At 43.2% G+C, this 576716-nt stretch overlaps 5 protein-coding genes, 2 long non-coding RNA genes, 2 other non-coding genes and 1 pseudogene across 32 annotated transcripts; 4 read left to right on the forward strand and 6 right to left on the reverse strand.

Moving 5' to 3' along the window:
• Positions 1 to 13396: 13396 nt before the first annotated feature.
• Bid (BH3 interacting domain death agonist) lies at positions 13397 to 52033 on the forward strand. Of its 2 annotated transcripts, none has more exons than XM_003461768.5 (6): positions 13397 to 13518; positions 40741 to 40845; positions 45052 to 45259; positions 48829 to 48968; positions 49692 to 49904; positions 51264 to 52033. In XM_003461768.5, exons 2-6 carry the CDS (start codon positions 40834 to 40836, stop codon positions 51273 to 51275), a joined length of 585 nt encoding a protein of 194 aa, XP_003461816.2. In that variant the 5' UTR covers positions 13397 to 13518; positions 40741 to 40833; the 3' UTR covers positions 51276 to 52033. The 2 variants fall into 2 exon arrangements, with proteins under 2 accessions (XP_003461816.2, XP_063114722.1); XM_063258652.1 differs by lacking the exon at positions 13397 to 13518 and adding an exon at positions 18868 to 18937.
• Positions 37287 to 44571, reverse strand: LOC134478172 (uncharacterized). Its single transcript, XR_010050664.1, has 2 exons — positions 43860 to 44571; positions 37287 to 41539 (listed from the first exon to the last, which is right to left on the reverse strand). It is a non-coding gene; the product is annotated as an uncharacterized LOC134478172 (long non-coding RNA).
• A 6598-nt stretch (positions 52034 to 58631) lies between the features above and the next one.
• Positions 58632 to 131390, reverse strand: Bcl2l13 (BCL2 like 13). Of its 15 annotated transcripts, none has more exons than XM_013156323.3 (8): positions 131196 to 131377; positions 114884 to 115003; positions 111284 to 111454; positions 100201 to 100308; positions 94057 to 94213; positions 91046 to 91115; positions 82058 to 82201; positions 58632 to 60892 (listed from the first exon to the last, which is right to left on the reverse strand). In XM_013156323.3, the coding sequence occupies exons 3-8, from the start codon at positions 111402 to 111404 to the stop codon at positions 60107 to 60109; spliced, it is 1386 nt and encodes a 461-aa protein (XP_013011777.2). In that variant the 5' UTR covers positions 111405 to 111454; positions 114884 to 115003; positions 131196 to 131377; the 3' UTR covers positions 58632 to 60106. The 15 variants fall into 15 exon arrangements, 12 of the variants coding, with proteins under 12 accessions (XP_013011777.2, XP_013011778.2, XP_003461809.3 ...); XM_013156324.3 differs by having other exon boundaries at positions 114884 to 114998; positions 131196 to 131370; XM_003461761.5 differs by lacking the exon at positions 114884 to 115003 and having other exon boundaries at positions 131196 to 131389.
• Positions 131391 to 139779: 8389 nt separating this feature from the next.
• On the forward strand, positions 139780 to 159603 carry Atp6v1e1 (ATPase H+ transporting V1 subunit E1). The gene is made up of 9 exons (XM_003461760.5): positions 139780 to 139965; positions 144749 to 144814; positions 147373 to 147482; positions 148205 to 148271; positions 150162 to 150251; positions 151969 to 152037; positions 154391 to 154485; positions 157274 to 157361; positions 159188 to 159603. Exons 1-9 carry the CDS (start codon positions 139933 to 139935, stop codon positions 159248 to 159250), a joined length of 681 nt encoding a protein of 226 aa, XP_003461808.1. The 5' UTR covers positions 139780 to 139932; the 3' UTR covers positions 159251 to 159603.
• Positions 159604 to 160437: 834 nt separating this feature from the next.
• Slc25a18 (solute carrier family 25 member 18) lies at positions 160438 to 178921 on the reverse strand. 6 transcript variants are annotated; one of them, XM_063258660.1, is made up of 12 exons: positions 171649 to 176224; positions 171384 to 171510; positions 168467 to 168610; positions 167088 to 167275; positions 165840 to 165962; positions 165604 to 165659; positions 164434 to 164602; positions 163778 to 163896; positions 162953 to 163118; positions 162179 to 162333; positions 161495 to 161570; positions 160438 to 161062 (listed from the first exon to the last, which is right to left on the reverse strand). In XM_063258660.1, the coding sequence occupies exons 4-12, from the start codon at positions 167105 to 167107 to the stop codon at positions 160921 to 160923; spliced, it is 1026 nt and encodes a 341-aa protein (XP_063114730.1). In that variant the 5' UTR covers positions 167108 to 167275; positions 168467 to 168610; positions 171384 to 171510; positions 171649 to 176224; the 3' UTR covers positions 160438 to 160920. The 6 variants fall into 6 exon arrangements, with proteins under 6 accessions (XP_063114730.1, XP_063114729.1, XP_063114727.1 ...); XM_063258659.1 differs by lacking the exon at positions 168467 to 168610; XM_063258657.1 differs by lacking the exons at positions 168467 to 168610; positions 171384 to 171510; positions 171649 to 176224 and adding an exon at positions 178614 to 178921.
• A 2175-nt stretch (positions 178922 to 181096) lies between these two features.
• LOC100727621 (chromatin remodeling regulator CECR2) lies at positions 181097 to 340938 on the reverse strand. 4 transcript variants are annotated; one of them, XM_063258656.1, is made up of 19 exons: positions 340532 to 340938; positions 247147 to 247241; positions 227234 to 227417; positions 225296 to 225435; positions 224344 to 224448; positions 222030 to 222079; positions 220706 to 220875; positions 211998 to 212081; positions 202137 to 202290; positions 199334 to 199463; positions 198320 to 198357; positions 198142 to 198233; positions 197802 to 197928; positions 196698 to 197086; positions 195725 to 195850; positions 194895 to 195576; positions 190908 to 192327; positions 188203 to 188314; positions 181097 to 186725 (listed from the first exon to the last, which is right to left on the reverse strand). In XM_063258656.1, exons 1-19 carry the CDS (start codon positions 340655 to 340657, stop codon positions 186720 to 186722), a joined length of 4230 nt encoding a protein of 1409 aa, XP_063114726.1. In that variant the 5' UTR covers positions 340658 to 340938; the 3' UTR covers positions 181097 to 186719. The 4 variants fall into 4 exon arrangements, with proteins under 4 accessions (XP_063114726.1, XP_063114724.1, XP_063114723.1 ...); XM_063258654.1 differs by having other exon boundaries at positions 194730 to 195576; positions 340532 to 340937; XM_063258653.1 differs by having other exon boundaries at positions 190908 to 192330; positions 194730 to 195576; positions 340532 to 340937.
• On the forward strand, positions 196445 to 196547 carry LOC111757875 (small nucleolar RNA U13). Its single transcript, XR_002792128.2, has one exon. It is a non-coding gene; the product is annotated as a small nucleolar RNA U13 (small nucleolar RNA).
• Positions 340939 to 368571: 27633 nt separating the features above from the next.
• Positions 368572 to 368670, reverse strand: LOC111757874 (U6 spliceosomal RNA; annotated as a pseudogene).
• Positions 368671 to 437472: 68802 nt separating this feature from the next.
• On the forward strand, positions 437473 to 437579 carry LOC111757873 (U6 spliceosomal RNA). The gene has a single exon (XR_002792127.1). It is a non-coding gene; the product is annotated as a U6 spliceosomal RNA (small nuclear RNA).
• A 52847-nt stretch (positions 437580 to 490426) lies between these two features.
• On the reverse strand, positions 490427 to 493639 carry LOC106028432 (uncharacterized). Its single transcript, XR_010050667.1, has 2 exons — positions 493401 to 493639; positions 490427 to 492778 (listed from the first exon to the last, which is right to left on the reverse strand). It is a non-coding gene; the product is annotated as an uncharacterized LOC106028432 (long non-coding RNA).
• Between the last annotated feature and the right edge of the window lie 83077 nt (positions 493640 to 576716).

A 576716-nucleotide genomic window follows, 5' to 3' on the forward strand; every position in this document is an offset into this window, starting at 1 on the left:
ATGGCTCCAAAACTTTGAACCAGAATCCTTCCAGAGCCCTTTCTTAAGTATCACAGTCAACTTTTTTTTAAAGCCAGAATGGAACTTGACCTGCTTGCCAGGCAGTCTCCTCTCCTTGAGCTATATCCCTGGCCCCATCACATTCAAAAGCAGAGAAGGAAGCCAGGAATGATGGTGCACGCCTGTTAACCCAGTAAGCTGGGAGTCTGAGGCAAGTTCAAGTCTAGCAGTCTGGACACTTAGTGAGATCCTGTCTCAAAGCAAAAGAGCTGGGAATGTAGCACAGTACAAAGACCTTGAGTCCCTAATACTACAGAAAAAAAGAGAAAGTGCTCCCACTTCCTGAGCCAGCCAGATGAGCCCCCTTAAGAACACCCTCATTTGTGTTGTCTGCCCTGATGACCCCCCACTCCGTATGAGGGTAGGGAGAAGCCGTCATCTTAGGTGAGCATGACTCCCCAAACACCAACCCTGCTGGAGCCTCACCATGGTCGTGAGCCAGGAGCCCCTCCGGGAATCCTTCCCCACAGCCTGGTGCTGTGAGCTTCCCCTGCTGGCATTTCTTGGCCACCCCAGCCCTTGTGTCCTCTACCTTAAGGTCTTTTTGTAGCAGGTATATAGGCAAGTGGGAGCCCCAGGATCTGGTAGGCATATGTGCCACTGCCTCTGTGGCACACCTGTGAAGCACAGCATGTGAGAGCACTTTTTCCAGGACATACTTGCCCACCTTTCACCCTTCTGTGTGGGCCCACATCCTTTCCTAACCAGTGACAGCTACCTCTCAAGTGCTGAGTCCAGTCCTTGGACCACAGTGGGCCAGCTGAAGGGGTGGTGGCCCAGGACTAGTCAGGATCAGAACGGAACTTCTCCCTGTACAATAAACAGCATGGACACAGACTACCAGACATGGCAGCTGCAGGCAGCGGAAGGTCTCTGACAGGTCTTCAGGATGTGAAAATGAGGGCAAACTCACGGGCATCTTTGCCTGCTGGGAGAGAGATGGGTGTGAGTCAGCAGGTGTGAAGTAACAGAGGGTGACTTCTGGAGGCACAGAAGTGTTCGCCTCGGAGAAGAGGCTATAAACCCCAAAGACCAAGAGGCAGGGGCTCCTGCAGCCCAAGGTCACTTCCTGTCCATCTGGTTTCTCAACAAACTTGTACATTCATTTTTAATTATTTAAATGCTAGGCCAGATGTGTTTGTGCTCACAAACTTAATAGATACAGGCCACTATAGTGGACAGCATTTCCAGAACAGACTGGCCACCTCTGACTCCACTGCCACCAAGCCAGCTCTATCAGAACTGCCCCACAGTGGTCCCAGGGATTTGTCACAGGTCCCCATCCCCCATGGAGCCATTGTCCCAGACAAGGAGTCACCAGGCTCTGAACCAGAGCCAAGAAATGCCCAGGCCACCAGGCAAGGAGGGAACACAATTGCTTGGGAAAGAAAAAAACGACCTAGCAGCAGCTGACAGCTCTTGTCCTAGCAGCACATCACCTTTTATTTTATTTATTTGTGCATGCATGTGTGTTGTACTAGAAATTGAACCCAGGGCCTTTAGAGTTTTGAAACAGAGTCTCCCTGAGTCACTAAAGTTGCCTAGTAGGACTCGAAACTTTGGACCTTCCTCACCCCCCAGAGTGCCGGGGTTACAGGCTGGCACCATCATTAACTTAACTTCACTTAACTCTTTTAGAAGGGTTTCTGAAGAATTAAATGCCTTTTGGCTGGTCTGATGGTGGGTTATCAGAACTTATTAACATTAGTGTCACTAAAGTTGGTATACCACCACCCCCCCACTGCTAAATTTAACTGGCTTAAAAAAAAATAAAATAAAATTTTAAAAAATTAAATGCCTTTTTTAAAACGTCAGCAGTGCCAGGTGCAGTGGTGGATGCGTGTCATCTCAGCATTCTGCTAGGCTGGGGTGGGATAATCACAAATTTGAGCCCAAAACTGTCTCCAAACTGAAAAGAGCTGGGAATGGAGCTCCATGTAAAGGCCCGGGGTTCAGTCCCCAGTTTTCCCCCATCCCTGAGGTCACCAAGGCCAGACCCTCACCTCACAGTCTAGTGCTAGGAACCGAGAATGCTTCCGGCCCACTGTGCAGATTTTCAGCCTTGATCAGGGTGTGGGCCTGAGGTCACAGTGCTGAATTAACCACGCAGAGTCCTCACTCAGTGCCTTCCTAAGGTCCAAGCAGCAGAGGCGGCCATGGTGCCCTCTCTCCCTCCCCAATCACTCAGGAAGCTGGGACTGGCTCAGGAGTCCGCAGAGCCTCAACTGCTGACAGACCAACACCAGAGACTGTCTCTTCCCAGGTGGCCCAAAGAGCCTGGCCCCAGCCCTGGAAGAGGTGGGTGGCAGCCCCAAGCCTGTGGAATTCTGCTGTGTAGAAGCATTAAGAGCAGCCTCCTCAGGGCCCATGACTGAGAAGAATGGGTAGGAGGGGAGAGTCCATATTGTGATGACTGCCGGGGTTTAAAGTAAGTCCTCCTCTGCATACCGGAATCCTACTTCCTAGAGCCCGCTGCAGGCTGCCCCGTCCCTGCCCTTGGGAGCTGCTCTGTGGGACCCAGAGGAAGGCAGTCAGAAGTCATCCCTGCTGCTGCTGCTGGGGTGAAGTCTCAGACTTCATCCTCTTAACTGTATGCTCACTTCCTGTGGCCAGCCACCACAATAAAGCCAGTGATTTTTATCCTTCTATGAAAAGAGGCTCATTTCTCCCTTCGACAATGATTCACACCCGAGCGAGGACAGGGTGTGGCCCTATGACCAAGGCTCCAGGGACACTTCCTTCTTCAGGTCCGTGCTGGGGCCACCTGCTGCCAAGGTCAGTGGCTGAAGCCCTTCCCCTGAAGGAGGAGAACTGTCCCCCTCTGGCTCTCCTTCCCTCCCTGTTTATTTTGGTGCCAGGAGTATCACCGCTAGCTTGTAAGAATTCCCTTTTCTTCCCCTGCTTGGCATTTACAATATTATAACAGAAATAGACACAGAACAGTTGCTATCCCAAAATTTCCCTGAACACCCCATAATGCTTTTGCATCTCTGGTCAAGGAGCTAGCCGTGGCCAAGGGTGGGAGGGCACTCCTGATTCCGGGAAGGATGGGATGAGGGTCTGGGGACAATGAACACACGTATGATAGAGCTGGGCATGACTCAGTGTAGGCTACTGGCTCAACTTTCATAAGGCCCTGGGCCATCTTCCCAGAGCTGCAAACACAAAGACCCATGCACTCAGAACTGAGCGGTATGGCCAGGAATGAAAAGCAGGAAGCCACAAACTCAAGTCAGGGTAGAGGTAAGGAAAATGGTGGGTGACATGGACAGAAATCACCGAGTGGCCCTGACCAAACGCAGTCTGCCAGCACCCTTCCAACTCTGAGAGGTGGCAGAGGGCTCGAGTCTTCTCTGCACATGCCCTGCCCTGTGCTCCAGTCCCAGGAAGGGAGGCTATGCTTTCCTGCTCCCACCAGGTCAAGCCTGGGATATAGTGAAGAAAGAACCCGGTGTATGACCGACCACAGGCAAAGCAGCAGAATGTTGTCCATCCACCCCCAGGCGCCTCATCTACCCGGTGGCTTCCCAATCCTGGGGGTGGGGAGGGTGGAGAATGAGGTCCAGAGGCTGTGGATGGCAGCAAACCGTCCCACCCAAGGGGCAGTGGCACAGAGAGGCTTGTGGCTCTGCCCTGGCCTCAGAGGAGCCCTCCAGCCTGACACCTGCATCTTCAGCCCCCAGGGAGCTGCATCTATGGCACCCTCCCTGGTGGTCCCTGGGACATTGGAGTAGCGCTGTGGTTTAAAATTCTCCCATTTTTAAAATTCTCCCATTCCACTTTTTCTTCCAAGTCAGTGAAGACATCACCCCAGCCCCTTCTCCATTAGGGAGACCCCTCTAAAGGTGGTCCCAGGAATCTTTTTGCCCCTCCAGGAAGGAAGGAAATTCTTTGCCATGTGAAATGAAATGGGCACTGGACCAGGAGTCTGGTTTTGGCTGATCAGGGATATGGCTCTTCAAGCCTACATTTGATCCTCAAAACAGGAAAAATAACCATCACTTCTCTGCTCCAGGAAGTAGCTGTGGGGCTGTGAAGAGACCGTTGATGCTGTGTGTGCCGAGTTTGGTGGGGTGCTGTGCCTGCCCCTTTAAGGCTGCTGAGTCACACTGAAAAATGCCAGTCGCAGTCAAACACAGGGTCCCCCCCTAGTGGGGGGGAGGCGGTGAGGCCAGGCCCTGCACACACCAACAGCTACCTCCCACTCTTCCCCAGGGATGGCAGCAGAAAATTCCACATCCTCTCAAGTTTTAGGGACTTCCCAAAACACCTGGGTCAGTGCAGTCTGTAGGAAAGGAAGGAAATCATGGGGTTGAATTGAATGTGTGGGAAATCCAGCGCAGGAATGCCAACTACCAAAGCTTCACGCACGCACGCAGAAGTGTGTGTCTCTTGGCCTCGATGTCTAGTCCAGCTGTCACAGGTCCAGCTCTGCCTGCAGCTGGCAATGGGAACCACACCCAGGGGGAAGTTCCACACCTGTACTGTCACACAGCATGTACTTGAGCACAATACTACACTGTTACTCCAGGCCAGGGCTGTTCCTTTCCCTGAGCTGATACAGCAAGGGATGGAAGGTGGCCCACAGGGAGGGAGGTGGAGTCTAGAGGGCCCAGCTCTTTGACAGAGTCAAACCCTGGGAAATCACACTTGTCTGCGTCCCATGGAGCCCTCTGAGTCACAGCTGCTGGACTTTGGAAGGGGCATGTCTGAAGATTGCTTGCTCCTTCAAGTTGGCTGTCTGAAGATCACTGCTCTACTCCCTTACTAAGAGGTCTTGGTGTCCAGCACAGATAGAGCCGCCCAACACCTAAGCCACCAGCAGGACTACCCGTGGCAGCTTCCCCAGGGCCATAGCCATTTTCTCAGCCTGGGCCTGGGAGAACTCTTAGCTGGCTTCCTCTGCCCTGCTCAGTGCTTTGCTGTGCAGTCGGACATTGCAGAGGCCTCTGTTCTGGCTCTCATCTTCTTTTCCATGTCCTCTCTGTGGATTCCTGCCTTGTAAACCCACTTTGAGGCCCAGAGATACGCTGCATGGTGGGAAAAGCCCCTCAGAGGTGAGGGAACTGGCCCAGCTAGGTGAAGACCTCCCCTCTGGGCTGCACCTGGGCTCCGTGAACCTTCCCAGGAGCAGAAGACTCACCCCTCCATGTCAGCCACCTCTTCCCTGCCTCCAGCACCTTTGTCACCTCTTCTTGGCCTCTGAGACCAGCCATCTCCAACGGTGGGCACTGCTCCCTCTGTTGCCTGTCAGTTCAGTGGCTGCCGGAAGTGGTAGGGTAGTGACCTGATCCTTCTTTGGATTCTGGAGTCTGGTGTTTGGGACACAGAGCAGGAGTCTCTGGGTTGCTCACCCTGCTTGGGTTTTGGTGGGTGCTGAGTCTTGAAAAATGAGCCACTGCCCTTTGCCCTCTGTTGCTTTGGAGCTGGAAGAGAGCCGCAGGACTGTCCCTCTAAACCCTAAGTCCTGTGAGAGTCCAAAGTGTGGGGAGCGCTCTGTGCAAGCTGGGCCTCTTCCCTTTGCCACAAGACAGTCCACAGGCACCTCGTCTTTGCCGTCTTGGAGCTTGGTCAGGAATTTGAGTCAGTTTTATTATAATCCCAAATATTATCTTCAATCATCTGAATATTGTAATTCCTTTTTCTAGTTTTCCCCACAATCCAAAAAGTTATATTTGTAATCTCATTGAGATGTTATTGGAATCCCAACAAGTTAATTCTATTCTACCTGCCATGCAACCCACAGCGAGAGTAGACACCAAGACATATTCCCAGTTAAGGGCAGCCAATGGACATATTCCCAGTTAAATCCAATCCCCATGAGGGTGTGTGGACAAAGGCCCTGATTCTAGGCCTCTCCCAGAATTTATTATCTTGTGACTCAGGGATGAGTGACAGTGAGGATGGCGGGAATTGTGTGAGTAACTTGATCCTGGTAGGGAGAAAAGCATCTCTATAAAATGCAGAGATAAGGATATGCAGAAGGGTCAATTTGCATAATTCAATTAAGGTAGCAACTAAATTGTTTTAGGAGGCTGTTGCTTTGGTTTCTGACATGTAAACTTTTGTGCCCTGGGAGTCATAGCCTCTTTACCTTGAGGCTCATACCCAATTGACATTCCTGGAGCTAATGGCTCTAACATCTTGCACAGGCGACTGTCTGATGGCTTTAGAGATTACGTGCCAGTACTTTGGGCTTATTTGCCATGCTGAGAGCCAATTGAAGAGAGAAGGAAATACTACAGCCAGCTCTGTACATATCAGTATAAGGAAATCAGTCTCCATATAATCAAAGTTGCAACAATGGTTTTGTAATCAAGAGGAGTCATTGGAGTTATCTCCCACATCTTTCTGTTTCAGAGTGAAGGGGTTGGGGTGGCCAGGATAGAAAGGAAGCCTCAGGCCACAGGTGAAGGAGGGCTCAGCAAGCCCTTCCCAGATGTCAGTGCTCCTGAGCCCATACCAGAGCAGGGGGATGGGGTTGGGGGGCTGTGCCAGAGTGACCAGCACCCTGAAGAGCTAGGGGCACCTGGCTGTGTTTGTGTCTGGGGAAGTCAGAGGCCCTACAGCATGCCTGGCCACCTGTAGCTTGAGAGGACAAAATGCCTATAAAGACTGTGAAAAATGATCGATTCAGCCACATCTAGCTAGTAATGTGTCTGGCACTGAGGCCACATCTGAGATGCTGGCCCCTGCCCCCTGCTTCCTTCCTCCCGATTCCCCAGAGCCCCTGATCTCCTGTCACAGCCCAGCAGTAATATTGGTGTGGCACTTGCAGGCACAAGGAAGGAGGTAATTGAGTAGGACAGGGCAGGGCAGAAGCCACAGTGGGTGGGGGTGGGGAAGAGGATGTCAGCGCAGAGAAGGCCCAGTGGACAGGTGGGGTGTAGGGGGTGAGCACAAACCCCACTGGGGCTGGAGGTAAGGAGGGGACAGGAGCTGGGGTGTGCTCACTGGTGGTGTGCGTGAGCCCCTGCGTACCACCCCAGCACCGTACAACAGGGAGCACTAAGTGGGCAGCACCACTCTTCTGGCCTCCTCTTCCAGCCCCCCAAAATCCCCACTGTGAGGCTGTCTGAATCTTTCTCTGAACCCCAAACCCCAACTCCCACTAACCTTCCTCATCCTACATAAACTACCAGCAGCCTCAGAACAGGCTGCAGGTATCATCACTAAGCACTCACCGTGCCTGAGACCTCTGTGTACTTCATTTATTCCTTCCAAAGATGTCTCTGAGGCACCTTACCACCTCCTTTTATGGGGAAGAAAATGCCTGCAGAAATACACCCCGGGGCCTCCCAAAGAGGTGAGCAGCCATGCCTTCCTTGGCCACAGGCCCAGAGCCACGGCCCTCACCCAGGTACCTGTCAGTCAGATTCCTCTCTGCACTTGTTGCCGTTGAGACAAACAGGGTCTCACTGTGTAGTTCAGGCTGGCAGCAGAGATCCTCCTGCCTTAGCCTCCCGAGTGCTGGGATGACAGGCCTGCACCAAAGACTCCTGGCCCAGCTGCTCCTGAGAACTTCCCTTGTCATTTGGACTTTTTGCCATAACACGCATTGTCCGATCAAAAGCCAGTCTGGAGGCTTTATCACCCACCATTATCATCTTCATCTTTTTGTGAAAAAACTGAGACTCTGATGAAGTCCTGAGCCCAGGATCATAAAGCTCGTAAGCGACAGGCCCTAGATAGAAAGCCCCAAAGCTCTGCTCTTCACCCTGAGCTGCAGGCTTCCCGTCCTCTCCTGGCCTTCCTGGGAGGCCTTCAGCCTCTCTGCCCTCACATACCACAACGGTTTGAACCGCAGACTGGCTCCTCACTGCCCCTTTCTCTTGTGGAGTCACTGCTGTCCCCACCCAGCAAGCAGAGTCGGGTCCCTCTACCTGCTGCTCACCTCCCCAGCCCCATCTCCTTCCGGCTTCCAATCAGGGCCTGTCATCTGGGAGGGGCTGGAAAGTCATTTGCTTTATGTAAAACAGCACAAGCCACGAGGTACCCTGAGACCTGCTCCTCAGTAAGTGGGACACACGCGCAAACACCCCGTCGTTTCTCTGGCGTGAGAAACTGAAAATGTGAAGAAGTCTCAGAATGATACTAGGTATTATGAAAGAGGAAGAAAACATGCAGAGGGGGAGGAGAACTAGAGAGCAGGAAGGAGAAAAGAAGGCACCAGAAAAAAACAAAAAAGGAAAAAAAATGGAAACAAAAGTTATGTAAATGAGGGGAAGAAGGTTGGGGGGGGGGTGGAAATGGGTAAAAAGAACCAAGATATATCCATGTACAGGTACAAATTTCCTTTGATGAGTATGACCATTATGTATACCTAAACTGTAGCTCTAAAACAAAATAACCACACACACACCAAAGTAACACAAGCCCTGAATTGTTAGGAAGATCCCGAGAAGGAAGAGTGGAGGATTGACTAATTATATTAAAACTCTATATGCATTCAGCATGGCATGACTACCATCTTGCCCCATGGTCCCGGAGAAGTCCAGCATAGTTTTCCATCAAACTGTGATGGATAAAACCATTTAAGTTATGCGTGGGTCTTTATAGCCAGATTCTGGTTATGAGAAAGGTCTGGTATTAGCTTACAAAAAACCAGGTACATTCCAGTCAGAATGAAGTCCTTTTCATCCTAACCCCCATGCATACCCCTCTTTTGACCCAACTGGTCTTGTTGCTGCCCAGGACCACACTTCTGTCAGTGAGCCCCCAAAATTGCACCCCACCAAGGATCTGCCTGCTTATCTGTCCCATGGCACCTTGTGCCTGGTTCTCACACACTGGGATGGGGTTGTCCTAGACAGATCGAGTCAAAGCCACAAAATGGGCTGCCATGGACACAAGACCATGGGGTTCCCATAGAGCCCTCTCAGAGGGTCAGCGTACATGTGAGGGAACAGCCTGTGATTAAGAACTGGAGGAAGGATGAATCCTCTTGTAAATCGCACTGGGAGAATGAGTACATCAAATAGAGAAGTTGATCATCAGTTTCCTAAGTGATACATAAAGATAAACTTCCCATGAATTATTACATGTGCTGCCCAAGTGAGCACACTTCCCATGAATTAAACAATTGTAATCCCAGCACTTGGGAGGCTGAGGAGAGGATCATAGCAAGTTCGAGACTGGGCTACAAAGTGAACTCAAGGCCAGTTTGAATTGCATAGTGAAACTCTGTCTCAAAAAGCCAAAAAAAAAAAAAAAAAAAAAAAGGTTGAGTCCAAAAATAAAACCACAAATGTATAAAGCAGAAAAAAATGGAGCAGAATATTGTTGTGACCTATGGAGTCATATTTTAAAGACAGACAAGAACAAAGAAATGAGTGAAATGTGTTCATTGCAGGTGACCATGGCCAAGGGTAGCCTAGAAGAAGGTATTTGCCATGTAAAGGTCTCGGCTCTCTGAGGAACTCCTGCGAACTAAAGAAAAAGGCCAAGAATCCACATGGATAAACAGTCCAGTTGCTGGACGGGCCATTTATGGATGAATGTGACAGAGATAATTACAGAACATTGTCATTGTCTCCTGTCTCTGGATGCAAGAAAGACTTCCCCACCCAGCTTCCTCTGCGGCTGTGTGAGCCTGAATCACAAGCTTTCCAGCAGGGATACCAGTGCCAAGGGCAAGTGGCCTCCATCCCTGCCTAGTTACAAGTGTGGCTGGCATTGTCCCAAACTCACCTCTGGTCATGCCAGCCACATTTGTGGAAAATGTTATGATCTCAGCCTCGCCTTAGGTGATGGTGAGCCTTTTAGATACTGTGTGTCCAAACTTCAACCCAAAACCCACTTACTGAAAAATGCCAACACTCCAACTAAACCTGAATCATGAGGTTTTAGTTTAGAAAAAAACAACTTCTGGAGGGGGAAAAAAAAAAAAAAACTTTTGTCCAACGCTCAGCTGCTGGGATGACTTGGCTCCTGTGCCAACAGAAAGGTCTCTGCATGTTGGCAGTGGCATGCGTGCCATAGATTTGCCACCACTGCCCTAACAGGAGCCACTTGCCCTGGGACAGAGCAGGAAATACACCTTTGGTCCCAGCGACTCCAAAGTTCATGGGTGCAGCCTGCCCATCTGATTTGAGGATGCTTATTGTTAGAGTCACTGTCACTAGCAAATTGGAGGTAATCTGGGCTTTCGTGTTTGGGGAGCAGGTATGCAAAATGTGGGGTGTACTCACATCGGAGTAGACTGTGGTACTTTGAAGTAACATACATGGCAATGTGGAGGAAGTTTTGTTTTATTTTATTGGAACTGAAATCATTGTATATTGTTTTGTGTAATATACCAAACTACCGTGCCTTGAGACCCCTGGCATTTGGGTCCACTAAATTGCCCCTTAAAGTTTTCCTAGGAATTATTTACTACTTTCCTGTGGCTGCTGTGCTCACTGACCTTAAGAATAAGTCTTCTTTGTTCTACACTCTAACATGGAGGGGTTTTGCTGTGTTGAGTAATGACATTCAACATACTAAAGTAATGACGTTCAACATACTAAAACATATGAATACATGCATAAAGCTGACAGCATGCTGATTCACCAGGCTATGTCCATACAAGTGACAGATGATGCACAGGTTGACTGGTCTCCTTTCTGATTCCATATGATGTCAAGCTGGTTGCAATCTCATCTATCTCCCTGAGACTAGTTTGAGCCCAGAGTGCCCTCATACAAGGACTTCTCAAGCATCTGGGGGGCAGATGTTCATTGTTCTCCATTCTCCACACCCAGCCATGACAGAGTGTGAACAGAAACCCCAAGCAGAGCTGTCACCGAGCCCCTGCCCTTCCCCCCCCCCTCGGGAGCCCTGTGCAGGTCCCTGTGCAGGAGTCTGTGGCTGGGAGAGGTCAGTCTGGCTTCTCTTTCCCTGGGAACCTTGGTCTGTGGTGAGTTGGCTGGAAACCCCGGGTTCCTGCTGAAAAGACCAAGTCATTGTGTGTTCAGGAAGCCCCAGCACCACTCCCCGGAAGCTGATTGTGACCTGGGCTTCTCAGAGAAGCCTTTCAGCAGGGCGTAAGGGACCAGACCTGGGAAGAAGAAAAACGTTTTAATTTTGTTGTCATAGGATGACTTTTACTCTTGACCACAGACAGGACAAGGTATGTGTGAAGGGCTCTCCCACAGGCCCAGGAGAGGAGTGTTCCCTGGTGTGCAACTCAGCTGCAGAAGGGAAACAAAGCCAGCACCCTTGGGCTACCTACAGGTGCTGAGGGCAGAAAGTGGGTCCAACCCTGCACCATAGGCTGAGAGTGTCCAGAGGAGGGCTGTCTGTACCAGCCCCAGCAGGGGATGCTCAGGCTGGGGAGCAGGTTCCTCTGTGGAGATTGAGGAGTGAAACAGTGCTGCTGACTACTTCACAGCACAGGAAGTCATGCTGATAATAATGGCCTGGAGTCATCAAGAAAAGACAGATAGGGCAGAGGATGTAGCTCAATGGTACAGTGCTTGCCTAGCGATTTGGTAGGGGTTGAACCCAGGGCCTCTGGCTTCACATGTGATATGCCTGTCTCAGGCTCCCTGAGTAGCTAGAATTACACATACTCTGCTCAGAATGCTGTTTAAGAGGGCAGAGAAGGGGCTGGGGATTTAGCTCAGCGGCATAAGTACCTGCCTTGCAAGCAGGCGGTCGTGAGTTTGATCCCCGGTACCGATTAAAAAAGAGGGCAGAGAGAGCCTATTCTCCCAGAACTCTGAGAGACTAAGGCAGAAAGATTGGAAGTTTGAGGTCATCCTAAAAAATTTATCAAGAATTATGCTAGGCTTGGTGGCTCACACTTGTAATCACAGTACTCGGGAGGCTGAGGCAGGAGGATTGTTGTGAGTTCGAGACTAGCCTGGGTTACAAAGTGAGCTCAAGGCCAGCCTGAACTGCATAGCGAGACCCTATCTCAAAAAAAATTTTTTTTATCAAGAATCTGTCTCAAAAGAACAGAGCCAGTGACATAGCTCAGTGGCACAAGTGCCTTCCTGGCAAACACAAGGTCCCGAGTTTGATTTCTAGTACCAAAAAACAAAAACAAAAACAAAACAACAACCCCAGAAACAAAGCTTACTGTTCAGACGTGACTCACATAAGAAGTTAAATGGGTAGTGTTGAGGTTTGAAGGATTATTAGTATGATTGGACTGTATATGGCCCACATATGGTTCTAAAAATGTACTTTTTGGCCATTCGTGGACTGGGGGCAGAGAGAACAATGGCCACACCAGCAAACAAGCCCAGTCTTGAAACCAGTGCCATGCATGGGCCGACATTGCACTGGGAGCGGCCAGGCCCTGGCACCTTCTGATGGCAGGCTGGAGAGTAAGGTGTGCCTGCGCCCTACCTACAGGGGGTGACCAGCTTATGGGGAAGCAGAGGCTGTGATGGTAGCTGTGGAGGTGAAATGCAATTGGATGCCTGTGGTGCTTCCGTGTTTCACTGACATTGCAGGTCTACGGCCAGTGGTCTGTTCACAGGTTCAGAGGATATATGCAGGAGGGCCAAAGTTCAAGGCCACCCTGGGCCACTTAGCCAGGTCCTGACTCAAAATAAAATAAAAATTAAAAAGCTTGAGGGTGTTTTCTTGTAGCAGAGCACTTATCTGGCATACTTCATGCACTGATTTCAATTCTTGGTATTACAAAAAATAAGTTAACAAAAAATCAAGATAGCCCTTGTTATTTAGCCTTAGTTGCGTGGTCATACAACTCTGATAAAGCAACTTGAAGTACGGATTATATTGCTTAATTTTTTTCGTTTTATAATGCTGACTAAATTTAAACTATTTCATCATGTAATTCTTACGGTTTTTATACATTGTCCACAGTGCCACACCCCTTTTAAACAAAGATGGAAAACACACACACAAAAAAATCGTTGTGATTTCCCGTGACATTAGGCAAACACGTGATTTCTGGTTATAGTTCTTCCAGTCTTTTAGATTCTGTTTTCATTCTGTGTGGCAGAGCAACTTTCTCGTTTCCGTTTGCTTCCTCTTCCTTTTTGGACACTGGCTTTCCTGTTTCTTTCTCTGCTGGCTGTGGTCTTCTGCTTTCCTTTGGGGTGTACAGCTCCCCACATCGTCGCCCGGCAGGGGGCCGGACTGGGTGTGGGCACTGGCCAATGGCACGGATCTCATTTTTCGTGACCCATGGGGTTTGACTCGTATTTTTTCCACTCGGTCTGGTGAGGACCGAGAACTGCCACCCCGGGCCTATCGCAAAACAGTTTGCAGTTTCCTACAGGAAATGTTAGAAAATGTACCAATATCACTGGGCACCCCAGACCCGGACGGGGCGGGGGCGGGGGCGGGCCGGAGCTTGGGGCGGGGCATGGGCGGGGCATGGCGGGGCCGGGGCGGGGCCGGGGCGGGAGGATCGGGACTTCGGGTCTTAAAGGCTGCGTTGCGGCGCTCGAGCGCACAGCGTCTCGGCCCGCCTCCGCCCGTCTCTGCCGCGAGTCTTCTGTGAGTAGCGCTGGGCCGTCGCGCGCTGGGTGCAGCCAGTTGCTGGGTGGGGAGCGCGCTCGGCCTTCTCTGCCCTTCCGCGCCGTCCCCGTGCGGCGGGGGCGGCTCCGTGGCTTCTCTCCACGTGGGCCTCCGGGCGGCACGTGGGCCGGCTCCCCGGCAGGTGCGCGGGGCCCGGGAAATGGGGGAGGCCGAGGTCCCGGCACTGTCGCGGTGTCCGGGGCCGCTCCGCTAGGCCATCCAGAAACAACGCGACCCACGGGAAGGGGCGGGGGCGGGGCGGGACCCCACCCAATCTCAGGCGGCCTTCAGCGGCCCGGCCGCCTCCCACCTGCCGCGCTCTAGGAGTCCGCGGTACGTGGCGGCCACAGCGCCTCTGAGGACTGGGAATTACGGGTACAGGTAATAAGCGGATTGAAATCTTGAGTGGCTCAGTAGGGATAGGACCCAGGAAGAGCCCTGAAACTCTTGGCCACCAAGTGGCGAGGTAGACACGGGTCCATTCATTCACTCATGCATTCCATTCAACAAACATGAATGCAATCTGGTGGGGAGCAGGATGGGCCCGCGGCAGCGTTAGTGAGGGAACAGTAGGAGAACAGTGTAGGTTTCCGTTGGGCACCTATGGGCCTCATCTGCCGGGCGAAGGGGGGCAGTGTGGAGAGGACACTGCCTTCCCGTGACTGCCCTAGTCCCACCCGTGCTGGCTTTCTTCCACTTCCTGGAGGCCTGCAGGAACGGCAGCGTGGTTCTTTCACGTCATGGTTCTTTCAAAGTGCTCAGTCCTCCTCTTTTCTGGCCCGGGGGGGGGGGGGAGGCTCTGAGATTCGAGGGCTATCCTGGGCTTGGGCTGCATCATCATGAGGCTTTCCCTGAGTCGGTGACTGGGATGATGGTGCTACCCGAAAGAAAGAGAATAGGGTCAGCAAACTGGTTGGAAGTAGGGGAGTCCTGGCTTCACTAGAGTGGGCAGAACTCTAGTGAGGCTTTGTTGGGAAAAGGAGGGTTCCCGATGTTCACCTGCAGCCCTCAGTATGTGTCCTCGCCCTGCAGCCCGGGTTGGGCCCTTTACAGCTGGGGTAGAAAAGGGGCACTTCACCAGCTGTTCGCGGGTTCTGGAGCATAGGTTATGCATGTGAGAATGGAGATGCGGACTGGCCACTGTGGTTCTGGGTTTGCAAGCCTTGCTGTTGGTGCAGAGAGCTTCGGGGACACGTGCATTGCATTGAAGAGGATGGAGAGGGCTAGTGGAAAAGGCCAGGATATTGGGGATCTGAAGGGTGAATAGATGTGTGCCAGATAGAAAAGATGGGGAGTCAGGGTGGTGCAGGAAATGCTGGGAGTAGGGGAAGCTTGGAGCCTTGGCTGGGATGGTCCCAGTTTCTGGGGGCAGTGTGGACCTGCAGCACTCCCAAGGCTATTGTGTCTGGTCCTGCCCCTCCCTTCTGTCCTCCTGAGGTCATGACCTGAACAAGTCAGTGAGAGGCCACGTGTATCCTTGTCCAAAGCCTTGCACAGGGAGGCTGAAGAGGAGAAGGAGGATGATCATCTGTAACATACTAAGCTTCCTACATGCCTGGAAAAATAGTTGTTTGTTTTATTTTATTATTTTGTTGAAGGAGAACCTTGCTGTTTCCCAGGCTGGTCTCAAATTCCTGTGCCCAGGGGCTGGGGATTTAGCTCAGCGGCATAAGTGCCTGCCTTGCAAGCAGGCAGTCGTGAGTTCGATCCCCGGTACCGATAAAAAAGGAGAAAGACCAAAAAAAAAAAAAAAAAAAAAAATTCCTGTGCCCCAAGGGATCCTGCTGCCCCCAGTCCTGAGTGCTGGGACTCCAGGTCTGCACCATTGTACCTAACTCTGTGTGAATTAACTAACTCATTTGAGCATTACAGTGATCAGAAACTAGATTAGTATCCCCGTTGTTTAAATAGGGAAGCCAAGGCAAAGAGAGTTAAACAGTTGCCCAGAATCACAATCCAGGCATTCAGACTTCATATACTTCACACATATGTAGACCACAGTGGTGAGAAATGCCTGTGGCTTTTACCCTGTTTCCTTTGGTGTTAGGGATGGAACCCAGGACCCTGCTTGCACTAGGCAAGCACTCTGCCACTGAGCCTCATGCCAGCCACTATTTCCCTTCTGTGGACTCCTCCTTCCTTATTAGCCCTGGAAGGGGACAGGCCACCCAGTTGAAATGCAGCTACTCACTACACAGAAGAGGCTGACACTTTTGGATTGGTGCCAAGAACTCTCTTGATGGGACTTTCCCCAAGAACCACCCGGAGTCTCCCAGGCTCCCTCCACCCAACTCAGTCTTTTAACCCCCTCTTTTTCCTCTTGGCCCAAATGAGGATGTTTACAAAGAACAACAAAGTTATTTAATAAGCTACAAAACAACCATTTCTGAAGACACTAAGCCTTAGTAATGGAATTTGGGACTGGCTTTACATTTGTACCTGCGATCTTTTCAGTAAATGAAGCCCCAGCTAAAAAGTGGAGGAAGGGCTGGGGACTTAGCTCAGTGGTACCACAGTAGCCTCAGATGTGCAAGGCCCAGGGTTCTATCCTTCACACTGGAAGGGGAGACAGACAGAGAGAAAGAGAGAGAGGAGAGGAGTGGTTTGTTTTAAAGCTACCCTCCCATTCGGTGTTGCAAATGAACAGTCATGAATAATGTGAACTTCAGAGGGAAATTCTTTTTTTAATTTAAAAAAGAGAAAAGTCAGAAAAGAAAAACAAAAAGCAAAAAGCATAAACAATAACAGCAAACTCAAAATAATAATATAGGTTTTCAAAACAATGAAAGAAATTTAACAATGGTTATTATATTGCATATTGTTCTCTTTTTTTCCAAAGAAAGAAAATTAAAGAAAGTAGAAAAACAGAAAAGAAGGGTAGAACAATACAGAATTCAAAAAAAATTATCATCATAGAATGGCTAGTTGATACATTACTCATTGTCATCAGAGGGAAAGTTTTGAAGGAGGAAAGACCATGTCTGTACTCACAGATGAGGCTTCAGGAGAGTTGGTGTTTTTAGGGGCTCAGAGTAACTAGAAAGGTGTTCAACCCTTGTGAGGCCCCGGTTCTGACCTTGGTACTACACCGACTGTGTTCTCAGGGCATGGATTGCCTGGGTGGCAGTCGTGACCTCAAGTTGAGCGGCACAGAAATGAGGCAGCCACTGCTAGGAAGATGACTGACTGCTGGGTCTGGGGCTTAGTCTGGCCTGCGGCCAAGATCACAATGTAGCTTTCTGCAAAGCTAAGCGTGGTGGTGCATGGCTGTAATCCCAGTACTTGGGAGGCCGAGGCAAGAGGACTGTTGTGAGTTCGAGGCCAGCCTGGGCTACAAAGTGAGACCCTGTGTCAAAAAAAAAACAAAAAAATGAAACCAAACAAGCAAAGGAAACCCTGTGGCCTTCTGCAAAGCTGCTGTGTGGGCAGGAGGGGCTGTGTGCAATGCTGACCCGCACAGGACTGTGTCTGCCTGAGGCTGGGTTCCCTCATTTGCTTGCGAAACCTCTTTCTACAGAGGAAGGAAAGTGAGCAGTGCTACACCCTAGTGGGCTGGCTGGCAGGTGGGTGCTGCAGGCTGTTTTTGGTGTTGCAGGTGCAGCGTGGGTGGAGAAGTGGAGAGACTCCGGCTTGCAGTGAGGTTTTATCTGAGGCCAGCAAGAAAATTCCTGTATTTCTGTTACCAAGCATCTGTGTATTCCTGTTTGATACAGAGATGGCATAATTATTTGGTATAGGCTGGGTTTGGTGGCATACTCATATAATCCCAGCACATGGGAGGTTGAGGCGGGAGGATCACTGAGCCCAAGGTGCACCTGAACTACATAGTAAGATCCTATCTCAGAAAACAAAAACAAAAATTATTTGGCTTAAACTGGATGTATTGGCATACTCCTGTAATCCCAGCACTCTCTGGGAGGCTGAGACAGGAGGATTGTTGCAAGTTAGAGACCATCCTGGGCTACAAAGTGAGGTCAAGGCCAGCCTGAAGTGTATAGCAAGACCTTGTCTTAAAAAGACAAGAAAATTACTTGTTTTAGTTTGCATATACAATAGAAAGATGTTCTGTTGGGTTTTTTGGTTTGTTTTTTTGGTACAGGAGATTGAACTCATGACCTCACACTTGCACATCAGGCGCTTATACTACTGAGCTAAATCCCCGACCCTAGAAAGATGTTCTGATAAAGCCATCACAAGTTGAAAAATACTGAAAAGGCATTTAATGCACGTGACCTTGATTAGTCTAATCCCTCTCTATGTGCAACACATAGTGGCCTACCACTGGGCAAAATCACCTATTACAGAGCCTATTTTAGGGTAAAATATCAGCTAGCTCATGTACTAATATAATTTATTGAATGCTGGTACCAAGAGTGAAAAACAGGATAGGTGCTTTTGCATCATTTGGAAAGTCACACACACACACAAACACACACACACACACACACACACACACACAAACCCTACACTGCAATCACCTGTATTTTTCACTCTAATTCTTGGGCTGACGCTGTGACACTTTACAGCTGCAAAACATTGATAATGGTGACATTTCTTACATGAATGCGTGTGTCTGAACTAGCGTTCAGGTTACCAAATCCTGGTCCCAGGCCATGTGCCAGCAGCTCGTGGTTGGGCTGCTATTTCCCAAAACAAGGACAAAGGAAAAAGCTTCTGCAGGTGGCACCACCTGTCAGCCACTTTTCTGTTTTCCTGTTTTGTCCCCACAGGTGGAAAATGTCCCTTTTTACAGGTGGGGAAGTGAGTCTGTGTTGTGGGTCAAGGCCCTGGAGGGCCCATGTGCCTGGTGAGGCTGTGCTCTGGCTGGGCTCTGTGGGCCTCTTGAGGTGCGTGTGCCAGGCAGGGAGGCTCCTCTGGGTTCAGTCTGTTTCTGCAGTCAGTGTTGGCTGAGATCAGGCCTGGGCACTGGGCGTCTGACTGGGGCTGAGGCTGCAGGGACTTAGGGCCAGGAGGCAGAGCAGGAGCACCTGTGGCAGGTGAGGGCAGTAGACCCAGGTCCCTGCTGCTGAGGATCTCTGGCCCTGTGATCATTAGGTGCCACAGGCATCTGTGGCTTGCTCAGTTTGGGCTGGTGCAGCTCCCCAGATAAAGCTAATCTGCAGCCTCAGCCTTAGATACTACTGACATGGGTGACTAAGTCAGGTCTCATGTCAGCAGGGGCTGGGGAGGCTTCTGCCCCCTGGCATTTCCTTGGAGAGGAGGAGGAGGGGGAAGGAGGAGGGAGGCCGCTCCTGGGCTTCTACAGAAGGACCCTGAGCTTTACAGGGACCCCTGCACTTAAGATGCCTCCTTCTCGCAGGCCAGCTGCCTCTGTGCAGTGGACATTGAAGGACCACAGCCAGGCTCAGCACCATCTGGGACCCTGGAATCCATCCAGGTAGGCCCTGCTGTGGCTAAGGAGATAAAACAGCCTTACTTGGACTTCAGGAACTTTCCAGCAAGTGTTCCCTTACTCTGTCATGGGAAGGGGATTACGGGAGTTCTTTGAACACTCTAGTGCTTGCCCTGTTCTCCCTGAGGTAGGTTGTGGTAGACAACTCTAGTGACTCCCCTTGAATGCAGAACAATTGCTGCAACTTTGGAGACTGATTTCCTTATACTGATATGTATAGAGCTGACTATGGTATTTCCTTCTCTCTTCAGTTGGCTCTAAGCATTGCAAATAAGGCCAGCCAAGGTACTGGTATGTAGTCTCTAAAGCCATCAGACAATCTCCTGTGTCCTCGGGTAGTGTTCTCTCTAAAATACATAAGCACAGTGGTACGGTAGAGCCAGTCAGCTCCAGGAATATCAACAGGGCATAAGCCTCAAGGTAAAGAGACTATGACTCCCCAAGACACAAAAGTTGACATATCAGAAACTGGAGCAACAGCCTCCTAAAACAATTCAGTTGCTACCTTAATTGAATTACGCAAATTGACCCTTCTGCATATCCTTATCTCTGCATTTTGCAGAGATACTTTTCTCCCTGCCTGGCTGGCCGGTTAGTCCCATAGTTCCTCCATCCTCACTGTCACTCCTCCCTGAGCCACCCCCTTCTTCACAAGGTAATAAATTCTGGGAGAGGCCTAGCATCAGGGCCTTTGTCCTCACACCCTCCCGGGGATTGGACTTAGGACCCCTTGGCTGCCCTTAACTGGGAATATGTCTTGGTGTCTTTACTCTCGCCGTGGGTTGCATTGCAGGTAGTAGACTAGAATTACCTTGCTGGGGTTCCAATAACGTCTTAATGGAATTGTAAATAGAACCTTTTGGATTGTGAGAAAGACTAGAAAAAGGATTACAATGCTTGGATGACTGTACACAATATTTGGGGTTACAATAGTAAGTCACTGTCCCAGTAGAGGAGAGGATGTTTCCCACCAGAGCTGGGGAGGCAGGAGACCGCGGTTCCCTGGGGCAGGCTCTTCTGTCCTGCTGGCCACACCCTCACCCCACAGACTGTGGCCAGCCCTTGTGGGAGCAGCTCTGGCTCCACCTGGGCCTTGACAGCAGCTTTTTTTCTTCAGGACTAAGTGCTACAAAGAGGATAAGGCCAGAGTTCTGGGCAGGGCAGGGCAGGGCAGGACAGGACAGGATGGCAGAGGCTCCCGCAGATACTTCGGAGTGGGCCTCTGAATATAAAGATACACAAAGTCAATGAGCATATAAAAAAAAAAAACTCTTTAAGATGAGGCTGGGGTTGTAGCTCAGCAGAGAGCACTTGTCTAACCTACACAAGGCCCTAAATTCTATCTCCAGCACAAGGGGGAAAATGTTTAACACTACAAATCGAAGTAACAGTGACATCACCTCTCATCTACGAGGATGGCTGGAATAAAAAGCCAGGTACAGCTGACGATGGAGGTCAGGCTGGCTGCTTAGCACATGCCTACACACCCAGCACTCTGGGAGTGCTGAGGCAGTAGTTCAAGCCCAGATCAGGCGAGTTAGCTATTTATAGAGAGACTGTCTCAAAACATAAAAAAAAAAAATGTGGGGTCGGGGGCTGCACATGGTGGTGCAAGCCGGTAATCCCAACACTCAGAAGACAGGCAGGAGGATCACTAAGTTCAAGGCCAGCCTGGGCTACACAGCAAGATCTTGTCTCAAAAGACCAAAAAACGAGGTGGTGGGGATATGGCCCGCTGTCAAGGTACTGGTCCAACCTCCAGTACTGTAAAAAAAAGAAAGAGTGAAACACTGACCCTGCTACGACCAAGGCAGACCGTGAAGACATGGTTGTAGGTCACAGAGACCGCACGGCCTAGGGTCTGCTCCAAGGAGCTGTCCCAACTGGGCCAACTGGAGACTCCATGCAGGTGCAGGCAGGCCTGGGCTGAAGGCAACCCTGGTGACTTCCAGTAGCTCCACTGCAGGGTGTTGAAAGTTTTTCACATTGGACTGCGGCCGTGGTTGCTCAGCTCACCTCTGTGAATATACTAAAAACCGCTGAACTCTACATGCACTTTAGATCGATAAATGTCTGGTATGTGAAACATATCTCAAGACAGTGGTTTTTAAAATATCAACTGAGCTGGAAATGTAGCTTGCACAAGGTCCTGGGTTCCAAACCCAGCAATGCAATAAATAAATAAATAAACCAATGAGCTTCAAAATAGCAACTGAGGAGGGTGGAGGAGGGCGGGAGAGGTCGCCCCTCACACAGGCCAGCGTCTCCACCAGGTCCTTAAAAATTGGCCCCCACCCTGCCTTGCAAGCAGGCAGTCTCGGGTTTGATCCCCAGTACCCAGTACCGATAAAAAGGAAAAAGACAAAAAAAAAAATTGGCCCCCCTTATCAGGCGTGGTAGTGCACGCCTCTAATCCCAGCACTTGAGAGACTGAGGTAGAAGGACTGCTGTGAGTTCAAGGCCAGCCTGGCTACATTGTGAGTTTAAGACCAGTCTGAACTATGCAGTGAGACTGTCTCAAAAGAGAAGTTGCCATCCCAGATGCTCAGAGCCTCCAAGATCCAGCGTCCTGCCTCCCCTGGTCCCTGGCCTGGACTCTGAGAGCCTGTGGACACTGATTGGGCCAGATGAGCCAGAGGAGAGAGACTGAGTGCTGGGATTACAGGCACGTACCACCACGCCAAGCTTTTTCCTTATGTGTTCTTTGTACATGTCCTTTTTCAGTTAAATAATTTGAAAATATTTTCCACCATTTTGTGTGTGCTTTCTTTTTTTGGAGACATGGTCAGCCTGAACTTGAACTCACTGTGTATCCCCAGGTGGTCTCCAACTTGCAGTCTTCCTGCCTCAGTCTCCCCATTGTGGGGATAACAGGTATACACCACCATGCCCAGCTCACTTTCTGTATCTTTTGGGATTACAGATGTGTGTGCCACCACCCCTTTGTTTTTTGAAACACAAATTTATAATTTTCAAAAGCTTGATTTAATCTATTTTTTTCGTTCATCGTATATGTTTAGTGTTGTGTCTAAGAAATTATTGCCAGGAAATAATTCCTGGCAATTATTGCCAGGAAATAAGTCCTAGGAAATTATTCACAAACCCAGGGTAATAAAGATTTATTCCCATGTTCTCTTTGAAGAGTTTTATAGTTTTGGCCCACTATCTTAGTTACCTTTCTCTTATTGCTGAGACAAAATACCCAGTGCCCAAAGTTAAAGGGGGAAGGGTTTATCTAACTCACAGTTTGTGGAGATTTCAGTCCATAATTGGCAGCTCCAAGGCAGGGTGGCACATGGCAGAGAGGTAACAGAATCAGGGTTGTATAAGACAGCAAAAGCAGTAAGAGAGGGTAGGAGAGAGGCCAGCCCTCTTTGTCCCTTATATGGTGTGTAGAACACCTGCCTTAGGGCAGGTGCAGCGCTCATACCTCTGATCCCAGCATTGAACTAAGAATCAGTCACAAACTCTAAATTCAGCCGCCTATGAAAAGCCTGTCCCAGTGACTTCTTGAGGCTCTGGGGGGGACATACAGACAAACCATAACACCTTCCCACCTGGTCTTAGCATCTGTTTGGGTAAATCTTTGCATGTTGTCGGGTAGGGACCCATTTCATGCTTTGATTTGTGGATTCTCAGTTGTCCCATCATGATTTATTGAAAGGATTGTTCTTTCCCGTAGTCTGGCCCCTTTGTCAAAGGTTACTTAATTAATCGTGGGGTTTACCTTTTTGCCTGTCATTTGTATCCTGTGACTTTGTATGGGTATCCATTGGCAGTAGTAGCACACTGTCTTGATGACTGCAGCTTTGTGATAAGTTTTTAAATCAGGAAGCACAAGCCCACTAACCTTTTTCAAAGACTGGCTATTTTTGAAAGTGTCACTTGCCTTACCGTATGAACTTGGGAACCACTGTCATTTTCTGTAGAAAATGCAGCTGGGGTTTTGATGAAATTGCAATCTGCAGATCAACTGGGGATTGGCTTAACACAAAGTCCTCCAGGCCTTGAACGTGGGATAGCTTTTGTTTGTTCATAGTTTTCATTCCCTGCACCAGTGTGACATTTCTTGTATTAAATGTATATCTAGGTATTTTAGTTTCTTCTACTTTAGTTTCTTTAGCCATTACAAGTGTAGTTGTTTAATCTCTTAATCTCTTTTCCGGGTTGTTTATTGTTAATGTAGAAAAATGCTGTGGATCCTGCAGGAGCTTCTGCCCTGCATCCTGGCTTGCTTGTTGGGTTTTTGTTGTTTTTGTTTTTGGTACGGGGAATTGAGGCTACGGAGGAGGAGAGAGGTATAGATGGTGTAGTCAGTGCAGGTGCCCGAGTTTTTCAGGAACCACCAGCATCTGCAAAGACCCCATGAGGTGGGAGCTGGGCCTTGGGTAGCAGAGCTGGAGTGGTACCCAAGGCACAGGTACCCGCCCTGACTCCCTTTCCTCCCTTCCTGTTGAGTTCCAAGTGGCACCATGAGGGTTCTTGGGGTGAGTGCAGAGACCCCACTGACAAGAGTGGTGAGAGGCAAAAGCAAAACTCAGCCAAGTGGGGAGACTGGCGGGGCAGCCAGCGACCTTCTGGTAACTGGTCCTTAGACGAAATCTCTGGTGTGTTCATTTTGTCATCTTATGTTTGTATGAAAGTTATGGTTTCTTAAAATGTGTAATAGAAATTGTGAAAGATGAAGAAATTGTTCAAAAGAAAAGGGAACTAGGGAGGAAGAGAGGAAGGGAAAAGAAAGAAATGAGAAAAGAAGGATAAAATAGAAACAAAGCTTTGTAAATAAGGAGGGGAAGATAAATTAAAATAAGGGGAAGAGAATGGTAAAAAAAAAAGAATCAAGATATATCTTATACAGGTACAGATTTCCTATGAGGAATGTGATCATTTTGTATATCTAAATTGTACCCGTCAGGCCGGAGGTAATGGTTCACACCTGTAATCCCTGCACTTGGGAGGCTGAGGTGGAAGGATTGCTGTTCGTTCAAGGCCAGTTTGGGCCACATAGCGAGTTGAAGGCAGCCTGAACTGCACACGGAGACCTTGTCTCAAAAACAAAACAAATAAAAAAACTGTACCATTAAACTGAAGTCAGAAAAAGAAAGAAAGAAAGTAAATTACAGTTTCTTTTCTTTAAATGACCCATTAGCAGTTTTGGGGATCAGACACAGAAACTGCCCCACGGGGTCACAAGACCTTTTCTTGACTGCTAGAAGTAAATTTCAGGCGGCTACTTTTAAGTTTACTATACTGTTTCTCTTAGTGTCCCCACGCCCCCACCTGTGTGTCTTGTTTTGGTTTCTGATTTACACACAGCGGATAAATTACTTGTCTTGGCATGATTAAGGATTTAAGATTTATGGTCTTAGTGCCTGCCTGGCAAGCTTGAGGTTGTGAGTTTGATTTACGGTACTGGAAAAAAAAAAGATTTATGGTTGTATATTTTTTCATCTTTCTAGGCAGGTGACACAGATCTGCTCTCTGTTGAGATAGATAACAGAATAACAGAGAATCTGATTGCTGGGCTTTGTGTCCTTAGGGTCTTTTGAACTCAGTTCAATTACAGATTTTGTGTTCAGCAGAGGAACAATTCTTTAACCTCTGTGTCTGTGAGTTTCTGGTTTCCTGTTTGCTCTTGACGTGAGCAGAAGTTGTACAACCGCTGCCGGAAGCTCTTTGTCTCTCCGCTTCTTATGTCATGATGATAAACATCTTTAGTCTCTGAGCTTTGGGCTGTGAAGTGACTTAGCTTGGAAGACCACTGTCTGAAGGGCTTGGGTGGTTTATGTAAATCAACTATTTCTGGGATTTCTAGAAAATAAACTTCTAACAACTTCAATGCACTAGTTTTGTTTTTTTGTTTTTTTCCTTTTTATCGGTACCAGGGACCGAACTCACGACTGCCTGGCCCCAGTGCACTAGTTTTTTTAAAAAAATAATCTTTTTCTTTTTTTGAGCTACATACCAACCCCAGGCCCTAATTTTTTTTTTTTTTATAGAAACAAAGATTTTAAGAATCAGAATTCATATGATTAGGTCTTTGGTAAATGAGACTAAATTAATAACTTGGGTTTGGAAAAAGGCTGTTTTCATTATCCTTATTAATGTAATAAGAGCTATATATTTTATTCTATTTACTTTCCCTCCTTGAACTTCTCCAGGTTTCCTTATCAAGTCAGCTAATACTCTTACATAATGTTTACCATTATGAAAATTGTAAATTTGTGTTCAGCTTGACTGAATAATTGTTCATACATTGCTTTTGTTTGTGTCTGGTGCTGGGACCTGGACCCAGGGCCCTATGTATGCTGAGCACACTCTGTACCACTGAGCTGCATCTCAGCCCAGAAAATATTTTTGTCTGTTTTGTAATGCTGAGAATTGAATCCAGGGAGCACTGAGCTGCATCACCAGTACTTTTTAAACTAAAAGTGACACTAGGACTGAGCCAAGGCCTCTGCAGTGGTGACATCCCAGTTCTTCTTCTTCTTTTTTTTTTTTTTTTTGGTACCGAGGATCAAATTTATGACCTTGCACTTACCAAGCAGGCACTTAGGCCGCTGAGCTAAACGCCTCAGCCCCATCCCAGCTATTGTTATTTATTTATTATTTGAGAGAGGTCTTGCTAAGTCAGCCAGACTGGGATCAAGCTTGTGATCTTCCTGCTCAGCCCCCCAAAGTGCGATGATTATGGCACCTTGCCTGGCTTTTGTTTTATTTTTGAGACAGAGTCTTACTACTGCTAAGCTGCCACCATACCTGGCCTGGCAGTGTTTTGTTTTCACATTATTCCAAGTACAGCTTTAACTGACTAACATTGAGTTAATTAATGACTAATTATTGTATGGCTATATGTATTTGTTTTGTTTTTTGAGACAGAGTCGAGCTATGTAGTTCAGGCTGGCCTTGAACTCCCTGCGATCATTCTGCCTCAGCCTCCAAGTGCTGAGATTATAGGGGTGTAGCACCGTGTTATAGGTATGCAAGAAGGATCTAGCTGGTCCCTCCCATACTTTTCTATTGTAAATTTGTACAACTGTGCCCTATAAGAATATACAGGAGACCAGAACATACGTGCTGTCAGTGAAAGCCACACTTGTGTGTCATGTGTGAAGATCGCTTGGGTGTGACAGTTGAAGCAAAGCTGATTTCTTTCAGTTGTGTTTACATTGTAGTTCATGCTAGTTTTTATTTCTGATGTTATCTTTAAGGTTTGGTAAGTAAATACACAGCTGATATAAAAAGGTGAATGTTTATTCTAAATGCACATACATATTAAGAATTTAATACTTTATTGTATATTTTATGTTCTTGTTAACTACACACTGTGTAATATAATGAGAACCTCCTGACAAAACAGCAAGACCACTGAGATGTCAGGTATATCTTACAGAAATGCCAGGAAAGCAAAACGCAAGTGCTGTCAGTGTAAACAGTATATGTCTAGGGCATACTGTTGTTGTGCAGTATGCCTGAAATGTGATAATTGAAGTAAAGATTTTTTTGTTTGTTTGTTACTGGGAATCAAACTTAGGACCTTGTGCTTGCCAGGCAGGTACATGTGTCGCTGAGCTGTATCCTGTGATCCCAAGATTTTTTTTTTTGGTTTTGAAAATGGTATTGGTATTTTTACTGTAGCTCGTACAAGAATTTATTTGTTGCTCAGCATGATCATGCACACCTGTAGTTCCAGCACTGGGGAGGCTGAGGCAGGAGGATCACTTCAAGTTCAAGACCAGCTTGGGCTACATATTGAACTCAAAGACAGCCTGAACTATAGAGAGAGACCCTGTCTCAAAAAAAAAAAAAAAAAAAAAAAAAAAAGAATTTGTTTTTCCTTTTTTCGACTTAGTATACTAAAAAAGTCAGTGTTGAAAATTATGATGCGTTTTTAAAATAAACAATAAATATTTTAAAATTCAATACTTTATTGTGATTTTTTCCTGTTAAACACTGACTGTTTAATATATAAAACTTACAAAATTAAAGTTAATAATTCTTTTTTTTTTTTTTTGTCTTTTTCCTTTTTATCGGTACCAGGGATTGAACTCACGACTGCCTGCTTTCAAGGCAGGCACTTATGCCGCTGAGCTAAACCCCCAGCCCCTAAAGTTAATAATTCTTCGGTGAGGACTTGGCACACCTTGATGACACAGTTAGTCTCAAGTTCTGGAGGTTAAGATAGAAACTGAAATGTTAGTTGTTAGGGAGAATTTAATTTTTTAAAGTTCTAAGAAGATGTAATGTCTTGGACTAGTGTTGATGAATAAGCTTTCTGCTTCAGGGAAGTGTGAAAGGTGTGTGTGGCATGGAAAAGTTGTGGTCGCTGAGTACAGTGGGAACTACCTGTTTCTGCAGCTGCTGGGGAAGCTGAAGCAGACGGATGGTGTCTTACTTTTTACTCATTGCTGAGACAAAATACCTGAAGCCCAAAGTTGGGAAAGGAAAGGTTTATTTCTTAGTGTTTGGAGGTTTCAGTCCACACTCAGCTCTAAGGCAGGCAGGCATGGCGGGGCTGCAGTTCATGGCAGCTGCAAACAGCAAAACAGGAACCAGCAAAGAGCAATACATACCTTCTTCCTGCCATTACATCACATCCTGGCTCTACCCCCTTTGTGGGTGGAGCACTGACACCATTAATCCAAGCACTAGACAATGAACGAATCATAAATACACATTGCAAACTCATGAGGCCTGAGGGACACAGACATACAACATGACATTCCACCCCTGGCTCCCAGGACTCATGTACATCCTTTATACAAAAGACATGTAGTCCACCTCCAAGAGTTGCCAAAGTCCTAACAGTTTTAGCATTGCTGAATAGTCCAAGTCCCAAGTCTCCTCCAAGATTTATGGCAAACTCTTAACTATAACCCCCTGTACAAATGAAACAAGGTTAAACATTTCTGAAATGCAAAGGCACAAGATAAACATTACCATTCCAAAAGTTACAAACAGGGGAATATAAAGTATTGGAAACAAAGCAAGTCCAGCATCCAGCAGGAGAAACATTAAGTCTCAGAGTTCCATGCTCAGCATCTGAAGCAATCTGGTTACAAGCTCCAAAAGGCTTGGTGATTCCACTCCCACGGCACTTCCAGGTATATCAGGTCCCGCCGCTTCTCTCTTAAATCCTCTCTGCTCGCTTTTTGCAGCTCTCCTTGGATCACCCACGTTCCTGGCTTTTCCAAACTTCTGGGGTCTCCACTGCACCTTCGGCTTCACCTTTACATCCTCACAAATTGCCCTCTCAGGGGCACACTGCTTGGCCTGCCAGGCCCTTTGCAATTGAGGTGGAAGCCGTCTTACCCTCAAATGTGTGCATTTTCCTTGCACCTAAAATCAGCACCTTGTGGATGCCGCCAAGGTCTGCTGCCAGCTGGAGCAGTAGCCAGGCTTTTCTCTCTCTTGGCTATAGGGGTCAGTTGTCTGGATCGCAGGGCTCTGTTTGCCTGATTGTGATGAAAAGCTTCTCTGTGTTGCTGCCATTCTGGAAACTCATGTGGCCTCTGTCGCCATTCTGGAACCTCACGTGGCCCCTGTCGCCATTCTGGAGCATGGCACTCTGCAGTTTTTCCCTCTGAGCAAATTCTTTCACCTTTGCAGTGATGCTGCAAAGGGTGGGGACCCACTTCCTGGGATGCCCCAGGGCCATCTTTCTTATCTCTCTGTTTCTCCACAGGAATCAAAATCTCAACTCTGTCTTTACAATCCACAGCCTTCCTGGAATTTTCCTTCTGGCCAAACTCACAGCATTGTAAATTATCCTGCTGGGTTCTTTGCTCTCCATTTGAAACATAAAGCTGGCTGAAAGCCCCCAATAATAGCCATGCCACAGCCTCAATGTTCGATTGCTTTTTAATTTCTTTTTCAAGATTAATCAGTCCATTGCCCTTTGTCTCAGTCTCAGGCAAAGTCTCTGGGCAGGAGCAAAATGTAGATAAACTTTCTGCCAAGCCATACCACACATCATGTGGAATCCAACAACCAATCCAGTCCTTCTTCTCAGCAGAAACCTCCCAAGCCTGGTTTTTACCATGAGGCTATCTATCATCCTTCCGTTCTCCAGAGCTCTGACCAGAATCTCCTCTACAGGATAGCCTAAGCTGCTCCAGCTCTATGCATACAGGCGACATGTCCGAACCTTTCCAAATTCTGCCCACAAGATATTTCCAAAGCCTCTTGAGAAGCACAGTCACAGCAAACGACCCCACTCTCGGTACCAAATTCTGCTGAGACAAAATACCTGAAGCCCAAAGTTGGGAAAGGAAAGGTTTATTTCTTACAGGTTTTGGAGGTTTCAGTCCACACTCAGTTGGTTCCAAGGCAGGTGGGCATGGCTGGGCCGCAGTTCATGGCAGCTGCAAACAGCAAACAGGAACCAGCAAAGAGCAAGACACACCTTCTTCTGCCATCACATCACATCCTGGCTCCACCCCTTTGTGGGTGGAGCACTGACACCATTAATCCAAGCACTAGACAATGAACGAATCACAAATACACAATGCAAACTCATGAGGCCTGGGGGACACAGACATAAACCATGACAGATGGCAAGTTTGTGCCCAGCCTGGGCAACTTCATGACTTAGCAAAACCCTGAGTCACAGTTTAAGGAAAGGAGGCACCTGAATGCTAGGGGTAGAGCACTCCTGGGTTTAATCTCTACTAAATAAACAGACTCTTGAGAGCTGGTGGAAAAATATGGTGAATATTTTAAAAACTTTAAAAATGCATTACAGTAAAAAAGAAAAAAAAGACACAGCTATTAACTCCATCAGAATACTCCCCATTTCGAACACTGAACTCACACCTAGCTCGTACGGCTGAGCTAAATCGCAGCCCTATCCCTTCATTCCTGCCCCTTTCTAAAGCAGTTCTGGATGTCTTCTTTCGTGAGTGTCTTTAGTTGTGCTTTTGTGGCTGAATCCATTCGAAACATTTCTCACTCTTGATCGTTTTGCCCTGGGGAAGAGCCAGAAGTCTCAGTGCCAGGTCCTGTGAGGAGGGCAGGCGCCACACTGTCTCTGAAAGCCTGCCTTTCTCTGTATGGCTCTTGGTGGTGGCATCCACCTTAGTTTTGTGCACACCTCAAAAAGACACCAAAAAGGACTTCCAAAGGGAAGAGCGCTGGGAAGAGTGTTAGAAGCCAGGGGAAGCATTTTGAGGGAAACTCATGGTAACGGGCCTCTTACTGGGGCAGCTGTTTTTAAAAGTGTAGAGTTCACACTGTGCACACTGACCGCACCTCACTGTGGGCATGAGTGTCTGCTGACCGCAAGAAGCAGCAGGCACCTCAGTCGTCCCTTCTGAGGCTCTGAAATAGAATTAAGCACTTGATTAAAGGGGATAATTACTGTAGGTGACAGAAAAATGTGCATATATGCTTTTATTCTTCAAAAAAGGGATGCATTTTTTCCTCATAGATTTTGAATTTCTAGACCTTCTTACACATAAAAGTTGAGGAACCAAAAAGCTTTAGATTAAGATTAGATTAAGTGGTTTTGTGGGTTTTCTGTTTTTTGGGTTTTTTTTGTGCATGGGGAGGAGGTGAGGCAAGGCCTCTCATTATGTAGTTCTGTCTGGACGTGAACTCATTATGTAGCCCAGGGTGGCCTCGAACTCATGGCAGTTTTCCTGCCTCAGCATGCACCACTACACCTGGATAAATGCCTTTTATCTATCAATATGTCCTGTGTTATAATTAAAATATTCATTTGTTCGTTCATGCATTTGAGATGGAGCTTTTGCTGCCTGGCCCAGGCTGGCCTTGAACTTGAGATCCTTCTGCCTCTGTCTCCCAAGAAGCTGGTATTGCAGGTGTACACACTTTACGTTTATGAAACATTGTTGACCTCACAGTACCTCTAAAAATGTAGTTTTAATCTATCTTTCCTCTTTCTGTGTCTCTGTCTTTGTCTGTCTCTCTGTTTTTCTGTCTCTGTCTCTCTGTCTCTGTCTTTCTCTGTCTCTGTCTCTCTCAGTGGTGTAGAATCTCAGACGTGCCACTGAGCCACAGTCCCAGATCAGCCCTCTTGACTGTTTTAAACCAGAGACTCACAGAACAAAGGTCCATCACTTATGAAAAGGGCCAAGGGTCATGAGTTTTGTTAATGGGTAATCAAGTCTCATAGCTTGGCTACCATCTTAGTTGAGTGTCCAACTGCCTTTGACAACTTTTAATATCGCTTTCCAAAGATTAGACTGTAGGTTTAGAAAATAAAATTGAAGACTTTTTTTTTGGTGAAGAGTGGAACCCAGGCCCTCAGGCGTGCTGGGTGATTTACTACTGGACACCAAGCTACATCTCCAGCCCTGTCGGAGTGTTTTACCTGTGAAGCTATGGTTGAGTTTCCTGGAAGATCTGGGAAGATTCTATCATCGCTTTGTAACAGCTCTGGGCTGGGGTGTGGAGCAGTCCTGAGCTCCATTCCCAGCGTGCAGAGAAGGAAACAGTGGGACCATAGACTTTGGCCGTTTGGCAGGCTGTTTCATTTAGCTATTGCCTTCCGGGTGTCATGTTGTTGCGTGCCTCGGGGTGTAGACCGCCCACCTGCTGATGGACATTTGGCTGGCCCCACCTTCCACGTGTTGTGACTAATGCTGCCGAGAACTAGAACAGGCGTGTACAGATGTGTATTCGAGACCCTACTTTCTCTTCTTTTGTACACATACCCAGATGCGGGATTTAGATGAATGGCAATTCTGTTGGATTTTTTTTTTTTTAAGATACTACCGTCTGTATACCTTTTTAAAAACTAGCACTGGGTGTGATCACGCATTCCTGTAATCCCAGGATTTGGGAGCCGAGGCAGTGAGTTCAAGGCCAGACTATACTATAGTGTGAGACCCTGTCTCAAAAAAATAAATGAGTAAATAAAGACAAAATAATTAGACAAGTTGGTAGCATAATTGGGTAAATTGCAGTGAATGATGCTCAGGTAACCAGCACCAACCCGACCAGCTGTGTCCCTCTCTCCCTCTTTCTTTCTTTCCCTTTCTTTTCTTTGTTTTTATGCTCCTTATTTCTCTTTCTCCCTTCCTCCGTCTGTCCCTCTCTCCCTCCCTCCCTCCTACCTTCTTTCCTTCCTTCCACTGGGGATCCAACCCAGGGTCTCACACAAGCCAGGCAAGTGCTGTGCCATTAAGCTACATCCGAGACCTCTCTGAGATGCGGTCACTGAGTTGCTCTGGCTGGCCTGGAATTTCCAGCCCTCGCCTCATGTGCTACACACCTGGCTTTAAGGAATTAAGGCTGACTTCATGGCGAGGTGCTTTCACAGCCCTGCCAGGAAAACTGGCCTGGGTCCTGGCTATAGGCTGGTAAAGAGGGTAACTCCCTGCTGGACCAGGATATTTTTTAAAATTTTGTTCGTATTGTTGTTTTCAAATCGATTTTATTTCAGAGAGGAAAAAAAAAAAAGAAAAAATTCAAAACATGCTAATCAGGGGCAGCAATGGTACCTACATTGCGCATTGTCATCCCCAAATCATTCAACTGGAGCACAGGACGTCTGCATTCAGTGAGGACCAGGAATTCTGTGGGTGTTTGGAGGACCCGAGTAACAGTGCTGAGTGGCCAAATACACACATGGGAAATGGCTGGGCCGGTGGAATGGAGCTCCTGCTCTCGCTCCAGGAAGCCCAGAATCTGCCCTGAGCTAGGCAGGCAGCCAGGAAACCTCGTGGCTGCCTTTAGTAAGCACCCTGGCTGCCCGAGCCCTCTTCCAGGCAGCAGCTCTCCCTCCTCCAGGTACCTGCCTCCAGTCTCTGTCCGGTGTGACACCTGTGGGGCTGATGGCCCTCACCACCAGTTTAGGACTAGTCACCCTGCCCTTCTCCCTTGGTTGGTTGCCTTCGTTTATCCCACTGAAGAATCCCACAGACTTTTATAGGGACTCTGGGTGAAACCAACCAGCTTTCTTCTCTCAGGGTGACAAGTAGTAGAGACTTCTATTAGTCCAGTAATTTTCAGCTGGGCTACACACATGTGTAATCCTAGCACTTGAAAGCCTGAGGCAGGAGGATTGCAGCACTTTCAGCTACTTAATGAGTTCAGGACCAGCGTAAATTCTACAAGGCAAGCCCCAAAAAGGTAGTAGTTTTTATTTTGTGACCTTAATAATTGTTCAGTACTTTCTGCTTCTGTGTTTGCAAAACAAACAAAAGGAGGCTGAGCTGATTAATTAATATTCTTGATGCATGCATAGAAATTATCAGGGTGAGCCCCAGATACACAAGACGGGGTTCACAAAACCATCCCTTACTTTGCAACTGTGAATTTGTACTGTAGCATAACAGTAGTGTGTTTCAGTACCGTTCCCTGAGAGATACAGGAAACAATCTATGTGTTTACCCCCATGATGTGACAAACTGGCAAGGTGTGTACATGTATGCAAAAGCAAAAATGGGGTCTTCACCACTTTATGCCCCGTATAACTTTGTTTTACATATGTTTACCTGAGCATTGCACAGAGTCCAGCAGGGTTCTCCTCCACTCCACTCCAGTCCACTCCACTCCACTCCACTCTGGGATTTGTTAAATAAAAGTTTTCTCTTGCTTTTTCTGGTAGAAGTAGCCCATTTCAGTACAATGGCACATGAGAAACCAGATTTGCAGTATAGAAGAGGTCAAAAGTAAATCATCAGACCACTCAGCCATGGATGATGAAGGAGCTCCATTAGGGTTTCATAACAGAAGAGAGGTGTGGCGTGGATGGGTGGATGATGATGGTAATGATTGTGGTGATGGTGACTTTGATATTGGCCATGTGAGCCACAGTTCCTGTGATGGTGAAATGGAGCAAGAATCAACTGATACAGACACAGGAAATGCAGGCCTCTTTGATACAGGTGACAAAGAAAACAGCAATATGAGTACATATCTGACTAGGTGAAAGGTTGAGAAATGGCTGGGCAACCGAATGGAAACATCCAATGTTAGAACCAGATCTGAAAATATAACGATGGTCTTGGCTGGGGTGAAATGTATTAGACAGAATGCCAACACTGACATTCAGTGCTGGAAATTATAACAGACGAAATGCTACAAGATGCTATGAAATAGACAAAAGCTCAAATGCAAGTAAAATGTACTGTATGAACCAACAGCCATATTAAAAATGTTTTTATTTATTTAAAAAAAATTTTTAAAATGTATTTATTATGACACCCCACTAGCTGACCTGAAGACATCTATAGGTCTGCTGTACTTAGCAGGGATTTCTCATGGTAATCACAGAAATGTAAAAGACTTATTGAAAAGTGATGGGTCAAAATATGGCATAAAAATGTACGCTCTTGTATATGTGAAGATTTATGCTTTCATTTTAGACATTTACCCTGGAACTCAGCCATCAGGTCCTTATTCGTATGGTCTTAAATCAAATGATGTTGTGAACAGACTTGGTGCTCCCATCTCCCAAACAAATCAGACTGTGACATTCCACAGTCGGTTTCCAGTTGATGTTACATTTGCTAACAGGGCACAAGTTGACCATTGTAGAAACTACACAGAAACAAAGCAGAAATTCCAAATGAAATGTTGCAATTTCAAATCAGAATTACATAGTACAATCTTTGGGTTTCAGAATGCTATAACATTGACCTTGTATATGACAAAGAAAGACAAATTGGAACTGCTGATGTCAACATTACATGCTGATGGAAATATTGATCGGGAAATCTAGGCAGATGGGAAACCTGAGACAGAAACTTTCAACAACAAAACCAGATGTGCAGTAGATGTGATCAGTTATGCAGAACTGTGATGTCACTTGAAACACACAGCATTGGCCAGTAGCTGTGCTTTACTGCATCGTAAATGTGTGGCACAAATAGTTTGATAATTTACAAAGAAAATAGCAAGTGCAAAATATTTTGGAGAAATCTTAGAAGAGTGGGACCAGAGATCATTTACAGCAGATGAAAAACAAAATGTTTCTGCCCTGGGAACTACACAAAAATACTGTGGAGCACACTGGTGAGCTGACAGGTGAGCAGGCAGGCACAGCATCACAGAGGCCTAGTACAACAACAGGAAAACAAAAGAGATGCCAGCTGTGCCCCACAAGAAAGTACAGGAGAATAAAATATATGTGCCCTCAGTGTGAGCCGTGCTTGTGTGTGGAGCATGCAGTTTTCATGTGTGGAGACTGCCTTGGGTGAGACAGTTGAGCGGTACTTTTGTTTGCATTTGTATTGTAGCTCACATGGGTCTTTACTTTTGGTGTTATCTTTCAGATCCTGTAAGCAGGTAAACAGCTGATGTGAAAATGCTGATGTCATTCTAAGCATCATTACATGTTGGATACTGTCTTTTACTGGTACCTTATTTCCCTGCCAAGCAGGTTGTGCAGTGTAGCAGGAAGTACCTAACAAAACAGGAAGAGAAGAAAGGGGTGAGGCTGCCACATAGAAGAGGGAAGCTAAGCGTGTGTGTTGTCGGGGTAAACAAGATGTGTGCGTGGAACGTGCAGTTGTCATGTGTGAAGAGTTCCTTGGGTGACACAGTTGAAGCAAAGCTTATTTCTGTGGTAGAGGTCCATTGGTATTTTCATTGTAGTTTGCATAGGAATTGATTTCTGATGTTATCTTTTAGGTTTTGTAAGCAAATACATAGCTGATGTGAAAATGTCGATATTCCAAGTGTACTGTGTATTAGGAATTTAATGCTCTCTTTTATAGATATTTTATGTTTTTGTTAACTGCACACTGTAGAGTATCATAAGAGCCTCCAGACAGAATAGCAGGTTTGTTCTCCAGGCCAGCCTGTGGCGGCTCACACCTGTAGTCTCAGCACTTGGGAGCGTGGGGCAGGAGGTCAGTGTGAGTTCAAGGCCAGCCTAAACTGCACAGTGGGACCCCATCCTACAAAAATGCCAGGAATTGGCAAGCATGAGGACCTGAGTTTGATTTCCATTTCCAAACATAAACACACAAAAAACCATGAAAGCAGAATGCATATGCTATCAGTGTAAGCAGTGTGTGTGTGTGTGTGTGTGTGTGTGTGTGTGTGTGTGTGTGTGTGTGTGAATGTGCTGCTCTCAAGTGTGCAGACTGTCATAGGTGGGATCATTGAAGTAAAGAGGGTTTTTTGGTAAAGTGTTATTGGTATTTTCATTGTAGTTTATATAAGAATTTATTTCTGTTCTTTTTTAGACAGTACAGCAAAAAAATGTTGAAAATTTTTGATGCTTTTGTATAAATACTATTAAAAATTCAGTACTTTTTTGTGATATTTTTTTCTTGTTAAATACTCATTGTTTAACATAATAAAACTCATAAAATTAATACTTCATCAATAGACACATTCTAAAAAATAAATGCGGATCTGACAACCCTTTTTCTGAGCTTGATGACAGAATTAGTCTGATGCCCCAAGCCTGCTTACTTTGACTCCAGCCTGCTTACTTTGCTTGCCTGCCTTTGTTTCTTTCTTTCTGTGTGTCTGTCTGTCTGTCTCTGTCTCCGTCTCTGTATTTGGAGAACTGAACTCAGGGCCTGTACATGCTCTACTCCTGAGCTACCCCTTTTTAAAAATTGCATTTTATTTTTGTTTTATTGGTACTGGGGTTGAACCCAGGACTTTGTACGTACTGAGCCTTCATGCGACCTCTGAACTGTGTTTGCAGCTCTGCAGTTTGGTGTTCTGACCCCTGAGCCCTTTCTTGCCTTTTGCTGCCTTTGACTCCAGCGCCGGAGTGGAAGCCAGGGCCTCACACATGTGGGCAGGTACTCTACTACCAAGCTACACTTCCATGCCACATGGACTTTTTGACATGCATAGGATAGGACACACAGTGCTTGTCTCTCTGCGTCTCAGTTGTTTCATTTTGTGAACTAACCCCTCATTTCACCCACTTTACTGCAGAAAGACTGAGTATCATTCTTTTTATGTCAGCATCCATCCATCCATCCATGGGTACCTTGGTTATGCCACGCCCGAGCTCTGCGGACCATGCCAAGGAGACGTGGGTGTCAGACATTTATTTTGTGTGCTGATTTCATCTCCTTTGGATAAACACCAAGGAGTGGGGAAACTGGATCTTCGGTAGTTCTGTTTTTAGGTTTCTGAGGCTCTTCCAATCTGCCCTGCATAGTGATTGTATTACTTTACATGTCCAGCAGTGTGTTAGAGTTATATGGAAAAAGTTTTTAAGTTAGTCTCCAGTTGATTTTTGTCCAGTCAGTTGTTTATAATGGATTAAGTTGGCTTATGTATCATGGAAATTTCATCTTTTTTTTTTTATTGGTACCAGGGATCAAACTCACGACTGTGCACTTGCAAAGCAGGCACTTATGCCGCTGAGCTAAATCCCCAGCCCTGAAAATTTCATCTTTTTTTTTTTTTTTTTTTTTTTTTTGAGGCAGGGTCTCTCCATGCAATTCAGGCTGGCCTTGAGCTTGCTTTGTAACCCTGGCTGGTCTCAAAGTCACAATGATCCTCCTGCCTCAGCCTCTTGAGGCTGGGATTATAGGCATGAGCCACCATGCCTGGCACAAATTTCATCTTTTGTATAATTGTCCAATACATTTGGTGTGTGTCTGTGGTTGTAGGGATTGAGCCCAGGTCCACTGAGCTATATCTCTACCTCACTCCCTTTATAATTTTTTCTTTTTAATTTTGAGACAGAATCTTGCTAACTTGCCCAGTCTGGGCTTGAACTCAGTCCTCTTGCCTCAGTGTCCCAGAGTTCTGGGATCACAGGATGTGCCACCATGGCCAGCTAAATACATTCTTTATAATCATTTTGTAGAAGGTCTTTTCTTTGTACATTAGCCATTTTTCTTACCTGCTTTTTGAAGCCTCATGGCCTGCTAGAGGGAACTGACCCACTTCCTCCTGCATATCACTGAGTAGTTCTGTGGCCTCAAAAAATTACCCAAGTTTGCCTGCTCAGCATTGTTAAAAAGAAGGAAAGAGATCATAAAGCTTGCTAAGGAAATGGGTTGTATTTTTGTGGTTGAAAGAACAGAGTGGCTGTGGTAGTGGTCACAGTAATAATGCCACAAATTCCCATAGCCCCCCCACTTTGCCATAGCCCAGGACAGCTCCCCCACCTGCACCTCTTGGCCTCACCTGCTAGGCCCTTCCTGTCACATACCGTGGGTGAGGTGAGGACAGGCTGGTCGCCCCAAGGAGCCACAGCCTCTGCCATGCCAGCTGACCCTAGAAACCACTCCATGGGCTGGATACCCTGTGGAATGTGGTGAGACTCAGCCACAGGGCTATGGCATGAGGCTTGTTGGATCTGCATTTGACAGTGGCCTCAGGATGACTGCAGGACAAAGGGACTTGGAAGTAAAAGATCTTAGTCTAACTCAGTTCTCTGGCTTTGGCATGGAGACATTTTCTCTAACTGAGTTTCCTGTCTAAAATGAAGGTATAGCTAGCTCACGCACCTGGGTGTGTTAGAGTGAGCTGCTTTTATTTGGCTGTAAAACCAATAGTAATGATATCTCTTATCCTACTTGAAAGCAAATATTAACATTTGACATATCTACAAGTGATTATGAGACAGGTATGAAAATTTTACTTTGAACAGCAAGTAGTATTTAGACAAACTTTTGATAAGTTGGGCGTTTTTTTGTTGTTTGTTTGGTACTGGGGATCAAACTCATGACCTTGTGCTTGCCAGGCAGGTGGTTGTGCTGTTGAGCTAAATCCTCATCTCTTTAAGTTGGGGTTTTTTGTTCTTTCCATAAATAGTATTTTTGCAGCAGCAAAAAATCATTTCTTTGAAACCTTTCTCCACAACTCTGACCTATACATTCTGTGATGTTATAATGGGTTTAAGTTATGAAACCTTGGAATACCATAACTAGGTTAGTGTGATTCTCCAACTTGGAGAAACTGTCTGATTAATCCAATGCGGTAGTAGAATTCTTTAGATTTGAATTCATCTGTAAAGCTAAAGGCATGAACGTGAAATAGTTAATACAACCCCAAAAAGGTAAATAGTGAATCTTCATTTCTAATATTAATCTAACTTTCTATATTGAGTCACTATGTTTTATGTAGGTGATACTGAAAATGGTAACCTACTTAATTTAAATATTAAATTTTAAATTATGGGATTTACATCAAAGCTGACATTTCACATGTGCACTTTTTAAAGGCCTAATAAAGGTTAGATTCTAGATGATATAATGGTTTATTGACACCCATAATGCAAGCAATAGATAATTCAGAGGTGAGAATTTTATTTCTATATGGGAATTACATTTAAATTTAAAGATGTTTGTTTAACTCACAGTTTGTGGAGGTTTCAGCCTGTAATCAGCTGACTCTAAGGCAGAGTGGCACGTGGCAGATGGCAGCAATTCATGGCAGGGGAAGGCAGCAAAAACAACAAGAGCAAAGGGGAGGAGCATGGACAGAAGGCTCTTTCTGTTCCTTAGAGTGTATGTGGGCCACACCCATAGTCCCAGCACCGGACCATGAGTCTCTCACAAACTCTAGAATCCCGCCTGCGTGACTGCATGAGGCTTTGGGGGGACGGGGGACATCCAGACTCAAGCCGTAACAGACTGTTTCTATAAAACTGACATTGCTGGGGCTGGGGATTTAGCTCAGTGGCATAAGCACCTGCCTTGCAAGCAGGCGGTCATGAGTTCGATCCCTGGTATCGATAAAAACGAAAAAGACAAAAAAAAACACAACTGACATTGCTGCTGGTTTTGTTTCTTAAAGGAATAGAATATACTTCCACAAATTTCCATACTATGTGTTAAGAAAATTAAGTAGGCCCCTCCACATTGTCATGAAATTGCTGAGGCAGTGTTTGGCACCTCCGTGAAGCCAGTGAACATGAGGAGGCAGGCATATGTTACTGGCGTTGTAAACAGTAACTCAGTGCAGCCTGAAGCCTGAATGTATCCAGAAAGGACATCATATTATAGACAAATAAACATGGAAAACTAAACCAAACAACCAGTTATTCTACCTTTAACTTTTTGTAAACCACATTTTGTTGATAACTTCAGTTTTATCAAAAGGCTGATACATTTCAATATTTTGAAAACATCAGTATTAATTTTGAGCTGGCAGACATAAGCTAAACAACTCCCATTATGTTTGGTACTAAGAGATATATCTTTCAATGAAATTATTGAACCAAAAAAAGAAAAGAAAGACAAATTCTCTGAAAACTTGCAGGTATGTTTCTGGGGGATTTTTGGTTTTGTTTTGTTTTTTATTTTTTTACTTTATTTTATTTTTTTTTTAGGCTAGTCAAGTGAAGCAGTGGGAGTGGAGAAGGAACAAAGAAATCTGTAACTGGTTGTGATCAATTAGTTGTAAACACCACTGCACTCGGACCAGCCTGTTTTTTGTCTTTTTGAGACAGGGTCTCATTATGCAGTTCAGGCTGGCCTTGGGTTCATTTTGTAGCCCAGGGTAGGCTCAAAACTTGCAAGATCCTCCTGCCTCAGCCTCCTAAGTGCTGGGATTATAGGAGTGCCCCACTGTACTCAACCTCAGATATGTTTTCATTAGCTGAGTTTATTCTGATAGGAAAGTTACCAACTAATGTAGGTATTTATTTAAAATAAAGGGTCAGTCAGAGCACACAGGAGGACCGGCCATTGCCAAGGGCCCTGGCAGGGCTCTGGCCTGAGGCAGACACCAGAGCTTGCTCATGGGTACCAGGCACTGCTGTGGTTCTGCATTAAATGGGAAAACAAGCACCCAGGCTGAGCACCCGAGGTCGGCTGGACAGGGTGACAGGGACCTCAGCTGCTCAGGCCCACCTGTTCCTTCCTTCCCTCACGGGTGTCCTGCAGGCTAAGCCACCTGCCGAGTGTGTGTCCTGTTCCAGGCCGCCAAGTGCCACAGCTGAGTGAAAGGGAGCAGGAGGCTCCAGCGCTGCCGGTGCCATGGATGCCAAGGTCAGTGCCGGGTTCTGTGGGGGGTGGGGGCCTCGTTCCTCGAATATTTTTATGCCCCTGCAATGCCATATGTGACAGCTCTGCAGTGAGGAGTCCCAGGGGCACACAGAATCCCAACGTTTGAGTCCCTGAGATTGTTGCACCCCCCACCAGGAAGCATCTCTGAGTAGGGTGTGGGGTCACCTTCCAGACGGTGGGGCTGTGGCTTTTAGCCTGGAAGCTGGATGGGGGACTGTGGGTTTGGGGGAAACGCTGGTCACGTGAGCAGCCAGGACTTCAGGGGCTCCCACTCATTCCTGTCACCGACAGCAGCATCTGTCTGAGGACCTCTGTCCCTCTCCGCCTGCTCTCCTCTCCGTGCCCTCGTTCTTGGCCCAGTGAGGCAGAAGCACCACTGTCACATTCTCCCCGCAGAGCAGCCAGGGACTGAGCACCCAGAGACGCCTTCCTCTCACGTAGCCTGGCCCTTGGGTGGGAGGGAGGGCATGATGGCTCCCCTCACCTGCCAAGCGAGAAAGCAGACAGCCCAAAGTTAGGCAGCCGACCCCGGTTCCGCAGAGCTGGCTCCTCCCTGCGCGTGAGCGGTTTTCTCGGGCGTTTCTCAGAACTGTCATCCTAGATGCACAGCATTCAGGAGGCAAGGCTGAAGCATCACAAGTTCAGGGGCAGCCTGGGCTACATAGCAAGATCCTGTCTGAAAACAAAGCAAAACAAAAAAGAAATTTTCATCCTATTGTAGATATGTATGACTTTCTTGTATTTTTTTCTACAATTAAAAAAATTTTTTTTGTACAATGCATATAACAAGAGTCACTGCTTTGAGCTGAGGGTGCAGCTCAGGGTAGCTTACTTGCCTAGCAGGCACGAGACCCTGGGTTCCACACCCAACACCCCCGAAAAAAGAAAAGGCTAGGGAAGATTATCACTCAAGTGTTTTTAAATGCACAGCTCAAGGACTGTAAATGCATGTGTGGTGGCAAAGGCATAGCCCGTCACCCTGTCCCTCAGTGCTTTTTCATCTGCCTTGACCGAAACCGTCCCATTAAATCCCGAGCGCTCACCCACTCCTGCAGGGTGACACCACTGTATTGCCTGAATCTGTGGATTTGCCATGCTAGGACCGCCCAAGTCGGTATTTATTAATTTATTACTGGCTTATTTCTCTCAGCATAATGACCTCAAGGTTCATCCATGCTATAGCCTTCTTTGTCTGTCTGTCTGACTGTCTGTCTGTCTCTGTTGAAAAATAGAGTGAGTAACCAGGCATGGTGGCACATGGCTGTAATCCCAGCACTCGGGAAGCTGAGGCAGGATTGCTGTGAGTCGAAGCCAATCTGGGCTCATGCTGAGCTCAAGGCCAACCTGAACTGCTTAGTGAGACCCTGTCTCCCAAAGACCAAAAAAAGGAAGAAAAGAAAAGGGAAAATAGTAGGCGAGATTGGTTTCATTTTTGCTGTTGTTGGATGCTGTCCTTGGCAGGTTGGAGCGCCAAGATTATTTACTCCAGTTTATCAAACATTCTGGGTGTTTTCCGTCTTTCTCTCTACATTGAAATTGATTTTATATTGAGAATTATTGTTGCCTCTTATATATCAGTTTTGTAATATGTCCAGCAGGATTTCCTGTCTTGTTTCAACATATTTTCCCCTATCATCTAACACGACAGGTAACTATCGGATCTTTCTTCTTCTGAGGCATTCACTAATGAGGACGTAGGTCCATATCCGGCCGCTCACAAGCTCAGTTTGCTCTCGGATTGCAATGCTCACACAGCCCATGCTGCCCACACAGGTTTCTGGCCTCTGCTTTCCCGTTGACTTCTGCTGATCCCTACTGGATCCTCGTCCTCCTCTCTCATTGGCACCCTTCCCTCTTAAGCCACTTCTCTTTTTATTTTATGTGGAAAAGACCAAGATCACTGAACTTGTGTTGAATACCTGCACCCAGCCCGGGGTGGCACCCTGACTCTGGAAAGCCGGCTGCCAGCCCTGCACTGGAGGGAAGTCCCTGGACAGATGGAGGGCTGCTGAGCAAAGTGCCGCCCACTGGGTGACGAAACAGCAGAGGTTTATGGGCCGGGGATGCGGCTCCGTGGCACTGTGCCTGGCTGGCAAGCACAAGGTCCTGACTTCGATGCCCTCACAGTTGGAGTCTGCAGTGTGAGGTGAGGGCCTCAGTGCGAGGCCCTGCAGGTCTCTTCCCTGCTTCTCTCGTTCGGCCCCGGTGCTTCCTGGCCTGGGAATGCGGCACCCTTGTGCCAGCCTCTGTCTTCACATGGCATCGCCCAGGTGTCCTGTGTGAATCTCCCTCTCCTTTTACAAAGATGCCAGTTGTAGGATTTAGGGCTCATTCTAAATGAAGTTAAGGATTTTAACTTGCCTATATCTGCAAAGGTCCTGTTTGCAACGCAGATTCCATTTATGGGTATCTGGGGTTAGGACTTGGGTGGTTCTTTTTTGGGGTACACAACTCAACCCATAGCACTGGCGCAGTCCTGCTTTCTTCCCGTCTAAGCAGGCTGTCTCCGTGGGAAGAAACGAAGTATGTTTGAGTTGCTTGGCTGAACCACATGCAGGAATCCTAATGATTGGATACAGTAGAACTTTCACATAGCTTTTCCTGTTTGGGTGACTTGAGGAAGTAAAGGCTGAAGAGTAGCACACGTACCAGTTTATTCTTTTTACTTGTTCATATGTGTTTCTGTTCACAGATGCTAGGCAGAGCTCCTGCCACCAAGCTATAGCCCAGCATTTTGTTTAATTGAAACCGTGTGCCCTTTAAACATCCCATGAAAGGTTTTTAGTCTTCCTAGTGTAAATTGGTAGAGACTTAGATGACAAAAGACTTTTCTCCTGCACGTTCACCTTCTGGCTCTATCTTCCGGCCCATGTGGCTGCTTGGCATTTGTCTGAGTGGATCTTGGAAGCCGGGCTCTTCCAGGCCCTCCATTTCCTCTCATTCTAGAGCTAGGATTGGTCTGGGTGCTTGGAGCTGCTGGTGCTCCCAGTACTCACCTTCCTTTGCTGATCAGCCATCTCCAGATATGGTCAGGGCACAGAAATGCTCCGGTGGCTCCCAGAGCTTCTGCCCTGAACTGAGCTGTGGCTGCAGGTCCTGTGCATGGAGATGAAGATGGAGAAGGGGAGGAAGATGGAGAGCAGGGTCAGAGCAGGAGCCACCCGAAGGGCTCCCTGTGAGATTTTGCTTATAGGCAAACCCACCGGAAGTAGACCAAGCTAGCCCCAGGCAGGTGTTGACCTGTCCTCAATGTTCCCAGGACTTGGTGAGACCTATCTGCTGCCCAGTGCTATCCTAGGCCTGTGTGTCAGTTATTTTTCTCTCATTGCTTGGACAAAATACACAATACCCAAAATTAAGGAAGAAAAAGTTTGTGTAGCTCATACTCTGTGGAGGTCAGTCTGTAATCAGCTGGCTCCAAGGCAGGGTGGCTCATGGCAGAAGGCAACAGTTCATGGCAGGGAAGACAGCAAAAGCAGTAAGAGTAGACAGGAGAGGGACTGGGGATTTAGCTCAGCGGCATAAGCGCCTGCCTTGCAAGCAGGCAGTCGTGAGTTCATCCCTGGTACCGATAAAAAGGAAAAAGACAAAAAAAAAAAAAAAAACCCATCATGAAAGAGTAGACAGAAGTGTGGAGAGAAGACTCTTTCTGTCCCTTACATTGTATACAGGTTACCCCTAGGGTGGGTGTAGCACTCACACACATAACCCCAGCATTGGAATATGAATCAATCACAGATTCTAGCAGCCTGCCCCCATGATGAGTGAGGCTTTGGGGGAACCTCTGGACACAAACCATAACAGCCTGTCACAAAGGAGATGATGGAAAAGAAAGCCATAGCCAGTAAGGGTGGCTTGAGCTGACAGGGGGTCTCAGCAAACAGCATGGACATTCAAGGGTGCGTGTGAGGGGTGATATTTGCCTGACTTTCCCTTCTCAATCTGTGGATTCTCACCCCAGCCACGTTTTTGAGAGGTCAAGCAAATTGTTTCCTGCACAGCTGGAGCTTTAGGTGGCTCTCTACTTTAAACTAGTGCTGCAATCCATCTCTGCCCAAGGAGCCCTCCTGGTATCACAGGATTGTCCTGTTCATTCAGACCAGGGAGGATCTTCAGCCAGCTCAGCTACAGGGAGGGCCACATGCTGGCCCAATCCCAGCAGCCTCCCTGACTCGCCTTTCATCCTAGGTCGGCAATGGAGCAGGCACCCGGGGTGAGCTCGTGACAGACCTGCTGGTGTTTGGCTTCCTCTGCAGCCGCGACAACAGTAATTTCCACTCTGAGCTGAAGGCACTGGGCCAGGAGCTGCCTGGTAGGCCGGAGGTAGACCATGACGATGAGCTGCAGACGGACGGCAACCGGCTCAGCCACTTTCACGGGGGAAGAAGAGAGGCAGGTAGACACCATGCGTGCCTCCTTCTCCCCAGATCTGGTGACCCTTGCTGTCCAGTAATGTATAGGGCCCACAGCCTGGTTGGGACCTCGGGGCTCCACTGCACCCTGAGGTTTCAGTCACCTGTATGCCGTCGTGTCCTGGGGTTGTTCGGTCCATACTTGAGTGCTTCCTGTGGTACTGCCCTCATTATCTCCCTGTTTGGGGGTAGCTTAGAAAGTTCTTCCCTCCCAAGCCACACTCGCTTCAAGGGGAAGCCCTGATTGTCTGTGCTAATGCAGAATAGCATTTTTACCAAATTTCTCAACAGTCTGTACAATCAAAGGTTAGAAGCCATTGATTTGGCTTATGGAACTCAAAGGAGTCTCCTGGGGTTAAATAATTCAGAGACCTAGGAAGCTTTAAAAGGTAGTGGGTGCCGGGTCCCTGTCAGGCATTCTGATTTGGTAAATTGGGATGTTGCTGGTGAGACCGCACCAGTAACATCTAATGCAGTGCAGGCCGAGGTGAACTGGTGTGTGAGCTCCAGGTTTTTCATGGTGATGTTTGTATCCTGTATAGAATCTGAGTTTTTAATTTTTATACATGCTCTGATTTGTGAGTACCTGAAAGACAACTAGACACGAAGTATGCTGCACCTCATTTCTAGTTGGGGACACCAGATGACTGGCTCCAAATCCAGCTGGGGTTTGGATTCCTCCAAAGCTATACCGAGTGTAATTCCCGCCCAGTGGTGGAGGTCTAGGCTGAGGCTGGACCTCTGCTGGGGTTGGCTTCTTGCTGTGGGCCTGAGGTGAGGCAGGGCATGGTGGGAGGAGGTGCCAGGGGAGAGCTGCTCGCTGTGAGGCAGCCCGGGAGCAGAGAGATGGAGGAAGGGGTCAGGGACAAGGTCTAATCTCCAAGGCCTCTGGGTCACGACCTGGCTCTTCAGTGAGGCTCCACTTCCTCAGTTTTTACTGCCACCCAATAACGCTGGCAAATTAGGAGTCCATGCCGAAGTTAGGGCCCTCCCGGTCCTGTCACCTTCCAGCGCCTGCCAGCGCTTGGAGGAGGCCGGCACTGGGAGAGGGCAGTGCACAGCTGGGTGTGGAGAGGCTGTGCCAAGGCAGTTGGAGTTAAGTCAGAGGGAGCTGGCGCTCGGGGCAGAGCGCAAGCCATGGCGTGAGGAACATTTGTGTAATGCACAGGCCTGGGCCCTCTTCTGGGCACCTGAGTTAGCATATTGTCCCAGAAGACTCCATAGGAGATTCTGACCCTGGGTAGAGTCACTGCCCTGAAAAGCCACAGTGACTCTGGGGACATGGTCCCAGGCTTTCGGTCCACTGGCCAGCCCTGCCTCCTGCCCTGAAGGCTGCTGCCCACATCTGGTGCTCAGAGGCAACACTGCCCTCTGGTGGCCATGGCGGAGACCAAAGGCTGGTCTGGCCTTTGCCCTCTGAATGGGGATGTATGTGCTTGGCTCTCCCCGCTAACCACAGTGCACCAAAGCCTCTGTGCCTTCGAATTCAGCCAGCTGGTCCTAGACTGAGAAAAGCACCCGGTCTCCTTTGGGGAAGGACTCAGCGCAGGCCTGGGCAGCAGAAGCTTTGTCATCAGGAGTAGTAACTGTTTCTCCTGGTGTTCTCGACACTGGTCTTGGTCAAAAGCGTGGCCTGACCCAAGTAGCATTGGTACTGTGGGGCTGTACCTCAACCTCCCCAGCCTTCTGGTGGGGATTTGAATGTAGACTAGGTACCTGCTGAGGCTTGGCAGCTCAGCCTGCCTGGGCACAGATGAATCAGATGCCATGCTGTTGTCCCTGAGCTGGTGGCCAAAGGGAAGAGGGGGTGTGGACATGAGTCACTGGAATAGGTGGGAAGGTTTTGGCAGATGGGGGATACAGGGTGGCTCCAGAGGAGCTGGGAGGAGACGGGGGTGCTGGCTGCTCTGTCGGGAATCAGGAAAAACTTCCTGGCCCCAGTGCAGTTGAGCTGGGCCTTGCAGGATGATACAGTATTGTTCTCTGGAGGAGAGAAAGCTGTCAAGCCAGTAAACCTGGAGAGAGGAAGGCCCAGGTCCTGGGAAAGGGGCCGGGGACAGTTGGCTGTGGCAGGAATGTGTGAAGGCAGTTGGGGAAGTTAAGTCAGAGGGAACTGGAGCTTAGGGCATGGCTTGTCATTTAGGCAGAAGTGAGCCTTGGGAAGGTTCAAGGTAGAGAAGTGTTGGAGTATCCAGTGTCCCAGTGCCCAGCCACCTGCCTGGCCTATGAAAGAGCTGGGTTTCATCTCCAGCACTGCACACACGCACACACGAACACGCACACACGAACACACACACACACACACACACACACACACACACACACACACAAATCTCCAGTGAGCTGCCAGGCACAGCGGTGTATGCCTGCGATCCCAGTGTGTGGGAAGCTGAGGTAGGAGGATCACCATGAGTTTGAAGCCAACCCAAACTACACAGAGACTCTGTCTTGAAAAACTAAACAAAAAAGCTGCAGGGGAACCAAATGAGACACTCTGAGCACAGGATTTAAGGAGACCCTCAGGCTGGAGATTTAGCTCAGCAGCATAAGCACCTGCCTTGCAAGTATGTGGTTGTGAGTTCAATCCCCAGCACCCCCCCCCAAAAAAAAAGTTTTATACTAAGGAGACCCTCAATCCCTAGCCTAAACAATCACTTAACTCTTCTTCTGCCTCCTAAAGTTACCCAGGCTGGCCTCGAACTTGTGATCCTCAGCCTCCCAAGTACCTGGGATTACAAGTGTGCACAACTGTATCTTGGCTCCATGCATTAAGTGCTGGGTATTTGACAGTTGGCCAAAGAGATTAAAGCTTTTAGAAGGTTATATTTAGGAGGGGTGTCAGACAGCAGAAATAGGTAAAATATGGAGCAAGTGTCAAGGTAAAAAAAAAAAAAGACAGAAAAGAAGGAAAGGACCAGGACAGAGTAAAGGAGGTGAGGCAGGACAGTGTTGGCCCTCAGGCAGAGGGGCAGCTGTGAGGAGGACAGACAGAGTCTGTGGGCACCACAGTGAGGCGGAAGCTCAGGGCTCATGGGTGCTGGAGGAGATGGGGGTCTTACTGAGGAGAGGGGCTGGGGAGCAAGGTGCTCTCCACCACTGTTCCATAGCGGGGGACACACACACACACACACACACACACACACACACACACACACACACTGTGAAGCCTCACAGCCAGGGAGTTGGGGAGATGGGACTCAGGCGGGTGACTGCAGCAGCTCTTTCCTAAAGGCCACTGCCACACTTGTCCCGGGCTCCCAGGCAGCAGCGACACAGGCTGTCTTCATGCCCCAGCTGCTGAGTCTGTGATCCGGGAGATGCAGGCCTCTCCTGAGCCATGGAGAGCACAGCTGGGCCAGGCCAGGCCGGACCAGGACAGGCTGGGGCTGGGCCGGGGCAGACCGTAGCCAGAGCAGGCTGTGGTGGCAGGAGCTGGTCTGCTCCTGGTGGAAGTCACGCCTGATCCTGCAGCGGGCTGGGTGGGATAAGGGGGTCAAGCAGTGCCATTTCCTGAATCTTCTTGGTCTTTGCTGCCCTCTGTCTGAACATTCAGATTCTGAAAGTCAAGAAGAGCTAATTCAGCACATCGCCTCACAGCTGGCCTTAATCGGGGATGAGATGGAGCACAAGATCCAGGCCTCCGTGGTGCACCAGCTGAGCACGCAGCTCAGGGACTCCAGTCTGACACCTGAGGTCAGTGACTCTGACAGGCGGTTTGTGCTGGGTGCCTCTGGGTGCCTGGGGAGGGCAGGGACTTTCTGATCCATCAGCACAGCCAGCAAAGCCTGTCCCCCGTCTGTCATCAGCACACCAGCAGCCTGTGAGGTGACCCCTTCCAGACTGTCCCTCTGGAGCTTTAATGAGAGGACTGGGAATGTGGGGTGGAGCTGGTTGAGATTTAACAACCTTGCATCAAAAGCAAGGGTCCAGAGCTTAAGGATAAAACTCCCAGAAAGTCTAGCAAGTAAGTCAGTCTTCTGTTCCTCCAGTCAGAGATGGTGCAGAGAACTTTTAAGTCACCCATGTGTGACTGAAAGAGTGACAAGCTAGCCTGCCACCCTTCCTGGCTTCATGGGTCACAGATAGCAGCCACACTGCCGCCTGCCCAGTGTGGTGGACAGAGACCAGGGTGTGGCACAGAACCCTCAGAGCAGCACAGTGAGACTCTTCCTGCAGGGCTGATTCTGCGAGAGTCCCTGAGCTTGAAGGTCCTTTCGGTTCCAGTGCTCTGAGAGCGCCTGTCCTGTTCAGGGAATCAGGGGAGCCTTTTAACTGGGTGGGCCTGAGACACCTGGAAGGTTACCAATTCTTTAGGCGCCTGAGGGCAGGGAGTGGCGGAGGGTCCTGGTGGGCTTGGTGAGTGGGTGTCCTTCTCCAAGGACGAGGTTGGTAACTGCCTGTGCTCACCCCATGCAGGGCAGGAGGCACTGCCTGGCCGCCACCCTGGGGGAGGTGATGCAGACCTGCCCCGCAGACGTGGAGCAGGAGAAGGCCGTGCTGATCATGACCATGCTGCTGGCCAGAAAGGTGGCTGATCACACACCACGCTTGTTCCGTGTGGTCTATGACACAGTTGTGGACTTTATTAACCAGAACCTGCTCACCTACGTGAGGGATTTAGTCAGAAATGTAAGTACCAGGGACGCCACCCCTTTGCCATGTCATGAGGTCCCCTCCGGCCCACACGGTTCCCTGTGCGGTGCAGAGACCCACCAGTGCTCTCTGCTGCAGCCTGTCTTAGCCCTCTGCCTGTCAGACCACAAGGAAGGCTGTTGGGAAGACACAGCCTCCTGTACATTCATGAGGACACAACAGAAAGTGGCTGAAGGCCCTGGGCTGAGCTTCCCATGCATCACAAATGTAACTGCAATTCAAATTCTTAAAACACATCTTTACTAGCTGGGCATGGCAATGCCAGCATCGGGGAGGCTGAAGCAGGAGGATCACTATGAGTTTGAAGCTCGCCTGGGCTACAAAGTGAGCTGAAGGCCAGTATGACCTGCATAGTGAACCCTGTCTCAAAAAGAAAAAAAGAAGCTGCCTCAGGTATCTCACACACAAGTGTAATTTAAAAACCTCTTCGCTGCCAGTTGTGGTAATGTGTACCTGAAGCCTAACCCAGGAGGCGGGCAGATCAGGAGTTTGAGCCCCCCGGGGGGGCAGGTTAAGTGACTCAGTGTGACCCTGTCTCAAAACATAAAGAAGGCTGAGGCTGTAGCTGCAGGGTTCAGTCCCTTGAACTGGGGAAGAAAAGTTCTTAACAAGATCCTGAGGAGAGACTGAAGGAATAATCAGAAAAGCAGGGGCCTTAACAGCTCTCTCAGGTGATCAGGGGGCACATCTGTCCCTGGATACGGAGTCTCAGTCTTTGTGACGCCCCCCAGGATGAGCCCCGGTGGCCACAGTGTCACGGCCCCATGGGAAGGCAGGTGGATGTACCTAATCTGCCAGTTCTGAGTATTGGTGGATGAGATTTTTATAAGTCAGAGCATTGTTCAGGCATCCAGCATCTGCCCCTTTAATAGGTATTTATAGCCTTTAAAGCGCTCTGTCTGTGCAGTCCTTCAGTGGTACAGACAGCTACAATAGGAAGGGTAAACGTAATCTTAAGGCAGGGGTGAAGCCAAGCTGAACTATTGGAAGGTCATCTGCAAGGAATTCCTGGACAGCTTTCCTCAAGCAGCATTTCCAGAGGCGTGAGAGACAGGAGGGTCAGCGGACACTGCCCGGCTAGCGGGGCTGACCTCCTGAGAGGCCCCGGACACCGTCGGTGACTGAGTGCTTCCCGAGGCTGGAAGCCTGTTAGCTCGGGCACCTCCTGGCAGCGAAAGCGGGGATGTGGGGTATGTGGCCCACAGGACCCTGAACAATGTGTTTTGCACTGACCCCAGCCTCACACCTGCTGCCTGGGGAACCGTGTTTGTAAGCATGGAATCCTGTTTGTGAATTCACAGGCTCATTCTTTCTGGTTTTTCCTTTCTTGCTTAGGAGAGGGACTGAGTGGATGGCTTGCAGGAGCACTACTGGCTAAAACTTGACATGGTGACACCAGCATAGAGAACCTCCAAAGGAGGAGATACCGTGGCCACGAAAATCAATGCCTCAGAGAGGACAGGTGCTGGACATCAACTTTTCTCTCTCATCTTCAGGATGGTATTTAAGCCGGCTACTTGCTGAGCAGCGTCTGCACTGACATACTTGAATAACAGAATGCAAGCCTGGTGATGTTTAACAGGTTTGCTGTCAGCTACATCTGCACCTGTGCCTTATTTCAGCTGTCCAGGTTTCCACTTAAATTGAATCGAAAAGCAGACTGTGAGGCAGAAGAAAAGAATCATACTTAAATTTTTTGCTAAAAAAGTTACTGTTTATTAAAGTACAATCTTGAGCATGGTCTTAACATCAGCTTGTCCTGTTTGAGGAAAGCAAGGCTCAGAGGAAAATTGCATATAGCCTTACAAAAGGGAGGAATTCCACCCAGACGAGAGGTCTCTAAACAGCACAGAAGCCAGTCTGCTGTGTAGACCAGGTGGCGCAGAGTTTTGGCCTCAGGTGCTGCTGGCAAATATGGGAAACTCCGACCTGCATATTAGGTGTGCAGCATTTCCAGCTCTGTTCTCCTGAGCCAAGGAGGACCTCAGGCATTGACAGTTGTGATTGGTGATGTAAAGGCCCATGTCAGTGACTGTTTTTCAAAGTCAGGTACTTATATGTACTGTTTTTCTTTCTAATAAATGAAAGCATTGATAAAAATTTCATCAGCTGATGGTTAAAGCCTTTTTTATATCTTCAGTGTCTCACTCAGCTTCCAGGCTGAGAATGATGTTAGGTTTCAAAGGCGGCACTAACGAGGCACCCTTTCCTAGAGACGCAAAGGATGGAATGGGTCAGGACACAAGGACAGTCCTATCGCACTCAGGAAAGGCCAGAACAACCCAAGGCAAAGCGCCCGTTTAGGAAGGGCATGCAGGAGGCCACGCCTTAGGACTGGTTTGCAAGTGTGGCGATGGGTGGTGACCATGCTGGGTCCATGTCGCAGAGTCCCCTTTCACTTTCACTGTAAAGCCCATCTTATTGTGAATAGGATGCTTTAGGGAAAGTTCACGAACAAGAATAATGAAGTACCAATGAGTAATTTCTTGTTACCCATCACATTTTTGTTCCTTCAGTTTCATCAGAAAAGAAAACTACGCTTCTTGGTCAGCATTAAATACATGCCACACAGCCAGGTGTGGTGGTGCACGCTTGTAAGCCCGGCACTTGGGAGGCTGAAGCAGGAGGGTCATTGTGACTTCAAAACCAGCCTGGGCTACATACTGAGTTCAAGGTCAACCTGGTCCATATAATGAAACCCTACCTCAAAAAAGACCAATAAATAAATAAATAAAGCAAACAGGCCACACTAAGGCTGGTGCAGGCAAACAGTTAGAGATGCTAAAAGCAAACATTTTGCCTGCAGTATGGAGGCTACCAATTTGGAAGTAAACCCTCCAGTAATGTTACTATTTTGACTATTTCAGAGTGGAATATCACAGTGGGAACAAGTCAAATCATACATATGTCCACATTCATACATGTACCAGTCATTACAGTCAGTAGGGTACTTCCTTCCTACCCTACTTCTCAGTAGGGTACTTCCTTCCAAAGGGGACAATTAAAAACAACAGGCAAATATAAGTTGATGGAAAAGAGATTTCTAACAGCAAATAATCCCAGACTCTTATAATACTGATCATTTATAGCAGTTTTACCTTCTGCTGTTTGACTTAAATGAATACAGTAAGCTATTTACCTTTTGTTTTTTTTGTCTTCTTTTTTATCAGTACTGGGGATCGAACTCATGACCACACATTTGCAAGGCAGGAGCTTATGCTGCTGAGCTAAATCCCCAGCCCCCAATTTTTATTTTCCATTTCTTTTTTTTTTTTAATTGGTACTGGGGATTGGACTCATGACTGCGCACTTGTGCAAGGCAGGCGCTTATAACCGCTGAGCTAAATCCCAGCCCTGGTAAGCTGCTATTTAAATACTGTTCTGAGAGGCCATTGTGTAAATTTTTCCAGACCAGGTTTAATACACCTTCTGGGTTGTAAAGTAACGTTATCCCCCCTCCTCCTATGCTATATAAAAAAATTTCACTGTGTCAAAAACAAATGTTCAAATCTTGGGTGTGTTCCAGTCATGATGTGGTGCATCCTGGAAGCTGCAGGACTCTGCTCTGGTAGCATAGGCTTTTATATGAACGTAATTAGGAGTAACTTCGATTTACAGAATGTTTTTCACTGTTTTTAAAATATTTGAATTGTGACAGAAATTCCTAAAAATGATAGGAACTCTGTTAAAAACGTTCTCCTCTGAAAGCCACTTGGTGTTTTCTAAGTCTTCTCTGGGGTGTTTGGGGAATTCAGGTCAAATCCTTCCTGGCCTCCCCTCTCAGGACCCAGCATAAACTGCTGAGATGTTCAAGGATCCCTTGAAGGATCTCCGCTCCTGAGGCCCATTTATTTTCCTAGGACTTCATTCCCAGATGTGCTGACTAGGAACTGGATTCAAGTATCCAGGAGTATCACACAAATGTTACCATCATGTTTTAGAACCTGGAGTGAAAGTATATTCAAGGTGTGACTAAAGTATTTAACTTGCTGCATAGTTTTTTTTTAAGTTGTGCTAAAACACACTGCCATTAACCCCCCTCCAAATACTCCCCCTCACTTTATTTGATGTTTTTGTCTTTTTGAGTCAGGGCCTCACTATGCAGTTCCTCCACTCACAGCAGTCCTCCTGCCTCAGTCTCCTGAGTGCTGGGATTACAGGTGTATGCCACCACCTGCCTCTCCCTCACTTAAAGCACACCTTTCCCATTATTTCTGTCACTTTGTAAAGCAGTTCTGGAAATCTTTTTTCATGATTTGTTTTAAAATGTGATTTAAGAATACAGTAAAAAATCCTTAAGATGTGTCACGCACATGTGTGATCTCTCCAGGGCCATGATATAATCACTGTGTACTGCAAATGTACTAACAAGAATGGAAAATGATTAAAAATATGGTGAGGGGCCCAGGGACACAGCTTAGCAGCACAGTGCCTGCCTAGCAACTATGAGGTTGTGAGTTCGAGTCCTGGTTACAAGAACAAAGTGCGTCCACGGATGGTAGGACAGGTGCTGTTGCCAGGTGCCGCTCCGTGGTGAGGCTGGCCTGTGAAACAGTGCTGTGTCCTTGTCTATCTCAGGCACACGCCTCACCCTGTGGGCCTTCTGGCTTTTTCAAAGTGACTGTGAAGACTTGAATGAGTCCCAGATGCTGCGGTGCATGGTGTGGTGGTGCTCACCGTAATCCCAGCCTTGGGAGGCTGATGCAGGTGGACTGCCGCGAGTCTAAGGCCAGCCTGGGCTGCGGGAGTAGGGAGGTCCTGCTTCAGGTAGGGGAACGGAACAGAGCTAGTGGGCCAGCCATGACATCATAGCCAGACAGGCAGGAGGCTTCCAGAACCACTTTGGAGCATAAGAGCAGAGCAGTGGGGACGCATGTGAAGCCGGTGGGGATGCTGGAAGTCAGCAGTGGCAATGCATCTTCTACTGTAGATTTAAACACTCACTGTGTTTCTCCGTCACACCTTGTGTTCACAAACACTGCAGCATCACTAGTTGAAGGCACCTAAGCTGACCGTGAGGCTGCCACATAGATACAGGTATCCTCTCTGGAGGACTCGCAGACTGCCACTGGGTTGTGCGCTTCCCACCGGATCCCTCTGTACAGAGGCAGTGCGGTCCTCCGGGCTGGGAGCACCTGGCAGAGGTGGGCAGGAAGGGCGGCAAGGGCACCAGGGCCCGAGACCGCGTAGGCACACAGCTGCTGCCTAGCCAAGCGCTTCTGTCACCCCCAAAATTAACCTTTAACCCAGGCCTGGGGGGGATGAGAACATCAGAACCAGTTAAAGAAATGAGGGACGGCAGGGAATGGGGAAACCAGCGGCAGCTTCTTTCTCAAGGTAAATCCTTATTGTGAGCCTTTTGCATATTTCAAATGTACCAATAACATTTTTAATGCAGAAAACATGTAATAAAAAACATTTTTAAAAAGCTAGATAGAGACACTTGGCTCTGAGGAGAGAAACAGAAGCCTGCAAACAGGAAAAAGCAGCCCCTCTTTCCTTTCATGCTGGCTCGCAACCCACGCGCTGTGGCTCCCACACTGGACCTGCAGAGGCCGTGTCCCTCCTGCCCTGCTCCGCCCCGAGGCTCTTCACGGGGAAGGTGGCCTTCAGCTCCTTTCCTGGCGAAGCAGGTGCCAGACTGGCAGCTGCTGGTGCACAGAGTGGTGCCCAGTTTCTCCTAGGGGTGCAGTGCAGCCCCAAGACTGTCTGCCTGCTGCTGCTTTTAACCCTGACAACGAAGGTGCCTGGCGAGATGGAAGCAGGCAGTGGGGACCCTGATGGCCTGGATGTGGGTGGGCCGCCGGCCGAGGCGCGGCAGGCCACGGGAAGAAGGGGAAGGCGGGCCGAGCTAGAGCTCAGCAGCGGAGTCTCTGGTCCCCTGAGCGGTCCTTACACGCAGGACCTGCGGACACTGGAGTGTGACTGAGCTAGGGCTGTGGGAGGGGGCCGGGCTTCCCTGAGCAAGATGACCTGGCCAGTCCTACCCTCGAGGCAGGAGGTCGAGCGGTATCCACAGTACTCCGTGCCCCACCTCAACCCCCACCACCACCGTTGATGGCTTCAGCAGGGGACAAGAGACAGGCCAGGGGCCAGAAGAGGGTGTTGTCACATAATGTCACATAACCGGGAGACAGCCGGTGAAGTCGCCTGCTGTGACAAGCGTCTGAGCACTGATGGGGACAGCCATTCGGAGCCCTTGCCGTCCCTGGCCACAAGCTTCTTACTTTTCCACCGAAGAGCATGCTCCATACTTAAGAGGGCGCCACAGTGCCTCTCAGGGCACCGAGCTTGCCTGTCTGCAGATGCGCTCTGGCCTCTGCTCTGGCCTCTGCCCTGGCCCAGCCCAGCCCAGCCGCCCAGGTCGCTCCACAATCACAGCTAAGACCTGAAAGCAGCATGGTGGCTGGGCGAGGCAGCGCACACCTGCAGTCCCAGCACCTGGGCAGGACTGCCAGAGTTTGAGACCAGCCTGGGCGACACAGTGAGATGCTCAAAAAAACCAAACAAAAGTAACTAGACTTGCAGTCAGAAGTCAAAAGTATTGCCCGCCGATTTTGTGCGCAGACGTCAGGGAAGTTAGGAATTCTGACTAGGTTTCCTCCGTCATTTCGGGAGGCAAAGAAACAGGCACAGCCATGGAACCACAGAGATGCAGGTAGACTAACCCCATGAGAGCCCGGCAGTGACCACAGGCATGCTGTAAGTGCTCAACTAATGTGTGCAAACACTAGTTTCCCAGTGTTTTCCAGGAAGAGGACATAGCATGGAAAACACCACTGACCTCACAGTAGAGAGGTGATCTCTATTTTACAGCAGGTCTGGGTTCTGGCACTGTGCGTATCATTGAGGCTTTAAAGAGGCTGAACAGTTGAGGCTATCAGGGGTCAACTGAGGACCCTCCGGCTAGTACGATGGTCACTACATCTATAGCTGTGAAAGCGAATCCATGAAAAGAAATTAATAAAAAGGAAAAATTCCTACTTACTAAATCTTTTATTTTTATGAAATGGCTCTTAAGCCAAAAGTCCAGTGTCCACATCACATCTTTAGAGAAAGGCAGTGAGCAAGCCTGTCACCAGGCCAAGCCCAGCCATGATAGCTGTGCTTCAAGACACACCTGAGTCCACCACTTACACCCCCCACCCAGACAGCGGCTGCATCTGCTGTGCGTCTGTGTGACAGAACAGGCACATTGAGAAGTAGAATAGGGTCCCTTGGGATGGGGTACACGTGAGCCAGGTCAGAGTGTTCCCTGACCTAGAATATTCTCTAGAGGGCAGCAGAGACCATGGGAGTCCTCCTAAGGCACACCTGTGGGCTCAGAATCACTTCAGTAGGAGGCTAAGCTGACGTCTTTAACCCCACACTTTCCTCAGGAAACTGTCACTAGTTTTATGCCAAGTAATAACAAATCATGACATTCAATAGAGCAGCTAAGAGAGTTCCACAGAAGACTCAAGTATAGCCCAGTGTACAGCATGTACTAAAATAAACAAGGCCCTAAGGGTCCCAGCTGGAAAAACAGAAGTTCTACAGAACGGAACTTCTCCTGTACAGGTCACAAAGAACAAGGGTGATACATGGGTGGTTTTGTCTGATACCTGTGCATTCTCTAACTTGGGCGTACTGTGAATCTCACCAAGACTTGGATATTATGTAAGGCAGGATACGAGAAGAACGGACCTTCTACCATTGGCTCTTAAAAGAGAGGAGAGGGACTTGAGGAATACTTTTTTAATGCCTACAAAACCCTGCACTGAGCAGCAGCCCTTGTGGCCCCCGTCCCTCAGCCAGGACAGAAAAGCAGAGGAGGAAGAGGGGTACGGGACACCGGTCACCGGAGGACAGTGTCTAACGTCACCTGGAAAACACACTTGGCCAAGTCAGGTTAACGTTCAGCAGGTGGGAGCAGCTCAGCGGCACAGCGCCTGCTGGACAAGTGGGAGGCCACGAGTTTGATTCCTGGTACCCACCCCCAAAAGCACACCAACAAAATTTTAAAAAGCACCAAGTGCCAGCTCAACACACGCCTTCCTCATTCTTGGTAAACACAGACCCAAAGCACTCTAAGCCACGTTTTTATTGTCCCTTAGCTCAAAAAACAAGAAGCTTAAATGTGCTCAGCCAATAGTTGTGAGGACCCAAAACACCACCAGAAGGAAAGTGTTTTACTAAGAAATGATTTTCCAGAACAAACCAGGAGGCTCACCAGTCTCTCGGCTCTTACCCTACGCTAATACAAACTAACAATGAGCATACAGACTCCTCAGGCAGCTACCAGAAGCCACAGAGGAAAAACACACTTCACCTCGTTCTCCTCCAGCCACATCAGATCCAAATACACCCAAGCCCTTCCAGATACAGTGGCGCCCTGGCTGGCGAACTTCATTTGTTCTGTGATTCTGGAGAAGACACCCACCTCTGTGTGTGTGTGGGAAAGAGAAGTGCGGCTGTTTGCAGCCTGATGCAGTTTGCAAACAAAAGCACTGGAAAATGGAGTAGCACTGTATCTCCCACTAACTGGGACACTGAACAGAAGGACCGGGTGGATGACAGAGCTTAAAACACAAATACACACCTGGATCTCCTCTTCTTTTTTTTTTTTCCCAGATATCTCCTGAAACAGCTTCTAAAAGTATTGCTTTAGGCAGTATTTTTAAAAATAAATTTCAAAAAGAAAGCACATTCAAACGTCAGGTCTTAGTGATCAGGGTAGGTAAAGTATTTTTATTATAAACTTCAGGATCTAAAAAGTAATTTGTTAACAACTACTAAGATAAATCTGAGATGACTTCTTATCCAGCTGTGGGCCCTGCAAAATAACTGTAGCCCTCAGGCCTGAAAGGACACAGCTCCACCCCTCGAGGAGGGATGGGGCAGCCTGGTGAGGCAACTCAAGCCGCTGCCTTTTGGCCAGCGCAGTGGCTTGGGCACCCAGCTTCTTGCCCTGGCACCTGAGCTGTGAAGAGCACAGGGAAGAGGCCTCCGCTCCTGTACAGTGAAGTTCAAACTGGAACCTCACCATAGCTTCACACTTGGGAGTTCAAGCTTTTTATTCTCACTTTAAATTTCAGTGATATTTGGGATTAACTGATAAAATATTTATCATTTTATCTCAATGATAACACAGTTAATAAGTTACGACCCAATTCACTCTGTAAGTCTGAGGACAAAATCCTCACCACACTGTAAGAGACCCACGAACTAGATGACCAGTCTTAGGACAGGCCAGATGCTGGGAAAAGTATACTAACCCAGGGTTATACAGCAGTGCATGACCCTGGAGCAGCTGGCAAGTCTCTGGAGGCCAGTGGGGTGACCAGGACAAAAAGGGCTCGAGGAGGCCCAGCAGGTCAGTTGGGTCCCCCGCTTGCCTCTGTCTCACAGCCAGTAACTTGCAGGTTAGGTCTCATTTTTGTTCTTATCTACGTATTTCATTTTTTCAAGCTTCCTAAAGGCAGCATCTCTGCAAAGTGGAGCTGCAGGAGGCCTTGGGCTCATCGGGTACGGTAGGGGTGTGGGACAGGCCTGGAGGGGGCTGTGGGCAGAACAGCAGTGTAGAACCTGAGAGACAGTGCGACACAGGGGCAGGACAGCACCCTCACCTTCACCCTCACCTCAGGGATGGTGAAGGGAAGAGGAGGTGGAAGAGGAGCAACTGAGGGACGCGGGCTGTTCGTCAGGGCAGATGAAACTCCCCAGCTCAGCCTGGAGATCTCTACTGGGTCTTCCTAAGGTAACTCTCTCCATCTGAAGCAGTGGACCTCCACAGGGGATGATTTTGCCCACAGGGGACATTTGGCAATGTCTGAGACATTTTTGGTTTCCTCACATGGAGTGGGGTGCTACCTGCATCTAGCAGACAGAGGCCAGGGCTGTTGCTAACCTCCTCCAGTGCACAGAGGCTTAACAGGATCATGGAAATGTCGTGAAATCCTGTCCTAGAGAGAGTACTTTAGTCATGATTCTGCGTCCAGCACGAGCCACGCCACTGGAATTGACAATCAGGTAGATGGGGCTGCGCTCCATCTACCTCCGGCCCTGCTGCTGAGCAGACCTCCCCAGTTCGCTCAGAGTGTCCATAAATGTCCAATCAGCTGCTGGCAGTTCTACTCCCAGCTAATACAACTAAAACCTTAGACCCTTTTCATCTTCCTTCTCTTCTGAAAAAGCCACTACTTTCTTCTCAGAGCCAGTGCGACCCCAACTGCCACTGCCAGAAGGGCCACAGCGGCGGCCCCTCCAAACAGCAATATGGACTTGCCCTCAGGTGCAGGGAAGGCCTGCACCTCCTGGGCAGAGGGAGGCTCCTCACTGAGCCTCTCCTTCCTCACGGGGGCCTCCTTTTCTCTCAGCAGTGCAGGGGGCACCCCCTCATCTGCTTCATGAGGCTCCACGGTTGCTGCTCTCACCTCTTCTTCACTAAGTTCTACGAACAGAGAAGAAGCAGGACTGGGTTCCTCACCCGAGATCACTTCCGTGCCAGGTTCCTTTGTCTGCAGCGAAGTGGCAGTGATGTGTGGAAGCAGGGGAGCAGGGGCTCCAGGCAGTGCCTCTTGTGGCTCCCTGGCTGGCAAGGCGGTGGCAGCCCCAGCCACCTCCTCTGCACCCTCAGGAATCTCTTCCTTCTCCACATGCACAATATCAGAGTTGGAGGAGTTGTTCTCACTCTTCTCTCCAGCTCCATTGCTATCCAAGCTTTTGACTTCTTCAGGATCCATTGCAATCTGCTGCCAGGACTCAGGGCCAAGAGACACCGGGAGGCTTTCTGTATGCCAGCTCTGGCTTGCTGACAGTGACACAGGCAGGCTCTCTGACTGCCAAGAGGTCGTCACAGTTGGAGACTCTGGGGGGCTGACTTGTCCAGAGTTGTCACTTGGCAGGATGTAAATGTCATTGCTGTCTTCTGCAGTGATGCCAGGGTACTCCTCCTCCTCGGACTCGAGACTGAATACAGTGCCCTAGAAGAGGGAGAGCGGGTCACACAAAGATTGGTCAGTGGTGCAACAACAGTGTCATCAGGGGGTACGTGTGTGGGGCAAGGCAGGTTCAGGGGGTGAAAATGACTGAAGTATGTCATGTGAAGGTACAAATCTGCTCAATGGAGCCCATTAATCTGCATAATCAATATGCACTGAAAAAAAGGTGTGAAAAAAATAATGTCATCCTGGAAAAAAGAAATCCTCCTAAACTCAATACCAGGAATAATTACATTGCCTAGGTCCATATAGTTTCTGAAATGAATGCATTTGTCCATGCAGAGGAAGAATTTTGAAAGCTGTTTTGACCAGTTTCCTTGAAACTAAAATACCCCAAGTTAACTTACGTATTTATATTTATCCAATGTAACTATAAATAAATATAAATGTAATTTATACTTATCCAATGCCATGATTAGTTGGTAACAGCAAAGGAAACTAAGGTACACCTTTGCTCAGGGGACTCATCTTTTGAAGAGTAAGACAGCAATGCCTACCAAAGCGCTGAGGAAGAGCTCGGAGGGAAATGACTTCTGAGAAGAGGGAGCTGCAGAGAGCTTTACGGAAGAATCAGCATTTACCCTGGATTTCTGAAGTGGGGAGATTTTGACAGGTGCAGGTCCCGTAGAAGACACAGTGCTGACAAAAGCACAGAGCTACAAAAAAGCGGGCAGAGCAATGGCCTCGTTTAATTAGTGCCAGTGCAGACAAACATAAAGGATTATGGAGGAATGTGAGTGACAAAGCTCAGAAACAGGAGCTGCCTTCATTCAGTGGTAACGGTCCATTGCAGTCTGAGGTACAGAATCAACATCAGAGCTCAGCTTTCAAAACTACTCTGGGCAGGGGCTGTGGCTCCTGGTACCACAATTGCTCAGCATGTGTGAGGCCCTGGAGGGATCCCTAGCCCGTCCAGAACAAAAGCAAGGCTGGGGATGTAGCATTATGGTGGCATACTTGTCGAGCAGGAGGGAGGCTCTGGGTTGGATCCTCAGTACTGCAAACAAGCAAGCAAACCCTGAAACCGTTGCAGTGGCGGCTGCTGAGGTGGAATTCAGTTTAACACTTCTAGGGTTTAGTGTTTCACTGGCTCTGCAGGTCTAAAGCCCACCGGTGGTCTGGTCATCTATTCAGAGGGTGCCAATAGGTAGTGTGGCATCTGAGCCATTGTTAGATTCTCCACTATCTTATTTTGAAATTCTGTATCATTTTCATCGTTTTGTTGGGTTGGGCTTTATTCTGTTTTGTTTTGTTCGGTTTTATTGTGTCTGATGGCATGGGCAGCTATTTCAAAGACAACAAGCTATAGTATGGTAGCCATTTTGGGTTTGTTACTATCTCATTTTGAAGTCCTGTGTTGCATTCATTGTTTTGTTTTTGTTGCTTCTATTCTGCTCTGTTTTGTTTGATTTTTACTGTGTCTGAAGCTATCTGCAGCTGTTTTGAAGACAGCAAGAGGCATTAAGGTAACCATTGTTGATTTCCTATTGTTTTGAAGTCCTGTGTCACTTACACTGGTTTGTTTTGATTGACTTGTTTCTGTTTGGTTTTGCTTGATATTATTCTCTTTAAAATTAAAAAAAAAAAATAGAGAGCTAGCCCATGCTCTTGAGTAGGAAGAACCAATGTAGTGAAAATAGCCATAGTTCAAAAACACTTATACAAATTCAATGCAATCCCAATCAAAATTCCAATAGTATATCTCACAAAATTAAAGAAAACAATCCTAAAATTCATCTAAAACCAAAAGAAACCTAGAACAGCAAAGGCAATCCTGAGCAACAAAGACAAGCCAGGAGGCATCACAATCCCTGACTTGAAATTATACTATAAAGCTGCTGTGATTTAAAAAAAAAAAAAGAACATAGTACTGGCAAAAAAAACAGACTCGAAGATCAATGCAACAGATCAGAAGATGCAGAAACAACTGCAGACACACTAAGCCACCTTAACTTTGACAAAGGTGCCAAATACATTCACTAGAAGAAAGATGGCCTCTTTAATAAACGGTGCTGGAAAAACTAGCTCTATAAGTGATAAGGATTAAAACTGGACCATATCTTTCATCATGTACTAAGCTAACATCAGAATGGATCAAAATCTTAATATTAAAACAGAAACACTACATCTGCTGGAAGACAGAGCAGGTAAAACTCTGGGAGACACTGGTATGAAGCCTATATGCATGAAACCCTGACTGATCACAGAGGAACTATCACAGAGAATCAACTGGGATCTCATCTTATTGAAAAGTGTTACACAGCAAAAGAAACTACCAACAGAGTAAAGAGATAATGCACAACGTGGGAGAAAATGTTTGTCAGCTGTACCTCAGACAAAGGGTTACTATTGAGAACATATAAAGAACTCAAATATGTACCCCTGTTGCCCCTTGGTTGACATGCTTTGAAATTTTGTTGTAGTTTTTTTTCTTTTTAAATCCTTGAATAAAATGGATTTGAAGAAAATACAGAAAAAAAAACAACAAAAAAGAATCAAAAAAAAAAAAAAATCGGTCCTCCCAGATTTGAAGACCCAATCCAAAAATTGGCATCTGAGAAGAATGAATACACACTTCTCAGATGAAGTACAAATGGCAAATAAATATATGAAAAAATGTTCAACATCACTGGTCATTTGAGAGATGCAAATTAAAACAAACTGAGATTCTATCTCACCCCAGAAAGAATGGCTACTGTTAAGAAATCAACCCATAACAAACGCTGGAGGAGCTGTGGGGAAAAAGGAATCCTTCTCCACAATTGGTGGGAATACAGACTGGTACAACCACTATAAAAATCAGTGTGCAGATCCCTCAAAAACGAGGATTAGTGGTCCCATTCAACCCAGCTATTCCCCTTCTGGGTATCTTCCCAAATATTTTTATTACTGTTTTGCTCTATTCTGATTAATGGTACTACTCTATTCAATATTCTGTTTTGGTAAGTTCTATAATCTTCTGTATTTCATTTTATTTTGATACACGTGATTGAAAGGACAACTATTGTAAAGATAACAAAATATACTATGATACCTATTACTGTTATCCCGGTAACCTGCTGTGAAGTTCTGTACCAATTTCACTACACGGTCTCAGCTGGCTTTATTCTGTCTTGTTCTGTTGTATTTTACCACTTTCAAAATAAAATTTAAAAAATTTTTTAAAAATTCCATCATCTTGTTTTGAAATCCTATGATGCCATTGCTCTTTTGCTGTTGTGATTTTGCTTTTGTGGTCGTTTTTCTCAATGTTTGTTTGCGTCTTGATTTTTCTGTGTTTTTTTTTTTTTTTCTTTTTAAAATAAAAAAGCACAATGCTAGAAAACAGCACATAGCATGCAGGCTTCTAGCTCTTCAGCATTCTATAGCATAAGATGGAGAAGAAAGATGAAGCTGAGAAATAGGAAGGATCAGGTGTCTCTGGGTATGAAACACTGCCCCAGTCAGGCATGGTGGTACACATCTGTAATCCCAGCACTAGGGAGGCTGAGGCAGGAGGATTGCCAGGAGTTTGAAGCCAGCCTGGGCTCTGTAGTGAGTTCAAGGCCAGCCTGGATTTAACAGTAAGACTCTGCCTCGAAAAACAAACAAAAAACAAAAACAAAACAACAAAAAAACTACTGCCTCATTTCATAAAATGTCTTTTTCCCTTCGCTGAACCTGACAAAGATCTTTTTTTTTTTTTTTTGTCTTTTTCCTTTTTATCGGTACCGGGGATTGAACTCAGGACTGCCTGCCTGCAAGGAAGGCGCTTATGCCACTGAGCTAAATCCCCAGCCCCCTGACAAAGATCTTAATTCTACTGAGAAATAAATTCAAATCCCTGCCCCTAAATTTAGCTTTTGTTACACAAAATCAGTATCTCAGAGCAGAAAAGGTTAAGTCTAAGGTACCACGTGGCCATTAGATAAAGGCTCAGTTGACTTATATCTATTCCTAATTATTTGACTCTTCCAGTTAAAAAGCAAGAGGGCAAAGTCATACAACATTGTGAATAACACTATCTCTTTTTGAGCATATTAATGTTCCCCTAGAAAGCCAAATATAAATTTTGGAAAGACTGTAACACGGCACAATTAGAGAAGCATTACAGGAAGCAAAACGAATCTTTTTCTATTCCCAGAGCCAGCATTTAGCCCAATCTGTCTCACCCCTGCTCTAGGTGTTCGTCCTCTGGAGAGCAGTTATGTCCCCATCCACTGCTATGTTAAACACTCAAGTCTTGTCCCTCTCTTCACGCAGACACTGATCTTAACATTTGGAGAGAGCATAAAATGTTACACAAGTATGGAAAAGGAGTGAGAGCTATCTCTTGTATCTTAGTTACTTCTCTCTCCTTGCTGAGAAAAAAATACACATTGCCCACAGTTAAAAGAGGAAAGGTTTGTTCAGCTCACAGTTTGGAGAGGTTTCAGTTCGAAATTGGCTGGCTCCAAGGCAGGGTGGCAGACAGCAGAGGGGCAACTATTTATGGTAGTGGACAGCAAGAGCAACAAGAACAATGAGAGAAACCAGCCTCTTTCTGCCCCTTTTTATCTTACCCAGACTGCTGGAATTAGGGCGGTGCCAACCCAACCAGTGTATGGATCCAGCAATCACCAAGCCTTTATCTCAGCACTGCACTATGAATCAGTCACAAACTCTAGATTCTTCCACCTCCAAAAGAGCCTGCCCCTCATGACTGTATGAGGCTGGGGGGCGGGGCGAGGATCAAGACATAAACCATAACAAACTGTGTGTGTACAGAGCAGCATACCCCTACAGTCCATCCCCAGGCCCCATCTGAACAGCTCTCTTCTGGCTCCCTCAGAGTTTGGCATAAATTCATCCCCTCTGGAGCACTGTGTCCAGCTCTGTTTCTTCATAGGTCTGAGTCTGAGCCACATACAGTATCATAATGAGTATTCATTATACTTCTAATTTTTTTGAGGCAGTTTCTTCCTATATAGCCCAGGCTGGCCTTGAATTAGTAGCAATTTTCCTGCCTCAGCCTCCTGAGTGCTGGGATTACAGGCAAGCACCAGCATGACTGATGTTCTCACTAATTTTTCACGTATTTTAGTCACGTTCCCAACTACAGGTACTCTTCAACTTGTGACAGGCTTACATTCTGATAGACCTATAAGTTGAAAATACCTTAAGTCTAAAGGCATTTAAACATGCATAACTCACTGAACAGCTTAGCTTAGTGTAGCCCACCTTACATGTGCTCAGAACAGTTACATTAGCCTGTAGTTGGGTGAAATTAGCCAACACAAAACCTGTTTTCTACTCAAGTACTGGGAAGCTCACATAATTTATTGACTATCATTTGAAGAAAAAAGTTGTATGGCTATGTTTTGTACCTACACACACATTGTTGATTAAAAAAACTGCAAATTAAGTCATCACAAGCTGGGGACAATCTATTGATTACACAGACTTGCAGGAGTGTTCACTTTGGCAGCACAGTACTAAAAAGACTTGAAGGACAGCAAACACATTTTAGACTTCTTTAGACTATCCTGCAAGCAGTGCCTACCACATACAAGCAAACAGGGATGCTCAATAAATGCTTGGATGATAGAAAAGTTGGTCCTATCTTTGGATATAAAAGCAGCTCTGGGAGCTGCACATGGTGGCACATGGGATCCCAGCCATGTGAGAAATTGAGGGAGGAAGATCACAAATTTGAGCCCAGCCTAGGCAATTTAGTAAGAACCTGTCTCAAAATAAAAAACAAAAAGCTGAATGTGGTGGTGCACACCTCAGGCAGGAGGACTACTGTGGGTTTGAGGCCAGCCTTGGCTACACAGTGAGTTCAGGATCAGCCCAAACTGCAAAGTGAGACCCTGTCTCAAAAAAGAAAAGAAAAAAGGGCGAGGGAATCAGGCATGGTGGCAGCATGCCTATAGTTCCAGCACTCAGGAGGCTGAAAGAGGAGGACCACCGTAAGTTTGAAGCCAGCCTGAGCTGCACAGTGAGTTCAAGAACAGGTGAGACCCTGTCTAAAAACCAAAGCAGAGGGAGGAAAAAAAAAAAAGAGCTAGAAATACAGCTCTTTGCTCCAATGCTGAAGGTACTGTCAGATGCATCTTTATTCACTGTTACATTTCTTCATGCATGAACTGCACCTATGTTTTGCCGGTAAAGGTCACAAAGTGCTGTGTTGAAGACAGAATCACAAATAAAGATAGAATCAGACTCAACTCACACTGACATCCACCTAGAATGTGCTCTCACTGGATTCTGCCCACCTGAACCCACCTCAGCACTTGTGAACTCCTAGTATTTCTCTTTACTGTAAGAGAAGAGTATTTCTCTTCACTGTTACAGTATGTGTCTGCCCCACTCCTCCCATGTTCCTATGTGCCTTACAGGATCCCAAATGTATTTATTATATCAACTACAATACCTATTATGCAAAGCCAGTATAATCACACTGATGTAATAGTTAACTTTCAAGTGTTAGGGAACCTGGAACAGCTGGTTCAGGTCCTGACTCTGGGGTCTTCTCACTGAAACAGCAGTTGTCTTCCTATGTGACTGTTCTCTGCATCACTGGCTCATGGACAGAACACTCTCATTCGGGACAGAATGTGGGCCGGGACCAGCTGCTCTAGCCTGGGGATCTCTCTGAATGAACACAGGTTTTCCAATCCCTACTATAAAGAGATGAAAAAATGCAGAGGAGGACTGAGAAAGACTGGACAGCATCAAGACTGCTCATTCACAACCAGAAGTTAGTTTGGTGTGTCTCATAACTGGCTCAAACAAAAGACACGGGACAAAGGAAGAGCGTTTTTGTCCTTCTTATAAACAGCTTATTAGGAACAAATATAGTGAGCACACAGGGCTGAGCTCTTAAGGGAGTCAGTGCTGAAGATGGGACTGCCTCAGGACTGTGGCTCAAAGCACATCTGAAAATTAAATGTACAATGGCCAGTTCTCCATACAATGGCCAGTTCCCACTATCTCACTGAGATGGGCCATCCTTCCCATCTACTGAGTCTACTAACATTAAAGCCAAGGCCAAGACTAGATTACGGACCAAGGTTAATGATGTCACTTTTGTATCCTTGCTACCACTGGATCAGTATTACCTAAGCGACTATACTTGCAATCTTAATGGTTGACCGCAACTTTGACTCTCTTGTATTGTCTCATGATTTTATGCTGTAAAACTTCCTTTGAGAGGCAGGCTCACTGGCAACCCACTAGGGAATCCCTCCTATCTCTCAGGAGCTGTTCCCATTCCCCATCCCTCCATTCTGATTCCCCATTCATTTTCTCCAATAAATTTTCCTACTCTTAACTTCCACTGTTTCTTAGAATTCACTGTGACTTTGGGGAACACAACTCAGCATATCTGATGTCAGCATTCCCCGTGTCATCCTAGCAGAAGTATCTGAAGGCTGCGTCACTGCTCTCCAAGTACCAAAGCTGAAGTCCCAAACGCATCCTTGCTGCTTCCCACACAGATCCTTCCCTTCTTTCTGTGAAGTGAGCCCTCCTGATAAAACTCTATTGCCGCTGCACAGCCACTTCTTCATTTCTTCCCTTTTCGTCCCTCCTACTCTACAATACCTACTAAAAATCTGTATCTTAACCTGGCTTTCTTGGTATCTGCTTAGTTTGTACATCCAAATAACTAGCTTCTGTGTTTAGGGAATGTTTAACTACTAAGTATATACTGAACAATCAAATTCCAAGTCAGCCTTTGTGTTAACAAAGGGAAGTTTAAGGTTACTATAAAATCTCTTTCAAAGGGTCTGTTGCCTTACTCTGGAGATTGTGACAGGGACAGTGGCAAACCTTCCTACCCAATTAGAATCATCTATGGAACTTCCTGTGCTGAAATTTCAACTAGGGTATTTAAATTAGGCATTAAAAAATTTAAAAAGGTAGGCCCCACACATTATACCTTGTTAAATGGAAAAGGGCACAGGCCTGTTGCAATCAATCCAGCTTCTTCTGTACCTCACCCGAAGTCTACACACAGTAACAGAGGCAGAAAGATGACTGAGGCTTTCCCATGACTGCGGAGATGATCCCGCCATTCACTTATAGTCACATCAGCAGCATCCTCAGTTTTGCTGATTCTTAGTAAGTCACCAACAGTAAGGAATAACACAGATAAGACGAATAAAAATAGCTACTGTCCACTCAAGTAACGATTTTCATAACTGTTTTGAAAGACTGGAGTTCAAAAATAAGGACAACTCAGTTACCAGATGCAGATCAACAGTATAGCTGGCTGGGTGTGGTGGCACACACCTCTAATTCCAACACTCAGAAGGCTGAGGCAGAAGGATTGCTGTGGGTTCAGGACCAGCCTGGACTACAAAGTGAGATCCTGCCTCAAAAAACAAAAACAAAAAACAAACAGTAAAGCTAAATTTTCCCGTAAAGTTACGTTTGTTGCTTTTTTGCCAGAACACAATCCTTAGTCAAGGAGAGCAGCAACACCTATCACAAGGGAGGTCTCCGTGCCCCGTGGCTGAGACACTCAGAGGTCTTCCTATTTGCCTAATGATGTCTTCCAGGAGTACCATTCTGTGAAGGTCAGAAAAGCACATACATACAAAGAATGATTTTATACAGAGGAAGAGGGAAATAAAGAAGAGCAATGGTAGTACAAACTGGCAGAGTTTGTATTTGTTCCTTATGAACTTCACTTTAGTGTGTGTGTGTGTGTGTGTGTGTGTGTGTGTGTGTGTATTTAGTATACTGCCTCTCTCAAAATCTCCACATGGGAAAGTAGTAATATTGTGCAGCAATCCCTTTACCCTTAAACCTCCACACTTTTAGCTAAAAGGAAAAGTAATAAGACATTGCTGAAGACTGAGTCTGTCCATCTTAAAATGCTGGACATTTAAAAACTGGTCTAACACTTTCTGTTAAAAGGAAAAAGTTGAGGGAAACTAATAAAAATATAACATTCAATAACCCAGTGCTGGACATGGTAGCAACATTCCTATAATCCTAACACTGGAAAGGCTGAGGCAGAACAGTGAGTTCAAGGTCAAACCAGACTACAAAAGCAAATTCAAGAATGGCCAGGTCTACAAACCAAAACAACAAACACCAAAACAAAAACAACCATCAAGTGTTGGTGGTGTGTATCTGCAATCCCAGCACTCAAGGAGGCTGAAAGATCACCATGAGTTTGAGCCCAGCCTGGGCTACACAATGAGTTGGTGTCAACCTGAATTACACAGCAAGACCTTGTCTCAAAACAAACAAAACAGTCAGCACTCATAGGATTAGATCAATTTTGCATTTCTATATCTAGTAATCTGAATCACTCTTGAAGATAACTATGCAAAATAACAACCTTTGTTAAATTCCTACACCTTGCTTTGAAAGCCTGTTATACTGTTATTGTTTTGGGTTTTTGCTATTGTTGTTTGTCTCTTTTTTTTATTTGTTTGTTTTTTCTCTTTTAAAAATCAAACAAAGAGAAAAACAAAAATAAAAATAGAAATACACACCAAAAACCAAAGCCCTGCATAACCTTAGTCCAACACCCAAGAACACGTGACATCATCCTATATTCTCTAGTAATATGAATTAGTAGTTATAGTCAAATAGTCACCGAACATCAGTTACCTCTCCACAACTGAGGTAACAACAAAACAGTGTATTCTTACTAGTCTTTAATGAGCATTAAAAAATTCTCACCTACAACCCTAAAAAAAGTTAGTAATCACCTTCCCTCCTGACTGAGTTTCTGGAGACAGGAATATAACTTAGTTAACTCTCAGTGTTGGAATCACGGCTGCCCTCACTCTCTGCATTTATTTCTATGTATAGAATGTACAATATATAATGATGATTTACCAGGAATTTTATGCTCTTATGTAGGAAATCTTAAATGGCAGTACCTGTACTCCCAGTACTTGGGAGGCTGAAACAGGAAGACTGCCTCAAATTTGACCAGCCTGGGCTACACAGTGAGTTCAAAGCCAGCCTGAACTACATGGCTAAATTCTGTCTCAGAAAAGCAAAAGGAATAAATAAAGTAATTAAAGCATAAAAAAGATACTTTAAGAAAAGATGACCCTTGAAACATTTATTCCTGGGGATCAATTCATATCAAACAAAAATATAAAAACAGCCCCCCTTGCTGGGCATGGTGCTGCATACCTATTATCTCAGCACTCAGGGAGCTAAGGCAGGAGGACTGCTGCAAATGTGAGGCCAGCCTGGGCTACAAGAAGAGCTGAAGGCCAGCCTGAGCTGCATAATGAAACTGCGTCTCAAAAAACAAAAAACAGCCTTTTAAACAATTTTGTTGTTAACAGTCAGCTTTCACTAAGAAATAAAGACCTGTTCTGGGTAATAAGTTGTCTAAAATTTATGTATTTGATGCATAACATCTATAAGTACTCTTAGAGGCACTCTGACAATCTAAATTTTGTCTTTCTTATTTTCTTCTTTCATTTTTTTTCTTATAGCATTGGGGGCTGAGCCCAGAACCTCACACACACTAAGTAACATGCTCTACCACTGAGCTATATCCCTAGGCCTTTTAAAAAGTTTTTGAGACAGGGTCTTGCTAGGTTGTCAAGGTTGGCCTCAAACTTGGCAATCCTCCGGCTCAGCTTCCTTAATAGCTGGGATTACAGATATGCAGTCATCATATCTATCTCAATATTGTTTTTAGCACAAAATACTTGTAGTGTTTGTTGGGAATATCTATTTCTTTGGCCCCACCTGTATAAAAAAATGAATAACTTTGAAAGTTCAAAAATGTAAAACTCAGCCAACTGTGGTGTACCGTGCCTATAATCCTAGCCCCGAGGAGGCCGAGGCAAGAGGACTGTCAAGAGTTGAAGCCAGCCTGGGCTATACAATGAGTAGCCCAGGCTGAACTACACAGTGAGCTCCTGTCTCGAAAACATTAAATAAATAAATAAACAAACAAACAAAATGTATAATATGACCTGCTATCATTCGAGGTTAAATGTACACAATTATGAGAATCACCTTTTTAAACAATAAATAAATGAAGCTCAGAGAGATTAAGTGACTCACCCCCCTGCTACTGGGCTTGCTTTCAGAACTGGATGTTAGTAAGAACAGGTACCCTTATGTAACTTCTACTATGTGCCCTTTTCAGAGCCTTTACTTAAATTAATCTATTTAAATCTCACAACAATGCTACGTAAGGCAAATCTTATTATTTTCGCATTACAAACAAAGAGACTGAAGCAAGTATAGAAGGTAAGTAACTTTCCCAGTGTCAGAAAGCCAGGATTCAGGGCCACACAGTTGGCCTCAGGACCCATGATCTCAGCCACTGTGCTCTCCCAACAAGGGCCAATGCCGCGGTCCCCGTCCCAGTGTTTTCTACTGTATCATGTTCCCTCTGCCAGTTTGCAGTCAGAAGCAGACAAAACAGGTGGATTTTTGGATTTTTGCTGTACTGAGGACACATCTAGAGTTTTGTACTGAGTTGTATCCATAGCCTTTTGTATTATTATTCTTTTTAATTTTGAGATATGGCATTGCTAACTTGCTCAATTGCCCAGCATGGACTTGAACTTGGAATCCTCCTGCCTTAAACCTCCCAAATGGCTGGGATTACAGGCATGCACCACCACACCTAATTCATATTTTATTTTGAAACAGGGTCCACTAAATTGCTAGATTGCCCATCCTGGACTGGCACTTTCAATCCTCCTGCCTCAACTTCTCAAAATAGCTGGGATTACAGACGTGTACCACCATGCCCAGCTCAAGGCTGGCTGTTCTTAAAACAGAAATGAGAAGCATCAATCAGTAGGGAGATAACGATTAATTTTGTTCAAAATACTTAACTATTTCAACAGATATTGGCTGACATTTCCCCAATAATATTTTATGTACTCTTAACACTAAATCTCTCTTACTAGCATTTATAGTATAAGACAATGGAGAAAATGAAAAGCCTTACCACAGTGGACTTGAACTGCCCTTTCCAGAAGACAGATGCATTTCTGCTGTAGCAAGACAATCTCAGGAAAAAAAGAGTGAAAAAGAGGAGGGAGGAGCCAAAATGAGTCAGAGTAACAGCATGCCAAGTAGTCTGTGCCCTAGCAGGGCTGGAGGGCAAGTAAAAGTCAAAATCAAGGGAGACTTCAATCATCCTTAAAAGGAGGGGAGAAAACACGCACTCAGAGACACTGCCAAAAACTTACCCTCTGTTTACAAAAGAAAGAAAGTAAGTTAGTTTTCAGACCACATCATTGTCTCTACAAGATAAAGGACTACTCCATTTTTATAGTTGACAGAACTGAAGGACCCAAAAGATAAACGAATTTGAATTTCCTCCAAAACACAGGGTCAATATTTGCAGAGCTGAGACCACAAATAAATCTTGTGATTTCCAATCATGTTCTCTATACATCATTCTCTAACTAAAAGGCAGAGTGAATGAAAATAAAACAAGGTAGAAAAAATAAAAAATCCCTATCTTGCCATTCTAATGCTGATTCAAGTAGTAACACAAAGTTAGGTTCCAGCTTCAGCTTGGCAAAGCTAATTGTATTTAAGATGAGTGCCTCCAACTGAATCAGTATTTTAAATGCACTTGAACTAGTTACTTCCTTCTCTTGCCTTCTCATCTCACTTTGAACATCTCTGTATCTTACACATCTAACATGTCACACCGTTATGTTTATTCTCTTCAATCAGGTCTGACTCAAAAAGACCTACATTTTATTCAACTTCTACATATCAGGAATTAGCATGGTGGTCAGCACAGCACATTCAATCAATTAAGCCTTATTGTATCTAAATTCATCTTGGAAAAGTTTGAAAACATCATTATAAATACTACCTATCAACCTTCAGAAAATGCTTGTAAAACGGGCAGATACTATTAGCAATTTTATTACAGTTTATAGATAATCTGAAGAACATAAAGGACCCAGATAGACAAAAATAAACACTAGTAAGCCATTCTGCTTATGAAGAAGAATGGAGAAAGCACCTGAGCAGGGCCGGGCACGGTCACATACCCCTACACAGTGTGAGGGCCTCATTCCAAAAAAAAGAAATTCAAACAAAGTAAGTTGTAACTATATGATCAAGTCTAAGGTTGATGAATCATCAAGTCATTTGTTTATTTTTAATTCCTTAGTGGCTTGAGGTGAGTTTAACTTCAAACCAGTCATATCACAACTAAATCTAAGTTAGTTTTATTCTCAGTACAGTATAAAGGAAAAAACATCCCTAATGTATAAAGTGGAAAACTATCATAAAATATAGGTCACAGAAAAAGCAAAATTATACGTGGAGTTCCACAAGGAATTTATCTTAGCCATTTCTGCTACAAATTCAAGGGAAAAAAATAATACTTTGCTTTCTGTAACCTATATGCCTAAAGTTTGCCTATTCCTAACCAATTACAGGCAACTACCCTCCTCATCCAGCAGACTGTGGGGGCCAGCACCTCCCCTTCTCCACAGGTTTCTAAAACTAGTTCAACTCTGAGCAATTTGTTTCACCCTGATGTCTGTTCAAGTGGCTAGAGACAAACACATTCTCTGTGGAAATTACACAACATCATTATGTAACAGACAAGCCACATCATGTAATCAAATGAGTCCCTTCTGAAATGGTTTTAAGAGCTGTTCATGCAGTGTCTAACACCAAGTGATCTTAGAAGTCACCCACGCTGACACCTTGTATTAGAGGATATATCTGCACCAATCAACAACAACAACAACAAAAAAAACCCAATTATCTTGGTTTTAAAGGAAGCAAGTGGACAGTTTTAGTTCTAAAAATGTGAAAGATATATTGGGCATTCAAAATACACCTTAAATATTAAATAAAAAGAGGGCTGGGGGTATAGCTCGGTGCAAAAGCCCTAAGTCAATGGGGGTATGGGGGGAGAAGTTCAACTCAGGTACCATGTTTTCCTACTTTATTTTTTTACAATACATATCACCATATACTATATGATTTATATACTATAAATCTTAACTGCTTGCCTGCTTCCAATAGAATATAAACTTTTATGTGTCAAGATCTTTCTCTGTTCACAGTAGTCTATTCTAGAATAAAGCGTACATAACTGAATGATGAATGATTACTTGGTACAAGACAAGCTGAAATAACATAAAATAAGGTACAAAGATAAATGCTAGGATGGAAATTCAACATTGAGCTGCACTCCACACTTTGTGAGAACAGACTTTAAGGCATCCCAAAAAATTTAGGAACATAGATCCTAACTAAGGACAAAAGGTTCATTTCCCCATGAAAAATTGATAATCATGACTTACAGTCACCTAACAAAATAATATGAGAACATAGATATTTCAAGCTGACACAAGGGGAGACCTAAAAATCTCTATCTTACTAGCAAATGTAAACATACATTTCTCATCAAGTGATAAGACAGTAAGAAAAAAAATTAGGAAATGATAGAATATTTAATGCAAATAACTATCTAGATCTTATGTATATAAATGGAACTTTGCATCCATGGAGAGAACACACATTCTACTGAATTATGTGTGGAATATTTATGCATATACATTTTAAAGGACTGTGGACTAGGCCATGAAGCAAGCTGCAATGCCATGATAAGTATGTTTTCTAATGAAACTTTAATTAAGTTGTAAGTTTATAACCAAACAATCTAAACATAAACATTTAGAAATTTAAAAATACATTTCTAGCCAAGCATGGAGGTGCACACCTGTAATCCCAGTATTTGGGAAGCTAAAGCAGGAGAATGACTGCAAGTTTGAGGCCAGCCTAGGCTGCAAAGTGAGTTCAAGGCCAGCCTGAACTGCATGAGACGCTCTCTCAAAAAGACAAAAAAATTTTTGTAAATAATTCTAAGTTAAAAGAACACAGATAATGAAATTACATATTAAAGATTCATAGCCAGGGATGGTACATGCTTGTAATCCTAGCATTCTGGGAGGTGAGGGTAGAAAGATCACAAATTCAAATTCAGCCTGGGCAATTTAGATCTTGTCTCAAAATTTAAGAATCAAAAAGGGTAGAGTGAGACTGGGGATTTAGCTCAGCAGCTTAAGTGCCTGCCTGGCAAGCACAAGGTCATGAGCTCAATCCCCAGTATCAAAAACAAAAACAAAAACAAAGAAAGAACAAACAAACTCACCAAAGTGTGGAGTGCAGCTCAGTAGTACAGCATCCCTGGATTTAATCCCCAGCATTGCCCAAATAAAACAAAAATAATTAAAAGTATCAGTGACTAGGTTGTTAATAAAGCACTACAATAATGAGTTAACCGTTGTTGGGGACAGGTGACAGAAGTTCATTCTAATATCCTGTCTGCTTCATTTTACATTCAAAGTTCTCAAAAAATCATTTTAAAAAATGTAGTACAAGAATATTAAGAACTAGCCAGGCGTGGTGGCTCATGACTATAATCCCAGCACTCAGAAGCGTAAGGCAGGAGGATCCCCCAAGAATTCAAGGACAATTTGAGCTACAAAATAAGTTCAAGGCCAGCCTGAATTGCATAGTAAACCTTTCCTCAAAAAGAGAAAGAAAAGGTAAGAAGGAAGGAAGGAAAGAAGGCAGGAAGGGAAGAAGGAAGAAAAGGAGGGAGGGAGAGAGAAAAGGAAAAGAAAAGGAAAGAAAAGAAATGAAATAAGTAAGTTAGTTCAAGGCTAGCCTGGAATTCAGTGAGACTCTGACTTAGAATAAAAAATAAAAAGGTTGAGGACGTTAGCTCAGTACTCCCTGGGTTCAATCACCAGTACAACAAAAATAGTAAGAGTATTGTGAACAACTATATGCCAATAAACCTAAAAACTTAGGGGTAATATTCTAGAAGAATCATATGAGTTAAACAAGCAAAAACAGAAAACACTGCTCAAAGAAAATATCAGATGGCTTTATAGACAAGTTACAGAAAAGAAGCACAAATAATCTGAATCTTATACAAACTATTCTAAAGTACAGAAAAAGGAAACACTCTCCAACTCTGAATTTTCTAATTTTTAAAGTTGGAACCAGAATAACAATACTGAAACCAGAAAAGAAAAATTACAGGCTAATAGCATTCACTAAGATGGATAAAATTAAATGGTATAATAATTAAAGGATTTATTGTGCTGGATATAATAGCCCACACCTATAATCCCAGCACTGGGGCTGAGATGGGGGGACTTTTAATTTGAGGCCAGCATGGGGTACACAATGAGTTCAAGGTCTGTTTGGACTACACAGTGAGGCCCTCTCAAAAAAAAAAAAAGAATAAATTAAAAAATAAAGACCAGACTTAACAATATAGTAAACATTTGTTTTACTTTTTGTCTTTTTTTTGAGTCAGCGTCTTGCCTCACGTTGAGCTTACTTTGTAGCCCAGGCTGGTCTCAAACTCGCAATGATCCTCCTGTCTCAGCCTCTCAAGTGTTGGGATTATAGGGCCACCATACTTGGCTCAAAAATTTGTTTTAAAATCAGGAAAAAGAAAACTTGTTAACATGGATTCCACTAATACTATATCATAATATTCAATTTATTGTTTAATGAAATAAATTTTAAAAGGATAGACTCCAAAAGAAAAAAAAAAATCTAACTTTATTTGCATTCATCATTAACAATGTGGAAAACCCAAAGAAATTGAGACCTAATCAGAATGTTAAGAATTTAACTAGGTTGCTGGATATAAAATCAACATGGAACAGGTATGAGGCGTGAAGGAGTCTGAGGAAGGAGGACCACCAGTTCCAGCCCGTCCTAGGCAATTTAGTGACTTACGGCGACTCTCAAAAAGCTTTTAAAATGGCTGGGGACTTGGCTCAGTGTGAGGACTCTGGGTTCAATCCCTAATGTGAAAGGAAAAAAAGTTATATAAGAAAGCATTTCTGGGGATTTAGCTCAGTGGCATTAAGTGCTTGCCTGGCAGGTGCAAGGTCATGAGTTCAGACCCCAGAATCAAAAAAAAAACATTTCCAGGGCCAGGGAGATATAGCTGAGTGACCCAGTGCCTGCCTAGCAATCACAGGGACCTGAGTTCAATTCCCAATAACAACAACAACAAAAAACAGCAACCATTTCGATACCATATACTATCAAGGAAAAAATTTTCAAGAGACTGAAGCAAGAGGATTACAAGTTTGAGCCCAGCCTAATAAAATAAGGACCAGATGTGATGATGCATGCTTATAACCCTAGCACTTGAAGGCTGAGATAGAAAGGCTGCCATGAATTCGAGGTCAGATTGAGCTACACAGTGGCCAACCCAGAATACATAGTGTCCTGTCTCAAAAAACAAAACCAAACCAAAAATAAAACAAAGTAAAAAAATAAAGTAAAGTAATAAAATAAAAGACGGGGCATGTGAAGCCCATGTGCAATCCTCAGTACTGGGGAAATAGTCCCAGGAATGAATTACATGTGTCCTGTAAGTGCCGAGTGTGGTGACTCATGCCTCTTATCTCAGCATGCAGTAGACTCAGGCACAAGGATCACAAATATAAGTCCAAACCGGGCAATTTAAGAGACTTAGCAAGACGCTGTCTCTGGTTTTTTTGGTACTGGAGATCAAGCTCATGACCCCACATTTGCCAGGCAGTGTGCACTGAGCACTGAGCTACCCCAGCCTGTCTCAATTTTTTTTTTTTTTTTTTGTCTTTTTCCTTTTTATCGGTACTGGGGATCCAACTCACGACTGCCTGCTTGCAAGGCAGGCGCTTATGCCGCTGAGCTAAATCCCTAGCCCCTCTGTCTCAAATTTTTTAAAAAATTTAAAGGTTAGGACTATAGCTCAATGCAAATGCCCTGGGTTCAAATTGTAGTACAGCAAAACAAGAAAAGAACAAAGTATGTACCGTGTACATCCTATATAAAAAAAAATTTCAGAGCATTTGGGGTATCTCTAAAAAAATTTATCATATAATAAATGAAGATGTAAGCCAGGGATTTAGCTGAGTAGCTTGCCTGCCTGCCAAGTATGAGGTTGTGAGTTCGATCCCTGGTACAAAAAATAAAAATAAAAAAAATAAAAAAATAAAAATAAAAATAAACAAATGAAGGTACATACTGTGTTGGTAAACTAGAAGACTCAATATTGTAAGATGTGAATTATCCTGAAAATTACAGGTTCAGTACAGTTCTCAACAAAATTTCTAGAGTTTGACAACAAAATTCTAAACTTCATAATGAAAAAGAAAAAGCCATTTCAGTTTCAGTATTTCTGAATGATAGGAAAATGGAAAAAAAGATTCATATTTTAAAGCAAAAGTAATTATGCTTTAAAGTAATTATGATAGTGTCATTGTGCCTCATGGAGCCCAGCCTACCAGACCAAAGGACTAATAGCCCAAAGGAACAGAATAGACATCTCAGATAAACATGAACAGATGGAAACCTGAATTATGAGACAACCTGCCCTATTAGTCAGGTAAGGAGAGACTAATAAATAATGGTGCTGGGACACCAAATAATCTATAAGCTCAAACCATACCAATAATTCTACATACGTTAAACTGAAAAAAAAAATTATAAAGTTATAAAAATAATGTAAGCATGTGTGAGATCCAGGATTTAATTACAGCTATTCCAAAAATTAAAAAATACAGTATAAATATAAAAGTATTTTGTAACACTCTATAAAAACATTAGGTACAAATATAAAAGTACAAGGTATAAATATAAAAGACTAAATATAAGACATAAACATAAAAGACTATATTTATGACTGAATTAATAAAAGCATTCTTAAGAAGAGAAAAGGGAGCTAAGCATGGTGACACATGCTTATAAGTCCAAGTGATTCTAAAGGCTGTGCAGAAGTATCACAAGTTTGAGGTCTGTCTAACTTAAGAGTAAAGATCTGTCTTAAAATAAAATTTATAAAAAGGGCCGGGGGTAGCCTGTGAAGGAGTACTTGCCTAGCATTCATGAAGCCCTGGGGTCTGTCCCCAGTGACACACAGGAAAACAAGAAGGGGATGAAGGGGAGGAAGGCGGGGAAGAAGAGAGCACAAAGAGGAGAGACGTTCGGATGTGAGCTGAGCTCAGGCTAAGTACTGAACATTGCGTGTTCAAGCCCTTAATTCAATCCCCTGAACCAGAATAAAAGGATTCATAAATTATATGGAAATCTGCAAGTTCTAAATTTATAATATAAAACTGACAAAAGATTAAGATATATAAAGTACTACTACAAACAAAACTATTCAATAGAAGTGGGCAAATAACTTGAAGCCAAGGTAGGTCAAAGATGAAGAAATACAAAGAAAGGGTTTATAAACATGAAGAAAGGGGCCAGTGACTTAGCTCAGCGACCCAAGTGCTTGCCTGGCAAGTGCTAGGTTCCGAGTTCTATCCCCGGTAGCTCCCCCCGCCCCCCAAAAAACACAAACATGAAAAAAGGCTAATGGTTCTTAGTGCTCCCAGAAATGTATATCCACAATGAGCTATTATTTATACCTATGATGAATGAAAATGTAAATCTTTAAATACAATGTGGTAAATCAGGTATGGTGGCACAGGCACCTAACACTCACGAAGCTGAGGCAGGAGGATTGCCACAAATTTGAGGCCAGCCTGGCCTAGATAGTGAGTTCAACACCAGCTTGAATTATGTTGTGAGACCCTGTCTCAAAAAAACAAAAACTGAAACAAAACAACAAAAAACTTGGATTAGATCCTAAACAGAAAAAAAGATATTACTGGAAAATGGGTGAAATCTATATAAAGCCTGGACTTCCATTAATTTAACACACAAATATTATCTATTAGTTTTAGCAAATGGACCACAGTGACACAGACGCTATCCCGCAGCAGTGCAGCTATACAGAGCAGTACAGCTCTGATAAATCCTTCAGAGCTTTCAGTGATACAAATAGCCTGCCTGGCCTACTGGTCGAAGTGCATCACCAAATGGGCCACCACAGAGCGGAACTCTAATTTTTGCAACTCTTGTAGATCCAAAAAGTATCCCAAAGTAGCTTTGGTGGTATAGTGGTGAGCACAGCTGTCTTCCAGAACTACCCCTAAGTTAGTCAGTTAGCTGGTATGGAACTGAACCAGGGTCTAGGGCTCCAGGGCCATGCCATTCCCCCAGTCGTTTTTGTTTCTCATTTTAAATCAGGGTCTTTCTGAGGTGCCTAGGGCACCGGCCAGCTCCAAGTAAGCCTGAGTCAAACAGTGACAGTCTGTCTACAAAAACAAAGAGTTGGGCTGGAGGTTTAGCTCAGCGGCATAAGCGCCTGCCTTGCAAGCAGGCAGTCATGAGTTCGATCCCATTACGAATAAAAAGGAAAAAGACCAAAAAAAAAAAAAAACAAAAACAAAAACAAAGAGTCAGCGTATGATGATGCACATCTGCAATCCAGCTGCTCAGGAGACCCTAGAATTCCAAGTTCTAGCCCAGCCTAGGCAACTTAGCAACGTCTGGCCTCAAAATATAAAATGAGGGCTGGGTATACAGCTCAGTGATAAGAGTGCTTGCCTAGGCTTGCTTTGGGTCCTGGGTTCCATCCCCAGTACCACCAAAAAAACCCCAGTGTCAGTCATGTGGGCGGGACGAGCGACTCAGTGACTGACTGCTTGACCATATGTGGAAGGGTCTGAGTGCAGTCGCCAACACTGCCCTCTCACCCCGCAAAATACGCTGTGCTTTAGACTGGGATTGAGACACGCTGATTTTATTCTTCCTCACCACTCATTTATGTATTTTTGTTAGTATTAAATGTTTCATAAATTAAGAACCATTTCCAGGTGTGGTGGTGCAGATCTGTAATCCTAGCACTCAGTAGACTGAAGCAAGAGGATTATTGTGAGTTCGAGACCAGCCTGGGCTACAAAACAAGCTCAAGGCCAGCCTGAACTGCATAGTAAGACCCTGTCTCAAAAAGATATAAAAGAAAAACTATTTAAAAGTACCACATATCACTGGCTATGGTGGCACATGCCTTTAATCCCAGCACTAGGGAGGCAGAGGCAGGAAGATCACCATTGAAATCCTGTCTCAAAGAACAAAGATAGAGAGACAGAGAGACAGAAAGACAAAGAGAGAGAGAAAACCACAATGAATTTACTATAAGTAAAATCTTTGTAGCTTAAACTGTATGAACATATGATGTTGATCATCATCCAACATCAATATAAGTTCACGCTGTTAAAAACAAAGGGCTTAATCTTCTTAAGGAAAGATCTTTTAAAAATACATAGCTCATACCCAGCCACCTTGCTGAATGATGTACTCTGCTGCATGGTCCTCCAGGTATGTCACGCCAAACTGCAGCAGTACAATCAAAGGCTCTTCACCGCGTCTTGTCAGTTCTAAAAGCATTCGTTGTAGCAAAATCAAAGCCACCAATATCTTCCATGTAAAGACAAAAGGGGAAAAAAACTCTGAAATTCTCATCATGCAGTTTGTATGCTCAACTACTGAAATATTATAGTTAGAAGCATCTTCAGGTATTTCATTCTCATTATAAAAGAAAACACTAACTCCTATTAGGATTATTCTGAATCTTAAACTTAGATTTCACCCAAGGATAGTAGAGTTTTATAAAAGTAATTGGGGATGTATGTGTGCCAAATAACATACATCCATGAAGAAATTTAAAGAAGCATTATTTACAGTATCAAAAGTATTTACAACTCAACAGGGACTAGTTTAGTAAATTCAGTCCATCCAGTAAAATTTGTTGTTAAAAAGATTTAGATTGTTCACTAGCCAGCACCAAAACTTGTTTCATTGAAAAAAGTAAGATACAGGAGAGTGCACAATTCCATTTGAGGGAAAACAAAACAAATCATGTACACACATACATAACTCTGAAAGAAAACACACAAGAACCTGGTGATGGCAGTTGCCTAAGAGGATGGCATTAGGTGCCTGACAACACAAGGGAAGAAAACTTTTTTCTTTTAAGAACAAGGTCTTGCTATGTAGCTCGGGCTGCCCTTAAACTTAGTGCATAGCCAGGCTGGCCTTGAAGTCACAACAGTCCTCCTGTCTCAGTGTGCCAAGTGCTGGCACGACAGGTATGCACGACCAGGTCTGGCAAAAAACTTCTTTTCTTCATTCATGTCTTTCTATACTTTTTGTATGTTACCATATCCTTATACTATCTGAAAAGACTTTTTAAAATTATGATATTGGCAAAACTCATCAAAAAATCAAATATAGGGGCTGGGGATTTAGCTTAGCAGCTAAGCATGCAGTCGTGAGTTCAATCTCTGGTACCGATTTAAAAAAAAAATCAAATATCAATGAAGCATCATAATTTATACCTAACAATCCTACATTCAATATTTAAAAGTCATCAAAACTTACCCCAGAAAGTAGAGCCTGTTGCTTTCTTTTAAAATGCATATTAAAAAACTAAAGGGCTGGGGGTGTACCTAGGTGGGACTGTGCTTGCCTACCATGTGTAAAGTTCTGAATTTGATCTCTGACAGCTCAGAAAGAAAATATGTAATTATTTCCACTAGCCATCTGCATGTAATCTCTTGTCTAAAACTCCAAGAGGCCTCCACCTGACTGGAGAAGGAAATGAAACCAATTTTAGCTTCTTTTATTGGATTAGTACGGAAATAACTGAAGGACAACAAAGTATTTTTGCAGAAAAGAACAAACAAAAACCTGAGTTTATACTTCATATTAATATTCAATGGCTTTGAAGTAAAAGCAGCCCTCAGGAGAACTATATTCAAGTCTAGAAGAAAGAATGTAACAAACACATTTCCTTGCTTTTGACATTCTAAAAGAACTGCAGTCCCAAACATATTAAAGCCCATTCTTGGGCTAGGATACAGCTCAATGACACAGTGCCTGCCTGGCAAAACACAGGTCCTCAATTCAATTCTCAGTATCCCCCAAAAAAGCCCATTCTCTTAGGCCACACACGGTGGTGCACACCTATGATCGCTGCACTCAGGAGACTGTGGCAGGAGGGCTGCTATCAATTCAAGGTGAGCTGGGCTACACAGTGCATTCAATGTCAGCCTGAACTATATGGCAAGACCCTGCCTCAAAACAACAAAACAAACAACAACAAAAATTTTTAACACTCCTAGCTGTTATAAAGAATATATTAGTCTCTTTCTATAATAAGAAAACCTTCTCTTTCTATAATAAGAAAACCTATCATGCTATTAAAAGAAAAAGAAAAACAAAAACATCATTGTCCATCTAGCCCCAGTATTTTGTCTTGGATAGGAACAGGTAAGACTTGTGAGCCAGCCTTGCTAATTCCTACCCCAAATTCAAAGGCTTTGAATGTTCCGTACCTCAAAACATTATGATTTTCTGTAACAATCCATAAATACATAACACTTTGAGGTAATGGCCGTTAAACACTATTACTTCTTAGGGAAACAAGTTATATTTTATAAGCAGATATATAAAATAATATTTCATTTTATTTGGTGTAAGTTACCTCTTTTGTTGTAACAAAAAGTAGATACTCTGACTTTACATACACTAATGTAGAGATAAACCTGTAATCTTTTTTCCCTACTGTCAGTTTCACTCCTTGATTGTATTCCTAGTCATTCACTAAACTTTCAGGCTGAAAATTAATCTTTTAATTTGTCTATATGGCAATTATTGCGTTACTTTTATTAGTTATTCTTTCCTGGATCTTCTCCATTCCAAAAATGTCTTTCTTGAAATCCAAAACCAGGTAGAGAAATTTCATTTTACAGAACTGGCATTTTTATTTGGTTGATTGGTAATACATGTTATGTAAGATGATGAACTTATGAAATGACTACTGGAAATCAGGTTTACTTATTTGTCACACTTTCTTCATGGACTCGCCTGATGACCGCAAACCTAGTTTTTCAGTACAGTCTGGATTATTTAATTATTCATTTTTGGCACTGAGGATTAATCCCAGGGCCTTCTCACTGACCTGTATCCTCGGCCCTTTTCTTAATTTCTTATTTTTCAACAGGCCCTGGCTAAATTGATAAACTGTCCGGGCTGGGCTTGAACTTGTGATCCTCCTGCTTCAGCCTCCCAGAGTACTGAAATTATAAATATATACCACCATGCCTGGCCAGATACTTTACTTTACCTTACCTTACCTTACCTCACCTTACCTTATTTTATTTTGAGACAGGGTTTCACTATGTAGTGCAGATTGGCCCTGAACTCGCTTATGTAGCCCAGGCTAGCCTCAAACTCATAAAATCCTCCTCCCTCGGCCTCCCAAGTACCGGAATTACAGTAGCACACCACCATGCCCAGTAAGACTAACTTTAAATAGTTAAATTCATTTGCTTTCTACACAAAGTTTCACAAGTTATTTCCATACCTGATCTTTATCAACTTGCATTCTACTACCCACAAGTACTCTAGATAATCTGTAATCTGATTTTTATGCTCCTCTTTATTACTGTTTTTGAAATGTTAAAACTAGATCAATATCCATTTAGATACAGTTTCAATATTTACACATATAGGTCCAAAAATCAAGCAAATATTGATTCTTTCTCTAAGCCATTTTCTTACTGGACAACAATAACCTTCATGCTGCATACAAATTATTTTTTCTTTGATAGTTTTTGCAATGGAATTTTATAGTATTTCTGACCATCAAAAAGGATTATCTTGCCAGGTGTGGTAGTGCACCTGTAATCCCAGCACTCTGAGAGGCTGAGGCAGGAGGACTGCTGAATTCAAACCCAACCCTGTCTCAAAAAATAAAAAATAAAAATAAAACAGATTGGGGGTGCAGCTCAGTGAGAATACCAACAGCAACTGCAGCAATAGCAACAATAGTAACAAAAACATTTACTCCCATTAGTTTACCTTTACCCCTATTCAATCCCCTGGCATCTCCTCATAAGTACTTTGAGATCTCTTCCTGCAGCAGATTAGACTCAATTTTTTTTTTTGTTTTTTGTACTGGGGATCATACTCATTACCTTGTGCTTGCCAAGCAGGTGCTGTGCTGCTGAATTATATCCCTGGCCTGATTAGAGTCACCATTATGTTTTATTAAAGAATATCTGAGCCTGCTGTGCACAGTTGCACACACCTGTGATCCCAACATTTGGAAGGGTAAGGCAAGAGGACTGCCTTGAGTTAAAGGTGAGTCTAGCACACACAGTGAGTTCAAGGCTAGTCTTTTTGCGATAGGGTGATCTAGCTCAAAAACAAAACAACAAAGAATATACAAGCTTGCCTTGCGTAGAAATGAAACACACTAATACATAGCTCTGGGCATCCTTTCTGATATAATGGATATCTGGATGATAAGCTATATATACTTGTCCATCAATCTAGCTAACCCTTCTGTACCCTTAAAATTCTATTAAATAGCATATCCCACAAACTTCATCTGTAGCTAATTCACTGATTTCAGTTTCACCATCTTTAACTTGTTTGTTTAAAAATGTAATTTAGGGCTGGGGATTTAGCTCAGTGGCATAAGTGCCTGCCTTGCAAGTGTGAGGATCATGAGTTTGATACCTGGTACCAAAAGAAAAAAAAAATGTAATTTAAGATATAATCAGACATGATATGTCATCCAGTGGGGTGCAACAGAAATTAGATAAAAACACCAGTTAAGTATTCTTGCCAAAAAGATTAAACTGAATTTGATCAACCTTTGGATCTACCTGCAATGGAAAAGAAAGACAGGTACATGACTGGGGAATATAGCTCAGCAGCACAGCCCCTGCCTGGCAAATGTGAGGTCCTAAGTTTGATTCCCAGCACCAAAAGAGAGAGAGAGAGACAGAGAGAGAAAAAGAGAGGGAGAGGGAAAGGGAGAGGGAGAGGGAGAGGGAAAAAAACATGTATGTGACATCTCAATAAAATCTAGAAGGAAGGAAATTTTATGGAACAAATAACTTATCTGTAAGTTAAAGAGGAAAAAGGAGGGTTCCTAAAAATAGATTTAAGTCATATATTATACATAGAAGAAATGTTCAGGAAACATGATTTCTTTTTTTTTGTCTGTCTTTTTCCTTTTTATCGGTACCAGGAATCGAACTCACGACTGCCTGTTTGCAAGGCAGGCGCTTATGCCGCTGAGCTAAACCTTCCAGCCCATAGGAAACATGATTTCAAAGATGGGTGTGATGGTACACACTTGTAATCCTAGCACTCAGAAGGCTGAGGCAAGAGGATCACTGAGTTTGAGGCCAGCCTGGGCTACATAGTGAGTTCAAGGCCAATCTGAATTACATAGCAGACCCTGTTTCAAGCAAAACAAACAAGCAAAATATGCAGTTTCACAGACAGAAATTGTTGCCACATGCTGGAAGGAACAGGAAATGAGTGACCACTACTAGATATTCTTCTGGCATGATGAGAATGTGCTGGAATTACAGGCAGTGATTGCACAACTTTTTAAATACACTGGAAACTTCTGAAATGCAGAGTAAGTCAGAAGGGAAAATTTTATGACAGGTGAATTGTATTCAAATTTAAAAAAAAAAAGAGAGAGACTGCCAGGCAGGGTGGTGAACACCCCTAATCCTAGTTGCTTGAAAGGCTGAGGCAAGAGAATTTCAGTGTCAAGGCAAGAATAAGTAAGCTATGCAAATCTGTCTCAAACGAACAAAAAGTCTTAAATATATCACACAAATGCCATGCATGGGCTGTATTCAGAGCCTGATTGAAACAAACCACCTTTTAGAATATAGTGATAACCTGCTGTGGTGCACACACCCGTAGTCCTAGCACTCGGGAAGCCACAGAAGGAGGGTTATCACTGAGTTCAAGGCCAGCCTGGGCTACAAAATGAGTTAAGGCCAGCCTGACCTAGCAAGATCTTGCCTCAAAACAGTAAGTGATGACAAAATTTTAAAATATATTTATGAGATAGGGAAATATGAATACTAATTAATTATAAAATGGTATTAAAGAACTACTGTCACTATTTTAGGTGTAATAATGACATTATCAGTAAGTTTAAGAAAAGGGGAGTTCAGTGATGCCAGGTGTGGTCCCAGCACTCCAGAGATTAGGCAAGAAGGGTCACTGAGAGTTTGAGGCCAGATATTCTGGCTCAAAAAAAGCTTCACAAATTAAGGCAGATACTATTTAGCGGTAGAGACTAAACCATGTGTAAGACACTGGGTTGAATCCTCAGCACTGTAAAAAAAGAAACTTAAGGGGGGTGGGAATGATATGGAGGAAAAGGAGAATGGGAGGGACAAATGAAACTAGACCACCCATATACTGATAATTAAAGTTAATTGATAGATACATGGGATTTGTTATACTGTGCTGTTTCTCTGTGTGTTTGAAATTTCAGTGAGACTTAAAAATATTAGGGGTTTAATATGCCCACTAAAAATAAGTGGAAGAATCTACCTTTGCTAGCTCCTTATTTATGTATCCATCTATTTATTTGTTTTTTGGTTTTGGGAATCAAACTCAGGACCTTGCACTTGCCAGGCATGTGCTTGTGCCGCTGAGCAATATCCCCAGCCTGCTATTTATTTTGTAAAGCCCATCTGTTATTCAATGAACATCATGCAGCCCCACTGACATTCTAGCCAGTTTCTCCTCTTTAATGGTCATATTTTCCTTTTTCTTCTAAATACATAGTAAAAAATAATTTCCATAAAAGGGAACACAAATCACCTGTAACTCTGAAATGGCTTCAACATAAAACATTTTGGCACCATTAGATAGGGTAATATATGCCTGTAATTCCAGCTACTTGGAGATTCAGCTAAGAGGAAGGCAAATTTGAAGTCAGCTTGGGTAACTCAGAGACCCTGTCTCAAAAAATAAAAAGGTCTGGAGATGTAGCTTGGGGGAGGAATGCTCCTGGGCTCAGTGCCCAGTACACGTCTTTATAAGGGCATGTCATTCCAATTCTTTTTCTTGGTATACATCTTTGACATCTATACATGCAGGCTTAACCCAAGGCCTCAGGCATACTAAGCACAAGTTCTACTGCTGAGCTGCACCCCTCCTCAATACAAGTATATTTTTTAAACAAACAGATCATATTATTAATACTGCCTTGTGACTAGTTTTCTTCCTTCACTTTTTTTACTTTCTTAGAGGAGCATTCTACAAAGATGCCTTTAAAAGTCCTTTAGGAGTGGGAAGGGGGAAAGGAAGGAAGGAAAAAGGGAAAAAAAAGAGAATGAAAGAAAAAAATGAAAACAAAGCTTCTGGAAATCAAGATGGGAAAAAGTGTTGAAAGGAGGTGAGAGGAATGTTACGTAGGGCCAGGGATTTAGCTCAGAGGTGTAAGCGCCTGTCTGGCAAGCACAAGGTCATGAGTTCCATTCTCTGTACCAAAACAAAACAAAAGCTGTGTTATGTAAAAGTACAAATTCCCTGTGATCAATGTGATCCTTGTGCACAGCAAATATGTACTAATTTTTAAAAACATAAATAAAGGGGCTGGGGATTTAGCTCAGAGGCATAAGCGCCTGCCTTACAAGCAGGCAGTCGTGAGTTCGATCCCTGGTACCGATAAAAAGGAAAAAGATAAAAATAAATAAATAAAATGAGGGTGAGGGAAGCCTTTTAGAAATGAACTCAGGGGGGCTGGGGATTTAGCTCAGCGGCATAAGCGCCTGCCTTGTAAGCAGGCAGTTTTGAGTTCGATCCCTGGTACCATAAAAAGGAAAGGAAAAAAGACAAAAAAAAAAAAAAGAAATGAACTCAGTTTTCTCCAACCTGCCATGCATGGTACACATTTTTTTTCTGAGTATTTTAGTTGCATTTCACTTACTTTCCAGGTAGCTTTATCTTTGTAAACCTGATGTTATAAATTTGATGTTGCTCCTCTCTTAAAACCCCCAGTGGGCTTTTTGCTAATGAACCACTGAGCCATCAAGAAAGGACAGAGCGGCTGAGTATGACGACACATGCCTGTAAATAATCCTCTATATCTTCAAGTTCTATATCCAACCTTGGCTTGAAAATATTTGGGGAAAAATTGTGTCTGCACTCAACATGTACTCTTTTCCTTCTCATTATTCTCCAAAGTACACAACATCTAACACTACACAGCATTTACATTGTATTTGATATTGTAAGTAATTTGGAGCTAATTTATATAAATAGAAAGATACATAGACAATTACATGCAGACACCACCATTTTATACAAGGCATTGAGCATCTAAGAATTCTGGTATCTGAGACAGGTGCAGGTACCAATCCACCACGGAGAGAGATGACTTCACAGGGTGCCTATATAAACAGCTCTGCACAGAGGTAGCACAATTACCTATAAAAGTAATTGTCCTCAACATTCTCATCCCCAGCAATGGATCACTCAGAGCTGTTTCTTCTCACATTTCACTACCTTAATCTACACCTTTTCAAGTAATTGAAAATGGATAATAGAGCCTAAGATAGTGGATTGGTAGTATGATACACTAGGAAAAATACTGTTGGCAAATCAGAAGACCATAGCACTAGTGCTACTTCCCTCAGTTACTAGTCAAGAGATCCTAAAAACGTTAATTCTTTCTTTTCATTAGTTTCTTGTCCAAAGTATATAAATAACAACACAAGGGCTGGGGACATAGCTCAGTGGCACAGTGCCTGCCCCTGCCCAGCAAGCACAAGGTCATGAGTTCTATCCCCAGTACCAAAGGAAAAAAAAAAAAAAGCTGCATGGTGGTGCACACATATTATTCCAGCTCTCAGGTGGCTGAGGCAGGAAGATCACTCCAAGTTTGAGACCAGCCTGGGCTACAAAGTCAGATCAACATCAGCCTGACTTGCATAGTGAAACCCTATCTCAAAAAAGGCTAAAAACAAAACAAAGGCAATAAAATCTATTCTGCCTTCTTCAAAGGATTGTGATGATCAAACAAGATGCAACCTATAAACTATAAAACACAAATGCTATTATTACGTAAGAGAATCAGAGGAGTCTATCCTCCAAATAGAGACTTTATCCTTCTCTGAAATATATTCACACATTGATAAATAACCATCTGGAAACAAACATCATGTTTAACACAGAGAAATGAACAAATCATGAGAAATTCAGGGTACACAGCAAGGAAGGGTGGCACACTATGGGGCACATATGTTGAGGCCCAAAAGAACTTTGCAGCATTAACCCCAAAACCACAAGTGTTCACTTAACACAGTTGGATTTATATATTAAGGAGTTCTAATAGTTTTTGTTGCATGATTTTAAAAAGTTCTTCCTATATGTTATCATTAACGCACTGCAATCTCCTAAGAGTAAAGGTAATTTGGTTACTACCTTATTCCAGCCGCTGGCATGAACTGCAGTCTCCAGGACACATTCTCGATATGCCTGATATGTCACTGGCCTGTAGGGATTTTTTAAAAGTTTGTGTCACAAAAAAGGAAAGTTCTAAATTCCCACGTGAATTAATATACAGATACCAGTAATGTTCTGTTGCTGAAGTTTTGCGACAGTGACTAGAGCTATTTAACATACTGCTTTAGGTAAGATCTAGCTTTCAATATTGGGTATACATTTTTTCCAAGCATCCCATAGGCTGAGATGCACATCAGAGAAAGCAGTTAACATATAGCAGTGTACTTCTTTTTCCCCCTACTGTAATGAGGATTGAACCCTGGGCCTTTGCATTGAGCTACATCCCTAGTCTGTCTGGTTTTTTTTAAACAGTTTCGCTAAGTTGCCCAAGCTGGGCTCAAACTTGTGATCCTCCTACCTCAGCCTCTCTAGACACTAGGATTATAGGTGTACCCCCCGAAATGTCCATCTGTAATAAATTTTTTTATAATTACTTAGAACTTATTTAGCAGAACTTCTATGCTGTAGATGAATACACGGATTACTGCGAATCAAGTAACAGCAAATAACATTACCTAAATAATATAATGCTATATAGAGAGAGTTCAAAAATTTTTGGAAGTCACATTAAAAAAAATAAACTGATTTTTAAAAGTATAATAATATATTTTAGCAAAGTATATTCAAAATATTTCAAAAAGTTCAATATAAAAACAATTAGTGAGATATTTTTACACACACACACACACACACACACACACACACACACCTACACCTGCTAAGAACTGAACCAAGGACCTCCCACACTAGGCAAGTAATCTCTCACTAATCTACATCCCCGGGAGTCTTTTTTTTTCTTACTAACTCTTTAAAACCTGGTACATATATTATATTTTTTGCACAACCCAGACATGTCAGACACTCAGCCACATGTGGCATTTAGACACTGCTGTGCATATGTCAGAATCCTAACTTGAACTGAGAACAGACAGATCTATTTGGATGTAAGTTCCTACCTTGCTGCTTGCCAGTCATGTGGTTTTGGAATAGTCTCTTAGCTTTTCTGAGCTTTGATTCCTTAAATGTACATTACATAATGCAAACTATAAATATATAAAAAACTAAGCTACAAGTAAGTTATAGCTATATCAATCTTAAACATTCACAGGCTGAAGAAATCAAGAGACCAGAATGGTCCGAGATAAAGATGTCTTTGAAATGAAATTTTACGATTCTACAAGCAAGGCTCCTTCTGCTTTTTTACATGTCTATTAATACTTTTCACAAAATGTGTGGATAAGTTTCACTGACTCCATCAGCCAAGCTACTGATTTCTTCAGTTACATGGTATCACATTTTTGTTTTATTTACATATGAAACCATACTAAAATATAGTACCTGAAGTTCTTCACCAAATTAGTGACACCTGAGTGTTGTCATCACCCAATGATTTGGGGTTTGGTGTGACTAGTACTCATATGCAAATTACCGGAGAGGCTAGTCTCTCTGCCCTCTAGGACTTCATACTGTAAGATTTCCAGCCAAAAACAGGCACAATTTATTGTCCTTACTTACTCCAGCTCCTCTCGTTCATCTTCAACTTGAAAAATATTCTAGTGTCATAAATCTTTAGTTTTAAAATATTTTAGATTTTTTTGTCGTAAAGAAAATTAAAATTGTACTCTAATCTTACTGTACATAATTGGGATTTTTTTTTTTTTTTTTTTTTTTTTTTTTGGTACCAGGGATTGAACTAATGACCTTGCACTTGCCAAGCAAGCGCTTATGCCACTGAGCTAAATCCCCAGCCCTATAATTGGGCTTTTACATTTGCTCATTTCACCAGAACATGCAGAAACAAACTGAACTCTCCTAAAACCCAAATGACTTCCTTTTAACAAAGGAGAAACTACAGATTTTGCCTATATAAAAGTAAGGAATTACAGCCAAGGATTTGGCTCAGTGGCATAAGCGCCTGCCCGGCAAGCACAAGATCATGAGTTCGATCCCTGGTACAAAAAAAAAATAAAAAGTAAGGAATTACCTTATTGAAACAGTGACATGGCATCAGAATTTCAGCACTTTTAGTAAGGAAGAGTTCATCCTAATGGTATAAAGTTGTTAATCTTCATTAGGACACTTCTCTAATTCACACCAAAAATTTCAGTAAAAAAAAAAAAAAACGCTAAGAAAAATTGATTTTTAAGATTGGTAACAAGCAGAGTTAGTGGTATATGCCAATAATTCCAGCACTTTTTGGGTAGCTAAGGCAGGATGATGGCAAGTTTGAGTGCATCATGGACAATTTAGTGACTTAGCAAGGATCTGTCTCAAAATAAAAAAAGAGCTGGGAATGTAGTTAATTGCAAAGGCCCTGTACCATCATCCCCAGTACCACCAAAACAAACAAACAAAAAACAGATTTAGAACAAATGAATTAATTATGTATTAATCTACTTTCATTTTTCTAGCTTGTTTACCCTAATATAGTTATGGTCAGAACCATAACTATGAGGGAAGCCCGCTGTAAGACTATAGAAACATTTCAACAGGCATATGTGCAACCCAAAGTTTAGCAAATCTGGGATATAAATATGTTAAACACAGATACTCAAGAAACTGAGATAATGTTTATCTCACACTTTATAATGCATGAAACCTGAGCCATTTTACTTATGCTGGCCACTAGAAAGAATGGTAGCAAAAAGTGGTCAGGACAAGTACAACAGCTTGTGTTTACCATGTTATAAACACATCTGTTGAAATCTGATAGCAGAACAAGTAATTACAAAGCACAAAATCTATGTGGAACACTTCTTTGAAGCAAGGCTATCATTTAAAACACAAGCAGCTGCTTTGGGAAAGCAAAAGAAGAAAAACTGAAGAAAAGTGACACTGTTCACCTAAAGTAAAGCCTTAACCAATCCAGCGTGGCATGAGATCCAGAGACTACTAGAGAAGCACATTCCCCCTCAGCAACAGTAACTCACTGGCTGAGGAGCATTTGTAATGCTTTATGCAGAGGCTCTTTCAGGTCTTGGGACACTCTTTCTCCAAGATGGGCCAAGCAATCTTCTATTGTGCTTTCTGGGTTAGCAGGGCTGAACACAGGAGAAGTGTGACGATCAAAGCCTGTGCTGGTAAAGGCTGAAGACAGGGCAAAAGAGAAACCTAATTTAATTGATAGTAGTATCAAAACTTGCTCTAAGCCAGACCTTGGGAAAAGTTACTAGTTACCAGTTACAAGCCACTTACAAGTCACAGAAGGGCTGATGTGGCTCATTAACAGAACACTTGCCTAGCATGCATGTGTTCAATCCCCAGTACTACAACAACAATGGAAAAGTCAGATAATCATTACAGAGATTAACTTTGTCTAAAATACAAAAATTGATAGGTCCTAAATAGAGTTTTCCTTAATGACTTTTAGTGGAAAAGTTTAGGGTTTTTTTTGTTTTTTCTTGGTACCAGGCCTCAAACTTACTACCTCATGCTTGCCAGGCAGGCGGCTTGTGCCACTGAGCTAACCTGGCCCAAAATTTTAAAGAAACAAATTAAATTTACGTATCAAAATATACTCATATTACTAGAGGTATATAGCTCACTGGTAGCCTAGTATAGCAGGCCTGTGTTCCAGTGCCAGAAAAAAATAAAAAACAAAACACACACACATACACACACACACACACACACACACACACTCTCTCCAACCTTTCATCTTAGTTTATGACACTGATCAATTTAGTATAAGAAAATAAATGAGAAGCAACTCCTGGTTCTACCACCCCTAATCCCTCTCTTCTCTTTGTTTGTTTATTTTTGGTACCAGGAATCAAACTTAGGACCTTGCACTTGCCAGGCAGGCGCCTATCCCTCTGAGCTGTATCTCTGGCCTAGTATTTATTTTTAAGATTCTGTCTTTATCTTTATAGATGTGGCACTTAAACCAGACTCTAATCAATTTATTCTACCTCAGGTGATGAGTCCACTGCTTTCATTCCCCTTTTTGGGTTTTTTGATTTGTTTGGTTGGTTGGTTTGGTTTGTCTTTGAGAAAGGGTCTCGCTCTGTACTTCAGGCTTGCCCTGAACTCACTATGTAGCCAAGGCTGGCCTTGAACTCGAAGCAATCCTTTTGCTTCAGCCTCCTGAGTGCTGGGATTATAGGCGTGTGCCACCATGCCCAGTTTTCATTCTCTTATTAAACTTTCTAATTCAAAATTATAGCACATGAACAAAATTTAAAATTATGGCAGTTATACAAATAAAAAAGCCAAGCTTGGAAGAAGGAGCTCTAACCTATTCCTCCTCAGTTCAAATGACCAGTTTCTCAGTCAAGCACATGCAGGTAACCCCAGCACTCTGGTAGGCTGAGAAAGGAAGATCACATATCTGAGATCAGACTTGAGTAACTTAGCAATTTAATGAAACTATTTCAAAATTAACAATTAAAAAAAAAGAGTACAGCTCAGTGCAAAGGGCCTTGTGCTTAATCCCCAGTACCACAAACAGCAACCCATCAGCTTCTCTAATTTGTAATTTCATGTAATAGAGATCTGTCCATTTCCCGACTACAGGAAGAGCAGGTAGGATGCAGGGCACAGAATTCCAGTACAGACACTGTTTCTCAAAGTTATCAACTATCTTGATAAAATATTTATTACATTGATCTAAGGCTTTCTGCTTATAAGACCATAAAATTTACTATATCCTTCTTATCTCTAAGAAAGATACAAACAACTATAAAGTTCACAAACAATTTTTGTTTTCTACGTAAGCTTCAGAGTACCCATTTTAATGATCAGGGCTGGCTAAATCAGGATTCAGCAACTAAATATATTTAAGCCTTTGTTCTTCTCTTCATTCCTTTGTGGCTTTTGCTTACTTTATTATGAAAAATATTTATCAGAATGTGCATAAAGGCTTAAGAGGGAACTGGAAACAGTTAAAAATGTTGATAAAAAGAATATAAAAAAGAGGGGCTAGGGATTTAGCTCAGCGGCATAAGTACCTGCCTTGCAAGCAGGCGGTCGTGGGTTCGATCCCTGGTACTGATAAAAAGAAAAAAAAAAAAAAGACAAAAAAGAATATAAAAAAGGAGACTAAAGTTTTTGGGTTATTTGAAAGTTTTATACTCTCTCTCTACCAACTAGGAATTTATTTATCAACATGATTTATAAATGTTTTCCTTAAAAATTACTGGACAGGGCTGGGGATTTAGCTCAGCAGCATAAGCGCCTGCTTGACAAGGGCAAGGTTGTGAGTTTGATCCCCGGTACCAGAAAAAAAATTACTGGACAAGGCTGGGCATGTAGCTCAGTGGTACAGAGTACTTGCCTAGCATGCATGCAACGCTAGGCTTGAGTCACAGCACTGTAGGAGAAAGAAAGAGAGAGAGAAAGAGAGAAGAGAGAAAGAAGAAGAGGAAGAGGAGGAGGAGGAGAAAGAGGAAGGAAGCAAGCAAGGAAGGAAGGAAGGAAGGAAGGAAGGAAGGAAGGAAAAAAAAGAAAAAGAAGCAGGAGGTTTGTGTGTTCAAGGCCAGACCAGATTACACTGCAGGACCCTGTCTTAACAAAATAAAACAAATTATTGAATAATATATGTCCACTTAAAAACCTGTACAAGAATATTCATAGCAGCATTATATATAATAGCTAAAAAGTAGGAACAACTTAAATATTCATTAATAGATGAAAGGATAAAATGTGGTAAATCCACAATTCAAAATTACTCAACTACCAAAGGTGAGAAGTACTGATACGCACTACACAACACGAATGATCCTTGAAAACATTATGCTAAGTAGAAGCAAGTCACAAAGGACCACATAGTGTATGATTCTCTTTACTTGTATGTCCATAATAGGCAAAGCCACAGAAATAAACAGCAGATCAGTGGCTGCCTTGGGTGGGGGGTTGGGGTTAGGGACTATTGTAATAGAGAAGGCAAATGATTAGTAATATGTATAGGGTTTCTTTTTGGAGCATTTAAAAGTGTTCTAAATTTAGATTGTAGTGATGTTTGTATAATTCTGTGACTATATTAAAAACAACTGAATCGCACTATTTAAATGGGTGAATTTTAGGGTATATGAAATATACATACCTCAATAAAGCTATAGAAAAATGACTGAGCAAGATATTTAATGGTGCATTATTTAAATTGTGTGTGTGTTGTTTTTTTAAACAAAAGTGAAGAGTGAGGGAGAAACTGGCTCTGCAGAATGAGGCCAGGCCTAATAAAAGAGGGAAAAAAAACAAGATAAAGCTACACGCTAAAGATACAGGAGAGGTATTGTGACAAAAGCCAAGATATTTAATACAATACTACTTATGGAAAGAAAAACAAGAAGCAATTCAAACGTTCCTTCAATAATAAAGGAAACGCTGGGCGTGGTGGTGCACACCTATAGTTCCAGCACTTGGGAGACTTGAGGCAGGAGGATTGTGAATTCTAAGTCAGCCTCGGCTACATAGTGAGTACAAAGCCAGTCCAAGCTGCTATACAGTGAGACCTTGTCTACAAAAGAGTAGGATGCTAGGCTGGGGATGTGGCTCACTGGGAGAGCTCTTGCCTTGCATACACAAGGCCCTGGATTTGATCCCCAGTGACAACCCCCCAATATACACACAGTAGGTTGTTGTTAGGTGCAAAATATGTGGCTACAAATAATATATTATACCCAGGTGGGGTGATCGTTGCAAGTTCGAGACCAGCCTAGGCTACAAAGCAAGCCCAAGGCGTAGCAAGACCTTGTCTCAAAAACACACACAAGAGAGGAGGGGCTGGGCGGATCTGGGGCGCCTGCGTCGGCCTCTCCGTGTGTCTGGGGAGCTGTGGGTGTCTCGGTGGGCGGGGAGGGATCGCAGGTTCCTGGGGCGCCAGCGGCCTGTGGTGAGTGCCCAGCGCACTCTGCCCAGGCCTCGGACTGTTCCGGACCCTCCAGGCTTCTGGGTGCGGTGGAGTGGAGAAGTGAGTTTGAGGCCTCTATATCCACCTCCCCATCCCGGCTGCGCTTGGAGAACTGCTGAGCCCCGGAGCCCAGCCTGTTTCGGACTGCCGCACCTAGCCATCGGTGTGCAGAGGAGGGGCTGGGCGGATCTGGGGCGCCTGCATCGGCCTCCCCGTGTGTTTGGAGGACTGTGGATGTCTCAGCAAGCAGGGAGGGATCGCAGGTTCCTGAGGCACCGCGGCCTGTGGCCTGGAGGGTCTGGAGCGGTCTGGGATTTGGGCGGAGTGTGCTGGGCGCTCGCCACGGGCCGCGGTGCCTCGGGGACCTGTGGTCCCTCCCTGCTGGCTGGGGTATCCGCAGTCCTCCGGACGCGCAGGGAGGCCGATGCGGGCGGCCCGGATCCGCCCAGCCCCTCCTCTGCCCACTTCTGTGTTTTTAAAGTGGCTCAACTTTTACTCAGTTGGACTAGGATTGGTTTTTCTTTTCTTTTCTTTTTCTTTTTCTTTTTTTTTTTTTTTTTTTTTTTTTTTTTTTTTTTTTTTTTTTTTTGCTTTGCTTTGTTCTGTTTTGGGTTTTGGTTTTTTTTTTTTTTTTTTTTTTTTTTGGGCTTTTTGGATTAGGTTATTTTTATTACTGAATAGTTAAACCTCTTCACCTTCCCCTTCCCCTCTCTTTCTTGAGCCATTCAGTCCCAAAGCCACAAGATGAACAGAATAAGGGAGATGTCTCCTCAGATGCAGATAGCACTGTGATGATCCAGAGCAGTTTGCTACAGCATTCTCATGCAAGGGAAGCCCACTGGTGTCTCAGAGTGACAGTGCCATGCAGGAGTCCCTGCAGAGAAAGCACCTACTGGGAGTTGGGGGAACAGTGGGAGGATATCTTTGTGATATCCCATGCAGAGGGATGTGTTCACCCCAAGAACAAGGCAGGCATCTGTGTAGGGAAAGGGATGGTAAGATGGTTACATACAAGGTGGGATTTAAAAAAAGGACAGACAATAGGAGCCATGTTTCTCATGCAGAAGACAGGTACAGGTATAGAAAGGAGTGGACAGGCCCAACAGTGTTGGGTTGGAATTGGACGAAATAGAGTGAAGTCCATTTTCAATCAGTAAATATGGAAATACACATGGATGCAAATGTATATTATGTATACATTCAGACAAACACATATGAGAGGGGAAGTCACATTTTATCTCCTAAAGAGACCAGGGAGTAACAATACTTGGTAGCAATGAGCACATCTAACACCCAAACCTTGAATTCTAGATATCATTCTCCATTAAAAGGAAACAGGGTTCAGTGGAGAGATGAGGGAGGGCAAGAGAAGTGAGCTATAAAAGGACAGCAGGGAGCCCTTCCAGGGGGAGAACCAGCAGTGTCTCCTGAGATCCGTGCCATGTTGGAACTGAGGACGCTGTGAAAACAAATGACCATCCTGCCTCCCTGCTAAGCAATAGTGAACCTACTGCGACATGGCCTAGAGTCAAATATCCCACTTCCCCTGTCCTCCTTCTCCCCTCCCCACCCACCTATTAGCAAATGGGAACCAGAAATCTGAGCATCTCCTGGAAGGTTGGCCATAGCAAATAAGGGGGACTTTTTCTACCATTTCTTTGAAGGCAAATATTTTTATTACTGTTTTGCTCTTTTCTGATTAATGGTACTGCTCTAGTCAATATTCTGTTTTGATAAGTTCTATAGTATTCTATATTTCATCTCATTTTGATATATGTGATTGAAAGAACAACTATTATAAAGAAAACAAAATATACTGTGATACCTATTACTGGTATCCCAGTAACCTGCTGTGAAGTTCTGTACCAATTTCACTGTATAATCCTAGTTGGCTTTATTCTGACTTGTTCTGTTGTATACTTTCAAAATAAAATTTAAAAAAAAAAGGAAAAAAAAACACACAAAAAACAAAAACAAAATTGTAAGTGTAACTATAGCACACATGCATGCAAAAATAAGTATGTTTTTCACTTTTTTCCCTTCAACATTAAATTTTATAAATATATCTTCTAGGAAAGGAGTCTATTTTCTAGTTTTACCCTTACAATCCCATACCAGTGAAGTTATATAATGCTGAGACTATCCTATTATAAACATCAAACTAAATCAACAGTAAGCCACACCAAACAAAACTTGATAATTTAGAAAGTAAGAATAAACAGACCTTCGGAAATTTCCTTGTCCAGGGATTTTAGCTCTTCTTCAATTTCAGATTTAACTTTTAATACAACTTCTGGGTCCAGAGATTGTGAAGCTGTACCTAGTTGAACCCCTGAAACCAACCAAGAAAGGTTACTCACTCAAAAAAGGAAGAGAGAAGCCATTTTAGCTATTAAGTCAGACAATGTAAAATCAAAACTCAGGATAGAGGTTAGGGGACGCTTTCTGCAATCATTAAGAAAACCACAAACAGACTGGTGGCAAAGGGATATAAACTCGGAGCTCTCTTAGAATGAAGCAGGACGATGCCAACTTCAAATTCAGCCTGGGTACCTTAGCAACTCAGTGAGACTCTGTCATGAAATAAAAAATAAAAAGGGGCAGGAGTTTAGCTCAGTGACACAAGCACCTGCCTGGAAAGTCTAAGATCATGAGTTTGATCCCTGGTACCAAAAAAACAAAATAAACAATAAATAAATAAATAAATAAATAAAAAGAGGGCCAGGGATTTAGCTCAGTGGCTGAAGCACTTGCCTAGTAAGTGTGAGGTCATCAGTTTGAACCCCAGTACCTAAAAATAAAGGGATGGGAATATAGTTGGGACACTAAGACAGTAGGGTCACAAGTTCAAGTCTAGCCTGAGCAACTTAATGCCTTAGTAAGACACTATCTCAAAATGAAAATAAAAAAGGAGTGAAGATGTAGCTTAGCGCAAAGGCCTTGAGTTTTCTCAGTTTAAAACAAAAACCAAAGACCCTGTGGTGGCTCACGCCTGTAATCTCGGATTACAGCACTCGGGAGGCTGAGGTGGGAGGATTGTTGTGAGTTTGAGACCAGCCTGGGTTACAAAGTGAGCTTAAGGCCAGCCTGAACTGCATAGCGAGACCCTGTCTCAAAAAAGACAAAAAAAAAAAAAACAAAAAAAAACACAAGACCCTGTCAAAGCCTGAAAACAGAACAATTATTTTTGATAGTTCAAATTGAGGTAAGTCCACTTTAGTAACATCAACACACCCAACTGTCGGGCACTATACTAACTACTTTCAATGCACATGCATGTACATGTTTGTATTTACAGATATATTAAATCCTTACAGCAACTCTGAGATGTGGCATTATCATCATTATTTTGGTACCAGGAACTGAACTCAGGACCTTGCACTTGCCAGGCAGGTACTATGCCAGAGCTACACTGCCAGCCCTGAGGTAGGTACTATTATTACCCGTATTTTGTGGATGGAAAAATGAGGCAGAGCAGATGTGACCACGGCTGCACAGCAGCAGAGCTCAGATACAAAACTGACAGCACAGGTTCCACTCTGAACTGCTTGTGATGCTTCCTCCTATGATGCTTCCAAGTGTACACTGTACAGAATCAAAAATCCAAAAGCCCAGCACTTCATCCTTTTCAAAAACTTCACAGTGGTGGATGCAAAGGTCCACACTTATAATCCCAGCTGCTCTGCAGGTCTAGGCAGGAAGACTGCAAGCTTGAGGCCAGCCTGAGCAACCCTGTCTCAACAAATAAAAGGCTGGGGACTGCAGGTCAGTGTGAGGCCTTGGGTTCAATCCCCGACATCACACAGTACCAAAAGAGGGAGAGTGGGAGAAAAAGAGAAAAGCTTTCTTGCTGGGTGTGGTGGCACATGCCTGTAATCCCAGCACTTGGGAGGCTGAGGCAGAAGGATCGTTGTGAGTCAGAGACCAGCCTAGGCTACAAAGAGAGCTCAAGGCCAACCTGAACTGCATAGAGAGACCCTGCTTCAAAAAGACCAAAAAGAAAAAAAAGAAAAAGAAAATTCTAGTTCTCAGTAATATGTAATAACATTTTTTCAGGAACAGAGTAATCTTTCTTCAGGTTTGATTTTTCAGTACTGTTGAGCAAAAATTTTTATTTGAACAAAAAACTTTTGATAAAAAGATTCAAACCAATTGAATATTCAGCAGAATTCACAATCCTGGGACCTGGCCAGGCTCACAGTTACACTGATAACACAACTGGTTTATGTTGAAGGTGTTCAAGAATGGGATTTGGCTGTTTGGTCACATATAAGTTTATATGAACAATAATCAGAGGGTGTTGATTCAGACATTTACTAACCAAGCTTCAGTGAAGGAAGAGTAATTCTTTATTTCCCAAGAGTTCTGAAATAAATTGTCAAGAGTGACAATGAAGTCCCTCCCTCAATAAAGCAAGGAACTTACAATCAACTATATTCCTCTTCCTCTTTGCAAGAATCCCTGCAAAATGTTGAGGTTTGGTGCCACACTCTATAATTTCAACTATGTGGGAGGCTGAGGTAGGAGGACTGCAAGTACACAGCTACCTTGAGTAATTGAATAAAACTGCATCAAAATAAAACCAGACAGGTAGGGTAGCACACACCTGCAATCCTAGCACTTGGGAGGCTGAGGCAGGACGACTGCCACAAATCTGAGGTCAGCCTAAACTACATAGTAAGTTTAAGGCCAGCATGAGTTATAAAGCAAGACTGTCTTTTAAAAATGTAAGTAAATAAATAAATAAATAAATAGTGCTAGGAATATAGCTTTTTAATAGAGCACTTGCCTGGCTTGTACAAGGCCCTTGGTTCAATCTCCAGTATCATTTTTTATATGTTCTTTTTTTTTAGTACCAGGATCAAACTCAAAACCTATCACTTATCAAGCAGGCGCTTCTCCCACTGAGCTAAATCCCTAGCCCCCAGTATCATTTTTTTAAAAAGGAATTCCAAGGCCGGGGATTTAGCTCAGTGGCATAAGCACCCTGCCTGGCAAGCGCAAGGTTGTGAGTTTGATTCCTGGTACCAGAAAAAAAAAAAAAGAAAGAAAGAAAAAAGGAATTCCAGCAAAAAAAAAAAAACCAAAGGATTGGCGCCAGCGAGCTGCAGATCTGCTTAGTCTTCACTCCTTCACTGACCTAACACAGAGTACACACTACATCAGGTATCATCATGAGCATCTAGGCAGCACAGACTAGACTGTGGTTTGTCCAGGTCCTGAAAACTTCACATGGGATATGTCAGTTCAGGAGAGGCAGGAAAACAGTGAGGATTCACAAAGTACCTGCCAACTAACAAGCACTGTGGTGCATATTTCATGTGTGTTGTTTTATTTCCAGATCAACCTTATAAGGGAAGATATAATAGTCCCATTTAAAGATGAAGAAACTTGCTGAGATGTAGCTTAGTATTATAGCATGTGCTTAGCATACTGTAGACTCTGGGTTCAATCTCCAGAAACCTTAATAACAAACAAAGGTTGAAGAAACCCAAACTTGAATAAGTTTTACCACTATTATAGAGGAGCTGTAATTGGAAACCAGGTCAGCCTACTCCTGAGTACTTACCACAAAACTTCAATCCAGACTATGCCCTCCTCCTCATCTGGTCAGAAGGAAGCATCTCAGAAACCTTTCTGACATAACGAACAGTAACAGAGACCAGAGGTTTGGCTAATCAACATAGCACCTTCCAACACTGACAATCACGGCCCCTTATGTAATCTTCATTCATGCAGTCTGCAGTCCAAGAGGAGGATTATTATCATGAACAAATTTATATTCCCCAATATAACAAAACTACAATCAAATGTACTGGATGCACGCTGTTTTTAATGTAGCAAAAGGAAAAGAAAGTTCTTGGTCTTGACCCAGGCAAGGCGGCACACACCGGAAATCCCAGCATTGAGAGATTGAGGCAGGAGGATCACTTCAAATTCAAGGCTGGCCTGGGTTACATAGTGAGTTCAAAGCCAACCTGAACTACATAGTGAAACCATGTTCAAAAAAATAAAACAAGCCAGGCATGATGGCGTGCAGAAGGGTCACTGCATGTGCAGGATCAACCTGGGCTACAAAGTGAGCTCAAGGCCAGCCTGAACTGTATAGTGAGACCCTGTCTCAAAAAGACAAAAATAAATTAAGTAAGTAAGTAAGTTTTTAGTCTCTTGCACATAATGGAGAAAGGGGAAAGTATATGGGAGAAAATCCAATTGGTACTTAACAATTTAAGGTCAATTATCTCTTTTAGCATTTTGTTTTGTTTTGTTGACAGGATCTCACTATGTAGTTCAGGCTAAACTTGAACTCACTATGTAGCCCAGGCTAGTGTCAAATTTGTGATCCTCCTGCCTTGGACTCCTGAGTGCTGGGTTCACAGGAATATGCCATTATGTTTGTCCAGCTCCTTTCCAGCTTCTTAGAAGGCAGCTCAGTAAGGTGGGAGATACATTGTGGAGCCTTGCATTCCAATTCATCACTACATATGACTTATGTAAGGATAATCATCCCTTCATCCTCTCCTTTTACATAAAATGCGAAAATAATACCTACCATAAAGGGTGTTGTCAAAGTTAATGAGATTAATAAATCAAGTACTATCACATCAAAATGTCCAACGGAGGTGCTATGGTAAACCACATGTCTGGTATGTGCAACGCTCTGGGTCTGATCCCCACAGAAGCCCCACAGATAGTAGTTCCCATTCACTAATCCCTTTCACTTTTCAAAATGTTTCCAGGCCAGGCATGGTAGGACCCATTTGCAATCCAAGCATCAAGATACTGAGGCAAGAGGGTTACCATATGAATGAGGCCAGCTTGCACATCACAGTGAGCTCAAGGTCAGCCTGCACCCACAGCAAACCCATCTCAAAAAAGAGAGAGAGGAATTTGTCTTTTGCCTACCGATTCTAAACATGTTTCCATGACAGTAGGTTAAAAATCAGGTTGAAAAAATTTTTGGTTTGCCTTCTAAACTCCACAAAAACACTTTGAAATACACATCTGGTACTACTTCACTCTTAGCCTGCCTTTTAGAATGAAAGCAAGGCCTCTGCACTGAGCTACCCACCAACCCCCAGGCTTTTTTTTTTTCCCCTTTGTCATTATGTGACAGGGTCTCACTAAGTAATGCAGGCTGGCCTCAAACTCAAAGATCCTCCTGCCTCAGCCTACTGAATGCCAGGATTATAGGCATGTACCTCGCACTCAGGTTTTTTGGTATCAGGAATTGAACTCAGGATCTTGTGCTTGCCAGGTAGGCTGTATGTCCCTGAGCTATAACCCTGGCTCCACAGACCTTTTTTATTTTGAGACAGCATCTAGCTAAATTGCCCAGGCTGGGCTCAGAGTTGCAATTCTCCTGCTTAGTCTCCCAGAGTGCTGGGACTATAGGTGTGTACCATGAATGCCAAACTTTGACCTTTACATAGTCAGACACATAAAACATTTCAAACTCTTGCCATAGCATCTAGTGGACCAGATTTTTAATAAGGTTTCTGACATGACCCAAAACATCAGATTGCCTGAATGCCTTCTCCAATCCTCTCCATTCTAGTTATTTTCACATTAATCTGGACCATCATCAGAAAACTGAAGACAGACAATCAAGGTCCCTTAGATAGTGTTACCTGTAATCAAGTTGCACTTTGGTGCAATTTTCTTACCTTTATCCAAAATCATGTTGAAAGGCAATGCTTTGAAGCATAACACTACATTTGATAATGACACTTTCTACTCATTTCTCTGTGCCCTGTATTATAATGCTGTGGGTGCAGAACCACGTTCCATCCAAATGAAGAGTTTAGCTTCCAGTTATGGGAAAATGATTCCTGGACAAAGTATCTATGTTTTTTTTTTCACTTTCTTCTGGCTTTGACTGAGAACTGCTCAACAGTAGTACAACTGTACAGGACCTTATAGATTATATATATGACCTGTTATTTCTACTATGGAAATTATATTATTTAGATCTTTTATTACATATTCTCACAAGATATATTAAATTATATATGATGAGGAATTTTTATCAAAAATAATTCAGTATAGGGGCTGGGGATTTAGCTCAGCAGCATAAGCGCCTGCCTTGCAAGCAGGCAATCGTGAGTTCGATCCCTGGTACCGATAAAAAGGAAAAAGACAAAAATAATAATAATTCAGTATAAATTCACTGCTGATTTCTTTGTTATCCAACAAGTGAAACACAGTGAGTTACATCTCTACCTTCCATGGATCATCTTTCCTTTTCCTAATTCTTCAAGTTCTGTCTACCCTTCAAGGGCCAATTCAATTGTCTCTACTTCTCCACGATGTCTTCAGTGACTTTTTTTTTTGTCTTTTTCGTTTTTACCGGTACCAGGGATTGAACTCACGACTGCCTGCTTGCAAGGCAGGTACTTATGCCGCTGAGCTAAATCCCCAGCCCCTTCAGTGACTATTTTTAAAGGTCAGTGAAACATTTAGTCTGTGCCACATAATTTAACACTTAAATATATATATACTGTACTACATTGCTTGATATCTTTATCACATTTCTGACCAGATAAGGACTCTGATATATTTCCTTTGTCTAAGACTTATGTCCAGCATAGAGTACCTTCTGCGATGCCGACTCCCAGTCTTACAACATGCAGACAAATACACACAGATTAAAGCCTTACTGCATTAAAGAGAAGTAAGAAGCCTTTCTGAATTTATATGTCACTTTCATAGGCAAAACAAAAAAGTGACATATAAATTCAGAGGAATTAAATAATCAGTTATCAAAAAAAGTCTGTTTCCATACATGGTAAGGCTACTTAAATGACTGAAGGACAAAAAGAAATGCTATTATTGAATGCTAGAAAGCGATAATTTTAGACATACAGTGACAAATAAGGAATGTATGATGCTTTGCCATCTGTCATCTGCCTCTTTTTACAAAATCTGCATACCTAAAACACACCTACACATCCCATCAACAGTACCACTTTCACCAACATCCTATAAAGTAAATCACAATCATGTCTTAGTCACCTTATGCCTCACCCCCCAGATTAAAGGAAAGCAGCTGATCAGAGGAGCACCTATTCTCATGAGACTAATGTGATGATGACTAAACAGGACAAGTTGTCATAGCTGATAATAAGTCATGTGGAAAGCCTAAACCAGGCAAAGTCTATGGCTGTTAGGGTACAAAAGGCTACTTAGCTAACCAATGACACAGACAGAGTCAGTGATTTTTCATTTAATTAATCCTCTCCAACAAACTTTCTAAAGGATGGCGCTACATAGTAGGGCCAATACGGCGTAAATCCTGCACTATAAACCCAAGAGAAAATATTTCAAAGATAAACAGACTTTAGCACCTCAGGTCATTTAGAACTTCAGTTCTAAATGAAGAGTCAGATGAGTCAGCAACGATCATATTCCAGCTCTAAAATTCATTCATGGTGGCGCATGCAGGTAATCCTAGCACTCAGGAGGCTGAAGCAGAGGATTGCTATGAGTTCAGGACCAGCCTACGCTACACTGTAATTCAAGGCCTTCCTGGGCTATATAGCAAGACCCTGTATTCAAAACAAAACAAAACAAAACACTGCCTGAGATTACAGGAGGAAGGAAAATCATGTAAATACAGGTACATAAATCCCTAAAGTCCTCCCAAATTTTGTAAATCACAAAGGTTGAAAAGAGCTAGTTTTGTGGATTATGGAATCTGTTTAGGAAATAATACAAATAAGCACAATTCAGAAAGTATGTCTTTTTTACGGTGACCACTTAACTGTTTGCCCAGGGTTTCCCCAATTTTACTTAATCTTGGGCAAACCAGACAACTGCTGACCATATTATGTGTATGTGGTGCTACAGTCCACATGTGTGTGTCCTCTCTGACATTGACGTTGAAACTTAAACCTCCCTGAATAGTTAGGGGTACGGTCTTTGGAAGGTGACAAGCCCAACAGAGCACTGCACTTAGGAATGAAGTGGCACTTGGGAGGGGACCAGCTAGGTCACTCTACCTTTCTGTTCTTTCCACCATGTGAGCGCACAGCCTGTGTTCCCTTGGGAGAATACAGCATGCAAGGAACCACTTAGAAGCAGAGACAGGCCCTCACTGGACAGTGAACCTGTTAGCAACCCCATCTTGGGACTTCCCAGACTACAGAACCGTGCAATGAAATTTCTATCATTTAGAAATTATACAGTCTAAGGTACTGTACTTTATTATAGCAGCACAAAGACAATAGTAAGTACATTAATTATGTTAGGTTAGTCTATGCTGCAGTAACAAAACAGAGCAGGAATTTTAGTTGCTTATGTGGAAGACCCATCTCTCCCTTACGTTATGCGTTTAACCTGGAGAACTGGATGGCAAGGAGCTTGCTCTACACAGTCACTCAGCTATCCAGCCTAACAGTGGTTCTGTCATGAAAATGAATGTTCCTTGTCTACAACAGACACACACAACAAAGCAGGGGAAAAACAACAGGCAAAAGGCATCTTGGCTCATAAAGGCCATAGTCTATGAACCACTTCTGTTCATATTTCATTGTTAGGACTAGTAGCATGGCTCCAGCTAAAAGCAACTTTCTACAGGCCCAGAAAAGAAACAGACATGGATGTTAGTCATTACTATCACAAGTGTCTACCATTCTAGAGCACCAAAGCTTGAGTGGAAAAAAAAGTCAGGAGTAAGCCTGGAGCCTGGTTTTAAAGAACAAGTCGGTAGGGGCTAGGGATTTAGCTCAGCAGCATAAACACTTGCCTTGCAAGTGCATGGTCGTGAGTTCGATCCCCGGTACCAATTAAAAAAAAAAGAACAGGGGCTGGGGATTTAGCTCAGCGGCATAAGCACCTGCCTTGCAAGTAGGCGGTCATGAGTTCAATCCCCGGTACCGATAAAAATGAAAAAGACAAAAAAAAGAACAAGTCAATAATGAGCAAAACACATAAGTATTAAGAGCAGGTCTGGCTGAGACAGGCAATGTTAAGAAATACAGTCAGGGGGCTGGGGATTTAGCTCAGCGGCATAAGCACCTGCCTTGCAAGCAGGCAGTCGTGAGTTTGATCCCTGATACCGATAAAAACGAAAAAGAAAAAAAAAAAGAAATACAGTCAGGGGCAGGGCACGTTGTTCAGTGGCAGAGCACTTGTCTAACGTGCAAGACACTGGGTTTGAGCCCCAGGACTGAAAAACAAAATCCTTTCTAGTCAGATGTAGTAACAGGTATCTGAAATCCCAGCCCTCTGAGAGACTGAGGCAAGGAAAATTCCAAATTCAAATCCAGCCAAAGTAATTTACTAAAACCCCATCTCAAAATAAAAAGTAACACTGGCCAAGTGTGGTGGTACACACCTGTAATCCCAGCACTCAGGAGGCTGAGGCAGGAGAACTGCTGTGAGGACAGCCTGGGCTACAAAGTGAGTTCATGGCCAGCCTAAATTGAATGTGAAATCCTTGAAAAGACCCCCCCAAAAAATTTTTTTTAATTAAACAGGACTGGTGCCCAGTATGGTGGCACAGGCCTGTAAGACCCAGCACTTGGGAAGCTGAGACAGGACAACCGTTGAGCATTTGAGACCAGCGTGGGGTAGGATACAAAGTGAGCTCAAAGTCAGCCAGCCTAAACTACACATTAGACCTTGTCAGAAAAAGACCCCCACAAAGGGGCTGGGGATTTAGCTCAGTGGCATAAGCGCTTGCCTTGCAAGCAGGCAGTCGTGAGTTCGATCCCCAGTACTGATAAAAAGGAAAAGGACAAAAAAAAAAAAGACCCCCCCACAAAAATGCTAGGGATGTAACTTATTACAGAAGCTCTCTGGGTTCAAGTTCTAGTATTACCAAAAATAAAAACAAAGAAAAAAACACAACCAAACTGACAAAATCCAGTCTAGTTAGATATGGTGGCATACACTTGTAATCCCACCTTTTGGGAGACTGAGGCAGGAGGATTGCTGTGAGCTTAAGACCAGCTTGAGCTACATAGTAAGTTCAAGGGCAGCCTGTACTGCAGAGCAAGACTCTGCCTCAAAAAAAAATTTTTAAGTCATTTTTGATATAATTTTATTTAAGTAGTTTATTAAGTACCCACCTTAGGGTATTTAAGTTGATTCAGAAACTGGACATGTGGTCCAGTGGTACAGTACTTACCTACCATACACAAGGCTCTAGGTTTCCTTCCTACTACTACACATACAAAAAAAAAAGGATTTGACTTCCAAAAGTACAACACGCTCAAGAGTTGTACTTTTAAATAAATAATTGTACTATTTATAAAATAGTACAACTTTACTTATAAAATAAACATTGTACAATTATACAATAATTATACAATTGTACTGCTAAATAAATATTTAAGATGACATAACTTGTAATGAAGAAAACCAATTCTGCACTAATTCTGTCCTGTAAGCCTGGCGTGGAGTGACTGGGGGACGCCTCAGAGAAAAGCACCTGGCTGGCATGCACAAGGCCCTGGGTTCCATTCCCATTACCCAAAGAAAACAAGATGGATACACACAACTGCCTAATACAAAGAACTGTGCTAACATCTCTGTTCTGTTTTGTTTGATTTGATTTGCTTGGTCAGTTTGTTTTTTCAGTGCTGAGGACTGAACCCAGGGCCTTATATATGCCAAGCCTAGCAAGCACTCTACCAGTGAGCATTGTCCCAAGCCTCTAAAATTTCTGAGTCTAACAGACATACGAAATGACTGTATAAACTAATTACCACTGAAATAAAGTCAATTAAAGAACCTTAATTTTAGGGTGTTAGATTTAGCTCAGCAGCACAAGTACCTACCTGGCAAGCATGAGGTTGTGAATTCAACCTGTTACCCGCCCCCCAAAAAAAGACCCATACTTTTTAAAGTTTAACAATAATTATGTATTGTATAGAATGCCACTACATTTATCATCTCAGCTACCTGAGAGACTAAGCCAGCCTGGGCAACTTAGGGAAATCCTGTATCAAAATAAAGAGGGCTGGGGATGTAGCTCAGTTGCAGAGAACTTACTAAATGTGCACAAGGCCCCGAATTCAATCCTTAGCTCCCCTTAAACTTATGATCCTCCCTGCCTCAGCCTCTCAAGCACTGGGATTATAGACTTGCAAAATTATACAATTCTAACTTTAAGAGTAAAATCTCTTACTCTTAAGAGTAAAAGACAGATCAGCTTCTATTTATTTGCATGCTCAAAAACTAAATAAACTTATCAATATTAGCTGTCTTATAACTGTAGATATAAATCACAAAGAAACCAACACTTCTACATTTGAAGCCTCATTAGAACTGATGTAACCACCGGAATCCAAAGACAATACCTTGAGATAAGGGAAACTGTTGCTCTTGCAGCTTCTCCTGAGAAAGGAGTCCCAAGTAGCTGAGAACCACATACTTGGTTTCATAGTGAAATCCTAGAGGCACTGTAGTAGAAGACGCCATTGACTTGACTGGCAGAGTTTCCCAGAGGTCTACTTATAGATGTGTCAGACCTAAAAACAGAAGAGTTTCTTCAGTTCATCACATGACAGTACATTTTCCCACTGATTCCAATTATTCAACTGAGTAACAACATAACTGTGTCTCAGAATTTTCTTTCTGATGATCTTTCAAAATGTGAACTATTTAACTTGCATGTAAGTGGCAATTTATTTATTTACTTTTTAGTTTTTGAGACAAGGTACCATTGGGTAGCCCAGGCTGACCTCAAACTCCATGTGTAGCTCAGGCAGGCCCGACACTTGTGATTCTCCTGTCACATCCTCCCAAGAGCTAGGATTACAGGCATGTGCCACCATGCCCAGGGAAAATGGCAATTTATATACCCAGATTTCACATCAAAAGCAAACTCTTTTTTTCTTCCTGGTTTGTTTTCACCTATGTGGCAAACACACACAGTGACATCCTTCACGTCCACCCTAGTGTATGTTCTGTTCTTTTAGTAATAAAGAAAAATTTAGCGAGACCCAAAGCCATGTAGGTAGAGACTACAGGTCACAGTCTTCCTCACAGCTCAGTGTCCTCTAAGATCAGCCTGACCCAGAGAGCTGTGAGACGTTACAAGTGAAATTTGTGAGCCCTACACCATAGATGTTCCTCCTTCCTCCTCTTGAATGTGCATGTGGCCCTGACCCTGGTTTGACATTCAAGGGGCACCACAACAGAGGAGGCCAAAGCAACCAGACACAACCTGGGTCCTTGAGTGGACCATACACTCTGGGACTTTACTTACACTGCTTTAATCTGCATCTCTTCACTAGGCATCCTAATTACATCTAATGAACCCCATAACTCTCACTGTTTCTGATGGACCTGGGGAGCTGTTTTATCTACCATATACTTTAATAACTTTCACATAAATTTTTTATGTGCCATTAAGCTTTTCAAATAACTGTGGTTTCTATTTTATTTACTATATTTTATAATTATTTTAAAACAGGGGATGGATATATAGTGCAGGCTGGTACTTAACTCACTATGTAGACCACGCTGGTCTCAAATTCATGATTCTCTTGCCTCAGCCTCCTGCATGCATCACTGCAACTGGCTAACTTTAGTTTCTTAAAAAAGAAACTCCTTTAAGACTTCAGCAGAGGGGCTGGGGATTTAGCTCAGCGGCATAAGCACCTGCCTTGCAAGCAGGCGGTCGTGAGTTCGATCCCCGGTACCGATAAAAAGGAAAAAGACCAAAAAAAGAAAAACAAAGCAAAACAAAAGACTTCAGCAGGGCCAGGGTTTTAACTCAGTGGCACAAGTGCCTGCCTTGTAAGTGGGTAGTCGAGTTTGATCCTCGGTACCAAAAAAAAAAAAAAAAAAAAGACTTCAACAAATACATCATTTGAACCTTCTATATCCATGAATGATACACTCCGTGATCCTCAGGTGATGCCTAAAATCACTAAGAGTACCAAATTCTATGTACATTACATTTTACTTAATTGTATGTCTGTGTGGTACTTGATCCAAAGCCTTTACACTGAGCTACAGTCTCAGCCTTTAATTTTTTTATTTTGGGAGCTGGGGATTTAGCTCAGCGGCATAAGCTCCTGCCTTGCGAGCAGGCAGTTGTGAGTTCAATCCCTGGTACCGATAAAAAGGAAAAAGACAAAAAAAAAGTTAAAAAAAAATTTTTTTTATTTTGAAAAAGGGTCTTAGTAAGTTACTGAGTTACTGGTCCTCCTGTCTCAGCCTCCCAGATACTGGAGTGCCACCATGCCCCTCTTCCTTGTTTCACACGTACCAGTACCAAGCCCTAAAAACACTGTTTCTCTCTTGCCACAAATCTTAGCAACTTCAGTATATGTTATTTTCAGTCTTTCCTTAACCTGGAAACATTTACTTTTCCCTTATTAAAGGAGCTCTCTATGCTAACATCTTTGCTAACATCTCCTGCTCTTTGGAGCTATACTGAAGTAATGTAAGGTACCTTTAAATGAAAGCTATGCCATACCAAGACAGCGCATCTGAGAGAAAAGACAGCTGCCAAGTGGGCAGCAAATACTCCGCGGATACACTAGCCAAAAGGGTAACCATTCCTTGGGCTGCACATGCAAGACTTCAGCATGCTACTCAGAATGGTGTGCAATTTAAAACCTACTGTTTCAGTAGGTTTTAAATTTGCCTTCTGGACATGGTGGTACGCGCCTGTAATTTCCAGCCTTTGGGAGGCCGAGGCAGAATGATTTCAAATTCAAGCCCAGCCTGGGCAACTTGGTGAAACCCTTTTTCAAAGTAAAAAATAAAAGCACTAGCAATGGGAACAAGTTAGGCTCAATCCCCAGTACCATTTATTTATTTATTTGTCTTTTTTGAGTCAAGGTTTCACTATGCAGTTCAGCTGTCTTTGAGCTCATTTTGCATCCCAGGCTGGACTCGAATTCACAGCAATCCTCCTGCTCCCAAGTGCTGGGATTACACATTTAGTATTTTCAAACTGCAGCTGACAACTAAGAGAAATGTACTATGTTGGTGAATGGGAGAAAATGAAGAATTTGAAACTCATACCAGGAATGGTAGACACACTTGTATTCCCAGCACTCTAGCAGGCTGAAGCAGGAGGATTTTAAGCCTATCTGGGCAAGTGAGTGATTTATGAGACACTGTCTCAAACTAAAAAAGGAAAAAAATGGGCCAGAGTATAGCTCAGTATAAAGGTCCCAGGTTCAATCCCCAGGACTCCCCACCAAAACTGAAACACAAAGAATCTCTATATAAAGATCTGCTGAGAATGGCTACTATCTTTTTGGAAAAAAGTCCATAGCTGGGTGAGGTGGTACACACTTGTAGTTTCAACACTCAGAAAGCTGAGGCAGGAGAATCCCCATGAGTTAAAGGTCACATTGGGCTGCATAATGAGTTCAAAGCTGGCTTGAACTACACAGAAAGACCCCATTTCAAAAAAATGTATGTGTGTGTGTAAATTTTAAAAGTCCATCAGGCTGAGAGAGTCTAGTAGGTCACTTGCCTACAATGCACACCGTCTTGGGTTCAATTTCCATCACCAAGAAACAGTACATTCACAGTTGCTACTAGTATCACTATTTTCTTATACTACCAAAGGAATCTTGGTTCAATATTTAAATGTCCCTCTTGCTTCTATTTCAAGAGCAATTACTACTAGATTTTTAAAAAGACTCAATATGTAAAACAGCAGGACCTAGACCAACCCAGAAGTTGAACAGTTCTCATAAACATCAGAAAGGTATTTTAATGCACACTTGCTGTGGGACAGGCTTCCCAATTTGATCCCCATTTAATCCACACTCCCCAAGCGACTATACCTGTTGTAAGCTTATTGGTTTACCACAGTCTTGTCCCACGTCACACCCACTTTGTGATTTCCCACAGGATCAGTATTACCCAGGTGACTACCCTGGTAACCTTACAAAGGTAAGTTTTGTCCCACCTTGCACTTGCCTCACCTCATGGCTTTACTCAGTAAACACCCTTGAGAAGCAGAGTTGGTGGGAAACCCACTTTCCAGGCCCTCTTCTGTCCCTCTTAAACAGACGCTTCCTTTATCTCAATAAATTCTTCCTACTCTTAAAAGGAAAGAAAGAAAAAAAGATATTTGAAGATCACTGATACATACTCCAAAAAAGGGAAAATGTGTTATAGCTTGCATCAGAGGAACGAAAGTTGTATCAACCACATTCTTTAAATATTTTATCTTACTTTTTTGCTACTACTATTCAACATTGGGAGGATACTATTAAAATTTTATGTATAAGAAAAGTTTGGAAACTCAGCCAGGCATGGTGGCAAATGCCTCTAATCCAGCACTCTAGGAGGCTGAGGCAGAGGGATTGCAAGTTTCAGCCCAGTCTGAGCAAATTAGTGATTTAGGTGTTGTGTTGTGTTTTGTTTTGTTTAAAAAAAAAGGCTATTGTGGCTTTTCCTAAGATAGCCTATACTACTTCCTCCAGGGTGCTCATCTTTTGCTCTTTGTTTTTTGCTCTTTTACTTGGGCCAAACTCACTGTGCAGAACCAGTTTCTCCCTCATCCTTCACTTTTACTTTTTTCTTTGCAATTAAACTTTGCAATTGCAAAAGGTGGTGGGAGGAGGATGTTTTAAAGAAACAACAAAAAGGAAGCTCAGAAAGAGAAGTTTTCTAAAGTCGATCAGGTACCAGGCAGTGGCAGCACTGTAACAGACATCTGCCCTTGTGTTTTCTTTATTTTTTGCCTGTCTGCCATCTGAACCCAATTTCTTACTCTGGAGCAGTCCGGGCTCTATAATCCTTGGTTGGAAACAGAAATCCCTTGGCCTATGCTACAAAAACTGGGCCATCTTTTCTCCCATTTTTCTGTACAAACAAATATGTGACACCCGTACCTGCAATATAGGATCTGGAATCTGGAATGACTTAAAGATAATTCAGAATGGACAGTACACTTCAGCAAGGTCAGGACAATGGTCCAGCAGCAGTGTCCTAACTATCCTATTCCCATGGACTGACCCTTGCCAAGTCTACAGCTGTTTCTCCCAAGTATCCTGCCTGTTGCTCCAGGCTAATTTCCCAGCTTTCCCATTCATTTCCTGAGCTACCAAACATCCTTCCCATAAGTTACTTTTCTGCTTAGGAAAGACGAAATCCGGGAATGTGGCTCAGTAGTAGAGCACTTGTGTAGAATGTTAGAGGCCCTAGGTTTGAAGCACAGAAGCACCACTTTGGTAGGGAGCCATTAAAGCTGGAGACTAATCACATATGTGGGACTAAAGCAAACCAGTCCAGAAAAAACAGAACAAAACAAGCTATGTACACAAGTTGTTCTAGCACCAAGAAGACAAGGGGCCCAGGCCAGCCAGGCAAACCAGTTGCCAGGCAGTGGGGTTGAAACTGACAGTCTTCTCTGGAGGGTATAAATAAACATGCCTTGGGGCTGGGGATTTAGCTCAGTGGCATAAGCACCTGCCTTGCAAGCAGGTGGTCGTGAGTTCAATTCCCAGAAAAAAGAAAAAATAAATAAATAAATAATAAAATAAACATGCCGCACTGGTTGGGCAGTACCTTTCCTCCCATCAACTTTGTCTTGACCCCAGCTTTGTCTTGTATTTTTCTCATCCTTTCCCAGTCCTTGGCCCAAGAACCTCAGGAGCCACACTGGGTCACAGCATCACCTGAAAAGCAGGCAAGCTGAAACCAGTCTGTATTGTCTACAACCAGGAGGTAACTGACAAGAGCCAAGACTGGAACCCAATTTTCTTCAGTTTCTAAGGTCACTTCCCATCACCTACAACATAAAACTTTCATGTGAAGATTACTACTCTATAGTTTAGAAAACTAATTTTACAAAGTCACACATAGATTTTAGTGTATAGTTATATCTAGAAATTTAGAATAATACTTATTTTTCCCAGACAACGTCTTCTCATATAGACTAGGCTAGCTTTTTTTTTTCTTTTTCTTTTTCTTTTTTTTTTTCTCATGCTCTTGGGACTGTAAGTCTAGGCTAGCTTTGAACTCAGTAAATAGAATAAGCAGGTCTTTTAAACTCTTGATTGTCCTGTCTCAGCCTTCCGAGTGATGGGATTACAGGTGTGTACCACTATACCCTGCTTCTGAACATTGTGTTCATTCAACATGTATTCTATTTCCTGAATTATAGTACAAGGTACTTTGTAGGCATTAAACAAAAAGAGAACCACAAATTTAATAAGTAACGTACCTTAAACAATTTTCAAACAAGTTAGAAAAAAAAAAAAAACCCAAAAATACAGAGACAAATAGGAACACAGGTCAAGCAACACCTACAGTCCTAGACACTCAAGAGGCTGAGGCAGAAGGTTTGCTGGAGTTCAGTAGTTAGATAAAAGCCAGCTGGGCAACATAGTAGACCTTACTTCAAAAAAAAGAGAAAAACAGCAATAAGTGATATGATACAACCCAGTACTCATGAGAGGAGGAAAACCTAAGAGAGAAAGCCAACAAATCCATCTGGGAAAGAAAAAAAGAAAGTAGAAATCACAAAAGACTTTATAAAGTCTGAGCCAACCATGGAACATGAGGTAGTCATTAAATAAACCAACTAGGGGACAGAAACAGATGCATTTCAGATATAAAAATCAAGACATTAGAACAAAGGCTTTTTGAAACAATTACACAAAAATTAAAAAATTTGCCATGGGTAGATCATAAAATATAAATAGGTCTACTAACTCAGCAAAAGTAAGCACCAGTTAACATTCAGTGTGCCTTGTTATCTGACAAGATTTTAGTCTGATTTGTGTGTCATTTTAAAACAGGGCTTTGCCATCTAGTTTAGGCTGGCCTTGAGTTCACATCAATCCTCCTGCCTCTGCCTCCCAGGTGCTGAGATTACAGACATGTGCTAGTCTGAATTTTATCCAATAGAGCAGAAATTATTTTAACCATGTATATAAATAGCATTTGTGGACATCTTTTTAAAACTGTTCCCAAATTCTGAGTGCATACACATTTTTTCCAAAGAGAAAAACTGTTTCTTTCACAAGATACTCTACCTAGATCATAAGCTAAAACTGATTAAAAACTACTACAGATGGGAGGCTGAGGCAGGAGGATCTCAAATTTCAGCTCAGCCTGAGTAACTGAACAACTTTTTGTCTCAAAAGAAGTTAAAAAACGGGCTGAGGTTATAACTCAGTATGAAGTCTTGGCTTCAATTCCCTGTATTAAAAAGAAAAAGACAAATAGAACTCCTACTGTAGAACACAATAAAGAACACTGAAGGTTTTAACAGGAATATTGATACAGTATATTTTACAAAACCATCATCCTAAAAGGGGCTAGAAGAGAGAACAGAGTCTGGAGAAATGTTAGAGGAGCCATTTTAAAAATCTAAACAAAAGATGTATATAAAAATCTAAACAAAAGATGTATATAAAGTCACAAACTCTTGCTAGTACACTAGCAAGAATGGTGGGTGGACAGGAAAAGGGTTAAGAGTTTAGAGATTAACACAATGAGAGCAATTCAGCAGCTGAAGAAAAGGTGGTACCTTTCCTCTATCTCAAAGCAGTTAAGGTTGGAAGAGCTGGTTGCACAGAAGACATCAAATTCACTTCATGGTGTACTTAATTTAAAGCACTCTTGTGGCACCCAGGTAGAAATATACAAGCAGTGACAGACACAGGTCTTAGACTCAGAAGAGGTCTGATTGGAATTATAAAACAAGCCAAAATTACTTATGAGTAAATGGTCAGCAGTGATTTCCAATAGGAAGGAAGAGTCAAAACAGCAGTGAGAGTTTCAAAAGTACGTTCATAAGTAAATAAACAAATTAGGTATGGTGACTCCGCCTCTAACCTGAGCATTTTGGAGGCTGAGGCAAGATTACTATATATTACTATAAAAAAAAAACAGAGGCCAGCCTAGACCACATAGTCAGTTCAAGGCCAGGCTGAACTACAAAGCGAGACTCTAGTTTAAAAAATAAATAAATAAAAGCTGGTTTTGAAGATAACAATACACAATGTATCAACCATTATTATTCTCCTATTGTTTTATTTTGAAATTCTATAGTCGTTCTTATTCTTTTTCTATTTTATTTTTTTGTTTGTCGTTTTGCTTTTTATCGGTACCGGGGATCGAACTCACGACTGCCTGCTTGCAAGGCAGGCGCTTATGCCGCTGAGCTAAATCCCCAGCTTCTATTTTATTTTTGGTACCAGGGATTGAACTCACAATCTCATGCTTTCCATTTTAAAATTTAAAAATAAATAAATATATAGCAACTGGGCGTGATGGGGCACACCTGTAATCCCAGCATTTGGAAAGCTGAGACAGAAAGATCACCCCAAGTTCAAGGCCAATCCAGGCTACATTAGTGAGTTCAAGCCTAGACCTACATAGCAAGACTATTTCAAAAACAAAACAAAATTAACTAATTAAATAAAAAGTATATTTAGTATTATGCTAGAAGAAAGTTTCTTGGTTTTCCTTTAAAAAAAAAAAAAGATAGTATATCTCAGGCTAGCCTGAAAAGCACTGAGTAGTCAGTCCTCTGGCCTTGAATTTACAGCAATCCTCAAACCTCAGTTTCTGAAGTGCTGGGATTACAGGTGTACACTGACACACCCAGCAAAATTCCTCTGCCCTTGTAATTCAAGCAACACAGAAGCCTTCTGATAAGATATATGGAGATAATATAAGATATATATACATTAAGCATTCAAATCTACAGCAGCAAATGCCAGCTGGGTATCCTCTAATCCAATTCAGTTCCCACATTATCTACCTAGAGACAGCATCAGACCCCACAAGACCCAAGGTAAGGCCCAAGACCGTCACCTCACCACAACTTGACCTTAAGACTTAAGTCACAGGCCCCACAAGTTATTTTACCTGTGCTTCAGGGTTCCCGCAATCCTTCTATGCACTTGATTTAATTTGTCTGAGTGGTTCACAGGTCTCAGGGAAACAATTACTTACTTTTACCAGTTTATTTTAAATGACCTTACAAACGGTACCAGATAAAGGAAATAAAGAGGTGAGGTATGTGGGAAGGGACACAGCACTTCCATGAGCTCTACAACTTCAGGTAGGTATCCAGCTCTCCAAATCCCGTCCTTCCGGTGTGCTGTGGAGACTTCTCAGCAGAGCATGACTAAAACAGGACGGCTATGCAGAAACGGACTGGATAAGAGCCGGCCTAATGCTAAGTAATGGCCACTCCCTCAGCGTCACCTTGGCTTCTCTGTGTAGCATCCCTTCTTCCTGTAGAACTAGGTAAGAATGGATCAGAGAATATCTTTATGGCTAGCTCCAAGACTGAAATGGAAAATTCAAATCTCTATAACCCTTCTGGGTGTGGGAGTTATAAACCAGGAGCAATGAATGAAAACCAAAATTCACTTATCATAATATCAAGTACCCAGTTTCATATTTGAAAAAAGAAAATCACCTATTTTAAAATTACGAACACTGGGGGCTATGGGGCTGGGGATTTAGCTCAGTGGCTTAAGTGCCTGCCTGGTAAGCTTAAGGTCATGAGTTCAATCCCCCCCAGCACCAAAAAAAAAAAAATTACAAACACTGAAACAAAGCTCAGTGAATTCTCCAATCTTCTTTGTAGCAATTAACAGTTCCAGGACAAGAAAGTATATTGATTTATCACTCCCACCCCCAATAAGTGAGAGCCAGGGCAATTTTATCTATTTTTGGTAAGAGAAAAGGGTTAAAAAATACACTGAGAAATGTGTCTTTTTTTTTTCTGTTTATTTTGTTTTTGGTCTTTTTGAGACAGGGTCTCACTACGCAATTCGGGCTGGCCTTGAGCTCACTTCATAGCCCAAGCTGGTCTTAAACTTGCAATGATCCTCCTGCCTCAGCCTCCTGAGTGCTGGGATTACAGGCATGCACTGCCACGCCCAGCTGAGAAATATGGGTACACTAGAACTGAGAACAAGGCTAAAATGTAAGGGATGACTAACAGATAAGAAGCTGGTAGAGAAAACTGCTACATAGACTGGAACATTCAGAAAGACAGAAAGCAAGCCAGGAAGAATTACTCAAGGAAGACAGTAGGAACTTCAATAAGAAAAGTAAACAAATGTATCAAATATAATATATCCAGAAGAATGAAAGTAAGAATTCACTGGATGTGAGCACTGGGATTCATCCATTATTTCTGACAGTTTTGTATGGCAGAAGCAATGGTAGAAGGCACGAATTTGAAGAGTGAATTGGAAGTGAAAAAATAGATAATGTGAGTTTTCATCCATTCTTTTAAAGAAAAAACTTGGACTGAAGGGAAGGATAGACTGGAGACTGAAGAGAGAATTTTGTTTCATGGCACTAGAGATTGAATTGAAAGTCTTCACACCATTACAGCCCCAATCCTCTTCACTATTTAAAATAGGCTCTAGGGGGCAGGAGATTTAGCTCAGCGGCATAAGCACCTTCCTTGCAAGTGTGCAGTTGTGAGTTCGATCCCTGGTACCGAAAAAGACAAAAAAAAAAAAATAAAATAGGCTCTAAGTAGTGAGGCAGGATTTATAACTGCCTCAACTCTTGTGCTGGGATCACAGATGTGCACATCTGGCTTCATGTGTTTTGGTTTTTTTATACAAGGAAAGACCCTCAAGCATATTTACACTCAGCAGAAGAGTCAGTAAATCATCCAACACCAAGGAATAAATTATAATGAATTCCAAGAGGATTTTGGTAAGACGAATAAAGAAGTATTTATACTTTGAATAATGCTTGCTTTAGGAAATATTTAAACTGGGTGTGGTGGCACACACCTGTAATCCCAGCACCTGGGAGAGCTGAGGTAGAAGGATTTTGAGTTCAAAGCCAGCCTGGCCTACATAGTGAGTTCAGGGCCAACCTGAACAGGTATCAACAGATAGATAGATAGACAGACAGATATATATAGATAAATCAATCTTGTGACAGGAAGTATAACTCAGTGACAGTATGTGCCCAGCATGCATGATACTCTGGGTTCAATCTCTAGCACCCCTCCAAAAAATCTCAAACTCAGCACGGTAGTACACATCTCTCATCCCAGCTAGTCAAGGCTATGAGGCAGGAAGATCACAAATTCAAGGTTAGCCTAGACAATTTAGCAAGACTCTGTGTCAAAATTAAAGGCTGCAAATATAGCTCAGCACTCCCTCAGTTCAGTCCCCAGCCCTCCTCCTCAAAGATCTTGTCCATTCTTCCCTACAGAACTACCTTGTTTTTGTAGGTTTTGGTTTTTCTCTCAGTATTGAGGATTGAACGCAGAGCTTTACACTGAGCTGCAAGCCGTTTTTCATTTTTTGAGACACAGATTTACATTATCCAGGCTGTCCCTGAGTTTGTGATTCTTCTGCCTCAGCTTCCCAGTGTGCTAGAACTTCCTTGCTCTTTGGGCCAGACCTAGAGTGTTCCTTGTATTGCTCTACCAAGGTTTTATATTGATCATCCAGGAGTTGACTTATACCCAGAGTTGACTGTATCAGCCAGGGGTTGTCAGCCCACCTCTTCGTTCCTTAAACTATGAGAGTGGCTCAGAGGTGAGACTGTCAGTGCAACAACTGGGAGCTCATTAGGGAATTCTCTTACAAACAGTTCTGCAAGATGCCAACTCCACGATTGAGGGGTCACAACTTGGGTGAGCCATCTTGCTGGTAAGGATGGTCTGCAGTCTTGAGGCTGCAGCAGTGCTGGACCAGCAAAAGTTTTTTTGTCATAGTTGTGTATGACTAATGACAAGAATACTTTGCTTAGCCAAACTGGTCAGGCTTTGGACCTGACCCAGTCTATCCGTGCATTTCCTTGTACAATCTAGTTTTAGCAAAATAACTCTTAAGTCCATCTGGCCAGAAGCCCCCGTTCTAAATATCTGATTAAGGTACCTCATCCTCCAGGTGATATCTGGTCACCAGGCCTGTCTTCAGCAAGCATCCTAGTAGGTCAGTTTAGACAGAATTTCCCTTATCCTGGAAACTTCCTCTTAGCAATTTCCCATCCACTGCCTCCTGCACTGTTTCTTGGTTAGAAATTCCCACTTGTCTATGCTACATTCAGCAATTAGCCCTCCCTAATACAAGAACGTGCTGGACTGGTCCCTATACTTATGTGTTTCAATGGCATTGTCTGATATATGGTGAATGATTATATTTATTCTTTTCAGTTCAGTGTACCATTTTTAAATGTTGCTATGGTTTTAAGTGTCCCTCCAAAAGTACATGTGCTAGAAACTTAACTGCCAAATTCCTGTGTCAATGGTATGTGGAGATGGGATCTTTGGGAGGTAACTGGGATTAGATAAAGTTGTAAGAGCAGAGCCCCCAGAATGGCATTAGTGGCTTTACAAAATGAGGAGATGAGCCAGCACACTCTGTTTCACCGGGGGACACCCTCTGCCATATACAACACAGTGAGAAGGTGCTCCTCAGATGCCAACGTCACACCACTGGCCTTCCCAGTCTTCACAACTGTCAGCTATTCTGATGTGTCCTCAAAAAAAACAAAACAACAAACAAAAAAACCCTGTGAGCTAAATAAATCTACTCACAAATTATTCAGACTGTGGTATTTGTCTGGTTAGAATAACAGAAAATTAAAACAAATTTGTCTTTGATACTCTCATAAACAACTCAGACCTAAACACCACATCTATAGTACCTAGCATATGTCCGATTTCCAACTGAGCTTGAGGTTCTACTTGTATAAGCAGCAATGCAGCTCACTTAGGCTTGTAATTAGGAGGGGGATAGACAGACCCTAGGAACAATGTTATTTATTTCATATATTTACATTACGTTCTAGGCCAAAGGCTTCCTGACTATGCCAAAAGCAAACTCCACCACATTACTCAGGGTCTTGTCACCAAAGGCACTCACTTTTTTTGTCATGTTCCATTCAAGTGCCTAATCAGCATACTGTACACAGGACTCCTATATTTCTGTTTGTTTGGTTTTTGAGACAGGGACTCAACATGTAGTCCAGCTGGCTTTCAACTCACTATGAAGCCAGATTGGCCTTGAATTCAGAGCAACCCTCCTGCCTCAGCCTCCTGAATGCTAAGGCCCAGTGGCTCTTGTATTTCTAACAATCATATATAAAAACAATCTGCATGGGGACTGGGGACATAGTTCAGTGGCACAAGTGTCTTCCTGGCAGGTGAGGCTGTGAGCCTGATCCCTGATACCAAATAAATAAATAAATAAATAAGCAAACATCATCTGCATGAAAGCCAAGCATGGTGGCACATGCCTGTGGATCTGGTGGCTAACCATTGCATTAATTCTACATAGATTTATTCCAAACTAGGCAATGTACTATGTGACAGGAAATGTAGTGGCAAACACACAAATACATAGCAATAGGGAAAGAAATGGTAGAAAAACAACATGCTTTTTCTAATATCAAGACAATTGGAGTATGAAAAGAAGTAAATTGGTCAACTTTAAGAATGAGGAAGGAGGGCTGGAGATTTAGGTCAGCAGCATAAGCACCTGCCTTGCAAGTATGCAGTCCTGAGTTCAATCCCTGGTACCAAAAAAAAAAAAAAAAAAAAAAAGGGAAAGGAAGAAAAAAGGAAAAAAGATAAACTAGATGAAAGGTTAGTAAAGATCTAGGACTACAACTCAAAGCTTTCCCAGACCCAAAGAAGAGGTTCCTATCCACCCTACTACTGCCTCACTAACCCAAAATATATTTCATATCTATAAGGTATTTTCATACCTAAAAGGTATTCACATCTAAAAAATATTTTAGCCTCTTTTTAAGTAACAAATTACTTCTTTTTTTTACATCCTATCTAGTAGTACCTTTGAGAACTCAAACTAGCCGTAAGCTCCTGGTGCTAGGTGACTCCTTGGATGATCTTTGTTTTGGGGAGTGGAGGTAATCTCAGAACCTAGGGCAGTCATGGTCAACCTTTTAGAGCTTTCATGACACAAACACCTCACTGTGGCACATACCCATAGGTTCTCTACCACTGGCCTATGCATGCTAGGGAGGTGCTCTCCCACAGCCATCTATACCCTGCAGTGCTCTTCAACATAACTCAAACTGTCAACTGTGTATTACCTACCTCTTCCTTTCTCTGCCTCAGATTTTTTAGTTTGTTTCTCTATGGAGCTGCGCATAATCATCAGTCAGACACCCTGAAGAAGGTTAAGGTAACTTAATCCTGTATTTACATGGTCATTTGGTAGAATCTCTAAAATCTGTCACAAACGATCTTTCCAGTAATAAATATTGCAGTTCTGGAGATCAAATACAGGGTCTTGCACATACTAGGCAATTTTTTTGGCAGACAGGGTCTCACTGTGTAGTCGTCTAGGCTGGCCGTGAACTTGCAGCAATCCTCCTGCTTTGGCCTCTGGCATGCTGAGACTACAAGTGTGTCATCACAACTGGCTTTTTCCTTTTTCATAACCAAATTTCTATTATGAGTACTAGTACAAATTTCAGAATGATAGCACTGATTACAGGTAGAGATAAGGTATATCTTTATGCTCTATAACCTGAAAACATTCATCAACTATCAAATCCTATTATAAATTCTCATGAAAAGTAAACCTGAAGCAATACGTCTTTTGTGTATTTCCCAAACTTGTCTTATCATAATCTCTTTGGGTGCCTGCTAAAATTAGTTTTGTTTTTTTTTTCTTTTGGAGACAGAGTCTCAATATTCACTTCAGGCTGGCCTTGGGCTCACTTTATAGCCCAGGTTGGTCTTGAACTTGCAACAATCTGCCTGCCTCAGCCTCCCAAGTTCTGGGATTACAGAAGTGTGCCACCACACCTGACTTAAAATTTTTGAGGCAGGATAATCACCGCAAGTTTGAGACCAGCCTGGGGTACCTAGTGAATTCAAGATCAGCCTAAACTGCATAGTAAGACCCTGTCTCAAAAACTAAAAAAAAATTGAGAATTCAGACACATTAATTTGAAATACTATTTAGCTCAGTGTCACAAGAGCCTGCCTGACGAGTGTGAGGTCATGAGTACAATACCCACTACCAAAAATAAATAAAAATGTAATACACACACACACACACACATATGTAGTATCTAAATTATGTTTTTTAACCTAATAGAACTGTAAGAACTTCTTAGAATTTTACATAGTTTAATTTGTTGTTAAATAATTTCAGGACTCTTTGTTATTTATTTATTTGCGGTATACAGGATTGAACCCAGCCTTTTCACACTGAGCTATATTCCCAGTCCTCCTTTTTCTTATAGACAGGATCTTACTAAATTATCCAGTTTAGGTTCGAACTTATGATCCTTTTGTCTCAGCCTCCCAGAATTTTGTATTACAGGCATGTGTCACAAATTTGGTTCTTTGGTTTTTAGACCATTTCCTTCTGCTAAAATAAAATCACAACATAATAATTCAAATACTGTAAAAATAGTTGAACATACCTACAATTCTAGTTTATGAAAAGTAACTCAGTCGCAAAACAAAATTTTTAATTTTAAAAACATTAACAAAATTCCTTGGCTATGAGCTCTTTAGTTTTAACCACTGATAGTTGAACCCAGGGCCTTATGAATCTTAGGCAAGTCCTTTATAAATGAACAATCCACTCAGCTCTAAATAATAGTAATTTCTAAGCCATGCCTTATTAATTCATGTTGAATTCTATGTGTTTCTCCAAAAGGAGCAAAATAATCCTAATAAAATTTATGAAACTGCCAGATGTGGTGACACACACCTGTAAGCCTAACTACATGGGAGGCTGAGATAGGAGGACCACAAATTTAACCACAGCGGGGGGAATTTAACAACACAGTGAGACCTTGTCCCAAAATAGGAAAATTTTTTTGGGTCTTTTTTTTTTTGTACCAGGGATCGAACTCACAACCGCATGCTTGCAAGGCAGGTGCTTATGCCGCTGGGCTAAATCCCCAGCCCCAGAATAGGAAATTTTAAAAAGGCTGTGGATATAGTTCAGTGCAAAGGCCCTGGATTCAATACTTAGTAACACAGAAAGAAAAGAGAAGGGGCTGGGGATTTAGCTCAGCAGCATAAGATCCTGCCATGCAAGCAGACAGTCATGGGTTTGATACCTGGTACCGATAAGAAAAGAAAGAGACAAAAAAAATTTTTTTTAAATAAGAAAGAAAAGAGAAAAGAGAAGAAAAAGCAAGCAAAAAAGATAAAAGCAGGGCCTGTAAGGCTGAGGAACCTGGAAGACTGAGGCAGGAAAATTAAAATTTTGAGGCCAGCCTGCACTACATAGTAAGATCCTATATCATTTAAAGAAACACACCCATACACAATCCATATGATTTAGATATATAATATATATCTCAGGATGTAGCTCAGGTAATAGTCCTCCTGGGTTCAATTTCCAGTACAAAAAAAAAAAAAGAAAGGAAAAAAAAAAGGTGAAACTGCAAAAATTCACTCCACTCAGCTAAAATGTAACTGAGTGACAAGTTATTTTTAAAATTCAGCAGACACTATTCTAGAGTTAAGTATTTAAAGTCTTTTTCCAAATAAAACATGTCAAACTGAACACTCCAGTTCAATCCTGTGTTAAGAACTTGCCCCAAAACATTTTCATTCAGCAGCTGACATTCAGATAACATATTCATAGGGATTCCTTACCCTGATTTCTCACATATACTCTTTTACAATAAATTATTTAAGCTTCCTAAATCTGTGTACATAGCTTTATAAAGGAAGGCATAAAATTCATTACACTCATTATTCCACTTTTAGATATATATCAAAGAAATAAAAATATATGTCTACACAAAAACATGCACATCATGTTCAAGGCAACATTATATACAACAGTCAGAAAGTAGAGCCAGGAGTCAGGCGTGGTAACACATGCCTGTAAGTCTGTAACCCCAGTACTTGGGAAGCTGAGACAGGAGTGCCATGAATTCAAGGCCAGTTTGAACTACATAAGAAAGTTCAAGGCCAGCCTGAGTTGCAAAGTGAGACTCTGTCATGGCGGACACAGCACACAGCAGACTGGGTGGAGCAGGGCAATCACTGTGAGTTTGAGTATAGTGTACATAGTGAATTTAAGCACAGCCCGAACTACATAGCAAGACCCTAAGTCTCCAAACCCTTGCACCAATACAGTATCTGGAACCTGAGGCAGGAGGATTACCATGAGTTCAAACTCAGCCTGAACTACACAGAGACCCTGTCTCTAAAAACAAAACAAATTAAAATTTAAATAAATATAAAAATTTTGAAATTTTATTTTTTATTTTTTTTAAATTTTTAAATTTTAAAAGCTGAAGTCAAATAGTATGACTATAAAATGTTTGCTAGAAACACTTGATAATGTAGGAAGCAGAAGCAGACTATGACACTGTTCAATACATTTTTGTTGTTACATACCAGTTTTTATAAATATTCTCAAAAAGGCTTGAAAATAAAATGCATTTCTGTATCACCACAAAAAGCAAGCAAGCAAGCAAGCAAGCTGGGCATGGTGGCACATGTCTGTAATCCCTGAACTTGGGAGGCTGTGGCAGGATTGCAGTGAATTTGAGGCCAGCCTGGGCTACACAGTGAGTTCAAGACCAGCTTGAACTATACAGAGAGACCTTGTCTCAGAAAAGAGAAAAGGCTGGAGATGGAGCTATCAATTCCCGGCACCACAGGTAGGGTGGACTGCAGAGGAGTTTCTTTTCAGGGTGATGAAAACAGTGCAGATGGCTGCCTAATAATTCTGTAGACATATTGAAAATCATTAAATTATACAACCATAAACCATATGATATATTAATTATCTCAATAAAGGTGTTTTTAAAAATCAACAACACTTGTGCTGAGGATATAGCTTGCTGGTAGAGCTTGGAAAGTGAGACCCTGGGTTTTATCCCTAGCACAGCAAACAGGACAAAACAACACAAGGGGCTAGGAAAGTCCTTCAGTGGGGGCTCTGCAGGACTCCCCAAAACCCAGTCACTCTAAAAACAGCTCTCCTCCCCCGACTCACATATATTAAGAATTCTTGGTTCACTTATTTAGGATATGAGTCAAAATAATGTCTGAAACATTACAAAAGCAGGATAAAAACACACTGTTACTAAATCTAGGGTTGAGAATGTAGCTTAATGGTAAAGCACATTCCTAATATAAACCAGGCTCTGGATTTGATCTCTAGAACCACTAACAAAAACTTGTTTAAAATATTTCATCAGAAAAGCATACACACACACACACACACACACACACACATATACATCCAAGCTGGCTTTAAATTCACTGTGATTCTCCTGCCTCAACTTCCTGAGCGCCAGGATTACAGGCTTGCACCATCATGCCTTGCTAAAACAAAAAAAAAAATATTTTTAACACACATTTTAACAAATAAAGTATTTTAAAAGTGATTGTTGTCTTAATCCTAAAAGCTAGTACGTTATATTGATTTACTCATAAGTGAAATGAATTGGACTCACATGTGTAAACCTCGAATCGTTCCCCTAGTGTGAGAAACTGAAAGAAATGTGTGTGTGTGTGTGTGTGTGTGTGTGTGTGTGTGTAAAAGAGATAATTAAGATAGTTATACTAATGTTCTTAGTTCATTGAAAAGAAAGGTTTGGACAATTAAATGCAGGTTATCTTGTACTCTGAGTAACTAATTTAAAGATAATATTAAAGATAATTTAAAGATAATGGATTAAGTATTGTTACTCGCTAATTATCGTTTTGAAATTTTATTTTTCTTTAAAATTTTTTAAAAATATAACTTCAAATAAACCCAGGAAAAAACTGATTTAATAATGTGTTAGTGAGTATATTTCCCTTTAAAAACTGCACTCAAAACTTACACATTCTGGAGCTGGGTATGGTGTGCATGCCTACAATCCCAGCACCAGGAGGCTGAGGCAGAATGATTGGCATTTCAGATCAGCATGCACTACATAGTGAGTTCAACTTAATACATCTTCAACTGAACTCAACAATTATTGGGATACACTCCTCCACATATGCATATGAACCACTTGGAAAAATCCTTAGAACCTGATCATTCGGAGTGAAAGGAGGTTGAAAATCTTTGTCTACTTCCAAATGAAGAATATTTCCAAATGATTTGAATATTTTCTACTTACAGGTAAAAATGTGCCAGGTTTATTACCCATCTATGCATACAAAGTAATAAGCAGTTCATTACCTATACAAACAATTTTCCAAAGTGCTTAAAGGGAGGGGGTTTCAATACTATAAGCACCACACAATTTTTTTTTCCATGATTAGTGCATTAAAAAGGGGGAGGGAGTATCTAAAGGGTGTGGCAACTCATCCAAGGTCACACAAGTCTGGGCAAAGAGCAACGTTCTGGTTACAACAAACCTCCAAGGGAACTCTTACCACAGTTTCGCAAAAAACGATTTCGCTTTGTTTTACATGTAAAACAAAAAAGGGGGAGAGGGGACTGTCAGCTTAGGTCAAACTTCTAAACAAAAACAGTGCGAAAGCTATTTCGGATGCACACTTGTGCAGGAAGCGATTAAGAGCTGAATAAAGCTACCAACAGCACCAACTTAAAAAGATAGGATACGAAGGCAAGAAATCAGGGGCCTCCTCAGAATGCTGGGAGGATAAATATAAAAAGAAATAAGGACAGCGTTGGACTGCGTATGCCACCAAGAGTAAGGCAGGCTTTTCTGAAAAACTGCGTTATCAGAAAACTTAAGACTTCTTTTTTTTTTTTTTTTTTTTTTTTTAGCTTTTTTTTTTTTGTCTTTTTCATTTTTATCGGTACGAGGGATCGAACTCACGACCGCCTGCTTCCAAGGCAGGTGCTTATGCCGCTGAGCTAAATCCCCAGCCCCAAACTTAAGACTTCTAACAATCTGTGAAAGAGAGTGACTAGCTCTGGGAACACTAGTGTACAGTCACTCTAAGTGAATGCCAGGCAAACCAGTGCCGCAACCAAAAACGAGTCCATTTTCCTTCGCCCAACCCTTAAAAGGATCCTAGGTTTCCTACGTGAAGCTATTTGTGGTAAAAGAACAATGTAGAGCAAAGGCCGAGTTCCTCCGCCAAGGCAGCCCACACCGGGAGAAGCGTCCGCAACCGGACCGCGCTGGACAGGTGCGGCGACAAAGGAACGGAGCCCGAAGCTTCACGAACCCTAGGGCTCTGGGACGCCGGGGGACACTGACACACACACGTTCACACACTCGCTGTCTCTCACGCATCGTCGGCACCACTGGGGAGTCGGTGGCCGATAGTCTCTGGACACCTTCGGAGGAAAATCGGAGGTGAAAACCGCCTTATCACTCAGCTCGGTCGGCCCGGAACCCCACTCCCCTCACCTGGCCCTGGCCCCTGCCCCAGAAGAGATGAAAGAGGCGGCGGCGGCGGCGGCAGTTGCTTCTGACAGGGTCCCCCAGCGGCGGTGGCTGCTTCGACCCGCGGCCCTAATCTACCGCCGCCGCCATGTTGGAGGGTGAGGTCACCCGCGGCGTGCTTCCGTCATCATCGGCGTCGGGGCGGATCCGGATTGCCGGAAGAGGCGGGCTCCTTTATCCGGAAGTACGGACCACAGAGTTCTCGGAGGTCTCGCGCTGATGTGACCCTGAGAGTTGACGCACTCCCTCTTGTAGCCTCTCTTTCCAGGAGCCCCTCAAATCTATGACTCTGGGGGTTGTGGAGGTTCGTTTCCTCTAAGCTTTATAAATGGGTCAACCTTGAGATTATACCCTTACGTGAAATAAATCGGACACACACGTTTAAATACCGCATTGTTTCTCTGGTGTGAGAAACCGAATGTACAAATAAGGACCAAAATGTATGATACTGGAAAATGGGAAAAAGTGTTCAAACAAGAAGGGAAATGAGGGATGGGGGGGCAGAGGGGAGAAGGGACAAGAAAAAAAGAAGGAAAAGTAGAAACAAAGCTTTTGTAAATAGAAGAGTTGAAGGGAGAGAAGGGAAAGGGGGAAAACGCTGCAAATTCTCTTGTGATGAATATTAGTGTGTATACCTAAAATGTAGCAATAAAATAAAAGAAAGAGTGGTCAGGAAACGTTATCCCTGTATCAAAAGAATAAATACATAAATTAAAACTTTAGTGTTTTCGAGGAACTGAAAGGAAACGAAAGCTTTGAGGTGGGAGCAAAGGGAGATGATCCAGACAGGCAGGTGCAAGGTCAGATGAGGCAACCAATCAGAAAGAAAACAAGCATCTGGAAGGCGACGGAGGCCTAAAAACCAGGAATAACTTCATAGCCCCTAGGTTTTAAACTACTCATTTTTCTTTGTGGAAATATGTTTAAAAAGGAAAAAAAGAATCGATTTTGGTGGCACAGGCCTATGGTCCCAGCACTCAAAAGGCAGAGAGACAGGAGGATCACTCCAAGCTAAAGACCAGCCTGAACTGCAGGCCAAGACCCTGTCTCAGAGAGAGAGGCAGAGAGAGACAGAGACAGAGACAGACATAGAGACAGAGAAAGAGAGAGAGGGACAGAGACAGAAACAAAAAGCACAAGCACAAACATCTTCCTAAATTAAAATTGCTATTTTCAACTACAATTTTTTTCTTTTCAGATTAATTTTCAATTCTGGGGTATTATACAGTACTTGGGATTGAACACTGGGCCTTCACACTGAACTACATTCTCATCCCTTTTTTATGTTTTGAGACAAGGTCTTGATAAATTGCTAACTTGTCTCACTTGGCCCCAGTGCAGGGGGTCACGGGCATGCTGCCACTGTGCTGGGCAACTTTAATACTCTGTGTGTGGTGCTAGGGGTGGAACCCAGGACTCATGCATAGTAATCACACACTGTACCACTGCATCCCACCCCCTGCCCTCCCCAACATTTAAAGGTCAAGATAATTTACACTTACCTGACTCTCTCCCTGTATATCCTCAGCAAACCAACGCAAGAGTCAGTTTATCTACTCTGCCTCTCTCCTTTTAGTTAACCCAAGTGGGAGTGGTAGATGACAAGCGCACAGGTCCTCTGACTAAGCTAGCAGGAATCTAGGTTGGTACTTTTGGTGAAGTCATAGGAAGATTGGTTTATTAACAGTAGAATTTTTTGTGTGTGTGTGCCGGAGATTGAACTCACGACTGCATGCTTGCAAGGCAGGCTCTTATGCCGCTGAGCTAAATCCCCAGCCCCTTAACAGTAGAATTTTAAAAGAACGTATCTGAAAACCTGCTTTAAGATCCACAAACTAGTCTGGGGATACTACCCTGTAAACTCAACACTCAGGAAGCTGAAGCTACAGGATCGCCAACTTGGACGATATAGCAAGACAGTCTCCAAAAACACCAAAAGGAAAAAAGAAAAAGATTCTCCATAACACTAAACTAATATAGGATATTGGATTTTAAAAAGTATTGGTTGATTAATGTTCACATGTAGAATGGGCCTTCTGTATCTGTGGGCTAATAGAAGCATAGATTGACAATGTTTGAAAAACTTTTTACCAGTATTGAACATATACACTTTTTTCTTGTCTTCCTCCAAACAATAACATATAACAACTATTTACTTAGCATTTTCATTGTAACTGGTATCTAAGCATCTTGAAGCCCAGTGCAGTGGCAGGGGCTTATTTTGTTTTGTTTTGTTTTGTTTTGTTTGTATTTGCTTGTTGTGTGTGTGTGTTTTGTCTGAGACAAGGTCTCCCTGTGTGGCTCACTTTATAGCCCAGGCTGGTGTCAAACTTGTCGCTGGGATTGTAGACATGTGTCACCATGCCTGACTGTGGCACAGGTTTGTAATCAAGCACTCTGGGAGGCTGAGGCAAGAGAAATGCAAGTTTGAGTCCAATTTGGGCAACTTAATGTTTTAGAACCTGTCTCAAGATAAAATTTTTAAAAATAATTTGGGATGTAGCTTAGTGCAAAGGCCCTGGATCCTATCTGTAGTTTTATTGGGGGAGGAGCAAGAATCTTGAAATAATTTACGGTGTACAGGAAAGTGTTCTGGGTCATAGGTAAATACTGCACCATTTTATATAAAGGATTTATGCATCCACGTAGTTTGGTTGTTGAGAGCAATCCTGGAGAAGGTAATAAGAGACAATTGTACTCATAAAATTTTTTCACTCCAGCAATTGTGTCTGTAGAATTTACCACATTGTTATCAGACAGGACCTGGCCTGCTCCTTGGGGAGTCAGCAAGGCAGTGTAGAAAGCAGTTGTTTAAGGGTTTTAACATGGAAGAACTGCCGCACAAAGGGCGATGCTAATCATTCCGCTGACATAGTAACACGACCTGGGTAAGTGTGGGGGTTGCACTAGAGGCCTCATGAATGTTAGGCAAATTCACTGCCATGGAGCAACATCTCCAGCCCAGACACAGTTTTTAAAGTCAAGTATCACTGGATATGGATCACCACGTGCCTACAGTCTCAGCTACCTGGAAGGCTGGGGCAGGAGCTTCACTTGAGCCCAAGAATTCAGGACCAACCTGGGCCACATAGCAAGACCCTCCCTAATAAACAAACAAACAAACAAATTGAAACTTCATGGTGATAGACATTGTCACATTGGGGTAATAGTTCATAGTAAATGAATATTTGAATTGTTCTTTGTAGTTTTGAATGTTTTCTAAAGTCTCACAATAATAAGGCACTGCACTGTTTTGTTGTTGTTTTGTGTTTTTTGAGACTGGAATCTCACTATGTAGCCCAGGCTGGCCTTCAACACATGGCAATCAACCTGCCCGAGCCTCCCTGGGTGCTGGGACTACAGGAGTGCACCCCCACATATGTGTCCATCATGCTATCCTTTAAAAAACAAAGGCACAGACCTAGAATATAGCTCTGTGGCACAGAGCCTGCTTGCAAGCACAAGGCCCCGAGTGCGATTTCTGGTACAAAACAAAACAAAACAAAACAAAAACAAAGGCATAATTGACTTGGACAATACTATATTTAAATCATCAATTTCGGGCCAGGGATTTAGCTCAGCAGCATAAGCATTTGCCTGGCAAAGTGTGAGGTTGTGAGTTCAGTTTTGGTACCAAAAAAAAAAAAAAATTAAAATAAAATAAATAATGAGATATGGCATGTCCTATCCCACTTCCTAAATCTAGTCATTTGCAGAATATCATACAAATAAATATGAGGAGGGATTGTAATTCATTCTTTTTTTTCATTTTTGATATCAAGAATTGAACTCATGACCTCATGTCTGCCAGGCAGGCAGTTGTGTCACTGAGCTAAATCCCCAACCTGGGATTATAGTTCAGATGAGTTCATGCCACCTTATCCTTGCCTAGGGATGTGAAGAGGAAGGCATAATTCTGCAAATCTGTCTTTGGGGATGCTGAGGAATAAAGCTGCTAATGCAGAAACTGACACAATGAAACAACCCTATCATGTGGCTTTAGTTCAGCAGATAAACTACAGGTAAAGTTAAATTTAACTACAAGGATTGTTGTGCTGCTCGTTTTTACTGTACTGTGGTAAAACCTTTTTCTTATCAAAACATTAACAGTCTGAATTCAAGGCCAGCCAGCAATACAAAGTGAGACCCTGTTTTAAAACAAAAAACAAAAACTCCATAAAACATTACCAGTCTTCTCAAAGATGTGTACTTGTTTTCTTTTCTTTTTTCTTTTTCTTTCTTTTTTTTTTTTTTTGTTTCTTTGAAACAGGGTTTTAGGGGCTGGAGATTTAGCTCAGCGGCATAAACGCCTGCCTTGCAAGCAGACAGTCATGAGTTCGATCGATCCCTGGTACCGATAAAAAAGAAGAAAAAAAAAAGAAACAGGATTTTACTATGCAGGTTAGGCTGGCCTTAAACTCATTTTGTAACCTAGGCTGGAGACTAAAAAAACTTTAATAGCCGGATGTGGTCATGCAAGCCTGTAATCCTTGAACTCAAGAGGCTGCGGCAGAAGGGTCACTATGAGTTCAAGGCCAGCCTGAAGGACATAGCAAGACTCTGTTTTTAAAAATCTCTATCCATCTGCCATTAACTACAATGACATTGTACACTATATAGCTGGAAAACTATTTGGTAGCATGTATTAAAAGTCTTAAACATGTATGCATAATTTTCATTCCAGGGACAGGGAGCACTAGGTATGGTGGCACGTACCTGTAACCTAGCACTGAGGAAGGCAGAGGCAGGAGGATCACAAGATCAAGCCCAGAACGGGCAATTTACTGACTTAGCAACCCACAGTGTCAAAATAAAAAGTAATAAAGAGCTGAGGATAGAGGTCTTGAGTTCAATCCCTAGTACCACACACACACACACACACACACACACACACACACACACACTGTTAGATGTATAATGTATTCACAACCCATAATTTAAATCTACTTATGATGATACTATCAAGTAAAATCAAGTTGGAGGGCTTTCTACGATGTCCATATTCTTCAAAAAGGTCAGCATTCCTGTAGTCCCTGCAATTAAGTAGCTAAAGGGGGAGGAGCAGTCATTCTGGATCAGACAGGGGAACTCACACCTGTCTAAAAAGTGTTTCTAGGGGCTGGGGATTTAGCTCAGTGGCATAAGTGCCTGCCTTGCTAGCACGCAGTCGTGAGTCCGAGCCTTTCCATGTTTTATTACTCAAAGAGCTTTATCTTTTATTTAGCCTCCTGGCTCTGCTTGTGCCTTCAACACTTTCAGCACGATTTTCTGCTCTTCAGTACGGGATCAAGCTCTTTTGATCCCAACACAGACACGTGGTGCACGTGAAGCCCTGTAGTCTCTGCAGATGAGCTGCTGTTTTAGACAATCTCATTTAAGAACTTCAGGTCCCACTGTGAGAACCCCTCCAAGTCTGCCTGGGCTAACACCACACACAGACTTGAGGGCCTTCCCAAACTTCTTGGTACAGAGGTAAACAATTCCATTCCCTGGGGCTCCGGACACCCTAGCTTTTGTTTATTTGTTGCCTTTTGAGAGGGAGTCTCAGGTTGGCCTTGAATTGTTTAGTAACCCAGGCTGGCCTTGAATACCCAGCAGTCCTCCTGCCTTAGTCTCAGGAGTGCTGGGAGTGCTGGGATTACAGGTTTGTGTCACCACGCTTAGTTTTGTATTGTGGGAAGGCTACAGTGGTATGTCAAGGGCTGCACCATTGTGAAAGTCTTCTCTCACTGTCCACAGAAGAGCTCAAACAAAATTTTAAATGTATAGCTCAGCTGGGTGTTGTGGCACATGCCTGTAATTCCAGCATCTGGAAGGCTGAAGCAGGAGGACTGCTGTGAGTTCAATGCCAGCATGGGCTACGAAGTGAGTTCAAGGCCAGAGTGAATTGTGTAGCAAAACTGTCAAAAAAAAAAAAAAAAAGAAAGAAAGAAAAAGAAAAAAACAAAAATATAGCTCAAAGCCAGGTGTGGTGGGTCACTTCTGTGATCTCAGCACTCAGGAACCTGAGGCAAGAGAATTGCCACAAATTGAAGGCCACCCTAGGCTACATAGTGGGTTCAAGACCAACCTGAGGACCCTGGGATTTTGCTCAGAGGCTCAAGTGCCTGCCTGGCAAGCATAAGGTGGTAAGTTTGATCCCCAGTACAAAAAAAAAAAAAAACAACTAGACAGAACTACATAATAAGACCTTATCTCAAAAACAAAACAAAGCATATATATATATATATATATATATATATATATATCAGCGGAAAGTCATTTTCCTAGAATGCTCAAATCCCTTGGTTTACCCTCTACTACAGCCAAGAAAAAAAATCATAGCATATGCCCTTGATTTGATATGATACTCTGTGATCTGCCCAAAACTCAACCCCTGTCTAATCATGATGAAAATTCCAATATATCCTGTATTATACCTAACCAATACTCCTCACAACTATCAGGTTACTCCAACACAAACAGAAACAGTAAGAGCCAAAAAGAGCCTAAAAAGACACAGGACCCAAACATAATGTGGTAGCCTCGACAGGATCTGGAACAGAGAGAAATGAATTGGATTCCAAACCCAAAAACACTGGACTCCTGGGGCAGCGAAAGCCAGGCTTTACTCCATGTTCTTCAAAGAGTGATGCCCACACACACAGACAGGCACAGCTGACTTCAGGAGCTGTTTGCTTCTGTTCTTAACTCACAGGACTCCTGTGGCCCATTCGCCCCTGCCTGGGATCCGGAGTTCAGTCTGACTCCAGCAATTTCCCACTTCCTTTTTCCCTCCCCACCTTCTCCCTCTGCATTCCTTTTTTTTTTTTTTTCCCTTTTCATCAGTACTGGGGATCGAACTCAAGACTGCCTGCTTGCAAGGCAGGTACTTATGCTGCTGAGCTAAATCCCCAGGCCCATGCATTCCTTTTTGTAGTAATTTTATGGCCCTTTGAGTTCTTTGGAAAGAAATTCAGGAAAACTTGTTTAGCAATTCTCTCTTACCCCAGTACCTCATCTCTGGTATGAGTCTTTTCACAGCCCACTTGTTCCTGACTGTTACTCACGCAGCTAATTCTGTGAAAAAAGGGCTTATTAGAGTGGTTAAAGAAATATGGACCAATTAAAGTATTTTTATCTCTTACAGGAACTTACGAAAAGCAGTATGTTAAAACTAAAGAAATCTGAATAAACTATGGACTGTAGTTAATATAGCTATACTAGTTAATTGTAACAAATGTACCACATTAATATGGGATGCTAATCATAGGGGAAGTTGTGTAAGGGGGAGAAAGGGCTATGGGAACTCTGCTCTACCTTGCTCACAGTTTCTGTAAATCTAAAGCGCACTTAAAACTCCATTAACATTGCGAAAAGGAAACTTTCGGGGCTGGGGATGTGGCTTAGTGGTAGAGTGCTTGCCTAGAGCACTAGCAAGCCTCTGGGTTCCACTTCCAGCCTGGGGTGCAGCAGGGACCTTTCTTGCATATGAGGAAAATGAAAACCATTTGAAAATCAGGCAGTTCCCAGGGCAGATTCTGCAAACTCCAACCAACAATATCATCAGATAGCATACATAAAAACAGAGACTTGAGGGCCCGGGACAAGCGCCTATCTGGTGCTGCCCGCGAGCACGCAGTCATGAGTTCAATCCCCCATACCAAAAAAAGAAAAGAGAAGTGAGGCATAGAAAACAACTGGCCACAGCTTTGTCAATAGGTCAACAATTAGTTAATCCGATTCAGTTCTACATTGGTTGGCCTGTTGCGCCCAGGGCAGGTTTCCAGTTCAACTCCACTGCTTTTCACAAATTCTATTAACAAAAAGGGAAATATTAATGTTTTTTTCCATTAAAGCTAAGAAAGTAAAGTTATAATAAGTGCTAGTTTGGTATAAATATTAACTATTTAAACTTTTAAAATATGCAAGGGTTGGAAGACTGAAGAAATACAGAATGTGCTGATTAATTTAGACGAAGGACCAACAGATGGGAGGGAGACAGAAGGGAGGGGAAGAAGTGAAAAGAATTAGAATGCATTTTACACAGGTCACCAACTCCCCACGATGAACACAATCATTACGTACTCCGTACTCCAACCATGTGCTAATAAAAATTAAAAATTTGAAAACAAGTAACAAAAAAACCCAGAACCAAAACAAAACCAAACCCAAAAAAGCCAGCCCTCCCCAGGAACCAATCAGCTGGCACCTTGACTTTGGCTCCCGCCCCCCAGAACGGTGAAAAAATATGAGTTAAGGAAAAAAAAAAAAAAAAGGTTCAGGAATTCTTCATTAGAACAAGTCACCAACTAAGCGAGGTGGCGCACGCCTGTAATCCCAGCACTTGGGAGGCTGTGAGGATCGCCCGTAAATTTGAGGCCACCTTGGGTCACTTAGTGTGCTCAAGGACAGCTAACTATATAGCTAGGCCCTGTCGCAAAAAAAAAAAAAAAAAAAAAAAAAAAAAAAAAAAAAAGGTCACGAGAATGGATGAGTCGGGGGAGACACCTGGGCATGCGCCCAGCTCGGGGAAGGGCGGGACTTTTCGGTCTTCTTCTCCTATTGGCTGATCATGGTCACGTGTCAGGAACCGGAAGCCTTGGTTATAAAGTAAAGGAAGCCAAAAGCTGCGCCGAATTTTCTTCTCCTACTTGTACTTACCGCTTCGTATAAAACTAAGCTAAAACCAGTTGCCTACCGGCTTTGTGTCACCTTCGCCATGTCCCTTAGCGATGCTGATGTACAAAAGCAGGTGAGGGGCTTGGTTTGACATCGCGAAGCCGTGGGCAGTCTGGGGGTGGTGGACTGGGTCTGGCTCTGGGAGGGCGCGAGCGTTGGGCGGCCCGATTACTGCAGAGTCGGTCACCCCGGCCGCCTGGGCCTAGTGCTTCCTCCACAGGACGGAGATTTGCCCCGCAGCTCGTGAGACTTCTGCTCCGGTCCTAGGCGCAGACTCTCGGGCTTTGCTCCCGCTTCAGCGGTCCGTTTTCCTGGGGTACTCATTGTGCTTAACCTGGCAGGGATCTGCACAAGAATCTAAAACAGCCGTCACTTAATATATTAGGGAAAGGCTCACTGTATGTAATGGGGAAGAAACCGTACTAAGGTTAGAGCGCAGCTTCCGATATTCTAATGTCAATTGTTAATCTTCATCTTGAGGAGTCTCCTCTATCGTTATGAAGCTAGTGAATCTACTTTGTACGTTAATATTTGTCTAATGCAAAAATCTCTTTTTCTCACATTTGTAAGCCCAAGCACCTACCAGTGTTTGGCACGAAGTAGGTGAGCCAAAAGATAATGGAAAAAATTGTTATGCAAGTCGTGAAATTACATCGATTTTGAAAGTGTATAATCAGTCCTGGGTTAACTTGTTCAGTGTTTGAAAATGTGTCATGCCTGCAAGTTTGCGGGCGTTAAGGAACCTGACTTCGCACCTGTAGTCCCAACTAGGCGTTTAAAGCCAGCCTGGTCCACGTGGCTAGACGACCCCTTCTCTCAAAAAAAGGAATAGTGTAAGACAGAAGCCTTTGGGGAGGATATAGTTGTCTTGATTGAGCTAGAACAAGAGAAAAAGTGGTTTCCACTTGTCTTGCTAATTGACATCCTGAAACATCAGTCGTTGCATTTAGTAATCAGTAGTTTTCCCAGAGAAGAAAATTTAAGGCTGCAATTTTACATTTGCAAGGATTAGAGAACTAAGCCTGCTTTTTCCAAGGAATAGGAAAATTCTCTGACTAAAGCACACTGGCTTCTGAATCTTAAATGAGCAATAAAATGTTCCTTCAATGTTTCTATTCCTTTGAAAAAATGTCACTTCATTTTATTTTTTAATGTAATATGTACAAGAAAATCGAAGAGGTTAATTTTTCTTGGATTTGTGTAAATAACGGGAAGTAGGGATGACAAAAATAGCATCTATGGAGAAGTTTAAGAAATCTGCCTTACCTTTGTAGAATGTGATGCCTTTAAGCATTTATTACTGTTTCTGATTTTGAGCATAGGAAAAACTTTAATTTGGCACAGCAGCAAAGTACAGTCCCTTCCACATGCTGCTTTATTTTGTGTTTTTGAGATAGGTTTACCCTGTAATTCAGGCTAGCTCCAGGTCATTATGTAGTCCAGACTGGCCTGAAACCCACGGTGTTCCTTCTGTCTCAGCCTCTCAAGTGCTGGGATCACAGGCATGTGTCTCCACAGCTGGCCTCTCCACATGGTTTTAGCAGTCGTCATACTAATTCCCTTCTTCCTTTTGTTCCTTTGTGTCTTTTTGTACTAAGAGTAAGGCTTTTACAGGACTAGTGTTGTGCAGGTGTAAAGCAATGTATGACCTTGTACTCAATATCAGAGTCGTTTTTACTTTATGTAAAACGGAAAGGATGAAGAAATCTTGATTATTGTCCATACCCCAGCATCCTACATGTAAACTCCATGAGACAGAATTTGGTTTTCTGGTTTTGTGGTGCGGGGGAATCAAACGGTTTTGTGTATGCTGAATTAGCACTCTTCCACTGAACGACACACCCAGTCCATGATTTTATAAAAGCTTTGAAGGAACATGACTCAAAAAAATTTGGGAGGCTGGGGATTTAGCTCAGTGGCATAAGCACCTGCCTTGCAAGCAGGGGGTCATGAGTTCGATCCCTGGTACTGGTAAAAATACAAAAAAAAAAGTTTTGTTTTGTTTTTTTTAATTTACTGGATTAGCAGAAAGAAAAATTTAAAAGGAGAGGGTTTTCTGCCTTGGGGGTAGAGTTAAATGTCCCTAGGAGGTTGGGCTGATTCTTTGCCTGGAATTCCTATTGACTGTCAAAATAGGCTTCTCTGACTTGAGTGACCGCATCTGCTGGGCAGATCTAGTCAAATCTGGTAGCCGGGAGTCCAACAAGAGTGAGGGAAGCAGCTAGTGCAGGTTGGAATGGGTTCACCTTTAGAGATTGTACAAGTGTTTTGTAGCATTTATGAATACCAGTTTGGGTACGTCTGGTTACACTACTCATCTGCCACCCCCTCTCATCTGGTGTCTCCCACTTACCAGTCAAGTGCTCTGAGCCCAGCCCTAATTAAACTTCCCTAAAATTCCAGACAGGGGTTATCTGGCTTCAAACAGAACAAGTGGAGACTCCACTCCTCTGTCTGACCGTTCACTGCCCCTGGGAGTGAGAGTTCATCGGTGATTTTTCCCTAGATGCACCTCTGAGTCCATTACTCCAACTGTGACCTCAAGTTTTCCAAGACACGAGATTTTGTAAATGTTGTATAATCTGTGAAATAGATTTTGAGTATGTTAGCTACCCAAGTCTACTGTAGCTGCTAAGAATTTTGTTAAAAGAATGAGTATCTTTATTTTTACTTCTCAGTGGTGGCGCTAGGATTGAACCAGGGCTGGCGTGTGCTAGGCACACCCTGTACCACTGAGCCCTTGCCCCAGGTCAGGTTGTTGTTTCTACTGATTTTTTTTCCCCAGTGCCTGGAATTCAGTTCAAAACCACTTGCTCGCCAGGCAGGCACTGTGCTGCTGAGCTATATCCTTTGGTCAGATTTTTTTTTTTTTGAAACAGGGTCTCGCTATGTAGTTTAGGTTAACCCTGAATTCACCATGTTGTGCAGGCTAGCCTCGAGCTCACAGAGATCCTCCAGCCTCCGTCTCCCAAGTACCAGGATTACAGGGGTGTTTACCCTGCCCAGCCTAAACTCCTTTTAGAAGCCTACAGTAGACTATGCTTCCGTTGTGCTCCAAACCTATTGAACAGGTTCTCAGCCTGGTAATTTAGTTGTGGAAAGGTGTTTAGTCACTGTGGCAATGGAAGTAGCAACTTGCCCAGGTGGTTATGGTGGGAAGTTTAGGAAAGATTTCACAAAGGAGGTAGTAGTTAAGCTGGGTCTGAGATGTTAGGAAAATGAAGAGGTGAAAGAGGAGTGTCTTTGTCATGTCAGGTAAGAAAAAAAGATAAGCTCTAGGGACTAAAGGAACGAAAAGCCTGAAGAGCTGTGAGTAGTACAGGGTTTGTTTCACATGGTGCTGGAAAAGTAAGACAGCATCAGATGACGTACCTTCTAAAATCTGCACTTTGGGGCTGGAGATTTAGCTCAGTGTCATAAGCGCCTGCCTTGTAAGCAGGCTGTCGTGAGTTCGATCCCCGGTACCGATAAAAAGGAAAAAGACAAAAAAAAATTTTTTTTTAATTCAAAAAAATAAAATAAAATCTGCACTTTATTTTAAGGGTGGAGGGACACAGGAGAACCTGGCACTTAAAAAAATTTTTTTTTTTTGGTTTTCTGCACTGGGTTTTGCCGCGTAATTCAGGCCAGCTGTGAACTCACTATGGCTGGCTTCAAACTCATGACAACCCTCCTGCCTCAGCCTCCAAGAGCTGGGATTATAGGCATGTTCCACTCCCCACCTCCACCCAGCATTTTTAAAGCATCTCTGCTTGCAGCGTAGAGTAGATGAAACAAGGAGCAGGGCTGGAAGCAGGGAGCTATTTGGGCATTGTGATGATAATTTAACAGAGGAGATGGCAGCAGTTAGTTAGTGCCTCTGAAGAGCTGCGGGCAGATTTTTTTTTTCTTTTGGTACCAGGGATCAAACTCAGGACCTGGTGATTCCTGGAGAGGCACATATGCCACGCTAAATCCCCAGACCTATAGATTTTAAAAATATTGAAAGAGAGACTCAGTCAGACTTGGTGATTGGCTGTAAGGACCCAGCTTGGACTAAGCCCAGCATGGAGGTGACAGGGGAGGTGGAGAGGGAGAGACTGTGGTTAGGTGAGACTTGTTGTGGGTTATTGTGAAAAGGGCACTCTCCCGAAAAAGCTGTCTAGGGGCCGGAGGAAGGAGGGTATAGCCATACAGCAGACTAGAAGGGGAGAAGAGAGGAAGTCACAGAAGCCTAGGCAAGATCTCCAGGAAGGCATGCTGGTGGCCATATCTAGTGAGGCAGTAGTGGCGCTCAGGGACAAAGGGATTAAGGTCACTTTGGGGGGTATTGGATCGAGGTGTGTTGACAGGGTAAATAGGAGTGCCCCTCCCCCATGCCAGTTGAACCCGATTTTCTGCACTGAGCTGCATCCGTGGCCCCTGTAAAAGTTTTATGTTGAGACAGGGCCTCACTCAGTTACGGGGGGGGGGGGGGGGGCTCAAACTTGCAGTCCTCCTGCATCAGCCTCCCGAGTGCTGAGCTCACAGGCCTGTGCTGCCCCTGGAGGTGGCTTTTGAACAGGCTTTGTTAGAGTGGGGAAGAGAGGAGCACTGGCTGCAGGAGTGAAGTGGAGAAGGTGTGGGAGTGTCCTCTCAAACAGTTCAGGTCCTGGAGCGCTGGACAGGGCTGTTTGTCTGTGTGGTTAAATGTGTGCCCATGTGCTGGAAAAAATTGCAAATTGTAGATTTTCCTGCAGGCAGAAACTGTCTCATTTATCCTGTATTCAGTGATTGCCATGTGGCCTGCACTTAACTGGTAATTATTGAATAAATCAGAAAAGATTGAAACTATGTTTTCTTCCCATTTTGATTCAAAACTAGTGTTTTTCTTACAGATTAAGCATATGATGGCTTTTATTGAACAAGAAGCCAATGAGAAAGCTGAAGAAATAGATGCAAAGGTGAGTTCTACTTTCTAGTTTTAAGAAGTTATCAAAGTTTTCTACTGCTTTGTTTTGCTAAGCAATGTCATGGTTATAATTGTTTAACAGTACGTCATGTATTGGGTGTGATGGCAAAGCCAGTAATCTCAGCACTCCAGAGGCTGAGGCAGGAGGATCCTTGCAAGTTTGAGACCAGCCTAGGCTACAAAGTGAGCTCAAAGCCAGCCTGAATTGCATTGCGAGACCCCGTCTCATAAAGACTAAAACAGTACATCATGTAGGACTCATAAGGCCATGTCTGTATCTTTAATGTTGAATTTAATGGGCTGAGATTGACTCAGTGGTATTGTGCTTGCCTGGCACACAGGAGGCCTTGGGTTCAACCCTCATTGCAAGTTAAAAAGAAAAAGAATGAGTAATTTTTCTATCTTTCCTGATTGCTAATAAGTGTCCTGAATTTTGTTATGGGTAGAAAAGTAATAGATGGGTTCATTTTCTCATGGAATTCAGAATTCAGACATTTAGCACCTGTGATTATTGTCATAGTTGGCTAGGGCTATAATACTTTGTTTTTGTCTTGCTTTTCTAATAAGAGTGTGTTGTAGGGTCTGGGGATTTAGCTCAGTGACACAAGAGTCTGCCTGGCAAGTGCAAGATCATGTCGATCCCCATTACCAAAAAAAGAAAAAAGACAGAGTTGAAAAAAGTGAACTTTGCCGGTATATTCAGTATAAAATGAGAGCCCTAACCAGGCCTGATGGTACATGCCTGTAATACCAGCACTCAGAAGGTTGAGGCAGGAGGATTGTTGCAAGATTGAGACCATCCTGGGCTACAGAGTGAGCAGATCACAGAAGTGACACCACTTACAGGTTTTTTTTTTCTTCTTTTTCCCCCAGTACAGGGGATTGAACTCATGGACTTGTACTTAGCTAGATTCTCAGCCCTTTTTAAATTTAATTTAATTTTATTTCTTTGGTACTGGGAATCAAACTCAGGACCTTGCGCTTGCCAGGCAGGCACCTGTGCCACTGAGCTACATCCCTGGCCCCTCATTTTTTATTTGGAGAGAGGATCCTGCTAAGTTATGTGGGCTGGTTCAAAATTATATCCTCCTTCCCATGGAATAGAATGGGGGAAAAAAAAATTACATCCTCCTGCCTCAGCCTGCCAGAGTGCTGGCATTAAAGGTGAACCACAGCTAAGTCTGTCAGCATTGAAAATTCTTTTTTTTTTTTCCGTTCTGAGGATGGGGGATTTTTTTTCAATCCCCAGTTTTACAAAAATAAAAAAAATTTTAAATTACAGATATTTCTGGTTGTACATTATTTGTACCAATTATCATTTCTTTTCTTTTTTTTCTTTTTGGTTTTCTGAGACAGGGTTTCCCTATGTAGTTCAAGGTCGCCTTGAACTCACTATGTAGCTCAGGCTAGCCTCAAATTTGTAGCAGTCCTCAGCCTTCAGAGTGCTAGGATTAGGCATTTATCCCCTTTTTTGGCTGGTTTGTTTTTGGTACTGGGAATTGGTGCTGCTGAGCTATAATCCCAGCCCAAGGCATTTATCTTAAATTTTTGTAAGTGCCTGTGTCAGGCGTAAACCTCTGAATTAGTAATTTTAGCTAAATTTCCCATAATCCTAATTCCTTACTGCTTGAAAATCATAGTTACTTAATACATTACCAAAACATTTTTGTGTCCACTCAGTAATTTGCACTAAATGAAACCAGTAGTGTGTGTTTGTATAATTTATAATTTAGAAGGGATTCTTAAACTTGGCATATTTTTCCAGCTAACAGAAGAATACTGTGTTTAATCATTGCATTTACAAGACAGGTCATTAAGACTGAAGTTACTGAGCAAACTTTGTAGGCAGTAAACCCAATTCTGGGTTCTTTTCATTATTAGCCTGTGACTAAGAAAGGTGAGCTATAGAACATACCGTTTATGTGACACCCCCCCCCCCCCCGTCATGAACAAGATCTGATTACACCTTTCATACCTCTGGGCCCGGGTAGCGCTTTTTGAGAAGGCTCAATACTGGAGTGGGAATCCCAGGTTTTCACACTCAGCTATATTATCTCCCCTTCATTTCGTTTTCTCTTTTAGCTTTGTCCCTGGCAGGGCTTGGATTTGTAATCCTCCTGCCTCAGCCCCCCAGAGTCCTGGGATTACAGCCATGGTCCAGCACTCCTAATTTGGGTACTGTAATCCTTGATTAAAATTTTTACTTTCCTGGTTCATTATTTATGGTAAAAAGCACTGGTTGTTCTTTGCAAATAAATTGGCAATTTGAAGATGAGCATCACAATAACTTCGGTTTTAGATGTGAAATAAGTGATCATAAATAAGGGACCATATCCTTTACCAACACTGCAGGGTGTGGTGGTGCACGTCTGTCATCCCAGCAGTCTGGAGGCGGAGGCAGGGGAATTGCCTAAGTCCAGGGCCAGCCAGGGCCACATAGTGAGTTCTAGGCCAACCTATCTCAAAAAAAAAAAAAGCGTTTGCCAAGATCTAAATGCATGAATTAATGTGGTTTTTAAAATGAATCCGTGTTAATCTGTTCCCTCACAGGCAGAAGAAGAATTCAACATTGAGAAGGGTAGGCTCGTGCAAACCCAGAGACTGAAGATAATGGAGTACTATGAGAAGAAGGAGAAGCAGATCGAGCAGCAGAAGAAAATGTAGGTGGAGCATGGTCAAGGGCGGGGAGGCAGAGCTGAGGAGCCCCCGGAGTGAGCAGAGCTGCAGATGGGTCCCGGGGACTGGCTCCACCTGGGTGATGGCCGGGCCCAGCCCTGCACCACCTCTCAGCCACCCCCAGATGGTCAGTGAGAAGAGAGCAGCAGGCACTTTGGAGTCCAGGTCTTAGCCACCCTGTCTCTATTTGCTGACCTGGGAAAGCAATTCAACTGCTTTCTCATTCCTTTTGAAGACCGAGGCGGCTTTCCTTTTGTGGTGCTGGGGCTGTGCTCCTGCTAGGCAAGGGACGTGACCACTGAGCTCCATCCTCCTCCCTCATGCGGGTGTTGAAAGATTAAATTGAAAACACTAATGTGCAAGTCCTAGCCACATGGTAAGCACGCCTGAAATATGTCCTTGGTTTTCATTTTTGAGACAGGGTCTCTTCTGTAGTCCAGGATGGCCTTGAATTTGAGGTAATCTCCCTGACTCAGCCTTCCGAGTGCCAGGATTACATTATGGGCATGAACCACCATGCCCGCTGTCCTTTTGAAAATAAGTTGAGAGAAACCTTTAAATCTATCTCAGTGCAGATCCCTTGGGTTGTTAGGAAGAGAGCACTTTGTTGCTTATTAAATTCGTACACAGGAGGGCGCTGTATTTTTTCCCTCTGGTTTTTGTTTGCTGTGGGGTGCCCTGATACTATTGTCCCTTGACTTTGCAGTAAGATGTCCAACTTGATGAATCAAGCAAGGCTGAAAGTCCTCAGAGCAAGAGATGATCTTATCACTGTGAGTAATTAGATCTGTCAGTTATAAAATTATAAAATATTTATTCATTTGCCCATTACACCAAGTCCCTGGCTACCATCAAGGGTCAGAGAATCATTTTCAGTGGCATTTGTTCATGCCGATCCCACTGGGTATTATGTGTGATAGGTGCACACGTAAGTCAGAGATAGGCCCTGACCTCAAGGGCTTTTCTGACCAAGCAGAGCGTGAGGCTCTCCTGAGTCCTACACGTGTGGGAGGTGGAGATGGGCAGGGTGAGTGGCTACTGGCTCTTGCAGAGAAACACTGGGGCTTTATTCTGTGGCTGGACATCGGCACGGCCCATGGTATGAGAGTGTGGGCTAAGTGTAACATGGGAAACATGAGAACCAGGAAGAGGAGGGGAAGTGTGTTAGTCACACAAGGAAGAGGACAGAAACCTACAGAGCACAGCGCTTTGCCCAGGAAGTTCTTGTATTCAGGAACCACACAGGTACCTGTGTTTCTCGATTACTCCTTGCTGTGGAGGCCTTCGATTCCTGAAATGGAGAATGAAGGTAAGTACTGGCAAGGAAGAATCAATTACCATTTTTTGCAGGTACAGTTATCCATGCAGAACTAGTAATTCATCCAGGAAAGTTACTGGGCTCTAGAGAGAATGCAGAGAAATGCATGCTTTTCCTGTGTGCCAACAATAACCAGGTTGCAAGGAAAGTGACAAGTCATTCCCTACGAACTGGGCATGGTAGCATGCACCTGTAATCCCAGCACTCAGGCTGAGGCTGGATGATTGCAAGTTCAGGCTTAGTGGGACCCCTGCCTCAAAATTTGAAAAGGACTGGGGATGTAGGTGAGTTGCAAAGACTCGGGATTCAGTCCCTAGTATTGGGGGAGGGAGTCTTAAATGGGCAGTCATTCCTCTTTGTAAACAGGTAATTTTTTTTCCCCAAGTTTATCTCAAGGATAAAAAGAAGAAAAAAACCGAGTTCCTATAAGATGATAACGATTGTCTTTCCCATTGGTAGTATCATCTTGCTGGCCATGTGTGGCTCTACAGTTTCCATTTTTTTGAGCAAGGTCTTTTTCTTTTTTTTGTCTTTTTTTCTTTTTTCTTTTTTTTGTGTTTTTGAGACAGGGTTTCACTATGCAGTTCAGGCTGGTCTGGAACTCACCACAATTCCTCCTGCCTCAGCCTCCCAAGTGTTGGGATTATAGGTGTGAGCCACCACGCCTGGCTGCAAGGTCTTGTTTGTGTAGTCAGATCGGCTTGAACTCTTACTATGTAGCCTAGGCTAGCCTCAGACTTGTGATTCCAGAACGCAGGGACCACAGGTGTGCACTGCCACGCCTATCCTTATCCTTTTTTTTTTATCGCCTATCCTTATCCTTTTTTTTTTATCGGTACTGGGGATCAAACTCACGACCATGCGCTTGCAAGGCAAGCACTTATGCTGCTGAGCTAAATCCCCAGCTCCTCTTTATCCTTATTTCGTTATAGACAAAGAAGAAAGAACAAACTGCATAAAGTCATTCAAAATCTGGCCTCCCAAAGACTAGTTGTTGCTGTTTTGATCTATTCTCAGATATTTTGCAGCATGCAGTATTGTAATAAAAAGTTGGGGCTGAGGCCAAGTAGAGTGGGGCTGGAGCTGGGTAGAGTAAGGTACAGCATGCACAAGGCTCTGGGTTCTGTCCCCGGGACCACAGAAAGAAAGGCACAGTTTCATCAGACCATCCCAACAGATTGCTCTCGAAGCTGCGTTACATGGGTGCTCTGCCATGCTGAGCCATCTGGGCGCGCCAGGGTGTTCTAGCCCCTGCCTGAGCATGGACCTTGAAGTGAGGCCTTGCATGGCTTCCTGACCTAACTACTCTGATGTGCACAGAACTTCTGTTTTCTACTCTTTGCAGGACCTGCTAACTGAAGCAAAGCAGAGACTCAGCAAGGTGGTAAAAGATACAACCAGGTACCAAGTACTACTGGATGGACTGGTGCTCCAGGTATTCTCTCTTTTTGTTTTCCTTTTGAGACAGGGTCTTGCCATGTGATTTGGGCTGGCCTCAAACTCTTGGTGATTCTCCTGTACTCAGCCTCCCTAGTGCTGAGATTATAGGCATGTGCCACCAAACCTGGTGTGTGCCAGGTATTACAAGCCACATCTACCATGTGTGGTCATACTAAGAAAGTCATAGGATCTGCAGGCAAGGTGGCACACACCTGTAATCCTGACACTTGGGAGGCTGAAGCAGGAGGGTCGCCCAGTTCAAGGCCAGCCTGTATTACATAGTGGGACCCTGTCTCAAGAAACCAAAAAAGAAAATTTCAGTTCTGTTAGACACCAGCTCTTTTTCTGTTTCCTCATCCTGACTGTTTTCCTTGCCTCCACTTTGTTTGAGGCACAGGTGTGACAGCCCACACTGGTGGGCTTAGGAAGCTGAGGCAGGAGAATTACAACTTTGAGCCAAGTCCAACCCAGGTGACCAAGCAGTACCCTGAGTCTTGGTTATTTTTCTCTCATTGCTGAGACAAAATACCCAGCACCCAAAATTAAGGAAGGAAGGTTAATTTAGCTCACAGTCAGTGAAGGTTTCAGTCCATAATCAGCAGGCTCCAGAGCAAGGTGGCGTGGCTGAGGGGCAGCAGTTCGTGGCGGCTCCAGCAGATGCCAATGCCAACAAGAGCAAAATGGGAAAGCACGCCTCTTTCCCTCACTCACATTGTGTGCAAGCTCCCTGCCCCAGGGCAGATGCAGCACTCACACTGCCAATCCCAGCACTAGACAGCGGACCAATCACAAACACTAGAATCAGCTGCCTTTGAAAGCCTCCCATGACTGCAATGAGGCTTGAGGGGAACATCCAGACACAAACTATAACACCCTGTTTCCAAAAAGAAAAAAGAAAAAATTAAAAGTTGGGCACGGTGGCACACGCCTGTAATCCCAGCACTCAGGAGGCCAGATTTTGAATGACTTTATGCGGTTTGTTCTTTCTTCTTTGTCTATAACGAAATAAGGATAAAGAGGAGCTGGGGATTTAGCTCAGCAGCATAAGCGCTTGCCTTGCAAGCGCATGGTCGTGAGTTTGATCCCCAGTACCGATAAAGCATGAGGGTCACTGTGAATTCAGGACCAGCCTGGGCTACATAGTGAGTTCAAGGTGAGCCTGAACCATATTGCAAGAGGCCGGGGATCCAGCTCAGTGGATAAGCACCCATCTACAAGTACAGGGTCCTGAATTCACTTCCCAGTACCAAAAACCCCCCTGCTACACTGGAGCATAGTAAAGGAAAACGGGGCGGAGGCCAAATGGATGAGATTGAGGCTTCCCGGTGTATCACTCTGACAGTCTCACTGTCCTCTAGAAGGTGAGGCTCAGATCTTGCAGCCTTCAGTTTTCAACTACCTCAGTTTGATTTTTTTACCATTTGCTTCAGCTGTCATTGCTTAGCGTGAGGCTGTGAACCCTTGTTTGACTCATGCTGAGGACGAAGCGTGTGGTCGAAGCGTGTGGTTGATAGAGTGGGCTGAACCCTCAGCACTGGTCTGTTCATCAGGCTGTGCCCTGTCATACCCTGGCGCTGGCCTCTGCGCCTCTGTGCTTACGGGGTCCCAGTTCTCCCTGTGCCACAGTGAAGGTGTGTTAGAGGTAGTCTGCATTTTCCCCTGGTGATGCCTGATCCTTTTTTTTTTTCTTTTCTCCTGATTGTTTCTTACAGGGTTTGTACCAGCTGTTAGAGCCCCGAATGATTGTGCGGTGCAGGAAGCAAGATTTCCCTTTGGTAAAGGTAAAGTACTTGGGAGGGGGAATTTATTTATGTATTTACTTGCTTATTTATTTATTTTGTAGTACTGCGGTTGTACCCTGGGCATTTACACAGATCTGTCTTCAGCCTTTTTTTAAAAACTTACCATTTTGAGGGGCTGGAGATTTAGCTCAGCAGCATAAGTGCCTGCCTTGCAAGCAGGCAGTCGTGAGTTCGATCCCTGGTACCGATAAAAACGAAAAAGACAAAAAAAAAAAAAAAAAAGAAGAAAGAAAAAAAAGAAAAGAAAAAAACCTTACTGAGCTAAATCTCCAGCCCCAAAAAACCTTAATATTTTGAAGGACCGGGGATTTAGCTCTGTGGCCTAAGTGCTTACCTGGCAAGCACGAGGTTGTGAGTTTGATCTCTGGCACCAAAAAAAACAAAACAAAAAAACTTACTGTTTTGAGATAAGTTGAGATTAAGTTGCTAAACTGCTTGGACTGGGCTGGAACTTTCGATCCTCCTGTCTCAGCCTATGGGAATGCTGGGATTATGCATAAACCATTATACCGGCCTCATTCCCTTTTAAGACTAATAATACCTCATCATACATAGCTACATTTTGCTTATCCATTCCTCCAATGATGATGCTTGGGTCATTTTCACCTTCTGGTTATTGGGATATCGTTTCTCTGTTGATAGAAGTGCAAGTACAGAGGGATGGATAAAACTGTGGTATTTTTATACAGTGGAGTACTATTTAGCCATAAACAGGAATAAACTCCAGTTTATTTTATATGGATGCAACTTGAGACAATACTCATTAATGAAGTAAATAAAACACACCTGTAAACATTGTATTGTCTCATTAGTGTAAGAGGCTGAAACAACATAGGTACATATGTATGTATACATACATAAAAAATAGTGAAGAAGCTGGGCGTGGTGGCTCAAGCCTGTAATTCCAGCACTCAGGAGGCTGAGGCAGGAGGATCGTTGTGAGTTCGAGACCAGCCTGGGCTACAAAGTGAGCTCAAGGCCAGCCTGAACTGCATAGCAGGACCCTGTCTCAAAAAGACAAATAAAAATAGTGAAGATGGTTATACTACTGATTTAAGTTCACTGAAGAGAAAAATTTGTGCTGGTATTGTTTGGACACCTGAATACTCCTGTCCTGTGCTCTGGGTGAATGATTTGGGGTGACAGTACACAGTGTGTGTACCATTGTTGCCCCTGATTGACGCCTTTTGAAATTTTAGCTTTTTTTCTTTTTTTCTCCTTGAAATAAAATGGACTTGGAAAAAAGAAATAAAAAAGAAATGCAGGTACCTTCCTGAGTCCTTCCTCTTGCTCATTAGTTGTTCACCAGAGCCAGAGGAGTTGGACTGTGGGTAATTGGGTTTGGTCCCTGGAGAAAGTATCTCAATTCTTCCATCAGCCGTGTTGGTCAGTGTCTCCCCAGCCAAACCCGTCGTCGTCAGTGCTTGTGTGTTGGTGCCCGTGGGTTTTCTTCTGTCTTGTTTTCTTGGTGCCAGGTCTTGCTGCATTATCCGCACTGTCCATGAGCTCTGGGTACAGGCGGCCCTCTGGCCTTGCCCTGGCCAGTAGCCGGGACTACAAGTGTGCCCTCTCCTGGCTGTTATCTATTCTGATGACATAAAGTAGCACCACTTTCTTAAGTTTGCTGTCACCCTCTCCTTTGTGACTGTCAGTACTAGACTTAGGGGTCAGCACTGGCTTGGGGGTGTGGCCAGGTGGTGAACCATCTGCTTACCATGTGTGAAGCCCATGGTTTATTCCCAGTGTGACAGAAATTGCATATGTCTTAAAAAGAACATACGTACTCTCTTCTCAGTCCCAGCTCCCTTGAAAGCCCTAGTGCTCTTGCTCAGCTGATAATGTCTTCCTGCTCTTCAAAGCTGCAGTCTCTCCCTGCCCTGCTTAGCTAGCTGCCGGGCCCTTTGGGTGTCACAGGAACACCCTGCCTTTCATCCCTCCCACGTGCAGGCTGTCTTTTTACCCCCTCCCCCGTGTAGCACCAGTTTTCATTCCTATTAGCAGAGCACTTTTTTTTTTTTTTGTCTTTTTCATTTTTATCGGTACCAGGGATTGAACTCACGACTGCCTGCTTGCAAGGCAGGCGCTTATGCCGCCGAGCTAAATCCCCAGCCCCAAGCTAAATCCCCAGCCCCTAGCAGAGCATCTTTAAATTTTTTAACTTATTTAACTTTTTTTGAGAGTCTTGCTGCTGTGTGTTTAAGATTAGAAGGCTAACCCTTGCTTGTATATTGTTTTTTTTTTTTTTTAACTTGTTTGCAGTATCTGCTCTATAGTTCGTTCAATCTTTCATCCTTCTTCTGTTTTTAATATTTCATTCTTTTCTGTTTTTCAGGCTGCAGTGCAAAAAGCAATCCCTATGTACAAAATTGCCACCAAGAAAGATGTTGATGTTCAAATTGATCAGGAGGCCTACCTGCCTGAGGACATGTAAGAAGTGTTTGTTCATTGGTCCTTCCTTCCTGCTTTTCTTTCTCTCTCTCTTTTTTTTCTTTGTCCTTCTTGTTGTTTCTTTTCTTTTCCTTTTATTTTTGAGACAGGGTCTCCCTATGTAGCCCCTGCTGGCCTTAGCCTGTCAGTGGTTCTCCTGCGTCAGCCTTCTAAGTGCTGGCTGGGCCTTTTTAAAGTTTTGCGTTTTGAGTTAAGGGATGCAGCTCTCTTGTAGCACAGCTGTCCGTGTTGGGTGCTGAGGAAGGTAATCCCCACATCTTTGTTTTCTTTGTGGTACTGGGGGTTGAACCCAAGGCTTCTCACTGAGCTACGTCCCCAGGGCCACCCCACTCCTGAGATCATCTCACTCTGTTGCCAATGCTGGGGTCAGACTTCCTGCTTCAGCCTTCAGAGTGGGGACTTACAGATGTGTGTTACCACACTTTTGTTTTTTTTTTTTTTTGAGCGGATCTTGCCTGATTTTGAACCCAAGATCCTCCTTTCTGAGCCTCCAAATGCTGGGTGGTGGCTGCTCCTAAGGAGTCATCAGAAACAACACTGGGGTGCGATGCGCCTTGCCTAGTGTTGGTAAGCACCTGGATTTGAACCAAAGAAACCAGAAAAATAATGATCACTACGCATACCCATAATTATCCCATAATGAGCTTCACGTAGCCATGGCGTTTTACTGACTGAGAAGGTGGCAGCCCTGGTCTAGTAACTTTGGTTACTAACCCCAGTAACTTTGGTGCTTTTGGGCAGGGTTAGGATCTCCTGACCGGAGTGGGTCTAAGGTCTCCAAGTCATGTGTGTGTCACGTGTCTGGTGCCATCTGCCCGCTCTGCTGAGCCCCGCGGGACAGAGTCCTCGGACAGACATGCTCAATGTGTAGTAGAGCGTGTGAGACTAGACCTGAGAACATCATCGGAGTTGGGGACTTTTGTTGGTGCACTAGCGATTAAACCCAGGGCCTCACATGTGCTCAGATTTGTTTCTTCTTTTCTCTCTCTTTTTCTCTGATTCTCCATTCTGCCACGTACTAGCTATAATCTTGTTTTTTTGGAACTGGAAATCACCTCAGGACCTTGCACTTGCTGTGCCATGGAGCTGTGTACCCAGCCCCTGGCTGTAACCTTGGACTTGTGATTAAACTTCAGTGAGGCGTCAGGCCTCAGTCCAGGGGCTGATGACTAATGAGTCCCATTAAAGACCCTCGTACAGCAAAGCAAATGAGAGGGACCCTGTTCCTCCCCTGAGGTCTTGGGGCCAGGTGTGTTTTGAGTGTCTGTAATGCAGGGACTGAGGCCTAACCCAGCATTAGCTGTGCTAAGGTTGCTTAGTGGGACAGATGCAGTCAGCACAAGGGATGAGCAGAAGGAGGTTTGCCAGGCAGCACTGCCCACTAACTGGAGACCACTTTCAGTTTCAGAGCCACATTCAGTGCTTTCGGTGTTTTTAATCAAAGCCTTTCAAATTGGTAAGGGTTTATAGGTTTATTCGAGGCAAAGTGACATGTAAAGCTTGTCAGAGCCAGGCATGGTGGTACACGCCTGAGATTCTAGCACTTGGGAGGCTGAGGCAGGAGTTCATGTCTGGCCTGGACTATATAGCAAGACCATGTCTTTTTTTTTTTTTTTTTTCTTTTTTTTTTTTTTGGTACCAGGGATCGAACTCATGACTGCCTGCTTGCAAGGCAGGCGCTTATGCCGCTGAGCTAAATCCCCAGCCCCAAGACCATGTCTTTAAAAAGTCCCTGCAGGGTGGTCGTCCCTTCATTTTGCTTATTTTATCCTTCAAGCCCATTTCCTTATTTGTAAAGTGGTGTGTATACTGCAACTCACAGAGCACTGGAAAGGCTAAACAAGAGGACCGGAATCCTGTGGGCAGACTGACGGGCGGTGGCAGCCCATTCTTGGGGCTCCTTCCTTCTGCTCCCGACGCAAACAGCATAACGCTTCATATAGGCAAGATTTCAGCAAGGAGCCGCTGGACCTTTAGGAGGAATACAGGCCGTTTAGGAAAACCACAAGCAAATGAAACAAAGGGGAAGACTGGGGAGATGCAAGAAGAGAAAACACAATGATCTTTATCAACATTTTCCAAAGAACCAGGCACAGTGGTGCACAATCATAATCCCAGCACTCTGGGAGGCTGGGGCAGGCGGATCGCAGGGCTGAGCCCCACCTGATCAACTCAGTGACTGCTGTCTCAACGTTAGATAAAAAGGGCAGAGCACGTAGTTCAACCCCCAGTGCCAAAAAAAAAAAATTTTTTTTTCCCAAAGAAAACTTGCAAAACCTTTTCTAGCATTTGTTTGATGGGCTGCTCATTCCTAGAAACACTTGATAACATTATGTAGTAAGTGGATTTCATCCTTTTTAAGTTTCCTTATGAAACGGTTTGACATGTTTGTTTTATGCCTTCAGTGCTTGGAGACTATGCAGGAAGCGGTGACCAGGGTGATGGGAGGGCTGACTGGGGGCACTCCAAGAGTGACAGTGTGAGGCTGCAGGCAGGAAGTGGCTCTAAAGACGCCTTGGGCTTTACAGCTTCAGTATAGACGAAGAGAGGAGAAATCTCCCCTTTCATTGGGTTGGGGGGTGCTGTTAGGGTTAAGGTAGGTGCTGTCACTTAAAGTGACGTGTTAGTGCCACTGGTACCTTCAGTGCTTAGAAGTGTTTTGAATTCATTTCAAGTCAGCCGCTCGTGCTGCCTACTTTCTTGGGGGCGGGGGTCATTATGACATATGTTTGCCTTCCTCCAAAGTTATTTTCTCTGTTCTTTGTAGAGCTGGGGGAGTTGAAATCTATAATGGGGATCGCAAAATAAAAGTCTCCAACACCCTGGAGAGCCGGCTGGATCTCATAGCCCAGCAGGTGAGTGGGGCTGCTTGTCACCCAGGCTGCTGATAGCTCTGAAGTGGCACAAGAAGGCATATTCATGAGTGGGTATTGAGGGTTTTGCCCTCCACGTCTTCTGTTCTCTGAAAAGGAAGGGGGTCAGGCAAGCGATGGTATTTACCAAGCTGCTGGCACTTGTGTGGAGTTTGGAGTCTAAGCCCAGCCTTGTTACTCCGGGGTTGTGTGCAGGGATGCTTAGCTCTAACAGGGAAGTCCTGCCACCGGCCTCCAGCAAGGCCGGAGACGCACTCACTCTGGAGCAGAAAGATGTCAAACTCGGTTACATGTATAACTCTGATGTTTTTCTGATTTCACAGAAATCGTCTTAAAATTTGGAGACCCACTTAAGTGATCTGTGTTGCTTACAGCTGGGTGTGTCTCCATGTATGTGCTTTCCCTCTACATGTGAACAAATCCCAGGCCGGATTACAACTGCATAATGAAGGCATAAGTGTTTTTTGTTGTGTTTTTAGACACTGCGAATCCAACTCAGGACTTCTTACTTGTCAGGTGGCATCGTGCTGCTGAGCTACTGCCCCAAACCAAGACTATATTAAACACATCTTTATATATTACATAGTGATAAAGTTACCAAGTTAAAATATCACCAAATATAGCTCATTTTAAAAAAGAGAAGGGCTGGGGATACAGCTCAGCAGCATAAGTGCCTGCCTGGTAAGCACAAGGTCATGAGTTTGATCCCTGGTACCAAAAACAAAACAAAAAAACATGAACAGAACAAGGAATGACAAGAACTGGAGTATTTGAAGGCAGTGTTAGAAGGAAGGCTTCTCGCTCTTTAGCCCTGTCCACCTCTAGGAAAGGAGCCAGCAGAGTGCCCATGCTGGCGTCCTCCTGCAGCGGTGGCCTACTGCTGTGGCTGTCACTGAGCTGCTTCCTAACTCACGGGCTCTAACCTGCTGAGGTGCACGCTGATCTCATGACCAAAGCGAGTGAGTGTCATCACTTGATAATGTGAGTCCAGCGCACTGGCCCCTGGTGTTTAACCCACTCCGTGGGGAGTGGGGCTTCATGCTGGAGCCCGCTCTGCACGCGCCAGGCCCTGGTGGATTCTGTACTCAGTACCACACTAAGATTTTCCATCTCACCAGTCATGGGGCAAATGGGCAGTAGTCACGTGCTGCTGGTGGCTGCCTTGTGACCCAGCACAGCCTTAGGGTTTGGGGGGTAGCTAAGCAGTCAGTGTGGTACTCACCTTCTGTGCTTAAGCCAGCCTGTGACTTGGTGAGAAAGTTATTTTTAAGTGCAGCTATGGGTGTGTAAAGGCCCTGGGGTTAATTCCTCAGCACTGGGGAGAAGTTTGAAATCCCATCCTCCTACGGGGCCAGGATAGAGCTTAGCAGCACAGTCCCAGCCTAGCAAGCAGGAGGCCTTGAGTTTGATTTCAGGTACCCCTCAAAATCCTTAGGATTTACTAGTCATTACCATGAGTGTGTGAGCACGATCTGGTATTCATCTCCGTAGTCACCCACAGCCAGCACCAGTGGGCGCCCAGTAGTGTAAGGGTGGAGGCCGTGTGGGGTCCTGAGGAGGTGATACTGCTCGTGGGTTCCTCTCTTCTCCCTCCATGGCAGCAAGACAGGGCGGAGACAGCACTTCAAGTTTTGTTTTCACTTCTGTAAGCAGCATGGGTTGGTCACGTCTCCCCGCACTATGTCTGATGAGCAAGGGGCCAGTTGTGTGCGCTGAGCCTCCTGAGCCTCCAGCTGTCTGCCCAGGGTCGGAGGTGCAGCTCTTGACAAGTTCCCCAGTCAGTGGTGCTTATTATTCTTTCTTTCCAGATGATGCCAGAGGTTCGGGGAGCCTTGTTTGGTGCAAATGCAAACAGGAAGTTTCTGGACTAGCTTGGAGAGGTGGAGTTTGTCCTGTGCGCCATCTGAAGAAGCAAGGTTCTCTGTGTGGCTTCCTCTCCGCTGCCCCTCCACGGTTCCACCTTTACCCTTGACGCCGCCTTTTGGTAGCAGTGGGAGGGGCTCACTCAGTGTGCACCCCTCAGCCTGTCGTGCCCCCACCCCACCCCGCACTCCTCCCCTGTCTAGAGCAACACGCATGCTGGCCCTGTACTTTAAGTGGAAGCTGTACCCCTCCCCACAGTACGTTACCTCTTTAGGCCTAGAAGTTTTCCTCGTCTGTAAATGTGATTTAAAAACTAAACCATGAAAATTCTTTATTTATTAAAACAAAAGGTTTATGTGGATTTAATTGTAATTCCTTATGTAAGTCACTGCAGACTTGTGGTTTGAGAATATGTTCTGCCAGGTGTGGTGGCCAGTGCCTACAGTCTCAGCTGCTCGGGAGACTGAGGCAGGGGGATCCCTTGAGCCCAGAGCTCAGGGCCTGTCTGGGTGATACAGCAAGGCTCCATGGCAAAAAGGTTTTTTTGTTTTAATATTAGAGGTTGCCAACAAGACCTCATGCATGGTGAGGTAAGCTACACCCCAGCTCTGTAACTTGTACAACTTTACTGAGGAAATCGTTTTATTCGTTTGGGCAGTGTAAAAAAGAAACTGAATTTTGGCAAGGTTACCTTGTGCTTGGCAAAATGGACGTGCAGAGAACTTTTCTTCCTCCCTCTCCCCAGTCTGGGTCCTCAGGTAAGCAGCTGAGAGCTGCCCAAGGACTCAGAGCGTGTTGAGGGCAGAGCTGGGCCTTGTCTGAGTCCATCTTGAAAGCCGGGGTTAGCTCCTGTGGCACCGCCTGCCCCCTCGGTGACCAATTTTAGGTTTGGGGGGACTAAAGCAGGTACCAGCTCTTCGCACGGGTATTTCCCCTGGAACTCAGCTTCCTTTGTGTGACTTTATTTTCTCTGTAGCAGCTACCGGAGGAGGAACTCTGTCACAGCAGAGCCAGTTCCCTAAGATCAGGCTTCTGGAAAGAGGAAGCAAGACCTCAAAACCCAGAGTAAAATTAGCACCCCTGTGGGTCTCCCCAGCCTCCTGAGTGACTGCTGGCAGCACGGCAGTGGCTGCTGCAGGGCCTACAAACTAGCTTGGCTCCGAAGCAGACATACAAAGGAAGGCAGCACACAGGGTTCCTCTGCATTGAGCTTTATTTCAGCCGGTGTCCCGTGGTGTCATCGGGAGGACCCAGCAAGGCAGCTGCTGGCTCCAGCCATGTCTGTGATGCCGGCCCTGGTCCCCTTGGGGCCCTGACCCCTCTCTTTAACATCAGTGCTACTACTTGACCATAGGTTAGTTAACTTGAGACTAACAACACTAAATCCTCTCTTGACTCATCTGCACCGAGCTCGAATGAGGAAAGGCAGTGCGAAATGCGGGAAGGGCCCTGTGCGTTCCCTGCTGGCAGGACTGTGCAGCCAGCCCAGGCCAGCGCTGTTGAGGGGCCTCTGAGTGGCCTTGTAGCTGCACTGCCACAGGACACAGATGCAGCTTTGGGGGGCTGGCTTGCCTATTGGAGTAGGGCTGTGTCTGAGGCACAGGTAGCGCTAGAGGCGGATGCTTTCCTCTCCTGTCACCTCTCCAGACTAGGACATGGGCCTTGCACCCAGCAAGAGCTACTGTAACCCCCGTAAGACGAGCTCCCCAATACCAAGGAAATAGACGCCTTGGGCGATGCCGAAGAGGGGCGCAATGACGAGGGCGCGGCAGCCTGCTCCCTTCATGAAGGCTGCTGGGCCCTCCCGGGTCCAGAGCTTCCTGCGGAGAAAGAAGAGCCAGTGAGCTGCTGGGCAGGTGGGTGCTCAACCACGGTCTCTAGCGTCTGTGCCCCTGTCACTCTCCAGAGCCCTGGCAGGAGGCAGCCTGCTCTCACCCAGTGCAAGGGTACAGCTGGTAACTGGCAGTGTGGTCCTGCAAAATAGGTTTGACTGGACCCCAGTCTGGGAGAGCAAATACTCCCCAGATACTCGTTTTCCTCTGAGAGATAAGGGAAAGGGATAGATTTCAAAAAAACTTGGGGCTCCAGCTGGGCATGATGGAGCACACCTGTACTCCCAGCATTCAGGAGGCTAAGGCAGAAAGGTCACCATAACTTGAGGCCAGTCTGGATTACATAATCCCTGTGTCAAAAAAAAAACCCAAACAGCTCAACAATCAGACAGGTGCGCCAAGGCAGGGGTCTGGGCTGACCTGGCGCAGTCGGCGATCCCGTTGTAGCTGTCTTCACCCAGGCCTTTCTTCAGGGTTTGGATTCGAGTTTTCAGAACTAAATGGAGCAGAAGTTAAAATGCACAGTGAATACCTTGCTTTTGGGGTCCACCCCACACACAGAGCCAGCACAGACCGGATGGACCTGCATGGCCAGTTCTGTCACTGACAGGACTGGAATCACCAGACCCTGCAGGCCACACCTGTTGCAGAAGCCACCTGGGCGAGCACCTGCATCCTTGGCCCCAGGACAAGGGGAGGCTCTCGCCTTTGTCTCAAAGCTAAAGAAATCAGCACTTCCAGAGCTGAGGGATTGTCTTGTTTTTCTTTCTGTTTTCGTTTTCTTTTTGTGCTATGAGGGTTTAAACAATCTTCACACTGAGCTATATGCCCACACCCCACCTTTTTTGTTTTTTTTTGAGACAAAGTCTCACTAAGTCGCTGAGTTTCCCAGATTGGGCTCACACTTGTGATCCTCCTGCCTCAGCCTCCCCGCATGCTAACATCACAGGCCCCGCTGCAGGGATTTGTCAGTGATGGTGATGTTCTCAGCCCCCTTGTCTGTGGGCCCAGGGTGCTCTACAGAGGAGTTGTGCCTGCGCTGCCAGGGTTCTGTCTGTCCCGTGTGCAGCTGTGCACGTGCAGCTCAGCCCCCTACCCACGTACCGTCCAGGGGTGTGACCGCGACCGCAGCCACAGAGCCTGCAGCGCAGCCTGACACGAAAGAATGCGCGAAGGAGGCCCTCCCGGAGTGCTCGCCGACTCGCAGGTGGTTGAGGTTGGCGAAGAGCGGGAAGTAGATGATGGAGAAAGGAATGTCTCTGCAGGGGGAGGGGGAATTGAGCCAGGGCTCCCTTCCTGGGCTTCCACGAAGGGGGCACAGGCCCGCCACAGCCAGCGCTTCCTTGCTGGGTACCCCAATGGCACAGGGGGACAATCTGCATTACAGGAAAAGGTTTCCTGTGCCCCCCGCCAGCATGTGCAGCCTGCAGATGGGGGCTAGTAGGACACGTGCCCTGAGGGGGTGCAGGCTGAGCCACATGGGTGGGGGTGTCCACTCACATGCAGATGAGTCTCAGTCCTCTTGGGTGCCTTTGGGCTACTGCCCACCCATTACTTGTGGTCCTGGTCATTGGAGAAGGGGCCTAAAACCTTAAGTCTCCCAGGTGCCCACTGTGTGTGCTCTTGGCCACTGTGGTGTGGCAGGAAGTATGGGAATGGCCTTCCTCCCTGGCCTGTAATAGTGTCCGGTAGGGCTGGGGATTTAGCTCAGCGGCACAAGTGCCTGTCTTGCAAGCAGGCAGTTGTGAGTTCGATCCCCGGTACTCATAAAAACGAAAAAGACAAAAAAAAAAAAAAAATAGTGTCCAGTAATAGTGGCAGTGCTCCTCAGCCCCAAGATACAGGTCCAGGGTGTCCACTGCAGGGAGCAGGGCTCACCTGAGGATGGTGGCTCCCAGACCCCTGTAGAGACCAGCCAGGCCCTGTGTGCGCAGCAGCTCCCGGGCAGTGAGGGTGGCAGAGGAGCGCTCGTGGGTAGAAGCTGAGCCTGTGCTGTAGGACCTGGAGGATGGGGACGCTGCAGCTGAGCCCTGGGGGTGCCCCACTGAAAGGGAAGGAGAGGCTCATCAGAACCCAAACCTCAGCAGGCACCCCAAAACCCTCCCTGAAGTAGCCCCAGGTTGGTCAGTCCTAGCCCTGGGACAACTCAGGCAGGAGCCCAGCGTGGCCAGCTTAGTGAGACTGTCTCAGAATACAAGATAGCCAGGAAGGTAGCCTGCTCCAGAGGCCCTGGGTTCCCTCACCGGGACTGGAAAAAGTCCCTAAGGTGCGTTAGGAGCTTTCTGCTCAGATTGTCAAACTGCCGTAAACAGGGCTTTTGCCCTTTGCAGATAGAAACAGGACACTTTGGGCCGGGGGATGTAGCTCCGGCACAGTGCTTGCCTGACAAGCACTGCTCCTTGCCGGGGCACAGAACCCAGGAGTTACTTGATGGAGATGGTGGAGCCTGAGGCAAGGCCCCGCTATGCAGTGGTACCTTCCCCACTCTTTCTGAGAGGACCAGGGCTGATAAAAGGGCAAACCTCTTCTAGGGAAAACCAAAGGATAGGAGTGTTCTCTTCTCCCTTGTATGCCTTCCCCTAAAGGCACAGTTTCTACAGCATTCAACATTACTGCCTGAAGGGGGTAGTGTGCAGGCACTGACTCCTTACAGTCCCTAGATCAGCTTGCACTTGGAATGAGTGAAGGTGGGGCAGGCCTCACCCAAGCGTCCCGCGTCCTGCATCTGAATCTTGAGCATTTCCATGGGACAGGTAACTACCACCTGGCACATTCCAGCCCCGCATCCGGCTAGCATCTCCATCTTCAGGTTCTGCCGCGCGCTGTAGGGCCGCAAGGCTCCATCAGGGTCGGGCCAGCCTTGCCCACCCCTGCTCATCGGCCCTCTTTAGTGGCTGGGGGGAGCCTTGTCCTCATCACCAGCTGCCACCTACCCAACTGAGTGAATGATCGTCTGGCCTTTCGCCTCAGTCTCTTTAAAGATCTGAGACTAAATGTGGACCAGTGATGGCAGCATGGCGGACTGCCCTTGGCGCAGCTCCAGAGAGGATTTTCTGGTCCCTCGCATCCTCTCCCTGGGCAGTGGGGGGACAGAACTAGAAAGTGTTCCAGAGGAAACTAGGAATTCACCGGCTCTTTGGTGAATCTGTCTACTGTGTGTTCTGTGTTCTCACTTGCAGTTGCTGCCTTTCTGTCTCCCAAATTACTCCCGCTCATTTCCTCTACATCTCCCGAAACACACTATCCCTCAGCCACGTGTGCGCCTAAACATGTACAGAAGATAAATGGAGGCATGTTTGCACTCCCCTCCCCAAGCAGTCACACCGTGAAGGGTCTGGGCTACCACAGCTTGGCCATACCCATCTTCCATGAGCAGCTGCCGAAAGAAGTCGTTGGCTGCCAGCTTGATGGCCTTCTCCGGAGTGACCAAGGCAAGGTTCACTGCGGCCCCTGATGGCAGGGAGCAGAGGTGAGCTGCCGGGTCCCCCCAAGGGGCAGCTTCCCAAGGCGGCAGCAGGGCTTCTTTTACTGAAACAGGATTTACCCCCATTCCTTCCTCTGTTATGCATTGATTTCCTTTACGGACGCCTGCATCCAGTCATCCAGAAGCTGCCTACTGCCCCCGGTGCTGTCTACCTCCCAGCAGTGAGCTCCGGGGACAGCGGCAGGATGACCATCGCACTGGCCAGCCCCACAGGCAGCTGAATAATTCATATAGGTTTTTACGGTACTGGGGATGCAAGGCAGGGCCTCTCACTGAGCTACATCCACAGCCCTTTGAGGTTTTCATTTCAAGACAGGGTCTTGCTAGGTGACCCAGGTGGGCCTTGAGGTTGGGATCCTCTGGCCTCAGCCTCCCGATAGCTGGATTACAGCCACCTTAGAGTGAGTGACCCAGTAGCGCCTCTCAGCACCAGCCAGGAGCCCATTCTCCAAGGCCTACTCACGAGTGGGCACAGCAGCAGGCCAAGCTCAGGTCAGGGAGAGCTTGGAGCCCTGCACCCTGAGCCTTCCAGCCTGTCCTAGTCGCTGCCTGTGCTGCCAGCTCCAGAGAGCTGCAGGGGCAAGGAAGGTGGGAAGGAGGCAGGCTGGGGCTCACTAGCTTTAACCTCACACAGTGAGCTGGGCATGCTGGCACGTGCCTGTCATTTTAGTGCTCAAGAGGCTGAGGCAGAAGGATCACAAGTTCAAGGCCAGTCTGAGACACTTAGGAAGATGCTGATTAAAACACACACCCGCTGAGGCAGTCAGGCAGTCGTAGGGCCTGTAGGAAACCTGGACTCCTGAGCCCCACTGTGGCTCACTGGTAGCTGGGGAGGCCTTCCCAGGAACTTACCTCTCCCTCCACCAGAGCAGCCATGGTTAGCAGCGCCCAGGGACACTTGGCACCCAGGCCTCCTCCCTGCCGTCCTCTGGGCAGAAGCAATGCCCATACTCAGTGTGTTGCACGCACAAGGCCTGAGCAACTCCACCACCCTCTGACCTCAGCAGACCCAAGCCAGCCTCCCTGGGGTGGCCCAGAAGCCCACCTCGGTACATGCCAAAGAAGCCCTCCGCACGCACTGTCTTCCTCAGGCAGTCGACCCTAGGAGCAGAGGCCAGGAGAGGAGCTCAGTGGCGACCAAGAGGCTGCCCCGCCCCGCCCCCCCCCCCCCCGCCACCTCCCCATCCTGCACTCTGCCAGCTGCACCTCTGCTGACCGACCCTCAAGTTCTCACTCTCCTCACCCTCCCGGGAGACACCCACGCCATCCTCCCGCACCTACATTCCTTTGTACATGTCTCTCCCTTGCTGGTTCTGCAGCCGGGTCTTGGCCAAGTCGATGGGGAACACACAGGTCACCCCCATGAATCCTGCTACTCCTCCATTGATGAGCTTGGCAGCGATGCTAGGCCAAAGGAAGAGAGCAGAGTGAGGGAGGAGCGGGGCTGGGTAAGGCCGAACGAGGCGGGATGGCAGCCCTCTCAGGCCACACTGTGCATCTGCCAGGGGCCACCCCACCAGGACCTGAAGGGTTTCGGGGAAGAGCCCCCACAGTCCACTCCCACGGCACTGACAGCCTCGATGACTTCAGAGCCTGGTCTCCGCTTTTCACCCTTCAGCCGTGTGCACAAACGCAGCTGTGTTTGGGGCTTCAGCTCTGGCAGAAGTGGGTGAGAAGCCCACGGTACCGCACTTCTCTACTTCTCCGGGCTTCCCTTTCCCCAGGCTATCACAGTGACCAGAGGAGGCCTGCACAACCTGGGTTCCAGTCCTGAGATTATCTAGCCCTAACCCAAGTAAAACTTCAGATAAACTGGCCTGGTTGGCGATGGGAGTTTAGGAAAACAATGTAGACAAAAGCTTTCTCAGTCTCCTGGGAACCTAGGGTACTTTGCTTATTAGGCCAGAGGCAGACATGGGAAAAATATGTGGAGATAACTTATCTGAAGTGGTAAAGTAGGGAATAGCAGGTTTCCTCCCTAGGAACCTTGATAAGCAAACAAGAAACTTCGGGACAACAAATAGTATTGTGACTGAAATTCTGCAACCTGAGAAAAAGCATCCAATTATAAGATACATTTAACAGTTTTGTGTTTTCACACTGTAAGGTTCAGGGGAGCTCTTAACTCATTATGTAGCCCAGTCTGGTCTCAACTCAGTGTGATGCTCCTGCCTCAGCCTCCTGAGTGCTGGGATTATAGGAGTGAACCATCATCCCTGGCCTCATGTATACATTTATATGCATGTTTGTGTGTGTTATACATAAACTTCATAAAATGGGTCTCACTTGCTTTTCCCTCCAATTCAGTTTAGTTTTCAGGATCTGTTTTTTGTTTGAGTTTTTTTCTTTTTTCCTTTTGAGACAGGATCTCCCTGTATAGCTTAGGTAGACCTTGGACTCACTATGTAGCCCAGGCTGGCCTTGAACTCATAGCAGTCCTCCTGCCTCAGCCTCCCTTGGCTGGGTATTCACATATTCAGGATCTGGAGATGTTGAGCAGCTTCTCTATACCACCTTCCCAGAGCTTACCTTAAGTCCTGGCTGGACATTCTGCAGAGGACAGCGGCCACTGGTGGGTAGCAGGACACAGGGCTAATGGCTCTTAGGGGCAGCCGCTGCCCTGGCTGGTGGGCAGGAAGAGGTGGTGCTTAACAGGACAGTGGGTCGCCACGAGTTAAGGCGTCAGCTGCTCTTGTTTTCAGCCTTGAGCTTTTGGACTTTTGGGATCAGAGAAGAGAGGAGGAGGAGAGAGAAGGCTGAGAACACCACCCTGCATGGGATCTGGGTTGCTCCCCAGTACCTCAAACCTTACTGAATGCCAGGTATTAGTGAACAAGAGACTATGGTGCCAGCTCTCGGGACCCTATCGAGACAAAGTCGAACATAAACATGATGAAGAAGCCAGAAGACACCAGAGAGTGGCAAATACTATGCAGAAAGCAGTTCCAAAGGGACTCGGAAGCAGGAAACGTCCCTGGAGACTTAACCAAAGTTCCCAGTGCAGATGGCCTTGGGGAGAGAGCATGTCATGAGATGAGCTGCAGGGGCGTCTGGGGAAGGCACTGAGACAGGGCCAGCAGAGTGCGGGGGCGGGCAGGGCACGCGCTCAGCGTGCCTGAGACGCCGGGGTCCATCAGCACCGCCAAACGCACGGAGGCAGAGCCAACGCAGCTGAGCGCCGGGCAACCGCGGCTGTGGCTGGGTGGCTGGGGAGGGCGGCCACGACTTTGAGGTGACGTACTGCTGCAACCATGCTGGGCGTCTCTCTTTTTCTTCTTTTGTGATAGTGAGGGACTCATGCCTACTAGGCAAGCGCTGCACCACTGAGCTACAGCCCAGGCTTTTCTAAATTTTATTCTGAGCTGGGTGTGGTGGCATGCACCTCTAATCCCAGCACTCAGGAGGCTGAGGCAGGATAGCCATGAGTTTCAGGCCAGCCTGAACTATATAGAGAGACCCTGTCTCAAAAAAAGCCAAAAAAAAAAATAAAAAAAAAATAAAATAAAAAAAAATAAAAAAAATAAAAACAACTAAAAATGCAAAAACAAAACAGTTTTATTCTGAAACAGGGTCTCTCACCAAGGTTTTCAGGCTGGACTTGGAGTTTCAGTCCTGCTACCTGAGCTTCCCACGTAGCTGGGATTACAGATGTGCACTCACCTGGCTGGTCTCTGACTTTTATTCCAAATAAAGAGAGAAGCAACATGGGCTGGGGGTTTAGCTCAGCAGCATAAGCGCCTGCCTTGCAAGCAGGCAGTCCTGAGTTCGATCCCTGGTACCAATAAAAAAGGAAAAAGACAAAAAAAAAAAAAAAAAAAAAAAAGAGAGAGAGAGAGAGAGAGAGAGAGAGAGAGAGAAGCAACTGAGAGTTTCCAGCAGAGGTGTGGCACGTTGTCTGGCAGGCTCACCTTGGCGGCAGTGTGAGCACACTGCAGACTTGAAAAGAGTTATGGTCACTTCAGGGATGGAGGGGGAGGTGCAGAGCTGCCCGGGGAGCGGGGCACAGGGCATCTGAACTGAGGATGTGTGTGAGAGGCACAGACTTAGCCTTCCTGATGGGCCAATGAGAGAGGAAAGAAGGTTCATCAGAAGAATGAATCTGTAACATGGAACATGGGTCCATTGGCAAAACAGACAGACATTTGCAGAGAAAGAGTCAGGGAAACAAGTACATCTGGAGGAGAGATAGGAAGGGCTGGGGCGTCAAGCTCAGGAGTACAGTGCTTCCTACCATGTGCAAGCCTCTAGGTTCAATCAAACCCCCCCCCCACACACACACACAAAATCCCAAAACAACGAAGAGGACACATTAACCCTTGCTTCTAGTTCACTCCTGTGTTTGCTTCCATAGCCCCTGAAGCTGGAAGCCAGGCCTGCCCATGCCAGGTAAGCATTCCATGCTGGGCCACACCAGTTCCTAGCTAGCTGTTCCCCTGCCCTGGAGTCTGGGGCGCTCAAGGGTCCTGGCATGAATTTTTTTTTTTTTTTTTTGCACCAGAGATAAAACTTATGACCTCATGCTGGCCAGACAGAAGCTTATGACATTAAATTCCCAGCCCTTTTTCTTTTTTGGTACCAGGAATGGAACCCAGGCAGGTGCTGTGCAACTGAGCTACATTCCCGGCCCCCTGGCACAAAACTGACCTTACTGTATATCTTACAAGAATGACTTTCTGATACTTTTTTTTTTTTTTTGTCTTTTTCCTTTTTATCGGTACCAGGGTTCAAACTCACAACTGCCTGCTTGCAAGGCAGACGCTTATGCCGCTGAGCTAAATCCCCCAGCCCCAACTTTCTGATACTTTTAATCAGGAGTCTGATCCCCAAAATTTGCATTAGGAGTAAGAATTTGCATTACAGCACCCAAGTCTGGGGTGAGCTGAGAGGGAGGAGGGTGCAGGCTGGGGAGCCACTGCTGTCTCTTGAAGCTTGAACTGTGTGCCTCCAGAATGGAGCTTTGGCACAGATGGTGGGAAAATGTGAAGGAATTAGTATGTCCCTGTTATTGGAGACATTCGGGAAGTTGTTAGGGCAGGAAGACACACTCCAATTCCAGGTGGCTGCTTTAAAATTGGTAGGACCAGGGGTGGAGCTCAAGGATAAAACCCTTGCCTAAACCGGGCGTGGTGGCTCATGCCTGCAATCCCAGCACCCGGGAGGCTGAGGCAGGAGGATCCTTGTGAGTTCAAGACCAGCCTGGGCTACAAAGTGAGCTCAAGGCCAGCCTGAACTACATAGCGAGATCCCATCTCAAAAAAGACAAAAACAAAAATAACAACAACAACAAAAAAACCCTTGCCTAGCATGGGTGAGACTGGGTTCCAACCCCAGCACTGCAGGAAACAAATAACAAAGGAATAAACCCTTTGTGTCTGAAGTGAGAGTCAAGTAGATGAGAACACTGCAGCTGCTCTTGCAGGTTTCCGGTATCTCTGTATTCCTGAGACGGTTTCGCTCTGGAGTTCAGTCAGGCCCTGAACTCACTGTGGCCCCCGCTAGCCTTGAACTCTTGGCAATTGGGGGCTGGGGATTTAGCTCAGCGGCATAAGCACCTGCCTTGCAAGCAGGCAGTCGTGAGTTCGATCCCTGGTACCAGTAAAAACGAAAAAGACAAAAAAAAAAAAAAAAAAAAAGAAAAAAAAAAAGAACTCTTGGCAATCCTCCTGCCTCAGTTTACTGAGTGCTGAGGTTACAAGTGTACAACACCATAGGGGGCTGGGGATTTAGCTCAGCGGCATAAGCACCTGCCTTGCAAACAGGCAGTCGTGAGTTCGGTCCCCGGTACCGATAAAAACGAAAAAGACAAAAAAAAAAAAAAAAAAAAAAACAAGTGTACAACACCACACCCAACTCACTGTGTTTATTTTCAGGGAAATTTCTTAGGTTAGCATTCATGGTTTCCTGACTCCTGGAATAAGGATCTCTAAGAGAAGCCTCTGCACCCAGTTCCAGGTCCACGCCACAGCACCTCCAATTACCAGGAGTGTTTGTGTGGTTTGGTGTGTGCCCCCGAGAGTCCCCAGCCTCCACTGCCTGAGTCCATCGCAAGCCACTGGAAATCTCAGTCCTAGAAGTTCCTGTTAGCAGATTTAGATGTGCAGCTACTACGAGTTAGTACAGTTTCTGGCACCGGTTGCTGTATTAGTGAACAGTCAGCAGGGGGAGAACTGAGAGCCCCAGGTTTGATTCGATTTGCCTTTTTGAGATGGAACCTAAGTCGCCCAAACTGGCCTTGACATATATTTTTTTTTTTTGTCTTTTTCGTTTTTTTTTATCGGTACCAGGGATCGAACTCACGACCACCTGCTTGCAAGGCAGGCACTTATGTCGCTGAGCTAAATCCCCAGCCCCCAAACTGGCCTTGAACTGATGACCCTTTTGCCTCAGTCTCCTGTGTGACTGGCATGTGCCACTTGCCTCGGCTAAGTCCCAGTTTTCATGGTGTGGTTTGGTTTTGTGGTACAGCCTTTGCACTGAGCTACATCCCCATCTTGTAGGTGCTGTGATTCCAGACGCGAGTGACCGTGCCAGGCTTCAACTGCACCTTTAAAGGCGCCATGTTGTGTTTCTGGGAAAATCCCAAACTTGAGGTCTGGCAGCCTGGAGGCCTGAATGTTAATGTTAGTCACTCTGTTAACTATCTGTTAGTGCCTACAAAGTGCCAAGTGCAGCACAGCAGATTGCTCTCTTCAACGAGCTGAAACTCTCCGGTTCCGGCAGGAATGGCTTCTATCGGGCTTGGGGGCCACTTGGTGTAGAGCATGTGCTTAGTATGGTTCCCTCCCTCCCCAGCACTGCAAATAAGAAATAAAATCAAAGCATCACAGGTAAGTTTTGCAGGGGGAGCACGGAGTCTGGGTAGCTGCCGATGCCGTTTTCTGGGCCCCCCTAAGAGCTGTCCACTTCCTCTGGGCCACAGCTGCTGGCTGCCACCTCCTTGTTCACCTAGAGTCTGTAGCAGAGGGGGAGGAGGAGCAGAGGTAAGGAGCTCTTGCGGGGGCCAGTGCAAGGCCTGCCCACTGAGCCTTGAGGCCCCAGTCCTGCCTGTCCTGACCTGTGTCTCTGCAGGGAGTCTTCTTTCCTGACTCACCTTCTGTCCTCTGTGTCTCCTGGTCAGGTCCCAGCTTGTTCCACCGCTCTTCCCTCTCCCTTCCCTGCTGGACGGACAGTCAGCAGGTCCTGGCTTCCTCCCTGCTGACCCTTGTTCTGCCTCCTCCACCTCCTAGCCCCTCCCTCCCAGTCTACCCTGGTGGCCTCCCAGCCGGCTTTCTTCCCTTGGCCCATTTATTCTTCCAGAATCATGGTGCTTATACTGCATTCAGCCTCTTGTGCCTTTCTCAAAGCATCCAGTGTTTTCTCACTTCTGCCTGCAGGCTTGGAGCCTTGCTTTTGAAGGGAGCCTGCGCTGTGCCTGTGGTCACAATGACTCCTAACACACAGGTGCTCAGAATCATGTCAAGTGAGGCCATCCAGGGGTGCACTATCTGGAGGAAGGTCCCCAGTTGGTGTGTGCAGAGGCCCATGTAGGCTGCAGAGTCATCCCTCATTTTAAGAGGCCCCACGCCCTTGACTTCTGTGACCCCTCAGACTCTCCCCACTGATGTCCTGTATCACTGGGGTCCCCATGGGCAAGCCCTGTTTGGAGTTCTACCCTGCCAGCTTGCGTCATCTGATTGACCCCTTCTCTGTCTTCTGTTTACCTCCCTGGTGAGTGGCTGCTCTTCCCACTTTCTCTTCTCCAAATGCAGCACACCTGTCCCCTCAGTGACCCAGACAAGTCTGCACTTCCACCAGGGCCCTCCCCACTCGTCAGTCACCATGCTGTCACAGGGCATGGGATGCGGTCTGATCTATGATAAGTCTGGAAGATGAGTCAATCTGAAAACCACAGGACAACCATGCTAGCAAGAGCTCTGCTACTGAGCTACACCACCCTTCACTTTATGTTTAGGGATCTATTGGTTAACGTGGTGGGCTTGTGCTTGGTCCCTTTTAGAGCCCTCTTTTCTCTAGCTTTGTTTTTGTGCTGGGGGGATTGAACTCAGGATGTTGTGCATACAAGGCAAGGGCTCTACCACTGAGCCACATCCCCAGCCCATTTTGCTTTGTTTTTTGAGACAGGGTCTCACTGTGTAGTTCAGGCTGGCCTTGAACTATGTAGCCGCACATAGAAAAGCTCTGTCCTCAGGGTCTTCCCGAGCAGTGCTGCTAGGCCACTCCAGCGCCATCTGGTGGCCAACCTCCAGCCTGGGGCGATCCCTGCTCAGCCTGCCTGGCTCAGGTCTCCCTCCAGGACCACCGCTGAGTGGCACCTTCCAAGTGCTTCCTTGCAAATGGCTTGCTGCCTCACCAGGGCCCTCAAGACAGGTTCTACTCCTTCCCTGGCCCACCACCGAGGGCCACATCACGGTGTTGTGTCTAAGTCTTGTACATCCTGTCCCTTTCGCCCAGGACACTCTTTCCCCATTGACCTCTGACGAATTACAGATTGTTCTTTGGACTTCAGCTTGGATGTCACTTCCTCCTAGAGGCCTATCTGAGGCCCTTGGGTCTTGGCCTGGTGCCTTCCGACCACGCAGACCATGGTGTGTTACAGTAACCTCTGTCCCACCTACATGAGAAATTATTGGAGGCGGTCCTTGGGCTTTATCTCGAGGCCCCAGTGCAGACAGGTAATTGACAAATATTGTTGCATCACTGAACCACTGACCACCTTTGACCTGGCAGTCCCAGCACAGGACAGAGTACTCTTTAGCTGTCCCTATTTTTTACATTGTGAGGAGCGGGGGCCAGGGATCTAAGGGATGAGGCCTATGCCCCGGGCCATCTCATCTGGGGCCAGCAGAGCGAGAGAACTCTTAGGGATGAGTCCTCGTGCTCGCAACCAGCACCATTTCTGGGTTGATTGGCAGGAAGGTCACTGGTCTTGGCCTAGAGGCTGCCTGCGGTAGCCCAGTCATGGCGCAGCCCTGCCTCCTGCGCCTTCTGGCTCTGGGCAGCAGATGAGAGTGGGAGCCCTTTCCCACTGCCTGCTCTTTCCTCCAATTATTTATTTGCTAGCAGTAGTGTACCAGCTCTGAGCTGGACACACAGACAAGACCGACACTTACCTGCCTTGGGGAAGAAATCTCTGCCTTTTCTGGAGGCCAGGTTACTGTACCACAGGGAAGAGCAGGTACAGGACTCGGGCCAGGAGGAGCCGCTTCACCTTGGGTCATCACTGAGCCCTTCTCCCTCTCTGTACCTTCAGACAGGCTGTGTGGAATCAAATCCCAAAGAGCCTCCACACCTCTTCAGCCCAAGCTGAACACAGGTGGCTGTTTTCCTGGTTGTTAGTTTGACTTTCCAAGTTCAGGCTGGAAGTAATTTGGCTAAGGGAGCATAGGCTGAAGGGAGCTCTCCTCCCTCTCAGAGACGCATGGACGCAGGGAAGTCAGGGACGCAGACAAAGGGAAACAGGCACAGCGGAAATCCTTGTGTGAAACGCTTGGTGCCTAAGCTCCTTTCGGCTCCTGGGTTTCATGCATTTCTTCCCCCCACTTTTTAAACTGCAGCTAGGGGACATTGCAGTGATCTGCAAGGCGCTCCCTGCAGGGAGACAAGGTGTTGTTTACTCAGCGGGGCTCAGCTGTGGGAGGGCTGCATCTCTCCAGAAGGGTACTGGTGAGCTGTGCAGTCAGTGTTGCAGGAGCTTAAGACTGGCTCAGGATTTCTTCCAATATGCAGAAATACAGGTTTCAGGGAGAAAGTAGCAACTGATTTGGGGCAGGGAAGGCTGGCTAAAACATCAGAACTGTAAGAGCAAGGGGGACCGTCTGCCCTGGGGCAAGGGATGAGGTAGTAGGGGGAGAGTAAGGCTGGCAAACACTTTGCAAACAGCGGTACAGGACCTTGTCAGGCCAAGGACTTGGAGAGATGGGGATTGGCCGTAGACAGACATCAGAGGCAGAAAGCCAGGTCCAGCTCCCAGCTCCCTAGCCACTGCCATCTCCCCTTATGCATGTCCCTCATTGGTGCTTCTCTTGGCTAACGCACGTGAACTATTAAGGTTTGTGCCGAGGATGGAAGAGCTGCTCTTGAACTGGTATGAACCCCGGTTTACTGCTTACTAGCTGTGACCTCAGCGTTGTCTTCGGAACCTGCCTGTTCATCTATCAAACGGCACTCAGCCTGGGGTGCAGGCCACCTGGTACACCGCTAGGCCTATGAGAGGTGGCCGCTGCTGGACATTGCCCTCTTCCTCTGGTGGGCGATGGAAAGCTGACTCAGATGCCAGGGAACAAGGCCTCCGGGTGGTTAGGACAGAACAGGGAGAGGACAATAATCTGGGCAAGAGACAAAATGTCAGCCTGTACATATGGGGAAGAGAGGAAGGGATGGGCCTACAGCCAGTGGGACAGCAGGAGGAAGACACAGATGGCCCCAGCTATGACATCAGGAGAGCGCTAGGAGAGGTGGGACGAGTTTGGCTGTTGACCTGAGTTTAACGAGGCAGTTGCAAAAAAGGGGGTGACAGAGTACACAAGAAAGGGCGGTGCCTTTTCATGCCCATCAAGATGGTGACTATGAGAAACACAGAAAGCAAACACTGGTGTGGATGTGGGAAAACTGGAACCCCTTGGGCACTGCTGGCGGGAATGTAAAATGGTGCAGCTGCTGTGGAAAGCTGTGTGGTAGTTCCTCAAAAACTACACTGAGAATTACCAGGGGGTCCAGCAATCCCACTTCTGGGTACAGACCCGAAAGAACTGAACACCGAGAACTGTGTGTCTGGAATAGATATTCGAACGGTCATGTTCATAGCAGCCCTATTCCATCACTGAAAACTGGAAGCCACCCAAGTGCCCATCAGGAATGGATAAGCAAGATGTGGCCCTTACATGCAATGGACTAGTACTCAGCCTTAAAAAGGATGTGCCACATGCTGTGACACAGGCGAACCTGAAAGACACTGTGCCAGACACAGAGGGCAAACACTATGATTCCACTTACATGGAAGCACACAGAACAGTCGAATTCAGAGACAAAAAGTGGAAAAAAGGTTACCAGTTTCTGTTAAAGGGGAGCAAGAGGAGTCAGTCTGAAACGGGTATAGAGGGCCATGGGTGTAGCTCAGTAGCACAGCACCTCCCTGTCAAGCACAATGTTCTAAGTTCGATTCCCAGTTTAAAAAAGGAAAAGAAAAAGAAAGGAATAGACTTTCAGCTGGGGAGCAGGGAAGCATTTTGGAGATAGATGTGTTGATGGTTGCCCAAATAAGTGCACTAAATGTTCCTGAAATATAAATTTAAAATAGGAAATTTTCTATTATGCATGTTCTACTGTCATAATAAAAGTGGGCCAGAGGTATAGCTCACTGGTTATCACGTGCCTATCACATGTGCTAGCCACCCAAAAAATAAAATAAGTAAAAGGAAGCAAGTTGAGCCATGAAATTAAGCAGCCACACTGAAATTTAAACAGGGGGCATGGGGAGGAGCCAGGAGAGATACCACAATTAATAAAATTTTAATAGCACAGTTAAGAACAGACTCTTGGGGGCTGGGGATTTAGCTCAGCGGCATAAGTGCCTTCCTTGCAAGTGTGCGGTCGTGAGTTCAATCCCTGGTACCAATAAAAACGGAAAAAAAAAAAGAAAAAAGAATGAACTCTCTCTTTTGATGGTACTGGGGATCAAACTCAGAGGTGCTGTACCTCTGAACTAGGTATATCCCTACCCCCCTTTTTTTTGGTACCAGGGATCTAACTCAAGACCTTGCGCTTGCTAGGCAGGCACTTATGCCACTGAGCTAACCCCCAGCTCCTTACCCTTTTGGAGACAGGGTCTTGCTAAATTGCCCAGGCTGGGCTTGAACTTGTGATCCCAGAACCTAAAGGAAATAAAATAGTAGCAGACAAAACTAAATCACAAAACAAATCATGGCAGAACATTTAGGTGGCAAGCCTGGTAGTAACCTGGAAAAAGTGACCCACGAATGGCAAAGAAGGAAAAGGAGCCATAGTGGCACACGCCAATCATCCTGGAGCTCTGGAGCCTGAGGCAGGAGGCTGCAACTTTTAAGTCCAGCCTGTACAACTTGGTGACGTATGAGGGTCCTGCCACAATGTAAAAAGGACTGGAGACTTGGCTTGGTGTAAAGACCCTGGGATCCAAGCAGAGGAGCGCTCCATTTTTTTTTTTTTTTTTTGTCTTTTTCTTTTTGATCGGTACCAGGGATCGAACTCACGACCACACACTTGCAAAGGCAGGTGCTTATGCCGCTGAGCTAAATCGCCAGCCCTCAAGTGCTTCAGTTTTGGTGACAGGATGTTACTGTTACTGGCAGGATTTTTTTTTTTTTTCTTTTTTGGTTCTTTTGAGACAGTCTCAGTATGCAGTTCAGGCTGGCCTTGAACTCATGGCAACCTTCCTGCCTCAGCCTCCCAAGTGCTGGGACGACAGGTGCGTGTCCCTACACCTGGCTAAGAAATCTTACAGGGCAGAACATGTTAAATGACAAAACCCTCTGGCAGTGCAGTGCCCGGCCACAGAAAGCAGCCCCACGGTGAGATCTGACAGACAAAAGTGGGAGGGCCCAGGCAGGGTGGCCTCTGAGCGTCAGGTCAGAGACATGGAGGCGGAAAGAGGAAACTTCTCAACTTTGCTTGTGCTGTGCTCCTCCCCAGGTGTGGAGTAGAGGGACCTCCATTACCTTTATTCCATGTTAACCAGCAGCATGGGGGTGAAGGGGCTAGTTCAGCCATCCACCAGCTTTCAGTGAGACATTTAGCTCAGGTCAGGTCTCATGGCTGAGCACAGGTGATTGCCCAGGTCTGTGTTCTCAAACTGGAGGGCTCAAGGAACCACGAAAGGGCTTCTTATAACAGAGTCCTGGGCCCTATGTGTCTGTTAGAGCAGGTGTAAGAGGGGGTATCATAAGGTGCATAGCTGTGAAGGTAAGACAAGATATTCTATGCAAGTCAGGCTGGCCTTGAACTAACTACATAGCTGAGGCTGGCTTCGAATTTCCAGTCTTCTGGCCTCTGTCTCCAGAATGCTGGGATTACAGGTGTGCCACCTTGCCTAGCTCAAGAACGTGCATTTCTAAGAAATTCTCAAGTGATGTTAATGCTGCAGGTTCAGGACTACATTTTTTTTTTTTTTTTTTTTTTTTTTGGTCTTTTTCCTTTTTATCGGTACCAGGGATCGAACTCAAGACCACCTGCTTGCAAGGCAGGTGCTTATGCCGCTGAGCTAAACCCCCAGCCCCCAGGACTACATTTTGACAACCACAATAGATCATATAATCACAAAACGTTAAGGGAACGGGGTCAGCTATGTAATGTATGCCACCATCCATTCTCTGGTTCTGCAGCTCTATATCCAATCTCCAGGAGATGCTCCTTTAGTACTGCGCTGGGGTCATAATTATTAGCTGGAACTTTTGAATTATCACTACTTTAGGTTAGCTTACTTAAAAACAAGACTAAGTGTAAGGGTGCTGTTGGAACAAGCTATGAAATGACAGTCCCCAACTGAACACTTTCTCTGGCTTGTGCAGTAAGCTCTGTCCAATGAAATTAGAGGGAATGAAGATCATTCCTTAATGTAGTGCTTTATACATTGTACTCTTTCTAGCACCTTACTGTATTCCAGCTTTTCTGCAGCTTGCATTTTTTCTCTCTTCATTATGAACTCTGAACAGAGGGAGCTATTTTTCTGCTTTTGTATTCTTGTTAACCAGGTGAACTGCCAGGCATGCTGTGGGCATTTACTGAGTACAGTCCATCCTTTGTACCCATGGTTTCTGCACCTAGAGATTCAGCTATGAACCGGAAATATTTGAAAAACAAAAAGTTCCATCATACTGAACATATATGGACATTTTCTCTATTAGTTCCTAAACAACAGCTTAAACACATAGCATTTAGACTGTATTAAGTATTGTAAGTAATCTTGAGATTAAAGTATTCACAAGCATGAGAAGAGGTTATATGCAAATACTATGTCATTATATATAAGGGACTTGCACATCTGGGACCAATCCCTAAGATACTGAGGATAGCTGTACTCACTGAAAGCTTGATTGTAAGTTAGTCAATCTTCATCTTGGTTCTTGGTGAACATCTCCAGGCCAGGCTTTACTTGCATCGTCTTTGCCTTTCCTCTAAAAACTGAAATTCCTTCTCAAAGCAAATCCCTGGATACAATCCAAGGAACTGGCTGCATTTCTTTTAAAAATTCTATCCCACTTTAACAGGCTGGAATAAGGCAACCAATCCCTGTCATTTGCTGTCCAGAATAAGGTTCGAGTTCAGGATTCCAGGAGCAAGTTGTGGCTGTCCAACCCTGAAGTGGCCTCCAGGGCACCTGCATTGCTATGCTTGTCACGGATGCAGAAGGGGGTGGCGTCCAGTACTCAACAGCCAAGTCTGGGCACTTTCCAGCTGCTTTCTTGGCTAGTGTCCCATCTACTTTGCATTAAAGGTTGTGCAAAAACTGCCTAAGAAAACTAAAGGAACTAGCCTTGATAGCAGAAAGGGGACTAAAACACACACAGTCATATGTGCCCTTCTAGAAACCCAAAGGAGGCCCAAGGGATGGGGAAAAGAAACCTGCAGAGCAGGCAACAGACCACAATGGGGAGCTGGTTACGAGGACTTTGAAGGATGGGCAGTTTGGACACTTGGAGCTGTCTCTACAGCCCAGCTGGCAGGGGATCTGGCTGCTCAGAAGCAAACAGAGCTGGTGGCCTTCCTGCCAGGGGCACCTCTTGCATAACAATTTCATGCCATAGGCCAGAGATCCAGAAGGCTCCAGGGTGAAAGATGACCTCCCAACCGCCTGGGTTATTTTCTCAGTTCAGCAGGACTCGCCAGTGTAGGGATTATCCAGGGGACTGATTGTTTATAAAGTTACAGTGTCTAGGACTTTGGGACAGTCACAGTAGTGTCAGTCTGTTCTTCCCTAAATCTCAGCATGACTGCTTCTCCTGTTTCAGCTTTATGAAGGAAGTTCTTGGTCTATAATAATTTTGTGTGAAATGTCACCCACAAGAGTTAACAAAATCTTAATGTGAGAAAATACAACTGAGGTTTCCTCATATTTTTTGTTGTTTTGAGACAGGGTCTCACTATGTAGTTCAGGGTGGCCTTGTGTTCACTTTGCAGCCCAGGCTGGTCTCGAACTACAATACTACTGCCTCAGCCTCCTGAGTGCTGGGATTATAGGCTTGTGCCACTACCCTGATTTTTAATGTTGATTTTTTGTTTTAGAATACTATATGCATTTGTAGCTAACCTAGAAAATGTGACTGTCACAGTGAGTAAAATGGCTTCTTTGGGAGGGTAACTGAGCTGGCAACAATTTTAAAATAGCAGTTGGATAAATCTCAAATGAGTTCATCAGTAGGGAGAATTTGACCAAACAATTAGACACCCAAAAATGTCACGGTTTTAGAAAGTGACAAAACCAAACGGATTGCTTTCATGTTTTGGTTTTCTGAGTCAGGGTCTGAGAAAGTACTCCAGGCTAACCTCACTCAAGGAATCCTCCTGCTTCAGTCTCCCAAGTGCTGAAAAAAATGGTGCTAATTGTGTTGTAATTTTACGGCACAAAGGTTAGTAGTTTACAAGGCTAATTCTTTTTTTTTTTTTTGTCTTTTTTCTTTTTATTGGTACCGGGGATCAAACTCACGACTGCCTGCTTTACAAGGCAGGCGCTTATGCTGCTGAGCTAAATCCCCAGCCCCAAGGCCAATTCTTTGAAGATAAAACAGGACAGGTAGTTTGGTGTCAAGACTACCCTAAGTAAAGAATGTGTCTATTTTCCCCCTTGTATTCCTTATCAAACCTGTAACAAAAAAACCTCCCAGGTTTTAAAAATAAAAAATCTGGTCAGATTTGAAAGTACCTACTTTCTTAATTTGTACCTCCTATCTCAAGCCACTTACAATTTAGATTGCTCCACCCATTGTCACTGCATTCTGCCTGCCCTGCCAGCTCATTCTGGAGGATCAAAATCACTGTAGCACACATGTGACACACTCATAAAAGGGACACTTTCACCAGCAAGTCCCTTGTGGCTCAGGTGGTGGTTAGGGATGCATGAGGTATGTGTTGATGGGAAGAGCTGGGAATTGTGTTGTTCTTGCCATGGTTTAGCATTTTCTGCTGATGACTATTTTAATCTCTTGTCTTGTACTGTTGTATCTTCTACAGTGGGCTGTCACCCAGATTTTTTTTTCAGTTTTTTGGTGATACTAGGGATTGAATCTAGAGTCTTCGCACTGAACTCTTATTTCTGGCCTTTTATGGAGTCATGCAGACTGGATTTGAATTTGTGATGTTCCTGTCTCACCCTCTCGGAGTGCTGGGATCACAGGCGTGTGCCACCATGCCCTTTCTTCCCTAGACTCTGGTCCCCGATGTGTCAGGACTGAGAGGGAGAGGGCTTAAGATGCTGCATTATGGCCTATCACGAATCCTTATCCTGATGGGAGGCTGAGCTTGCCTTGCCCTGCAGATAAAAGGGACACATGGACACACACCAGTCTTGCTACTTTAAGAATGTACTTTATACAAAATAACCAGTTCATATGGAAATAAATCTACAGACCTCCAAGGTTCCAAAAGCTTTTTAAAAAGTTCTTTTAACAAATTATCCAATACACAATATTGTACTAACTATTGAGGTAAGTGTCGCTTTCAGTGAAACAGGAAATCAGCAGACCACCACAAAATATACATAATATAAAAATAAATAGCATTGCCCTTTCCAGTACTGGCCAGGAAGGTTCACAGGGCTCTGGCTCGCAGCAGGAGCTAACTGCCCAATGCTGAGTGCTGCAGGCTGCTGGGGTCTAGAGGATTCCCAGGAGCTGCAGCAATACAGGCGAGTGAGGTACCTGGGCCCCTGCTGGGGGACAGGAGGGGCCACACTGTTTATCCATGGGCATCAGCACTTCAATAACTTAATATCCACACCTCTGTCCCCATCCACCCTTTCAAAAACACACATAGGACAATCATCTGGTTATTAGGCAGAATGAGAAGAAGAGACTGTCGAAGTTCAATTCCAGCAGGAGACAGTCTCTCCACATATGCAGGCATCTAGCACAGAGAAGGACCAACATCCAGCCTGGAGAAGAAAAGCTAGTCACAGATTATCTGAGCTGAAATGCAGTAAAGCTCAGTCAACTCTGCTTTTTCAGAGGGCGAAGAGTGAGGCTCTGGGTCTTAAGGCTGCACAGCACAGTTGGGAGCCCAGCGTCTTCTCATCCAGTTAAGACTCAACCACACTCGTAGTTCTCAGACAGCAAACCACTGCCTCCACGCTCAACTCACACTGCAACTGTTCCAAAGAGCTATGTTCCAGGGTAAGACACCCCAAACACCCCAGGATTGAGCACTACATGCCTCACTGAAACAGAACTGATTTCCCTGATGTGGGCCCATGAAGAATCTGGTCAGGGGGTGAAAGGACCCACAGACAAATACAAAAGAGAAAATAATGCTAGAAAACTCCTAGTTTTTATTTCCTGGAAAATCGAGATTCTCACAAACCTTATCACGAGTCTGACACTACCAACTATTTTTGCCTTCAGACTCTTCTTGATTAAACTTTCCTATGTAATTTCAAATTAGCTTTTAAGAACAGTATTAAACTTATAAATTTGAACTTTCATTAAAAAAGGGAGGGGAGGGGGCTGGAGGTTTAGCTCAGCGGCATAAGTGCCTGCCTTGCAAGCAGGCAGTCGTGAGTTCGATCCCCAGTACCGGTAAAAAGGAAAAAAGACCAAAAAAAAAGGGAGGGGAAAACATTTTTAATCACATGCCATAAACTGAAAGAATGAATAAACTATAAGGCTATTTGTGGCAAAATTGATTTTTTTGTTTTGTTTGAGACAGGGTCTCGCTACGTGGCCTAGCCTGGCCTCAAACTCAAGAACTATCTTCTGGCATCAGACTCTCAAGTGCTGGGATCACTATATTCAGACATGACACCAGACTGGGATTTTGTGTTCAGGACAACATTCAGCATATGCTGTGATACACCACAGGATTTAGCTAAACAATAATCTCTGACATATACACGCCATGGAATAATGCTGCCAAGTGGTTAGTCTGGAGAAGTACTTTGAAGGGAAAGGCTAGAGTAAATTAACATTTAATGCTAAACTATGACATGGGTGGTAGCGTGACCATGATCCTAGGACTCAGGAGGCTGAGGCCCAAGGTTGCTGAATTCAAGGCCAATCTGAACCACATAGCAAGCTCCTGTCTCAAAAAAACCAAAAAGAACAAAACAAAATGAAAAAATTGCTTTTGACAGAACAGACTATAGGAGTTAATGTCTCCTAAACACTCAGGAAGATGAGCATGAGGATTCTCAGTCTGAGAGCTGTTTGAGACAAACAGGAATTCAAGTCCTGCTGATGAGTACTACCAGAACAGCTAGCTCAACCTGACTCAGGACACCAAAACAAAACAAAACAAAACAAAACAAAAAACAAAACAAAACAAAAAAAAAAAACAACTTTAATTTTTATTCTTTTTTCCCCCCGAGTCAGGGTGTTGCTCTATAATTTAGGCAGGCTTTAAACTTACTGTGTAGCCCAGGCTGGCCTTAAACTCACAGCAATCTACCTGCCTCAGCCTTCCAAATGCTGGGATTATAGACATGTACCACCATACCTGGTTCAATTTTATTTCTAAAGGTGAAAATGTAAATTTTATGAATTTCCCCAACCCAGTAGTGGGGATTGAACCCAGGAGCTACAGCTGTTTTTTTTTTTTTTTTGTCTTTTTCCTTTTTATCGGTACCGGGGATTGAACTCACGACCGCCTGCTTGCAAGGCAGGTGCTTATGCCACTGAGCTAAACTCCCAGCCCTGTTTTTTTTTTTTTTTTTTGAGATAAAGAGTTGCTAAGTCACCACGTTGGGCTCATATGGTCTTCTCCCTCAACCTCCCAAAATACTGGGGTTACAGGCATGTCACCTCACTTGGTTGAATCCTGCATATTTTGTCCTTATATAACCTTCACATCTGTCTATTAACAAATTTTAGCCAACAGCATTTGCTAATTTATTATACGCCTCTGGTGGCGAACCCCTAGCCTTACACGTACCAGGCTAGGGCTCTACTACTGAGCGGGCTTTCCTATTTTTCAATGGACAGATTTCAGAAGAGAAGTAAAACTAGGAATTTTCTAAAAGACTTTCCTTTTCTTCCTGGATCCTTTATTTCCTCTTAGTCCTTGAAGAAACACTTTCTAACTTATTAACAAATCTAATCAAGTTAAGTTATGAATGTTAAATCAAGCAGGAGTGGGAATATTTTCAGTTATCCACAGATCTCAGCCATGACCTACTGGGGACCACTGATAGGCAGCACACTTGACAAGGTGACAGACCTACAAGATCTAAAGGACTGTCTAGCCTGAGAGCAAAGCTTGCGAGGATACCTTATACACTATTTTCTAATTATTACATATCACTTCCCTACAGAGAAGATGGCAAATGCATTTGCATCTGCTTTAAGACACTGCATGTGCTTAAGACACTTAGAGAAGTGCTAGAGGAAGAAAAGTGAGAACAAAAGATCCCATTGGGGTGACTGATGAGGGGTTCACAGCAGCACAGGTCCTGTGTTTCTGAGGTCTGGCAGCTCCAGGCTGCTCTTTGCAGATCTGCACTTTGAAGATCAATGAAAGCTGGGTCTCTACCAGACACAGATGAAGCATCAGGCCTGTAATGGCTGATCAAAATTCTACCCAAAATGCAAACAGCTGATAATCTTGCTATTGCTTTTGTTCACAGTGTTGCAACATAGTAGTTCAGTTTTCTATTGCTCTTCCTTAATGTTTTCTCATCAATCTAAACCAAGAAAGGAAGTTAAGGATTAAGGGATTTACTGATTCCCCTCCTCTACATTGTTCACAGCATTTCTGTAGCAACAGGTAATCAGGAAATGGGGCTCCAGAAGAGTAAGGAGGAAGCAATCTCAGCAGAGAGCATTGGGCAGCTGCTCCAGCCTTAGTAACGTGGAAGAGGTCCTGCAATTTTGATGTCCTTAATGGGAAGAAGTCAAGGCCTCTTGTTTGTGGCAGAATGCTTTTTGCTCTGAACTCAAACAGCATGTAAGAAGTCTAACCAGCTCACACCAACTGTTTGTTCTTTCTCCTTGTTTTTACCTCCACACAGAAACTGAAGTGGTCATGTTCTGACCAAGTTAACTCATGAGCCTACGGGCGGAGCAGATCCACCCACAAATCTTCTGGCTTCTGTTTACTCCTCTCAACCAGACTGCCAGTTCAAGTCTGACAAGACTTACAACCAAGTGAAAATTCAACCCGACAATTCAATCAGCTTGGAAATGCACTAAATTTAAACTGAAAGTCAGCTAGAGAAAAATTCATAATCTTGTGTACCATACTTCAAAGGCATCTATTTTTCATGTGTGCTCCACTTGATACTGCTTGATCTCTAAGCCACACGTTCAGGATGACAAGCATTCAACACCTGGTATGAATTCCCTTCTACTGGAGCCAGGGTCTTGGGTGGCATCTCTGTAACATGGCTGTTGTGATCTATTTCCCTTCCCTCTGACTACAGAGGTTCAGAAGGCTGCCAACTACATGTAATAGAAATGGAGCCAAAGGGTGCTGCCAAACCTTCTTGCAGTTAAATTTAAAAAAAACTAAAACAGATTATTATTTTATGGAGACATCTAATATCACAAAAGTATGTTTTAAAATACATACTATTCTTTACAAAGACTTGCAACTTTAGGATGATTTTAGTTTTTTCTTTGTGGTATATTTAAAAGTTTAAATGTGGGTCCTAACTTTGGTGACATATCAAACAAAGTAGAAAATGGTAAACAGAGGGTCCAGTGTAATTCACTTCTACTATAGTAATAAAGTAATTTAATACTGGAAAACTTTCCTATAACTGATAGGACAAATGATTTCCAAGAACCTGTCTTTGATAGCTATTTTAAATCACCATGACTGATTTTACTATGATTCACTTAAACTGAGTAACAACTATAGATACTGAAATATACCTAAATTCAAACTGTGAATCTAAAGAATACATTTTCCCTATTCAAACCTGTGCAATTCCTTTATTAAGACTAACATATACACACCTGAGTAGTCACTTTCACAAAATGTGATTTGTGCCAGAAAGCTTTGTGTGATGCCTTCTAGATCACAGTCCCAAGAGGCCTGTGAAGAGGGTGATTCTATCTTTTAACGAGTGAAACACTCTATTGATCCCAATTCCTGATACTGGTTTGTAGGTATCTATCTGGGTGAGGCTGGTGGCAGAATCAGGAAGGGACATCACTTTCCAGTCTGGGACTTAGATCACCAGACAGAGCCGCCTGTCTTCTGGGGTGAAGCTCCAGTGGGCCACATGAGAGTACTCTGCTTCAAGCTGATAGATGGATCCGGAGGGTGATAAGCCAGCTGTACTCTGAGGCTGACTGGAAGGAAGTCCTTTCGCTGCTAAAGGCTGGCCAGTCACTAAGCAAACAGAGACTGTGGCACATAACATAACAAGATGAGACTTTGCCTACCCTCTTGTCCAGCTCCTAAAGCGTTCAGTGTGCCATGATTGTAAACAGACAGAGACCACTCAAGTGCTGTGTGCCCACCACAGTTGGGACTCCCATTTCTTCCACATCCCCACCCCCCACCTTATATACAATACATTCACGACCAACAAAAATCATTTTAAAAGGCAACATGAAAATTCTGTAAACTGGACCCAGCTCCAAAAACATTAATACTACAAGTAGTCCCTTCCTTGAAGATATACCTGAGATTAGCTGCTCATGAAAGGTTAAAAGCACCACTCCATTCCTGCTAGACCCCCTCCCAAGTACGAAGTGATTTCCCTGAACAAGTCCCAAGATCTGGAGAAGTTGGTGTGAATTCCAGGTCCATTTGTTCTTCCCAATTGTGTCAGCCAGTACGAGCAGCCTGCCATTTGTGGAGTGTACTTTGAAGGCCAGGGAGTGGCTCCAGCTCCTAGTAGTATGGTGTGCTTCATGTGAAGATGTGGAGCAGGGTGACAGGAATGGAGTTGGGCATGGTCATCCCAAATCCTCCGTGTGCTGTTCTCTTCATAGGCAGCTTTTCCATTCCCTTGTGGGTTATTTCCTCCTTGCACTAGCTCTGAGGCAAACAAAGAATACTTTTTGTTTTTACAAAAAATTAAAATTTGCATCAAAGGGGGTTGGAGACACAGCTCCATGATAGCGTGCTTGCCCTAGCATGCATGAAGCCGTGGGTGTCTTCCCCAGTACAAAAATTAGGTCAAAGAGCTAACCGTGCTCACTTGCACAGCCACAGTTTATCCCCAAAGGGTATACCTGTGGGGCCTGGAATCCAAAGCTAGAGTCCAGGCCAGTGATGGCAAACCTTTTGGAGACAAAGGCCCAAAGCGCAACCCTAAACCCGTGTATTGCAAAGTGTCAACAGAGCAATTAAACCTGAATACTAAGGTTTTAGCTTAAAAATGAAAACAAATTCATATATTGACATCTTTTGTCTTAGAAGAAAAAACAGGCTTGCCACCACTACACTCAGCCCCTTAGCAGGTGCAGAACTGTTTGCTTATTAGGAAATGTTGTCATGGCTCATGGTGTTTCTGGGGGTCCGGGAAAGGCCCATACAAGTCACTATGTGCTGCAGCCTCAGCACAGGACCTGTCAGAACAGCAGCTCTCACAGGGAGCTACTGTGCCTCCAGAACTGACTGAACCTGTTCTCGTAGGAACAGACCAGGACTGTGGGCAAAGAAAGATGGGCAGATAGAATGGGAAAAAATGAGGCTTAAGAGCTGGGCATGGTGGCGTACACCTATAATCCCAGCATTCGGGAAGCTGAGGCATGGGGATTCTTGCATGTTTGAGACCAGCCTAGGCTACAAAGTGAGCCTGAACTGCATAGTGAGCCCCTGTCTCAAAAAGAAAAAAACAAACAAAAAACCCCAGAAAAAACCACAAACAAACAAAAAACCAACAAGAGGCTTAAATAAATACTGGCACAGGTAACTGTGTCAAAAAATAGGAAAAAGGGCCAGGTGGAAAACAGAGAAGCTCCCTCTGAAGCCTCTGCAGTGGTCACTCCCACTTTGGAGGATGACTACAGGGCCTCGGGGATTGCTTTCATCTGGGTGTTCATGATACCTGAAGCCCCTTTCAGGAAAAGTTCCTGTATTAACAGAATACTTTAAAATGTCCTCTCAAGGGTTGGAGGTAAAGCACCTGCCCACCATGCACAATCCTGAATTCAATCCCCAGGACTGCAACAGTCAACAAGCAAGCAAGCAGGCAGGCATGCAAATGTCAAGCAAGCAAGCAAGTTATTCTCAGCACAGCAAGGTGGTCATGGCCAGGTTGAGAGTTCTAATCTGAACTGCTTTAAGACTCAGAACTTTTTTTGTGTTATTATGTTGAGACAATACTCAAAAAGGTTCACATTTTGGAGTGTTTCAGATTTCCAGATTAGGCAAAGTCTATGCAAAGTATTTCAAAATCTGAAAATTCCTGAAATCTGAAACACTTCAGAACTTCAGAGAATTGATAACCTATGTTTAAAATCCTATACCTGGAGGAGTAAGAAAAGCTTTAAGTTTTGATAATTCTTACCTGATCTAGAGGAAGTGTTGGGGGTTTATGGGGTGGTAGCTGTTCTGGTGATGCCACTGGTGCTGGAGTCTTTGGGAATGAGGGCAGAGACTGGACGGCATGCATGTGCATCCTGTAGCCATAAGAAGGACACAGTTAACAATCAGTGAAGACGTATTCATTACAGAGGAAAACATACTTTAATCGTGAAGAGGCTGCCTTAATTATCCAGGTGACGTAACCTGGAATCATCAGTATGGGGACAACATGATATTGCATGCTTCATGGTATGATGGAATAGGAGGCACCTAAGCATGGGCAAACAATGAAACAAATCTATAACCTGGGCACTCTGCATGGGAACTGAAAAACAAAAGGAAGGTAGGACAATTGCTATAAATTAAGGAGGTTAAAACAGAAATAAAATCAAAAACAAATTCATGAGCTGTGGGGTCTAGATCATAAACAAATCAAGGGAGAAAACTGTAACTCTATTTTTTTTTGTGTTGGCGTTTTTTTTTTTTGTACTGGAGATCAAACTCACAATCTTGTGCTTAGTAAATTATAACTCTTAAGAAGATGTTTTAGGGACAACTAGGGAAATTCAAAGGACTATATGTATGAGAGACTGCTGTGTTAACTTGGTTATGCTAACAGGTTTGTTTTTTCTTTTTCCTTTTTGGAGAAAGGGTCTCACTATGCAGTTCAGGCTGGCCTTGGACTTATTTTGTACCCGGGCTGGTTTTGAACTTGCAGCCATTGTCCTGCCTCAGCCTGTTGAGTGCTGAGATTACAGGCTTGTGCCACCACACCTAGTTTATGCTAACAGTTTGGAGACCATGTACAGAACTGTCTTTGTTCTTACAAAGGTTCTTTTGTTCTTGCATGCTGTGGTATTTAGGGGTTAAGACTATGATGACTACAATTTAACTGCTTTAGGAAAAAAAATACACATATTCAAAAACAAAAAGCAAATATGGCACTGGGTATGGTGATGCACACCTATAATCACAGCACTTGGGAGGCTGAGGCAGGAGAACTGCTAGGAGTTCAAGGCCATCCTGGGCTATGTAGTGAGTTCAAGACCAGCCTGTCTGAACTGCAGAGTGAAACCCTGTTCCCAAAACAAAACAAAAACAAAACAAAACATAACATAACATAAGCAAATATGGTAAAACTTTAGTTGGGGAAGATAGCCTGATGGTAAGGTAGAATGGCAGAGGGGAGAGGTACACAGAATTTTAAATTGACGGCATTGATTTAATGACTGACTTTGTTGGCCATTTATGTGTGCGTGTGGTGTTGGGAATGGGAACTCAGGCCTTAGACATGTCAGGCAAGTGCTCTACCAATGTACTCCCACAATCCTTTTATATTCTTTTATTTTGAAATACTATCTCAAAAGCCCAGATTGGCCTTCAACTTGTGACCCTCCTGGCTCAGCTTCTTGAGTACCTATGATTACACGCATGATTGCAGCTGGTTGAAAAAAAATTTTTTTTTAAGAAAGGGTCTTGCTACATAGGCTGACCCTGAACTCACTACGTAGTCCAGGCTGGACTTGAACTTTTGACAATCCTCTTACCTACCTCTTGAGTTTAAATATCTTTTATACATTTATTTGAAATTTTCCTGGATGGCAAATCATTTTACTGTGCCCCTTTTTGGGGAGTGTGTTTGTTAGGATAATAAAAACCTTCTGCATGTTAGAAAGCACTGTAGGACCCAGCCCTGATTCTTTTTTTTTTGTGCTGAGAATCAAACGGAAGACCTTCTGTTTGTCAGGCAGGTGCTATGCTACTGAGCTGTATGCCCCACCCCTCCCTGATTCCTAAAAATATGACTACAAACCTGAACATGGGGAAGTATTTTACTTACTTCATTTCTGGACAGATCAAATTTTTTCACTCAATTATCAGGGACAAAAAGAGATGAAGAGTAAACTTTAGTATTACACTACTTCCAAGGTTAGACCCATTTTACCTTGGCCAGTGTCGATGTAACTCAGCAGAAACTTTTAACGGCCTCTGCCTATAGCAGCCAATTGTGGCTGTCAAGTTCCCAATGTCAAAATCCAAGCAGTCATTTAAATAAACACCAAATCAGGGGTAGTGGTTTAGGGTATAGCTTAGTGTGAGATCTCATTTGAAATCAAACACCACATTAGGAAATAATTAAAGCACTAAATAGAAATTTGTTTTCACCAGGGGAAATAATATCAAAGATAAAACTGGGTTCTAGAAGATATGCCTAAATTTCTACCAAGTTTTCATCATCAATTCACATGTTTTTTTGTGGTCCTGGAGTATTAAAGTTTATTTTTATTCCTAAGGCTATTTTGATTTTTAAAACCAACATGTTAGCCGAGGGTGGTGGCGGCGGCAGCACATACTTGTAATCTCAAAACTCAGAAAGCTGAGGCAAAAGACTGCCACAAATTAGGGCCAGACTGAGCTATATCTTGAGTTCAAAGCCAGCCTGAAGCTGGGCACAGTGGCACAAGTCTGTAATACTAGTACTTGGGAGGCTGAGGTAGGAGGACTGCTGTTCGAGGCCAGCGTAGGCCACACAAAGTGAGTTCAAGGCTAGCCTGAACCATACAGTGAAACCCTGCCTCAAAAAAACTCAGCCTGAACTACATAAAATAACTTTGTCTTAAAAAATTTTTTTTCAACGTCTTATTTTTTTCAAATAACAGAAACAAAAACAATTGAACATAATCTTACCCTGTTGGTCTGTACATTTCCTGGAACGGTCCCCTTATTCCACTTCCAGTGCCAATCTGCTCCATCATTACAGCTTGAAAGTGCCCCAAGCCCTCTTCCTGGCAGCGATAGAGGGGGCCCTCCTGGGAGAGGCCGTTGGCTTGAGTGGCCACCGGATGGTGAGGTGGGTGGGCAGCTACTGGGGAGGAGTATGCTCGGGGTGGGAAATGACTAGCTGGCCGCTGAGGTGTGTAAGGTGGCCCCGTTTGTAGCATCACGCCATGGGGAGGGAAAGCAGGTGAACCAAAACCCATCCCTGAACTCAGAGGAGGTGGAGGAGTTCCATAAAGATATTCACTGGCTGACAATGAACTCTGTCGCTTTGTAGCTGCATTATGGTTGTCTAGGTCTAAAAATTCTTTGGGACTCTCTGGCCTCTCCACAGATTCATCCAGCTTTTCTTCCTCTGGACCTGGATTCTGCCCGTCTGTTGGGACGACTTTAGCAGCCACTGTATGTGTTCGATTTGGGGAGGTTAGGGAGGCACTCAGAGCCTCACAGCCTTGCAGATCAGCCACAGAATTCCTATCTGAGAAGAGGGATCGCTGCGGGGGAGGGTGACCTGCTGGGGACCCACCTGCACTTCCCTGGGGATGGACAGGTCGCTGCCAGTCAGAAAAGCCCTGTGGACATGTGTAGTAAGGAGTGCGCTGGTAGTGAGAATAGGAAGGCTGAGGGGGTGGCTGGTAGGAGTACCTCATTCCTTGCGGGGGTCGGTACCGGGGAAAGACTCCGGGATGCGGACTGGTAGACTGAAAGCTCCTGGGGGGAAAATGCTGAGGATTTGATATTGCTGACTTTCCTCCCATCATAGGGCCCAACCCTTGCAGGCTTGGATTGATGTGGTAATGTGCAGCTGAGTTAGAGTATTCCAGGCCAGGCATGTACAAAGGAGAAAATTGGCTTACAGTGCCTGCCACCAAACTGGGGTCTGCGCACGGGGGTGTAGCTGCATTCTGTCCTGTACATGGAATGGTCTCCTGCAGTATGTTGCCTCTGGGGCAGAGTGGTTTTTCTGAACCATTGCCACCAAGGCTCTTGCCCTCCGATCCACAGGGGGATGCTTCACCAATGACTCCATTTTCAGGCAAAGGGCCTCTACCTGCAGCTGCAGAGAGGTTCCTCAAACAGCCTTGGGGAGCTGGGCTGGGGCAGCTGTTGCCTGAGGGCCAGGTAGTCTTGCCCTGTGCTGTTTGACAGTGGTCGGAAGATTCTGAGACATCGTTTTTGAGCTCTGGGCCCACTGTTTCCCTTTCTTGTGGGGAGCTCTGCCTGGGGCAGTCAGACTGCAGGGGAGGTGTGGGGTGAGGTAGTTTTTTGAGGTACAACCCCTCTGAAGCACTGATGCTGGGTGGTTTCTCTTCAAGCCCAGGCAAGGGCTCTGCTAGAGAGAAAAACAAAACAAAACAATGTAAAATTCAGTAGTTGAAATGACAGTATTAATGGAGGTGATTAATAAAAAAAAAATGTAGTAAGTATGCAGATGAAGAGGGCCATGGTTAAGGTAACACAAATGTCAGCTGGGTATTATAAGAGCCTGTGAAAGGAGGCATGATGCTGGGGGCCTCCAAGCTTCCCTTTTGCAAACCTAAAAGTACAACCTAGCACTTCTATGGCTGCTCATTAAGGCCTGGCAAAGAGTGGAAGCACTCTTGCCTCCCACCTTCTGTACAATGCGGTCAGATTAGTAAAAGGCCACGATGTAATTCACGGCTCATGGATTCCAGGTACACACATGTGAAATGTGGTAAGAGCACTGGCATAATTGGGCACTCAGGGCAGCCACATGCCTGACTTCTGCCCTGAAAAACAGGAACTCCACAGGAACAGTGAGTAAAGTCTTCTTACAGTGCTCTCAGTACTTACCTAAAATATGGGATTAGCCAAGATTTGGTGAATGAATAAACTTTGAAAGTCTTTTTTTAAAAAGAGTGCTGGAGATGGAACCCAGGGCCTTGCTCATGTTAAGCACATGTTCTACTACTTGGCTTATCACTTGTTTGGATAGTTTTAGATAAGATGCCTACAGGAAAAAGCCACTCAACCAAACTAACAACTTTCAAAGCCATTTTAGTGAACTTAAATAAAATCAATCAAATTAATTTACTAGTCTCAAATCTTTGAATACCTTAGATAATTTATCTTACTATGGTACTGACACATTAATAAGGTTTTAAATAAGACCACAATAATATGACACACACACATACAAATATGACACATATATATGATCTAATGACAAAGTTCTTCACGTATGATCAAAATTTTATTCTGGTAATAGTCCTTGAGGAAAAAATCAAGGATTCACAATGACTTTGAAAGACTATTTCAGGCTATCTGTGAATTAAAGCTGGCCTTAATGATCAAAGTACAAATGGTATAATAAAAAGGAAAAAGATAGTTTTCATTATTCAGTTAACATAAAACTTGGTAACCAGCAAACAGACTTAAGAAGGTGCCATGACTGGGAGTATTCTAAACTGCTGAACTGTATACGCTATGTAAAAAACCATTATTGGAAACTCTGATGGAGCCAGTGTGTACCAAGGTCTTTTCAAAAAAGAAACACTGGCTGGATGTGGTGGCTCAGGCCTGTAATCCTACTAAAAAGGCTGAGGCAGGAGATCGTTGCGAGTTCGAGACCAGCCTAGGCTACAAAGTGAGTTCAAAGCCAGCCTAAACTGCACAAAGAGACCCTGTCTCAAAAAAGACCAACACACACACACACACACACACACAACAAAAAGGAAACACAAAGTTAAGTCAATGTCCTGAGGTAATTTTATCATCTTTTGTGAGAGTCCAAATGTCTCTACTTTCTAGCTGCATACTGACAAAAATTACATATAGTATATTTTAAGTATCTACCCCTAGGAATAACCATCACACAAAAATCTTTTCATATTTCTCTCCATTTAATCTGTACTCTCCTTAGAAGGCATTTCTAAGGAATAGGTTCAAGCCTGCTAGATTTCATTATCATTATTCTTGGCAGACATAGTCATATATCCAAGGTACCAGAGGAGGAAACAGAGACAGAACTAATTCCCTTGTAACAACTTTCAACTTAGTTAATTTGAAAGGCAGTATAAGAATGCAGTAGTTAAATGTGTATGGTGATCAAGTCTGGGCTCAAATCTCAGCTCCACCATGTACTTGTTGGATGACAGCAAACCATCTAGTATCTCTGTGCCTCTGATTCTCTATCTGGAAAACATTACATTAATATTAGGATATTTGGGGCTGGGGATTTAGCTCAGCGGCATAAGCGCCTGCCTTGCAAGCAGGCAGTCGTGAGTTCGATCCTCGGTACTGATAAAAAGGAAAAAGACAAAAAAAAAAAAAAAAAAAAAAAAGGATATTTATAGTGGCTGTCACAAACACTTGTTCTGAGAAATAAGCAAGTTTTATGAAAGTCTCAGAGTTCCTCCCACAGTAAGTACCAATCATTGTAACAAACATTACGATGATGCTGAGATTTTTACTTTTTATTTTTCTTGAGACAGTTCAAGCTAACCATGAACTCAGAATGCACCCCCAGGTTGACCTTGAATGCAAAGCAATCTTTCTATCTCAGCCTCCCAAGTGCTAGGATTATAGACATGCACCATCACAGTGGATGACACGGAGATTTTAGACTAAAGGAGTATGATGCCAGCCCCAACCTGAATTGTTTAGGAGAGAAAGGCTGGAAATCAATTTGTATTTGTTTTCACATTCTGTGTGAAAGGATTACTAATAAATTAACAGCTGATATGGCCAAAAGTCATAAAAAAAAGTTACCTTGGTCATTCTCAGGTTCTTGCATCTCACTGGTACTCTGTGTCCTCCCAGGGTTGCCTGAGGCAGGCTTGGGGGCTGACACAGTTACTGATGCTGAGTGAGCCACCTGTGGAAAAGGGCCAGGGATCTGGGAGGCAGAGGGCTGGCGGGGGTGGTAAGGCACACCTGGTGGGCAGACGCGGGAGGACAGCTGCTGCATGGCGATCATCTCAGGGCTGTCCATCATGGAGTCGCCCCCATGAACCCCTCGAAGGGTTGGAGATGGCCCTCCAAATAGAGAACTTGCTGCTGGGGCTGGAGATGGCTGCAATCGATGTCCAGCCGACTTACAGGGTGGTCGCATATACCCTGAGGAAGGAACTCCATGAGGTAGAAAGCTTGACTGTTTAGGCCACTGGTTTGAAGGGATAGGTGGTCTCATCACTCGAGAATCTATCATGTGACCAAGGGGTCGAGACTGGTGAGAGGGTCCTGGCCCCAATGGAGGCTTCTCATCTGGCCCCAAGGATCCTGGGTTGGTACCACCATGGTTCCCATTCCAGACAACACAGGGTCCTCGATTCAGGTACTTGTATGACTGATACACATGGCTAGGAGGAGCTTCTGGGCTCTCAACAAAATCTGGTGGTCGAGGTGGAGCCCCACCATACCTAGGAGAAATAAATGCTGGCTGGAATGCAGCTGGAGGATACAGGTTTCCATCCTGACTGGGACCACTCATCTGCCCAAGCTGCAAGGGGGCAGGGTGGGATCTCATGTTAGAAAGGTGTGCCAGCCCTCCACACACTGGCTTTTCTTCAGAAGCCCCTAGCTGGGGTCCTCGGTGGCTGCCAATTCCAACTGCAGGCTGGCAACAGAAAAGACAAGAGGTCAGAGTTAGTCAGACTCATATATCAAGGCAGATCTTTGCAATGAACTTTACCAATATGGAAAACCCTCTCTTTAAACTGTGTCTGAGGGTCCCTGGCTACTTCATCTCTGCACTGGGTGCTTACCTGCACAGAGAGGGACTGGTGCTGCATGGGTTCTCCCGGGTGTGCTTCTGGGACCTGAGAGGAGCCATATAGGTGGGCGGGCTCTGCTCCTTGAAGAGGGCCAAATGTTCCAGGCACTGCTGGCCTCTGGAGCAAGAAGGTGGGAAAGAGAAGATAGCTTGACACTGGGTAGATAAGGGTTTCTCTAAGGACTGCTAGTATATGCACCACCGTGGGCAGGGTCATTCCTGACTGTGTAGTATGTTCACAGGCCAGGAGAGAAGATTAAAACCATTTCTTTTTTTTAAACTACCTACCCCTGGCATACCCAGAGTCCTTTTAGCCACTGTGGTGTGAATGGCAACCTACTACTGAAATTTAATGCCTCACGTATGTATACAGTTAACGTATTATATGTATTTCTGTGCTTTACACATGAAAAGAGCAATTTGTTTTGTTTTCCCTTGAGGTCTTTTTTGGTTTTGTTTTGTCTTTTTCCTTTTTATCAGTACCAGGGACCGAACTCACGACTACCTGCTTGCAAGGCAGGCGCTTATGCCGCTGAGCTAAATCCCCAGCCCCTTCCCTTAAGGTCTTGCTATGTTGCCCAAGGAGACCTTGAACTCCTGGACTCAGATCAAACATCCTTCTGCCTTAGCTGGGACCCTCATCTGTGTACTTCCCTACTCCCTGTCTTTATTTAGTCCCAACTTTAGCCCAAATTAAGAATACATGATTCAGATCCTCAGGTTCATAAGTGTGATGATTGGGTGTTCATGCTGCATGAATGACATCTGCCTCCTTTTGAACCTTGTTACAACATTGGCATATTACCCATCTGACGTGAAAAAAAAAATACACGATTCATATTATTAAGAGAAAGGAAGATTTGAAATAAGAAGAAAAAGAAATCACCCATGTATTAATTTTAGAGAATGTGCCAACTGGTCAGCCCTTCCTTCGTCGTAATATTGCCAGCCTGGAGAAGCCTTACCATCTGGTTTAAAAGTGGGGCCTGGTTGGGCATCCCACCACAGTGCAGGGAGTGAGAAAAGCCTGGGCCATTGGAAGTGCCTGCATCTCGAGGCGACTGTGCAGAACTCCTGCTCTGATCATCCTGAGAGGAGGAAGCTTGGCGTGTGGGGGGCAATGATTTTCCTCCATTTTCCACTGGCTGCTGTTTCCTGCTGGGCCCTTCAGAGTCTCTAGAGCGAGTCCATACATGGCTCCCACTACTTCGCCCAGCCCTACTCCGTCTTTTCTCCCGCTTTTCATCCTCTCGAATCCAAAATTCTTCATCCGTATCCCCATCTTCACCAGGAAAGTGTTTCATCATTGCTCTATGGAAACACCTCTCTAAATTATCCGACATCTTGGTGTACTCTATAAGAACAAAAGGATTGACCTGAAAGTAGAGTTTAGATCCAGCTGGGGTATACTCTACATTAATTCCTCATTGAGGTATATTATTTGTGGAGCTATGCTCAGAAAATGAAGACATGGTTTCTGTCCATAGAAGCACAAGAAGCATGACTGAAACAGTCATACTAGGACCACTGCCTCAAATCAGAAGAAATGTAGTTATTTAAGACTAAAATATTAAAATTATTAAATACTATCACTGAGTCTACTTAGTTTTAAAAACTAAAGCATTTGAGTTTGTCTATATATAACCCCAAGTTTTAGGACTTGGAACCACTTATGGTTTGATATTAGAGCTATGATGCAGTCTTCTCAAAATGATTTTACAATGACAGGCTGGGCTGTGGCTCGGTGACAGAGCACTTGTTAGCATACCAAGGTTCAATTCCAGAGGACAGAGAGGGAGGTAGAGAGTGAGCTTCTCTAGTTTTAGTCCTATCTGTGGAGACGAGGCCTGGGACAACTTAAAGCCTGGTCTGTGGGGTGAGAAATGGCCTGTGGCCAGACAGCTTTCTGTTATACTCTTTTGTCCTATAGCACAGAAAACAGTTCCTGGCTAAGAGCCAGGCCAATGTAATAGCTTTTAGATCACAGTTTGATAATGTACATTTGCAATGAAAGGCATTTTATTCTAATGGATAATGGATAGACATACACTTAGCACAAAATCTCTTACCACTACTTTCTCCATTGTATTTTCGACAATTCCTGAACATAGTCTTCATGTCGTTTACAAATTCCTCCTTGGTACAGTATAAACCTCCATTCAGTTTCTTCTCCATGCTTGAAATATCCATGGGGATCTAAAGTAGGACACATAACTAATTTAATTACTATACTAGAATAATCCTCCAACCAAACATCTCATAGTCCTCAAGAGGCAATGTCACTTTGATATCGTAAGATGTTCTGGAGCCAAATGTATACACAGAGACTTGCTTCTGCAGAAAAACAAGCCAACATAAAACTCCAAACCCAAGTATACATCACATGCTTACATATACGTTCGAAGATACCTTAATAATCTGATAGTAATTAGGGGCATAGGATTCATCCACAGGTTCCAAAAAGGGCCAGGAATCCTTGTGAGCCTTTACCACATCCAGAACTAAGAACCAAAGAAGAGAATTTAATTAATACAGTTGCATGCTAATGTTTCTGTTAGAAACATATTAACTGAGAATGAGAACTAACCTTTATACATGGCAGTGAAATCATCATCCAACTCAAAGCTATGAATCAGAAAATAAGACATTAGTAATAACTCCAACTACTTTCTCAACTTAGCTTTTGGTTCAGACATAGTTGACTACACTAAGATTTGGAATAGTCTTAATAATTCTTTTTAGGTAAGTCTGTCAACAATGCTAATGTTCTCTGAAAAGGATACCAAGATTAGGGATAGTAAACCTTAACATGAAAGGGAGTATCACTGTTCTCAAACTTTAGACAATGGAAATGTTTTGCTCTAGGTTTATTTTTGGGACCTAGAGAGTAAAGCCTAGAGTAGTGATGCACACTTGTAACGCCACTATCACTTGCAGCAGAGGAGCTCAAGTTTGAGGTCAGTTTGAGCCTTAGAGTGAGATCCTGTATTAAAAATCAAACCAAACAAAAGCATATGACAGAATGAACTCATTAGCAATGAACATTTACTCATTTGTTTCGAAATTTCTAGCATGCAATAAAGATACAAATGGTACCCAGTAATTTCAAGAGAAATCACAATTTAGAGTAAGTTGTGCACATTTTAAGAAATAATTTTAAGGAGCTGGGGATTTAGCTCAGCGGCATAAGCGCCTGCCTTGCAAGCAGGCAATCGTGAGTTTGATCTCCGATACCGATAAAAAGGAAAAAGACAAAAAAAAAAAAAAAAAATTATATAACCACTGAATCTGATTTCATTAAATTTAAAAAGTTAGGACAGTAAGAATTTTGTGTAGAAATATCACTGTGCTTCTAGAGTGTGGCAGCAGGAGGAAAGGAAGAAGGGACGAAGAGGAGACAGGTGGGTCTGTGTGGGTGGCCAGGTCACTGGGGTCAGGTGGAGGCTGGAGGTTGAGGCTCATTCTGTCCTTTATTAGGTTTTCTCAGCCTTGAAATGGCAATGCCACTGCTGAGCGCACAGGGATCTATATGGATTAAATGGGGAAATGTTCATCAGCAGAGGGCCAGGTGCTCTTGCTGCTGCTGGGATTAAATACTCACAGATCCTTTGTCTTCTTTCCTTCCCGTGCGGGAGAGCCGGGGTCCAGGTGGGAGAGCTCTGGGGGCAGCTCCTTGCCCTGGGCCAGCAGCCATGCCCGTTCTTCCCTGAGCTTTCTCCTCTTGGCACGATCTGTAAGGGGCAAGTACGACTGAGTCTGTGCATTTGCTTGTTCTTCCACTGCCCACAGTGGTCTTTGCCACACACAGGAACAGGGCAACTTGCTCACTTCATTCAAATGTCACCTCTTCAGACAACTCTCATGATAATCTTGTTTAAATGCTACTTCTATCATGTCAGTCTACCCATGCATCTGGGTTGTTCCTTTTAGATTCCACTAGTACCTTGAATTCCACAGTACTGTATCTCTATTCCCCATCTTCTCACCATTAAAATGGAAATTCCACAAAACAACTAAGTTATCTTGTTGACTACTACTATGTAGAACAGTGCTGGTGCAAAACAGGTGCTCAAATAATTGCTTAAGAAAGTAATCCTGGTGCCTGGGGATTTATTTCAGAACCTGTCAGGCAAGCGGGAGGTTGTGAGTTCAATCTTTGGTACCAAAACAACAACAACAAAAACACAAAGAAAGTAAAGCAGTCCTATAACAGGCATTACTAATTTTATGGGTATTAGAAACTAAGCCTGCAAATAACGTTTTGGACCTGTCTATATAAAGTAAAATGATGATGGAATACCTAATAATCCACTGTAAAATATGAAGAAATGAAAGCCAGTTATTATCTCAGAGTTTAAATCTAATACCAGAAACAAAACACATCCAACACTTAACAAATAAAATAAATTTGTAACTCCCACGAACTAACAGCTTTAGAATGAAGAAATCAGCTAGACAGGGAGAGGGTCAACCCAATGAGGAATAGAAAGAAACACTTCAAAATGGGAAGGGAAAAACCACATGAGGTCATAATCTTTTAATTTTCATAGCCAACATTTACCTAAATTTTGCACTGAAACATCATACTGAGAAAGTCAAAACCACACACTACTCTGTTTCATTAAAAAATTAAGAGTTCTAGGAATTTCTTTCATTCATTCAGAGACACTATCTTGCTCTGTAGCCAGGGTAGCCACAAATTTGCAGTCTTGCTGCCTTAGTCTCTTGAGTGTTGAGATTAAAGGTGTATACCATCATGTCAGGCTTCTATATATTTATATAAAAGAAACCACTCAACATTCAGGAGGCCAAGGCAGGAGGAGTCTAAGTTTGAGGTTGGCTTGGACTACACAGCACACAACCACAACCACAACCACAAAGGGGGCAGGGGGAAGAAAGGAAGCTTTGGTCTATAGCCAACCATGACAAATGATCTGTTATACATAATTTATCATGGTCAGCTTATAAATACAATTGCTATCCAAGAAAACACTTTTTATCTTTGGCACTGTAGAATCATAAACAGACAAACAGCAAGACCAAGAATCAGACCTATTTTATGTTTCTCCTTGAAATAAAATAGACCTACTAACTGAAAAAAAATTACTTTGCCCTAATAGTACTTTAGAACTAATACCTACATAAAAATCTGAGACATCTCTCATGTATACCTTATTTATGATAAAATCATCTGTATCTAGATACAGTAGTACATGTCTATAGCACTGCAGCACTTGGGAGGCTGAGCACTTGGGAGGATTGAGAGGTGGAGACCAACCAGGCTACATAGCAAGTTCAAGCCCAACCTGGATTACAGGTTACAACCCTATCTCAAGAAACAAAATAAAAAACCCAAACCCAAACCAACCAACCACGAAACAAAAGATAGACCCAGAAAGCTGAGGCTGCAGAAGGGTACAGTGCTTCCAGGTAGGCGTGAAGTGACCCTAGCTGCTGCATACATCTTCAGTGGAGCAGCCATGGGGGGCCCACCTGGCCCCATACTGCCTTGGCGAGGCCTCAGTGGAGCCTGATCTGTTGCACATGCTCACCCTCCTGCCTGACTACAGCCTCCCCAACCAGAAGAAGCTTGGGATGGTGACCATGCAGCAAGAGATGAATAACGCGCAGCTGACGCTCAAGCAGCCGGACTACTCTGCATACCAACTCATCTGGCTGCTCAAGCCGAAGTACTTTCCCAACTTCTTGGTCTGCAAGCAAGAGCAGCATGCCTGGGACCACTGTGAGCACCTCAACTATGTGCAGTGCAGCACATGAAGGAGTACAAAGTCGAGTGGCGGCCGCTGCAATGAAAGAAATGATGGCTCCAAGCAAAGCAAGGCCCAGGTGTCCCAGGGAAAGAACTTGGGTGAAGTAGTCCCTGAGGTGGTCCTGTAACAGTGTCAACCACCACTGCAAGCATCAGTAAAGAAATAAAAGCATGTGGCGCTTGGGGCAGGGGGCAGGGGAAATGGACACCAAAAAACACACACATATGAAAAGAACAAACCCTGTGAAATCAGTTGTTATCACTCATTTTTTTCTATTTTGCATGAGACACAGCAGAGATCTAATAAGCAAGATACTGCAAGATATACGGAACGACAAACAAGTGCTTTACAGGAATAAAAGGAGGGACAGGGGCTGGGGTTTAGCTCAGCAGCGTAAGTGCCTGCTTGGCAAACACGAGGTCATGAGTTTGATCCCTTGTACCACAAAAAAAAAAAAAAAAAAAAAAGGAAGGGAGATTGGGTTCAAGCAAGTAAGTATGACAGAATACAGCTGATGGCAAACTAAAAGAAACAGATGAAACAAAGAGTGATTCTCAGCTTGTTCCAGTCATGGCTGTGACACTATTGTTCCCAACTATGGACACCTGTGGCCTGGGCAGAAGGCCCACATACCTTCTACCGCCTTGACCTTTTCCTCCAACTCCCGCTTCCTCTCCTCCTTGAGCATCTGCTCCTGTTCTTTCTTCTGCACAGCCAGGAGAATCTGCCGCTCTTCCTCCTCCTCTTTGCGCTTCTGCTTTTCCATCCTGCTGAGCACAGGAGTTTCCTGTGAGGAGCCAAGGAACAGATCAAGTCAAAGGATAATATGAGAGTTCTTCTTTTTGAACTAAGATCTAATCCACTAAATTCAACAAATACTACTAGGTAACTTAGATGGTGAATTTAAAGCACAAAAACAAGATAACTTCATCATCTATAACATATATGCATATATAAACATATAACATTATAAAACAACAGTTTGCTTTGCTTTGGTAGTAGCAGGGATGGAGGCCAGGGCCTCTGCACTGAGTTATCAAAAGTCTTTTTTTTTAATTTTTTGAGACAGATTGTAGTAAATCACTAAATTGCCCAGATTAGGGTGGATTCGCCAGCTTCCTGTTTCGGCTTCTCAAAGTGTTGGCATTGTAAGGTGTGTGCCATCATTCTCAGCTCACAATGAGTTTTTAAAACTGGGCAAAAATTTGAGACCATGGATTTATATAATTTACTATCTGTAGGAGACAATCATATGGATAATGAACAACAGAGAAACTGAGGCAAACTGAGAGATCATTCCTTTAGATCTGATCAAAGTGAAAACTTTAAAAGCACCTTCATCTAAGCATACTAAGGATGAAAAGATAGACACCAGACAGAACACAGATTCATAAATTCAATAATGCACTATTTTGAAACTTTTATTTTGTATTTTTCTTAATATGCAGAAAAAGAGCCAGGCATAGTAGTACATACCTATAATCCTAGCACTCTGGGAGTTAAGGCAGACAGATCCCAAGTTTGAGCCCAGCCTAAGCACTTTAGTGACTCTATGAGACACTGTCTCAAAATAAAAATAAAAAAGGCCTTGGGATATAGCTCAGTATGAAGGACCTGGGTTCAACCTTTAGTATGGGAAAATAAAACAAAAATAAAAACAAAAACCCGCAGAGAGAGTTTTAAAAGACAATAGAGAAAGCCCTGAAAATTATTCAAAGATCAGTCAACACTCCCCCTTATTTTTCAACCCAAACAACATTAAGTTCTCAGGTAATCAAGGGAATGTGACTAAGAAATGAAGTGAAACAGATCAAAACAATCAGGGTGTGGTACACACATCTGCCAACTGCCCATGATAAATGTAATATTGTACTGCAAAAACATATTGATAAAATGAAAATTAAAAAGGAAACAAAATAAAAGTTATGGAAAAAGGATCATTACCCTCCTAATTTTTTTTTTTTTTTTTTTGGTACTGGGAACTGAACTCACGACCTTGCACTTGCCAGGCAGAACTGTGCTGCTGAGCCATATCTCCAGCCCCAACCTCCACAACGTTTTGAACAATTTTACAAACCATATACTCCAATAAAACTAGCTCTGAGCCATTCTGCAGCCCAGAACATAGAAGTTATTCCTTTTCAGTTTCTTCCCTCAACTTTTTTTTCTTTTTTCTTTTGGTATGGGGGATCCAATTCATGACCTTATGCTTGCCAGGCAGGTGCTTGAGCCACTGAGCTAAATCCCCAGTTCTTCCCTCAACTATTATACAGATGTGAGAACTATAATTACTTTTTTGAACACTGCTATTGAAGAGGTCAACATGTAACAATGAATATAGGCTGCAAAAATCAATCAAGGGTCAACAGAGGCAAAACTGACATTAACTTCGGAGATAATCCCATTTCATTTGGAGCCTAATTGGGGATGTGACATTTTTTTCAGCAAGGAAAGAATCTATGAAAAGAATATATAACTTTCTGCAGTGAATATGAATGTATGATCTAAATATGTAAAAATGTCTTACAAACCACTGTTGGCCTCCCACAAAACAAACCAAATATGAATATGCAACTCACATGTAAGACAAAATACGTAAGTTAAAAAGCTGTCTAATATGATCTCAGTTTTGTGGTATGTGCATGCAGAAAGGCTTGAAGCAAATGCATGAATATCTAAATAGTAATATTACCTAATCTGAAATTACCAGGCCTTTAACAGTCTTCTGTATGTCGTCTCTACATTCTATGAAAATTTGGGGCTCAGAACAAACCTTTCCAAATAAACTGGGAGTTAAACTTGCAATACATGTTTTAAAATAATCTATCTTTTTATCCTCCGAGCAATCCTTGATTAAAGCCTAAAATTAAAATATGTTCAAAGACTTAAGGATTAGAATGTGTGAATATTTAAGGCAAGGTACGAAAATTGATTACGAACAGTTAACTTGATAACAATGAAGTGGGAATTTTCAAATGTAAAACTACGAACATAAATTATTGTAGCTATTTAAAATTTGTATAATGTAATTTATAGTCCAAATGAAAAACCTATGGATGTGCCCTTGACACTGCTTATATTCTGATAAAAAACATCAAGCATGATATGCTGGTACATGACGAATCCTAGCACTCTGGGATGCTGAGGAAGGTGGACTGCAAATTTAATCCAGTCTTGGCAACTTAGCAATACATAAAAACATACATACATAGTTACATATGGCTGGGGATACAGTTCAGTGTGAAGGCTCTGGGCTTAACCTCCAGTATCATAAAATCAACCAACCAAACCAATCAGACATAATTTATCTTGTTTGTTTTCAAGACGGGGTTTTGCTATCTAGTCCAGGCTGGTCTTTTTTTTTTTTTTTTTTTTTTTTGTCTTTTTCCTTTTTATCGGTACCGGGGTTCGAACTCACGACTGCCTGCTTTTAAGGCAGGCGCTTATGCCGCTGAGCTAAATCCCCAGCCCCCAGGCTGGTCTTAAACTTGCAGCAATCCTTCTGCCCTAGCATACTACAGAACAAATGATGCTGGGATCACAGGAATGTGTTCAACATCCATTTTTGGGGGGAGGGCACATAAGTTATTCTTTTTTATTGGAGGCTGAATCATTTTGGGAAAATCCTGGTTTCACACGTTTATCTAGAAGCAATTATTAACTGTGCACATAAACCTGTCTGTAACAAGTAGAGGGTATCTGCCAGATTTCAGCATCATTCATGTGAGAATTTTTGTGTGTGAGTGTGTGTGTGTGTGTGTGACAGTCTTGCTATGTAATTCTGATTAGCTTTGAACTCACTGTATAGGCAGGCTGGCCTCAAACTTGTGGGGATCCTCCTGCTTTGTCTTCCAAGTACTAGGATTACAGATGAGTGCCACCATATCTGGTTTGAGAAATACTTCTGTATGAAAAGATATTCCATGTTTGTTTTTTTGTTTCATTTCTCAGTATTACTGGAAAATGAGCATAGGGACTTCCCACTAATTTATATCCCCAGTCTTTATGTTTTAAACATTGTCTACTCATTAAATGTCTAGGTTGGGTATTAGCCTCCCAAAGCACAGCCTACCTTGGCTATTACCAATTTTTCTTAATAAAAACTGCCTGCGACTATTGGTTAGGTCAGTCAGACAATCAATATTGATCTAAATCATACCAAAATGACAACATTATAGACAAAAATAAATTTTATTTTGGGGGGGTACCAGAGATAGAACTCATGGCCTCATACTCACCAGTCAGGCACTGTGCCACTGAGCTATATCCTTGCTCTGTAAATTTTAATTTATAAAGAGAAATTTGAGGAATTAGGAAAATAAGGTCACAACTCCTGAGGAACACTTTTCTACCCCTTTTCATTAAACTACAAGGCTTCCTCTGAATGAAATCCTATAATTACTAATGCTAATAAAAAGCACAAAATTGTACATACTAATAGAGTACCACACTCTTTTTTTTTTTGAGATAGGGTATTGGTATGCAGTTCAGGTTGGCCTTGGACTCACTTTGTAGCCCAGATTGGTCTTGAACTTGCAACAACTTTCCTGCCTCAGCCTCCCGTTTGTATTATGTATTCTTTTCAAAAAAAAAAAAATCAAATTGTATACAGTAAATCAGGTTAAATGTATCTATCTTAAGCATTTTTCAAAAATATCTTATATTTATTTCAGCTAGATAGTGTCTATTCCTTATCTCTGCTCTTCCTACGTAGAATAAATAACAGCTCACCTGATCAATTTCCCTATTTTCTCTCCACTACTATCTCAGTGCTTGTCTTTCCCTCTTTTCTCTTTTTCCTGTTTTTCCTTTTTTCTAATCCCACTATCTACTCCTTTCTGGACAAAACCCTGGGATGCTCTACCATTCAGCTATACCCTCAACCCTATGCAATGGCTGACAAACTGTGTCCACTTTAGAGGTCCAGATGCTTTACTAATTCATCAGTTCTGCATCCCATTGTAGCCCTCTAGGACATTGTTCACTGTGTCAACTTAAGTTTAAAAGTTTAACTAAATGACTCTGGGGGCCAGGGTACTCATTCTGTAAGCATCCTGAGCCTGTGCAAGAGGAAGGCACTGAGACGTTGTGAGTCTACCTATATCCACCTGAGGGCAGGCAGCCTGCTTACAATATAAGAGACAAAGAGAGGCTCCCTTGATTCTTTTGTTCTCACTGCTGTGAACTGTTGCCCCTCTGCCATGCCACCCTGCCTTGGAACTCCACAAACTGTTTTTCCCTCCTTAATTTTGAGTATCACGTATTTTGTCTCAGCAACCAGAGGAAAGTAACCAACACCCTGTTATTTGAAAAAAAAATTGAGACAAGGCCTTACTAAATTGCCCAGGTGGGATTTGAATTTGCAATCTTCCTACCTTGGTCTCCCAAAGTGCTGGAATTATAAGCATGTGCCATCATGGCTGGGATGATTCCTACTTTTAAATCGGTGGTTCAGAAATGAATCATCTGGGAGGCTGAGGCAGGATTGCTCTCAGCTTGAGGCCAACTTGGGCTACACAGAAATTGTCTCAAAAAAAAAAAAAAAAAAAGTATCATTAAGCAAAAATATGCAAAGCCAAGCATGGTGGTGCACATCTACAATCCTAGCATTTGGAAGCCTGAGGCAGGAGGATCACTGAGAGTTTGAGGCCAGTCCGGGATACACACTGAGTTCAAGGCCAGCCTGAGTTACATAGTAGGCATCATAGGAACAGAAACAAATTTCTGTATTAGAATGGGTTTGTTTTGTGAGACATTAACTAAGTAGCCATTTTCAGTCTCACTCCTCCAGTGTCTGGCAATCACCTATCTGCTTAATGTTTCTGTGTTTGTATTCATGTTGGTTACATACAGAACTATATAATGTGTGTCTGGTTATTGGTTTTTTCCCCCTGTATGTTACCATGTAAATGCTAAGCATACAAGTTACACTAATGGAATAAGCTGAATTATAGCATCTCTGAGCAGTAAACTTACAGCTCTCTGAATGTCTTTTCAAGTTTAGATCAGAAACCTGCATCAGCGTTGGCAGCAGACCCTGCCAGCTGTGGCTCAGTCCCCTGCAGGTCCACTCCACCTGTTTCTAGGAGACTTTCTTCAGAATCCTTCCCAGCATGGTTGGGTCAGATGAAATTCCCTGTGGCCTGGCTGATTTACATTAACTCAATTCTGCCTTACATTTCTTAATTCCTTTTTTTTTTTTTTAAAAAGACAGTCTCGCTATGCAGTTTGGACTTGTGTTGTGCTCACTTTTGTAGCCCAGGCTGGTCTTAAATTTGTGACAATCATTCTGTTTCAGTCTCCTGAGTGTTCAGATCTCCTTTACGTTTTTGAGCATGTAATTTTGTTTTCCATACTATGTGAGTTATGACAATTATTTTACACCATTCCCATCTTAAAAAAAAAAATCTGTGTTGTGTACTGTACAGAGAGTCTATGTCTTAGGATTTCTGTGCTAATTGAGCACCATGCCATTTTGAGGTGAAGCAGGTGCTAATAAACACTCTGTAACAGGGCAGCACTCACTTCCTGAAGGTACTTAGGGAGTGTGGTAACTACAGAAGGCCTGGTATAACCAAATGAGTGAAAACCAAACCAAAAACTAGTGTATTGTGGGGAAGCCTCACACGCTGCCTCACTCTGCAATGTTTTCTTTAAAAGGGACCAGCTGCAAATGGGCCAAGGGCTGGTGTTTAAATACTTTGATAAGAAAGAGGCTTATTAGGATCAAGAAGACATCTTAATGAGAAGCTAACTAAAAAACCCCTGACATTCTTTAAAGTCTTATTAGCCAAGATCTTTGGTTTTAGCAATGCCAGGGCTGCCTCTCAAAGGCAGGTGGTGAGACTCACTGGCCTCCTCACTACTAAGGAGTATGCCTGGGATTATGGCCCTGCAAGCATATGGCACTCTAGCAACAGCAAGCTCCACGGTGTGCTGACGAAAACATTCACAGCAACCCCAATGCGGGTTTCAGTGAGACAAGGTCTTTTCACTGCTGTCTTCCCCAGGAGTCAATTAGGATACTTCTGAGGCCCTGATACTCCAAGCTACAAATGCAAGATTTCAGGTTTAGAAATAAAACCACAAAACTCACACTATTATTAAGGTTTCCTCCAGGATATCTGGTTCCACAACAGATATTCCAAATCTCTGTAGTATTGTGGTTCTTGTATCTCAAATTAAAGAGCAGAATTAAAAGGAAAACAAACAAACCAACAAACCCTGCCAAGAGTAAGAGAAAGATGTTAAGTGTTTCATATTTTAACTTCTGCTTGCAGTTGCAGAGGGCCTCCAGTGTTATTCTGATAACTGTGTGATCTGAATTTAGAGTTAAGACACTGAGGATGGCCCACGTCAGTGAACAGAACTATCAAGGTAATAGAATGGAAAGAACTCAAGTAGGGAAGATGAGTTGGAAAACCATCTGAAAACTATGGCCGGATTCCAGTCACCAAGGAGCATTTCCAAATCAGCGACTACAGCAAGAGGAGGAGACAGGGCATAGGAGAAGCCAGCCACTACAGAACTGTCATCCCAAAGAGAATTCAATGCTGAGTCACTGATGTGGTGATAACATATCTATGAGAGAGATGAAGAAAGGTAACTGCCAAAGTAAAATATACCAAATTAAATAAGATGTGGTGGTGGCACATGCCTGTAATCCCAGCATTCTGGGAGGTTGAGGCAGGAGGATTGCATGTTTGAGCCCAGACTGGGCAACAGAGAGAGTCTCTGTTTCAAAAACCAAAGAGTAGGAAATGCAGTTCAGTGTAAGGGTTTAGGTTCAATCTGATGTACAACAGCAATCCCTCAAACCTCTGAAGCTATAAATTATTAGCGTTTCCATTTTCAGGGTTTAAGGCAGTATGTACACTTAGTCAATAACACGATCTCTTTTAATATACCACCATGCTGACATGAATATTCAGAGTCATAAAAATATTATAAGGCAAACCAACAAAAACAACAATAACAAACAGGTTCTGCCTCCTCATGGGCAGTCTGAGACATGGTCTACAAAATGACTGTGTCTCAAGATAAAACTTTCTATGAGTGCTAACTCAATCCAGTTCACAGTGGAACACAGTGGACAAATACAGAGAGGCCTTCTGAGGTCGGAGGCAGCACAGGGGATTTCCCTGTTCTGATCCTGCAGCCTCCTAGGATAGAGACAGAACCTGAGTAGAATTGTTTTCTAGACCCTTGTGCCTTGCCTCTCCTTTCTTATTCTTGGTTTCTTCCTTATTTTACTCTATTTGCCACCAAGGCCACATGCAGTCCTAGCTGCCAGCTGGGTTTATGACTTATTTTTACTCCTACCTTTCCAATTTTAAATCTCAGTGAATAAGAGTATGTACCAAATATGTCCCCTTTTCACAGTGTGATTGTAAAGTCACTGAACTACTACAAGCCACATTACAAAATAAAGACCCATGACTGGCTTCTAGGTGCTGCTTGGAAAAGCCTCTACTACATCTCAGTTGTTGCCTCCACCAACATTGTCCCTTGAACTCCCACCTGAAGTTCCCTCTCCTCTCCTGTGACAGAAAGGGAATTCTTAAACACTTTCTTGCTCTCAGTATAACTTCACTTACACTCTTCTTTTTTTACCAAAAAAAAAAGAGTAAGTTTACTGATTCATTTTAGGTATTATAATGATCACATTCATCATAAGGAATTTGTACCTGTATGATGTATCTTGATTCTTTTTCCCCCATTGCCCTCCCTCTTTATTTACGAAAGCTTTGTTTCCATTTTTCCTTTACCCTTCCTTCTTTCCTCCTCCCTGCTTTCCACTTTGAACATTTCTTCCTGTTCACAAGTTTAGGCTCCTCGCTTGTCCGTCAGTCTCAGGAGAAACTACTGCATGCACGCCTTTGCCTCTAGGCAGTCATTTCACTAGTGTCAGCCATGTATCCCTTTCCATCCTCACTCACCACTGTTCATGTCCCGCTGTGTCTCCAGTTAAAAACAAAACAGGGGTCTGCTACAAGTTTTCATTTTTTAACTTTTTTAATACTTGTTTTCTTTCATTGTCATCCTTCCCAAAAGACAAGTAACATGGTGATTAATAAAACTTTTGTGTGTGTGTGTGTGTTTTTGAGATAGGGCCTCCCTATGCAGTTCAGGTTGGCCTTGAGCTCAGTTAGTAGCCCAGGCTGGTCTTGAACTTGCAGAGATTCTTTGGCCTCAGGCTCCCGAGTCCTGGCATCATAGGCATGTGCCACTATGTTCAGCTTCAAAACTTATTTTTTGTGAGCCAAATTAAAGCCCTCCTCTCACCTGTGGGTGTTGGGTATTGTGTCAAGATGGGAAAGCTAACCACTACATCTTTGAAAAACTGTCTACTTTAAAGCTCTAGAGGCCAGGCCTGGTGGTACACACCTGTAATTCCAGGACTCGGAGGTTGAGGTAGGAGGATCACTATAGGTTTGAGGCTGGCCTAGGTTACATAGTGCACTCAAGGCCAACCTGCACTACATAGTGAGAGCCTGTTTAAACAAACAAGCAAGCAAACAAAACCACAAAAACTCTAGAAGCCAACTGACAACAAAAAACAAAAACAAAATTTCTAATGTGTGCCCAGTCTATTGCAGCTCTGACTTCCATATATGCAGGTATCATTCTCTGCACACTTTACCCAGAAATGCCTGTGTCATCTCTCTCACTCTAGCCCTATGTTTCTAATCCAGGGAATTTCACTGCTACATCCTGCTGGAGGAACTGCTGTCACACTTGCCAGTTTTTCCTTACTAAATCATATACCAAAGTGTGACCAGAAAGATATCTTCCTAAAGTAAGGATCTGATGACACAATCTTCCTTCCATTTACCCACTGAAGAAATAGCTCCAAAATCTGATTTTCTCAGCATTTTCTTCCACTATATATGACAAATCATCTTATATGACAGCCACCTGCAAATGTACTTTTTTTTTTTACCATGTTATACACTTTGCTTTTGTTTATACTACTCCTTTAATGAGGAATACCCCCTGCTTCAATGCCACCATCAAAATCCCAGTCCCTGTACTACCTCAGGTCAGACACAGCTCTGCTTGTCCAAGTTTCCTTCTCTTTGCATAGCTCCAACTTCTTTTATGCTTGTATACACGAATTTTCTATAACTACTGTAGGATTTAATAATCTCACCTGTCTTAAATGGCCATCATCTCAAGAGATTTTAAGATTCAAAAGAATATATATACATATATATATAGCTAGCTGGAGATTGAACTCATGATCTCACACTTGCCAGACAGGTGCTTACACTGTTGAGCTAAATCCCTGACCTCAAAAGAATGGTACTTCCTGAATTATTTTGATAAGTCATTCTTTTTATAGAAATGCATTTTCCCTATAAAAATCCTCAGTAAAGGCTGAGGTAAAGGAAAACATAGGTGTAGTAACGAATTAAAGTACATGAAATGTAATGGGACTACACTTTCCAAATAATGAAAATGCTTTCGCTCTTCTCTCACACACACACTCACCTCTCGTTTGATGGATTTGACGGACAAGTGGTCAGACATCCACCTAGGCTGCAACTCTGCCTTTGTACGTTGTGGACGTTTTCCCTATAGTTAAAAGTGAGGAAAAGAAAGGAAAAGATAGATTAGGGTGTTCTCAGCTACTGCTACTGCTTTTGCTGTTGCTGCTGCCTCTCCCAATAGAAAAATGACCATTAAGGCACTCAGGTAATTGTTTTACCTTGATGGAGGGTTCAAAGTAGCCTTCCAAGGATGATTAGGGAAAATAACTATTCAGCTATGAAAGGCACTAAGCAGGTATATTCTCTTATAACAACAAAACAACACAGACAACCAAGTGTCTGCTTTGACTGTATCTTGCCAAGAAACTCCCACGTTTAAACTTTAAAAAAATTTTTTCCCCCTTAAATGATGAAGGGAGGCAATGTTTTATTAGCTTCAGCTGAAGGGAGTGGCTCTGAACAAGGGTATCAGAAGCAGCTGTGGGCAGACAGGCCCTTAAAAGGCAGTTCAGTGGCAGTAGTGAGAAGTGAGGGCAGCTGCCAGGGTGGGCCCAAAATGAATGAGAGAAGTGGAGAAAAGAACCAGTGACTCAGAATAAGAGAGCTCACCTGAAAAGATTACAGCCTGAAGAAACAGCAGAATTGAAAGAGCCTGAAGGCGTTTCTGACAACAGCCCAATTCTAGTCAATCATTTCAAAGGCCAAGGTTTATCAGCACGTGTTTGGAATTTCTGTGCTATGTATGAACCCTATAGTTCACCTCATAATCTACTGTTAAAAGGTGTGGGCAAAGGAGTTTGGATCAGAGAATGTAGCTTCTGTGGCCCACGCTTTAAAATTCAACATTTTCCACGTTCAGTTCTGATAATACTTTATTCAAAGTCTTGAGACTTCTTGACTTCTGTCAAGAATTCTTGACAGGAAATCAAAGGATGTAAGATACTTTATTCAAAGTCTTGAGACTTCTTGACTTCTGTCAAGAATTCTTGACAGGAAATCAAGGGATGTAAGAAAGACAATGACAATAAGGTCTACACAGCTTAAACTTACTACAAAGCAATGTTGGTGGCTATAATGGCTCAGTATCTCTAGAGAGCTTTTTGGTTTCCAAAGCAGAGACTAATAAGCAAGCCAGTGCAAAGGCAATTACAAGTATCAAACAGGGACTTCTGGGAGAACATGGCGGACAGATAGCAGCAGCTATGGAGGCTCTCTGAAAGACTCAGCTTAGAATTCAGGAATGGTGCTGAGTAAGGAATCATAAGCAGGAGGAGATATGCCCCGGTGACCCAAGAACGAACTGGGCTGAGAGAAACCAACTTGGAATGCAATCCTGGTGCTATAACAGGAACAGAAAAGCCTCAGTGTGGAAGCTGGAGCCCGAGCCATTGGAAGCCGCGATTTGGGTTTCCCGCCACGCAGCAGCTGCGTCTACATCGGCTTGGCAGGGAGAGAGACGCGCAGAAGCTCTGAGAACGGGAATCGGCGAACAGAGTTGAAAACAGTACGGGCGGGGAGCTGTGCATTGACTTGCAGTGAAGTGAGTGAAAGAAACTGACACTCTTCCACAGTTTAGGAGACTCCAGCGGAGGACATTCTGGGACTGGGCAGACTTGCGGGAGCGGGGCGCTGCAGCGACTTCAGCCACGTATCCCCCTCTCAAGCAGGATTGGTGAGAAGTGCCTAGCCTACGTGACGCTGCTGGCTGAGACCCAGTAGGCTAGCACAACCCAGATCCCAGAGCCTGAGGGTGGCCTGCAGGGGCGGGCCCCGCGTAGGCTGCCTGGTCTGCAACTTCCTGGTTGCTGCGGTGGGCGGGAACACCTAGCCGGTGCAATTCGATCAGGCTGTGGCTGACAGGGAGGGAAACTGGGCCTCCTATATACGCTTGCATATATAAGGAACAAAGAATATGGGAAGAGGGAGCAACAAGAAAGGCCCTTCGGCCCCCAATCCTGAGAAACAGGCAATAGCGGTCACCGCACCAATAGACATAAAGTGCCATCTAGAGAGCCTCATAGATCAGTTCAGGAATGAAGTTATTAATGACCTGAAGCTAGAAATAAGCAGAATAGTTAGAGAAATGCTAAGCACCACCCAAGAAAAAACAGATGGTAGAATGGAAGAACAGAAAAAAAGGGGAGAATTGTTTGATGGAGAAAATAGAGAAAGCATAGAATACGTGAAGCAGGTTCAAAGAGACTACCAGGAAACTAAAAACTCTATCGAAAACTGGCATAACAGCTTGAAAGAAACTAAGGACAGACTATCTGAACTGGAGGGCAGATTTGTAATATGGGAGAATGAAATGAAAAACTTCTTAAAAGTAACAAAGAAACAAACAACAACAATACAAAGACTAGAAAATGATAAGAGGATCCATAACTTAAGAACATAAAAGAAGAAGTAGGGATACAAACAAATGAACTACAAAAGCTACTCACAGAAATAATCCAGGAGAATTTTCCTAATTTAGCAAAAGGTGAAGATACTCAGTTGTATGAAGCATACAGGACCCCAGCCACCTACAACCCAAACAGAGCAACACCCAGGCATATAATAAAAATTCCAGAAATTCAATACAAGAACAGAATATTAAAAGCTGTCAGAGACAAGAAACAGACCACTTACAAGGGAACACCCATCAGAATTAGAGCAGATTTCTCTGCACAAACCTTCAAATCATGAAGAGCGTGGGGGGAAATAATTCAAGCTTTGAAAGATAATAATCTCCAGCCAAGATTGATATATCCTGCACAACTATCCCTGGAAATTGATGGAAAAACAAGGTGCTTCCAGGATAAAGAGGAACTAGGGGAATATGCAACCACCAATTCAACTCTACAGAGAATACTGCAGGATATTCTAAAAAAGAAAAATACAAAGAATCCAGAAATAGTGGCAGAGAAGCCACAATGAATGGAGCAGAAAACAAAATGAAGAAGACAAACTGACAACTAATGACAGAAAAAGAGCTCAACAGAAATGAGGCAGAGAAGATTGGATGATAGGAACAGCTATTTTGGAGAAAATGACGTCTTCATAGGTAATACTGTTAGTATCATCTTGTTTTGAAGTCTTATCAAGCTTTTGTTCTTCTGTCTCCATTGATCTAAACAGGTTGTATCTTATTGGATTTTATTATGTATGATAGTATAAGCAAAAACTTTTAAAGACAAGGAGATTATACAGAAACCATTGTTCATTTTCTGTTAGTTGATTCTAAATACCCTGTAATGCTGTCATTCTCATAAATGGTTTTACATTGTTTTGATATATTTGATGCTACAGTATATGAAGTTATACTCAAAGATTTCAAGGAAAGAGACAATATGGTAACTACTTTTATGTCAGGATTATCTTGTGGTGAAACACTATTCTGCTTAAATGGTTATGTTTTGATCTGCGCTGTTTTGCTGTTATGCCCTCTTTCATCTCAATCTCCATTATTTACTTTTTTATTTTTATCCTTTTAATTAAGGGAAAAATAAATAGAAAATAGCAGGATATATTATATTATATATTATAGTATATTATATATTATAATTATATATATATTATATATTATATATTATAGTAACCCACTTTGACTTTCCATTATCTTGATTTAAAGCCCTGTATTACTCTCACCATCTTGTTTTTGACTGATGTCCCCCTATTCTGTTTTGCTTGACAGTGCCAGGTTCGAAAGTTTAGGCAACAGCTGTGAAGATAGTGAGATTCATTATGACACCCATTCTCGTTGACTATTATCTACTTTTGAAGACCTATAATGTCTCCAATGTTTTGGTTCTGTCGGTTTTATTCTTTACTGTTTTGTTCAATTTTATTATAACTGATGATATAGGCAATTCTATTAGAGATAGCGGGAGGCATTATGGTAACCATTGTTGATCACCTTGTATTATGCTTTTACATTATCTATTATGTCCACCCTTTTGATTTGATTGACTCTGTTCTGTTATGTCACATTTGGTTCTACTCCCTTCCAAAAAAGTAATAAGAACTGTGGGAGCAACAAAACCCAAAATGTGTAATTGTCATTGTACAAAAGAGAGGAAAAGAAAGTGCTCTAAACGATATAACTGCATGTATATTTAAGTGTATAAGATAGATAATGGTATCACTGAGTTTTGTTGGATCATTGAATAGAACTGTCTGCAGTCTCACTGTTGGAATGTCCACTTTACAAGCTTTAATTTTGTGACTTGAATAATTATTTTTAAGATGACAATATGTAATCCATTAACTAGTGATTTCCTACTGTTTATTTTTTTCTGTAAACCTGTATAACTTGTACCCTTTCTCTGCTTTTTTTTTCCTCCTTAAATAAAATTAAAAAAAAAAAAAAAAAAAACAAGTATCAAACAGGGTCATGATCTTTAAGTACTTTTCCCCAAAGCTACCCTAGCAGTTTCAACATACTCGTGAGATACACTTTATAAGTTTCAAATTCTAACAGGAGGACCTCTTCAACTTTAGATATATAACTTACATGGAACTGTCTTTCAATGGACTCCTATCAGTTTAATAGCAATGGAACTCAATACCAATTTCACTCCAACTTTGTCACACGTAAAAGTTACTAAGGAAAAAGATGCCATTCTTGATACAGAGCGTAATGGAGTATCTATATTTAAATCTCAGGGTCTAATGTTTATTAGCAGTCTGAATATTACTTATTGTCTACATTATCACTTTATCACAAACAAACATTTTTGGTAGTTTATATGTCTTTTTAAAAAATTTTATTTAAAGAGAAAAAAAGCAAAATAGAAAAAAAGGGCAGAATACAGAATTAAAAAAAAATAAACACTAAGAAATCACGTTGATAAATTACATATTGTCATGTTTATATGCCTTTTGATTTAAAAAGTTGTAATTTTTATGGGAAAAGCAAAGCTTACTTTTTTTGAGTGGCAGGGGAAGGCCCTTAATATGAAGCCCAATCTGGCCCCAGAAGTGATTCTCCTGCTTTAGTCTCTCAAGTACTGGGATCATAGGCGTGCACCACCCCCAGCAGACCTTACCTTTTGATCCTCTTAAAGAGTTAAATGTTATATCTGCAAAGATTTATCAAATCTATCCACTTGTATTTACTTTGTTAAGAAATGTGGATTTACTTTTCTACTGAGTTGGCATCAATTATTTACCATCATAAACAGTGGAAGGGAATGGAGTGTCTACTGACTGCTGCATGTATGTGCTGAGTTTTTTAAAAGCTTCTGAGAAGAGACAGAATTTCATTTTCCTACTATGAAAACTGAAATTGAAATTCAGAGACATGAATAACCTATCCAAGGAATAGCCAGAACAGGGCAATACCACAGTTCAAAGTTATTCTGAGGATGGTTTCCTAACTCCTCCATGAGACACATTAAACCTGTGCTACATTGCCCAGGCGTGCGCTGCCTTTCCACAATGTATCATGATGCAGTGGTGTCTATTTCTGGGCATCATGCTTCTTTCTACTGGACTATCTTTTGATATTCGCATGTGAACCACAGGCTGTTTTCTCTGCCAAAATAAAACCATTCTGGCTTGATTCAGCTAGAATGGATGGGGCAAGTTAACACAGATGAAGCAGGGGATTAATTAAAAAACTACACACTTCAAGCACTTTACCTCAGTATATAAATTACTATCATTCACCAATCACACAATCCAGGACCCCATCGACAAGGGTTTCCTGTGATTTGTTCACACATGCTCTTAAACCTGCATTTGGTCTTTGTTTTACTTTTTAAAGTGAAAGACAGACCTTCAGCACACTTAGACCAAAAGCATAATCCTTAAGATTTTAATGATTCCTCCCCAAACTGTTACTGTTTTATTCTGATACCTTTCAGAAGAAAATCATTTTTTAATAATTGCTTCTTTTGTTTTCCTTTGTGGTGCTGGGGACAATCTAGGGTTTTGCACATGCTAAGTAAGCTACACTCCAAGTACAATAAAACTTTTATTGCCACATTTTATCAGTTTCATAATAAAGTTATGAACAAGCACAATTAGAGATGTAGAATATCATAATTGTTGAACATTCAACTTAGCTGCTGAATGCTAAACACAGCAATGACAGCGTCAAGAATTTGACAGCTTTGAGCAAATCATTTGTGCTGGCTGGTGTTATTAAAGGCCTTCTGAGAATACTTCCACCATGTTGACTTATGTGATAATACACGGTAGGGGCCAGTCATTCACTATTCCTATATCTTATAACTTTTATAGTTTTTCACTATTTTTGGAAACAAAAATTTTATTATGCAGAGATCTGATTTAAGAGTGATTCTCAAAGTACCAGGTGAGTGAGCACTGAGGTTTATACTTAAGTTTTTCTTTTCAGGAACAAACAGGCTTTAACACTTTTTTAAAAAAACACTTTTAAAAAAGCATACTGAAGGGCTGGGGATTTAGCTCAGCAGCATAAAGTGCCTGCCTTGCAAGTACGCAGTTGTTGAGTTCGATCCCTGGTATCAAAAAAAAGCATACCAAAGAATCATCTGGAAAGGTTCCACAAATGCAGTATACAAGGCACTACCTCAAAAAATTCTGATGAGGGCACAGAATGGTGTAGTGATGGGAATCTGAGTTTTCAGTGAGCCACCATTATGATTCTGATGAAGCAGTCTAGTTATGGAGCACTATTATGAAACTTTAGTAACAGACTTTTTAATTATATTTATATCCCTAGAATTCTGCATCTTAAAATGCTGTTTTTTTTGTTTTGTTTGAGACAGGGCCTTGAACTCACAGCAATCCTTCCGCCTCAGCCTTCCAAATGCTGGGATTATAGGCATGCATCACCATACACCCCAGCTAAAATGCTTTTTTGTTACACTAAAATAGACAAGACTTCTAAGATTATGTTATCATATCTCAGGGTTTACCTTGAATGGGTCATTTCTCTCTCTCTCTCTCTCACATAAGGTCTTGCTACATACTTCAGGCTGGCCTTGAACTCACAGCGATCCTGTTGCCTCACCCTCCCAAGTGCTGGGAATACAGATGTGCCACTAAACCTCGCTATGATAGATTATTCTTTTGGTAAAAGCAGCTTTCACTTGTTAATATAACTTGACATATATATTACTGAATAGCAACAATGTATTCAATCTTATCAGGAATGAGATGAAAGATACTTATGTCTAAATGAACAGGGTACCATCAAACTTTCTCCCCCTTCATTTTTGTCTATTTTGTTTTTGATTTTGCTGGGATAAAACCAGGCTTTCCTATATTCTATGTCAGTGTTCTACCACTGGGCTACATCACGAACACTTCATTTTTGAAATATTTAAAAATTATCTACTCTTTTACGGGAAGGGTAGTAATTAGGGATTGAACCTGAAGCCACCACATTGAGTCACAGATCAGGGGGAATTTAAAATTGTTTTATGTTGAGACATTTTTTAAGTCACTATATTGCCCAAATCCCCCAGCCTCAGCTTTTAGAGTGCTGGAGTAACAGGGATGTGCCACTGTGCTCCACTGGCAAGTTATCTATTCTTTGAAGGTTGAGAAAATTTCACCTTGTGAGTACATCCAATGACTCTTGCTTTGCGGGGCGATAGATGGAATATAGGCCTTGACAGACAAGTACTCTACTCCAACCTCATTCAAAGCCAATTCTGGGGGTTTTAATGGTATCCTCTTGTTAAAAAGCACTTGTCTCATTATTGACTTGCTGAGATGTTTACATTACAATTCAGATTCTCTCTTTTTTCCTGGTCAACATTCATTTTACTAAAGTTTTCATAGTGAGAGCACTGTGTATCTTTCAAAATACCAAATATTCCTTTTCCTGGTTTCTAATTTCATGGTTATTAAAATTACATTTAAGGTCTAATTTCTTTTTCTCTCACAAGGAATCTATTCTCGAACATTTTTATGAAAACCTAAAGTTTTACGTCTTGGTGTGGTTAAGTATATCTGTTGTTATGGCTCACACCAAGATGTCCTTCCAAAGTTTCATGCACTCAGAGGCAAGGCTTTTGGAAGGTGATTAGAGTATGGGACACATTATACTCATTGGTAGAACAGATTAAGTGCTATGGGGTTATAGAGAAGAGTAACACATAGTACCCCAACTGAAGGAGCTTAAACTTACAATGACATAAAGCCTGAGGAGACATGTTAGGAAGAAAACCTTGAGGCTATTGGATATCACAAACTTGGAAAAAAAAAAATCTTGAGGCTAGGTGAAATGGACAGTTCATGGAAATAGTAAACCTGAAGCATGGCTTTTAAAGAGTAGTAGTGGAAAGGTAAGAAGAAAGCAAGGGCAGACTTGAACATGTCATAGAAAAGCAGGGCATCATTAAATGAAAACTTGCTACTTAGCAGGAGACATAGATCCGTAAGAATGGTTTTTGTTTAAAAGCAAAGCAAAACAAAACAAAAAACTGGGCAAGTGTTATATACAGGACCTTAAAGGGTGACAGGTGAACACCTGGTAAGCTCAGCATGTGCCTCCTGGGAAACATTATAGGCAAGTTGGTTCCAGGCTGTGAAAAGCCATTAGAAGCACTGTCTGGTAGACACAGAGGACTTCATGGGGGTAGAGAGAACACTGTAAAACCCACAGTGAGATCCATGTAAACACTCCAGTTTAGAAAGGACAACGGCCTGTACCACTTCCAAGACAATGGAATATATTCGTAAGTCCTAATCACTACTGTCCTGGGGACCTAACTACCCACGTCTGCATACCTTCTGGGCGATCATGTTGCAGATCTCAGGGAGAAAATCTTCACTGAGGAGCTTATAGAGCTGCCTTTCTCGAAGTGATGTCCTCTCTCGAAAACTCTCAGTGACCTGTCGCCACTCTTCTTCAGTTTGGCAAAGCAGCCACCAAGTGCCTTGGCCTGGCCCTTGGGACCCTACAAAAGAGACACATTCACTACAACAAATCCTACTACAATATTCTCTCAAAATTTTCTCTGCCCTGGATCATGACTAAAACAAGCGAATCAGAAAAACATGTATTACTTTGTTTTTGAAACAGGATCCTGCTACGTAGTCCCAGGTATCCTCAAACTCATGGAGATCCCTGAGACTCCCAAGTACAGGGATTATAGGCATGCACTATTATGCCTGTTGAGATACATTAATTACTTTTTAAAGTTTGATACTGTACACTTTCAATTTTCCTATTATCACTGTTTACAACTGAAAAATGCCTCATGCAATATAATAATTACTGTGACTGTAAGATTTTAATATCCTAGAAATGCTTAAATGTATTTATATCTTTTTCTAGAGAAATACTTGAGTTTGAGTCTTTGCAGAAATTTATGTCTTATTTATACCATGATTCTGTACATTGATTCCCTTCCCCAAACTAAATCTATTTACACAAGTAAAATCTAGGTAAGAAACAATATATCATTAAAACAACAACAACAACAACAACAACAACTACTCTTTGAGAAGTTGCTCATTCATGTTTGGGTATTTCACTGTGCCAACAACGGGACACTTGAGAGCAGACCTAGGTAAGGCTCTCTCTACTCATAACTAGAGACTGAACTCAGGAGGTTCATACTGAGCTACACTCTAACCTTTTTAAATTTTATTATTTTCTTTTGAGAAAGGGTCTTGCTATGTAGTTCAGGCTGGCCTTGAACTTGCATTGATCCTCCTATCTCAGTCTCCCAAGTGCTGGGATTACAAGCATGTGCCACCATGCCTTGCTGTCTTTATTTTGAGACAGAATCTTGGTAAGTTGCTAAACTGCCTAGGCTAGGCTTGAACTTTTGATTCTTCTGCCTCAACCTCCCAGAGTGCTAGGAAAATAAAGGCATGTGCCAGCATACCTGGAAAACTCAATCTTAAACTCCATCTGAGGGAGAGACTACACTAGATAAGGTATATAGAAAAGAATGGCAAAGTGGAGAAGGGTAGAAAGGCTAGTTAGATGGCTATTATGATGATTCTAAGAACCTCGTATGATTCTGGAAAAAGACAGTCATTGTCTTAATATAAATGAATTAGGTTGACTTAATCCTTTCTAAATGCCAAAAAATATCATTACCATTTCTTTTCTGTGGCTCAGATGCCAGGGAGCTTTCTTCCTGCTTCTCACTGAAACATAGGGAAAGGAGGCACCAATTAAAACAAAGACATATCCAAAACTGCTTTGTGCTTTCCCCCAAATGTGAATCCAATAAATGTAACAGAGACAAGGGTGACTGTTAAAAAGGGCGAACTAGGAAAAGATTTTATGAAATATATTAGTACTTGGATGTATGTAGTTTTGTTACCGTAGAGTAATAATGACATTTGGATGCCCGTGTTATGGCAACATTAATGCATAGGAAAACAGTAACTCTTAAAACTTTTAGGAAAGTGAACAGATGAGCTACATGTTGATAACTCAATACCAACAAAAAAGAGCCAAGGAGTTCAAAGCCCCCTTCTTATACAGGCACATATGTGGAGATCATGCTTTATTTAAAGGAGAGGGCACAAATATGGGCCCTGAAATTGGAACGCCTCTGTTCTATGGCTGCCACTGACAATGTGATTTCATAAATTTAGTTAACTTTGCTATAATTGGGACTATTGAAAAATTCATAGGGCTGTGAGTGGTGGTGCATGCCTGTGATCCCAGCGCTTGGGAGGCTAAGGCAGGAGAATTGCTATGAGTTCAAGGTCAGTCTGAACTACATAGCAAGACCCTGTCACACAAAATCAAAAATAAATAAATTATAAAATGGACAACACTGTTAAGTAATAATGTCTTTGTTAATTGTAGCCCTAAAATAACAAGGGAACACTCTGTGGACTTATTTCCAAACATTTAATGTAGTACAGTATTTGATGCAACTCTGAAATGACATGTTCTTTATCAGCAGCTATTTGATCAGTAAGGCCTAAGTTATGGATGGCCACTGAGCCCTTGCAATGTCTATAGTGTACTTAATATTTTATAATTAAAACTTAATTTGAAATAGATTTCATTTAATTTACTAATATTTCAATATTACTGTTCCACGGACCCAGCTCTAAGGTATTAAGACCCAGCTCTAAACCACCAGCAGAGGGTAGCACAAGTCTGTTTGTGCTTGGTAAAGTGATTCAATATTCTACACCAAGATACGCCATTGTTGATACAGAGAAATGGAGTAGGTATGAAACCGTTTTCTAAATAGAAAAGGAGGCTGTGGATATAGCTCAGTGGCATAAGTTTCTGCTGGGCAAGTGCACATCCTGAGTTCAATTCCAGGTACCAAAAGGGAAAAGAAAAAAATAAACAAAATAAAAATTTAAGAACATGGCTTTACTATCATAGGTTTGTAATGAAAGATTTGATCCTTAAATAAAAAAGGATTTGTACAGTATAGGTCAGATTGTAATAATCAAGATTCAATGATGGACTCTCCTAAAAGTTTATGATATGTTAAAGAAAATTTCCCCCAATGCAAAACAATGCTTTGCCAAAACTAAATATAAAACTAAAATGTTACCTTTCCCTTAGGTAATTTCATTCAACACAAAAAGCATGCTTGGTCATGACTAGTGACAAAATTTTCCTTTGGGAAAGAATAAACACCTAAACTCATATACGGTATGACATAGTTCTACTAAAAGCTGTTTAGTCAACTCTTAACCATGAAATTAACCCTTTTTGGAATGCCCATAACAACAGAATGAAATGAAATGGTTTCCTTCAAATTCTTTTTTTTTTTGATCTTTTCGAGACAGGGTCTCTCTGTGCAGTTTGGGCAGGTCTTGAGCTCACTTTGTAGCCCAGGCTGGTCTCGAACTCACAGTGATCCTCCTGCCTCAGCCTCCCGCGTGCTGGGATGGCGTAAGCCACCATGCTCACTTCTTCAAATTCTTGTTCTTTAAATTTTTCTAGGTATCATATATGAACTTCATGCAAAAACTAAAAAAAAATTCAATCTTCAACATAAACGGATTACTTGTTCCATTTTCTTGTAAAAATATGTGAGGTCTAACAAATTTTAAAATATGAAGTATAATAAATGTTTATTAAACATTTACTATGGGTCAAGCATGGTTTTCATTTTGTTAAAATGCTGCCCACTGTCTTAGTCACTTTAATTGTCATTAAGCATATAACTGTCACCAATAAGAGAACAGTTTAGGAAAGGTAGACAATTTGTCAGACATTCTGCAATTAATCCATTTTAGCTCCTTAACGAACACAAGATAATTTTGCAATGACTCTAACTCATGAACCCACAACTTAAGAAACATACAAATGTCCTTCCCATGCCACAAGGAAAAACCACAAAAGAAGGAACAGTGAAACTGTAACAGTAAATTATCAGCACAAGGACCTGAGGACCATAGATTAACAAGGTTTTTTTTTTTTTTACCTTGCTATCATCTCCTCCTGTAGTTTCTTCCGTTTTGGGGGTCTTCCTCTTCTTTTTCCTGTTTTTCCAGGAACATTTGAGACATTCTTTTGCCCTTCACTTTCCCTACGAAATAGTATTATTTAACTTAACTATTCTTACAGAGGATCAATGTGTTAGAGATGACTTTTATATTAGTAATCACATTGCTTTTGGCCATGAAGTTACCCAAGAGGCTTAAATGTAGGAGGCACACAAAAAGAGCAGAGTAAATAAGGAAATGTAATAAATAAGGAATGTAACATAAATAAGGAATGTAATGTACAACAAGGAAAATTGACATTTTATAGTATTAAAGTATGAGTAAAAAAATAAAAATAAAAAGTAAGACCTAACACTAATAGTGAGGCTGCTCCTGGCACTAAAGAAGTCTAAAAATACTGCAAAGTAAGCATCACTTTAGGATGCTAGGACAAAAAGCCTGTTCCTCACTTAGGGAATACTTAGCAAGGCTTACATTTCTGGCATCATTTAAGGTTTTCTGGCTTTAAACTAGTGGATCCTAAGGTTCATAAAGCAGATTATCAATTCTAGCAGGAAAAAGAACAAAGGATCTCCTATGAAATAAAAATTGCTACCTAGTCAAATGATTGTGCTGCTGGAAAGTTGCATAAAAGTCAGGAGTAAGGTAGCAGTATGCTTCAGGAATCTCTTCACATTTCATTAAAAAAAAAAAAAGAAAGAAAGAAAGACTCTTTTATTTTTCGCCATGACCTTATAGCAGAGACTAGGCAGAGTAATTCCTTTATATTTTTATACAAAATGCTGTCAATTACTTACTGTTTCTTTGCAGGCATGTCAGCACAGTTAATTCCCTCACTAAGAAAAATATGTATTGTGCTACAATACTTTAATTCATTTAATTTTAATGATATTTTATATAATAGCAATTAATCTTGATATCACAGACTACCTGCTCAAAGAAAGTTCTCCATTGGACCTTCCTTGTACAGGGTCCTCTTTGTACATTCGTGTGCCATAGAAATACCAGTAGAGGGCCCCAGAATTGTCTTCACCCAGAGGTTCCACGCGGAGACTGTCTGCATCCAGACCCTAGGTATAGCATGGAAAAGGGAATTAGGAAATAAGAAATAAAATCAAACATGAAAAAAGTAAAAGGTTGATTTAAAATTTATCTTCAGACACATCTAGTATTTTAACCACTTAACAAGTTTACCTCGAGAATCACTGGATAGTGCCGTATGTACTGACTATCCTGAGTGCTATTCATGCAGGTGTCATTTCAACTGGTTGATTTTTTTAAAATTTAATTTAATTTTTTTTCAACCGGTTGATTCTTGTATTGAATAAATGTGATTAAGTTGTTGTTTTTATATTTCCTGTTATAAAGTGGCATCGGTTCATGAACTTAATTCTTCCCACAATTCTGATTGCCAGCGGAGCTGGACAAGAACCAAATCTACATTATCTTATAAAAATTAACAAGCAGCAGCAACTTTTGGTCATCCTGTATTTAAATAATTGAACTGGTAGATGGTCAAAATGCCCCAAAAGTGTGAAATTTTCAATCATATGTTAAACAGACAGGATGGGAAGGGCTATCTTCTTTGAAGAACAAGATAGGTATTTCAAATGTTCCCTCCTCCACTGCTGTTTCCATTTCACCATAAAAAAGAAACCAAAAGGAATTCTGATGTACATTTTACATATTTGGAATTTTTTTTTTTTTGGTATTGGGGATCGAACTCATGACCGCATGCTTGCAAGGCAGGCACTTATGCCGCTGAGCTAAATCCCCAGTCCTATTTTACATATTTGGTATAGAGTTATTTTATGTGTATTCACATGACAGAGGACAATTACAACCAAGTAGAATAAGATGTTGGGAAGGCTTTGTCATGTGTGGCCCTCTATTTTACTCTATTGTAACTCACAGCAACTTCTCATTCCTGCAGAAATCCAGCAATACAGCTTGCAATTTACTCCATGGCCTGCCCTGTATTGGCTGGCCCACTTTTAATAGTCTTTAGCAAGGACTGTATTATACAATGATGTTTTACAATGCATTTATGTGTGAAGCTGGACTGAAAAGTCATAACACATTGAACCACTTATGACTGAACTTGATTAGAATCTGACCTGCCTATTCATGAAAGCACAAATCCATACCCCCTTTCTGCAATATGCTTCTAAAACAAATATTAGAATGAGAGGGACAGAAAGGGATTTTCATATCTTTGATTAACATGTTTTATGAAATGTGTACAGAAGATTAACTTTATTATATATGATTTCACACTTGATCTTAGCAAAAGGCCAAGATATGATTATATATGGTTTCAAATCTGGGGAGTTTTCAACAAATATTTCAACTATGCTCAATCAAACTTACACCTTGGGAAATACAATTTAGTGAGTAGTTTAGTTGTAGTTTTATGTGATGAAAGGAGAACAAATATGCATTTCTTGTTACTCCTGTCTGTTGGGACAGAGTGTGTGTAAAGATACACAAAACTAACCAGAAGTTAACCTGAAATAACACACTGCTATGGATGTATATTTTTTTGAGACAGAGTGTCACTGTCAAGTTCAGACTTGCTTTGAAGTCGCTATGTAGCCCAGGCTGGACTTGAACTGTCAGCAATCCTCTTGCCTCAGCCTTCTGAGTGCTGGGATTACAGGCATGCGCCACCATGCCTGGCATTGTATGTCTTGTATTCCTTTGGCTCCCTGGTCATGGTTATATTAAGTGTCACTGTCAATTACGAACCCAAAGACTGGTCACCCAGTATCTTTTTGGCCTGTCTCAATATCTCCGAATTTGCCATTCTGACCATATTCCTGGCTGCTGGCTTTCTACTGCTCTAGATAAAGGGTCACTGTGAAACACCTTGAGAAGATCGAAGACATCATCTGCATCCAGCCGGTAGTCACACAGGCGATGTAGGATCTCCACCCGGGTACGCAGGGGCAGGTCCTGGAAACTGGCATCCCTCAGAGGATTGGGCTTCCCTTCTTCCAACTCCCAGCGGTAGTTGATGATGTCTTCCAGATAGCTGTGGAACGTCTGGGGCCTAGTCCAAGGCCCAAACACAAAAGCTTGTGAATATGAAACAAGGATGGTCTGAACGCTGATGAGCTTCCAGAAAGCCCTTCACTGAAGCTTTAGGTGTTAGATTATCTATATGGACATTCTATTTTGTCAAATTCCAAAGAAGATAAATATATTAAAGTTCATATAGGACAAGTTGTTTTATTCTAAACACAGTACATCCTGGCTAGTTAGGTGAAAGCTTCAGTAATCAGTGGGATAAACTGAAGTGGACAAGTCTCACCTTTTGCTCATACCATTAAGATTATGCGGTTCATACAGATACACAGTTCAAAACTGAGTTCATGAGTTAGAAGCCACACACACAAAATCAGTCTACCTAATAAAGGTAGGACAGAAGCAGCTAGTGTAATGTGCAACAGTATTGTATTCAAAAAAGTTTTAAGGAGATGAGGTCTCACAATGTTGCCCAGGTTGCTCTTAACACTCCTGGACTCAAGCAATATTGCCACCCCAGCTCATGAGCAGCTCTAACCATGAGTGTGTGCCACCATAACTAAATACATACATTTTTTTTTTTTGGTCTTTATTGTTTTTATCAGTACCAGAGATCGAACTCACGACTGCCTGCTTGCAAAGCAGGTGCTTATGCCGCTGAGCTAAATCCCCAGCCCCTAAATACGTAAAATTTAAAAACAGGTTCTCTACAGAAAATATTTAAGACAGCATGATGGCAACTTACATTTTTTTTCTTGACTAGAATGGGAATCTTATAACTAGATTTTCATTAGTGCCTAAACGTGCTTTGCATACAAGAAACTGCTATTTGTTAGATGGTCATTCTTAAGCTCCACTGTTGATCTAGATAAAATCTATTTATGCTTGACAAGCAATTTTCTTACTAATAAACAAAGATTAAAGGAATTTTCAGAATCATTTTAAAAAGAGGTATGTACCAAACTGACTTAAAATATAGGGTAGTTAGCCTGGCACAGCACTGCATGCCTGTGATCCCAGCACTTGGAAGATTGAGGTGGTAGGATGGCCACGAGTTTGAAGACAGCCTAGGCTACAGAGAGATCCTGTCAAAAGGGAGGGGTAGGGAGAAGAAGTGAGCGGTGAGCGGAGAAGAAGGGAAGGGAAGGGAAGGGAGGGAAAGGAGAAAAAAGAAAAACAGGGAGAGAAAGAAAGTTATATACATAAAAGTCAGAAAATGTTCATAGAAAAAATTAAGGATATTTTGGCAAATATTTTGCTTTTTACAAAGAGAGAAGCCACTTCTATCTGCTTTGAGTACTATCATCTCACACTGGGAAAATGTGAGTATACTATCTAATAAGATGTAGCATAGGGTTGGGGATTTAGTTCAGTAGCATAGTGCTTGCCTGGCAAGTGTGAGGTCCTGAGTTTGATTCCCAGTACCAAAAAAGAAAAGGGGGGAAAAAAAAGATGTAGGTAATATAATAATTTAAAATATCAAGGTGCTTTCAATTTGACTAGAGCGCTGTTATATTGGCATCTACTTGAACCTTCAAGCAATGAACTGGTTGTATCTCTTCCTCTGTCTGCGAAGCTGCTATGATCCCTTCACGAGTAAGGAGCCAGGCAAAGAGTTCCAATTGGCTATGGTAAAAGCCAGGCAGTGACTGTGCTCAATTTAGAAACTAAAAAGGTTGTTTTTAAGCTGCTAAGAGTGTGAAGACAAGACCCCTTTGGCAATGAATTGTTTTATATTTCTCATGCTCTTAAGAATTTCTATGGCTGAGGGTACATACAGTTCAGTGGAATATGAGAAGCTCGGATTGCAAAAAACAGATAAAATATAAACATATACCAGGTTCCCCAAACAATAAACTAGGTTTTCCTGCAGGAAAGTACAACACGGAATCTGCGACATGGAGATGACCAGGATGGCAGCTTCCCTGAAGGTTCCTGTGGAGACTGGCTAGCCAGGATGTGACCTCTCTGACTCCAGTGAGCAGGGCAGTGAGCCAAAGTGTGCAGGCTGGGTAAATTGTGTGCAGATAGTGCTGTTTTCTGTGCTACAAACTGTCTGGAAGCCCCTGCTAAACTCAAAGAATTCTGTATTTGACATTCTTTTCCAGCAGCACTAGTACCCTACTTCATTTCAACCATATCATTTTTGCTCTGTTTTGATAAGGCACCTCCATACCACCTTAACCAAAAGGTACCTTAGAGTTTAACCATACAACACAAACTCAATTCTTTGTATATATATACTTCTCATATAAACTTATTTTGTGTGTGTGTGTTTTCTGAATCATCCAGGTCTTGTGCTCCTCCTGCCTCAGTCTCCCACTGTTGGTCTTATAGGTATATGCCACCACCTCTGGCTATACCTCTTTCTTTTAAAGATCAGAAAATGGAGAAACCATGCTTTTGTGGGTAGAGGGAGACAGGGTCTTCAGGTTGACCTCGAACTCACTATGTAGCCCAGGCTGGCCTTGAGCTCACAAGAATCTTCCTGCCTCAGCCTCCCGAGTGCTAAGATTACAGGGGTGCACCGCCACACGTGGCAGGACAGGAAAACTTTCAAAGGGAATTTACTGGCTAACTTCAAATAACAAAGTTTCAGGAACCTAAGTATCAGGTCAGTCCTTTCTATTCAGTGGCTCCTAACTGTACAGTTTTCAGCTTTCTCAATGCTGGGAGGAAAAAACAAAAGCACAAACAAAACCTGATACCTGTAACTTAAAAAGTTTCAGAGATTTCAGTCCACAGTTAGCTGGTTCTAAGACAGAAACATCACGGTAGAAAGGAGTGACAGACCAAAGCTATTCATTTACCCCAGTGTCCAGGAAGCAGAAAGCAAGGAAATGGCATCACTGAAAGATACGGTGGTGTCCACCAAAGGCTTGCCCACAGACCCAGCTCCAACAGCACATTCAGTTATGTGCATCAGTGGGTTCATTCACTGAAGAGTCCTATGCCCCCCAGGATCCAATCATCATTCTAGGAGTCTCTTAATCCAGTCAAGTTAAAATTTAATTGGCCCATTAAACTTCTATGGGAGATAAAAACCCTTTGAGAACCTATGACTATATATATACACTCTTCCCTAGAAACATGAGCACAAACAAATTTTGCATGTAGTTTTTCAGATTTTGCTATTTGCATAGTGGTAGCACTATGCCCCTATTACCTGATACACACATCAGTTTTTAAAAATGCTTTTTAAATGTCCAGAATTCAGTTATAGGTTTATATTTTTTGGAACATTCATTGATTTAACTCATCCACTCAGCTCACTGTAATTCTACTTTAATAACTTCAATTCACACTGATAAGAAATTATACAGGTGCATGCCTGTAACCCCAGCACACAAGTTTTTGGCCAGGCTGGGACACATAATGAGTTCAAGGTCAGCCTAAACTTCAAAGTGAGATTCTGTCTAAAGACATAAAATAATTATAATGAAATATTTCATTTGAATATAGTAAAAAGATTAAATCATCTGAAGTTTGGAGTAGAGAAAAATCTACTTTCCCTGTTGTATGATAAAAGTTCCAAGTGTGCTTAAGTTACCCATTTTTCTCATGTAGTTTATGTCCTTAAAAATAGCAGGAAAGGCCAGTGGCTGTTAGTAGTATGTGAGGCAAGAGACCAGCTACGAATTACCTCTCTGTTCCTTAAAACAGAGAGGCCAAGATCAAGCAGTAATAAAAGTAAACATGATCCAACCATCTTTCCAATCCCCACTCAGAGCGATCTCTCGGAATCCCAGCAGAGTACACGCATCTCAGTTAGAACCGGCATCTAATGGCAGGCCCAACCTGGAATGGTCTGAGTGCTACATTCTAACTTGAGTTTCTATGGGCTGGAACTGGCAGAATGTATAACATGGAAGGGCAACAGCTTTTCATATCTGCAAACTGTTTTGGAAGCTTACAGTAGAAAAAGATTTATGAATTCTTTGAGGTATGTGTTAAGACACAAGAAAGGGCACCCACAGCAGTCCCCTTACAAAGGGGAATTAGGGTACAGCATTATGCTTATTGTAGAATGGAGGCTGTCTTGGTTACTTTTCTCTCACTGTTGAGACAAAATATCTGACATCCAACATGAAGTAAGGAAAGGTTTATTTTTTATAGTTTTTGGAGGTTTCAGTCCATACTCAGCTGCCATTGCTGCAGGCAATAAGAGCAAACAAGGTAAAAAAGGGGTAAAAGCATGCCTTCTTCCCTCCCTTATATGTATGCTGGCTCCACACCACTAATTCCAGTGCTAGACAACAAACCAATCACAAATACTAGATTCAACCACTTCCACGACTGCATGAGGAGCCACCCAGACACAAACTGTAACAGAGGCTATGAGAAAAATGCAATTATGTATTTTTTTTTTGCTAAAATCATTTGTAAAGCAACTAAAATACACATACATACAGTTAAATCACATTAGACTAGACAGGTAAAGATTGGGTTCTAATAAAATAGCAAGTAGAAAGACTGCAAGGAACTTGATGTGGCCAGGCATGATGGTGCACACCTGTAATCTCAGCATTCTGGAGGCTGAGACAGGAGGATCACTGTGAGTTACAGGCCAGAGTGGGCTGAAAAATGAGTTCTAAGTCAGCCTAAACTGCACAGTGAAATTCTGCCAAGAAAAAAAAGAAAGAATGTGCAAAGCAAAGCAAAGCAAAATGAAATGAAATGAAACAAAACGAAACTTGATGGGCTGGAAGTATAATTCTGTTGTAAACTGCATGCTTAGCATGCATGAGGCTCTAGGTTCTAACATCACACATAAACAAATAACACAGCATTTACTTTTGAAAACCAAGGACAAAAGTAACAGCTCTTCACTAGAGCTTTGCAGTAGCTAGCTACTATATCCACATACTCAAAATCAACAGGAAAATCAAGATACAGTCAAATTCATGGTTAATTCAAACTACAGGAATACATCACTAAGGCAAAGTCAATGGAAATACCTACCTTTTAGAAGAGATTTCAGATATATTTAAGTTGGGGAAAGAAAGAAAGAAAGAAAGAAAGAAAGAAAGAAAGAAAGAAAGAAAGAAAGATGAACATGTTTAGTCTTTTTTTTTTTTTAATTGGTACCAGGGATCGAACTCACGACTGCCTGCTTGCAAGGCAGGCGCTTATGCCGCTGAGCTAAATCCCCAGCCCCAACATGTCCAATCTTTGAAATGATAGAGGCCATTTTTAATGAAATTCAGATGGTACCCTAAATACCATTTTTGGAAAGCAAAATGTCTCAAGTACTCTCAAAAGTCCTAAGAGGAACAACAAGAATTTACAATAGCTTTTGATACTGTAAGGGTATATTACCAGCTTTCTAACTATCTAACATACACAAAAAAACTTACAAAAGAAATAAAATGATATACCTAAAAAGAATCATTTAGCTTCAAAGAAAGCACTAAAGCATAAACACTGGGACACAAACCATAAGGAAGCACATGGAAAGATACTCAACAACAATTTGGGAAATGTGTATGAAAACCATAGCTTGCTGCTACTTCATACCCTTATGATAATGAATACAGAGGGACAAATGCTAACCAGGATATGGAGAAAATGGAACCCTCACATATTGCTGGTGAGAATGAAAAATGGTATGACTACCTAAGAAATTTTGGCAAACTGCTCAAAAGTTAAATGTATCTTCTGATTCAGCCATTCCACTAACAGGTTTATACCCAAGAGAAATGTAAACACACATACATCCACACAAAAACAACTTGCACACAAATGTTTAAAGCAGCATAATTTATGACAGTCTCCCAAATGGAAATAGCAGGACCAGGGATATAGCTCAGCATCACAAGTGCCTGTGCCTGGCAAGAGCGAGGTCATGAGTTTGATCCCTGGTATGAATAAATGAATGAAATAGTGAATAATATAATGAAATATATAATGAATAATATAATGAATATATAAATGGAAATGGCAAGTGTCCCTGAACTGATGAGTAAATTAAATGCATAACCACACAACAGAGTCTTATTTGACTTTAAAAAGGAATGAATTAATGATGCAAGCTACAGCACCGAAGAAACTTGAAAACAAAAAGTATGATTCCATCTGTAAGAAGTACCCAGAGTAGTTGAATAGAGAGCAGGTAGAACAGCAATTCGGAGAACTGGAGGTTAACATAAACAAGGAATGACTACTAACATTCCCCAGCCCCAACATGATAAAAATGTTGTGGTATTAGTAGTCAGTGGTACAATTTGATGAATATACTCAAAACCAATGAACTTTATACTCAAATTCAAAACAAGTAGAAAAATGACTATAGCAAAAACCACACTAACAGAAAACGGACTGATACCAATTAAATGGCAGAAGCCAACTACAGGCTATCTACATAAAATAAAGTGATTAAAAGGACAGAAAATTATATAGCAAACAGGGTGAGTGTAAGAAAGATGAACAATGGCTAGGGCTGTAGCTTGCGCACTGGAGACCCTGGATTTGATTGACCCCTAACACTCGAAAACCAACCCAAACCAAACCAAAATGAAACACAAGATAACTGACTCTGTAAAGTAGGCACATTTGCAGGGACCTATAGTCCCAGCTATCTGAAAGTCTAAGAATATTTGACCTCCAGAGTTCTTAGTTAAACTGGGCAACATAGCATGACTTCATCTAACTCCACAAAAAAATGAATAGTGACATTAACATGGGACAGAACAGATTTGAAAATAGCAGTATATAATAATAAATAGATAGACTTCCCAAGAACAGATAACCAAGGTATATATTCATCTAATAATACGACACAACACATGAACCAAACACTGGCAAAACTGAAGAGGGAAAGAAATCAGATTCATAAATATAGAGTTTTCAGCCTCTCCTTTTCACTTACTAACTGACCAACTAGACAAAAGAATCAATAAGGTTGTATCTCAACAAAACTACCAACCTTAAGTGAGCTTTACAAAATAGTACACAGAAAACAGCAGTATATTTTTAAATGCATATGGAAACTTCACCAAGATAAAGCATATCCTGGGAATGATTCTCATTAGACTTAATTAAAATATCAGTGAGAGCATGTATACATAATTATATTTTTAAAATGTGTATGGGGCGGTAAGGCAGTACTCGAAGCGTTTTTATTATTTTCAGACAGCGTGTCACTAAATTGCACAGGCTCAATGTCATGGTTTATGTCACTGGTCTCCAAGCCTCATGAATTATGGACTTGACCAAATCTAACATTTGTGATTGGTTCATTGTCTAGTGCTCGGATTGGTGGTATAAGTGCTACACCTAACTAGGGGTGGAGCCAGCATACTATGTAATGGCAGGAAGGTCTGTCTGTCTGTCTGTCTGTCTGTCTCTCTCTCTCTCCAGTTTTTATCTTGCTGTTTGCAGCCAGCCATGAATGGCGGCCCGCCATGCCACCCTGCTGCTTGGAGCCAACTGAGTATTGACTGAAACCTACAAGAATTATAATAAATAAACTTTTCCTTCTGTAACTTTGGGCATCAGGTATTTTGTCTCAGGGACAAGTAAAAGGCAACTAAGACACTGAGTTCAAACTTTAAATCCTCCAGTCTTAGTCCCCCCAGGTGCTGGGTTTACAGGCATGTTCCACTACACATAGTTCACAAAATATATTATCTGAATACATGGACTTAAACCACTGAGGCCTGGGATATAGATCACCAGCATGGCACCTGCCTGGCAAGTGCAAGGTCCCAAGTTTGATTCCCAGGATCCAAAAATAACAACAACAACAACAACAACAACAACCTTACAAATCAGTAAGATATCCAGGAATTCACACTTTGTGTTGTTTTGAGGCAGTGTCTTTGCTGTATAGTGCCTTGAACTCATGATTTCCAGTCTTAGCTGTCAAAGTGCTAGGATTATAATAATCATGTGTCACCATTCGCAGTTCAGTAATAAACTTAATTTTCAGATCATAGAGAAATAAAATTGAACATGTTTAAATGATAATGAAAACACTAAAATTTGTGGATGTAGCCATGCCCTCCTTACAATGAAATCAGGACGCTTTCTTTCAGGAAATTTATTTTATTTTGTGGGGAGGCAGGAATCAAACTCACAGCCTTGTGCTTGCCAGGCAGGCACTTATGCTGGTGATGCTAAAGGGAATTTATTTGAAACGATTATATTTGAAAAGAAAAAAAAAGTTCAAAAGCATTACTCTAACTTAGAGAGAAAAAGAGCAAGTTTTTGATCCCTAGTACCCCCCCAAAAAAAAGAAACAAGTTAAGCCAAAGTAAACAGAAAAAAAGTCTAGAAAACAGGCAAACAAATTACAAAGGAAAGTAAGAAAATAAAATACCATTGTTGCCCCTGACTGACGTGTTTTGAAATTGTTTTGTTTTCTTTGTTCTTTTTCTTGTTGTTGTTTTTTTTTGGGGGGGGGTAGGTGCCAGGGATCGAACTCACAACTTCATGCTTTGCCAGGCAGGCGCTTACATCACTGAGCTAAATCCCTGGTCCTTTTTCTTTCTCTTTGAAATAAAATGGATTTGAAAAACAGAGAGAGAGAGAGAGAGAGAGAGAGAGAGAGAGAGAGAGAGAGAGAGAGAGAGGATAAAAGGATACTTCTTTACTAAATATTGAAAAAGCTGGTGAGGCTATGAAAAGAACAAAGTAGGGGAGACAAACAAGTATCAGCAGTCCAAATACTAAAAACATTAAAAGGATAAGAAACAGCCAAGTGAGATAGTACATGCTTGTAATCCTAGCACTTGATAGACTGAGAGGCAGGAAGACAGCTGCCAGTCTGAGGTCAGCCTGGACTACACTGTGAGCACAAGGCCAGCCTGAACTACACGGTGAGATTCTGTCTTAAAAAAAAAAAAAAAAAAAAAAAAAAAGGGAATGGCATTCTGGAAATAAATTTAAAACTTTAAGACAGGTTTCCAGGAAGATGGCACAGCGGTAAGTGGCACAGAAAACAGCCTCTCTGAGAGTTGCCATCCAGACATTGGATTATAGCATTGTGAGAAAGATAAAAAAGGAAGAAAGTGGGTCTCTAGGACGAACTCTTGAATAATCTGAACTGCGAATTTCAGCCCACAGAGAGAGTAAAAAGAAAAATTTCAACAAAGAAGGTGGTAGCTGGTGGTGCTTTCACCCTGAGACAGGACTCACTGTGCGAGCGCTGTTAGAATCTGGGGATGGATGGTCATGGTGACAGAGATGGCTGGCAACCCCAGAGGCCTCTGCAGAGATACATGGCAGTGGAGCAGAATGGTGAATGTAGACGACTGCGCTGGCTGGTGGTGCAGAGGACTTAGTCCTCCTGCAAGAAAGAGCAATTGGGCAGGAGCCATTTTGGAGTTGGGCCAGAACCCAGAACTACCGCTCTCTTCTCTAGCAGCTCCTTGCTGGGCACAGACCCACGGAAACTGCTTGGAATGTGGCGAGCCCAATGAGTCTGGTCTCAGGGCAGGCCTGCTGGTTTGCTGGGATACAGTGGGCATGATTTGAGACTGTCTCCATAGGCTGTTTTACTAGTCCCAGAGAGAATCCTGGAAGTGGACTGTTCGCTTTTTTTTTTCTTTTTATATTTGTCTTTTTTTTTGTTTCATTTTTCTTTTCTCTTTCTCCTTCATTGTTTATATAAGAGTGTGAAAGTGGTTCCTAATCTCTTTGTGGGTATAGTTCTGTTCTTTCTTTCATTTCTTCCATCTCTCTTTTCCTTCAGTGTTCTGCATCAGCTTCCCCAAGCTGGCATGATCCCACTTTGTCCTCCAACCTTCCAATCTCTTTCTTATCACTTCTCTATTTTCTCCTTAATCCATTTTCAATTCTAACCCCAAGGGAAAAATGGACACATTATGGACTTACATATTGCACTTAATTATCTGGTTTGTTTTTATATTTTGTTATATAATCACAGATCTTGTTCACATGGTTAAAAGATGCAAATTAAGGATTAGGTCAGTTTGTTGCCTTCTAGGCTATATTTGATGTTACTGGTACTACTATAGCCAAAATTGACATAACTGTTCTAAACAGCTGTTGGTCCTGATAATCCATGACTAAGATTAACTACGGGTCACAGAAAATATGGTGGCACAGTGCCAAAGAATCAGGGAGTAGGCCAAATGAGCAATAACTTCTCATCTTCAACAAATGGAAGAGGTAAGATCTTCCAACAGAACCCAGAAGAACTCAAAACCCAAAAATGAGCTACACCTGGAAAATACCTCAGAGAAGTAATCACCTAAGTGTCCTAAATACTGCCAAAATATCAACCTGCCATAGGCAACTGACAAGCATCACCCCAGAAATTGAACTAAAAAAAGAGAAAATAGAATGAGATGACATGTAACAAAATGCAACCTCATGACATACAGTTTACCAAAGGCAAATCCAGGGAGTAATGAAGTGGGACAACCCAAAAGCCCCCATTAGGTCTCTCTGAAGTGAAAATTGAATGAAGCTTTGGAAAAAATGAAATCAGAAATAATCTCAGATAACTACAGAGATTAACCAAATATACACTAGGCTTGGGGATGTTAAAACAGACAGACAAACACACACACACACACACACACACACACACACACACACACACACACACACACATCAGCTTAAGCAAATTATGGAAGTACCAACACAGGAAACAAATGGAATCCATAAAGCAGATTTAAACAGATATCCAGGAGATAAAAACTCTTCTGAAAGTATTTGAAGCAGATTAGGCCAATGTGACAACAGGATATCAGATATTGAAGACAGGATTGCAATTAGTGACCAGGAAAAGAAAGGTTTCTCAAAACCAGCAAGGAACCATGAGAAATCAATCTAGCAGCTGCTAGATGAGACCAAGAATAACTTAAGATTAATTGGAGTTAATGAACAAGCCGGAGATAACACAAATGATATTAAAAACATCTTCACAGACATTGTGACCAAAAACTTTCCTGGCAGAGAAAAAGAATCTGACAAGTGAAACATATAGAACCCAATTAGCAATGATAAAAAAAATTATAGTCAGGCATATCATAGTCAAGATTCTAGAAATTCAGCACATGTTGCTGGTACTACTAAAAGCAGTTAGGGAAAGAAACAAATCACCTATAAAGGAAAGCCCATCAGAATCATAGCTGACTTCTCAGCACAAACTCTCAAGTCAAGAAGAGCTTGGAGTGAAGTATTCCAAGTTATAAAGGAAAACAACTTTCAATCCAGATTGATATACCTCACAAAACTATCTTTCAAAAATGATGGAGCAATAAGATACTTCCATGACAAACAACATACGTGGAAATTTATGACCACCAAACCAGCACTCCAAAATATTCTGAAGGACATTCTAAGATACAGCTCCATAAACCTAAACAGAAGCAATCCACCAGGGAAGGCAAACTAAATTAGAGGGAAACAAAAAAAGCAGAGGGCCAAAAACAGGAAATAACATCACAAGGATATATCAACATTATCAGTTATAATTGTCAATGTTTATGGTCTCAACTCACTGGTCAAAAGACACAGACTGACAGAATGGATCAAGAAGCAAGAGCCAACAAACAATATGCTGCATATGAGAAACACATTTAATTTAAAAAGAAATTCACAGACTGAAAGTCAAAGTTTGGAAAACAATACTTCATGCAATAGGAACCCAGAAAAAAAGCAGTAATAGCAATTTTATTTGCAGACAAAGTGATTTCAAGCCAAGACTGATTAAGTGAGCTAGAGAAGGTCACTACCCAAGAGGAAGAGATAACAATCAGAAATATCTATGCAACAAATACCAGTGCACCCAACTATATAAAATAATAATGGATGTAAAAAATCAAATAAGCCCTAATACAATTGTATTGGGAGATCTCAATACCCCACTATCACAAAAAGAGATCAACTAGGCAAAACAAATATTAGAACTATTAGAAATATTAGAACTAAATCTAAGTTTTGAACAAATGGACCTAGTAGATGTCTATACAATGTTCCACCCACAACATCAGAATACACATTCTTCTCAGCTGCACACAGGACAGTCTCCAAAATAGACCCTACAATGGTTCATAAAACATGCTTAAGTAAATGCAAAGGAACTGAAATTATCCCATGCATACTATCAGACCACAGTGCAATGAAATTGGAAATCCATGCCAAAGGAAACCACAAGAACTTCATAAACACATGCAAATTAAATAGCACCTTACTCAACATTAACAATGAGTGACAGGTGAAATTAAAGAAAAAATTAGACAGTTTTTATACTTGAATGATAATGACACTACAACATACTGGAATTTGTGGGACACAATGAAAGCAGTCTTAAGCCTGCGCAAGGGAGTAAATTATAAAGATTAGAGCAGAAATTAACACACTGGAAACCAAAACCAAACCAAACCAAACAAATCAATACAAAGAATGAATCAAAGAGTTGGCTCGTTGAAAGATTAAATAAAATTGACAAACTCTTAGCCAACCTTATCAAAAAAAGGAAAGAAGAAGCACCATTTGTGGACTGAGGGGAGAGAACAAGGCTACACTAGCAAACAAGCCTAGTCTAGGAACCAAGACCATGCCACACTGGGAACAGTCAGACCCCAGCCCCTTTTTGCACCTGGGCTGCCAAACAAGAAGTACTAATTCCTCTCCTCCCCCTGTAAGTGACAGGTTTATCTGGAGAAACACAAGCTGTGATGACAGCTATCAAGGTGAAATGCAATTGGATGCCTAACACTGCAGGTCTACGGCCAGTGGTCTGATCACATGTTCAGAGGACGTCAGTACACAATGTGCCATCTGGGGGGAGGGGGAGATATCCTTCTGAGAGTTGTGGCTATTGGTGATTCCCTATAGTCTTGTTTTGAGGTCCTACATCATTTCCACTGTTTTGTTGAGTTGGGTTTTGTTCTCCTTTGTTTTGCGTATGTTATATTTGATGGCAGGAGCAGCTATTTAAGACTGTAAGATATATTATGGTAGCAATTTTGGATTTACTATTGGCTTGCTTTGAAATTCTTTATTGCATTCATTATTTTGTTTTTATTGTTTTTATTCTATTCTATTTGATTTTTACTATATCTGAAGTTATCTGTATTTATTTTGAAGACATCAAAAGGCATTATGATAACTACTGTTGATTTCATAAAGATTTGAAGTTCTATATCTCTTACACTGGTTTGTTTTGATTAGTTTTATTCTCTTTAAAATAAAATTTTAAAAAATTGAAGAAAAAAGTAAACAAAAGACTCAAATCCACACAATTAGGAATGAAGAGGACAAAATCACAACAGATCCTGCAGAAATCCAGAAAATCATCTATCTCTACTTTGAAAAGTTCTATTCCAACAAGATGGAAAATATAGAAATGGACAGATTCCTAGATACATATGAATTATCAAAGCTGAATCAAGAAGATATAAAAATCCTAAATAACCCAGTATCAATAAATGAAATTCAAGATGTAATTAAAAACCTATCAACAAAGAAAAGGCCTGATGGATTCACTGCTGAATTCTACAAGACATTTAGTGAAGATGTAACACTACTGCTTCTCAGATTCTTTCATGAAATTGAAAGGGAAGCAATACTTCCAAATTGATTCCTGAAAGCAAATATTACCCTGATACCAAAACTAGAGAAGGATCTAACTAAGAAAGACAGTAACAGGCCGATCTCCTAATAAACACTGGTGCAAAAATCCTCAGTAAGATACTGGCAAACAGACTGCAGCAAATCATCAAAAAGATTGTATACCATGATTAGGTGGGATTCATCCCAGGGATGCAGACATGGTTCAGCATACATAAATCCATTAATGTAACACACTACATTAACAAAGCCAAGGACAAAAAAAAAGTCATATGATCATCTCAACAGATGCAGAAAAAAAGCTGTTGACGAAATCCAGTACCCATTCATGATAAAAACCTTCCAGAAAGTTGAAATAGATGGTCTTTACCTCAATCTGATAAGGGTCATCTATGACGAACCAACAGTCAACATCATACTAAATAGACAAAAATTGAAAGCTTTCACTATAAAATCAGGAAAAAGGATGTCCACTGTCTCTACTCTTATTCAACATAATCCTGGAAACTCTAAGCAGGAGCAATTAGACAAGAGAAAGAAATAAAAGAAATAAAGATAGGAAAGGGAAAAGTTAAACTATTTGCAGATGACATGATACTCTACTGAGAAGACCCCAAAAACTCCAACGAAAGACTTCTAGATTTCATAAGTAAATTCAGTAATGTAACTGGTTTCAAAGTCAACACTCAAAAATCAGTAGTCTTGTACACGAATAACAAACTCACTGATACAGAAATCAGGGGAACAATACAATAGCATCCCCCAAAAAAGCAATACCTAAGAATCAATCTAACAAAAGATTGTAAAAGACCTCTACATTGAAAACTACACCTCTCTGAAAAAGGAGACTGAAGAGGATATTAGAAAATGGAGAGATATCCTGTGCTCTTGGGTAGGAAGAACCAACATAGTGAAAATGGCCATACTTTCAAAACTGTTACACAGATTCAATGCAATCCTAATCAAAATTCCAAAAGTGTATCCCACAGAATTAGAGAAAACAATCTTAAAATTCACCTGGAACCAGAAAAGACCCAGAATAGCAAACGTAATCCTGGGAAACAAAGACAAGAGAGAGGGCATCAAAATCTGTGATGTGATGTGAAATTATACTACTATAAAGCTACTATGATAAAAAGTGTGGTACTGGGAAAAATAAAACAGACCTGAAGATCAATAGAATGGATTAGAAGATGCAGAAACAACTCCAGACACACTAAGCCACTTTATTTTTGACAAAGGTGCCAAACATGTACACTACAAGAAAGATAGCCTCTTCAATAAATGGTGCTGGAAAAACCTGGCTCTACATATGCTGAAAATTAAATCTGGACTCCTATCTTTCACCATGTACTAAACTAAAATAAGAATGGATCAAAGATCTTAATATTAAAACAGAAACACTAAATATCTGGTAGAGATGGTAAAACTCTTAAAGACATTGGTGTAGGCAAAGACTTTATGCACAAAATCCTGATTGCATAAAAACTGTCACAAAGAATCAACACATGGGATCTTACCTTACTGAAAAGCTTTTGTATGGCAAGAAAAACCACCAACAGAGTAAAAAGACAACCTAGGAGGTGGGAGAAAATGTTTGCCAGCTGTTCCTCAGACAAAGGGTTACTACTGAGAACATACAAAGAATTCAACAAAATCGGTCCTCCCAGATTTAAAGACCCAATCCAAAAATGGGCATCTGAGATGAATACATACTACTTAGATGAAGAAATACAAACAGCAAATATATATGTGAAAAATGTTCACTGGTCATTTGAGAGATGGAAATTAAAACAATACTAAAATTCTACCCCACCCCAGAAAGAATGCCTAGTATCAGGAAATCAAGCATTAACTTGATGCTGTAGGGGTTGTGGGACAAAAGGAACCCTTCTCCACTGTTGGTAGGAATGCAGATGGTACAACCACTGTGGAAATCAGTATGGAGATTCCTCAGACAAATAAGATTGGAGATCCCATTCACCCAGGTATTCCTCTTCTGGGTATCTTCCCAAAGGAATGAATAAAATCATGCCACAGTGATATATGTGCACCCATTTTTATAGCAGCACAGTTTATAATAGCCAAATCTTGGTAACAATCTAAAAGCCCATCAACTGAGGGATGGATAAAAAAAGATGTGGTATTTTTAATCAATGGAGTACTACTCAGCTATAAAGAATGATAAACTAGACATTTTTATAGGTAAATGGATACACTTTGAGAACATACTCATTAGTGAAAGTAAGACACACATGTGTAAACATTGTATTGTTTCATTAGTGTAACAAGGTGAAAGAAGAAACCATGTGTATGTATATGTATATAAAAATAGTTAAGATAGTTATACTACTGATTTCTCTAAATTCTCTGAAAAGAAAGATTTGTACTGGTAATGTTCGGACAATTGAAGGTAGATAGCTCTGGGTGAATGATTTAGGGATGACGATGTACAATATATGTACCACTGTTGCCTCCTGACTGATGTGTTTTGAAATTCTGATGTAGTTTTTTATCCTTTTCTTTCTTTTTTTAAATCCTTGAAATAAAATGGACTTAGAAAAAATAGAATTCTAAAAAGAAAAAAAAATACCTTTTAAGATAGAAAATCAAGCTAGGCATGGTGGTGCACACCTGTAGTCCCAAATTTAAAAGGATCACTGCCAGCATGGGCTACAAAGTGAGTTCAAGGCCAGCCTGAGCCATATAGTGAAACCTTGCCCCCACCAAAAAAAAGATAAAATCAATTGGGAAAAAAAGTTGCATACGAAAAATTATTTAATACACAGTACTACTAAATAGCTTTAATCTATTCAATAAAGCAAATCAGTAACATAAAACTTGACACAAACCCATAGGCTTTTAGTGATGAATCCTTTTAAATGTGCAAGAAAAGAAATTACACAACTTGTCAAGGGTAAAAAAAAAAAAAAGCAGGGTCACTTTCTGACCCCTATTCCAAACTGTAACAAGAATGTACAAAACAAAACCACAGACTAACAACCCTTATTAATAGGTACATAAAAATCCTCAAAAAAGAACACCTGGTATCAGGGACAATACTATACTAGGTCAGCCAGTGCAGTAAGGCAAAAGCAAGAAGTACTATTATATGGAAGAATAGAAGAAAACAAAACTTTTTATTTGCAGAATTCATAAAATATGCTCTGGAATTCACAACAGAAGCAGTACAACTGAAAAATGAAATTCACCAAGACTGTGAGAATAAAGTCAGTATACATATGAAAATAATTAATTTTATATAAAACAGCAGCAAAAAGTTGGCAAATACAGAAACAAATTCTATAGACTATGTTATTTAAAAATATAAAATAGTGGGGAGGGCATTACCTCAGAGGGGTGGCAGCATCCTAACAAGCCTGAAGTCTTGAGTTTAATTCCTAGTACCTAACCCCCCAAAAACAAAAACCATATATCCAATATATATAAAATATTGCTGAAATGAAAGACTTTCAAATGGACAGATGTTTATCACACTCAAAGATTGGAAAATTCAGCAATTACTCAAACTGACCATTTTCTCTTTAGTGAACTTTTTGGGTACAGAAGTAACATGTTGATGTTAAAATTTACATGAAAGTGCAAAGGATTCAGAACAGACAAAACAACTAGCAGTCACACTCTACCCATCACAAGACAATGTGACCTAAGGATAAGACAAGCATATCCATGAGATTCCAAAAGGGACACACAGCTGACACCTAGCAGGACACGAAAAGAGAACACTTCCTTTATATATCATACACAGTGATAACCCAAAATGTACCATGATGCCAACTCTAAAAAGTGGCATTTCTCAAACTTCTAAACTACAAAATCTTTGTGATACTTATGTGAACACCATAAAAATTTTGATAAAATGCACTTACTTCAACTAATCAAGAACTTTTCATTTTTCAAAACACATAAACTGAAAGGTAAGCTACATACCAGAAGAAAACACTCATAAGATCTTATATACTGTATCTGAGAAGGGACTTGTATCTAGAATACAGAATTTTAATAACTCTACTTAACAATGTAAAATACCTCTAATTTAAAACAAATAAGCACAGCGCCTGTCTGGCAAGTACCAGGTCCTGAATTTGATTCCTAGTACCAACAAAACAAAACAAAACAAAACAAAACAAAACAAAACAAAACAAAACAAAACAAAACAAGTAAAAATTAACATTTCACAAAGATACATGAATAACCACCAGATACATAAGTGCTTGATATTACTATTCATGAAGGAAATACAAATTAAGTCAACAAATGAATTACCACATTAAACACAATATAATCAGTAAAATTATAAACAGTTAATGTTGGATTAAGAATAACTGGACTATTCCTATTTTGATAGTGGAATATAAATTTCATAAATACTTTGGAAAATACTGTGGCAGTTTCCTTCTTCCTTTGTTTCTTTTAAGACAGGGTTTCACTATGCAATTCAGGCTGGTCTTGAACTCACAGCAATCCTCCTTCCTCAGCCTCCTGAGTGGGATTATATGCAGCAAAAGGATCACTGAGTTCAAAGTCAGCCTGGACTACATAGTGAGTTCCAGGCCAGCCTAGAATAAATTCAAGATTCTATCTCAAAGAAAGTCCAAACAAAGAAACCAAGATACAGGAAATAAAACAAAGCTGGGCACGGTGGTATGCACCAATAATCGCAGTACTCTGTGAAGATGAGGCAGGAGGATCTCAAATTCAGTACTTCAAGCATGTCCTTGTGTCACCAATACCAGCATCAACTGCATCTCGCTCAGCAGGAAAAATCTTAGGTGGAACCTATGCCTAACTGAATTACATGGTGGTGAGCCCACCAATGACTTCATAAGCCCTTTGGTGATTCTGATGCTCCTCAAAGTCAAAGAATCACTGCCACCACTTGGACTCAATCCTGAAGTCAATCTTCCTCCTTTGCATGTATAATCATCTAGTAGCAGTAAATCTCACCTAAGGAGTACAAAGTCCCTGAGAAAAAAATGGTAGATGGTTCATCTTTTTCTCAGCTTGTACAAAAGTTTACTGCATGCTAACAGCAAGCCTAGTTTCCCAGGCCTAAAAGACAGGATCTTCCCTCCCACTTCTCTTTCCTCCCTCCATACCTCTCTCCTTTCTTTTTGCGTAGTATTAAAGATTGAATCTAGAGGAATTTTTGGTACTAGGAATCGAACTCAGGACCGTGCACTTACCAGGCAGGTGCTGTGCAGCTGAGCTGGCCCACCTGCCAGGCAAGAACTCTACTGCTAAGCTACCCAACCCTTTTAAAATTTTGAGAAAGGGAGTCACTAATTGCCCTGGCTGCCTTTGAATTTACGATCCTTTTACTTTAACCTCTCAAATAGCTGAGGATTATAGGTATGTGCCATTATGCCTAGCAAGATGTCTTAACATTCTGAAACACATGGTGTCAGAGCACCCATAGACTGGGAACTCATTGTCTGGCCTTTTTTAGTTTTTCCTGTGTAGTTTTGTTCTGCATAGAAAAGTACAAAGAAAATGGGTATTAAGATCAAAACACAGGACTTAGTGGGGTGTGGTGGGATGACCGTAATCTAAGCTACTCAAGACACTGAGGCACGGAGGATCACCTGAGCTCAAAAGTTCCAGGTCAATCTGGGCCACAGAGGGAGATCCTGTCTCACAAGTAAACAAAACCAAAGGAAAGATGTTATCAGGAAGCTCTTTTATTTGCATGCACAAATAATATTTGCTTTCAATCTCTATACATCTGAGAGCACTGGAGAGCTGTTTATGTGGCAGTTATGGTGTGAGCCCAGAGGCTCCAAGTTAATTATGCTACTGCTACCAGTTTTATGAACAGAAGACCTGCATGCATCAGCAATAAAGTAAAACAATGTTGTAAAAAGTAGTTTTAATGAATGTTTTAGGCGGTATTTTTAACACTATTATTAGAGGAAGACTACTGTACCAATACACAAAAGGAAGAAATTCTACACATCTATATGACAGCAGGTGTAACTTAACAGTAAATGATACAGATTTGAGAAAGTAAAGTCAAAGATTATTGAAAAGAAGAACACAGGGCACAAACCTCCATTTTTATATATTTGGTCTACATTGTTCTATACTGGCTAATGATGGGTTCTGGGTTCTTATAAGAGAGACAACACTGTGACTGATTAATTGGTTTCCTTGGCAAGAAACACAGGAAGATCAGGACTACTTACGTTATATCCCTTCGCTGATAGCAGCCCTGAAGCAGGCAGGCAATCAGGTCACTGATAAACTCTACATCATCTCTGTGGAGAGCTGCCTCTAGTTCCTAAAAGAGGGAAGGTGAGAGGGTGGGGAGGGAAGGAGACAGGGAGAGAGAGACAGAGATCAGTAAGGCACTTCTGAAAATCCATCTGTTCCTTCATACAACCAACATCACAAGACCCCATCAACACAATGATTCCTGGTCATCAGCTCTGCCTTGCTCCCACACTGCTGCTAGAAGAACAAAGTTTAGCTTTTTGGATTTCTTTGGGGTTCATTCCCTCTCATTGTTCCTTACTAGGCCACATGCTTTTATTTGCATACTGGAAGCAACACACATATCACTTTGTTTATAAATTGATGGTAACTGTATAATTGAAGAACTTAACTAAGAAAATATGCTGCATTGCATTCTATTTTCATGGCAAAAGAGAATATAGGAACATCATGTAACTGTATTCATTCACTCAACAATTTCAATAGATTAAACCACCTGCAATGCATTTAAAAAACAGCACTGATAAAAGCAATATGGTAACTTTTATTTTGAGGACATTACACCTACACAACTAATGAGAAAGATTACTAGGACTAAAATTAACCTTACATCATCTGGAGAGAAATGAGGTAATGTCTGTTAATTGTCTAATCCTAGGTGAGATGCCTGTGCTTTCCTTAGGGTTCAGGTAGATACTGCTGGTGACTTAGCTTGTCTCAGCACAATACTCTCAGTAAGATTAGCTGAGGGCGGCCACTGGAACAAAAGTGGCAGTGGGAAATTTCAGTGGATCCTTTCTTTTCTCGACATCCATAGATAAACACGTATTTCTGAGGTGAGGTATGTAAGTCATCAACTCTTACACAATGTAATTTTGACTGTATCCTTTTATCCACCGATGTTGGCCCTCTTTGCATGTAAACTACATACCCAGAGTCTGCTTACAGTTGATTAGTTCATTACTCCATAGACAAATAAAACTTCTGATAATCTCACTAGCAGTTTTTCGGATAGAGCATCTTGTTACGTAGTCCAAGCTGACCTTGAACTCACTGTGGAGTCCAGGGAGGCCTCAAACATGCAGTGATTCTCCTGCCTCAGCCTCCCAACTACCGGGATTACAGGCCTGTGCCACCACACTCAGTTTATTAGTGGTTTTGAAAGTATTAGATGTGCATGAGCTCAACTTCTTATCAATACTAATTATATGGCAGTATACACTTAGGAGGATATTACACTTCTAGAATTGAAAGTTATGTAAACTACTATAATTGTTCTATTTATTATTTAATTGTTAAAAATTCCTAAAGTCTGGCCAAGCATAGTAGTGCATGCTTATAATCCCAGCACTCTGGGGGGTAAGGACCAGTATGGCAACTAATCAAGCATCACAAATAAAAAACAAAAACAAAACAGGATTTGGGGATGTAGCTTAGGGCAAAGGCCCCAAGTTCAATCCTTCATACTGGGCAAAAAAATCCTAAATTTGAGTACTCTCACTATAAAACTTTAAAGGATATAAAATTGCCCCTTTTGGTATTGGGAGATACGGTATGGTTAGAAGAGGTGAACCAGTGGGGCCATGACCCGAAAGGCTGGGTATCTCCTGCTGTAGCTCCACCCTTCCTGCTCTGCTTCCTAACTAGCACAACAGCTACCATTGTGAGGTTTCCTCTACAGCAGGCTCTTCTACCATACCATCTTTGCCCTGGAGCCAGCCAACAGTTTCTGAAATCTCTAGAAACTGTGAAACATAATAAACCTCTTCTCCTTTAAGAAAAAAAAAGTCATGCTTGGTGGTGCACACCTGAAATTCCAGCACTGTAGAAGCTCAGAAAAGCAAAGATTGTAGTGAGTTCAAGGACATCCTGAACAACACAACAAGACTCTGTCTCAAAGAAAGGGGAGGGCGATGGCCAAGTACACTACCAGTACTAATGGTTCAACTGAAGAGGAAAGTGATGACATTCAAAATCCAAAGCCAAGGCTCAGGATTCAAAGCATTTCACATAAACTTGGTATTACTAATAGTATATTAAAATATTAACTTATTAATATTTGTGTGGAATTCTTCTCTACATTTTAGTTAACTACCCAGAAACATAAGAGAATCTACTAATCAAGATACCAAGGATTTGATCTGTAATTAATCAATTCATTCATCAGCAAATATTTAAGATAACATAGTACTGTATTTCCTAAGCAGTTTAGGACTAAACAAGATGGTAGCAAAAATAAAAATGATTTTTTAGAAAATCATTTAGTACAGAACAGGTGCCACTGGTGCTATAGGAGTTAAGAAGGAAGAACTACCGTGAGCTGTGGAAAGCCTGAATGAGTTCATGAAGGTGGTGGTACCTGAGGTAGCAAAACTTTCAGTGAGTGCAGAATCAGGTGCAGAGAGCAACATGAACACAGGCCCCAAGAGGACAACAAAACTAGGTTTGGTTCAACTATTCTGTGGGTGACAGGCTGAGAGTTATGCAAGTTGAGACAGACAAGGGGCACTGGACCTAAAGCTGAGCCTGGCCTTTCTTTGGAGAAACTGGCGACCCACTCGTTTTATAGGGCAGAGGTACAGAAAGAGTAACCCACCTGCTGTACCTATAGGACACATTACAGTGGCGAAGAGTGAGGAGTGTCAGCACAAGCAACAATGTAGCAGAAAGGTTCCCAAACCTCACTGAACAACAAAAAGGAGGATCTCAAAACCCCCAGACATAAAGGAGACCCGTGGCAAGGAAGGTCAAATGAATCTTATTTTAAGCATGGTCACTGGGCAAGACTCCAAAATAAATGATAATTATAATAGAAGCTAAGTCTTTCAAGCAAAAAGCCCCAGGCCATCTGGTTTGACAGAAAGTCAGAATCACTGAATTCAGGAGCAGGATGGTAAATTATAGATCATATCTGTCATCTCTCTAGGTCAGAAACATACTTCTCTAAGAGTGCTCAGTGAGAGGGTGGTACATGCCTGTAATCCTAGCACTCAGGGGACTGTGGCAGGAGGATCACTGCAAACTGGAGCCAGCCTGGGCTATAAAGTGAGTTGAAGGACAGCCTAAACTGCACAGTAAAACTCTGTTTCAAAAAAAAAAAAAAGGGTGCTCAGCAAATCACTGACAGGAGCAAGGGGAAGCCAGAGCACCTAGGCCAGTGTTCTTCCCACAAACAAAGCTGCTCACTATTACAGAAAGGCTTGATGGTTTCACAAGTTAACAATAGTCACAGCACCCTTCTATCTCTGTTTGTTCAGCCCTAGTACATACCCCTGGTCTACCTGGAAATCCTTTACCCATTCCAAACCTCACTGTCATCTTTCACATGAAAGACTCTATGACATCAGCCCAGCTCAGTCTCACTTTGCCATATCCCTCAGTCAGGACACTGTCAATGTCATGTAACTACACACAAGTTACAAGCATCTCTATGGGTCTTGGTGCTGTGTGCTCTTCTCTACCAGGGTGAATTATAACTACGAGGTGCTTGGGCTGTACTAACTGATGGCTCCCAGGATTTTTAAAAGACAGAAATGACAAACTAGATGATAATAAAGTTCACATTTCAAAATAAAAGGCAGCAATTGGGCAGGCATTACTGAGGGAGGGGACTGTGAGAAAGTGTGACAGGATACATTCACTTAGGAAGATGACTCTTCTGTGGTAAATAATCAAGAATATAAATCACAATACAGACTAGAATGTAAGACCCTCTCCACATGCAAACACAAGTAAGAGTTCCAAGAAATCTAATTCCCTTTCACTCCCAATCTCAGGCCAATGTCCAAAGATACCTGCTTCTGACTTCCTCTCCTATCACTGTCACCAGCATCACAGTCAGTTTCGGCTGCCTAGGTTCTAGCTACAATACTGTCCTCTGAAGAGGCAAAAACAAAACATTTTCTGTATTGCAGCACGTGTGTCATGAGTGTTTTGCTCCTTAAAACACATTAATGTTCTACCTCCTCTTCAAAAACTGCTTATAGAAATCATGTTGTTGTCCTCTCTGTGACTCTACTTATGACAACAACATTAAATTTACCAAATAGTAGATGATCAAACAATTCAATAAAAATAAGTATCTCAAACACTATATGCCCAGAAATTAGGATACGAATGTAAGAAAATCCCAGAACAGGATCCAGATCTCAATGGTCCCATCCTGGGGTATATCAGAAAATGGGTATGTTATTTTTCCCTTCAAAAAAAAAAAAAAAAAAAGAAAGAAAGAAAGAAAGAAATTAAAATTATAGCATGCGTATGGAAGAAAAGGGAGAGCAGAAATTTAAAATGTAAGCCAAAAGTGGGTAAGCTAGTTTTTTTTTTTCTTCTACATTTATTGTACCCAGTGCTGTCACTCCAGCAACTGTAACAGTATACAATGCAGAGTAATCACTTTTTCTTTTCTTTTTTTCGAGACAGGGTTTTTGTTTTTGTTTTTTGGTCTTTTTCAGATAGGGTCTCACTATGCAACTCAGCTGGCCTTAAGCTTACTTTATAGCCCAGGCTGGTCTAGACCTCTCCAGGATCCTCTTACCTCAGCCTCCCAACTGTTGGGATTACAAGCGTGTGCCACATGCCTAGTTTGAGACAGGGTTTTGCTATGCAGTTCAGGCTGGCCTTGAACTAATTTACATAGCCCAGGCTGGCTTCAAACTCACAGTAATCCTTCATCCTTCTGCCTTACCCTCTGGAGTGCTGGACTACAGGTGTGTGCCACCATGCCTGGCTCACATATTTTTTGGTCTGAATGACAGGAGATAATTTTAAAACAGTGCGATAAGGGCCAGGGACTTAGCTTAACAGCATAAGCACTGGCCTGGCAAGTTCAAGGTCTGAGTTCTGTCCCTGGTACCAAAAACAAAAACAAAACAGTGTGATAAATGCTATGTTAAACAAACCAAGTGATATTGGAGCACTAGGAAAACAAAAATGTGGAGTAAAGCTTGCCCAGGGAGATGAAGATTTACGCAGGGCTTGAACTAGACAAGAGAACCAGATAGCATGAAGAACATGATATGAGTAGGAAGTGCCAAGGGCTCCTTGCAAGTGTAAGGGCTCCAAAAGAGTGCCTGACAAGGCCTCTGACAGGCTCCATCTATTTCTTGAGGAATTTCTCTGAAAAACACATCTAACAGTATAGACTTTATTCCTCCTCAATGCAACCAAGTGTGAAGGAGAGAGACCTGACACAGGAAAGCAGGTGGAGGGTGGTGTACAAGATGACCTGGAAGGTGTGGCAGGTGGTACCATGTGTGAGTGGTGTGCAGATGACCAGAGAGGTACCAGAGGCAGGCAGGCAGGCAGCCCATGTGACAAGCAGTATGTGGGTGACTGCAAAACTGTCAGTGAAAGGCACACATGGCAAGCACAGCATCACCTGGAGGCAGCTGGAGCACCTCAGGCCCACAACAAACTTGTACAGACAGGGATCTGCTAACAAGACTCCCCTCTCCAATCTTCCATGCACAGGAAGGTTGAAAAGGTTGTCTAGAAGCTATGTCAGACTTTGCTGTAAAATAGCAATTGTGGAGACAGAGAAACAAGATTTGAAGATATGTTGAAGAAGGAAAAATGCTGGTTTAATAAACAAAAAGAAACAAATATAATGAGCAAGAGAAGTAAAAGAACACAACTTCGTAATATCACTGTCTTCTAATGCATTAGAATGAGAATTTGCAAATGTACTTAGTTTCTGACATTAAGACTGAATTAATCTTCTCTCTATGTGTTACCTACACAACTAAAGTTCAGAATTACTTTCATTTCCCTAAACTGTGGGAGCAGAAATTAAATTAGTACAGAGTAGAATAGTGGTTACCAGAGGATGGGGTGGATTGGAGGGTTGGGAGAAGTTAGCCAACAGGCACAAAATTAGCTAAAGTAAGTGAGTAGGTTCAATGCTCTGTGATACCATAAGGTGACTATGTCAATAATAATGTCTACTTTTTGAATTTTTAACTTTTTTTTTTTTTTTTTGAGACAGGGTCTTGCTACATTGTTCAGGTTGGCCTCAAACCCATGGCAACCATCTTGCCCTCAGCCTGAGTGCTGGGTGTGGTGGTACAGGTCTCTAAGGAGGCTGAGGCAGGAGGACAGCTGTGAGTCAGACTCGGCTACAAGTGGGTTCAAGGCCTGCCTGAACCACAGAGGCCTTGTCTCAAAAAACAAACAAATGAACATGCAGAAGCAGTAGATGTGTGTGAGAAAGACGGCTGGGAGAGTATGTACTTAGCATGTGCAAGGCTTTTGGCTCAACCCCTACATGAGTGTGGGCAACAGGGGAAGGACATTATAGTCTATCTTAAATACAACACAAATGAGAAACAGCAGTTAGTTTAAACCGGTACCATGAAGACTAAATTTTAATTGTTTTCCCCCGGAGAAATATTAAATGTTTGAGGTGATGGATATGCTAATTATTATCTTTATATGATGTCTATACATGTATCAAAACATGCTGTGCCTCATAAATTTGTACAATTATTATGTGTCAAATAAAAATTAAAATTTTAGGGCTAGACATATGGTTCAGTAGTATAATACCTGTTACGCATATTCTAATCCTTGGGCCCTAACCCAGCACTGGAGGAAAAAAACTTTTAAAAAGTACATGCCCATTGGTTGAATTACTAATTTGTATACCAAATCTAGATACCCTTCTCTAGTACTATGGATTAAATGTAGGTGGCCCACATTCCCAACCTTTTAAAAAACTTTTTATTTTGAGACAGGGTCTCAACAAGTCCTTACATTGCCCAGACTGGACTTAAATTTGTGATCCTCCTGTCCCAGTCCCCCAGAGTGCCATATCCCACCATGTCCAATTTGTGTCTTCTTTAACACATCTGAGACAACTTTTAAATCTATACTTGTAATTATAAAAAATTCTTACCAGTGGGGGACAGGAGACCTAGAGGCATAAGCACAAAGATCAATACTAATGCAATTCTAATTGCTATTTGGAAACTATTTTCACAGACAATGACATTACTTTTAAAAATTAATGAAACAGGTTGAGCTTGGTGGCACACACTTGTGATCCCAGCACTCAGCAGGGGATGGGGTTAAGGTATTATGATGGGGAATTCAAATCCAGCTTTGGTAGCTTAACAAAACCTTGTATCAAAATTAAAAAAAAAAAAATTTTTTTTTAAATACCAGGGACATAGCTCAATGGGAAGAGCCCTGGTTTCAATTCCCAGGAGCGTAAATAAACAGAGAGATGAATGAATAAAGAAAAGCAGTCACAGTAAGGAGTTTAGCTCAGTGGCACAAGTGCCTACCTGGGAAGTGCAAGGTTCCGTCTCCTAAGTTTGATCTCAAGTACTGAAAAAAAATAATACTAATAATAAAATAGAAAGAAAGAAAGGAAAAGAGTCAGGAGAACGGTGTGGTGGTTTATTCCTGTAATCCCAGCACTCAGGAGGCTAAAGCAAGAGAATTGTTGCAAGTTTAAGAGCAGCTTGGGCTACAAAGTGAGCTCAAGGCCAGCCTGAACTGCATACCAAAACCCTGTCTCAAAAAGACAAAAACAGGGGCTGGGGATTTAGCTCAGCGGCATAAGCGCCTGCCTTGCAAGCAGGCAGTCCTGAGTTCAATCCCTGGTACCGATAAAAACGAAAAAGACAAAAAACAAACAAACAAAAAACCACCCAACAACGACAACAAGAACAAAACCAAAGCAGTCAGCGGCCTCAGGTGTACCTCAGCAGCACAGTGCCTGCCTGGCAAGCCCTGGGTTTTTTCTCAGTACCAAAAAAAATTTTTTTAAAAGAAAAGCATTTAGAAATCAATTAATGAGACTGTGTCACAAGCCAAGGATTATGATTAAAAATCTAGGAACCTAGAGTTTAAAATAGGAAAATGTTGTTTTACTGTGTTTTTTGTCTGCTTTGTAGCCAGCCATCACTACTGATTCTAGTGACCTCAACTTAATCATTCCTATTCAATTCAAAAAGAAATTTAAATGGTCTTGTTCTTCAATCCAACTGTGGTGGTGGTGGGGCTTAAATAGGATGGGGAAAAGAGACTTCCCAGTTATCCTGGATTTGCTTTTACTAGCAAAAGCTCGATCTAGTGAGTTACCAAATGGGAAAGGTTGTCACACAAAAGGGCAGACCCTCAGGGATGCTGGACTAGCCTTTCCAATGATAAAAGGATGGACCTAAACTGGTTCTTAAATGACATAAATATTGACAGGAACTCTGCATCATTATCCAGCAGCTTTTTCTTTTAACTGGAGAAAAGATCTCACAATGTTCGCCAAGTTGGCTTTGAAATGTTTGGCTCAAGCAATTTTCCTCCCTTGGCCTCCCAAAAAGTTGGGGTTAATAAACAGGTGAGTGCCACCATGAGCAACTCTATCCACATCATTTATAAGCATATTGCAACCCCTTTTCCCTATTTAAGCCACTCCTCTGTTCCTCTGATACGGTAAATAATTCATAAAGAGCCGGGGATTTAGCTCAGCAGCATAAGCACCTGCCTGGCAAGCGCAAGGTGTGAGTTCAGTCCCTGGTACAAAAAAAAAAAAAAAAAAATCATAAGCACAGTAAGAAAATGAGTAGCATATAGCAACTGCTTTTCAAATGTAACTCTATGCTATTATGTTTAATACATCTAAAGTTACCTGAAAATGCCACCAAAAAATATGCAGGCCCAAGCTAAATTGTGACTTGATCAAATTATCCTTTCCAGTTAGCGAAGTTTAACATACAGAATCAGTAAAGATTAGGACCCAAAGTGGTGAATTCCTGAAAGCAAAGCTGTGTTTTCCCTTTCCTTGTGGTCAGTTGTGAGACCCAGCAGTTTGTTCCAATGGACAAGCAGGTCCAGTAGAGAAGACTCAGTGTTTACTACCTTGGTGAAATACAGATACAGCAAAAATGCTGCAGGAAAATAGCAAGGAGGAAAAGAAAAAGAGAAGTAATTTTAATCTATTTAACAAAAGATTGGTCATTTGGGTGTGCAAAATGAAGTTCTGGAGATGTGTTTCACAAAATGTGAATACTCAACATAATTGAAATGCATACTTTAAAATGGCTAGTGGCAAGACTGAGGAGGATCACCATATTCAAGGCCATCCAGGCAAATGAGACCTTGTCCTTGAAAAAAATATTTTTAAAAAGTGTCTACGCTATAAAATATCACTGGGTGAGAAGACGTGGGGGTGGGGGAGGAGCAGTGGTAGCACAAGCCTGTAATCCCAGTTCAGGGGTGGCTTGAGGCAGGAGGATTGTGCAGAGTTCTAGGGCAGCCTTGACTATGTAATAAGTTCAAGGTCAGCCTGAATTGCATCTTGAGATACTGTCTCAAAAAAACAAAAAGTGAATGTGTTTAATGGTTTAAATTTGTTACCACAATGTTTTAAAAACAATTATTTTTATTACCAAATGTTTTTGTCATATGAACAGTGCATCTATGACGGTTATTAGGAGGCAGTGCCATCCCTGACACACAGTAAATGCTGTAGATGTTTATATTACATGCGTTTCATCCAACTTACAGTGACATTCGTAGAAAAAGAAAGACTAAAGAGATACAAATGTCCTTTTCAAAATTGTAAGTTTCTGAATAAAAATTCCAATTTTCTCATACAGTCTTCCCCACCCCCAAAACTACAAAGAACTACTTGGTAATCCAGGTTATTCAGAGCTTTACCACTTTGGGTTTCAACCCAAAGCTTAAGTCTTAAACTAAGGCAACAAGGGACTCTCCTAAAGATCTCCACCCCAACCTTTTTTTCTTCTCACTTTCTCTCCTCCTCTTTGTATTTCCCTTTCACTGTGAGCACTGAACTGTGAGCACAGAAAGCTGAACTTTGCCAAGATGCTCAGGGACAGAAAAGCAAAGGGAAAGCAAACAGCTGAAAAGGCAGCAGGTCAGCTCAGAAAAGGGCCTACAGCTTCTGCAGCTTCAGAGTAGCTGAAGGGAATAACAGGATTTGCCCCCTCCCAGCTGGCGTCACAGCTCATTAGGGAAAAGTCTGCTCATTGTCCTCCCATGTCCTCCACCCTGAGGATCAGATCTTTCCAGTCCAGTCGTGCAGTGGCTACCTGTGAGGAGCTCAAGTCCAGCAAAGGGAACCTCTCTCTTAGACACTGGGTCCCCAGGAGCAGATAAAGAGCTCCTGGCACACACTGTAGAAAACAAGTGTCCATAACTGCTCACTTTTTAAAGCCCTGTCTGCCTAATAAACAGAGATGAGTTACAGACTAAAGACAGTTACATGATACAGAGTATTATTAAATTACATTACAGGTACTTTATATGAGTGACAGTCTTATTTCCTGTAGAGATTTCCTTTATGGATTGGCAAAATAAAGTGCCAAAGAGAAAAATTTTTTTCATTTTCTAAATACAGATCAAGATCATACATTTGCATTAGTGCTATGTGACTAAAACAGTTTCTTTGAATTCATTTAGGGAGGAAAATATTCCTAAAGTAAAAAAAAAAATCATGTTTTTCTTACTTGCTTTTGAAGAGTTACAAATCTTCCTAATTTGCACAGGACCAACTATAAAGTAGTATCTGGTATCTGGGTCAAAGAGATCTGGTTTCTGTATGGCACCAGAACTGTGCTTGCACAAAGGAGATGCAAAACAGGCTCTTGGGAAGGGCTCTCTCCTGCTGCTGTCCAGAGAGAGAATGCCTGGAGTGTGAACTTAGAATATGGGAAGGAAAAAAAAAGCACACTGGACTCCAGAAGGCACCCCTGACTTTGGCAGCTGATGCTTTCCAACTTGGTATAAATTAATTTAATCCCAAAGGCATGTGCTATGCCAATTTAGACTGTGAAGTATAAATCAGCTGGACTGGATACAATGGCGAGGGACCTGAAACCAACTATATAACACTTCTAGTCAGCCAAGAGATTTATCCTGAAGTCCCCAAAGGCTAGCAAGTCTGTCTGTATTGCTGCTTTGCTGCAACCACACCATTCCTCTCTATTTTTGATGCCCTGGAACAACAGCAAGCGAACCAAAACAGTTCCTTCCCTTAAATATGACTGATACTATACAATATTAGGTGAAGGGAGAAATATACTGGTAAATGTGTATATCTAAAAAAAGATTTTCTGAAAATATGTTACAAAAACTGGCTCCAAATTAAAAAAAAAAAAAAAGATTAAGAAGCTTCATGTATCTTCTCTAATAAGAAAATATAATACAAACAATTCCCAGCACTGAAATAACTGGATAGCTTCTACCGTGTTATGTTTCAAAAAGCTAGTACACTGGACAAGCACAGCCATGCAGCAAAGAAACCTAGAAAAGCAGGTTCCTGACAGACCATTCACAGTCTGCTTCCAGGACAGCTTGTCCAGAGTTCATCACTGAAGTAAAGGTTTTCCTGCCTGTTCCCTGGTCCTATGGCATGTGGGTAGGATACAGTAACAGATGTATAAAAATGGTACAGCTTCTAGAAAGGTCAGTTTTAGTCTGCCTTTATTTTTGTTGGTGGTGCTGGTTAAGGGTAAACTTCTAATTAAACACCTGCATGAACTTTAAAGGTAAAACGGGAGAGTTCATCCAAGAGGTCTGGTCTGAGCCACTTTGGATACTGTTGCGCGGCATCAGAGGTGATACAATCATTCTCGGCTACTGCTGGGTTACTTGGAAACTGTTTAGGTACTAGAAAGCCACTAACTTTGGAAATAAACGATGAAAATAAAACTGCAAGATTAATCTGGATATGGTTAGCAGGACAAACTGTTACAGATAGGAGGTTGAAAACAGTCCCAACTGATCCAGCCCCAGGAAAAACGGATGGAGTTATGAGAGGCAAAGGAAATTTGTTTTCCTTTGAGACAGGGTTTCAAAAGTTGCACAGGCTAGCCTATTCCTATTTCAGATCTCTGGGACTGCCAGGATGACAGAGGTGCACCACCGTTCCTAGCTGGCTGAAAGAGGTGACGGGATTTTTTTTTTTTCATCAAGAGTCAAGATTTTGTAATCCAGTTAGGTGAACGGAAAGGACAAGAAAATGTTAGATAAGATTTAATACTGTGCAAAGAAAATGATAGGTTCTTTAATGAATAAACAGAAATAACATAGATAAAAGGGTAGGTTGGGGCTGAGGGTGGGGTGAACAAAGAAGAGTGACATCAGAAATAAGATACTAGAAGTTACCAAGAAACAGAATCTTGCAGTGTTCACATTTGAGTGGCTTGGTCTCCTCCTATGTGGGAATTATTTAAAGTGGCAGTCAGAAATTTTATATATGACTTCATGAGTAATACAGGTGCCTATGACTGGATCAATTCAGTCCCATATGCCACATTATTGACATGTAACAGAGGGACGTCACACAAATAGAAAGACAACTCTTGGCACTTGACAATATGCTGTGTGCCAGGTCTGAGTAATGTATTAATTTATTAGTTTAAGTGCTGGACGTGTGGAGGAGGAAAAAAACCTACTTTCAAGTAGTATAAGGTTTATAAGGGAAAATATATAATAAATAACATTTTTAATTCAGTGTGATGGATACCAAAACCGAGATTGAGGCAGACCGCTGCTGTAGGCATGAGCCAAGGTGAAAACCAGGAAGTGAATGTAAGGAAAATGGTAACAGCAAAGCAGTCAGTAAAGTATGTACAGGTTACCTTCAAGAATAAAATGTTTATTAAAAATAACCATTGCCTTCTCCAATACCACTGCCAAACAAGCAATGCTAAAATTCCTGCTACTGAAAAGCACCTCCACAAAGAAAGTGGTCCTGAATATTCACTGAAAAAATTGTCCAGTGAGAACAATCTAAAAGATGAATGTATGACTGAAGATTCTCATAAATGTCTGAATTCCAATCATTTGAAAAGGCAGGATAAGTTAGGGACAACCAGGCTCCAATTATAACTAATATAACAGTGTTAGGGTTTAGATCCAGAATGTCTCCCAGAGGCCCAGATGTTGAACGTTTGATTCTCAGTCAGTGGCACTACTGGAAGGTGCTAGAATTTTGGGAGGTTGGGTAAGGCCTACTAGGAAGCAGTTAGGTGACTGGGTTACCTTGAAGGGAATAATGGAATCACATTGCATTTATTTCTCCCTTTCCACCTCCTGGCTACCATGAAGTGAATACAATCCTCTGCTAGTACCCTGCCAAGATGTACTGTGACTTCACAAACCCCAACTCAGAAGGTCAAAAGACCATGGACTGAAACTGGGAGCCAAAACTGCCCTGTCTTCTTTTAAGGTTGATTTATCTCATTTATTTGTTACAAAAGAGAAACCTAAGTAAGTCCTGGTTGAAAGAGTATCAGAATCCAAAGAGAAACCATCTGCTATCTATAATATGAAAGAAGTCCTTAGATCGGTGATGCTACGTCTTTTAGAACTTTCAATGTCAGAATCAGTGGCCATCATGGGAACAAACAAACCTGAGAATAGGAACTTAAGCGGCCAGTAACAGGAGTAAACTAGTAAATAGGTATTATTTTGTTGAGGAAAGGTTACAGAAGACAAAACTACAACAAACCAAGCCATTTTTGCACACAGAGGGCTGAGTTCCAAAGTCAATACACATTTGCAATATTGAGCCATTTAGTGGAGGTGCATTTTTGCTTTTGACTGAACTAGAATACAAAAAGATTTCAATCAGATACAATGTTAAACACAAAGTTTAAGGGTTCTCTGATCACTAAACCATTTAGAAAATAAAAATACACTAAAACTACCAGAATAAATGGATATCAAGCAGTCTGCTTTAGAACCACAATGACATAGGTCATAGAAAAGAATTACTGTCCTTAGCTTTCTGCCATAACACAAAAAACCACACCTCTGAGCTGTTTTGCCTTTTGTTCTCCCAAATGCAAAATGCCAACAAAATCATTAAGGTATTATACCTGTGTAACTTTTCTGTCCATCACAGCCATAACTACTGAAACATAGGAGCCTATACCTTCTTTCTTCCACAGCTCTTTTGTATTTTAAGCACCTCTATGGCAAAAATAAAACACCAGTCTCAGTTTAAATGGGTACAAAGGCTACTGCCCCCACACCCAACAGCAAGAACCCCTTAATGCCTCTTTTCTCCTTCTAGAAAACTGCTTCTAAGCCACGGCATCCACAACAACAACAAAACAAAACCAGTTAGGTTTCTTATCAGTTCATGCTCACAAAAGACCAGGTGGATCTTTAGCAGTGCTTGTTCTGAAACCTTATGGAATGCTGTGGAACAGAAAGTAGCCTCCTCCTGGCTTCTTTACCTTCTCTTCTTACTCTGCTGCCAACAAAAGGGCAGTAGGTTGGTTTAGTAATTGCAATTTTGGATTTTTTGCAGTGCAATATAAGGACTGTCAGCCACTATGCAGAACTTGAGCGGTACCAAACTTTAAACTAGAAAATAGTGCCTTTCAGATTTGGTTTAGAAATTTTCCGTGGTGGAACAGGAAGGAAAGGGAGGGAACAGGGATTTAAAGAACAAAAAAAACAAGGCTAAGGATTTAGCTCAGTGGCATAAGTGCCTGCCTGGCAAGTACAAAGTCATGAGTATGATCCCGAGTACCCCCGCCCCAAAAAGAAGAACAGAAACAAAATTTTGGAAAGGGAGAGAGGAAGAAGGAGTGAAAAGAAGGAGGAGAATGGGGGGGGGGGATTAAAATATGTACATGTACATACAAATTCTCTATAACGAATGTGGTCATTATGTATGCCAGAATGTACCAATAAAATTGATTTTTTTAAAAAAAGAAATTTCCCGTTGTTTCAGATTGTAGAGAACAGTTGGCTGGGGGTGAGGGCAGAGGTCCTAAGGATCAAACCTAGGCCTATAAACTTAGGGCCTGTGCTCTACCACTGAGCTACATACATCACTAAGCCCAACATTGCTAGGAGGCTTGTGGTGTGGGAGAACATCATGGCAGAAAGGCATGGTGAAGGAAAGCTGTTCAACTTTGGCAGCCAGGAAGCAGAGAGGGTGAGAGAGACCAAATGATCCAGTCACCCCCCAAAAGCCTATCAGCAACCAAGCCTTCCACTCAATGGGCCTGTGGTGGGGGCACACAACCATAGTATATGGTAAAGTTATATATAGTAATATCACTAAACATGACTCAGCCATGATTCTTAACTCATTCTGTCTTTCTACATTACCAATGGGAATCAAATCTTTTATAAAAGATGAAATGTTAGAGTGCAAGGAGGGAAGGTTATGGGTTCCCCCCCCCAAATACAGCCTAAATGGGTTCTTTATATTATTCATCAATTTCTAAGCAGATATTAATTACCACTTACACTATTTTTTACCCCTTGTCTAATGTCCAACCGCTCAACTCTCGAGATGGAGCCTAGTATTCTTAGACTCTGTGAGTCTTTTCTTTTCCCTCTCCTTCCTTCCCTTTCTGTATATACATATATGTCCTTCAAAGCTTGTTCAGACTCACAACACAGCTCCATCCATGGACTGAGGGTGGCACCAACTCTCTCCATCTTGCTAATAATTCTCCTATCTATACTATCTATACCTTTCCAAAGTCTGCTTATGTAATTCCATGCCTTCATCTGACATCTCCCCCCCAAAGTAAAGCAGGCTCCTCAAAGGTAGCTGTCTCAGAACTCTTGCTCCCCCTATACTCTTCCTGCCTTCGTAAACAGTATCTTCTAGTTGTTCTGGCAGAAAACTTGAGACATTCTTGATTTTTTTTCTTTTCATATTGTATTAGTTAACAACTTCTGTAGGCTCTCTTCAAAACAGAGTAGAAACTCTTTCTTCCTCAACCCTTTGTCTAACCTTCAACTATTTAAAAGCCTCATGACTCAGTTACCAACTCTATGACTCCTTTTCATCTTAGCCACCAGTGAGGCTTCTAAACCAGAACTCTGGCCCCAGACTGGCTGGGGTGGCTAGAACTGTGATAAGCGCAAAGGCTATAGATTCAATCCCCCATACTAGAGAAAACTAACGATCCCTTTGGACAAGGGCTTCCCTCAGCATAAAATCCAAAATTTCCAGGCAAGGGTGGCACATGTCTGTGATCCCAGTATTCAAGAGATTAAGAAATATAAGGATTACTGAGTTTAAGCCAGCCTGGGCTACAGAGAAATGCTGTCTCAGAAAGAAACAAACAGCACCAAAGCTTGTATTATGACTGTTTTTTCCGCCAGACTTTATTGGTACCTTTTAGATACACATAATGATCACATTCATCATAGAGAATTTGCACCTGTGCATAATATAACTTCTCCCCCCGCCAAATCCCCCACATTTACAATACCGTGACTTTTAAAACCTTCCCCAGACAATTCCTGCTAACAAGCTAACATTATTTAAGGCCACTTCATCCTTATCATTCCCTTAACTCACCTGGTCTCTTGCTTGCTCCTGCCTTCTAGCCTTTGCACTAGAGCCTGTGTCTGTGATCTACTTCCTCTACAATTTACATGACTTGCTCTCTGGCTTTCTGGAGGGCCCCATCATCTTCAGTTCTTCTATTTTGCTTTATTTTTCTAATTTCTAATTAACTTATCACTCATTTATTCAATATGTTTATTTTCTGTCTTCTATTATTAATTTTTCTTTGAGGAGCTTTGTCTATTTTGGGCTTTCACTGCTTCCTTTAAGTATTTAGCACTAGTAAGCACTTAAGTAAATATTTTTTTACAAAGCATCCAGCTTTCATAATCCAAGATTCTAAATTGAAGACTATACCTTAACAAAGGAAGTCCTAAATTCTATCTATTGTAAGGAACAGTATATGGAAACTGTGCAGCATATAAAAATAAAGCATGTGAAACATTTTATGGCTACTAAAAAGTCTGATCTGAAATAATCTGACAATTACCTAGATCTATGAAGCCTACCTTATCAAAAAATAATTATTCTATAGTTATTGACCAATGTTGCAAATACAGGTGTAGTTCTGGGGGGTGCGGAATGAAACTCATCAATGGGTTTAAGACAAGGAAAATTACCTCGTAGGGTCTAAATAATGTTAAGGATGAATAAAAGCTCCATTTGTCTGAGTCTTGGTTTCAAAGTCTTGGTTTTCAGTCCACGGTTGACTGGCTCCAAGGTAGAAATGTCACAACAGAAGGGCAAGGTGGAGGAAAAATGCTCATCTCAACACAGTCAGAAAGCAAAGAGAGTAATGGGGTCGAAGAGGAATAGTCTAGGAACAAAACAATGTATCAAGGCCACATGTGCTTCATCCAATTAGGCCCCACTTCTAATGAGCCACTGATGAAATTAGGGCTGTCATGATTCTACCACCTCCCCAAAGCAACACCACTGAACACTGATACATCAGGGGCCAAGCCTCTAACACGTGAGTCTTGAAGAAATGTATCATATCCAAACTATAATAAACAGAATCCCCAGAATCAAGATGCTTGTATCTCTGGGGCACACATGAATCATACATAAACAATCTTTATTTCCTACTCTCTTCAGAGTCCAAAATGAAGAAAGAACAAATTCCAGAGAAGACCTAGGTTACAAGTATGAACAGGCTGAGGAGCTATCATAGACTAGACAGCCTTCTGGGTTAAAGAGGAAATGTTTATCAAAAGGGGTCAGTGGAAAGGAGAGGCACAAACTTAAGTAAATTCTAGTTGGTAAAGTTGTTTCCCACCAGGATACAGTCAATAATTCTGATGTTGACATATGGTGTATGATGGAACTGAATAAACAAATAAATGGCCACAGGTGATGGTATAAAGCTATCCCAGTTTCATGGGAGGCTGAAGCAGGAGGATTTCAAGTTCCAGCATGGGCAACTTAGTGAGATTCTCTTTCAAAATAAAAAATGGAAGGGTTAGGAATGTAACTCAGTGATACAGTGTCACTAGGTTCATCTCAGTACTAAGGACAACATAAATCTACAGTTTCACATTAAAAAGTAGGGTATTGAAAAAAACAGGTTACTTTGAACAAGGCAAAACTGATTCCAATTGACTCCAGCATTTATAAACCATAAAAATGTGATATAAAATATGACACTGGCATCAAATGAAATGGAAAATACTCATAAGATTTTAACATTACTATCCAGATTAAAATAGTAAGGTACGTAATGTGCCACAAAATTTGGCTAGGCAGGGGGGCACATGCTTGTAATTCTAGAACTCTGGGTGGATGAGGCAAAAGGGTCACTAAATAGAGCCCAACCTGGACAATTTACCAATTTAAAGAGATGGGAATGAAGTTTAGTGTAAAAACCTTGGGTTCAATACCCAGACCTGGGGCTAGGGTAGGATAGGGGTGTTACATACTTAAAATGAACCTATGGAAATAGAAGAACACATGGATATCGTAACACACAATTTTGGATCTACTGCTGTCTCCTCTGTTGAGTTGTTAGATGTGATCACAGCTTCAGTTAATAACATTGTTTGCAACTAAAATACTAACTCTTGAAAAGAACTTAGGTGAGTCATTTTAAATTGCCCAAGTTTTCATCTACTACACATTGTTAAGCACCACCTGATAATACAGGTGATAGGCAGGGATAGAATTATAACAATGAACTATGAAATCTAAAGTGCATCAGGAGTAAGGAGGATGTGAATTTAAGGACAGAGAAAAGATGAAGGATTGATGGATGTTAGCAGCTAAAGTCTGCTAGAGCCAAGGTTCTATAAATCAGCTGTCAATGGTATCAGCAATATACCTGAAATTAAGATTTTGGAGGCTCTGACTTTAAATGACGTCTAGGGTATTTTTTTCCTCTTTGTATTATATTCATAAAGTACTAATATGAGTCGGACATGTGGCAGCATACCTATAATCACAGCAAATTGAGAGGCTGAGGCAGGAGGTTTACAAACTCAACACCAGCCAAAATAATTTTTAGATTTTACCTCAAAAGTTTTTAAAAATGTTATGATGGCTGGGCATAGGAATGCAAATCATAATCGTAGGACCTGGAAGGCTGAGGCAGGATTGCTGCAAGTTCAAGGCTAACCTGGGCTACATACAGAGTTCAGGACCAGCCTGAACACTACATAGCAAATCCTTCTTAAAAAAAAAAAAAAAAAAGGTATGGTGATACCTGCTTATAATCCCAGTACCTTGGGAGGCTGAGGCAGGAGCTCAAGTTTTGCCCAGATAACAAGATCTTACCTCAAAATAAAAAATTTAAAAAAGGGCTAAAGATGGGACTCAGGGTGAGGGCTCTGAGTTCCATCCCCAGAAAGGCGGGTAGGGGTCTGCTAATATTAATTTCTATATATAGACCACTCAGAAGCAACAGACCTGATTTCTTTTGCTTGCTGATTTGGGCCTGATCAGCTGGAACACTGGGACATAAGGCTGGGCAGTTTCTTGATCCACCTTTTTATTTGTTTGTGACACAATATGTTCTGTCTTAGTGTATGAAAATGTAAAAGAACTTCAGGAAAAACAAGTTTGCTGAAGTGGGGAGGTGAGGACTCAGAGGTCAAGTTATGGGACTGGAGTAATGTAGATAATAGCATAAGTAACACTGACATCAGTATTACTGAGCACAGGACAGTAAACTAAAATCAGATGATCCTATTGATGAACAGCAGGGGACATTAATTAAACACTCAGGAATTTTAGGAAGAAAGATCTGCAAGTGGTAATGAGAAGAGATGAGACACCAGATCTCCAGGGCAGGGGTTGCAGCAGACACCATGGACAGGACTACGAAGGAAGCATGCCTCATCAAGGAGCTAGTTTCAGCACAAAACAAGTATAAATAACACTCCAAAGAGCCCATGGAAATAAATAGGGTTGTTATTTATGGCTGTTAGGAATTTACATAAGACACAATGGATATTTCAGAATTTAGGAAGGATGAATCAATGTATCATTCCTTCACAGAGAAAGCTGCTTTGACAAAACTAATGATCTAAAAACAGCAACATGACTGACCTAACTTGTTTATGATCTGGTGAAAGCTTATCTTGTGGCCAGGGGACCAGGGGCTATCATGAGCTATACTTTGAGTGGCAATGGTCTAAGAAATGAAAGACGGCTTATGAATCTTCTTGTGGCTGACACAAGCGGGAATGAAGAGACTAACGGAAGAGACCCTTGAAGCTAGCTGAATGGATGGCACATGTGTAAATGACTGAGGGAAAATGAGCATTTATAGATCCTGCCCAGCAACATGGCAGAATTCTAGAAACCTCCCCACCATAGTAGTATGAAGACAAAGAAAGGGGAGGGCTATTTGGCACCTCTGGTTCTCAAAACACCATCTTGTTACATTTGCCTATATAAACCTAAATGCTCCCAGAGTCCTACCATATCCCACTGAGGGCCTTGATCCCAGGAGTCAGGTGTGAGTTAACTTTCTTCTTTTTTACAGAAATTTAAATGAAAACATTTAAAAATCAGTTATCATTGGGCCTGGTGGCACATACCTATTATCCTAGCACTCAGAAGGTTGAGGTATGAGGATCGATGACAGTCTGAGTCTTGTCTAAACTATTCAGTGAGTTCAAGGCCAGTCTAAATCACAAGCAAGACCCTGACACAGACAAACAAAAGAACAAAAACCAGTTATCAAGATGTCCTTGGCATGGAGATATCCTGCAAATGTATTAGGTATTCTGTAACTGGTATTGTACACCTGCCATCCATTCTAAAAGAGTAAGCTGAGCATGGTGGAGCATGCCTGTGATCCTAGCACTGGGGAGGCTAAGAGGCAATAGTATCATTCCGAGTTCAAGACCAGCTTGGGGTACAAAGTGGGCTCAAGGTTAGCCCGAACTGCATAGGGAGATCCTATCTCAAAAAAAGGATGAGAATGAGGGTTGTACAGTTCCTACATGTATGGATAAAGAGGAACTTCAATTTCAGTGTTTTAAAACCAAAACAAAATCATTTTACATCAGTTATCTATTTCTGTGTAACAGTACTACAAAGCTTGGTTGCTTTCCGCAACAATATATATTTACTATCCCTCACAATTTTAGCAGGTCAGGAATTTGACAGCAATTCAGCACAAGTGATATTGGCTTAACGTCTCTCATGAGTTTGCAGTTGCAGTCTGGTGAGGGTCAATGCAGGCCCGACCAGGCGAAGGATCCACACTTCCAAGATGGCTCACTCACATGGCTGGCAAGGCAATGCTTCCTGTGGTCTCTCTTTCAATCACACCTTTCTATAGGGCTGCTAGGTGTCCTTGGACCATATAATCCTTCACAGCAAGGGGTGTGAGACACCAGGTCCTTTAGGTGCTAAGTCATGAGCCATCCATTCCACAGTGCAGAAGAGACCTCTTCTATGGCATAAATGCCAAGAGTTCAGGGTCAACAGGAACCAAATGGGAGCTGGGGTACTACATACACTTTTAACCAAGATTTACTAAAAAAAAAAAAAACAAAACAAAAAAAAACCTTTCACAGTAAGCTTTTTTCTGAAACTCAGCAGCACTGTCAAATTTTCTGTCTCCAGAGCTGTACTAGGTCAGATAGCTTCCTTTTAAAAATGCTAATTTAAAAAAAGAAAGCAAAACAAAACAAAATGCTAATTTTAAAGGCAGACATGGTAGTGCATGTCTGTTATCCCAGTACTCTGGGAGGATAAGACTGGAGGATCACAAGTTTGAGCCCAGCATAAGCAACTTGGTGAGAATCTCTCTAAATGAGTAAATGGTCATGAGGGTGGGCCCCCAGGATAGCAGAAGAGAGTGGTGGTGATGAACCTAGGGCACACATGCCATACATAGCAGTTTGTTTATATCACTAAATGTAAAAGGTTTGGATCACTGGCGTATGAGGAGAAAGACAGTTCTAAGCTGGCACGCTTTCTCTGTCTTCTGTCTCACCCTGTAATGAATGTCATCCCACCACACTGTGACATAGCAGGAAGACCCTCATCAGAGGCTGAGTAGATACCATCTTCTTTCCAGCTTCCACAACCATGAGCCAAATAAACTTCTAGCTTGTGTAAATTTTCCCATCTCATATATTTTGCCATACCAATGAAAAACAAGACTAAGACATTCATTTGTCTTCCTGTTAGACCTGAGTATCTATTCTCTCCACAGAAGACAGCGCACGTTTTTCAAAGATTGCTGCCACTCAGAATGAAATTCAAACTTCAGTTATGGCTCAGTGATGGGGATAGAACTTTCAATGATACAAACAAACCAGGTGTGGTGGCACACTCCTATAATCCCAGCACCAGGAGAACTGGTTGCAAATTGAAGACCAGCCTGGGCTATACAGTGAGCCCAAAGCTAGTCTGAACCACATAGAGAGAGCCTGTCTCAAAAAGACAATGATACAAACAGCCTGGTGTGGCACTCATACATTAGGTTTGCCACCACTGGAGGTCCTAAATAAACTGTTGCCCCACATTTTCCAATCCGAAGTCTACCTTCCCCCTTGATTAAAAGTCCTCTGGACTCCCTATTCATCTATTAACATGCCAAATCTACAACGACCCAGGGTCTTCACAGTACTTCTTCAAATTAAGGCCCTGGATCACTAGAAGATACTTGTGTTGCCTACTCACTTTCCTTGAGAACTATTCAACAGATAGGTGTGGAGTTCCTTACCAACCTCATAATAAAGGGTTAGTAAATGTGATAGTATATGGAAAAGAAGTCATACTGAGATGACATTTAATCTGAGCCCTACAGGATATGAAGCAGCCAGTCAAGCAAAAAGTATCAGAAACAACTTTCCAGGTAAAAGAAAGGCCTGTTAAGGAGTGCAGTGCTTTGGTGGTCTGAAGAACTAAAGGAATCCTGTGGCCTGAGCATGATCAAATCCTACAGCAAGTGACATACGCAGCAGAGACACAGATGGCTTTGTCAACCTTTGCAGCAAAAAGTATTTCCTTGGGCACAAAATGGGAAAGAACAAAAACGAAAGATCTGAAAATGGTTATTACCATAGCTGGGGGGTGGGGAGAGATTAGAGGGGGCACAGACAAACAGGGAAACTAGTTAGAAGTAAAGTAACAATCCAGACAGGAGAAAATGGTGGTTAGGATTAGAATGGTAACAGGGCGTGAGATTCAAAATTTATGCAAACTGCAAAACCAAGGAAACTGGGTGGGTGGGAAGGTGCAATACAAAAGCAAAACATGAACCTCAGATTTTTAGTATATACAAAAATTCAATTAATAATGAATACCATTTATTATAATGTATAAAACTAGAGGTTAAGGAAAACCAAACTGACAATAATTTGGTAACTATGGCTAGGGATTTAGCTCAGAGGCATAAGCATTTGCCTGGCAAGCACGAGGTGGTGAGTTTGATCTCTAGTACCAAAAATAAACAAATAAATAAAAAACAAACCCTGGGTGCTATTGCAATATCAGGGGAAAAAAAGCTTTAAAAAAATAAGTTGGTAACTATATATTAAGTACAAAGAAGAAAATATATCCACACAGATGATGGCTATATATTTATGGATCATTTTTGGAAAAATGTTTTTCAGCAGTGGTTAGTGGGAAGTTCTCTTTTTCATTGCAAAATCTTTTGTACTGTTTCAATATTTTAGGAAATCAAATTTCTGTATTACTTTCTTACACTAAAAACTAACTTTTTTTTTCTTTAGGATAGCATCTCACTATGTAGTTCAGCTGACTTCAAACTACTCACCTGCCTCAGTGTTCCAAGTGATGGAATCACAGGTATGAGCCACCATGTCTGGCTAATGATTTTTATTTTTTTATTTTATTTTTATTTATTTAATTTTTTTCGGAGACAGGTTCTTGGCTATGTAGGACAGGCCGGCTTTGAACTCCTGCCTCAGCTACCCAGCCTCCCTGGCGTTACAGCCCTGTGTCACCATGCTAGGTTTTAAACTGACTTTAAAAATTGACTTTTAAATGATAAAAATTATACCAAAGAATTTAATTGTTTGCATATATATTTAAAAGCTTAGGACTATTACAATTCCATGTCAGCAAAGAAGGAAATTTGGAAATTTCAGAGAGCAAGCTCAAAAAACTTTGCTTCCTTTTGTTCTTATCCTTAATGGTAGAAAGGTCGGTTTCTCACCTGAATGCCTGCATGTGAGGACACCATCAGTTAATTTATGTTCAGTTACCTTGCATAGTGCAAGGTACCTTCCTTGTCCTCTGGCTGACAAAAACGTGACTATGTAGATAAACAACTGAAATGAAGCTTCGAGAGTGGTCTAGACTAGATTGGTGAGATTCATATGCGATAACCTTACTACACAATACTGTCTAAGCAACAGAAGCTAAGGTATGGAACAAAAAAATAGACAAAAACGTTAGGAACTAAAAATGGCTTCCAAATTAGATGTGTGGTATTAAGTAAACTAAGAGAGCTAAGAATGCCTTAACTAGATAGAGACTATTTAACTAAGACTGGAGACAAGATTAGGTTTGAGGGGTAAAGATTTTCCCATAAGCATCTGAGAAACAGATGAAAACATATAATAAGCAGTGTAAGTAAGGAGAGGTTTGTATCAAAGTCATGGTCTTTTGATACTTTAAGAGGTTTTGACTCCCTAAGTGATAGAAGAATAAACCAGAGTAGTATTAACATTTAAATGATGAGTAAAAGAAGGTAACAAAAGCCAATAACACTTTTACCACGGTTTTGGGGTGCTGGGAACTCCCTCTAGTGACTCATTCTAGGTCTGTGCTGTCCTGAACAAAAAAATTGATCAAGACAAGCAAAAAAACGTAGCTAGGAAAAGAAATACGCTCTGTAGAGTGAGTCTGAGTCAATTCAAATCAGAAAAGAAGTACATTCTGCAGGTCTTTGGCACAGCTGACTACTGTGAAAAATAGAGCACAATGCTCATGAGGTTAAAGGCTGCTGTCTTTTATATCCCCTCATTCTTCACCTTGACAACAAATCTCAGTGGTCCTTGGGGCTGGGGATATAGCTCAGCAGCACGACACCTGCCTGGCAACAAACAGCAAGGTCGAGAGTTCCATCCAAGGTAAAAATCTCAGTGGTCCTATCAAGAACATACTTGTGTTCTGGCAAGAAGAATTAAAGCTGGCACTCGCTGGTCCCAGGTGCCTGAGTTGGGAAAATGTCTCCTGGACCTTTGTGACTGACACACCCTTTTGCCCAGCTGACTGGCTACACCCTAATCTGCCTCAATTTCTGCACCCAGGGAGGCTGAGGCAGGAAGATCACAAATTAGAGACTCACTTGGACAATTTAGCAAGACTCTATCTGAAAGTAAGAATTCAAAAAAAAAATAAGGGAAGGGGGATGGAGAATAACTGCAAGTTCAAGGCCAGCCTACGCTACTTAGTAAGCTTAAGACCAGCCTGGAGTAGATAGTAAGACCCCAACACAAAAACAAAAATCTTTGGGAATAGTGACCCAGCATAATAACTTTTAACTCTTCCATGATGTTTAAATGCAGCTTGGAGAACTTCAAAGGCAGATTTTTAATTCATCTAGAACTAGAATGGAGTGAGGCACTACTAAGAGGCACTTAGATGATACTGGCAGTGGTGTGAGTGTACAGAAAATATAGTACTCCAAAAAGCAAACCTCATGGCTCACTTCAGCATCACATATACTGAAATGCAAAGCTCTAGCTAAAAACAAACTTGGTGTGTCTGTAATTCTCCTGAAGGAAATGAAAACCTGTAAATTTTAGGTCATAAATTATAATGCTTCCCTTATATGTTAAGTCTTATATGGCATATGAACAGTCTAAAAATCCTAATTGTTAACATGTAGCATTTAAAAGCATTTAAGGCAGGTGAGACAGGAAGAGATCCAGCCACGCTGAAACTTAGGGCGCTAACCAAGAGAGCAACTGCTTCCTGGTAAGCAGCCTTGAGCCTACCAGCGCAATCAAACATCCCCCCTCCCCCAGTTGCCCCATTTAGCAACTGGGGCCAGAGGTCTGAGTATCTCTTGGGAGGATGGCCCTATGCAATACAGAGAATAAGGGGGATTTCCTTCTACCATCTCTTTGAAGGCAAATATTGTTTTCACTGTTTTGCTTTGTTCTGATTAACTGTTTTGCTCTATTCAATATTCTGTTTTGATAGGTTTTATAATGTTCTGTTTTTGGTTTGATTTTGCTATACCTGACTGAATGGACAACTATTGTGAAGATAACGAGATATAGTAAGATACCTATTACTGTTATCCCAGTATCCTGCTGTCAAGTTCTGTACCAATTTCACTACATTGTCTCCATTGGCTTTTTTTTCTATTATATTTTACTATCTTCAAAATAAAAAAATGAAAGCATTTAAGAATATTAACATAGATAAAAAGTTGAGCAAAAGGAAACTTTTCTCTTTCTATACTGGGTGTGGTGCCACACATTTGTAATCGCAGAACTAGAGAGAGACTGAGGAAAGAAGGACTGCAAGTTCAAGGCTGCCTGGGTTATCATAGAAAGATCAGGCCACACAGGATGAGCTACACAGTGAGACCTCCCTCTCAAAGAAAATGAGAGACAGACAGACAGATGGCCTAAGATTGTTGCTTTCAAATCAGGTGACTTCTCTTACCAAGGCAAGACCCTATATCAAAACACATCCCTCAAATGCCCCCACATCTTATGTACAGATATCTGGTGGTGTTTTAAGGATTCTTTCTAACCCCATTACTAAGGGTTGAATCTAGGGTGCTCATACTGAGCTACACTACTGGTCCACTTATTCATTTTGTATTTTGAGAAGGTTTTCTAAATTGCCCAGCCTGGGCTTAAAATTGATTTTTTTTTGCCTCAGTCTCTCAAACTACTAAGATTAAAGGACTGTACCATGAGGCTCAGCTTAGAATATTATTTTTAGTAGAGCTGCTGAATTACTTACTGTTTGTGTCACATTCATAGGAAAGTATCCATACCATCCTAATATAATACAGTATCTTCAAGTGTGCTTCTTAGTTTTCACTAACTCATTGATTTTGTGTATTTGGAAAACATTTATTTCAGGCTAAGCATTAGTTTGCCTGACTAGTCCTTAGTTTGGTGTGACAAGGACAGTATATTACTACTACTCACTTTATATTACTTCCCCTGTGAGAAATCTTACAGTAGGGACAGTGATAGTTCAAAGCTATTTTTAAGTCCTACTCATCAATCCAGCAATCTCAAATTCAGAGTTGCTTATTCATGTATCACCTAGTGCTTCAGATGCCAGTTGATGATGAACTAACTGCTGGCAACTGGCAACTGTCTGCACTAACCATGGAAGTAGACTGTAAAAAGACACTCCCAGAGCCTGAAGGAAGACGACCAACCTTATCGTCCTGGGAGAACCTGAGAAGAGGCTAATCAGAGCAGAAGCAGCCTGAATTGTAGTCCTGAAGGAAACACCAGCATAGTGCACATACTGTGTGTCTGTGTGCAAGCACGTGGAAGATCAGGATAAACCAACATTTTAGTGCTCAAAAAAGATGGCACTGTACTCTTTAAATATCTGGATTTTGGTCATCAAATTCTACTTTCTTTTATGGCCTTATTGCATTTTCTTTTCCCCAGATTCCAAAATGTTTTCCTGATCTGAAGCTTTGTGCTTCTATAACTTACACAGATTTCCATCTGTGCTTACCTACTGTCATAAAGGATGCAGCCTAAAGGACTCCAGGTGTCCGACAGGAGTAGCCCAGAAGCCAGGGTCCTCAAGAACCACAGAGAGGTGGCTGCTATAAAACAGCTCCTGACTACTTTCTTTGGAACATTATGCTGAAGCCAGGCATCAAAGGACAGAGGACAGTCTGTGAAGCTGCAATATTTACCCTCGGGTCTGAGTTTGGGTCAGATTTAGAGGTGAGTAAACACTTGGGAAGGAGTGAGAACTTGGTTTGCTCACCATTGGAGCTCCGCTACCATCTCCCCTTGGGAATCTGTTAAGATTTGTGTTGTTGGAAGGACTTTACCTTTGTCTTTTTGAAATCTTCTAAGAATAATTTCAAAGATAATAAAATTGAGTAAATATAGTTACAATTACTAACAAGCTACAGTCAAACAAACTTAACAGGGAAACTGTACCACCAACATTAGCAAATAGTAAAGTTAAATGTGTAAAGCCTCCCTAAAAGCATACCACTTCTAAATTGGTATCCAACTTTCACCTCCCTGTGATTCTGTGGCTATTTTATAGCAGCCACCTTCCCTATGGTTCTGAGGTCCCCCTCCATGTATTGTAAGGATTTGCAGAATGGTTAAGTAAGAAGTTTTGTTTATTTTTAAGAATGCAAGCTAGATACAAAGCTTGCATATTCCTTTATATATATTTATAATATACATATATATATTTAAATTTCTAGCAACACTGGACAGAGCCCAATTAAGTGGAAAAGCAGTTCTTTTAAGAAAAGATGTTTTCCCCCAAGATCAAGTTTAAAATATAAAGCATATGAGCAAAATACAGTAAAATCACCTTAACAGAAATGAGTTAGTCATCAAGCAAAAATTTTAAAAAACTTTATAGGGCCAGAGGTTTAGCTCAGTGGCACAAACACCTGCTTGGCAAGCGTGAGGTCATGAGTTTGACCCCGACACAAAAACAAACAAACTTTATAAGAGCACCTAATTTATATTTTTACCTAGTAATTTTTCTTTTTCTTTTTTATTTTGGTATAGGCATCAAACTCATGACCGTGCACTTGCCAAGCAGGCGCTTGTGTTGCTGAGCTAAATCCCTGGCCCTCAACGAGTAATTTTTTTTTGTTTGCTCTTTTTTTTTTTTTTTTTTTTTAACTTTTTATCGGTACCAGGGATCGAACTCACGACTGCCTGCTTGCAAGGCAGGTGCTTATGCCGCTGAGCTAAATCCCCAGCCCCTTCAACGAGTAATTTTTAAAGCATTGTTATGACATGTAAGTGATAGCAAATAAATATATATATATATATAAAATCTATCATATGAAACTTGTAACAGGATAGTGCTGACCTAAGAATAAATTAATATAACACAAGTTTCTACTTATATACACATATGGGATTCTCAAACTAAAAAATCCTCAAGGAATGATCTAGCACAATTAATTAACTGGCTGGAAAACATTCAGTTCCAATCTTACACTAGGAAAAAGTCTTCATTTAAGGAAATTTAGGTGCTAGGGATGTAGCTTAGTAGTAGAGCATATACTGCGGCTCTGGATTCAACCCTGAGTACCAGAAAAAAAAGGTAAAATTAAACTTGAAAACTGAAGAGACTGAACTAAGATACATCTAAGTGTTTTATACAAACAAAAGAATTTTAGAGGTCTGCTATAACATATAAATAAAATGTAAAGGCAAATACTAGTTAGTAAGACATTACAACATAGGATATATGGTTGTCTGGTATACAAGGAGTTTTTTTTTAATTTAATAGGAAAGCCTAATATCCAACAGAAAAGTACCAGGAACAATCAAAAGAAGTAAGGGTTGACAATTCTAGCTCAGTAGTACAGTGCTTGTCTAGCACACAGCAGGCTCTGGGTTAGATCCTCAGCAACACATACAAGAGACACAAAAAAAGACACACACACAATCACGCACACGTGACAATGAAAGTGACAAATAGTACTGCTATTAATTATGAGTACTGTATTAAAAGAAAAATGTTCCATTTTTGTCTGTTAGAGCAGCAAGACAGAAACATGACTTTTCTATGTTTTTATACATTTTAAAAACTTTTATAAACAGGGGCTGGGGATTTAGCTCAGCAGCATAAGCACCTGCCTTTCAAGCAGGCAGTCGTGAGTTGGATCCCCGGTACCGATAAAAACGAAAAGACTAAAAAAAAAAAAACAACAACAACAACAAAAACTTTTATAAACAAAATTATTAAAGTAAATACCAGATTAAAGTTTTACTAATATACTAAGAGTAACACTAAAATGATTATTAAGACACTTGGGGTTGGCCACAGCACAGCAGTAATGAGTGGTGACTTTTTCAACTTGTTGCTTCTCTAGTTTATAGATCTATGTTATAGCCCAAGACTGCATCACTCAATTAATCAACCTCCTGTTTTAAAAATTCATAATGTTGGGACTGGGGATTTAGCTCAGCGGCATAAGCACCTGCCTGGCAAGCAGGCGGTTGTGAGTTCGATCCCCGATACCAGCAAAAAGAAAAAAAAAAACCTCATAATGGAGTTGAGGAGTAGAAGATTTAGCTAGTGCAAGGCTATAAAGTTGGGGTTTTTAAAAAAAATTTTTTTAAAATTTTTTGAAACAGGATCTTACTACTATGCAGTTCAGGCTAGCCTTGAAACTACTACACAGCCCACAGTGACCCTGCCTCAGCCTCCAAGCACAGGGATTATAGGCATTCACTAACATGTCTGGCTCAAGGCCCTGAGTTTGATGCCAATAAAACCATCACCCCCACCACCACCTAGCCTCCCACACACAAAACCAAAACCAAACACCTAAACACAAAGACATTAAGTTTAGAAATGTTTTAAGAATCATTTCTCAATGTGTGGTCTATGAACCTAAATCATCACACATAGGGTATTTATTAAAGATGCAAATTGACAAGTCTGTGGTACCAGAGACAGTATCTCAGCTGAAGCCCAGTGTTATGTATTTTAACAAGCTTCCCTCAGCATGGATCCTGTGAACCAAGAGTAAGTACAGTGTTACAGCAGCAAAGTTCTGATACTGCACTCAAACTTTCTAATTTAATATTCTGATTTGGTGTTCTTTTCTAACTCCCCTTAACTTCTTGCATCTTCCTCTGAATCTACATGGTACAGACTTCAATAATGCAATCAGTTCCTTCAATCTGTAAGTTTAAAGCAATGAAGGTTTGACCCTAAGTAGAAAATACTGACAGAAAAAGTAAGGTCAGTCAAGAGGCCAGTCATGCCTTTCACAGAAGTTCAGATTATCCAAATTCTCTCCTAATAGCACTGGCCTGCTATGATCTCTTTACACAGGTTTTTCTACAAAATTCTTGCTTCAAAAAGAGAGTTGTATCAGTCACATCTCCATAAAGTTTTGTTTCATAAAGCACTTTAGCCAAACAATTCTTTATTGAGAATCTTAACCTTGTAAAATTCTTCAAACTAGAAATACAGTTAAACTGAAAGATATTCTACTTAAATGTCCAGAAGTGAGACACCAACTAACTTAAATATCCAGGACTGAGACAACCTTCAGTCACATCCTCAAAAAGAACATCCATTTGGGTTGTGTGCTTTACAGAATTAGACACAGGAAGCCATTAAACCCCTGGAGAATCTCCCTGGGACTTTTGAAACAAAAGCTTTCATTAGATTTGAACAGATGATACATTATTGTATACAAATAATGGTGACGGGTTTGGAAGTGCCATGCTATAGAACACAAATAATTTGATAACATAAAGTTTAAACTTTATGTAAACTCCATTTGTAAGATTATCATTGGCACGCACTATCATGCTTGTGTTTTCCATAATTCTCACTTTCCTGTCAGCAGAAAAGTTCTAAACATTGACATCTTGTGTTATCCAGACATCCAACAAAAAACAGGATTTGGTACCTCAATACTTACTGCTTCAACATGCCCCAAAAATCCTCTGAATAACTATGAAATTAGAAACATAATAAAGATATGTAAGATACTAATTTCTTTGGATATTCATTTAATAAATAAATGTGTCAGAAAACACAGAATACATTAATGTGTAACTGGCACGCTGAAAGGGACATGGAAAGGGTGGGAGTGAGTAGGTTTAGATGAAGGGTTAGAAACTTAATCTCCATTCCTAATTAATCTATTGAGACTACAGAAATTACACTGGGCATGGTAGCACATCCTATAGTTCCAGCACTCCAGCTACTGAGGCAGGAGGATCTCCTTGAGTTTAAAGTCAGCGTGGGCTACATAGTAAGTTCCAAGCCAGCTTGAACTGCATAGCAAGACCCTGTCTCAAAACACAAAACGAAAAGTCAAAATTTTTCTTTTTTCCTCCCATCTCCTCCCTCTTATTTCTTCACAAAGAAAGCTACACTTTGCTAGGACTAGGTATCACATCAAGCACAGTGTGTAGTGCAAAATGTAAAGCAGACCTGTGCTCAGGTCAAATTTCAGTCTCTTCAGTCACAAACTGTTTCACCTAAAATGAGTAATTTCTCCAAGGCACTTTCAGTCTTTTTGCTAATTTTGTGTGTAGGTGCTACAGAAAATCAGAGTTCAATTTTTCAGTCAACGGGGGGAAAAAAGTTGTAGCGTAAAGACCAATATTATTTCATGACATCAAGTGGGAGCTAGAAAGCCCTCTAACAAGCTGCAATTTAAGTTTTTCTTTTTTAAAAAACTACTGTAAATAAACAGAGATATAGACACACATACTCATGCACAGTTTTACAAAATTTAATGCAATCATAATATTCATTCTTGGGATTTTATAATTTTTTATCTCCTACATCAGTAACTCCCTAAATTAATGAATGAGTACAATCATATGCAATTATATATAACATTCAGACACACATATTAACAGAGTAGAGTAGGCAATTTGGGGAGGGGGTTCTTTTTGAGTCAGGGTTTTGCTATGTAGTTCGGGCTGGTCTTGAGTTCACTGTGTATCCCAGGCTAGTCTCAAACTTGCAATGATTCTCCTGTCTCAGTCTCCCAAGTGCTGGGATTACAGGTGTGCACCACCATGCCCAGCAAATGGGCACTTTTATTAAAGCAGTGCTGCCTGCGGGAAATTGAACCCAGAGCTTTTTGCATACCAGGCAATCCAAAGAAATTAGTATCTTACATAGGTTTATTTTGCTTCTAATTTTATTGTTATTCAGAGGATTTTTGGGGCATGTTGAAGCAGTATATATTGATGTACCAAGGTAGGCCTTTTTTGCAGAGATTAATACTACCCATATTTCTTTGTGTATTGTTTTTCTCACTACCCTATGTGATTCTTCCAAATCAAGTAGTATGGTTTAATTTTATTACTTTTTTAACTTGGGGATGGAACTCAGGGCTTCACATATGTTCTACCACTGAACTACACCCCCTCCTTGATATCACTATTTTAAAAGGCAATATAATGTTCAATGGTGTGCAGATAACATTCTGGACATCTACTCCCCTACTGATGGGCTTTCACTGTATTTTTCAGGGTCTGCCACTCAGGAACATGCTGTACAAGTGATGAACTTTTCTGTGCACCTATATAACTGAATACTAGTTGTTTAGAATCTAAGGGCTAAAAATCTCAGCAAAAGCATTACTGGGGCAGAGAATATCCTATATTTATGTATTTCTCATTTCTTATCTTGATAAGGACCTATTTCTCTCCAATATAAAATAGAAGTACTAGTGATATTCAATTAGTACTGTTAATACAAGGGGGAAAATCCTTCTTAGCAATATTTCATTTTATTAACCTCTATTGTGAGTCATTGGTATTCCAGATTTGGGGAGTACTGGGAATTAAACTCAGGATCTCATGCTGGCCAGGCAGGGACTGTGCCATTGAGCTGTATCTCTTGTTCCCCAGATTATTTTTTAAAGCATCAATCCCATTTTCTATTAGCAGCAACCTTGTTTCCCACCAGCAGGTAACACTTCAACAGGTAACTGTTGCTAATTAGATGAACATTTTTTCAGACACTTAAGCTTTTAAAGATTGTTCACATTCTTTGCCCAGTGTTTCACTGGGATGTTTATATAGAATATTAACTCTTCAACATCTGCCTGGAAAATTATTTCTCTGAAACTGCTTGCTTGTCCACTGATTTTTGTTATACTAATGTGTGGATTTTTAAAAAATATGATCTAATGTTTGGCTTTTTGCACCTTAGAATAGGGTTGGTGTACTCTGGCCCTTCATTTGTTATTATAAATAGTTTTATCAAAACACAACTGTTCCCATTTATTTCTCTAGCAAAATTAACTGTAATAGAAACTGTCTGGTACATATATCCTAAAATATGTAACATACAAGCCTTCACAGAAGTGTTTGACAATTCTGCTCTTCGTGTGAAGAAAATGTAGTGTTCTAATATATCCTGACACATCCCTTAGCACTTAGTCTCCAAAAAAATGTATATGTTTTGCTCACTGCTAGGACAGTTACAAGGTAGGTAGTATACATCCAACTTCCAGGTTTACAAGGTCTCTTTGCTTTTGTAGCCTTGACATGAAATAGAAGCAAATATAAATATTTGAATATATTGTTAATATCAGAAAAAATAACTTTTTCTCTTAGTAATGTATAAATTCACTAAGTTTTATGGTAGAAGATCAGTAATCATCCCAGTAAAGACATATTTTATTTGGAAAACATTTTGGGCTCATTCTGATACTAAAAGTCAGTAATTTGCTGCAAAGACTCTTCATATATAGGAACCCAAAACCACAACACTAAGGATAATTTTCTTTACATAGTGCTTTTCAGTTGGCAAGTCTGATCAACTGAAAACATCCAATAGGGAAGGAGAACTTCTTAGTAAACCTGACGATTCTCATTATCATACAACTTAAGGATCTGGACTCAGTTTGTCTATAAAGATAAGCCACACTCTGATAACAACAGGCTTATTTCAGATTGTAAACTACTTGTAAAATCATCTGGGCATTTTTTGTTGTCATTTTCTCCCATGATAGCTTCACAATGCACTGTGATATTACTATATGCTTTGCTTTTTTTTCTTTTATATGTTTGTAATTCATGCAAGTTTGCTTTTAATGCTCCAAATACAATGTATAAATCTTGTCAACTTTTCTGTTCATTTGAAATTTTTCATAATAAATGCAATGGAGAAATATTCCAGGGTCATAGAAAAAAATTTTTCATTACTATTACCGCCTCATTTCTATTATTCTACAATATAAATCACTTAAAGAAAAGCTAAGGTAGTAATGAAGGAATAACAGTAAATGCACAAAAAATAGCAAACAGAGAAATAAAATTATTTTCCCAGATCTTCAATGATTAGATGGGGGAGAGATACGCAATGAAAAAGAAATCTCAGATGATCACATTCATATCAAGACAGTTTATTAAAAAAAGATAGTGTGTGTATGCAAGTAGAGGATGATGAGACACCCCACAAACTGCAGTTTAAAATAAAGGCTGAAGTAGCAGTAGGTAGATGAAAGACAGCCCCTTTAACATTTGCTCCTGGAGTCCAGCACCTCTCAGCAGTTGGCTGGAGACTAAGCTGGACGATCCTGTGGAGCTCCAACAAAGAGACGAAACAAACTTGAGTCCCCAGGGCCCCCCTTCCCGACAACGCGTGAAACAACTTGATAAATGATTGCTCTGTCAGGGAACCAAGAGATGGAGACGTCTGGGAGCACATGGGAATTTATCTAATTTGGGAGGCGGAGGGGGAAGGGAAGACAGAGAAAAGCAGATTGGCAGACAGGAGCACCTTGTAGCAAACTTCAGACCAGAGAACATAGAAACAAACTCCATAGTACCTCCAAGAACTGATGCCATTTAGACAGCAACAAGAGACTTCAATTTTTGTCCCCCTCTAGCTACTTGGATTCAATGGGAACATGTCCACCTTCCACAGCCCATCCTTTAACTCTGCTCTCAAATCCAACCTTAAGAAAGCACTGCTCTCAAGTTACTTCATTCATTTGGAGATGACATGAAACACAAACTCCATCCCCCTACCCCAGCCAAGCCTAAAGACTGTTAATTCAGTACAGACAACCAGAAGCACAAGAGTCCAAAGTCTACTCAATTTAAGGAAACATTAATTACTATTACACAAAAGTAAAGAGTTCACCTCTGGCACCCAATTTTTCAATACTCCTCCTTTCCTTCCTCTGAGTGTGCAATAGCTATTTATATAATCTCCATCTGACTGAGTACTGGTGTTCAGTGCTCTCTGGGGAAGCACATGGCTGACACACTCAGGGACACTGCCTAGGCACTGCAGAAGCTGGCATACAGCTTCATCTGAAAAATGGATCAAAACTGGTAGTGGTGCAAACATCAGATTTTTCAAAATTAGTTACCCAAAGAGTAGTGAATGTGGAAGGGACATTTGAATTATCCTAGCATTCGGTGGAGGTCCACTAAGCAAGTTTACTAAAATACATGTCAAAACAAAGAATAAGCAAGTAAGCAGGAAGTAAAGAACTCTTAACAAACCTGAGTCTTTCTCAGGTCACTCCTATTTTAAATTTGATTAACTAAAGACGGGTTAGGCAGCTATAGTAAAATATATGTATTATGTTACAGTGCATAAAACTTCATATAATGCCAAATGAAAGTTTGACTATAATTAAACATAATTAAAATTAACAGCAAATTATATACCAAGGAAACAAAGAACTTAAGAGAATTTACCTTGTCTGATGTCCAAGGGTCTTGGAGGATTACTGATTAATTCTTATGCATTGACTTCAGATCTAATTCATTACACAGTAGTATTTCACAACATCTGATATATTAATTAATGTCAGGGAGATGCTGTATATCTAAGGGGGCAGCATCAGCAGGAGAAAAATCACAGAACTATTTAGCTGATTGACTTGGAGGACTTTATTCTTGTTAATTTAATTTTTCTAGAGGGTAAAACAAGATCTAGAAAGTTAAATCTAGGGAAAAAAATTTATTTGTGACCTGTCCAGAATGTTACTAAACAAAAACGGATATCCTATGAACAACTACTCTTGCTAACTGCCCAGGAACTTTCCTTGTCAGCTGTAAAAGGGTCCTGGGCTTCCACACTGAGAGATGAGTGACAAGGTAACAGGCCATGAATCTCACTTGCAGACAAAACTAATTCTAGTTAACAATTCATAAAGCATGGTCCTATAATTATACAACCCTGTCTTCAAATTCTATCCTGCCTTCCAATCTTCTTGTTGTGGTCTTGTCAACTCCTGTTCATGGGCTGTCTAACCTAGTTACAGAATCCCAGAATTTGGAAACAAGTATTGGGTGGGCCAACTAGTCATATGTCTGATTCACAAAACTGATAATAGGTAGAAAATGAATTTTGGTTCACAGATTTTTCTTTATTATTTTTAACTGGTTGTTCAGTGTTTTTAAAAAGTATTTTTGGAGGGTTTACATAAAACTCTGAAGTCTCCCTTTCAAAAAAAAAAATCAGAATTGGCTGAGTATGGTGGCGTACACCTGTAATCCTAGCATTCAGGAGGCTGAGGCAGGAGGATCACTACAAGTTCACAGCCAGCCTGGGCTAAACAATATATGAGACCATGTCTTAGGAAAACAAAACAAAAACCAGAATGAGCCAGGTGTGGTTTTGCATGCCTATAATCCTAGCACTTGGCAGGCTGAGGCAGGAGAGTTGCTGCAAATTAAAGACCAGACTGTCTGGGAAGAGTGAGATCATGAGTTTGACCCCTGGTACGAAAAAAAACAAAACAAAACAGGCTACATAATTCAAGGCTAGCCTGGATTACACACCAAAACCCACTCTGGAAAAAAAACAAAAAATAATTGAATAAAAAATCAAATGAAGGCTGGGGATATACCTCAGTGGCAGAAGTGCCTGCCTAACAAGTGCAAGGTTGTATTTGATCCCCGGTTAAAAAAAAAAAAAAAAAAAGAAACAAAGAAAGAAACAAAGAAATCAGAATGTCTGGTTCTGATTTATGGTTCTTCATGATATGTATCAGCTGGGGTTGTTGCTTTTTAAACAGGCAGACTCTCCAGTTCACTAACTATGCATCAGCTCTACTACCCCTTTAATTGTCTGGCTCTGCAGGTAAATGAGCTTTGACATCCAAAACTTTGATAACTGCTTGTACTTGAAAATGTTCAGTATGTGCTCTTTTCCAAGTTTAACATTCATTATTCATTGTTCTTTCTAATAGTTCCAGATATTTTTGCCTCTTTCCTCTTCAAGCCCTAATTAACCTGCGATTCTCCTCTCACCTGTAACACCAGAACACATACAATATTCTGACCAGTTAAGACCAGTTAAGAACAGCTGCTCAGGGAACTCTGGCAGGAAGATCATTTGAGCCTAGTGTTCAAGGCCATTCTATGCAGCATAAAATCTCAGCTTAAAAAAAAAGCAAGACATAGTAATGTGATGGGGATGTGTGTTCTTAAATTCAAATTTGAGATGAATTCATTTCTAGGCTGCTGGCAAAGGTAGAGAATGTTTATAACTTAACAGGTTAATGTCCACAAGCAAAGTGAAATTACTGTTTAATGATAAAATGTCTCTATGGCGGTGTGTCATAAAACAAAATCCTTGGATGCCAAAACTCAAATCTCCAGAATCAGGCTGAATTCAGAAACAAGAACAATCAACCTAACAGTTCTAAAATTCTATAAACCAGATGTGTTATAGAGAAGGAAAGAGACTCTCAAGTTCTATCCCAGCCTGGAAAACTGGCCAATGTCACTGAGATTTTATTCTCAAAAATAAGGGGCTGGGGATTTAGCTCAGCGGCATAAGCACCTGCCTGGCAAGCAGGCGGTTGGGAGTTTGATTCCTGGTACCGATAATAAATAAATAAATAAATAAATAAATAAATAAGGGCTGGGGTAGGTTCAGCACAAAAGCCCTCGGTCCAATCTCTAGTACTACACACACACACACACACACACACACACACACACACACACACACACACACAAAAGGTATTCCACGGAAGACCTTTGGCAGACTTTACTCAGGGATCCTTCTGAACCGGCCATGTGTCTCTCAGGCTGACATGATGACCCCTCCTTGGGTTCCCACCTTGAACTTACCTCTTTAATTAAAGGGGGAGGAAATCGCACTATTTGACTGTTACAACATTTCTCTGATGAGAAGCCAAGGGTCTTTTCTCATTTTATTTTTCCCTTTCACATACTAGTGCGATAGCATGGCGTATTCAGTGAAATAAGTTATTGTACTTCTGTGCCTTGTTTTAAGCACTGGAGAATGATGTCTGACTTAAATAAATGACCTCTTATGATCAAGTATTTATGCAACAGAAAACTATTTTTCAAACTACTTTTCATTACCACCCTCTTATTAAAGAGCCTACTTAGATCCTTGCCCACACTCGTGTCCAAACCATAAAATTTCATTAATACAGAACCAGTTTAAATACTGAGGGCCCTATAGAGAGCCATGGGCCATTCCAACAGCCAAGAATTTGTTTTTACTATCCCCACTCAAGACAACTGGGACTGAAATCACTTCCTGAGGACAAACACAATGGTGTGTTGAGATACACACATACACACACACAATTTTTTTAAAGACAGAGTCTTACAATGCAGTTCAGGCTGGATTTGCGCTCACTTTGTAGCCCAGATTGATCTCAAACTTGCACCAGTCCTCTTGCTTCAGTTTCTCAAGTGCTGGGATTACAGGCATGTACCATCACACCCAGTTCAGTATTTGGGTATTTTTTAATAACAATTTACTGATGAGAGAGAATACTTAATAAGTTCATTTTCACTTCTTCAACCAAACTAACACATGATTTGACTTGCCAAGTATTACTAACAAACTTACTTCAAGCTAGGTATATACTAACAGCATTCTTCTAAAATTTATGAACTATTATTGAGACAAATAATATACTAAAAGTGTCTGAAGGGCTAGGGTATGCCACACTTAGCATGCCTAGGACTTGGTTTGATCTCTATAACAAAAAAACCAGAAGTGTATAAACAATTTTTCAGATACAAAATACTTAAATCAGTAAGTGCTTTTGAGTGGTATCACTCATACCAGCTCAAAGAATTAACCAGTTTGTCAATCTAAGTGTTCTATCCATAAATGAACACAGCATACAGGAAATCACAAAAATACCAGAAGAGGGCTGGGGATTTAGCTCAGCGGCATAAGCACCTGCCTTGCAAGCAGGTGGTCGTGAGTTCAATCCCCGGTACCGATAAAAATGAAAAAGACAAAAAAAAAAAAAAAAAAAAAAAAAAAAAAAAAAAAAAAAAAAAAACAGAAGAAACATAAGACAAAGACATCACTAATAATCAAAAACACAAAAAGAAGTGTGTGTTAGTGAAGATGTTACACTCATAAACTGCCAGTGGGAATGTAAAACAGCAACTTTGGAAAGTCTGGCAATTCTTCAAAGAGTTAAACACAGAGTATACCACATGATCCAGAAACTCCAGTCCTACATATAAACCCAAGAGAAATGAAAACCTACACCCATGCTTAAGAATATTTGCAGCAGGGCCAGGGGTTTCGCTTAGTGGCACAAACACCTGCCTGGCAAGTGCGAGGTTGTGAGTTCGATCCCCAGTACCAAAAGAAAAAAATTGCTATATTAAAAAAAAGATATTTGTAGCAGCTATGAGCAGAACAGCCATAAAAGATAAACAACTCAAATGTCCACTAATAATGAATGGGTAGAGCCAGGTGTGATGGCTCATGCCTGTAATGCCAGCACTCAGGAGGTTGGAGCAGGAAGGTCATTGTGAGTTCAAGACCAGCCTGGGCTACAAAGTGAGCTCAAGGCCAGCCTGAACTGCATAGCAAGACCCTGTCTCAAAAAGACAAAAAAAATAAAATAATAATAATAATAATAATGAATAGGTAAACAATATGTGGCTTATCCATACAATGGAACATATTTGGCAATAAAAAGATGAAGTACTAATGCCTGCTGTAGCATGGATTAACCTCTGAAACACCCTGACAGGGCTGTTATATAGCTCAGTGGTAGAACACTTACTTCGGTTCAATCTCGGCATCACCAAAGTGGGGGTGGGGTGGATCTTTCTGCTAGGTGAAAGCAGCCACTCACAAAGAATCACATACTGCATGATTCCATTGATAGAAACTGTTCAGCAAGTAAATCTACAGTGACCCCCCAAAATTGATTAGCACTACTTTACACAATGGAGGAAGGAATCAAGAGTACACTGTTAAAGGGCTTAGAATTTCTTTAATAATTTATGTCCTAAAATGGATAGGGTGAAGGGAGCATATTTTGAGTACACTAAAACCACTGAACTATATACTTTTAGTGAGTGAACTATATGTATTGTATCTCAGTAAAATGATATCACCCTAAAAATAATTATGAAAACAAGAGATACCAGAAAATATGATCAATGTTACAAGTGCCAATAAGAATTACTATTTCTAAGTCAGCTGGCATGGTTCACTCTGGGAAGAAGAGGCAAAAGGATCACATACAGAGCCCAGTCTGGGCAATTTAGTGACTTAGTAAAACCCGAGTCAAAATTAAGAAAAAAAAAATTTTTTTTAAGGGCTGGCTGAGGACAAAAGCCCTGGGTCCAGGCCCCAGTACCACCTGCTCCACTGATGGTAGTTACATGAAAGTTTATGCTGTGGTATCAGGTAAAATGGATCACCTCTAGAGACAAATTCAAGCAAAAGGATGTTTTGGATGGTGGGCATGACCATAAATATACTGAGAATAAGTCACATCCCTTTATAAGAATTTATTTATTCTAATTATAATCGGTGTTTCTCTCAACCCCTTGAAATGCACGTATTATTTTCATTTGAAATACCTCAAAACCAAATATCCAAGACCAGAAGAGTTTAATTAATTCAAACTTCCATTTTCCAGTCTGTGAAAGAAATAATGTTCTTGCATACAGAGTTATTGTACGAGCTAAATAAGGTATTGCCTGCCTGATTAGACAAACATTCAAAATTTCAATTTAAACAAAAAACAGATGCAACATTCAGGAGCCTAGCACCTAGGTGGTCCTTCTTAACAGGTTCTATTTAAGTTCTAAGGACTTACACAGTTAGGCTAATAAACTAGGAAAATAATTCACAAACAGGTTATTGTCATGCTAAAGGAAAATTAAGTTAATCTGGAATATATTTAATGGTGTATATCAATGTAACGCTAAATAATTAAATACCAATAGGCAATGATTAACCATTACTATTATGACTTGTGTCACCAAAGTAATTGTTTCTAGTGGCCTACTAGTGAGCTGTTTTTTAAAGACACTGCAGCTACAATACACAGGAATGATGAAAACAATGCCTTTCTCTTTTCTTTGGTTATTTTTAAAAATGCTTTGGCTGGATGTAGATAAGTCAGTCAGAATGCACAAAGGACAATTTTTATTTAGGTTTAGGGTGGCACACATTGTCCCCCAGTATTAAAATCTGACAGCACAGCCCAGCCCAGAGAAAAGACTGGCAGGAGGGGAAAAGTAATAAATCATGCCTGAGAGACAGAAGCACTGGGGTGTGTGTTGTGGGTGGAGGTGGGGACAAAGTTAGAGAAGACTGTGATGAACTACAAGGGCTGGTGGGGGATGGATTGGTAGCTAGAGCACTGTGAAGAACGGGGTAGTAGAGTAAGTGTGCCAGATGAAAGGACAGCCAAAGGACATGTGGAAACAAAAGAAGGAAGGGCCACTTCTGTAGATAATACATATTTGCATTATTTCTTAGGAGCCTGTATTCACCACGCTGCTAAGAAATGTAAGCATAGGATATGTGCATGTAGCATATAAAATCATACTGAGAAGTTTAACAGATTTAATCTCATGCAAAATATAATGCAGACAAAATGGCAAGAAGCATTCCAGAAGCCAAACATCACAGTATACAGAATTGTGTGGGCCACATTTTCACTGTGCTCACTATAAATAAACAAAAAAAGGAAAAACAAGGGCATTTGTCCTCGGCAAAACAAGGTCTGCTATTGAACATTCTACTTTGAAATGAGTACTCATACACACTATAGGTCGTAGTGAGTTTCGCTTAACCTCATGCACCTGGCAAATTCTCCATTTCTTCCCATAACAGAAGAATCTCCCTCAGTAGAAAGTCCTTCCCTGATGACTAATACAGCAGTATTAGCTGATTTCCGCTGGCCACATGCTGCTTCTCACCATCTGCTAACCACTCATGAAAACATCTTTGAGGCTCACACAATGCATCTCCACTTCTGAGTAGTCATCAACCTTCCAGTGGTTCCTTTATTGCTGTATCTCATCCTTCTATTCTCAACCGAAATGTTTTGAAATCCTTGCCAACAACTCATCCAACACTATATATATATATATTTTTTTTTAATTTCCCCTCCAGTAAATCTTGTCAATCAAACTGTAGCAGTTCTACTACAAAGACTAGACTCTGTATTATCCCTTTAATTCAGAGATGCTCTCTCTTGCGAAACTTTGACATGTTCCACGCTCCCATACTCATCTCCTGTCCTTTTCACTACTGCAGCATATGCCACTTATGCCCAAAATGCTTATACGAACTATACTGGATCTCTGACCCTTAACACTGCACTACTTTTTTTTTTTTTTTTTTTTTTTTTTTTTTTTGTCGGTACCAGGGATCGAACTCATGACTGGGTGCTTGCAAGGTAGGCGCTTATGCCGCTGAGCTAAATCCCCAGCCCCCATCACTGCACTTTTTTTCCCAATCCAAAAGCTTTCCTCATCCAGTAATTCTACCATTTATTGAGCACCTTTTAAATTTTTTACTGGGATCCCTGTTACTAGAACTTAAATTTACATTTTTCTTCATGTACATTTGAGATTAGCACTTTGCCATCATGATCAAACTCTCCCTGTTATTCCAGATTCTCTTCTATATACTTTAGTGCAAAATCCCAACCTGAATGGAGTAATTATTGCATTTATGTCCTCATATGCAGTTATTTGAGCAGAAGAAAATATTTTTAAAAAGTAGACTGATAAATTTACAAAGGCACTACTATAAACTATCTTACTATCAACCAAAGCACCTCCACTCTTGTTCACCTTGTAAGACAATTAGAAACATTTATTGCTTTCTCCATCGTACCTATTCTTTTCTCCTTTCTATATACATAGCATGCTGCATGCACACATAAATGCCAACTGGATAGCTCTACTTTGAACATTAGTATTCCCTAGTATTTTGAAAACTGATAAACACAGGAAGAAATAACCTGTAATCTGGTTTCACTTACACTAATTGTATCTCAGGACAATCGAATGTCTCTTTTCCCTCAGTGAAGTTTTCATACATTGCACAACATGATTTTTAACTCAAGCATAAAGTGAGTCTCCTGCAGTAGCAGGAACTACAGCCCTGGGCCACCACAACCAGCAGATGCTTTGCTTTATAAATATATTCCAGCTACCTTTAAAGAAATACTGGCACAAAAAAAAAAAAAAAAAAAAGGAAAAAATATTGGCACTTAAGTGTTACTATTGTGCAACCTCTAAAGAGATAATGGATATAAACAATGATCATCAGTGACAAAGCCTCAGAGACAACAAATATACCTGTTACTTATATCATCTATGAAGAATATGCACCCAAAATAAAACAAATCCAAGTTTGGTCAAACTTAACTACTAATTTCTGGAGCATGTCAAGGATAGAGGATTATGTTAAACTGACTTTATGGTGATAAAGTCAGCAAATTACAAACTAGGAAACTAAAGAAGAAAAACCTAATTTCTTCAATAAATAAACTGCAAAAAAAGGTGGAGGTAAAAGAAATCTGTAAAAGAAACAATTATCTGCAAGGTAGGACTGCTACAGTTTGGTGAGCAAGACTCACTGCAGAAAAAAAAAAACTTATATGAGTGGTAAGGATTTCAAAACCACTGAGGTTGACAGTAGAAGGATGAGGAGATACAGCTGCAAGGTGTATGTGGCTTCAAACAAATTGTTACAAGGGGGAGATTATTAGGGAATGTGAAATTTGATGATATTAAATGTTCTTTTGTTGGGCTTGGTGGTACACGCCTATAATTCCAGCATGCAAAAACGGAGGCAAGACAATCATGAGGTCAGCCTGGGCTACATAGTTAGTTAAAGAACCAAAAGAAACGGTAGTATTTTCTTCCTTTTTTACACTTTGTATGTGGGGGGTGCTGCCATCTAGAGCCTCATGTATAGGAGGCACATATCTAACATTGAGCTAGACTACTGTATCTAGGTTTATTGTCTCCTTCCCACCTTTCTTCTTTCAGAACTAGTAGTGTCTTCTGGATAGACTAGCAGATATTTATGGAGAGAATACAATGCCTGAGATTGGCTTCAAGTAATCTGGATGGGACAAAACAGATTAAACAATACTGGCCACTAGTTAGTAACTACTAAAGCTACATGAAGGTAACCAGAGGGTTTATTTACTAATCTCTCAACTGATAACATGGTTGAAAAGAGCATTCCTCTCTATCTCAGTCACTGAAACTGGGGAAAGAAGTACACTGGCTCCTTTGTCTCCCTCCAATACTTCGAACAACTTCATCAAATTCTATGAACCTTGTCTTTCTCTCTTCAGTATCTCTTATGTGGCCCCCTATCAATTCAAAATCATCACCTATTATTTTGTTAACATCCTAATTGGTCTTACTACCTCTAGGTTAATCCTCTCCACCCTCTCCCTAGGCTCAAAAGCAACAGTCAAAATTGCTTCTATTCTCTAGAACATTCTTTTCTATCCCACCATCAGTTTTGCCAAAGCTAGTTCTTAGTCTACCTACAAAACGTAAGCAGACATTTTGTGTTCTTACAAGGGAAGGAGATGGTAGTGAGGATTGAACCTAACGCTTTCACACTGAGCTACATTCTCAGTCCTTTTTAATTTTTATTATTGAGGCAGGATCTTGATTGCGTCACTAAATTGCCCAGGCTGGGCTAGAATTTGTGATCCTTTTGCCTCAGCCTTCTGAAGTGCTAGGATTATTCCTATGCATGACGACACCCAGCAGGAAGCTGTTTGTGATCTCAAGTCTCATTTGAACATCTCTGCTCTGTGTGGCACCCATAGTCTTATTCTATCAAAGCCCACGTACTGACTTTAATTCTTTTTCTTATTTGACTCACTACACTAAGCACCAAAAACTCAATCTTACAATCTTCTATAAATATTAAAGTGTTACAGATTATAAGAATGAGACCAAGATGGGTGTGGCGTCACATATCTGTGATCCTAGGGTTCAGGAGGCTGAAACAAGATCATCTCAAATTTGAGGGCAGAATGGGCTATAAAGTGAGTTTAAACCCAGCCTGAACTACATACAAAATGAGACTCTGTCCCAACATAAATAAATAAATAAAAGGATAAAGCCAGTGTAGAAATTAACTTTTTTGATGCTAGAACACAGCTGTTCTGATGCCAAGAACATACTCAGTGTTGCTACATTATTATTAACCATGCTCATACACAGTAACTTCTTTTTAATCTGAAAACTATATATAATCGGTAGTCTTCAAGATCACACTGTAATACTTTTGGACTCTGATAGCAGAAGCTATTACATTTATCTTTCTAAATATACTTTACTAACAACAAAATGGAAGTAACAAGCAGACAATGAAAACAAGAGACATTGTTACATTTTACTAAAAAGTATCCCTATAAATTATGTGTCCTGTATTTAGTCCATTCCCTGTAAATCCTGACAACAACTATATACAATAATAATGAAATTCAGTGAGTCCCTGACTTACAATAGAGTTCCATTCCTGGAGAACATTCATAATTGGATCTGTCTGCAATTAGAAAAGGTTTTATACAGTGCACCTGCAAAAGTTCATAGTTCAACTGTTCATAAAATGGCATTTACTGTAATAAACACTAAGGTGACAAACACATAAACAAGCAGAAAAATCAAATACTTAAATCAATAAGTTTCTATATAAGTCTAATTCCTCGTTAAATGAATTTACATTTCAAAGTTAATTAGAAACAAAAGCTTATTAGTTTGCAAAATGCCCCTAGAGAAAGTTGTTTGACATGAAGTAAAAAACCAGACACACTTTTAAAAAGTTACCATAATTAGCCCTCACATATACAATCACAGGCTATTAAAGTTGCAAGCAAAGACATATATAGCTCAAGAGAACTGAAATGGATCACTGTGCTGTACATCACAGTACACAAATACAAAGGCATATAGGTGCACAATTATTAGGACTAAACACAAATATGTCCCATAAATTACAGTAGGCTGGGCTGGGTGAGGTGACACATTCTGGAATCCCTGCACTCAGAGATTGAGACAAGAGGATCACCAAGTTCAAGGACAGCCTGGGCTACATAATGGGTCAAAAAACAAAAAACAAACAAAAAAACCAAGATGCCCATCAACCTGGCTGTCAGCAGACTTACATTTAAATTTGTCTGAAAACTCTCTGTTTTGTGTGTAATGGAACTTTGTCAAATGCATGGAATGAAACTATTCAAATAATATGTTCTAAGACTGGCACAGTGGCACATGCCTATAATGCCAGAATTTGGGCTGCTGAGGCAAGAGGATCACTGTGTGTTTGAAATCAACTTGGGCTACAAAGTTGAAGGCCAGCCTGAACTGCACAGCAACACTCTGTCAAAAAGACCAAAAAGTTCTAGAAAATTGGAAAAGAACTTAAGATACATATAAATAAAATTATAAGGAAATAAAAAAGCAACCAAAGACAATGACACATTCTAAGAATCTAAATTAGAAGAATCATTAAATTATGATCCACCCATAGGACATCAAGGTATCAAACCATCTAGTATAGAAAACACAAATCCGTAAACCTTTTTCCATACCTTCTAACTATAAATATGTACATAAAACATTATTACATGAAATCAATTAATCTATGAGGTCTTATTCAAAAGTTCTTTTTATTTCATTAAGTATAACACTCAACAGTCAGTAACTCTTATGGTTCAGATCTAAAAGGTCCCTCAAAAATCTCACATTTTGAGATAGAGGCTACTCAGAGAGGGGAGGTCACTGGAGGAATGACCTAGAAGGATGTATTCTTGTCCCCGGCTCCTCCTTTTGCCCTCTGCTTCCCTCTGCTATGCCCTTTTGGCCTTGGATCATGCAAACCATGGACTTAATACACTGAAACTGTCAGCAAAATAAACTTTTCCTTAAGTTGCAGGTTGTCCCCAGAACAAGTGACTGAGACAGATATTGGTACTGACAGTGGGATTTTTACTGCTGTGACTCCACTTGATCATATTGCTTAGATACTTTTGGGGTTGGTTGTGATGATGTGTATCTATAATCCCAGCACTCAAGAGGGTGGGCAGGAAGAGTGCCACAAAGAGTTCAAGGTCGCCCTAAACTACATGGTGAGAGTTTATCTCAAACATGCAAAAGAAAACTTTAGACCTGGCGGCAGGAAGCAATTGGTAAAGGTTTATAGGTGTCAGCTACAGAAGCCCTTACAGTATCATAAACTGCTTGATATGTGATATCTGTCAGAACACAAAAGATCAGTTATGCTAATAGTGATGTGCAAAGTACAGGTCAAGTTCAGGATTTTCACTTGGAACCAAGGACTCCATTGATAGCTGGACTACAGGCTGTGTGTGCTATGCTCTGGCAGAGATTTGTCTACACCTTGCCCATATACTGAGATTTTGTAGGAGGCTGGAAAATTAAGGGGGAACAGAGTAATCTAGTAGAGGAAATTCCAAGCTTGCCCAACATCCAAGCTGTAGCATGAGTACTCTAGTTAACGATCTACAGTGAGAACTGGGCACAAACAACAGAGCTGAATGACTTGAAAATTTTTCAATTTCACCAGAAAAAAAGCACCTACAAAGTTGGAGCAAAAAAAAAAAAAGCAAGGAGGGCTGGCTCAGTGGCATAAGCACCTGCCTGGCAAGTACAAGATTGTGAGTTTAATCCCTGGCACAAAAAAAATAAAGAGCAAGGCTACTGGAAAGAGTACCATTATGCTGGGTATAGTGGTGCACACCTGTAATCACATCACTTGGGGGACTGAGGCTGAGGTGGTAGGAGTGCCAGGAGTTGAAACCAGCCTACATAATGAGTTCAAGGCCAATCCTAGACTACACAAGAAGAAAAATGCCTTGAGGGTTTCTTAGAAATCACAAAGACCCCACCCATTACAAAAAGTGGAATACTGTAAACCTTTCTTTGAGAAGGGAGTCCCAGAACCATTCGGGTCCACTTGAGTAAATGTATCTCTAAGTTCAATATTCAGAGGCCACAGTCAAGAAAAGAACAGCTACCACTTAAGGTGGCAGTCAACCTTGGCATCATTCACATGATTTTCTAGTTTTTCTTGGACATGCAAGAGTTATGGGCTCATTTAAGTTCCCACCCAGATTTCAGAAGGTGGGGGGAAGGCAAAAATGTATGGCTGTGTCAAAGTCTCTACAGTGCATGAAGTTAAAGGTACACTGGAAACCCTAGGAAATTTGAGATATCTGGAACACAGATCATCTGCTAAGGACAGCTGAAGGCTGTGAGCAAACCAGCAGAGAGGCTACGTGGGCTGCAAGGACACAAAGCTGTTGATGCCCAATCCCTTTGGTGCTTGTAGCTCACTGTGACTTGTCCTAGGTGCCAGAAATGAGTTGTTATAGGATTTGTTTACTCTGCTCGTTTTCAGTCATGCTTTTAAGTTCAATTTCTATATACTTCTCTATTCTTCCCTTTTGGAATAGGACTGCTTATCCTGTGTCACTACGTAGGAAGTGTTTAACTTTCTGATTTTTACAAGGTCTCACAGCCAAGAATCTTTTAAAAGATCATCGTGACTTATGGGAAGATGGAGTAGTGAACAGCAGAGGAACAACTTCTCTGAGATTTGGTGTACACATGTTGGGATACAGCAACATGAAGAAGAGAAGCACAAAAGTGGGTCCTTGGGGCCCAAGGATCTAAAGTGAGAACTAAAGCCCATAGGGAGAGCAAAGGAGGAGACCTCAATAATTAAGAAAGACACAGCAAGAAGCGCTTTCTTCCTTAAGCCTAACTTACTATGTGGGAGGGCAGCCTGAATCTGCAGGTACAGGGTGACAACTGGCAACCCCAGAAGCCTCCAAAGAGAAATGCACCAATGGAACAGAGTAAGTAGTAGACAAAGAGGATTGTGCTAGTTGGTGAGTTATCTGGGTCACATGATCCCCCACAAAGGGGTGACTAGCCAGTAGCCATCTTGGAGAGGGGCCAATTGAGTTCAGAACTCAAAGCAGCTGAGAGCTGGCACCATCTAACAGCTACCAGGGTCAGGGTGAGACGGAACTGAGTTCAAGCTGGCAGGGAGTCAAGTTGAAGTCAGCAGGACACACAAAGGGTCGCAGGCTAAACAAACTGGGCTCCAACCTCACAGCCAGAAACCAGACTGAACTTTAGCAGAACTAAAGGTGCAGACTTGCTGCACCACTAACCCACCGTAAATATACGGCTGGCTTGCTGGGATTAAGCCACATGGATCTGTATTTTCTGGCTGCTGACCTGTGACAACAAAAAACACACCTTGAAGTAACTTTTTTTCTTCTTTTTTTTTTTTGATAGAAGGTCTCACTATGTGGACTTCAACTCACTATGCAGCCCAGGCTGGCCTCGAACTCATAGCAATCCTGTTTCAGCCTCCCAAGTGCTCCAATTACAAGCCTATGCCACAACACTCAGATTTCTACTTTTTTTTTTTTTTTTTTTTTTTCCTTTTTTTTGAGACAGGGCTTTATTATGTAATTCAGACTGTCCTCAAACTCACAGTAATCCTCCTGTCTCAGTCTCCTGAGTGCTGGGGATTACAGGTGTGCACCACCACATCTGGTGTCTTCTCTTTTGTTGCTTTTCATTTTTTCTTGATTGTTTGATCTTGTTTTTACCTAAGGGTGAACTTGTTTCTAGTTTTGTTGTTGTTCTGTTCTTGTTTTTATTTCTTCTTTCTCTCCCATCTGTCTCTTCCATTAGTTTCCCAAATTTTGCATAATCTTCTTTTGTCCTCCAGCCTTGCTTTTGATCTCTTCCTCTTCTTCTATTTCTATATTTTTCATCCATTCTCTTTTAAATTTTCTCCTCTGTGAGGGAAACATCACCCTACTGAGGACATGTTTACCGTACACAACTTTCTGGTTCATTTTATACTTCATTTATGTAATCACAAACTTAGTTCATACAGTTAAAAGGAGCAAGTTAACAGTTACCACAGTTTGTCATGTTCTAGGCTGTGTTTGGTGCTACTGTTATTGCAGATTATACCACTTTATTTGAATGGTTTAGGTGCATTATTTGCAAATTTTAAAAATTTATAATCAGTAAAAAAAGTACAGTACTACTGGAAATGCACCTCAAAACTTTATGATCATTGAGAAATCTGTCCTTAGGATCTACTGTGATCAACAATCCTTCTTCCAAATGCATGCCAAATGTGAACTAACTCTAATCCATACTTCAAGATTACTGAACAGTTTCCAGAGCATACCAAACATCACTGGCATGCATCAAACTGCATCCCAAATGAAAATGTAAGGACCTAAGGCAAAGCTGGTTATAATAGCACATCTTGACAATCTGGTGGTTTTTCTGCTGCTAAAACACGCAGATTGGAACCACATACTAAAGGAATAAGCAACTAAGCAACTATTAGAACAAAGCTTGATTAATTAGGGCACCCAGATACAACAATACACTGAGGACCTGTTAAGAACAATTATAAGCAACCAAAAAACAGACTTAAAGGTATTTACCTATAAACAAATCTTAGAAAGTGTTCAACATACTCATATACAGATTATCTACTTATCTCCACATTCTAGCTTCACCAGAACCAAGCTATAAACCTCTTCTCTGTTGGCTACTTGAGTTAACTTTTCTATTCTGCTCTTCCCCTAAAGTCCACATGTCATCATCAGACAAAGTTTATCTGAAACCAGAGATGTAAGACTCTGCAAAAGCTGTATTTTCTATAAAGTCAAAGACAGACATGCATCCTCCAAAGAGAGAGTGGAAGTTATGCTCAAACTCAACCCTAGACGAGTTTTATAGATGGGTAGCAGGCACTTCCTGAAGAAAATTTCCTGATGACTAATCAAATGTCAGTCTGCAGCCTATCTGCAAAAAGAACTAGCCTCAAAAGACAGAATGTAGGGGCTGGGGATTTAGCTCAGCGGCATAAGCGCCTGCCTTGCAAGCAGGCAGTCGTGAGTTCGATCCCTGGTACCGATAAAAACGAAAAAGACAAAAAAAAAAAAAAAAAAAGACAGAATGTAAATGCACAAATAGAAGAGCTGGGAGTGTGGCTCAGTGGTACACTGCTAATCTAGAATGTTAAGGTTGTGTGGTTATCCTTAGCACTCAAAGAGGGAAAAGAACCTCATAGATTGGTGCCACCCAGAATGCCACAAGAACTCTCCAACTCTGTATAGTGGCTCCTGAAAAGGCAACTATGGTTCCAATCTTCATCACCTGTCTACACGAAGACAAAACACCACATATAAGTCATTATAAGCATGTTTAAGCACCAAGAACTACTTCAAAGAGCATTTTGTACAGAAGGAGGGACCTCTAGTAACAATTCCCTCAACCTCAGCAGTCCTAATTTATAGTCAGCAGTCTCTGGCAGAGGAACCTTCCACCTTCTCCAACCTCACAAAAGGATCATTCCATCAGATGTCTTTGTTGAAGACAGGAAGGGTAATGAATCTGACCACAACGTGGAAAACCACAGAATGTGGAACCAGGAAGTCAGGTATAGTGACACATGCCTGTAATCTCGGCACTTGGATGGCTGAGACAGGACTTCTGTGAGTTCCAGGCCAGGCGGGGCTACAAAGTGAGGTCAAAGCCTGCCTAAACTGCATGGTGAGATCCTGTCTCAAAAGGACAAAGAAGAATGAACTGGATGGGAGTCAAATACCTCTTGTAAGCACTAAAGAATGGGAGCCAAACCAGACCAAGGCCTGTCCTAAGTGCACCACACACACACACACACACACACACACACACACACACACGCACGCGTGCGCGCTTGCACAAGGGGCGGACCTTAAAGGGTATATAATGTAAAGCTGAGAATTTAAATAGAAAGAAAAGCTTAAAAACTGAACATAAAGTCTAAGAACCAGAATGACTTTACGAACTGAATTTAATCACAATATTAATACTCAGCAACCCACTCAACTATCTCTCAGACGCGATTTCTATTCTCCAATAAACCTTTCGCACTCTTAACCTCCTCTGTACTTTGGAATTCATTCTTCAATTTCAGGGCATGAGAACTTGGAACACTTGGTCTATCAAACAGGGTAGGTGTTACATTTCTTGTGTATCGTTGTGGAGGCCCTAGTGACATAATTGCAAGGAGTGTAAGGGTTTGCTTTTGTTTCACAAAATTCCCAAGCATTTCTGAGTAGATTCTGGGTTGTGACTCCATTAGGTAATCAAAAATTGTCATCTGTTGTTTACTGGTTGTTTATGCCTTTTGTTGGTTACTTGTGCCTTGTTAAAAATTGAGAGCATGGAAGATTGTGATGTGGGTTTCGGTGATGGATCATTTTACTTTTACAAACAGGGCTTTGTACAGCCAGGTATAATGGCTCACACCTGTAATCCCAGCACTCAGTAGGCTGAGGCAAGAGGATTGCTGTGAATTTGAGGCCAGCCTGGACTACACAGTGAGTTCAGAAGTAGCCTGAACTACACAATGAGACCCTGTCTCCAAAAAAAAAAAAGAAAGAAAGAAAAATACTTTAGCACACAAAAAATTTTTTTTTTCTTTTTTGGCTCTTTTTTCAAAATTCCCTAGGAAAACCATTTATATAGGTTCTCAGAGTAGCCAAACTTATTTAAAACATTAACAGATGAGGACTGATAGTCTCAAAGTTTACACGGGACTTACAAATACAAGTTTTAAAAGCGTAAAGGTTACATATGATAGGTTAGTAACTGTGTTTCTGTATGTTAACTTTTAAGTATACATTATCCAAAAGTTCTACTTAATTGGCCTATATGTACAACACTCAACAGCATTACCTCAAATGCTTGAGGTTCATATAGCTTAACAGCAGGCTAATTTAAATCACTTCATAAGAGTAAAGTTGTCTTTAAAGTTGGTACATATTTCCATCCAGGTTCTTAGGTAACCAAGATAATACTGTTTGTGTACCATACATAATGAGAAGTTTTCTTAGTCAAGATAATATAGCTTAAAAATATGTTAACTGTTATGATAAGTAATCTAAAGTAATTGTTTTTCCACTATAATTAAGTAAAACGTTAAGTTTTCTGTATTTAAAAAATATGCTTTCACAAAAATACTGGAAAGTTCGTGTTTAGAGCTGGGAATGTAGCTCAGGGCTAGAGTGCTTGCCTAGCATGCACAAGGCCCTGAGTTTAATCCCCAGTACCACAAGAAGAAAAAGAAAAGGAAAGGGAGGGGAAGCGGAAGGAGAGAGAAGGAGGGGAAGGAAGAGGAGGGGGAAGAAGGAAGAGAAAAGCTAATGTTTAAACTTACAAAACAAGATTTAAAAGCAAAAGGATTGGGACTAGGAATATAGCTCAGCAGCATAAGCACCTGTCAGGTAAGCACAAGGTCCTGAGTTCAATTCCCAGTACCAAAAGGAAAACAAACAAACAAACAAAAAAAAAAAAAAAAAAAAAACAGCAAAAGATTCGGAATCTTTTTTTTCCCCTTTTTTCCAGTACAGAAATCAAACTCAAAACCTTGTGCTTGCCAGGCAGGCATTGTGCCACTGAGATGTATTCCCAGCCCAAGATTCTATATTTTACTAAAATAAGAACCTTGTGTGCTCCTGTATCCCAGCACTTGGGAAGCTGAGGCAAGAGGATCATTGTGAATTCAAGACCAGCCTGGACTACAAAGTCCTTGAGCTCACTTGAGCTCAAGGACAGTCTGAACTGCATAGCAAGACTCTGTCTTAAAGGCAAAAAAACAAAACAAAAACTTTGTGTCTTCATCATTTGGATTCTGGTTACTGAAAAGTGAGCAGACGACAGTGTGCCCTCCCAGTAAGTTGTGCAAACCATACAAGACCCAGGAAGCAAGAAGCCAGTTTGCCCTTCCTGTGTGCTGACTAGCACCCAGGCTGAGAATGATGAAAGGCCCCACCGTCAGCTGGTTTGGAGGACGGCTGAGTGATAAGCAATTGAGGTAAAAACAAACAAACAAACAAACAAACAAACTACTAAATGTGTTGTTTGATTGAGTTTGCAGGCCCAAAGCCGGTATAGTCTGAACATCTATTAGGAGGATAACAGTACGCAATATAGTAAATACGGGGGATTTCCTTCTGTCTCGTTTTTGAAATCCAACATTGTTCTTTTTTGTTTTGTTCCAGTTTATTGTTTTATTTCATGCCGTTTTTATTGTTTTATTTTATTTGATTTTATTATGTCTGATGGAATGGACAACTATTGTGAAGATAAGATATATTAGTGTAGCCATTGCTGATTTCCTATTATCCTGCTTTGAAGTTCTGTACCACTTTCATTGCTTTGTTTTGATTGGCTTTATTCTATTTTGTTTTGTTGGGTTTATTCTCTTTAAAATAAAAAATAAAATAATCTTTCATAGTAAAAAAGAATGTCTGAATGTTAACCTATAAAACTTCTTCAAGAATCAGTTAAACTAAACAACAATATATATTTGGGCATATATGTATGTATATCTAAACACAAGCTCTTCTATGATTCTGAAATTTAAATTTAAGTTTACAGAGTTAAGACAATGTAAGTTTGGGGCTGGGGATTTAGCTCAGCAGCATGAGCGCCTGCCTTGCTAGCAGGCATTCGTGAGTTCGATCCCTGGTACCGATAAAAATAAATAAATAAATAAAAATTAAAAATTAAAATTAAAAAAAGACAGTAAGTTTGACACATAGTAATAGGTGTTCTTTATAAAATACTAACATGTTTAGATCTTAAACATGTAGCATGACTGAAATTTGACATTTAAATGATCTATATTAGCTTGGATTAAACAAGCATTTTCTTATTGTATAAATGAGTTACACTTGTATGTTGGGTAGCAAGTCTATTTGCAACACTGTTTCATAAACTTATCAAGAGCTGCAAAGATGTCCTTAATTCTTTTCAATAGTGACAATTTATAAAACCTGTTAAAGGAATCTAAAACTTGTCTTACGAATAGAAACTAGGCCAAGTGTGTGGCACATATCAGGAAGCTGAGACAGGAGGATCACTGCGATTTCAAGCCCAGCCTAGGATGCACAGAAAGATCTTGTCTCAAAACAAAACAAAAAGGAAACTAAACACTCGCAGATTTTTTTTTTTGTCTTTTTCATTTTTATCCGTACCAGGGATCAAACTCACGACCACACACTTGCAAGGCAGGTGCTTATGCCGCTGAGCTAAATCCCCAGCCCCAACACACGTAGATTTTTACATAGCTATAATATCAATCATTATCAACCTCACAGTGTATTTAATAGTATATTTATGTTTCTCAAGTATAGAGCCTTTCAAAGGTACAAAATGGAAGATACAGTGCTGGCTTTCAGGTTATAACTGTTTATGGAGCCAGGCATGGTGGCACATGCCTGTAATCCCAGCACTCAGAAGGCCAAGGCAGATGGATCACAACTTCGAGGTCAGCAAGACCTGTCTTAGGACTGGGGATTTAGCTCAGCAGCATAAGTGCCTACCTGGCCAACACAAGGTCCTGAGTTCGATTCCCAGTACCCCCCGCCCCAAAAAAGACCCTTTCTCAAAAACAAACAAAAAACTTGCCTACAGTGGTCAAACATTTTATGCTGAAACATCTGGCACTCCTTTATTTGTGTTCTAGGTACTTGTGATGAAATGTGCATGCCAATCCACAGCCAATTAGATGATGTGCTTGTATGATTTCAGGCTTGTGCTGGTGTGGTTATTATGCAATTGTGTTAAAACAGAGGTACATAATCACTGTGCAGTCTAGACAATGTCACTGTAATCATTAGAGATTAGGCATTAATCATCTATAAAGTACATTTATGAACAAGTACATTCTACTTAAATGTCACTCTGGTAATAGACAATGCTTAACAGATAACAAATTTGGTAAGTTTCTTTATGGCAGCTGGGTGTGATGGCACATTCCTGTAATGCCCAGCACTCAGGAGGCGGAGGCAGGTGGATAGCTGCAAGTTTGAGACCAGCCTGGACTACAAAATGAGCACAAGAACAGCCTGAACTGCATAGTGAGATCGTGTCTCAAAAAGATTAAAAAAAAAAAAAAAAAAAAAGAAGTTTCTTTATGTCATCTAATATTTTGTAATTGCACAACTAAAAAGTTATTTTATACTAAAATGGAGATTTAAGTATGTTTCAGAGATAATGCAAAAATTTAATTGTCCTGGAACAAAGTCATCATGATGGTCATGCTAAAATGCTACGTCGTCCAGGATCTCAAAACTTTTCCTGCTTTGTTTTATTTTGTTTTGGTGAAACAGGGTCTCTATATATGGCTGAACTCACTATGTAGCCCAGATTGGCCTCAAACTCATGGTGATCTTCCTGTTTCAGTCTCCCCAAGTGCTGGGATTACAGGTGTGAGCCACCACACCTGGCTTACTCAAGCTCTTTCTGTAAAACTAGCTGTTAGCATTCTACAAGAATTTGATTACTAAGATGAGGAAATAACAATTATCTGCTCATATTATATATTTCAACTATTCTCCTGGGTGTTCAACAACTGAAATTTGGAGGCCAGAGCTAGAAAGATAATTAGGCTAAGAGGACAGCCAATATTTTGGCCCTGGTTCTCCAAGGTCAGCAAAGACCCAGGACACGGGGGTACCTTTTCTATAGGATCCTACCACTTTGCTGAGTAACTTAATCTGCTGAGCAGGAACACTGTTGGACCCAGAAGACAGGAGTCAACCAATGCCAAAAAGGAAGGTCACCAGAGAAAGGAAAAGTCTCATATGCTTCCACAGAAAGCTACATGGTCAAGCAAAACCATGACCCTTCCTGGGGACCAACACTGATACAGGAACAGAGAAGTTCTATACATGGTTCCTAAAGTAATGTCTGAGATAACTCAGCAGCACAATGCCTGCATGAGGTTCTGAGTTCAATTCCCAGTACCAAACAAACCAAAAAAGTAACATCTGAGGAGATCTGATCTTGATATATATATTAAGAGGTAATTTTGATTAACACAAGTCTCACTTTAACTTGGCCTTAAATAGCCAGCAGAAAAGTATAACCAAAATGTTTAAAAATAATCCCATAGCCAGGCATCATAAAGCATACCTATCATCCCACTTGGAGGCTGAGGCAGGAGGATCACTGTGAATTTGAGATCAATCTGAGCTACACAGTGAATTCAAAGACAAGCTAAACTGCATTATGAAACCATGTATGTCTCAAAAAGACCCCGACCCCAAAATACCACAGTAATAAAGGCTAAATATAGACTTTATTATAGGGGGCTCCTAATCACTGATCCCTACAGTCAGTTTCCAGCTACCAGTAGCTGATCACTGTTATGGTTCCATGAGGCTAGAAAGCTACAGTGGAAGCTATAAAGGCTGAACAGGAGTGTAAATGCCTTAGGTAAAATTACTCTTCAAAACTGCAAAACATATCTTCTTATGGCTAAAACTAGAGGGATCTGTACACTAATAAAACTTGTTGTCTTTAGATAATTTACCTCGGGAGAAATAAGATTTTAAAACAATAAAAGAAATATCAGACTGCATCAATAAGTAGGTCTAAGAACCAGCTGGTTTTACCTGCTATTTCAGTCCCTTAAGAGCAGTATGGACATGTTTTTTTTTGTTTGTTTGTTTCTGGTACCAAGAATTGAACTCAGGATCTCGTACTTGCCAGGCAGGTACTTATGTGGCTAAGCTATATCCCGGGCTACATATGTCTTTTTTTCCCAAGTTGTCTTTCCATTCTTTTCCTACAAGCTTTAATCTCTTGGTAAAGTTTCTTTATTCTTGCCTAGAGACTGCCAAACTCCAAGTGATCCTGCAGATGGAGCCAGCGATAAATGTGCCAGACCCTTTACCAGAATCCTCGAGATCACCCTTCTAAAGTAAGTTCATAATGCTAAATTCCAACGTGACTTCTATCCAGGGCCCCTTAGTTTAGCTCACTTGGAAAAGGTCTTACTGTGGACTCCCCTATACTAACCCTTCTCAGCTGAAAGCAGCTAGATTGAAACTTTGCCTATTTTCCCAGAACTGCAGTTAGGGGATAACTCTTCAGAGGGGGAAATATTACAGGCAGCTAACAGACAGAAATTAACATACAGTCAGAAAAGGTGGGCTCTTAAGGAAGTCAGCAGAAAAATAAGATATCACAATTGTGGCTGGAGGCACATTTAAAGAAACCAAGACTGGGAGACAGAGAGTCACAATGGCCAGACTTGTATACTTCCCTAAGGGACAAGCACAATTTGGGACTCAACTGTAATTAGTATTACCCATTCCTTAAGTCCAGATATGCATCAGATACCTGGGTGGTGACAAGAATACCTAGATCTATCCCATCCCCAAATGCTTCTGTTTTAGAAGTCATAGATAAGTGGAGATTAATAATGTCTGTCATATGCCCTTGTTATCTGCCCCATTTCCCTCCTGGATCAGTATTAGCTGAGTGGGTACCTATAGGTTGATTGATACTTTGATCTATATTGTACCTACACTGTAGCTTTGCTGTATAAATAACCCTTGACAAAGGTCCTTGCTTGTGGCAACTCAGGAGAGACAAGACTTCTCTTCTCTTTCAGGAGCTATTCCTATTCCCCAATAAACCATAAACTTTTCCTACTCTTAAAAAAAAAAAAGGCTCAAGCTGACAGTTCCTTTTACTGTATTTTGGGGAACTAAACTGAATAAACAGAAATGGCCCTTCCCCAGTCACTTAATAGTAACAATAAATGGACAAGAACACCACAACTGCAGCTAGAGCAATGGATCATTATTTATTTGACGCAGAAGAAATGAGGCAAGTTATGAGAATATTAGCCATGACAATCAAAAACATTACTTTAAAATTAATACGGGAGAGGGCATGGTGGCTAACGCCTGTAGTCCCAGCACTCTGGGAGGCTGAGGGGGGAGGATCATTGTGAGTTCGAGACCAGCCTGGGCAACAATGTAAGCTCAAGGCCAGCCTGAACTGCATAGCGAAACCCCATCTCGAAAAAGACAAAATAAAATTAATACAGCTGTGTGTGGTGGTGCACAGCTGTAATATTAGTCTGGAGGCTGAGGCAAAAGGATCTCCACAAATTTAAGCCTACCTAGACTTTACAGCGACTTCCAAGCCAGCCTGAACTATGCAGCAAGACTGTTCTCAAAGAACGAAAAAAAATTTTTTTAAATTAATACATAAACCTTGAGAATAGAAATTTCTCTATAAAGTTTTGTGCTAAGAGTCATGTGTACACAAACACAAAATTTTCATGTTAACAGAGTTAGTTTATAAAAAATTAGAAAAACCTAGATGTCTGTAATAGGGACGGCATAAATGACGACAAAACATATCTAATTATGACACCATAAATGTATATATTAACAAATAAGACATCTTAACCTCTAGAAAGCCATACAATATTTTTATGTTATACAATAATAAATTATAGGAGCTATGGAAGGCCCTGTGGTCCCATAGGCAGTGTCTAGGAGTACTTCTAGGCCTTATTCTGAGATGTGGTGCAGCCCAGCCACATGTCTACCACACAGAAGGGACCCAAGGGCTAGGTAGGAGGACATGCAGAGGCCATGCCGAGGAAAGGCAGCAAGTCTCACAGGCCCAGATATCTCAGCTGTGTCCCTGAGGTATCTGGGGTGGCTTATTTTTCTCACTGCTGAGATAAAATACTTGGCACACAAAATTAAAGAGGAAAAGACAACTGTGATCATTATTGTATCTAAAATGTACCAATAAAATCTGATTGTAAAAGAAAAAAAGTAAAAATTGCGTGAGGCTTTCAGGGGACATCTAGAGACAAATCATAACAAGGGTTAAGTAAGGAGTGTAAGCCCCTGGTGGTTCTGGGCCATAAAGTGTGCCAGGATCACACTTACAGGGAGAAGTTCCTCAGTTACTGGCTAAGTAGGTCCAAGGTACTCAGGCCTAGATCTGTAGAAAAAACAAGGATGGGATGGGGAAGGATGACCCCAAGACCAAAGTGCAGCAGAAGGTGACAGAAAGCGAGACAAGGGAAGAAAACAAATCCAAGGCAACCAGTGAGTTGCAAAGAAGGGACAGAGATGATTAACAGTGAGCATACAAGTGAGGAAGGGCCTGCAGAAGACAGAAGGAACTGGAGGATGAGAAAGAAAGAAAGACAGAGGAAGACAAGCAAGGACAATAATTTGGAGTGAAAGAGAAACTTTGGCAGAAAGTCAGTTTTACCCAGGAATAGAAAAATGGAAGCAGAAAGAGTGGTCAAGACAAGTGTTCAGACCATGGATTCCACCTGAGCACCTACTGCCAGGGAGATCAGCAGTTTATGTGTGTCCCATGTCGTCACTCAGGTTCACCAATATCATCAGCTTTCACCTGGATGAAGCCTTCCTTTGAACAACTCAGAAGCAGACTCAGGTGGACTGAAGGCAGCTGGGCAGACTTGGTAGAAAGGTTAAAGCCCAAGACTATGATCCTAAAGTACCTCAGGACCAGGTAAATGTGCTCATACAGCAAGAATTTAAGAAAAGTTCAGAAAGTGACTACTGTGAGGCAAAGGCCCTTCATCTAGTGAACATCCAGGAATCAAGAGCTACAGTTCATGTGGTTGAGAAACTGGCAGACGTCCAATCCTATATGGACAGGTTAGGTTGATGACTCAAATGGCCCAGACCAAGGAACAGCTTATTCTCTCTATTGAATCAGCTGAGCCAAAGGCAGAGGATGATCAGGAAGAACTCCATGGTGCTAGCAAAAGAACAGGACAGGAGGGCTTGCTATTCCCAGTGGAAAACTACCCCCTCCCTTTGTATGTGACAGCATGTAATGGCTTCTGATTTCTGATTTTCTTAGCCACCAACCTCTCTAGATATATCCCCAGCAGTCTTGTATCTCTCCAAGGAACCAACAGTTCTGTTTTCTGAGTATGTGTTTCTTATTCTCTTGGGCTAGGTCAATGGAAAAACATCTTTGACCGAATGAGAACTAAGAAGGGTCCTGCAGGACCTCCTGCATGGCTGCTTTGCTTAGGAGAGTCAGCCGGTGTTATTATAGAGGTCAATGGCATAGCTTCATCAGAAAAGGTATGAATAACCTGGAAGAGAAGTTTTTGCCTGCTTGCAAACAAAAACTATTTGTTTATACTGTAGTATGAAATTGATGGAAGGTAAGGTAGGACTGAACTGACTTGCAAACAGTTTCTCATAGTACATTTCTACCTTTGTGAAAAGGGATCCCATGAAGTAGGTAGGAGGATGACTTGAAAACAAGGTTGAAGAAAAGCTAAAGGCTGGAAAGAAATATCTTTAGTATTTGAAGTTATCCCAGACTTCACACTCATAATTCAATGCTGTGGATTTGAAAAAACTAACTTGAAGGGGTAAAAAGCAAAAGACTGGGGTGGGGATGGGAAGCAACCCAAAAAATCTGATGAGAAGTTTAAATGTGTATTTTTTAGTAAATTCTACAATAATAATAAATTCTAATAACATAGATTTTTAAAATATATGTATAAAATATAAGTATATATAAGTAGACCTGTACAAGGTCAAAATAACTTTTCTTCTCAACTTGTAGAATTTTAAAATAAAGTTTTGTTTTATTTTGCTGTTTGGGGGTGACAAGAAAAGATACTATTTTAAGCTTTGATATTTAAAGTTTTTAATGAAAACTAAATAGGGGGCCAAGGATTTAGTTTAGCGGTGTAAGAGCCTGTCTGGTAAATGCAAGGTTGTGAGTTCAAGCTCCAGTACCACAAAAAAAAAAAACCAACCAACCAAACAACAACAACAACAAGAAAACTAAGTAGGAACCAGAACCAAGGATCTGGATCTTACCTAATAAATAGAGAAGGTTACATATTATGTAACCATCTTGTCTCTATACCTAACATTTCCAAGTCTATTTTGAACCTAATTACTTTCAGTGAAATTCAGCTTTCACATCCTATGTCCATTACATCACATTCTTGCACTCAGGGGAAGCCCAGATGGACTGTCACACTGAATGGGACAGCAGGAACTCATTGACTCATTCCAACGTGCTGAGCCACCATCTGCAGCCTTCTGTTATTCTCTCCGTCTCATCTGTCCCATTCCCAATTCTTTTCATGTACCCATTGCACAATTTACCAGGATTTGTCCTCCAGGTGTTTCCTCCCATAAGGCAGGTAGAGACAGTATTAAATTAAATTATTAAATTGGCAGTGCCGTCACATTACTTTCACAACCCTAAAACTAAATTACTCTGTGCCTAATTCTAAAGACCATGCAAAACACTAAAAAGGTGTAATACATATAGTCACTTTGTATAATCAAAGAAACAGAACTCATGTATGTGAAAGAATGAGAAAATGATTCATCTTAAGTCTGCTTACTGCTAGGCCTGGTTCCTGGTTATTATTCCTCTTCAACTCACTGTCTGTTGTACACCTTGAGCGACAGATCAATCTGCAGTTCTTTTTTTTTTTTTTTTTTTTTTTTTTTTTTCGTTTTTATCAGTACCAGGGATCGAACTCATGACTGCCTGCTTGCAAGGCAGGCGCTTATGCCGCTGAGCTAAATCCCCAGCCCCAATCTGCAAAGTTCTAAATTATCTCTTAACATCTTTTCCAGTTCTTATCTACTACAGATTTAAAAATAACAGATCAGAGACAAGCAAAGATAAATGTGGACTTCTAGAATGGATTACAAAGTACCTACAAAAAGACAACTCAGAAGATTCAAATACTGGGAGCTGGGGTTTTAGCTCAGCGGCATGAGCGCCTTTCTTGCAAGTGCGTGGCTGAGTTCAATCCTTGGGTACCAAGAAAGAAAAAAAAGAAGATTCAAATACCAAGTGAATATGGCATGAAAAGTTTCCAAATCAATAAACACTCATTTTCATTTTATAAAGAGAATGATTATTAAGTAAATAAAAGATAAATACATTATTTTAAAATCTTGAAGAGGCTTACTTTCTAAGTAAATAGGTCAGTAGAACAAAGCAGTAGAATGGAGCAGAAAACAAAAATATCAGATCAAATATTTGTCTACTATTATGTCTGGAAAAGCACTCTACTAGACACAGTTAAAATACAAATATGGATAAAATACTAACGCTGTTTTTAACAAGCTATTTCATTCATTCCCTATAAATATGTGGAAAGGTGGTTCAGAAACATCCCAAGAGAGAAACCAGTGCAAGATTACAAATTTTAGGCTGGGCATAGTGGTGTACACTTGTAATCCCAGGATTCAGGAGGCTGAAGCAGTCGAACTGCCTTGGGTTCAAGGTCATCCAGGGCTACACAGTGAGTCCCAGACCAGCCTTAACTATATAGTGAGGCACTCCTAACCCTGCCAGAAAGAAAAAAGAACGAATGAATGAACAAATGACTGAACAGAAAGAAGGCAGGCAGGCATTCTGGCAGATGTTAGATGATAAAGATTGCAGCTGTGTAACAAATTTACTAAATGCCACTAAATTGTACACTTCAATAAAACAGCTAGTGAATTTTATTTCATGAATTTAACCTCAATTTAAAAAATAAACTTGCAAAATAAAACCAATAGTTTACAAGTGATTGCTATTAGCTAAGAACAGAATTATATGTCACTGAAGGTAGGGTTTTGAAGATCCATATGCAAATCAAAACTCAAACTAAAAGCCAAGTGTGGTGGTATACGGCTGTAATCCCATCATTTGGGAGGCCAAGGCAGGAGGATGGCCCAAAAAAGGAGGCCAGCTTGCTACATAGTTACCTCAAGGCCAGACTGAACCGCTATCAAGATCCTGTCTCCAAAAAAGAAAAGAAAAGAAAATACAAGACTAGACTAGACTTGAACTTTGTTTTGAGGCCCAGGGGGCACAAGTCTGTATACCCAATGCTCTGAAAGGCTGAAGCTTGAGTCAAACCTGGCAAAAATAAAAAGGGCTGAGGTCGTAGCTCATTGAGACGGTCCTAGGTTCAATTCCCCATACCAAATACACACATGCTTACACACAATCTACACTGGCTTCAGACTACATCTTCACAAACTTGGCACTCCTGACATTTGAGCTAATGATGTTCTGTTGTCCCGAGGAGCTGTCTTATGCACTGTAGGATACTTGGCATTATCCCTGGCCACTGCACACCAATACATCTCCCTCCCCCAAGTGGGACAACCAAAACTGTCTCCAGACATAACTGAAGTCCTAAGAAACATATAACCCCAGGTGGATCCACTGTTACACAAAGTGCCTAGTTTCTCTGCATCTTAATGTCTATAACCATCAGCTTGCCTGTCTAAAGTGAAGGCTGAGAGGGGTCAGGAATATAATCCAGAGCACATGCCTGGCAAGCACAAGGTTGTGAGTTCTAGTCCACATACAAAAAAAAAAAGGCTGAAGTAAACTCCAGATTTTGCTTATCACCTCTGATGTATAATCCAGTTCAGTTTTCTTTCTCCTTCATTACCCTTGCTCTGATAAGTCTAGGTAGATGCAAATATATGTTGAGATAACTAAAACAAATTATTTTACACTAAAATTTCCTCAGACAGTAAAAGGGTCCATGAATAGGGTTAATCTAAAAATTTTATCCAGAAGAAGTATTAAGTTTTTCCATTTAGATCCTCAGAATACTATACCATGAAAGGAATACTCAAGTTGTCAAAAGACTATAGTTTTATATTTTTGGTTTATTTGTACTTAGTATGCATCTTAAATAATATATTCCCCTTTAAAACTAATTCTATTATCTGTTTACTGGTTTTCAAAAAGGATTTTGAGCTCTTCCATATTCTTACAAGAATATCTCAGGCATGACAGACAGTAAAGAGTTAATTTAATTCATTCTATGTACCCTTAAAAGGATTATAAGCAACTTCACCTAATTACTAAGTAGCCAATCAGTTAATTTCTGTAGTTGACTAGTGCTCTAATAAAATAATGTCTTCCCATTCAAAGCTGTCACTTCAATCAGGAGACTGCTCTCCACAAAGGAAAAAAAAAAAAAAAACTGGCAGGATTTCCAAACTCATAATAATTTGGGGAAGCAAATATATTTCCTATTTCACTCTTCTGTATTAAAAGATAAAAAGTGTCTTACCTGACATTTATAGAAAACTCTAGACAATAATAGAAAATATGCATTCTTTTTAAGTGGATACTACCAAGAGAAATTAAATTCTGAGTTATAAAACAAGTCTTGATAAATTTAAAAAGGTGGAAGTCATGTAAAGTATCCTTTATATAAAGGTCCGAAATGCAATTAAATTAGAAATCAACAGAAAGGTCTCTGGAAAATGTCCAAATAAATGTCAGAAAACCAATATTCTTAACACTTCTAAATATTCCCATTTTGGTAGAGGTAGAAATCAAAAAGGAAATGATAAAAGGCTGAACTTTTTTCCCAAGCAAAGAAGAAATCAAGGATGCCTGCTCTGGTCACTACTATTTCACATTTTATGCTGTTTCAGACACTATACTAAAGAAAGAAAAATAAGTAGAAGACATCCAGCTTGGAAAGGAAGAAGCAAAATCGACCTTTATGTTCTCATAATATGATCAGCTACATAGACAACCCAATGAAATCTACAAAAATAAGCTGGTGAGGGGCTGGGGATTTAGCTCAGCGGCATAAGCACCTGCCTTGCAAGCAGGCGGTCATGAGTTTGATCCCCAGTACCGATAAAAATGAAAAAGACAAAAAAAAAAAAAAAAAAAAAAGCAAAAAGCTGGTGAAAGTGACTTTTAGAAAGGTATGAGATAAATACACATCTGTATACCAGGAAACAACTGAAAAATTTAGAAACTTAAAAAAAAAAAAAAGAGCATCAAAAAAATATGAAATGATGGGGTGATCAAATAGTTCATTGCTATGGTACTTGCCTAGCATGCACCAAGTCTTGGGTTTAAGCCCCAATATCCCAATGAACAAACAACAAACAAAAACTATAAAATGCTTCCAGATCAATTTGATAAAATATACCTGAAAAGTGTGAAATATAAAATTTTCCATGAGAAATAATAGGAAACCTAAATCAACAGATACACGGTCATGGTTTATGTCTATATTCCCCAGGCCTCATGAGTTTGAATTGTGCATCTGTGATTAGTTCATTGTCTAGTGCTTTGATTAATGGTGTCAGTGCTCCACCTACATGTGGGTGGAGCCAGGATGTGATGTAATGGCAGGAAGAAGGTGTGCCTTGCTCTTTGTCAGTTCCTTTTTGCTGTTTGCAGCCACCATGAAAGGCAGCCTGGCCATGCCCGCCTGTCTTGGAGCCAACTGAGTATGGACCGAAACCTCCAAAAACTGTAAGAAATAAACCTTTCCTTTCCCAACTTTGGGCTTCAGGTATTTTGTCTCAGCGACGAGTAAAAAGTAACTAAGAAATACACCATCAACATAGGTCACAGGGCTAGTCTGGTCTGGTCTGTTTTTTGAGACAGGGTCTCACTATGTACTTGTGTTTGACCTTGAACTCATAGCAATCCTCACAGCCTCTGCAGTACTGGGATTACAGAAGTTTGCCATCAAACCTGGCTTGATTTGTATTATGGTGCTAGGTATCAAATCCTGGGCCTGAGCTAGGTGTGGTGGCACATGCCTATAATCCTAGCACTCTGGAGGCTGAGGCAGGAGGATCACTCTGAGGTCCAGGCCAGCCTGAACTACATGCATGGCAAGACCCTGTCTCCAAATCACCAACCAATCATGGGCTTGGAACACACTAAGCAAAGGTCTATTAGCAAGCTATTGCTCTAGCTTTAAATACTGAACATTAATTTTACACAAATTGGTTTTCTATGTTCAACACAATTCCAATCAAAATGCTAGCATGCTTTATTACAGAAACTGATAAATTTATTCCAAAATTCATTTGGAAATGTAAAAAAGATAAACTAGCCAAACAAATGAACAGAGTAAAAGGTCTAATATTACTTGCTTTCCGGACTTATTTCAGTGGTATAGACCTCTGGAAAACACGTGGAAAAATGTATTTAAGAGTGAAAATATAGAGCCAGGCATTGTGGTATACAATGAAATACCATTTAGTAACAATTAAGTTTCTTATGGAAAAATGAGGACAAGTCTAAAAGAACATAAAACCCAACCTGAAAAACTCTTAAGCAACCGAAGACAAAATAAGGTGAGCAACTGAATTTTAAAAATACGTAAATAAGCCAAGCATAATGGCAGTGTAAACTACACAGCAGGCTGAGACAGGTGGCTCACTTAAGCTCAGCACAGCCAGGACTGGGAATGTGACTCAGTGGTGGAGTTCTTGCTTTGCATGTACAAGGCCATGGGCTCAATCACCAACACCACAAAAAAAGTGGACATAAGTAAAAACCAACAGTATTAGATTAAAACATATAGAGTAAGTTAAAAAATATATAGAGAGAGTAAGTGCCAAAGAGGCGACACTGGTAACAATAACAGACTACTGAGAAAAATGAGTAAATGTAATACAAATTCAATGTAATACACTGAATCTTGAAATAGAGATGAGAAAAGTGACACAAGGCTGTAATCTCAGTTTTCTGGGAGACTTATGCAGGAGGATCACAAATTTGAGCCTAACATGGACAGCTAGATCTTCTCTCAAAATTAAAAGGGCTAAGGATTTAGCTCAGTGCAATGGTCCTAGATTCATTTCCAAGAAGACCAGAGAGAAAGAGGGACAAGGAAACAGGGGAAAAGAGATTGGGGAGAGACAGAGACAGAGACAAAACAGCCAGCATTGATGGGATCTGGATGAAGCTTGGCTAATAGTACTGTACCAATGCTAGTGTCTTTAACAAATGTATCATGGCTGTGTATGATCAAACATTAGGAGAGGCCAAACAAAAACTGTACAAAAAGATCAGCAAACTATAGCCCAAAGGTAAAATCTAGCCTACTCCCATTTTTATAAATAAAGTATTATTAGAACACCAGCATGGCCATTCATTTACTCATTGTCTGGCTGCTTTTACCCTACATCAGCAAAATAGTTATAAGAAAGACCATCTGGACAGCCATGATGGTACACACTTGTACTCCTAGCAGGAGGCTGAGGCAAAAAGACTGCCTTGAGTTCAAGCCCAATCTGAACTACAAAGTGAAATCCTGCCTCAAAAAAAAAAAAAAAAAAAAAAAGCTAGGTATTTAGCTCAGCAGCATAAGTATCTACCCGGGAGCTCGAGGTTGTGAGTTTGATCCCTGGTACCAAAAAAAATAGTTGAGAGGGAAAAAAAAGTCACCTGGTCTGCAAAGCTTAAATAATTTATTCTTTGGTTCATTACAGAAGTTTGCAGAGCCCTGATATACACAAAATCTCTATTACATCACTGTAACTTCTATGTAAACCTAAAATGAAGCTGAAAGTTTTTAAAGATAAATGTTCTCCTAAACTATGATCCAGTTATCCTACTTGTAGGATAAAGTTTGCTCCCAAAAGCAATAAAAACATATGTCCAAGCAATACACAAATATTTACCAATAGGTAAAAAAGATAAATTATAGTAAATCCATAAACAAGACAAGAATAGCTATAAAAAGGAATGAACTAATAACACACCTCTTAATCATGCAGGATCAAAGAATAGGAGCACATACATACCATATGATTCCAATTATCAGAAAGTCTAGAAAGTGAAAACTAATGTATAGTGACAGAAAACACATCTAGATGTTATTCTGGAGGAAGAAGGGACTGGACACAAGGAAACTCTCCTGGGGTGGCAGATCTGCTCCCTATCTTGATTGTAATGATCCACTAGTGTATACATATGTGATACATACATAAATGCATACTGGATAAATGGATAAATGCTTACTGGATATCAATTATACTCAGCAATGTTGTCTTTAAAAATAAATTTTAGGCCCAGGGATTTAGCTTAGTGGCATAAGCACCTGCCTGGCAAACTCAAGGTCATGAGTTTGATCCCCGGTACCAAAAATAAATAAAAAATAAATTTTAAGGGGCTAGAGATATAGCTCAGCAGCCTGTCTGACTGGCAAGCACGAGGCTGAGTTTGATTCCTGGCACCAAAAAATTAATTTTAAAATATTCTTCTAGTTCTCTGATCAAGCAGTATGAAGAGAAGCTGGGGTTGGTAACACATACTTGTAATCCCAGCACTCAAGAGGCAGAGGCAGAAGGATTGTCATGAGTTGGGAGGCCAGCCTGGGATACACAGTGAATTCAAGTCTAACCTGAACTACATAGTATGAGAGTCTGTCTTAACAAAACAAAACAACACACAAAAATTAGCCAGGCATGGTGGTATACATCTGTAATCCCAGCAACAGGAAGGCTGAGGCAGGAGAATCACTGAGTTCCAGGTCAGCCTGGGCTACATAGTAAGTTCAAGGCCGGTCTAAACTATGCGGGGAGACCCTGTCTCAAAAAACAAAACAAAACAGCAGAGTGGTGATACATGCCTATAATCCCAGCACTCAGGAGCTGAGTCAGGAGGACAGTCACCAAGTTTGAGCCATCCTGGGTGTTGTAGTCAGGGGTTATACGGAGAACAATTGGAATCAGGACATGGAGTTTATAGTACTATTTTTATGATGGTTACCCAGAGTTAACACAAAGAAATGCAGGAAATCTATCCACAACACTAAAGCATACAATATTTAGCCAAGGGCCTTAATCCCACAGCAATTTCCTACATGAGTCTAGATAAAGACCCAGAACTCATAACAATGCCTCCCACGAGTCCAACTGGAGGTCTAGAACCCACGAGAAGGACTCATGCCAGTCTCTTTTACGGATCTGTGCTGGGAAGGCCCAAAGATCAGAGTTAGAAGCCAGAAAGTCTATGCCAGCGGGGTGAAGGAGCTGTGCTGGTGGGTTGAGGGTTCTACACTGGAGCCAAGAAGTCATGCTCAAAACAAAGACCAGGGCTGCACTGAAAAGCACTACAGCCATCCTCAGCGACATGGAAGCCCTGAGCTCCTCTGAGGATAAGCACAATTGAGTACATGCCAGAAAGCCAGTATGAGGAGTTCATCCTGGAGATTAAGTAGCACATGTCTTCCCCTCTGGAGCCAGGAAGCAATGCTTGATGTAAGGACCAGAGCTTCTCCAGGAGAACAAATAACTCAAACAGCAACACGTAGGAGAACCCACAATGCCTCAACGCCTTAACACCTCCATGCCTTCCTTTTGCACATCTTTATTTATGTTGGCAACTTAGGTGAAACATCTACGCTCAACACCATGGTGATTCCACTGGCATTAAGTTGTCCACCAGTTTCCAATCCAAACACTGGGCTACACAAAAAGACACTGTCTCAAAAACACAAAACAAACTGGGCATGGTGGCTCATGCCTGTAATCCCAGCACTCGGGAGGCTGAGGTACGAGGATTGTTTCGAGTTCCATACCAGCCGAGGCTACAAAGTGAGCTCAAGGCCAGCCTGAACTGCATAGAGAGACCCTGTCTCAAAAAGACCAAAAAAAAAAAAAAAAAAAAAAACCCACACAAAACAAAACAAAAACACAAGAGGGCTGGGAATATAGCTAAGAGGTACAGCACCTGCCTGGCAAGCATAAAGCCATGAGTTTGAAACCGAGTACCAAGGTCCTCCTCCCACAAAAAAACCAAAATAAAAACAAAAAACACAACAACAAAAGTAGTATGAAGAAATAAATTTAATCCACTGAATTCACTAATAAACATTGTGGGTTGCAACTTCTGTCACCTATCTGTACCCCAACTCCAAACTATTTTTCTCTTTGGAAAAGAGGATTCTAAATCATAGCCACAGTTGTTTGATAGGCCTAAAGACAATCTGATACAAAAAAAAAAAAAAAAAAAAAAAAAACCCTCCTGGAATCCTGCTAACAAACTCTGCAAAACCCCTTAAACAGACATTCTTCTATTCCTATGCTCCTTCATCTAGGCAAAGAGACCCCAGCAACCACCACAGGCATCAGGGTACAAACTTCCTTTTAAAGGGAATATTCCAAAATTTAAAAACCTTCAGGAAATAAGGTCTTGTGGTTTGGGCTGGGAATGTCCCCTAAGAATTCTCATCCACTCAGAGGCAGAGCTTTTGGATGGTGGCTGTATTCACAGGTGGACTCATCTACAGATGAGTACAGTGGCTGAATGTGCTGTTGGCAAGCCGGGCATAGCTGGAAGAGCTATGCCCGGCTCACTGGCTTTATGCCATGAGTTTCCTGCTGGAAACATCCTTCCACTGACCTGGAAGGATGCATGTCCCTCCCCAGTTCCCTTCTCCCTCTGCTTCCCACTACCATAAAGCAGAGCAGTCTTCCTCCACCTTGCCCATCTGCTTGCCATTTCTGCACTGAAGTCAGTTAGATGCTCATGAGCTATAACTGGGAACCAAAATAAGTCTCCTTTCCTTTAAATTGTGGGTGTCAAGTACTTTGCCCCTTTTGTCTAAAACATAGGGCATTTCCAAAGAGCCCCCTAATAAAGTGAAAGTGACTTCAGCCTTATTCTACTGCTGACAAGCAGCTTGGCCAGTTACATTCCACCCTGCTAGACTTCCTAGACCTCATTGCTCACCTAACATCACCACATCCTGATTGGTTCTTGCCATTAAATTCTATCCCCTTCCCATGAACCTTTCTCTACTTTTCAAAATACATACCTCTCTGCCTCAGTCATGTGACCATTAGCCTCATATGTCAACGTGAATGAATTAAGAAAGGCCTAGCAGATTAATAGGGCACAGTTCTAGTGTCTGAGGATCACTGACAAACCAGCCAGAAAACTGAGTAGGGCAGACGCATACCAGATGTGAATGGCATCCACCAATAGGCTTACACACTGGACCAAATAAAAAAGAAAGCGTTTTCTTTTTGGAAGAACTCCAGTTTTCAACACTGCCTTTGGATATTGGTCTCTAGTATAATGTATATCAAGACAGCAGAATAACATGATGCAATAAAGGAACTGCTCAAGACAAGTTCAAGCGTAGCATGGGATTTTTAGCAACATCTTGTATCAAAATAAATAAAAAAATAAATAAATAGTTGGGACATATAGCTCAGGGTGATGGACCTGAGTTCCAGCATTTAAAAAAAAAAAAAAAAAGGACCAAACGTGGCTGATTTTTAAAATTATTATGCTACCTGAAAGAAGGCAGATACAAAAGAATAAGATTCTGTTAATAAGAAATTCTAGAAAGGGCAAACTAATCTATACTGATAACGCAGATCAGTGATTGCCACAGACCAGAGTTGGGGTAAAGGAGAACTGCCAAGGTACACAAGAAAAACTCAGGGAGCAGCAAAAATGTTCTAAATCTTAACCAAAGTGCTGACAGCTACAAAAGGGTGTGTATATTTTCAAAACTCACTGAAAAAGGTGTACTTTATTATATTTCAATTGTAGTTTAATGAAATTGATCTGTGCCTATAATCCCAGCACTAGCAGAGCTGAGGAAGGAGGACCACAAGGCCTAGGTCACTGTAGGCAATTTGATGAATTCTAAAGCAAATCTGAACTACATAGTGAAATGCCATCTCAAAAAAATACAACAAGGTTACAGATTATTGACCAAAGTTAATGATGTCACTCTACTCCTGATAACATTAGATTGGTATCACCTAAACTGCTATACTTAACAAAAACCAAACAAAAAAACACAAGCTGGGCATGGTGGCCTATGATTCCAGCACTCAGGAGGCTGAGGTAGGAAAATCACTTCAAATTCGAGGCTAACTTGGACTACACAATGAATTCAAGACATAGCAAAATCCTGTCTCAAAAAAATAAAAAGTAAAAAAAAAACTAATCTGTCTGTGAAATCTCAAAATGAAATTAAGAAATCAATTCCATTCACAATAACGCCAAAAAGAACAAAATACTTCAGAGTAAATTTAACAGCAAAAACTACAAAAAAAACCCTTATGCTTGAAAAAGTACAAAACATTTTTTTTAAGAATTAAAGATCTAAATTGTAAAACATCTCATGTTTCTAATTAGAAAACTTTAAGATGTAAATAAATATCCACAAGTTCAGTGTAACCCTTATCAAAATCTTAACTTTATAGAAACAAGTGTTTTATTATGTTGATGCTAAGCAACATAATAAAAATAAAACTGGACTTCATCTAAATTTAAAACTTTAGGCTGAAGGGTATGATTCAGTGGTAAAGTGCTTACTTAATATGCCCAAGGCCCTGGGTTGAATCCCCGCCACTAGGATGAAAAAAACCCCAAACTTCTGCGCTTTAAAAGCACCACTAAGAGCTGGGCCGGGTGGAGCACTGCTGTAATCCTAGCACTCAGGAGGCTGAGGCAGGAGGATCCTTGTGAATTCAAAACAAACCTGCGCTACAAGGTGAGCCCAAGGCCAGCCTCACATAGTGAGACCCAGCCTCAAAAAGACACACACACACACACACACACACACACACACACACACAAAAAAAACCACCACTAAAAAAGTGAACAAATGGTGGACATCATATCACTTGCCTATAATCTCAACTACTTGGGAGACTGAGGTAGAAGAATCACAAGTTTAGAGGCTAACCTGGGAAAAGTAGTGAGGTCATGAGACCCTGTCTCAAAAAGTGCTGAGGATGTAGCTCAGTGTTAAGAGCATTTGCCTAGCATTTGTGGGATTAAGGTTCAGTCTCAGTGGAAGACAGGGAGGAAAGACCACTCATAGAATGAATTAAACTATCTGCAAATCATACACCTGCAATAGGGTTTGTATGTGTAACATATAAAGAACTCTTACACTTCAATAATAAAAATACAGATCATCCAATTTAAAAATTGGCAAGGGATCTGAAGAGACATTTCTCTAAAAGCAATATACAAATGGCCAATAACCACATAAAAAGATGCTGAACATCATTAGTCATCTAGGAAATTCAAGTTAAGATCACGTTAGAAACCACTTCACAGCAAACAGCATAGCTAGAATCAGAGTCAGACAAGTGTTGGCAAGGAAGTAGAGAGACTGGAACCCTCACATGCTGCTAGCAGGAACACAGAGTGGAATCACCATTTTTTTAAACAACCAATTCCTTAAATGATCAAAGGTAGCTACCCTATGACCCAGAAATTTCACTCCTAGGTATGTATATTTAAAGAACTAAAACTCTAGCCTCTCAAAAACCTGTGCATGATCATTCATAGCAGTATTGTTTATAATAGTTAAAAGGTGAAACCTAAATGTTCAATCAATACAGTATTCTATGCAATATAAAAATGAAATATTTAAACTTCCTACAACACAGATGAACCTTAAAAACATTATGTTCAATAAAAATTACAATTACAAAAAGCCACATACTAGATGGCTCTATTATAATGGTCTAGAATAGAGAAATCTATAGGAATAGCAAGATCTGTAATTGTTAAGGGCTGGGAAGTTTGCCTAGGGAGACTTAAGAAGTGACAGCTAAAGAGCACAGCGTTTCTCTGAGTTAACAAAAATGATCAACAGGTTTTATGGCGATGATTACATTACTTGTAAATATACTGAAGCCCACTAACTAAACATTTTAAATGGGTAAATTGTATGGTATGTAAATTTAACTCTTTTCATGATTAATAAATCCTAATCCACTCAGGAGTTAGCCACCCACAGAAACACTATAAAAGATATGGATATCAAGAGTCAACTGTTATGTCCATTTTTCACATATATTTTCAGTTATTCTAAGCATGTTTATTTCATCATTCTCGGTAGAGAATTTCCCAACACTAGAAATTTACTAGATATAGTTATGTATCTGTTCTTTTTTTTTTTTAACCATGCTGATGTCAGAATATCTGTTCTCTTTTTGTAACTTCAGCTAAGCCAAATGTATCTAAAAATTCATTATCATATAAGGCAACCAGATTTTTGAACTGATGTATCTACTTTGTGTCTTTTTTTCTCCTTTCATGGGATTTCTGATGTATGTGGTGCTCCCTAATTGCATTGGTGTTGGAAAAAGATTTTTGGTTTTTATTTTTTTGAGACAAGGTCTCACTATGCAGTTCAGGCTGGCTTTAAACTCGCTTTGTAGCCCATGCTGGCATCAATTCACAGTGATCCTCCTGCCTCCGCTGTGATCACAGGTAGGCACCTCCACACCTAAATTGTTGTTAGAAACACCCTTATTTCCATTTATCTACTTTTACTATGGTACCTTGTTTATGTTTGTGAATTTTCTGTAAAAATGGAGTTATATCCATTTGGGAGAATAGGTTTCAAATTACTACAATTTCTAGTTTTTTAGGATCATGGCTTGGAAGTGTCTCTTACTCTACTAGACTGAGAAAGACCATGATAGATGCAGTCCATCTAATGCTTGGATTAAGCCCCTGGGTAAAGTGACTGGCCTTATTTATTTCACCACTCTGAATACACTAAGTAGAAAGCAATTTACAAACAAGAACAATTAACTGGAATGAAGAACCAAGTGTGATGGCTCATGCCTGTAATCAGTCCTAGCCTGTAATCAGGAGGCTGAGACAGGAGGATTGCTGACTTTGAAGCCAGCCTGGATGGACTACATGGTGAGTTGAAGGCCAGCCTGAACTACATTAGTGAGACCTTGTCCTTAGAAAACAAAACACAAGAAAAGAAAAAAAAAAAATGACAAGGTATCTCTTTGTGCAGACCCCATAAGAGCTGTGCAGAACATGTATGGTCAAAGCCAAGCAGTTCCTTGACAGCACCTTTCTTCAACTGTTTTTTCAACATGATTGTAGCCTGAAACCCGAGACATTACACCTTCTAGTTGAGATAAAGGTTATGTATAACAGAAAAAAGAAAACTGAAAGCCAACTTACAAAGAGAACAATAATGGAATTTCAAAGTAACTATTCAGCAACTATAATGTGATGACTGAGTTAAGAAAAAAATCATACACGAATTTAAATTACTGCTGGGGAAATTCTGATGAGAAACATGCACAGTATATTTATACAGTATTTTCCAACAAGATACTTACTCATAAAGAAAAAACAGTAATCTCCTGGTGGAAAAATCTGGCAGACACTTTAGCCAAGTGATTGGTTAACAGCAACCAACAAGGAGCCAAACCGTCATTTAATTCTTTTTCTTTTTTCTTTTTTTTTTTTTGGTACCGGGGATCAAACTCACAACCTTGCGTTTACCAAGCAGGCACTTACACTGCTAAGCTAAACCCTCAGTCCTCATTTAATTCTTGATAATGTACACCAAGACCACAGTGCTTCTTTGGCCCTCCTGCCAAACAAACATGGCCTGAATTACTCTAACGGTACATATGACAAATCCAAATGGAGAAAGCCAGTCTTAAATAAATAGCTTGTACTTTACTAAAAAGATTAAGATTAAGCAAGACTGAAAAAGTGCTCCAGATCCAAGGAGACTCAAGGGACTCAATTGTTAAATATGATATGTGATCTTAGATTGAAAAGCTGAACCAGAAAAACAATTTATAAAATAATAATGTCCATGAAAATTATATAAATCACACATTAATATTACCAGATTAATACTGGGAATGGCAATACTTGACATACTATTAAGTATGACATTTTTTTCAGTATTAGTTCTGATTTTGATATAACTATGCTATGACATATACAACAGAGTGTCTTTTTAAGACATTAAAAGCACTGAAATGTCAAGGGGTAAAAAAATATATCTGCAAGTTAATAACAGGCAATAACTATGAAGGGAGGAGTAGACAGTTGAGGAGGGTACAGTTGGCCATGGCTGGAAAAGAAGGCAGATAATAAAGTGAACAATACAAATTAGGGTGAAGGCTCAGAAACTTTTTGTACTAGTTTTGGAACTTTTAAGTTTGACATGATTTATTCAGAAGGACTTCCTTTCTTTCTTTCTTTTTTGAGACAGGGCTATGTAGTTCAGACCAGCCCAACCTGCAACTCATAGCAATCCTTCCTCAGCCTCCCTGTGCTGGAATATATATAAAAACACAACCAGTAAAGCTTGACATTACATTAAAACAAAGATTTAGAAAACTGTGGCCTGTATTACAGTATAGTAGAAAATGACAAAAGCAGTAACTGTTAAAAGGCACTGGTATATTTTGTACATTATTTAAACAACTACGAAAATACAAGACACCCCCCCCCCAAAAAAAAAATTCTGAGGGTTGAGAATGCTTGCTTAGCATGTAGGTGGTTCAATTCCCCAGCACCACCAACCCAAAAAAGAAAAAGGAAAAAAACCCTTTTCCTGATTCAGTATTCTTTATAATTTTGCTTGAGTTTTTGTTTTTGTTTTGTGGTTTTTTGAGACAGGTCTCACTATGTAGCTCAGGCTAGTCCTGAAGTCACTCTGTAAAGCCCAGGCTGGCCTCAAACTCCTGACATCTTCCTCCCTCAGTCCGCTGAGTGCTGGGACTGCACGCATGCACCACTTGGCCTAGCAGCTTGAAATATTTCTAATGCCACAACAGTACCAAAAACTCAAACCCTTAAATAAAACTGCACTAGATAACAATTTCCCCTCTTCCTAGTGCTACTATTCAGCTTATTTACCAATAAATGCCTTACCATTTTAATGAAGTTAAGCAGCCTGGACTCAAGAGCTGGCTACTGTACTTGGGTAAATCACTTTATTCTATACTTTCCTGTCTGCAGAATGGGTCAAGATCATAGCTACCTCACTGAGGAATTCATAAGAAGTTAGCTGGGTGTGGTGATGCGTGCCAGTAATCCTGCCATTTGAGGGACGGAGACAGGAGGATTACAAATTCAAGCCCCCATAAACAATGCAGCAACTTAGTGAGACCTATCTCAAAGAACTGGGGTAGGGGATGGAAAAGACAGAGATGGAGAAAGGGAAAGGGGTAAACAGAGACAGAGAATAACATGACTGTTGGTCATAAGCTAACAATAAACATGAGTTATCCCGTGAAAGCAAATATAAATCAATCCCGAAGGGACACATCTTTTACCCATGCCTTATCGGATTCCTATAGATAAAATGCCAGTACAAGTGAGATCACAATTGGGTGTAGTGGCTCATGTCTCAGGAGGCTAAGGCAGGAATAGGTAGCCTGGGCTACACAAGTGGGTTTAAACTAGCCTGAACTGCATAATGACAACCTGTCTCAAAAAACCAGTAAGAAAGAAGAAAAAAGAAGGTAAGTATACACACACACACACACACACACACACACACACACACACACACGATGGATTAAGGGGCTGAGCACATAGCTCAATGGTAGAATGTGTACTTACCACAGGGCCCTGGATTCAGCACCTACCACCCCCCAACACACACACCAAAAAATGTGACTGTGATGAAAACTAAAAACTTAAAACTGCAAATACTAGTCAGGCACCCTGGAGCATAACTATAATACCAGCACTTGGGTGGCTGAAGCAGAATAGCTATGATTTAGAAGGCAGTCTGGGCTACACAGTGAGTTCAAGGCCAGCTTGAACTACATAGAGGAACCCTGTCTCCAAAAGAAAAAGAAAAAAAAAAGTCTCATATATTGAAGTTAATAACATTAGTCCAGTGATTAAAAGCACTAACCAAATATTAGGAAAATAAATATATTTGTGGTACTTATGATAGGAAACTACTAAAAATAACTCAGAGTACATCTAACTAAATGAATATTCTACAGCTATTAAAAATCACAGTGTAGGGGCTCAGCAGTATAAGCGCCTGCCTTGCAAGCAGGCAGTCATGAGTTCGATCCCCGGTACCGATAAAAACGAAAAAGACCAAAAAAAATCATAGTGGGGAGGAGAGGTAAGCAGCTCGCCACAAGGTCAAGGCCACCCTGGGCTATATAGTGAGTCCAGGCCAGCCTGAGCTAAATGACAAGACACTGTCTCAAAAAAAGCAAAAAACAAACAAAAGAAAAAATCATAATGTAGAATGATGAAAGGGCATTTGACCCTGTAAATGTTAACTGAATCACACAGGATTCAGTAGAATAAATCCTGTCTATTCATACAGTCCACATATAAATACACACATGAGGAAGTAAGGGGGCCTGGCCATTTCAGCAAGATGCACAGTGGTAGCCTGCAGGCCTTCCCACTGAGCCCTTGAGGGTCAAGTCTCCCTAGTTCCTGCTTCTTCTTATGCAAGACTTTGGCCTGCATCAAGGCCACTATGTGCAGTTAGGTTCTTTGCCAAGCTAACTCACTAATCCTATTTTCTAGTTACTCTAGAATGGGTACTTGACTGATCCAGTTCACCTTTTCTTCCATACTGGCCAAGACAAAAACTTACTTGACAAGGAGGGGTGGGGCAGATTATAGAAGTGGAGATACCAAATGACTTCCAGCCACTTTTGCACAACCAATAGGAAGATAAACAAGCAAATAAGCTTTTCTATTGAGTTGCAACTTCAAGTTGCAGCTTGGTGAACCAGTTATTTAACAGAACATAAAACACTAATTCCCAAATTTCTTATGTGCACACCAGTTCCCATTTCAAAAGGGCTATGGTACAGTCATCTTAAAGATCATTAAATAATTAAGAGCCAGCTGCAGTGGCACATGGCCTTTACTGCATTTGGAAGGCTGAGGAAAAAGAATCACAAACTCTACCTCTCAGTCTGGGCAATTTAGGGAGATCCTGGGTCAAAATACATTGAAATTACAGGGCAGGGTTTAAGAGATAGCTCAGTGCAAAGGCCCTAGATTCAGTCCCTAGTACCACAAAAATAAACATGGAAAAACTAAATATTGAAGTATTTCAAACACTGAATGGTTAAACTGGAGTAAATCTAAAACTCTAAAACCTCTAAAAATAGAAGGGAACCTGGCTTGGTGGTGCACACCTATAATCCCAGCACTTGGGTGGCTGAGGCAGGAAGATCACTGTAGAGTTCAAGGCCAGCCTGGGCTACTTAAGAGAATCCAAGAGCAGCGTGCACTGTGGAGTAAGACCCTGTCTCAAAAAAATGAAACCAAAAAGAACAGCCTGAGCTACCTAGTGAGACCCTATCTCAAATGAAATGAATGAACCAATGAATGGATGGATGGATGGATAAATAAATAAGCGGTACGTATCTGTGCTTGGATTTTTCTTAAAGTCTTGGGTTCCTTGTTGTTGTTGTTTGTCTTGTTTTGTTTTTTAAATTTATTGTTTGGTTGGTTTGGCCGGTTTGATTTCTTGCAGCGCTGGAGATTGAAACCGGCACCCTCACACATGTTTTTAGTTGGGTTTTTTTTTTTTTTTTTTTTTTTTTTTGGTCTTTTTCCTTTTTATCGGTACCGGGGATCGAACTCACGACTGCCTGCTTGCAAGTGGACTATCACACATGCTAAGGAGGTGCTATATCACTGAGCTACATCCTAGCCCTTCGGATTTTTCTTTTACTCAACAAGAAACTAAAATCCTAGGGTGGAGTAACAATTAACAAGAAGGACACAGAACAGAAAAGGATTACTGACAGCAAACATCCAGCAGAAGGTGGAAGGCTACTTTTTCTAAAAGTATCCTACTACTGACCTCTTCAGTAAAACACAAAAATGTTAGTCATGTGGAACTGGAATTGTTCTCTTGTTACAATAACTACTTACTACTTGAGGAAAATGTAAAGAAAAAGTATTCACCATCCTCCTCAGCTTCCTTGAGAGCTCTTTGCCACTCTCCTTCCAAAAGAATGCAATTTAAACCTTTGTCTCTCTTTCTCTTGTATCCTAACAACTCAAACACAACAGCCTTCTCCAGAGCCATCTTTGACCCTTCAAGTCTTCAACTCATCGTGTATCACGCAGCAGTGCAGACTCTGGTGCTGCAAAATTCATCCTATGACCATGAGCAGTACCACTGCCCGTGTGTGTGACGGCATCCATCAGACCTGCCATGCGGGGGGGGGGCGGGGGGGGCGGGGGGGGGGCGGGCGGCAATCTTTTTGCCACAAGGTTTCACTCTGCAGTTTAGGCTGGCTTTGAACTCACATTGTAGCCTAGAGTGACCTGGAACTCAGAGCGCCTCCTGCCTCAGCCTCCTGTGTGTTGAAATTAAGAGTATACAGAAATTTTTTTTTCTTGGTCATACATGTTATTTTTTTAATTAGCTTTCCTTCCCCCATCTAAAGATCTTCTTCCTATTTACCAGTTTTACCCTTTTGGTTGCTCACATCATACACAGAAATTCTTACTATAGAACTGCCCCACTGCTTGAAGAAAAATTATTGAAATCAGTGAGTCTGGCATTCAAGACTTGTGGTAATGACGCTTCTACTGTACAATCTTTTTCAACTTCATTTTCTATTTTCCCCATAAGAAAACTATCTGGCCAAGAGTGGGGGGCACATGTCTATAATCCCAGCACTCAGGAGGTTGAGGCAGGAAGATCACCCTAAACTCAAGGCCAGCCTGAATTACAGAGCTAGACCTTGTCTCAAAAAACCAAAAGGGGGGAAAAAACCCAAACAAAAAACAACAAAAAGAAAACTATCTGAAATAGCTAGCTATGCTTACTTATTAAGCATGAACCTTTAAGTCCTAAAACCCCTCATTCATGTCACTGTCTCCCTCTGAGAGACAGCAATCAGACTTCCCTATCACTTACTTTACAAATAGCTTTACACCATGTATTACTCTCTCAACAGATTAAATCTCCAGGGCAGCACTAACACTGCAACTTTATCACCTGCAACTGTAATGTTAATAATGATGACAACAGCAAATGAAAGGCAGACTTTTTTCTAATGCCACTTTAAAAAAGTTCCACTAGGTACTGCAAGATATTATCACACCACACAACAGCAAGAGGACCACCAAACAGGCAATTTAGCAAGATCCTGTCTCAAAAAAATAAAAAAGGGCTGGGATTGTGGCTAAGTGCAAAAGCCCTGGGTTCAATCCCCAGCGACACCACCAAAAAAGAAAAAAAAAAAAAAATTATATATGGGACCCATCACTGAGAGTGACAGAAATCCTCAGTGTCTATTAGACCATTTCCCCAAATCAGCGCCATCCTATTAAGGAGAACTAAGTGCTTTAACGTCACGGGGGGGGGGGGGGGGCGCCACGGATCACACCAGAAAATGAGGAAACTATTTTTTTTGAAGCAATGTGGAGGCTGGGGATTTAGCTCAGCGGCATAAGCACCTGCCTTGCAAGCAGGCAGTCGTGAGTTCGATCCCTAGTACCAATAAAAAGGAAAAAGACAAAAAAAAAACAAAAACAAAAAAAACCTGCCAAATGAAGCAATGTGGAAAAAAACTTAGTCCATGTGTAGTATACTAATTCAAATCACTACCAGTCCAAGAGTAAAAAGAAAATTAATTCACTGAGTTATGGCAAAAGGTGAAAAAATTTCTCTTTAAATCACCTTTCCCCTACATAAGGCTTCTTTGAACAAGAACAAGAGGACACTGTCATAAAAGTTATCCCCAGATCTAAGAGAATCTGCGAACTACCTTTGAGAAAGAAGACACACAAAGAAACAGAAAATAAAAAGGATTTATTGAAGAAGTTGATCTGTAATTTAACACATTTTCTGTCAAACAAATCAACTGACTGTTGTGCCATTGTTGCAGAAACAATGAACACTCAAGAAAGGAGTGTTGATTAAAAGGAGTTGGTTAGGAGAAAGAAACACAGACAAGTCTGATTAACAGCACTCTCAATTGTAAGAGGGTGTTCCATTCTCAGGAACTAGTAACTTGGGAAGTAATAACTTGCAGGTGATTTACAAATTCAACATTGAAAATGTGAAAGGGTTAGTGTAATTTTTCCTGCCTCTTCCTGTGTTTCCACATGTTTTTGGAGGTGATGGGTGGGAGAAGGGACACAGAAACACACACACCCGGCTGCTGTCACAACCACTCACCATTTAACTCAGGTGGCCACATGCCTCAGTAACCCACTTGCCAACTCAGTTATACCACCAAACTAACCCTAACAAAACAGCAGAGCTGACTTACCTCCAGAAGACCTGGGGCCGTAGAGCCCAAGGTAAAGGCTGGCCGTTGCAGTGTGGCAATTAAAGAACATGCAACCCTTAAATTTGCCAAGTATCTTTCATAAAAGTCATCAGAGGACTTTAAAAAGAGAATACTGTCTTCCATAAATATTTCACATATATGATTACACTTGAAACACGGTTGTGTACAAAACACAGCACGCAAAGAATTATTCTGAGATCATTTGCCCTCTATAGAGAAAACTGCTTTTGGCTGCAGGAGTGACTGACTTCACACCCGTTTATTTATCTGAATTCTAGGATTTAACACCTTGATGCAGGCCAGAAACTACTCCTCCAACAATACCCAGAGCAAACATGAAGAGAGGAACATAACTATGAAGTAGGAACAGGAGGGAAGGAAGGGGGAGGGAGGGAAAGGAGGGGAAGAAAGGGTGTAGTCCTCAGCTCTCAACTAAAAGAAAGGAAGAATAAAGTTTTGGGTCCCTCTGGTGACCAAATAACCCAAGACCAAAAACACAAAAGACTTTGAGATAGTCACTTCCAGTGAGGACTTTAAGTCAAAAACCACAGTAACCAGGCAAGGTAACAGGTCAGTTACTCAAGAGGCTAGACAGAACGATCACGAGTTCAAGGCAAGCCTGAGAAACCTGGTGAAACCGTGTCTCAAAATAAAAAGGACTGGAATTGCCAGGCGTGGTAGTGCCTGGCACATTCCTGTAGTCCCAGACTGGGATACATAGTGAGATTCTGTCTCAAAAAAAGCAGGAGTGGTCTGAAGGTGCAGGGTAAATACCCAACAACACATACATACATCTAAAACTTCTCTACAGAATGTTTTGTCAGAGAAGTTCAAAGCCCTTCAGAGTACAGCAGATGACTTAAGTTACCATCAAAATACTATCATCTCTCTAAACAAAATGAAACAAAATGTCTTGCCATTGTTGCCTGGGGAGAAAAATGAGAGAGATGATGTAAACTACTTAGGGTTCTGTGATTGATGTGTTCTAAACAGAAAATTCGGATGAAATAATGAACCTTATATGCACATTTTGTCCCAAATACATACATGCACACACTGAACTTTTGACCTGGTCATGGCTATGCCCGTTCCACAGTCCACCACTATGCTGTGCTCAAAAGATCTGTCAAGAAGAGCTGTGAGCTGTGATAGGCAACGGCACCTTGAGGCCACCAACACTGGGCTCCACACCCTCATCCCCACTCACCTGCCGCAGCAGTACAGCAGAGGCCTTTAGGAAGCAGCCTTTCTTTATTTGACCCAGACAGACAGCTTCATGACACCCTTCCTGCTGTCCCCCTCAAACACTCTTATTTCCTTTAATGACTCCCACGAGAAAAAAGAAACTGGATCCCAGGCTTTTGACATATGCAATTGCTGATGACATTCACATCTGGGAACAACTTAAACTTATTTCATTTTCTATTAATGCAAATACAAAAGACTTGAATTTATGGAGAAAAAAAATCACTACCTGAAGGAAAAAACTCATCACCTCATATAATATGGTCAACATTAATCACATAATGCATATGACAGCTTCCCACAACACAGACCTATCTGGCCCCAAGCACCAACAGAGCTGAGGCTAAGAAACTCCAAGTGTGGGGCTGGGGGTTTAGCTCAGTGGCGTAAGCACCTGCCTTGCAAGCAGGCAGTCGTGAGTTCGATCCCTGGTACCGATAAAAAGGAAAAAGACAAAAAAAAAAAAAAAAAAAAAAAAGAAACTCCAAGTGTAAAAGGAACCCAAAGAATCTGAGCTCTGCATAATTATCCTGACCATTCCTTCCTCAATAGTAACAATTGCTAAGACAAAAAGTTTACTAACAGAACTGGTTAATATTTGTTATGGCTAATGCAAAGAAAATACAGTAAATGCATCCAAGGAACACAATCTGATAAAATATGAAAATATGGAAGGTTAATATAGCCTTCTACAAAGATCACAATACAAAGACTGCAGTAACAAATGAAAGACAAGACCAAGTCAGAGGGGCTGGGGATTTAGCTCAGTGGCATAAGCGTCTGCCTTGCAAGCAGGCAGTCGTGGGTTCAATCCCTGGTACCGATAAAAAGGGAAAAGACCAAATAAAACAAAAAACAAAAAACAAAAAAAAGACCAAGTCAGAGCTAAACATGGGTCCAAGATGTAAGTGATATTAAATAGGTATAAGTGATACTCAATACAACCAAAGACAGAAATGAAAAGAGAATAACATAATTCAAGACACTCAACCTCCAGAAATCCTCAAAATGTCAGGTCGGTTTGAGGACCCTGGAGATAGGGAAAATGTCAACCTCCAAGTCTCAAAAGCTACTTTCAAAGTTATTTCCAGGAAAGATACCACAGCAAGAGAAAAAAATATTTTGTAATTCACAAACATGCAAAGTAGAGACTGGCAGCTTTCATTTGGTACAAACTAATTTGTGAGGCAGGGATGTTAACCATGATCCTAACCACTGAGGTCAGTGGTTTTCTAAGTAAGTTAACAATGCAATGCATGCTTAAACATTTCTAGAACTGCAGAACTTTTAGAGTCACAAGGTACGGATCATCATCTAAAATTTCATTTCAGAAGCCAGGAGTTTAACTCAGCAGCACAAGCGCCTACCTGGCAAATGTGAGGTCATGAATTTGATCCCCAATAACAAAAAAATAAAATAAAATTCCATTTTGGCCAGCTGTGGTGGCACATGCCTATAATCTCAGAAATTGGGAAGCTGAGGCAGGAGGGTCTCTGTGTTTGAGGTCAGCTGAGCTACACAGTGAGACCTGTCTCAAAAAGCCAAAAAGAAATAAAATTCCATTATCACAGGCATTTGAAACCCTAAGTGATTCATCTGAGTTTAATTTCAACCCAGGCGAATGATAGAGGTTGGCCCAAGTGTCTGTTCCCTTTCAAAAATGTTTTTCAGAGACTAAGGGTATAGTGCAGTGGAAGAATGCTAAATGAGGCCTGGATTCTATTCCCTGCACACACACACCCACTCCATAGGAAAAACAATATATTCAATCATATCGACCAGATCTAAAACACATAGAAGCTCCCCTCAGCTGTCTTCAAACTGTACTTTTACCTTTGCACTTACAGTTTTCTAGCCCTCTGCCAATGCTTCTCATTCTAGACTCTTCACATGTGACATTTCTAGCCCCAAGCCTTTTCTGAGCAAAGGGCACACAGTTGATTACTGTCAAGTTGTATTTTAGGCATTCCTAACAGTGTCTCAGAAAATTAAGCCAGACAGAACTTAATTTCCACTGTAAAGCAATCCAGATGCTCAGGCCCTCTGTCAGGGATGAGAGAATACTACCCCTTCTGCAACTATAAAAGGGCTGAGCTGCCTGCCCCTCCAAAGCTTCTTATAGTAGAGAGAAAAATAAAGCTTCTCCCTTTCACAGTGTTGGTATAATGGACAGGGGACTAACCATTCACTTCAGGAGAGCTATACTGTGACTGCACATTCCTCCATTTGAAGACTTCAAAATGGAGGTAGATTTGCCCTTGAGTAATTTGCATCCTGTTCTTGAGTGCTCTTAGAGAAAGAACAGATCCTGACTCTTTAGAAAACATTTTGTCACCCAATACCTTACATTAAATAGCACAGTGTATCTGGGCCTGGTAGTAAATGTCCATAATCCCAGCACTCTGGAGGCTTTGGCAGGAGGATCATTACAAGTTTGAGGCCATCCTTGGCTATATACTGAGTTCAAGGCTAGCCTAAACTGTATAGTGAGACCCTGTCTCAAAAAAAAAGGGGGGGGGCAGGAGGAGTTTAGCCCAGTGGTGAAAGTGCCTGCTTGGCAAGCTCAAGGTCATGAGTTCAATCCCCGGTACCAAAAATAATAATGATGATGATGATGATGATGATCATGATGATGATGAGAGGGCTAGGGCTGTAGCTCAGAGGCACAGCACCTGCCTAGCAAGCACAAAGTCCTAAATTTGATTCTTGGTATCCAATAAACAAACAAATAAAGGAGTGGCCAATCACTAACTTATAAATCATTTTAAATCAGGCAGCTCCATCAATACCATGCAAATGCCAACTAAACTGCAAGGCCCACTCCTCCACGTAGCGCTCTGTATGCCTCCACCTGATTTCTTCTGACATACTGTATGTGGTACTCATAATTTTTTTACTCTGTCTCATGCCACTAAAAAAAGGACAGGTATTTGTGTATTATGATCAGAGCTAAGAGGTGGGGATGTGGTTCAGTGGTACAGTTCTTGCTTTGCCCAAGGGTCTGGGTTCAATGTCCAGCACCACAAAAACAAAACAAACAAACAAAATGATTACAGCTAATAGTAGCCTGCACAGCATGGCAAACACACATTTGTTTCCTGACTCCTGGAGTCCAGTACATTTGGGATCATGAAATTAGGTTTCTGATTCCATTATCAGGAGCCATTTTACTCTTTCCTGTCATTTGCGGTCTCTTAACCTTGGTGCGATTGAGGCTGTCTTTCAGAATGTAATGAAGGCATAAGGCCCCCTACATCAAAGAGCACCAACTCAAGTCTCCTATGGCTTATTCCCTAGAGGTTGAGGCTGGAGAACCACTGTGAGTTCCAGGCTGATACAGTACCTAGCTGGTATTTTCAAGTTTCTCTTAGCAATTTTTATTACTTAAAGTATAGTACTTCATAGCCTGTGTTCTTGACTAATGGGTTAGATCCAAGGAAATATGTACTGCCCCAGATCAAGCCAATTAGATAAAGCACACTGACTGGCCACATTCAATCACAACAAGGAGGGAGATACAAAGGTGGTAAATGATTTAGGTACCCAAGGCAGGATGCTCAGGAAAAAAGGTAGACAGTATAGTCAGATTATCTTGACTATGCTGCTACAATATAAACCAAGCATGTAATGCCACACGAACAGTTCCAATTACCTGGAAGCACCATGGCAGCCCTCCACACCATGATTTAACCTCCAACCAGAGTAACAGAAAATCATATCCTCCTTAACCCTACTTTAGTCAAGTAAGACACTATTATTCACTGTAAAGAACACATGGTGGGGCTGGAGATTTAGCTCAGCGGCATAAGCGCCTGACTTGCAGTGTGTGGTCGTGAGTTCGATCCCCGGTACCGATAAAAAAGAAAAAGACATTAAAAAAAAAAAGAACACATGGTAACCAAGCCTGTAATGCCAGCATTCTGGGAGGCTGAGGTATAAGTACTTCAAACTTCAACCTACTCTGGGCAACTCAGCAAGATCTTGTCTCAAAACAAAAACAAAAACAAAAACAAAAACAAAAACAAAAAGACTGAGGTTGCAGATCAGAAGGTACTGAGTTCAATCTCTAGTCCTGAGAAGAGAAAAAAGAGAAAGTAGGGGAACACATGGCTATGGCCAGGGGGAAACAGTAGTACTAAGTCTTTGGAGATCTTGTTTATTGAATCAGGACCACACTTAGCCAAACTAATGCACTAGAATTATTAAAATTGGGTGTGGTTGTAGACACCCACCACTTGCAAGGTTGAGGCAGGAGGAATGCTGTGAGTTCCAGGCCAGCCAGGGCTTCAAAGTGAGTTTAAAGCCAGCCCAAATGGCATAGTAAAATCATGTCTCAAAAAGACAAAGTTATTAACTACTTGATGTAAATGCAACAGTACACAATTGTTGGGATCTGAAATATCAACAGCTAAATTTCTGACAAAGTTCCCTAATTATGAGCTTCCTTAGTGAATTCCCCAGTTCACCAGTGCATAGCATGTGCTCAATGATACCAACTACTCCACTAGGTATCTTAACCTACTATTGTCCAGCTATATGTCAGAAGAATAACACCCCCCAATCTATGGCACAAATACACATTTAGCACCTAATTTCTAAATAGTTTACAGTTAATAACTTCTTCCCCCATTTGCAGGATACAATGTTAACAGTTCACAGTTTTTATCCCTGATTTTAATTCTTTGGTCTATATTTTGCTATAATGTTCAGGTTTTACATAGAGTTTATGTCTTATTTTTAAAACCATAAATTCTGAACAACTTAAAAGCAGTATTATTGTATACTCACACTTTTGGTTCAATGACTACATAATTCTTACTTGGGAGAGCTGGTAGCAAGCTACAAATCTGTAAACATACTCTCAAACCTAAAGTCAAGTATGTTGGCTTTCCTGACAAAATTCTATATATTCAAGGTTGAATATAACTAAATAAAACATTTTTTATATGCAAAAATAAACCTATCTAGCTCGGCACATCCCTGCAATCCCAGCACTCTGGGAAATTGAGGCAGTAAAATGGTCAGGAGTTAGTTGAAGCCAGCCTGGGGCACACTGTAAGTCCAAGGTCAGCCTGAACTACATAGGGAGACCCAGTACCCCTCCCCGCCAAAAAACCCTATCCTCACTTTGAGGATCAGCTCTCTAAGTAGGGGAGTTTGGGCCTCTTGCAGAATTGCAGATGGAATCCTCTAGCCCAGGCCCTTTATCTGAGAAAACTTCACTTGGACACAAATAAGCCAAGTCCTTGAGGGTTCTGCGTCTCCAATGTCCTATAAACCCATGGTTCTCCCTGGCCAAGGGTAAAATGAGATCTTTCCCACATTTCAAAACTGGTTTCTGGCAAGTGTGAGGCCATGAGTACCGTCCCCGGTACAAAACAAAACAAAACACTGGTTTCTAAAAATCAACCAAAAAAATACCCCCATAAACCTGCACTCTAAAGGGCTACCATTTGATATTATTCATTATATCTCTTTTTATTTATTTTTTGGTACCGGGGATCAAACTCACGACCTCGCACTTGCCGGCTTATACCACTGAGCTAAATCCCCAGCCCCATTATATTTCCTTTAAAATTGCAATAGTAGGGGGCTGGGGATTTAGCTCAGTGGCAAAAGCACCTGCCTTGCAAGCAGGCCGTCGTGAGTTCGATCCCTGGTACCGATTAAAAAAAAAAAAAAAAAAACTGCAATAGTAAACTAGAGCCTTTCCATTGGATGGCCTGACAGGTACAACTCAGCATCCTAGAGTTATTCCCTTTTTACAGATGGGTCTTCCACTGCATCATAAAGTCCAACCAAGAGACTGTTTCTCAAATTGTCAGGACAATAAACTTGTTTAAAAAAAAAAAATCAACTCAGAAGTCGGTGCGTGGTGGTACATGCTTGTAATCCCAGTACTTGGGGAGGCAGAGACAGGAGGATCACTGCAAGTTGGAGGTCAGCCTGAACTACACAGTTTAAAGACAGCCTTAACTACACAGGGAGAGCAAGAAAATAAAATCACCTAAGGAAAATTAAAATTAATTTACTTGTACTGACAAGCAAAACTAATAATGGCTTCAGGGAATTCTACACAGTCAGTGAGTGGAATTTGTTAAACTAGAAAATAATTTCAGGTTTTTGTTTGTTTTTCTAGTACTGGGATTCTTCCAAGGAGCACTGAGGCACACCATCCCAGCACTCCACCACCCTGGCCAAACTCTTTTGGGATAGCGGGTCACTAAACTGTTCAAGCTTAGCTGAAATCTGTAATCCTTCTGCTTCAGCCTTCAGAGTCTTTCTCTTTTGGATAACAACTGAAAACCTTAAGTTGAAATTTACATCAGCCACATGAAAACACACCTAACATGATATGGATTATGTAAGAACTCCACTGGATAAAAGTCACTGTCAATTGTTAACGAATATCTCCAGGGAAAAAAGTGGAAATAGTTCTTAAAAGTATGAACATGTTGCAATTCCAATACAATATTCATTTTACATCTCCTGGTTTTCAAATAGCACACATTTTAACTGAAAAAAGCAATACTTCCAAGAAACTCTAGAATTAAGGGATCTTTTCAAATAGCCCTGATCATTCATCACGTAAACAACAATTTTTCGTTTTTGCTAATACTGACCCCTTAAATCAGACTATGTCTCTTTTAGGAATTAAGTCAGACATAAACCATAAATTTACCTCTTTGGACAGAGCACACGTATTTATAGGTCACTCTAAATGCACTGTGACCCAAAATAAGTTACCTCTACTTTTCCACCAACAGAATGGGAGTTCATAGGTTTGGGGAGACACATTTTTTCCAGCAGTATTTTTAGAGTGAGCCCTTAAACTGTAAGCTTGTAATTCAACATCACTTCAACTTTATCCTGCAAAGAGGAAAGGGGTAGGGAGCAAGTTTACCATTACGAAAGATAGCCCTGTCACAAGAAACATCTCCCACAATGGCCACCATTTTGAGCAGCAGGATTTAATCAAAAGTATTCAAGATTGTCCATAAACTAAATGGAAACTAGGGACATCAGATAATTGATAAGCATCTCTTGTCTTTTTGGAGTCTCATATCTTTAATTTTTGTAGCCCTATTTCTTCTCTTTACTCAACACAGATAGTTGTTTCAGGAAAAAAATTTATTATAAAAAAGCATACTTGTTACATCTACGTTGAAACTTTGGAAATCAAACACTACTGTGCTGCAGAGATGCTGTGTAAAATGTCTAGATTACTACATTTTCTTAAAACCTGTAAAAGCCTACAACTTAATCACATTGTTTTAATCTGCTTATGGAAGAGTCACCAAAAGCCAGTGAGTGGTCCTCCTTTACCAGTCTACAATTCCTCTTCATTCTCCTGCCCTATCCCTTTTGATCTTTTTTATTTTCCTGATTTCATTAACTCTGTAACAAGAGAAACTTCTCACAGTTCATTCATAAGAGAAACAAATGATATTTCAACAATCACGACTGGAACTAAAAATAAAGCTGAGCCAAAGACCTGAGGTGTAAATGAATTAAAAGCAATCCAAAAGGTTAAGAAATGGGGGGGGGGGGTGCGACGCTAAGCTTCTACAAAAGAGTTTCTAATTTTGCCTACTTCATCGTTGCAACTGAAAACAAAAACTGACCCAACGGTTTAGTTTGTTCCTTGTACCTTTGTCCCAGGGCAAAAGGTGATTAAGTCACCACACACATTGCCAAAGGAAAAAAAGCAACTCAACCTGCCAACCAATCAAATACTGCACACTCTTTCCAAAAATAAAAATAAATAAAAGGAGGATGCGGCTGGCTCCTTCGGGCGGACGTGTACATTCCACCCCTCGTACTCCCGCCAACGACCCTGCCCCTAGGACCCTCCGACTTCAGCCCAGTTATCACAAAGCCTCGGGTCTGAAAGCACCTACGGCCTGGCCAGAAAAGCCATCCTTTTCCTCCACGCTCTTGGAGGAATAATGGTGGCGAAACCAACTCCAAGAGCCCCAAATAAAGAGGGCTGTGTACTCTGAGACCAGAGGACTGCTTAAGGATAACGGAGTCCCAAAGTTTGCCTCCAAGCCTCTGAGCCCCGCGCGGGGGCTCTCCGCCGCCTGAAGTTCGCGCAAAGCGCCCCCAAGAGTTGCCAAAGTGCGACTCCCCGCTCCGCGCGCCCAGCCGAGCAGGGGCGAGTGGCGCCCCAGCGCCCTCCGCCGCCACCCCCGCCACCCCTAGCCTCCGCCGCGCCCCCCGCGCGTGCGCCCGTGCGTGCGCCCGCGCCCGCTCCAGTCTCCGCCCGGAGCAGCTGGCGCCGCTTCAATGGCACCGGCGGGGAGCGCGCGCACGCACTCTCGCCCCGCTCGGCCTTCCCAAGTCCCGGGAGAGCTGCCCCGGTCCCACTCTGACAAAAGCGGACGCGCCCCCGCCTCTCGCCGCCCGCAGTCCGCCCGGACCGCGCGAGGGCATAGCGACCTCACGGGCGAGCGTCCCGAGCCCGACGCTCGCGCTCGGGTCCGGTGCGGAGCACAGTGGCCCCCACCGGCCCGACCTCCTCTGGCTCCCGATTCCGGGCGAAGTCTCTCGCGCCCCGCTCCCTCTCACACGACGTCCCGTACGCCCCAAGGAAGGCTGAGGAGACCGAGCGCCGCGCGCGGCGGCCACTCACCTCGATCTCAAAGTCCGGCAGGCGGAAAGCGGTGCGGAAGAGCGAGCAGAAGTGCGCGATGGCCGGGACTTCCCACCATGAGCGGAGCTCGCCCAGCCCGGCCGCGCCGCCCTCCTCCGGGCACATCTCGCTCCCCGCGCTCGGCCCGCTCGCCTCGGACTCCCGCCGCGGCGCCGCGCCTCAGCGCCTCGCTCCTCGCGCGGAGGCGGCGGCCGCTGCTCGCCGTGAGCGTGAGCTGCTGAGGCGCGGCCGGGCTGGGGCGGCGGCGCGGGCCGAGTCACTGAAGCGGCGGCGGCTCCGGCTACCGGCGGGGTCCGCGCGCTCGCTCCATCCCGCGGCGGCCGCGGCGGCCGGCCCCAGTCCCATACAATATAATCCAGTCACCGCCGGGGAAAACAGATGGGGCTGGGGGCGGGGGAGGGGCCGCACCGAGGGCCTGGGGGAGGGGCCGCCCACGAGGAGGGGCGGGGCCGCGCCTCACCACAACAACCCCGCCCCCACTCCCCACCCCCAGCCCGGACAGCTGCACCGGGAGGAGGGGGAGGGGAGCGGGAACAGAGCCCCGGGGCGCGAGGACAAGGCCCCCCCTGAGGGGAGTCGGGCACACTCGCGACGGCGGCGGGACGAGCGCACTCCACGGTCCGGGCGTCTGGGACTGAGGAGTTTAGTGACTTTCCGGAGGGAGGACGAGGAGGGTCTCTCCCACCCCCCACTTGGCCTGAGTGGTCGCGTCCTTTTAAAGGGCCCGCTGGGTGGTGCTTTCCGAGGGTTAGATGCAGAAACGTGCACGTGTGGGAGTTAAAGGAGGATAGAGCGCGAGGGCGAGTGGGCTGTCCACCCTGGAAACTGGAGGCGTAGGGAGAGGAAGTGGATTCCACCTGTTCCATCCCAGCGCGGGGCTTCGAGGAGCCCTGCCTTGGCTCTGGTCTCGGAGGGGAGAAGGTGGCGGGGCTGGTTAGGCTGGAACTCTGTGGGATGGAGGCTGGAGGGCGGCGGGAAGGGTGGGGTAGGGGGGAGGCACCAATCAGCGGCCGAGCGGGAAGAGCGACCCCCCCACACCCCAGGGAGTGGACACGGTGACCGCCCCGGAGAAGACGGCTCCGAGCTGCGACTTCCCTCGCTCAGCAAAGCTGCCTGCACGAGTGCGCACAATGTGGCTGGAGGCTGGGGGATGGGAAGAGGCGCTCGAGAATCTGGGGGTGGAGACCTGCACGCCCGGGCTGAGGGAATGTACTCCCGGAGGAGGGTGTCGAGGCGGGTGCCTTAGAAATGTTAACTGCTGTGTGGGACGCTGGAATTACTCTAAACCGGAAAGGGGAAATCACCTCAAAAACAGCCCAGAAGTTTGGAGAAACTGCATTGATTTGCCCAGCTTTTAGTATTGGTCACCGCGCTTAGGCATTTAGTACTTCTCTGTGCTCCAGTCTCAGAGGCTTGGGTCCACCAATACCACCCTGACGATCCCCAAAATTAATGAGGTACTTACTGAGTGACAAACTCAGCCCCCAAGTAAGTGTACTATGGTTAAGTCAAAGGTCTGCGTCTCAGCGGTGTAAAATCTTGAGGAATGGAAGTCTGAGGAAGGAATTCACATGACAGATTTCCCAATAGGCTGTCTGGGTTCTCTCTCCACCCCTTCCCCTGCCCACTCTGATAAGTTTAATAACCTGTTGTATTTTCGTAAGGAAGTAAAATGTAGAATCAAATATTTTATCAATCAGCTAATTTCAAAATGCTCCATTCTATGCTAACCTTTGCTCTGGCTGTCTATGATGAAAAGGAGCATACATGTAAATGCTCCCAAAAGGACAAGGCTACCTGTTTGCATGTTTGTAAATCACAGCTACTCTGTAGATACCTCATTAGGAGATGAAATGTGAAAAGAATGACAAGCTACCTTGAAATTCATCACATGGATTAGATGTTTTCCAAACTGTCTTGTCTTCATTTTCGTCTAAAATAGTTTTGACTTTACAGAGTTTTTCTTCTTGTTTTATTTTTTAAAAGTTGTATTCATATTTGTTTCTACGCGTTACACTCTGACTATGCGGTCTCTGCCTTCTTTCACCTCCCTCCACCATCCTGTCTTGTTCCTGGCCTTATCTCTTATCCTTTAACCTTCTTACCTGACCCCTCAATTGCCGCTACTTTCCAGTAATAATAGGTTGTTAACAATACCAGGAAGGCGAGAAACATTGGCTACTCTGTAGTCACTGTAGTATGCTCGAGTGCTGGTTATAACCGCCACCTTACTGGAAGCTATTCCTCTTCTCCATATGCTATCTATAATCAACAAAGGTGTCCCAGAACTGCAGATGTCCTGTGGTGGTGGCTAGAGATTCTCAGCCTCTTTCTTCCCGTGGGCATGATTTGCCCTGTGTAGTCACTAGTTTCTGCCAAGTCTCCCCTCTTAGGGTTCGTATGGGCCGCTCTCAGGTCTAGACTGCTGCTTCCTTCTACCATACCCTAACGCGGTTCCACCTCTTCCATTTTAGTCTGACTTGTCCCCTCTGTGATGTCCTGCACCATCTTCCTGCCCCAGCCTCCACCTACAGCCCAGACCCCATCCTGGCCCCAGAAGCTAAGAGCTCTAACATATCTCCTCTGGCTGTAAAGCTGGACCCTGAGTTGCGGCTCCAGTCAGGGTTTCCCATCTGGACCTCTTCTGACTGCCTCCCGTTGGGACTTCTACCCCTGAGTGGCCAAAATTGATTTCCTGAATCTTGGCTCCTGCTCTGAACACTTGCCTCACTTTTACCCTTGGATTTAACTGCCTCCGATTTGTTTTCAAAACTCATTTCGAGCCTAACCTAGACTCTTGATTAATGACTGCCGTAAGATAAATGGACACTCTGGCTTTCTCCCTGATTATGAGTGGTGTTGCATTCAGGCCTTTTTCAGCTTGTTCCTTCTTTCGCTAGTGTTGGCATCTTCTTTTAAGACAGCTCACCCTTTCGTGCTTTCACTCTTGTTCTTTTCCTGTGAGCCAGTGCCTTTACCCACTGATGACCCTGAAAAGATCTAGAAGTATATACCCTTTCACATTCACATCTCCAATTCCATATTCTCTTGTAATTAAACATTTTGTGTTTTAAAAAATCACAGGAAACCTGACGTACATCTATAATCCCAACACTTCAGGGTGCTGAGGCAAGAGGACTACAAGTTCCAGTACAACCTGGGAAATTTAGCGGTTTAGACCCTTTCTAAGACCTGGGCATGTAGCTCAGTGCAAAGCCCCTGAGTTAACCCCCAGTACTAACATTTATGTGTATGTATTACAATAATTAGACCCAAGTATGTAGTGGCTGAGGCTGAGGCTGAAATCTCAATATTTGCCAAATGTGTTTGTTTTTGCTTTTGGTGACAGAATCTCACATTGTAGTTCAGGTTAGCCTCAAACTCTTGGTGCTCTTCCTGCCTCAACCTCCACACTTGGCTGTCCAACATTCTTCTATTTATTCTGCCCCTCTCTTCTATTTAAATTGTCTTCTCTCCCTTTAGCAGATAGATCTGGGTGTTCCTTGTTTCGGTCCCAGTGTCAAATTAACGCAGTAACAGAGTGAACATCATTTTACTGCTTGCATTTACCATGTGTAGCTGAAGGCCATGACCTCCCAAGTTCTTCAAGCTCTTTGGCACATGTCCCTGCTGTTCTCATTAGGGAGCTGCATTCTGTGATGCACCTGTTCCCAAAGAGGGATTATGAATTGTGTGATTTTAAAATTTTAGAAATCAAATACTAGGGGCTGAGGATTTAGCTCAGTGGCATAAGTACCTGCCTTGCAAGCAGGCGGTCGTGAGTTCGATCCCCGGTACCGACAAAAAGAAAAAAAAAAAAAATCAAATACTAAAAAAAAAAGTAAAATTTTAGAAATCATAGATGGTGGCGCAGCCTTTAATTCCAGCACTTAAGAAGCTGAGGAAAGAGAATCACAGTGAGTTTGAGGCCAACCTGGACAACAATGTGAATTCTAGGCCAGCTTGAACTGCATAGTGAGACCTTGTCTCAAAAAGACAAAAAAGAAAGAAATTGTAGAAAGCAAATTAGGGCTGGGGGGTTAGCTCAGTGACACAAGCACTTGCTTGGCGAGTGCAAGGTTGTGAGTTCGATCCTTGGTACCAAAAAAAAAAAAAAGAAAGAAAGAAAGTGAATTAGATCACTGGCCAGGGCATTTTGGTTCTTCTTTGAAAGAGCTCTTACTTGCTACACCTCATGTCTGACACAAAAGACTTGAAGGAAATTGTTCTTGAGGTCCATGAGTTTTACCTTAAATAAAGCCAAATCAACATTCTGAATAAGTTCAGGGGCTGGGGGTGTTGTTCAGTGGTAGAGCACTTGTCTCATGTGTATTAGGTTCTGGGTTCCATCCCTAGCTCTTAAAAAAAAAATCTTTAAATAAATTAAATCACACCAAGTATGATGATACACAGTTCTAAGGCTCAGCACTCAGAGACTAAGGCAAGGAGGATTGCCGTGAGTTTGAGGCCAGGCTGAACTACAGAGTGAGACCCTGTCTCGAAGAAAACAAAACCAAAACAAACAAAGAACCCTTTTTTAAAAATTAAACCATGTCATTTACTTGCTCAAGAATCATTGCTTTTGTACAAAAGAGAAAATGCCGGGGGTTGGGAATTTAGCTCAGTGGCATAAGCACCTGCCTTGCAAGCGAGTTCGATCTCTGGTACCCATAAAAAAAAAAAAAAAAAAAAAAAGAGAGAGAGAGAGAAAATGCCAACTCTGATAAACTCCTATCCAAGACCTGCCAAAATCGCCCTTCGCTCTGTTGTGCACCCCTCCCCCACCCGTGACTCCTGTCTCCTGCCAAGCTGGCTCACTCACCCTTGGAAGGGCCTTGCCCCTTCCTTTTGACCAGGCCCTGTCCCTTGACTGGAGACCTGCTGCTCAGCTTCTGGTTGTGACCCACTCAAAGCTCACTTCCTCAGTGTAGCTGTCCTGAAACACCCTAGCTTGGGGGTGTCTGCAGCTACCTTTATGCAGGAAATTATAATGTGTATGAGTCACCTATCAAGTATTTCCTTTGTCATCCTTCTATCATTGATTTTGGAGTGTTACTTAAACCGTTTACTATAATTAGAGTTGTTCTTTCTTTTCAGCCAGATTAGACTTTTAGAGGACATTTTCCCTAATACACACTGACTAAGTGGTGGTGGGAGAGGGCGATTGAGGCAGGGTCTCCTCAAAGTCACAATCTTACTTCCTTTGCCTCCCAGGTGCTGGAATTACAGGCCCGTGCCACCACACCCACAAATGATTAATTCAATTGTATACTGATGTAAGTAATGGCATTCACCATAAGGAACTCAAAACTTCAGTTAGCCCGTGAGTTTTGGTTTTTGGTTTTTCTTTTTTTAGACAGAGTCTCCCTATGCAGTTTGAGCTGGCCTTGAACTCTATAGCCCAGGCCGGTCTCAAACTCTCAATGATTCTCTCCTCAACCTTCTGAGCGCTGGGGTTTATAGACACTAGATCTATTCTTAAACTTAATATATTCAAAATACTGTTTCTTTTTTTTTTCTGACAGAATCTTGTCTCACTAGGTAGTCTTGCTTTGCAGTTCAGGCTGGCCTTGAGCTCACTATATAGCCCAGGCAGCCCTTGAACTCACTTTAATCCTCCTGCCTCTGAATCCTGAGTGCTGGTACTACAGGCATGTGCCACTATGCCTGGCTTAAAGTATTATAATTTCAACATGCAATCAATACCAAAAAATTATTAACCAGCCAAATGTAGTGGTGCATGCCTGTGATCCCAAGCTACTCAACAAGTGGAGGCAGAAGGATCACAAATTCAAGGCCAGTCTGGGCAATTTAACAAGACTGTGTCTCAAGACAAAATATTAAAAGGGCTGGGGATATAAATCAGTGATGGAGTGTCCCTGGGTTGCATCCCTAGTAGCCCAGGAGAAGAAAAAGTAAAAAAGCTATTTTACTTTTTTTTTTTTTTTTTTTGAGATATAGTCTTGCTAAGCATATTAAACTGGTCTTGAACTTACTGTATAGCCCAGGCTGGCCTCCAATTGATGAGCCTTGTGCCTCACCAACCCAAAGTGCTGGGATTACAGGCATCAGCTATCATACCTGGTTCACCATACCCAGTCTATAGGCTTCTTTTTTGATTTTTCCTTGAACCAAGGCTCTCCACACTTCTCAGGCAGGTGCTGTACCACTGAACTACACTCCCGCCCAATGGGCCTCTTCTTAAAGACATCAGCCAAGACTTCTCTATTGCTCTGCCTTACTCCTGATTTACCTCTTTAATGCATGGTTGATTTCTCAAACAAAGGCTCCTGGATTCCTGTCTTCTTCCTACACGTATAGTACTCTACAAATAATTTGTCATAAATAAATGTTTGTAAGATCAATGCACTTTATATATTAATCTTTTAACAGTAATAGAGCAGGGCATGGTGGTGCACTCCTGTAATCCTGTCACTTGGGAGGCTGAGACAGGAGGATTGTTGCAAATTCAAGTCCAGCCTAGGCATCAAAGTGAGCCCAAGGCCAGCTTAAACTGCATAGTGAGATTCTCTCTCAAAAAGATTTTTTTAAAAAATCAGTAATAGAAATACTATTTATTTTCTATATTTACTGCTACTTTTTTTTTTTTTTCCTGTACTTTTTGCCCCCTCTTTGTCAGGAACTAGGGATGGAACCTAGGCACACCTACCACAAACTACATCTCCAATCCTTTTGATTGTTTTGAGTGAGAGCCTACATTACCCACTTTTTGATCTGCCTGCCTCAGCCTGCTGAGTAGCTAGGACTATGGGAGTGGACTGTTGTGTCTGGCCTTTCTACAATTTTTTTTTTTTAACCCGCCACCCCCTTTTCTACAATTTTTTAATCTGAAGAAAGTCTGTGGTATATTTTTGTCAGTGGTTGTTTGGGGAGGAATACCTGGAGAAAACAAAAGTCACTTCCCTTTTTTTGAAAGAAAACAAACTTTTAAAAATGTAAATCTAAAATGGCAGAAAGGGCCAGGGATGTAGCTCAATGGCATTAGCGCCTGCCTGGCAAGTGCAAGGTCATGAGTTTGATCTCTGGTACCAAAATAAATAAATAAATAAATAATTTAATTAATTAACTAGTAAAATAAAATGGCAGAAAATTCCAATGTCCCTAGCTACAGAGGATAAGTTCCACTGAGGAGTGAATAATGGCAATTCAAATTTTTAAAAAACATTTAAGAAAAGAGAAGATTGGCTTTGGTTAAGTGACAGGTGTTCTGGTGAAGCTCTGTTTTGGCTGGGCAGGGAAATTGGACAGGGAATTGAACTCAGGAACTTCAGCTTGCCAGACAGGCACTTATGGTGCTGAGCTAAATCGCCACCCTTTGTTTCAGCTGCAATGTGTTATGTCGTGTATATGTGTACATGCTGAGTTTTATAAGGCTCAGAAAAGATGGTTGTAAAACCTTGATTTTTGTTAATTTATCTCAATAAAAGCCCACTGAAAGGATTCCTCAGAATCCTCAAAAAAAAAAAAAAAAAAAGAAAAAGAAAGAAAGAAAAAAGAGAAAGAAAGTCTGTAGTAGATTTCAGGCTTTTATTTTTGTGGTGCTAGGGATCAAACCCGGGGCCTTGCCACATGCTAGCCAATTGCTGTATTACTGAGCATATCCCTGGCTGCTAGATTATTAATGTTTAATCTGTCAACATGCTTACAGGGCTGGGGATATAGCTCAGTGGCACAGTGCCTGCCTTACAAACACATGGTCCTGAGTTCTATTTCTGCACCAAAAACAGACAAATATGCTTAGTGTTACTGTGTAAGTAAGCATCCACTGTTCAAGATTTTTTTAAAAAGTTACCCAGAACATTTAGCCTGAGCCTTGCACAAGGATGACCCTCAAATTTGTGAACCATTCCATTTTTTCTTAATAAATTTGATTTTGTTTTCTGTTTTTAGAGACAAGACCTTGCTATGTGGTTCGGGCTGGCTTTAAACTCACTGTGTAGTCCAGACTGGCCTCAGATTGCTCCTCCTACCTCAGCTTCCAAAGTGCTAGGATTACCAATGTGGGCCACCACACTTGTCTTCTTAACTTGAAGTTTTTGTTTTTGGGCTGTTTTATTTGGTGGTGTCTGGGATTGAACACAGGCACTGTACTTGTTTGGCAAATCCTTTCTCACTGAACTATAACACCAGCCCTGAGGAGTTGGTCAGTTTTGAATACTCTGTGAAACATGTATGAAAATTGTGGTATCGCAGGGAACCAAAATGAGAAACACCACTGGCTGAAGAAGAAGGTGACAGAAATGACAGGAGATAATTTGTTGAGAGAATGGCAGAGTGGGGCTGAGGGTGCAGCTCAGTAGTAGAACACTTGTGTAGCATGTACAAGGCCTTGGTTTCTAACCCCAGGACCACACACACAAATAAGTCACCATAAAGATTCACTATGAATAGATGACAAAGTAAGAAATTCATTGGCTAACTGCATTGCACCCTGGATAAATATCGTCCCCTGTCCAGGGGTTTCTGCCAGGCATTGTGCCAGGTAATTAGCGCCCAAAGGTGACCTTCCACCTGTTCACGCCTTTCCTCAGACCCCCTTAGATTAGTGCCTTTCACTGCTGGAAACAGGAGCCCACAGATACTGTTTAAAGGCTCCTTGCAGCAATATAGGATGCGTACAAATGTTGATGAATTTAGTATTTGATGGGTAAGAATCAAAAGGATTCTGAGGAATCCTTTCTACCATGGGCTTGCTCTGATTCAGGAGTAAAAACCTCACTACCTTTTACTACCTGCTAAAGAGCTCATGTTCCATTTTCTTCCACAAACTGTAGCTGAGAATCAGCTCTCTGGCTGCCCCTGGTTTAGCCTATGCTTATGCTGCTCTGTGCCAGAATTCCTCTCTGAATTCCTCCAGTATCCACTCTGGCCAATCTCTTTGTGACATCTCCCCTTGTTCTTGACACCAGGTCAAACAGCTTTGTAGCATCTCAATTCTCAGCACCATTCAGAAGTTGGTGCATCTTAATGAGTTCTTCTCTTAATCTCTTTTCAAAGGGGCTGCAATCCTTAATTTCTCTAACTTTCTTTTTAATTATTTTAGCTCCTTGTGTCATTCCTTTGGCCTCATACCATCCCTACTCAGTTTAAAGGTCACATTATTTTGGTTGACAAAGTGCCTAGGGTTGAATACATCTGGCCTCAAACCCACTAGCAGGACCAGAGTTGTCTCTCCAATTTGTTTCATTCAGTGTTGAAATATACACTGAGGTGGAAAATTCAGTCTTTGCCCTCAAGAAGTTTCTAGTGCAATTGGTAAAACCGAAAGATTGTCAGTATACAATACACTGAAAGTGTACTATGAATGTTAAATTTGTAAAGGAGTATTAGAAATATTTGAATCCAATTGCTCTTTTTAGAGACAATTGAGACAATCTTTGAAGAACAAAATATTTGGCATAAGTTGAAATGTGTGGGAGAGAAGATGGTCTTTTGAATTTGTGAAAACCGCAATTACTATCTTTATTCACAGCTTACAAACTTTTTAGAATTGAATAAAGTTAATTTAGAAACAATTTTTATGCCAGCCCTTTGGAGGCAGAGGTAGGAGGAGCACTGTAAGTTTGAGGCCAGCCTGGAATACAAAGTAAATTTAAGGTCAGCCTGAATTACATAGTGAGAACTTGTCTCAAAATAAAGAAAGAAAAGAAAATACTAAGCTACCATATCTTTGACAAAGGTGCCAAACACATTCACTGGGAGAAATATAGCCTCTTTAAAAATGGTGCTGGAAAAATTGGTTCTGCACATGCAGAAAATTAAAGTTGGATCCATACCTTTACCACACGCTAAACTAAATTCATAATAGATTAAAGATCTGAATATTGAAACAGAAATATTAAATCTGCTGGAAGATAGAGTAGGTAAAACTCTTGAAGACATTGGTGTAAGCAAAGACTTTATGAACAAAACCCCAATAGCACAAAAACTGTCACAAAGAATCAACAACTGGAATCACATCCTATTGAAGAGCTTTTGCACAGCAAGAGAAACCACCAGTGAAGAGACAATCCACAATGTGGGAAAAAAATGTTTGCCAGCTGTTCCTTAGACAAAAGACTACTATTGAGAACATATAAAGAACTCAAAAAAAAAAAAAATCAGCCCTCCTAGATTTAAAGACCCCATCCAAAAATGGGCATCTGAGATGAATACATACTTCTTAGAAGAAATATAAATGGCAAATAAATATGTGAAAAAATGTTCAACATCACTGGTCATTCAAGAGATGTAAATTATAACACTGAGATTTCACCTAACCCTGGAAAGAATGGCTATCATCAAGAAATCAACCAATAACAAATGCTGGAGGAAAAAAATTGCTGGAGGGGCTGTAGGAAAAAAGAAACCCTTCTCTACAGTTGGTAGGAGTGTAGAATGGTGAAACCACTGTAGAAATCAGTGCAGAGAGTCCTCAAAAAACTAGGCGTAGGGCCGGGGATTTAGCTCAGTGGCTCAAGTGCTTGCCTAGTAAGCACAAGGTTGTGAGTTCAATCCCTGGCACCAAATTTGACCCAGTTATTTCCCTTCTAGGTATCTTCCAAAGAAAGAACTAAAAACATAATACCACAGACATACATTTGCACCATGTTCATAGCAACACAATTTGTAATAGGTAGATCTTGGAAACAACTTAAATTCCCATCAACAGAAGAATGGATAAAAAAGATGTGGTACTTTTATACAGTAGAGTACTACTCAGTCATAAAGAAAGACAAACTTTAAACTTTTATAGGTAAATGGATGCAACTTGAGTCCATACTCATAAGTGAAATAAATCAGACAAGCATGTATAAACATCGTATTGTCTCATTTGTGTGAAAGGCTGAAAGAAACAATATATGTATATATATATATATATATATAATATAGTTAAGAGAGTTATACTACTGATTTCTCCAAGTTCATTGAAGAGAAAGGTTTGTGCTGGTATTGTTCGGACAATTGAATGCAGATGTCTTGTGCTTGGGGTGACTGACTTGGGGATGGCAATGGGCAATGTATGTACCATTGTTGTTCCCTGGTTATTGTGTTTTGAAATTTTTTTTTTCTCTTTGGAGTAAAATGGATTTTTCTTCTTTTTTCTTTTTTTTTTTTTTTTTGGTACCAGGGATTGAACTCATGACCTTATGCTTGCCAGACAGGTGCTTATGCCACTGAGCTAAATCCCCAGCCCTGTAAAATGGATTTTATAAAAAGAATAAGAAAACAGAGTCCTGCACAACCCACTTGAGACTCCGTCTATTTCTCAGACAAATGCTTTATTTCTCTCAATATATTCTGCTCTATATTAAAAAAAAAAAAAAACTTTTTTAAAAACCTAAAGTAATTGGTATAAAAATGTGGAAGAAAAAGCCACATAGTATAACATCAACAATGCAAGTTTCAGAAGATCTCAGGCTGGGGATACAGTTCAGCAGCACAAGTTCAGGGCAAGGTCCCCAGAAAAGATTCAGAAGTTCTGAAATTCTAGTTACAGTATTTTTTGTTATTGTTGTTCTTTTGTTTGTTTTGAGATGGCCATGTAGAACCGACCAACCTTGAACTCTCTATGTAGTCCAAGCTGGCCTCAAACTTGCAGTGATCCTCTTGCCTCAGGCTCCCAAGTGCTGGAATCACAGGTGTGCACCAAAACACCACTGTCTATGGTATTTTAGAATTAATCAAATTTCAGCTGGGTGTGGTGCTTACGCCTGTGGTCCCAGTACTCAGGAGGCTGAGGCAAGAGAATCATCTTCTGGGCCTCATAGTGAGTTCAAGGTTGGTCTGACCTACATGACCAGACCCTGTCTCAAAAATAAATAAATAAATAAAATTTCACCTGACACATCCTACCTCACTTGATAACGAATGAAGCAGAAGTTATTGCTTTTGTATCAAAGAAATAATAAATTTAAGGGGAAGAGATCTGTTGGAAAAAGAAAAAGTACAAGGGTACCCTATAATCACTGTGGTTCTGATGGTATAAATTTGAAAGATTAAACATAAGAAGAAGATGTTCCTGGTAAACTGTAGACAAAAGAGGGCTTTTGCTGTCCCCCTGCATCACCACAACAGAGACAAATATGATCTGGATCTCCTGGCCCATCCCTGCAGAGTTGAACAACAGGCATTACCCACTCGTAAACTAATTGTAGAAACGACAGCTCTTCAGCCCCAGTGCTTGGTATTAAGATGAGGAAAATACCCCTAATGGTTCTGTTCCAATGCAGAACCTCTCAGCCTTTCATGCACATCTCACCTATCCATTAGATCTTTGTTTTGCTTTGTTCTCCTTTGTTTTTTGAGCTGGAGGTCTCACTCTGTAGTTCATGCTGGACTTGAGCACACTACAGAGTCCAGACTGGCCTTGAACTCACAGCAGTCCTCCTGCCTCAGCCTCCCGAGGGCTAGGATTACAGATGTGCGTCACCATGCCTGGCTTCTACCTGCCTATTTGAAACACAGCTTTCAAGTGGCACAAGGCTGGATAGTGAACTGTGGAAAGCAAGTGGATACCATACATCCATCAATAGAGGCAGGGTGTCTGTGTTACCTCAACTCCTGTAACACATGGCAGAGAGCACTGTTGCCTGCTGGCCACTGGGACTGAGACCAGTGTGGCTGTGACAGAACCGATCAAGAGATACATTTGCAGGAAAGAGAGAGAGAGAGAGAGATTTGTGGGATCCACAGTGACAGCTCATCAGTGGTACAAGAATGAAAAATTGTACACAAATGAAAGACTAGTATTATCCCTTGAAATTAGGACTGAAAGGACTGAATCCTACTGGCTTGCACTGAAAAAGGCCTGCACAATCTCCAAGCTTGTGTGTGGGAGGTGTTGTTTACTGGGAATGTTTTCATGTTTGTTTTGCTTTTTTTTTTATTTTATGGTACTGGGGATCAAACTCATGACCTTGTGCTTGCCAGCCAGGCACTTGTGCCATTGAGCTAAACCCCTAGCTCCCTTTGCTTTATTTTTTTGAGACAAAGTCTCACTCTACAGTTCAGGCTGAACTCACTATGTAGCCTGGGCTGGCCTCAAACTCAAAATGATCCTCCTGCCTCAGCTTCCTGAGTGCTGGGATTATAGCTGTGCACTTTCTTACCTGGCTGTTACTGGGAATTGAACCCAGAGGCTTTGCACTGAGCTACGTTTCCAGACCTTTTTAAATTTTCATTTTTGAGACAGAATGTTGGGATTATAGCATATATCACCCCATGCCTCTTCACTTTATATTTTTGTGTCACTGGAGCTTGCATTCCTCCTGCCTCATCCCTCTGAATTACGGGTATACGCTACTACATCAGGCCATATGTTTGTGTTTGGAGTGCTCCAGATGGAACTCAGGGTCGTGTGCATACTAAGCTTGTGCTCTATCCCTGAGCTGCACCCTGAGATAAAGGCCTCAGATCTGTTAAGCATTTCCTATTGTCTGATACACAAAAGCAAAGATAGTGTCTCCCAGTCTCTCATCCTATTGTTCTTTTCTTCACATACAGGATTTCACTGCTTTTAACTGGTATAGTGGTGCTCTCAATGTAATCCCAGCACTCTGACAGGCCGAGGCCAAAGGATCCCAAATTCAAGCCCACCAAAAAAAAAAAAAAAAAAAAAAGCACAGAGAATCTAGGCTGGGGATTTAGCTCAGTGGTATAAACACCTGCCTGGCAAGCACTAGGTCATGAATTTAATCCCCAGTTCCAAAAAATAAAAGAAAAACATATTCAAACCCAGCTCAGGAAATTTAGCAAGACCTTCTCAAAATAAAAATAAACCAGATATGGTGGCACATACCTATAATCTCAACATTTGGAGGCTTAAAGTAGGAGGATCGCCATGGGTTTGAGGCTAGCCCGGGATACATAGTGAATTCAAGGCCAGCTTGAACTACAAAGAGAGACCTTGTCTTAAAACACAAAATTAATAAAGAGCCCGGGACTGTAGTTCAGTGCTCTGGGTTAAATTCCCAGTACCTGGCAGGAAAAAGTTTCCTTAGTTCTAACAAATAGAAAGGAAACCATGTGCTGATTGGCTGTTGTCTGGACCACAGGCTTTGGTGAGCCTGTCTCCTGGCTACCATCCCATAAGCACTAAGTAATGGGCCCTGTGTCCTGCTGCCCTTAGGTAACTATGGGAACTATAAAAATGGTCTTGCTAAAATTCTCAGGCTGGACTCAAACCTGTAATCTTAGCAATGTGTGGTGGCACATGCCTGTAATCTCAGCACTAAAGAGGCTGAGGCAGAAGATCGCTGAGTTTAAGACCAGCCTAGATTATGAAGTGAGCTCAAAGGGAGCCTACATAGTGAGAAGAGACTCTGTCTCAAAAAAACAGAACAAAACAAATCTGTAATCTTTCTGCTTCAGCATTTCCAGGGTGCTGGGCTACCCCACCTGCTTTAACAATTTTGAGCTGGGCATAGTGGCACACACATATAATCCCAACACTTAGGAGTCTGAAGCAGGAGGATTGTGGTGAACTCAAGGCCAGCCTAGGGTATATAGTGAATTTGAGGCCAGTGTAGGCTATGGAATGTTATCCTGTTTCAAAAAAACCAAAAACCAAACCAAACCAAACAAAACAAAATTAGGACAATTTTAAGTGGGGTCAGCACAGTGTTTCTCCAACCTGGTCCCAGAAGCCCTTTAATACTCATAAAATTTTTGAGCATCCTCGACACTTTTATTTATGTGGCTTCTATGTATATTAGATATTCAAACTGAGAAATTTTCAAAATGCAAGACAATATGAGCACACGGGCCATCATGTCGCAGAATATCATCACGCAGCGCCAGGACAATTCTACACTGCGGAGAGAGTGAGAGTAAGAAAGACTAACCAGGCTGGTAATGAGGCTCAGGACTGATCTGGGGTTCCATGCCAGCACTGGGAGAAAAAAAAAATAGACAAAGAACAGCTGAGTGTGGGCCACACACCTGTAATCCCAGTGTTGTGCAAGGCTGAGGCAAGAGGATTGCAGTTTTAGCCCAGCCTAGACAATTTAGCCCTTTTTATCGAAACCTTGTTTCAAAATACAAATTAAAAAAACTAAAAAGGGATGGGGTTACTGGCTCAATGCAAAGGCCCTGGGTCCAGTGCTCAGTAAACACACGCATGTGAGCAGGCAGGCCGTGGGAGGGAAACGACCTAGTAATGTTGAAGGTGGCCCGAGATTAGGAGTCAGAGGTCTTGGTGGCCTCCCTGCTCCACCACTTCCTGTCTGAACAACCTTGGTCTATCACTTAATTAGCTCCAGAATGTGTTTTCTCATTTAGTGAAATCAATGCTTTGATTTTACTGATCTCTAGGCAACCTTAGGCTCTTTGGCTCTCTAGTTAGTACCTGGGTGCTTGGGCTCCCTGTGGAGGCAGCCGAGTGCCTGTCCTGAGCTCGCTGGAAGGAAGCTCATGGTGAAGGGATGCCTGGAGCCGGACCTAAACTGCAGGTGAGAAGAGGAGCAAAGGCATCTCAGATATGGGAACCGCGTAAACAAAGGGGCAGGCAGCGGCAGGACAGAGCAGGCCTGTGGAAGGCTGGACTAGACGATGCTATCTACGAGGAGGAGGCCTGGGAGGGAGGATTGGGCAACAGTTTGGGCAGGTTGCCGAGGGCCAGGAAGGACTTGAGAGAGACGCACTGGGATCTTGAAGCTATTTTTAGGTCCTTGCAGAAGGCAGGAATGAAGTAAGAAGGCCAAGGTGAGGTCAGCAGTGGCGGGAGGGCACAGCAAAGGACAAATTGAGAAGGAAGAGTCAGAAAGCCACCCTGGCCATGCAGTCCAAAGAAAAAGAGGGGAGTCAAAGACACTGTCTGCTTTCTTTGCAGTACTGGGGATTGAACTCAGCTCTCTCTGTCTTTGTCTCTGTCTCTGTCTCTCTCCAGGGTCCTTTCATTAAATTGTTACTTTACCCAGGTTTGAATGTTGGATCCTCCTGCCTCAGCCTTCCAAGTAGCTGGGATTACAAGTGTTTACCACTGTAATCAAGACACCAGCTCAAAGACACCCCTTCAATTTTATGTATTTTCCCCTTCCTTCCTTCCTTCCTTCCTTCCTTCCTTCCTTCCTTCCTTCCTTCTTTCCTTCCCTCCTTTCTTCTTTCCTTCCTTCTTTCCTTCCTTCCTGGGGACTGGGACAGATCCCAGGGAAACTCTCCTACAATCTACACACTTAGTCTCTTTTTTATCTTTTGGAAAATGGTCTCACTAAGTTACTAAATTGTCTAGACTGGGTTCAGCATCCTCCTGCCTCAGCCTCTTATGGTGGTGGGGTTACAGGCATGCACCACTACACACCACTCTTTTTATTTTATTTTTTTGGTCTTTTTGAGACAGGGTCTCACTATGCAGTTCTGGCTGGCTTTGAATTTACTTTGTAGCCCAGGCTGGTCTCAAACTCACCAGGATCCTCCTGCCTCAGCTTCTTGAATGCTGGATTACGGGTGTGCATTATCCTTTTTATTTTTTATGTTTTTGTTTGTTTGAGGCAGGGTCTCACTCTGTAGTTCAGGCTTGTCTTGAGCTTGCTTATGTAGCTCAGGCTGGCCTCAAACTCATAGCAATCTTCTTGCCTCAGCCTCCTAAGTGCTCCCAAGTCTGTCACCACATCCAGCTTTATTTTTGATGTTAAGATAGAGACTTGTTAAAGTACCCAGGCTTGTCTGGAACTTGTGCTCCTCCTGCCTCAACCTCCCTACCATGCCTGGCCTGTTCCAGGTTCTTGCCTTTTCTTGGTAGTTCTTTCCTACCCTTTGAATCTGCAATAGCCTCAGATTGTTCTATTTCCCTCCAAGTGAAAGATTCCATATCATAAAGTAATTCTACCTCATAAACCTATGATGGGACACAGAGATCCTCAGTCCTGGAGATGTCTGAGAGGTGAGGGAGGATGCTTAGGTGCCCGGCAAGGTGCACTTTGGTGAGCCTGGGCCTTCTTCTGGCTCCTGGGTTCCTGGGGCAGCTGAGCCTGGCTCCACCTCACTGGCAGGCAGGTTTCCTGGAAGGGCCAGAAATGCGACATGGCAGCTGGACCAGTGAGTTGGCTCGGAGGAGCTCAGAAGCCTGCGTGTGACCTGTGGGCGCTGGCTTTTCTGAGTTTCCCTTATTTATTTGTTTATGTGTTTTCCCTCTGGCTTCCCTGGATTTTTAAGAAAAGTTTCTTCAGAGATTCCAGCTGCTCCAGGGTGGCCCTGGGGAGATGAGGAGCCTGCTGACTGCAGCTGGCCCTACGGGGTACCAGTTTCCTGGAGCAGGCAGCACCTGGGGACGCTCCTGTCACTTCACTCCCCAGTGGGCACTCAGCAGGCCTCTGCGAAGGAGGAGGCCAGCTTAAGCCCAGTTCTGTGATGACTCAGGGGTGCCAGTGTGTGCACATCTTTGTCACATGACCAGTTCATTACCACAGTACCGGGAATGAAGCAGAACCCAGCTGTGTTCTATTAGATTGGTTAATGAGACAGACCTTAGGGGCCCAGGGATATGGTGCAGTGGCACAGTCCCTCCTGGCCAGTGCAAGGTCCTGAGTTTGATTCTCATACCAAAAAAAAAAAAAAAAAAAAAAAAGAGAGAGAGATTATGTTAAAACCAGAACTATGGGGCTGGGGATTTAGCTCAGCGGCATAAGTGCCTGCCTTGCAAGTGTGTGGTCCTGAGTTCGATCCCTGGTACTGATAAAAAAAAAAAAAAAAAAAGATAAAACCAGAACTAACCATACTGGCCAGGTGAGCCCTACTTAGGGACTGGAGGTGTAGCTTAGTGGTAGAACATTTACCTCATGCGGGAGGCACAATTCTTGATTTCCCACAATGAAAAAATTTTTTGCTTTATTAAATGTTTTTTGTTTTTTTTTGTACTGGGGACTCTCGACCTCTTGATTGCCAGACAGAAGCTCAAGCCACTCAGCTAAATCCCCAGCCCCTATTTTTTGCTTTATTAACATGTCTCATTTTGTTTGTTTTGCAGTACTGAGCATTGAAACTAGGGCCTTCACAGCCCTTGATTTATCTATGTATTTATTTATTTAAATGCTGAGACAGGGTGTCACTAAGTCCCTGAGCTACTCAGACTGGGATTGAATCTGCAGTGTTCCTGCCTCCACCTTTCAGGAGGCTGGGGTTATAGGCATGTACCACGATGCCTGGCTACGTATGTCTGTATGTTCTCAACACGTAAAGTCAGACTGTTAGTAAGTGTCTTCCAGGTGTTTGAACACGGTGCAGGAAGCTTGATGCTTCTTGTTCTTTTTTCTCAGTGCTGGGGATGGAACCCAGAGCCTTGCGCATGCTAGGCAAGGGCCCCACCACTGAGCTACAGCACATCCTTTAGCATCCTTTGAAGACCAGGAACAAGTCAAAGAAGGGCTGCCCTCTGGATCTTGATCAGCCCTGGGGAAGCCGACTCAGTCTGGAGTTCTTCATAGGCTGTCTTGTCCTCCATGCCTGCATCAGCATACCAGATGGCTTTGTCTCCACCCCTGGCTTCAAGCTGAGCCTCGGTGGACATCCCAGGCCATTTGTCATCCTGCTGAGCACACGGCCTTTGCTCCTGGTCCCCTCTTAGTCATGCTTGCAGTCTTACTCCATGATGGAATCGTGAAATGCCTGGTCCAGGCATGGGACTTACCTTCTTCCATATTTCCTGGTGTCTTATTTATTAAGCATGACTCAAGACTGCGGTTGACGAAGCTGTTAATGAAATTAGATGGGGGATTCAGGGAAGGCAAAAGTCATACAAACATAAATCCTCAAAAACTTTATCTTTTCTCCATGGCTCCTTAATGTAACCCAAAATAGTCAACTATGGCGATACCATGTGGACTGTTCCCAATAGCTCCTCAAAAGGTCTTGTAAACCTTAAGCACGTGCTCTGTCACCGGGCTACACACTTCAGTTTGAGCTTTACTACTTTTTTTTTTTTTTTGAGACAGGGTCTCACTGTGCAGTTCAGGCTGGCCTGGAACTCATTATGTAGCCCAGGCTGGCCTCAAACTCTCAGCAATCCTCCTGCCTCAGCTTCTGTGTGTTGGAATTTCAGGTGTGTGCCACCAAGCCTGGCTTGGTGTTTACTCTTGATGTACACTCTGGGCACTTGGGAAAATATATAGTGACATCTAGCTACCATTATAACATGGAAACTAGTTTCATTGCCTTCAAAATCTCTTGTGGTGGGCCAGGGATATAGCTTAATGGCACAAACACCTGCCTGGCAAACACAGGTTGTGAGTTTGATCCCTGGTATAGGAAAATAAAATTTCCTATGCTGCTGTATGAAGTGGCACATACCTGTATTCCTAGACCTTAGGAGCCTGAGCAGAAGAATTGCTATGAGTTCAAGGCCAGTCCGGGCTGCACAGTGAGACCTCTCTCAGAAAAGGGAAATTTTTTTTTTTAAATGTTGAGACAGGTTCTCATTAAATTGCTAAAGTGCCCAGGCTAAGCAGGACTTGGCGTTTTCCTGCCCGAGCTGCCCAGAGCACCGGGACTATAGGAAAGCTGCTTTCGTCATGGGCTGTGGACCACTGGGAGTTACTCTGTACAGGAGGATGGCCTGGGTGTGGGTGCTGTTTTTCGCATGTGGGTGTCCCATTGCTTCCGCTTCATTTATCAGAGTTCTTTTCCCTATTGATTCACTGTGTTCCTTCGTCAAAGATCACCTGAGTATTTTCTCTGGATGTATTTCCAGGCTCAATTCAGGGCTATTGACCTATTGGTTTTTTCACCAACACCATGCTGCCCTGTTTATTGGCAACACTGGTCCTCCAGCGTTGTTCTTCCAGAGTGCTGTACTGGACTGGCTACGCGGATCTCTGCATATTAACTTTAGAGTCAGTTTGTTTATGTCCACAGAATAACTTGTAGAGGGTTTTTTGTTGTTGTTGTTTTTTAATACTGAGAATCAAACTCAGGACCCCAGGCTTGCCAGGCGGGTGCTGCACATGGAGCTAAATCCCCAGCCCCACGTGTTGAGATTTTTATTTCAATTGCTTTGAATCTCTAAATTAAGTTGCAAAGATTGGCATCTTTACAATTTTGGGCCTTTCTAGTGTGAAGACTCTTTCTATGTATTTGGTTCATTTTTTATTTCTTTCATCAGAGTTTTGTATTTTTATTCACATAAATCTTGTATTTCAGTGGCCATCTTGACACTTTCTTAAGAAGTTCAGGAAGTCTTCTTTCGAGTCTTATTTTTTTCTTCCCTTGTCTTTTGTGAGACAGAGTCTCCATATGTAGTTCAGGTTGGCCTTGAGCTCATTAGGTAGCCCAGGCTGGCCTCGAACTTGGGGAGATCCTCCTGCGTCAGCCTCCTGAGTACTAGGATTGTAGGCTTGCACCATCATGCCCAATTCCCTTCCAAGTCTTTATGAGATGTTATAAAAAATATGGTGAAGCACTGAGTGCCATGAGACAGAAAAGCAGGCTCATATAAACACTGCAGTATGGCCTTATGTCCTTACTCATTGGACCTGGCACTGTGTGACTTCTGGCTCTTCCCCAAAGTCAAAATGACTACGAAAGGTAAACTCACTGGGCATGGTGATGTGGTGGTGCACACCTGTAATCCCATTACTTGAGAGGCTGAGTCAGGAGGATCCATGTGAGTTCAAGGCATAATGAGATCCTTTCGCAAAAAAATAAAAAAGGAGATGTTTTGAATGAATGCAGGACACTGAGGCAGCCACGACAGTGCAACTAGAGAGACAAAGAAGACTCACAGAACCCTATCAGCAAGTGGCAAGAACGGTGGGATGGGCAACTGTGAAGTGAGGGGAGGGTCCTAAGGGCGATTAGTGGCCATGCGTCTTTTACTGCAGTAGATATCATGTATTCAAGGACATGGTTTTTCTCATCGCATCTCCGGTGTTCCAGGCACCTGCTCTACCAGTCACCCCCACCCCCCAACCTCCGGCCTGGTTCCCTTCAATTATTCGGTCCAGGAAGTTGTTTACTTCTTTCAGATTCTCTCAAGTGATACTTGTCTCATGTTTGACCAGGGAGAGGTATTTATTCCTTCAGGATCCATTCCTTGCCTCATTTCCGATTTCCTCTTATTTTCTGAATGACCTGCAAATACCTGACAACTAGACATAAAAGGTTGGCAAGGAGGGGCGGGAACAACATGGGACAGTGGAAAGAACAGCAGCCTGGGAATTAGACGGGGACCCCTGTCAAAATATGTCCCTCTCTTGGGGCTGGGGATTTAGCTCAGCGGCATAAGTACCTGCCTTGCAAGCAGGTGGTTGTGACTTTGATCCCCAGTACCAATAAAAAAAAAAATGTCCCTCTCGCCAATATTTCGTTACAAGATGTTTCAAACATAAAGAATAATTAAAGAACTATGGGGGCTAGAGGTTTAGCTCAGCGGCATAAGCGCCTGCCTTGCAAGCAGGCAGTCGTGAGTTCAATCCCTGGTACCGATAAAAAGGAAAAAGACAAAAAAAAAAAAAAAAAAAAAAAGAACTATGTAGTGAATTCGTGTATCCCAACACCCACATTCTACAGTTAGCATTATGCTGTATTGATTTGCCTTTTATTTTTTTTAGGCACTCAAAGTTGAAGCCAGGGACACCACCAGTGGGTTAACTTCCACAGCCCTTTTTATTTTGAGACAGAGTCCCTTACTGAGTTACTGAATGGCCTCAAACTTTTGGTCCTTCTGTCTTGGCCTCCTGAGTAGCCCTGGGTGAGAAATATGTGCCACTGAGCCCAGCATATATGTAAGTTTTGCCATATATAGAATTTTGCCATATATAGAATTTGCCATATATAGAATTTTCTATAGAACTCTACAGTGGTAGAGTTCTTGCCTTGCATGCATAAGGCCCAGAAAACAAAAAAACACTTTATATAAATGGAATCAGGCCAGATAGATTTATTTTGTGGTAGTATTGGAAATTTAACCCAGGGTCTTCCCACTTCTCCAGCCCTTTTTAAAATTTTTGATTTTGAGACAGAACCTTGCCAAGTTGCAAAACTGCCTAGACTGGGCTTGAATTTGTGGTCCTCCTGCCTCTGCCTCCCAGAGCGTTAAGATGACAAATGGGTGCCCCTAAGCCTACCTGACTGTATATGTTTTTGTGTTTTTTCATTTAGTTCTGCTTCAGAAATTCATCTATTGTTGTTTGTTCTTTACTGTTAAATACAATCCATTGTTTGAAAATACTACAGTTTATATATCCTTTCTCCTGTTGGTGGATACATTGGTTTTGTCCACTTTGGGGCCATTATAGATGAAAGTATTATGAACGTTCTGGTTCATGTCTTTTTATGAATATGTGCTTTCACTTCTCTTGGGTTATGAGTTTAAAAAATAAACAAACAAACAAAGAAATATGTTTAGTTTCATAAGAGTAAACTCTTTCTTGCCAGAGATTTAGCTCAGTGGTGTAAGTGCCTGCCTGGCAAGTGTGAAGTCGTGGTACCAAAACAAACAAACAAAAAAGTAAACTCTTTCTGAAGTAGCTGTAATACTCCTAAAACAATGGAGGAAAATTCTATTTGCTGCATATTCCTGCCAACATTTACTGTCAAGCTTTTTAATTTGGTGGGTGTAGCAGTATTGATGTTTCATTTTATTGGTTTGTTCTTTTGAGACAGAATCTCATTGTGCAGTTCAGGCTGACCTTGAACTCACTATGTAGCCTAGACTGGCTTTGAACTTATAGAGATCCTCCTGTTTCAGCCTCCAGAGTGTGCCACCATGTCTGACAGCAGTATTGAATTATAGTTTTAATTCACATTTGCCAAGTGATTTATAATAATCAGTAAGTATTATTTACTTTTCACATCTTTTTTGTGATGCATTGAGTACTTTCAAATATTTTGTTCAGATTATAATTGGGTTATTTGTTTTTACTGCACTTTAGGCATGATACTGTACATATTCTGCATACAGTAACTTTTCATGTATACACATATTTACACAGTGCTTTTATTTTAAAAAAGGCTGAGGCTTGATGTGGTGGTGCATGCCTGTAATCTCAGCACTTGGGAAGATGAGGCAGGAGGGTTGCTACTAATTTAAGCCTTGGATGCATAGTGAGTTCAAGTCCAGCCTGAACTGCATAGTGAGACCTTGTCTTTAAATACATAAAATAAAATAAAAAAAGGGCTCGAGATGCAGCACAGTGTGAAGGTCCAGGTTCAGTCCCCAGTGCCAATAAGTGAATGAACGAACAAACAGCTAGCTGAGCAAGGTTGCATATTCCTGTAATCTCAGCACTCTGGGAGGCTGGGGGGAGCATATTAGATGTGAGCCCAACACTGGCAATTTAAAACTCATCTCAGAAAATGAAAAGATTTGGGATGTAGCTAAGTATGAAAGACAGAGATTCAATCTGCAGTCCAAAAAACAAAAGCTTTACAACCCAAAGTGGTTCATTTAATGGTTTATTCAACAGCTGTCTTTCATATGCTTATATGTTAAGCACTGTAGTTGATATTGAAGATTCTAAGACAAATAAGTCATTTTTGCTCCTAAAGAGCATTTAGTATTGCTGGGGAAGATAACAAAAGCTCAGACAATTACAGTAAAGTACTGAATTTCTGTAAGTGATATTTTTACAAAACTGTTTTGCTTTTGTTTTTTTTTTTTTTTTGTACCAGAGGTTGAACTCAGGACTGAGTGTTTACAAGGCAGGCGTTTACGCTGCTGAGCTAAATCCCCAGCTGCAAAGTTTGCTTTTGTTTTTGTTTCTTTTTCTTTGGGTTTCTTGAGACAAGGTCTCACTTTGTAGTTCAGGCGATCCTCCTGTCTCAGCCTCACAAGTGCTGGGGTTACAGGTGTGTGCCGCCACACCCGGTGCACAGAGTTCTTGTGGGACAGGCGAGAGCCCAAGGCTGCTGGAGCCAAAGTGTCCTCAGAAGCTGCTGGGGTGGTGGGCGTTTTGGCGTAGAAGGCGCTCAGGTCCCCCCAGATGAGCAGGTGGGATAATGTCAGAAGCAGGGGGCTGGATGTGCCCAGCCCTTTAGAAAGCTGTCAAGCGCTAGAACACTTGTGGGAGGGAAATGGAGAGCAGCCACATCCACACAGCCAGGAGCGAGCACAGCCAGTCCTCCGGGGAGGGGAGAGCAGGGCACCCTGAGGCTGTGCAGGCAGTTTCCAGGGCCAAAGGAGGCGGCTGGGCAGCCCTCACTACCACCCGCCTCCACCCCATACCCACCCACTCCCCCTCCCACCCCAGTTCCCTCAGAGGACTCTAGCCACACCCAGGACTTCAAAAGACAGTTATTTGCTGATTCCTCTTTTGAAGGTGACTGTGTCTCCCAGGCCTTCTGCCAATCTGCACATCTGTGTGTTCACCTGCCCAGGGCCTGGCTTGCAACTTGGCCAGCTGATGCACCTTCTCCTAGAGAGATGGACCCAGGACACCAAAGGCTTTGGGTTCTGTCTCCAGCACTGTAAAAAATACTTATTTTTGGGATACTTAAGATTGAACCCAGGGTCTCATGGGTACCAGGCAAGTGCTCTGCCACTGAGCTATATCCTTAGTTCTTTTTGTTTTATTTTGAGAGAGGGTCTTGCTAATTTACTTTGTATCCCAGGGTGACCTGGAATTTGTGATCCTCCTACCCTCTCTTCTCAAATAACTGGAATTGTAGAGGTGCACCATTGCACCCAGCTATGAATTTTTTTTTTTAACATATTAGGGATTGAACTCAGGGGTTTGACACTGAGCAACATCTCCAACGCTTAAAAGGAATTAAATTTTTTGTTTTGTTTTGTTTTGAGATAGGAGGTCACTAAGTTGCTAAAGTGTCCAGGCTGGACTTAAATTTGCTATCTTTCTGCCTCATCCTCCCAGAATACAGGCATTACTGGCATTATGCCAAGACTGGCTATGCAATTTTTAAAAAACAAAATGTACACTGGAATGTGTAGAATGCTACCATTTGTGCATAAGGGAAGAAATAAGAACATATATTAATAGTTATTTGTCTATCAAAAAACGAAACAAAAACCCTGGAAGCCCGCCGTAGTGGCACATGCCTGGAATCCCAGTACTTGGGAGGCTAGGCCAGGAGGATGTCCATGAGTCTGAGGTCAGGCTATGCTGCATGTGAGTTCAGGTCAGGGAGAACTACATAGCTAGACAGTGTCTCAAAACAAAACAGGGCCTAATTTAATGAAGGTAGATAGTCCAGAAGTGGCCTAGAGTTGTAGGGATCAGAGGCCTGTGAGCCTGCCCATTGGCTGGAAGGAACCCTGCCCTGCGCAGTGGATCTCAGGGAAGAATGGATACCTGAGCCCCACTCGGAGGCCAAGGAATGGGATCCAACACGTCCTCCCTCTGTCCTCAGAAGCATCTGGAAGGATAATGTGCCCTGGGCCTAATGAATGGGTAGCAGACTGAGCCACTTAAGCCCCAGGTAAACTCCCCATTGTGACAGCCCTTCCCCCTTTCTCAGTTTGGAGAGAACTGAGCTCCCCTCCTGCCCTGCCCTGTCATTAAACATCTGACCTCCTCAGAGCCTGGCTCCTGTTCTTTTCCAGCCACCTGAGTGGCAGGGTGAATGGGTTTAATGGGGCCGGGATGATGAGAGAGATGCCTAAGGTTTCCAGAACAATCACAGGAGTGAAACCCTTCTAGTCACACTTAGTGAGCTTAGTTAAGAGAGCTGGGCAGGTAGAAGGGTCCAGCGCCTTGCGCACTTGAACCTGCTGGGGCTCAGGTCCAGCGCGACTGCTTCTCCACGACTGTGGAGAAGAGCTCTTTCTTTCTTTCTTTTCAGTCACGCTGTTGACTCCAAACGGCTCCTCCATTGCTGGCTGCAGGGGCCCCATCCTTTCCTACTGCCTCAGAGCAGAGCAGAGCAGAGCAGACTGGGTTTCAAGCATGTGACCTAGGTTCACACTGTCTGCCTGAGACTCTGGCTCTGAGCTTTTCTCTGGGAGCTTGGGCAAGTTGTTGCTGTTTTTGAGTCAGAGTCTTTCTCTGTAATTCAAGCTGTGCTTGAACTTGCTGTGTAGCCCAGGCTGTCATGGAATCTCCTGTGATGCTCCTGCCTCAGCCTCTCCCAGTGCTGGGGTTACAGGCATACTCTACCACGCCCAGTTTGAGCAAGTTCTTAAATTCTCAGCCTGGATTTCTTCAAGCAAATACGTACCTTAGTAAATTGTGAGGATGAAATGAGCTAATACACATTCAACATTTAGAATAGCCAGGGAGCAAAACACATTTTTTCTTTTCTTAGGATAAAGTTTGTACCACGGCTGTTAGCACACACCTATAATCCCAGCACTTGGGAGGTCGAAGCAGGAGGATTACGGAGAGAGAGAGAGACAGAGAGAGACAGAGACAGAGACAGAGACACAGAGAGGGAGAGTGACAGAGAGGGAGGAAGGGAGGGAGGGAGAGGGGAGGGAGGGAGGGAGAGAAAGAGAGAGAAAGAGAAAGAAAGAGAGAAAAAGAAAGAAAGAAAGAAAGAAAGAAAGAAAGAAAGAAAGAAAGAAAGAAAGAGAAAGATTGGTTCTTTGGCTGGAGAATTGCAAGTTCACAGTCATCCTGGGCAATGTAGAGAAACTCTGAAAATAAAATTTAAGGAGGCCAGGCATGGTAGTGTAAACCTTGTAACCCCAGCACTAGGAGACTGAGATAGGAGGATTGCCTCAAGTTTGAGGCCAGCCTGGGATACATAGTAAATTCAATACCACCCTAAACTATATAATGAGAATCTGTCTCAAAAACCCAAAAATAAATAAGTAAATAAATAAGTAGATAGATAAAATAAAAGTTAAGAAGGGTTGGGAGCCTGCATGATGGTGCATTTCTATAATTCCAGAAGTCTGGGAGGCTGAGGCAAGAGGATCACAAATTTGAGCCTACCTTGGGCAATGTAGTGAGTTAGTGAAATCCTGCTTCAAAATAAAAAAGGCCGAGAAAACCGAGTTTAGTGGAATAAACCTGTAATCCCAGCACTGGGGAGGCTGAAGCAGGAGGATTCTGGTGAGTTTGGGATGAACCTGGGCTACAAAGTGAGCTCAAGTCCAGCCTGAACTGCATAGCAAGACCCTGTCTCTCTCACACACACACACACACACACACACACACACACACACACGGCTGAGGATATAGCTGGATGAGAATGCCCAGGGTTTAATCCCAAGTATAGCAATTTATTTTATGTTTTAAATTTTATTTAAAGAAAGACTAAACAAAACAGAAAAAGGGTAAAAATAATATATACTTTCAAAGAAAAAATAAATAAGAAAATACTGGTTGATGATTACATATTGTCCTCTTTTTTTTTTGTCTATTTCCTTTTTATCGGTACTGGGGATCAAACTCACGACTGCCTGCTTGCAAGGCAGGCACTTATGCTGCTGAGCTAAATCCCCAGCCCCTAGTCCTATACGCTTAAACATACATGCAGCTATCCATAACTTCATTTTATGTTGAGATTAAACAAACCAAAGCAGGCTAAAATCACTCTGAACAAAGAATAATAGTATTGCTGGATTTCACATCATGACATTATGAGATCAGCACTGGGTATTTTAGTGTCTCTTTTTCTTCAAAGTCATAGTTCATTTCATCATGCGTTGTAAGATCAGTTCTCGTAAACTGTTGATAGGTTCTATGCATGCATGAGTCTCAACATATATTTCTATCCTTTCTATATTAGAGGGAGAAACAAAACAAAGCAAGACAAAACAAAACATATTCCTATAAACACATGAAATGAAAAAGTCATATAAAACTACTGTACAAGGAGTTCTACAATGGTTACTGTGTTATCTTCAATAGAATTGTCTATATCACCAGACGTAGTATAATTGAATACAGCAGTACATAACAATATTAATAAAAACAAAACCTTGTACATAGTATAAAACTTCAAAAACAGGTAATAATCATACCAGAATGTGTATCATAGTGAATCTTGTCATCTTCAGTGTAGTGGCCTATACTCTCAGACTTGATACTATCAATCATAACAGTTTTGAATAAAATCTGTCAATACCAAACAGCAATCAAACAAACCAGATTTAACTAAGATCAGTCATGGTAAAACAGTATAAAAATATGGAACTCTTCACAAATTTGCATGTCATCCTTGCACAGGGGCCATGCTAATCTTCTCTGTTCCAATTTTAGTATATGTTCCAATTTTAGTATATATTCCAATTTTAGTATATGTGCTGCTAAAGGGAGCACAAGTACAGCAATTTTAAAAACAAAACAAACAAACAAACACAGAAATAAACAATAGGAATCAATAAAAAAATGACAGTAGTGTGTTGCAGTCAAGATAACTTATTATCTATATGTAATTCTTCCAAAAGATTTAGTGGTAATAACTGCTCCTACCAAGTCATAATCTAAACCGGAAAGTATACTTTAGAAAATAATCAAATTGCCCTGGCTCGTTAAATCCTGTCATTTGGGAAGTGTGGTCAGTGGTGTGTGGCATTTTTTTTCCTGCTAAACTCTAAGCCCAGCTCTTCAGTTTGCAAAGCACCAACATGTGGAAATGTTTATCAGCTCTCACTAGCAACTTAGAACCAGAGGTTTCACTGCTGCCAACAATAGCAGACAGAACCTGAGATTTTCATACTCTGGGCCTGAAAACCCCACAGGAACGATAAGAGATTTTTTTTTTTAATTGGTACATGGGATCAAACTCATGACCATGCAACTTGCAAGGAAGGCACTTATGCCACTGAGCTAAATCCCCAGGCCACAATAAGAGATTTTAAGAGTTCAAGATGTCACATTGTATGTAAGTTCTGACTTGATTATGACACAGAATCCGGCTACTTACAATACTTTAAAATAGGTAAATCTGGCTGGAGGTCTAGCTCAGTGGTAGAGCACTTGCCTACAATGCTGGAGGCCCTGGGTTCTACTCCCAGGACAGCAAAACATTTTAAAAAGAAAAGAGTAGGGCTGGGAATTTAGTTCGGCGGCATAAGGACCTGCCTTGCAAGCAGGCAGTCATGAGTTTGAACCCTGGTACTGATTAAAAAAAAAAAAAAAAAGAAAAGAATAAATAAGGCTAATATATATGGTGCTGGCATTTAAGAGTCATAGGAATTGAGAAAAAGGAAAGATAATATTTGAGTGTTTAGTATGTGCCAAAATAACTACTATTTTGTGTTTTTGAGACAGGATATTGCTATGAAGGTCAGGCTGGCCTTTAGCTTACTTTATAACCTAGGCTGCTTTCCAATTCAAAAGGATCTTCCTGCCTCAGCCTCCAGAGTGTTGGGATTATAGTCATGTGCCACCATGCTTGGAATTTTTTGTCTTTTTTTCCCCCTTGAAACAAATTTTATTCATCTAATTGTTTTAAAGTATTTTGTAGAAATTCAATTCAATTATAGGTAAGTAGAGGTCTTTGCATTTGGATAAAAATGATAAATATAATGATAAATTGACATACATAACATTAAGAACATATTATTCTATCAAAATTATTGGGGCTTGAGGTTTAGCTCAGCGGCATAAGCGCCTGCCTTGCAAGCAGGCAGTCGTGAGTTTGATTCCCGGTACCGATAAAAAGGAAAAAGACAAAAAAAAAAAAAAATTATTACTACTCAGGAAATAGTGAAAACCTGTACATTTACATAAAATTATGTTGAGTAAATTATGATTAATATTAATAAATATGGTATTTTCATATATAAAAAATAAATGAAGATTATAAGCAATATAGGCTAAACATTTTATATGGCATTTAAAATGCAGTTATCAGAAATGTCACATCTTTTAATAGATATTTAGAGTAAAAAATATGTTGTATATATGCAAATAGAATGAATGCACCCAATATACTTACACAATGAACATTGAGAGTAATGTTGTAACCACATTTTTGAACCTTTTAAATCACGTGTGGAAAATTTTACTAGATTATTTATGAATAAATAATATAAAAGAAGATTCCTTTCACAGAAGGAGTAATATAAATGCAATAAAACATGTATTTATCATAAATTTAAAACTATAGGTTTTTATATTAAGAGTATTTTGAATATGTACAAATTTAATGAAGGAAAATTAAAACCCAAGTCAAGAAATAATTTTAGCTGGGCATGGTGGTTCATGCCTGTAATCCCAGCACTTGGGAGGCTGAGGCAGGAGGATCGTTGTAAGTTTGAGACCAGCCTAGGTTACAAAGTGAGCTCAAGGCCAGCCTGAACTGCATAGTGAGACTGTGTCTCAAAAAGACAAAAAAAAAAAAAAAAAAAAAAAAAAAGAAATAATTTTATGCCACGGCAAGAGGCATCATAATCCCTGTCCTGAAATTATACTACAAAGCTACTGTAATAAAATCAGTGTGGTACTGGTAATAAAAACCAGACCTAGGATCAATGAAACAGAATAGAAGATGTAGACATAACTATAAACATGCTCAGTCTCATTATTATTGAGAAAGGGGCCAAACATGTTCACTGGAAGAAAGAGAGCCTCTTTAATAAATGGTGCTGGAAAAACTAGCTTTCCATACACTGAAGACTTAAACCAGATACATGCCTATCACCATGCACTATACTAAAATCAAATGGATTGAAGATCTAAATATTAAAACAGAAACACTAAATCTTCTGGAAGACAAAGTAGGTAGAAATTTTGAAAACAGAGTAGAAAGCAGAGAGTTCATGAACAAAAACCAAACTGCATGAGAAATACTTCAAAGAATCAGCAAATGGGATCTCACTAAATAATTTTTGCACATCAAAACAGATCATCAACAGAGTGAAAAGAAAACCCAAGAACTGAGGGAAAAAAATTTAGCCAGCTGCCCCTTCTATCTAGAACAAAGAAATTTTAAAAAAAAATTAGACAGTCAAAATTCAAACACCCAATCCAAAAATGGGCATCTGAGATGAGTACACACTTCTCAGATGAAGAAGTACAAATGTCAAACATATACATGAAAAGACATCCAACATCATTGGTCATTTGAGAAATGCCAATTAAAACAACACTGTGATTCTAGCTCACTCTGGAAAGAATGGCTATCATCAAGATACCAGCCAATAACAAATGTTGGAGGGATTGGTGGGAAAAAAGAACACTTTTCCACTGTAGAAATCAGTATGGAGATCCCTGAAAAATTAGGATTAGATGCCCCATTCGACCCAGCTATTCCTTTTCTGGATATCTTTCCAGAAGAATTAAAAACATCATGCCTCAGTGATATATGTGCACTCATGTTTATAATAGCTAAATAGCACAATTTGTAACAGCTAAATCTTGGAAACAACCCAAATACCCATCAAATGAGAAACGGACAAAAAAGATGTGGTATTTTATATAATGGTGTATAACTCAGCTAGGAAGACAGATAAACTTGAGGCTTTTATAGGTTAATTGATAGGACCATACTAATAAGCAATAAATCAGACTCGCATGTGTAAACATCATATTGTCTCCTTTGTGTAAGAAACTGAAAGAGGGCCAGAGATTTAGCTCAGCAGAAGAAGCACCTGCCTAGCAAGTGCAAGGTCATGAGTTCGATCCCCAGTACCAAAAAACAAAAACCAACAACAACAAAAAAAGAGAGAGTGGACGAGCAAGCCAGAAAGAGAACCAGTCAGCATCTCCTGAGATCCAGCCATGGTGGAACTCAGGGCTCTGAGCAAGAAAGCAACCCGCCCGCCTCCCTGGTAAACAGCCGTGCTCCCCTCCCTGGTGAGGGGCTATGACGCTGCTGAGAATGAAACATCACACCCCCCACTCCCATCAGCAAGTGGGAGCCCGTGAGCTGGACATCCCTTGAGAGGTTGACCATAGGCAATGTAGCAAATGGGGGATTTCTTCTACCATCTCTTTGAAGGCAAATACTTTTATCCCTGTTTTGCTTTGTTTTAATTAATGGTGTTATTTTAGCCTGTTTTGTTTTGGTGAACTTCAATATACATGAAAGTATGGACAACTATTTTGAAGAGGAGAGACTACGACAGCCATTAGTGACTTCCCTATTGTCTGGTTTTGAAGACCTGGAGGGCCTTCCTCATTCTGTTCGGATCAGTTTTATACTATGTTGTTCTGTATGAATTCTCTGTATGTGAAGACATGGACAACTATTTGGAAGAAAACAAGAGACAATATGGTAGACAGTGAAGGGGCTGGGGATTTAGCTCAGTTGCATAAGCACCTGCCTTGCAAGTGTGTGGTTGTGAGCTCAATCCCCGGTACCGATAAAAAAAAAAAAAAAAAAAAGAAAGAAAGAAATTTATATCTCTTACATTGCTTTCTTATGTCTTATTTTGTTCTGTTTTGTTGTGTTTAATTTTAAAAAAAGGAGGGTGTAGGTAATGTGCCTTTCCTATTTCATGATGCTGTTTATATTGGTAAGTGGATATAAGAGGGCTCCATAAGCTACAACTAGCTGTGCATGTGACAGAGACTGTGTTAGCATCTCCTTGGTGTGCTGACTTTGCTCATCCCTAGCAAGCAGCAACCTGTGTACTACAATTTGAAGGGTTTCCTAAGGATATGTTGCCTGTCAAATTTCTCCTAAATTGGACTTTGATAAAATGATTAAATCATTTTCATGAAAAAAAGACAGTACATAACTAATTCTAGTATTTCATGGAAAGGAACAGTTGCTGCCTATATTTGATCAAATTTGTATGCCTGTACCTGGCAATCTGAGCAACTATTTTGAAAATAGCAATATGTAATATGATAACCATTGTGAACTTCCAACCATCTTGTTTTGAAATCCTATATAGTTTTTGTTGTTTTAATACTCTTTTTGGGGCTGGGGATTTAGCTCAGTGGTATAAGTGCCTGCCTGGCAGGCACTAATGGTGAGTTTGATTCCCGGTACCAAAAAAAAAAAAGATTAATTCTCTCTTTTTTTGGTACTGGAGATTAAACTCATGACCTTGTGCTCGCCAGGCAGGTGCTTATTCCAGAGCTAAATCCCTGGCCCTTTGTTGTTTTACTTCTTTTTTGTTTTTTTTAATGCAATCAAACTTTAATTTTCTTTTCTTTCTTTCTTTCTTTTTTTTTTTTTTTTTGTCTTTTTCCTTTTTATCGGTACCGGGGATTGAACTCAGGACTGCCTGCTTTCAAGGCAGGCGCTTATGCCGCTGAGCTAAATCCCCAGCCCCATTGTTTTACTTCTTTAAAATAAATAAGAAACTGGCAAACGCAAGGTTGTGAGTTTGATCCCTGGTACCAAAAACATTTTAAAAAAAGAAATAATTTTATGAAATGTATTTCATATTTAATGGGCATAAGCACTTACAAAATTATAATCTAGTAAAAGTAACAAGAGTTGAAATGATGGGCTGGGGATTTAGCTCAGCGGCATAAGTACCTGCCTTCAAGCAGGCGGTCGTGAGTTTGATCCCCGGTACCGATAAAAATGAAAAAGACAAAAACAAACAAACAAACAAACAAAAAAAGAGTCAAAATGTTTTTAAAAGATAAAATAACAGTGGGTAGGGTGGAGTTGATACTGGTAGAATCAGTATGACTGACAGCATGACCAGCACAGATGAATTCACAGGCTTGGAAGGCGACAGAGGGGCGGTAGGCTTCAGTGTCACAGCAAGGGTGGAGCCGTGTATTCACCCAGGCAGGAGCACCCTGGACACTGTTGCTGTGGGTGAAAGTGGAGACAGCCGGGTTGAGGCTTCCCGGATGCTCCTCGTTGAAATGAAGAGAGAAGAATTCCGATCATGCACCCAGTGCACATCACAGAATCCGTGCTACAAGAAGAGTGTGTCTGTCAGGGTTCTGATCACTTTCTTTCTTTCTTTTTTTTTTTTTTTTTTTTTTTTTTTTGTCTTTTTCGTTTTTATCGCTACCAGGGATCGAACTCACCACCACACACTTGAAGGCAGGCACTTATGCCGCTGAGCTAAATCCCCAGCCCCCCTGATTACTTTCTTAACTGAGCGCAGCAGTTTTAGGGACATCTCATTCCCAGGCTGTACTGATCATCAGTTTGAAGTACAAAATTGAAGGTAGTTTTAGAATATTTTCACAGTTTTGTTCTCTCATGCATACATAACGATGGATAATTTCTCTGGGACCATTCCCACAATGAACACTATGATTACAAATATGTGTAGAGCTGGCTGGGGCAGGAGGATTGCTGCAAGCCGGAGGTCAGCCTGAAGGATACACAAGACCCTGTCTCAAAAAAACAAAAACAAAAAACAAAAAACCCCCCAAACCTCTAGGTATGTGTATATAATTTGTGTACAATACATTTTCATAAAAGTTTTGTTGTCTACCTAGGAATTGGGATTAATTTATGGTGACTTTTTTTGATACCAGGGATCAAACTCATGACCTAGCACTTGCCAGGCAGGTGCTTATAATGCTGAGCTAAATCCCCCCGGCCTTTATGGTATCTTTTTATGTAACTTTTGGAAAACTATCAAACATTTTGAAAACCAGATTTATTTTCTTTCTTTCTTTCTTTCTTTCTTTGATTGTTTCCTTCTGGTAGTACTAGGACGAGGACCCAAGTCCTCACACTTGCTAAACAAGTGTTCTGCCACTGAGTTAAAAGCTTAGCCCCTTATTCAGCAATTTGGTGACTAGATATACAAATAGAGAGTCAGGGAAAGGTACACAAATAAGTAAATGTGCATAAATGTTTATAGAAGTACTTTTTGCAGTAAGCAAAAAACCAAACCAAAACAAAAACAAAAGCCAAGTGAATAAATGGGTTAAGCCAGCATCATCGCCCTAGTGCAGAAAATAATCCTTGAGACTCAGTAGGTCATGAAGAAAACACTTTCATTTTCATAGCTTTGAGGCTGGGAAGTTTCAGATCACGATGCCAGCCTGCTGGCCAGCTGGTGCCCGCCGTCCTCACGTGTACTGCTACCCAGATTTCACCTCATTTCTGCATCCGTGCTTCGCACTAAGCAGACAGCTGTAAGCGCTTCACAGCTAATTCTCCCTCCCATGCATGCCCTGCTCCAGCCCGACCTCTGTCCTGGGGTGCAGGGTGGGCTCAGCCTCGCATTTCCGGGGTTCCCCTCTGCAGCCCCAGCTGGCTGCATCCCAGCGCTGGGTCCTGGCTGGCCTCGGGCCTGATTGACTGCATGTGTGGCTCGAGAAGACCCCAGGGAGCTCCGAGGAGGACACAGAGCCTGCAAGGTGCGAGACCCTCCTTTCCTCTTCCTGCCCACGGAGAGCGGCCCGGTACAGACTCGGGGGCCACTGTCACCCTGACTTCGAGGATCACATGACAACCGTCAGAATTTCCACCAGATGCCCAAGGTGACTTGGGATCAAACACGGGGCAGTGGCAGTCACCGTTCCAGGGCAGCCAGACCGCGCGCATTGCATACGGGTGCTTGCATCGGTTTGCGTGGACTCTGGTCCTTGCCCTTGGCGTGCAAGACCTTCAGTTCCAGAATGTTCATTGCCCATCTTTAACATCTCCCTCCCTTCTTTCTATTTTCTTTCTTTCTTTTGTTTCTGGAGAGTTCTCATTACTTTTAATCTGATATGGATGGGTTCTGCTAGTGCTGCCAGGCCCAGTGAGGCAGAGGGCCTAATACACCCTGGCCAGTGCCTCCCTCCAACACTGACTCCTTTTTGTCTTTTTGAGACAGGGTTTCACTATACAGCTCAGACTGGCCTTGATCTGACTTCGTAGTCTGGGCTGGCCTCAAACTCACAGTGATCCTTGTGCTTCAGCCTCCTGAGTGCCGGGATTACAGACATGTGCCACCATGTCCAGTTACTAATTTATTATTAATTTGTTCTTTTTTTGAGAGACAGCTCTTGCTATGTAGCTTAGGTTGGCCTCCAATTTGTGGTAATCCTCCTGCCTCACCCTCCTGAGTGCTGGAATTACAGGCGTGTGCCACCATGCCCAGTCAATTTATTATTATGTCATATAATCAGCCCTTTTTGTGGTACTAGTGCTTGTACCTAGGGCTTTGCACTGAGCTACATCTTCCTTTTTTTAAATTTGAGCCAGAATCTTGCTAAGTCACTAAATAGCCCAGGCAGGATTTTTTTTTTGTACCGGGATTGAACTCATGACCGAGTACTTGCCAGGCAGGTGCTTACGCTGCTGAGCTAAATCCCTGGCCCCCAGGCAGGATTTGAATTTGTGATCCTCCCATCTCAGCCTCTTGGAGTGCTGGGATTATAGGTACACCACCAGGCCCAGATTTCTACCAAATTTTATGAACTAGATATTAATATTCTCATTCTATATGCAGAAATTTAAGGTCAGGGAATTTGCCCAATATCTAAAAGCAGCCAGAAAACCTTCACTTACAAGATGGGTTCTCAGTGTCTGCTCCAGCACTTTCCTCCAGCCCTCAGCAGCCCAGCCCTCAGCCTATTAACTACTTTGCGGGTATTTACTGCACCCCTTTATTTAGTTGTGTGTGTGCACACGTGGTGTGGTGGAACGCACGACTTGGCCAGGGCACTGGACCCCTGAGCTGCAGCCCTGCTCTCCAGCTCGGAATGTGGTGTACAGAGGCCTGGGCAGGGGGTCTGTGCTTATCACCTGCCAGCTGCTGCCCAGGGCTGCCAAAAGGGCACCTGAGATCCCACCTGTTGTCATGAATGACAATGTCTGGCCCCTGTGTCTTCGTCAAACACTTTTAAAACTAGAACACACATAAACAAGCCAAAGCAGGGAAGCTTTTTTGGTTTGGCTTGGTTTGGTACTGGGGATAAACCCAGGGCCCTTGCGCTGAGGTACAGCTGCAGCTGTTCCTATTTTTTGTTCTGGAACAGGGTCTCCCTGCAGTGTAGGGACACTACCAAACTTATAACCCTCCTACCTCGGCCTCCCAGAGTGCTAGGATTACAGATGTGCACCACCACACCAGGAGTTATTTTTTACAAGGACATGAAAGAGACTCATAAAACCCACCAGCAGAGCACCTGGCAGTGGAACTGAACTGTGGGAATGCTCACCCTCCTTGCAGCCCTGAGGCCGCATCCCAGTCTCTAAACTCTGCGTTTGTTCCTCTCTTGCTCCTGTAAGATTGGAACACGATGGATGATCTTGATTCTAAGGTTGGGGTGTAGCTCAGAACTGAAGCCCTGGCCCGGCATGTGAGATCCTGGGTTCAATCCTGGAACTGCCAAAATAAAAACAAAAGCCTCAGTGACAGGGGATGTGACATAGCAGAAGAACACATACCTAGCATGGGTGAGGCCCAGGTTCCATCCCCAGCACCAGAACGAGGGAAGAAACTTTAACTGTAGAAGTAGAGACCAACTCACACCAGCAAGCACCAATTCCCAAGTGAGAAAATCTGATAGCATCCATCTCGTTTATGGCCAGGGGTTTCTCGTAGTGCTAATGTGGCAGCTGCAACACTTCCCTGTGTGCAGGACACATGGTGGGGAACATTTATCAAAAAAGGCAACTAAGAACAAATCCAACCAAGTGAACTGCTACCTTCTACCTTGCCCACGTGTCACGGTTTTTACCTAGATGTCCCCCCACCCAGTACCTCCTTGCTCATGGTGGGGCTTTTCAGAGCTGGCTGGATCTAGGGTGTGTGATACTAAGGTTAAGGCTGTGTGGTTCTAAATTAGTCCACTGATTGGTTTCCCAGGTGTGGGTGTAGATAATGGAAGCCCCAACCTTGATTGCTTTATTGATTGATTGATTGATTGATGTGGGCAGCACCAATCAATAGGCTGACAGCCTATGGATGGAATATAAAGGCAGAGATGGAAGACGGGCTTGCTGCTGTCTGCATGGTGCCTTTCCGTTTCCTCCTGCCTGTTTCTCCTCTGCCACACTACCTTGCCTTGGAGCCAGCCACCTATGGGTTGAAAACTCTACAAACTGGGAGCTGAAATAAACCTTTCCTCCTTAAACTTGTGGGTGTCAGTGTTTTGTCCCAATAAGGGGAAAAGTAACTAAGATGCCTCCTCAACCTCGAAAACCCTGCAATAGCCGGACGTGGTGGCACGTGCCTGTAATCCTAGCACTTGGGAGGCTGAGGCAGCAGGATCATTGCAAGTTTGAGACCAGCCTGGGCTACAAAGTGAGCTCAAGGCCAGCCTGAACTGCATAGCGAGGCCTTGTCGCAAAAAAACAAAAACAAATAAACAAAAAGAAAACCTTGCACTTTCTTCCGATTCCAGCTCATATGCAACTTTCTTGATTTCTTTCCCTTAGAGAGACAAAGCTATCTTATCCAGGTTTATGCATTCCTTTATCACATTGCATATAATAGTTGCTCGAGGGGCTGGGGATTTAGCTCAGGGGCATCCCTGGTACCGAGAAAAACGAAAAAGACAAAAACAAAACAGTTGCTCGATAAATATAGGCTGAGTTGAAGTGAGCTAGGGTGATAAAAGAAGGTGTAGTGAGAGATAGGATTTTGCCTGAGCTTTCTCTGTGTGTGTTTGTATTACTAGGGACGGAACACAGGGCCATATTCATGCTAAGCAAGTGTTCTGCCATGAGCTGCATCACCATGTTTTAAGTTTTTAGACTGGGGCTTGCTAATTTATTCAGTATGGGCTCAAAGTTGCCATCCTCCTGCCTCAGCCTCTTGAGTAGCCACGATTATAAATGTGTGCCTCCATGCCAGGTTCATTGATCCCATTCCAGGTTGTATGGACTTTATAAAAAATTAGCAGTACTGGATGGGGCTCTGAGGGTTTAGCTCAGTGGCATAAGTGCCTGCCTAGCCAGCGCTAGGTTGTGAGTTTGATCCCTGGTACCAAAAACCCTCCTCCCAAAAACAATACTGGAAGATAGATTCTGTATCCCTTACTTAAAGGGGAAGTAATTTAGGTCAGATAGATAACAGGTAAGAGAGTCTAGATGTATTTTATTTATTTATTTAGTTTTGGTACCAGGGATCAAACTCATGGACCTTGCACTTGCCAGGCAGGCACTGTGCCACTGAGCTATATCCCTGGCCTAAGAGATCATAGATTTAAACTCATGTCTGCTCAAGGCCAAAATCCTTGCACTTTCTATTATCTCACACTGACCTGTCTGGTTATAATTTTGAGTTTTTTAAGTGGCTGTGTGAGCCAGCATGACAGCAGAAAATTCATGTTAAGCTGCATCACACACCTGGAACACAGAAGGGCAGGAGACTCAGTCCCTAAAAAGAAGGCCTTTCCAGCCAGCTTCTCATTTGCCCCTGACCATGGAGATGGGGTGCAAGGTGTCTGAGGGGGCTGGGGCTGTGGCTGTTAGGGGCTCTGTGGGAGGCTGGTGCAGCATGGGAGACAGGAAGGAGTGGGGATGGGGGATGGCGGATGGCTGAGTGTGGCGGGGCGCTAGAGCTGGAAAGCGGATAATGTCCCCAAAAGGCCCAGGCTGACGTAAAGACTTGGTTTCCAGGCAGGGCCATGGGAGGCTCTGAGGACCTTCAGGCCCTTGTGGAGATCTTTAGGTCTTTGGGGGGCATTCACTTGAAGGGGACAAGAGGACCTCAGTCCCGTCTTGTTTTCCGTTTCCTGTCTCATGATGCTAGTGGTTTGCTCTTGTCCACGTCTCTGCCTTTGTCACCTGACACTCTTGTCAGAGGCCCGAAGCAATTGGCACATGCCTATAACCCCATCCCCCCATCCGTGGGGAGGCTGAGGCAGGCGAATTGCTGTGAGTTTAAGGTCAGCCTGGATAACATAGTGAGACCCTCTCAAAAAAAAAAAAAAAAAAAAAACAAATAAAGAAAAAAAGGACCATTGCTATTAACCCCCTTTGATAGTTTCCCTTGGTTTGAAAACACCTCACCATCATTTCTGAAGTTCTGAAGCTGTTCTGCAAATCCTCTGCATGCAAGTCTTCAGTTGCACTGTGGTATGGCTAACTTAGTGTCCTGAATCAGTTCAAAACATTTACTGTGCATGGTCATTTTGACTTTGGGGATGAGACAGAAGCTGGACGGTGCCAAATCCAGTGAATAAGATGGAAGAGAACACACCAGAATGTATTTAGGAGGCTGCCTTTCTGCTGGATGATGCTTGGCAGCAACTTTCACTGTGTTTTTTGTTACATCTTGTAAAGACACTCACAAAAGAGGACTCTAGAACTGCTTCAGAATGAGACCACCCCTTGTACACTGTCAAAAACCAGGGTGGGGAACCGGGGATTTAGCTTAGCAGCACAAGCGCCTGCCAGGCAAGCATGAGATCCTGAGTTCAATCTCTCTCGGGTATCAAAAAACCAGGGTCGGGGAGCTGTGGCTGCCTATGCTCAAGCATGCACAAGGCCTGGAGCTCAAACCCCAGCACCACTAAATATACACGTATATACTTACATTTGTGTACACACACACACACACACACACACACACACACACTCACACACATATACATTTAAAAAAATCCTCTGGGAAGAAGGGTACAGCTCCAAGGTACACCAGTTACCTACCATGTACAAAGCACTGGAGTCAGCCAGGTGCAATACTGCACTCCCGTAATCTCAACACTCTTGGGCCTAAGGCAGAAGGATCACAAGTTTGAGCCCAGGCCAAGCAATTTAGCAATTTAGCAAGATTCTGTCTCAAAATAAAAATTCAAATTGGAAGGCTGAGGATGTGCCTCAGTGTGAGTATCTCAGTTCCTAAAACAGAAAAAGCAAAGGGTTCCATTTCTAATACTGGAACAAAAGCAATCACTCCAGGTCAGATGTTTTTGTCCTTTGTTTTGCCTTGTTTTTTTGAGGTAGGGTCTCACTATATAGTTCAGATTGGCCTCAAACCTGCTTATGTAGCCCAGCCAGATCTTAAATTCATGGCAATCTTTGTGCCTCAGTCACCCAAGTGCTGGGATTACAGGTGTATGCCACCATGCCTAGCCGGTTTTGTTTTTTGAGGCAGGGTTTTATAATATAGTTCAGGCTGGCCTTGACCCTAGTATGAAGTCCAGGCTATTCTCAAACTGGTAGTGTGTGTCCCTTCAGACATGTGCCATCACACCTGGCTTATTTTCTGTTTTCTTATGCACTAAAATGTTCATAGACAAAATTAACTATGAATCTCTTTCCTTATCTTTTTTTTTTTTTTTTTTGCTGGGGGTATGCTAAGGATTTTTGGGTTGTTTGTTTTGGTACCAGTGATTGAACTCATGACCTCGGGCTTGCCAGGCAGGCACTTATGCCACTGAGCTAAATGCCCAGGATACTAAGAATTGAACCCAGGGCCTTTGCACTGAGCTACAATCCTAGCTCCTCCCCCTTTTATCTATTTATTTTTTATTTTTTTTAAGTCTGAGTTTTGGTAAATTACCTAGGGTAGGCTTGAATTTGAGATCTTTCTGCCCAGCCTCCCGAAATTCTGGTATTGCAGGCCAGGCTTTTGTAATCTTAATTGTTCCTTTTACAGCCCATTTCCCAACAGTGGTCAGGGTGTCACCATATGAACTGGTGGAGAGTGGAGGCCAGTTCAATCCACAAAACCATCTTTGTCACCCAGGCCAACTACAGGGAGCTTATCCCCTGGGGAGGATGGCAGCGAGGGCTCCAAGGTTTTCACAAGCCAGGTAGCAGAGCCATCACCTCTCCCAAAGCCACCAGTGTTCTCCCATTAGCCTGTTAGCCAAACTCTGGCTTAGCAATCACTACAAACAACAAACCCGGGCAAGCCTGTGATTCCAGCATCCAGGAGGCTGAAGCAGGAGGATTGCTGTGAGTTTGAGGCCAGCTTAGGGTACATAATGAATTCAAGGAGTCTCAAAGCCCCTGTTTAAAAAGCAAAAGCAAAAACAAAAATGGTGAGAGTACAGAAAAAACAACCATTGGGAAGACATGGGCTTACTAGGGGCGAGGACGGGGAAAGTAGGAGTGAAGATACAAACTGTAGGACAGTCTTTGTCAACAAGATAGTGGCCTGAGTTGGGCCTGGGATGGGACAGTTAAATATTCTTTTCTCCACTTTCTTTCTTTTTTGTATTGTTGTCATTGTTTGTTTGTTTGATTGTTGAGACAGGACTAGGTTTGAACTCACTATGCAGCCTCAAACTCACTGTGATCCTCCTGCCTCAGCCTTCCAAGTCCGAGGATTACAGGGATGTGCCGCCAGGCCCAGCTATTCAGTAAGGTGTTTTTACTCCAGAATTTTAGAAAGAATATGTGGAATTTATGAAATTAACAAAGTTTACTTCAGGACAGTGTACAGCTGATGTCATTTCATGGGGATATCAGTTAAATCCTTTATTTCTGATTTTTGGGAGGTGGGGGTGTGGGGGAATGAGGATTGAACCCTGAGCTTTGTGTACAATAGGCAAATATATATATATATATATATTTTAAACTGGGATTGAACCCAGGGCTTCTCACCAGCCTACATTCCCAGCCCTTTTTTAAGACAGACTCTAAGTCACTAAATTGCCCAGGCTGGGCTCAAATTTGTAACTGTCCTGCCTCAGCCTTCCAGAGTACTGTGTTTACAGGCAGGTGCCATCCTGCACAGCCAAGCCCTTTTTGTACTCATTTTGAGACAGTCCTCCTAAAACTGCCCAGGCAGGCCTGGAAGTTGTACTCCTCCTTCCTCTGCCAAAAGGAGGAGCTAGGATCACAAAGGCTCAACTGAACTCCTAACTGAGAAGGCGGAGGCAGCATAGGCTGCCTTTCCTTCTGGCACGGGGTCCCTGCTCACCCTGCTCCTTTAGCTGTGGACACAGCCCTGGAATGGAGTGCAGGCAGATGACCGCATTCTGGCCGCTCCGTTGCTTAGGGTCAAGGAACCCTCACTCAGACAAATGCGTCTGTCTAGGCTGTGTTCAGGAGGCTTCTCAGCTGCCTGGTTTGAGGGAGAGTCTCCCCATGCCCGGTTACTCACAGCCCAGCTGACTGCGGCAGCAAGGCCAGGTGCTCTCTTTTTATAACAAAGTGACCCTGCTTTTTAACTGACTTCAGGCCCCCTCCTGGAGGGATGAGGCCATGTGAGCTCCTGCAACAGAAGTGAGCTGAGGCACAAAAAAAAAAAAAAAAAAGAAAAGGCTGGGGATTTAGCTCAGCGGCATAAGCACCTGCCTTGCAAGCAGGCAGTCGTGAGTTCCATCCCTGGTACCGATAAAAACGAAAAAGACAAAAAAAAAAAAAAGAAGTGAGCTGAGGCAAGGCTCCTTTGAGGACTTCAGCTGAATTACTTTCTCTGCCTCTCCCAGATTCATTTTCTCGGGGACTGAACCCAGGGCCCTTCCCACTGAGCTACATTTTTTATTTGTTGAGGCAGGGTCTTGCTAATTGCTAAATCGTTCAGGCTGAATTTGCACTAGCAACCCTCCTATTTCAGTTTTCCAGAGTGCTGGGAGTGCCTGGGTGCAACATCACGTCTAGCTGTTTCCTTCAATATTTTTAAATTGAAAGTAAAGTATGTGGATGTTAAGGGTTTTTGTTTTTGCAGTGCTAGGGCTTGAACCCAGGACCTTCACACTGAGCTACACTCCCAGCCCTTTTTTTATTTTGAGACAGGGTCTTGCTAAATTGCCCAGGCTGGAATTTGTGTTTCTCCTGTCTCAGCCTTCCAGAGTACCCAGAACGGGCTACGAGTAGCATTTTTATTTGTATGATCTTTCACCTAAACTGAGGTTTTCTTTGCTAAGGAAATGGGCTATCTCGGAAGTAAAATTAAGTCACCGTTTCTCAGCAATATCACACAATGTAGAAAAACATAAGAAACAAGTTTGTATTATATCTTCATTGTAAGAGTATATTATTTTCCTTGTTATCCATTTGTTTGTGTTAAAGGCAAATAAATAACACATTCAAAATATAGCCCTCAGTCTCTGGGTGTGGTGATGCAAGCCTAGGATCCCAGCATTCCCAAGGCTGAGGCAGAAGGATCACAGATTGAAGCTCAACCTGCACAGCTTACCAATTTAGCAAGGCTATGTCTCAAATTAAAAAATGAAGGGCTGAAGCAGGGCATGATAGGACACAAGCCTGTAATCTCAGCATTCAGGAGGCTGAGGCAGGAGGATCTCTGTGAGTTTGAGGCCAGCCTGGGTTACATTGTGAGTTCAAGGCCTCACTGAACTACATAGTAAAATCCTGCCTCAAAAGATAAATAAATTTGGGGCCAGGGATTTAGCTCAGTGGCATAAGTGCCTGCCTGGCAAGGATGAGACCATGAGTTCAATCCCTGGTACTGAAAAAAAAAAATTAAAAAATAAATAAATAAATAAAAGGTGGGGTGGGGGCTGGAGACTAGCTCAGTGTGAAGGATAAGAGAGGGAGAGAGCTGCCTCGCACTGGAGCTCCCTGCTGCCTCCATGTAGGCTATTGCCTGGACAGCAGACTCCATCAGCCCTGAGCGCAGGGTAGACATTGCTTTCCAGGGCCCCACTGGGTGCTTGTCTGCTAAGCCAGGAAGGGGCAGGCGGTGTGACTTCACCAAGACGATTTTGGTTTTGCAGCACCATGTGGCACGGGAAATGTGGTGCACACCTGTGATCCCAGCATGCTGGGAGGCTAAGGCACGAAGATCAAAAACTGGAGCGGAGCCTGCACAATTTAATAACTGAGAGAGAAGGGAGAGGGGGTGGAGAGAGGCGGTGGGGAGAGGGAGGAGGGGAGAGGAAGGAGAGAGCTCATGTTGCTGTGTGGTGGAGAATTTGCCTGGCATGTGGGATTTCCACCTCCAGCACCACAAAATAAAAAGTAAATAGAACACATAGCTAAATAGAAATTATGCATGGATGCATGTATTTATTTATTTTTGAGACAGGGTCTCACTATGTAGTCCAAGCTGGCCTGAAACTCACGGTAATCCTCCTGCCTCAGCTTCCTGAGGGCTAGGATTACAGGCCTGCCCTACCATGGCTGGCTAGAAATTATACATTATATATACATATGTCTATCTATCTATCTATCTATCTATCTATCTATCTATCTATCTGGCTATCTACCTATCTATCTCTCTGCTCCTATCTTTGAGTTTTCTTTTTTTATGAAACTGAGATTAAATTTTTATCAGGATTCTGGGTAACCTGAGGGGGAAGAAGCAGCCGAAAGGGAACACTCAGGCGAAGGGCACTGAGGAGGACTCGCTCTGGCCGCAGCTGCCTGGGTCCCCTGCTCCGTGCTCAGCACTCCCTCCTAGGGACAGTGCATCCGCGTGGCTGGGCCAGCACCCCCTGGGAGGAGGAGTCGGGAGCCCTGCCCGCGACAGCCTCACTAGTCATGGTGATGCAACCGGCAAGAAACCAAGCTGTGCGACGAAAAAAGAGCGCAGGTGTCCCCGTCCTAAGTAAACACAGTAACCAGCGGGGTGGGGGCGGCGGAGGACCCCGGAAACAGCTGGCAGCGGAGAGGTTTGTAACTGAACTGCCGCAGGACTCAGGAAGGCCGGCAGAGCCACACCGGCCTCCTTCCCCTGGGGAGGAGATTTCCTGGGCAGGGGCTGTGGGGCTGCACAGCTGGAGATACTGGGGGTGAGAGGAAGGGTGCAGGGCACCTGGGTCCTGAGCGGCTCAGAAGGACCCACCGGCTCCAGCACTGAGCTACATATGTGGTGCGCCTTACAGTTCTACTCAAGTTACAGTCTAATGGCCCAGTTTTGTTTAGTATCACGAGTTGAATTTTTTTGTGCAAAGGATGGAATGAGGTTTTTGCACATGTTAAGCTCACACCTTTCCACACTGAGCTACACCCCCTCAACAAGGCTGGGTGCCTTGGATGGTATCATGATTGATTAATTGATTGTGATACTGAAAAGAGAACCCAGGGTCTTTGCATGAGCTATATCCTCAGTCCTTTTTATTTTTTTTATGGGACAAAGTTTCATTATGACAAAGTCTAAGTTGCCTGGCGTAGCAACTTCCGGTCTTCCTGCCTCAGCCTGTCGAGGAAGGACAGGTGTGTGTCAGGATACCCAGCTTGCAAACTTTCTTTTGATCTTTTTGAGATAGGGTCTCACTACACAGTTCTGGCTGGCCTTGAGCTCACCTTGTAGCCCAGGCTTGTTTCGAACTTCCACTGATCTTCCTGCTTCAGCCTCTCAAGTGCTGGCATTACAGGTGTATGCCTCCACACCCAGCTCTGTGGTAGCTTTTTATTGTCACCCTAAACTTGCTCCCTGAGTGTGAAGACAAACCCTTCGAGATGCAGAGAGCTCAGCTAAAATGAGGGTTAGATCATCAAATAAATGTTTTTATAGAAACTGAGAAGTCTCTATAAAGCAGGTCTTTGAATTTCCTGGAGGGACAGGACAGCACTTGCAAACCTGGGGAGAGGATTGGTGGTCAGCCGACTCCTAGTTGGTCACAGCGAGGCTGCGCTGAGATGACCTCTGGCTTCCCTGGGAAGAGAATGCTGGCAGCTGGTGGGAGTGGGTTCCGCTGTCCTCCCCACTGCACTGTGGTGTCTGTCCTCCCACCCCCTTCCTGCCTGCCTAGAGGGAGAAGCAGTCTGAGCTCTTCCAGGGCCTCAGTGCTCCTGCCCAGCCCTTCTCACCCATCTAGGGCCTGACTGCTACTGTTATCTCCGCCTCCGAGGTGCCCCTGTCCATCCCAGGCCTTTCCGTGGCCTTATCCATATGCTCAAAACCTCCTTGCTCAAAACTGTCACATCAGCTTGAGTCCTGAGCCGCTCCTGCCCCCTACACCCCTCTTTTGTACCTGCCCCTGCCGGCGCCTGTGCAGCAGCTCCACCCTGCCGTGTGTTCTTACTTCCCCTGTGGTATCCTCCTTATTTTTATTTTTGCCGTGCAGGGATCCCAGGGCCTCCTGCATGCAAGGCAAGCACTCTGCCACTGAACCACACCCCAGCCCTAGTTTTTCTCTTCCTCCCTTCCTGGTACAACTCTTCCATCTACCTTTAGGTCTGGGGAATCCTGACACTGATTTTCAATTTCCTATTATTTCTTTCTATTGAAATCTGCCCCAGGGACCTAAAGTTTAACTTGTTTAAAACAAAACTGTTTAACTGGTCTGAAACAGAATTTGGGTTTCATTACAAGGGCCTCCCACCAACAAAAACAAAAACAAAAACACATGGGTGTAGTGGCACATGCCTGTCATCCCAGCATGATGGCTGCAAGTCTAGCGACTTAGACCTGTCTCAAAATACTGCAAGGAAAAAAAGGGGCGAGGAATGTAGCTCAGTATGAAGACCCTCGGTTCAATCACCAGTACCATGCACAAAAAAAGCCCACCACAGAACAACTCGGACACGTACAATAGAGAGACAAGAGATACAAAGAGATGAGAGAGAGATGGAGGATACAGAACAGGCTGGAAATGAAAAGGGTTGTTGAACTTCTGTGGTGAGGGGGTGATGACAGGAAGACTGTGCATTGATTATCTGGGGACACTACCTATGTAGAGTGAGAAGACAAGAAATTAGGAGTCTTGCTAGCCTACAGGAAGGACCAAAGGTGACAGAGACAGCAGGACACATTGGTGAAGGAAATGTGCCACTGAACACTTCAAGGTGAGAGGGTCTGAGCCCCGCACTGGTCTCTTGACAGTCATGGTAAAGAATTTGGAAGCTGACTGTGTTGGCACACACCTGTAATCCCAGCTACTTGGGAGAATGAGGCAGGAGAATCACAAGTTTGAGGCCAGTTTGGGCAATTTAGCAAAACTTTGTCTCAAAATAAATAATATTTAAATTGCAATTCCATAAGTAAAAACAGGCTGAGGATGTAGTTCAGTGGTAGAGTGCCCCTGGATTTCAGCCCAGTACCGGAGAGGAGTGGGAGGAAAAAGAAAGGAATTTGGAAGTCAGTCCAAGAGCAGTGGTGAGCATTTGAAGGGCTTGAATTAGATTTGTGTCTTAGCAAATTACTCTGGGGAATGGGAGTATAGCTTAGCAGTAGATTGCTTGCCTAGCATATGTAAGGCTTGGGTTACATCCATCCCCAGGTGGAAAAAATAATGGCACACAAACATATCCAGAAATACCTACATCCCTATTGAGAGGAATCAATAAGCCAAAAATGTAAATTGCATGGTGTTATAGTTTGTTCCTGGATGTTCCCCCAAGTCCCCATTCAGTCATGGAGGGCTTCTAGAGTTTGTGATTGATTCATGGCCCAAAGCAGGGATTATGGGTATGAGTGCTAGACTTGCCTTGGGGCAGGTGGCCTGCATACAGTGTAAGGGAGAGAGAAAGAGGCTTGCTCTCTTGCACCCCACTTTTTGCTGTTGCTGCTTTTGAACTGTTGCCCCTGTGCCATGCCACCCTGCCTTGGAAATAGCAGATTATAGACCAAAACCTCCACATACTGTGAGCTAAATAAACCTTCCCTTCCTTAATATTGGGTGTCAGGTATTCTGTCACGGCAATGAGAAAAAACTAACTAACACAGAATTTGGTATCAGAAGTGGGGTCACTTCTGGGACTACCTGATCATGTGGTTTAAGAGCCTTTGGGAATGGCTTGTGGGAAGAGTTTGAAAACGTTTGGAGCTGTCACCTAAAAAAGTAGCACTGGAATACCTTAGACTATTCCATATGGGAGATTCTGGTCAGAGCGCAGAAGACCAGAAATCTAATAGAAATTCTGCCAATAAATTCCAGGCTGAGGGAGGGGGAGGAGCAAAAATGGCTGATAGGTAACAACTGGCTACAGAGGCTCCCTGAGATAGTCAATTTAGAATTCAACATAATACAGCATGGGGAGTGCTGAACAGAGGGAGATGAATTCTCTAGTCCCCAGAATAAGTTTTTTTTTTTTTTTTTTTTTTTTATCTTTTTCCTTTTTAGCGGTACCGGGGATCGAACTCACGACTGCCTGCTTACAAGGCAGGCGCTTATGCCACTGAGCTAAATCCCCAGCCCTAGTCCCCAGAATAAACTAAGGTTTTGAAGAAGCAACCAAACATACAATCCTGGTGCTATTATTGGAACAGCTAAAGGTTCAGTGTTTCTGCCACTGCAGGCGACTTGCTGACCATCGGAGGTCCTGCTGTGACTTGCCAAGGTCCCATCAGGACTTGCTGAGCTGTCCAAGGTCCCAACGCTTTGACTCACTAGAGGCGCAGTTACATTGAGTTCAGGGGTCAGCGAGCCAAATGGAGAGTTGAGGGGAGGAGGAGAACATGGCGGACAGACAACAGCAACTACCGAAGGCTCTCTGGAAGACTCTGCTCAGAGGCCAGGAATGATGCGGACTAAGGAGTCACGAACCAGTAGAGATATGCTCTGCTGACTCAGGAACGAACTGGGCTGAGAGAAACCAACTTAAAATATAGTCCTGGCGCTAAAATAGGAACAGAAAAGGCTCGGTGTGGAGGCTCGACTACGCGCCATTGGAAACCACGATTTGGGTATCCCGCCGCCATTTGGGTTTCCCGCCGCCCGGCGGCTGGCTGCCTCCACAAGCGGCTTGGCAAGGAGAGACGCGCAGAAGCTCAGGAACGGGAGTCTGCGAACGGAGTCGAAAACAGGACGGACAAGAAGGCGTACACGAAAACTGACTGGTGGCAAGGTGAGCGAGAAAACTGAGCCCCTACCACAGTTTGACTCCAGCGGAGGTCTTTTTGGGCTCGGGCAGTCCTGTAGGAGCAGGGCGCTGTGGCAACTCCAGCCACACATTCCCCTCTCGGACGGGATTGGTGAAAAGTCCCTGGCCTGAGTGACGCTGCTGACGGACTCCCTAGGCTGGCCTAACCCAGATCCCAGAGTCTCACGGTGGCCCGGAGGAGCAACTGACTCCCGCGTAGGCTGCCTCCTCCGCAACTCCCTGGTGCGCAGCGGTGGGCGGGAACAACTAGCCAGCGCAATTTGACCAGGCTGTGGCTGACAGGCAGGGAAGCCGGGCTTCCTTTGTAAGCTTGCATTTTATAAGGAAGAGAAAATATGGGGAAGGGAAGCAACAAAAAAGGCTCCTCGGCCCCCAATCCTGAGAAACAGGCAATAGTGGACACCGCACCAATATACATTAAGCGCCATCTAGAGAGCCTCATAGACCAATTCAGGAATGAAGTTATCAACGACCTGAAGCTAGAAGTATGCAGAATAGTTAGAGAAACGCTAAGCACCACCCAGGAAAAAACAGATGGTGGAATGGAAGAACAGAAAAAGAGGAGAGAATTGCTTGATGGAGAAAACAGAGAAAACATTGAGTATGTGAAGCAGGTTCAAAGGGACTATCAAGAAATTAAGAAGTCTATCCAAGACTGGCATAACAGCTTGAAAGAAACTAAGGACAGACTATCTGAACTGGAGGGCAGACTTGTAATATGGGAGAATGAAATGAAAAACTTCTTAAAAATGACAAAGAAACAAACAGCAATAATACAAAGACAAGAAGATGATAAGAGGAGCCATAACTTAAGGATTAAGAACATAAAAGAAGAAGTAGGGACACAAACAAATGAACTACAAAAGCTACTCACAGAAATAATCCAGGAGAATTTTCCTAATTTAGCAAAAGGTAAAGATACTCAGATGTATGAGGCATACAGGACCCCAGCTACCTACAACCCTAACAGAGAAACACCCAGGCATATAATAATAAAAATTCCAGAAATTCAATACAAGAACAGAATATTAAAAGCTGTAAGAGACAAGAAACAGACTACTTACAAGGGAACACCCATCAGAATTATAGCAGATTTCTCTTCACAAACCATCAAATCATGAAGAGCGTGGGGGGAAATAATTCAAGCTTTGAAAGATAATAATCTCCAGCCAAGATTGAGATATCCTGCACAACTGTCCCTGGAAATTGATGGAAAAACGAGGTGCTTCCAGGATAAAGAGGAACTGGGGGAATTTGCAACCACCAATTCAACCCTACAGAAAGTATTGCAGGATATTCTAAAAAAAGAAAAATACAAAGAACCCAGAAATAGTGGCGGGGAGGCTACAACGAATGGAGCAGAGAACAAAATGAAGAAGACAAACTGACAGCTACTGACAGAAACAGAGCTCAACAGAAATGAGACAGAGACGATTGGATGATAGGAACAGCTATTTTGGAGAAAATGACATCTTAATAGGTAATACTGATTTAGTACCATCTTGTTTTGAAGTCTCATCTAGCTTTTGTTCTTCTGTCTCCAGTGGTCTAAACAGGTTGTATCTTATTGGATTTTATTATGTACGATAGTATAAGCAAAAACCTTGTAAAGACAAGGAGACTATACAGAAACCATTGTTCATTTTCTGTTAGTCGATTCTAAATACTCTATAATGCTGTCATTCTCTTAAATGGTTTTACATTGTTTTGATATACTTAATGCTACAGTATACGAAGTTGTACTCAAGGACTTCAAGGAAAGAGTCAATATGGTAACTACTTTTGGGTCGGAAATATCTGGTGGTGAAACACTATTCTGCTTAAATGGTTATGTTTTGATCTGCCCTGTTTTGCTGTTATGCCCTCTTTTTTTTCTCAATCTCCACTCCATTATTTACTTTTTTATTTTTATCCGTTTAATTAAAGGGAAAAAATAGCAGGATATAATATAGTAACCCACTATGACTTTCTATTATCTCGATTTGAAGCCCTGTATTACTCTCACCATCTTGTTTTTGACTCAGGTTCCTCTATTCTGTTTTGCTGGATAGTATCAGGTTCGAAAGTTTAGGCATCAGCTGAGAAGATAATGAGATTCATTATAACGCCCATTCTCGTTGACGTTTATCTACTTTTGAAGACCTACAATATCTCCAATGTTTTGGTTTTGTCGGTTTTATTCTATACTGTTTTGTTCAATTGTATTACAACTAATGATATAGGCAATTCTATTAGAAATAGCGGGAGGCATTATGGTAACCATTGTTGATCACCTTGTATTATGTTTTTATGTTATCTATTATATCCACCCTTTTGACTTGACCGATTCGGTTCTGTTATGTCACATTTGGTTTTACTCTCTTCCAAAAAAGCAATAAGAACTGTGGGAGCAATGAAACCCAAAATGTGTAATAGTCACAGTACAAAAGAGAGGAAAAGAAAGTGCTCTAAACTATATAACTGCATGTATATTTAAATGTATGAGATAGAAAATGATATCACAGAGTTTTACTGGATCAGTGAACAGAACTGTTTGCAGTATCATTGTTGGAATGTCCACTCTACAAGCTTTAATTTTGTGACTTGAACAATTATTTCTAAGATGGCAATATGTAATCCATTAACGAGTGACCTCCTACTGCACATTTTTTTCTTCTGTAAATCTGTATAACTTGTACCCCTTCACTGTTTTTTTTTCTTTTCTTTTCTCCTTAAATAAAAAAAAAAAGAGAGAGTTGAGTTGGCAGGGTGCCTACATCAACCTGTGGTGAATGATGAGAGTGGAACCATTCCATTGAAAGGGGGGCTTCGGCGGATGACATTCTGGGACTGGGCAGGACTGGCAAGTACAAGGGGCAGTAGTGACTTCAGTCAGTTGTTCCCTTCCTGAATGGGATTGGTGGAGTGAGGTAGGCCTGGGTCATGTGACCTGGCTGAGACCCAATAGGTTATCCAAAATCAATTCCCTACATGGTGGCGCACACTAACTACACTAACACAGTGAAGCCTCAGAAGTTTGACTGACATGGAGGGGAGGCAGTGCAAAGTAATACAGTGCAGGCCATAGCAGCTTGTCTGATCTGAAGGGGAGGGGCCAGCATATGTTGTGCCTGTCTGCAACTCACTAGCACATGGTAGTGGGAAGGGTCATCTAGCCAGTGCGCTTCAGATTTGTAACCAACAAAGAAAGAAACTGGGGCCTCCTGGAAGAAACAAAAAAGATGGAAAGAAGAAGCAACAACAAAAAGTTCCCAGGTCCCAACCCTGAGAACATTGACCCAGGACAGGTAAATACAAAGGAGAATGAGAACAGCAAACATGCAATATCAGACATGGTGCCAGTGGACATAAAGATATATACAGGACCTCATAGACGAGTTCAAAAGTGAAATATTTAGCCAAATAAAGCAAGATATAAGAAGATTAATAAAAGAGATACTAAGCACCCCTCAAGCAGACACAGATGGAAGAAGGGAGGAACTCAAACACAGGAGAGAACCATTTGGTGAAGAATATAAAAAAATATAGAATACATGAAGCAGATTCAAAGAGATTACCAGGAAATTAAGAACTCTATGGAAATATGGCAAATCATCTTGAAAGAAACTAAGGATAGATTATCCGAACTGGAGGACAATTTTGCAAAGTGGGATTATGAAAGGAAAAAACCTTTAAAAAATAACAAGGAAACAAGCAGTAACAATACAAAGGCTAGAAGACAAGAAGATCTATAACTTGAGAATAAAGAATGTGAATGAAGAAGCAGGGGTACAAACAAAGGAACTACAAAGGTTATTCACAGAAGTAATTAAGGAAAACTTCCCAAACATAGGAAAAGGAAATGATATTCTGATATATGAGGCATACAGAACTCCAGCCACCTACAACCAAAACAGAGCTACCCCCAGGCATATAATAATTAAGATGCCAGAAATTCAATATAAGAACAGAATATTAAAAGCTCTTAGAGACAAGAAACAGATAACCTATAAAGGAAGGCCCATCAGAATACTGGCAGACTTCTCGACACAATCAAGTCAAGAAGAGCCTGGAGTGAAATATTCCAAGCACTGAAAGAAAATAACCTCCATCCCAGATTGATATACCCTGCTAAACTGTCTCTAGAAATTAATGGAGAAACAAGATGCTTCCAAAACAAGAGGAACTTGGGAAATTTGCAACCACCAATCCAACTCTGCAGAGAATACTGCAGGGCATTCTAGAGAAAGAGAGAGAAAAGTACAGTGGCAGAGAGGCCTCAATGAATGGAGCAGAAAACAGAATGAAGAAGATGAGCAGACAACTGATGGCAAAAAAAAGAGCATAGTAGAAATGAGGCAGAGGGGCTGGGGATTTAGCTCAGCGGCATAAGCGCCTGCCTTGCCAGCAGGCAGTCATGAGTTCGATCCTTGGTACCGATAAAAATGAAAAAGACAAAAAAAAAAAAAAAAAAAAAAAGAAATTAGGCAGAGAAGAGGCAGAGAAGATTTTATTCAAAACTGGTATGATTGATAGTATCAAGTCTGAGAGTATGATTGATAGTATCAAGTCTGAGAGTATAGGCAACTACACTGAAGATGATGACAAGACTATGATACACATTCTGGTTTGATTACCGCTGGGTTTTGAAGTTCTATACTATATACAGAGTTGTGTTTTTATTAATACTGTTATGTATGATATATTGAATTATGTCTGATGATATAGCCAATGCTATTGGAGATAACAAGAGACAACACAGGAACCATGGTAGAACTCTTTGTACAACGGTTTTATATGTTTTTTTCATTTCATGGGTTTATAGGAATATGTTTTGTTTTGTCTTGCTTTGTTTTGTTTCTCTGTCTAATATAGAAAGGTTAGAAATACATGTTAAGACTCATGCATGTGTAGAATCTATAAAACAGTTTATGAGAACTGAGCTTATGACACATGATGACATGAATAGATATTTGAAGAAAAAAACACACTAAAATACCCAGTGCTGATCCTGGAGTGTCATAATGTGAAACCCAACAGTAGTATTATTCTTTGTTCACAGTTATATTAGCCTGCTTGGGTTTATTCAATCTCAACATAATTGAAGATATGGATAACTGCATGTATGTTTAAGTGTATAGGATTGACAACCATGTTACTAAGTTTTTGTTGGACACTTCACCAGAACTTTTTGCAGTCTCACTGTTTGAATTCCCACTTTACATGTTCATTTTTGTATCTTGAACAACTATTTGTAAAATGACAATATGTAAACATCAACTAGTGATTTCTTGCTGTTTATTTTTTCTCTGAACGTATATTTTCCCCTCTATTTTCTGTTTTGTTTGGTCTTTCTTTAAATAAAATTTAAAAAAAATAAATTCTAAGGGGCTAGAGATTTAGCTCAGCGGCATAAGCTCCTGCCTTGCAAGCAGGCAGTCGTGAGTTCGATCCCTGGTACCAATAAAAACGAAAAAGACAAAAAAAAAAAAAAAAAAAAAAAATTCTAGGCTTGGGAGATTTCTACTGGGAAATAGGACGGCTTTGGGTTGTTGAAATCCAGATGATCTGTCCTATGGTTTGGCAAAAATTTGTCTGCATTTTGGTCATGTCCAGAGACTCTGCCTGAGACTGAGATTAAGAGCAGCAGACTAATCTAGCGGAAAAAATTTCAAGGTAGTTGAATGTTGGGGTGTTGGCATGCCTGCTGATGAGGGCTTTTAGCCAGATTTATGTTGCAAATCATGAGCAAAGAACCAGGAAGAATGATTTACATTGTTGTGAGTTTGCCTAGAAAAGATGCTGCAGTAAAGGTGTGGATTGTAAAGATAGAGCTGAGGAGGTCTCCATTGATGAGAAGGAATAGGAGAATACAAAAGATGACCTCAGAGCACCACAAGAAGCACCAAGTACTCACTCTTTGCAGCCTCAAAACTGTAAAAGTGAAAGTCTTTTCTTTGAAGAGAAAGCTGTAGAGCACCATGTTCCACAATGGTGACAGCCACATTATATTTCAGAATGGTGGCAGTGGCTACAACAGGTTCCAGAATGGCAGTGGCCTAGAGAATTTGTTCCTCAGAATGGCAGTGTACCAAGTGTTTCAGGCACTTGACCTCTTCAGCCAAGAGTGAAGAAAAGCTGGCTACTGCTCCAGCTGGCATCAGCAGGCTTTGGCATCATCCACATGGCACTGGTTTTAGGTGTATGCAGAATGTAAGAGTCCTGAGGTCAAAAAGTCTTCCACCTAGATTTCAGAAGAAGGCCTGGAAGGCCAGACAGTGTGCTCCTGAGAAGGCAGTGTGTAAAGCTGTGAGTGTGAGGCCAAAGGTGCAGTGGAGAACCCAGAAATTTAGAAACTCAGGAACATAGGGCTGGGGATTTAGCTCAGCTGCATAAGCACACAGTTGTGAATTTGATCCCCGGTACCAAAAAAAAAAAAAGAAAGTCAGGAACATGGATCATCTAAAGAAAGCTGCAAAAATTGAGCAGAGTGGGCCTAAGAGAAAAGCCACTGGAGCTAAACCACTGGAAATGCCATAGCAGTAGACTCACACAAGCCTTTTAGAGCTCACAATTTACCACAGATTGCTTTGAATGTTCCACATGGAAATGCAAGACTTAATGTTTGCCCTGCTGGATTTTGGACTTGCTTTAGTCCTAAATGCTTTGTATTCCCCTGTTTGTAACTTTCAGAATGGAAATGTTTATCTTGTGCCATTGCATGCTGGGAGGTTTTGACTTTGTTTTTATTTGTACAGGAGCTCACAGCTAAGAGTCTGTCTTACATCTCAGATGAGACTTGGGATTTGAACTTTTCAGCAAGGATGAAACTGTTAGGATTCTGGTGACTCTTAGAGAGGGACTAAAGGATGTGTGTGAGTCTTTGGGAGGGCAAGGGCAGAATGTTATGGTTTGTGTCTGGATGTCCCCCCAAAACCTCATGTAGTCATGGGGCTGGGCTTCTGGAGTCTGTGGTTGATTCATGGCCCTCAATTGGAATTATGAGTGGGGGTGCAAGGGACTGGGGATTTAGCTCAGTGGCATAAGTGCCTGTCTTGCAAGTGTGTGGTCATGAGTTCAATCCCTGGTACCGATAAAAGAAAAAGACAAAAAACAAAACAAAACAATGAGTGGGGATGCTATACCCACCCTGGGGCAGGTGGCCTGCATATAATGTAAGGAGAGAAAGAGGCTTGCTCTGCTGTACCTTACTTTTTGCTGTTGTTGCTTTTGCTGTCTTCTGTCACCTTGAACCATTGCTCCTGTGACATGCTACCCTGCCTTGGAGCCAGCAGACTATGGATTGAAACTTCCACAAACAGTAAGCTAAATAAACCTTTCCTTCCTTCATTTTGGGCATCAGATATTTTGTCTTAGCAAAGAGAGAAAAGTAACCAAGACACATGGCAAACAGTTTGTGGTTAATAAATGGTAATTATAACCAAAGAGTAGAATATGAGCAATATGTACATATATCCTGAAACCATATTGAAAAAATACAGCAGAGAGAAAATATAACCAATATCAACTATTAGCACATTAAAAAACATTCAGTCAGGCCAGATGTGGTGGTGTATGCCTATAATCCCAGTGCTTGGAAAGCTGAGGCAGGAGGAGTCACAAGTTTGAGGCCAGCCTGGGCTACAAACTGACCCTGTCCCAAAAAACCAAACCAAATCAAAATAGAACAAAACAACATTCAGTGCAGAAAACAGAGCACAAAGAAACCGTGTCAATTTTCTTTTTGTTTTTGGTACCAGGGATCAAACTCACAACTAAGTGCTTGCTAGGCAGATGCCTATGCCACTGAGCTAAATCCCTGGCCCTCTGTGTTTATTTTCTAACAAAACTTTTAATAACTTCAATAAAATCCTGTACTAATAATTTCATTATTAATGTTGTTGCAGCTCTGGGAATTGGACCCAGGGCTTTTCCACTGAGCTATATCCCCAGCTGTGAAGAACCACTCTATAGAGCTATTGGGGAAAAAAAATCATTTCTTTTTTTTTTTTTTTTTTTTTTGTCTTTTTCATTTTTTATCGGTACCAGGGATTGAACTCATGACTGCCTGCTTGCAAGGCAGGCGCTTATGCTGCTGAGCTAAATCCCCAGCCCCTGAAGCCTAATGTCTTGTCATGCAGGCCAGCTATGGTGTGTGAGGACTTAATTCTGTGGACCTTCAGACACGGTTGAGGCCTTAATGGTGCCATGATGCTGGGACCAGGGAAAGATTGCACCAACTGAAGACATCGAGTGGGGTTCGTTGAGAACCCAGCAGTAATAAAGATAGTTAGGAAGGACAAACTCCTTTCCAGCCTGCCATCTTTCCCCACCTCCCTCATCAACATAAAGATCATCAATAGGACTTCTGGAAGAACATGGTGGATAGATAGCAGCAGCTACGGAGGCTCTCTGAGATACCCCACTTAAAATCCAGGAATGCTGCGGTACGAGGAGTCCTAAGCAAGGGGAAATACACCCTGCCGACCCAGGAATGAACTAAGCTAAGAGAAACCAACTGGAAATCCAATCCTGGTGATATAACAGGAACAGATAAAATCTAAGCACGGAAGCTAGAACCTGCGCCACTGGAAGCTGTGATTTGAATTTCCTGCTGACGCTGCTAAGTCCAAATCTGCAGGGCAGGGAGAGAGACGCGCCAAAGCTCTGAGAGCGGGAATCTGTGAACGGAGCTGAGAGCGGGACTAGCAGGGAGCCCTACATTGACTTGCGGTGAGTGAGTGGAACGGGGACCCTTTCATAGAGTAGGAGGCTCCAGCAAAGGACATACTGGGACCAGGTAGACTTGCCGGAACAGGGCGCTGCAGTGACTTCAGTCACATATTCCCCTCTCAAGTGGGATTGGTGGGGAGTGCCTGGCCTGTGTGACACCACTGACTAAGACCCAGTAGGCTAGCCCAAACCAGGTCCCGGAAGGAAGCTAGAGGTGCACCCTAGTGGTGAAGCCTTTGGTAGGTTGACCTGGAGGGGTGGGCCCAGCAGAGGCTGCCCAGGTCTGTGTCTCCCTAGTACACTGCAGTGGGCAGGAACACCTAGCTGGTGCAATTCAAACAAACTATAACTGACAAAGAAAGAAACTGGGCCTCCTATATATGCTTGTATAAAAGGAACAAAAAATATGGGAAGAGGGAGCAACAAGAAAGTGTCCTTGGCCCCCAACCCTGAGAAACATGCAATATCAGACACAGCACCAATAGACATAAAGCGCTATCTCCAGAGCCTCATAGACGAGTTCAGGAATGAAGTTATTAATGACCCGAAGCAAGATATAAGTAGAATAGTTAGAGAAATGCTAAGCACCGTCCAAGAAAAAACAGATGGTGGAATGGAAGAACAGAAAAAAAAAAAAGGGGGAGAATTGTTTGATGGAGAAAATAGAGAAAACATAGAATACGTGAAATAGGTTCAAAGAGATTACCAGGAAACTAAAAACTCTATCGAAAGCTGGTATAACAGCTTGAAAGAAACTAAGGACAAATTATCTGACCTGGAGAGCAGATTTGTAATATGGGAGCATGAAATGAAAAACTTCTTAAAAATAACAAGAAAATGAACAGTAATAATACAAAGGCTAGAAGATGATAAGAGAATCTATAACCTAAGAATTAAGAACATAAAAGAAGAAGTAGGGACACAAACAAATGGACTACGAAAGCTATTCAAAGAAATAATCCAAGAGAATTTCCCTAATTTAGCAAAAGGTAAAGATACTCAGATGTATGAGGCATACAGGACCCCAGCCACCTACAACCCAAACAGAGCTACACCCAGGCATATAATAATCAAAATTCCAGAAATCCAATATAAGAACAGAATACTAAAAGCTCTCAGAGACAAGAAACAGATCACTTACAAGGGAACATCCATCAGAATTACAGCAGACTTCTCAGCACAAACCATCAAATCATGAAGAGCATGGGGGGAAATAATTCAAGCTTTGCATATAATGCATATAATGTAAGCTTTTTATAATGTAAATAATGCAAGCTTTTATTTCCAGCCAAGATTGATATATCCTGCACAAATGTCCCTAGAAATTGATGGAAAAACAAGGTGCTTCCAGGATAAAGAGGAACTAGGGGAATTTGCAACCACCAATTCAACTCTACAGAGAATACTTCAGGATATTCTAAAAAAGGAAAATACCAAGACTTCAGAAATAGTGGCAGAGAAGCCACAATGAACGGAGCAGAAAGCGAAATGAAGAAGACAAACTGACAACAAACTACAGAAAAAGAGCTCAACAGAAATGAGGCAGAGAAGATCGGATGGTAGGAACAGCTATTTTGGAGAAAACAAGACATCATAATAGCTAGTGCTGATTTAGTATCATCTTGCTTTGAAGTCCCATCAAGCTTTTATTCTTCTGTCTCCATAGGTCTTAACAGGTTGTATCTTATTGGATTTTATTATATGTGATAATATAACCAAAACTTTTATAGACAAGGAGATTATACAGAAACCATTGTTCAGGGGCTGGGGATTTAGCTCATCGGCATTAGCGCCTGCCTTGCAAGCAGGCAGTTGTGAGTTCGATCCTTGGTACTGGTAAAAATACAAAAAACAAAACAAAACAAAAAAATTGTTTATTTTCTGATAGTTGGTTCTAAATACCCTGTAATACTGTCATTCTCTTGGATGGTTTTACATTGTCTTGATATGTTTGATGCTACATTATATGAAGTTATACTCAAAGATTTCAAGGAAAGAGACACTATGGTAACTATTTTTATGTCGGGATGTCTTGAGGTGAAACACTATTTTGCTTAAATGGTTATGTTTTGACCTGCGCTGTTTTGTTGTTATGCCCTCTTTTATCTCAGTCTCTCTTTTTTTAAATTATTTACTTTTTTATTTTTCTTTTTAATTAAGGAAAAAATAAAAAAATAGCAGGATACATTATAGTAACCCACCTTGATTTCCTATTAACTTGATTTGAAACCCCGTATAGCCCTCACCATCTTGCTTTGACTGATTTTTCTCTATTCTGCTTTGCTTGATAGTACCAAGTTCGAAAGTATAGGCAACAGCTGTAAAGACAGATTCATTATGACGCCCATTCTGGTTGACTATTATCTTCTTTTAAAGCCTTGTAATGTCTCCAATGTTTTGGTTTTATTCTTTACTGTTTTGTTCAATTTTATTATAACTGATAATATAGGCAATTCTTTTTAAGAAAGCAAGAGGCAGCATGGTAACCATTGTTGATCACCTAGTATTTTATTTTTACATTATTTATTATGTTCATCCTTCTGATTTGACTGACTCTGTTCTGTTATGTCACATTTGGTTTTACTCTCTTCAAGAAAAAAGTAATAAGAACTGTAGGAGTAATAAAACTTAAAATGTGTAATTGTCATTGTACAAAAGAAAGGAAAAGAAAGTGCTCTAAAGAATATAACTGCATATATATTTAAGTGTATAAGTGTATAAGATAGATACTGAGTTTTGTTGGATCACTGAACAAAACTGCAGTCTCACTGTTTGAAAGTCCACTTTATATGCTTTAATTTTGTAACTTAACAACTATTTCTAAGATAACAATATGTAATCTATTAACTAGTGATTTCCTATTTATTTTTTCTGAAATTCTGTATAACTTGTACCCTATTTCTATTTTTTTTTCTTTTTCTCCATAATAATAAACAAAAAGATCATCAATAGCATAAAGTCACCACTGCCTCCTGAGTCATCCAATAGCCCCCCTGATTATCATATGTATCCAGTAAATAGTGGCTGGCTCAGAGTGGCTTTATCTTTGCCTGTACTTGGCATTTACCTCCCGGCCTCCTTTCATGCATTACTAAATCTGTCCGTGTTTCTTGTTTCATCCTTTCACTATGCAGGCGGTTGGGGATCTTGGCCAGGTCCCCAGTGATGCTCAGCCTTTTTTATTTTGATTTTGAGGCAGGGTCTCATTAAGTTACTAAGATGCCCAGGCTGGGACTGAACTTGCATCATCCTGTGTTAACCTCCCAGAGTTCAGGGGTTATCAGCATGCAGCACGTACCTGCTTACAAGTCATTTTGTTCAGAAAGAGCGCGGATTTTTCATGTGTTTAGGATCCATCCTAGGTGTTCTGCAAGAGCTCTTGCAGGATTAGGCCAGTGCTCTACCAAAGAGCTGCAGCTTCCTGAGCACAAAATCGCATGGTTAAATGTAGGTGTGTGATTGCTTAGCACTTTCCAACTGTATTATATTTGTGTGTGTCTATCGGTTAGTTTGAGATTTATTTATGTGGTCCAGGAAACCACAACAAGGAAAGAATTTACAGGTGTTTTGAAAAGGGAATTGTTTTATAAGTTAATACTTTACTTTTATGTGGGTCTTTTCCCCCTAATGATCTAAAACTGCTTGGCAGGCAACTGTCACCACTTTACAAAGTGGGCAGTAAATTTCATTAATAACCAGTTGATATTCATTGCACAGGTTTGGTTCTGGGTCCAGGAGGTTGCTCCAGCTTTTGTCATGCTACAACCCACTTGGATCAAGCATGATGTGACCCTGATGGAAGTGTTTGCACATAGCAAAAAATCAGATAAGGGGCTCTTTGATGTCCTACTCATGTCACAGGGTGGGTGAATGTCCTCAATTTCCTTCCCTGTCATCTCTCACAAAAACTTCCTGTCCAGTTGGGCATGGTGGTGCACACTTGTAATGCTGGCACTTTCAAGGCTGAGGCAGGAGGATCATTGCAAGTTTGAAGCCAGCCTGGATTACGTAGTGAGTTCAAAGCCAGCCTGAACTACATGGTGAGACCCTGTCTCCAGAAAAACCCCAGTAGTAATAATGATGATGATAATAAAAACTTCCTGTCCAGAAGGAGGCAGGGCCAGCTCCCCATGTGCATGGGAAGTGAGGGTGTTTACGCTGGTGGAGGCTGAGCCCCCAAGCACCACCAGCATCCAGTGGGTCACAAGGGGAAGAAGGTTGAACTGTCAGGGCAGGAGCAGGAAATGAAGTGAATCAGGTAAGATGAAGGTCTTAAGGTCACTCTCCCTGTCAAGGACAGAACTGGTGAAGAAAACTGCAAGTCCACACTCCCAGGCTCCTAACATTACCAGGAGATCCACTTCCTCGCTATCCCATAAATCACAGAATTTGTCAGGTAAATGAGCTCATTTAATTACCTTCCTCACTGCTATCACTCAGCAGGTCCATTTTCCCAGGGAGTTTCCTTCTCTTATCACAGATCCTGGAGCTGGCAAACCCAAATGACAATCACAAACTACAAACAGATGAAATGCTATGGGGTGGAAAACCCCGGTGACATTATGCAGCTCTTTCCTCAGGCCTTGAAGTGGGGCCCCAGGAAACACCCCGCGACCCTGTCCTCCCGACTCTGGCTGCAGTGTCCAGGCCTGCAGGTCCCTGTGCCTGTGTGTGGGCAGCGGGGCTACTGGGAGCACCGTGACTGCATGAGCTCTGAGTGTCTCAGCTCCCTAGCGTGTTATCACAGTAGCAGTTCCATAATTGATTCTCCATAAACACAGGCTGCCATTGGAGGAGAATACATGGGTGGAGATACCTAAGTGTTGTTCCTTTGTTCTTCACCTCTGGGTGACCTCCAGGGAAACCCCTGTTAATGCTCCTGTCCTCTGCTCAGCTCCCAGGAGGCCCAGGAGCCGCGTCCCACGCCAGCCAGCCATGCGAGCCCAGTGCAACTTTGAAGTGCGCCTTGAGAAGCTGGGCTTTTCTGCCTCCTCTGCCAATGCCTGAATTTGAGTCATTAGACATCCACTGGCCTGTGCTCAGAGCTGTCTTCCTAGATACCATCTTCCCACCATTTTGGGGGACACAGGGGATTGAACCCAGGCACTCTACCACTGAGCCACATCCCAGCCCTTTTTTATTTTGAGACAGGATCTTGCAACATTGCCCAGGCTCTTGTGATTCTCTTGCCTCAGCCTCCTGACCACCTTGGGAGTACAGATATGTGTCATCCTTCCTGGCTTCCACCAGGGTCTTTGCACTGAGCCACATCCCTGGCTCTTTTTATCTTCTACTTGAGACAAGGTTTCACTAGTCACCAGACTAAGTTTGAACTTGCAATCCTCTGGTCTCAGCCTCTAATACTGGGATTACAAGCATGCTGAAAGGCATTTCCTTAAGTAGCAAGTGAGTGGAGCCAAGAGCCTGGATTATACCTGCAAAGTGTGGAAATATTGAGCCACTTGGTCAGCCTTCTCCAGTCCAACCGCCAGCCTCTCTCCCCGGCCCCACCAGAATAACATGCAAGAAAGTGCTGGCTCTGTGCTCCACACTGCCTGGCCCTCAGTCGACTTCTACTCTCTTCAGAACATCCTTAGTTTGTATAAAACAGAGCTTCTAATACTGGTCCTGCCAACTTTTGGCAAGTCATCTGAGAATCTATATGCCTACTCCCTCTTCAAGGTCACCTTCCTTTAGCATTATGGCACATTTATTCCCAACTCAAAATAAAAATAGTCATTTTCCTGTCATGCCAGGGTTATGTACCTGGAGTCCCAGCCACACAGGAGGTGGCAGCAGAAGGATCAAAGTGCTTGAATCATGAAGAGCCAGAATACATCAAAGAAATGACAGTCCAGAGTATGACGGTCCATGGTCTCAGCTACCTGGCACCTAAAGCAGAAAGATCACTTGAAACCAGGAGTTTGGGGCTGGCTTGAGCAATAGAGCAAGACCCTGTCTTCTTAAAAGATTAAAAATAAACTGGATGGAGTAGCACACACCAGTAATCCCAGCGCTCCAGAGGCTGAAGCAGGAAGATTACTGTGAGTTCCAGGCCAACCTGAGGTACAAAGTAGAGTTCAAGGCCAGCCTGAACTGCATAGTAAAACCTTGTCTCAAGAAGATAAATAAGTAGATAAACAAATAAATGCATGCCAGGTATGGTGGTGTATGCCTGTAATCCCTGCACTAAGGGGAGGCTGAGTCAGGAAGATCACAAAACAAGGCCGGAGATGTAGGTCAGTGCAAAGGCCTTAAATTCAGTCCAAAGTCCTGAAAAATAAATTTAGAAATGTAAATAAGAGAAAGTACATCACAATGAAGAAAACAAAGGCCCAGCTCCTCGGAAGTGAGGTCCCTGGCTCCAGCCTTGGGGTTGCTCCTCTTGCCTGAAGTTCTCACCTCCTGCCTCCACCCTGAGAGGCTCCAGCACGCCCCTTTCAGGCCACACTATCCCTGACTGTGCCTGGTAGCTCCGTTCCCCTCTCTCTGTGTTCGAGTCCACAGCACCTGCTCTGTCCTCTCAGGTCCCTGGAGCAAGCTGGGGATGCGCTCTGCTTGACAAAGTCCAAGGTGACTTGTTAGCCTGAGTCAGGGCCTCCTTTCCAGTGTTCCTTGCAGAGTGACTTTGGGACCTTCTCTTTGCTTTCCAGCAGCTGAGACACCAAACCCTCTTTCCCAGGGCAGGCAAGCCCTGTGCAGAGCCCGGGGAGCCTGAGTGTGCACCTCCGCTGAGGCACCCACCTAAGGCACCCACCGCTGCAGCAGCAACCTTTTCTGTTCAGAGCTTCACAGCCAGGCACAGCAGGAGCTTTTTGCCTTTGTTCCCCACACACCTCGCCACCCTTTCCTGTCCAGACCATCTGCTAAGAAGACAGAGGCCCTTTGTGGGGCCACATGTCCCAGAGATGTGTCTGTTGGCCACACAAAGAGAAGCTTGTAAGACTCCTAAAGCTCCATTACTTCTCAATGGAGGAACCTCCTCTCCACGGTTTGTCTACAAGAAGGTCTACTCTCTGCCTCTACAGAATGCATATAAAAATACATTGAGGGGCTGGCGATTTAGCTCAGTGGCATAAGCACTTGCTTGGCAAGCACAAAGTCGTGAGTTTGATCCCAGTACCAAAAAATAATTAAATAAGTAAATAAATAAAGCATTGAGGGCTGGGGCTGGGGCTGGAGATGCAGGTCGGTAGCAGAGTACTTGTTCTGCACATGCACGAGGTCTTGAGTTTAATCCTCACTACCACAAAAGAGAAAAGCAATCTAATGAAATAATTGATGAGAAAAAGTATCCTCATTACTGAATTGCAAATACAGTCCTGCACCTCATCCATCGGTCCCTAAATCTTAGTATCTGCCCCCCCCCCCTTTCTGTGGTGTATATCTGAAGAACTCCTCATCAATAATACCCCTTCTCAGGTCCTGCAAGGTTGTCCTGTTTGTTTACTGAAGCCCTCAGCTTCTCCTCCCAGGCACAGGCGGAACCCTGGGTCTCAGGAAGACGGCTGCTCCCTCAGGAAGCCTATGTTTAGTGGGAGGAGAAGCTGACATAGCAATGCTGTAGTATATAATAATGCAAATTTCCACAGAACAGGCAGCTGCAGTGTGCAAGTCCAAGTAGGCCTCACGGATGAGGCATCTGGGTAGCGTGCTGAAAGGGAGAAAGACTGGCCAGGGGCAAGGTTTGCAGAGGAGCTTTGGGTGGAGCGTTCAAGGCACGTGTGCTTGTCAGCCTCCTAGTGCTGTAGCAGAAGACCTAAGACAGTCAACCTACCAAGGAGAGGGCTTCTTTTACTCACAGTTTCAGACGTTTCATTCAGTCCACGATCACTGGGCCCTGTGGCTGCACAGTACATCATGGCTAGCACTTTCAGAGGAGGTGGCCTGTCACCCCAAAACAACCTGGAAAGAGAAGAAAAGTAGAGAGTCGGGGGGCTCTAGTATCATTATCAAGGCCACACCCCTGTGACCTAACTTCCTCCCAATAGGCTCCACCTTCTGGGGGCTCTCCAACCTCCCAGGAGCACCCCAGCCTGGAAACCTGGCTTCTAATACGTGGGCCTTCCGGGCTACTCCAGATCCACACTGCAGCATACAGGCTGTCCTCCTTTGGGGAATTTTCTTCAAAGGAAAGGTGTATTGCTGGGGCCTAGTCCTGGAGGGCCTCCCAGAGGAGGCCTCTGAAGCAGCATGGTGATGAAGACTGCAAGATGGGCAGGGTTTGCAGGACAGTTGGAGGTAAGGCATTCTTGGAAATATTTGCTGACTGGGTCAGACTGAAGGAGGTGGTTTAGGCTGGAAAAATTGTCAACAAAACTCCTTTTTGGAGACTCTTGCCTGGGAGATTAGGTTTATCGCTTGAGAGATAGCAGTCATGCAGAATTTTAACAAGGGGGGAAGGGTGTGAGATCCTTGCAGTTTTGGGTGCCTGCATGGAAGATCTGCCCTGAAAGGGAAGAAGTAACTGCCATTCAGCCAAACCTTGTCTGCCAACACATGAAAGAGCACTGGGGGCTGACGATTTAGCTCAAGCGCCTGCCTGGCAAGCACAAGGTTGTGAGTTCGATCCCTGGTACCAAAAAAAAAAAAAAAAGGAAGGAAGAGTATTGGAAGCCTCTGACCTTGGGGGTGGGCTTGGGTGGGGGAGGAATGGCTGACTCATTCCCAGGCTCTGCTCAGTCAGCCCTTACTATGGGGTCCAGGTTCTGGAGGACGGTGAGCACTAAAGGGATTGATGGGGGGGTCACTGGAGACCTGAGCACACCACTGTGCCAACAGGGAGAGCCAGCGAAGCAGAGCAGGAACCTGGGAGCAAGAGGGGAGAAAGCAGTTGCAGTCAGACACAGTCACAAGTCCTTCTGGGACACCTCTGTGCCTGTGGAGCAGCTCCCTGTCTGTCAGGCATGGCCTCTTCTGTTAGTGGCAGGCGGGACACCCGGCCTGGCCTGTCAAAGCTCTGTCAGCTGAGAACAGGGGAGGCGGTGCCTAGCTTCAACCACGTGTCCCTTTTGAATTCCAAGAATGTCCTCTGCAGTGCTGACAGATCAGCCAGCCTTTCACTGTGACTTCTGGGGAGTGGAGTCTGGTAGACCCCATGGCCCTCCTCCTCACCTCAGGGATGGCACTCATCACACTGTGCTGAGTCTTTGTTCCCTTAATTAATAATAATTGCCTTTCTCAGTACACAGTGAGACTTCTTAGTGCAGAGGCAGACCTCCTCCTCCAGGGCCCAAAGTAACCTGCTGGGCAAAGTCAGGAAGGGCGGCAGGTGGAGCTCAGAGGCCAGCACTGCCCAGCATGAGCAAAGCCCTGGGCCCCTTCCTCTGCAATGAAAAAAAGAAAAAGCACTCCCCATGGTTCTAGGTGCAGGCTCTGTGGACTGTTCTGCGAATGTGTTCTGGAACTTTGCAACTGACAGGTCACAGGCCACTTCCCAGCCAGCTGGCCACACCCTAATTACCCGCCTTACCAGGATGCCCAACTTTTTTTTTTTTTTTTTTTTTTTTTTGTGAGATGGAGTTTTGCTTGCTATGCAGTTCAGGCTGGCCTTGAACTCACTAGGTAGCCCAGGCTGGCCTCAGTCTTGCAGTAATCCTCCTGTTTTAACCTCCCAAGTACTAGGATTATAGGCATGTGCCAACATGCCCAACTTTTTAAAATTCTTTTTTAAATTTCATGTTGATGAACCCAGTGCATTGCATGTGCTAAATACATACTGTATCACTGAGTTATAACCCAGAAATTCCTTTTAATTCCTTTTGTTTGTTTTTTGGCAGTTCTGGGAATCAAACGTAGAACTTAGTGTGTGGTAGGCAAGTACTCTGTCACTGAGCTATAGCCTGAGCCCAGAAAAATCTATTTTATATTTCAAAGTATCTAGAGGAGAAGGTTTTGAATGTTCTCAACAGATAGAAATGACATACTGTGAGATTATACATCTGCCAGTTACCCTGATTTGACCATTATACATTATGTCTATGTATTGAAATGTTACACTGAACTCCATAAATACATATGATTGTTATATATTGATTAAAAATGAAAATACAGGGCTGGGTGTTTGGCTCAGTGACAGAGCTTTTGTCTTACATGTACAAGGCCCTGGGTTCAATCCCCAGCATAAAAAAGAAAGACAGAAAGAAAGAAAATACAAGTTGAGTACAGTGGCATATACCTGTAATTCTAGCACTTGGGAGGCTGAGGCAGAAGGATCCCTACAGGTTCGAGCCCACCTTCATCTACATGGTGAGTTCAAGGCCAACCTGAACTACATAGTAAGCAAGACTCTGCCTCAATAAAATAAAATAAATAAAATAAACAGCTGGGGATATAGCACCATTAAAAGACATACATGTATACATTTGTATTATGTGTTTTTGTGTAGTACTGAGCCCTGTACCTTCACACTAGTTATATCTCAGCCCTTTTTTATTTTTTGAGGCAAGTTTTCTTGCTAAATTGCTCAGGCAATAAAAAAATAAATAAATGAATAGCTCAGGCTGGGCTTGAACATGCGACCCTCCTGCTTCAGCTTCCCAGAGTGCTGGCACTGTAGGCCTGTGCCCCTACACCAGCTGAGACACTCTTCCTTTGAGGATAGATTTCAGTTACACTCCGACCCTAGCAAAGTAATCCTTTATTGTGTGTCATTTTTTGTTTTTTGTTGTTTTGTTCATATATGCATTTATTTTGGGAGATGGCAGCCAGGCATAAAAGGTTCTGAGATTCTCACTTGCTAGTGAGACCAGTTACGGTCATTCTGGTCATCTGGATCGTGTGGCGGGTTTTGTGAAGGGCAGCCTTCATTGCAGTTCAGCTTAAACAAAGTGAAGGGGCTGCGGTGTCAAGGGTATTTTAATTGGCGTCCTGCATTGTGTGGACTCATTAGATAATGGCCAGCCTTCTCTTTCACTTTGTGCTGTGCAGACTTGGCTGGGGAAGAGGCCAGTAAGCAGAGTCTGTGAGCCACAGCCCACGGCCATCCCGGGCTAGACGTGCAGGGAGGAGGCGGAAACAAAAGGCCCAGAGCTGGGAAGCAGGAGGCTTTGGAGAGTGGATGTACTGGAGGGGTGCTGGGCAGGGGTGTGCCAGGAAACTCCAGAAATCAAAACCCAGAGAAGACAAAGGGAAAGCACAAATGACCACACAGGCTCAGGATGGCTGAGAGGAGGCTCCCATAAGGGCCAGCAGCCATGGAGAGCCACCTACCAGGGAAGTGGAGGACGAGAGCCTCCCTGAAGAAGGCTTCTTCCAGCAAGCTAGTCCTGCAAGCATCCCTGGGGGAGTCTGCCCTTGGGGCTGGGAGGGAGGTTTTTCCTCACTTCCCGCCTGAAGTGGTGATTGGGCCTGGGGAGCCAGCGGCAGAGGGAGGTGACTGTTCACGGGCCACACCCGGATGAGGATAGGTGTGGATGGGAACTGGGAAAGGAGGCCAAGGTGACCTGGCAAGAGGAGCCAGCTCAGAAGCAAACAGGCCTAGGGCTCAATGGCAGGCCCTGGGTTCCATCCCCATCACTGTGAGCCGATCAACAAACCCATCTCAGTCTTAAAACTGAAGCAAAGACAGCACCATTAGTGGTAGGTTCTTCATCTTCCCTGTTGAGAAAGTCTTTTTAAAAAATGAACATTGCTGGGTGAGGCGGTATAGCCCTATAATCCCAGAATTTGGGAGGCTGAGGCGGAATAATTCCAAGTTCAGGCTAGGCCTAGGTAACAGCAAATTATGGAGTCTGTCTCAAAATAAAACAGGGCTAGTTCCAAGCCCTAGGATTCCCCTCCACATCTAAAATCAACCCATCTCCAGCTCACCTTGTAAAAGGAATCATCTACTTGTCTCATAGCATAAGGCCCTGGATTTGAGCTTTAGCACCACAAAACAACACAACACAAAACCCAGCAAGCAAAACTCAACCAGTGGCAAAACAGCAGAAACGGACAAGGGGCTGGTGCTGGGCAAAGCTCAGCGGTAAACACACAGCACAAGGCACGCACAGAGCCTTGTGTTCAACCCCCAGCACAACTATTAAATAACAACCAAAGTGAGGGGACCCCAAAAGTCTTAGCAATAAGGAAATAAATGAATTTGACACAACAAATAAACACACACAATGGAAGAGAAATTATTCTGTTAAAAGAAATTACAGAGTTAGGCCAGGCATAATGGCCGTGCCTATAATCCCAGCACTTGGGAGGCTGAGGCAGGAGGATCACTGTGAGTTCAAGTCCAACCTGGGCTACATAGTAAGTTCAAGGACAGCTTGAACTACTTAACAAGACCCTGTCTCAAAAAACCAAAAATAGGGCAGCGGCATGAGCATCTGCCTCACAAGCATGTGGACCTGGGTTCGATCCCTGGTATCTATAAAAAAAAGAAAGAAAGAAAGATAGATTACAGCAATGGTAGATCCGCTCAATGTGCACATTCCCCTGAGTGAACAGCGTGGGAAGGACCCATTGAATTAATGACTGTGGTGACAGGAGGACTGGGGAATCAGAGTACTGACCAAACTGGCAAGATTTTGGGTGGGTGGGGGGGCCTTCTGGAAATGTTTATAGGACAAATTGAGAAGGGGAGTTTTCTGGTCTCAGTTTAGAAGGGAACAGGATCTTCTTTTTGGAAAGAAAAACCAGAAGTAGCATTGCTGCTGCTGCTAACACTGTGCAGGGTCTGCTCTGGAGGTCTCACAATAGCTGTGTTTTGGTTTTTGTGATGAGATTTTGTTACACTGTGCAAGCTGACCTGCTTCCCTAGCGGCTGGGCTTCTAAGCACAGGGCACCATGTGGATTCTGTGGTACGAGGGGCACCTCATCTTCTCACCCTTGGTGGCCAGGCTGACCTCATCCTCCCGAGGAATGAAGGGAAAGCTGCAGGTCAGGTATTAGAAAGCCCAGCACAGAGGAAGACCCGACTAAGACCTGGACGGGTGCCAGAGTGTGGTGGCCCCTCTCATCCTAGACCTTTGACCCTGATGCCTGGGGATCCATCTGACCCAGGTACCTCCTGTTCCTTTCCCTGTAGGGAGTGAAAGGGTTTTGGCCCAGACCGGCCACTGTAGCTGGTAAAGCCAAGGAGCTCCTATTTCCCCCACCCTTAGGAATTTACCTATGGTGCCAAACAAAGACCAATGGGCTACCTGTGCATCTCTAATGCCCCCCCTTAGGTTCCACCCCAAACCAAGGCTACTTATGTGCCTCACTCCATGTGTCCCACATAGAGATCGCGGACCCGGGGTGGAGATGCCACGCCCCAGGGGGTCGGGGGTGTCTCTCCCCACATTCCCAAAATATAGGTCATTTATATTTCATACTTCTTATCTTTTCAGCCGCTGCCAGTCCCCCACAGTTCTATCACCGTCTTCTCTCACCGTCCAACCTGCTTTCCTTGCTCCTTCTGCAGCTCACTACATTGCACCCTAACTTTGTTCTATGTGTGCCACTCTTTGTCATGACACCTATATTTGGGGTCACAGTGCCATCTGAATGGGGGGCCTCCTGACATCACTGTGGAGGAGTCGCTCCCACAACTACCTCCAGTGCAGACCTCGCTGAAGCCAGTCCAGCCTGGCTTCCCTGGGTCCCTCTCTGTCCCTGGGAGAGTCTCAAAACTAAACCCCACACTGCTGAGCAGGTGGGCTGGTGCATGCAAGCTGCCAGCCCAGAGCAGGGACAGGTGGGTGTGGACTGCCTGCCTGCACAGCCCAGGGTGAGGCACAGGTCTGTCCACACCCAGGCCTGCAGGTGCTACCTGCACCTTTTACTCTCTGCTACCAGCTGGAGGTGACAGAAGAGCAGACACATTGGGCAGGTAGGGGCAGAGGTAACTCGTCCACCAGCTGTGGGGCCTTCCCCGGCTCCACAGACTAGGTAAGGGGTGTGGCCACAGAAGGGGACATCACCCACCTCTCCCTCACTCAGCCTGGCGGCCACCCCAAAAAATGAGTCTTGAAGGAGTCTTCAGCCATGCCTGCGAGGAAGGTGCCCAAAGGCTGCTGGGTACATGACTGGCTGGGGCCTGGCCCCTCCCAGGACATGTGAGACTATGTGGGCAGCAGATGTTTGCCCCCAAGCTACTGGGGGTGGGTGGCTGCTGCCTGTGTGGCAGTCAGCCCCGAGGACCCAGGCGGGGAAGAGAGGAGGTAGCCTGAAAGGGTACCCCAGATGGTAAGGGCAGTCCTGGGAGACCTGGGAGTTTTGGGGTTTCTGCAGCTGTCCCCTCCCACTCATCCTTCTCTGCCTCAGTCATCTTCACTATAAGAGTCCTGCGGTGAGGAAGGTTGCTGGCCTTTCCTAAGCATGTCCCCTCTAGCCCATTCCTGCCCAGAGCCCTGCCTCCCTCAGCCCACAGACCCAGGTCCGTCCACCCACAGGGCCTGCCTGGAACTTTTCCTCAAGTCCTGCTGCCCAGGGCAAGGTTTAGGATTCCAAGGCTGCTCCACCAGAAGCAACTCGTGATGTCAGGTGTTGCAAGTAAGTAAGAGCTGATCAGCCGGGAAGTCCGGGAGCACTGAGACCAAGGGCTGCGGGCCAGCGGGCAAGAGCTTGGGAGACAAGGGTGCAGGCGACTTGAGAGGTTCAAGAAGAGAGGCTGAGGGGCTGGGGATTGAGCTCAGCGGCATAAACGCCTGCCTTGCAAGCAGGCAGTCGTGAGTTCGATCCCCGGTACAGATAAAAAAAAAAAAAAAAGAAGAGAGGCTGATTCTGTTGGGGGGCTCCCAGAAGTACCCAGCTCTGGGCAGTGCCTGGGTAAATGGACTGCTGCCCCCCTCTGGCTGGAATTGGAGGTAGCCCAGCACTCTCACACCCCTGCTGTGGGGCACTTCTTATCTTTTCTTTTTAGAATGGAAAAGCACATTTCTTTCTTCCTCTTCTTTCCCACCCTGTCTTCCTCCCTCCCTCTTTGCTCTCTCTCTTCCTTTCTTTCTTGTGGTCCTGGTGATGGAACCCAAGGCCCTCACACTGAGCTCCAGCCCTTTTGCTTGTGTTTTGTTGTTGAGACAGAGTTTTGCCATGCAGTTCAAGCTGGCCTGGAACTCACTGCATAGCGAAGACTGGCCTCCAAAGCACAGTGGTCCTCCTGAGTGCTAGGGTTACAGGCGTGTACAACCATAGCAGTTTAGAAAAGTACTTTTCAGGGCTGGGGATTTAGCTCAGTGGCATAAGTGCCTGCCTTACAAATGTGCAGTTGTGAGTTCAATCCCCAGTACCAATTAAAAAAAAAAAAAAGTACTTTTCAAAGTTACTTATAAAACTTTAAAACAAAACAAAACCACTTCAGCTCACAGCATTTGGAGCTGGAGGTTACTGTGGCAGAAAGCTGCTTAGCGTGAAAAGGGTCCAGGGTTCAAACCCCAGCACCAAAACTGAAGTAAAACAATTCTTTTTTTTTTTGTAAAACAAAATTTTAAAATTCTGCACTATTGGATATCTGAGAGCTCAGAATTCCTTCTGTGTTGCTACAGATGAGGATAAAGAGTCATTTAAAAAGAAATGTCCTTTTTTTCTTTTTGTACTAGGGATTGAACTCACGACCTCGTGCTGGCCAGGTGAGTGCTTACCGCTGAACTAAATCCTCAGCCATAAAGTGCCCATTTTCTCAGAAAACACTGACACAAAGGAAGAGGCAAAGCATAAACCCGTAAGCCAGGGGCTTGAGCCACTCAGCTCTAAGACTTCCAGGTCAGTGCTGCCCACTGCTGTGGGAGTGGGGACGCTCCAGCTTGGTCCTTGGTGACATCCTGCCTCTAAGTCCTGTGATCCCTATCTGCAGGGGAGGGTCTGCTGCTGGGAGGCTTTGAGACCCAGGCTGCCTTCCTGGTCTCAGGCTCACGTCTTCCTGATGGACTACACAATGGCCCCAGACTCAGCAGCCCTGGCATCTGCTGCAGCCTGGTTGTGAGGTCCACTCTGCCACTGACTGACCATTTGTCACCTCTCTGAGCATCATTTTACTTATTTGTGTCCTAACTCTTCAATTTAAAGAATAGCTATGAATGCAGCCAGTCCATACAAGGAACCCACTGATATTAATTTCCTGACTAAGCCTTTCCCCCAAGAAAAGGGGGCGTGGAGAAGACAGCAAATGGAGGTTTGCTCACCGGCTCAACCTAGCCAGTGTCCTGACTTCTATAGTGCTGGCTAGAGGGGTAGTGACATGCCCACAGTCCTGGTGACTCCGGAGGCTGAGACAGGAGGACCCCTGTAAGCCCAGGAGTTCCAAGCTGTCCTCAGCAATATTGTGACTGTGTTTCAGAGAATCAGATATGGAGATCAAGGATTTAGCTCAGTGGCAGAGGACTTACCTAGTGAACTGAAGGTCCTAGGTTCAATCCCCAGAACCAAAAATAAAATAAATAATAATTCTGGCTATTTCTTCCTTCGGTATTTCCCTATTTCTGGTGTAAAAATGTAGGCAGAGGAGGTGAGCACCTAGCTCAGTGACAGAGTGCTTGCCTATAGAGTGTGTGGCCCTAGTTTCCATCCCTAGTATCTAAAATAATAATAATAATAATTGAACTGGGCACCTTGTCCTTGCCAGGTAAGTACTGTGTTGCTGAGCTATATCACTGGCCAAAATTTTTAAAAAAGGAAAGAAAGGAAAGAAAAATACACAGGTTTGCCGGTCGTGGCAGTGCATGCCTGCAATCCCAACACTCAGGGAGCTGAAGCAGGAGGATTGTGTGAGTTCGAGGCCAGCCTGGGCTATATAGTGAGTTCCAGGTCAGCCCGAACTACATGGCAAAACCCTGTCTCAGCAAGAAAACTGCACACATAGTGTTCGTAGATGAGTTAACCTGCCAGGAGACTGCTATTACTATCCTCATTCTTGCATCTAAGGAAGCTGAGGTTCAGAAAAATGAAAGGCCACGAAATTAGCTAGGGATCAAGCTGAACTTGTCTCCCATCCTTCTGACATAAAACTCATTCTGTTAACCCTGAGACAGTTTACCTCGACCTCTGCAGTCAAGGAACAGCAAGCTCCCGGAAAGGGTAAAGGGAACCCAGCTTTCACAGCAGGCAGACTGCTCCAGTGTCCACCCTGAGAGGACCGTAGGCTCTCTTTGGCCGTGTGTGTGTGTGTGTGTGTGTGTGTGTGTGTGTGTGTGTGTGTGACACGGCTCCCAAGCGAGTCAGGTGAAGGTCAGAGGCGAGCTGAAACCGGGAGGGCGCCTTGGGCCACGTCTTTGACTGTGATTAAGTCAGGGATGGGGCTGAAATACAAGTGTCACCGGGTGCCACCTCTTCCCCAGGAAAGGGTGGGGGCGGGGCGGTGGAGCCGGTTCATTGAGATGGGAGGGTGGGGGCAGGGCCGGCAGGGACTTCCAAGCTTTCAGATCCGGTGCGGTTCACGTAAACAAGGGCAGCCCTCAGCTCCCTGGAGGCCCGGGGAGCCAATGCGTGCAGCTCGGCCTCCTTCCCAGCAGCTGTGTGCTGGGGACGCAGCCCTGCACCTCCAGCCCCCAGAGCAGCCTCAGGAAGTGGGCTGCTGAGAGTCTCCTGCAGCCTCGCCTCCTGCCGAGAGTGTCCTCTGCGAGAGCATTTCCTGGCCTAATTAAGCCGGGTAATGAGTAGCTAAGAAGAGCGGATAAAAGCCCCAGGCAGCTTAGAGCTGGGACAGTTTATGACAGGGGTGTCTGCAGCTGGTGACATTCTTAGGAAAATTATTTCTTCCCGACCCCAGCACGTTGCGTGCTGTTTCCTCAGCAGAGTGAGCTCGGGGAATACTGGTCCCCAGAGGCCCCGCTGCTGCAGGGTCTCAGAGGTGACAAGTGGGGTGTAGCCCAGGGTCTGGGCAGGAACGGAGCCCAGCTGGGGAGGAGCCACAAGCGGCCTAGGCTAATGCCCTTAGCTTAGCTCGGGGCTGGGGCATCCTTGGTGAGTGACCACCTGTGACTTCTCAGGCCTGGGTGTCGCGTTTCATTTGAATGATAGGACCGTGCGCAGCGGGCAATTTCCTAAGCCCGCGTCCGGCTGAGGGCAAGGAAATCTGAGCCGCCGGCCCTCCTGGCTCCTGCACCTTCCTCTTTTAAAGGTGCTAAAAATTGTGTTCTGGAAAATATCAGGCGCTCCCAACGCCAGGGATGAGTGCAGGGAGTTCTCCTGCAGAGGCCTTGTGGGAGAGGACACCAGGTTGTCCTTGCTGGGACGCTGGGCCCGCAGTGATGGTGGCTCCCTCAGCCCCATAAAATGCAAAACCTACTCAGCTCTGCAGCCACAGCCTCTGCCTCAGCACTTGCCTGCCTATTAGGTTTATTTTTTACTTTAAAGTTTTATTCATTTAGTATTTATTTGCTGTTCTGAGACTTGAACCCTGGATATACATCCCAGTTTTTTTCTTTCTTTTTTGAGATAGAATCTCACTGTGTAGCTCAGGCTGTCCTCAATTCAGCAATCCTCCTGCCTCAGCCTTGGGAATGCTGAGATAACAGGTGTGCACCACCACACCCAGCTCCCGGCCCTTTTTATTTTTATTTATTTTTGTCTTTTTGAGACAGAGTTTCACCATGCAGGGTAGCCTTGAACTCATTTCTGTAACCCAGGCTGGCCTCAATCTCGCATCCATCTTCCAGCCTCAGTGCTGGGATTATAGGCACACACCTCTATGCCAGGCTTCAGCCCTTTGTAAAACAGGGTCTCATTATGCCACCAAATTCCCCAAGCAGTGTTAAACTTGTGGTATTCCTGCTTCAGCTTCTACAGTGCTAGAGTGTTCGGATTACAAAGTGTGCCACAACATCTGGCTTCTTTTTTTTTTTTTTTTAATCGGTACCGGGGATTGAACTCACCACTGCCTGCTTGCAAGGCAGGTGCTTATGCCACTGAGCTAAATCCCCAGCCCCATCTGGCTTATTTTTTATAAATCACAGCTGACTGGTGGTACACGCCTATAATCCCAGCACTCAAGAGTCTGAGGAAAGGGGCTGGAGGTTTAGCTCAGCGGCATAAGCACCTGCCTTGCAAGCAGGCGGTCGTGAGTTCAATCCCCGGTACCGATAAAAAATGAGAAAGACAAAAAAAAGGAAAAAGAAAAAAAGAGTCTGAGGAAGGAGGATCACTGTCAGGTTTTTGTTTGTTTGTCTGTTTTGTTTTAATCGATGTGAGTTTGAAGCCAGCCTGGGGTGCACGGTGATTTCAAGTCCCACCTGGACTACACAGCCAGAGCCTGCTCATAAAAAACTAGAAAAATAAGTACCACTTAGGTTCTGGAGCTGGTGCATCCCTTGGTCCCTAAATGACCATAAGAGATCAGGTGACCCCAGCTATTGTTTCCCCATGTAGAAAATAAAGGCATTGGGGGTATCGTCCATCTAGTGAGGTTTTTAAATCATTTATTGGCTTATTTTGTCTATTAAACAGAAATATGGAACGCTTCCCAAATTCCTTGTCAGCCCAGCACAGGGGCTCTGCTAATCTCTACATGGGTCCAGGTTTAGTATGTGAGCTGCCAAAGCGAGCACTGCCCAGTGCATTTTGAACCTATTTTCGCCCCTTGTCACAGAAAAAAATGGGACCGGGAGCAGTTAGTGATTGCCTGTTGTCCCTGCCCTCTGGGAAGTTGAGGCAGAAGGGTCACAAATTCAAGCTGAGTCTGGGCAACTTAGCAACCCAGTGAGATCCTGCGCAAAAGTAAAGGACTGGGAATGCGGCACAGTGTAAAGGGCAGCTTAAACCACGATGATGCATGCACATACACGGCTGCACCACACTTCCAGAACCTTCCAAAGCAAGTCCCAGGGTGCGCATCCACCCCAGCTACCTGTGAAGCAGATTGTGTCTACTGACTGGTTCGTATGGTGACTCAGTCTCCCACAAAGCCCCTTTAATTTTTTCTTTTCTTTTCTTTTGCAATATTGGGGATTGAACCTGGGGGGCGGTCACACATGTTAGGCAAGTACTCTACCACTGAACTGCACCCCAGCCTTTTATTTATTATCATTTTGGAGGTGGAGTGGGATATTGGGGATGGAACTCACGACCTTGCACTTACCAGGCAAGCACTTGAGCCACTGGGCTAAGTCCCTGGCCCTATTATTATTATTATTATTATTATTATTATTATTATTTTTAAAATTTAAGACAGAGTCTAAGATTGTCCAGAGTCTAAAGACAGAGTCTAAATTGCCCAGGTTGGGCTCGAACATACAAACCTCACTCCTGAGTCCCTCAAGTAGCTGGGACCACAGACGGTGCCACTGCACCTGGAAAACCTTCTCTAATTTTCTAAATAATATTCAGGTCCCTGTGTCCTCTGCTGCGTTCGGTGGCTGGGACGAATGCAGTGGGGAGTTGATGGTTCTCTGTTGTCTGTCTCTCTTCTTAGATGTCTTTCTGTGTAGCTTGGCAGGCCTTGAACTCATGGTCGTCTTCTGCCTCAGCCTCCTGAGCTCTAGGATTCCAGGTGAGCACCATGCCAGCCAGCCCAATGGGTCTCAGCCTTTCTTTCCAATAATTTCAATCATTTCTCCTCTGCCCTGCTCTCTGCTGTGCTGTGGGTCCTGATCTTGTCCATTTTCTTGGCCTCCTGTTTCTCTTTCTTAAATTAGCAAATGGTCCAATCACACATAACCCGTTTCCCACTGCCCTGTCTGTAGGTCCAGAGCTGGAAAGAGCTCTGGAGGTCGGATGCCTGGCCAGAGCGGGTACCCTGGCAGCCCGGCAAGGACAGCAGCAGAGTCCTGCCCTCAGAAGCCCGGAGGGCCCTGGAGCTCAGCCCTGAGATCAGGCCAGGAAGGGAAGAGGCCAAGGCTGGCACCTTCCTGTGTGCGGCCAGGCCCAGTGGCCGAAGCAGGTGGGCAGCCAGGGAGCCAGCTTGCTCCGGAGGGGTAATCCTGGTTCAAAGGAAAAAGGGGGAAGATCGCATGAGTCATTTCCCAAGACAGGACAGCTGAAACCTGATCCCTTTGTCCAGGGAGCCCTTTTGCTCCACAGGCAGAGAAAAGGGCCTGGTGGGGTGGGGAGTGAGGAGGGAAGGGCGTGTGAGAGAGGGCATGTGCGTGGGGGGGGGTGTGTGGCTGGAAGCACGCCCAGCCTCAACACCCCTGATCCTGGCTTGACTTGGTGGGAGCCCAGAGAAGTGTTCTGCCCTCCACCGGCAGCCTGGGGCCCTTCCCTGGAAGGCTCCTCCTTCCCTCCCCACATGGACCAGGCTCAGATAGTGCTGTTGGGAAAAATGTGTGCGGAGACTCCCAGTGTGGCCGGGGGAATCAGCCCTTCCTTCCTTCATCCACCCTCTGCCCCTGGGCAGGGATGAACCCAGTGCTGCCCCATGTAGTCAGGTGGGTCAAGCTACTGGTCCTCTCTGAGGTAGGAGACCTAACCTGGACAGGTCAGGATTGTTGATGAATCTTTGTTCACCTACAGCAGATCACAGGGGTTTATGAGGCGGGAGTAAAAGAATCTGGGGAGACTGCTTGTGACTGGCTCACTTGGAAGGGCAGCTCTGGAAACCACTGGCACGTACTATCAGTAATGGAAACCTACATTTAAAAAACCTGGCCAGGAGTGGTGGTACATGCCTATAATTCCAACACTTGAGAGGCTGAGACAGGAGGATCCCTGTGAGTTCTAGGTCAGCCTGGACTAGAGAGTTCAGGGCCAGCCTGAACTATGTAGTGAGGCCCTGTCCCAGACAAACAAACAAACAAACTTACTGCATAGATGATACTTTGCCAAGAAGAATGATATAAGCAGTTGGAAGTGAGAGAGAATGTTCTGAGGAGTATGAATGGAATGTGTACTTTTACACACTCATGGTATCTTTTTTTTTAATTTTTTTTTTTTTTTTTTTTGTCTTTTTCCTTTTTATCGGTACCGAGGATCGAACTCACGACTGCCTGCTTGCAAGGCAGGCACTTATGCCGCTGAACTAAATCCCCAGCCCCCACACTCATGGTATCTTTGATTAGCCCACACATAACCAGTTATCTCACATATAACCAATAATAAGGTAGTTGGCCATGTGGCTGCAGCAACAAGGCTTTAGCTGAAACCACTAGTAAATAATGTTCCAAGAAGTTCCAAAAACTGGGTGTGGCGTCACACAACTGTAATTTCAGCACTCTGGGAGGCTGAGGCAGGAGGATTACAAATTCTAGCCCAGCTTGGGCAATTTAGAGACTTGGGGAGATGCTGTCTTCAAACAACCATACAAACAAAAACAAAAACAAAGGGCTGGGAATGTAGCTTAGTGAAAAGGGCCGAGGTACAATCTCCAGAACTGAAAAATGCTTGTCTGGTAAGCATGAGGTCCTGAGTTCGATCCCCAGTACCAAAAACAAAACCCAAAGTGTGACTCAGCCAGTTTATCATTTATAGCACATTTATATTTATGTGTTTATTTATTGGCTCGGGATTTGGAACCCAGGGCATCACACAAACTAGACAAGCACGTATGCCAATGAGCTGTACCCCCAGCCTCCCAAGGATGAACCCAGAGGTCAGTCCCGGTGTAATTGGTGGAGAAGGCTTAATTCAGGTCATATATTCCCTATTATCCCTCCTTTATTTAGCCGGGGTTTATTGAGCTGCTACTGTGTGCCAGGCATGCATGGAGACCACCAGGAACAAGAGAGCCTCTTGAGTCCCTAAGGTGTCTGACTTTGTTCTTACTGTGTGCCTTTGTATTTTACAATTTGCTTATGTATTTATTTATACATCACTTGTATTTTAAAAAAGGTTGAAAGCAGTGTGAAATTAATGGCATAAGTACCTGGCATAATAATGGCATAAATCAGATTAAAGATTGCAGTTTGCACTGTAAAGAATCTGGAGCAAAAGAATCATTACACCAGGAAACCTGGATTCAAGGAAGCACAGCCATACCTGAGCTGCCTGGTGGCCGGGTCAAAATGGGAAATAGTGCATCTAATCAGAAGAGACCATTTCGCAGGTTTCTTATTTCTGGAGCACCCTTCAGTCTCACTTGTCACACTGTCCCCTCCCTACCTGGCCTTGCCCAGCACACTCAGTTCTTTGAATGTGTGGAGCCTCAGTCTCCTCCTCAGACTCACGACTGGCCGTGCTGCAAGGCTCAGTACAATTGTCACTCCAGGCTGGGTCCCGAGATGTGTGCCCGTGTCCAGGCCCCTTGCCTGACTCTTTCACAGCCTCCCAGGGCACTATGGTTGTTCTGTGCATATTTTCCTGGTAGCTGGTGACTTTTTCCAGAACAGGAGCCCTGTACCTCATCTCTGCTGTGTTTCTGGGGTCCGATGCAAAGTATTGCGTGTCCCAAGCACTACGGTGATTGTCACGCACATTTTATCTCCTTCCACTCTTCCATGAGCCCTGTAATGTGGTTGCTAGCACTATGTCCATTGTACAGATGGAGAAACTGAGGCCAGGTGATCCATGTAATCAAGGGCTTTTGGTGAAGAGCCAGCCTTCAGACTCAGACGGGCCTGACTTTAAAGCCACTGCAGAGTAAGAGACATTTTTCATTTGCAGTTTCTTATGAGAATTTTGTATTTATTTTACTGGATTAAGAGTGCTGGAAAGGAAAGGAAATAAAACTTCCTTTTTGTTTCATTTTGCTTTTGAGACAGATTTTTACTCTGTAGTCCAAGTTGGTCTCAAATTTGTAATCCACTACTTTTGTATCCCAAGGGCTGGGATCAGGAATTGGTGACCAGTACTCAGAAAAAGAATTTTTTTCTACCACTCACAGTGGAAAGCACTCAACAGTAAAAGATGTGGATGGCACGTGTGGATGCCTGCAGAGGCCGAGGTAGGAGGTTCAAGAGTTTGAGACCACGTCGGATGTGGTGGTACATACCTGCAATCCCAAAGGTCACCCAAAGAAGCTGAGGTAGGAAGAATGCCAGTTCGAGTCTTGCCTAGGCAATTTAACAATTTAGAAAGATTCTGACTTGTTTTTAAAAAAGAAAGAAAAAAAGCAAAAAAGCAAGGATACAGCTCTGGATAAAACTTCAGGGGAGACAGAAGGGTTGAGGGGAGAAGGAAGTAGAGAGAGGTCTGGGAGTGCAGCTCAGTGGTGGAGTGCTTCCCCACCGCTCAGGAGGTCCTGGATTCAGTCCTCAGCCCAAAGTGGAAAAGAGAAGAGATGTGGGGAAGACTGGTGTGTAGCGCAGCAATGCGATGTATTTCTACAACACTCTACATGCACAGTCACATTGTGGGTTCCCAGGCTTCAAACTTGAATCTAGAAGTGACCTCAGCAACCCCCACATTCTGCAGCCCATGAAACACCTGCAGAGCGATTGGCCGGCTAATCTCATGCCTAAGGTCACACTGCTCATTTGTGACCCAGCCAGCGCAGGGACAGATCTGACTGGAGCCAGGAGTAGAGGTCAAGAAAGGACTATCACTCCACGCAACTACTGGCCACTAGGCTTTCCACTCTGCATCTCCCAGAACAGCCAGGAAGACAAAAAAAAAAAAAAAAAAAAAAAGAATAGGAACTGTTTTATTGATTGCCAAGTGGAACTGAAGCAAATGGGCTCTGGTATTTACTTATTATATATTTGTTTGTTTTCTGCATACAAATGTTCATCATAACTTTATTCAAAATGGCAAAACTGAAAACAATCTCAGTGCTCAACAACAGACAAACTGTAGCATATTAATACAGGAATTCAGGAATAAAAACACTGAATTAATGACATTTAATAGCATGTATTTGCCTCAAAAAAACACAGACTGAAACAAAACAAAACATGGACCAACATGGTCTTGGTGGCTCATGGCTGTAATCCCACCACATGGGAGGCTGAAGCAGGAGGATCGCCACGTTTGGGGCCAGCCTGGGCTACATAGTTCAAGCCCACCCTAAACTACATAGTGAGGCTCTGTCTCAAAAAGAAAAGAAAAAAAAAAAAATCATGGAGTAATATACAAAAGTAAAAAGGCAGCATACATTTATAACAAATTCTAGAACAGCAAAATAAATCTATGTTGAGAAAAAGTAGCTCAGAGGCTGCTTGGGCCTGAGGTAAGTAAGGAAGGAAGGCTAACTGGTATTTATATAAATTCTCAGGTTTATTGAAACTCAAACTATACATTTAAAAAGATGCATTTCAGATGTCTTGTGCTCTGGGTGAATGATTTGGGGGTGACAATGTGCAATATATGTACCATTGTTGCCCCTTGATTGACATGTTTTGAAATTTTGTTTTCTTTTTTTGCTTCTCTTTGAAATAAAATGGATTTGAAAAAAATAAATAAATAAATGCATTTGATGCATGCAAGTTATGCTTTATTTTTTAAAAAAGTTATCCTGTTTCCAGTGATCTGAGATGTCACCTTATTGTAAGAAATCTTTTTGAACCAGGTGTGGCAGTGCATACCTGGAATCCCAGCGTGTGGAAGACTGAGACAGGAGGATTACAAGTTCAAGGCCAGCCTGGGCTACATAAGCAAGTTTAAGGCCATCCTGATCAATAGAGTGAGATCCTATCTGAATAAAACCTATTTTTTTTTCCGCCCGCGGGAACTTTCTCCCTGACTTGGGGGACCAGACCTGCTCCCCACTGAACCAGAGACCCAGACCGAAGGGTGAGAGTAACAGCTGCGGCTGGGAGCTCCGTCCAGCCTGCGGGAACTTTCGCCCTGACCTGGGGACCCAGGCCAGTTTTCCACCAGACCTGGGGACCAGGCCAGATCAGAGACTGTGGCAGCAGCGGCTGGGAGCTCCGCCCAGCCTGAGGAGACACTCTTACTGGCCTGAGGAGCAGGCCATAGTTCCCTGCTGGGTCCAGTGAGTGGGGCCATCGCAGGGTACCCCATCCCAGGCTGTTGGATGTCTCTCCCACACCTGGAACAACACTTGAAGCTTCCAAATACAGGAAAATGACAAAACAAAAGTCTAAAATGCAATATCAAACATCCAGCCCATCCCAAGAAAGCCCAGGAGCCATGTGCATAGAAGAAAATACATGCCACATGACTGAAATACCTGAAATAATGGTAACTGAAATAAAGAAGCAAGTATGGGAAGCCTTGAAGGAATTCAAACTAGAAATAATCTCTCAGATGAAAGAAGAATTGATAAAAGAAATGAAGCAGATGCTAAACATAGCTAAAGAAGAGGCAGTTAAAAAATTAGAGGAACTAAATGGAAGGATAGAATCCCTGGATGAACAGTATAGAAAGCAAACATAATACATAAAACAGATGCAAAGAGATATACAGGAAATCAAAAACTCCATTGAAAGTTGTAAAAACCACCTCAATGAATGTGAAGATAGAATCTCAGACCTCGAAGACAAGATTGCAACAAGTGAACAGGAAAGAAAATATCTTTTAAAAATAACAAGAAATCAGGAAATAACAATTCAACACCTACAGGACAACGTAAAGAGAAACAACATAAGATTGAGAGGGATAAATGAAAAAGAAGGGGACAACATAAAGGATGTCAAGAGGATATTTAGAGAAGTAATAGCTGAAAATTTCCCAAACATGAGATTGGAAACTGATATCAAGATCAATGAAGCACATAGATCTCCAAATAGTCACAACCAAAATAAATCTACACCCAGACATATAATAATGACCATCTCAGAAATTGAACAAAAGAATAGAATATTAAAAGCTGTCAGAGAGAAAAGACAGATTACCTATAAAGGAAAACCTATCAGAATTACAGCAGACTTCACAGCACAAACAATAAAGTCAAGAAGAGCATGGAGTGATGTATTTCAGATCCTAAAGGAAAATGATTTTCAACCTAGGCTGATGTACCCTGCAAAACTGTCCTTCAAATTTGATGGAGAAATACGATACTTCCATGACAAAGATCAGCTGAAAAACTTCATGATCACCAAGCCAACCCTGCAAAGAATACTGAAAGACAGCCTAGATACATTTAGGAAAAAACCACTAAACAAAGGAGACAGTTGAATAGAGCAGAAAGATAAACATGCAACGTCAGAAAGATAATATGTCAACAATAAACCAATTTATAACAGTTCTTACTATTAATGTAAATGGTCTCAATACACCAATTAAAAGAAACAGATTGGCAGAATGGATCAAGAAACAAAATCCAACCATATGTTGTTTACAAGAAACCCACTTAACTCAAAAGGATACTCACAGACTCAAAGTCAAAGGATGGAAAACAACATTCCATGCAACTGGAACCCAAAAAAAAGCTGGGGTAGCTATTCTGTTTGCAGACAAAGTCAACTTCAAGCCAATAATGATTAGAAAGGATAAAGAAGGTCACTACATACTGGTTAGGGGAAAACTCCAAGAGGAAGATATAACTATCTTAAATATATATGCACCAAACTCCAGAGCACCCAGTTATATAAAACAAGTACTAACAGAAATGAAAAACCAAATCATCAGTTACACAATTCTGACAGATCTTAACACACCATTAACACCAATGGACAGATCAACCAAAAAGAAAATCAACAAAGAAATAAAAGAACTGAATTGCACCTGTGAACAAATGGACTTAATAGATATATACAAGTATTCCACCCAACAACAACAGAATACACATTCTTCTCAGCAGTACATGGGTCTTCTCTAAAATAGACCATATATTAATTCACACAACATATTTAAGTAAATGCAAAATGGTTGAAATTATCCCTTGCATGCTATCGGACCATAGCGCCATGAAATTAGTAATTAACGATAAAAGATACTGCAAAAATCCCACAAACACATGGAAACTGAATAACACACTCCCGAGTAATCAGTGGGTCACAGAGGAAATTAAAAAAGAAATTAAGCAATACCTACAAACAAATGAAAATACAGATACAACTTACCGGAATCTATGGGATGCAATGAAAGCCGTCCTCAGAGGAAAATTTATTGCACTGAGCTCCCACATCAGGAAAACAGAATGAATACAAATAAATAACATGATGCTACACATCAAAGAGCTAGAAAAAGAAGAGCAAGTCAAGCCCAAAGCCAAAAGAAGAGAGGAAATTATAAAAATCAGAGCAGAAATCAACGCAATAGAGACTAAGAAAACAATCCAAAGAATCAACGAATCAAAGTTGGTTCTTTGAAAGAATAAATAAAATTGATAAGCCTCTAGCCAACCTTATTAAAAGAAGGGAAGAAAGGCTCAAATCCATGCAATAAGAAAGGAAAAAGGTGAAGTCACTACAGACACAATAGAAATACAGACGATCATCAACACCTATTTTGAAAACCTCTACTCTCAAAGGTTTGATAACACAGAAGAAATAGACAGATTCTTAGAAACATATGAAGTGCCAAAGCTAGATCAAGAGGATGTAAAACTGCTGAATAACCCAATCTCTATCAATGAAATCGAACATATAATTAATTCCTTACCTACAAAGAAGAGCCCAGGCCCAGACGGATTTACTGCAGAATTCTACAAGAAATACAAACAAGATCTAATACCGACACTCCTCAAACTCTTCAATGAAATTGAAAGGGAAGCAATTCTTCCCAAGTCATTCCTGGAAGCACATATTACTCTAGTACCAAAACCTGGGAAAGACCTAACCAAAAAAGAGAACTACAGACTGATCTCCCTAATGAACACAGATGCAAAAATCCTCAATAAAATATTGGCAAATAGGATGCAGCAAATCATTAAGAAGATTACCATGACCAAGTGGGATTCATCCCAGGCATGCAGGGATGGTTCAACATACGTAAATCAATAAATGTAATCCACCATATCAATAAAGCCAAAAGTAAGAATCACACGATCATTTCCATAGATTCAGAAAAAGCCTTCAATAAGGTCCAACATTCATTCATGATAAGAACTCTACAGAAAATTGGAATGGATGGTCTTTATCTCAATATAACAAAGGCTGTCTATGACAAACCAACAGCCAGTATCATACTAAATGGCCAAAAATTGAAAGCCTTTACTTTAAAATCAGGCACAAGACAAGGATGTCCTTTATCACCTCTCCTATTTAATATAGTACTGGAAGTACTAGCCAGAGCAATTAGACAAGAGAGAAAAATAAAAGGGGTAAAGATAGGAAAAGAAGAAGTTAAATTGTCATTATTTGCAGATGACATGATACTCTACATAGAAGACCCCCTAAACTCCATTGAAAGACTCTTAGACATAATAAATAAATTCAGTAATGTAGCTGGGTACAAAATCAATACTCAGAAATCAATAGCATTCTTATACACTAACAACAAAATCACAGAGAGAGAAATAAGAGAAGCCATACTCTTCACACTAGCAACCAAAAAAAAAAAAAAAAGAAGAAATATTTAGGAATTACTCTTACGAAAGAAGTGAAAGACCTATACAAGGAAAATTATAATACACTGAAGGAAGAAATTGAAGATGATCTCAGAAAATGGAAAGACATCCCATGTTCATGGATAGGAAGAATAAACATTGTGAAAATGGCCATTCTCCCAAAACTGTTATACAGATTCAATGCAATCCCAATAAAAATACCATCAACATACCTTATAGATCTAGAGAAATCACTCCTAAGATTCATCTGGAACCAGAAGAGACCTAGAATATCAAAGGCAATTTTAAGCAACAAAGGCAAGGCAGGAGGCATCACAATCCCTGACTTGAAGTTATACTACAAAGCAACAGTAGTAAAATCAACATGGTACTGGAATCAAAACAGAGCAGAGGATCAATGGAACAGATTAGAAGATACAACCACAACTACAAACACACTCAACCCATCGAAGGATAAAGGAGCCAAGCAGGTTCACTGGAAGAACGACAGTCTTTTTAATAAATGGTGTTGGAAAAACTGGCTCTACATTTGCTGAAAACTAAAACTCGACCCAAGCCTATCACCATGTACTAAATTAAAATCTAAATGGATTAAAGATCTGAATATTAAAACAGAAACACTAAATCTATTGGAAGACAAATTAGGTAGAAACCTTGAAGACATAGGGGTAGATAGAGAATTCATGAACAGGACTCAAACTGCACGGGAAATACTTCCCAGAATCAATAACTGGGATACCTCTTATTAAAAAGTTTCTGTAAGTCAAAAGAAATCTTCAGCATAGTGAAAAGAAAACCCACAGATTGGGAAAAGATCTTAGTGAACTCCCCCTTAGACAAAGGACTTTTGTCTAAAATATATAAAGAATTAAAAAAAATCAGACCCCCAAAATTCAAAGACCCCCCAATCCAAAAATGGGCATCTGAGATGAATACACACTTCTCAGAGGAAGAAATACAAATGGCAAATAAATACATGAAAAAATGTTCATCATCATTGGTTATTAGGGAAATGCAAATTAAAACCACTCTGAGATTCCATCTCACTCCTGAAAGGATGGCCAGGATCAAGAAAACCAACAACAACAAGTGCTGGAGAGGCTGTGGGGAAAAAGGAACCCTCCTACACTGTTGGTGGGAGTGTAGACTGGTACAACCTTTGTGGAGGTCAGTCTGGAGATTTCTCAAAAAGTTGGGATTGGAAGTCCCATTTGTTCCAGCTATTCCACTTCTAGGCATCTTCCCAGAAGAACTGAAAGCATCATACCAAAGTGATATATGCGCACCTATGTTTATAGCAGCACAATTTGTAATTGCCAGATCATGGAAACAACCCAAATGTCCATCAACCGAGGAATGGATAAAAAAGCTGTGGTATTTCTATACAATGGAGTACTGCTCAGCTATAAAGAAGGATCACATTGAGGTATTTATCAATAAATGGGTGCAGCTTGAAACCATACTCATAAGTGAACTAAATCAAACTCACATCTGTGAACTCCGAATAGTTTCCCTAGTGTAGGAAATGAATCAAATATATAAAAGTACGTGATAACCATGATTCCCCATTATATGGCCTTGAAGCCTTATAAAATTTTCACTCATTAATTGGAATGGCTTCATTCTGGGCTGTTTGATATTATGGCCTGTGATGCAATGAACAGCTACTTTGAAGAAAATAAGACATAATAACAGCTAGTACCGATTTAATACCATCTTGTCTTAAAGCCGCACCAAACTATGGTTCTTCTGTCTCCATTGATTTTATCATGTTGTAACTTGCTGGATTTTATCATATGTGGTAGTATAAACAAAAATAGTTATAGGCAAAGAGATAATATTGAAACCATTGATCATTTTTTCTGTTAGCGGGTTCTAAATACTCTACAATGCTTTCATCCACTTGAATGGTGTTACACAGTCTTGATATGTTTGATGCTATAGCATATGAAGTTATATTCAAATATTTAAAAGAAAAAGACACTATGGTAACTACTATTAAGTCGGGTTATTTGGTGGTGAAACACTAGGTTGCTGAAAGTGTCATGCTTTAACCTGTATTGTTATGTTGTTATGCCCCCTTTTATCTCATCCTCTCCCTTATTCATTAAAAAATTATTTAATTTTTAAAAAAAATATCAACCAATAAAAAATGCTGCTGGATCTGTAGGAAAAAAGAAACCTTTTACAACTCTTGGTTAAAGAGTAGGCTAGTACAAACACTGTGGAAATCAGTGTGGAGATTCCTCAGAAAATTAGGATTAGAGGTCCCATTCAGGGGCTGGGGGTCTAGCTCAGCGGCATAAGCACCTGCCTTGCAAGCAGGCGGTCGTGAGTTCAATCCCCGGTACCGATAAAAATGAAAAAATGAAAAAAAAAAAAATAGAGGTCCCATTCAACCGAGGTATTCCCCTTCTGTGTATCTTCCCAGAAGGATTGAAAAACATCACACCACAGTGACATATGTGAAACCATAAGGTTCAAAATATACAGTAGTCACTGTGAAGTGGGAGGAAACTGTTCAATAAAAAGAAGAAACTAAGATAGGGGAAAAGAGAAAGGATAGAAGGGAAAAGAAAAAAATGCAAGTTAGTTATACCATTAGTGTCACTTAGTTCACTGAATAGGAAAGGTTGTGCTAATATTGATTGAAGAAATTTTTATGCCCATATTTTGTATTTGAGTGACTAAAGATAATGATGTGTAATTTATCAACAATCGTTACTTTTTCATTATTTTGTTGTGAAAATTTGTTTTACCTTTTCTTCTTAATATTAACAAATAAAGTATTTTTTTAAAAAAAATCTTTTTTTTTGAAAGGGTAAAAACAAAATTTTAACTGGGCGTGGTGGCGCACACCTGTAATCCAAGCACTTGGAAGGCTGAAGCAGGAGGCTCACTGCAAATTCAAGACCAGCCTGGGCTACAAAGTGAAGTCAAGTGAAGCCTGCACTGCATAACAAGACCCTATCTCAAAAAGACATTAAATTTTTAAAAAAAATTTGTTTATAGGGGCTGGGCATTTATCTCAGTGGCTCAAGTGCTTGCCTGGTAAACATAAGGTCACGAGTTTGATTCAAGGTATTAAAAAAAAATTTTTTTTTTGCTTACAATTTTATTTTATTTTTATTTTTTGCTTACAATTTTAAAATCATCATGAGACAAAAGGCATATGGTGGTCAGAATTTACAAAGGAACAGATTTATACAGGACACATAATTTATAGTACTATTTATAATATTCACCCAGAGTCAAATCCAAAAGAGTACAGGATATTTATCCACATAATAGTGACCCAAAGTCTCTGATTGAGGGCCTGGATCCCAAAGCAATGTCCTGCATGAGTCCAGCTGAAGACCTATAGGCCATGGCAATGCCCCCCTTGAATCTAGCTGGAGGCCTGGAGCCCATGCCAATGTCTCATGCAAGTCTGTGTCATCAGCACTGGGAAGGCCCAAGGTGGCAGCTGGAAAGTCTGTGCCAGTGGGTGGAGGATCTGTGCCAGTGGCTGAGGGATCTGCGCTGGAGCCAGGGAGCAGCCACAAGGTAACACCCAGAGGTCCCCCAAAGAGAACCACAGCCATCCTCAGCGACAGCGAGGTCCAGAGCTCCTTCAACACTGAGAACAGCCAAGTTCAGATCAGAAAAACCAGCACGACAAGCTCCTCCAGGAGAATCAACAGCAAACTCTCTTCCCCTCCAGTTCTCTTTTCATGCTGTTGGCAATCATCCTCAGGTGGGCCTTCCACACACAGAACCACACTGATTCAGTTTGGCTGGGCATCATAAATTGACTATCAGTTCGTTAATCCCCCACAAGGCAATATACATGTCACATGCAACAGAGAATACTTAAGTCAGGTGTGGTGGCACATGCCTATGATCCCAGCACTTACGAGGCTGAGGCAAAAGGATCATGGTGAATTTAAAGCAACCTTAAATACAGATAGTGATACTGTGACTCAGAAAAACTCAATAATAATAATAAGAATTACTATTACAAAAAAATATTTAAAATCAGGACTGAAGCCAGGTGTGGTGATATACACGTGTAATGCCAGCACTTGGGGAACTGGAGCAGGAGGATCACCCCAAATTCATGGCCAGCTAGGCAATGTACTAGGACTTATATATCTGTTCATTTGTCTGTTTCTTTCTGGGTTGCTGGGGATGAAACCTAGGGCCACACACCCGCTAGGTGAATGCTTTCCCAGTGATCCATCCTGGCAGTGTGGGGCTCCTATTTAAATCTCCTACATGAATTTCACTTTATCGTTTAACTTCACCTGACAAATAAAGGGGAGTTTGACTTGTGAGGCAGATATTATGTCCATTTTACCAATGAGAAAAACAAGGTTCAGGGCCGGGGATTTAGCTCAGCAGCATAAGCATCGGCCTGGCAAGCACAAGGTCCTGAGTTCAATGCCTGGTTCCAAAAAGAAGAAAAAAAAAAAAAAAAAAGAAAGAAAAGAAATCCAGGTTCAGAGTGGTTATAAATGTGTCTTCGGTCACACAGCCAATAACTGCTTCCAGCCCAGCTTGTGTCCTGCAGTCCAGGCTTCTGGTGCCATTTGCTCAGGCAGCAGGGGCAATGCAGAAAAACACAGGTGGGCAGGGGCTGGGGTGGGCACAGGGTAAGGCACTGCACACACACACACAAAAAGGCATGCTGGCTTTGCTGGGGCACCAAACCCACCCCCTGCTGGGGCACAGACCAGTTCTGAGATTCGGACTGCCGGGTAAACAGGAGGTTCTGGTGCCTCCCTCCTTGCAACCTGACTCATCTCAGGACCCAGGAGAGCCCGCAGCAACACAGATTGCAACTCTGGGGCATCCTCACCATCAGGGTCATGGCACCCAACCAAGAGGCGGCCTGGGCTCCCTCTCCTGTGTTCCCCGCCAGTCTGAGCACCATGCGCCCTGGCAACTGGGACCTTATTAAACAGCAGCAACTCCGGGCTTCTGAGGATCAGATGAGTCTGCTGTGGCAACATTCATCTTGCTAATAAGCGCACACGGCATGGTGTGCGTGCGTGCTGCTGAGAAGGGAGCCGGCCTTCACTCCAGTTCCAGCAGGGCCTTATTCTCCGGGCCTCTCGGGAGCCGCTTCCCGCCCCAGCCCTCCATCCCAGGATCTGGGACCCTCCTGGCTTCTCTGCTCAAATGCACCCCTTCCTTCCAGTTTCCTGTGCCTGGCAGAGGGCTCTGGGCCAAGTGGCCAGACACTCACTGGCTCGGGGCTGGCTCATGCCATAAACCCGTCTCCCTGGGGGCTTGGAGAAAGCACAAGTGTTTTGTTTGAAATGGCCCCTGTGGGGCGGGGGAGCGCCCAGGGCTCCGTACACATGTTCCTCATTTGCCATTGGTGGGGCGCAGGGGCTGGAGTGGGACTGAGGTGGGGTGAGTGAGGCATGGGGGGTGGAGGGAGAAAGCTGAGCGGCTGCAGCTGCGGCTGCTGCAGTTTGGCTTCAGGGAAGCTGGAGCTGGGGAGGGCCAGGAAGAAGGGGTGGGACTTGGGGACAGGGGCGGTGTCACAAGGGAGGAGGGAGCAGGTGGCGGCTTGTTTATCTGCTCAGCTGTTTTGTGTCCAGAAGCTGAGAGAGAGAGACAGAAGCAGCTGGGAGGAGAAAAAGCAACACTACCAGGGGCCCTATTGGTCCTTCTGCCTTAGCCACAGGTCCCGAAACCAAAGCAAAAGCCACCAGAGAGTGATTCACTTCGGCACAGCCCTCCCTCCCCTTGCCCAGAAGGGCTCCCTTCTGCCCATGTGCTGGTTTCTGCCACACACGCACCCTGGCAGCGCCCGCCTCAGCAGAGGTGCTTGCCAGGTGCATCCCCCGGGTTAGCGCTGGCTCACACCGCGTGCGCGCTCCTGGGCCTTGTTCTGCGTGTGCTGTCCTGTGAATTGGCAGGGTTGGGTGGGGGGCGGACCTGCTGCCTCGCTTTCCGCCCAGCCTGTGACACAATGGAGGCTGTCTGGGCTGGGCACAGGCTGCCCCTTCTTGGTAGCTCCCCCCTAGACTGGGATTTCTCTCTCCGCAGCCTGAGATCAATATGGGGGCTACTCAGGGGCCCCATCCATGCCCTGGGCTCCGGTCTCATGCTAAGTTGGAGGCGAGGTTGGGGTGTAGCTAACTTTGCCCTGCGGTCTTTCGACCAGATTAACATACACACTACCCTTCTCAGTGCAGAGGGCCAGGGAGGTGGCCCTGCCTTCATGACAGCACCCTTTCAAGGGGTTATTTGCTCTTCTGCCTTGGCTCTCCGACTTATTATTGTCTTTTTGTTTGTTTAAATGAGAACATTGGCTGGCACTTTGGTAGCTGGGTCCTCCCCTCTCCAGAGGCCTGCCTGTCCTGCCAGAAGTCTTTTTCTGTCTCCTTCTCTGAGCACAAAGCCAGGGCAACTGTATTGACAAAGGTCTGCTTGTCTGGCACCAGGCCTGGTGATTCGGGACAGGGTAAGAAACGCAGATGCCCTTTTGCAGACTTCTGAGAGCTGCCCTGCTCCTCAGAACAAACTCCTCCCACCACACCTCCCGCAGTCCAGCTTGCTGCTGTCTGGTGCTGTCCCTGTGACCTGTGCCAGGCAGGCAGGATGGGAAGGCCGGGAGGGTGGAGGGAGACTTGGGGAAAGAAGAGGGGACCTCTCTATCGCTCGGTGGATCTTCTGGGCAGAGGGATCGGATCCTGGGTGAGGGCAGTTGAGGGCAGGTGGCAGACCTAGCTCCTGCTGTGACGGGCGAGGTGGCCCATACCCTGGCCCTGTCTAGGCTTCCAGTGTAAAATGCAGCGCTGACCTCAGGGTCCTTTTCTATTCTGCAGATTCTCTTGCTTTTAAAATGCTAATTTTTTTGTGTATAGTCCGTTTCCTTCTCCAAGACCCAGTTGCCCAATAAAATCACCCCCGCATGGGGCTGGTTGCACAGCAGCCTGAATTATTTCCTGTCTTTTCTGCAACCTGGCTGCTCTAACTTTGGCCTCAGTTAAAGCTCTCACCATCAGGAGGCCCTGGGTTGGGCATCTGCTTGCTGGTCAGGGGTTCCAGAGGGCAGCGAACCATCTAGAACAATTCTATGTACATTTCTAAGCTTTCTTTCCTTTTTAACATTAAAATTTTTTTTTCTTGGTAGTTAGGATTGAACCTAGGCCTTTATACTGAGCTACATCCCCTGCTCTTTTAAATTTTTTTATTTTGCCAGGTGTGGTGGTGCACACTTATATTTCCAGCACTTGGGAGACTGAGAGGACTTGGACGATCAAACGTGGGATCCTCCTGCCTCAGCTGTCCAGAGTGCTGGGATTGTGGGCATGTAACACAGTGCTCAGTTTATCTTGTGTTATTTTACATCTTTTGCAATGCTCAGGATGAAAGCCAGGGCCTTGTGGATGCTAGGTGAATCTTCTACCATCGAGCTATACCCCAGCCCCTATTTTATTTGTGGAAGTTGCCTGGAATGAAGGATGAGCTGCATCGAAAAGCCCTAAAATCTGCCCCTAGAATCTCCATTGTCTTTTTTTTTTTTTTTTTTTTTTGGTCTTTTTCATTTTTATCGGTACCAGGGATCGAACTCATGACTGCCTGGTTGCAAGGCAGGCGCTTATGCAACTGAGCTAAATCCCAGGCCCCTAGAATCTCCATTTTCAAATGAGGAAAATGATCAAGTAGTTCTTCCTTGAAATGATGTTTGAACCCATGCCCATTATCTCCGAGGCCATGGCTAGCCCCCTAGTGAAATTTCAAGCAGCTGTGGCTCACATGGCTGTGCCACGCCGTGGGCTGTGATCACCTCAGTCCAGTATCTGAAGGCTGGGGCTGAGGCCCCTGCAGCCTCTCAGTAGCTATTTGTACCAGGCCTGGCCTGGGTGCTGAGCAGCCCAGACTTCCTGTGCTCTGGCTTTGAGGATATTATGGCCCTTGATTCTTTTCTTCTCTCTCTTTTTGTTTTTCTTCATTATTGAGGATTGAACCCAGAAGCTGTGCATGCTAGGCAAGTACTCTACTGAGCTTAACCCTCAGTATTGAAAAGAAGAAAACAGACTCCTTTAAGTTTTACTGATTTATTTATTCAACAGTACAGGGGTTGGTTGAATTCAGGGGCTTTGTACCAAGCCTGCACCACCTTGCTTTTTTTTTGCAATTTGGTTTTTTGAGACAGGCTCTTGAGAAGTAGTTCAGGCTGGGCTTGAAGTTACTATGGAGCCCAGGGTGGCCTGCGATTCATAACAATCCTCCTGCTTCAGCCTCCTGAGTGCTGGGATTAGAGATAGGACGGCTGCGTTGTTGATTACCTTCCTCTTATGCTGGGAGAGAGGCCCAGGAGAGGCCCTGGCTCTTCTGCTTAGGGTTGGTCTCTCCTGGGGCTGCTTTATGGGAGGTTTGTTTATCTTCATCTCCAATTAGGAGGAGGACAACCAGGGGCTGCCTTGGTTGTCCAGCGCCAGCACCAGCCTTCCTACAGCTCAGTGGCCTCTGAGCTCATCCGAGTCTCAGGAGATGCAGGGGGACAGAGCAGGCAGCCCAGCAGCCAAAGCAGAGCTTGGGGGGAACCTGCCTGGAGCAGCCTGAGCAGCAGAGCCTCCCAGCCTTGAACCGTTCAGACTTCAGAACCTTAAGTTTTTAGACTTTTTACTATGCAGAGTTTCTACAGAATTTAGAATTAGAATATTAGAAAACATAAAATTAGAGTAACAAGGTAAGACAGATGACATTTTCCTGTAAATCCAGTTACTCTGGAGACTGAGGCAGGAGAATGGTGAATTCAAGGCTAGCTTGGGTAAGTTGGTGAGATCCTGTCTTAAAAAGGGCTGGGGATGTAGCTCAATGGTACAAGGCTCTGGTTCAAAACCCCAGTGCTGGGCTGGGGAGTTAGCTCAGCGGTAGATTTAGCCTGCTAGCACTAGGTCTGAGTTCAATCCCTGGTACAAAACAAAACAAAACAGAACCGAGTGCTACAAAGCAACAATAAAACTATGCAATACCCCAGAATGCATGAAATAGCACTGGATCTGACCATGTTAAACTTTCCTATATTTGCTATCAACTTTTGGGTCATATTAAAGTAAATCACATTGGGTTTCCTCCTTTCAACCCATTTCTCAAAGCAAGGATATATTCCTATGTAGCTAATGCTATTTCACACTTAACAAAGTTAAAATAATTATTTAATAATAAACCCATATTAAAATTTTCCCATTGGCCTCTCAATATCTTTTTGTAGGTGGTTTGTTTAAACCAGGATCCAAACCACACACATTAGCCAGCTACAGCTGCAACATCTGTAGTCTCTTGGTACTCAGAAGACAAGTCTTCTTTTTCTTTTCTTTTCTTTTTTTTTTTTTGTACTGGGGATTGACAGGGAACTTACAAATGCAGGGAACTTACAACCCTGCATTTGCCAGGCAGGCGCTTATGTGGCTGAGGTAAATTCTCAGCCTGAGACAAGGTCTTCTTAATTGTTCTGTTTGGTCTTGAACTCATCATCCTCCTTCCTGGGCTCCTGAATGCTAGGCATGCCCACTACACCTGGTTGAGACAGGCTCTCTTTAAATTGCCCAGGCTGGGCTTGAATTTGCCATTCTCCTGCCTCAACCTCCTGAGTAGCTAGGATTATAGTCGTGCACCTCCATGCCCAACACCAAGCCATTTTAATAATGAAGGCTGGTGCTCCATTCGGCAGCACGTATTCTAAAATTGGAACGATAGAGAGAAGATTAGCATGGCCCCTGCGCAAGGATGACACACAAATTTGTGAAGCGTTCCATATTTAAAAAAAAAAAAATAATAATGAAGGCTGACACCAGGAGGCTTGGGTCTGATCTTACTGCAGGACGGAGGGCAGACGAGAAGCCTGAGGGACCGTCCAGGCTCAGGACTAGAGCCTACTGACACCATAACAGTCACCACAGGCTGTGAGTTCAGTCCCACGATCCTCCTGGAATGAGGCGACAGCTCTGGTCCCCTTACCCTGGGACTGAGTGGCTTGGAAGCAGCCTGGCATCAAGAAAAAAGTGCCCCCCCCCCAAAAAAAGAAAAAAGTGCCCGTTTTGCAAATGACTGGACTGAGCTCCCAAGCCTTCCAGCATTTTGGCTTCAGATAAGTCACTCAAACTCCTTTAGCTTCAGTTTCCCTATGTGTGAAATGACACCGTAATCATCCTGCATAACAAGGTTGTTTTGGAGACCGGCACTAATGGGCATGAGACGCTCAGTGCTCCCCAAACAGGAGCTAATATTTGAGAGTGAAGCTCGGTGCCCAGTGAAGGGCTGGTAGCCCCCAAGAGCTGAGGGACAGAGCTGCAGCCTTCCCGCCATAGGAACTGTTAATTCTCTCATTAAGACAGTGGGCGCAGGCTGGTCACAAACAAAGCTACGTAGGCTGTCAGAGCTGGCCAGAGCCTGTGGCTGTGCGGGGTAACCCTTGCCTGCCTGCTTGTTAACGCATCCCAGAGTCACTGGTGCAGGGGCCCTAGCCACAGCAGGGCCTGTGCGGCTGTTAGCTTGTGTTCCCAGCTGGCTGTGCGGTCCTTTATAATATGAGTTATTTATTTATTTATTTTTGGTACCAAGGATTAGAACTCACAATCTCACGCTTGCCAGGCAGGCTGAGCTAAATCCCTGGCCCAACGTAGTACGAGTTTTAGAATAAATCATTTGCACATTAACTCTGGGGTAAGATGAGTAAAAGCTCATCTTTTGAGAGTTAGAAACAAACAGCAGCATACAATAGTTGTATGCACATTTTAGGGGCTGTGGCTGTAGCAGCACACGTGAGTTTGGTCCCCAGCATCACTTGCACACACACATAGGTGCAAATGCACACATTACACGTGAGAAACCCACTCCCAGAATAGGTTAGGGAAGACAGCAAGTGATGGAGACAGGGAAGCGTGCCAGTGTGGTGACAGGGCTCACCAGAATGTAACACTCACTAGTCAGGAAGCTTTTGGTTCCAAGTCACAGGACGTGCAATTACACGTGGTGGGAGCCATGGGGACATCTTATCTCCCACAACCGGAAGTCCAGACCTCCAGACTGAGTCCTCTGGATAATTTGCAGCTCAACAATGTCAGGGCTCTGTGTCAGCTTCTCTTCGACTCTCTTGACTTTCCATTCATGATCACAGGTGGCTGCTATCCCACCAAGAGTGGCATCTTACTGTGGCGATAAACAAACATGGCAAAAAGGGAGGAAAATCTTATGAAAGTCCCTGTCCTGTCCCGCTATGCCCTGACTAGACCTGGTCATATCCTTTCTCCAAAGTCAATCTCAAAGAAACCTGGGGTTTCTTGGTGGGTTAACCCAGTGCACGGCCCAGGACTGTGTCGTTTCTCTGCAAACCCCTAATGCTGGACAAAGTGGGAAGCAGGGCTGGGGGCGGCCAGCAGTGTCCGCCTCAGCAGCACACGAGGGTCACCCTGTCGTGTGGGGTGTACCCAGTGGTACAGCACCTGCCTAGTGTGTGTGAGGCCTGGTTCCGTCCCCATGTGGTGCAGGTCCCCAAGCCCCATCCCCATGTGCAGGAGGGTCAGGTCCAAGGACAGCGAAGCCCAAGTGCTCCTCCCCTTGCAGAGTGCAGGTAAAGTCCTGACCGCGGAGCAGGACCTGTCCCTGGTTCCCAAGAAGGTTGTATGTTTTGTTGTCCAACAAAAGAAGCACAGCTCCTTTTTGGGGAGGACCTTAGAATTACCTCTGTAACGACAACGCAGCTGCAGCGTCTCCACCATCTGCCAGGAGCCGCGGGACCAGGTGTCTGGAGCAGGAGGGTGAACATGTGGCGCCGGGGTTCTGGAGACCCTGTGTGTGCCCTTCGCTGATTTTATGTGACAGCCTGGTGCACGTGTTTGTCTAAAAGGGACAGCTACTGAGCCTCGCAGGAAGGAGGAGCCAACTGCCCCATGTTTTCATTTTCCAAGGGAAATTAATTATGGCGCTTTTCACATTTATTTATTCACCTAGCTACCTACTTTATTTATATTTGGCACTGGAGGTTGCACACTCTCATGGCTTTGTATTGAGCTACGTCTTCAGTTTTATTTATTTTTATTTTTTTTGTCTGTTTGGGTCTCACTATGAGTGTAGACTGGCCTTGAACTCACTTTGTAGCCCAGGCCAAGCTCAAACTTGCAGTGATCTTCCTGCCTCAGCCTCCTAAGTGCTGGGATTACATGTGTGCACCACCACACCTGGCCCCAGTTTTATTTTTTATTTCTTATTTTTACTTGTTTTGTTTCATTTTGTTTTTTGAGAGGTCTCTCACTTTGTAGTGCAGGCTGGCCTTGAACTTGCTGTAGCCCAGGTTGACCTCAAACTCATGATGATCCTCCTGCCTCTGCCTATATCTCTCTCTCTCTCTTTCTCTCTGTCTCTCTCTCTCTCTTTTTTTTTTTTTTTTTTGGTACCAGGGATTGAACTCACAACCTTGCACTAGCCAGGCTGGTGCTTGTACCGCTGAGCTAGACTCCCAGCCCTGCCCCAGCCTCTTGCATGCGGAGATTATACATATGCACCACTATACTCACTTAAAACATTGTTTTGTTTTTGTTTTTGTTTTTGTATTTTTACCGGTACCAGGGATCGAACTCATGACCACATGCTTGCAAGGCAGGCGCTTATGCCACTGAGCTAAATCCCCAGCCCCTAAAACATTGTTTTTAGGCACCAGGAATTTAGCTCAGCCACTTGCTTGTAAGTGTGAAGTCATGAGTTTGATCCCAGTACAAAAAAAATTTTTTGTTTTTAAATATGGTGAACCAAACAAATATATCTGTAGGACATAATTTGACCTCCAGGTTATTGGTAAGAGGTCTCTTCCTGGGGTATTGAAAATGTTCTAGGGGCCAGGGATTTAGCTCAGAGGCATAAGCGCCTGCCTGGCAAGGGGAGGTTGTGAGTTTGATCCCTGGTACCACAAAAAAAAAAAAAAAAAAAAAAAAAGAGAGAGAGAGAGAAAAGAAAAAAAATATTCTAAAATGTATTTAAGGTAATGACTTTGGATGTGTTAGCTTTCTGTGACAAAATACCTGTGACAGTCACTTTATAAAGAAAAAGTTTTCTGGGGGCTGGGGATTTTAGCTCAGCGGCATAAGCGCCTGCCTTGCAAGTGCGTGGTCGTGAGTTCGATCCCCGGTACTGATAAAAAAAATTTTAAAAAAGTTTTAAAAACTGGCCTGTGGGTTTGTGCTGGCAGGACTGGTCTGCCACTGCCATGGCTTCTCTAGGCCTGGCTTTGGCATTAACCTCGGGGGAGATGAGCATGAGAAACAGCTTAATGGCGAGGAGAGCCCAGTGCTAACATGAGGGCTGTGGAGTCCCCTCTGTTCAGCTCCATTGTCCCCAGTGCCAACCCCTGTGATCTTTGACAATGTGCCTCTCTGGGTGCACACACTTGTAGTTCTAGCACTCTGGGGGGCTGATACAGGTGAGTGGCAAGTGCCAGCCCAGTCTGGGCACTTAGATGCTGCCTCTAAACAAAACATCAAAATGGGTGCATGGTGGCACACATCTGTAATCCAAGCACTCTGGAGGCTGAGGCAGAAGAATCATTACAAAGTAAGCTCAAGACCAGCCTGACTGCATAGCAAACCCCGTCTCAAAAAGATAAAAAAATAAAACAGGGCATAGTGGCCTATGGGGAGGCTGAGGCAGGAGGATCACTGTGGGTCTGAGGCCAGCCTGGGCTATAAAGTGAGCTCGAGGCCAGCCTCAACTGAATATTGAAACCTTGTCTCAGAAAGACAAAATAATAATAATAATGATAAGTAAAAATAATAAAAAATAAAATAGGGCCAGGTGGCATGTGCCTCTAATCCCAGAATTTAGGAGGCTGAGGCAGAAGGAATGCTGTGAGTTCAAGGTCAGCCTCGAACTTATATAGTGGGTCCAGACCAGCCTGAAACTACACAGCGAGACCCTGTCTCAAAATAAATAAATAAAGAAAGAATGACAATAATATGTAGAAGATTAAGTGAAAAACTATACACAAACCTCTGGCACAAGTTGGCCATGCTGATGCACACCTGTAATTCCAGCACTCAGGAGGCTGTGAGGCAGGAGGGTCATTGTGAGCTTGAGACTAGCCTGGGCCACAAAGTAAATGTAAAGCCAGCCTGAACAGCATAGCAAGACAAAACAAAAACAAAAACAAAACAAAACAAAACAAAACAAAAAAACTGGCACAATTTAAATCTTCAAGTAGTAATGTTTATATGTGTTTGTTTTGTGGTGCTGGGGTTGAAACCCAGAGCATCGTGCATACTAAACACTCACTTTATTACTGAGCTCAGCCAGGCATCGTGGCTGACACCTGTAATCCCAGCACTCAGGAGGCAGAGGTAGGAGGAGTGTTATTAGCTCAAGACCAGTCTGGGCTACAAAGTGAGCCCAATGCCAGCCTGAACTGCATAGCGAGACCCTGTCTCAAAAAGATAAACGAAACAAAATAAACACTGACCTCTACCCCTGGCCTCCACAAAGATGCAGTTTTAGGAATTCTTGCTACTCAGCACCTGGACTAAAAATCCTTTCCTTTTGCTTCCTGAGGACAGGAGTTCCATCAATTCTAGCACACAAAGTGAAGCGACAGGAGGCACCATCAGCAGCTTTTCTAGTAGCCGTGGTGGCTCAGGTGCCCAGGAAAGGACAGCTGTCCCTCAAGCTTCAGGCACACATGAACCTAGAATTTCTAGCCTTCGTTTTCAGGCTTGATGCTTTCCAGGGCTTCCAGGAGCTGTGTGTGCCAGAGCTGAAGAAGAGATAGTGAACCAAAGCAGTGTTCCTGGGAAGTCCAGGGCTAGACTCCTTTTTTTTAAAGACTCCTTTTTAAAAGAAAATCTGGGTTGGGGATGTAGCTCAGTAGCATGGCGCCTGCCTGGCAGGTGCAAGGCTGACAGATTCTTGGTAGCAAAAAAAAAAAAAAAAAAAAAAAAAAGTGCCTAATAACATCCTTTTGTTAGAGTAGTTTTTCATTTTATTTCTTTTCTTCTTCCTGGGGCTGGAGATCGATTTTTTGTTTGTTTTGTTTTGCTGTGAGATAGGGTCTTACTGGCCTTTAACTCACAGCGACCCTCCTGCCTCGGTCTTGACTGCTGAGATTGCAGGTGTGTGCCACCATGCTCAGCTGGAGATTGAATATTGAGGGTTATTAAACACAGATACAATGCTTCTGATGAACCACTAGTGTTCTTTGAAAGTTACATCCTAGAAACACCTGGGGAAGTTAAAGGAGGATGATATGACCCCAAAGCCTCCCCCTATTTAGTCCCAGTGGTCAAGGCCTGAGGGGAGCTCTTACTTGCTGTCTAGCAAAGCGTGTACCCCTGAACTCCATTTGTTTGATTTTGCACTACTGAGCTCCACTCATCCCAACAAATGTTACTGTAAAGAGACCAGGACACCATCATTGACTTTCTCAGTGAAAGTGGACTCTGACTGTGCAGACTGGGTGGCATGGAAACCAGTGCTTCCTGCATGCTAAGCGCACCCTCTACCATGGAATGGCACCCCCAGCCTTACTTTTTTGAGACAATCTCTCACTATATAACTTAAACTGACTTTTTTAAAATTTTTTTTTAAATTTTATTTTATTTTATTTTATTTTAATGCAGCCGCGCTGAGAATGAGCCCCGTTTGGTTGGTGCGCACCCATGTGCGCACTGCCTGCGTCACTATGTTAAACTGACTTTTAACTCACTACATAGCCCAGGCTGGCCTTGAATTTATGGTGATCCTCCTGTCTCAGCTGCCTGAGTGCTAGGATTATGGATGAGCACTGACACCCTGGCCTCCCAACCTTAAGAGAGTTTTAAAAGATATTCTCAGCAAATCCCATCTGGTCATCACTAGGGCCCTGGTCAATGCAGTAGAAAAAAACTCTTGTAAAAGAGAGGAGGATTCACTCTGAGGGGTCAGAGCACCCCAAAAGACCCACAGGAGTGCAGCATTCCCAGATTGCACTTGCAGGAAGATGGAGAGCAGGCAGCGAAAACCAGAGGGGCCTCTCAGGGGGAGACCCTGTGTCAAGCAGACCAACCCTGGGGCCTCCTGCACGGTATGCAAGTGTGCTCTCTCCCACTGAGCTAAGTCCCTAACCCCCAGCATTCTTACGGGTTAAGTCCCTAACCCCCAGCATTCTTACTGGTAATTTAATTTTGTTTCTGACCCCAGGACCTTACATATGCTAGGCAAGCATTCCAACACTGAGGTATATTCCCAGCCCTTTTCAATTTTATTTTGACATGTGGTCTTGCTAAGCTGCCCAGGCTGCTTGACCTCCACTGCCTTGAACTTGCAATACTGCTGTTTCAGCCTCTAAGAAGCTGGGGAGACAGGTGTGAGCCGTTTCACCAACTGCATGCTCCCCAGTGGCTGAGGGCTTTGTGTGAGGTAGGAGAGGGCAGCAGCTTGAGCCCTTTGGCTCTCATGGGGATGGCTACAGAGCATGCGCTCTCTGCCCCTGGGATGAGTCGGGTGCAAAGGCTTTCCGTGTCCTCTTGGTGTGGGTGCGGGTGTGGGTTCGGTGCCGGTGTGAGTGCTGAGCAGTGCAGGGTCCACAGTGCGCTCTGGAGGTTAAAGCCTGAAGTGGACTGGGGTTATCTGTGTGACTGAGGCTCTCTGACTGACCTCGGCCTCAACAGGAAGGCAGCGCCCAAGCAATGGTTCACCCTAGTGAACGCTTCAGTCTATGGGGCTTAGCAGCTGTCCACCGGCTCCCTCGCTGATCTTCCTTATCGGAACTCCAGCAGCTAGTGAAGTCCCTGCCACAGTTCAAAAGGCAGGAGTGTGGGGGATGGGGATTTAGCTCAGTGGCATAAGCGCCTGCCGTGCAAGCAGGCAGTCGTGAGTTCGATCCCTGGTCCCGATAAAAACGAAAAAGACCAAAAAAAAAAAAAAAAAAAAAAAAGAAGGCAGGAGTGTGTCTGTCACTCGTGCTGCTCTTGCTGGCTCATCTGAGTAGTCTAGGGTCAGCAACAATTAGAGGGCCCGGGATTTAGCCCAGTGTCCCAGCGCCTGCCTGGCAAGCATGAGGTCCTGAGTTTGATTCTCGGGCTCAGCGGCATAAGCACGTGGTCGTGAGTTCGGTCCCGGTACCGATAAAGAAAAAAAAAAATTATCAGCTCTTTCAGTATGCCTGGTGCCTTCTTAACCTCCAACCCCACTCAATAAATTCTTCTTGACTGGCTCAGAGCATATCTGCAATGTGGTGAGAGCCCTTGTCTCTTAGCGTTAATGGCTTTATTTTCGAAATGTGGGAAGGAATGGTATTTTCCTATGAACAAAAGAAAATACAGAACCTTCTGAAAAACTTCAGAGGGTGCTTGACTCAAGACTTGGAGCTAGATAGGGTGGCAAAAGCTTGTAACCCAGCACTTGCAAGGCTGAGGCAGGAGGTTCACACATTCCTGGGCAAATGTCATGGGATTCTTATTCAAAATGGGGATGTGGTAGAGCACCCTTGGGTTTTATCCTGGGTCTAGGAAAAATAAAACAAAGTAAAACAAACAAAACTTGGTCTATTGATTGTAATCAATCTCCTTTATTTTCCACAAAAGTTTCCTCCAGCCACCTTAGATTGGTGTTAGTACTTGCAGCTGAGATGTGTATGGGGCTTGATTGTGTCCTAACACTAACACTTACACCTCCTAATGTGGCTGTACTTGGAGACAGTCCTTCTGACAAGATGATAAATTAGAAGGAAGTCATTAGGATTTCCTTGACCCAACATGACTGGTGTCCTTCCAGGAACAGGAAATCCAGGGGGACATGGAGAAACTAAGGCTGCACAGAGGTAAGGCCACAGCACGTCATTCGGAGACACCAAACCTGCCACATCTGGGAGTGGACTCCTGGCCTCCCAAATGGTGAGAAAACACACTGCTGTGGTTTGAGGCTCCAGTCTGTGGTATCTGCCGACAGCCAACTAATACAGATAGGGAAGTTGAGATGCCCCAGAAGGGAAGAATCTCCCAGCACAGAATCAATGGCTAAGCTTTTTGGAAACTTTTGCTGCCATGCATCCCTGTGTATGGGAGTCCCAGAGGCTGCCGCAGTCCAGTTGGCCCTTGGAGCGTGGCTGTGCATCTTGGGTTTCTTCTTCTGGTGCTCCCTACAACCCAGCAGGGTCCCGTGCTCCATGGAGAACCCTTCCCTGGCTCCTGGCCTTTCTGTGCACTTCCTCATTCCCCCACCTCTGCCCTGCAGAGTGACACGTCCCACTATGAAGTAGGGAAGTGCAGGGCTCAGCTGTATCAAGCTGAGGTGACCTCTAACATTGTTCCAGGGCTCCTTTCTCTGCCTCTGCTTCTCTGAGGGTTGTCTGGTTGAGCACCACAGTGTACAGGTGGGGTCAGCAGGGGATGTACAGAAGCCAAGCCCCCTTACACCAGCCTGCACATCTAGATTGGGCATGTGGATGCTAACCTGAACAATCCACAGGTGTCTTAGTTACTTTTTACCCATTGCTGGGACAAAATACCTGATGTCCAAAATTAGGGAAGGAAAGGTTTATTTAGCTCACAGTTTATGGAGGTTTCAGTCCATACTCAGCTGGCTCCCAGGCAGGGTGGCATAACTAAGGGCTACAAGCAACAAGAGCAAAAAGGGCAAAAGGGAAAAGCATGCAGCCTTTCCTCCTTTATATTCCATGCCAGCTCCCCACCCCTGGGCGGGTACAGCACTCAGGCCACCAATCCCAGCTCTGGACAACAAACCAATCACAAACGCTAGATTGATTTATTTATTTACTTATTTTTTGCCTTTTTTCCGGTACCAGGGATCGAACTCATGACTGCCTGCTTGCAAGGCAGGCGCTTATGCCGCTGAGCTAAATCCTCAGCCCCTACAAACACTAGATTTAGCCACCTCCATGACTGCATGAGGCTTTGGGGATCATTTAAACAAACCACAACAATGGGGAAAAATGAACGAGAACCAAATGGTCAGAGCAGCAGAAGGAAACCGATAAGCAAGGCCTAGACATTTGAACCAAGAAACCAAACTCTGAAAATGAAAAACAATCCAATCGGATGGTACCAGTGCAGAGGCCAAGGCCAAGCAACAGTGATTGTCCTGCATGTGAACCCGTACACAGCTGCCTCAGGTGTTTCAGGTCTTGATCTTCTGTTTCCTCCTGTGTCTGCCTAGGAAAATTGTTTCCTCATCCAAACTGCTATTGATCAATGTCACATGTGTGTCATGCTTTACCAGCTTCTGCCCAACTACTCAGATTCTGAACTGGGTTCACATACTTCCTTTGAGCTTTAAAAACTATTTTGTGAGCCAGGCATGATGGTACACCTGTAATCCCAGCAATTGGGAGGCTGAAGCAGGAGGATTGCTGTGAGTTCAAGGCCAGCCTGGACTACAGAGGGAGAGACTGTGTCTCAAAAGGGAAACAAACAACAAAAGCACTGCAGGATGGAAGGGCGGATGTGAAGAAGGGGTTCGCAGTGGGTTCTTACACCTGGTTTCTGGAGTAGTGGCTCCTGTCTTGGTTCTGCTCTCGTGATCCCGTGGTCTTCTGGTGGAAGTTGCATATGTCCTCTTTTGTCACCCTTGGTTATTGACTCCAGAAATAGGGTTCTCTTCACAGGGGGCTGGGCCCTAAAGCTCTCCCACCAGCTGTCCCGGGTTCTGGCGTCCCCTTTTGGTCCAGCCCTTCTCTGCAGTGGGTTGCCTCCCCACCTTTGGCACCCTGGAGCTCACCCAGGGGGCCCCCTCCCCTCTGGCTTGGGTCAGCTCATCACTGTGACAATCAGTGCTCTTAAGGACTTGTTATTTCATTTGTAAGTAAAAGCTAAGTGCTTCTGGCCCAAGAACGATTGTGTCTTGTGTTACTCTAAACATTTTTCAGAACCCTGAGTTTACCTTTTAGCACAGACCTACCCGGTTCCATCTTTGGGAAGTGGAGTCCCTCCTCCAAATCCTGGCTTTGCTTTGGCAGTGAAGGAATGTCACCTAGGAGAGCCCCGTTACCTGCAGGACAACTGTGGTGCAGACTCATGCTCTCTGGTGGGGAGGGGGAGGGGGCGTGCACAACCCCCAGCTCTGATCCTGAGCCTCTTGGGAAGACCCTGGCCTCTTCCCCAGCCTGATGGGTGATGATGGCCGGGGCAGGAGTGCCCTGTGGTGCCTGTGCACACACTCTCACCACGGTGCTGGGCACTGGGACTTCTGCTGTCTAGGTAACTTCCTGTGTATCGAGGTCCACAGGCTGTTTCCACCTGTGGGCCTTAGTTTGTCTGTATGAAACCAGACTGTAAGTGCCTGCTTAACAAAAGGTGGAGAGGAATGAGTGCACGTGAACCAGGTAGTGAGATACTGGGAGGCCTGAATAACAGGGGGTTATGTGGGGGCGGTAAGGCATTGCTAGTGACAGTTAAAGACCTCAGTGTGGAGCAGATTGATAATCTTTTGTTAGGTTTCAGACCTAACAACATTCCATAGAGCAAAATGACGTTTAAGATAACACAACGTGCACATGTCTTCCAGTACCTGCCATCTGGCCTTGTTTCCAGGAAAGGGCCATGACGTTCCTGGGTGCATGGTCTATGCCCACTGACATCAGAAAGGGGTGCTTCTTTAAGACTCTCTGTGGGCCTGGACCCGGTTTAGGTTCTTAGATCTGAAAGGAACACAGGTCTTTTTGTTGTTGTTGTTTTGAGACAAGGTCTCTGTGTAGTCCAGGTTGGTTTTGAACTCATTATGTAGCTCAAGCTGGACTCATACTTGTGGTGTTAAATCACCCCCTGCCTCAGCCTCCAGAGCACTAGGATTACAAGTGTGTGCTACCTGGCAAGAATTTGTCTTTTTACATTTGCCAATAATGCCGTTTATTGGTATTTAACATTTTCCTTTGGACCTATCTCCAAAAGTGCAACAGTTTTCAACCCAGACTGCACAAACCTTTGAGGAAGCTGTTAAGAAACACCAAGAGGGGTTGGGGATTTAGCTCAGTGGCTTAAGTGCCTGCCAGGCAGGCTAAGCATGAGGCCAAGTTACCACAACCTGGTTTATAGGTCAGGGGCCAGGCTTCGAGCCACCTTGGCTGTAAGTTTCCCAGGGGGGTCCTTGGGGTGACTGAGATTGAGAACCCTGAAAAAGGGAATCGCCAGGGTTCAGCACTCAGGAGGCTTTCCGATGGCTTGTGGGTGCAAAACAGATCAAATGGATCTTTAGAAAGTAGGTGGCCTGGGGCTGAAATGGTCCCCTGGACAATGAAGTGGGGTGCCCTAGAGAGTCAGGGGAGGTGTTGGAGATGCCCTGTGGAGGGCGCTCCCAGCTCATCGGGTGCGCAGGCGGCAGGGGGCACTTCTGAGAAGCGGGCAGGCTCACTGGAGCTTGGGCGTGACCTGATCTGGTTTGGGTGCAGCCCTGGCTCAGAACAGAATCCCTTCAAGGAAGAGACGCTTTCTGGGTTGGGGTGAAGCTCAAAGCTGAGCGCTTGCCCAGCACACACAAGGCCTGGTTCCATCCCAGCACAACCCATCCCGGTGTTTGCTCTACTTCCCACGTGCGCTGTTTCCTGGGACCCGCGAGGTGGCTCTGAGCAAAGGGCAGGTTCAGCGTGGTGCTCTTTGATGTCAGATTAAAGTGAAGGAAATGCACTTCAGGAAATGCACTATTAGGACCTGCAATACTGATCGCTCATTGGTTGGTTGATTGCGATTTTTTTGACACAAGGTCTTGTATGTAGCTCAGGTTGCCCTGGAACTCAGCCATTTTCTTGACTCCGCCTCCTGAGTATTGAGTATTGGAGTTACAGGTGGGTGCCACCATGCTCGGCCCTGATTGCCTAGTTATTAGACGCCACCAGCGCCTGGGTGCACATGACAGCCTCAAAGCAGTCACGTGTTGGAGGGCAAACCTGAGTACGCAGACCATTTCAGGAGGCTAACGGCAGAGTACAGTAGATGGGGGTGCAGCTCAGTGGCAGAGGGGGTGAACATGGCAGCAGGCAGGGGTTGCTGGCCTGGCCGTGGACTTCTGAGGGTGAAAATTGTCCACGATGAGATCGGAGGACGGTGAAGAGGGCAGGAGGTACTTTTCCAGGCATGGATAAGCCTGGGGCAGAGATCAGGAGTGACCCTAGAAAGCTAGCAGTGGATGGACAGCTCTTGGGGGGGAAAGGGAGGGCCTGAACTGCATAGTGAGAGCCCGTCTCAAAAAGACAATAAAATAAAATAAAATAAAATAAAGGACTGGGGCTGGAGCTCAGTGTGGAAGGTCATAGGTTCAATCCCCAGTACAAACAAAAAAAAAACCCTACCACCATCGCAAAAATCCTCAGTAACCACCAGACCAGGAAGCAAGATCTTCCACTGGGGCCCCGTCAGAGCCCTACTTAGTAACAGACAGCGCTGAAAGTCTGCCTGCCCTGGGACACACCAGCTAAAACTCGCACAAGCCTCTGCCCTCAGCACCTACTCGGAAGCATGGCCCAAGGGTTTGGCAGCTGTGGCAACGGACAGGACAGGCCACCTTCTGCCAGAAATGAGAAGAAAAGAAAAGAAAGAATGAACAGAGAAAAATGATAGATCGTGTTTACTTATAGTGCATATTGGAACTAGCAACACCACGATAGCAGAGAGATTGGAGAAAGCCTGAACCCAAGGGATGTCTCCATGTCTCACTGAAATGGAAAAGCAAAGAAGTGGCCTGGGATAGATTATCAACGTGCCATTGGCATTCATTATCCTCGGCAAGGCTGCCATGTGCCAGTGTAGAGGCTGAGCACCCCACAATTCTAGGGGACACTTTATCACTTGTGGGGAACCACCCAGATGATTCTCCTTGACTCTCCTTGAAAAGAGGAGCAACTGTCTCCATTTGGATAAACCTGGCCCTGTCTCCACGTACTGATGTGTACAGAGCCGGCTGGGCTATTTCCTTGTCCTTTCAATTGGCTTTGAGCAATGTGAATTGGGCTGGCGGAGGAGCTGATGTGTAATCTCTGAGGCAAAAGGACAGGTCAGTGTTACCCAATGACTCCCCGGAAGTGTGATTGGCCGTGCTCCACACTGTCAGCTGGGACCAAGCTGTGGCTTCCCAGGGCACAAAGGATTGCACATCAGAACAGATGCACTCACCCTAAATTATTAGCTAGTACCTCAGTTGTTATGTAGATTCTCTCTGCATTCTTCCCCTCTGCATACATCAGAGGTGATGTCAGACCTCCTACCTAGCCCAGCTCAGGGTAGTCACATATTTCCTGCCATTCTCACTGTCCCTCATTCCTGAGTCCCTCCCTCATGGAGAACTAATAAAACCTGGGAAGGGCTCTGGGTCCAGGCCTTTGTTTCAGTGAACACTATCTTGGCTGGACTTAGGATCCCTTGGCTCCCCATAACTGTAGATATGTCACAGTGACTTTCTTCTTGCCATGGGTTGCATTGGCAGTTATAGATTGTAATTAACTCACTAGAGTTCCAATAACTTCTCCTTGGGATTACAGATATAAACCTTCCTGGACCGAGATGAGGATGGGAAAGTGTTCTTTATAATTACGACATCATAGGGTCACCTCTTGATGGCAACACCTCCTGCAGGAAGGTGTCCATGTGTGGTGGTGTCATAAAGAGTGGCCATGCACTGGAGGGGGACGGGAGGGGCAGGAAGGGTAAAGTTGTGGAAGACAGCTCCTCACCTTCTAGAGCAGAAAGCAAGTTTCTAAAATAAGCAAAAGGATGGATGAAGATGCCACATACCGAGAAAGGGAAAATTGGAGGAGGATCAGATTTTGTGGGAAAGGAAAATTAAAACATCAGTATTACTGGACACGGTAGCACATGTCTGTAATCTAGCACTCTGCAAGGCTGAGGCAGGAGGGCCACAAGTTTGAGCCCAGCCTGGGCAACTTAGTGATTTTAGTAAGACCCTGCCTTGTCTCAAAATAAGAAATACAGAAAAGCTCTGGTCCAGTCTCTATGACCTCAAAAACCGAGTACACCCCAACAAAAGTTTACTTAGCACCCTCTATGGACCAACACCATGCCAGCCACTGGGAATTTAGTAGGGAACACAATAGCGAGTAAGGTGGCAGCACTAGGTGGCAGCCAGTGTGGTCTCAGGAGAATGTCTGCCTGGTTAAAGACACTGGAGGCTATGTCTGTGGCTAGGTGGAGGAGCACTTGCCTCGCATGCACCGGCCCTAGGATCAACCCCAGTGCTCAGTAAATGAATAGATAAATAAGTAGATGCTAACTTAATTTGGGTTATACTTTTGTACCTGTTAAGTGGAAATAGCATTTACCTCACAGAGTTGTTTGATGACTACATAAACCAGTGCTGAGAAAGTTCTTCAGCATTGTGCCGAGCATACAGTGAGGGCTCAACAGAGTAAACTAGTTTTGAATAAATATTTAGTGAATATTGCAATCTAAAGGGGAGGCTAGCCAGGATGGTAGCACATCCCTGTAATCCCGGCACTTGGGAGGCTGAGGCAGGAGAGTTGCTGTGAATTTGAGGCCAGTTTGAGCTACAAAGTGAATTCAAGGTCAGCTTGAACTATATAACAAGATCCCATCTCAAAAAACAAAACAGGCTAGATAATGGGCCCGCTGAGTTACAGTCCCCGTCCTTCCTCCCTTCTGTCCATCTTGCTGTGTTCCCAAGGCTGGCCTCAAATTCCTGGGTTTAAGTGACCCTCCTGCCTCAGCCTCCCCCTCCCAAGTGTGGTGCCTAGGAGCAAATAATTTTAAGAGTGATGAGTTGCCGCATTTCTCTGTCTTCCTTCTCCAAGTTCAGCTTGACACAGTGCTCACTGCTGGTATTCTGCACTTCCTACTTTACGTCTTTGGTACTTTTTTCTCCTGCTGTTGAGACAAAACACCTGATGCCCAAAGTTAAGGAAGGGAAGGTTTATTGCTTACAGGGTGGAGATTTCAGTCTGTACAGTTGGCTGCAAGGCAAAATGCCATGGCTGAGGGAAGGGCAGCATTTCATGCAGCAAGTGCGAACAGCAAAGACGAAGACTGGCCTCCTTCCCCGTCTTTACACAGAATGCTGGCTCCACCCCTGGGCGGGTGTGGCACTCACCCCACCAATCCGAGCGCTCGACAACAGACCAATCACAAACGCTAGATTTCCTGAGACTTTAGCGGGCCATCTGACATAAACCATAACAGTTTGTGATGGTCTGGTGGGCTCTGTTGGGGTGTGACCTCTGTGTTTGTGTGTGACACCTTTTCCCACTCTGTCATGAGGCCCCTTTACTGACAAACACAGCAGCCTGAGAAATAGGAAGGAGGTGCCCCATACGGGCTTACACCACGGTTGAGAGTCAAAGTCACTGGGATCGCAGGTGTGTGCCACTGCTGTCTGATCACCCCCAGGCAAGATTCTTTTGTCTTGTTTTGTTTTTTTGAGAGAGGGTCTTCCTGTGCACTCTAGGCTGGCCTCAAGCTGTGGTGATCCACCTGCCTCAGCCTCTCCAGTGCTGGGATTCCAGTCCTGTGTCAACACGCCTGGCTCCAGCCCCACCACAATTCTTTACCCGCCCCCAGTCTCTACCAGGGCAGTTTTAGCGCTGCCTCTTTCTCCACTGCACGCAATCCCTGCCCCTCCATCATCCCAGTGTATCCATGACGTCATTCTGTTAGCTCTATATCCAGTGCTTATTAGCAGGTGGAACTGCGTGGTTTACAATAACTTCTTTTTTGCTCAACATTTTGTATTTCATGGAACCATTATCAATATCATTATCGATACATTTTTTTACATTATCAATACTTTATCTTTTTTTATCTCTAGTGCTGGGAGTGGAATCTAGTTCTTAGACATGCTAGGCAAGTGCTCTACCACTGACTGACAACCTCAACCTTTGGTTTGGTGAATGGTCATCTATTGTCCTGTATTCTCTGTGTGGCCTTTTAATCTCATGCCTTTCAGCTGTAAGATATTTTCTTGAATTATTCTTTTGATATTTTCCCACTCTTGTCTTTTATTTTGAGGCAAGGTCTTGCTGTGTAGTTTGGACTGGAGCTGAACTCACTATGAAGCCCAAGCTGGCCTCACATTTGCTGTGACCCTCTTGCCTCAGCCTCCCAAGTGCTAGGATTTCAGGAGTGCGCTACCACATGTGGATCCATCTGCCATTTTTAACTGCAAGTTTGCAACACACTGGAGGACAAGGTGACCAGGGGAGAGACCCCAAAGGGGCACATTCACTACAGGGGGCCACAGGATCCTGTAAGATGAGCACCCAGGGAATGATTTGCTGACTGCAGTGTACAATGTATGTACCATTGTTGCCCCCTGGGGGAGAACAAAAACACTTGCACTCAAGTAGGGTGATTGACAGCTGTTAGAAGGAGGCACCCAGTGCCACAGAAGCCGGGAGCATCCTAGCTCTAGCTATGGGGTGACAGCTCTGTGATATGGGATCATAAATCACATCATATCCTAAGAAGCCAGCAAAAGCACAATGTCGAGAAATGTATACAAGGATGCTGTATAGTTGCACAATTGATAGTCTAAAAAACTTTTTCACTGTAGTTGGATGTGATGGCACCTATCTGTAGTTACAGCTACTTGGGAATCCGAAGTAAGAGAATCACAAAGTCCTTCTTGGCCTGCACATCTTAACAATAGCCTGTCTTTTAGTTAATTAGTTTATTAAAATGTCCACATATATTGTTTCATGCATACCCACACAAACCATATTTGGCATCCCCCCAAAAACAAAAAACAACTTAGGAGACACATGGTACTCTCCTTTTCTTGCAAATCAAAGGCATTGGGCTCTGAATGTTAAGGAAATTTCTCAAACCCACACAGTGAAAGAGCTAACTTTTCTGGTCTCCTAAAAATACTTGAAAAATTTTGAACTAGGTGGGTAGCATGTACCTGTAGCTCCCAGCAGTCAGGGAGGCTGACACAGGAGAATGGCTACGAGTTGGAGACCAACCTACATTACACAGTGAGACCCTGTCTCAAAAAATAAAAACGAAAAATCCTTTTGTGATTAAAACCACAAGCTCCCAGTGCCTGAGAAAATCCTTGTCATGGTTTATGTCTGTGTCCCCCAGGCCTCATGAGTTTGCATTGTGCATTTGTTATTCCTTCATTGTCTAGTGCTTGGATTGATGGTGTCATTGCTCCACCCACAAAGAGGTGGAGCCAGGATTGATGTAATGGCAGGAAGAAGTATGTCTTGCTCTTTGCCGGTCCCTGTTCGTGGTTTTCAGCCGCCATGAAAGGCGGCCCAGCCTGCCTGGGAGCCAACTGAGTGCGGACTGAAACTTCTAAAAACTGTAAGAAATAAACCTTTCCTTTCCCAATTTGGGCATCAGGTGTTTTGTCTCAGCGACCAGCATAAAGTGACTAAGATAATCCTCCAGGACCTAATCTGTCTACTCCTGTATTCTGCTTTTGCCAACTGTGATCTGCTATTGGTAGCCTGGCTCCCATCCCAAAGGCAGGTGCTCTTAAGGCCTAAGTACTCCTCTGACACCGGGGGCGGGAAGGTAGTGTTGCCAAACCCACCAGTGCACAAACGAAAGCAAATAAATATCACCCTGCAACTGTCGCTTTCAGTACTGAGGTTGAAGCCCTGGCCTTTGATCTCAGCCCTTTTTTTTTTGTTTTGTTTTTGTTTTTGTCTATTTTTCTTTTTATTGGTACCGGGGATCAAACTCACAACTGCCTGCTTGCAAGGCAGGCACTTATGCCGCTGAGCTAAATCCCCAGCCCCAATCTCAGCTCTTTTAATTGTGTTTTCAGTTTTTTGAGACAAGGTCTCTGAGTCTAAACTGACCTTGAACTCACTGTGTAGCACAGGCTGGCTTCAAAACTCATGGCAATCCTCCTTTCTCAGCCTTCCAAGTGCTGGGATTACAGGCCTGTGCTACCACACTAGGCTTTTTAGCCTATTCTGAGTTTTGAGACAGAGTCTCCCTAAATCATTAAATTACCCAGGCTGAGTTTGAACTTGCAATCATCTTCCTGCATCAGCCTTCCAGAGTGCTGAGATTCCAGGAGTGCAGCACCACACCACACTCTTAAATATGTGTGCAATTATAATGTAATTAAAAACTTTTAAAAAGTAGGGAAGGTATAGCTTGGTGATATAGTACTTTGATTAAACAAGCTCCCAGTGTTAATACACACAAGGCCTTGGGTTCAATCTCCATCATCAAAAAAGATATATATATATATATATATATATATATATATATATATAATGTTTTTGAGACAGTCTCACTAATGCAGTGCAGGCTGGCTTTGAGCTCACTTTGTAGCTCAGGCTGGTTTTGAACTTGGAAGTATCCTCCTGTTCCAGGCTCCCAGATGCTGGGATTATAAGCCTGCACCACCACACCCAGCAATACACACACACACACACACACACACACGTATATATATAATTTTTATTTTAAACAGAATAAAACTCAATGAAACAAAACAGTAAAACCAATCAAAACAAAGCAGTGAAAGTGGTACAGAACTTCAAAGTAGGATAATAGGAAATCAGCAATGGCTACCCTAATATATCTTTATCTTCACAATAGTTGTCCATTCCATCAGACACAATAAAATCAAATCATATAAATCAGAATAAAACCAATCTAAATAGAGCATGGAATAAAACAGAATAATAAACTGGAACAAAACAAAATAGAACAATATTGGACTTGAAAAACAAGACAGAAGGAAATTTCCTATATTTGCTATATTGCATACTGTTATCCTCCTAATAGATGCTCAGACCTCCAGCCCAGGGCCTGCAAAGTCAATCAAACAATACAAGCATTAGCCGTTTTTGTACCTTCATTGCTACCAACTCAGTCTGTCCTCTGAACTAGCAAGTTGCTTACTGGCTGGGGGGGGGGGGACCCTTCCTGATTCTCAGCCTGGGTGACGATTGGCACATGGGAAGGGCGAACTGACTTCTGTCTCCCTGGGGCCCTCACAGGAAGAGGGAACTGGCCTCTTGCTTTACTCCTCCCAGACCCAGCATGGCTTCTGCAGAGTCAGGGAAGGGCGAATTGACTTCTCTCTTCCTGGACCCTGCATGGTTTGCATCCCAGCAGGATATATTTTTAAGAAGGTGGAAAGGTTAACAACCCTGACTTACCATCACTAAATATGCATTAAATTATTACACCACATCCATAAATTTATGTAATTAAAATAATAAGTAAACAGTGGCATAGACACTGTCTTAAGCCTTAAATCCTAAGTAATCCCTGTTAGGAAAAAGGAAAAGAATAGGGACAAGAGCTTGACAAGACAGGTTTACTGCAGCGCAAACCCGAGCGGGACCTCTCTGGTGCTCTGGCCCTAGAGATGACCAGCAAAGGGTCTTGGGGGGCTTGTGGCCCCCTGCCAAGAGCAAGGCTTGAGAGAGCGTAGCAGTTGTGGCTGCCCCAGAACTGGGCTCCGGAAGGCTCAGGGAGGGCTGGGTCTATCAGTAGCAGGACTGAGAGTGCACTGAGCCCCCAGGGGGGCAGGGGGGAGCCCCCTGTCCTGGGGGCAGGGTTGAGGGGTCTCTGAGCAGTGGTCAGATCCCTTCAACTCCTGTATATTCTGCTACAGGTTGTGAAACACTCCAGTATATAATTCATGGTACTGATACAAAGAGATCCTTTGGTGAAAAATACCTTCCAAGTATTTGTGTGGAGGATCTTGATCACTTTGAATTCCAGAAGCTGTTCCGTCTCTGGTTTTCAGGTCACCACCTGCTGTCTTTTCAGGGTTCTTTCTATTCTGGCTCAGGTCTGTGGTCCCTAATAGATGCTTTGGGGGCTGGAGAGGTAGCTTGGTGGGACAGAGCTCACTTGCTGAGCCTGAGGGAAGCCCTGGGTCCCCCTCTTTTGTCTGCACCAATGAAAAACCAAAAACTAAAACACTCCAAAAAGATGGTTTAGTCACTTCCTCTGCCCTGCCAGTTCTTAGATCCTGAACACCAGCCCAGTTTCGGAGTGTGATGGTCACACTGAGATTGTTCTGCATTTTATGGTACCTGCATTTGGCAGAGAGTTCTTCCAGGATGGACTTCCACTGCACGCTGGGTGTCACTGTTGCCAGACATCACACCTTTCCTGCTAAACAGTGCTCTGCCAGGTGAGCGTCACACCTGGCAGAGGCTCCTCCCAGAGGCCTTCAGCCAAACAGGCCTTCTGGGAGGTTTTGGACACTCAGGCTGAAAGCGTCACTGGACAGCTGCACCTGCCTGGGTTTGCAGAGCCGGCTGGTGAGCTCTTGCTCTGGCTCTGCCAAGATTCGCCAACTCTGCTGTGTCCAGGCTTGTGTGCCCAGTCACTCTCTTCTCAGTTTCTGATTCAAACCTTGATCCTTAACTGCCAGACCACATAGCTTTTGCCCAGCTGGGCACTGCAGCCTCAGCTGGCTTCTCACTGCCTGGCTAAGTTTGGACCTTGAGTTCACACAGCCAATCTTTTTCTTCTTTTCATCTGGTTCCGGAGATTGAACCCAGGGCCTTTGCCTGAGTTTACATTCCCAGTCCATTCATTACTTATTTAGAGGCAGGGTCTCACTAAATTGCTAGCGACTAAATTTGCAGTCTTTCAATCCTTCAACCTGAGTTTTCCAGAGTGTTGGGACCACAGGTTAGCACCCCTAGGCCTGGCAGAGGCCAACCTTGGAGATGTGAAATCTAGCTCCTGCTAGGGACAAAAGCATTTAAAAGAAAGGCTTTATACTTAGCTATTGTTGGTTATGGTGGCACATGCTTGTAATCCCAGCGCTTGGGAGGCTGAGTAGAAAGACTGCCATGCCTAGGAGACCTATGTAAGCTACACAGTGAGTTCAAGTGCAGCCTGAATTACCTAGAGAGACCCTGTCTTAAAAAAAAAATTAGGAAAAAAAATTGGGGAGGGGCTGGGGATTTAGTTCAGCAGAGTAAGCGCCTGCCTGGCAAGCGTGAGGTCCTGAGTTCGATCCCCAGTACCCACCTCCCAAATTGGGGAGGCTGAGGATATAGTTCAGTGGCATGAGTGCCTGGCAAGATCCTGAGTTTGATTCCTGGTTAAAAAAAAATTCTTCAAATGATTTATATTCAAACTTAGTAGCTCAGTAGATGCAGGGGTACACACCTGTAATTCTAGCTTCTGAAGAGTGGTGCAGGAGGATTGCAAATTCAAGTCCAGTTTGGGCAATTAACTGAGATCTCATCTAAAAACAAAATAAAAAGAGCTATAGATGTAGCTCGGTGGTAGTGTTTACCTAGTGTATGTGAAACCCTGGATTCCTCCTCTAGTACCACCAAGAGAAAGAAAGAAAAAAAAAATTGGTAATTTGTCCTTCTGCTTCAAGTTTGTTTTTTGCAGTGCTGGGGATGGAGCCCAGAATTTGCTCATCCTGGGTCAGCACTGAGTACAAGTTTGCTTGTCTTTATTACTTGTACATACTTCCTGATGTCTCTGATTTCATTTTATTTTATATATTCATTTTGGGAGTTGAGCCCAGGGCCTCACACATGCTAAGCAAATGCTTTACCACTTGGCTGGCCCCTCGGTTCTGGTTTTGGTTTTCTAGCCAGGCTTTCACCGTGTAGCCCCTGCCAGTTTTCGGCTTTCTCTGTAGCCCAGCTGGCCCGAAATTCCCCATCCCCCTGCTTCTTCAGCCTCCTGATTTTTACATGACTGGGAGATACTCAGGCCTTTTAAAACTTTTTATTTTGGAGACAGAGTTTCTCAAAGGAGCTCAATCGTCCAGGCTGTCTTGAATGTACAGTTGTCTTGCTTCAGCCCCCTGAGCACAGGTTACTGCTTGTCCTTTGACATGTCTTAGTTTCAAATGGTTTACGAGACTTAGCTAAAATTTAGTAAGAACTTTTTAAAAAAATTTTATTTAAGGAGAAAAAGAAAAAAAAAAACAGAAAAAGGGTACAAGTTATACAGAATTTCAGAAAAAATAAACAGTAGGAAATCACTAGTTAATAGATTACATATTGTTAAAATTTAGTAAGAACTTTACACTAGGTGCTTTCAAGTATTCTTCATTTAAAGCTTGTGAGGAGGACAGGGGATTTAGCTCAGCTGCATAAGTGCCTGCCTGGCAAGTGTGAGGTCATGAATTCAGCCCCTGTTGCCAAAAATCAATCAATCAACCAACCAATCAATCTCAGGATCGGAGAGCTGGTTTAGCTCAGTGGCCAAGGATTTGCATCCTACCACCCCTGAGGTTACACCGGACCCTGGGTAAGTGCTTGTATTCTCATTCCTGCATCAGAAGGGGAAGCACAGACAGCTGAAGTACATCGAGGCAGCACTGCTGGGCTGGCAAGGGCTCCTGGCCAGCTTCCCGGAAGGCAGCTTTTCTGCACAAGGGGCTTGGGTCCCTCCCCTCCTTCTCTCTAAGGGGATGGTTTTTGGTTTTATTTTATTTTATATTTTGTCTTTTTGAAACAGGTTTTGCCATGCAGTTGAGGCTGGCCTTGCACTCATTTTGTAGCCCAGGCTGGCCTCGAACTCGCAGTGATCCTCCTGCCTCAGTCTCTCAAATGCTGGGATTACAAACATGCGCCCCCACGCCCAGCTGCAGAAAGAACTGTCCTTGCTGGTTCTCTCCACAGCCACTTGCCTCACACCTCTCCACCCTCTCGCTGTCCTGACCCAGCAGCAGGGCTTCCCTCCAACTCCTTTATTTATTTTGCAGTACTCAGGATTGAACCCAAGGCTTTCTCACTGAGCCACACCCTCTGCCTTTTCTCTTCTTTGGTTGTTTTTATGCCACAGGGTCTGGCTGAGTAGCTGTGTTACCCAGGCTGGGCTCAAATTTAGATCCTGCAGTCTCAGCCTCCAGAGTGCTGAGATTAGAGGGGTGTGCCACGCTTGGCTTCTCCTACCCATTTTATATTTTATTGCTTCAGCCTCCTTACCCTCTCTCTGTCCGATGTTCTCCAAGGCTGCACTTTTCTCCACACTGGAGGTGGAATCCATGGCTGGCACATTTCAAGAGCTTTCCCTCTGGGCTACCCCAGCTCCCACAGTCCCCTTTGGTGAGGGGCTGTGCTCATCACAGCGCAGCTGAGCTCCTGTGCAGTGCCGTTGCTCCGAGCTATAAACACACACAAAAACACGCAGCCTTCTCCCCAAACACACACACCCACAGGCAGAGGCTCAAGACACACAAACATGCGCAAGTCCCCCTCCCCACCGCCCGTCCCAACCCGTAAAGACCCACACAATCCTCTACTACACTCCTCCGTATAATCCACACACTCATCTGTACACGCGGATGCACACTAACACAGAAATAAACATGCTCTTCTATCACACACACACACACACACACACACACACACACACACACACACGCACACGCGCACACACACACACACACACACACACACACACACAGGGCCCACCGCAAACACAAACCCAGGTGGACGGGAGCTCACGGAGAGCGGCACTCCACCGAGACCCTGGAAGGCCCCTGTACCCCAGAGTACGGGGATGCAGTGAAGGGTGGAGGCTGTAGGACAGGGCTGAGTTGGACACCTGGCCCTGCAGGAGCGTGGCTGGCAGCGCTTCTGGTACTTCAGTGAGGGCCCCTGAGCAAATGGCTGCTTTCTGGGGCTGCTTCTAGGGCGCTGGGTGATCCTCTGGACTGAACGCTGGGGACCTGGCACCTGCCTGGTCCCCCCCCCCCCCGGGGTGTGTGTGTGTGACATTTTCTGAGGAGGGAGTGTGACTCACAGCTGCAAGTGTAGACAGGTCCCTTCTTCTTTTTTTTTTTTTTTTCGTTTTTATCGGTACCAGGGATCGAACTCACGACTGCCTGCTTGCAAGGCAGGCGCTTATGCTACTAAGCTAAATCCCCAGTCCCGACAGGTCCCTTCTGTCTCTTCTTAGCTGGCACACTGACTGCTTCTTTCTGGAAGGTGGTGGTTGGGAGCACTGCATGGAGGACTCTGGGTGCAGCATGTCACAGCGTCCTCCCCAGAGACAAACAGGGTGGTCAGAGAGAGATTTGAGGACTTAATGAATTTGAGATCGTTGTTCAAAATTGCAGCTCTCTGAAGACAGTCGAGGGACAAAGCCTCCCCCCATGCCAGGCCCCATCTTATTTACTCTAATGTTTTTCTTTGAATGAACGTGCTTTAAAGTGTTTTATTCAGCTAAAACAGTAATAGTCATGGTGTCACACATTTGCTGCACTAGTGCACATTTAAAAACTACATATTTTAAAAAACACACACATATTTAGGGCCAGGTATGGTGGTGCATGCCTGTAATACTAACACTTGGGAGGCTGAGGCAGGAGGATTGCTGTGAATTGGAATGTCCATTGTCTGGGCATGGAATTTTTTTTTTCTTTTTTTGTCTTTTTGAGATGGGGTCTTGCTTTGCAGTTCAGGCTGGCCTTGAGCTCACTTTGTAGCCCAGGCTGGTCTCGAACTCACAACGATCATCCTGCCTCAGTGTCCCCAGTGCTGGGATTGCAGGCGTGAGCCCCCACGCCTGGCTGGGCATGGAATTTTTTGAATCAAAAATTAACTCTTTTTCTTCCTTCCTTCCTTTCTTTTTCTTCTTTCTTTCTTTTTTTAAAACTCATTTTCTTTTCTCCTGTCTTACCCTACTTTCTAAAATATTTCCTTCTCTTTCTTTCCTTTTTGTTTTTTGTTTTTTGAGCTAGTACACCACATAGTACAGGCTAGCCTCAAACTTTGTGGCATAACCCAGCCTCCCCTGTGCTGGGGTTCTGGATGTGCATGCTACGCTCAGCCTTCAGTTTCATCATTTAACATTGCTAGCAATTTTTTTTTAAAAACAAGACAAAACAAAATGATAAAAACAGTACAAAATTTCAAAGAATAAATAAGAAATTAACACTGGTTAATATGTTGCATATTGCTATCTTACAAGTAGTTGTTCAGATTACAAGATTTAGGCACGAAAAAAATGACCAAACTATAAAAGCACAAACTGTTCTTTTTGATGAACTGACAGATTAGTAGTATGGTTATCTATCTTGTATATATATGCATACACACATATGTATGCTTATATACATATAATCTTTTCCTCTCTTCTTTTCTCCATCCCAGTTGTTCTTTCCTTTTGAGCACTTTCTTGCCCTTTCATTTTCACAATATCTGTCCTACTTTTTGGATCTTATTACTCTTTTCAGGTTTTTTTCACTAGGGAGACAATATGGTATTTATACATGTGAATTTGATTCATTCCACTTACAAGTATTGTCTCAAGTTGCATCCATTTATGTACAAAAGCCTCAAGTCTATCCTTCTTTATAGCTGAGAAATATTCCATTATATAAAAATACCACATCTTTTTTATCCATTCCTTGATTGATGGACACTTGGGTTGTTTCCAAGATTTAGCTATTACAAATTGTACTTCTATAAATATGGGTGCACATATATTTCATGATGTGCCAATTCTTCTGAGAAAATACCTGTGGGAGACAACTCCTGTGACTCCCCTTGAATGCAAAACAATTACTGCACCTCTGATTATCTGGAGACTTATTTCATTATACTGATATGTACAGAGCTCACTATGGTATTTCCTTCTCTCTTCAATTGGCTCTCAGCATTGCAAATAAGGCTAGCCTAGGTGCTGGTATGTAATCTCTAAAGCCAACAGCAGTCCTGTTTCCTCCCATAGTGTTCTCTGTGTACAGGATATGAGCACAGCAGGATGTTAGAGCCAATAGCTCCGGGAATGTCAGCTGGGCTTGAGCCTCAAGGTAAGAGGCTATGACTCCGCAGGGCACAGAGTTTGCATATCAGAAACCAAAAGGTCAGCCTCCCAAAACAATTCAATTGCTACCTTAATTAGATTATGAATTGATTCTTCTGCATATCTTTATCTCTGCAATTTACAGAGGTACCTTTCTCCCACCTGGCCAGCCAGCTCAAGTTACTCATGTAATTCCTGCCATCCTCACTGTCATGCATCCCTGAGCCACCCTCCTTCTTCACAAGATAATAAATGCTAGGAGAGGCCTAGGATCGAGGCCTTTGTCCACGTATCCTCACAGGGATTGGACTTAGGACCCCTTGGCTGCGCTTCACTGGGAATATGTCTGGTGTCTTTACTCTCACCGTGGGTTGCATTGGTGGTGGTAGATTGGAATTATCTCGGTAGGATTCCAATAACATCCCAATGGGATTACAAATATAATCTTTTGGATTGTGAGGAAAATTAGAAAGACAATTACAATACTTGGGATGACTGAATTCAATATTTGGGATTACTATAATACCCAGAAGGGAAATAGCTGGGTAGAATGGGACCTCCAAACCTAGTTGTGTTTTTTGGTTTTTTTTTTGTCTTTTTCCTTTTTATCAGTACCGGGGATCATGACTGCCTGCTTGCTTATGTCGCTGAGCTAAATCCCCAGCCCTCATGCCTAGTTTTTTGAGGAATCTCCACAACGATTTCTACAGTAGTTGCTCGGTCTACACTCCCAACAGTGGACAAGGGTTCCTTTTCTTCCACAGTCCTGTCAATATTTGTTATTGGCTGATTTCTTGTTAACAGCCATTCTTTCTGGAGTGATATGGAATTTCAATATTGTTTTAATTTGCACTTCTCAAATGGCCAGCAATGTTGAACATTTCTTCTTGTATTTATTTGCCATTTGTATTTCTTCATCTGAGAAATAAATGTTCATCTCAGATGCCCATTTTTGGAGGTGGTCTTAAAAATTGGGGGCCCAATGTTTTTCAGTTCTTTGCGTGTTCTAGATATAAGTCCTTTGTCTGAGGGACAATTGGCTAAAATTATTTCTCATTCTGTGGGTTATCTTTTCACTCTGTTGGTGATTTCTTTTGATGTGCAAAAACTTTTTAGTAAGATGAGATCCCAGTTGTTGATTCTTTGAAATACTTCCTGTGCTGTTTGCATTTTGTTCATGAACTTTTTGCCCACCTCTATGTGTTCAAGATTTCTATCCAGTAGATTTGGTGTTTCTGTTTTAACATTTAGATATTTGATCCATTTTGACTTTAGTTTAGTACATGGCTCTAGTTTTAGTCTTTGGCATGTGAAAAGTCGGTTTTTCCAGCACCACTTGTTAAAGAGGTTTTCTCCAAGTGAACATGTTCGGCACCTTTGTCAATGATAAAGTGGCTGAGTGTAGTTGTGTCTGCATCTTCTAATCTGTTCCACTGATCCTCAGGTCTGGTATGGGGGGGTTTTTGGCCCGTTTCATGTTGACTCTTTCGATGGAGTTTTTGGAGTCTTCTTTGTAGAGTATCATGTAATCTGCAAATAATGATAATTTAACTTCTTTCTTTCCTATCCTTATTCCTTCTCTCTCTCTCTCTCTCCCTCTCTCTCTCATCTCTTTGAGACAGGGTCTTACTAGGCAGTTCAGGCTGGCCTTGGGCTAACTTTGCAGTTCAGGCTGGTCTTAAACTTGCAATGATCTGCCTGCCTCAGCCTCCTGAGTGCTAAGATTACAGGAGGGTGCCACTACGCCTGGCTCCAAACTCTTCTTGACTTTCAAATTTGTGTTGAGAAGTTGGCCATGATTCTAATGGGCTTTTCTTGATAGGTGGTTTGTTTCTTTTCTCTAACAGCTTTTAGTATTTTGTCTTTATGCTGAATTTCTGGGATCTTGATTATTATATGTCTGGGTGCAGATTTATTTTCATTATCGTTGTTTGGAATTCTATGTGCTCACTTATCTGTATATCAGATTCTTTTCCCATGCTTGGGAAATTTCCTGCTATTACTTCTGAAAATAGTTTTTTTTTATGTCATTTGCATTGACTCCTGCATTTTTATTGACATCTACCAGTCTTTTGTTTTGTTTTGTTTTGGGTATTGGAATCTAACTCATGACCTTGCACTTGCCAGGCAGATGCTTATGCTACTGAGCTGGATACCCAGTCCCAGACATCTATCAGCCTTATATTGTTTTTCTTTGCATCATCTTTTTTTTTTTTTTTTTTATCTTTTTGAGACAGGGTCTCACTATGCAGTTCAGGCTAGCCTTGAGCTCACTTTGTAGCCCAGGCTGGTCTGGAACTCATAATGATCCTCCTGCTGTCTCCCAAGTCAATGGAACTTTTAATTTCCTGGATATCTCTTTTAATTTGTTTCATGCAGTCTTGTTCTTTCCTATACTGTTCATTCAAGGTTTCCATCATTTTCCTTTGCTCCTGTACTTTTTTTTTATCTATGTTCTCTTTAGCTATGCTGAATAATTCCTTTATTATGGTTGTCATTTCTTTCTTTACCTGAGAGAATATTTCTAATCTGGGTTCCTCTATAGCCTCATGGATTTGTTTCTTTATTTTACTTGCTATCTTTTCAGAGATTTCAGGTGTGTGACTTCCAGTGTCCTCTATTTTGATGTCTCCTGTACTTTTCCCAGATGGGTGGATGTCTGAGATTGCATTTTGCTTTTTCGTTTTGTCATTTTCACCTTTGGGTTAATAGTTTGGTCTTTTCAATCCTGCTGGTCTCGACTGTCCATCTTGTGTCTTAGGGTCCTGCTGTGTGGCTGATGTTCACCCAAGTCCTGGGTCCTGCAGTGTAGGGGAGAGGCTGGTCACCCAAATTCCTCCTGAAGGGCCAGTTGCATGAGTCCTGTATTCTTCTGAGGCTGACTAGCCTAGCAGTATTGATGTGAGCCAATCCTTAGCTCGAATTGTTACTGTAGCTTCAGACTGTTCCAGGTAATTGAACCCACCTGTCTCTGGTTTGTGCCTCAGCTGAGACTCTACTGTGTCACTGGGGGTCTTGCAGGTCCAGTCGAGTTCCTCCAGGTAGGGGGATGTCTTGCTGTGCGCTCACCAGCCTGCCTGGAATTCTCTGTATGGAAGAAGGACTCACCCACGATCCTGTGGCTTGCTAAGGTCACCTGGGTGTGGGGGAGGGGCAACCAAGGCTTCTCTCCCCCACTGAGGTCATCCAGGTGAGGGGGAGGGGCAGCTAACACTGCCCAGCTGCTGAGGTCCTCTGGGGGAGGGGGAGGGGCAGCTGAGGCTCCTATCAGCTGCTGATTTCATCTTGTTAGTAAAGTTAAAAATTTTCAGATTTCACATTTTTTATTGACATATTTTTATTTATTTTTTTATTATGTACTAATCATACATACTTATGGTATATGGTATGATAATTTGATACAGGTATTACAACCAGAGTTTTCATATTTTATTTCTGAAAGTACTTTTTCATTTTTTTTTTTTTATTTTTAATTTTTTTATCGGTACCAGGGATCAAACTCACAACCATGCACTTGCAAGGCAGGTGCTTATGCTGCTAAGCTAAATCCCCAGCCCCTTTCTTTTCTTTTCTTTTTTTTTTTTTTTAATTTTTGTTTGTTTTCAGTACTAGTGGTTGAACCAAGGGCTTTCTCACTGAACCACATCTCCAACCCTTTTTTATTTTGAGAGAGGGTCTTATTAAATTGCTAAATTGCATAGACTAGGCTTGAACTTTCAGTTTTCCAGGAGGATTCAAATTATAGGTGTACACCGCCATGCCTGGCCTCACTGTTTGTGGTGCTGGGAATTTAACCTAAGGATTCATGCATGGTAGGCAAGAACTCTACCACGGATCGACAATCCCCATCCACCTCTGGTTACTTGTTTGTTTGTGGAGACAGGATCTTGCTGTGCAGTTCAGGCTGGCCTGGAACTCACTATGGCACCCAGGCTGGCCCGGAATTCTAGGTGACCCTCATCTCAGTCCCCTGAGTCCTGGGATTACACAGGTGCATCACCAGGCTGGACCCTTTGTTTATTTGGTTTCTCTTTCACTTAAAGCCTTTCTTCAAACATCTTGTAATCCTTTGTTCTATGATTATATTTAAAAGTAAAATTCTTTTTTAGTTTCACAGTGTTGCACTGAGCTGTCTTCCCAGTTCTTTGTATTTTTTATTTTCAGACAGGGTCTTGTTAAATCGCTAAATTGTCCAGGCAGAGCTCAAACTCATGCTTTTGCTGCCTTGGCCTCCCAGAATACAGTACCGGGATCACAAGCCTGTGTGCTGCTGTATCTAGTTTAAAAGTGAAACTTTAAATATTTGCTGTGCAAAGCTGGACATGGTAGCACATGCCTGTACACACTCCAGGAGGATGTGGTTAGAAGTTTGGGCTGAGAATATAGCTCAGCAACACAAGCGTGCCTGCCTGGCAAGCACAAGGTCCTGAGTTCAATTCCTAGTTAAAAAAAAAAAAAAAAAGAAAAGAGAGGAGAAAAAGTTCAATCCCAGCCTGGGAAATTTATTGAAACCTTGTCTCCAAAACAAAATAAAACAGAGTAAAGATGTAGCTCACTGCAGAGGCCCTGGGGTCATTCTCCAGGACTGCTAATCAGTGGGAAAAACTGGGATGCACTGTCTGTGTGTGAGTAGGGCTTGTTGTCTCATGGTACTTGGGAAGGCTAATACTCCATGTCTGTACTCAGGACCTTTTCTCTGGGTTCTTAGGGAAGAAACCTTCAATACTCTGCATCTTAATAATCTGAGGATCTAGCTCAGTGGCACAAGCACCTGCCTGGCAAATGTGAGGTTGTGAATTCAATCCCCGGTACCAATAAAATAAAATAAATCTGGGAACGGATGGGAGAAGGAAAAGCAGAGTTCAGCCTTCACTACTTTAGTTAGCTTCTTAGGGTGCTGGGCAGGAGCCTTACTCCTAGAGATTGACCTTTCGCTGTGTACATTTTTATTTCCCCTCCAAGTCCTGGTCTCTACCTGTGAGTTCTTGCTCCCAAACCTCCTGTTGGCAGTGGAGATTCAGCTGCAGCAGCAGCCTGCACTGCCGCCCTGGTTGTGGGGTTGTGATGCCCTTGGTCAGTGCCAACACCTGCATGGACGGTGCACAGAGAGAGCTGCTACTGGACGAGAAGCCCCTATGGTTTGGGATGTTTGTGGCGATGAGCAGCCGGGAGAAGTCGGTCAGGAGAAACCTCATGGGTCTCTAAAAGGCTGAAATGAGGGGCTGGGGATTTAACTCAGTGGCATAAGCTCCTGCCGTCGTGAGGCAGGCAGTCGTAAGTTCGATCCCTGGTACCGATAAAAAGGAAAAAGACAAAAAAAACAAAAAACAAAACAAAACAAAAAAAGGGTGAGATGGAGGAGGCCACGGAGACCCTACAGTTCCCACCCAGCGTGCACTTCTGGGCCAAGCTCCTCTTTGAGGTGTTTCATATCCTGCAGAAGATGCCAAAAGGTCAGATGTGGTGAGGGGTAGTTTTGGGGTGCTAGGATATGGGGGCATGAAACTGGGGCTGTCATTATCCTAAAAAGAGCAGAGAGAACATCCTTCTGCTATGGTGCTCTCAAACTAGGAAGGGGGCTTTACCCAGAAATCAGAAGCCTGGCTTCCCTGGAGAGGCAGCCTAGGAGGTAGGAGAGCGGGGTCCTGGGATCCTCATCTCCTGGCAAAGCTAAAAGAGCAGTGAGCCAGGAGGCGGCTGGAGTCTAGAGAACACTGTCATTCCCTGGGTAACTACCTCACGCGCTTTCCTCCGCCCCGTCTGGGGAGCCAGATCAGAGGATCAAGGACAAGTGTGCAGAGATAAGAGCAGCACACATAAATGTGCCAGAGGACCCCCAGGCTCAGCCTCATCAGAACCCTTCATGTGGGTTAGGTGGCAAGGCCTCGATTAAATAAGGCTCCAGCTTCCAACAGAGAGGGTGAAGCAGACAGAGCCCTGATTCGAACTCCAAGCCTGAAGCCCTCCCATGTACCATGCTGCCTCTCTTGAATGAGTCACCCAGGACTTCTGAGCAGTGAAGGAGAAGACCAAGAAAGCCCCATTTTTTTTTTTTCTTTTTTGAGACAAAGCCATTGTTAAATTTCCTAGGCTGGTCTCAAACACCCTCCTGCCTCAGCCTCTCAGAGTGCTGCAATTTCAGGTGCCACCATACCCACCTAGGAGCCCGACTTTAAACTAGAGTGAAGCAGGTGGTGGTCATGCTGAGGAAATAAAAGCAAGAAGTAGGTCCAAGAGATCTTGGAAGAGGACAGTATGCTGTGTCCAAGACCAAGGAACCTGGCCAGGTAGCTGACCTCCTCACATTTCCCTCCTCTCCCTGTCCTCCCATGTGGTTCTTCCCGGGCTCCTTCACCTTCCTGTGTCACTCCCAGGGGGATCCTGTGGTTCAAAGTTGCTCACTCCCTTCCCCAAACCTTACGATCAGAGAGTATTCAAAATGGTTTTCAATGGAGGATTTTAAAAAAAGAAATGGAGGACAAGGGTGTCACTGATTAGACAAGAGGTGAGCTGTGGCCCTGAAGCACACGTTACAGACCAGCTCAGGAAATGGGACTTTCCCTCTCAGCAAGCCCACACTCTGGCCTCTGAAGAGATCAGGAAGCTGGGAAGCTATAATTCCAGCTACTAGGGAGGCTGAGGCAGAATGGTGAGTTCAAGGCTAGGCTTTGAAACAAGAAGACCCTGTCCCAATATGAAAGAATTTTAGTTATTTAATTACTTTTTGCCACCCTAATACATCTTTTATTTTGTGGACTATATAGTCCAAACTGACTTTGAATTCACTAAGTAGCCCAGGCTGACCTCAAATTTTGGAATCACCCTGCCTCAGCCTCCCAGTTGCTAAGATGATAGGTATGCACCACCACACCAAGCCAAACTTTTTTAAAGGGCTGAGAGTGTAGTTCAATGGTAGAGAGCTTGCCAGCCATATTAGGTCCTGGGTTCCCCCTCCAATACCAACAATATCAGCAACAAAGGGGGCTTGATAACAAAAGATAATCAAGGGTGCTAGCATTATAGTACAGGGGGGTTCTACCAGGCAAAGCCATTGAGAGCACCCACCCAAAGGAGCACTATCCTAGAGACTTACGTGGTAATGTATTTCTTTTATTATATGGTGATATTAGAAACAGGATTATCTCCCTTTATAAAATCAGATGTGAGAAATTCTGTGAGACTAAAACACTTCCCCAAGGCCACACAGCTGCTGCATGGCAAATCAGAGTTGGAACCTGGAGCACAGAGTATCAGTTCCAGAGTTATTTCCATCATGCCCTGCCTTATCCCACTTGAGCTGCCAGAACACCACAGACCAATAAGTGACAGAAATGAATTGTCGCATGGTTGTGGAGGCCAGAAGTCCAAGGGCAAGGTACAGGCAGGGTTGGATTCTCTGCTGCTTGCTCTCCTAGTGTGCAGACAGCTGGTTCCCCGAGGGGTGCCTATGTGGGCTCCCCTTGGCCCCTACACACATCTGGGGTCTCTTCCTCCTTTCCTAAGGTCACCCTCATGACCTCATTTATAACCTTAAGCATCTCTTTTGAAGGCTCTATTTTTATATTTAAATTTTATTTTAAAGAGAACAAAACAAAATGAAACAGAATAAAGCCAACCAAAACAAAGCAATGAGAGCAACACAGGACTGCAAAGCAAGATAACAGAAAATCAACAATAGGGGCTGGGGGTTTAGCTCAGCGGCATAAGCACCTGCCTTGCAAGCAGGCGGTCGTCAGTTCGATCCCCGGTACCGATAAAAATGAAAAAAGACCAAAAAAAAAAAAAAAAAAGAAAGAAAATCAACAATGACTACCATAGTGCCCCATGTAATCTTTAAAATAGCTGCCCATACCATCAGACAAAATAAAATCAAGCAAAATAGAACAGAATAAAACCAACGAAAACAAAGCAAAGAAGGTGATATAGGACTTCAAAACAATAGATCAACAATGGCTACCATAATGCATCTTGTTATCTTTGAAATAGCTGCCCATACCATCAGATATAACTAACAAAACAAAACAGAGGGGGCTGGGGATTTAGCTCAGTGGCATAAGTGCCTGCCTTCCAAGTGTGTGGTCGTGAGTTTGATCCCCGGTACTGATAAAAAAAAAAAAGAAAAGAAAAAGACAAAATGGTACAGGGCTTCAAAACAAGGTAATAGGGATTAACAATGGCTACCACTTCCCTTTTTAAACATTTCCTCCCCTTTCACCTTCACAATATCTATTGTACATTTTGGATCCCACTAACTCCTTCAGTTTTTTTTCTCTTTTTTTTTTTTTATATTTGAAATTTTGAACCTGCTAGGCTGCTTTTTAAAAAATTTTTTATCTTCTTTAGGTATCACAGTATATTTCATTATCTTTATAATAGTGTTCTTTCAATCACGTATATCAAAATAAAATGAAATACAGAACATTATAGAACTTATTAAAACAGAATATTGAATAGAGCAGTACCATTAATCAGAAAAGAGCAAAACAGTAAAAAAATATTTGCCTTCAAAGAGATGGTAGAAGGAAGTCCCCCTTATTTGCTGTGGTCAACCTCCCAGGAGACTCTCAGATTTCTGGTTCCCATTTGCTAACCGGTGTGGATCTCAGGAGACACTGGTGGTTCTCCCCCTGGAAGGGTCACAGTTGGCCACACCAAAGCCACTTACCAGGGAGGGGAGGTACTTGCTTGGCTTCCTAGCGTCCTAGTTTTTTTTCTCTTTAAAGGAAATAAAGCAGAGCAATAAATTGAATTGAAACAGTGATAAGATAGTAGAAATCCACAGTTACTACATTGTATATTGTTATTCTCCAAATAATTGCTTGGCTTTAGGCTTGAAGTCAATCAAACAATACAGTGGCCCCCGACCAGCTGAACAGCCACCCCCAACCCTCCCCAAATCCCCGCTTCCTGGGAGCAAAGTCAAGCAAAGTAGAACAGAATAAAACAATAAAACCAGCAAAGCAATGGAAGTGATACAGGATTTCAACACAAACAGTGGCTACCATAATATACCTTGTTATCTATTTTTTTCTTGATATCTATTTTTAAATACAGTCACATGGAAGGTTAGGGCTTTGGCAGGAAGATGGGGACACTATTCAATCTGTTACACTCCAGAGAGAGTTTGGTCTAGCACCTGAGTACAATGTGGTCAGTTTGGCCAAATACGTGAAAGGAGGATAGGAGAGCCCTGCTGTCTTTTAGGGACCATCAAGGAAGCAGCCAGCTACCCAGCAGGGACCAGTTTAGTTGAGAAGCTGGGGGTGCATCTCTCTCTCTCTCTCTCTTTTTTTTTTTTTTTTGTCTTTTTCCTTTTTATCGGTACCAGGGATCGAACTCACGACTGCCTGCTTGCAAGGCAGGCGCTTATGCCACTGAGCTAAATCCCCAGCCCCCTATGTTTTTTTTGAAGGGGGGTTCATCTCTTGTGGTTTCCTGGGCTTCTGGGTGCTGATAGGTACCTGATTTGCCTCTGAGCTCGAGAGATGCGGTGAACAGGAATCCTACAGATGCTTGGAGACAACAGCCTGAAGCTTCCTTCACTTGGGCTGTTTTTGGTGCTTTTGAGGCAGTGCTAGGGATGGAACTCAGGGCCTTGGGCATGTTAGGCTAGTGCTCTACCTCTGACCGAAACCCTCAGCTCTGGCTTTGTTAGCAGCGGTTGTTCAGAGACCAAGAACCTGGGGCAGGCTCGCCCCAATCAAGATGCCCTTAGGACAAAGCTTCAGACATTTTCACTTCCATCTCTGGCCCTGTCCCATTCACCTCTGTATTCAAAGACTGTGTCTTCCAGGCCCTAAAGGACATAGCGCTCCTCCTGGAGGTCAGCAGCAGACTGAGGCCAGCCAGGAGTCCCCCTCTCCTTCCTTGAAGCCCTCGGCTCCGCCTGCTGTTCTGATCCAGACTGGTAGAGGGCTGAGTGCCCTCTGCTGTCTGCCCCAGGTCCCTGGAGGAGAAGGCCACTCTGAGCACCGCATGGAAGAAGCCTGCTACAGACTTGGGATGGTGCCAGCAGACTGTCACCACTTCTTGGCCTCTGAGCTGTGCCTCATGCCTGGATGTTTGGTGGCCTGTCCCTTTCATATGGAAATGTAGATCCCTGGGTCACTGAGGACAGTGCTTTTGGCACAGGACAGTTGGTAAGTCTGACCTGTGGTTCCCGCTGCATGCGACAGTAGGGATGGGTGAATTCCTCTGCGGGGCGGGGGGGGGGGGGCAGTGTCTGTCTGCTTCCAGGGGTCCCGCTGTCTTAGAGGCCGAGGGAAGTGCCGTGTGCAGGGCCCACAGGCCCACGCCAGGGTCCTGTTGCAGAGCTCCGGAAGGGCTGCTGTGGGCTGCAGGGCTGCTAAGGAGACTGTGAGGAAGGCCACCCTTCCTGCCCAGCCAGGGTTTGCTCATCCTCATCTGCTGGACCCAAACCTCAGGTGCCCCCTTCCCTCCTTTCCCCACAAGTCAGTCTACACCCATCTCTCTTCCTCCCTCCGGGTCCTGTGGGTGGAACCCAGGGCCTTGTTCATGCTGAGAGCACAGAGCTACATCCCTGCTTCTCCCTTCTCTAAGCTCCCTGGAACACGCTTTCTACAGTATGTTTCCGACTGCTGATGAAACAGAAGTTCAGCTCTTGATCTGTAATGAGATCCTCTTACAATTTACTACCCCCGCCTTTTTTAAAAAAAATTTTATTTAAGGAGAAAAAAAAAAGCAGAGAAAGGGTACAAGTTATACAGATTTACAGAAAAAAATAAACAGTAGGAAATCACTAGTTAATGGATTACATATTGTCATCTTAGAAATAATTGTTCAAGTCACAAAGTTAAAGCTTGTGAAGTGGACATTCCAACAGTGAGACTGCAAACAGTTCTGTTTAATGATCCAATAAAACTCAGTGATATCATTTTCTATCTTATACACTTAAACATACATGCAGTTATATCATTTAGAGCACTTTTTTTTCCTCTCTTTTGTACAATGACAATTACATATTTTGGGTTTTGTTACTCCCACAGTTCTTATTACTTTTTTGGAAGGGAGTAGAACCAAATGTGACATAACAGAACAGAGTCAATCAAATCAAAAGGGTGGACGTAATAGATAATGTAAAAGCATAATACAAGGTGATCAATAATGGTTACCATAATGCCTCCCGCTATCTCTAATAGAATTGACTATATCATCAGTTATAATAAAATTGAACAAAACAGTAAAGAACAAAACCGACAAAACAAAAACATCGGAGACATTGTAGGTCTTCAAAAGTAGATAAAAGTCATCGAGAATGGGCGTCATAATGAATCCCACTATCTTCACAGCTGTTGCCTAAACTTTCGATCCTAGTACTATCAAGCAAAGCAGAATAGGGGGACATCAATTAAAAACAAGATGGTGAGAGTAATACAGGGCTTTAAATCAAGATAATGGAAAGTCAAAGTTACCCCCGCCTTTTCTCAATCTCTCCTTCTCCCTGTCCCCTTCCTTTTTTTTTTTTGTACTTCATGCTGACCAAGTTAAGTAAGTGCTTGAGCTGCTGAGCTAAATCCCCAGCCTTCCTTTCTTTTTTCACCTATTCATCAAATATCTGCAAGGTTTTCCCTCACGGCAGGCATTGTGTGTGCTATGTGCCGGCTATACAAAGGGAAATATTTGGGACAGGCCCAATGCTTATTTATTGATTTATTTTGTGCGGAAATTGAACTCAGGACCTTACGCTTGTGAGTCAAGTGCTTGTGCTGCTGAGCTGTACCCTGGCCTCTTTGTGTCTTTTTGAGACAAGTTTTCGCTGTGCAGTTCAGCCTCAGACTCCCAGTGATCCTCCTGCCTGAGCCTCCTGAGTGCTGGGATTGCAGGTGTGAGCTGCCTCATCTGACCAGTCACAAGTTCTTAAAGGACAAGTTTCTACAACAGGTTTTATTTGATGTTTCATTTTATTTTGGTACTGAGACTTGAGCCCAGGCCCTCTGTACTGAGCTATTCTTTAGCCTTTTTAAATTTTTCATTTTGAACACTACGTTGCCCAGGTGGTACAGACACTTGTGATACTCCTGCCTCAACCTCCCTGAACACTGGGATTATTGAAGTGCATCACCACACCTGGTCCAATTTTTTTTTTTTTTTTTTTTTGAGTCAGGGTATGCAGGCCAGGCTGGTCTCAAACTCAGCAATCCTCTTGCCTCAGCTTTCTGAGTGCTGGAATTAGAGACATGTACCTGGCTCAAATATTTATAAGGCCTTCGGCCTGATCTTCAAGCCTATGGAAGGGGCCACAGGGTGGCAGCATTGTGGTTTTGTGGGCTCTAACTGTATTGTTTGTATACCCAGAAGTCTTGTAGGATTAGCATTGAGGAAATTCCTAAGAACTAGGTGAAACAAGCGAATGGGAACACTGTCTTCAGAGAAAGCTATCAGGCCAACCATTCTTGCTTCCCCACGAGGAGATTCCCTTCTCAAAGCCAATTATAGTCAGAAAGTTGTTTGGTGAGCCAGTAAGAGCCCCAAGATTCCCAGGGAGTCAATAACTCTGTTCCTAACCTTTGGAAAATCTGATGAAAGCTCTCCACCCTATTCAGGGGAGAGGAAGGGCAGACCTCAGTACATTATCTGTTGAGACATTGCTCTCATATGTATCCAATACACGCCTGTAAAATGTATCATATATGTTGCAGGGTAGACAGTGCAGTCTCAGGTGGCTGGTATTTTACACTGTTTCTTTAAAGTGCTGATTAGGATAGGATTAACTTTGCCAGCTTTGTTTGAGTTGAAGCCTTCAAGACTCTTCTAGCACTATTTGTTTCCTCTCCTTGTGTCTGTGGCTCCCTCTCCCTTTCCCTGAATGGAAACACACACACACACACACACACACACACACACACACACACACACACATCACACATGTGCTCAGGAAGTTTCCCCTGGAAGTGTCTCAGGAGAGCCCTGTGTCCCAGGCCACTCTGCATTCTCCACTTGGATTTCTCTGTGCAGGCGGAAGCTGCTTCCCCAGTGCTGGGGCTGGAACCTAGGGGCTTGCATATGCCAGGGAAGCACGCTGTCACTGAGCCTCAGCCCAGCACTGCTGCTGAGTTCTTTGTCCCCTATACAGCTTTCAGTGGGTTTGTGAGCACAACAAATAAGACCTGGTACAAACAATCCTTCCAAAAGAAAAGAGGGTTCACTGGGAAAAGGATTTCTCAAAGAGATGAGCTGGCATCAGGCATGGCTCGGGAAGATGGAAGAAACTGAATGTCAAAGAAGGACTGATTTCCAGGCTTTAGAAACTGTCCTCTCTAGTTGGGTGTGGTGGCACACACCCACACTCCCAGCCCCTGGGAGCCTGAAGAAGGCAAATCGCCTGGAGTTGGAGCAGGCCAGCCTCGGACCACATAGCAAGTCCTAAGCCAACCAGAGCTGTATAGTGAGACTCAAAGAAACTCCTCCTCCCAGCACGGCCTCCCCCACCCCTCGTTGCTCTCTGGGCGCCTCCTCAGTGACTCAGGCAGCACCTTTTCACCTCCTTCAGCTTCTCACTCCTTGGACTCTTTACTCATTTTTATATTTTGCAGTACTGAGAATCGGGCCCAGAGTTCACGCATCCTGGGCCAGTGCTCCACCCCTGAGCCACCTCCCAGCCCTACTCTTTATTCTGCGGCATGGTCTCCTGAAATTGCTCCAGGGGCCTCAGAAACACCGCCTCCCAGGCAGCTGGGATTCCGGGTATGCTTGGCACCAGTGCCTTAGTTCCCCAGGACATTCCAACCGCCACAGCACTGAGTTGCATCCTTCAATCGTTGCAGATAAACCCCGATATCAGTCCCACACTGGCACCAGATCTCATCTTTCCTGGCATGCCCAGCAGACAGCAGGAGGTAAACTTGTATGGGGGCCAGGGTGTAGCTCAGGGGCAGAGCACTTGCCTAGAATGTCCAAGGTCCTGGATTCCATCCCAAACACTACAAATAAGCAAAAAGAAGAACATAAACACCTCCTTGGATACACAGGAATCCTTTAGAGTTGTTTAAAATCTGTTTTAGGCTCCACCTTGGGGTTCTAACTCTGTGCTGGTGGGTGGGGCCTGGGAGCTGGGAGGCTCAGGAGTCCCTCCTGGTGACTGAGTGCAGACTGTCTTGACTGGAATGTGCTTGGAGAAAGGTCATCTTGGTCTTTACCAAACTCTCTACCTCACAAGAAGCCTTATGGAAGATAGCAGCTCATTTAACAGATGTGGAAACTGAGGCCTCCAAATGTCAGAGAGAAACTGCAGAGACATCAGGGCTCCTTGAAGGGATGCTTGTCTCCTGGGCTGGCTATCAGAGTGTCCTGCTGCTACTCAGGAGGGCACGTGACCAGCCCAGGGTGAGATGAGCTTGCAGCTTTCCTGGACGGGAAAGTCCCCTGGCCAGGACCAGCTTCCGTTGGGCAGCTCTAGGGAGTGGGAGGGGGCGCCTGTGGCTCCAGCAGGACCAGCAGGAGGCAGAGGGGACCTGAGAGGGGTGCAGGTCTTGGCCGGGCTCCAGGCTGTGTGGTGGGGATGTGTCTTCCTGGTCCCCGTCCTTCTGTCCCGGAGTCCGAGGTGCAGGGGCCTGGAGACGTGCCCAGCGGTCCTCTCGGCTCACTCTGCCCACCCCCAAGGTGTGCCCCGCCCCGCCCCATCCCTACCCCCACCCCCAGGTGGCGCTGCTGGGATTTCGGCTTCAGCTCAAGAGGCCAAGGGGGATGGGCGCGGCTGTTCCAGGAACAAAGCCTCTGGCCACCGAGAGGCTGGGCCTTGGTGCTCCTCTGACAGAGGAGGGGAGCCGGGACACAGTAACAGCTGAAAACACGCTGCCCTGGAATTCTTTTGCTGAGCCGGTCACCTCCCCCGTCGTGGTCGTGGGCTAATTCTCTGGGCGCGAAGCTGATGGACTCTCCTGGCCGCTGTGCCCCCTATTGTGTTACTAATGCTCACCACAAAGGCTCTCGCCCTAGCAGCAGTCGCTAGGCGGGTCTTAGCTCCTGGGCTCCAGCCCTGCCCCCAGCCACAAACCAGGCCGGGCCCCATCCCCGGTGAGCTCTCCCAGGCCCACGGGACCCCAGCAGGGGACTGCGGTGCCGCCCCCTCCGGAGGGGAGGACCCAGGGGAGGCAGAGGCAGGCCAATCCCAGAGGTCCCAGCAGAGGTCCCAGCAGTGATCCCAGGGGCGCCTTCCTAAAAGTTTTCTAGGTCAACAGCACTCGTGTCACAAGCTACGTTAGTGCCCCAAGGCCCAGGCTGTCCCTGGAGTATAAAAATCCCATGTGAGTGGGCCGTGGTGGGGCACATCTAGAATTCCAGCCCTCTGAGAAACTGAGGCAGGGGAGCATAAATTCAAGCCCAGCCCAGGTACCTCGCTGAGGTGACAAGGATCGATTTCATGCATGAAATTGGTGTCATTTGGTAAGAAAACTTGCTTTTCTCTGCTCCTGAGTGAAGGCACTCCTGCAAGAATTGTGCTGCTTATTGGTCTTTTTGTCAGGGGAGGTGCAGGTAAACAAACTTAGCACCTTGTGCTTACCAGGTAGGCACTGTGCCCCTAAGCTATATCCCTGCCTCCTTGTTAAATTAGTTAAGTTTATTGGTACATTTTAAGTGTACATAATGATCACATTCATTATAGGGAATTTGCACCTGTACATGATATAACTTGATTTTTTTTTTGAGACAAGGTTTCATTTAGTGTAGGTTGGACTTAAACTCACGGTGATCCTCCTGCCTCAGCCTTCCAAGTGCTAGAATTACAAACATGTGTCACCACGGCGGGCTAAAAAAGAAAACTTCATATATCTTCACTGCCCATTCTATATTAGAATCCCTCAAAAAGGTTACAAAAGGAAAAGAACCAGTTTTACCCTGGAGTGGAACTCAGGCACGTGCTGCTTGGATGACACCCTGAGAGCCAAGGATGAGACACTGAGATGCCCTGGTTGTCTCCCGGCAGTGCCCTGTGTTTATGTGGGTGCTGGGGTTGGTACCCAGGGCCTGCGGCATTTAAGCACCTGCTCTCTCTGAGCCACACTCCTGACCCTGAGATCCTGAAGCCTGACAGCCTTTTTGCCCCTGTTAGCTACTGCGGAGGAGCTGAGTTTCTGAAACTTTTTAAGCTTCAAAATGTTTTTCTGTAAAACAAGAATGGCCTAATAGTGTCATTTTGAGGATTAAATGAGATTAGGAGGTAAAGCTGTCTGTGCCTGCTTGGCCATGGTAGAAGCTCCACACTTGTGGCTCTGTGCTCTGATACAGACTAGAGGTGAAAGAGTTTTTGGCGTGGTTAGAAGACAGAATGTAGTAAAATGGCCTTCATTTTAAGAATGTGGAGAGAGAACCCCCGTCCACTGAGGTCTGGCATTCACTCTGTCCATCATGTGGTGTGGAGGCATACATGTAGCTTAGGTTTGGGGTGGTGCCTAAGGGGCGTTACTGATGCACAGGTAGCCCATTGGAATCCATTTTGCATCACAGGTAAACTGCCTAGGGGCAGGAAGGTGACCTTCCACCTCCCAGCGCTGCAGCATGGGGGTGGGGGGCGCTGTATACTGGGGTTTAGGAGTCTTGATGGGAAGACAGTTGATGCCCATGTAGAAGCTGGTGCCAGGTGTTTTAAACCAGGACAACTTTATCACTGGTGAATGCCCACATGTTAGACTGGAAAAACATAGAGACAAGATGTCATGAGAAGGCAGGCCACTATCATATTTAAGGACCCAGGTGAGGTAGAAGGAAAGGTGCCTTTGATTTAGATATGTTATTTTATCAGGACATGTTGAGGTAGAATCATTGCCATGGTGAGGTAGAATGGTGAGGAGGGAAGTTATGAGAGGTGATTATTTTCCCAACTGAAAGGGTAAAAGTTAAGAGGGTAGGTAGATAAGACTTGTTTCTGGTATGCATGATGTGGGAGTCTTTAGGAAAGATCATTGAGAGTCCTGCTGTAAAAAGGATAATTAATAGAATGTAAGAAATTAAGAATCAAATTGGAGGGGCTGGGGATTTAGCTCAGCGGCATAAGCACCTGCCTTGCAAGCAGGCGGTCGTGAGTTCGATCCCCGGTACCGATAAAAATAAAAGACAAAAAAAAAAAAAAAAAAAAAAAAAAAGAATCAAATTGGATAACAAAATAAGACTTAGCCTGAGAGTTGTGGCTGTGAGGCCTTGGTGAGGTAGAGATGAGTGGGCAAAAGGATGGTTAGATCTAGGGCTGGGAGGGCACCACTTAGCCTGAGTGATGGGAAACCAGGATGGCAGTCTAGCAACTTTGACTGCTGTTGAGGTTACCAAGAAGACCCGGTATGTGCCGCTCCACCTTGGTTGTAGTCCTTGTGATGATTTTATGGACCAAGACTTTAGTAAGTATATCAGCAGTCTCCCTGGTTATGGGAAAGGCTTTTATGTATCCTAAAAAGTACAAACAAAGGTAAGAAGATTTTTTTTTTTGTCTTTTTCCTTTTTATTGGTACCGGGGATCGAACTCACGACTGCCTGCTTTCAAGGCAGGTGCTTATGCCACTGAGCTAAACCCCCAGCCCCAGTAAGAAGATATTTGAGAGTTTTGTAAAATTTATCTGTCAGTCTTGACCAGGTTTGCGTCTGAGAAACTGGTGAATTGGAAAGGAAAGGGGTGCTATGTATCTCTGAGGAGAGGGTTTACTAAGGATAACAAGTATAAGCTGTTGAGACCTCAGAGTGTCTGGGTCAGTCTGCATAAACACAGAGGAATAAAAAGGCATTTTTAAGATCTAGGACTGTAAAGTGAGTGATGGAGGGAGGGTCTGGCACCACTGGGTCGATTGGGGTAACAGCACTATGGAGTATCTTAAGGTCCTGTACTAGAGGGTAAGACCCATCCGGCTTGAGTACCAGGAGAATAGTATTATAGGGTGAATGGGTAAGTTTAAGAAAACCATTGTGTAAAACGCATTTAATTATAAGTTTAAGTTCTTGTAAATGTTTGGAAGCTATCAGATATTGGGGAACACAAGGAAAAATTGAAGGATCTCTGAGACGAGTTAAAATAGCCATGGCATGGGCAGTGCAGGTGGGACTGGAGGTATCTCAAACTATGGGATTGACTAGAGAAGAAGCAAGTCTGGAACCTGCATGAAATAGGCCCTGTCTTTAGGGGCTGGGGGTTTAGCTCAGCGGCATAAGCACCTGCCTTGCAAGCAGGCAGTCGTAAGTTCGATCCCCAATACCGATAAAAATGAAAACGACAAAAAAAAAAAAAAAAAAAAAAAAAAAAAAAATAGGCCCTGTCTGTACAGGCTGCATAGGTTGGCCGTCAATACCCCCTATAGAGACTGAGGATTTAATATAGTGGCCTGAAAACTCAGGAAGAACCCTATATATGGCTTCTATGTCCACAAGTATAGAGAATATCTTACCTGAGACCTCTAGTGGGACTTGGGGCTCTGAGAAGGACATCTTAATGGGGGCTATGGACCCCGAGCCCCATCAGTTTTCAGCAGCAAGTCCAAGCAGATCTGTCAGCGATGAATCTGGCAGTGTTGGCGTTTCCTGTGAGGACTAGAAGTTAGGACGGCTTTCCTACTCTCTGGTGGCTAGGACAGTGGCTAGGCTAGCCCTGGGGTAAGGCCCAAAGGAACGCCAGGATGGGGCATTGTCTTGCCCAGCATTCTTCTGCTGCATTTGTAGCATGGTCCAGGAGGGGCCCAGGCAGCTCCACCTTGTGTCGGTTTACCTGTCTCAGAGCTCCAAGTGACACTGCTAAAAGATCAGATTGTTATTTTTTTAATCTCTGTTGTTGAAAACACGAAAAGCCATATTAAGACGGTCTCCCTGTGGGGTTTGAGGGTCAAGTTTAGCCTTTTGTCTTGGGATCTGGCCCATGGTGGAAGGTATCTGTAGAATCAATTGTATGCAGGAGTCAAATAATACAATCAACAGGGTATTTATGATCATAACTTTAGTAATGGCTTCCCATAAGGAGGATAAGATCCAGGGAATTTTAGGAACTGACATGTCATTTATTTGTCATATATAAGTATTTTTTTATGTTGTTAGAAGGTCTAATTTGGAGGCATTTTTGGAGGATGGCCTGTTTTATTAATTGTCGATGTCCGCTCCCGGCCGGCAGGAAGGACACACGACAAAGTCTGGTAGTGGACAACCTTTTCTTTTTATTTTTCTTCTCCGTACAGCCTGCCCTGGGTTCTCCCAGCTGAAGCCTCCTCTGGTCCGCTCCCCGCGGCTCCTTTTGTGCTTCAGTCTGCCCCAAAGCCTCTACCGGTCCGCTCTCCGCGGCTCCTTTTGGGCTTTTACTTCTGGGCTTCTACCTGGCTTCTACTTCCGCCCAGGGGTGGCACCGGTATATATACGGGTACAGTGTCCAATCATGTTAAAGTAAGCAAGGCAAGCTGATTGGCTAACATCATCAGTTGCCAGGCAGACTATATTGTTGAGCGGGTTGTTTACGCGGTAAGCAGGAAACTAACATATTCGATGGGAGGGGTAATCTACCTCAGGCTTTGCTCTTTACCACAGGCCGCACGTCCGCCGCGCAAGGCGAGCTATCACAGACGCGGCTCCCAACAATTAATTTTACCTTTTTATTTAGAAGAGAGATCAGCTACGGTGTCATTTAACACCAGTTGAGTATAGTAAATTATGGCTCGGTGGAGGGGCTGGGAAAGACTCAAACCTGGCCTCTGCCCCAGTGCTGGTCTTGCTGTTTTGCATGCATCATATAACCTTTCTGGAAAAGATCTAGTGGATCCCAGTAAAAGGAGTCCAAAAGGAATTTATAATTATCTCTTAATTTTAGTTGTTAAACATCTAGAAGATTGATAACAGTACAGTACAGTATAGGCAGTAAGCTTAACATAGAACATTAAATGGCTATTAACCATGGGTGTTTTAACATTTGAGCACTGAAGAAATTTGTGAAACATCTCTAAGCATATGTCTGGATCTGAAAGAAAACACTTGTCATCATACATTATATAAATTTTTGTTTAAAAATTATTATTTGGGGGCTGGGGATTTAGCTCAGTGGCATAAGTGCCTGCCTTGCAAGCAGGCAGTCATGAGTTCGATCCCCAGTACCGATAAAAAGGAAAAAGACAAAAAAAAAAAAAAATTATTATTTGACTGTTGACCTCGTGTTGGCCTGATCTGTATCTCTTGGCTGGAACACAAGAAAAAGGCAGCAGAAACAATTTCAATTTTATATTTGAAAGCATGAATATACCATCAGATCAGCAACAATGAATTGTCTTAGATTATATGAACTTTAGTTGAGGTGTCTCCCATAAGACTATGGTGATTATTGGAGGCTTTAATTGATAAACAAGGCTGGCAAAATTACCAGGTGGCCACTTTCCCCGTTCATCGATTGAAGTCTTGTCCAGTGTCTCCTCACCCCAAGAAATTTTATTTAAACAGTTTTAAAACCATTTTGACCAGCTGGCAAACTAGATGGAAGCATGTTTTTTAATCTATAACCCAAATAAAATTTGATCAAATGGTTTGAGAATGCAAAAAAGGAGAAAAATTGTTGGGCTCAAATAAAAAGGAACAGCTGTTTACAGAGCAGGCATTATAAATGGTCTGAATGAACAACAGATATATTTTATAAAATCAGAGTGCACTTAAATATATTTGGCCAATTTGAACTATATTAAATAAGACTGGTGTGAACCTTTTTGTAGATTAATTAATAGAGATCTCTTGAAATAAAAATTGGCCCCTTTTCCTCCTGCAGTGCCCTGTTGTCTCCTCCTTGGCGCTGCTGGCCAAAGCTCGTGCTCCGCGTGGTGGGGGGCTGGGACTGCTCGGGAGTGGGGGCTTGGAGCTGGGGCACGACGTGAGAGCCCAGAGCAACCCGCACAGCCTCCTCGTCAGTGGGCACCATGCACACCCCGCCTGCAATGCCAGCGAGCAGCCCAAAGCTGTCAGGGTGCACCTTCCCCATCCCGTGCACAACGGGAAAGGCAGGCTGGTGCGGTGCAGAGAGAGACTGAGAAACGGGTGAAGTGGGGAGTAAAGGAGCACACTGAGAAAGCTGCAGGGTTTTGGTGTGTGAGATATAGGGGAGAAACTGTAAAGAAAGAAGCCGCCTCTTAAGTGTGAGGAGGGTTAGGGATCCTGGAGGAGCAGAGGGAGAGAGGGACACATTCTCAAAATAAAGGCCTAAAGATGGAGAGTTTCTGTAAACTTGTCGCCAGTGTGATAAGCTATAAATAAAAGATCAGCTTTTTAGTTTTAGGTAGCCTTTTGAACCAGGCACCCCAGAGGTGTGTTTTTTGGGGACAGAAAGTGGTCCCCATGACCAAATTATAAGTGAGCTGAGAGAACAACTTCACCTTGGGAAGTAACAGCTCCCCCCAAGGAGCGTGGAAGCTGTTCTGGGTCAAACATAACAAGAGAGGTCATCACATGTCTTGTAAGTGTGACATGGAAAATCCACACCTGTTCTCTTTGGCCTGGTCACCGAAGAGTGCGGGGCAGGTCCCAGTGAACAAAAACACCAGTCTTACCTCAAGCGGTGCAGCCTACAGAACGTGAAAACTGGTATCCTTGTTTGGGACGGCAGTGTGGTTTTTTTGTTGCAAGCTTGCTAACAGACAGAAACAAAAAACCCCAGATGGTAGCTCACCTGTGTTTAGTGAGGAAGATCACTGTTGCATGCAGATTAGCTGCGACAAGTAAACAGTCCCGGAGGAAGAAAAAGGTGGTTCTTAGGCAGGGGGACGCAAACTAGGAGGGATTCCCAGGAGTCACTCACTCTCCCACCTGAGTCACAGCACCATTATGAAAGAGTTTCCGGCATGCTTAGAAGACAGCCTCAGCCCCAATGAGTGTTGAGATATTTTCTCAGTTACTTTTTTGTCCTTGCTAAGACAAAATTCCAAAGTTAAGGGAGAAAGTTAAGGTTTGCTTAGTCCATAATCAACTAGTTCCCAGGCAGGGTGACACATGGCAGAGGGGCAACAGTTCATGGTGACCAGAAGGCAGCAAAGCAACAAGTCACACTGGCCTTTTTCTGTCCCTTTGTTATAGGCAGTCAGACAGGGGTGGGCCCTTGAAGGAGCCCATGCAAGAGGCCAGATATCATCCGATTGTGGGGGAGACAGACACCTCCTGGGCCAGACTTCAAGACAAAAGATCAAACAAGCCGGGCACAGTGGCACATACCTGTTATCTCAGCATTTGGAGGCTGAGGCAGGAGAATTGTCACGATTTTGAGGCCAGTGTGGGCTACAAAGTGAGTTCAAAGCCAGCCTGAACCATATAATGAAACCCTACCTCAAAAAAAAAAAACCACCAATAAACAAAATTTGGCCTCACCGGTAATGGGCTGTGGTGTGGCATGCTGTGGCCACCCCAGGGGGAGAACCACCAGCGTCTCCTGAGACTCGCGCTATGTTGGAACTTAGGGTGCTGGGAAACCAAGCAACCAGCTTGCCTCTCTGGTAAACGGTAGTGAGCCTACTGATGCGCAGGCTGAGAATTTATTGATGCCCACTTGCTATGCAACTGGATTCCCCATTTGATCTCGATTTAGTCAGCAAACTGGTTGACCATAGTTCTGTCCCACCTCATGCCCACCTTTCGAGTTCCCATCTTCCCCCACTTTAGATCTGCTTCACCTTGGGGTTTCACTCTATAAAATCCCTAGAAAAGGCAGGGTCTTTGGCAACCTGCTCAGGACCCCTTCTGTCTCTCTCAGAAGTTTTCTTTCTCTCAATAAATATTCTGCTCTTAACCTCCATTGTTCCTAAAATTCATTCTTCGATTGTAGAGAACACGAACAGGTACAGGACATCCAGTAGGTTGGGAGTTTCTTCCCCCATATCACCTTATATTGCATTTTCACTACAGGATTAGGGCGGTGCCCATCCAATTAGTAGACCCATCTAGTAACCACACTGCCTCCTAATCCCAGCACTGCACCCTGAATCAGTCCCACACTCCAGATCTAGCCACCTCTGAAAAAGCCCCATCTACGATCACATAGGTGGCTTGGTGGGGGGCTTCCAGACACAGCCATAACAGATATGCTCCCCCATCCTTTCTTTCTCAGATGGAGTCTCTCTGTATAGCCCAGGTTGGGCTCAAGCCCCTGAGCTCAAGTGATCCTCCTATCTGAGCCTCTGGCAGTGGTGCTGGTGCTACAGCTCAGGCTACTGTGCCGCAGTCTTCGAGGCTCTTTCTGTCTCTTACTGCTCAAGTGTCTCTTTCTGAGGAGTTTTGGAACTTCACCCTGAACAGTGTGGGGTCGGGGGAGGAAAGGTGAGAGGAGATAAGGTGGAAAGGGCCACGAGGGACCTGTGGCCATGGCTCCCTGGCACAGTGCCTACTTGGCATGTGTAAGGGCAGTGCAGAGAGGAAGGGCCAAAGGACACAGCAAGTAGCTCATAAACAAGAGCTGAGCTACTTCAGGGTCTCACTGTACAGTCTGGGCTGGCCTTGAACTCACTATGCAGCCCAGGCTGGCCTCCGGTTCATGGCATTCCCCATGTCTCAGCCTCCTGAATGCTGGGATTATGGCTGTGTGTCAACACACTTGACCTGGGAAATGTTTGAATCATTGTTTTATAGACAACCAGCTCAAGGCTCCAAAGACAGTGTTACCTCTTTAAAGCAGGACAGAAGTGGAATCCAGGAGCAAATTGAGTGGCCTGCGGTCACACACTGGACACTGGCCAGGGAAGGGTGAGGCCGAGGTCCAGGCCCGTCCTGTCCTCCGCAGGCTCTGTCACACTCACCCATGTTGCAGAGGACACTGCCCCCTGCCACCAGCAGCCCCTGACTCTGTCCTGTCAGCAATGTTCTGAGCCTGGCCACATCTGTCCCCGAGCTCTGCCGTGTCAGCTCGACTTTCTCATAGTTCAGGGCACGAAGTGTGTGAATGCTGAGCACAGATGTCAGCAAAGGCAATGGAGAGGGGGAGACCAGCCCAGTGGGGGCCTCTAGGCAGCACCCCCAGCATCTGTCAGAGTGCCACAGGCCCCTGTCACCCTCAGGGTACCAAGGCAAGGGCAGCGTGAATCTCAGCTTCTCAGAGCACCTTGCCAAGGAAGGTCCCTTACACTTACCTGCTTCTCCTGAGAGCGATGGTCCACTGAGATTCTATTTATTTATCTGGTGTCTTTTTGAGACAGAGTCTCATCATTCGGTTTTGCCTGGCCTTGAGCTCACTTTGTAGTCCAGGCTGGTCTCAAACTCTCAACAATCCTCCTGTCTCAGCCTCCTGAGTGCTGGGATTACAGGTGTGAGATCTAATTTACATCAAAGTCTGAGAGATTTTAAGAATGTTCATGGTGGATGAGGAAGGGGCTTTCGACCTGGAAGAATTTGTGGTCCAGTTGGGAAAATCGTATTTATGTATGAAAAAAGACCTTCATGGTGCAAAACAGTATAACATGGGATCTACCCAAAGTCCAAGGTGTACTTTGGTGACCATTTTATCAGGCCTTGGGAACTTCATAATGTTCTTATTTAAAAGTAGAAAGGAAATGTTTACAAACTAGTGAAGAGACCTGCAGGTGTAATGAGAGGCTAGAGCACTTGTTTAGCATATACAGGTCCTGTGTTCAGTTCCTGTCACTGCAAAAAAGAACAGTGAAAACATACTTGAAATATGTGCCTTAACCAGTGTGTTATGTGGGTGTGCGTGGGACTAGGGTACCCAGAGTCTTTGATTATAGGCATGTGCCACCATGCCCAGTTTGAGTTTATTTCTAATAGAGAATTAGAGAGCCTTCTTTCCTTCTTTATTCCTTCAATAGGATCTTAATATATAGTTTAGGGTGGCTTTGGACTCACCATGTGGCCGTGGCTGGCCTTAAACTTGTATTAGTCTTCCTGCCTCAGCCTCCTGAGTGCTAGGATTACAGGTAGTGCCACCACACTGAACAAATTTTCTTATTTCTTATTTGGATTATAGTCCACTGGGTTTTACAGAAGAATCTGATTGTTGTTTCACATAATAAGCAATCTCTGTTATATTTGTTGAGTTGGTGACTCTCAAAAAAAAAAAAGTTCTGGGAAAGTAGCTCACTGTGAAGGCCCTGGGCTCAATAGGCTTGATCTCCAGTGGACCCCCCGCCACCCCACATAAGGAGCTTGGGGGTAACTCCGTGGTAGAGTGCTTGTCCAGCATGGGCAAGACTCTGGGTTCAATCCCCAGTATGATGAAAAACAAACAAAATCTATGTCTCAACTCCTCATCTCTGATGAATAAATAAAATAATAAAAGGAAGAAACAGAAAAAAGCATATTATAACCTGTAATTCCAGCAATCAGATGGCTGAGAGAGGAGGATTGCTGGGAGTTTGAAACCAGCCTGCACTACATAGTGAGTTCAAGGCTAGCCTGAATTGCATGGAAAGACCGTCTCAAAAAAAAAAAATAAAAAAAAAGGTATATCCTGCTGTTATGGTTTGTTCAGATGCCACTCCCCAAGCCTTATGCAATCATGGACTTGGCTGAATCTAGGGCTCATGATTGGTTCACTGTCTAGCACTGGGATTGGTGGTGTGAGTGCTGCCTTTTCTGTCTCTTGCCTGGTTGGTGCTTTGCTGTTTGGGTGCCATTCTGCCTTGCAGCCCCTGAGTATGGATGAAACCCCCAAGAACTATAAGAAATAAACCTTCCCTTCCCTAATTTTGGGTGTCAGGTATTCTGTTTCAGCAACAAGCGAAAAGTAACCGAGACACCTCCCCTTTGTGTGTGCGTGCCTGTGTGTGTGTGCGTGTGTGCGCGTGCGCACGTGACGTGTATGTTAATTTTTCTTGTTTACCTCGCATGGCTAGCCAGTCTCTCTCCGAGGAGGGTGTGGGACTGCTCTCTATTGAACACTGTCCCTTGCCCCCAGCTGGTACAGCACTCCACAGGCAGAGCCTTGAGGATGCTTTAATAATGATGCCTCCAGGATTGGCCAAGGATCTGCTGACTAAACACCAGCAGTCAGGGCTTGCAGCAGGGAAAGGGATCCCCCCCCCACAGCAGTCTGTCCCATCCCTAGCCAGGTCACCGGGGTCCAGGACCTGGTTCACTGTGACCTCTGTCCACCGCCGGACTTTGCTCTGGTTCCCCACTTTCCTCTCCTGAACTCACTTGTTTTCTGTAGTCTCCCCCTCAGGGCTGCCCATTAATCAGGTTACTTCAGAGGGCTGTTGGTCCTAACCCCTCATAACGAGGGTGCAGTGGAGTAGGATTTTAGCACTTGGATAAGAGGGGACCCTGGGGGCTGGAAGTTACCACTGAAGCTCCCCCCATTCCTGGGTCCTCTGGGTGCTGGTGGGACCCTCTGAGCAGGACCCAGCATCTCTGCTCAGACTTAGAGCACCTCAGGAAGGTTCAAGGCTGGCTCTGTTCCCAGTGTTCAAGTGGGAAGAGGGATAGGGACAAGAAAGGAGCTGATCACGCTCAAGGACTCACCTCCGGGGACTCAGGATTTCCTCCAGTTAACACCCAGCTTTCTCCCTTTCCTCCTCCCGCAGGTCATGAGGTTGGTGTCTGACAGGAGAAACCACCCTGAGGCAGCCCCTGTGGCCCAGGGATACCCCATGGTGGTCAGCTGCGATGATCTCGGTGCCCGGGGCTTGTCTTGCGTGCGACTCCTGTGAGGCCGGCCTGAGCCCCAAACCCTGAGCCAGCAGTTGATCCATTGATTGACTGGTTGTGAATTCCATCAGGTGAGGCCCAGCAGCTTTTCCTTCCTCCCAGGTGCACCATGGTGTGAGGGGTGGTCCTGAGCCACCCAGGCCTCCCACTGCCGGCCGAGGCCCAGGGCGCCATCAGTTGCCCAGGCAGATGTGCTCCCCGTGCTCCCCTCTTGTAGGTAAGGCTTCCTGACAGGCCCGAGAAGGGCTTTTTATGAACCAGTGGGGATTTCAGGGAGGATCTGGCCAGGGAGGCCGGATGAAGACACGGCAGCCTGTCGGTGTCGCTCCTGGCCGGCAGGAAGAACACGCGACAAGATCTGGCGGTGGTCAGGCTTTTCTTTATTCTCTCCTTATACAGTCTGCCCCGGGATCCTACCCGGCCGAAGCCTCAACCGGTCCGCTCCCCGCGGCTCCTTCCGTGCTTCTTCTCTACAGTCTGTCCCAAAGCCTCTACCGGTCCGCTCTCCGCGGCTCCTTCCGTGCTTCTTCTCTACAGTCTGTCCCGAAGCCTCTACCGGTCCGCTCTCCGCGGCTCCTTCCGTGCTTCTTCTCTCGTGGCGGGAGAGGCACTCACTTTTATAGGGTAACAGTGGCCAATCAGTTCAAAGCGCGCGATGCGGGCTGATTGGCTAACATCAGTTGTTGCTAGGCAGACTATCTTACAGAGCGGGTTGTTTACCAAGCAGGAAGCAGGAGATAAGCGCCATCTTAGCACACTCGATGGGAGGGGTAATCTAGCTCAGGCTTTGCTCTTTCTTACAGGCCTCACGTCCGCCAAGTAAGGCGACCGGGCTCGGCCGCGGCTCCCAACAGCAGCCCTTGGTTGCCCTGCTTCCCACCATCAGCCATCACCAGCGCTTGAGCCCGGTCCGGCCTCCCAGCGTGTCCATGTGCCCATGTGCACGCTGACCGCGCAAAGTCCAGCGGGGACTCGGGCCTTGTGTCACCCTGCAGAAACCCTGGGCCAGCCAACTGTACTCCTGCCACCCCAGGGGCACTCCTGGCCTCCTTCCCAGTCAGTCTCCTTCCCCTCTGTTCTCTGGGAGGCGTCCTCAGGTCTTGGCCCAGGCCCAGGTATCTATTCCCGGTCTTTCCACCCTCTTTAATTCTCCCATACACATTTCCTACGAAGTCTTTTCCGCTCCTTTCTTTTTTCTTTTCCTTCCTGTGCTGCGCACCAAATCCTGGGGTTTAGGCATGGAAGGCAAGTGTTCCAGCACCCCAGTGACTGCCCCTCCCCCAGTCCTTCGCTTTTATTTTACTTTTTTGGGACAGGGTCTTACTGCAGTTCAGGTTGGGTCTGAACTCTCTATGTAGCCCAAGCTGGCCTCCAACTCCTGATGATCCTCCTGCCTCAGCCTCCAGAGTGCTGGGATTACAGGCGAGCACCACCACGCTCGGCAGTTAATTTGTATCCTGAACTCCCAGCCCTTTTCCTGGTCTTTCCCCTCTTTCCACCTCATCTGCTTGGTTGCTCAAGCAGATATTTTCAGTGAAGTGCTCCATCTTGTTCTGTCCCCTGCTGGCCCCATCAAAACATCCCTTGGTTCCATCCGGCCTTTCTACCCCTCTGTGTTGGCGGAGTCCGAGCCGCTGTACCTCTGTCTGAGTTATGGCAATACCCCTAAGGAGATCCCCCCATCTTTACTCTGTCCCTTCAGACTTATTTTTCACAGAGCAGGACGGCTTTTTAAAACTTAAATTTCAATCCAGTTACTCTGTGGTTATCAACCCACCGCACTTAGGAGTAAAACCCAGAGCTCTGCACAGCTCACACAGCGCCCTGTCTCACTGGGTCTCTTTGACATCATCACACCCCAGAAGCCCCAAGGGCCCCAGAATCACACCATACCGGTCCTGTGCCCCCAAATGGCCCAGCTCACTCTCACGCCAGGGTGGTTTCTCATTTTCGCTTCCCTAAATTGCTGCCCGTGCTCCTCTAACTCTCTCCTGTTTGCCCTTCAGGTTTCAGGCTTGTGACACTGTCCCAGACAGGTTTTCTCAAACCGCTAACTTGAGATTCTATCTCACAGCGCCGTGCCTTTTCCCTTCGCAATTTGTGATCCCACACTGATTTCTGTTGAAGGTCTCAGTCTGCCAGACTCAAAGTCTGTGCAGGCAGATGTGAGCAATTCTTCCAGCAATTCGGAGTCTAGCCCTGTTCCCCAGCCTGCTTGGTACCTAATAACCATGTGCTGAGCGAATGGCTGAAACCTCTGTTTTTTCCCATCCCTGGGACTGAATCTAGGGTCCTGTGCATGTCAGACAATGCTCTCCAGCACTGAGCTACATCCTCAGCTTTTAAAATGGGTCAACTGTCGTCATCCAGTCTGGCTCTGAGTTTACAGTCCTGCTTCGGCCTCCAGAGCCCTGGGATCACAGGCTTGTACCCCATTGCTGGCACATTGCCTGGTCTCTGGAGTAAGAAGGCAAGAAATCAGCCATGTCATCACCTGCGGGACGTGAAGGACAATCCAGAATGCCTTGCTGAGGACTGTGGAATGCCTGTGAGCCCAGCACCTCAGGGTGCTTAGGCCGAATCAGGGCTCACGGGTTCGAGGCCAGTGTGGGCAGTATAGTGACATCTTGTCTCAAGAGAAAAAGGCTGGGATGTGGCTCATGGTGGAGACTTGCTTAGTGTTCATGAGACCCTGGGTTCCATCCTCAGCCCTGCAAAAATAAAAATAAAAATAAAAATAAAATAAATAAGATTTCCTTACCATTCCCCAGTGGCTTCACATTCCTTCCCATCCGTCCTTGTCCTCTGCAGCCAGGCCCTCTGGCCATGGACTCCCCTCTCCATTGTGGTTTGTCACCATTTGGTGCAGGGTCCTGGGGAAGAGGCTCACGACCACCCTGACCCCAGCTGCTGGCCATCTGTATGCAGGTGGAGCACAATGACCCACACGATCCTGTCTGATTCTGAGGATGATTCGTTGCCTTTGCCAAACAGCCAGGTTTCCTCATGTCCCAACTCAGCTGACTTCTTCACAACTGGTAAAAATGGAATTTAGCAGCTCAGGTTTTTCTGGCCAGTTGCCAGGACCCAGCAGAAGTGGGGGCTCCAGCGCTGCCCTGCTTTCCTGTATGGGCCCTTTCTGCCTAGTGGGATAGGCTACATCGTTTGTTTTGTTTTGATGAGACAGGGTCTTGCTATGTAATTCAGGCTGTCCTCCAACTCATGGAAATCCTCCTGCCTCAGCCTTCCAAGTGCTGGGATTACAGGCGTGCATCACCACACGTAGCCTAGTCTCTTTGAACCAAATGAATGTCTATACATTTTTCTTGTTACCTGAAAATGACTTTAAACCTTTAGACAATTTGTGGGAATGGTATGAAGAGCTTTCAAGGTTGAGAGTGTATGCAGCTTAATGCTGAGCGCTTGCAAAGCCTGTGAGAGGTCCTGGGCTCCAGCCTAACACTGGAGAAAAAAAGAATTTTAATATACTCGTTGCTTGCTGAAAGAGTTTTGCCCTAGAATAAATTACAGGACATTATGGTGGTACTCAACATGGTTGAAGGCCAAATCGGGGATGCTTACCCTGCCGGTCACTTCCCCTTTCTTCCCATTACAACTTCCTTCTTCCCTTCCCTGTGCGGGCCAAGAAAATCCCAATCAGCTCCTGGCACGTCATCAATGCTGTTGTCAATGCATCCGGGCAGAGGAGAAAGCCAAACCCTTGCTGGTTGTGGGCTCCTCTCCACCTCCTTTAAATAAAAAGCCCACTTTTATTTTTTCTTATATTCTGCTCCCTTATTGCACCAGAAAACTAACGTTTTGGTGCCGTGAGGCTTGGGCGCTGGCTCCTGGGAGTCCTCCCAGTTCGAGCTCCCAGCCTGCAAACTACCTTTCCTTCCTCTGGGACCTGTTTATTTGCTACCTCTAATCCGCATGCAACACCGACCCTGCTCATTCATCATAGGTGAGCTGCTGTCCGGGGTTTTCCGTTTCCATTCCTAAAATTAGCAAGCTTGTGTCAGAAAACCTATCCGATGCCATCCCTGGATAAAGAGCAGTTTTCATGCTCCTTGGACAGGATAGCCCAAGGCAACACTGTTACCCTCTTGTTCTCTGGGACCCCGCCCTGCACTCATCTGTGACAGCCATAAGGAGTGTTGGGACCTTCTGGGTCACACTTTCAAAACAGGCCACAAATTCCTTTGATAGTTGTGATCCAGGACAGCTTCCACATTCCTTGGGGGGAGCTAAAGCTCTTACATCCCCAGGGTGAAGTTGTTCTCTCAGCTCACTTATTTGGTCATGGGGTCCTGTCCCCCAGAAACACACCTTTGAGGTGTTGGTTCATAACTTTGGTGCTCTTGGCCTCAAAAAGGCTATAAAAAACCAAAAAGCTTGGGGCCTTGGGATTTAGCTCAGCAGGCATAAGTACCTGCTTGGCCAGCTTGAAGTCATGAATTTAGTCCCCAGTACCCACCAAATCTGATCTTTTATTTATACTCTGTCACAATGGTGATAAGTTGGCAACAACCCCTCCTTTTCAGCCCCTTTTCACTTTGAGGACACTTTGAGGACGTGTCCTTCTCTCGCTCTGTCTTCTGTGATGGCCCAGATACTTCTGGCTCGCTCTGCTCCTGCAGGATCTCTCCCTCCCTCGCCACCAGACCCCTTAGATGATACGGCTCCTGTCTTTCTCCTCCCCTGGATCCCCAACACCAAACCCACAGCCTCTCAGCCAGAGGTTTCTGTGCCCCATGAGTCATCCTCTTCCCTAACCCCAGTGGCCTCTCATCCTCCCCATCTCAGATTTCTCAGTCCCCTCCACCTGAGCCATCTATTCCATTGGATGGCTCTTCTTTTTTGTCCCCTTCTCTTGCGTTGTCATTTTCCCAGCCAGCTCACCATACTCAATCTTGGGTATTTCAGCCACCTAGCAGGCCACGTGATATTCCACCACCATCTTGCAATTCCATACTACATGGTCTTCAGCAACCATCTTGCTGCAGCTAACATGGAGGACAGCCACCATCATGCAGTCCTCCGCCATGTGACAGTGTGCTCCCTCCTTGCAACAGGTCACAGGGTAAATGGCCACCATCTTGCAGTCCCTCATTGTGGGAGCAGCAGCAGCCATCTTTTTGCAGGTCACATGATGACCAGTCACCATCTTGTGCTCCCTGACCATGTAACTGACAGCAGCCATCTTGTTGTGGGTCTCGTGGTAACTAGCCACCATCTTGTGCTTCCCTCTCACATGGTGACGAGTAGCCATTTTGTGGTTGATCACTTGGTAACTGCCCACAGATGCCTGCTGGGTGGTTGGCTGCTTAGTGGCCTCCCATTTCACAAGCTTCTCACCTTCAATCCCTATTCCCCCTTTGGGAACAGGCTGGTCCCAAGGGTCTAGTTCATATTCATGTCCTTTTCCCTTGACGACTGATCTCAGAGTAACCATAAATTAGGTTCCTTTTTGCTATTCTTATTTCAAGAGATTTCTATTAATTAACCTACAAAAGGGTTCACACTAGTCTATTTACTATAATTCAAATTGGTCAAATATATTTGAGTGTACTCTGATTTTGTAAGACATTTGTCAGTGTGTATGTCGTCAGTCTGTATATCTGTTGTCTGTTTGTCCAGTCTGTTTATACTGTACAAATCATCTGTTCATGTTTGTCCATTTGTCTGTTCTAAAAACAGCTGTTCCTTTTTATTTCAGCTCAACAACTTTTTTCCTTTTCTTTTGCATTTTCAGATCATTTAATCAAGATTTATTTGTGTTATAGATTTAAAAAGCATGCTTCCACCTAGGTTGCCAGCTGATCAAAAATGATGTTAAAACTGGTTAAACAAAATCCTTTGGGGTGAGGAGAGTTTGGACAGGACTTCAACTGATGAATAAGAAAGTGGCCACCTGGTAACATTAACCAGCTCTTGTTCATTAATTGGAAGCCCCTATAATCTCCATAGCCTTATGGAAGACACCTCAACTAAAGTTCATATGGCTAACACAATTCATTGTTGCTGATCTGATGGTATATTCATGCCTTCAAATGTAAAATTGGGACTGTTTATGATGACAAGTGTTTTCTTTCAGATCCAGATGTCTTTTTCTTGTGCTCCAGCCAGGAGATTCAGATCATACCAATACAAGGTCACCAGTCAAATAATAATTTTTAAACAAAAATTTATATAATGTCCATCAACAAAAGAACCTAAGAGCCAATGAGTTACAGTTGCTATAACCTTTAGACAATGGTTTTGTTAAACCTATCTATTCACCCTACAATACTCCCATTCTCCTGGTAATCAAGTCCATTCTCTGGTATAAGACCTTAGGGCAATCACTCATGCTGTTACCCCAATTCACCCGGTGGTGCCAAACTCTCTCATATCCCTCCCTCCGCCTCTCACGTCACAGTCCTGGATCTTAAAGATGCCTTTTTTTTTTTTTACCATCTCCCCTCACACTGACTGTCAGGATTCCTTTGTGTTTATCAGACTGACCCAGACACACTCAGGTCTCTACATTAGAACCTCTCCTCAGGGACACATAGCACCCCTTCCTTTGCTGCTTATCAATGTTGTGGACACAGCCCTGGTCAGGACTGGCAGATAGATTTTACACACATGCCCCACCACAGAACTTTCAATATCTTCTCACCTTTGTTTGTACTTTTTCAGGATGGATAGAAGCCTTTCCCACAGCCAGGGAGACTGCTGGTATAGTTACTAAGGTCCTGTGCAAGAAATCGTCCCAAGGTTTGGTTTACCTCAGAGTATCCAGTCAGATAATGGTCCAACCTTTGTTTCTCAGATCTCTCAACAGGACTACAACCAAAATGGAGTTGCTCCTACTTGATCTTCCTCGGAACTCCAATGGTGGTCAAGGTTGCTGGACTGCCATCCTGGTTCCACACCACTCCAGCTAGGCGGTGCCCTCCTAACCCTAACTCCCCTGACTCTACACATTTGATTGTCATCTCATCTGCTATCTCCCATCTCCATCTCACCAAGGCCCCACAGCCACAACTTTCAGGCTAAGTCATGTTTTGTTATCCTATTTGGTTCCTGATCCCTTAAATTCTATTGATTATTTTTTTACAGTCGGACTCTGGGCAGTCTTTCCTAAAGACTCCCTCATCATGCGTAAGATCATCTTCATGCTGTTCTAGATAACAACTGTCTTAGTTCTCTCTACCCTCAGCTGTTTAGTTAAACATGAGACCCTGTGGGTCTAGGCTCTCATCTCCCGTTAGTGACACAGCCATGGCCCTCTCCACCCTTTCTCTCAACTTCCCAAATGTGATTCAACTGTCAGGCCTTACATTTCTCATGGTTCCCCTTCCCTTCAGCTCAATCCCTGGGCCAAGGACAAGTCCTCCTACACTTTTACTTTAACCCTTTTGGATGGGGGATAATTGCCTCCTGTAACTTTAGCCCTACCAACTCCATGCTCATTTTCCAGATTTTTCCTCACCATGGCCCTGATGGAACGATACATTTGGATCAAGGGCACCTTTTCTTCTACCTCTCCTGGCTCCTTAAATATGATAGTGGCCTTCCTCCCCATAGCACCTTGTCTTTTTATTTCTCCAATCTAGGATGTGAGCATTCACCAACAATAAAGTTGTCCTGGCTAAAACACCTGGTACCAGCTTCTACAATGGGCATCAACCGTCATCCCGTTGACCCTCCTAAACCCCAAATGATGCCCCTGTTCATCAGGAAGCAGTAAAGGAGAGACTTCACCTTTTCCTAACAATAAAAAGATGGGAATGAAAGAGCTTTGCCCTAGAATAAATTACAGGACATTATGGCAGTTCAGCATGGTGGAAGGCCAACTCAGGGATGCTTACCCTGATGGTCACTTCCTTCTTCCTGATTACAGCTCCCTCCTTCCTTTCCCAGTGCACGTGAAGAAAATTCCAATCAGTTCCTCGTGCATCATCAGGGTTCACCCCAAGCACCACCTCTGGTCAAAGGTCACATATACCCCACTCCCCATATCCGGGCAAAGGAAAAGGCCAAACCCTTGTTGGTTGTGGGCTCTTCTCCATGTCCTTTAAATAAAAAGGCCACTTTTATTTTTTCCTATATTCTGCTCCTTTATTGGACCAGAAAACTTATCTATACTACTTCTAAATTCTCCAGTAGTTTTTAGTATAGTCTAATATGTGAGAACTTCAGCAAGTATTTACATTTCACTATGAACTGTTTCTTTTTCTTTTTTTCTTTTTTAAACTGTTTATTTTTCAAAAACAGTGATCTCTCCTATGTAACACTGGTAAGACACTGCCTGGCCTGGTTTCATTGTCATGGTGGATATACTGTTATAGAGAACCCTTTCCTGCCCTCCTCTCTGTCCAGGAAGGTTTACACCTGTAATCCCAAGGAGAAGTTATTGGAATTCTAGTGCCTTAATTCCAATCTACCACTTCCAGCTTAACCTATGGCAAGAAGAAAGACACTAAGACATATGTCCAGCTGTTGGGAGCCAAGGGGTCCAAGTCCAGCCAAAATGGTGTTCACTGGAACAAAGGCCAGGGCCCAGGGCCCGACGTGGGTTTTATTAATTCTCCATGAAGGGAGCAGCTGGGGATGAGAGACAGGAGAGTGGCGGGAAATACATGACTGCCATGACTACCTTGAGCTGGGCCAGTTGGAGGTGTGAGATCACCTCTGATATATGCAGAAGCCAAGAAATGCAGAGAGATCAATCTGCATAACAATGGATGTACTAGCTAATAATTTAGGGTCAGTGCTTCAGTTCTGATGTATAATCCTTTGAGTCCTGGGATGTCACAGCTTCTTTTTCATGGTGTGGCCACAACTGACAGTGTGAAGCACAGCTCAATCCCTTTTGAGGAGTCACTGGATGGGGTAACACCAACCTGTGGCTTTGCCTCCTCAGTCAGCCCAATTTGCATTAATTAAAACCCATTGAAGGGACAAGGAAATAGCCCAGCCGGCTCAAAACAGGGAGACAGGGCCAGGTTTATCCAAAATAGAGACAGGGCTGGAGATTTAGCTCAGCGACATAAATGCCTATCTTGACAACCCCGGGCATGGGTTCTATCCCCAATACCAAAGGAAAAAAAAAATCAAACTACCAAATAAAAAAAAGGACTGGGTGGTTGGGAATATAGCTCAGCAGCACAGTGCCTGTCTGGCAACTGTGAGGTCCTGAATTCAATTTCCGGTACTCCCTATCCCCCCAAAAAGTTCCTGCTATGGGCTTCTTTTCTTTTCTTTTTTTGTCTTTTTGAAACAGGGTCTCACTATGCAGTTCAGGTTGGTCTTGAGCTCACTTTGTAGCCTCGGCTGGTCTCAAACACACAATGATCCTCCCACCTCAGCTTCCCAATGCTGGGATTATAAGTGTGCATCACCACATCTGGTTGGGCTTTCTTTAAAAAAAAAAAAAAAAAAAGATTTAGAATGTAACTCACTGTAAAGGCCCTGGGCTCAATTTTCAGTACTGTAAAAAACAAACAATATTTGGAGGGGAGATAGTTTGCTCTGTATGTAAAATGTTAGCCCCATCAGAATCTTGTTCATTCGCTTTGGCCTTCAGTGGAGATTTTGGTCTGGATCCATCATTACAGTGAGGGCTGCTACTCCATGCATCCATTGCTGTGAGCCAAACTATCCCCAAACTGAATGGTTCAAATCACAAATAGAAGACTGTTATTGCCAGGCGTGGGGGCACGTGCCTGTAAACCCAGCACACAGGTGGCTGAGGTACGAGGAGGGTCACTGTGAGTCTGAGGTCAGCCTGGGCTACATAGTGAGACCTTGTCTCAAAAAACCCCCCAAAATTGACTGTCAGTCTTTGCAGTTTCTGTGGGTCAGGAATTTGTCAGGGACTGTCTGGGGTAGGGGTTCTTTTGAGTTGCAGTCAACAAGCTGCCCAGTGGAGCTGTGGAGGCTGGCAGAACCTCCTGCCCCTCACAGCCCCAGGGCTCAGCCTGGCCTGCTCCTTGGGTTCCTGAGGGCTTCCTGCTGGGGGGGGGGCGGGGTCAAACTGCTTCTGAAACAGGACCTCCAAGTGACAGACCCGGGTATGTTCCCCCAAAGAATGAGTTCCAAGGACAGCAGAGGCCAAGCAGGAGTCTGTGGAGGAAATGGGAACAGCTGGGGAATGGGAACAGCTGTGGAGGAAATGGGAATGGGGAATGGGAACAGCTCCTGGGAGATAGGAGGGGTCCCCAATGGGTTGCCAGTGAGCCTGCCTCTCAAAGGAAGTTTTACAGCATAAAATCATGAGGCAGTACAATGCGGGTCAAAGTTGCGATCAACCAATAAGATTGCAAGTATAGTTGCTTAGTTAATAGTGATCCGAATGGTAACAAGAGTACGTAAGTGACATCATTAACCTCGGTTGATAATTTATATTTTAGTTTTTGTCTTAGTCTTGGGTGGTTGGAGTCTTGAAAATTTGTTTTTCTGTGCTGTACCACTGAGCTATAACTCCAGTCTTTTTTTTTTTTTTTTGTCTTTTTGAGACAGGGTCTCTATATGCAGTTCAGGCTGGTCTTGAGCTCACTCTGTAGCCCAGGCTGGTCTGGAACTCTCAAGGATCCTCCTGCCTCAGCCTCTCGAGTGCTGGGATTACAGGTGTGAGCCACCACGTCTGGCTCAGTCCTTTGTATTTTGAGATAGTCCAGCTAAATTGTCCAGGCTGGTCTCAAATTTATGATCTTCCTGACATACCTTGGAGTACTTTGGATTACAGGTGTGTTCCACCATGCCCAGTGAAGGTATTTTGCTTTTCTGTTTTATTATTTTTTGTTTTCTGCAGTGGGGTATTGAACCCAGGACCTTGCTATGCACATGTTTTACCTTGAACTGCATCCGTGACCTAAACTGCTGTACTTGTGTTCTGTGAGCACAGTAAGGCCTCTGACGCTTCGGTTTCATAAGAAATGTGTCCTGTCTTTTCTCTGTGTGGGAAGAGTGGCCGTGAAATATTTGGGCACTGCCGATGCAGGCCAGGGCTGCTGCTGCGCCGTGGTGGGGAGTGACTTGGGTGTGGCCTTGACCTGTGAATGTCCACTCCCCTGGACCCTGGCCCTAAGGGTGCAGCCAGAGCAGTGCCTCAGCTCCGAGCCTTCTTTTCCACCTCTAGCTGCAGCCTGGCCTGGACGCATATTCCAAAGTGCCTGGCTCTAGAGAGCTGCCAGGTGGCCAGGCCAGTGCAGCTGGGAAGGGCGGCCAGTCCAGCTGTGAGGTCTGTCAGAGCCGGGAGAGACCCAAAGCTCCACTTACCTGATTCCATCGGGCTGTCCTCGGCTAAGTCAGGGTCCCAGGAGGCTCCACAACTGCGACCTGAGGCTGCAGCGCGGGTGACAGCAGCTTTCCTGCTGCTCAGCCCTGCGCTGCAAGGACTCAACCAGTGGCCGCTTTCCCCACACACCCCTGGGGGCAGCATGGGTCACCTGCCCGGGCCAGTGTCTGAATTCCTCCTCCTGCGGATGAGGCCTCGGTGATCCAGCTGCAGGAGCTGCTGCTTCCCTCCCGGAACGGGTGATCCCTACTCTGACCTCTGCCTGTTCCGGAAGCAGCCTGGGGTTCCCGGCCCTCCCGCCCGGAGCGCGGCGCTGCAGCCCCGGCCTCGCGGCAGAGCTGGCCCTTTGTCCCGCACACAATCCGTCTCCACACCCCGGGGCCCTCTGAGACCCATCGGCGGCCCCTACGTGGGTCAGAGTCAGAAGCCTGCGGACGGCAAATGGTGACAAGGGGCTCTGCAGATGGCAGAGGACTGCGCGGAGAGAGCTCGGGTCACCTGTGGCTGGGCAGGCGGCGGGCGGGCCGCTGCTGACTCCCGGTGGCCGCGTTCGGTACTGCGGGGAGGCTCTGAGATCCCCTCCAGCCCCTGCCGGAAGCAACAACTTCTGTGAGTCCCTGCAAAACTCGGGAAGTACAGATGGAAACAAAAATTGCATGTGATTTCCCACTGTTTATAGTTGTCCCCAAGACTGCCAGACGAGGTCCTCCTGCCTCGGCCCCATCACAGCATCAATATCAATTTAGAGTAGGCTGGGAAAGTAGTGTCATAACAATTTAAAGATTTTTATATTATTTTTTAATCATCACCAGCAGCAGCAGCAGCAGCAGCAGCAGCAGCAGCAGCAGCAGCAGCAGCAGCCAGCAGTAGTTTACTGTGCTAGGGATTTGAATCCAGGGGCCTGCACATGCCAATCAGGAGCTCTAGGATTGAGTTGTTTGGGCTGGGAATATAGCTCACAGGTAGCATGGATGCCAGAGGTCCTAGATTCGATCCCTCCCACTGAACACAATAAAATAAAACGAGCAAAAATAATGATTTAAATAGATATATCATCACTTTTCAAAAAAAGAGAATACATTACAAAAGCTTATGCTCATGCTCTTTCCCATCTTCTTGCCCACCCCACCGTTTTATTTCCCACCAAATTTATTTCTTGTGCTTCTTTATGTAAAATTTTAAAAATGCAAATATATATTCCGTCCCTTCTCCATTCTGATATAAAAGGCAGCATGTTATCCTCTCTTTGCTGAACTTATTAAAAAAATTTAACAGTACACATCAGAGGAAGAACTGGGATCTACGCTTACACTACAAAAACAAACAAACAAACATACAACCCAAAATAATAACTGGGCATGGTGGTGCATGCCTATAACCCCAACACTGAAGAGCCTGAGGCAGGAGGATCAGAATTGCAGTGAGTTCAAGAACAGCCTGAAATACATATGGAAACCCTGTCTCAAAAAAAAAACAGGGGCCAGGGGTTTAGCTCAACAGTGTAAGTGCCTGCCTGGCAAGCACAAGGTCATGAGTTCAATCCCTGGCACCAAAACAAAAGCCAGGCTTGGTAGTGCATACTTGTAATTCTAGCATTCAGGAGGCTGAGGCAAGAGGATTGTTGCAAATTCAAAACCAGCCTGGGTAGGCTGAGGCAGGCATATCTTTACTAAGTTCTAGACCAGCCTGGACACAAAGTGAGCCCAAATTCAGCTTGAACTGCATAGAGACCCTTCTCAAAAAGACAAAACAAAACAAAAAAATCAGCCTGGGCTACAAAGTGAGCTCAAGGCCAGCCTGAACTACATAGAGAGACTCTGTTTCAAAAAGACAGCAAACAAACAAGCAAAAAAGAAAGAAACAAAGAAAGGAAACCCTGGTCTTTCTTTTTTGAGACAGGGTCTCTGTAATTCAAATTGGCCTTGAACTCATTGTGTAGCCCTGTCTGGCCTTGAATTTAAACTGGAACTCACAGCAATCCTCCTGTCTCAGCCTCTGGAGTGCTGGGATTATAGAGATGTGCCACATACCTGGCTCTTCTCACTTTTTGTTTTCCCTTCTTACTTTTCCCTGTCCCTTCCCTAGTTTCCCTTCACATTTGAACATTTTCTTCCTATTTCCCAATATCTATTATATATTTTGGTCCTCATTTACACTTTCAGTTTCATGCACCAGAGAAGCAATGCAGCATTTGCATTGATGGGCATTTAGGTTGTTCCCAAGGTTCAGCTATTATAAACTACTGCTATAAACATGGACGTGCATATTTAGCTGTTGTATGATGCTAATAATCCTTTGGGGATGATACCAAGAAAGGGAATAGCTGGGTCAAATGGAACCTTTAGTTGTAGTTTATTTTTTTTATTTTTGTCTTTTTTATGATGCTGCAGCAGTAAACAGAAAGACTGAAAACGTTACCCAGGACGTGAGGAAAACTCACCAGCCTGACCACTCCTGGGCTCTTGCTTTTCTTCTGGAGCTGGGCCAGGATGTTGGGAAGTTACCCTGGTAGCCTTTCACACCCCAGTGAGGGAAGAGAGGGACAGAGGTTGAGGTGGGGGCTCAAGGGTACAGTGTGTTAGCCTGAGAGCTTCTGAACTTTTTCTGCATCACCTGGCTAACAATAAGAGAAAGAAAGAAAAAAATTGGTAATTTGTCCTTCTTATTCTTCTGCTTCAAGTTTGTTTGGTACCGGGGATTGAACTCATGACTTTGAGCTTGCCAGGCAGGTACTTATGCCACCAAGCTAAATCCCCAGCCATTCCTTGATTTTAGAGAACACAAACCCATACCAGACACCTAGGAGGTTGTGAGTCTCTTTCCCCTATATTCCCTTCAGACCCTAAGAGAAGCTCTAAAGACGGCTCCAGCCCTGGCTGTGCCACTGTACTCAGCCAGTCTGTCCACATGCCATAGAGGCCATTGTGTGGCTGCCATTCTGACCTAGGGGCCAAACCCACAGGCAGTCACTTTCCATCTAGATAACTCAGTCCCACCGTCCTGGCCAGTCTGCTTAGAGAATTCTAAACATTCTTAGATAGCCACTGCTCACGCTGTACTCCTCCCACAGCCTGAGTGGGCTCGTAGCACCCTCATCCCAGCTCTCTCATCTTCTATGTACTTCTTATATCTTTATTATTATTATTGTTATTATTATTATTATTATTATTATTATTGAGACAGGGTCTCTGTATGCAGTTCAGGTCAGCCTTGAGCTCCCTTTGTAGCCTAGGCTGGTCTTGAACTTGCAATGATCCTCCTGCCTCAGCCTCCTGAGTGCTGGGATTACAGGCATAAGCCACCACACCCGGCTTCTCATGATAATATTCATGTGGGTTACAAACCCTTAGTCCATCTACTTGAGCCTCTTACCTGCTTTCTTTCCTGGAAAACCCTCCATAAGACAATTATAGTTCAGTGCCCCATCTGCAGGTAACCATGCCTCAGGTGGGGTTCCCTGAGGCCCCCTCCTTTTCTCATGCACCAAGTGCGAGGCTTCTCTCCTACTCAGGACTGGAAGTTTGATTTCACACACATGCCGTGGGTATGAAAGTTAATATATCTTTTGGTCTGGATTGACACCTTCACTAGGTGGGTAGAGAGTTTTCCTAGCAGTTCAGAAAAACCCTCAGCATTCAGTCACCTGTTCTCTCCTGACTGATATGATCCCCCATTTGGCCTCCTCGCCTCCATTCAATCAGAAAACATCCCAGTTTTTATCAGTCAAATTACCCAGGAGGTGTCTAAATTGCTAGGGACCCAGTGGAATTTACATATTTCCTGTCCACCTCAATCCTTGGGTAAAGTAGAAAAAGCTAACAGTTTACTTAAAGCCCCTCTTTCTAAACTTATGCTGCAACTTCACAAAGGCTGAGACTCTCTCCTCCCAAATGCTCTTTTAATATTTCTCTCTGTCCCCAGAGAACCTATTGGATACAGTCTGTCTGAACTTCTAGACAGGTGCACCTTCCTGCCTGGACCAAACCTCAGCCCAGAGACAGCCCTGTTGGAGATTACCAGCCAGTTTTACAATAGGTCTGAAAGGAAATAGGATGTGTTCTAATCTCCTGTCTTCCCCCAGTGCTCACCTGTATGACAACTTGGCTGCCAAATTCATTTTTATTAAAGATTTAAACATCAAGTCCCTGCAGGCAAACTGGAAGGGACCTTTCAGAATCATCTGTAGCAAGAACCTCTGCAGTGGATTCACTGATCTGGAATAAATCTGTGACTGGCTGACAGTTCTCCTGAGCTCTTGCCTTTGTGGAAATCACAGATAATCTCCCCCAAACCCCTCAGGTTGATCAGAATCCCAGAAAACACCTAAATGCCCTGCCACTGTACAGCTGGTCTCTTCACCTATTTTATTTGATCAGTTTGCACTGACTTGACCTGGTTTCACGCTCATAGCTCCTTCCTCACCAGGACTGTCGATCTGTCTGACCCTCTTTCTCTTGTTCAGGCTCTGTCTTTTCCGACTCCCGCCACAGTTCTTACAAATCCCCATTCACAAACCAGCAGCTGTTGCTCTTCTCTTCCCCCCTCACGTAGGGGAGCTTCCCAAGGTTTTCCTTTTCACCAAGTCACCCACTCAGACTGTGCGTCATGCAGGAAGCAGTCGCAAGAAATGGTGCCCATTTCCCTTTTTTTCTCTTTCTTTTTTTGTTTATAATAACAAAAAGATGGAAATGTAAGGCTTGAATCTGACGTGACTCTCCCCGCATCAAACTAGTTGCCTGCAGAGGCACTGTTCTCAGTGGAGACTAAAAGAAAGAAGACGGGACATGCAATCTTGCAGGTCCTCCAACATCTGAAGATACCCCAGAAGTTATACCAGATGCCTCAAGGACTTTACCCACACAGCCAGAGAATTTTGATCACTGATGTTTATCAACATCGTCCTGCCTAATGTCTCTCTTCGTTCCTTACAGATGGTCTTATCACCCTCAGTCTGCCTGCACCTGGATTTTAAAACTATGCTTTGTTGCTTCCATAAAAGCCTGTCCAGTGGTCTCTGCCTTGCCTTGTTTGTTCATTCCTTATATCTACTTAATTTTTTTTTTTTTTTTTTTTTTTTTTTGCAGTTCTAGGGATGGAACCCAGGGCCTGGTACAAGCTAGGCAAGCGCTCTATTCAAAGAAGGCTACATCCTGGCCCCTGGGGTTCAGACTCCTACTGGCTTGGTGGGGAACCTGGCTTACTTGGGAAACAAAATGGGCCTGCAGAGGTAGCCCTTGCTCACTCTTAGTGGCATTCGTGGGTGCAAGTGGACCTGGCCTTTGCAGGGAGAGGGAACTTACACCTTCCTGAGATGGCAGCTCCCAGAGGAGCTGCAGCCTGTCTTCCATGCTTACCCGCATGGTGAGTCGAGTTTCCTTGTTCCTGGGAAAGAGAATCCGGGACACTGATTAACAGAAGTCACTCCTTGAGGAAACTGGAGGGGTGCAGCAGAAATATCCTCTTCTCCAGAGATGAGCTCACCTCTACACATGCTCAGAATTCTCCCTGGCAGGGATGTGGAAGTGGAGCACCGAGGTAAGATGAGATCTGTAAACACTGTACTGGCAAAGGAGAAAAAGAAGAGGGGACTGGGTGGCAGGCTGTGGGGCCACTGGAGGTTGGTTGGCCTCAGATCTGAACAGACCTGTAGGTCGTTGGTCTAGCTGCAGATAAGTTAGATGGGCAGCAGTTAGAATGTGTTGCTGACTCTGTGGAAGCTGTTACACCCGAGCAGTAATAACAACCAGTGTGCCAGGGCCAGAAGGCCAAAGCAGCTCCACGAAGCGAGAAGAAGTGACATGGCCTCCTTTTGTGCCGATTAAGAGCCAGTCTAAGGCACCCAGGTTTTGGAGGTCCTGGGAGACCAGAGGCCACGTGTGGAAGTCAATGCTAAGATACAGCAACCCAGACTACTTTATAGGACCTACTGTGCACATAGAAGGGTATGGAGGTCACTATATCATGGTCCAGAAGGCCCAGGGACTGGGTATCTAGTGCTTGCCCCCATGCCTATATGATGTTTATGTTCCCCCAGTTGCTGAGTATATGCTAGGGGTGGACATGCTGACCGGTGGTTGTTTGAGAACATGCAGGAAGAATTTTGGTTGTGAATTTATATGGTAAAAATCATAATCTGAGGCCATGTACACCATGCACCGCTGACTCTCCTGAAGGATACGTGGGTTGTGTGTGAAGCAGTACCAGCTACTTGGAGGCCATGAGATGGGACAGATTGTTTTGAAATTGGGAAAAGCAGGGGTGATACTCTCTGTACTGTGCCCTTTAGCATGGCAGGTAGAGAAGCCAGGTTGTGGCAAATGACTGTAAAGTCTCACCCTGACAGTCAGGATCAATTTGCCTTTACCTGGAGGGCAGGCAGTGGACCTTCAAAATGATGCCACGAGGCTATTTACATACTCTGTGTCACTGTTTCTTTATGTTGATTATGTTAACCTCTGATTGCCTTGTGAATTTGAAAGCTGCTGTGCACAGTCTGAAGAGAACTTTGCTGACATTGGGGTGGGCCATAGACAAAGACAAGGTCCAGGGACCTGGTTTGTCTGTGGAATTCTTGGGTATTATATGGTCAGGTAAGACCAGAACCATGACAGTAAGCTAACTACGGTGTATGTAAGCTTGCTAGGTTTTTGGTAGATATACCACACCTGGCTACCCTGCTGTGCCCTTTATGCTGATGACCAAAAGGCACATTAACATGGGACTGGCCAGACACAGGAGCTCCTTCTGGATAGAGGCAGCAGAAGCTGCCAAAGAGGGGTGTTGAAAGCCCTATGAGTTATTGACCCTAACCTACCATTTATCCTAATAGTGTGGATATCCTTATAGTCGTGTCTTCAACAGTGATGGATTTGGCTGGGACCTATGGCAAAAACAGAGGAAGCAGAAGCAGCCTGCTGGGTATTTGTCACAATTGTGGAAGGGAGCCAAGAACCGGTATTTTGATCAAATAACAGCTGGCAGCAGTGTATGCTGCTCTGCATGCCTGTGAAAGCATCACAGGACAACAGACAGAGGAAGTGCAGACAAAATCCCCTATAGAGAACTGATTACAGATGTGGACAGCCCTTCCTGAGAGTAGAGTGGCACAGGCCCCCACTCTTGTACATAGGGGGATGTAACTCCAACAGTGGGCCTCTTGGCTAGCCCTTTGGCAGCTGAACTGGCAATGAACTGTGATGTACATAGCTTAGGAACTTGTCCAGGAGGACAGACTACAGGACATGACTCCTAGTCCCTGTGCAGAAGGGAAAGAGTGACCTCCAGCTGCTGCCAGACATACTGATGGGTCTAACAATGACCTAGCCCTGCAGTGGACAACAGTCACTGACCATCTAGTATGGAAGTATTCTGATTTGGAACTGGAACAGGTAGGTCAAGCCAGTGGGCACAGCTGTGGGCAGTATGGCTACTTGTGATGACTGAAGAACGACCCTCCATGTGTGCACACACAGTTGGCCATCTTGAGGGGGCTGATGCTCTGGCTGCCATTCAGACAGCTCAGGAGTGACAGGACACACCATCCCTCATGGGGTACTGACCCATGGCAAGATGTTTGAAAGAGTGGCCATAAAGCTGAACATTATGGTATCATGGTTCAGGGCATAAGCCCCTCCTCCAGCTGAGAAATAATAAAAGGCTTGGCAAGGCACTACAATGGTTGACTTCTAGGAATAGTGTCTGGTTAGAAATATTGACTACTGAGACTTCCGGGAGAACATGGCGGATAGATAGCAGCAGCTTCGGAGGCTCTCTGAGAAACTGCACTTAAAATCCAGGAGTGGTGCCGGGCGAGAAATCCTAAGCAAGGGGAGATATACTTTGCTGACTCAGGAACGAACTAAACTAAGAGAAACCAACTGGAAACACAATCCCGGTGATATAACAGGAACAGATAAGGTCTCAGCGCAGAAGCTGGACCCTGTGCCACTGGAGGTTGCGATTTGAATTTCCTGCAACCGCTGCTGCGTCCCAATCGTTAGGCAAGGAGAGAAGTGCAAAAGCTCTGAGAGTGGGAAGCAGTGAATGGAGTTGAGAGCGGGACTGGCCAGGAGCCCTGCATCGACCTGTGGTGAATGAGCAGATTGGGGACCCTTCCATAGAGTAGGAGGCTTCAGCAAAGGACATACTGGGACCAGGCAGGCTGGCTGGGACAGGATGCTGCAGTGACTTCTGTCACATATTTCCCTCTCAAGCAGGATTGGTGGGGAGTGCCTGGCCTGCGTGACGCCACTGACTAAGACCCAGTAGGCTAGCCCAAACCAGGTCCCTGTGCCTGGAGGTGCACCCTAGCAGTGAAGCCTTTAGTAGGTTGACCTGGAGGGGCGGGCCCAGGGAGGCTGCCCAGGTCTGTGTCTCCCTACTACACTGCAGTGGGCGGGAACACCTAGCTGGCCCAATTTAAACAAACTATAACTGACAAAGAAAGAAACTGGGCCTCCTATATATGCTTGTATAAAAGGAACAAAAAATATGGGAAGAAGGAGCAACAAGAAAGTGTCCTCAGCCCCCAATCCTGAGAAACATGCAATATCAGACACGGCACCAATAGACATAAAGCACAATCTCCAGAGCCTCATAGACGAGTTCAGGAATGAAGTTATTAATGACCTGAAGCAAGATATAAGTAGAATAGTTAGAGAAATGCTAAGCACTGCCCAAGAAAAAACAGATGGTGGAATGGAAGAACAAAAAAAAAGGGGAGAATTGTTTGATGGAGAAAATAGAGAAAACATAGAATACGTGAAGCAGGTTCAAAGAGATTACCAGGAAACTAAAAACTCTATCAAAAACTGGCATAACAGCTTGAAAGAAACTAAGGACAGATTATCTGACCTGGAGAGCAGATTTGTAATATGGGAGCATGAAATGAAAAACTTCTTTTTTTTTGTCTTTTTTGTTTTTATCAGTACCAGGGATCGAACTCATGACTGCCTGCTTGCAAGGCAGGCGCTTATGCCGCTGAGCTAAATCCCCAGCCCTGAAATGAAAAACTTCTTAAAAATAATAAAAAAAAACAGCAACAATACAAAAACTAGAAGATGATAAGAGGATCTATAACTTAAGAATTAAGAACATAAGAGAAGAAGTAGGGACACAAACAAATGGACTACAAAAGCTATTCACAGAAATAATCTAAGAGAGAGAATTTCCCTAATTTAGCAAAAGGTAAAGATCCTTAGATGTATGAGGCATACAGGACTCCAGCCACCTACAACCCAAACAGAGCTACACCCAGGCATATAATAATCAAAATACCAGAAATCCAATATAAGAACAGAATATTAAAAGCCTTCAGAGACAAGAAACAGATCACTTACAAAGGAACACCCATCAGAATTACAGCAGACTTCTCGGTACAAACCATCAAATCATGAAGAGCGTGGGACAAAATAATTCAAGCTTTGAAAGACAATAACCTCCAGCCAAGATTGATATATCCTGCACAACTGTCCCTAGAAATTGATGGAAAAACAAGGTGCTTCCAGGATAAAGAGGAACTAGGGGAATTTGCAACCACCAATTCAACTTTACAAAAAATATTGCAGAATATTGTAAAAAAGGAAAATACCAAGATTCCATAAATAGTGGCAGAGAGGCCACAATGAATGGAGCAGAAAGTGAAATGAAGAAGACAAACTGACAACAAACCACAGAAAAAGAGCTCAACAGAAATGAGGCAGAGAAGATCGGATGGTAGGAACAGTTATTTTGGGGAAAACAATACATCATAATAACTAGTGCTGATTTAAGTATCATCTTGTTTTGAAGTCCATCAAACATGTATTCTTCTGTGTATTCTTCTGTCTCCATCGGTCTTAAACGGTTGTATCTTATTGGATTTTATTATATATGATAATATAAGTAAAAACTTTTATAGACAAGGAGATTATACAGAAACCATTGTTCACTTTCTGTTCATTGGTTCTAAATACCCTGTAATAATGTCATTCTCTTGAATGATTTTATAGTGTCTTGATATGTTTGGCTACAGTATACAAAGTTATAATCAAAGATTTCAAGGAAAGAGACACTACGGTAACTATTTTTATGTCGGGACGTCTTATGGTGAAACACTATTTTGCTTAAATGGTTATGTTTTGACCTGCGCTGTTCTGTTGTTATGCCCTCTTTTATCTCAATCCCTTTTTAAAAAATGATTTACTTTTTTCTTTTTATCGTTTTAATTAAGGGAAAAATAAATAAAAAATAGCAGGGTACATTATAGTAACCTACTTAAATCCTGTATTGCCCTCACCATCTTGTTTTGACTGATTTCCCCCTATTCTGCTTTGCTTGATAGTACCAAGTTCGAAAGTATAGGCAAAACTGTGACGACAATAAGATTCATTATGATGCCCATTCTGATTGACTTTTAAAGTCCTGTAATGTCTCCAATGCTTTGGTTTTATTCTTTACTGTTTTGTTCAATTTTATTATAATTGGCAATTCTTCTTAAAATAGCAAGAGGCAGTAGTATGGTAACCATTGTTGATCACTTTGTATTTTGTTTTTACATTATCTATTATGTCCATCCTTTTGATTTGACTGACTCTGTTCTGATATGTCGCACTTGATTTTACTCTTTTCAAAAAAAGTAATAAGAACTGTGGGAGTAATAGAACCCAAAATGTGTAATTGTCATTGCACAAAAGAAAAGAAAAGGAAGTGCTCTAAAGGTTATAACTGCATATATGTTTAAGTGTATAAGATAGATAACTATATTAGTGTATAAGATAGATAACTATATTACAGTTTTTTGGATCATTAAACAAAACTGTTTGCACTCTCACTGAAAGTCCACTTTATATGCTTCAATTTTGTAACTTGAACAACTATTTCTAAGATGAGAATATGTAATCCATTAACTAGTGATTTCTTACTGTTTATTTTTTAAATTTTGTATTACTTATACCCTTTTTCTGTTTTTTTTTTTTCTTTTTCTCCTTCAATAAAAAAAAATATTGACTGCCATGTACGGGATGCTACTAGAAATAGCATCTGACAGGGGCAAGAACCATAGATCTAGGCCTGCAAGTTGAAGCCTGTGTTGGTTACTTTTCTCTCAGTGATGAGACAAAATATCCAGTGCCCAAAATGAAGAAAGGAAAGGTTAATTCAGCTTACAGTTTGTGGAGGTTTCAGTCAATAATCAGCTGGCTCCAAGGCAGGATGTCATGAGAGAGGGGCTGCAGCAGATGCCAGAAGTGACAAGAGTCAAAGGGCAAGAAGGCAGGAGCATGGAGAGAAGACTCTTTCTGTCCCTTATTGTTTGTAGGCCACATAGCATTCACACTCATAATTTCAGCATTGGAGCATGAATTAATCACAGATTCTAGAAGCCTGCCCCCATGACTGCATGAGGCTGTGGGGGGACATCCATACACAAACCATTACAAAGCCCTTGCTCAATATATAGCCCAGACCTTAAATGTTATGTGCCAGCCTTCTTGTTTTGTTTTGTTTTTGGTACTGGGGATCAAACTCAGAACTTCACACTTGCCAGGGTCCTGTGCCAGGTTTTGATGTTGTTTATGGATTAAACTGTTCAAATGAAAAAAGTGGTTTTGCAAAACCACATTGTTCCTGATTTGTTCACTACAAGCAGGGAGGTTCTTGCACCTCTCTTACATATAAAATGCTATATTTATAATTCCCCAACCTTTGAGGGAGTGGGATGTGGGGAACCACTCAGATTGCTTCAAAGGTCATGGGTATCTAAGGACACCTGAGGAGATGACCCTGCCTCTATGGCACAGGTGCACAGTGGGACACAGTTATGTAATCATGACTTAGCACAGGTAAACACATGCACTGGTTGTGACATTAAGGATGTAAATATGAGATAACAATTTGTATAAGAATTATACAGGGCTGGGTGTGGTAGCACATGCCTTTAATATCAGCACTTGGGAGGCTGAGGCAGAAAGATAATTGCAAGTTCAAGACCAGCCTGGGTTAGAAGGTGAGCTCAAGGCCAGCCTGAACTGCACAGCAAGACCTTGTCTCAAAAAATAAAAAAATTATACAATAAAGACACAGGCTGCTTTTGTGCCCTAGTACTCTTGTGTTCTGCTCCATGAAGCTGGTTGTTGTCACTGTTGTCTCACACATGTACATTATTTAAACTTGGGACCTTGTGGAGGACCACCTGGATGACTCTCCTTGAATAAAGAGCAATTTTCTCCATTTTGGCTAAACTTGGCCCCATCTCCATGTACTGGTAATGTACAGAGCCGGCTAGGCCATTTCTCTACCCCTTTAATTGGCCTTAAGCAATGCAAACAGGGCTGGCTGTGGTGCTGATATGTAATCTTTTAAACTAGAGATAGTTGCTATTTCCCCAGCCTGAGAGGGGATGAAGAGCCCCTGCTCCAAGCTGTCAACTGGGATTGAGCCTGGAAATAAGAAGCTACAACTTGCCAGGACAGAAAAGTTTACATATCAGAACTGAAGCACTGATCCCAAAACATTAGATGCTGCCTCAGTTGTGTTATGCAAATTACTCTTTCTGCATACCCTTCCATCTGTATATTTCAGAGGTGCTCTCAGGTCATCTATCTCTGTCAAGCCCAGCTCATAGCACTCACGTACTTCCTGTGTTTCTCACAGTCATTCACAGTCACTCATCATCAAGCCACTCCTTTATGAGTCAATAAAATTTGGGTTGGGCCCTGGATCAAGGACTTTGTTCTGGTGAACCGTCATCTTGGCTGGACTTAGGACCTCCTTGGTTTCCCCTAAGTGTAAATGTGTCTTTATTTTTATTCTCATTTGGGTTACACTGGAAGTGGTAGACTGGAATTAACTTATTGCAGTTCCAATAACTTTTCCATGGGATTAATCTGCTGGGTGTTCTGTCCTGGCAACAAGAAAGTAACTAGGACACAACCCTGTGGAAAGCTCCATGTGGTAATAGTCACCTGAGACAACTACCCTACATCAGATCCTCCAGCCTTGACCAAAACCTCATGGTGCTCCAAGGCACAGCACCTGACCAAGTCACTCCTGCATCCCTAACCCTCAGAAACTGGAGCTAATGTTCAGCAGTTTAAACTACTGAACTTTGGAGTGATTTGTTATACAGAAAACAAACAAACAAACAAACAAACAAAAAACCAAAAAAGAACGCCCCCCCCAAAAAACCTAAACTAATATATTTGGTGTCCAGGACTGTGCCATGTTCAGTTCTCAACATTCAGGGTCACTTTTTTTCCACATAGAGTCTTGTTATGTATTTCAGAATAGCCTTGTACCTGCAACAATTACCCCAAATCCTGGTATTAGAGGCATGTGCCACTGATATAGTGGAACAAAACTCCCAACCTGTTATATGTCTGGTATGAGTTTGTGTTCTCTAAAGTTGAACGAATTTTAGGAACAGTGGAGGTTAAGAGAAAAATATATTTATTGAGAGAAAGCTTTTCTGCCTGAGAAAGAGAGAGAGAGAGAGAGAAAGTGAGAGAGAGAGAGAGAGAGACAGAAGAGTCTCCAGTGGGTTGCCAAAGACTCTTGTCTAGGGACTTTTATAGAGCAAAATCTGGTCTTCTGCATTGGCTCCTTTGAGGACCCAGTCATGTCTCACTGCCTGTAACACTTCTTCCCTCTTCGAAGCTTTCTTTTTTACTAAAAACTTCTTTCTACTCAACCTCCGTTGTTCCTAGAATTCACTCCTCGATTCACTCCAGCATCCTTATTTGGAGTGCGCCACCATGCAAAACAGGCGTTTGCTGAGTTTTTATCTGAGTCCCTAAAGGTGTTTTCGGCCTAGTCAAAAACCCTCCTCAACCTCTCAGTGAAACTGGAATAGCATTTCCTTCACCGAGTCATCCTGCGCCCCGCCCGGAAGCGTCCAAGGGTCAGGGAGCCGGGACTTGGGCCAGATCCGCCAGTTCCGGAAGTCAGCAAGTACAGGGGCAGCACACGCGCCTGCCCACCAACTGGCGTGCTCAGCAGTCTGCGTACCACAAGGGTTCGGATTGCTAACAGTGAGAATTTTGCGACTCTCGGTTCACAGCAACTGAGCCAGCTGGAGGAACCTCGGCCGCACGCCCAGCTCCCACTTTGCTCCGAGCCCGAGGCTGCGCGGGCGTTAGACTACAACTCCCGGGAGGCCTCGCGCGCCAGCGGCTGCTGATTGGCTGTGTGGCGGGTGGCGTGGCCCGGCCGGCACAGAGTCCGCCTGTGCCCGGCGGCCGATGGCTGCGCTCCGCTGGGCGGCGGCGCTCCGCTGGGCTCCAGGGCAGGCGGCGCGCGCGGCGGCAGGGCTCCTGGGTCGTTGCTCCGGGAGATCCTACGCCGCGGGCTGGGCTGAGGTGAGAACCTGGGTTCCGCAGAGCTGTACTGGGAGCTGGAGGCGGGACCGGGACGACAGCATCCCGACCTCCCCGGGAGATCCTTAAGACTGAGGGGCCGGGACCCTGCGTCCCGCCGCCCCACTGGAGGCCCCGGCTGGAAGTCTTTGCACGTGGAGAGCCCTCATCAGATGTTGCTCGGCGGTTTGCTGCGCGTCAGCCCGTCCCCAGTTGCTCCGCATTTGTGCTTGCTTTCCCCTGTGGACTTGATCTCTCTCCTTGATTTCCATGATGAAATCATGTTGGTTGTGATTTTTTCAAGTACTTTTAGAAGAGAGTGGGGTATCTTGCCGCGGACGCATTAGGGGGCGGCACCTCTAGACAGACGGCGCCGAAGTGGCTGTGGGTTTGAGACGGGCTCTCGCGTTGGTCCGCTTCACGGTGGACCTGTGAAGGGATGATCTGCGGGCCCGGCAACTGCTGGGTGTCTGTTGTGTGCGGCAACTGTGCAGATTCCAGAATTTCTCAGCGTCTTTGGGGTGGGGTGAGGCCCGGGAGTTAGCGAGGACTCCGGGGTCGGAGTCAAGTGTTTAAGTACTTCTCTGTGGTCAGCCAGCCATAGCTACTGTGTCTTAAAGCTAAACTAGGTTTCCTCTGGGCCATTTTGCCTTTTTAAATTTAATTTTATATTTCCAGTTCTGGGTTTTGAACCAGGGCCTTCACACTGAGCTGTATCCCCAGCACCTTTTGATTTTGAAACAAGATCTTGCTAAATTGCCCCGGTGGGGCTTAAATTTTTGATCCTCCCACTTCAGCTTTCCAGCGTGCCACTATTGGATTACAGGCGCGGGCCACTGTCTTGCACTGGGCTTTTGCTGTTGTTTATTTAAATTTAAGTTTTCTTTTGTTTTTTTGAGACAGGATCTCACTATATAGCTGAGACTAGCCTTGGGCTCTCTGTGTGGCTCAGCTGGCCTCAAACTCTTTTCTTCTTTTTTTTTTTTTTTTGTCTTTTTCGTTTTTTTTTTTTTTTTCGTTTTTTACCGGTACCAGGGATCGAACTCACGACTGCCTGCTTGCAAGGCAGGCGCTTATGCCACTGAGCTAAATCCCCAGCCCTGCTGGCCTCAAACTCAAGGCGATCTGCCTGCCTCAGTCTCCTGAATGCTGAGATTACAGGTTTGTGCCTGCCTATTTTTTTAAAGATTTAATTAATTAACTATTATTATTTTTATTTTTTGAAACAGGGACTCACCATGTAGTAGTGCAGGCTGGCCTTGAACTCACTTATGTAGCCTAGGCTGGCCTGGAGCTCTTGATGATTGGCCTGCTTCAGCCACCTGAGTGCTGGGGTTTCCAGTGCATGCCACCACTAAATTTCTGTGTATAATGATGGTACTGTTTTTTTTTTTTTTTTCTTTTCTTTTTTTGTGGTACTGAGGATTGAACTCACAACCTCGCACTTATCAGGCAGGCGCTTATGCCACTAAGCTTACCCAGCCCTGATGGTATGTTTTACATGGTGTATTCACAGGGCCTTTTTTAAACGTATTTTTAAATTAATTGCTAGAAAATGCCAGGCATGGTGGTGCATACCTGTAAATCCCAGCACTGAGGAGGCTGAGGCAGGAGGATTGCCAAGAGGTCCACACCAGCCAGGGATGCATAGTAAGTTCAAGGCCAGCCTAAACTGCATAGCAAGATCTTGTCTTAAAAAGAAAGAAAGAAAAAGAAAAAGAAAGAAAGAAAGAGCATGTTGCTCACTTTGTGCTGGGTACCCTTCTAAGTATGTAAGAAGTACTGATTCTAGTTGTTTCACTTTATTCAATATTCTATTTTGATTGGTTTTATTCTGTTTTGTTTTCGCTATATCAACAACTATTGTGAATATAACAAGATATACAATGGTAGCTATTGTTTTCCTAGTATCTTGGTTTGAAGCCCTGTACCAATTTTGCTGCTTTGTTGTGATTGGTTTTGTTCCATTCTGTTTTGTTGGGTTTTATTCTTTAAAATAAAATTAAAAAGAAATATTAATTTATAAAATCTTCATAGTAACTGAGATAAGTACTTATGTGGTCTGTCTTCCATCTTACAGATGAAGGAACGGAGACAGATTAAGCAGTTTGCTGAAAGGCACACCCTTGGCTTTTGCAAAAGTGCCAACTCAGCCGGGTGCCAGAGTCCAAGTTCTTAACAATGTTTTCATTGTCATTTTATGTATGGAGCATCTCAGGTTCAAAGAAGTTAGGTGACATGGCTAGTACCATAGAGCTCTAAGTAGTCAAGATGAAAGCATGGGATATGTTGATAAATACTGCCATCATTTATTACTTGTATTTACTCTTGCGCCTGTGTTGGGTTTCTTGCTTAGTGCTCAGAATACTCCAGGGCTGCAGTGTGATAGGATCAGAAACTGTTTGTTGAATTTCCTGTGTGGCAGGAGGTGCTTGGTTTTCTCTCCGGCTGTTTTCTGGTGGTCAGAAATTGCTTCCTTCCATTTTCTCAGCATCCATGCCCACCTGGAACTCACCTGGCAATCACCCTCATTCTCTTAACTCTTGGAAGCTCTGTGTAGCCCCATGGAGGAGCAGAAGGCTGCTCCCTGGGTGTCTGACCTGTGCATGGAGAGGAAGTGGAATCATTATGTCATTCTAGTTCTCTTTCATTCTTTGGTTCCCTGGACTTTACCCCGTCTTGGGTTTCCTTCTCACCCTGATTACTGCTCCTGTTTTTCTTGTTAGCAGTTTTTATGTGGTCCGTGCTTAAATGGTGGTGTTAGGAGGCTAGGGAAGGAGGATCACAAGGCAATGACAAGTTGGATTAAATTGTGAGTTCCAGGCCAGTCTGACTACAGAGTCAGGTCCTGTTTATGAAAACCAACAGAACGCACACAAAACACTAAGTCCTGTTCTTCCCAGTTCTCTGAGAGCAGAAACCTCCCAAAGTTTCATCCTGAGTCCTCTGGCTAGTTCTGATGTTTCTACATCTGCCCAAGAGGTCCACAGAGGGATGTAGCTTTCGTTCTTTCCAAACCTCTTGGGGCCAGAGGTGCAGCTCGGTGATTCAGGGTTTACCTAGCAGGTCAGGGCCCTGGGTTCAATCCCCAGTACCATTAAAAAAAAAAAAGACCAGCCTCCGCCTGCTGTTCCACCTTGATGGCCTTGTCGCCTGGATCCAGTGAGCACAGCTTTCACCCTCCCAGCATCCCAGGCGACTCAAAGCTGGTAGGTCACTGTGGCTCCTCTCTCTGCCCTGCCAGGCTTTGACCTTTCTGCCCCCCAGGGGTGTTCCTCTTCTTTTGTGTGTCCTTGTTGCCACTACCCTAAAGCCACCTTCTTGCTCATGTGGATTGCAGTGGGGTGAGACCTGGTGTCCTTCCACCGGGGACCCTTCAGTCTATCCAGTCCTTTCTCTGTGGTTGAAAATTTTTGTTTGTTTTTGAGACAGGATCTTGCTATGTAGCCCAGGTTGGCCTTCAACTCACCATGTAGTGCAAGCTGGCTACAGATTACAGGTATGTTGAGGCAGGGTTTCACTATGTAGTTCACGCTGGCCTTGAACTCACTTTGTAGCCCAGGTGCAGCTGAAGTTTTCTGTAGTGCAGTTCTGATGATGCCACATTATTGTTTCAGATTCCTTAAACTGGCCTCAGACGGCTGTACCAGCGAGTCCTGCTCACGCCTTAGGCTGAGGAGCCCTTGGTGCGGGCCCTCCTATCCCTGTCCCACTGTCCTGTGGCTTCTTGTTGCAGGCCTTCTCCACTGAATTGTAGGCGGGGGCCATGCTTGTGCAGCCTGTGTGGTGCCATGGGGGCTCTCAGGAAACTTTTGTCACGCAGTATATTTAACTTTCTAAGAACTTACCTCTGTTTGTTTAGTATTTATTTATTTTTATCTTTTTGAGACAGGGTTTTACTATGCAGTTCAGGCTGGGCTTGAGTGCGGGGATTACAGGTGAGAGACACCATGCCTGGTTTACCTCTGTTTAATTGCTTGTTTCAGAATTTCAATACTTAGAGTGGATTTGCACTTGCAAAGTTGCTGAGTTTTAGTAGTGTATTGTCTAGAGTGGTTGCTTGTTCTGTCACCCGGTAAGAAAGGAGGGACTAGAGTGCTGTTCATCTGTGCTTTTGGTTGCTGTTTGTGACTGGCAGTCCTGTACCAAAGTGGCTTGACACATAAGAGTGTCTTGACCTAGGTGGCACCACTGAAAAAAATGACAGGTTAGATTAGATTTGTTTTGACATTAAGAAATATCCTGTAGGCAGTTTATAAAAAATGGAATGAGTTTTCAAGAGACAGTATTCAACCTTGTGAGTCCAGGAGATACTGACTGAGCTTAGGTGCTGTATTGTTCAAAAATATTTAGATTAGTGAAATAATTAGCCAACTGCTTGATGTGTATGAAAATCAGTATCTTAAGGGTGAAGCACCTTGTCAATGGTTGTGCAGGTTGATACCTGCTTTTGGAAGCTAGTTTGTCAGTAGATGTTGCATACTTACAATGCTTAGACTCTTTGGTTGACTGTCCTGCTTTTCAGAATTCCTAAAGAAATAGCTAAATTATAGGGACTGGGAATTTAGCTCAGCAGCATAAGTCCCTGCCTTATAAGTGTGTAGTCGTGAGTTAATCCCCGGTACCAAAAAAACCCCTCTATACTACAGGAAAAATCAGGATCCCGAAGAGGCTTCTGTCTTTCAAAAAATTTTTTATTAGTGCATGTTTCAGTATATAATGTTTACTTTTTGCAGAGTTGGTGCATGTATATAACACATCTTATTATTATTATCACTGCTATTATTAGTTACAGTTCTGGGGTTTGAACCCAGGACCTTGTGCACATTAGGCCAACGCTGTGTCACTGAGCCACACTCCTGCCCCATAACATGTTTTAATTCCCCCTTTAATCCTTTTTCTTCTCCCCAGCCCCACCCTCTGGCCCTTGATCCCCTCCCATTTGAGAAAGATCTTTGTCCCTATTTCCTATTATCTTTTATTTTGCTAGGATTACGGGCAAGCACCACCTCCCCTAGCTGTCAAAGGGCGTTTGAACAGTTACAAGGGTTTACACTATAGCAGGCAACCTGAGCAAGGTGTAAAATTGTATGTGTAACTGATACCGGTAGATACAGGATAAACAGTAAGAATAGAAAAAAGACGGAGGGCAGGGATATAACTCAGCAGCACAGCACCTGCCTGGCTATCGTGAGGTTGTATTTGATCCCTATTACCAAACAACAAACAAACAAAAAGATGGAAAGGACTATATGCACTCATGTTAAAATGCTACGATTGTATTTTCCTTGAATTCTGTATTTTTCAGTGAAAAATCTCTATACAATTTATTTATGTGAGTTTTAACAAAGAAGTTATATGTTTAAAGAGATATGAAAAAGAATAATTCTTTGTTAAGTATGGGTTTGGCTAATCAGAAATACTGTCTTTTTGTTGTTGTTGTTACTGGGGCTCGAACTCAGAACCTCATGCTTGCTGGGCAGGCACTTACGCCACTGAGCTAAATACCCAGCCTAGAAATACTGTGTGTTACAGGTCATGGGTAGGGTGCTTGCCTAGCTTGTGCAGGGTCCTAGGTTTGATTCCCAGCAGAAGGAAAGAAGATGAAAAGGAAAAGGTGTCCCCTACCTTCATTTTTTAGTCTCTCCTAGACCCTGAGTGACCTGCCATCAGTTCCTCTTTTCTTCCTGTCCTCTCCCCTGCCTGTTGTTGCATGCATAATTTTCTTCTCTCTGCGCAGAGCTCGCCTACCTTTGGGTTCCTGCTGGACATCGATGGTGTGCTAGTGCGGGGCCACAGAGTGATCCCGGCTGCTCTGGAAGTGTTTCACAGGCTGGTGAACCCTCAGGGCCAGTTACGGGTGCCTGTGGTTTTCGTCACAAATGCCTGGAACATCCTGCAGCACAGAAAGCCCAGGAGCTGTCAGCCCTGCTGGAGTGCAAGGTAAGGAGACAAGCAGAGGCGTAAAACCCAGAGGTGTTGCCAGTGGGGACTCCTGCTCTGACTCTGCCTCCCTTCCCCTATGTCGGGATATGGTGTCAGTAAGCCCTCAGTGATGGCCAGTGGACATCTTCAGTCCTGCAGGAAAATCTGATGATCAAGCTGAGCCCCATGGGAAGGGTCTGACCCACACATACCTATACCGACACCCACACGCACACCCCATCAAAGTTGTGTTTTGGGGACCATTGCCCTCAGGGTCACATCTGCCTGAGGCTGCACATTTGAAGTGGGACTGTGCAGCCAGGGCCTGGCTCTGCCTGGGTCAGTGCTGGGCACCCTCGAGTGCCGTGTGATAGCAGTCTGTGGTCACTCCACGTGCTCCCATACCACGTCCCAACACAGCTGTGCTCTCATTTGTTGCAGGTGAGTTCGGCTTTTGGAAGTCCTTGGGAACCAAGAGAGCCGAGACAGTGGCTGATTATTTGGGCGGTTTTGCTTGAGGCTTAAGGCAGAGTAAAGGAGTAGAACTTGTTCCCTGCTGTGGTTCCAGAGCAGGTTTCAGAGCGTTTGGAGTAAAGGCTGCATTGTTGGAGCAAGCATAAATGTTAAAGAGCTTTTTTTGGGTAGTTTTTCCTTCTCAGGTGAAAGAACCTGCCACATGTCTCTCCATTATTTTTTCAACTCTGTGCCTCTCTTTGCTGTCCTGCTTTGTGGTTGCCCTTGCAGGTGGAGCCACACAGGTCATACTCTCTCAGAGCCCCATGAAGCTCTTCTCACAGTACCATGACAAGCGGATGCTGGTGTCTGGGCAGAGACCCGTGGTGGAGAATGCCTGAGCGTATCCTTCGTGTCCTCTAGCTTGGCTGGAGAGGAAGGAGCTGGAGTGGTCCTCCCTGCTTGGCTGAGTGGGGGTGGTGGTACAGTGTGCTGGCTCAGGGTGGAGGAGTGCATGGCATGCATGGTGGGCTCTTGGGGCAGGAGGAGGCTTACGCTCTTGGGGCAGGAGGGCGCCCTCATGTGAGCTCTGGAAAGTCTGTGGTGTGGACGCCAGTCCGCACCAGGCCTTCTGCAGAGCTTTGGGTGCTGAGTCCTGGGCCTTTCCAAGTCTTGGGCCTTACTGTTGGTTGGAGAATCTCAGCTCACTTTATCTAGGGTGGGTGTCAGGAATTTGTGTGTGTGTTGGGGACAGAACCTGGGCCTCGTATATTCTCAGCAAGCAGGCCTGGAATCTGCATTTAAAAAAAAAATACAATTCTCCAGGTGATTCTGTAATTGGCTTTGGGAAGCAGTGATCTAGGCCCCTCCCTCGGGGTTGGTCAGTCTGTTTGTCAGCACCAGGAGTCAGCAGGGGCCTCCTGTTGGGCAGGGTACGCTCCGGAGAACAGGTGTGGTCCCTGTTCTCAAGCAGCATGTACATCCCAGGCGTCTGCGTGAGTCAATGTCTTGAAGTCCTGAAGATTTTAGCTCCTGTCTAGTGCCCCTAGACTCTGCCTGGCTCCTCGCCCCTGAGGTGTCCTCTGAGTGCAGCACGTTTTGCTGGCACTGTCATGGTGCGTGGCTCTGGATGGACTCTGAGTGCTTGTCTGTGGTGTGAGCAAAGTTATGTGCCTTTGTGCACTGGTCCTGCCTCTCATGGGACCTGGCATTCGGAGGTGCCCGGGGGCTGCAGAGGGATTGCCCTGGCATTGCTCAGCAGCTCTGCCTATGCTGCATGGCCTGCCTTTTGTCATCCGGCCTTCCTTGTGTGAGCAGGACCGTCTGCTTCCCCTTGCTTGTGCTGTGTGCCGTCAGAAAGGCCTCTTCCTCGGAACTGTCCAGCTTTGCTTCCTGATCTCGCTTCAGCCTGGGCTTCCGGAACGTGGTTACTGTGGATGAGCTGCGGACGGCCTTCCCTGTGCTGGACGTGGTGGATCTGGAGCGGCAACTGACTGCCACGGTAATGTAAAGTATGAGCTGGGTCACACCCCTCTCTACCTCTCTCTGGGATCTCAGTGTTTACTTCTTTCCTGTCCCTTCTGTTGGCTTCCTTTGCTGGCTTCACTACCCTCTGCTCAAAGCTGTGTTCTGTCAGTGCTTCTGAACATGGCTTCCTTGGAGAGCTGTACCTGGCCAGGGCTTGTTCTCTAGATAAGAAGAATCACGGGCTCCATGCTGGTGCCTTTCTGGGTTGTTTGTAGTTAGCTGGGTACCTCTTTTGGGTCTCCAGCATTTCCTCCAGCTAAATTTTATGTTTACCAGACAGCTTTCCCAGGGTAGCTGGGAGAAGCCTGACATTTGCTGAACCTCTGACCGCTGCTCCTCACCCTGGAGCAGAGATCAAGGAGTTGCCTGGGGAGAGCTAGCTCGTTGGTACAGGGCCACTGGGGATTCTGCCTGCCTGCCTGCACGCCTGTGTAGTTTTTGGTTCAGCTCATATCAAAACATAGGCTTGGTTTCTATTTGTAGTGCTGGGGATGGAACCAGGGTGTTGCACAGGCTTGGCAGGCGCAGAATCCCCGAGCTACACCCCAGCCCATGATTTTGTCTCCTGAGGGGTCCTCGGCCATCTGCTGTGAGCTTTAAATATACCATGGAACTTACATTTTAAGTCGTACTACCCTCAAAATTTACTGAAATGCACAGGCATGCTTTCATTTCTTTGTGAAACTTCTCCAGAGTTTTCCAGTTATAGGATGTGTCCCTTTCTTTAAGACTTTTCTCTCTGTGACAAACCAGAATGTAGAGCAGGAAGAGACTCAGAGCCACTCAGGGCCTGAGCCCACAGAGGGCCTCAGCCCAGCTCACAGCACTGTTCGCAGAGGGAGCCAAGATTGCAGTGGCCTGGTGTAGGGTGGACCCCAAGAGACCAGTAAAGTGAAGGCTCTGCCTACTGACTGCCGTCACCCCCAAGCCCTGATGGAACCTTCGCATCAGGGAATACTGTGTCTTTAGCTCACGGGCTCTAGAGACCTGACTGTTTGACAGAGCCTCACTGTGGAGCCCAGGCTGGCCTCAGATTCATGGTAATCCTCCTGCTTCAGCTTCCTGAGTACAAGGATTCCGGTACCAGGACTCCAGCAAGGCACCACCACGCCCGGCTGGCTCTAGACTCTGTTTCCTCTGTCCTCAACATGCTATCCCTTAGCTTGTGCTTGGTCCACTTGACTGTCACTTGTGACTCTCCTTCCTGGGACCTGTACAGCTTTCCTTGCTTGGGCTGGCTCGTGGGTGGTCGCTGGGCTGTGTGGAAGGTGCCTTTCCTGTCCCTCTCTGGAGATGGGCTTTTCACAAGTAGACGGTGACTTGGTTGACGGCTTCTTTGTCTCTTGACAGCCCGTTCTGAGGAGCGACTTCCCAGCCATTGAAGGTAAGAGGACTTTCTCCCTGTGTGAGTGTAGGGTCTTTCCTCTCTCCTTCCAGGCCCTCAGCCTGCGTCAGCCTTGCTTGGTAGCGGGAGTGGAAGGGGCGAAGTTGCACAGCATGGCACCGGGACTCTGATCCTGGACCTGCCACTCCCCACCAGGGGATGTTTGGTGTCACTCATGGGAGGAAGTGTTTGGTAGGAAAATTGTAAGCTTTGAGACTTTTGGGTTGAAAAATACCAAGGTACAGTCTACTCCAATGTTTCTCAACTTTATGAAAGCCTGTTCTTCCTTGCATAACAGATAATTTTCCCCTTTGCTATCCTGAGATGAAATTCATGGGTGATGTAACTTTTCCACAAATGTATTTTTAAAAATATCTAGTTAGATGTGAAACCTTAAATGCCATAGGGTAAAATAAAAGGAAAACATTTTAGTAAGATGCAGTGTTTTGGCAAGTGTAAGTGGTGTAATCCCAGCATTCGGGAGGCTGAGGCAAGAAGATCATTGCACGTTTGAGGCCGTGCTGGCTGCATAGTGAGTGCAAGGCCGACCTAGACAATATAGCAAGATCCGTGGGCTGGGGATTTAGCTCAGCGGCATAAGCACCTGCCTTGCAAGCAGGCACTCGTGAGTTCGAACCCTGGTACCAATAAAAAGACAAAAAAAAAAAAAAAAAAAAAAAAAAGACAATATAGCAAGATCCTGTCTCTAAACAACAAGACTAGTGTTTTGATATGTAATAGTTATCTAAGAAATGAAGTGTTTGCATCAAAGGCTCAGTGCCGCACATGCAGCCCAAGTATGTCTATGATTGTGGAGCTGTGTGCTACTGGGGCAGCATTCCATGGATGAAGGGATTGTCCACACCAGAAAACAGCTTTCAGTGAAGAAAAACAAGCCAGGTGTAGTGGCTCATGCCCGTAATCCCAGCACTTGGGAGGCCGAGGCAGGAGAATCACTATAAATTCGAGGCCAGCCTAAGTGAGTTCAAAGCCACCCTGCACTACGGGGCAAGACCTTGTCTCAAAACAACAACAACTAAAAAGAAAAATGAGTCTTGTGATGATCCTGCAAATGATCCTTGCATTTTAGGAAAAATCAAGTGTTTATAAAACTGTACAAAAGTGCATTGTGAAAAAAACCAAAACAAAGAAAGCTTTGTGATTATTTGCAAAATGGACTTAGCCCAACTAGTTTTGTCCAGATTGGCCAGCTGCATGAGTATCAGGTGAGGCATTCATATACTCCTACGATGTGGGGTGGTTCTCAGCTACTGAATGTATCCTTGGTAGCACTGAGATTTACAGCCTCCTCCTCCTCCTCCTCCTTCTCCTCTCTTTCCTCCTCCTCTTCTGTTTTTATTTACGGGAGTGGGGGTGGAACCCAGGCCTCCTGCATGTAGGCAGGTGCTGTACCATTGAATTCCATCCCCAGTGCCCCTGTCCTCAGCTTTCTAATGCACCTCCCTGATCAGTACTGCACCACTGAGAGCCACTGGTGAGGCTCAGTTCATCGTCCCGTAACTGATACCCGCTCCTGCCTGCTGCCTGCCCTCTGTGTGTCTGGCTCTGGGTTAAGTGTTTTTTTTTTTTTTTTTTTTAAATCCATACCAGGGATCGAACTCACGACCGCCTGCTTGCAAGGCAGGTGCTTATGCCGCTGAGCTAAATCCCCAGCCCCGAAGGTGCTTATCTTGAAAAGAAAAAAATTTTTTAAATCTTAACTTCTAAAATTCTGTATTGTAGAGCTGCTTACAAGGCCCCTGGACATGGTGGTATACACCTGTCATCCCGCTGCTAGAAAAGCAGGACCAGGAGGATTTGCAAATACAAGGTCAATTTGGGCAACTTAGATGGGGTCTCAAAATTAAAAAGAAAAGAAAACATAAAAAGGCTGGGGGATGTAGCTTAATGGCAGACCATTTGCCTAGCTAGCACACACAAGGCTCTGTATCTCCAATACTGGAGGAAGAAAAAAAAAAAGATGAAGCAGGACTTTTGGGACCCTAAGAGGTTCCAGGGTATTCAGAGAGCTGTCACAGTCCTGGCTGTGGCAAACCTGTTATAGGCAATGGAGTTAGATAGAAACACAGGCAGTCAGACAGGGGAGGGCCCTCCAAGGAGCCAGTGCAAAAGGGCAGATACCTTGCAACTGTGGGGGAGACAGACACTTCCCTCTATAGGCCAGACCTCTAGACAAAAGATAAATCAAATGCACCTACATACTTTCTAAGGATACACATCAGTGACTGACATTCTAAGTAGGTCTGTATCACCCTGAGGAAGCCTGGAGTCAGGCACCATTCCAACTCCCTAGGGGAAGAGTCATTGCTCTTTAAGGACGCCCACTTGCTTCATGACTCACTTCCCAATTGTCCCCGACTTAATCAATTTTACCTGAGTAATTAATCGTATTGGTTGGCTGTAGTCCTGTCCCACCCCATGCCCTCCTTGCAGTTCCTCTGCTTTCCACACCTTAGACCTACCTCACTTTGTGGTTTTGCTCTATAAAAGTCCCTAGAAAAGATAGGATCTTGGTCAACCCACTCGAGACCTCTTCTCTTTCTCTTAGACAGAAGCTTTTTTTTTTTTTAACTCCCTGTTCCAAGTGAAACCAGAAGCTTTTTTTCCCTCTCAATATATTCTGCTCTTAACTTCTGTTGTTCCTAAAATTCATTCTTTTTTTTACCCCTCAATTCTTTTATTACATTGATAATTCTCCTGTCCCCACTCCATTTCCCATGTCTAGCCCAAGACAGAATTCAGCGAGAGAGGTGTCTTCCTTGTTTGCTGTTGTTAGTACGTGGCCCAGATTCACTCTGATTTCTTCAGTTGATTTTCCAGGAAGGAGCCTGTAGTGCGTAACAGTTCACCAGCTAGATGGGTGGGCAGCTGCTACTTTTTCTTCGGGCCATACCCTTGTGTGCACATCTCTAATGATTTGAATAGTCTGGTGTTACTCTGGCCCCTAGATGGTGAGGTTACTCAGGGAGGGGCCAGGGGCTAATTCATCTCTGCCCAAACTCCCAGTCAACTGTTTCCTGTTGTGAACATCATGGCTCCAATCAGTCCTTCCCCTGCACACCGGCAATCACCGATTTGCCCTGAACAGGACATCTGGATTTTCGAAGGAGTCTGTGATCCATTCTTTAGGCTGGGGAACTCCATCACTAAGAGCTGTCCTTAATTTACTTCACTGATTGACGATTAGTAGACCTAAAAGGACCATTCATTTATTTTTTTCTGTATAACTGAGGCAGGAAGAAAAATTCATCTGCTCATTCATCTTTTGGCACATCAGGATACTAGCCGAGATTCAAAGTCTGCCTAAAGATATGAGCTTCCAGGTGATGGGCACGCAAAGGCCCAAGGGAAAGGAGAGTCATCCGGGGAGTAACAGCCGGGAAAAACACGGAGTAAAGCAGATAAACGTGAACAGCCAGAGTTGAAACCTGAGCTGGATCAAACACCGAGCTCCAGGAGGAAAAGAAAAAACGCTGGCGACTGAGCCGAAGCGTGAGAAGAGCGGGAAGATCCCGCGTCCGGCGCGACGCCAGCGCCGGGCTGGCCCACTGCTCTCCAGCCGGGGGTCGAGGCTTACGGAGCGTCCCTCCCCGAAGGATGCTGATGGTCGCACCCGGCGGCGCCGACCAATTGGCGGCCGGGATGTTGGAGCAGCGGTGGCGGCCGAGGCGCTCGTAGGCTAGGCACGGCTGCCGCCTTGATGCTTGTTTGCTTTCAATGAAAACGAGGGGGGCGCTGAGGAGGTGTCGGCGTCGGTGGCGGCGGCGTGGGGGCGTGGGGGCGAAGCGGCGGCGGGCGCAGCGCCGAGGGCTAGGCCGGGGGCAGAGAGGGCGTGAGGGCGGAGCGGCGGCCGCCCGGTCGCGGAGGTGGTGGCGCACGGAGCGGGAACAAAGAGCGGCGGCTGACGCGGACTGGTATGGTGGTTCCACAGGTCTGGCCCCGCTGCGCTCATAGGGAGGAGGAGGAGGAGGAGGAGGAGGAGGAAGGCGGCATGGTGAGCGAGGTGAGCCAGGCGGCCGGGGCCCGCAGTGGCTGTGGGCCCATAGGCGGCGGTGCCCCGGACTCCCCTAAAATTTATTCTTCAATTTTATTTATTTTTAAAATTATTTTTTTGGTCCTGGGGATCTAACTCATGACTTTCTGCTTGCCAGATAGGGCACTTGTGCCACTGAACTAAATCTGCAGCCCTCATTCTTCAATTTTAGAGAACATGAACTTGTACCAGACAGCTAGTAGGCTGGGAGTTTCATTCCCCTAAATCACTCAGTAGGAAGGCCACACTACTTCTGTCTTTATTTTTTGTATTGTTCTGTTTTTTCTTTCTTAAAAACGTAAATTCCCCCATTTGCCTTCAGCTAATGTGATTTGTCTGCTCTGCTTTATATGTGATAGTCAACAAGGTGGAGCAGAAAATTTGAGATGTTGTGTGTTGGGTTGCTTTTGCTTGTTAAAAAAATAATGAACAACCACTACTTATTTATTTATTATTAGGATTTTTTCTCTCACTTATCGGAGAAGGTGGACAGCATTGTGCAGTAGGAAGTTTAACAGTGGGGCTGTTTGTTGTCTTGGGTGTGGTTTCCAAAAAGTTTGAGTTACTTGCAGGGATCTTTTTCCCCACAAGGAGAAGTTAAGTGTTCTAGGGTAGTGATAGCAGAAACAGTGAGAGTAAAGGGAGAGTCTTTGGGCCTTTGAAGGAAGGGAACAGATGGCTGTGAATTTGTGACTCTTGGGGATTTGAGTCTAATCTTGATTTCTGAGGGGAACAGAAGGACCTCCCAGTGGACCAGCAGCCCTCTGGTATCCTGGATCTACTAGAGATAATAGACCTTAACTCTTGGGGATTTTATCATGCTGTGCATGTCACTTCTGGACAATAAAATTGCATGTGACATGGCGCAAGCCTCTCAGCTTATTGAGAGCCTGAGGCAGGAGGATGGCAAGCTTGAGGCCAGTTGGAGCAATTTAGTAAGGACTCGGTCAAAACAAAAAAATAACAAAGGGATGGGGAGAGAGCTTGAGGGTAGAGCACCCCTGGGCTCAGTCACCAGTCTATTTTTTTTTTTTTTAAAGTTATTTATGGAAATAGAGGAAGTTTGGTAGATTGGGCCATAAGGCCAGTGCTTGAATGAGAATATCACCATGTGACAGTCCTCAATAAACTAACAGATATGGATGTTAGGTATCAGTGGCTACTGACTTTGTAAAAAGGGAGTAAATTAGGCAGAGATGGTGAACCTAAAGTACATGTGGTGCAGCAGGCTTTTGTTATTGCTGAAAGCTCTAAGAGTTTCACCGTCACAGTCCTAAAGTTTTGCTAACATCTTCCTCTTGTTAAAACACCAAACCTGAATCTAATCCAGTCTGGACACAGCTACAGATTTGTAGGAAATACACAGGATAAACATTCTGAACTGCACTAGGCGTACACAACAAGCAAAATCTAGTTTGTAGAAATGTATGCAAGTTACAAAGGATTCTTCAGCAGGATGGGTAAAGGGATCAATGGGGGAAATATGGGTGAAAAGAAACTTATGCCTGGCAAGCATGAGGTTGTGAGTTCATCCCCCAGTACAAAAGAAAGAAAGAAAGAAAGGAAGAAAGGATGAAAGAAAAAGAGAAAGAAAGAAAAAAGACTGAGGAATATATCAGTTTGCAGAATGGGAAGGACTGAACCCCATTTGGAGATGCACGTTTACGCATTACTATATTAGTAATTTGTTTGTTTTTTGAGACAGGTTTTCACTACCGTAGCCCAGGCGAGCCTCACATTTGTGGCAGTCCACCTACCGCAGCCTCCCAAGCCTCCCAAGTGTCTGGATTACAGAATGTGGCATTATGATGATGTTGATTACCCACATCCAGCCATTTCTGAAGCTTGACACATCCATGGAATTTTCAGCTAGATAAGCCATCAATGTCCCTTTTTATTTCATGGTTTTGGTTTGCAAACAAAAAGCATCTACTCATAAATCTGCAGGACTGCAAAAGGCTGATGAATGTTTCTCGAGGAACCACCTGCGTGCAATAATTCACAGTGGCTGCCACATACAGGTAAACCTGTTCATCTTCATTCCCTTGTGCCCTTGAAAGCTTTATTCCTATTGGTGGGGTTCATTGTTATTCATTGAGGCTCTTAGCCCTTTCTGACCTTGTTGGAGGATCAGCCTCCTACAGTGAGTGAGGAGACAGGAAAGAACGTTTTGCTGAACATAAATAAAAAATCTTGTCATGTGGAACAGGGACACATGCTTTGGATTGGGCACATCAGAGGCCCAGGGGAAGTTAGGGGTGGCTGTGTATTTCAAGATCCTTTATTCATTCATCCCGTACTTACTGATTTTGGACATGGAACAAGACAGCTCATCTCAACTCTCAGGAGCTCAGGGGCTGTGTGTATACAAGTGGGAAAAATAGCTTCCCTCTACCCTTGTGAGTGTAAAAATAACAACCCCCTGCTTTAAGGATTTTTTTTTTTTGTCTTTTTCATTTTTATTGGTACCAGGGATCAAACTCACGACCGCCTGCTTGCAAGGCAGGTACTTATGCCGCTGAGCTAAATCTCCAGTCCCAAGGATTTTTTTTTAAAATGGTTTCTTCTGGCCCGAAAATGAGTGATCGTGTTCCAGGGTCACAGATTTGAGTTATCCTGAATGGCATGTTTTGCCCTGGAGGAGGTAATGTGAACTTTTATAACCACAGGTCAAAGGTCCTAAATCAATACATTTATCAGATGCATTTGTGGGATGTTAAGTAGTCAGCCTTCAGGGAAATCTTTTCTACAGGTTTCACACCTAATCCGTTAGCAAGCTTAGCCTTGGGGATGATAGCACTGGAGTGTGGTACCTACAGAATACTCACAGGGAAAGTAAATGACTAACCAAGGGACTTACAGAGACATAATTTTGGCTTTTTTTTTTGTCTTTTTCCTTTTTATCAGTACTGGGGATTGAACTCACGACTGCCTGCTTGCAAGGCAGGCGCTTATGCCGCTGAGCTAAATCCCCAGCCCCATGATTTTGGCTTTTTTAACCCACAACATTCCATCTCTCCACCATCACAATGTTCCGCTCAACTGAGGTCTTGCAGGGCCTTTACTACTCATGCGGCTCCTTCAGGCCATCACAGAATTTCAGCTCTGAGCCTCACTTACATGCATATGACCTGGAGGCCCACAAAGATAGATGCAAAACGGAGCCAGGCAGTAAAGTGCACCTAGCAGTCTGAGTTACAGAAAGTACTAAGGCCTTGGGAGCTCCAGGGTGGTAGTGGAGGCAGTCCTGGTGAATGAAGGTGGGCTTATGCAGATAGTAAAAGTTGTTAGAGGCAGCCCTTTCTTGTTCTGATTACTTTTATAAAGGATTTCCTTTGTAGCTGTACACTTTACAGAAGGGCAGCTTCTCAGAAGCACCCCTGTGTCTGCTGCAATACCTCAAAATATGCCTGGGAAATATATCTGGAAGCGGCATATCTGGTCTTCTATAGCTATATTTTGGGATGGTGTGTCCTGATCCCCAGTGTGTTTGTGTGTGTTGTGTGTGTGTGTGTGTGTGTGTGAGAGTGTGTGTGTGTATGATACAACCTTAGTAACTCTCAGAGGCCTATGCATCTCAAACAACTTCAGTTTGACCCATCTTCTTCTTGTGGTCAAGGTTTACAAGAGAATGGATTTAATACAGGACACATAATTTACAGGGTTGTTTGATAATGGTCACCTAAAAAGTCAAATGCAATGGAGTGTGGGAAATCTGTCCACACATTAGAGACCCAAAGAATCCAGTTGAGGGCTGGATCCCCTGGTAAAGTCCTGCACGAGTCTATTTGAAGACCTAGAGCCAGGGACCAGGGATTTACCTCAGTGGTGTAAAGTGCCTGCCTGACAAGTGCAAGGTTTAGAGTTTGATCCATGGTATCAAAAATAAATAAAGAAATAAATAAAATAAAAAGACCTAGAGCCTATGGCAATGTCCTCTGTGAGTCCATCTGGGCTTCTAGAGCCCGTGGCAATGTCCCATGTAAGTCTGTACCTAGGATCTGCGCTGGGAAGGCCCAAAGGTCAGTGGTGGAAGCTAGAAAGTCTGCACTTGTGGGAAGAAGGATCTGTGTCAGTAGACTGAGAGATCAGCACTGGAGCCAGGAGTGATGCTTGAGGTAAGGATCAGAACTCCCCCAAAGAGAACCCAGCCACTTCAGCAACAGCAAGGCCCCAAGCTCCTCTGACCATGAGAGTAGCCCAGTTCATACCAGGAAAACCAGTAGAATCAACAGCACCATCATCCTGCTCAGTTCTCTTAATGCTGTTGGCAGTGATCCTCAAGTGGGCCTCCACACCAGCACCTCACTGACTCAGTTCAGCTGGAGGTTACAAGTGTACCATTAGTTAATCCACTGCACTTCTCTGGCAGGTTCTGAAATTTTTAAACTTCTAGCTATTTCAATGCTTCCAGGAAGCCTGCAAAAATGTGCTAAATAGAGAGATAAGTATATGAATACTGGAGAACCTAGTATCACTATGGTGAGGAGAAGGCCAGAGCAGATATACTCTTTTTTCTTTTTCTGCATATGATAGGTGGAACTCAGGAACTCAGGTTTGTGTGGTAGATATTGCCACACAATATCTGATAGAAGACAGTCCTTGAGAAAAGGCCTACAGCCCTGGGCAGCCAGAAGATGGTGTTTCAGGTAAAGAAGGTAAAAGGAGATAGAAGTTGACAGTGCCTATTATTTCACTAGTTTTATCAGATTTTGGTAATGCTTTTGCCTTGTCTATCTCTCCCAAGCTGACCTCAAACTTGCTGTGGTCCTCCTGCCTCAGCCTCCTGAGTTATAGGAATGTGCTACCAAGCCTGACCTTGTATTCTTGATTTTGAAGTGAGACAGATCTGTGTTTGAATTACACACAAAGTTATTCCTGAATTCTCACCCTCTTTCCCTATATATATATATAGTGCAGAGACAACATCCATTTTATTGTTCGTTCAAGGAGCAAAAGATATTAAGATACTACATGTAAATGGCTAAGCATAGAGCCCAACACACAGCGGTTTTTGTGTTAGTTTCTTTTCTTGATTGAGTAATTCAAGGTGTTTGATAGTATTCAGGTCAAAGAGAAAGAAACTTCAAATGGTCCTTGAGGTCAGTTTTACAGAGAGGCATTCTTGGGGTGGAGCAGATGGAGGGGATTCTAACCTATATGGAAAAAATTAAGAAATCTGGCCAACTCGCATTCCTTTGATATTCCACTGTCACATTTCTCAATTTTCTACTTTTTATTATTTATAGTATTTCTCTTATTGGCTTGTTTTAATCCCGGCTGTCTCTTGATGCCAGAGATAAGCAGTCAGGCAGTCTTTCTCTTTCATTTGTTGTTACTGTTGCTTTCCCAAAGCTTGCTAATCATGAAGTACAGGGGCGTTTCCTTTTCTAGGCAACATATAATTAAAAATAATAATGAGTTAAGTGCTGGCTGTGGGCCAGGGAATGGGACTATGCATTTTACATGAATTTTTTTATCTTTCTTTCTTTTTTGAGACAAATTCTTGCCTTGACTTCACTAGGTAGCACAGGCTGATCTTGAATTTCCTGTGTAGCCCATGCTGGCCTAGAACTCTTGGTGATCTTTCTGCCTCTGCATCCTGAATGCTGGGATTACAGATGTATACCACCACACCCAGCAGTTTCTTTAATCCTTCCAATAACCTGAATGGGATTATCTCAGGTTTATAAAACCTTATAATTTTGTTTTGATGATTAATTGAAATGTTTGAAAAATGCTTAAGGGGATGAGAGGTGCAATTCAGTGGTACAGTGCTTATGTAGTATGAACAAAATTCTAAGTTCAATTCTCAGCACCAAGATTCAATAGAGTCAGCTGTCATGGCTACTGTTATATTTTGGTGAGGACATAGGGGCTTAGGCTGGTTAAGATATTCTCCTAAAATCACTTAGCTAGAAGGTTGAAGAAGTACCCTAGATTCCACAGTTGTTAAACCAATGTGAAGCATCTATTGTGTTTCATAGCATCTTGATTGAAATGACAATACATAAACCAATTAGAACAATGCCATAAAAATTTGAACTCCATTTTAACCGATGGTCTAGCAAATGTTACTATAATTTGGGGCCAATTTGTTTCTCGCTTTGATGTTGAGCTTCTTGTACTGTTGCCAACTTCAGTGCTAACCCATTGCCAGAGTACAGATTGATAGGATTATTTCCAAAAGATGAGAAGTATAAAACAAAAAGCGGCCTTTATTCTGAGAACATGGAGAGAGATGATCGGCACCCTCCCCCCCCCACCGCTGGCATCAGGCAATGGCGTATGTAAGTAGCCTTGGTTTGTGGTGGAACCTAAGGGGGCATCAGGGATGCATGGGTAGCCCATTGGTCCTAGGTTTGGTGCCACAGTCAAATTCCCAGGGGCGAGGGAGATAGGAGCTTCCTGGTTCTGGTTGAGGTTTTCCTGGCTACAGAGTCCTGTCTGGGCCAAAACCCTTTCACAGATGTATTTTTCACTTATTCTCATACCTTATGTCTGTGGTGTGCCTGCCCTGCCCTTCCTTGGGATCCTGGGATTGATGAGCACAGAGCCATGCCTGACCAATCGGCAACTTTCCCCCAGAATTTTTCAGACTTGAAGAAAGTCTTTTTGTTAAGTATGATGATGCTTTCCTGTAACCCAAGCAACTCAGGTGGTTGAAGCAAAAGGATCCCAGGTTAGATGCCAGCCAGTACAACTTAGTGAAAACTGCTTTCAAAATTAAAGAGATGGGATATAGCTCAGTAGTTGAAGCCTCATAGGTTGGAGCTCCAGTACTATTGTTATGGCTTGTGTTTAGATGTCCCCGCAAAGTTTCATGCACTTATAGTTAGGACTTTTTGAGAAGTGGCTAGATCTAGAATGCATGATATTGGGATTAAGGGTTTGTGATTACTAAATGAATCACTGATTGGTTTGGCACCTACCCTAAGCCCAGTAGCTCAGGTTGAATATAAAAGGAGCAGAAATAAGCTGCTATTTTTGCTTGGTGCCTTCTGTCTTCTGCCCACCATGAACTTTTTCTCCTCTGCAGTGCCCCTCTACCATGGCACCCTGCCTTGGAACCAGCCAACTATGGACTGAAACCTCTAGAAACATTGAGCTCTGTAAACCTTTTCTCCTTTAAATTTGGGGGTCACGTATTTTGTTTCAGCCATAAGAAAACTAATGAAGGCAACCACAAAAACAAAAAGAGTGTTGGTGCTAAGTGTAGTAGGGCAGACACCTTTAATTCAAGCACTTTAGAGGCTAAGGCAAGAGGATCACAAGTCTGAGGCCAGCCTGGGCTATGTAGTGATCTCAAGGCCAGTTTGCATCACATAGTGAGACTCTGCCTCAAAAAACAAAAACAAACAAAAAACCAAAACAAAGAGAGTGTCAGTCCTTTTCCCGGGATGGAAGTGATAAGATGTAGTTTCCAAAGCTGCAGTTTACTGCCCCAACTTTTCTGGTTGTTTAGCCTTTTTTGGATTTCTTGAGTGAAATTTTCCCTTTCACTTTTGTCTAACCACATTCAGATTGAGTTTCTATTCTTTACAACCAGGAGCTTCAGATAACATGAGCCCCACAAAGCCACAACTAAACCAGAATACCTGCTAACCCTGACATACTTTCATGCATGCTGTTTGGTCTGCCTAGAGTGTTCTCAGTTCCCATATATCCACCATCAACTACTCAGTCTTCAAGGTCCCACTTATTAACTATCACTGATCTAGCTATTCTAGAATTTCTTTAAAAGGAAGAAAAGGAAAAACGTTTGTTATTTATCTTCTTAGCACTATCACAGTGCCTGGCCTGGATAGCACTTTATAAATGTTCCCTTTTTCTTTGGCTATTCCCAGTTCCTTATTTTTCTTTTTTCCCTTCCTCAGCATCAGCATCCTATTTGCTGCTGCTGAATGAGAAAATGTTCATGTGTGTCTACTCCATAGTGGTGTGATGCAACAAATTGCTGTAAAAATATTTAAAAATGGTTATTTGGGGGCCAGGAGTTGAGTGCAACAGGCACAAGTGCCTGCCTGGCAAGCATGTGGTCGTGAGCTTGATCCTCAGTACCAAAAAAAAAAAAAGGTTATTTGGATTTCAGTGTGCAATGTATGTACCATTGTTGCCTTCTGATTGACATGTTTTGAAATTTTTTTGTAGTTTTTTTCTTCTTCTCCTTTTTACCTTTGAAATAAAATGGATTTGGAAAAAAGAAAAAAACAGAAACAGTCCACCCTTCACACACACACAAAAAAATGGTTATTGCATTGTAGGCTTAAGGAACAGCTACGAAAGGAAGTTTTTAATTGTTTAGATGGTAACTTGTCTCGATATATGTGCTATTTCACTTAGGATACAGATTCTAAATAGGGATACTTATAAGGTTTGCATTTAGCTAGTGGGAACTCTAATTTCCAAAAGATCTACACTCAGTCATGGGGCTCTTTTGAGTATCACTTCTTCCCTTCAAATCTCTTTGAGAGATCAATTGTCTGTTAGCCAGAAAGGAGGTAATGAATGTGTTCTTTTATATTAAATCCATTTAACAAAAATTTTAGGCAACAGGCAGGTGTTTTCAGAGCATGTAACTTGTATATTTAGCTGTAAACTCCCAGCTCTAATTCTGCCACCTGGATGAAGTTCTTTACTGCAATCTCTTTTCTAAATTCTGAGAATATTTTTTTTGTACACCTTCTTTGAGTCCATATTATGTTGTTTTGCACTGATGGTTATTCATGTGCAAATCTATCTTCTAAATTTTAACTGGGCATGGGTTTGGCCAATTTCAAAGTTTACTGTATATAGAGAAAACTGAAATGATTGCATGCTCTTTAAAAGATGATAGGTTCAAGAGAACCTATGAAATTGCCTATCACAAATCTATAAATGTGAAGTCATAGAAAACGTCTTGCCCTTTTTGATAGTCTGCTTTTCTGGAGGAGCTGTAACAGAAACAAGTTTCAGAAGTGGGGCACCTAACCTTACAATTTTGCTTATGTAGCCAATAACAAATATAGGGAGACAGAATCTACAATTACTGATTATTTAGCTCTCTTTTTATGGATATTTATCTCCAGCTTTAAAGACACGCTCCACCCCATGGGCTGGACATACTATGTACACGCTGTACAGAGTATGTATATATTATACATAGTAGTCATTCAGTGACTGTGAGGAAACAACCAACACACTTTCTTGGAGTTTCTTTGTAAGGAACATGATGATAAATGAGTGATAATAGCTATCTTGGGCTGGGGGCCTGATCCTGATAGAGTGTGTGCCTTGTATGCATGATCCCTACCATAGGGAGGAGGTAAGGAGTCTTTTCGTTTTAAAGTCAGTCAAATTTAGCAGTGGCGGGGGGTGTTATACCAACTTTAGTGACACTAATGTTAGTAAGTTCTGATAACGCACTGCCATCGGACCAGCCTAGGAGTCTTTTTCATAAATAAACAAAATTTAAGTAAACCGTCAATTTTAAGAAAAGGCATTATTGTCGTGCTTTGGAAATATTTCTTGGGCTCTGATCTGCAGTATTATCTGGACCAGAAAGACTGGCTAAATGGAACTATTAGGGACGAATCATGTGAGGTGGAATTCATGCTACTCTCCTGGTATTTAAACACAAGCTGTAAGAACAAAATGTTTCCCATTAAGATACCACTGATTTTTCCCTCCATTAATCTCATCTTTAATGCGTGTATATATAATGATTCCATATCAATAGTGCTTTTCTAGTGTTTTAGATGTGAGTTTTATTAGAACAAAGCAGAGTTTACAGCCCACAGCAGAGCAATTTTTTGAGGTTATTTTGGAGTTGATTTAGGTATCACTGTTCATGAGATTGCTGGATCCTCCTTTACAAGTGTTATTTTCCCAAACCTCCTTCAAAAAGCCTTTTGGTTCTCTTTGCCCTCCCTCTCGCTTGCTCCCTGGCCTGCACCCTTAACATTTGTACTCTCTTGACATAATCTTATAATTACGTTTTCCTATTTCCTTCATCTGGATCCTAAATACCTTGAGGGTTATTTTGTGTTTTACACAGCACCTGGCTGATGATGGGCATTCAACAAAGATCTGCCAACGGAATGAATAATCGTGCCTCACATTTATATAAGTGCTTTATGCTTATAAAATACTGTACTTTATTCTTGGACTATCTTCATACTTTTTGGGCAAGCAGAAATTCCTTTTGTCACTCCCATTTGGAGGTGTGAGACCAGGCTAAGAAATACTGTGGAACTTGAGGACCCACAGGGTGCAATTTCAGGAGACACTCCAGGACCCTTGTTTGTGAATTCCTTCTCCGCAGCTCTTTTTGGTTTTAAGAGCTATTTGTCTCCTGAGCCAAGTGACAAGGACAAAATGAACAGTTCTGAGTCCTTTTGAATGCTTCAGGCTGGGCCTCCGGACTTCCTGTTGCATTCTTTGACTTCCAACATAGTAATAATTTTTACTTAGGAGCTACCCATTTCCCATTTGTCGGTGAAAGATTAAAAAACAGTCTTTAGAATCTCTAGTTCTTCTGCCTGGATGTGGGACTACAAAATATGGCATTAAGGTAGGGTAGAAGAAATAAAGGTAGGTAGAAAGGAGACAAGGAAACAAGGAAATTGTAATTTTGCAATTGCATTTTTAGGAAACTGCAGTTTTAAGATACAATAGTTACCCAAGATTACAATACTATTTTCAGTCATAGGCCTGTTTTTTCCTTTCTAAGTCTCTTGCTCCTAATTCCTAAGAGTTTTTAAAATTGTGTATATTGGGCCTGTGTTTTTTTTTCCACAGTAGAAATTCACAAATCCCACAGATTTCTACCCTCAATGAAACAGCACTACCAACTGAAGTACCATATCCAAACTTTAAATACATGTAAATGGGTTGCATTTTAACCCAGGCCAGGAAAGCATGACTTGATACCAGATATACACACCCTGGATCATAGGTCTAGAGGATACCCCCCCCAGACCATAAAAGTATCTCCAACTCCAGACCATACCAGTGTGCCTTACCCTTGAGTGCCCGCACTCGTGTGTACTTCTTTGATTCTGTTTATGCTGAAAGGCATAATTGTTGGGGTTCTGCAAGCAAAGGGAAAATAAAGGGTCTCACACACACTAAGGGTCAGCAAAATGGCTGCCACCAGGCCAGCCTAAGCAAGTAACTTTTATTGATAAAGAACAAAGAAACTCAAATTGCACATGCTTAGATTATATAACTTGTTTGCTTCTTGACCTTATAGGACCTCATGTTTTTACCTTGGGGTGGGAGCCATGTTTCTTTCTTTTTTTTTTTTTTTTTAAATTTTATTTAAGGAGAAAAAAAACAGAGAAAGGGTACAAGTTATACAGATTTACAGAAAAAAAAAGACAGTAGGAAATCACTAGTTAATGGATTACATATTGTCATCTTAGAAATAATTGTTCAAGTTACAAAATTAAAGCTTGTAAAGTGGACATTCCAACAGTGAGACTGCAAACAGTTCTGTTCAATGATCCAACAAAACTCAGTGATACCATTATCTATCTTATACACTTAAATATACATGCAGTTATATCGTTTAGAGCACTTTCTTTTCCTCTCTTTTATACAATGGCAATTACACATTTTGGGTTTTGTTGCTCCCACAGTACTTACTACTTTTTTGGAAGGGAGTAGAACCAAATGTGACATAACAGAACAGAGTCAATCAAATCAAAAGGGTGGACATAATAGGTAATGTAAAACCATAATACAAGGTGATCAACAATGGTTACCATAATGCCTCCCGCTATCTCTAATAGAATTGCCTATATCATCAGTTATAATAAAATTGAACAAAACAGTAAAGAACAAAACTGACAAAACCAAAACATTGGAGACATTATAGGTCTTCAAAAGTAGATAATAGTCAACCAGAATGGGCGTCATAATGAATCCCAGTATCTTCACAGCTGTTGCCTAAACTTTCAAACCTGATACTATCAAGCAAAACAGAATAAAGGGACATCAGTCAAAAACAAGATGGTGAGAGTAATACAGGGCTTTAAATCAAGATAATGGAAAGTCAAAGTGGATTACTATAATATATCCTGCTATTTTTTATTTATTTTTCCCTTAATTAAAAGAATAAAAATAAAAAAGTAAATAATGAAGTGGAGATTGAGATAAGAGAGGGCATAACAGCAAAATAGCACAGATCAAAACAACCATTTAAGCAGAATAGTGCTTCACCACAGGATAATCCTGACATAAACGTAGTTACCGTATTGTCTCTTTCCTTGAAATCTTTGAGTATAACTTCATATACTGTAGCATCAAATATATCAAAACAATGTAAAACCATTTAAGAGAATGACAGCATTACAGGGTATTTAGAATCAACTAACAGAAAATGAACAATGGTTTCTGTATAATCTCCTTGTCTATAAAAGTTTTTGCTTATACTGTCATACATAATAAAATCCAATAAGATACAACCTGTTTAGACCAATGGAGACAGAAGAACAAAAGCTTATGAGACTTCAAAACAAGATGATACTAAATCAGTATTACCTATGAAGATGTCATTTTCTCCAAACTAGCTGTTCCTATCATCCAATCTTCTCTGCCTCATTTCTGTTGAGCTCTTTTTCTGTGGTTTGTTGTCAGTTTGTCTTCTTCATTTCGCTTTCTGCTCCGTTCATTGTGGCCTCTCTGCCACTATTTCTGGATTCTTCGTATTTTACTTTTTTAGAATATCCTGCAGTATTCTCTGTAGAGTTGAATTGGTGGTTGCATATTCCCCTAGTTCCTCTTTATCCTGGAAGCACCTTGTTTTTCCATCAATTTCCAGGCATAGTTGTGCAGGATATATCAATCGTGGCTGGAGATTATTATCTTTGAAAGCTTGAATTATTTCCCCCCACGCTCTTCGTGATTTGATAGTTTGTGCCGAGAAATCTGCTGTAATTCTGATGGGTGTTCCCTTGTAAGTGATCTGTTTCTTGTGTCTGACGGCTTTTAATATTCTGTTCTTGTATTGAATTTCTGGAATTTTAATTATTATATGCCTGGGTGTTGCTCTGTTTGGGTTGTAGGTGGCTGGGGTCCTGTATGCTTCATACAACTGAGTATCTTTACCTTTTGCTAAATTAGGAAAATTCTCCTGGATTATTTCTGTGAGTAGCTTTTGTAGTTCATTTGTTTGTGTCCCTACTTCTTCTTTTATGTTCTTAAGTTATGGATCCTCTTATCATCTTCTAGTCTTTGTTTATTGCTGTTTGTTTCTTTGTTATTTTTAAGAAGTTTTTCATTTCATTCTCCCATATTACAAATCTGGCCTTCAGTTCAGATAATCTATCCTTAGTTTCTTTCAAGCTGTTATGCCAGTTTTCAATAGAATTTTTAGTTTCCTGGTAATCTCTTTGATCCTGCTTCACGTATTCTATGCTTTCTCTATTTTCTCCATCAAACAATTCTCCCCTCTTTTTCTGTTCTTCCATTCCACCATCTGTTTTTTCTTGGGTGGTGTTTAGCATTTCTCTAACTATTCTGCTTATTTCTAGCTTCAGGTCATTAATAACTTCATTTCTGAACTGATCTATGAGGCTCTCTAGATGGCACTTTATGTCTATTGGTGCTGTGTTTGCTGTTGCCTCCCTCTCAGGATTGGGGGCCGAGGACCCTTTCTTGTTGCTGCCTCTTCCCATATTCTTTGTTCCTTATATATGCAAGCGTATATAGGAGCCCCAGCTTCCTTCCCTGTCAGCCACAGTCTGATTGAATTGAGCTGGCTAGGTGTTCCCGCCCACCACAGCGCACCAGGAAGTTGCAGACCAGGCAGCCTATGCGGGGCCCGCCCCTCCAGGTCACTCTCAGGCACTGGGATCTGGGTTGTGCTAGCCTACTGGGTCTCAGCCAGCAGCGTCAGGTAGGCTAGGCACTTCTCACCAATCCCGCATTTGAGAGGGAGATACGTGGCTGAAGTCACTGTAGTGCCCTGTTCCAGCAAGTCTGCCCAGTCTCAGAATGTCCTCCGTTGGAGTCTCCTAAACTATGGAAGTCTCAGTTCCTCTCACTCACCTCTCCGCAAGTCAATTCACAGCTCCCCGCCCGTCCTGCTTTCAAATCCGTTCACCGATTCCTGTTCTCAGAGCTTCCGCACGTCTCTCTCCCTGCCGAGCTGATGTAGACGCAGCTTTTACACGGCGGGAAACCCAAATAGCGGCTTTCAATGCCGCGGGCTCCAGCTTCCACACTGAGGCTTTTCTGTTTCTGTTATAGCACCAGGATTGCATTCCAAGTTGGTTTCTCTCAGCCCAGTTCGTTCTTGTGTCAGCAGGGCATATCTCTACTTGCTTATGATTCCTCACTCCGCACCGTTCCTGAATTCCAAGCTGGGTCTTTCAGAGAGCCTCCGTAGCTGCTGCTATCTGTTCGCCACGTTCTCCCGGAAGTCGGGAGCCATGTTTCAAGGCTACACTTTTCCCCATAATGTTATCAGCTGGATGTGTCTGGGACAAAATGGAGTCAGAGTGGCCTTTCTATATCTCCCCTTTCTTTTTTTAGTTTAGGCTTTCTTACCATGTTAGAAGCTGGCATTTAGGTATGAACATTTTGTATAGGGATAGGTGTGAACATTTTGTATAGGCATGGGATGCCAGCAGATAAGGACAATAACACCATAAAGAAACATTTGTTTTAGCCAATTGATATCTGGAAACCATCCTGTAAGGAAATTCCATAATCCAGTATTGATCCCTTGGGACATATGTATCTGGTAAGTTCTTGTAAATTATGAAGTTTCCCATTGATGGATTTACTTTCATCAGACAAAACAGCACATTTGAGCAATTACATTCCATCCATGATGATGTAATAGAAGTAAGCAGTTGCAGCACAATTATCTAAAATCACTTGTTGGTGCTCACTTTGTTCTTTGTTTAATAATTCCAAAAGTGTGGAAGTATAATTAATTTGTTTTACTATAAGGCAAGCTAATGCATTAACATTGCAATTGGCCTTGGCTGCCAGAGCAGGCACACCAACCAAAGAAATACCTAAAGTATAAATTTCTGTTTTGGTTAATAGGCTAATAGAAAAGTCCCCACATAGGTCAGTGAAGTTAACTTGTAGACCGTTTGGTGTGAGACAGTATAAATTCAGGGGAAGGCAACAATATAATAAGGTGACTAAAGCAGCATTTTGTGTTATAAGTATGCAGGGATATAACTGAAGATCTACTCTTCACAAGAGAAAAACCATCCAGCAGGGAGAGGAACATGTCTATGTCCATACAATATGGGCTCATAACTAGAACAATTCCAAGTACTATGAGGAAGGTAAAGATATTGAGTAGTACAATTTTCAGTATGAGAATGAGGCGTTTGAAGTTGGTACATATGGAGTGAACATTTTAACAGCATTACCAGGTTTTTTTAAGGGCGGGAGTGCACCACTTTGGATAATCAGCATATGTTACAATTTTGTTTGGAATATTGGAGAAAATGGTGTAATTACTTAGATAGGCAGGTCCTTGCAAACCGGAATCAGACAGGACCCGAGAATGTATTTTATTTGTGTCTTTTGAGTAAGACAGAAATGAGAGTTATTTTTGCCAATTGAACCCAAATATTGCATTCCAGTCTTTCTTGGAGGTTGTGGGACTCTATAAAGTTTCCATGGTGGGTTGTAAAACACATAGCAATAGAATACAAACAAGCATTAAAGAGTTCATTGCCAATTTGGTAAATACCGCTACAAGCAGCTTTTCAGCAGTGGGCTCCTCTTAGGATGCACAGAGCAAGTCTTGTGCAGAGTGGATCAGCGCCTTTATATCATCCTAGGTCACTGGCTGAGCAGTTTTTGTCTTCGGTTGCTTTTGAAGTGGCAGGGTTTGATTCAGGGAGAGGTGAAACTGTGGAATTGGGTTTTGCAGCCCGTGGTGCCAACTCATTCTGTGCAGGGCAACTGCAATGAGCAGGAATCCACACTGGGCCTGTTGGGGATATTACAGAAGCATCTCCTCTCACTCAGGTCAGGAGGGGCACCAGCCCCATCAGCCTGGGTCTGGGGGCATGTTGAAAGAAATGGAACCAACATAGCCAAAGAGACCAGAAGAGAAACAGTAGAGGACAGCAGAAAGGAGAAGTCAGCCTTGGTAAGTGGTAAAACAGTATCAGTGAAATAAATTCCAAGGAGTATAAGTGCACAAGTATGTCCTTGAGAAATAAGAGAAGAAATAGCATTAATAATGGGAAATAAAGTACTACCAGGCGAGGGGTAAATGTAACCATCCAACAATAAATATCTTGCTGTTCTGGATGGGCAAAGGGTTTGAATGAAAAATGAGAGAAGGGTTAGGGTTGAGACTCGATCCACCCTAACTGTGGTATGTGTGTGAGCAATGCTCTGAAGTGCCTGCTATAAAGAAGGAGAATCAAAGATCACATCAGTAGAGCACTGAATAGAGAAGCTAACTGTTGAGTGGTCTTACCCAGTTAAGGTAGAGACAGCAGAAGTGGCACAGCTGGGAGGACCTGGAAATCACCTATGTGGGGTTCCATCTGTTTGCTGGCCAAAGGTTGCGATAGCATCCCAGCAGAGATGCCAGGTGTGCAGGACAGAAGTAGGGGATAGATGGGGCTGGGGATTTAGCTCAGCAGCATAAGCGCCTGCCTTGCAAGCAGGCAGTTGTGAGTTTGATCCCCAGTATTGATTAAAAAAAAAAATAGGGGCTAGAGGCTCCACATGCAGCAGTTTGCCTGTCTTTTCCCAATCCTTCATAATTAGCATTCCTCCCTCAGGGTACCAAGGACAACAATCATGAATTTTCCGCAAAAGTTGTACTAGGGAGCCCATGGTCCACCTTCTTAAGGAGAAAAAGCAGTTCTGCCTTATGTTTCTGCTGCACTTCAGACAGGGAATTCCCATGACGTACCTGGGAATTTTCTGAAGAAAAGGAAGTCAATGCATTGGGAGCCGTGTCCCACCCCAGGAACACAGTGAAGGCAAGTCACTCTCCACAGCAGAAGTCTCCACTGTCGAGTCCCCTGTTCAGGTGCTAGATGTTGGAGTTTTGCAAGCAAAAGGAAAATAAAGGGTCACACACACTAAGGGTCAGCAAAATGGCTGGTACCCGGCCAGCCTAAGCAAGTAGCTTTTATTGCGTTAAAGAAACTCAAATTGCGCATGCTTAGATTATATAACTTGTTTGCTTTTTGACCTTACAGAACCTCATGTTTTTACCTTGGGGTGGAAGCCATTTTCACGGCCTACACTTTTCCCCATATCATTGACCAGATGTGTCTGGGACAAAATGGAGTCAGTGTGGCCTCTCTACAACTGATGAGTCCTACAATTCCACAAAGAGTCAAGAATCTGTTCTGTGGGCATGTGGGCAGCATGAGTTGAAATCCCTATCTTCTCTCTGGGGTGCCTCCTCGGATCCCAACCAGTGATGGAGGTGACTACCATGTGTGGGGGAAGAAAATGTGGGTTTGTTGTGGCCAGATTATGTTGCTCAAAGTACAATTAGTGCAAAGGCCTGTGATGCCAGAGCCTTGGGCTTGAGATTCCTCCTCCTCCTTTTTGAAACAAGGCCTTGCTATGTAGTTTAGGCTGGCCTTGACCTCACTTTGTAGCCTAGGCTGGTGTTGAACTTCCAACAGTCCTCTTGCCTCAGCTGAGTGCTGGGATTACACGTGTATACCATATGTCTGGCTCTACTCCTACATTTCTATCTCTAATATTTTGTTTAAGGGTGATCCAGATAAAATGAGTGGCAGAGCTCAGAGAAAGAGGCTGACTAAAGGCTCCAGCAGATACTGAATGAAGTATGGAGTGACATGCTCAAGGTAAAGGTGAGGAATAGTGGAGGCTTACTTGCTGCCATTAGCAGTATTTAATTATTACACACAGTTGGACTCAAACTGTATTCTCTTCTCTTCTGCACACAACCCTGAGAGAGAAGAAATAAAGGAGGGAGTGTTTCAATTGGCCTTTAAAGCTCTGCACCTTTTCTTGAAAAGAGAATGAACAAAAGGAGTCCAGTGCAGTTTTAGATATTCAAGTAAAAAAATAATGTTATGAATATTTGTGAGTGGTATAGATGACTACATCATTAGACAGTTAAATCGAGGATGACAAGAGTTTGGGGGTGTAATTCAGTGTTAGAAGTAATACTTTTTTTCTTTTGTAAAACTGGGAGTTGTACTGGGAGCCTTTGCACTGAACTATATATCTAGACTAAATGTCTAGACTAAAATAAATGTTTTATTTTTTGTTTGAGACATGGTCTTCCTAAGTTGGAAAGTTGCCCAGACTGGGTTTGAACTTGCAATTCTCCTGCCTCAGCCTCCTAGGGTGCTGACAGGTATGTGGCATCATGTCTTACCTTAGTGAGTACCTTTGGTGCCAGGGCAAAATATATGCTGTTGGCATATATTTTACTTCGCAGAGGAGCAGTGTAGTAAGAAGTAACATAGTAAATTGGCAGATAAGGAATTAAGTTTCAGAGAGGTTAAGCCACTTTCTTACAGTCATGCACTTGGTGAGATTTCAAAATTTTCACTAGTGGCTGACAATGAGAAACTATCTCTTGACTCTTGGACTAAAATGCCTGATACAATATACATATACACCCAATTTAACCATGGATAAGGGCTCCCTCTTCTGCCTCATCATAGTTTTTTACATTCAAAACACATGGTTTTGGGTATTGTATTAACGTGTGCCTTCCTCTCCTGTCCCTGCCTATTTTGTCCCTGTACCCTCGCATCTGTTACACACTAACTGAGGGTCAGAATGTTTTGTCAAAGGTTCCCACAAAGGTGAACGCCTAGGAGTGACAACAGGTGTAAGGATAGTCATTCAACAATTCAAGCACCCCGTGGACCCGTGTTAGGCACTGTGGATACGAAGCCCACGCTACAGTGCCCTTACCCTCACGGGCCTGCCCAGTGCAGATCCGGGTCACAACCAAGGATACAAATCACCTCACGTGGAGTTTGACTTACGGGCGTCCAGTTCCGGGTTCCCGCAGCGCTCGAGCGGCGCCCAGTGTAAAGCGCCATAAAGAGCGCGGGGCCCAGCGCGCCGCCGAGATACAGGGGTTGCGGCTACCCGGCTTCCCCAGTGTCCCTTCGTCCCGCAGCACCCAGACGGTCTTTATCCGCAGATGGCGAGGAAACCGGGGTGCGCCTGCCGGCCCCCACCTCCGGCCCTTTATGCAGCGCCCCCAATTGTGCATCGTCAGCAGAGTCCGCGTCGCGGGTGCTGACGGGCTGCTCGGGCTCCGTGAGAGCCAAGCAGCGGTCCCTGGGCCCCATCAGCCGGGTTAGCTTTTCCCGCTCCTGGGCCGTTCTTGTCCCTTCCCTTCCTGTCCCATTCCCTGTCTCCCGTCCCCTCGGTGCGCGTAACCTCCATCACACTCTCTCCACACTTCTACCCAACTCTCTTCCCTCCAGAGCACAGCCTAAGAGCGGGGCGAAGCCTCTGGAACGTGCGACAGTTCCACCCAAATCCCGCGAGATTCGCCTGCTGCCGCGGCTGCCGCCTCTTACGTCTTTCCCTTTGCGACAAGTCGTAGCCGCTACAGCAAAAATAAAGGACGCGGCGGCCACCACAGCCTCTGCTGAGCCGGGCTCAGGTCGCTGGAGCCGCGCCCCACCTCCGCCACTCCACTGCCGCCCACGGTAACGCCTCCTTGTTGGCCTTCCAGCTGCTTGTGAAGGTGCTCGGCTGACTGGGAGAGGCCGCCCCGGGCCGTTCTGGGTCCGCCTTGGAGCGTGGCTGTTGGGGTCCTGGGTAGGCGGCGGGGGCGGAGTCTGAGGGAACCCTCTCGGCTAGGGCATGGGGGAACCCTGGGAGGTCTCCTGCGTCTGGGCCTCAGTGGCGAGCCGACCCCCAGGTGGGGCCGAGGGACCCGCCCCTCCCGCGGTGCGCCTCATCTGCCCCGCGGTCCCCCGGGGTTGCGCCTCAGACCTCCCACCACTTTATCCTCAATGAGCGCCCCTCCCCTGCTAGGGCTCATGCCGGCCTGGAGGGCCATGGTCCCGAGAGCCGGGGACCACTGCGACCCTGGCGTCCCGGTCTGCGGCCGACTTTGGAGCGGTGGAGGTTGGGTCGCCTCTGCCTTTGGGTGGTGGTGGGGGAGCGCGTTCTGTGGTCGTGCTTTCTCCACATCTCGTTTCCAATAAAGTCAGCGTGTATAACGCCTTGGCTACTAGGCTCGGAGATGCTCCATGTGTAGTCTCCAGGTTGGGATGAGGATGTGGATGACAGGAGCTGTCTCGGAGAACGTGGTGATGGGTAGCAGGCTCCTGGGAGCCAGGAGAACGGGGAGCTAGTGCTACCTCTCCCGGGAGGTTATGTAAAATACATGCTGTCTATCCGAAAGGGCTGTGCAGCGCAGGGACAGAATATGCTTCAGTTTAAAAAAGAAGTCTGTAATTACTTTGACGGTGTGGATAATCAAATAATAGGAGTTGACCGGCGCAGCCCCCCAATGAGACAGAGGATGCTCTTGTTGGTAACAGGTAACCGCCGCTTTATTGTTGCGGGCTCTGGCTTATATATTCGGCCGTGACAAATCACAGGCTGCCACAAGAGCTGCTCACGAGGAGGCAGGGTTGGAATGGGACGCGGGCTCTGGTTAATATACCCAGCTGTGGCCAATCAGGGGTTGCCACAGAGTCAGCACGGGGCGAATACGGAGTGAGCATGGGGTGGCTAGTTTAGAGAGGGACGTAGTGCATTGCGGAAGCTGACGTGGTCCTTAGTCCCGGGTGGGATATGGTATGTTGAGTGCCTGCGCCCAACAAGGAATTAGTGAATGTTTTAACAGGCGTTTTTTTCTCCCCAGAATAGTTATTGGGTCATTCTTTCATGGGACTTTCCCATTCCACATACAGTGTGTTCTGAAAATGTTGTTTTATTTGAATCATTTTTTTGGCCTGCGTGATTAAAACTGGTAATTTATTATCATCGTTGTACTTTGTCATCACTTTCACTTTCATTTGGCCTTTTTCTAAAATTGTTAGCCAGATGGTTTTAATTTTATTTATTTTATGGGTACTGGGAATGGAACCCAGGACCTTGCGATTGGCTAGGCAGATGCTATGCTGCTGAGCTACATCCTCAGCCTTTAACCAGATGGTTTTAAAGATTAAACTTTAAAATATTTCTATTTGGCTCTAGCGAATATGTATTTTTAGAGTTCTACTTGTGGTGTTCAAGCGTTTGTGGAAAGTAAAGAAACTATAATCACAGTGGAGTAAAACTTACCTTCAAGTTTTATAAAGTTGATTTCCACTGTTTATTTTTATTTATTTATTTTGGTACTAGGGATCAAACTCACAACCTCACGCTTGGCACACAGGTGCTTATGCCATTGAGGTAAATCCCCAGCCCACTGTTTATTTTTAAAATAGACCAAAATTATGTGACATGTATGTTTATTTGTTTATTTTTAGTGGGTATTGGGAATGGAACTAAGGATCTTCCACTTGCTAGGCAGATACAACACTGAGCTACATCCTCGGCCCTTATATGAAACTTAGGATGATTTTTGTGATTAGATTAGGAAGGTTGTGCCTTTGATTAGATATGTTTCCATAGTTCCTGTTTATACAAGCAAACATGAGTGTCCTAGGGGTCTTTGTTATGTATGTATGTACACATATACACATATGTGTATTCTGTACCTGTGCACATTTATCTTGGAAGTGAGTTACATGTTATATTCCTTGAGAAAAGACAACTTTAGACAGGGCAAAGAACAGTAAGTCATAATAGTACTCCTAAATCACATGACAGGATTGTGTGACAGAATGAGATATCTAGATATGGGGACACTTATAAAAATAGGATGGATTGTCATTTGTTTGAGGTTGTCATTGGAATGGATTAAGTGGCCTTTTAAATCTCCTTGTAATTCTAAACTTTTATGAATTTTACTTTCTCTTAAAGTGTTTATCATTTTGCTTCTTAAATTTCCTGTTAAGCTTTTTACATGTGACCCTTATTCATTCATTTGCTAGTCATGTATTTTACTCCCAATGCAGACATCCTGGTTGTGTGTTGGGGAAGAAAGCAAATATGAATGCGTCACTTAATCTGCTTATTCATATGGACATCTTCTGAAAACCTCTTTTGATTTAAAGCAATTTCAGGGAATGTTTTGCTGATTGGGCTGTATGTTGGTTTAGTAGATGCACATAATAAATAGTAACACAATTCTATTGTCCAAGCAATTTTTTCCCAAAAGGATGAGACTGGATTATCCCTTAATATTTTAAACAGGAAATAAAAGAATACTGGATACATTGAACACCTGTTCTAAAGTTCAGATTTTGGTCCTGGGGATATTGCTCAGTGAACTGTCTTTTGCTGGCATATATGTGGTCATTGGTTCAATATCCAGCCCTGCCCCCCAATCAGATTTTCAAAACGTAAGGTGACAATAATGATGACATTATGATTTGGTGATTTGGATAGTGGGGAGAAGCTTATTTTAGGATAAAAGCAGACTTTTGAAACAAGTTGAATTCTGTAGTTGGACAACTTTATAAGTGATAAACTTTGTTGAAGATAATTTTTTTTTCAGTGCTGGGGATTCAGTCCAGGGCCAAACTTATGCTACACCACTGCTATATCACTTACTAAGCTCTAAGATGCTTTTATTATTAATAAACTCAACTCTTAAGATATTTTTATTATTATTGTTATTATTTTTTTTTTTTTTGTCTTTTTCCTTTTTATTGGTACCGGGGATCGAACTCACGACTGCCTGCTTCCAAGGCAGGTGCTTATGCCGCTGAGCTAAACCTCCAGCTCCTGATATTTTTATTTTTATTTTTTTTTTATTTAAGAGGAAAAAGAGAAAAACACAAAACAAAACAAAGCAGTGTAAGGTTACACATAATACAGAACTACAAAAAAAAACCATAACAGTAAGAAATCACCTGTTAATAGATTACATATTATCATCTTGGAAATAGTTGCTCGAATCACAGTATCAAAGAATACAAAGTAGACATTCAAACAGAGAGACTGCAAACAGCTGTGTTCAATGATCCAAAAACATTAATATAGTCAGCTATTTAACATCCCTAAACACACTTGCTGTTATATCCGTTAGAGCTCTTTTTTTTTCCCTCCCTCTCTTTTTACAACAAAATTTACACATTTTGGATTTTATTACTCCTTAGTTCTTATTACTTTTTTTTGGGGGGGGGAGAGAATAAAGTCAAATATGGCAAAACAAAGCTGTAAGTCAAAACCAAGGATAGACATAGCACATGATGTAGAACAGAGTACAAGGTTATTAACAATGGTTATCAACATTGTCTCTTGTTTTCTTAAAAGGAATTGTCTATCTCATTAGACATTATAAAGTTGGACAAAACAGTGGAGAACAAGACCAATAAAACTTAGGCATTGTGAACATTACAGGACTTCCAAAGGAGACAATAGTCAAACCAGAATGGGCATCTTTGTGAATCTTATTGCCTTCAAATTAGTTGCCTATACCCTCAGACTTGCTACTATCGCACAGAATGGAACAGAGTCTAATCAGTCAAAACAAGATCTTGGGAGTATTACAGGACTTCAAAACAAGTTAATAGGAAATCAAAAAGAGTTACTACTATATATCCTAATTTTTAAAATTTTTCCCTTAATTAAAATAAACATAAGAAATAGCTAAATAATTTTTTTAAAGAATAGTAGTTACCATAGTGTCTGTCTTTTTCCTTAAAATATTTGGATAAAACTTCATATACTATAGCTTCAAATATTTCCATATCAAAAAGCCCAGAATAAAGCCTTTCTAATTAATAAGTGAAAATTTTATAAGGTTTCAAGGCCACATAATGGGGAATCATGATTATCACATATTTTTATATATTTGAATCATTACTTACATTAGGGAAACTATTCGGTATTCATACATGCGAAATTGATTTATTTCACTTATGAGTATGGTCTCAAGCTGCGCCCATTTATTGATAAATATCTCAATGCGATCCTTCTTTATAGCTGAATAATACTCCATTGTATAGAAATACCACAACTTTTTTATCCATTCCTCAGTTGATGGACACTTGGGTTGTTTCCAAGATCTGGCGATTACAAATTGTGCTGCTATAAACATAGGTGCACATATATCCCTGTGGTATGATGCTTTCAGTTCTTCTGGGAATATGCCTAGAAGTGGAATAGCTGGAATAAATGGGATTTCCAATCCCAACTTTTTGAGAAACCTCCAGACTAACCTCCACAAAGGCTGTACCAGTCTACACTCCCACCAACAGTGCAAGAGAGTTCCTTTTTCCCCACAGCCTCTCCAGCATTTGTTGTTGTTGGTTTTCTTGATCCTGGCCATTCTTTCAGGAGTGAGATGGTATCTCAGTGTGGTTTTAATTTGCATTTCTCTAATGACCAATGATGATGAGCATTTTTTCATGTATTTATTTGCCATTTGCATTTCTTCATCTGAGAATTGCGTATTCATCTCAGATGCCCATTTTTGGATTGGATCTTTGAATTTTGGAGGTCTGAGTTTTTTTAATTCTTTATATGTTTTAGACAAGAGTCCCTTGTCTGAGAGAGAGTTCACTAAAATCTTTTCCTAGTTTGTGGGTTTTCTTTTCATTATGCTGGAGATTTCTTTTGACATGCAAAAACTTTTTAATAAGAAGTGGTCCCAGTTATTGATTCTGGGAAGTATTTCCCGTGCAGTTTGAGTCCTATTCATGAATTCTCTACCTACTCCTGTGTCTCCAAGGTTTCTACCCAATTTGTCTTCCAATAGATTTAGCGTTTCTGTTTTAATATTCAGATCTTTGACCCATTTAGATTTTAATTTAGTACTTGGTGATAGACATGGGTCTAGCTTTTAGTTTTCGGCAAATGGAGAGCCAGTTTTTCCAGCACCATTTATTAAAGAGACTGTCGTTCTTCCAGTGAACCTGCTTGGCTCCTTTATCAAAGATAAGGTGGTTGAGTGTGTTTGTAGTTGTGGTTGTATCTTCTAATCTATTCCATTGATCTTCAGCTCTGTTTTGATTCCAATACCATGTTGATTTTACTACTGTTGCTTTGTAGTATAATTTCAAGTCAGGGATTGTGATGCCTCCTGCTTTGTCTTTGCTGCTTAGAATTGCTTTTGCGATTCTAGGTCTCTTCTGGTTCCAGATGAAATTTAGGAGTGATTTCTCTAGATCTATAGATATTTTTATTATTAATAAAACTTGGGCTTAACACACATAAAATAGATTGTTCTATGCCCGTGGTGGCAAATCTATAACGTGAGTGCCACAGTGGTCTGTTTGTTCTCGTTGAAAGCTGTAAAAGGTTCACCAGTCTTGTATATAGTCACATTCTGCAGATTATCATGAAGTTGAAAATAATGTTCAAGTCATTAAAAAGGAATTTGCAAACTGAAAAAGTACAATAAGGGAACATAAGATAGGTAGTTTGTTTATTAGATGGTACATCTGATTTTTATTTTTCTAGTGTGTTCTGCTGTACTTCCAGGACCCTCTGAATTAGTAGGAATGTTGGAGAAGGGAAAGGAGGGGAAGGGAAAATAAAAATAATTCAGATATGTTATGCACATGCACATGTACATGTACCAACAGTATGCATTGCAGACATGGAGTACTAATAAAAAAATGAAAAATAAATTAATGGGAATATTAAATTCCAGATGGGATCCCTGAGCAAGAAAATATGACAGGTGAATCTGATGATTGATTGATTTTATCTACTTTTAGTTTTTTTCCTCTAAATAATGTTAGGTTTACAGAAAAGTTGCAGAACTTTTCCTTTCTTCATTTATTTATATCAGTATGTCCTTGTGGGTATAAACCAGCATGGAAGAAAAAGAAAAAAGAAAAGTTAGTGAAGGGTATTGCTGACAGGGAAAAAAACATTATTGAATGAAGAAAGACAAAATATGATTATAACACAAAGTAATTTTTGTTGAAATCATGCATGTGTAGTTAAAAAAACAACATTCTAAAATATTACTGTTTAGATCTCAGAACTGTTATTATGGGGACTTGGAGGATTCTGCACATTTGTTCTTGTTTAAATCTTCTTGATTAGAGTTGGGTTTCCATATTCATGGGTCCAAGCAACTTGTCAATTACTAAGGAATATGAGACCAATGTCTAGGCATGGGCGCATGCCTGGATTCCCAGAATTCTGGGAGGCTGAAGCAGGAGGATCACAAGTTTGAGCCCAGCCTACGCAACTTAGCAATAAGTACCATGCCTCAAACTAAAAATTTAAAAAGGGCCAGGCTTGTAGTTCAGTTCTAAGGCCCTGGGCTCCTCAATCTCCCATACAAAAAGAAATCAACTAGAAAGAATGAATAAATTAGTAAATTAATTAGGCTTTGAATAAATAACTCTAATATGCCACCTGTCAGCCACACTGCTGGAGTTTAAAACCAGGGAGAGAGGAATGAATATTCTAGATTTGCAACCTTGAGGCCATCATTGCAGAGACAACCTGACTGAGCCCATGGGTGACAGTACAAGGATGCTGACCCACACTTACAGAGCTGGCCCCACCCATAACACAGCCTCCCCTCTGGGGTCCACAGTGGCCAAGAAGGCTGCCTGGCTCTGTAGTCCCCTCTCAGCCACCCTCCCCACTACAATAAATCACCCAGGCAATGGCAGTACACCAATCTATTGTCTCTGGACTTTCAAGTTTCTCTCTTTTCAAAAAGACTTTTTATCTTTAGAAATTTAAGACATTAAAAGAAAACACAGTCCCTTTTTCTGGGACTCACCCACCAAAGCCTGATTGTGAGTCACAGTTTCCTATGGTCTGAGTCACCATTTCCATCCTGCTGTACCCACTAGACTGGAACCCCCTCGAGGGCCAGGAAGGGATCTCACTTGGCACTGAGTCTTCCTAGCGCTTACTCACAGAAGGTGCTGGACACATGGTTGGTTGAGATGGAAAGGAAATGAAAATGAAGTTCTAGGCTGCTATCCTGTCTCATGGAATGCTAGAAAAGAAAGTACTTCACGGTCCAATAAAACTGTAGAGCACTGATTCACACTAGGGTGTTAATGGCATGTTCAGTACTGTTTGGTGAGGGTTTAAACTGATGTAACTGGTTGGGAGAACAATTTAGCAAAATCTAAAAAGTTGATATTCATCCCTTGAGGCCTACAAATTCTACTTCTGAATGTACAGTGCATTCTAGAGAAACTTTCACACATGGACCCAGAGAGCGAGAGGGATTAAAATCTACATTGGGACGATGTTATAATATAATGTCTGGACAGAAGAAAGGTGGAACTGTGATTCAGAAAATAAAATACTATATAGTCACAAAAATCGATGAATCAGAGCCATCTGAATCAATTAGCTTAAAAATATAATGTTAGCCAGGTGTGGTAGCCCACTCCTGTAACCCCAGCACTGGCAAGTTTGAGGCAGAGGGATTGTTGCAAGTTCAAGACCAGCCTGAATTACAAAATGAGCCCAAGGCCAGCCTGAACTGCACAGTGAGACCTTGTCTCAAAGAGACAAAAAAAAAAAAAAAAAAAAAAAAAAAAATTGAGTAAGAAACTGCAAAAGGAAATATATGATATCAAAATGCACTAAAACAGTTTAGAAACCTGCAAAATAATACTGTATTATCTTTATAAACACACATTAGCAAAAGTGTAAAACTATGTACGGGGATGGTATACACTAAATTCACAAGGAAAGCAGGGAGAAGAATGGGCTGCAGGTTCCTCATCAGGGCTTCACGGTATCTGTGTTTTTACTCTGTACACTTTTAGCAGATGGGAAAAAGCTGAAGGAAAAGGACATTAAGATATCCTTACACTGGGTGATAGCTGTACACAAGATCATTTGATTCCCCACTTTTTTTGGTGAATGCTCTGAATATGTCATGCTGAAAATACATTGAATTTATAAAAAGAAAGAATCTAGAGCCTTACTGAGAAATAAGGGATGGATCCCCCTTGAATGTCTTTTTTTGAATTTAAGACCATTCTTTTTTTTTGGTGTTGGGAATTGAACTCATGACTTTGAGTTTGCCAAGCAGGCACTTATGCCGCTGAACTAAACCCCCAGCCCCAAGACCATTCATTTTTTTTTTCTTTTTCATTTTTATCGGTACCAGGGATCGAACTCACGACCGCCTGCTTGCAAGGCAGGTGCTTATGCCACTAATCGAAATCCCCAGCCCCAAGACCATTTTTAATTAATTTTGTTTATTTTTTTGTGCCAGAGGAATGGGCATGGACCACCACACTCAGTCATTTTAATTATTTGTAAAATGGGAACAATAATGAAGTCTAATTCCTAGGCCTATCAGGAGATTAAACAAAAAAATGTAATGTAAAATGCTTAGTACATGGTATGAACTTAATAAATATTTGTTATAATTCTGATACCAGCTAGGCTAGAACTTGGGTTATATCATGTTAACCTTGAAGTTTTAGTCCATTACTTTTTTATTATGGGCAAATAAACAGAAAATGTATCATTTTAACTTTTTTTTTTTTTTATTGGTACTGGGGATCGAACTCAGCATCACCTGTTTCCAAGGCAGGTGCTTATGCCGCTGAGCTAAATCCCCAGCCCCTCATTTTAACTTTTTCTGAGACAGGCTCTCGCTCTGCAAATCAGGCTGGTCTTGAATTCACTATGTAGCCCAGTCTGGCCTGAACTGGCGGCAATCCTGCCTCAGCCTCCAAGTAGATGGCGTGGCAGGTGTGTATCACTGCTCTTGGCAGCCATTCCAAATTAAAAAACATATTTATGATTTTACATTAGATGACCTGATGAAGCCAGAGATTTCCTTGTTTTATTGAGGTTTGGAACTTAATTCTCACATGAAATAGAGGACGTGCTCCAGACTAAAAATCCTGTATTTCAGTCAGTAACCAGTGGTCTTCACTGCCTGCCTCCCAAAGGGATATTTTATAATCCTTTGAGTGCTTGTGGCAGACCAGACTTGAGGGTTCCTTGCAGCCTTGTTTACATCTTCCCGTGTTTTGCATCTGAAGGTAGCAGATGATGGATATTTTGAGAACATTTGATGAGAATCTACTGCCAATTGCTGGGTCCCTCAAGGATCTGGCAATGAGGCTACCAGCTCGAGACCTGCCAGCCACACTCAGCCCCTCACGAGGCTGCATGAAGTTCTGCATCTCCAATCTAAGATGGGCTCTGGGTTTTTCTCCAAGATCTAGATGCACAGTTTTTCTAGCATGATACCTGTGGGTGGGGAAGGAGGCAGAGTCAGAGGAGGAGACCTCTATTTCTTGCAGGGAAGCCTTGGAAATTCTGCCCATCTTCCAGGCCTAATTCAAGTTTTCTGTCTATTCTTCTGCTTCCCATTCCCACTAGATGGTACCGCTGGACCCACTTCCCAGGAAATATTGTTCCAGTTGCTCCCAAGGACTCTCGTTTTACATGGAAATCTCCCTTTTAAAACAGCTTTATTAAAATATTATTCACAGGGCTGAGGATTTAGTTTAGTGGCATAAGTGCCTGCATAGCAAGTGCGATGTTGGGAGTATGATCTCTGGTACCAAAATTAAGTTTAAAATAAAATTAAGTAAAATTCACACACCAGGCAGCTCGCCCATGAGAGTGCACAGCTCAGCAGACTGCAGTATAGAGACACAAAACTGTTTTCACAGCCAATTTTACATTTTCGTAGCCTTCACGAGAAACCCTTTATAGCTGTCTATAGCTCCCCACCCTATTCCCAATCTCTAAACCACTATCCAACTACTTTTGCTGGATTTGTCTCTTCTGGAAATTTCACATAGAATCATGGAAATATAGTCCTGAGCCTTACTTAGCTTCACATAATCACACGTGTGACACGTAAGCCCTACCTGATAATGCTCCACTGCCATTCTTCCTACATCCTTACAAAATCAGATCCTTTTGATGACCCTTAAGTTACCCAGGCTCAAAAGTAGTTTTTGAATCAGGCCTTTCCTCCATATAGTGGCCTCTCTTGCTCTGTGCTTCAGTCCTCACAACTTGCTGTGGTAAACTACTGTACAATGGGCTCCTGAGGAGTTACCCCACTCCAAGACCCTCTGCCTAATTCTACCAAATTAATCTTAAAGCTCAATCCTAACTATATCACTGCTTTGCTATTTTAAAAAGCTGATAGTTCTCTTTTTTTCTATCAAACTGAAGAGAAGCCTAATGGATCACTGTAACCCTACCTAAATCCCAATACCTAGTTCATTCATGTCCTGCCCTCACCCTGCTTAGGTGAGGACAATCAACTGTCCTCTCCACTCTATCAAATAATATTATCCCAGCTCTAGTCAGGAAGGTATTCCTGCCAATCTCCATTAACAACTTAGCCAAAATGTGTTTACTCCTACCTCCATACCCACAACGATACAGCTGCCTCACTAATATATATCATTTCCTCTCTACCTATCCAGTTCTATTCTTCCCTTGGGTGATAATTCAGATCCCAGCTGCTCCTGCCTCCATTAAACCTGTTATAGTAACTTCCTATGTAGTGCTGGGAATTGAATCCAGGATCTTCCACAAACCTGGCAAGTGCTTGACCTATGCGCTACATTTTTAGTCCTGTTTTAATGAATTTAGGTTTCAATTATTTTTGTCATCTTGGAATTTCTAAGGCTCTCACATGGAACTACATTAGAACTGTAAAACTAAATGTTAAGTGTTGTCTTGTATGATTTCTATGTGGTTCACAATATCCCTTAGGAGATCCTTCTTGGGGGCTGGGGATTTAGCTCAGCGGCATAAGCCCCTGCCTTGCAAGCAGGCGGTCGTGAGTTCGGTCCTCAGTATCGATTTAAAAAAAAGAGATTCTTTCTTTTTGTATTCCTGCATAGATATTAGCACATTTGAAATGTAGTAACTTTTATTAATAAAATAATCAAAAATATATTACCATAACGTTGTAGAATAAAAGGTTTACAAGCAGCTAAAAGCAAGTTTACTATTTAATGATTCTTTTTTCATCATTATTCCACACAATAACTCAAAATAGTGATTTCAAACAATGGTTGCTATCAAAGAGGACTTTTAGAACATCACTGTACTTTTTAATGAAAGAATCTTTTACAACAAAGGAGACTATTATCCATTGTCAAGTGTAACACCCTGACAATCCAGAAATGCAAACAGAAATGTCAGTACCTACAGTTTAATTTGCAGCTGACCTCAGGCCAAGAACTAGACACTAGACTTTATCAAAAGTCTTCATCACATTGTTTGTAGAAAAAAATTTCCCCTTCTTTAGAATCATTAGTCTGCGAACATCTATAAAAAATAGCCTATATCATGACAACAATAATAGTTTTGTTTTGTTTTTGTTAAGGTCTATGTAGCTTGGGCTATCCTTGAACTCGCTGTGTAGCCCCGCTGGCATCAAACTCATGGTGATCCTCCTGCTTTGGCCTCCTGTGTGCTGGTATTTTAGGCATGCAAATATTTTAGTAAATTTACCCTAGCTGAACTCCCAGTAATATCTTTTGTTTTGTTTTTTGGTCTTTTTGAGAAAGGGTCTCACTAATGCAGTTCAGGCTGGCCTTGAGCTTACCCAGGCTAGTCTTGAACTCACAATGATTCTCCTGTCTCAGAGTGCTGGAATTATGGTGTGAACCACCATGACTGGCTTCAATAGTGTATCTTTAAGAACTCTTGTTATTTGTCTATTTGTGGGGGTTAGTAGTATTGCAGATTTAACCCAGGACCCTTACACAAACTGAGCTATCCTTTTTCACTTTTTATTTCTGAGACAGGATCTCACTAAATTGCCAAAGTGCCCATTCTGGGCTCAAACTTGTATTCCTCCTACCTCGCAAGCCCAAAATGCTCGGATTACCAGTGGGCACCACCACAAGAACTGATTTGTAGAAGATTCCTTAAATAAAAAACAGAGAAATAGCAAAAACTATGGCTAGTCCACAACCATGAAATATGAATTGTAGTCAGGCGTTGTGAGGAGAACATTTAGAATCAGGACACAGAATTTGTAATATTATTATGCTGGTCACTTGGAGTTAAATACAAGAAAATCTGTCCACAACACTAAAGACATAGAATATTCAGCCAGGCCTGGATCCCACAGCAATGTCCTGCATGAGTCCAGATGAAAACCTAGAGCCCATGACAGTGCCTCCCACACATCCAACTGGAGGACTAGATCCCACAGAAGGACTCACGCCAGACTCTTCTATGGATCTGTGCTGGGAAGGCCCAAAGGTCAACAATACAAGCTAGAAAGTGTATGCCAGTGGAGTGAAGGAGCTGTGCTGGTAGGTTGAGATTCTACCTTGGAGCTGAGAAGTCACACTCAAAACAAAGATCAGGGCTGTCCTGAAAAGCACCACAGCCATCCTCAGCGACACGGAGTCCTGAGCTCTTCCAGTAAGAACATGCCAGAAAGCCAGCATGATGAGTTTGCCTTGGAGAGTAAGTGGCACACATGTTTCCCTCTAGAGCCAGGAAGCAATGCTCCATGAAAGGACCACAGCTCTTCCAAAGGGAACCACAGCCACTCTCACCAACAAGGTCCTGAGCTCTTCAGATGATGGTCGAACTCACGTTGTGAAGCTAGTCATGATGAACTCCTCCAGAAGAACTAACGGCTTAAACGGCAACACTTAGAGAAACCCACAAAGCCTAGCTTCTCCTTCTCCATGTCACTATTTATGCTGGCAACTTTCCTCAGGTGGAACATCTATGCTTAGCACGGTGCTGATTTAATTCAGCTGGTGTTAAGTTAACCATCAGTTTTTAATCCACAAGTACTACCAAAAAAAAAGTTATCTGAAAGATCTACTGGTATAAAAATAGTGGGGTAAAAGGAAAAGCCATAATAACAAGAACACTAAATTTTACCTTTAAAGCTACCTATTAATCTGTAAATCTAAAAAAAATTTTTAAGAGTATAAGGGTATGTCCTTTTAGTTTTTTTTTTTTAAATCTGCTGTCACTTTGCTTTTGTTATTTTTGTTTGTATGCTTCTTGATTTTTGTTATTTTCTCTTTAAAATAAAAAAATCTGTAATTATGTTGATTTTAACAAACGTATTGTGACTTATTAGTAACCAGAACTTGATAAGAACATATAAAGTTTATCCACAGTAATGCAGTCTATTACATATAAAGCGCTTTACTCTTAATGACCTGGAAACTCAAGACAGAGTCTAGGGAGCAGCTCAGTAGTAGAGAGTGCACTTGTCAAGCATAGGCAAGGTCCTAGGTCTAACCCACTGGAATTCAAGTCAGCCATTAAAATGAGCCAAGCGTGGTGGTGCACATGCCTATAATTTCAGCCCTCTCGAGGCTGAGGCAGGAAGACTGCTGTCAATTTGAAGCCAGCCTGGAGTTATACATGCCAGTTTAACACCTGCCTGTCTACACAGTGAGACTCTGTCTCAAAAAACAAAAAATCATTACAATGAATAAAGAAGATCTATATCTAGAATGTATTAAACTAGAATGATCATTTTGATACAGTAAAGGAATTAAGATATAACAAACTGGGTATGGTAATGCATTCCTGTAATCTCAGCTATTTAGAAGACTGAAGCAGGAGGATTTCAAGCTTGAGGCCAGCCTGGACAAACTGCCAAAATCCTGTCTCAAAACAAAAAAGAAATTAGAAAGTCGGAGATACAGCTAAGTACTTACTCCCTGAGATCAAGCCTCAAAACAAAATTTAAAAAAGACCAAGGAAGCAATCTGAAATATATATCCAAAAGAATTAAAAGCAAGAACTTGAACAGATATTTGTATACAATGTTCACAGGTTCATAGCAGCACTATTACACTAGCCAAAAGACAAAAACTCAAATGTCCACCAACAAATAAATGGATAAACGAAGTACAACACATACGTACAATGAAGAGCAATAAAATTTTGATATATGCTACACCAAGGAAGGACCCTGAACACATTGTGCTTTGTAAAATAGCCTTTCTGAGGTGGGGAGAAGAGGGAGTAAATAATGTATAAGTACAGAATCTCTGAGAAGACACTTAAAAAACTGATTAATAGAGCTAGAGACTGCAGCTCAGTGGCAGAGTAAGCGGAAAACCCTGGGTTCAATCTCTACCACCACAAAAAGGAAAAGAAAAGAAATAAGAAATGTAATAACAGGAAAGATTAGGAAAAAGTAGATTTGGAATAAAAAGAAGATGTACCTGTTACTATAGCATCCTTCATACTGTGTAAGAGTTCTTACCATGTGCATATATTGTTCAAGGACTTTAATAACAAAAAAAAATGATTGTTCAGGTAACGAAACCATCCATATACACTAAAATCATTGGGAAAGGGCTGTGGGAGAGGCAATTTTCATGTTATCTCAAAATACTACCCCAGAGATTACTGATTACTTACAAATGCTGAGAAAGTATACATTTACAATCAAGTAAACTAGAAGTAGTCATCACCTGAAATAAGCAATCAAACAACTCCACTGATAAAGAAAACACAATTGGGGCTCTGGATTTAGCTCAGTGGCATAAGCACCTGCCTTGCAAGCAGGCTGTCATAAATTTAATCCCCAGTACCGATTAAAAAAAAAAATGAAAGAAAACAATACTGACAGGTGAAGCAAGGTATACACATCACCGTTATGTCACCTGTATAGCATTAATGCAATTAATGTTTAGTCTGATTGCATAGTCTTGAAAAAATGAGCAAATTTAGACTGAGACATTTAGTATACTGACTTAGGTTCTTCAATAGTTAATTACTTTTACTTTTTAAAAAAATGCAGGTTAACTTTATATGCTCCACTTTAGTATCTTGAGTAACTATTTGTAAGAGGACATCTGTAATCATCAATTAGTGATTTCTTACTGTTTATTTTTTTTCTTTGAAAGTACGTATTATTTCTACGCGTTTCTGTTTTGTTTAGTCTTTCTTTAAATAAAAAATTTTAAAAAAAGACACTACAGTACCCAGTGCTGATCCCAGAGTGTCATGATGTGAAATCCAGCAATACTATTTTTCTTTGTTCAGAATGATTTTAGCCTGCTTTAGTTGGTTTAATCTCAACATAAATGAAGATATGGATAACTGCATGTATGTTTAAGTGTATAGGATTGACAACCATATTACTAAGTTTTTGTTGGGTAGTTGAACAGAAATGTTTGCAGTCTCACTGTTTGAATTCCCACTTTATATGTTCCACTTTCGTACCTTTTTTTTTTTTTTTGGTCTTTTTCATTTTCGTTTTTATTGGTACCAGGGATTAAACTCAACAACTGCCTGTTTGCAAGGCAGGCACTTATGCCGCTGAGCTAAATCCCCAGCCCCCCACTTTCGTATCTTGAACAACTATTTGTAAGAGGACAGTATGTAAACTTCAACTAGTGATTTCTTACTGTTTATTATTTTCTTTGAACATATGTATTATTTCTACCCATTTTCTGTTTTGCTTAGTCTTTCTTTAAATAAATTTTTAAAAAAAATGCAGGTTATCAATCTATATTTAAAGGACATAAAAACTAAATTATGCCAACATGAATAGATCCAGGATCAGGCAAAAAATAAAGACAATTATAGGAGATATGTGGGGAAGAAAAAATTTAAATACACACATTACATATTAGATGATAATGAATTAGAGGTACTTTCTTTAGGTGAGATAAATTGGGCTTATGCCACACAGTCTGGTTTTAGGAAAAGCAGGTCAAACTTTTAGGAGGAGAATAAGGAGTATGTTGAGGACTTCAACTTAACTTTCACTTAAAATGTTTGTATGCACACATTGAGAGAAAAGTGCAAGTACAGCAAAATGCTACAAATTGTGAATTTATGTGAAGAATGTAGGTGTTTATTGTATAATTCACCAACTTTATATAAATTTGAGAAATTTTCAAAATAAGTTTGGAGAGGAAGGTAAAAACGTGGATCATGGACAGCTGAGCCTCAATTATATTAAGAAGAAAAAAATGTTTATCATAAAAATATGCATAATTATTAAATAAGCATGGATTTTATTAATGTGCTTTCTGATGGAGCATGTGTAACACATTATTTATCCCCAGAAGTATCTGTATTAGCCAAATCTTACCTTTAATTTCCTTGTAACATAGTCATTTTCCTTGCAACAATTACACTGATACCATCCATATAAATTCAGAGCTATGCAGATAGACGCGCAACTCTCATTCAAAAATGATGTAGCTGACAGAAAAATATTATTCCTATAAACAAGCACTAAGTTGTCTACCCTTCCCACATGTAAGATAAAATCTAGACAGCAAAATAACTTAAGCATGTACTTTGTACAAACTGCACAAAAGGAGCTGAAGGGCAAACAATAGCTTGGTTCACCCAAAAAGAAAAAAACAAAAAGCACTGGAAGGCAGAATTTTCCATCTCCTCAATATCTACACGCATGATCATGTTTTAAAAGAATATGAAATCCTGCACTAGAAAACATCAAGGCAATCTCTATTGTTACATGCCTGCAGGTAAATTCTACCAGGGAAAATCTGATCTGCACCACTAATTTGGAAACATTTATGTACTTATCTATCTTTACATGTCTATTGTCTTAAGAAGTCACTTTTAAACAAAACAATGAAGTCACACTATTAAAGACATGACTCAGGAGGAAGGGTTAAGTTTTTCCTGTTTCCTATCTTGAAGCCTATCTAACTCCTCCCCTAAAATATCTCATGTTGATAAAAAGTAGCCAAATTTGAAAGTAAGCCTATTCTTATGAACTCATCAAACTGTACATCATGTATACTTCTATGAATGTATATTACACTTTAATAAAGTTCTTTAAATATTTTTATTGAAATAAATACTTAGGTACAAATTTAGCAAAATACACAGAGGGGATCTATGTGCTAAACATGACAAAACACTGGTGACAGAAATCAAAGATCACTTACATTAAGGGGTAGGCTGGCCTAGATTGGAAAATTAAGCATTATAAAAATGCTTTTGATGCATTTTGAGCATTATAAAAATGCTCCTTTTGGGGGCTGGGGATTTAGCTCAGCGGCATAAAGCGCCTGCCTTGCAAGCAGGCAGACATAAGTTTGATCCCTGGTACTGATAAAAAGGAAAAAGACCAAAAAAAAGCTCCTTTTGGGCAGTTCTCCCCTCAAACTGATCTATCAACAATATTTATCAAAACCTCTGAAAAGCTTATCCATATCTATAAACAAATTTACTTTAAAAATATGTGAAGGCCTGGGGCTATAGCTCAGTGATGGAGTATTAGTTTAACATAACAGACACTCTAGAATTCAAATCCCAGCACCAAAAACATTTTACAGAGAATGACTGTGTATACTTAATGACCTGAAAAGATAAACACAGGAATGCTGATTTTATAATCAAAAGTGAAACCCCTGTCTTGTATGCATTTTTTAAAAAAATTAGTAGGAAAAACATATAAAACTTATTTGTAAAGGTAAAGGAATAAAATAGCTAAAAGCATAAACTATACCATCAACTTGGAACAACTAAGAAAATCTTGGCAAATATAAATAAAATATAAATTAATCCTCAAAAAGAGAAATAGTTTAAAAATAAGACCTTTGGAAGACCACCAGGATGGTGCTTCTTAAAAGTAGGCTATCTGGGGCTAGGGATTTAGCTCAGTGGCATAAGCACCTGCCTTGCAAGCAGGCAGTCGTGAGTTTGATCCCTGGTACCGACAAAAAGGAAAAAGACACACACACAAAAAAAAATTAAAAAATAAAGTAGACTATCTGCCTCCATTTTGGCTAAACCTGGCCCTCATCCCATCTATTGACATGTACAAATCTGGCAAGGATAATACTCGACCCCCTCAATTGGCTTTAAGCATTGCAAGAGGCACTGATGCAAGAGGCCTTTGCATTGCAAGAGGCCTTTGAAGCAATGCAACACATCAGTATTGCCCCATCTATATCTCCTGAACAGCACTTGTGAGCTAGGTCAAGAGACACCATGGTGTGACTGAGATTGAAGCTTCAGAAAGAACCCCTGATGTCTCAGGGCAAGAAGGCCAGACAAGGGTGGAGCATATAGCTCAGTGACATAAGTGCCTGCCTGACAAGCGCAAGGTCCTGAATTCAATTCCGAATATGAGGGCAGAGCCTAGCAAAATGACAATCTTTGGGCTGGGGACTCAGTGGCTCCAGTGCTTGCTTGGGTAAGCATAAGGTCATGAGTTAAATCCCGGATATCAAAAAAAGAAAAAAAATAGAAGCCCAGACAACAAAGCTGAAGCCATGGCCAAAAACACAAGATACTTCCTCAAAATGTATTACGCAGGTTCCTCCAAATTTACAGGTCTTCTAGAGCCTTCTAGATGGCGTATTTTTGCCTGCTTATGATTTGTATCTTGAGTAGAACAAGCTGAGCTGATACACTAAGAGCTGATAACACCAAAGGCCACTGGTGCCCAAAGCAGCCACAACTGGCAACACTGAAGGCAGCAGCAGCAGAAAACAACAGACAGCAACAAAGAACTGCCAGATGCAACCATCTCTGTGGCTAGAAAAATTCCCTAGGTCTGCCAGTAGCTTCTGGTTCCACGCAGTGAGGTGGGCCATTAAAACTAAGAGCTGAAAAAAAAAAATCTAAGAGCTGATGATAGTCCCTGGCATGCAAAGCTCAGTAACACCAAAAGAGCTTCACTTTGCCAATTCACACTTTCTGTATTAATTAAGCAAGAATCCTTAGACAACTGGCAATATTTTAGAAGGCCAACATTTTAGAAGACCTTCCCTTTTTGAAAAAGAGGCTGGGCAATGGCAAGAACAATAAAAAGGTGACCTAGGAACAGGTCCATTTCTAATTTCCACCTTATATATGTCCAAAAATCCACACCAGCCAGAGACAATTGCCTCCATAAAGTAACTTATACTCAAATATGTTTTTTACCTATTCACCTAGTCTTACTAATATGTAACTATGGGAGAAGGAGAGGAAAGAATTATATGTTCCAATTTCACCAGGATATGACCATCTTACTTGCTCCTGCATGTACCATTTATTGATTTGTTGGTTTGTTTTGTAGGCCTGGGAATTGAAACCAGGACTTTCACAATGAGCTACATCTACATTTCATTTCCATTTTTTAAAAATTTGAGATAGAATCTTGCTAAGTTGCCCAGGCTGGTCTCAAACTTTGATCCTCTGCCTTAGCCTCCTGTGTGTACTTCTTTACTTCAACACAGTTAAAAGATCAAAATGCCTATCAATGGTGTCTATTAAGAATACAGTATTCAGCCAGTCATAGCAGAAATGCCTGTAATCCTAGCATTAGACAGAGGCAGGAAGACTGTGTGTTACTTTGAGGCCAGCCTCAGCTTCACAGTGAATTCAGTCCTAAACTAGGCCTTAAGGCAAGTTCAAGGCTAGCTTTGGCTGTATAATAGGACGCTGAATCAAGAAACAACAATGGGGGGAAAAAACTTAAGACGATATATAGCTCAGTAGTACAGTGCTTACATAACACATATGAAGTCCTGGAGCCAATCCCCAGAATAAGGTAAATTTTTTTTCAGTATTTCTCAGGCTATAAAAATTACAGAATTAACTAAGATGAGTAACATAGCATAGAGAACATTTCTTTTTGCTAAAGCTGGAATCAAACCCACGGCTTTCTGCATGCCAGGCAAGCACTATACTACTAAACTACATCCCACTCCCAATATTAACTTTTAATAAGCAGAAAACTTAGATTTAAGAACCAGCAATGCAGTGGAAAATAAGGAACTTAACTACCTTTCACAGTTAAAAGGATCAAATGAGAAACCCATGTGAAAGTACTTTCAATGCAGTGTACTAACATGAACTTTGATTATTATAAGCTCATGAGCAAACTACATAAATGTCAGGTCTCACTGTAAGATAGAAAATCCTGTTAAATGAGCTTCATTTTATTTTTAAGTCTGAAGTTCTGGTACAATGTGCTCTTGGCCTTCTACCTGCATTTAATGTACCTCTTTTGGACTTGTAACTTCTTCTATGGATACTAGTTCCCAGGTCTTCATGTTTTCTATATTCACTGGGACACAGCCAACTCTTCACAGCCTTCTCTTATGACCCTAGCTGCCTGAAAGTTAAAGAAAATACATCTGCTCCTTCCAAAAGGGATTTAGCTCAGCGGCATAAGCAAGCACTTGTCTGGCAAGCACAAGGTCGTGAGTTCAATCCCTGGTACAAAAAAAAAAAAAAAAAAAAAAAGCCAAATAGACTTTAAACCCCTTCTTAAATTAATTTGTATCTCATGCTCTCTACTTTTCCTATCTTGCAGTGTAGGATGGTGGTTATGCAGACAGACCCTGGAGCCAAGCTAAATTCAGATTTTGGCTCTGCTATGTCATCTTTAACCTTGAATGATTTACTTAATCCCTTTGTCCTTCTTCACCTACACAAGGACTAACAACAATGTACCCACTACACAAAACTCTAAAAACACTGCTTGGACACAGTAAACATCATATAGTGACTTTCATGTTCCAATACTGCTTCTCAAGAAGTATAGTAAATATAGAAGAATAGGCTGAGATAAAACAAAGCAATATTTATCTCTTATTTTTCCTCAGCAAAAAATTTCTCATTATTCAACCACTACCAAAGCTCCTCCACATCACTGTAGGAAATACATTCTTTATCACAAATGATTTCATGATCAGATTCTAACCTTTTTATTGGTGACATGTCCTTTGAAGAAAGCCTATTTATTCATTAATCCCAAGTTTTCATAATGAATTGTACTCTTCCCTCAAAAGCATTCCACCCTAACCCTAACCCTAACCCTTACTTCCTGTGTTCTCCTTAATGAGGCCTATATCCTGAATCTTAACTTCCTCTGTTCTACTTCCAGAATTCTATTTCCTGACCCCTACTTCCTGTATTCTACTTCCGGAATTCTATTTCCGGAATCCTACTTCCTGTGTTCTCCTTCCTGAGTTCTATTTTGTGAAAACTACTTCCTGTGTTCTACTTATGGAATTCTATTTCCTGAATCCTACTTCCTGTGTTCTCTTTCCTGAGTTCTATTTCCTGAATCCTACTTCCTGTGTTCTTCCTGAGTTCTACTTCCTGAGTCTTACTTGCTGTGTTCTACTTCTGGAATTGTACTTCCTGAATCCTACTTACTGTGTTCTACTTCCGGAATTCTAATTCCTGAATCCTACTTGCTGTGTTCTCCTTCATGAGTTCTATTTCCTGAATCCTACTTCCTGTGTTCTACTTCCTGAGTTCTATTTCTTGAATCCTACTTCCTGTAATCTCCTTCATGAGGCCTATTTCGTGAATCTTACTTCCTGTGTTCAACTTCCAGAGTTCTATTTCCTGAACACTACATCCTGTGTTCTACTTCTGGAATTCTATTTCCTGGATCCTACTTCCTGTGTTCTCATTACTGAGATGTATTTCCTGAACCATACTTCCTGTGTTCTACTTCGAGAATTCTATTTCATGAATCCTACTTCCTGTGTTCTCCTTCCTGAGTTCTATTTCCAGAATCTTACTTCCTGTGTTCTACTTCCAGAATACTATTTCCTGAATTCTACTTCCTGTGTCTACTTCTGGAATTCTGTTTCCTGAATCCTACCTCCTGTGTTCTAATTACTGAGTTCTATTTCATCTATCTTACTTCCTGCATTCTCCTTCCTGAGTTTTATTTCCTGATTCCTACTTCCTGTGTTCTACTTCCTCAGTTCTATTTCTTGAATCCTACTTCCTGTAATCTACTTCATGAGGCCTATTTCGTCAATCTTACTTCCTTTGTTCAACTTCCGGAGTTCTATTTCCTGAATACTACATCCTGTGTTCTACTTCTGTAATTCTGTTTCCTGAATCCTACTTCTTGTGTTCTCCTTCCTGAGTTCTATATCCTGAAAACTACTTCCTGTGTTCTACTTCCGGAATTCTACTTCCTAAATCCTACATCCTGTGTTCTTCCTGAGTTCTATTTCCTGAATCCTACTTCCTGTATTCTACTTCCAGAACTCAATTTCCTGAATACTGCTTCCTGTGTATTACTTCCGGAATTCCATTTCCTAAATCCTACTTCCTGTGTTCTATTTCGGGAATTCTATTTCCTGAATCGTACTTCCTGTTTCTACTTCCTGAGTTCTATTTCCTGAAAACTACTTCCTGTGTTCTACTTTCAGAATTCTATTTCCTGAATCCTACTTCCTCTGTTCTCCTTCCTCAGTTCTATTTCCTGAATCCTACATCCTGTTTTATACTTCCGGAATTCTATTTCCTGAACTCTACCTCCTGTGTTCTCCTTCCTGAATTCTTTTTCCTGAATCCTAATTCCTGTGTTCTACTTTCAGAATTCTATTTCCTGAATCCTACTTCCTGTGTTCTACATCGGGAATTCTATTTCCTGAACCCTACTTCCTGTGTTCTACTTTCAGAATTCTATTTCCTGAATCCTACTTCCTGTGTTCTACTTCCGGAATTCTATTTCCTGAATCCTACTTCCTGTGTTCTCCTTCCTGAGTTCTATTTCCTTAATCCTATTTCCTGTATGCTCCTTCATGGGGCGTATTTCATGAATCCTACTTCCTGTGTTGTATTTCCGGAATTCTATTTTGTGAATCCTACTTCCTGTGTTCTACTTCCGGAATTCTATTTCCGAATCCTACTTCCTGTGTTCTACTTCTGGAATTCTATTTCCTGAATCCTTCTTCCTGTGTTCTATGTCCGGAATTCTATTTCCTAAATCCTACTTCCTGTCTTCTCTTTCCTGAGTTCTATTTCCTGAATCCTATTTCCTGATGTCTCCTTCCTGAGTTCTACTTCCTTAATCTCACTTCCTGTGTTCCTTCCTGAGTTCTATTTCCTGTAACCTACTTCCTGTGTTCTCCTTTCTGAGTTTTATTTCCTTCATCCTACTTCCTGTGTTCTCCTTCCTGAGTTCTATTTCCTGAACCCTACTTACTGTGTTCTCCTTTCAGAGTTGTATTTCCTGAATCTTACTTCCTGTGTTCTCCTTCCTGAGTTCCATTCCATGAATCCTACTTCCTATGGTCTCCTTCCTTAGTTCAATTTCCTGAATCTCAATTCCTGTGTTCTCCCACCTGAGTTTTATTTCTTGAATCCTACTTCCTGTGTTCTACATCCTGAGTTCTATTTCCTGAATCCTACTTCTGTGTTCTTCTTCATGAGGCCTATTTCGTGAATCTTACTCCCTGTGTTCTACTTCTCGAGTTCTATTTCCTGAATACTACATCCTCTGTTCTACTTCTGTAATTCCATTTCCTGAATCCTACTTCCTGTGTTCTCCTTCCTGAGTTGTATTTCCTGATGCTACCTCCTGTGTTCTACTTCTGGAATTCTATTTCCTGAATCCTACTTCCTGTGTTCCCCTTCATGAGGCCTATTTCCTGAACCCTACTTCCTGTGTTCTAATTCCTGAGTCCGTTTTCTGAATCATACTTCCTATGTTCTACTTCCTGAATTCTATTTGCTGAATCCTACGCCCTGTGTTCTACTTCCAGAATTCTATTTCCTGAATCCTACTTATTGTGTTCTACTTCCGGAATTCTATTTCCTGAATCATAATTCCTGTGATCCACTTCCTGAGTTGTATTTCCTGAATCCTACTTCCTGTGTTCTCCTTAATGAGGCCTATTTACTGAATCCTATTTTCTGCATTATACTTCTGGAATTCTATATCTTGAATGCTACTTCCTGAATTCTACTTCCTGGGTTTTCCTTAATGAGGCCTATTTCATGAATCTTCCTGTGTTCTACTTCCAGAATTCTATTTCCTGAAATCCATTTCCTGTGTTCTCCTTCCTGAGTTCTATTTCCTGAATCTGACTTCCTGTGTTCTACTTCGGGGATTCTATTTCTTGAATTGTACTTCCTGTGTTATCCTTCCTGAGTTGTATTTCCTGAATCATACTTCCTGTGTTCCACATCCGAAATTCTATTTCCTGAATCCCACTTCCTGTGTTATCTTTCCTGAGTTCTATGTCATGAATGCTATGTCCTGTGTGAATGCCACTTCCTGTGGTCTCCTTCTTGAGTTCTATATCCTGAATCTCACTTCCTCTATTTCCTGAATCTTACTTTCTGTGTTCTATTTCCGGAAAGGTACTTCCTGAATCCTACTCACTATGTTCTACTTCCAGAATTCTCTTTCCTGAATCCTACTTCCAGTGTTCTCCTTCATGAGTTCTATTTCCTGAATCCTACTTCCTGTGTTCTATTTCCTGCATCTTACTTCCTGTGTTCTACTTTCTGAATACTTTTTCCTGAATTCTACTTCCTGTGTTCTACTTACGGAATTCTATTTCCTGAATCCTGCTTCCTGTGTTCTCTTTCCTGAGTTCTATTTTTTGAATCCTACTTCCTGTGTTCTCCTTCCTGAGTTCTACTTCCTGAATCTTACTTCCTGTGTTCTCCTTCCTGAGTTCTATTTCCTTAATCCTATTTCCTGTATGCTCCTTCATGGGGCGTATTTCATGAATCCTACTTCCTGTGTTGTATTTCCGGAATTCTATTTTGTGAATCCTACTTCCTGTGTTCTACTTCCGGAATTCTATTTCCTGAATACTACTTCCTGTGTTCTCCTTATGGAATTCTATTGCCTGAATCCTACTTCCTGTGTTCTCCTTCCTGAGTTCTATTTCCTGACTCTTACTTCCTGTGGTCTCCTTCCTGAGTTCTATTTCCTGAATCTCACTTCCTGTGTTCTCCTTCCTGAGTTCTATTTCCTAAACCCTACTTCCTGTGTTCTCCTTTCTGAGTTTTATTTCCTGCATCCTACTTCCTGTGTTGTACTTCCGGAATTCTATTTCCTGAATCCTACTTCCTGTGTTCTGCTTCGGGATTTGTATTTCCTGAATCCTATTCCTGTGTTCTCCTTCCTGAGATCTATTTCCTGAATCTGACTTCCTGTGTTCTCTCCTTCCTGAGTTCTATTCCATGAATGCTACTTCCTGTGGTCTCCTTCCTGAGTTCTATATCTTGAATCTCACTTCCTGTTTTCTCCCTCCTGAGTTCTATTTCCTGAATCCTACTTCCTGTGTTCTACTTTCAGAAATCTATTTCCTGAATACTAATTCCTGTGTTCTCCTTCCTGAGTTTCATTTCCTGAATCTTAATTCCTGTGTTCCTTTTGGAATTCTATTTCCTGAATCCTGCTTCCTGTGTTCTCTTTCCTGAGTTCTATTTCCTGAATCCTACTTCCTTTGTTCTCCTTCCTGAGATCTTTTTCCTGAATCCTACTTCCTGTGATCTACCTCCGGAATTGTATTTCCTGCACCCTACTTCCTGTCTTCTACTTTCGGAATTCTATTTCCTGAATCCTACTTGCTGTGTTCTCTTTCCTGAGTTCTATTTCCTGAATCTTACTGCCTGTGTTCTCCTTTCTGAGTTCTATATTCTTAAACCTACTTCCTGTGTTCTACTTCCGAAATCCTATTTCCTGAAGTGTACTTCCTGTATTCTCCTTCCTGAGTTCTATTTCCTAAATCCTATTTATTGTATTCTGCTTCATGGGGCCTATTTCATGAATTCTATGTCCTGTGCTCTATATCCGGAATTCTGTTTTGTGAATCCTACTTCCTGTGTTCTACTTCTGGAATTCTATTTCCTGAATCCTACTTCCTGTGTTTTATTTTGGGAATTCTATTTCCTGAATCCTACTTCCTGTGTTCTCCTTCCTGAGTTCTATTTCCTGAATCTTACTTCCTGTGTTCTCTTTCCTGAGTTCTATTTCCTGAATCCCACTTCCTGAGGTCTCCTTCCTGAGTTCTATTTCCTGAATCTTACTTCCTGTGTTCCCTTCCTGAGCTCTATTCCATGAATCCAACTTCCTGTTGTCTCCTTCTTGAGTTCTATTTCCTGAACCCTACTTAGGGTTAGGGTTAGGTTTAGGGTTAGTGTCAGGGTCAGTGTCAGTGTCAGTGCTAGGGTTAGGGTTATGGTTATGGTTAAAGTTTAAGTTTAGAGTTAGGGTTAGGGTTAAGTTTAGGGTTAGGGTTTGGGTTAGGGTTAGAGGGTTAGGGTTAGGGTTAGGGTTAGTGTTAGGGTTAGTGTTAGAAGGTTAGAGGGTTAGTTTTATGGTTACGGTTAGTGTTAGAGGGTTAGAGTTAGGGTTAGTGTTAGGGTTAGGGTTAAGGTTATGGTTATGGTTATTGTTAGGGTTAGGGTTAGAGGGTTACGGTTAGGGTAGGGGTTAGGGTTAGGGTTAGGGTTAGGGTTAGAGTTAGGGTTACGGTAATGGTTAGGGTTAGGATTAGGTTTAGGGTTAGGGCTAGAGTTAGGGTAAGGTTTAGGGTTAGGGTTAGGTTAGCTTTAGTGTTAGTGTCAGGGTTAGGGTTAGGTTTAGATGGTTAGAGGGTTAGGGTTAGGATTACGATTAGGGTTAGAGGGTTAGAGTTGGCTTTAGGGTTCGGGTTAGGTTTAGATGGTTAGATTTAGGGTTGGGTTATGTTTAGGGTTAGAGTGTTAGGTTTAGGTTTAGGTTTAGGTTTAGGGTTAGGGTTAGGGTTAGAGGGTTAGGGTTAGGGTTACTGGTAGGGTTAGGGTTACGATTAGTGTTAGGCTTACGGTTAGGGTTAAGGTTAGGGTTAGGGTTAGGGTGTAGTGATAGAATTAGTGTTTGGGTTTAGCGGTTAGGGTTAGGGTTGGGGTTAGAGTTTAGGGTAAGGGTTAGGTTTAGAGTTATGATTAGGTTTAGATGTCAGGATTAGGGTAAGGGTTAAGGTTAGGGTTATTAGGTTTAGGGTAAGGGTTAGGGTTAGGGTTAGGATTAGTTTTAGTGTTAGTGTAGGGTTAGGGTAAGGGTTAGGGTTAGAGTTAGCATTAGGGTTAGGTTTAGGGTTAGGGTAAGAGTTAGAGGGGTAGGGATAGGGTTAGGGAAAGGATGAGGGTTAGGATTAGGCTTAGGTTACGTTTAGGGTTAGGGTTAGGTTAGGGTTAGGGTTAGAGGGTTAGGGTTAGGGTTAGTGTTAGATGTCAGTATTAGGGTTAGGGTTAGGGTTAGGGTTAGTGTTAGATGTCAGTATTAGGGTTAGGGTGAGGGTTAGGGTTAGGGTTAGGTGTAGGTTTACGGTTAGGGTTATGGTTAGGTTTAGGGTTCGTGTAACAGAGGGTAGGGATAGGGTTAGGGAAAGGATGAGGGTTAGGATTAGGCTTAGGGTTAGGGTTAGGTTTAGGGTTAGGGTTCGGGTTTAGGGTTAGGGTTAGGGTTAGGTTTAGGGTTTAGGTGTTATGGTCAGTGTCACGAGTGTCTAGTGCACTCGGGATCCCGGGAAGAGGCTCACACACCAAGTCAAGTTTGGGACACGGGGGGAGCAGTGCAGAGAAGAAGCCGAGAGAAACAGGATTGCCACTGCACACTAAGTCTTTATTCCAAGGCTCCTATATAATAAAACCAGGTCAGCTCACAGAGTAAAGGCAATTATCTTGAAAAAGCACTATTTGTGACAAGATTTGTGACCAACTATAAAGTTTATCTCTACTCTCTAAGTTAAACAAGTGAAAACGTTCTTCTAACCACACTAACCCAGGAGGAATCCAATTAGCCCAAGAATGCACTCCAATTAGCTCAAGGATGCTCTTAACTATGTTTGTTCTTTCTAGCCACCTGAAGGTCGGCCACCTGGAAGTCGGCCACCTCCCCATGACCCTGCAAACAAAGCCAAGTCACACAGCATGAGTTAGAGGGGGGAACATTTTCCCGCACTGGGATCCGGGCCTTCCCATCCCGTCACTGTCCTGCATACCG

The sequence above is a fragment of the Cavia porcellus genome, unplaced genomic scaffold (genome assembly GCF_034190915.1).
Source record: "Cavia porcellus strain 051 isolate PalLab524CR breed Dunkin Hartley unplaced genomic scaffold, mCavPor4.1 scaffold_11, whole genome shotgun sequence".
NCBI classification, from domain to species: domain Eukaryota; kingdom Metazoa; phylum Chordata; class Mammalia; order Rodentia; family Caviidae; genus Cavia; species Cavia porcellus.

Bases quoted from the DNA above. Each gene is read 5' to 3' on its own strand.
- Bid (XM_003461768.5), top strand. The intron at 45,260-48,828 runs GTAGACACCATG...CTGAACATTCAG, and splicing joins CGGGGGAAGAAGAGAGGCAG to ATTCTGAAAGTCAAGAAGAG. The intron at 48,969-49,691 runs GTCAGTGACTCT...CACCCCATGCAG, and splicing joins ACTCCAGTCTGACACCTGAG to GGCAGGAGGCACTGCCTGGC.
- Bcl2l13 (XM_003461761.5), bottom strand. From the start codon at position 111,404: ATGGCGTCTTCTACTACAGTGCCTCTAGGATTTCACTATGAAACCAAG. The intron at 94,214-100,200 runs GTCTGTTTATTC...CCCTGTCTTCAG, and splicing joins GGACAAGGAAATTTCCGAAG to CCTTTACCAGCACAGGCTTT. The intron at 91,116-94,056 runs GTGAGTTACTGT...AAATCCCTACAG, and splicing joins TTACAAATGCTCCTCAGCCA to GCCAGTGACATATCAGGCAT.
- Atp6v1e1 (XM_003461760.5), top strand. From the start codon at position 139,933: ATGTCCCTTAGCGATGCTGATGTACAAAAGCAG. The intron at 152,038-154,390 runs GTAAAGTACTTG...TCTGTTTTTCAG, and splicing joins AAGATTTCCCTTTGGTAAAG to GCTGCAGTGCAAAAAGCAAT. The intron at 154,486-157,273 runs GTAAGAAGTGTT...TGTTCTTTGTAG, and splicing joins GCCTACCTGCCTGAGGACAT to AGCTGGGGGAGTTGAAATCT.
- Slc25a18 (XM_063258657.1), bottom strand. From the start codon at position 167,107: ATGTCCAGCCAGGACTTAAG. The intron at 165,660-165,839 runs GTAGGTGCGGGA...CTCTGCTCCTAG, and splicing joins AGAGACATGTACAAAGGAAT to GGTCGACTGCCTGAGGAAGA. The intron at 161,063-161,494 runs GTCAGCCCAGAC...CTTTCTCCGCAG, and splicing joins GGGATCGCCGACTGCGCCAG to GAAGCTCTGGACCCGGGAGG.
- LOC100727621 (XM_063258653.1), bottom strand. From the start codon at position 340,657: ATGTGCCCGGAGGAGGGCGGCGCGGCCGGGCTGGGCGAGCTCCGCTCA. The intron at 222,080-224,343 runs GTAAAAAAAAAA...CCTATGTTTCAG, and splicing joins CAGGAGGAGATGATAGCAAG to TGAGAAGCAGGAAGAAAGCT. The intron at 199,464-202,136 runs GTATGTGGGCCT...TGCCCCTTACAG, and splicing joins AAAGGTCAAGGCGGTAGAAG to ATCGTGCCAAGAGGAGAAAG.